Source organism: Poecilia reticulata, chromosome 4, assembly GCF_904066995.2.
Source record: "Poecilia reticulata chromosome 4, P_reticulata-male-v2, whole genome shotgun sequence".
Taxonomy (NCBI): domain Eukaryota; kingdom Metazoa; phylum Chordata; class Actinopteri; order Cyprinodontiformes; family Poeciliidae; genus Poecilia; species Poecilia reticulata.
The window spans coordinates 30,712,551-31,176,339 of record NC_088833.1 but is presented as its reverse complement, the minus strand read 5'-3'; the positions used below and the strand labels follow the sequence as shown (position 1 = coordinate 31,176,339).

Below are 463,789 nucleotides of genomic sequence, written 5' to 3'. Positions count from 1 at the left end.
TATATAAAAATAAAAAAATAAAAACTAAACAAAATATCTTTCCTCCAAGATAAAGGTTGTTTACATGTAACAAAACATTTTTGGTGATTACCTTTAAATTGCTAAAGTAACTTCACAATTACTATCTATAGTTGTAAAATTCTCAACAAACCACTAAAGCTGCTTATGTTTTGCAGATTTGACTATGAAAACAATTCGAAATCTTAAATGATGGAGAAAAAAAATTAACATTTTGGAGATTAAAGACATAAAAAGGGATAGAATTCTTTTTGTCACAAAATGTCATCTAATGCTAAGGAGATGCCTGAATTAGCTCAAGTCTGTCTTTTCCACTGGCTCTACTTCAAGCTCCCAGATTATGGAGCTCTTGGTCCCAACGCTCTGCTGGAGCCCAGCCGCCTTACAGAGGGAGCTCGTTTCAGCTGTTTGCATCTAGGATCTCTTTCTAATGATCAAGAGCCATGTCTCATCACGGTACCCTGTTTTGATGTAGACACACCACTAAAATGGCTCAGCTGTTTCTACACCAACAAGTAGGGAGCATTCCACCTTTATCTTGTCACTTCATTGTAGACATGTAAAACAGCACCATGCAAAACCAGAGAAAGGAAGAAGGGGGTCATCAAAATTAGTCCTCCAAATCACTACAATAGGTGACCAAAGTCACAGCCATTACCGCCTCTCCACTCTTCACCACCACATGTATTACTTACTGTGGTCATCTAAAAAAACGCTCTCATTGTTTACTTGCAGCATAAATCGTCCAAAAGGCACAAGAGAGACACCTGATTGGAATATATATATATTTTTTAGGTTTGTTGGCTCTGTGGCCTCCACTTGACAGTGAATTGGGCAATGAGAGAGAGGGAAGGTCCGCTCTCTCTCATTAGTTTATCTAGAGAAACTACTCATTACCTTCAATCATCATTTAGAAGAATCTACTTCATAGAATCAAACATGGAGAACCAACACTTAGTTTTATGCATCACTAATCTTACCAAACATGAAGACAAACATCTAGTTTATACTTCTTTTGTTTTATCTTTTTGCTCTTTCCTGTGGTTTATTGTTTTGTTTGTATTTCCTTCTAATTCATGTAAAGCACTTTGAACTGCCTTGTTGCTGAAAATGTGCTATATCAATAAAATTACCTTATCACCTGCAGCAAAGGTGGCCACACATGGTGCTCCATGCTCCATGTGTGGCCACCACAACACCTTATATTCAAATCTTTTTGAGCAACTAATTAATGCACCCATGAAGAGTTGACTCCAGTTTTTGTCTGATCACATATTCCGGAGGTATGGTCTTTCAAAAAGGCACTTAATTTGCTGACTCACATTAAAGCAAACACATTATGCTGCCATGTTTCCAATGGCAAGATTAAAACTGTGAAATTACTAACTGAAATTCCCAGGACACTTATTAGATATCCAAAATTTGCTCCGCTTTGAAGCCGCTGAGTCACACTTCTCCCCTTAACAAGCTCTTTTAATCAGGCTTTTGTTCTTTTCCTGTCAACACATGCAACAAAACTTTGTTCATCGTCCGTGTTGGCTTTAATTGGGATTTGCTGAGTTTCTACATCATCTGAAACATGTTACCCTCAGGTAAGGCAATTAAAATCTCCATACTGTCTTTTTCTTCTTCTGGAAGACATGCTGGAGCTAGGAAAAGGCACACATTTAAACATATGATCAAATATTTTTGAGTTACAAATAACATCTGTTGAGAATTTTCATATTTTTTTTTACATAGATTTTGTCGAGTCAGTTTTAAAAAAACTGAAGATGAAATCTAAGGGGAGGATGCTTGTTCGACAGCAAGGGAAATGATACATCTGTTCAGATTTTCAAAAGCAGGCTGATTGGGAGCCATTAGCGATCTTTTTTCATCCAAATAATTTCTAGAGAGCCACACTGTTTGAGGTAGAAGCAACTTGCGGTCATTACGATCAAATCAAGCTTACTTCTCATGTTTCGTCGTATGTCTGCGAGCAATCTGGCTGCCATGATTGAACCAAACAAATTCAATCTGAAAGGATCTGATGCCTCTTCCAGCCTGTCTGACAGAATACCTCTAAGCTTAATGAGGTCTGGCAGTTGGCCTGTTCCTTCTTACTCTCTTAAAGTGAAGAAACTTGGAAGTGTCAACAGTAAAACTAATTTAACCAAACCGACAGCCAGAGTGTCTGCATTCTACTGTTCCTATCTCTGATTTAAAGTAGTTTGCAGGTAAGCTTGCTGCGGTAAACTTTCTTTCACAAAAGGTTCTAATTATTATGATAATGGCCACTCAAAATCATTGACTATATACGGAAGCGCATTGCTTTCACGCAGCAAATTTTTTTTTCGAGCGCTACGTGATACGTATCTTGTTAAAACGTGTTACGTATCTTGTTAAAACGTGTTACGTATCTTGTTAAAACGTGATAATTTTATGTCCAGGAAGTGGCGATATTATGCTAGGCTATTACAGCATCCGTATCCGTGCAGTGCTTTGCACTGTGGTTAAAACCATTAATAGCTACTCTGAGCAGAATCCTAAACAGAACGGGGCTGCACAGAAGGAAACGTCAATTCGGTCCTCTAGCTGTGGCGCCGTTCCTGACTGTCTGGATCGAAGCTAAAGTTGGCTTCCTATTGTAGCTTTAGATACTCAACAGGATCTAGTTTCGTCTTTTGCCTTCTGTTGATTTCGGTTGCTTGGTAACGAAGAGCCGTTTGCCGTTATTCAGCAAGTGTACTGTTAAAAAAAACAGAAATCTGAACAGAAAATGTTCAGCAAATACATCTGAGCCTCTGTTATAATCGCTCTTTAGCCATTTCCCGAATCAGAAACATGAAGGGAAACCTGACCAATTCTTGTTAGCCACTGTAATAGCCTATCATAAAATCGCCACTTCCTGGACATAAAATTATCATGTTTATACAAGATACGTATCACGTTTTAACAAGATACGTAACACGTTTTAACAAGATACGTATCACGTTATATCCGTGTCCGATAGCGCTAAAAAAAAAAATGTCTGCGTGATAGCAATGCGCTTCCGTAACTATATATATATATATATATTGTTGAGAAAAATTATTATTTTGAGTGTTTAACACAGTTTAAACCTTTTAGAACGAATTTCTTAAGTTTGAACAGGTTTGTGTGAGTGATTTAAAACCCGAAGAATTAGTACAAAGAACTATAGGATCTGCAGGAGAATTTCGGCTCAGACCCCTGGAGTCTTATCATTAAAGACAGGAGGTCATAAATTAACATATGCAGGGAGGTGGAGGACATTATCACTTGAATTACTGTGAGAAAGGGAACTTTGGTCGGTTCACGTAACCAGGATAAGAAGTTTTCCAAAACTAACATCTGACATGGTGCAAAAAACTGAATATAACATAAAATGTTTTAAATCACTAACATTTAATTTGTAAGACATTTTTCTTAGTTATTAATAACATGTTTTGACTGAAAATTCTATTATCTTGTTTTAGAATTAACTTAGTTAATGATGAATGTATTTGAAATTGTATTATTTCTGACTATATTAGAATCACATGAAAATGTTTTTAGTATTAGAAAATACTTAGGTTTATGGTGAATGAATGTCTTAATTCTTATTTGTTTCTAATTCCTAATTAGAAACAGGAATTGTACTTCATTATTTTCTGTTGATATTATATCTATTGCTTTTGGTTTGATATCAGGACTAAACCTTGGAGATGCTGAGTGCAGAAGAACAAATTGGGTTTTTGGAGAACTTTTCATTGAATTAAAAGTACAGTATTAAAGGTTTGTTCCTGGCAGAGCAGAAGAGAAACCAGAATTTCACAGCTACCTGTGAGGTTCCTGCATTTGTTTCTCTTTGCCCAGATGGCTGTAGAGCCACAGGAGGCCGGATAGTGTTAAGAAAATAAATTTAAAATAAGTTAGTTTTAGAATTTATCATGACTTGATTGAAATACCATAATTATAGTTTTAAAATTTATAACATATTCTGACCTATTGATATATTTTACTGTAGTTAAAGCAGATTGTTTGCCAAGATCTTCTGATCTGCTCTTTGTCTGTTGGGAAACAATCAGTAGGAAGTTCTAGCTTTTCACACTGATCTGTGAAAGCCATAAACCACCATGAATTCGGAGAGTCTGCTTACACCTTATTTAACAAAAGGTGTTTGATCTTGCGACCAAACTGCGGGATTTTTTCTAAATTTAAAAGGGCCAGAGATGTCTTCCAATTGGTCAAGTAGAGATACGCCTTATTTGAATACATTAAAGAGGTAAACACACCTACAGGTATAAAAGTTTGTGCACAAGGGAAACAATTTAGAAAAAGCTGATTTATTTTACTTCTGCACCAGCTCTTTCTCCAAGGACGTCCTTGATATTTCTTTGTCTTCTTGTCTCAGGTAACAATGTTTGTATCTGTCTTTCTTTAGTTTCCTGTACTATTTTATATTTTCTTCTGATTGGATTAAATCCTGTAATTCTGTGACGTCAACACGCATTGTTGTGTTTTTGTCCCCGCACGTGGCCACGCGAGAAAACCCGGGATCAAAAGGAAGTATCAGAGCCAGAGTTTTGCTAAATTTACCAGTAATATAAAAATTCTTCCTTAACAATATATATGTGTGTGTGTGTGTGTGTGTGCGTGTGCGTGTGCGTGTGTGTGCGTGTGTGTGGGTGTGTGTGTGTGTTTGTGTGTGTGCGCGTGCACGCATGCGTGTGCATGTTTGTGTAAAAATAAAGTGTTATGGGCTTCCTAGCACATCCTCGGTGGTGGGAATAATCAAGTAGCACAACAAAGACAAAGAGAGCACAAATGAACACTGGTTTCCAGGCCCCCCACCCCACCTCACTCACCTCCACCTGATGGCCACATGTAGCATGGCAAGTCTAGAGTAGTAGTTGTTTTGTTACTCTCTTTTTAAAAAGTCAGAGCATCATTTAAGTTTTTTGTGTGTGTGTTTGCCTATGGACACCCACTGCGATCCTCTAGGTAGCCCTACAGGTAGAGGCTAAAGCTGCTCAGCTCTAGAGTCTGGGTGGTGTTATCATAAAGGCTAAAACTCATTTAAAGATTCTAGGAGAGCAAGTTCTTCAACATGCCAGTTGTTATGAGCTGATGTTTTCTTTTAATTTCAAATATTAACAACTGCTACCCCCAGTGAGGCTCTGACTCCCTGCAGGTACACACTGATGACTTTATGAGGCAGCCAAACTACTAATCCTTTTATTACACATCTGCTCTGTTTTGTAGCAAAATAATTTGCAGTTGTGGCAAATAACACAGCAAATACTTTTAATTTGTAATAGAAAATTTCATTTTCAGTCATTTCATTTTTGAAGGAACTGATGATACTTTTTCTCATTTATTTACGGATTTGTTTTTGTATTTCTACAAGATGTGTTTGTCCATTAAATAAGTTTGCAGATAATGTTTAGATGTTTCTACAGCTGTGATAGCAGAAGAGACCTGAAGACATCTTGGGTAAAATGCTTAATCTGGTGATTCTCCTAAAGGACTGACGTGTGTGGAACGTTGTTTGTACCCTGTTTGACCTGAACCCATGACTAACTGACAAAGAAGAATTAGAAGTTTCTCCTGAAATCATTATCAGCTCTCTTTCCTGCCATAAAATCATCTCCTCCAAGAGGTGAGGGCTGGTTCATGAGGTGGGGTCAGGATTGTCTCTGGTCCATCTGGCAGTAGAGATAAGATCAGAGTTTGGGAGGGTCTTTGTCTTGCTGTGACTATATAATGATGTGATGTGTGTTGTTCAGGGCTCTTCTCCTGACTGCGCTCAGTGAGAAGGGTCTTCGAACGCTTTTGCCTTCGAATAAAGAAACTTAAAGACAAAGATTAATCTTTCTCTTATTGAAACAGATTCTCATTCCTTGATAATAAAATTTCCATAACAAATTCAATTTAACTTATTTATACAGCATAACAAATGTCATCTTGAGGCGCTTTACCAAAAGTCATTTCAGTTCAATCATACAAACATTTTAATTGGTCATAGTTACTAAGCAGTACAGAAAGCACACTTTATTATTCAAAGTGAATAATAAGACACAGATAAGATGCAGATACTTAGACAGAAATTTTAAAAAGACAATCACTTACATTGTGTTGTTGACATTACAGCAATCCCTTAGGGGAGCCCAAAGTCGGTCCTTGAGGTCCGGCATCCTGCATGTTTTGGTTCTCTACCTGGTTTAGCGCACCTGGATCAAGTAATGACTCGTTAGAGGCCTAAGAGGAACATTGACAAGCTGAAAAGGTTTTTGCTACCACCAGGGAGGTGGTAGCTACAATGTGCAGGACGCCGGCCCTCGAGGACCGACTTTGGACACCCCTGCCTTACACATAGCATGCATGCAGCGACTGCAGAGTGAAAAAACTCTCCTTTAACAGGAAGAAACATGAACAAGGGATTCTTCATCTGCCACCACCAACTGGGGGCTTGAGGAGACAGAGCAGAGACACAAAAGGAAGCTGAAGAACTGATGTAGAAGTGGTTTCTAAGTTAAAAACAAGTACAAAGTAAACAGCAGGAGAGAGAACGTTTTGTTATCTCAGCCAATGTTGTCCTTCAGGAAGGAATCATAGCCAAACAGAATGAATGAAACTCCAGCTTCTATGGGGAGAAAAAATAACTGATAAAACACAAAGTCAACAGTTGAAATAACAGCACATAATTCAAATTGGACAGTAGAAGAAGAAAGTAGCAAAGTGAGGAAAAGTGTTCAGTTTGTGTTCCAGCAGCCTAAACCTGCAGCAGTGTAACTACAGCACTGGCTCAGGATAACATCATCTCTTAGAATGTCCACACACCACATTCCTCCTCTTGTTTTTATCTATCTATCATTTTTAGTCTAACTCATTATTTTTTCAGTAGAAATTGCTGATACATTATTTTTGTTAGATTTATAGACCGATTTACTCAGGTAGACTACCACCCTAAGGAATCCTTCATGCTGTGAGACAGTAGTGCTCACCACATCTCTACTTAGTGCAGCAAGGTAGAGATATAATAAATAAAAGGTCATTCTTTTATTTAAACTCATACTGGTTGACACTGGACAGTGATGTGACAGAAAACATATGGCAAGAGATCAAAGTGTCCAGCATTATTTTTACATGGTAAAATGTTGTCAGTGTTTACCACCTACAGCAGTAAAGTTCAGCATGCTCTGCTATTAAAAACATTATAAATATGACACTGTCACAGAGAACCGCTCTTTATCACCAGGGATGGCACTTTCATGCAAACCCCTCATAAACTCTGTCAGAGTATATGTAAACTTTGGACAGTGACTGTGATGGAAATTTTATATTTACTGCATAATTATACTGCTCATATAAAAAAGTGCAGACAAAAATAAAGAGAAACAAAAAAAATATATGAGGGCAAAACATTACAGCGTGTGTGATTATGTCTGGTAAAAAGTTGTGTGTGACAAAGGCTTAGGGCTAGACTTAGTTTTCATTCGTTTATTATAAAGAGGAGGGTTATTTTATATGGAGGTTAGTACGGAGGTTTATTTTATATACTCCAATTTTGTGAGGGAGTTGAAGAGAGAAGTTGTACACATTGTCCATATCTGTACTTAAGAAGGAAATAAATCTCTTTCTATGTTCATATAGGATGTATGGATCCATCCTCACTTTATGAGTCACGATGGAGCTCAGATATGCTTTTTAAAGGGTGGAGGATTTGAAGTGTGAGTTGGTCAGCTAAAATTGAATTGGGTTTCTGCACATGCAACAGTAAGTGAACAAATTCTAAACTAATATGAAAAGGATATGCATATGCATATTGCAATGTCATATTTTGGCAACACATTGAATAAAGATAAAATGGAAGGGATTTGTATGGTTTCAACCCAATATTAAAGTTAGCATAAATGGGGGAAGGAAGCCAGGGGCGGATCTAGAAAAAAAAAAAAAAAAATAAATATATATATATATATATATATATATATATATATATATATATATAACCCTAACATATCATTCTCACGTTTAGCTTACACAGACCTAACATTGGACTTAATTTACTTGATTTACTTGTTGCAAAAGGTTTTAACTTGCATTCATGTAGCATTGAGGATTAAATATAATTTCTTAATATAGTATAGTTAATTATTTTTATGTCTTTCATACTCCTGCTAATTGATATGAATTACTGGATTGGACAGCACCTATTAAGTCGCTATGTGATTCATTGAGTTATGTCCAGAAAACCATTTCATCCCAATGCAGGACGAGCAGAAATCTGTCACAAAACTATTTGTAGCGCCATCATTTGTTATCAGATATAGCCTATCTATTAAATCAGCTAATCAACCACCGCTGTGCTCAGGCGAAAACTTATTAATAATGACAATATAGACATCAAGCCTGACAGCATAATGTAACAGACTGGATGTTCTGTTTTGGTGTTTTTGCTTCTTTTTTGTGTGGGAAATGTTTGTTTTTTGGTGTTGATTCCTCTGGTCTGTAATCTCTGTTCTGTCTGCTCGTTGAGCTGTTGTCTGTTGGTTGCCATGGCAATAGGTCGTGTAAAGCCGTCACACAGAGTGAGAAAAGGAAGAAGTGGTGTTTGGTTCTTCACCTGTTTATCAGCTTTATTGTGGCGCACTGTCTGCAGCCGCTGCAATTCCTAAAAGTTAAACAAGCCACAAAAACTGAGCTAATCATCAAACTACGGCTCCTACAGCATATTTAAAATAAAACGATTGACCAATATAAGATAAATTTGATCCTTCTTGCATCTTGACAGAACTAACAGAAACAAAATTGTTTATAGATTTGTATCACGGAGAATTTATCAAACATCAGTTTTCTCCTCTTTATTTTAAGTCCTATTTAAACACCTGCTCTTGATGACTTGGTGGGCGGGTTGACCTGTTTTAGTGTTAATAGAACCAAAACACACCGAACTGCGCAGCACATGTTAAGGTTATCAAAGTCAATAGAAGGCCAGCAACAGTTAGGCTAGAATACCTGACCCACTGCTCACTTGTTCAATGTTTTCTTTAAGTTAAAACTTTTTCCTCACCTGTTAAATCTGAAGCCCTTGTTACCTAATTCATAGGGTTGAATTAACCGCTAAATATTGCGTCCATTTTTCAGATTCTTTTCATGACTGTGGTATTTTCTGACCACCCATAATGTTGACTCAATGGACAGCAATGGCGCAGCTGTGGCGCAAGATAAGTCACGTAATGTCCAGTCCAGTAATATATCCATCAATGCTGCTGCCTCGCGCTCTGTCCTTCTCTGCACTTCCCGCTTCTCAGCAGTAGGTGTCAGGTTACGTTGTGTCGCATTCAATGTTGTTGGAAAAAAGAGATTTCTGCGCTTAATGTCCGATTTCCCATAACTATTTGTTGAATTCATAGTCGCCAGCTGGGCTGGCAACAGGGGTGGCAAGGCTCTCATTTGGGGTGGCAACTGCCACCCCATGCCTCCCCAGTAGATCCGCCCCTGGGGGAAGAATAGCAGAGCAAAATAGCACTTTTCATGTCGAGATTGGAGCATGCACTGGTTGAACAAAACATAAAAAAATAATGGGGACACACCAGACAGGCTTATGGATGAAATGGCAGCAGGAGGAATCAATGGAACAAATCCTTAATAGTTGTAAGAAACAGAAAAGATCCAGAGAGAGGATGAGAAGAGAGATGAGGAGCTTTGTGTAGAGGAAATCTCACTCTTTAGAGAGGTTTGCTTGTCAGAGAACTCTTATGCTTCTTAAAGCAAATGAAAGAGCATTTCTGCAGGAAATAGGAGATCTGCAAATGGCTTTTTTATTTTTTAGTGTATTTGAGTGTGTATCTTGGCTTGTTTAAGCTGCCCCATTTTAGGTGTATCTTGGTCCTCAAAGATGGTGGCAGTAATGCAACATTAAGTTTGTGCCAGCTGCACTTGGACAAAAATAAGTAGTTTATTGACAAATGCTCCTGTTGTTTCTCATCATGTTGCTGGTTTCACAGGGTTTCTCATGCTCTATTTGTAAGACTTTGGTTCTTTACTGCCATAGACATAAATTCATTCAAGCTAGTTTGGACTCAGTTTGTTTCTGAAAGTGCTTTTCATTTTAAAACTTGCTGCCTGTCTTTGTTTTAGGTCTATTTCATGAGGAAAAAAATCAACAGTGTGGAACAAATAATTCTTTCTTAATGTTTAGAATTCCCCATGTAATAAATGCATTCAAGATGAAGCTTTTTCAGTGTGAGAATGTGTAACTTTTACCTCCAGCCATGAAGGACAGACCTACTGAAACAAAGAGACTGGTATAAGACCTAAGAATCCCACAATGCACTGCATCAAGCCACTTTCAGTTCTAGCAGGAATAGGGGGAGTTTGTGTGAATATGTGACATCATCATGTTAGCAGTATCACCTGTGGCGGCTCTTGCTTTAGAGAGGTCCTCCCTGCTACCTTGGAGGGGACGTCCTACTGCATAAAATTGCAGTCTGTTGCCTAGAGTAACTTCAGACTATTGTTATTGTTCCCAGTGTCAATATTCGGTTCAAAGGAGCAAACGTTGATCCTGTCTTATTCATAATTCTGCAAAAGGAACCTTTGAATTATAGATTGCCCAAAAACAGGCATTGTCTGATTCAGCCGCTCACTGAGCTGCAACAAATCATCCTTAAAATGTGATAAGTTTGGGTTTTCTCAAAAGCTAAACAGTAGCTAAGGTAAGTTATTATTGATTGAACTGTTTCCCAAATAGCTTTCCCTCTGTCTGTGTTATGGTCAGCCCTAGGAAATTGTTGCCCTAAACAAATAATATTATTTATGGTACATACAGTATATGTCAGACTAAAAAGAGATAGTTTAAAACAGTAAAATACTATAGTGATTCACTGAAGCTATTGCTTCTAGAGCTATGTCTGTTTAAGCCACCGTGTCTTGAGGGGCAACATGATGTAAATCTGCTGTTTTGGTATCCAAAAATACAAAATTAGATCCATCACTGTGGTGAGAGATAAAACATATCCAAAGGATATTTATTGTTAATTGTGCAAATTATTCAATAAAACATTACTTTCACAAAATAATGTTTTATATTGCTGTCATCTTAATTGTAACTTGACATGTTCAATGAAATAGAAATAAATAAATCATTAATTCTGCTTTGCATTATATCCCTGTTCTAATTTTATCTCTTTTTCAAAATGCTTCAACACAAATCTTCTCTCAGCATCAGATTCAGACTAGACTGTAATATTACTATATATTATTCTCTGAGTTCATATGTTGGTGTTTTTGTGTGTTTTGATTTATTAGTTGAAAAATCACCTGGCCTCATTTCCAAATTCCTCTTAAAGAAATCTGCTTTATCAACATACGCAGTTCATACTAAATATTGCATAATTTTATTCAATTTATTCTTTATTGCATGTTTTTACCGTTTCGCCTTTTGGGAGTGTATCAGTTTCATTATTCTCTCCCTTCTGAAGCTGCTGCCCCTGCGACCCGACCCCGGATAAGCGGAAGAAAATGGATGGATGGATGGATGGATGGATGGATGGATGGATGGATGGATGGATGGATGGATGGATGGATGGATGGATGGATGGATGGATGGATGGATGGATGGATGGATGGATGGATGGATGGATGGATGGATGGATGGATGGATACTTACTTAGTAGTTGAGTGTTATTTGCTTCTTTTTTTTGTTGATTAAAGTAGCTTAACTGGAAATTCTTTTTGTTACATTTACATCTCGGAGAGAAGTTGTGTGTGCTTATTTCACGTGTTTGTGTGCTTTTTCCGCTATTTATTGAATACATAATCAACTTTGATTTATTTGCAGGTTTAGTAAAAACAAAAAAAAAGAAAGTACACCTCTGGCCAATAGTAGGGTTTTAAAATATAAATCATTATCTGTCCTCAGCAATACCAATTCATCAATTCCTGAATTGTAACTACCAAGCCCACAGGTTGTGGACAATCAGTTTAGCCTCGCCATTTCATTTGACTTAGTGAGGCAGATATTTTACTTTAACTTCAAATCCTTGCTGCTTTTGACCCCAAGCAAAGATCAATTGCTCACTGGAACATTTAATGTTCCACAGTGGACATCTCATATTTAGAGTGTGCTTAAGCAACGTCGATAGAGCTTTGTCTAGGGCTAAAATGAAAACATTAATCCTGAGGCGGACCTGCATGATGCAGTGGATATTGGCGCAACAAAACTAAAGCACACACTTAATTCTTTTGCAGGTGATCCAGCCTCTTATGTCGCTATAAATTGTCTCCCATCACAGAGTCAAACAAATAGAGCTCTAAGTCAAATAAATAAAATAAGTATCAAGGTTGGAAATTCTGAAGCAATGACCGTCAGTGCTTTGTAAACGAGCTCTTAAGTTGTGAGTCACTACTGTGAAATTCCCTCTTGAGTCTGCTTTGTCTATATTTGCACATACTTTTGTTGTTCAAAATGATTTTTTGTTTCATATTACATTTGGTGAAAAAACTATTTATTCCTTGAAGAGATCCAGAACAGCAAGCAGATGTTGCATTTGAGCTTCTAAATATTATGTGAAGGCTCAGATTCCTTCGACTGTCAAAGTTACAGGTTGACCCTGATGTTCCAGGCAGTTATTTCTTTTTAAATCCCCTTTATGGCTGAAAGGAAAGAAGTGATGTTTTTGAACTTGCAACAATATTAAAATCTGTTTGAATTCAAATGTTTCAATGCTGAAGAAATGAATGCTGCTTTTATCTGGCTTAGCATAGAAATGTCAGGGATGCCGTTTGTAAAATGAAAGGCAATAAAATACATCGGCAAAACACACTGAACATCTTTTACCATTTGAAAGACATGAAATTGCATTTCTGCTCCAATAAGAGCTGTTAGTCAGAGCCTGGAATCATCTGGAACATAATGCATCTCTTCCATTCATATTGTGATATAGAGTTCAGAAAGTTTTATTATGTGGCTTAACTCCCTTTAAGAACTGACTGGTTCATGTTGAGTGATTGACATGGATTAGCTGAAGAAAAATTTAAAAAGGATCTGGAATTTTCCAAACATTTTTCACCTTTTCTCACATTACTTTAAACATCAATGTATTATTTTGAGAGTTTGTGACAGACCAAAACATCCATCAGTCCATTTCTTATATCTGCTTAACTTTACATTGGTGCCATTCTCTAGAGGTAGCTGGGGGACAAAAGGTTTATTGTCTAGTTCTGAACTAGGCAATGATGCACAAGGCTAAAACAAAATGCACAGTGCATAACTTAAGTGTAAGCTATAAACCTAGCTTAATCCATCTTTACTGTCACTGGAGTATAAAAAAAACCCTATTTCAAATAAACAACACTCAGCCTGGCTGCCCATAATTCTTCTAACACAATACACTTTGCCCAAGTTCAGTTTAAATAAAGTTCTATACACATACCAAACATTTTTAGAACAAATTTTTTAGTAGCCCTCATAAAATGTATCAAGGAGAAAAACCGATTCAATCCACATAAAAAGCCTAATCTTAGATTGCCAGGAATAAAACATTGCAGTAAGTTCTAAAGCAGATGTGTCAGAAGCTTCAGCAGCATAGTTCCTAACAATCCAGAGCCGGGCTTCAGACTTACAGAAGTACTTGTATTTTCCTGCTTTAGAACTGTTCCAACGTACAAGCAACGCTTCAAGGCACTTGGCCACTTAAAACAATTGATCCTTTTAAAGAAGGTGGTGGTCTGATGCTTTCAAAGTGTGTCTGTCTCCAGAGAAGTAGTCACAGGAGATGATTGCTTATAAAGAGTTGACAAAATAGGCCCCGGAGCTGTCAATCAGCCTGGGCTCCAGCTGTGCATCTTTGCAGCAGACCTGAAGGAGGCGGAAAGTATAAAGAGAAACAGAAAATATATAAATATATATTTCCTTATCCAGCCAGTTTATTTTATTGACTGTTCTCCTTGAGCTTCCAAAGGCTAGGGGACAGAGAGGTCCCTGGGGAGGTTAAAGAAAGGCCTACATGTATGCTGGAGAGACAAAGCGCATCAAAAGGAAGAGGAGAGAAGATAGAGAGAGACGAAACATGACAGAGGCAGAGAAGTCATCGCAAGGTGTCTCTGAGCTGTCAATCACGGCAGAAAAGCCGATAAGTTGCTCTGAAGTAAGCTGCAGAGTGAGAAGTGGAATGGAAATGAGGAGCAACTGCTTCCTGCGGCAAACAAACAACCTCTAAATCTTTCAAATGGAGTTACTGAATTGAAACAGACTGATGATACATTTTAGGTCTGTGCAGGGCAGAGGAAGAACAGCTAATAGTTAGAAAGATGGAAACCACAAAAACTGAGAAAATAAGGAGAACAGAGTATTTCACTTTGACTGTCAAATATATTTTGGGGATATTTTATTCCCTTTTTTCCAGAATTCTGCAGCTAATTTTTTTTCACAATTGTCTTAAATGAGTAAATATATTATTCTGCAATGCAAGAAGAGACGTCCAGTTGGATCGTGATGAAAATAAATGTCTGAATATAAGCTTAGGGAATTTTAGAGGTTTACGTTAACCTGTAAGATACATCTTATTCATAAAACTATTCCATCCTGCTTTATTTTTGATGCACTTCAGCAAAAACAAAACAGCTGACCAAACATAGAGAATAGGTCTATAAAACCTATTCCTGTTACCACACAGGAGCTGCAGAAAACTGAACGTATAACAAGTACAAACAAAGGATAAAAGATTAGCAGACTGATGATAAACTCACACTGGATTACAACCATGGAGAAAAGATCAAGAAATGGAGCATCAACAGATGGAGCCTGCAGCTGCAGCTCTTCTCACATTTTGGGAGTGAAAAGCTCAAAAGTCTCCTCTGGATTTATAAAATGTCTTTGGGTCAAAGGTCAGCTGATTCAGGACCCATGAGGCAAGTAAAGGAGAAGCAGTTCAGACAAATAAGAACGGGTAAGAAGATTATGAGATTTTTAAAATGGGTTTAACTGAACAGGTTTAAGCTAAACGTGGACCTAGTGCTCTCGTTTGCTAGTACCACTTTAACATCTTGGTAACTGAACTAAAGGCTAATTTCAATCAAATGAGAGTTACAGAAATACAGGCATGAGGTGATAAAAGTGTATTTTTCAATGAGTTACATGACATTCATGGCTTAAAACCAAATTAAAATTTCATCTGTTTTCCAAAGTGAGATGACTTTTATTTGGAATTAGTGAACATTAACAAAAACATTACTTCACATTTCTCCAAACCTTTACCGAGTGAACAAAAAAAATGTTGATTTGCACAAGAATATAGAAGTTCCAGAAAAAAAATGACACATCTTTTAGTGACCCAGTGACAGGATATTGGAACTATGCATAAATTTGTTAAATCATTCACAATTTCTTTTAGAGGTTAAATTTTAAACTTAGCTCTGTGTTGTGCTCACAGGACATCTGGCGGTGTGCCCCCTTTACAGCATGTGATGTGATGAGGCTAACATGCAGAGCGCTTCAGATGGCGTCTGTGATTATTTCCTAAACTCTGCGTGGCGACTTGGTAAAAAGACAAAAATCATTTTAGAATACCTGCAGAACGTCCCAGCCTGTTTTTAGACTGTCATCAGTCGAAATTAAGAGTTGGATTTTAGTTTTTCAATAGATAAATACATAATTAATGTTTTCTTTGCAACAGGTATTTCAAATATTCAAAATATTCATCTATGAAAGGATTTTTTCTGAAAAGAAAGTCTTTCAGGTCAACCTTAATGTTTATATACTATGTGCAAATTTCCCTAGTTTCACTGTTAAGTTGTTTTATTTATTTTTTTTATCTAGTGTTATTGTAAATGCTGCTGTGCAAATTCATACCTCATTAAATAACTTTATTAATCATTGCAGAGTTGTTAGTGAAAAGAAATACACAACTAGGTGGTAATAATCTACTTAAAGATTGATCAATATGACTTAACATAATAATGGTTCTCCATTATGAGTATATTTTTATGACAAATAATTAAATTGCTTTGCCATTTAGGGGCAGTACACACTCTGTATTGACGTCCATTAGTGTAAAAACCAAGTCGATGCACAATGTTACATCCTGACCTTTATCCTATTCATGGGCCAATATACTGCGCAGAAGATCGGTGGGCAGTAATTATAGGCTTATCGAATGTACTATACACAGGTCATTTAGCTTCTCCATTCTTTGCTTAATTGATTTAAATTCAGAGGGGCATAAAACATGGCCTCCTTGCTGTCTTTAAGACGTCGATTTGGGATCATTGTAAGAAGGATTACAGATCAACATTTAAGGACTCGTTTCAATATTTAGAGATCCAATTAATGAGAAATGTTTGGCTGCCACTGATTGAGTAGGATACTGTGGCACTTTGAAGGAATGCTAGTATTTAATCTTGCCCTGTTTATAGATAAGGTCCTCATTAGATCTGTGACGGTCTTTAGTAATACTTTGGAAACATAAACAATTTGTACCAGGTACGCTAATGAAGGTCTGCACTGATACAGTCTGAACAATTCAGGTTGAAAAATGTGACTGACGGAGTTTTTTGAATTTGCATATAAGTATGCATCATATACATCATGCTGTTAGATTATGTTATTACCAAAAATGCGAACTACATTATGACGTAATGTCGTGGAAACAAATAAGTTGGATGAGGTCAGGGGATGGAAAACAGAAAAGAAGTACTTTGATATGGAAGATGGAAATGTTGCATTCTGCTGAGGATGAAGCTCTCCTGGGGAGCCTAATCTAATGAGGTCCTCCAGCAGGGGGTCGGCCCCTGGGTGCTGACAGACACCATGAGGAATGGGAACATGTTCAGTGTCTGCTTGACACATAATTAAAATTGAAATGCTCATTGAAGGGACACTCACCTTTACATAGTCGCTTCAAGTTCAAGTTTCACTGTCGAGAGTTTCTGAGCAAATCTTACAAGTTTACGTTTGATTATTTGCCTCTGATTGTTTTTCAGAGGCAAATAATCTTAGACGGTCAATGTATTTTAGAAATACATTGACCGTATTTGTATTAGACATTCTTTAGGTATCTGTTTTATTTTGTTAAACTCAACTGTCAATCTTATGTTTAAACCAAAACAATGTGAATCTACCAAATGCAAATGTTAGGCCAAAAAAATATTTAATTCTATCTGGGACAGATCACATAACTTAAATCTGCTGAACGTAACTTATTTTATAGAATATGTTTTTTACATATTTGTTAAAACTCTCACCACGTCATAAGAGTTTATTATGAGACAGATAAGAACGAACCACGTTTTGATATATTGTGGAGCTGCTTGCAGCAAAACGAGCCGCTTTTATGGAAACGCAAGACAAATAAATAAAGAGAGACCTTATTAGGTGTAGAACAATAGCTACCTTAAATGTGTTGCAATGAACAATGAACAGCTTGGGCTGCATGAATTATGGTGAACTAAAAGTGCCACAATTCAATAAAAGTTATGGTAAATGGCTTTGTATAAATGACTTATATAAGTATTGCTTCATCAAGTCCAGAGGACCTCACAATGCTTTATATTACAGTCATTCACCCATACACTCACATGGTGGTGAGGTACTGGATAGTAGCCACAGCTGCCCTGGGGCTGCCAGACACTAGAGGAGCCGGGTGGAACAGAGATGGAACCAGCAACCTGCCAATTGTGGGGCGAACGAACACCTACCACCATCTCACCTTATATGTCTACATGTACATTTTTTTTTCAAGATTTATGTATCAAATACATGTAATCAGCTTTAAAAAATAAATGAAAACATCTTATTTCCTTATATTATTTGTAATGATCATGAAATTATTGCATTAACAATCACGTCTTTAACATGAAAATATGAATGATTTTCTATCATCTGTGGGATGTCATGAATGGGACCTTTTGCCACAATTAATGTTTCCAATCAACAAACTAAGTGTGTTATAAAGCAAAGATAACCAAAGTAAACATAAAATGCAGTTTTCAAATAATTTCTTATTAAATGAAAATAGCCATCCACACAACCTGAGCTGATATAAAAAAGTAATCATCATTTTAGACTCTATTTGGTTACTGCAACCTTTGGCTATAGTAACTGACATCAAGCTTTCAATAGGCTGTGAATAAGTTTCATCCTTCTGTTCTTCACAAAATTGTTTAAATTCAGCAACATTGGTAGGTTTCACACATGAAGAGCACGTATATGTCTCACAGCATCTCAGTTAGGCTCCTCCCACTCCTTCATTTTTCTCCTGTTGAGTCAAAGCTGCTCATCTCCTAGTGCACAGCAAAGTCCTTATGCTTTAGTCTCATGGCCTCACATTGTCCTTCAGGATTTCCTGCTGAACAGAAGAATTTGTCATAGCATACATCAGCCAGGTCCTACAGCAAATCATTTGATAATGACCTCGACCTTAATTGAATCAGGCTGTTTTTATCTATCAGAATACATTCAATGATGTGAAATATTTAAATGTCACAAAATATATGGAAAAATCACAGTACACAGCAAATTCAAAAGTGTTAAATGTTTTGGTGTTAGTAGACTTTGTGCAAAAGCAGAGTTAATTTTACACTTATAGAGTCACATTCTGTTTATGTAACTCTGCAGTGGATACTATTGGTAGTTAAAATCCAGTGTTAAAACAAAGTGTTTCCTAATCTAGAGCTGTTAAAATAGAATCAATAACTCTTGACTTCTTAACTCTGAACTCCACCAGCGGCTCTAACACTGAAGGAGTTAATTCACTGACTCCGCCCCAGAATCACAGATTCCCACCGAAGCGAAGCGACAGCAGCCAAGTCATTTCAGGACTATTTACTTTCCACCTGTCTGAGGTGTTTACTGCGCTTGATAAGTCATTTTTTTCTGAGATGGTTTATAACTATTATTTTGAGTTGAGCTCAACCTGTATGATAGACGTCACGTTGGCCACACGGCTCGGTGTTAGCATTTTTAGCTTAGCATGCCGAATGTTAGCGGAGTATAAGTGTTGAAAAAAATCGAGCCAGTGAACATTTAATCAAATTATTGGCTAATTTGAACAAATCCATAATAATCTGGAGTGTGTTTTTTCATGATATTGAACGTTTACATGCATATTGGTCAGATTTATCAACCTTTCTGATCGATCCTTTGAAAAATATAAAAGGCTTTTTCACGATGAGAACATTATTCCCACTGTTGTGTCTTCTTATACGTTTTGCAGCATGTTTTAATCCTTTTATTGCCTTTTTGTATTAGAACCAGTTTGGTTGCCGATGAATCGCCAGTCGTCAGCCTAACCTCTCCCTCCCGATCCCTCCATGGATTCTTCAAAGATTCAAGATCCAAACATGATTAAGTAAGTGTTGATATCTCTGAAACTCTACATTTCTGTAATTCTGTAATTTAGACTTGTTGTTAGAGTTGTAGTAAAAATGTATTCCTTCGTTCCATTTCTCATTGTTATGTTTTTTGTTTGTTATGATCCAGAGACAGACACTGGCTGTCCTACTCAGAGACTGAAGACTATCCGATGCAGTAGAGGAGCATGTTGGTGTCTCCAGCCAAACGTCACGAACAGAACAACAAACCGAAGACAATCTGTTAGTGAGTGGACATCTCTTTGGTGGAGTCAGAGAGGAAATGTCTCTTACCAACAGAAACATAAACTGGATAAGAAATGATGGATCTGAATATCAGGTTGGTCTGTTATGTAATGTAATATACAGTAATCTACCTGTTAAAAGAATATGTACTCTATAATATTACATGAACTGCTTGCTTTACTTTCTCCACCTTGTACTTTGAACAATTTCATGCATATTGTATTGAAGTATTAAGCATACTGCAGTTTGTATTGCACAGCTGATATGTCAGACCTTTTAATAAGCAATATGTGAATAAAAGTGACATGTGAAACATGCACATTATTCCATGTTGTAATATGTTTTGTAATTATGGTGCACATTTTGAAATAAATGCATTTGAGAAAATCATTGCCTCTATTAAATGTTTATTTTCCAAAGATATTTTAAAAGTTCAAAACAATTAAGTACCTATTTAATATTAATTACAAATAACTCTTAAGAAGTTAAAGAAGTACTCTGTGAGAGTTAATATTAAGATCTGACACTGAATTAGTGTTAGTACGTGTTAAATTATTATCTCCAGCAGATTTGATATTTGACACTTTATAAGAGTTAACACTCCAAAATGAGTCAAATTAACACTTTCTGGTGTGGACCCATATAGACACTTTAAAAGTTTTGAAATCAAATCTGACAGTGTTAATCTGGGCCTCCTGGATTTGCTGTGTATGTACAGGAAAACTGAACTAATAAATTACTTTTTTACAGCTGCTACTGTGAATTTTTACCTCGTGGTCTGTTGCCACGTTAAAAACATTAACTTTAAAGCTGCAGTATGTAACTCATAAAAAATCAGGTTTTGACAAATTTGTTAAAACTGTCATGTTGTAGCAGTTTATGAGACAGATGATCTCTGAAAAGATTGATCTCCTCCATCTTCTTCTCAGTGACTACTGCTGTCTGAAGAAATGAACCGCTCCCAACCAAAATCAACCAATCAGGGCCAGGAGGAAAATCAACGTTGCATGACTGACACCCCTAAGACCTGCCTCCTGACCCTGATTGGTTGTTTCTAATCAGCAATGGGTGAAGGTAGAGGAGCTGGATTTTTTTTACCATTTATCAATCTCATACCATAGCAACAGTTTCAACAGATATGTAAAAAAATATATATTTTTAATAAAACTTACATACTGCAGCTTCAGTGTAGTTCATTGAGAACCAACTGTTACACAGTTTGGTATGACTGTGGAAGAAAATTGACAATTTTTTGAAAATTCTGTAGAAAATCTGAAGTGCTGTGTGCATATTGTATGTAATAAGCTTTCTTTATTCTGAAATCTAAGATAAAGCTGATAACTTCATGGTGATCTATTCAACAAGAAGCAGGAATAATTAAATGAACCAATTTTTGCAACACGGTGTGCAGACAAAGCTTCTGGTCGTACCTAAAGTAAAGAGGAACTTCAAACGGCCTCAGTAGGTCCTTCTTGTGCCTGCAGACCTGAAAGGAAATTTAGAAAGATTTTGTGAGAAAAGCACATAATGTTTCCATTTCCAATGTTTGAGGATAAAAATGTTTAGAGGTGTTCTGCAAAGTGTCACACATGGTCAAAGAGTGTTGTTGTTTTGTCATATTAAAAACATGAAGGAATGGATTGTTAATGCAGACAGGATTTCATAAATATTTGTTTTCACCTGGACTGCCAGATTTCAGAGTGTTGGTAGTGCTGCACAAACCTGAAGAACCTTTTAGTTCAGCTAACACTCATGATGAACCACACACAATGAAATCAAACAGAAATGATTCCAAAAGGAATATGTAGTTTGTAAAAAATGTACGTTTTGTCTGCACTTTAAAAAATATGAGGACTTTTTAAGTTTTTAGAAGGCACAGAAGGAGAAGCATAGCACATTCTACACACTCCCCAACCTATTTAAGGGTTTAACACAGAGAAATAAAAGAAAAACACATGCAAGTATCAAATAAGCCTACAGTCACGTTAGGATATAAATCCAACATGCAGACTCGCCAGAGCAAATTCATGCACGACCAGCACCAACACGGGGCGTCTAGCTGCAGCTCCAGCAGGACAAAGGAGGAACTACAGCTCTGGGAAGCCGGAGCATTCGTCCCTCTAGTGGTAGCCCTGCTGCATGACAGCCTCCACAGGGTGCCACAAGGCCCCGGAGGGCTCCTCCTCTTAGATTAGCGTTTCAGGGGCCTGATGCGCCATATTTTACGCACAAGTCGGCATGTATAAAAATTAACTTTACGTCAAAGTTTGCGTAAATATACGCACACATTTTCCCTGGCGTGAAAATGTGCAGCAGCTACTCAAATTTTTTCTGTGAACAATGTCAAACTACAAAGCATCAAAACTCACCTAAAAACACTGAAATCTGACTACATACAGTTATTTAGACCAGGACGCATTGAACCCGATGTTTCTTTCATGATTTTAATATTTTATTGTTTAAATGTAAACGATGAAACTGAACCGCATTTATTTTCATATAATAACGTAACATGCATACAAAATAAAGGAAACAAAAATAAAAGGATACGAAAACCTCACTAGAATATAAATAATACATCCTCAGTTTGCACCGAAGCACATTGAATACATTTGTGGGGTAATTTAATTCTCACTGAAAAAAGAAAACGGGGTTGGATCAGCAGATTTGATTATGTGATCAAGGTGTGTAATCACGTATCAATAGCTGCATAAAGGTGAGCCACGCAATTGTGGAGCGCTTTGGTTCTGATGGAGAACATCTCCAATGGAAGGATTCAGAAGGAGGATTGAATTTACCGCAAATTGGGATGTACAAAGGAAAGGTGCGCGGCCACACGCGTGCGCCTGGCTTTATACGTCCGAATTTTTTGCGCGCCGCACTTTTCTAAATTTTTTTCAAAGTTTTAGTGTGAAAACGGCTCACTCTTTTATGCATGAGGCCCCAGAGCTTTTAAGGACTTTCTGAGCGTGTATTTTCGTCTCTATATATTGACTTGTTCTTGCAACTATTAACGAATAGTTCCTGGTGTTACACAAATACCACAGGTGCCAAAAATTGGCTTGGAAATAAAAACAAAATATAAAATATAAAGTTATTTTGACATAATGGCATTTAAATGTCAAATGCCTTCTTTCTGGACTGCACTCCTCACCACCTCAGACAGAGCCTGACAAGTGGACTTCCTTCTAAATAGTTTATTGTTCCAACTATCCATCCATTTTCTGTACACCCTTGTTCCTTAGTGGGGTCGGGAGGTGCTGGTTAGTTTATTGTTAGCTTTGATATTATCAACTGTATCATTGCATCAAATACAAATTCAAAGATACTTTATTGATCGCAAAGAAATATTAAGTGTTGTTGTAATTCTTATTAATTCAAATTCTTGAAAGAGTTATTGTAGATGGTGATGGCTATTGGCAGGAAATATCTCCTGTAGCAGTCTGTATTACAGGGAATGTGAAGAAGCCTCTGACTGAACACATTTTGTTTTTCTAAGAGAGTCTCATGAAGAGGATGGTCAGGGTTTTCCACATTTCTCTTGATTTCATAAAAAATCCTTCTTTGTATCATCATCTCCAGAGTTTCCACAGTCATACCCAGAACAGAACTTGATTAGAACCAAACAGAACCAGCCTTCTTTACGAGGCTGTTGAGCCTTTTTATCTCCCTGGTTCTGATGCTGCTGCCCCAACAGATGCATATATTTGAATGAAAATATATGGAGCTTTAGGGTTTCCCAGCACTTTCAGCTTATAACTAAAATTGGGAAAATTGTTAACTTTTCTTAAAATGCCTTGACTAATGACAAAAAAGAAAACAATGGAACCCAAAGTGCAAACACTGTAACATCAACCACTGAGGGAAAAATGACAAACACCCAAATATAGTTGGAATATATAACAGCTGTTTTCAATCACACAAGGTAACTCCATTGAAGTTGGTAAATGTATGAAAGGCTCTGTAAAAATGCATCCACATTTTTGGGGATTCATTTATCATTTCAATAAATATGTTATGATTCACGTTCCGGTCATGCATCGTCTGCTTTTTTCTTCCCTCATGTTTTCATACCACATCACTAATCAGCCTTATTCCACCCACCTGAGCCTGCCTGATTACCCTGCCCTGTTTTCACCTGTGCCCTGGTCTACTGAAACCTGTCTCAGTTTCTGTTGCTCCGCCAAGTTATCAACTGTATTTTGCCAGTAGAAACCTCATGACTCGTGTGTGTGCGTGCGTGTGCGTGTGCGTGTGTGCGTGTGTGTGCGCAAGCGCGCGCGTGCGTGTGTGTGTGTGTGTGTGTGTGTACAAATTGATTTGATAACTGCTCCAGTACAGTACCAACAGCTTCACAAGCTTGTTCAAACAAGCTAAAAACAACACAACAAATTAAAATGTGTTCAGTCAGTGCAATTAGGAGTCCAACAGCAAATGCAAAATAAATAAAAAAGAAACTGAATAAACTGACTACCTTGGTCAAACACATAAAAAATAAACGGCACCAAACCTTTTTTTTTTCCAAATGGTTTGAAAGTGCAATTAGGAACTGTAAATCTAACATAAATAATAAACCATGATGGTGCTCAGAGCACAAAGTATGGAACTAGACTGAATCGATCTGTCCTTATGGATTGTTCACATTGTCACAGATACTTGATGTAGTGCTTTTTTTTGTTTTTTTTTCTTTCAATATCTAGACCGATACAGATATTGATATGCACCTCTGCTGTGGAACGTGTCATTTGAGTTCCAAATGGACCGCTACACAATCAGAACATTTCTCTCTTGCTGTTCCCTACAGCTTCCTCTCTCTGATGTCACTGACTGTCCCTCTGCCTGTCAACACTGCAGACCCATATGTAAGTAAAATGCCACTTTCAATAACAGTATTAATAATACTCAATAGAATATCCCTGTTCTGACACAAGTCCAAAAAATAAAAGTAACTTGAATCAGCAGTACCAACAGCTAACTCTAGTAGCTGTAGAGACTTTGTTCCCTTTAGACAGAAGCAGTTCTTGTCAATAATCAGTTAACAACTGCCATGTGTTAAATGGCCTTTTTGCAGTATCAATGCAACTTTATTGACAGGCTGAAGGACAAAATTGAGACTGACAGGGAAATTAGAAAATTAATGTTCTACCCAAGATTTTCACTCCAAGTTCTGTTACAGCCATTAGTCAGACAGGAATTCCATCGATATGTAGGCTGACACTGACTAGAGGAAATGTTCACTCAACGGTGACAGTAAAAAATGTGAGTTCACTGAAGCACAGGGTGATTTAGCTCGACTGCCTGGTTGTTTTATAAGATGCATCTGTTTTTATTTATGTTCAAATATTTTTTTGAGATTTAAAACCGGATGAAGTCGGTGCTTAATAATCTAAACCATCACTTCATAATCTCCAGCTCAGTAGGCTCCACTGGACTGAGAGAATAGAAATTACCGCCCGTCAGGCATCAGTGATGGAGAGGAATTTAAAATTGGCAGCAGCAGTTCTTTCTTACAAACCCGCAAAAAAACATTATTGCTTGTCTTTTTAATTTTATGTTATGGTAGGTTGTTGTTACTTAAGTCAGACTGTATAAATCCTGACTGGAAGCAGATAGGCATGCAGGTAAATATAAAACACAACTAGAAGAAAAATGCATTTCTTGTTAAAATGTAGTGTGAATGTTGTAAAGCTGAATGTTTTTGATGAAAATTGCAGAATAATTTGAAGCCAATTGCAGAAAACTTGCAGAAATGTAAAAAACAGTCAAAAATGCACAAACCTGCTGAAGAGGAGGGAAACATTTCAGTTAATGCATAAAAGCCACCCAAAGGCTATTAGAAATCACTGCAGAATACCGTTTTCAAACCTATACTGTCCAGTCATAGCAGCTTATAAGGTAAGATGAGCTAAAAAGCTAACGCTAGCTAAAATACAAATTATAACATATCTAGGACTAACATGGTGACCTTCAGTAACATACTGGAGTATGTTACTGAAGTATGTTACTGAGGGGGAAAAAACCCCCAAAAAGCTCAAATTAGCTAAAATGCTAAAGCTAGCTGAAATACTAATGTTATAATCATAGCTACACTATCATGTTAACCTACAGTAACAAATTCTATGCAGAGTGAAAAATCCATGTCAAAGCTAAAGCTAGCTGATAGCTAAAAAAAACAAAACAAAAATTCGGTGCCTTTTGGGGTCTATGGTTACTTTAAAATATACCACAAAAAATTTAGTTTTTGAGCACTGCATCTATTGAAGGACTCTTTTAACCTCCAAGAAAACATGTCTCCCCACCTTATGTATGAAATCCCAAACATTAATATGAATTTCTTTGCTGCTTAGGTTGCTTTAAATTCAACCCTGTAACGGGACAATTTCATTCCTCTATCAGTATAACTGCATAACAATTCTTCCAGTTAAACTAATTAAACTAATTCTTCCAGTTCCTTTGAAATCACCTGTCCCTTGATTAAAATAACTAATTGTAAGTATATTTTATTTGTTTCTGAATCATAATAATTAGACTGATAAGTAGAATATGACAACTTGATGTAAAAGCGCTACTCATAAATCATGAAAATACACTTAAAAATGAAACAGTTATGCACACATCGACCCAGTCATACGCAACTTGTAATCCGACACCTGTGGCACGTTAGTCCCAGAGCATTTATGATGAATTCTGCTGAGGCTACCTGAAGAAAAATGTGAGACAATTTGTTAAAAAACTGCACCAAGCCAAAACTTGCTGGTAAATCTACCAAGAACTAGCTAAGGACTTCTGGGTTGAGTCAAAGTCTAGATCTGGATAATATGGAGTCACTTGAAATGGGACACATAAATCAGGAATCCTCAGACATCTCCCAGCTGAAAGTGGGAGGCAAACCTGGTTCAGACCATGTCAGAGACTGGCGGACAGATACAAGAAGCTAAAGCGGTAAAACTAAAGTTTGCTCAGATTGGGCTCTTTCTTGGGTGAATGAGATCATGTAGATAGTATTTAAGGGGTTTTAAACGCTGGTAATGTGCTGACTAAACCTTAATCTTTGTCATTCACAACTCATTATGCTATATATCATGAGTTGTGAATGACAATAACTTACAAATGTTTTTCTTACACCATTTCATAACATAAACTGATATACAAGAATCTCACTGCTTGTTGCCTTTTTCATCCACTTTGTTAAACTGTGAGAATTACACTGGAAGTCAAGATGTCAAAGTGCTTATAAAAATAGCTACCCATCATCATACAAGGTGAGCAACTTCATGCATGGTTATAGGCTATTTTAAAGTTATTTTTATTCAGCTGCTCTGACTGAGACATCTGGGAGTCTGACAGTTACCACATCTGCCAGCTTTTTGAAAAGATTTCTTTTCAGCCTTGATGTAGGTATAATTTCAGTGGCAGTCTGTATGGTAATGTCCTAATTGGCATATTGCCTGGAAGAGCTCAGGTTCTGATGGACAGCCACTTCACAGGGGTATAATCTACATTTTACACTCCACTAGTGGTCCTGATGCTCTCTCTCTTCTCAAACTGAGCCCAGTTGGTTTGAGTGAACAATTTATGCCCACAAGCTAAAGTTCAAATATCCTTTTTAATCCATGTGAGCAGCAAGTTATACTTTGAAATAAAGCAGACCTTTATGACATACAGTGACATACAGACCTAAAGTTATACTGCTAAATGTCGGTGTCATTGTTTTGACAGTTTTTCTTATCTTTACTTCAGACTGTTTTTGTATTAGTACGAAACAGCAAGAAAAAAAATTACTGTCACATTTAGAAAATAAACCAAACTGCATTCTTACTGTAGTTACTCTACTCTTTATGCTGATTTCATTTTGTTGTTCCTATTTGTTGTAGGCAGTAAAAAAAACTTCATCTTGACTTAAAATTGGCAAATCAAACTAGCCTGTTGTTAGATCCAAAACTTGATAATATACTTACTAACTTTAAGACATGCTCTGATTACAGTTTTCTGAACTTCCACATTCTACAATCTCCATCCATTTTCTTTACACCTTTGCCCGTCACTGGGGTCAGGAGGGTTGCTGGTGCCTATCTCCAGCTAACGTTCCGGGTGAGGGGCGGGGTACACCCTGGACAGGTCGCCAGTCTGTCGCAGGGCAACACAGAGACAGACAGGACACACAACCATGCACATACACACACTCACACACACCTAGGGACAATTTGGAGAGGCCAATTAACCTGACAGTCATGTCTTTGGATTGTGGGAGGAAACCGGAGTACCCGGAGAAAACCCACGCATGCACAGGGAGAACATGCAAACTCCATGCAGAAAGACCAGGGCTGGGAATCGAACCCAAAACCTTCTTGCTGCAAGGCAGCAGCTCTATCAACTTCGCCACTGTGCAGCCCATTCTACCATCTGTCGATTCCAATTTTGTCCCATTTTTGTCTCTCTATTGTTCTGCGTTAAGGACAGGCACCAGTTACCCCACGACCGGTTAAGAAAAACCAGGAACAGACAATGGCTGAATGCATGGAATTTAGAGTGAAATAAAATATTCTTAATCCTTAAAAGGGTCAAATATCCTGCAAGTTTTGTGCATATAACACACACATGAAAAAAGAATCCGAGTATATGTTCTTCAAAAGTCAGATTGTTTTTCTGTCAGTTCTTTTGCATGTTGCTTTTCATGAACTATGATTAATTGTAAGTCAGCAAAGTGTGGGGGTTTCTGCAGGGCCTTGGTGCCGTCTACTCGGACTCCTTGCTGCGGCTGTAGTGACCGTGACATTCATTCACATCACCAAAGTTTCCAAAATAGTTTTCTGTTGATCAGAAGAAAAAAAAAATTTTTCCACAACAGTGGGATGAAAACGCAAATGGCACTGAAAATGATGTAGTGCACAAGCCAGGTCTGTAGGAGGCAGTAACACTTTGTGAACTTTCCAATGCAGAAGTCTGTTTTCGTAACCTTTACACAACATCTGGGGCATGTAATCTGATTTGCTGATGGCATAAACATTCCACAAAGCAGATTTTGCTTTAACTTGCCAAATAATCTGAAGTGGTGCAGCAGCAGACATGGAGCCGTTGTTGTGATGTGTCCCGGTGAAAACTGAGCCTGGTGGTGTAAGGGCAAAATGACTGACATCACTGTTTACATGGACTTGCCTTGCATTGTGTTTCACTCTGGAGCCTGTTGTCATGGTAACAGCCAAGTTGTTGTTACCGTGTAAATGAGAGACTGAAACACAATGAAACATTTGCGTTTCACTGTCCTGGTGTTGGAATGAAAACAGGCCCAGAGTTTGACTGTGTTGGTTCCTGGGAATCAAAGAAGGTTGGAGCTTTTTCTGCCATTCAGATCCTCTCAATAGGCTGAGAGGAAAATTAACAATTAGTTAAATATATCCTCACCCTTCACCTAATCAGGGCTAAACCATTTTACAGTAATCTCAGTATGAACTTAATGTTCTGTACAAAAGATTTTTGATTTTGTGCCAGTGATTCTTTTGCTCCTTTAATTTCCAGCACTCTGCGCAGAAAACCTGCATATTTTTATCCCGCTAACAAATGATCAAAATACCAATGATCATCATCTTTAAGGATGAAACCAACGGATGAGACACCGAAATAATACATACAAAATGGGAATTTACACCAGTGGTGACAAGCTAGCAGCTTTATTTATAAAACACTGTAAACACCCACAAACCAACATGCCATACACAAAACAATGAAAAATTACATGATACAGTAATAAAGAAATAATAGAATTAAAAGGACTTAAAAATAAATAAGATAGGCTTGTATTGAAACAAAAACAACCCTACGAGCAGTCAAGACACAAAAAATAAAAGGTTGGAATAAAAACCATTCAAAAGCCAACATCTTAGATGGTGGCTAAGGTTGGGGAGAAGAGATGTTTTAAAAAGAGAGAGGCAGGGAAGAGGCTGATGTACAGGGAGAAATTCCTCCTCACTTCAGAGCTGGTGCAGCAAAAGCACTGGGCTGATGTGAAGAGCAGCTGATCAGCTTACTGAGGGGAACAAAGGGTGTGTAGGGATGTAGCAGCTACAGGGCAGACGGGGCGGGGTTTTTAAGAACTTTAAAAGGAAATACATTTTTTTTTTAAATGAACCTGAACATGTAGGCAGCCTGTGAAGGGAGGCTAAAGCTGCAGAAATGTGGTCATTTTTGTTGCGTCAGTTAAAAGGAGCAGTCTGTACCTTCTAAAGCCGAGAAACACAGGAATCACCGAGTCCTTTCTAAAGTCTGGTGCAGTGATCAAGGCGAGTAGTGAAAAAGGCTTGATTAAAGTTTGGCTTCACGTTGGCCAGTTGCCTCAAATGTAAAAGGAAGAAAAAAAAAAAAAGCTTGACAATGATTTCCTAACTTGGGTTCAGCATCCACTCTGACCCCTCAGCCAGGGGCCCGACCACATGGGGAGGGGCTCAGTGGAGCTTCCAAAGGCCATTTTTCATATCTGATTCCATGTCACTGTGGCCAACTTTCTAACCAGACAGAGATTTAAAAAGGAGAGGCAAAAGCAAATGAGACGATAAGCAGAGGCTGCCAACAACTGATGGTGTCACCCAGGACATGTTGCTGTAGAATATGATGACTGAGCTGTTGGCATGTCAGGACAGACATGAGACTGTCTCAGTCTGCAGGCTGAGGCCCACAGCGTCACCCCTTGGATGACATGAGTTCTAACAAAATGTAATGTTCCTCTAGGCGTGTATTTGAATGTAAATCTCAAAAATGTCTGGGCAACACTGCCGTAAATTTAAAAACTTTCAAAAGAGCAGATTCTGTTCAGTGAAGAGATTTAAAACCAAATTGTAAAACCCCAAAACTGTTCTGTTCTTTCAGTGAAACCATTAATTATTTGTAGACTACCTTCTACAGGGTTTCTGGAAAACAAATTCCCAGTTTGAAACTCCTTTGCGGTTTATGTCATATTTGCTGTTTAAGGACTGTGTCAAGTAGACCAGGAAAGAAGGAAGGAAAAATCAATTTAACTAAAATATTTAAACTTTTTTTTGTTTTGTTTTTCAATAAAGCTATGATTGAGTTGGTTATGGGAACTGCTGTAAATTAAAAATGGAACAGATATGTCTATTCATTCCATTTCTACTTGAACTGCCAAGACAGTTATTGTCCATTAAAGTATTTTCCCTCACAAATATCTACTTTTGAAGTAGATATTTCAAGGTGTATTAGCAAGAGAAGCAAGTATTTAATGAAAGTCTACCAAAAAACAAGCTGTCATAGGGATAGACACCTTCTGAGACCTGAACTCATGGTTATGATTTCAGTAATTATCGCAGTGCAATGCTTGGATAATATTAGTTTAGGATGATGAAGAGGTTGCCACTGAAAACCTACAGATTGTATCTCCAGCACCAACAATAATTTGAATCTAAAAGCTTCTATTTTAATGACACCTTGTAGAGCCAGACGGCCCTACCTGCAGCGTCCTGACGAGGTGTAGCACTCCACTTCACTGAGCTAATTTTAGCTGATGGCGGCTGGGATGGATTACTGAGAGGCTCGAAGGCGACATGATATCTGGGAGGGAAATGACTTCAGCTTAATGAAGTACATAACTCATTGTTCACATGCTGCCCAGTCCATGGCACACACACTCAGTCTGGGAGGACAGCTTAGAGGGCACTTCACCGAGTTGTGGAGGAGATCAGCTTCTCTTAGGAGAGTCCCATAGATTCTCTTTGGGGTTAAAGGTCAAGAAAGTTGGCTGGCCAATCAAGCACAGTAACACGATGGTAATCACACCAGCTTTTGGTGACTTTGGCAGTGTAGGCAGCTGCCAAGTCCTGCTGGAAAGTCATGACACCCTGAATCATCCCTGACTGGGTTCTGGGACCTGAAATTCCAAATAAAATGTGAACTTTCCTTTCATGTGAGAGAGGATAGTGAACCACTGAGAAACACTGCAGTCTGGTTCAGGAGTGGACTGACATGAGAAACTCATCTGCAGCAGAAATGTGACTGACCCAAACCCAGACTGAAAACATTTTGCTTGACTGTTCTCTCAAGCTTGCAGTTCTCCCTGTTGCTGGTGCACCTTTTCCTACCACATTTCTTCCTTCCACTCAATTTCCTGTTAATAAGCTTGTCTACAGAACTCTGTGAAAAACCAGCTTCTTCAATAATGATGTCTTCCCCTCTGTGTGGAGGTGGGGGTGCCATGGACATGATGTTCATGCCCATGCCTGTCTTATGGTCATCATTGTGTCGTGCTGACCCAGACTGAGAGACTTTAGTCAAAGGAAACGTTTAGAGTCTATTACATGATTAGGGTGCGACACCAAGAGTTTCCAATATTTAACGTTATCACAATAATTCATATTTTTGGAGGCAAAAATGTCTGTAGTATCTGGAAAAGACTACTGTTGTGTTCAGTTTGTGCTAGAATGAGTTAGCCTATCAGTGAAGATATTCAAACCTAAAATAGCATCTCAATGCTAAAAATATAGCATCAGCACAGACGTCTCTAATGCTATTGTCAGTGTCCACAGTCCACTTTTCTAAAGAAGTTCCATGAATAATCAGGAGCTCCTGAAACTCTTAAAAAATGAACAAATTGAATAGAACTTTGCACCAATTTGATGGTTGAAGAACTTAAATAACAGAATTAAGATATTAAATATCTTTGTTGTTTAGCTTGTATGTCTCTTTATTCAATAATTTATTAGTGTTGACTTATGACAATATGCCTTCATGTTAGCTGGTCTTTACATTTTACACAGTTGTGTGGAGAAATTCAAGCAATCGTCTGTGGCATGTTTCTCTCTGACTATCCAATAATTTGTACGAGCACCACTCATATCCTACACTTATGACATTTCATTGTGTGTCCAGAGTAAAGGCAGGAGCATGCTGGGAGTAATTTTAGTGTGATTACAGGTTGTAACTTGTCAACCGGCCCTAACGGATAAGAACTTAAAAATATTCAACTAGATCAAATTACACATGAGTTTTGAGCATTCTTATGACTATACTAAACTTCAATTATTTAAGTACATGAGTACAAAATGAAAACTGGAATGTGTATAATATTTGATCTGGAGTCGATAATTCCCAAAAGCAAAAGAAGGGATGAAGTACAAGAAACAGCTGGACGGCAGCATCAAGCCACCATTGGGCCAACAGTGAGTCACTTTGTACTGAAGGGGAATGTATATTCAGTATGTTTGAACATTTCTAAGATTAATTATCTCTGTTATTTGTGAGAACCTTCAAATGTAAATATGACAACAAAACCTGGTGTAGAATGGTTTATGTCCACATGTACGTTTCTCTCCACATGGACAAAATGGAAGTAGGAAGTTATGAAACAGCAATATGAGTCTGAAAATGATAGGAACAGAGCGAGGGACAAACTGACCCGGAGATATGCTGAATGGCATATCAAAGGCAAAACCAGCCTTCACAACAACCAGGGCTATACCACCGGATTACAGCAGAGAGGGGGTTTCAGTGATGCACAGACATGGACGGCAGAGAACAAACCTGCTACAGTCTGAGGAGAGCAGAACCACACCACAAAACGAGGGTTTTTTTCTATTTCATTAATTTCAAGGTAGAAAAACAGGTGCACTGTTTCTTTTTCTGCAAACTAAGTGGGAAGGCTTTTTAAGCAACAGTTTTATGTATTCAAATTTAAACAAGGATGATGACATACTTCAGGAGCAATTATGACCAAAGTTAAATCCACCGCTCCGTTCTAACTGCCTACTCAATCACAACCTAATTCACTACTTTAATGGTTCTTCTTTTCCTCAACATATGTAGGTGAGCTGATTTTAAAAGGACTAAAATTATACTGAATGTCTTTGTTGTCCAGGGAAAGTCCTTGATTGTATAAAAAGAGTGAGGTGAAATGAAGTGAATGAATTAGTGAACAAATGAATTTTTCTAATGCAGCACTTGATGTGGAAATTGCACTTATGCATAAACTCTGTTAATGGTTATGATACAGAAGTGGGTTTGTGTAGATTTATCAGCCCCACCATATATATATATATATATATATATATATATATATATATATATATATATATATATATATATATATATATATATATATATATATATATATATATATATATATATATATATATATATATATATAGCTATACACCGAGGAAATGCTGAAACCCTGAGTTGTTTGAAATCAACTTTAACAAAGTTGTTGTGAGTTCCGCTTTTATTTAGAGTATTAACTGGAACATCATTTATTTTAGCGTGAAGCTCAACTTTTTATACTTTTATGCTATGCACTGTGCTCTTGTTTTCCTCATTTGAAGCACTTTGAATTGTCTTGTTGCTGAAAAGTGCTATATCAATAAAGTCTAGGAAATGAAATGAAACTGGGGATATTTTGTGAATTTGATATAAATATGTTTTCAGTATTGAATTCTGATTTTCCTGTCTGCTGCAGGCTCGTGTGTCCAGCATAATAAACAGTCCTTTGTGCTTTCACATTTTTTTCTGTCATTCTAAGGTAAAGTAACAATAATGTATTTTAATGTTAACCCTTGATTTTCAAAATCGAACATTAGTAAAGTCAGAGTAATGCCACTGTATTTTATATTCTTCCATTCTGTTCATTAGGCTGCATTATTACTGTAGTATTTTACCAAGCCTTGGTGTTGAAGGTACTGGTCGCACCTGCAATATACTTTAATTGGACCATTCTATGCTTACATTACATTAAACCATTCATTAACAGCAACAAATATAAACCGATAAAATGAATTTACAAAATGATACCAAACATAAAGCAGTTTAAATGAAAGTTGAGTCAGTTTTAGGAGACAAAGCAGATTTGTTCTTTGGTGTTTTAATTTTCAGGACAAAATTAAAAAATGTTGAAATTTGAATAGGCTTAGGACTTGAACAACTGGATGGCATCAGAAAGTTATTTGTCGTTTATGCTAACCGCTGTTTACCTGGAGAGAAGCTGAAGTGACAACATTGTTCTCACTGAGTCAGAAGTTTTCTGGACTTTTTCTGCAGACTTGGATCCTCTTGGCAAGTTAAATGTTTTAAATAAAGAAAACACCACACATGGGCTTGGAGTTTCCTAAAAACTGAACACTGATTCTGATTTGAAGCATTAAATACTGAATTAGCTGTGAGCTACAGTAAGTTTAGCATGTCTAGGGCAACCGTTTAAATAACTGCTTCTTTATGTTTATGTCAAAACTTACTTTGCAGGAACATGGAAATACAATGTAAGTTTTTAACAGATCTGTTTACATATAAAAATGTGTTACATTTCTTTTGTTTAACAAATATTTGGTTTGGTTTATTTTATGTTGCTAAGAATTAGTAAAAGTGTACATGATGAAGAATATGACTTGATGTTTCCCAGAGGTCACAGTAGGTCTGCTTTATGCTCACTGTTCACTAACTTGGTATTTTTTACTCCAGTTCCCCGCCGTTAGCTCCATCCTTTTCACCTGTTCATATTTTGAGCAGGTGATGCATTTCGCCATTCTTTCCCCGAACCCTCCCGAGGCTCTGAGAGCTCTAAAATCCCTTTGACAAAAGCATTTGTAAGCATCAAAGTCTCTTCGACAAAATAAACCCAGAAAGAATGTTTTATCAGAGCACCAAAGAGGGTTAGTGTAGTTTTTCGCGGGGTTAACCATCTCCAAATGGTCGGGGTGGCAGATTAGAAGTGAAGGGCGTGCTCCTGGGCGAGAGAGGGGAGAGTGGATGAGAGAGCGGCCCTAATGCGGCATCTCATTACAACCTCTGTCAGGATCCCTCTATTCTACCATCATCTCCCCTTAACTTGGTAAAAGCCCAACTGTCGCTTCGAGTGAGTGTGCCGCCAAGGAGGCATTTACAAATAAATGAAAAATGTCAGACTTGATTTCACTCCTCTCGGACTGCGGCGCCTCAGCTTTGTCACAAACTGTCTTTGTTGTTCTGGTCTCTTGCAGGTCCACCTCCTGGTCGCCGTGGATAGGTTCTGGCAGGTTCAGGCCCTCTGTTTTTCTCCCAGGGTAAGCTTGCAGACAATGACCTTCCCTTCATGTTTCTGAAACACTGATTCCTCCTGTTTTTTTGTTTGTTTTTTTTTTGTGTCCCGGCTCTGCTTCTCTTATCCTTGTCCTCGAATGGCGTGTGGTTTTTGAGCAGGCAGGAAGTTGGAGCTGGTTAGCTATGACTTGAAAATAAAGAGCTGGAAAAATGGCGTGGAATCCCACTCACAAAGAGCCAACATGGTACCGTCTTTAACCCCTTAGCTTTGTGGTTCGCCTGAGATGCCCTTGCTAGCGCTGCCGCCACCACAAAGGCAAGGAATTAAAGACACACTGCACCTTTTTTGACCGCGGATGCTTTCTCAGAATCTTTTGGATAGTTGTTTAAAGGAGAGATGCAGCTTTGACCAGGGTTTACTATCCAAATTTACACATCTCATTCGGCACTTTACTTGTATTTATTGTCTTTAGCAGAAAATTATGCTATGTCTGAATTTCTTTATCGGAGAATTGATCTTCACATACCCATGCGAACAGAATCGGAATTAACGTTTTCGCTGGAAAACATGAAAACATTTGTTGTTTTTTTTATCTCCGTTTATGTAAAATCAGTAGTGAAAAAATGTTTTTGAGAATATTATCAACAATTGGAGAAGATTTCATTTAACACCAGATTCATTAGACTTGCGTGCAAATATAGCTGAGCTGTTTTTTTAAAAACCAACGGCTTATTTTTCTTTTTACTTTGATTTCATTTGGTAAAGCTTTTTGAAGTGGTTATTAACAATACTGTTGAATAGAGCTGATAAACAGTCCCTTCGTTTACTTCATACTTGAACCTTAGAAACATACACAATGCGAAATATCTTGGAATCCAAACATTTTTGTGTATACAGTGTACTAAATGTATTCTGTTATAGTTTTCTTAGCATGCTGCTGCTAAACGCGTCATTGCTGTTTATGTCATGTGATGCTCCAAGAATTCAATCCTGTTTTTGTAGTCATACTTTCTGTCAGCTAAGAGAAGTTTGTGTTTTAACCACTTTTCCAGTTCGCCTCTTTGATCAATTATTGGAAAACAAATACAATCCGGAAAAAAATCATTTTACTCACCTGCTGCCTTTAACCGTTTTCGTAAAGCAATCACTGTATGTTCCATAAGAGTTCCTGGTGAAATACTATTACTTATAGTGGGTTTTATGGAGTACAAACACCCCATGCAGACCCTTTGCAATGGGCTGTTAAGCCTCTTTAGTAACACTTTAAAGACTGTGAGTGGTGGGTGGGAGGCTTTAAGCAGAGGGGGTTGAAGGACAGCCTGTTTGAAGATTGTAAAGGCAGGACGCTTCAGCATTTAAAGATGTTAATGATGCATGTCGCTGACTGAGAAGCCAGCGGACTGCAGCCAGCTGGTTTCTTTAGCATAAATGAGTGAGAGAGTAAATCTTGAGATGCTTTGTGGTGTCTTGTTTCATATCAGAGAGTCTTTTTGAAGGGTATAAAAGTCAGAGAATAAACAAGGTATTTGCAGAGGCAGCCTGTTTGAGGCTATATCTAAAGGGTCCCAATCACCCATTAGCAGCGGCGGATCTAGCGGGGTGGCAGGGGTGGCAGTTACCGCCCCAAACGAGAGCCTCGCCACCCTTGTTGCCACCCCAGCTAGCAACAATGAATTCAATAAATAGTTATGGCAAATCGGACATTAAACTCTTTTCTCCCCGACAACATTGAATGCAACACAATGTAACCTGACACTTACTGCTAAGTAGCGGGAAGTGCGAGAGAAGGACAGAGCGCGAGGCAGCAGCATTGATAGATGTATATGTTACTGGACTGGACATTATGGGATTTATCGTAAGTCACACATGCGGCATTGCTGTCCATTGAGTCAGGAATATCGGTGGTCAGGAAAATACTACAATCACGCAAAGAATCAGAACAATGGACGCAATGTTTAGCAGTTAATTCAACCATAGATAATGGTAATAAGGGCTTCAGATTTCACAGGTGAGGAAAACTTTTAATTTAAAGAAAAGATTGAACAAGTGAGCAGTGGGTCAGTTATACAGTTATACAGTCTCTACCCACGACCTCCTATTTTACGGCGACACTGATTTAGATCACTACACAGTGTTACACTAGCCTAACTGTTAGCCTGCTACTGACTTTGATAACCTTAACATGTGCTGCGCAGTTCGGTGTGTTTTGGTTCCGTTGGCACTAAAACAGGTCAACCCGCCCACCACGTCATCAGTAGAGCAGCTGTTTATTAAATCAGCTAATTAACCGCCGCTGTGTTCAGGCGAAAACTTATTAATAATCATAATATAGACATTAAGCCTGACAGCATAATGTAACAGACTGAATGTTCTGTTTTAGTGTTTTTGCTACTTTTTTGTGTGGGAAATGTTTGTTTTTTGGTGTTGATTCCCCTGATCGATAATCTCTGTTCTGTCTGCTCGTTGAGCTGTTGTCTGTCGGTTGCCATGGCAACGGGTCATGTGTAACCTTTAACGTTGAGCGAGAAAAGGCAGAATAAAAGTTGGAGCTATTTTTTTCTTTATTTCATTATCCAATTTAATTTTGTTACTTTATTCTTAAATTTCTATTTTTTGTATTATTTACAGAGTTTATTTGTAGGTTGATAATTTTTTTGCTTTATTATTTTCTTATTTATTTTCTACATTTAGACAGGAAGTAGTGTGGGTCAGTCCACCAGGGGCCTGGTGAAGGACCAGCAGGCATTTGGGTTTGGGGCCGATGGTTTTTAAGAGTGGTAGCATGAGAACAAATTAAAGTTTGATGTCTGATGTTTGGTGAAAGAAGAAAATAAATCACCAAGAACAATCAATAAGTTTGGACATTGAACCTTGTTTTGCCCGTGTCGAGAATCATGACCCCAGTGCCTTAGTAGTGGCTTGGTGGAACTTTTATTGGATGTTTGGCTTTGCGAACAGCCAGAAGTGGTTCTATTTGGTTCTTCACCTGTTTATCAGCTTTATTGTACCTTTATTCTGGCGCACTGCAGCCGCTGCAATTCCTAAAACAAGCGACAAAAACTGAGCAAATCCCCTGTGTTCTAAAAACATGGTGATATTTATAACAGTTGTCAAACTACGGCTCCTACAGCATATTTAAAATAAAACAATTTACCAATATAAGTAGATATTCGCCCTTTCTAGCATCTTGACAGAACTAACAGAACTGTTTACAAATTTGTATCATGGAGAATTTATCAAACATCAGTTTTCTAATCTTTATTTTAAGTCGTATTTAATAGATATAACCAATAACAAATGATGGCGCTACTAATATTTTTGTGACAGATTTCTCCTTGTCCTGTATTGGGATAAAATGGTTTTCTGGACACAATGCATGTCAATTGATATGCATATCAGTAATGCATATCAATCAGCAGGAGTACGAAAGATGTGAAAATAATTAACTATACTACATTAAGAAATTGTATTTAAGCCTCGGTGCTACATGAAGCTCATTTTGAAACAATGCAAGTTAAAAACAATATTTAGTATTGTTTTTAATACGAAATATTAAAAACAATATATATATATATATATATATATATATATATATATATATATATATATATATGCTGCCACCCCTGAAAAAGTCCCTGCCACCCTCTTGCCACCCCATAAATATTTTTCTAGATCCGCCCCTGCCCATTAGATATCAAGGGATTACATAAATAAGCCGAGTTATTTACTGGTGACTCTTGAATAGATTTTTTGGAGCAGCAAGAACTTAAACAGCATCTCGGCCTTGAAATCATTCCAGCAGAAACAAAGCTTTTACAGGCTGATGGTCAACGTGCTTGAAGAACTAAACATTCTTATTTTTATCCTGGCCGTTACCTCCCGACACATTTTCATGAGATTCTGATCTCTCTTCAGTGTTCCATCTGAGATTTCTGCCATTGATCTGGATTCCTCCAGTAGAATTTCCACGGGGCCAATTAGAGAGCAGAAAAACTAAATTGTGAATGATAACGTTGATTTTATGGTTTTAGAATTATGGTCTGCCTGTCGTTGTAGTTTAGTAATGTCAGTGGAGAAAGTGAATCCTATTCTATTTCTTTCAGAAACAAGAATATGAAATCCATAGCTCTCACCAATGATATGCCATAGTAAAAATAAAAAGTTTGCTTTTAATATATTTGTGTCCTGACTTGAACTATTTTAGATCTCTATTAACCTTAACATGCAGGAGCAAATTACAGTAACCTCAGTTTACCACAGGGGTGCATTTCTTTTTATTTCACGACCCGGTCTGAAATGTGTGTTACTGTTGCAGCTTGCATCCACACAAAAATATATGGCCTGCCATGGAAAGAGAAGGCATGAATTCAGCCTAATATAAACCAGAACAATGATGGACGATGCACTGCCAGAGCAGCGTACATGTTATAGAGATGCCAGCTAAAATAAAATGTAAAGTCTTCACCTGCAAGACCGCTACTGCACATCCAAACTAGTGTATTCTACTTGGTCCACTTTTCAGCTTCTGACTTAAATATTTTCTCCACTTAACTCGTACATTGAAAGTTCTAAAGAGGAAAAATAATAAGAACAATCAAACGATTCCAAAATATTACAACTATCAATTGCTTGGATGCATACTTGGGACACTGTCAACTTGCATAACATATAATTGCAATACTGTGCCTTATTATTTACAGTAGATGTCATAATAATATAATAATATTCACCTCATTTAAACTTGTGCATCCAGATATGAGGTCTTCATTTATTGCCACTAAGCAGCCCTGTACTGCAGGCAGGAATCGCTGTTTTGACATAATTAGATGGATTTAATGCCAGAAACGGCCACACCGATGTTTTAAAACCTCCGTTAAACACTAATGTATTTTTCTTGCATAATAAAATTTCAAGACACCAGAGACGTATCAGAAAATGTACAGTGGGTAAAACAGGAAAATGTATTCATCATTAGAAAAAAAAGCTTGATGGTATTTTTAAAGTGAATATATCACCATGAAACCTTGGTGCTACAGCCCACACAGCATCGGTCCTGATCAGCAGAGCTCTAACATGCGGTTTGAAACCTGTGATGCATTTTTGTAAAGAGGTGTTGAAATAAGTGTCCTTATTTTTATTTTATTTTTTTTAAAGGGAGCAGCAACTTGAAAAAATAACATTTCCTAGGTTGCTTTGTGCAGATAAAGGCACATAAGCAGGTTTGTAAAGCTCCAATCTTCTGATATTGATTCTGCCTGATTTGAGTTTTTCTTGTTCAATAACAAATTAATTCTGCTAAATATTTCTCTTTCCCTTCTATCTGTGAACAGTCAGTAATGCGCTATATTAGTTGTTTTGCGTGAGGGCGGCTTCCATCAAACTGAATTTTTCTTGATAATCACTGCTCCCAAAACCAGAGTGCTAATCCCAATATAGCTGCCCTGACTATTTTATGAAAAATTAAATGAAATTACAAATCAAAGTGTCTCCAAAATGTCTTATTTATTTACAAGAATTGTCTGGCCTGCATTTGCTTTTGTGCCTATTACTGTCTGGATATTCCTTTTGGGATATTTTCTGAATTGCAAATGACGGATCTCAGCTGATCTCTCAGTGCAGTGGATCAAATTTTCACGACGAGAGGACTGGGCAAAGGAGAACACCTCTTACCCCGACAGGACATGATGCAGCTGAATACATTATGGATTTCTTGAGGAAGTGGAAAACAATGTGTCTGTCCATATTGTCTGTGGAAGATGTTGGAGATGTGTACATACTTGGATTTTTGATAACCCAATATGACATAAATTTTTATTTTAAGAGAGAAAAAACATATTTAACCCTGTTATATCCTCCTTACTACCAGTAGTTCATTTTTGCCCTTTGTAGAGGACATTTCTAAACTTGAATATCTCCCACCCCCTGCATTCTACTGAATTAATTCATTTTGGTATTTGAAGAGGACATTTAGGACTTTTCAATGATACCACATGTGAAGGGGTGGGACTTTTGTACGTACCTTTTTCTAATTCCTAAAAATGGCGTTCATCAGCAATAACACTTTTCATGGGAAGAGACAAAGTAAGTGCATAAAACCTTTTATTACCTTACAAAGACTGTGGGATTTAAAAAAAATGGTGATTGGACAATATTTTTTCCTGGTAGGAGGATATCTAGGATGAGAAAAAAAGAGGCAATAAATACGTTGGACAATATTTTACTTCAACAACAATTTGTTTTCACAAGACAGCAGTCAGAAGTTGATTCTCAGTCATGGAGTCAGAAGTTTGGTTTTGTGTACTTTTATGTTCCAGAGCAGTGGTTCTTAACCTTTTTTGAGGTACCAAACCCCCCAGTTGCATATGTGCATTCACCGAACCCAAGTTGAAACTTGGTAGTCTGTTGCTATGAGAGAGATACTTGTGAAGCAGGTGTCTAAGAAAATCTTGAAGTTACTCTCTGAGCAAGGTGGAAAACAGTGCTGCCAGTGGCACCTACAGTATCTCAGGCAGCTCAGGAAGTTGCATAACTTTCCCTGTATAGAAACCTGTGTGGAACACCATCAGGTCCGGTCCATCATCAGGTCAAAATTTCAACATCCAAAGTACAGGGAGGAGGACTCACAACATTTTTCTGAGATATGTGGTCCATACAAGTTTGCAACTTCTGCATCTTGTTGATAACAGCCATGCATAATGTCAACACTCTACATGGCCTGGTTGATTCATTCCAAGCCAGTGCAAGAAAACGCACACAATTCACATCTTCCTCTTTTGTTTTTTGGCACATCTCACAATTTCTCTTAAAATTCACATGGCAATTGGGTGGAAACAGACATTTAGTACATCATGTAAAACCTTACATTTGAACAGAGGTGTTTCACCTTTTGAGTCCATTCCACATTTAAAAATAGTGGATCCAGAGTATACACACTTGACCTAAAACCTGAATATCAAATCAGAAAAATCTCAGAATCATGCTGGGAAGTATGTTAGTTGATCTTTCCCTTTTTAAGTTCCCAACTAAAGCAATAAGTGGCCTGAAAAAAGTAACGATCATATATAAATCACAACAAACCAGGATGTGGCCGATGTTGAAGACATGACATCTTTGCCAGGATTTTCATCTTTAGCTGTGATAATGGCAGACTGGGTTGAAGACGTGCGTAATGAAAGCCCTTGGCGTTGACAAAGACCTTGGTCAGTGGCGCTTTGTTGCAAATTTTGTCTATGTGTGTGTTTGGCATGTGAATGGTGAGCTCCATTCACTCAAGGTTACTTGAGGAGTCATCCATTTCTCCAATCACTGTCTCCTATTACTTGCTCCAGTGCACCACTTAGGTTGCACACATAAGCCTTCATGGGCTTTTTTCTGGCTGTAGTGTTTTTCAGTATGTTGTAGAGGGGCTCTATATAAAACCCAAAATGAAAATATTTTTATATTGAAATTGATCTAATAGTCATAGGAAATATAGTCCTATGAATATAGGGAGGTGTAGTTGACATTAATACTCACATCAGCTTATGCCTTTCAGATATTACTTAGGCTTGATCATTCACAGACTGAACATTAAAGAAAGCATTATGTATTGTCATAATGAACAAGATTAGCATTATCCATATAGTAATCTCTTCTCGAAAAGGTCAGAGGTGAGTCTTGCACATGATAAATGCCCACAGACTGCTGACCTCTGTCAACAGTGTGTGGGCTGACAGAGGTCATGTACCACTTTCTCTTGTTTCACTCAAACAACTAAAGTTGACAAAGGTGAAAGTCCAGTAGACTCTGTTCGATTTGGTACTAAAATTGCAACTTTTGTTATATTTAATTCATTTATTTATTTGTGGTGGTACAATGTATACAAACAAGAGGTGTGCCGATCGATCGGCCACCGATCACAATCGGCCGATTTCCGTGAAAAAGTGTATGATCGGTGATTGCCGATCACAGTCTCTTGTTGCCGATCACACAAACCGATCACCTGCATCTCATTTTGCAGCCTGCCTGTGCAGCTGGTCTCCTCTTTCCTTCACACTGCGCAAACAAGCAGCAACAAATCCTAAGCGATGTGGAACTATAACGCACTGAGTGACTGGGGAAGTTTGCGTGTTGCGGCGGAAAATTGAAGCACATCAAAATGCATCAACACGACGAATCTAATACGACATAAAAACGATGCCATACTTAACGGAGTTTGGCTACATCGAGGCTCACTGCAGTAAAAAAGACATGGAGGATCAGATAGCAGGTAAAGCAGCGCACAGCTACAAACACTCACCCAGATTAGCATGACGGTCAGAAAGCTAAACAAATAACACGCAAAATTATTTAAGTCTTCCAGCTGCGATGTAAGACGCTGGTTCTGATCTCGCTATTGAACCGCTGCTACGCGCTACAGGTAGTAATATTTCACAGACTGAGCGCCGCTTCTGCTCCACATGGTAGTGACTCTCACACCGAACCTGTTTAAAGCTGCAGCATCTAACCTAAAAAAATTAATTTTACATATTAAAACTTTCGCTGTCCTAACATGAGACAGATAATCTCAGAAAAAATAATCGACCTCCTCTGCCTCCTCCCTTTTCTGCATAATTACTCTGCTCAGTCAGAAACAGCCAATCAGAACTAGCAGTAATCAGCTAGCCGCCATGCTATCAGGAAGTTTTCATTCAGTAACTGAGGATTGTTTATTGTAATGGAACCTGTATTTGCCTTTGAATGTTAAGTTTTATACTTGAACTTTTTGGCAATGTTGAGAGGTTTTATTTTGACTCTTTGCATTATTTAGCCTCTTCAGAGCCTTCATATGTTTTCAGTCTGTTAAAGATAGTATTACTTATAGCAGTACAATTTGTACAATGTCCGTTTTGTTTTTTTCTTGGAAAAAGTTATTAAAAACAAGTTTTTGTCTAAATTAAGGTGAATTCGTGATTCCTTTTTCCACATAATGTAACCGGTAGTGTTTATGATTAAAATAAATAATAATTATGTGATCGGCCCTCATGGATGATTGGAATCGGTATCGGCAGGAAAAAACCTGATCGGCACATCTCTAATACAAACGTAGAATGAAATGAGTCTGTAACTGATGTGTTATACAAATTTTACTACTGGCTCAAGGTCATAACAAAAACGGGAGACCATGCAGGGATTAAAGTGTAGAAAAATGAATATTTATTAACAAAAACAACAATGGATTGTCGATATCAGCATCAGTGGTGTAATGCAAATGCTTGGATGTGTTGTATGAGTGCATATGGAAGTCTTGAAGTGCCAAAACAAAGACAAACACAAATGTGCAAAAAAGGAGGGGAGATGAGGCCTGGCAACAAAACACCACAAGCGTCAAGCGGCAGAGTGGACACTGAAGGCGACCCAGAAGACGGAGATAGCCAGGTATAAATACTCTGCGCTCCCAATCAACCTGATCAGCAGCACCTGTAAAGGAGGAGGAGGAGCACAAAGGCAGACAACAAGACATCTGCAGCCCAGCTTACAAGGCCCAGGGCCGTAACACAAAGTATATAGCTAAAGCTAATTCGCCACTCAGGACTCTGCTTGGGCATTTCCCCTCTACTTGCTGCACCAAGAACAACTAAAGGAAATGACAGGAAGACACTAAGGAAGAAGACACTGAACAGAAAGTCGGCTTTCACAGTGGAGTAGAGTCAGATTTTGGTTGTAGGATTTCTCTGTTGTGTTTAAGACCACAGCCATTTCTTCCACTAGCTCTTGGCCTGAGCGTTTATTTTGGTTATATTTACCCAGAATGCCCTGCACTATAATATGCTTCCTGCTTTTGGAGCAGTCTCTACATTTGAACTGCGCCAGAATTCACTTCAATTGAATAGAGACCTAGGTTTTTAGGTGGACCAGAGTTCTACATCAGAGTTTGATTGTACATTCACACCTCTCCAAACAAACCAGACTTTCTAGGAAAACATACTAGAGTTTCATTAAAGCAAATTTAAAGATCTTTGTCAGTAGAACAGGACAAACTCTTCCATGCAGCCAAATGGTGATGGTGATGATTTTGTAGGATTTGCTCACCAGCTGCATGTAAACCCATATTCAGGTTTCATCTCTGTAGACAGCGTTTCCTCTCTGTGGTCTATTTCTGTCTTTTTCCCTCAGTTTTCCTCTCTCCTCCTGGTCTCTTGTCGACCTTATCGCTTCGTACAACAACCCATAACTCAGCTGCACACCTGCGATCCGTGACAGCTGAGCCTCTGGCCTGGTACAGTGCTGTCACTCAGCTAGCTAACTGCCTTTAAACAGCATGACCCTGCTGGCCCATTAGGCTTGTGTCAGATGGGAGTGTCAAGCCATTCCCCCATACACCTCGCTGCTTGGCCCTGCTGGTACCGCATAATGACAGGTCCAAAAAGTTGTTCTCATTTTAAGGCTAAGTCTGCTTTGTTAATGTTCACATTCATTTTTTATAATCTACGAGACTATACACTGTATGTGAAGCAGCTGACATTGTGTTAAATTTATGGTACGATTAAAAAAATGAACAGTTTGAAAAAGGTTAATTGGCTGACGGTTCCACAGTCCAAGAGAGCCCAAGGTAGAATTGACACTTTTTGAATAATTACCAAGACATATCAGTATATATATTATACATAACACATTATACTTTAAAGTAGCACAGGACCTGTAAGCAACATTAAGCATGTAAGAGGAAAAAAAATTGAGAGCCATGTTTATGTAATAATTTCAACTGAGGTGGCTCAAGTCACTACTTCAGTTCAGGAACATTGGAGGGAATGAAAATTATGCCCTGAAATGCCAAAGCACAGTGATCATAATGCTAGTTAGAATTTAACTAGACAGGGGTGCACTGATAAATCAGCAGGCCAATCAAATATCTGCAGGTCGATCAATCAACAAACTCCATTTCATTTATTATTTGGGCGAATGGTCGATACTTGCATGTATCGAAGATGACAATTCAGTGTTGCAGAGTTCTGGGTCATTGTGAGCATTTGACCTGCACTTCTACTGCATACATTTACTGGCCACTTTCTTATGGGGAGCAGCAGTGGTAGGAGTTTGTCCTTTAACCCAGGGGTGTCAAACTCAATTTCACTGAGGGCCACTTCAGCATATTGGCCACCATCAACAGGCCACATTTACGGTACAAATCAGGAGTTCCCAGGTCCAGTCCTCCAGACTGCAACTTTTAGATGCATCCCTGCTAAAACACCCCAGACAAAAGGTTGACTTCCCTCATTAGCAGCAACTCAGTTCTGTAGAGGCTGATAATGAGTCAATGATCCAGGTGTGATAGAGAAGGAACACATCTAAAGTTGCAGATGGTAGCTCTGGAAAACTAGACTTGGGCAGTCCTAGCATAAATGTATGAAAATACAATGTTAAAAATAAATTAAACAACACCTCATATTGTTAAATCTGGAGCTTTGGAGCGTCTGGTTATCAAGCGCATTCAAAACCTTTGGTTGAAATGGCGCATTAAATTCAAGTCTCCATTACAGACCAGAGAAAACTAAAGAGAATGCAACGTTGTGTTAATCCATTTGAGGAGCCGGCAGTTTATTTTGAGGAAATAAATGACGACGCAGAAGTTAATTAACATGCGCATTGCGCAGCTCAACCACTGCGGAAGCGGCTCCACCGCTGCGAAGAATTAAAAACCGCTGGAAGTAACTCATCCAGAAGATTTAACAAATGGAGCCTCCTGGGTGCATGTTACCCAGGAGAGGGCCGTCCTGGAGGAGCTGCAGACGTAACATCTGAACATCTGTCCGTTTCGGAGAAGCAAAACCACGCAAAAAAATAAAAAATAAAAATAAATAAATTCTGGTAAAAGCAAACGCCCGGACCGCGCACATGGTAAAACACTCACAGAGTTCAGTTGATCTGTTTGGATCAGACAGATTCAATTGACTGATGAATTAGTGCAGATTTTTCTGCAGATGGGAACCAGGAGGAAGTACGTTGAGACCCCAGCGGGTGAAGTGATGCTAATTTAAGTGAAGTCACTTAATTTAATTTATTATAAGTTATTGAGGCCAGTCAGTCAGTGGTTTTTGTCACTACGGAGAAAAATGTAGATGCATTTATCTGTTTAATTTGTGATGGGATCTGGATTCACGGTGAATATTAACTAAACCGCAAAAAATGCGGCTAAATAGCCGATGTTAATATGATTGTAATTTCACAGGTAAAAATATTACATGACCGATTTTTTTTTATGTTGTCGGTCCAGATTACGGATAACAAAAAAAGTCTAGTGCGACCTGCCGCTCTGACACCAACTCACACACATCTTCATTCACAGTCTTACTTGTAAATCAATTTTTCTTTTCTTGTACGTTTTGATGTTAGCTTGTCGATATATCAGTTTTATTCGCTGGGAAAATCAATAAGCAGCTTGAGGTGACTCTGCTGCTCTCTAGTGGCGAGAAACCGTAATGTTGGCTGGTAACAATCGGAATGCATTATGGGAATGCATTATTAGTTTGAAGTCAATTCGTGCTCAAAACCTATTTTAAGTTAATCATGGGCCTATAAAACGCTGGGGGCGGGGGCACATAAAGTGACATGGCGGGCCACATGTGGCCCGCGGGCCTTGAGCTTGACACATGTGCTCTAACCGGTCGGTTGCCAGTCCAATCTCCACTTCTTCTCTGTCGTTATGTCCTTGGACAAAACTCCTCACCAGCCTGGCCTGCTGGTGGTCGTCAGAGGACCTGGTGGCACCGGTGCATTGCAGCCTCACCTCTGTCAGTGAATCCCAGGGCAGCTGTGACTGCAGTAGCTGCCCACCATTGTGTGAATGGGTGTGTTAGTGATTGAATGCAGTGTGAAGTGCTTTTGGGTTCTCAGGTCTAGGTAAAGCAAGAACAGGTGATTAGGAATTTACTAGGATGACCTTGTTTTGTATCCAGGTACGTTGTGGTAGTTTGCTCTGGTACTTAAAGAGCATCTTGGTCCCAAGATCATTTTGAGACCACGAACAACTACAACTTAGTGACATATTCCTTAAATGAAATTCAAGTTTTTGTTCTCAATAATTTCAATACTGCCACTTGTGTCACTTTGTACATAAGGTTAGAAGATGAGTGATGAGACAACAAGAGGGAAAAACATTTTCAGGACAAATATTTAGACATTCTTCTGAATACAAAACACAAGAGGGAAAAAAAACCAATGAGGTGAGTCCAGCACCTCCACCGTGTTGCTGTCACTGTTAACTTACTCAGCTAATGCTGGATGTATGCACTCTGCAGAGTTATTGGCTTGTGTGTTTAACTTCATATCTGTTGGGCTGATTCATTGAACAAGTGACATGTAGTGTAGGTCTGTTTCATTCACGTTTGTGTTCACCTAAATGCCTCTGCTTACCATTGTCCAGTTTTTATTCTCAGTAAGTTTTTTTCATCCTGGTTAAATAAATGTTGATAATGTAATAGTGAACATAACTGGCAAACCAGTACAAAAAGTTTTTTTCTTGATTTTCTTTAAGCATTTGCTGCAACATAGTCATCTTATTGGTTCAGTCTTAGTCTTCACTTGGTGTCATGTTAGGCAGTCTTTACAACACTGACACTTGACATGTTTATTCAGAGATTAACCAGCTATGTTGGTTGCAACAAGTCATTATTTGAGCTACTTTTGCCTTTCTGTCATCTCCAACAACTCTCCCATTTCATTCTGTGATGACATGCCGACACTGATGGTATGTTGGTTAAACACAGAGGTTGCTGAATCTACTTTATTTGTGCACAGCTATGTTTACTGTATCATTACATATTATGACTGTAAATTTGCTGATGCACATTCATCACAACCAATTACTGTCTCACTGGGTGGTAATTTGTATTGTTGATGAAATATCGCTATTTGTATTCACCTTGTGTTCAGACTGAAAAAGATGATCCCCATTACTAAAGAGTGACAATGATCTTACACTTTAAAATAACATTTGGCATTATCCAAATAATAACCCTTTTCTTACATGCAAGTCCTCCTATTTTAAAAACCATTGAATTTGATTTGTAACTGAGTAGATGAGTAGCAGAGCAACTTCCAAAGCCTAACTAATTAATTGGTTTTGATATAGACCTTCTTTCAAAAGTACATTTCCTTATGACAGAGACAGATGGTGATTGCAGGAATTTCACAAAACTAAATCTCAGCCTGGTGCCTTGAGTTTCCATCCATCCATCCATCCACCCACCCACCCACCCACCTTCTGTCCCTTAGTGCTTAGTGGGGTCGGGGGGTGCTGGTGCCTATCTCCAGCTATGCGGGTGGTAAATCCAGGTACTCTAGTTTCCTCCAAAAGTTCAAAAACATGACTGTAGGGCTAATTATTCCATGGTTATTTGTCTAGTGCAGGGGCCACCAACGCGGTGGCCGCAGGCCCCCTGTCACCCGCAGGCCCCCTGTCACCTGCAGGCCCCCTGTCACCTGCAGGCCCCCTGTCACCCGCGGGCCCCCTGTCACCCGCAGGCCCCCTGTCACCCGCGGGCCCCCTGTCACCCGCAGGCCCCCTGTCACCCGCAGGCCCCCTGTCACCCGCAGGCCCCCTGTCACCTGCAGGCCCCCTGTCACCCGCGGGCCCCCTGTCACCCGCAGGCCCCCTGTCACCTGCAGGCCCCCTGTCACCCGCAGGCCCCCTGTCACCCGCAGGCCCCCTGTCACCTGCAGGCCCCCTGTCACCCGCAGGCCCCCTGTCACCCGCGGGCCCCCTGTCACCCGCAGGCCCCCTGTCACCCGCAGGCCCCCTGTCACCTGCAGGCCCCCTGTCACCCGCAGGCCCCTGTCACCCGCAGGCCCCCTGTCACCTGCAGGCCCCCTGTCACCTGCAGGCCCCCTGTCACCCGCGGGGCAAGTTCTAAAAATAGCCATTCTCATTAGGGAGCATTGCCAAATAAATTATTTTATATTTTTACATTGAAGCAGTAAAATTTGTTTATATTCAGAATTAAAAAAAAAAGCTAATTATAAAACAAATTCAAAATGTAAATTTTATGCATAAAACTCTTCTATGGTTAAAGTTCAGAATATGCTCCTGCAGGACGTTATTGGAGCGCAGCAGCGCCTGCTGCTCCCTCTGCCTAGCTTAGAGTGGGAGCAGCTCTTAGGTCTTTTTTTTTAACTTGAAGTAAAAAAAAATTATTTCTGAAATTTTAATTATCGAACGTAGTGCACATCTGAGTCTGTGGGGGTCAAAGGGCACCCAAAGCTTAAATCTTATTGGTCAGTTTGCTTTTGTTTATTTGGCGTCTCGGCGCTTTTTCTGTAAGCTAAAACTGAATGAGCGGAGTTTGAACCTATCGCAGTTCTAGGAGCGGTTCGGATTCCGGTTGAGCTTTTTACCATGTTCGGTTCTGACGGGTCGCCGGTTATGAGCTTTTTGATGTTTCCCGAACCGGACAGTTAGCGGGTCACCCGTTAGCTGACATCTGCCGCTCCTACTTAGCGTCGCGCTAAGACTGTGTGTTAAACAATTTAATCTAGTTGAAACGTTTTCTAAAAGAGTAAAAACTAAGCAAACATTGTTGCTTCACTTTCTCCTCCTCTGCACGTGGATCACAGGTCGGCTCCGCTTCCATGTATTTATTAGTATTTAGCATCGTTTGTGTTAAAAAAGGGTTCGCTGCTTTAGTGGTTTAAGTTTGCGCTGGTTTTGTGTGACGCGCACATGATGCGCATTGGAGAGATGCGCACTTACAGGTCAGGTGCAGGGATAGTTTTGTGCTACCTTATAATCTGTCGGACATTTTTTTCTCTGCACAATTTGTTAATAATAAAGAGGGTTGGATGATAAAAATATACAATAACTTTTCTTTATTATTTAAAGGAAAATCTCACAGTGCGTCCAGCAGCTGCAGTAATCCAGACTGTCAGTCACTTGTGGGAAATTTAGAATCACACAGAAAAGCTTAAGAAAGGGAATCAAACTTAAAACTGAACTAAGAACGTCTGATCACATAATAGCAATTAACCATAGCTGCCATGGTAATAATTACTGATAACTATTGTGAATAGTCCCTAACATTAATATTATTAGACGGCATGTAATCATATGTATTATTATAAAGGCTGAGCCAAGAAAGGTAGCCCTTTGTGTTGCTCTGGACCCGTGAAGTAGCTCCCAGGCTCAAAAAGGTTGGTGACCCCTGGTCTAGTGTATTTGTGTTGCCCATTGGCAGACTGGCTACCCATCCTCAGTGTACCATGCCTCCCATCGAAAGACTGGTAGCCAGCAGTCATTGGATGAGAGACGTGAGAGGCACTAGCTCCCCAGCCACAGTATTGGTGTCTATGTGAATGGGTTCTAAGTGAGTTTCGATGGATGGATGGAAACCTTGCATGGGAGTGTGTGGTTATGTGGGGTTCGGGGGTTAGCTGTTACAAAATCCCACAGATGAAGCAGCAAGTTAACTTTTTTGGAAGACACAACTTCTAAGTCAGTGTTGTTGAAACTGACCGTCAGTATCTCTTAGTCTTGCTGTGTCTTGTCCCCTTTTCTGCTGTACTTGTTTGCTTTCCTTCATCTCCCCATGGTTCTCCATAAGTGTGCCTGGCAGGCTGCTTCCGATTAATCCATCCTCTCCCCTGCTTCCAATTACCTGAACTGTACAGCTCCTCATTCATTCAAATATCCAGCCAAGATTAATACGGAGCTTTGTTGTGGGTTTCAAATGAAAATGCTTAACCGTCACCACGTAACGTTATTCTTGAGCCATACTGATGTTTGTTCAGTAAAAGAATATGATCTTTTTTTTTTCAAAGTTCCCTGATTTTATTTTGAGGTATTTCAAAAATATATCAACATTGGATCTTCATCTAAAGAAAGCAAAACACCTTCTTTTTGAAAACTGGCTTCCCCTCTATCAATGTAGTTTACAGCAGCATATTGCATGACAAGCAATTGAAATGGACTTGGTTTCATTGGACTGTAATTCAGCTTGTTATGTGCTAAATTCATGTACACAGATTTAAAATAAATTCCTATCTTAACCCAGTTTCATACTATCAATAGTGATCTTTTTACAATCTCATTTTGCAAAAACAACATTACTCACCCATCTCATAACATTTCACTGAAACTTTAGGTCTGATCCCCTAACGGACGATAGTTTCTCCAACAGAGGGATGATACTAACGCTATAGCATTTAGTTCAAGGGATTTTTCTGGTTTTAGAAAAAAGTTTTTAGAATATTTATTTGAAAATAATTTGAAAACAGGTTTCACAAAAGAAATCCACAAATTCTCAAGCATGAATAGCCGGGGGTCTATTGTATGACGACTCCAATTCCCATGTTTCCACAGGTCCATACTGAACCATTCAGATGGAGAGTTTAAATACCATCCCTACTTTTATGAATAAAATCTGATCTAAGCTCAGTAAAGAGTCCAGTAAAGATTTTTTTTCAAATGTAATTCATTGTTCTTTGTAAGGCATGGATTTTAATATTGTTCAATTAACAACCCAGATGTGATATGTAAATTCCACTGAGGAACAGGGTACCAATTATGAGCAGAAATAAAAAGGAAATACAGGGAACTAAATGCCTTGGACCCACTCAACACATTAACAAAAATACAATTATAGACTCACTTTGTTATTAAAACACCCACAATATCTAATTCTCCTCTTAAGGGATGGATAGTGTTATTGAACACTGAGAACTATATGACATTTGATGATGGTGATAAAGACCCACAGCCACAAGTCTCCAGTCTTTAGATACAAATTCCCATTCAAAGTGAGAGGCAACAGCTAGCTAAGATTATGTGACATTACTGACAGATTCAGTGCTACTTAATAATATAAACATTTGCTAATACTGTTACATGGAGGGCTAAGAATTAAACTCAAAACTGAACAAATTGAAAATGGTATATGCATATGGAAAGTACAACTTTAAGTGATCTACGTAAAAGGTACTGTGAACAATGACTACCTGGGAGTCACCATGTTGAAATCCAGACTCCTCAGACTATTTTAACTGGAGCGCCGTTACCTCGGCTGTGACGTCAAATCCAGCTCTTGGTTCAGACTACCAAGGTAACTAAAATGCAGCATTACTCGAAAGCTGACCTAACACAAAGGCAAAGAGGAGTAACTTATACTGTTATTTGGCCAAACCACTTACAGGATAGGAGAAACAGAACTAAATATCAATGTTACCTAAGGACCAAATAATCCTACCTAACCAAAACCCCTCAGTGACTAGCACATGCTGAGCTGGCATTATGTTCTCAGCCTTTAGCTCTTGGCCACGCCTCTTTTCCGTAAAGGAAGCAGGTAACCTGGTAACCCCCAAAAAAGAAAAATATTAAAAATAACAGAATACAATTTAAAAAAAAAAACTCAGTGCATTATGTGAACACTTTCAACATCACTGTTCAATTAATTGCTACATAACATGACTAAAATTTTCATTTAACTGCAAAACAATACAAACTCATTTTACCAATGTGTGGCTGAGGTTGTCACGTTGTAATTTCATTTCAACACCGTACAAATTCACACCTCGAAGATTTGATTAGTTGGTTTCAAGAATCAAGGCTAATGACCCTCCAGCTGTGGGTATCTTATTATCTTTCCATAGAATTAAAAACATAATGTATCTGGTTTTAAATGCTCTTTGAAGGTTCCCATACAAAATCTGGAAACGTATTGAAATTGATTTGATCATTTTCTAGGTCTGCATAAGGATGAATAAACACAAATTGGTCTCTGAAAATGTTTTACCTTCCAGAGTTTAGGTTCAATGTTTTATTTTTCTGGTTTGACACATCACACTGAGGTTTTGTGTAACATATTAATCAGTTTGGTTTTTTTAGTGACCGACAAAAACATGTAAAAAAATAAATAAATAAACCTACTGGGTTTTCTTCTTTGTTTGGCATAGTCTTATTTTAATATATGCATCTTCAAGTGGAAATCAAATTTCAAGAAAATGGCAGTGGCAACCTATAAAGCTTCCTGCATAGCACGTTCTCCTACCACATTCAGCTAACAAGAAGTTCTATAATAACTTTTAAAATAAAAGGGACTACACATCAGCAAGAGGACTGTTGCTGATGTGCGTCGAGCTTTACTTGCTCAGGATGCACATATATGATCAATAGTGTAGGTAGAGATCAGGACATTGTCTCTAGAGTAAGATTAAACAGATTATAACCAATAGCCATTTTCCCCAAGGCTGGTGTTAAGCTTTTTGAAACCAAAGTACTAAAGCATCACTTTATTCCCTCAAGAGTTCTATTTTAGATACAAACTCCCATTTGTCTTAAGGGCTTTTCTTCTCTTTTTGGCAGAAATATTCACTCATTCCTCCTTTTAGGCATTCTGACCACTTTTAAGCCCGTATTTAGTGCTGTTTACTTTGCTCTGGAGCATTTCTAAGTTGAAGGGAGACAAGGTAGTGAGAGGTTTATAAAAATGTTTTTCTTGCCTGAACAGCATGCTGCTGCCTTGAACATATCTGGCACACACAACAAGCAAGTATTTACACGTTTGAATTCCTCTTATTGTGGTGGTGTTGTTCCTCTCCCCCACAGACACTATTTTCCGTTTTCCCATCCCTTTTGAAAGATGCTGACGCATTTATAGCTTTTCCATTTATATCATTGCTTACCATCTCTAGACTACATTCTTCATATGCTGTTCTACAATATCTATCTTTTGTAAAATGTTCACTGCTTTACTCATTAGTGTGTCTTATTTATTCTGTAAACGCCAAATTGTTCATTTAAAATATACTTTTTGGATGTTTGTACACTTATGAATTCCATTTAAATTGTGGCTCTCAATGGGTGATATTGGTGACATTTCAGCAGGGTTTAATGATTGGGCAACAAATGTTAAAATTTTGTCAAATGACTCAAATATATGAACATTCACCCAAGTAATATTTAAAAGAGAAAGTGGTAAATAACAACACACCCTGAAGTGTGTTTTGCTCCGTCTTTTTTCTCAGTGCGTCAGTCTTGTTCATATCTGAGAGAATTCAATGTGCAGGGAAGCTTGGGGTTGTTTTGTGGTTGTTCTGACACAGTCTGGTGCTTTCTGCACAAAATTTAACAATGTTCTTGGCATGCACTGTCATAGCACATCCTCTAAAGAGACAGGATCTGCTTGATTTATTCCATCTTTATTCTGTCTTGCTGGGATTGTAAAACACAGGAAATGAATGAATATTTATGTGTGGTATAACATTTCAGCTGTAAAACCAAGGTTATCCAGATGAGTGCAGCATGAACAGTAGACTTTATATGCCAAACCAAGTGACAACATGCAACTGACACCTAATGTTAACTTACACTGTGTTTAAAAAAAAAAATTTATTATTCTTACTGTCAGGCAATACATTTGACTAGACTGGATTACCAAAATTATCTCAATTTGATAAATGCCAGAATAATGGATAGTTTTTATTGCCTTCTACAGATTCAAACTTTTAAAATATAGGATTACCTTACATTTAAACATTTCAAGAAGGCCCTGATATCATGACTTTGTAAGTCTCTGTTTGGTTAATTCACCACATCCGAGTTAAAAGGAGACACTGATTCATGGCATCTGTGTTCAGCAGCGATCAGAATTATATCCTGCAACAACAACTCTATCCCAGCTGTGAAATACGGAGGTGACGGCATCATGTTGGGTGAATCTCTTGAAACATGAGGGATTGGTGCCATTTCCAAAACAGATGGCATCATGAGGAAAGAAATTTATGTGGAAATTTTAATGTAACATTTTAAGACTTCAACCACTACATTAAAGCTTGGGTACAAATAAAGTCTCCAAAATGGACAGTAAATTATGAGCATACTCCAAAATTTTGCTACAAAGTGGCTTAATTACAACGAATAAAGATAAAAGGGGCGTCCATCACAATGGCCTGATAAATTTAACTGAAATTATAATGGCAGAGCTGAAGAGGTGTCAATCTTTACTGCAATTTAATGTCATATAGTGGATGCATGTTTCTGACTGTAGCTGATTGAGTACTTATGATTCACTGATGTACAAAATTGTTGAGGTCCTTTCACAGTCTGCAACCTGCAACACTAATCTTTACAGAAAGTTAACAGACTAAATGCAGAAAGCTGTCTGCAGCCCTAAACTGTGGGACACTTTGTAAAAACTAAATAATACAACATTGATTTCTATCTCAGAAACTTTGCCAAATTGTCCAATCTCTCATCACTTAGGGAGGAGGCTTTTACATTTATTCTCTTGACAGCAAACAATCTGAATGACTATGAATCATAAAGTCTTTTTTTTAATGAAATATCAGTTGAAATAATTTTGTTTAAAGGAACGACACTTCAAAACCCATTATCATGAAGTGGTTGTATTTATCCTGATGGTAGCTAATCTATCATCTCTTACATTTTTATGATTGGGCTCCCTTTCAAAATCTCCCTCCTGCTCTAATGTGTTGCCCTAATCAGTCTTAAATTGTCATCTTGGTTTGATTTAACTGGGCCATAATGAGAAATCTGCCTTTAGAATGACAGTAGCCATCCATTTATCCTTCCCATCTCTCTTTACATGGCCTCTTAACACATCCCCGGACCGTCCAAATTGAAGTTCGACGAGGCAGCGGGGCTAGATTGTGTGATGGCAAAATATATATATTGTCCTGCACAGAATACATCATTCACATTGTAGCCCTATGAAAGAGATGGGGAGATCATTTGAAATTTTAATTCAAAAGGTTTTGTGCAATACGTCACTAATGGGGATTGGTAAAATATATTTATGAGTTTTGTGACCGTGTTGACTGAATGAAAGTACAGAGTGAGGGCAAAGCCCACATGGATCATTTGCACAAGGTAAAGGTCTTTTGTATTCAAGCGTCACTCATTCTTCATTTCCCTCATGTCGGAAAGCAATTACCAAAGAATGAAAGTTAAATGAAAGGCAACCTTTTCCATTTAGACGTTGTTTGGTAGTTGACATGTTTGTAAGGTCTTTTTGTGTTTTAATACAAACATGTCAGAGTATTGGTTTAGAGTAGTGCCACATAATGTAATTAATCAAATCACAACACGTCACTTTTACTGACTTTTCTACTCATCAGATAATAGTGAGTATTTTCTTGTCAGTGAAAGAATGAACTTTCCTAAAGATTTATATTTATCGAGTATAGATGTGAATCTTTCAGTGTCTTAATTTAAATTTTTAGAGTCACGACTCAATTCAGAAACAATTTTTGATTCGGAAACCAATTTTTCTATTCAGAGATTTTTCTATTCTAGAGATTCAGTTAAATGATGTGACTGACAAAAGGAAGTCAGCGTAAACAAATCAACCATTTATTTAAAACAACTCTATAGGTTCTATACTGTATCAAATTCCATCAGTTTATAGTTGAACAAAAATAAGTTTGTACATAAAATAAAATGTGATTTGCAGCATACTTACAAATAGGAACGGCAAAGACGTTCAACTTAGACATTTTAAAATTGTTTTTTGAGCATTTTGAATTGATTCAGAATTCCCAGGACTAAGAATTGCAATTTTCTATATAATGTTTTTTTTTTCTGCACCTCTGTTATCTGGTGGTGTGCACTGCCACGTCTGTTCAAAGTCTCATACAAAACCCTTTGATGTGAACGGCGTTTCCCACTGAGCAGCTTACGGTGGAATAAATTGACCTTTTAGTGATCGTGTCCACGTTGAATCCACCTTGAGTTTGCGTGGACCTCCATGGAGTGGAGATCACCCCAGTGTGTGGAAGACGAGGAACTAACCAAGCAGATAAAATGTAAAATCATTTCATGTAACCTGGAATGGGTTGTAAGCTGAAAGGTTTGCCGCCTTTTCAGACCCGATAATAGATTCTGACAAAAACACCCTCAGAGGCGCTATTGTGATCCAGTAACTTTACCATAATATTGTTGGCTCAACCCTTTTTCTAATTATTCATTGTTTAGAATCCTTGTTTGTGATGCCAGTGAGAAATCAACAATTGCATTTTGAATATTTAGAAGTAAGGTTAAAAATCAATGGGAAAACTAAAATGGCCTACATTAGATAATATTAACCTGTGTTTAGGACTAGGCAGTTGGAATAGACCCCGGTTTTATTTTAGGAAGGCTTCCTGCTGATATAAACAACTGTATTTTATCTCCTGCTCCTCTGATCTAAATCCTCTATCACACGTGTAGAACAGGTTCAATCTGAATCCATCAGGACCTTTTTCATTTCTCCTAAATCCAATCTGCAGACCTTCAAGCAAATTAAAGGCTTTTTTAATCACATTCATTGATCCGGTTCTTCTTCAGGCTACACAGCTGTTCTCCTCAAACTATGTGAGGAATTCCTCTAATTATAATTATTAAATGCCAAAGTTACACTTAAAAACTTCTTGGTATAATTTTAGTTTTTTTTTTTTTTGTCTGTAGATTTTTTTTGCTTGTCACCACTTTAAAGACTATTTAATTAATCACTCAGTCAGTTACAATCTTTAACATATTTATCCTATGCAGTGTTCTTGCCCATTTGTCACTAGTCGCTTAGATTCCAACAATGTGACCAGATGCCAACCAACTGCACTGGGATGAGGGTTTTAGGGGTACGGAGGTCAGGGGACAATATGGGAGATATTATCATTGCTGAAAGGTGAGCAAAAACGGTTCTAATCTCCAAATACAGCATATTCTGTCAATCATGCACTTTACTAATTATTCCTTTTCCAAGAATCCACTTCCAGTAATGGGCATGACTGAAAAAAATCCAATAAAATTATCTTTAAAAGGAGCAGGAAGGAGTTTATTCCACAAATATCCATCAATCTACATGGACATCAGTGTACTATCAGATTCAAATATCCTCTCATATAAGCTACATCTTAGAGTTTAGCATTTTTATTGTGATTATTTATATGATAAACAACGATACACAACATCCCAGAGAATATATTTGCATGTTGGGTTAATTCAGTTTACAGTGAAGAGAGTAACCGTGTTAAAACTGATACTGTTACACTGCTCCGATATTTTCGTTTTAGGAGAGGTAGTCACCTTTCCAAGGTGAAGTTGAAGTGAAAGTGGATGTCAAAAAAACTCTGTTTTATTAAAGACACAATTATGACTATATCCACCATATCTACCAAAAAAAAACAAACAGATGAACTGATGTGGAAGCACTCTAAATTAAAAACAATTAAAAATAACGTTTTAATGAAGCAGCATTATCTGTCGATATTCTCCTTCAGGAAGGAATCACAGCCAAATGGAAGGCCAGACCAGATGTAAAGTCTAAACATAGAAACATGAAGTCAACAGTTCAAATAACAGCAAATGATTCAAACTGGAGAGTAGAAGAAGAAGAAAGTAGCAAAGTGAGGAAAAGTGTTCAGTTTGTCCTTCAGCAGCTTGAGCCTGTAGCAGCATAACTACAGCGCTGGCTCAGGATAACCTCAGCTCTGCAGTCTGAGAGCAAAGTGTCTGATGGGAATCTGATCTGTAACATATGATGGATCTGATTATTAAGGACTTTAGATGTGAGAAGGAGAATCTTAAACTCTATCCTGGATTAAACAGGGAGCCAATGAAGAGACTCTATAATAGAAGAAATATAATCTCTCTCTTGAATTTCCATCCAAAGTCTTGCTGCAGGATTATGGATCAGCTGAAGGCTTTTTAATTTTACTTTGTGGACTTCCTGACGGTAAAGAGTTTGTAAAAATTTGGCAGTACGTGTCCATTTACCAGAGATAGATTAATCATATATAAAATTGGATCAGTAGTCAAAGAGAAGGTTTAGAAGAAGCTAATTGTTTTTGATGATTTGCTCATTGATGATCAAGTAATCACATTCGAGAGGTTGCCAATAAATTTATTTTTCATATAATTTATTTTATTTTGAAGTATTACAGCCGAGGGCTAGGAGAATTAATGGATTAGCAGTCATGACTCCAGTGATGAAAAATACGATGTCGCTGGGCGAAGGATGTTTTTATACAGCAGACAGTTTCTCCAGGTTTAGTACGACTTCTTCAGACGTGTAGAGCAACATTTTCTCTCCAGTTTCTCAGCATTAAAATATGCAGAAGTACGCCAAGGAGCCAACCTCTCATGGATAATGGAGCTACATTGTCTAATCCCTTATGTAATGAGGAAATAAAACAATGAACAAGAATATCAATTTGTGAAAGGCTAGAGATTAAATTGCTGCTTTCTGCCGTTTTTCTGATGCCGAGAAATTAAATTGAAACAAATCTTTAAAAAGTCGTAACAACATTATTTATTATATTTTGAATGCTACACAATAGAAAATGTTCTTTATTTAGCAAATAGATAAAAAGTGAGATGATGTCTGGCTGCACACAAAAATAGATGACCCCTAATTTTAAAATATGATTGTGCCTGGCTCTCCACTGCTCTGATGCCATCCTCAATAAGCATTCATCTATTGTATAGGGCTGGAGCATGTTTATTATTCATAATTAATTCCAACTATCTGAATTCCACTCTTTCTGCACACAGCTACTTCAAATTAGGGCTACCAGAAGCACAAATGCTTTGTAAGCTGAAAAAAGCAGCTCAGCTCCCTGTAGCATATTAAGAGTTGAAAAGCAATAACTTAAAGGCTAATGAAAATAACTAGTAGGTCAAAATCATTAGTTTTATTGATACCAGCCCTTTAAGGAGAAACTTACGACAGCAGAATACAGAGTTGGCCATGTTCACTGGCACCCCTAGTAAAGATGTTAAACACTTCCTTAAAATAAATTTGTTTTATATTGTAGTAGCATAATGTCTTGTTGAAAAAATGCCCAGCAGAGAGTTTTTTTTTTATCTTTACAGTGGCAAAGCTAACATGGGTCTTCAGTTCCTGTGCTGTTTACTGTGTGTGTTTCAGAGAACTGTGCTGACCTACAGTAAGGTCAGCACAGTTCAATGTACTTGTTCCTGCTGTAGCAGCTTCCAGTGCCAACCTTGATGCTTTGAGTGGAAATAAAATAAAATCAGGTAGACTGAGATTACTAACTATTGATCCCATTAGTTTGATTTCTTTTTCATTTTTGTGAAAAAATTTAATCTTTTAGTCCTGTTGTGTTTTGTCACATTTCAGTGTTCTCCATGCTTTTAGACAGATCTTAGTAAAAATTCAACTGTTATACTGAATCTACTTATTTGTGCTTCAGTAATAGCTAATCAATAATCTGCTAAATAAACTCACATGTAATTTAGCCCAGATTATGGAATGGTCTCACTTTGAATCGAGCATCAGTCCAGTCAAAGCAATGTCTAAAAATTGATGGAAGTGGGAAAACTTGTTCTTTTCAGGCAGCAGGTGTAAAGTTGTCTGGCGTCCCAGATGGGTTCACAGCAGAACCTCCAGGACTTTGTGTTGGAAAACCAAGACAAGTTCTGGTGGAGAAATGGAGAGGTCGTCACAGCGGGCCTCTACAGACAGACACATCAAGAGACTTCTGATGTCTCTATGGAAACGCAACAACACAGGGTATGCAGACTGCTTTCTACAAGTTCTCCAGTGAGAACCATGAAAGCGGCTTAGAAGGTTTTGAAACAAATCTTCTTCCTGATCAGCAGGTTAGCAGAAAAAAGGATCAAAGCTCTTGTGTCTCTGTTGGGTTGGTGTTCCAGGTGTAATGGTGCTGCATTAAAGTGAGGTCCTGCCATACATAGACGGAAGATTCAAATTCAAAAATACTTTACTGTTCCCAAAGGGAGTGTTGTTGCAACTCATATTAATTCAAATTCATCAGTTATTACAGATGGTGATGGCAGAAAAGATCTCCTGTAGCAGTCTGTATTGCAGTGAATTTCAAGAAGCCTCTGACTCTGTTAACAGTCTCATGAAGAGGATGGCCAGAGTTGTCCATAATTTTCTTGATTTTTTGAAAAATCATTCTTTGCATCATCATCTCCAGAGGTTCCACAGTCGCCTCAGCTCCCTCAAAAAGTCCAGTCTTCTCTGCATCTTCTTATAGATGCTTCACTGTCGCATCTCCAATCTTTAAGTCCCTCTTCCCTCTTTCTTTTTGGCAAGCTGTCTAATTGAACCCACTCCTCTTTCTTTCGCTCTTTTCTTTTCCAGATTGGGAGGAGCCACATGTATCTCCCCTTTAGTATTTAACCATCAGACTGACCCAGTCTGACGTTTCACTGCACCATGAGAGCGGCTGCGCTGCTGCACTTTATGGAATAATAAATAAATAAATAAAAAAAACACACATTCCAACTATACCGTCCGTTTGGGGAACCTCCTATTGGCTGGTCCACCTCTGCCCCACACAGCACACACCAATGCATACACATACACAGCCTTTTTTATTCTGGTGCTGTTCAAGTCTTTAAGATTCAGTGCCATCTCTATCCACTGCCACTGTTATCTCGCTGTCTGTTTCCTTTGCTTTTTGCTTCACAACATATCTGCTGCCTTTTAACTAATGCGTCTGGCACTGTAGCTGCTCTATTCAGGCCTTGCTTACAAGCAGCCATACATCTTTTTTAGTTCCTTGCCTTTGCTTTGATTCTCCATTCGTGATTATTCTCCTTTCACTGTAGCACATTTCCCTTCCTCTTTAATGCATTTTCCTTACCTTAATACATTTATTTTCCCAGGGCTGACTAAGGCATGGGCTGTTTGAGCTCCACATATTGATTGTTGTGGGGAATTTGATGCCTGGAGACTTGCTGTTCTCCTCTCTCTTCTCTCCACTCTCCTCCAGCCCCAGGGGGATTTTAAATGGAAACACATTACTATGAATCACACAGCAGGGAGCTCCATGATTGATAGCATTGCTTACCATTTACTAGTCACTGTCTGGAGATAAGCCCTGAATTTATGGAGTATTGGAAATCCTTGCCACTGCTACATGTGGATTAGAGTGAGGTACAGCTCCTCCCGTACTGCCAGTAGAATCCCTTTGCCAACAGCTTAGGCAGAAAGGGAGATTCCCTGCTTAATTGTTTACCAATATTAATATTTAGTATTTCCCATTAATTATTGCTGATGGTTAATTTAGGCTCATTTTCATTTTGGGCCGAATCAAGATCATGAATGCCCTTCATGCCAAAATGTATCAATAAAATTTGTTCAGAAACTGTTAGAATATCAATGGATTCTTAAAATGACATAATATTATTAAACATCTTTTGAATCCCTCCAGGATTTCGTGGTACTTTTTGTAATTTTTTGTAATAAAACTGAAAGTGTTTATTAATTTGGAAAAATGTACACTAATTTATGATGGTAAATGCTACTTTTTATTATTTGCTGCATAGATCATGGGCATCAATTAAGGCTGAGGCAGCTGTTTAGTACAAGTGTTTGACAATTTTTGAGAAAAATCTGAGATATACTACCAATTATATATTAACGCAAAAAAGTGCAGGGATTTGTTGATTTTGCATGAATTTCCACAATAATTCCCAAGAAACTGGAGGGACAGATTGATATAATTTGGCAGCAAACAGATGAAAGTTGCATTTATTTGATTTAAAACATAACATTTAAGCACACTTTGCGTTTAGTCAATGCACGCACTGAACATGGAAAATAAGTGCATCAGAAAGTCAAAACCAGATTTAAGTTGCTATGTGATATTGATGATATTACTTGCTGGAGCCGTGGACTCTGTTTAAGTTTAAATAATTAAATCTGATCTTACCCAATCGGTAACATTTGACCGTGATGCATGCAATGTGGCAACTACTCTGTCAAGCTTACTGGAAATTATGTGCATTGCAAACCACCCAGTGAGGAGAAGGGCCATCTTTACCAGCAATAACATGTCTTAAAACATTCCTGTTCACCAACTTCAGTTTCTCAATATTTGGAAGCGTGGCCGACATGGACTGAATGGCTTTGTTTACTTCTTTTGTTACTATTACCAAACTATAACCAGCCTGTCCTGGCAGACATCATCGATGTCTTCGTTCACAACTCCTTCTGCTCGCTGATTAGTCTGATTTAAATTTAACCAGAGAAATCAAACTCACTGGCTGGAACTCCAAATGGAGCACTGAAGGGAAATGAGAAGTGAGCAGAATTATGCCAGAAAGCTGAAACCTTAGCTTATCTTCAATTTTGTAATTCTCAGCAAACCTTCTTTTCACCTTTGAAGCTTGCACAGCAGACATTGTTTTAGGTCAGCAGCTTGCAAGTTCACTCATAGCTGTGGAAAGTGTCCATTTAGTACTCAAGTTGTTGGACACCTGGCTCACAAAGCTGAATTGCAGTTTGAGCAGTGCTGCTCTGTTCGTATTGACTGGACTCCAGGAGCATGACTGATCAGTCTCCCCACCACTGCACCATGAGACATGTTGTACCTGCACATCAGCTGATCTCCAAATCACATACAAGTCATTACATCCTGCCAGTGCATGGCATGCGGTGGCTGTTACTGCGGTCCAGCTCCCATTATGGAATACGGCTTCATTCTGTTTGACACAAAGCCAATCGAGGGAGTGATTATTTTACAGGGACACTCTCTCCTCATACAGCATGGGGGCAGCAACATAGTGGTGGTGGGTTGCATTCAGTGCTGAATGACTACAGCTGGGAGGAGATGGGGGTATGGAGGTGGGGTTGGGGGGAGCTACAGTGTAGTCTATCACCTGACTCCCTCCGAGACTTATTACTGAAACAGGCCAGGAAGAGAGCTGCTAATTAATTTGGGGAGAGCTGATATTGGTTCTGATGTTCCGGACACTGACGGCGCCGGCTGACTGCTGTCTCATGGCTTCATGTGCCTATCTGTAGTATGAAAACAGAAATCGGCTAAGAAGAAAAATAAAGGCAACAGAGGAGGGACAAAAAGGGTGTGTGTGGGGAGGAGAGGGTCGGCTTACATCCAACGTGAACGCTCCTCTACAAAGATATCACATATGATGCATATTTATGCCTTTCTCTCACATCCCCATCCGTCCAGCTTCTCAGCAACTCAAATACCCAGATCCACTCCCGTCTCCATCGCTGAGCCACCTCCTCCTGCTGGTTCCTTCCTTTGTGTGTGTCATTCAAGACACCCCTTTAAAAAATATATAATGAAACTATTCTTGGCTTGGCAAATTATTAATGTCACAGAATGGAAATGGGCTTGTTTCCCATTAGTTCATTCTTTCACAAAAGCTCCTGGACCTCAACACAGTGGCACAATTACAGCAGCAGGCAATCACAGAGACTGAAAGGAAAGCAGAATTTGCTCCATCCATTTCTGGACTCCGGTTCAGATCACATTCAAAATCACTTTTTTACCTTAGGACAATGATAAAATAGACATGAAATATAGTTTGAACTTAACAACATACATTTATTTGCAGAGGAACTACACTTTGTGACTGCATTTGCAAATGTAATGACTTTTATTGGGATTAGTAGCAAATAGTTGACAAGTGGAAGGAAATGTTTTAATGTTTAATGTTTTTTGTTTTAATATCCTAAAGATCAAATGCAACCAAATGCCTTCAAAAGTGGTGCATCTCAGTAACTGTGAATATCACGAAAAAGTACATTTCTCACAATAAAAGTTAAATATTTATTCTCATATAGACTATTTACATATAATTTTGAAGGTCATTGTTTGTAGCCATTTCAAGAAAAAATCTATTTCTAAGAGAGTAAAAATATTCCATTATAAAACAAATAAACTAAAATGCATTTTTAATAAAGAATATTTATGGTACTGAATGGGGAAGACTGCTGGCTCAAAGACCAAAAACAGGGTAAATACCACACAAGGCTCAAGATCTGCTCACCAACAGAAAACCTTACTAAGTATTTTTGATCTAGTTTCTAGTGCAAATATTTTAGTCCAGCTAAAATAAGAAACAACGAACACTGACTGTAGGAGTAAAGTAATTGTTCAAAAGATATACAAGCTTGTTTTACACAAGTCATTCTTAAATGTAAATGAAAGGATGTGGTCTTATTCAAGGTAATATTTCATTATGTGAGCACTTAGTTAATAGGTACACATTTATTTGGCATGTGCATTAAGAGCATTGAACATGAAATGCAATAAAAGCTGTTTTGTCCTTGCTCTCTCACCCTATAAAACTTTTAATATTGATGACAGTATTTTTTCAAATAAACAATTCACACAAATAACTCGGTATGCCAGTTTAAAAACCATCACATTTAATAAACAACAAATACACATTTTAGAGCAATTTATAGGCTTTACTCCATGAAGCTAACACCATGGTGTATGTATAGGGTGGGCCATAAGTTTCCATACATAGAAAAAATTAACATTTTATATTGGACAACATGTTAACACTTTATTTGAAGGGGGGTGAATAAGACTGTCATGACACTTTCATAAACATGACATAACACATGTCATGAACATGAATCAGTCTATTTATGACTGTTGTCATAAAGAGTCATTCGGTTTATCATGACACTTTTAATACAAAGTTGACATTATTCAAAATGTCTTTGTTATGACAACTTGACATTAACCAATAAATTATTGCTGATATACTGATATATATTTTTTATAAAAGTATTACTGATTGCACTTTAAAAATTAGGTATCTTTATGTTATTAAAGGTAAAGTTTAATTTCTTGATTAATGTCAAGTTGTCATAAAGACATTTTGAATAATGTCAACTTTGTATTAAAAGTCTCATAATTTACCGAATGACACTTTATGACAACAGTCATAAATATTCATAAAGACTTATTGATGTTTATGACAGGTGTTATGTCATGTTTATGACAGTGTCATGTCGGTCTTATTCACACCCCTTCAAATACAGTGTTACCGACAACAACCTTTTTTATGTGACTCTGTAATCGCTGCACGTCTTGGACCACTTCTTGGTTGATCTGCAACATTTCTAGTTTTCTTAAACTTGCAAATAAGTTTAGCCAAAGTGTCATGTGTGATGCTCCTTCCATGTTTTCTGTTAAAGTTTTGTACAACCATGCGACTGCTTCCCTGTCCAGCCATCTGTATAATTTCAATTCTTTACTCTTGTCAAACGCATCTCCTCGGGTATCAAATTTAAAAGAAATATACATTTTACATTCTATGGAAACTTATGGCCCACCCTGTAGATCAAAACACTGAAGTCATCACTTCATTGGAGATTGTAGAAAAAGCTTAAATTTTGCATAATGTCTAAAACCTTCCCTGTTTGTGTTACTCCTCCTTGCTTCCCTGACCTCTCTGTCTCTCTCTGTCTTTCTCTCTGTCTCGCTCTCTCTCTGTCTCTCTCTGTCTTTCTCTCTGTCTCGCTCTCTGTCTCTCTCTGTCTCTCTCTGTCTCTCTCTCTGTCTCACTCTCTCTCTGTCTCTCTCTCTGTCTCACTCTCTCTCTGTCTCTCTCTCTGTCTTTCTCTCTGTCTCTCTCTCTGTCTCTCTCTGTCTCTCTCTGTCTCGCTCTCTCTCTGTCTCTCTCTCTGTCTCACTCTCTCTCTGTCTCTCTCTCTGTCTTTCTCTCTGTCTCGCTCTCTGTCTTTCTCTCTGTCTCGCTCTCTCTCTGTCTCTCTCTCTGTCTCTCTCTGTCTTTCTGTCTGTCTCTCTCTGTCTCTCTCTCTGTCTCACTCTCTCTCTGTCTTTCTCTCTGTCTCGCTCTCTGTCTCTCTCTGTCTTTCTCTCTGTCTCGCTCTCTCTCTCTCTCTCTCTCTGTCTCTCTCTGTCTTTCTCTCTGTCTCTCTCTCTGTCTCTCTCTGTCTTTCTCTCTGTCTCTCTCTGTCTTTCTCTCTGTCTCGCTCTCTCTCTGTCTCTCTCTGTCTCTCTCTCTGTCTCTCTCTGTCTCTCTCTCTCTCTGTCTCTCTCTGTCTCGCTCTCTGTCTCTCTCTGTCTTTCTCTCTGTCTCGCTCTCTCTCTCTCTCTCTCTCTGTCTCTCTCTGTCTTTCTCTCTCTCTCGCTCTCTGTCTCTCTCTCTGTCTCTCTCTGTCTTTCTCTCTGTCTCGCTCTCTCTCTGTCTCTGTCTCTCTCTCTGTCTCTCTCTGTCTTTCTCTCTGTCTCGCTCTCTGTCTCTCTCTGTCTTTCTCTCTGTCTCGCTCTCTCTCTGTCTCTGTCTCTCTCTCTGTCCCCCCCTCCCCCCCCTCACAGCTGTACCTTGTTCCATTGTATCATATTCAAACACTCAGTAATTGGCTACCTCTCCCACATCCACTCGTCGCTGGAGTTTGTTCCTGTTCATGCTCCCTGTCTTCTCCTGGTTTTTGTATTTATTTTATTGTTTTTTTTTGTTTTGTTTTGTTTTTTTCATTAAAATCTCACCATACTTAGTTGGTAGATTAAGTACATAGTTTTCATAATAAAAAAAAAACTAAAACATGGACAACTGTCAGATAAAACTATTTATAAATCATACTTCCTTGATTTATTTATATCACTTGATCTGAGGACAAATAGAATTTCTAAATTAACAAAGTCCCTTCATTTCAAGATTGAATGAAGAATGTATTAGTATGTTCTCTGTTCTCAGCATTCACTTTAAGCTCTCATAGCTTTCTTTTGAGAGCTATGAGCTTGATAAAGTCTATGAATTGCTCTGAAATGCATGTAGTGTTACAAACACAGGTTTACTATTGTCCCATACTGCTATGCAATAAGTGTAGAACAATAAATTAATAGTATGCCTGGAGTTTAGATTTTTTTCCATTTTATTTGGAAGTCATATACTTTTACAGTCTTTGTTTTATATATTTTAAATGAGATTTCCAGCTCAATTTATGATCCATAACGACCCTGAAACCACAGCCAAGACTAACTGGCCCCAGCACCGAAAATCCACATCGCTTTTACCAGGAGCGTTTTCAACAACAACCAATCAGAACGCTATGTGCAAAACTTTAATTTTGCTTTTGATTGGTAAGATGAAAACAAATAAAAAAACAGTAAAAATGTGGCTCTTCACTAATGATAAAATGTTTGATTAGCACCAGAATACCAAGCTGATTGTCTCTTATCTTCCCATGCATCACACAGTCTAAGTAGGTCAATGTGCTGCTTACAGCTTCGTCTGATACTGATTATGTTCCACCGAATCCTTAAATGGTATTTCAGGCTCAGTTCAGTGTTTCCAAGTGGTGTTAATAAGTCTTGCTCTTAAAGTCATATTTAACTGCAGCGTTGGAGCAGAACTTTCTGGATCATCATGTCCTCCATGCTCTCTTTATTCTCAGATGATTAACTGTTGGACTATTCATCTGGCTTGTGTTCCTGTTTTTCTTAGTGTTTATGCTTTTCAGTTCACTGAGGTCTCTCTCTTCACCTTGACCCTGCAGTGCTCCTGAATGAGGGTCCGTGTTACAACACTGACAACAGAACAACTTAAATAAACAGGACCTTGAAATATGATGCTGTTATGTACATAATGAGCATATGTAAACTTTTACCCACATCCTCCATAATTCATTAGTAGTAGGTATTTTTTGTTCTCAGTTGATTTTTTTTCTTACTCAGTAATACAAGTTCAAAATAACAAAACTTCACATGTAGAAAAAGGATCAAAGTTCTTCTTCTGATGAAGGATTTGTTAAGTGATTCCTGAGAGGGATTCAATGTAAGCTTTATGTCAAGAGGTCCTTTATAAAACGCTGAAGTATGTTGTGTAAGCTCAGTGATTACAAGCTGACATAAAGGCACAAAATATTAATGTTGTCAAGCGTTTACCCTCCTCAATGACTTTTCTAATCTCTGGTCTCCTTTTTTGACTCAAGCATTTTGTAAATGGAGACTTGAAGCTACATTATAAACACAAAGATGTGTATAGATACTTTTCTTCTATCTGTGAGGTTCTATCATGGGACTGCAGCCATCTGGTGTAGAACAACCAAACATTCATTTTTTTTATGATTTTAACTAGAAAACAAAACATTTCTACTTGGATTGACTTCATATTTTATTTTCCTTGTACTGTTTATGGTAAATTCTTAGAAGTTTCAATTTCAGTGATAATTCCTTGGTCCTGTTGTCCCAGTCTCTCTCTGTATTTCTTTTGTTCAATCTGCTTCTAAAGCAGAGCCCCTAGTAGGAGGGAAACTAGGTCCTGGGCTTCAAATAGCAGCCCACTGCATCCCAGGGGTCCACAGCAAGGAAAGGCAGAGAGGAACAGTCAGCATGCACACACACAAATACACACACCGAAAGAGAATGAGCACTAGAGGGTGGATTGTTTGATAAAGCTGATGCGACTTATTTGTTGTGGGACACACACGGAGCAGTAATAAAGGCGTTGTTTTAAAGTGTCTTTTGAAAACGTCAACGCTTGTCGGTGCAGCTGGCAGGTTAGACATGCAGCTCTTCCTGTGTGATGTCTTTAAAGAGCTCAGAGGTTTGCTGGCTGTTTCTCTGTTAGCCAGTCCGTCACCAGATGCTAGTTGGTTATCATGTAGTCGAATGACCGGAACTGCGGTGTGAGTGGATACGTATGAATGTGAAGTCCTTGAAAAGACAGAGATGTGGAACTCGGATAAATTTGTGTCATAACTTAATGTTCTAGTTTTCTCTTCCAGTCACGAAACTGAGGCAGTTTTCTTTAAAAGCAAAAGATTCACTTCACCTTCAGTTGCTCCCACACACTGGGGGTGTTCCTGGCATCATCTTCAAAATAAGCAAAGAAAAAGCAAACTAGATACATTAACAAAAAACTACTAAACAGCTGCACAATATAGTTGGCAAATGAGATCTGCGTACATTTTATTCAAAGGCCACATTTTATTCTTTGCTTTTCGACCTTGCATCCCATTTTAGATCAGTTAGGATTATCAAAATAATTTCAAACTGCTAAATTCCAGAATGACATATTTTTTGAAAATGTCTTTCTTTAAACATACATTTCCTTGATATTTAGTGAACGTTTTGGTTGATTTTTTCTTTTTTTAAACTGTTCGAGTCTCCCTCCAGAAACATGGTACAACACTTTGCAAGAAGTTTGACCCATTCTTCATGACAGGACCGGAATAACTTGGTCAGACTTGGTGATCTCCCTGATAGAACCAACCTTTTCAACTTAGAAGGAATAGAAGTTAGGATATGTGGCAGAAAAGAAATGCCGAACAGAAGGATATAAGTGAGGGGAAAAATAGCAGAGACAGTAGGTAGGCTGGAAAGACAAAAAGAAAAAAGATAGAGCCAACTGTTGTGTTTTGGTGAGCTTCAGCTTGACTCATCGCTGTGTCAGTAGTAAGAAATGATGTGCATGAAATGCATACCATACATTCATGGTCCCTGAATGTTTGTACCCTAATTCCTGGACAACCAGCAGCATGGACTGGTGCTCATTGCAATATCTCACACTCAAGTCACAACAGAGATCTACATTTTCCCCAACTCTGCTGTTATGTGGCTGTAATTATGTTGCTTGGCTGGTGAAGAATGTAAAAGTAGAGGGTTAATTCAGCTCTCTGTCCTTTCACACTCAAACGATAAAATGGTATCTTGATTTCATCTTGGTCTATTTTATGAATGTGGCCTTTGACTGCAGAAATTCCTCTTTCTAAGTAAATATGTCATCCTGCAATCAAGCTGTCACCCGTAGTCAGGAATTTTGATGAATGAGAACAAATACAAGAGGTGGAAAAATGCTTTCTTAGCAGGAAGGAGTTATACCTTTGTCACATTATTGTACATTTGTTTTTTCATCTCTGGCATTGGAAGACATAATGCCAAATATCACATTATTGATCCGAGACGAACATTACCTGATCTTACACTAGGACTAGGTTATGTAAGTAGTACTAAACACTGACCATCTAAAGCCCCTTACACTAGAGCCACATTCACATAATCCTTCTCACAGACACATATGTATTTACAGAGCAACTTGCAAGATTGCAATACATTTATTGTACCCACTGAGACACATTGGTCCTCAAAGTTAGCTGATTGGACAACTTACTAATCCCCAAAATTCAGACTGGAACTGAAGGTGAAATTCACACTATCCTTTAAAGTCTAATTATTTCAGGTAATCAAAACATATGACCATTTCAGAATACTTTTTGAGCATTTAATCTTGCTTACCAAGTTAGAATCTTTTTGAGAAGTGAATTTATTTCAGTAACTTAATTACTTAACATTTAAAAAAAATAACTGATGTTTCCGAGCCTTTATTTATGGTACTTGTGGTTATTTTTGTTGTGTTTCAGCTAATGAAAACACAACATTTAAAATCAGTATATTACATCAGACTAGTCTAAACCACTAGACTAAACTAGTTTTAGAAATAGTTTTAATTCCTGCTTAGAGGCTACTTTCAAAAGGTGCTTTTAATCTGACAGACGAGCCTCATCAGAATGTACGTTCTAACCTACTAAAGTTGAATGTACTTTTAATTCCCAATTCCATGCACCTGCTCATGACAAAGCAGAGCACTGTGATGCTCAGTGATCTCAGCAAACAGAACAGGTGTTTTCCAAAGTGCCAACATTCAGAATGACAGCAGCCTTAAGAATGTCTTACTGTCGTAACGGCTTTAAGAGCTGCAAGCAGTTAACCACTTTACACAGCAAAGCCTTCCTGATTATGATTTTGACAAACTGATGAACATAATTTTTGGAAAGATTCTTTAGCAAGTACAATTTTATTCTACATGGCAAACCTTGAAATTAACAATTTCATTGATTGGACCATTGTATAGCCCTTGTTTCACTGAGGGCCAAGTCAGTAAGCCAACTTGTCCAACACTGCACCTCTTGACTGCAGCTATTGTTCATGTTATTAATTACACCAGTAAAAAAGCTCTTTTCAATGGCTTTACAGCAGCTTTCTTGTTCTGCAACACTAATGACAAATTTCATAATGCAGTGGTAGAAAAAAAATATCAAAGGTGAGAACGAGACGTCTGGTCCGTGTGCCAAAGTCATTCATGTGTATACCCAAATGTACAAGACATGTATCAGTTAAAGCCTTCAGGTAGTCTACTGAACCTGTTTATTTCTCAGCATCCCATAATAGCATCCTCTTCAATGTGTCTTTGAAGTTGTACTGCTGCATTTTGATATTTTACATTAGAAAGCATGATGCTGCCAGTAGTCCAGGTCCTGCAAACCCAAAAACAGTATTTCCCCTCATGAGGACCAGGATTTGTCCCTACAAATGCAGACAGAAACATGTCCCCACAAGGATATAAAAACCTGGTTCACACAGATGCATGCAAGTACACACCAGTCAACCCTGACCCGTCTGACCATGACATGTTTTATTAATGATGAGGACGCTGCTTTTCGATGAAGAAGTGATGGCAATAAAATTGACAAGAGCACATTAAGGCCTTTTTCCACAGTAAGGCTACACAGTTTTTACATAACAGAAAAAGTAATTTCCCTTGCAGTATTCATTGTCACATGTCCTCTAGTTGTTACTGCAACGTTGGATTCATTTTGTCAGTCAGAGCGAAGACAAGTGTGGGCTTTTGTAAAGAGGCTTGTCAACAGCATCATTGTGTGGATGCATATCCAATTTAATGCAGCTTCTTTCCCTTTCATTCTGCTTAGTGTCATGTTCAATGTGTTTGGCTGGTCAGAAAATGGAAGCAGCAAAATAATACAAAACAGCAACTCTGATGAAATACTGATGTGTCACCAGTAGTCATAAAATATGGAAACACGATGTATGTGTTGTAACACAGTGGAAACATTTAAGACAAACCTATCTATTGGTCTTTTTAACAAAGTTCTGCAAAAACTGTAAATGTTGTCTTATCATATTCCTTTTCTGTTTCAAGATAGCAATTAATTTACTGATTGTTCTCTCTTGCACCAGTTGTGGTTTTTGATTTGGTTGGCATGGCTCCCTGCACAGGGGAGGAGGTCACTGGAACGGTCCAGTACCCAAAAAGAAATGAAGACATCAACAGAAATAAACTGTAAATATTATTAACTTTTATATTTAAACCTTTCCCAGATTATAGTTTCTGGTTTTGTTTGTACTAGAACCACAGAATTTTAAAAAAAGAAAATAAAATTAAGATGGCTATAATTTTTAGAATGACATGCATGTCGAACTCTCGCCCGGAACGTTAGCTGGAGATGGGCACCAGCAACCCTCCTGACCCCACTGAGGGACAAGGGTGTAAAGAAAATGGATGGATGGATGGATGGATGGATGGATGGATGGATGGATGGATGGATGGATGGATGGATGGATGGATGGATGGATGGATGGATGGATGGATGGATGGATGGATGGATGGATGGATGGATGGATGGATGGATGGATGTCAAATGTTGTTTGTTTGCATGTTTTTATAGGTTACTATTCCATTTGTAGTTGGCTGTTGTTGGACATTTTGTCACAAAGTTACTATTTCAGGATCTGTTCCCTCAGGTAGATAAAGGACATTTCTTCCAAGTGAACAATTCTTAGCAAACAATGAATTGTATATCTTCCAGAAAAAAATCCCAAACTGGTATACTTTTGAAGCAGATCTGTGTGTATCATAAAGTGTTGACATCAGGGATCTTCATTACAAAAAATAGGGTTGTTCACTTTGATGTCATTTGTGTTTGGTTTTGTGCCTGAGATGTACGCATACAAGAAATTAATTGAAATGTCACTTTTTGCAAATAAATGGTAATGTCTGGAGTCCTTTCTATATTATTTAAAGTCTTCTGGTTGCTCTAACTATAGATATAAGCTTAAGCATCTGTTGGAAATTGAAACATTAAAAAGAAACTAAGCAGAGAGCTTCTAATCTCAGTTCTCCCTAACATGACTTTACCATCTCCAGCTGCAGTATTCATTTTTTAAGGTTGATCAGCCATTATTTTACTGTGTGCTATCCATGGTAGCCTAGAAATGTCACTCTTTAAATATCATGTCAGCCACGGGACATCATTGTGTTAATTAGCCATGGAACAGCTAAACAATGTTCTGCAATAGTCGGAAAATCCTGTACAAGTTGCAAACTCAGTGCTGCGAACATGTCGGACCACTGACACATCTGACCAAGAGCCTTGTGAGAGTTGTCACCAGTCACCATGTGGCCTGTTAATTTTGCAGCTTTGCTGGGTCATGTGCTCCTCTGTAGTTTATCTCTTAGCATATTTTTAAACAAAAAAAGTCAAGTTAAAAGGAAAATAGAAATTCAGAATGCATTTACAGAAGTGCAAATATGTTCTGGTGAATGACACTTGAATAGGCACAACCTTGTAGAAAAGCTATCACTTCACCTTGCTTTATCCTCGATGCTTATATGTTAAACAGCCACTTACTGTAACTCTTCATACACAAGTTGATTTTTGTTGGCAAAAAAAAAAAAAACACAGGGATCTCACTGCACTAGCTTTTGTTTTCTAAATAATGTGTGTGGCCATCACAATGAAATGAGGTTAGCTCAAAAACTCTTATTTGAATAATTTTAAAAGTTTGAGACAATTTATATTAACTGTCCTCTCAAATAGTTTGGCAGATATTCCAAACACACAAAAAAAATCTTCTTTTGGAGCCTTTTGTTGCTGATATTCTCTTACTTTATTTTTCTTTTATTCCTGTACAAGCAGAGATAGATTTTAATCTTCTTTGCAGTTTTACACCTACCTATCAATATTTCAGTTTTCTATGTTCTCAACTTTTTCTTGCTGTTCAACCCTGGAATAGATGCTCTATTGTAACCTTCACCTGCTCTTGGCCTCTTTGCTTGCATTTGTCCATCCCTTGTCTGTCTTTCCCATCATTCCTCTTCTCCTCCATGTCATGTAGTTCTGCTTTCTCTTGTAACTCCTTACTAGTGATTAGTTGTGCCATAGTAAATGTGTCCCTCTGTCTCCTCTCTCACTGGGAGCATCAGTGCTGTCCCTGGATTGTTAACCGAGCTATTGATTTACCTCCGATGAATGCTTTTGATACAGTATGGGAATGTGGTCAAACTGTCCCCATTCACAACAGGCATTTGTGTGTTGTGAGTGAAGGATATCTGTGTAGTTTCTGGTTTCCTGTGATTGGCCTGAACATAAGGTCTGACTCAAAACCGCATGATTAGATGAACACTGCATTACTAGATTATGCAAACTGTGTGTATACCTTTCTACACGCTCTGTTTCTGGTGTACTAGTTATTAAAACTGTTAAAAACTGAACATATGTTACCGAATGCAAAGGAAGTTTCTTTCATGTCAGAAGGCTTTTTTTCCGAGCAGGCGTGAACTGCAGCATTGTCCTGATGAAAGACTCAGTCGGTGATCACCACACAGATCCACATAGTCTCTGTTCCCCTGAAGAAAAACACTTCCAGATCATCATGTTTTCTTGATTTCTTGCAAATCAAGGAAACTTACCTGGCTAAGTGTATTTAACCTCTAAAAAGTCCTACAGAAACTCTGAGGCATTCTGAAAGTTTTAATATTTGACTACAAAAAACACGGTCATAGTGTGCCTTAACTTTCAGAGCTAGTGCCCAGCTGACTTTTTGTCACCCGTGGGAACTGATGAATCCACTGGTTTCTTTTACACTTTGCACTTGGAAGTTAAGTAAAAGTGGGAATGTATTTACAGTGGATTTTGGACAGTCTTCTTACTGAGATACTGGCTAGGGTTGTAATGATTCCTTGAATGATTCAAGTAACTAGCTTACTAAAATTCCTCAGGGCAAATCTTCCACCTCAAAACTTAATTTTATTTATTTTTTTCAAAGCTTGTTTAATTGTTTTTCTATACAGCGCATTGTGTTCAGGCCAGTTGATTATTTATGTTGCGCAACGCTCTTACTTCTACCTATAAGTTGTTGGCGAATGCTAAGTGCCTGCAGAATAAATTGCAATTTTCAAGTTCGATCCAGGACTTGTGTGGAGATTTCATTGCTAATATCTGGGTTAGATTAGTGTGTGTGTATAAGAGTAACAAATGGTAAAAAGAGTTTGAAGTTGTTCAAATGTTATTTTGCAAATGTAAAGTTGACACTTCCATTAACGCTCCATACCACAGGTAGTATTTTATATATAGTACTAAGCTTGTTGATGAATATTTAACACATAACAATTTCTTTATAGGAAGCATCATTTAGTTTAGTTTGCCCAATTATTTAGTTTTGCCCAATTATGCCTAATTTAGCTAACTTGCATGCTTAAAAAAGTCATCTCTCTTTTTTGTTTGTGCTATTTAATGGAACAATCTCTACCTAATTTGAAATCTTTTTTTTTTTATTATTCCAGCAGTATGGAGATAAACACACATCCACCTTTCCCCGACGGTAATTTGAAGTTAGAACATCATTTTGGCTCATTTTAAACACCTCTTCTATTAATGCATTCACAGCCATGTGGTAGATATTGAAATACCTTCAGCTACTATAAATGTTTCAACAGATAGCTCTATATTTTCAAAACTCACATTTTGTTGAGTATCCTGGTGTTGGCTTGAAACTCTTAATAAAGCAGGAAAATGTAATTTTTTGTCCACTGATATTTACAGAGGAAGTCATTAGTTGTCCTTCCTGTCCAAGCCTTGTGAGTCAGAGAGCTCAAGCCTCCCCAATCATTGTGCTGTTACACCTAGAAAATGATGCCTAATTGCAATTAGGGACAGACAGGCCTCCTCCACTGTTGGCAATCTGTGACTCACTTGGCAGTGTGACCACAACTCATCATCACTCACTTTCAACTTCTCATTTTAATGGGCACAGCCTCCATGTCACTTATGTTTTTCTTGGAAGGCTGACATCTTGAGACACAGCAGGTTAAAGATGGAGGCAGATCTGTGGAACTTACCCCCCAGGTTGATATTAATCTGTCTGCTGTACCCACACTTAGACACTCAGCTGCTCCAAAGCCAGTGGTTCATAGGTTTAGTTTGGGTTGCAGGTGGATTTGAAAAGCAAAACTGCGCATTCTTTTAAAACAAATGCACATTTCAGTACATAGTAAAAATTATAGAACAGTCTGGATGAGGAGTTGACAAAATTATCTACTCAAAACAAGAAAAAAGGAAGTCTTGTATAATTTTGAGGTGATAATCAATATATTGTTTGAAACTTGTAATGAATATGGGCCTGAAAATGTATTTTTTAGTTATTGAGAAAGGGGCAGGTTTATAAGATATTTCTTCTTGCTCCCTTTTCACTCATGTATAGTAAATGTAAGATTTTGTGCTTGTAATTAATAATGAAATTTGTTAAATTAAGTTAAACTGATTAAAGTTAACTTCAGAAGTTATCACTTTTGTTTCGAGCAAATCTGAACAGGGGTAAATCAGTTCTTTGGGGAGATGAAATGTTACTGTTTTTAAGGACTTGGTATAAAACTACTTTTTGTACAGTAATATAATACAAAAAAGATTCAATACAATTCAATACAATTACAATACACTATTCAATACAATTAAAAAAAATCACACTAAATAAAGTACATTTATTTAGTACATTAACCTTACTGTCATAGAAAAAATAGAACTTGTCACTATGCCAGAAAGAGGAAGATGGAGTTTGGAGTCACAATAAAAGCAATTGGCTGTGTGCGTGTGTTTGTGCGTGAGCGCATGTGTGTATTGAACAGTTAAAATCATATTTACATAAACCATATAAAAACACACAATCCATTTCCCTACTGTCTACGGCAGACTAAACTTTTCATATTTTAGGTCAGTTAATGTGACCAGAATGTTTTTTTTTGCTAAATGCCAGAATCAACGGAGAGGACAGTTTTACAGAGATGTCTTTAAATTGAAATTGCGTTGTTTGGTGAAATATTCATACCTCTTGAACTTTTCCATACACATTACAACCACCAACAAATTGATTTCAACTACCTGTTCTATAGTAAGATTATTTCATTTATAAAGTGAAAACTTTTTCCAATTCAACAATTACTTTTTCATCAATAATAAGACATTATTAACTTAAAACAAGCTCATATATCATACTGAAAAGTAACTTACAAATGTAAGTTAATTTTGTTTTATTTCATGTGTAATAATATATTTGCAATAGAAACTAGATCAAAAACACTTGGTGGGATTTTGTGTTCTTTGCTGGTTGGTCAAAAAATGTACCAAGTCTAAAAGTGTGTTGGCTCACTTCTTCAAATGTCCAGCAGCCAGTCGAGGCCTGGCTGTAATCTGGGCCTGCAGATACCCAGGTTGAAAATAATGACTGACTCTGATCCTGCTATGGTTTGGGAAGCATGAACCTCTAAAGTTGGAACTTTGATTTTGGGAAACACAGATCTGCACATAACCAGTGCACTACAACTCTTAAACTCTACAACTCATTTCACAAGTTTAAGATACGATTCAAGTAACAAATGAACTGTCAACAGATAAGTGGAATACGGGAAACGCCCAAACAGATTTAGGATGAAACTCCCACAACCGCAGAGTTGGTCTGCTTGCATGCTCCAGTTACTGATGAATAGAAAGCAGACGTATTGACTCACCACAGGCCTGATGACACTACCGCCGTAAAAAGGTCCCGACTAAATGAGACGCAGAGTGTCAAGAGGATAAAAAGGGAGGACAGACTTGTCATTTCATATAATGCTCCTCCTATCATATCAAATTTAAATGCAAATAACTGTCCTTACATGTAAACCGGAACACTGACTGAATGTCTAATTAGAATCTGTGTCCTCTCTATAGATGACTTCTTTGATCCACTGGACACTTATAATCTGCTTAAATGTTTTATTGATATGAGAAGTCATGTAAAAGACTAGATGATTATGCCTGATATGCATACAGATCCAGAAATGATTCTGTTTCTGTGGAATAACAGATAGATTTGTTTTTGTAAGAGTGAATATTTCTGAAAACGGTTTTCTACAACTTGGTTTACTGTAGATGCAGTGATAAAGCAAGAACTTTGAACATTTCTTATTGCTTATGTTTTTGTACATTCTTAATTCTCTCACAAAAGTTTGATTTTTAAATGTTCTGAAAGAAAAATCATTTGTAAACATGGCATTGAAATATGGACATTTATTTTAATCGCAGCAAGGAGAATTGCTTAAATTTGGATCAATATATCTGTGACAGACGGTAAAACAGTGAATGTGAGCAATCAAACAAAAAACTGGTCAGAGCAACATAAAAAACTTTAAAACACCTAAAGATACAATTTTAATCAAAAGTTTTAAAGCTCAATTTTTCAGTCAGTTGGTCTGCTTTGGGGTGTGAAGAATAGAATAAACATTTCTTTATTATTCCACAATGGGGAAATTCCAATGCAACAGCAGCGATGTGACAGGCGATCAAAGCAAGTCGGTTCATACCAGGACAGCTAATAAAACATATAAAAGCAGAAATAAAGAATGAGAAATGCATTAAAGTAAGGGCAAAATTTCAACACAAATGTGCAGTTTGTAGAAGCAGCGTAATGTTGCATGAAGGATTGTGTGTAGGGTAATTTAAGAGAAAAATTCAAAATGTGCATCTGAGCACATGCACATTTTTTTTCTGCACCATAAATGACAATAAAAACTGCAGATACCAGCAGAAATGATTGTTTAAATGAGTAAAAACTACAAATGCCAACATACACTGGAATACTTATTTTGTTGGGAGCAGTGATGGTTGTAGTGGAACAGCCAGATATTCATCACTGAAGGAGATCTGCAGTTCAGAAACGGCTTCATGCATGTGTGAGTGTGAGACATTGTCCATCAGTGATGATCTTTTCACCGTCTGTCTCCATCATCAGAGAACGTGTTAAGTTGTTAGTGGGAGAGTTGATGAAGAAGGGTGAAGAGGAACGGTGCTAGCACAATTCCCTGTGGGACACTCGTACTGAAGACCAGGCTGCTGGAGACACAGCCCTGTGTTCACAAACACTGTGGACAGCCAGTGAGGTAACCTACTATGTCCACTAGGACATGTAGCGGTCCGCTCCTGGCCGGATGGAGTTGAAGGCACTTGAGAAATCAATGATGGATGACATCATCCACCCTGATGCCAGGCTGGGAGGCGAAATGCTGCGCATCCAATGAAGACCTCACTGGAGATAGTTGAGGATCAACCTCTTGAGGGTCTTCTTGTCTGACATCTGTTTAGTACTGAACCAGCAGAACATCCCTCTAGCTCACATTAGCTTTGTTGTTGTCAAAGTTAAAGCTTTCAAACAGAAACTCACTTTGTGGACAAAGAGGATCTAAGGAAAAAGAACAAACATGTTTCCAATTTTTTCTGACATTTTTGGAAGCCTCTCTGTTGGTCATTGAAATTTTCTCAGCACCTTGAAAAACTGGGAATCATCTGGGAATCTCAACAGGGGCCTGTGGGTACTACTCTGGATCACACTACAACTGATTCTGCTATACCTTCATATCTGGGATCCCAGATTCTGGAAGGTTCAACCTACAGCACTTTAAAGTTGCAGTGGGGCAAATTGGACCTGGGATGCTACTTGGTTGCCGTTGTTATGGAAATTTCATTATCAAGGAATGATAATCTGTTTCAATAAGAGAAAGATTAATCTTTGTCTTTAAGTTTCTTTATTCGAAGGCAAAAGCGTTCGAAGACCCTTCTCACTGAGCGCAGTCAGGAGAAGAGCCCTGAACAACACACATCACATCGTTATATAGTCACAGCAAGAGAAAGACCCTCCCAAAGTCTGATGTTATCTCTACTGCCAGATGGCCACAGAGACACCCTGACCCCTCCTCATGAACTATCTCTCACCTCTTGGAGGAGATGATTTTATGGCAGGAAAGACAGTTGATAAGGATTTCAGGAGGAACTTCTAACACTTCTTTGTCAGTTCATGGGTTCAGCTCAAACAGGGTACAAACTACATCCCACACATCAGTCCTTTAAGACAATCATTAGATCAAGCATTTTACCCAAGATGTCTTCAGGTCTCTTCTGCTTTCACGGCATACATCTAAACATTATCTGCAAACTTATTTAATGGACAAACACATCTTGCAGAAATACAAAAACAAAGCAGATATTATCAGTAAATAAATGGTAAAAAGTATAATCAGTTCCTTCAAGAATGAATTAAGACTGAAAACGAAATTTTCTATTACACCGTCTGAAAGGAGTATCCATCCAGCACTGAGAGCTGTGAAACTCCTTCCCCCATTCACAGCCACATACCTGTGTGTATCAGTATTCTCCATCATGGCCAGACTCAGAGCTCCTCTGGAGGCTCCTCTGAGAGTGAGACTTTCCCCTGTCCCACCCAGACTAGATCTTGCGTCCGAGAGGCAGGTCCAAGTGTCTCATTAAGAGGGCAACACAAGAAGAGATTGTGATATCTTGTCAAAAAAAGGGAACCGTTTTTCATTTCTCACATGCATAATGAAAAACAGTTCATTATGCAATTGACATAATGGGTCCATTTTTTTTCACAATAAATTTAATTTCAAACTTAGTTTTTCAATGTACTCTGTGAGCCCATTATTCTGTTCAACACATTTTTCATTTTTAGAGGTTTTTTTTATCATTGATTTTGGTGGTCATAAGCTTGGCACAAGCCTTTAATTTGATTTTTGTTGCAGTTTTGATTTGTTTCATGAACTGCTGGTCTGAGTGGAATCTTGCTTTGTGTGCAGGTTTTCAGACACATGATGGATAAATATCCTGGATTGAAAAAGTTGAGCCTTGAGGCCAATAAACTTCTGCTTTACAATGTACAATGTAGCCGTCTTCCTCAACATAGCTTATTTTTAGCTGCGGCATTTCAGTTTCAAAAAGTAGTGCATTTGTACATTTCATAGTTTGTACAAAACCAATTTATTTTGTTTTCTCTCTATTGTTTTTGTTGTGATAAGATAAAGAAAACCTCTGTCTAATCTTGAAGTCAGCTCTTTAACTTAGACACAAAGGCCTGAAGACGGTATTTGGGGAAAAAGACAAAGTGTTGATGGTTGTCTAAACCTCTAACCATCAAAATGCAATAAAGGAACTATATTAAAAGTATCTTTAAATAAAGTAGGAAGATTTGGGTTTTCTACCAGTTTAAAGGTCCACTATTATCCAAAAGTCATTTTTTGCATGTTTTTGTACTTCCATATGGATATATTCTGCTTTAAGAGATGGTGCAAGAGCAAAAAAAAAAAAAAAAACACTCAGCCATTTTGTTGGGGAAAAAGTAAGAGTTCTGCTGGTAAAACAGCCTGTTGCAAAACCTCTAAATTGTTGCATCACAATTATTTACCTAGCAACCCCAAGTCAAGCCTGGCCCCCCACCTGGCAACCCAAGTGCAGCTACACCCACTTCATTACAGCACACAACATTTTGGAGTTTGAATTGTGTATCTTGGTAAAGTGATGGGGTGTGAAATATTAAGGACAAGAACATGTCTAAACCGAAGCAGCAGCATTTTCATTCAGTTTGTCCACTGATGAGCCTCTTATCCAATCAGTAGTGTGGTTCAAGATGTTTGCTGTCATCTGTTTATGCACATTCTATATCAAGCCATTTATCTCATGGGTGTATCAAACGTTTGAAAATAACTAAAAAAAAATGTATCAAATCTACACTTTTTGGCCTCGCATGCAAATTTAATACAAGAAACTTCAACTCTTTTATTAAGTTTGTGTCTTCTGTTTCTCTTTTGCTATAATAGTTGTATGCTGTTTCTAGGTAAATAAACCCACATATAGCATCAGCATCTGTCAGATCAAGTATTACAAAGAAGCACCTTAACAGAGTAAAAAGCTTCTAATATGCAACTGATTCTCTCTCATAACCATAAAATGTGAAAACAATATTGTATTATGCCTGAAGAGGTTCTAAGAAACAAGTAAAGAGGAAAAACATGTTAGAAAGACATGTTAGAGTATGCAATGAATTTATCTAATTATAAAAGTGGCTCTTGGTACAATTGATTAAAATAGTGCAACCAGTTTCTTAGAAACCATAAGGGAGGATATTCTGATGCACTGTCTCCACCTCTGCCGTGGTTCTATTTCAGAGACACGTTGCATATTTGTCAAAACGGCTCATATCCCAAGAGCACAAATAGCAATTAGTTATATTTGGCTCTGGGTGAGTCTGTACCTGAAATTCATGTTTCAGGCTAAAAATATGGGTAAGTACAAGGATTTATGGTAATAAAAAAGTTGTCTGGATTGATGAGTGAATTCTTTTCATGTCATGATATGAAAGACCAGGTCATAAAATGGAAGCGGACGAACTGAGGCAAACATCAACACTGCTGCATGAAACGCAGCCATAAGCTTCTGACCATTCACACAACACTTTGCACAAAACAGGTCTGGTGTTGAAAAGGAAGGGGTGGAGGATGTCTCCCTGTGAACAAGAATTGTGGTCACATAATTACATCGGCAGCTGTTTTTCCATTAATTATTGAATTGTTGCATATTGATTCCATTTTAAAAGAAACTCACCAGGATGAGGTGGGGGTTTTTCCGTCCATATCAAAATAGCTATATTTCACAAAAGTGCAATGCAAAAAGTTTTTCCACATCACATCAGTCACATGATCAACACCCGGATGTTGCCAACGGCACAAACCACCAAGGCGACGATGGCAACTAGTAGGATGATGATGGTTTGTTTTTGTTTTTTCAGACAATGTGCCAATGGCTCCATCAGAGCTCTCGCAGCATCACACTTCATAGAAAGTTATTGGAGCTTGTTGAATCCATCGTTCTTCTGTAAAATCACTGACTATAATTTCCCCAAAACGCCACAGATGTAGCTGCTCCCAACTTTGAGGAGCTTTTAGCTCCGTGTGTTTGCTCCTGGTTATCCCATTGTTATCCTCTGAAGGCTGATAAATGCTGAGCTCTGAATTATGAATATATCTCATGTAACTGTTTACATCCATCACTGCCATGATGTTGAATGACTTGCTGCATAAACAAGTTTATTCACATGTTTAATTTCTTATTTAACTGTCCTGCCATGAACATTTAAATCAATGATTTGATGCAACTGCTGGGTTGAAACATTTTAATCTACTTTGAATAATTAATTGAGCATTCTGTACTATTTCATATAGAATCAGTTGGAATGTGCGCAACTGAATTTACTTTTTTTTTTGTGAATTCCCTTGAGATGACATTTGCTGTGAATCAATGTTATAAAAAGAAACTGAATTTGCTAAGCTAACCTAGCTTGTACAATCTGATATGGAGTTTTTTGTGCTGTTGCAATTCCCCATAGTATTCTAAACTTATTTATGAAAAAATTATAAAATATACTTTGGAAATGATCTTTGAGCCATATCCAGTTCAACCTGGACAACCTTCTCCTCTCTGATGCTAACCTACGGACATAGAGCTTTTGTTGAGGTGACCAACTTATTTTCAGCATTTAATCACCAGTATCTGCTGCTCTTGTTCCTCCTAAATCTCACAGAAGCAATCTACTTAGTTATTTTCTTGTGTATAGAGCAAAATATGTTTATAGTTCGTGTTCCTTTGTGTTAAGGGGAAAAAAGCTCTTTCTTTCTGCCTTTGTGTGCCTGAAATAGGTCACAGATACTTATTCAAATTCCTGCATGAATGAGCAGATCAGTGTTAATCACCAACTCAGAGTGCAGCAACACTGCCAAACAGGTTAGGTGAGTCCAGGTAAGAAAGGAGGAAGGACTATTCTAATGTCAGCACACACACAAAGAAAGAAAGAAAAGAGAAAGGGAGGGAGAGAGAGAGCGAGAAGCTAGCAGCTTGCAGGTAGACAGCTCAACTAAATTACAGCCAGGCTACACTGACAGGTGTAAAGGTGAGCTCTGACGGCAGGCAGCTACTACAGACAGGTAAACAAGCTAAAGGTAAAGAAGTGGACAAGCAGTCTCACAAGTAACCAGTTTGCTTTGTAGGGAGTCAATGTGTCAGGTAAAACAAGAGGCTGCTCTCCCTGTTGGCTGTGGGATTGTTGCCTGAGAGATGCAGACAGTGGCTGCAGAACAGAAGAGAAGCAAATAGGACAGCATTTATCCTCTGCTGCCCCCTCTTTGACACAGACACACTCACAAAGACGGAGCCAACAACCTGGGTGTTCAACCACCTCAACTTTTACAAGGTAAATGCACAGACTGGGTTTGCTAACATCTCAAAGGCTTGACGTGGGCAAAGGAATTTGCATGCAGGCCGTTTATAGTTCTTGGCAGTTTATTGTTTAGGTGTGTAGTTCCTTTCCTCTGACCATCTTTGTGTGTTTGCTCCTCGTTATCCTGTTGTAGAGCGCTCACCTGGGCCAGCTGGGGTCTTCCTTCTCTTTTGGGAGTCTGGTCAATACAATGGCAGCATCTTGTTCTTATTTAATAAGAAAACTCAAAATACCCACATAAAAAAATGTTTCCAAAAGTTAGAGTAGTTGAGGGAGTTGTAAATGCACTGGTTGCTATGCAACACAATCCACCTGACCAGCACTGTCGTCCTGTGCTGTGTGTTCTTGCTTGAAGACCTCATCTAACACTTTTCAAAGTGACGTCTCACACACACACGCACACGCACACACACACACAATCCCTCCCTCCAGCAGGGGGACGACCATGAATCCCACTTGTCTTCCTGCCACATTCTCAATATATCAGAGTGATTTTTCTCTTCTTTGTGTGGGAAATATGTTGTGTTTATTAGTATTGAATCCTGATACACTATAAAGTAATCTCTGCTCTGTCAGCTAATGGCGCTGTTGTCAATCAGGTGCTATGGCAACGGGTCTGAGAGTAGCTAGACGATACAGAGAAAAGAAGAATACAAGTGGTTTTGAGTTGTTCTTCAATGGTTGCACTAAGTTAATGACATACATCTCCAGGTTTGATTTTGTTAATGGAATTGCTCCACTGCGGCAGTGCAGCCATGGATGACGAGTAAAGAAATAGTCTTTTTGCCCTCCACCGTTATGCACATGTGCAAAGTTTCTGGATGTAAACAATATCATGCATTGTGTATTCCATGAAGCAAAGCTGTAAAACAGTGTTGGCTTTCTGCTCTGGTTTTGTCTTGGTTCGCATTCATCAGGTACTATGCACAAACCTCAGGTGCCGACACTGAGATGTTGGGTTTGGGTTTGAACAGGTGCTGTGGCTGCAGGCTCCACGTATCACTGTTTCCCTCTCTCTGTTGGTGTGTGGAGCTGGGGCTGGGACTCCTTTGTACATCAAACACTTACTCATTCATTTAACAACAATAAAGAAGAAAGGATAATGCTGATAAAAGTTAGGCTGTGAAAAAGTGACTGCTTCCCTATGGATTTAGTCATACCGTTTCAGATCATCAGACTAATTTGAATATCAAAAAGAAAACCCGAGAAAACAAAAAAGTTTTCAAATGAGGATTTTATTTATTCAGGGGAAAAAGCAACCTGACTGGGTAAAACTGATTAATTGTGGATACCCATATTTTTGGTTTTGTGTCACACTCAGACCTTACTACCAGACCTTTAAGATTAAAACACTTATAGAACACAAAGGTTTGTCTCAATTTTTTTTACATTTCTCTGGATACATTTTTGAAGCATTTTTTATGGACTGACAAGTCAGCTGGAGCGTGTGTGTTCTGTTACTGTATATCTGGTTTAAAACTAACAGAATTTCAGAAGAACTTAATATTGACAGTCAAACTTGGTGGTGTAGTGTGACGGTCTTGTCCTGATTTACCAATGCAGAGACTTGATGTCTTGCCAGAAATAAAAGAACTGTAAATTGTGCTTGTCAGGAAAATCTACGGCTATCACTCTGTGACCTTAAGCTTAAGTACACAATCAGAAGCAGTAGCATGACCTTAAACGACCAGTTTGTCGAACCTTTTAATGTGACTGAATCCAAACAGAGTTGATCAGAATTCCTCCACAGTAACACATTTGAATCTTTTACAAATGCATCATGGGAGCTGTTTCTGTCAGTCATGGCACAACCAGATATAAACAATTAATCTCCTACACAGGGCCAGGTTTGGATTTGTTTTTCTTCTATTAGCTGAAAGAACTGTAATTAGTCATATTGACTTTGTCTGTTGAAAGTCGTTTGATGTGAAACGTAACACGTTTCTTAATCCAGTCTAGATTCAGTAATCAATAGATTTCTAATAACTGATTACTGGGGACATATATTTGTATTTACTTTTATTTTTGTCTTAGTTTGTTTTGTGTCACATCCGAAATGATTATTGATTTATTTCAGAAAGATTCAAGAAGTAAAAGCTACCAGGCCAGATCCTATTTTCAAGACAGTAATTTATGATAGAATATATATTTTTATTTTTTGTTTTTTGGTGACATTCTGGTGACCAAGGTGAATAAACATAACCTGACAGTTTTTAAGATCACCAAGAAATGTCTAAGACCAAATTCTGGGTTTTCTGTCAGGTCAGCAGCTATTACCCCGGTTGACCTCATCACTGCTCTCTGTCTGACCACCAGGTTCATATTTTGTGCAGAACCTGAAATGATCAATCCTCACATCCTAAGCTGTTTTTAACCTTTTATGTCCCTTTCTAAAATTGAAACATCTGCTGATATTTGTGAAATAGAGCTGTACCCAAACATCGACATACTCATTCTGTACCCAGAATGCATCGCTGTAAGTTTGACCCCGCTGAGGGCAACTTAACACATACATTGTGGGTGTTGACACCTGCTAAATACAATGCTGGTATAGCACGTTAGCATTAGTTTCTACTTAACCCCCAGCTGGTATAGTGCTTTAGTGTTAGCAGAATTAAAGTTTATGATTAATTCTTTGAGGTCAGCACAACTAATGTTTTGGTTAGTGCTGCCCACCACTATATGCTATATGAACTTCTGATCATGGTCTTTTTGGGTATTTTCTGTTTTTTTTTTTTTTTTTAAGTTAAAAAGAAACACAATTGATTACAAAAAGCTTCAAGAAATCTCAGTAATTGTAAAGGATAGAAAACTTTTCTTATCTGTCACGTTCTCTGAAAAATTGCCAAATTGTCAGAACTTTTCTCAGAATATGAAAACGTAGGAGCACAGCTGCACAAGCAGAGTATGAGTGGTGGGATGTCTTGTCTAGCTCATAAGGTTATTGCATGGATAGTTTTATAGTCATGGTGATTAATGTGCAGTTAAAAAACGTATACATTCATACATTGTCACCAGCAGTCTGCAGTGTGACGTGCCACTTTTTCTGATGTAGGTTGTCTCCAAAAGTATGTCGGATGCTAATTCGCTACAAAATGTTATATGAAGATATCTTGGATTCTGACACTGATTTGTACTTGATGCTCTTTGATATGGCAGACATTCTTTTTATTCTGCTGCCCCCTCACCCCCTCTCGGTTTTTTAATATCATCTGACATTCTTTACCTGAAAGCAGACATGGTATCGCCTGTCTTCTGGTAGCATTCTCCTCTGCAACACAATCTGATGTGTCTTTCAAACAACAAAGGTGGAAAGAAAGGGTGGGTGTCAGGTAGAGAAGGAGGGCGGGCGGCTGCTCTTTGGCTCCGTATCTCACAGAGTCCAGCACTTTATCTACTTGCACTGTGGGAGGAAAAACGTCCCTCTTCTATATTATCATCAAGCATTGATAAGAACGTCTCCTCTGTGCACAAAGGCAAGCTGATACCCGGGCTGTGTGGATCTGTGCGTGTTTTTAGTCCTGTGAATTTCTTACTCCTTTATTGTCTTCATAGATAATAATATTGATGTGAAGTTGTTGATACTTTGAGACATTTGTTATATCTGACGGACATACAATTGAATTTGGGAATGTTTAGTTAGTGACTTTAAACTAAAATCAAAGGACAAACTTTACATTCACATACCAGAAAAGCTGTTTTATTTCTTTGCACATTTCTAAATGTGTATTTTCTGCCTCCTGTATTAAGAAGTCTTCAAAAACATAATGTATATGAGCTCTAAGTTTCACATGCACAAATTGCACAAGTTGCTGCTCGGCTGGATGAGGAAAAGCTTCTGTTGCCTCATCGCAGAAGTTCCATAGGAAATGAATGGAGAGGAGCATTTCTAGATTAACATTTAAAAAAATGACTTCCTCTAAACCTTCCTGAACATGAAAACCTGGAAAACAGAACCTTCAGTCATTTGATTTGAGACAATAAAACAATTTCCTGAACATTTTATGAAAATGTGCATACAGTGGATGTCCAGCTATTTATCTGGTAGAACTGAGTGTCAAAGCTGCTGGGTCTTGTTCTGCCCTCCATCCTGTTTTAGAGGGAGAACCTCATGGCTCCTTACTAGGACCTTAGTTGTTCGCAGGTTTTCTGCTGCTGTCTTGGCCATGTCACTCTTGGAAAAGAGGTTTTTAATCTCCGAGTTATTTTTTCTGGTTAAATAAGGAATACATACAAACATTTTGATACAAATGAACAAACATACCCTACTGTTTGTTCAGAAGACAAACATAAGTAATCCTGCCAAATCAGAAAAATCTGTATTGTATGTTGTTCATAATTCCATATACTTGCCGCTTAGAGGCAGACAATCTATGAGAATATCATCTGTGAGAGATTGTACCATCCCATTTTGCTGTACTCTTACTGGACAATTGGCCTTTTCTGTTACTACGGATACTACTCAGAGGAACACACTGATGATGTTAGGAGCTGCAGCTCTGAGTTTTCAAATCTAATTTAAAAATATTGTTTAAAAATGCTCCGGTATGTAGACATTAACTGAATGACTGTGTATGTGTGGTAGTGATTAAATGACTGTGTGTGTGTTGTGATTAGAAAGCAACTCATAGTGTTATATTTAGTCTTATTTTATCATTGCATAGTATATCCATTTTTGTAACCCGTCAAGGGACTGCAGATGCAAATACATTTTTGTTATAAACTGGTACAATTCATCAAATGGTGACATTTATGTTGGAGCTGTATATTGTCCCTTTTTAAATAAAGTTCATGATCATATTATTCCATCAACTAACAAAACCTACTGACGCAACAGGAATCAGAACTTCATATTGTTTTCATGGAGCCCAAAAGACTTTATTCTGTGGTTATGTATTCTATCTACAGATGTTCTACAACTGAAGAAACAATAAAGAGAGTCATTTTGGGGAAAGCCATTAATTATGAATCATGGCTTCTTCAATGTAAGAGAGACCCAGAGAGCTGCAAACAATCAGGGAGTTTCATCAGAATCAGCTTTGTTGGCCAAGATTTGTGTTTGCAAACAAATAATTTGACTTCCTATTCACATGCTCACAACATAACCATTAAGTGCAAATATATGAATTTAGGGGAAATAAAATATAAGATAAAAATCACATTTACACATAGATATAGTTCGAAGCAGAAGTTTACATAGACCAGACATTTACCTTTTTTTTCCCCACTGAATGATGTTAAATCACAAACAGACAGTCTGGAATGTTTTCTCTAAACGGCTTTCTAAGCTAATGTTGCTGTTGTTGAGGGTCTGACAATGTGCTGTTTACATATTACCTCAGACATGTTTGTTTTTTCCATCTAAAAATGACATAAATTGTAAATTTTCATCCAGCTCATGAAGTGCATCTGATACAGATGCTTATTTTAAACACTTTGAACTATGTGATACAGTTAGAGCATTACTAGGTTTTTTAAAAAAGTTGCAAACATGCATTCTTGCTTCATGGTAAATTGTCAGTAAGATAGAACCACCACTTGCCTTCCATGCTGATTTTCTCCGCCTGCTTTTAAAACGCTGAGTCAGTGTGAGCTGTAGGGTAGAGGTAAGAGGCAGCAAATGAACTCTGAAGTACCGACTGGTTGGTAAAACACACTCGGCATGACCTTTAGTTAACGGACAAATTGAGCTGTGGCCAGAACACGCTTCTGACTCCAGAGTGAGACGTGCTGGGCACTGGGAAGAAGCAAGCCTACAATGAATCTTACAGTTAAGGAAGCTGATGCTTTGAAATCCCTTTTTTTGGAAAATATGTGTTTATGTATGGAGCTAAATTGGGACCATAAAGTTTGCTAAAAAAATAAATAAAAAATTACTGAAGAAAAAAGATGAGAAACTGAAAAATTATTTTGAAGCTGAAAAAAAACTGAAAACTGAAAATAAAAGTTAAAAAGCGCATCTCAGATTCAAGTTTTTTTTGTTTTTTTTTCCAGTTTAAACTTTTGGCCCTGTTTTAGTGTGGGCCCTTGGATGATGGATGTGTGTGTGTGGGTGTGCGTGTGTGTGTGTGTGGAATCATGACTGACAGCTCACCACAACAGCTGGACACATTCAGGGACCACAGGAACTGAAAACGTCTTTAAAGTATTATCGATATCCTTTGTGTGTGATTGATTTTGAAAAGTAACATGCTTCACTGATAAAACCTGCTTATGTCAACACAAATACTTCCACACAAGTATCCGTGGAAAAACTATGATGACAACAGATTTGCACAGCAATTCAGTCTGGGTTTAACGTTTCCCACCAACATTTTCCCGTGTGAGATAAAATATGTTGAGGTAAAAGTTGAAACCTCAACACAAGCCACGCCTCCAGGAAGAAACTTTGTAATGGTTGTTCTGCATAAAAGTCATGATAAAGTGACAGTATTTTGGGCAAAAACTATTTTGAATGAAATATAAAACACTGCAGGTTTTTTAACAATAATAGCATAATTCTCAAGACTCCTGACGGGTTTATCTAAAGCTTGAAACAATGCAAAATGTTCTTTACTTTAGGTTCAAACTGGAGATAAAATGCAAAGAAAAGTTTGGTAAAGACCATTAATATTAAGAGCAGAAGAAAGCAGAATGCTGCATTCTCCATCAGCATAGTGTAGGAACACACACTGCAAGGTTCCAATTTAGCCGTCAGCTGCTTTCAGTTGGGACTGATTATCAGAGAAATCTGAGGTTATAGGACGGATTCTGACACTTAACTGAACAGCATTAGAGAAGAAATGAATGAAACCTACAAAACAATCAGAGAAGCAGAGACGTAATGTTGGTTTTCCAATGAAAACATGAAACTATGACAAAATATAATGTTTAATGTTCCAGTAGAAATCTATAATTGGATATTTTTTGTTGTGACTTTTAACTATCTTTCGCTCATTGATGAGCATCATTTTGAGTTTGTAATTTCCTGATTTAAAAACATGAATGATCTGATGGAACGAGAGGTTTAACATGGTGTCTTTGTAAGAGCCCCTCTGTTCGTGACCACGGCATCAGTCTGCAAACACCGCTCGGCTGCTGGGCTAATAAGCGCTTCTAATTATCTCTGGTCTCTTGTGGACGGCTGCCAAGGCCGACGGAGACAGAAGCTGGAGGGATTGGGTGACATGTTTGGCTTGTGCTGTTGCAGACTGTGACTGTAGCCACGGCTTTGTTATGTTTGTGCAGTGAACTGACATGGTTCTGCTGACTGAGCATGGTGCCGAAACGGCTTCCTAAACTGCTGTGGTGCACTGATAGGACACTTGTCATATCTGATAGAGGCACTTTGGGTTCAAATCCTGCCTGGGTTTAAAGTGCTTTATTGGCAAAGTTCATTGGAGTAGGACACGGCAGCTGCAGAGCAGATATCATAGCCATCCATATGCATATCATCAAGGGATTGGTGAACAAATATGGCCACAGCAACAACTATTCACCGGTTTTAAAACTGCTTTGTAGAGCGTCTGCTCCACTTACACCGTCACGTACATGTTATAATGTGTTCTCCTGGGAAGAGGAATATATCAGTATCGTACCACTTTTCTTTTTTTGCTTTATCAAACAAAAAATGTCTCGTGCCAATAAAAAAAATAATAATTATGTGATCGGTACCGGTGATTGGTATTGATGATCAGAATCGGCAGGAAAAAACCTGATCGGCACTAGATATATATATATATATATATATATATATATATATATATATATATATATATATATATATATATAGTTAACACAGAAAGACATTTTCAACATTTTTTTTCATGTGCAAATATTCTGATATTACTCAGAGAAGTACCAGGACAGTAGGGAAATGTGTGTATGTTTTGCCCATGACTGTACCAGAAGCTTCCCGTTCTGTCCATGTATCGAAAATGTAATGAAGTGTTAAAGTGGCTATGTTAAAAACTTTACTCCAACACTAGATTTTCGAAGAGCTTTAGCTGATGCGTAATGGATGTTTGTACCAGGTCTGTGTGGCGCATATTTTATATGTAAACCATCTCTCACTGTTCTCATTGTTTAGTTGGATCCAAAACCACATCAGAAGACATCATCCAAAAAGTCAATGACATTTTGTCAATCCATACCTGTTCATGTTATCCAGTGAAAGAATATTGGTTTCCCAAGAATGCGTAAGAAAATAGCACATCAGTGTCACATTCAAACAGCACCTCTGTCTAAAATTAATTTTAAGTCATACATTTTTTATATTTTTAAGTCTTTTTTCTAATCTTCATGTAACCTACAAAGGTGTCAATTATAGGTGTAAGTTGGCTTGTTCTTTTTAGATAACTTTTTCTCAATTCACTTGATAAAAACTAAGAATATTAAATGTGGAGTACAAAAACAGTTTCTCCTGATTGATATTAAAGTCTGTTAGACAAAAGAATGTATGTCTTGCAGTTAGCTAAAACTGCTACATTTAACAAAAAAAAGGTTCTCCTAAGAGGAAAAGTGAGGTTTTAAATGGTACACAATTATTTTCAGAGGAGTTTGCTATAGAAACAGGAAAACTGAAGTGTAAAGACACCAGAAAATTTAAAATGTAAAATAAAATTTTATTTTGGTGCTACTTTTCTATAAAATTAAATCATAAGCACTACGGTTACATTTTGTGAAAAAAGGAACCATGAATTCATCTTAATTTAGATAAAAGCTTTTAAATAGCTTTTTCCAAGAAAAAAACAAAACAAAACAAAACAGGCATTGTGCAAATTGTACTGCTATCGGTAATACTATCTTTAACAGACTGAAACATATGAAGGCTCTGAAGAGGCTGTTAAGAGTCAAAATAAAACCTCTCAACATTGCCAAAGATTCAAGTATAAAACTTAACATTCAAAGGGAAATAGAGGTTCCGCAGAACCAGCGTCTTACATCACAGCTTGAAGACTTAAATAATTTTACGGGTCATTTGTTTAGCTTTCTTACTGTCATGCTAATCCGGGTGAGTGTTTGTAGCTGTGCGCTGCTTTACCTGCTATCTGATCGCTCCATGTCTTTTTTACTGCAGTGAGCCTCTGTTAAGTATGGCATTGTTTTTATGTCATATTAGATTAGTCGTGTTGATGCATCTGTGACAGACTGGTGACCTGTCCAGGGTGACCCCGCCTCTCGCCCGGTACGCTAGCTGGAGATAGGCACCAGCAACCCTCCCGACCCCACCAAGGGACAAGGGTATAAGAAAATGGATGGATGGATGGATGGATGGGTGTTGATGCATTTTGACCTGCTTCACCCCACGTGCTTCAATTTTCCGCCGGAACGATTTGTTGCTGCACGTTTGCGCAGTGTGAAGGAAAGAGGAGACCAGCTGCACAGGCAGGCTGAGAAATGAGATGCAGGTGATTGGTTTGTGTGATCTGCAAAAAGGGACCGTGATCGGCGATCACCGATCATACACTTTTTCATGGATCGGTGGCCGATCGATCGGCACACCTCTAATATATATATATATATATATATATATATATATATATATATATATATATATATCACACACACATATATATTATATATATGTGTGTGTGTGTGTTGGACCACACACAGAGAAAAACCCATGGGGTATAAAGGGATATAAATAAACTCGTCTCTTAAGACCTCTTAAACTTAAACTGATGTTTCTTCGTGCTGTTTAATTATTGCACTGAGTCAGTTTTGTGAGTGTAATCAGTTACTCTCGCAAGACTTGGCTTTAAAGAACAAAAAAAAGAAAAAATGTTGAAGCTTAAAGTCATTGGGCCTCTTCTGGTATTTCAACAAGAAGCTCTTGAAGTGAAGTGATCAGAAAATTTCCAGGAACGCTTTTCAGGTTAGGTCGTCAGAAATTGTCAGTGTGTTCTTTTCTTTGGAGGAAACAATGTTGCCTTCAAGTGTCTGAATGCTTTTGACATGATCCCTGGTGTGTGTTGAGTGCCTCAGATGAAGAGTGTAATTACACTTCAAAAGGAGACGAAGCTGAGTCTGCAAATGCTGAACAATAGTCTGTGTGACAGCCCAGAGTCATGTATGACAGCTGGTCCTGACACTGAGCACACAGTGAGGATGTGAAGCACTTTCATCAGTAACATCTCCAACTTCTCATGAATTATGACTTTAACAATACCAGATAATTAAATCTCTTCTATATGGCTAAGTGTGCAAGTGTTAAGGAAGAAACTGAAGCAACCCAGGAAGTCCTTACTGTTCAGTGTTTTCTAGCAAAATAAATTGATTTTATTTATTTACATTGTTAAATTTAACCATATGTACCAAAATTTTATGTAATAAATCAATACAAAACAGTGCATAATTGGGACATTTAAGAAAAATGAATAATTATTTAAAAATTTTCACACAAGAAGCTAAGGTAAAGCTAGCAAAGGAACAGTCCAGGGAAGACAGACGGGTCAGAGTTTGAAGCAGGATGAGGCTGGAAAACATTCCATTGTACAACTGCATACCTAAAAAAATGTCCGTCCATTAAACTGGCAGATTAGGCAAGGTGAGTTTCTTAATAGGGTACGTACATACATAGAGTATTTCAAATTACTTTACAAGAAAATAACAGCACTGGTGTAAAGAAAATTACAAGGACTCAGCTGTATATAAGAGGCAATACACTGTAAGTGCTTGTTTAGTATAGATATATACTTTATGGCCCCAAATAATAATAAAAAAAAACATTCAATCTGAAAAGTAGTTTTGCACACCTTATTCAGTTTCAAATCTTTATTTTTAGTTTCATTTTTTTTTCTTTTGAACAAATTTTACAGCTCTAATTTAGCTCCATAGTTTTCATCCAGTCATTTGAATGGACAAAACTGGCAGAGACACACAGCAAATTATATTTATTTACAGTGATGAATGCACTTTCACAATTAAGAACATTCTATCCAACGGAATCCAAAACAATGTTGAGACTTAGACTTTGCGAACTGAAGAATGTAAAATGGTTCATGGTGGTATGATTACATTTGGGAGTCCTGTACAAGCTTGACATGCCAGACATGTAGGCTGTGTTAAACAGAAGAAACACACACGTGTGTGTTCTCATACATACACTCATCAAAGACCACTTTGGACCCATTTCCCTCCCTCCAAGCAGCTCATCTCCTCCCTAGTCAATTTGACAAATCCATTAGGGACCCATTATAGACTTTATGAAAGCAGCTTCACTATCTCTCTCCCAGTGCTGAGAAGGAGCACCATAAATAAGATTATTGATGATAATGGCAGTCCTCATAGGGGTTTAAATGATACGTCTATATATGTGTGTGTGTGTAAACACATGTAAACACTTCAGCCTGACTGTCATATTTAGTGTTGCGGCTGTGATTGCTCTATTTATGTTAGTAAGGCTTCATGTTTGATTTGTTCCAGCCACTATTTAATGCTGTTTGCTTGAAAACAGTCGGACATGTTTTGACATGACTCCGGAGAACCAAACTGTTATTGGCGGTGTGGTTAGCTAATTCATGCTTGGCGCTGTAGCAGCTATGTTGATGAGCCACTATTCATATCACTTCTCAGGTTTTATGGCACATAGAAGACATTTCTGTGGAAGTCAAACACTTAATCTGCAACACATTACAGCACAAACAGCAAAATGAGCCTCCGACACTGGTTGTGCAACTCATATCTTTTCAAAGAATACCAATATATAATGCCAAAAATGTATTTTACAATACCATAATTTTGTGGAAAACGTACCCATACAATAAATTACTGGTCAGGAAGTTGCAACAAATTAAACCAGTGTTCCTCCACAAGGACAATAATTCACCCATATGCACAAACAGGTTGTGAGCTTATTCATTCATCCGAAGCGTGAAAATCAGCTTTCACTGACGCATGAAGAAAATTACATCCTCTAGTTTGTACGGAGGTGTCCTCCTCCCCTTTTCAACACCAGACCCAGGTTGAACTATTTCTCACACAGCTCTGTGTGACATATTGTGTGATTTGTCTGAAGTTAGTAGCTGAATTTCCGCTCAGTCTGCAAAGTTGATATTTTGCTTCAACTACTCTGCTTCCACCATACAGCTTTTGCAACCGTAGGTGACGTGAATACCTTTGAGAAGCGTTGAGGAATTGCCTACATTTCTATGAATCTTCACTACATACCTACAAAGGATGCCAAATGGCTAAAAACTTCCTCACGAAGGAAATTTTCTGCAGAAAGGTGTGGGCTTACCTGTAGACACATTGCATTTTATTGTTTACATCCAGAAATTGTGTGCATGTGCAGGGAGGGATTATTCTGCTGCTGCAGCAGAACAATTCTGTTAACTGAATGAAACCTGGGGATGTAGCTTTAACATTTAGTGCAGTGCACCGTTCAGCAAAGGGAACAATAACGCAGAAAAACCATAAAGGGCATCTAAAAATTATTCATATTCTTTTTTTTTCTCGCTGTTTGTCTGCTATGCAACACACAGACTTATTGTCATAGCAACTGATAGACAACAAAGTCACTAATGTATCAGGATTCAACACCAAAAAACACACAAACATTTTCTTCACAAAGATCAGAACGTTCAGTCTATTACAGTTTAATGTTTTCAGGCTTTATGTTTATTTTGTGATTATTACTAAGTGATCGCTGTGTTAGACACAGTGGTGGTTGATTAGCTAATTTAAACTCCTGATCTGTGTGGATTGCTTTTTTTTGTTTACTGAACCACAACACACATCATTTCATAGCACATCTACATTTTAGGGTTGTCAATTTCAAGCCAGCAAGATTGACTTACTCACCTTAGCTATTTTTTTCTTTTTTTAATTAATCATTTTTTCTGGCCTTATGTGGTTGTCATAGTGTTAGAAATTAGTGGCAACCAGTGTGTCCCTTTTTCTTTTATGTGTCACACATACACTTAAGATTTAGTATGTTAGGTTGACAACTCGACAGCTAAAACCCTTGATAGTAATTGTAACTTTTCACCTTGATGTGAATATGGGACAGCCTTTAGATTACCAGTGTTAGCCTTTAAGGCCAATCTAAAGGCTAACTTAGCGGTTCTCAACGTGGGCGGTACCGCCCCCCAGGGGGCGTTCAGAGGACGGCAGGGGGCGCTGGCGGACATTTTTACAAAAGGGGGGTGCTGAGATTCCTTTGGGGGGCGTTTGGTCGAAGGTAAACTTTACACCTTAAATGCACAACAATACCAGTTTAGACTTTGAGCAACTTGGTAAATCTGTTTTGTGTAACATTAAATCATGCTTGGCTGCAACTGTATTGATGGCAGCTCTTCTTCTTCTTCTCTTCAGTGTTTGTAGCTTTTGGTGCAACTCCATTCTCCTGCTATCCCTCTGAAAAATGAACCTATTTAAATAAAGAAATAAAGATATCCCTCCATGGGTGATACCACAATAGAGAGCGTTCATTTTATAGCGTTAACACCGTTGCAGTAAGTGGTTCAGTATGAAACGGGTGTGATAGAACACAGCACTTTTAAATTTCAATAATCAGAATACCTAAATTGTGTCCTTATGTCAGTCTGCCTTTTCCCCATCAATACGCTTCCTGACCGTCCTGCACCTTAGGGGGTTAAAAAAAATTAAAAACAACACTCAAATTACGCAAAACTCTGAAACAGGAGAAGCGGGACATAAAACGGAGCGACGAACTAGATGTGAATTATGGCATAAAAACAGAGAATCTGACGCTGAACAGTGAAAAATCAACACATGATGTGAAACACATCATGTATTGATTAGGTGGCGCAGCAGGTGATAAGTGAAGATGACTGGTGGTCAATAAACGATAAAATAAATGTAGCAACAGGAAAGAAACTAAAGTGGACATAGCAATAAACCAGGAGAGGATAAAACTAATCAAAGGAAACTAAATGGAAATGAATGAAGAACAAAATGCAAGAATAAACTAAGAAACCAAAGTAAATACAGAGGAATAAACTTGTATGGCAAGACCTTTTGAGCAATAATTAATACAGAGGACTGTATGGCAAGAATAAACAGACACTATTTCCAGATAAAAGGTAAAATAATATTGTTGAAGTGCCATGAGTTTAAGACCATATCTAGTACTGAGAATAAATATACTGCTCAAAAAAATAAAGGGAACACTTAAGTGTTCACTTAAGTGTTTAAGTGTTCCCTTTATTTTTTTGAGCAGTGTATATCTTACAGACCATAACAGTAAATAACGTATCACTTATTTATGTTTTTAATTAGATTTGATATATTTATTTCTTCAATATTATTTTCATGCCAGTATTTATGTCATGGTGGTGTTCAGTGACTCCATGACACTTTCAATTTGACTCATTAGGATTTGATTAAGAACCAGATTTGTTCTTTGTAATTTCTGTCCAGTAAAACTATTAATCTATAAATCAATAGACAGGTATATATAAAGATATAATCCATGTTTCTGTCTCATATTTGTATGGCATTAAAATGACCTGGAAGTTTAGTTTTTCCACTGAAAGCTCTGGTTTGCACAATAAATGCCATGTGGGTGAAATTTTATGGATGATACTCTGATGTCCCATTCTCCTGAAGGCAGCACAGAGCTGCACCACCAGAAACCGACAAACACTGAAGAGAAGAAGAGTTATGATTAATGTAGTTACAGTTCTATTCATGTTTTAATGTTGCAGAGCTCAGTCGTTTTGCAAATAGTTCAAAGTTTAAACTGGCATGTTGTTCATCTTTTATCTGCTCATTTTGTGGAATATTTAACAACTAGTTAGTTAGTTAGTTAGTTAGTTAGTTAGTTAGTTAGTTAGTTAGTTAGTTAGTTAGTTAGTTAGTTAGTTAAAACTTTATTGTCATATTGCATACACAAAGTGAATACAAAACGAAATTTCGTTGCATACAGCTCAGGACAGTAAATATGTATATAAATATAAAAAAAAAAAATAAAAAAAACATAGAGTGAAGGAATAACAGTAAAAGAGTTCTTTGTTCTATGCAAGAGGAGATATAATGTGGAGACCAGATTTTCAAGTGCACTACGGTTGGGAGTTCAGCAGTCTGATGGCAAGTGGAAAAAAGCTGTTTCGGAACCTGGATGTCCTGCACCGGATGATTCGAAACCTCTTTCCAGAGGGCAGCAGGGAGAACCATCCATGCTGTGGGTGTGAAGGGTCTCTGACGATGTTTCGGCCTCGGGACACGCAGCGCCGGGATGAAAGGTCTTGAACGGAGGGAAGGGTGGCCCCCATGATCCTCTCTGCTGTCCGCACCACTCTCCTCACTTTCTTCCAGTCGGAGACGCTACAACCACCACACCACACAGAGAGGCAGCTGGTCAAAATGCTCTCTATGGTGCTTCTGTCTTAAACTAGAAAATGGCAAAGAATAAGAATATTTTTTCCACTCTGATTGGCTGCTGTTTAAGCTGAATGTCCATTCATTGCATTTTTCGTAGACGCCTGTGAAAATAATTTCTATTCCCATTACTTTTTTTGTTCTCTGGGAAATTATTTTTTGATGATAAATACAGAAACAAGCATAAATCAAAACATATCCAATAGTGATAGTAATATTAATAATAAAACAATAGTCAATGCAAAGTAGCCTACAAATTCTTTGGTGGGGGGCGGTGAGGGACCTGGATAAAGGCTAGGGGGGCGCTGGCTCAAAAAAGGTTGATCACCTGGGCTAACTGCTTTAGATTAGCAGTGTCTGCCTGATTGTTAGAGGCAGACATATACGTATGTATCTAAAATCATGGAGCACACCTTCCTAAAATGATCTCTCGCAATGTTTTAATAAGTGCTGTTGAATTAGTTAAATAGTAGACAGGTACAGATTAGTTTGTTTCTATAGAAACAAGCTGTATGTAGTTAAATCCAAGTAATCTCATTATTCTGGAGACAAGAACCACCTGCCGCTGCAGGAAGTGGATGGCAGGAAAGCTGTCACCAAACTCAGCTGAGCTGCTGTTTATTTCAGCGATTAATAGCCTGAAGGTGCTTCTTTCTGCGCCATCACTTAAAGAGGGGTTCTCATCTCATTAAGGATAAATCCCTCAACAATCTGCCTGGCGGGAAAGCCAGATTCTTGTTTTTTATTTTGGTATTTTCTTTCGCTCTTCACCCTGTCTTGCCCTTCAGCTCTATCAAAGTTCCTGCCTTCCACAGAAATGCCACATACAATTTCAGTTTCTCTAAAATAATGTCAAATGCACAACTCCCCAGGGACTTCCTTACTGCCTTTACTTAGCTTGACAAATAGCTTGAGTCAGATGTTTTGTAACAGTGAGTTAGCGGTGATGGAGCACCGATAAAATGCTTTTATTTTACATTTTCATATTGTAATGATGGGTTTCTCAGACCCTTGTAATAAGAACCACTTGAAACACCTTTTTACCATTGAAAGGTGACTTTTTTTTTTCATCATCAAATAAGTGATTTTGTATGTACCTACGTTTTCTTCATCTAATACTGGGTTATATTAAAATGCCTCAAACCAATATGACAAAGATGATAGTCTTTGTTCCCAGTAGTCTTGACAGTGATTTTGAAACACAGTTTGTAGTTATTTTTGACAAAGCACATTGTGGTTTTACCTTTTAGTTCTATTTCATTCCCTTTGCTCATTCTTGGTATTCTCATCCTCTCTTTGCCCCGCTGCTGAGTTCAGGACCTCTGACATATAATGTATTATCCTGTCGATGGACTCAGCAGTAAATGTTTTGATGCCCTGGCTCCCATTGTGTGTCAGTGCATGAGCTTTATTTTACCCTGAGCTGGTTCAATTGTGTGCATGCGTGTGTGTGAGAGTGTGCGAGTGCAAATGGCTGGCCGCGAGCATGAGACGAGTGCAGTGTAAACTCATTTGTGTTGCCCACAGCTGGCCACATGGTGTGTAATCAGCACCTGAACCTCTGTGTGGGAGTCATAGATCAGGAAGTCTCACTGCAGCAGCTCTCTTCTTCTGCAGGATGATGCAAGAAGTGCTTTACGCTGATGTGTTTCTAAGAAGACGAATGCTGGACACAGGCAGTGTTGTGGACCTGTTGGGTTCATCGTTGGTGTTCATTTTTTGGACAAGTTTATACCTAGACATGTCGTTTTACCACCTACTAAAAGTCAAGTGAATCCAACTCTTCTATGTAATGGTTGCTGCTCCTTCTATTTTTTTAATTACAGAACATTATTAGTCCCTATAAAACTAAAATTCTCAGTGTTGTTGACAGTATGAATAACCACATTTTGTAACACTAGACTGAGTTGATAATATAACTATCAATATAACTATAAAAACTGAAGGATTGTGTTGCTGAGGGGCAAGCTGCTCCTTGACTTTCCCCCAAAGGTGTTTGGGTACAAAATGACCAAAACTGAAATGGTAGAAAAAGGGTAGGGTGATGTCAGCAGGACTTGTGTGTTATTCAAAGTGATGGGCACACTTCTGTTAACGTGCTGAAGTACAAAGAGTGAAGTTAATTTTTAATTTAGCAAGATAGCGTATTTGCCAACAAAGCTTTCCCTAAATTAACTTTTCCAGATTAATTATAAAGCACTAATTTACTTGGATATTTTACAAATTTCAGTTGAATAAAGGTCCACATCTGGGCTGATGTTTTGGTTTTTGACTGGTAAGAATTATTCAAATAGTCAGATGATTATATTCATACTCTTATTTAGAAGTGTGTGAAGACTGTACCTTTCCTTTTCCTTACTTTCTCCACCTGTGATGCTGAATCGTGAGTTATTGTCTTCCTTGAATATTGATCCATTACTTATCAACAATGAAACAGGTTCTCATTCAGGACTTTCAGGCCCTCTCCTTTAACCCTCGTGTTGTCTTAACATTCTGTTACCCCCCTTGTCCTACGGGTCAAAAATGACCCGCTCTAACAAAAGCCCCAAAATAAAGCAAATGAATTGAATTTTGAATCCAAAATCTATTTTTCATGATGAAACAATCTGTTATTTATCAATTCAGCTCAATTCAATAATTTTTTTTATCATGTATTTTTGTTATGCAATACAAAAAGATGATCAACAGTATTTATTTTTTTTTACCACAAACCAATTGTAGCAGTTTTCCTTTACACAGTAAAGGTTTATTATTGTAATTATATTGATGTGAAGTTACTACTTCTGAATGAATTATACTGAAAGGAAAAAAAAAGTCAGCAATTTGGAACTTTTTTGTCAACGGTTCATTCCTTTATATTTTTTTAGAAAGTGAATTATAAAAATACCTCTCGTAACACAACAAAAAAAATTACTTTGATTTTGTGAACAATTTAACATCAGCTATTGTGTTGTCTCATAATTATATGAAATGTTCAACACAAGATGAAGAACATCTTCTGTCCAGCATAAGGTAAGAACATCTTCATGAGACAATGTTCATCTCATGAAGATGTTCTTATGCTGAGTATCCTCAACACAAAACGAAGAACGTCTTCTGTTCAACATAAGACGCTGAATTTCTAAGATGTTTTTATCATCCTATAGATCATCCTATCCTCACCACCCCATGTTGAACTTAAGATGAAGAACATACCCATAAGATGGAGATATTCTTCTTCTTATAAAGATGCTTTCATGAGGAACATCTTCAACATAAGCCAAAGATCATCCTATCCTTCCTAACCTACATTGAACATAAAATGAAAAACATCCCACAATGAACATAAAATATTCAACACAAGATGTTCAAGAACATTTTTAGAACTTGAAGATGTTCTTCACCAAGATGTTCAGCCCAAGAATTTGTTCAACATAAGATGTTCAACTTCTTATGCTGAAGATCCCATGTAGGTCAGTATGTGCAAACATACAACGTAGCAGCTGTTAGTGAAACGTCTACTCATGGCTTCAGGAAGTAACCAACTTAGTGGTACTCAAATTCAGCATACCTTCATATCCTCTATACCTAATTTGATTTTATTATGTCTGAGATTATTTTTGTTGCGTTTGGGATGATGAGACTTGGTGAAGTAAGTACAAAAATACTTTAAAAACCTGGAAACGGAGCATGAGACAGGGAGCAAATGGAAAAAAACAGTGGCAAGTAGTGAGCCCAGGAAGTAGATATACAGAAGAGCGAGAGGAGATGATGAAGGAACTACTTAGACAAATGGAGGCAGCTGTGAAGGGAGCGAGTGAGGCTTTGTGAGGTAAAAGTCTAGCAGTGACTGGCAGACCGACTGAAACAAGAACGTAACTAGAGGGAAACCTAAACAGAAATGATCACAAAATAAATCCACGCCTAAAATAAGAATCTAAACTAGCAAAAGGAATGAACTAGATCATACAAAAGCAAACAAATCCAAAACGCAAATACTTAAACTAACTGTGGGAATTCTTAGAATAGACTAAGAATTCCAGTTTGTTCTATTCCAGAATAGACTGGAATGAAGAGAAATAAATGAAAGGAAATCAACACCAGAAAACCAACAAAAACAAAGAGGCCAGACAACCAGGGTTGTGACAAGTTGTACTTCACCTTTTAGATTCCAGTAACATTTGATTATACCATTATAAACATGAAGATTCTAAGGAAGATTTCTTACTTTGTGCTCTTTCTGCCTTGCGTCTTCATTCTATTTGATAAATTCACAAACAGTTCCAGTACTCAAAGTCTCTGCTTGTCTGCTTTAAGCAGTAGAGAACAGCTGTTCTTTCAGCACACAAACACAAAGCGCACACGCACACGGAGCGACTCAAACACACGCATGTAAACCAAATCCGTCACACAGACACACACAGATCCTCCGTTATGGGCGAAGACATCTGCTGTTTGGTGTTCACAAATTATTGATAGCAGTAAACAGAAAGTTGAGGGGAAAACAGGCATTTCTCATGCTGATGAAATTTTCACGAGCTGTCAGCCCATTCAAACCAGCGCTTTGTTACCAAGTGGGACGGCACGGCAACAAAGGGAGCTTTTTCACCACGATTTTCCCATATCGAGGAGAATGGTGCAGCGGGGGCGAGAGGCAGGTTGGGTGACAAGAACAATTTAAAGTCGAAGGGGAGAGGATAATCAGGGTAGAGCTAATGTTTTCTTTCCTAAGACTCTTTTTAGTAGAAAAAAGAGTGGCGTTTTCTGGTAGTGTGTAAAAGGAATTACCCGGTTTCTCAACAGACCAGAACGAAATATTTTTCAGGTTTAGATACTTTTAAAAAGATAACACCAAACTTTTTAAGAGAGTAACCAGGTTTCCAAAGTTTTTATGTATATTTTGAAGTGCAACATTAGAATATGCAATACTTACATGATTTAGATGGCAGATTTCAGAACTGCCTCAATTTCGTAATTTTTTCTTTTTTACACTCACCTTAGGTGCTTTTTGATTTTTCTGGAAAAGTTAGGGTTAGGGTAGTTAATAAGTTTCTCTAAAGTAGCGAACATTTATGTCACGAGTGATCATCTGTTTCCACTGTCGACATTTGCATTTCTTTCTTTACGTCTCCAGGCAGCATGTAACATCTCCAGTTCCAGTTTCACAAGACAGAACTACAACCTGTCCAATGTCAACACATTCCTAACCACCTCTCTTTCTGAGATGTGCTCCATGCTAGTCTGTAATCTCTACTTGCTGTTTACAACAGCCATGCACAACATCTAACCAAATCATGCTTTGCTGGTTGGTTCACTCCAAACCAGTTGATGGGAACACACCAAATTTGCACTTTCTATTTTTCTTTCTTTAATTTGACATTTTAAAAATTTACTCATAATTCACATGACAATTGGAGGAAAAACATAGTGAGAAATGAGTATGCATGCCTGCCGAGTTTGAGACACACCAGTGAGTTGGCTGCCTGACGGTCTGCTTCTGCTCCTGACCAGCCAATCATTTATTTATTTTCCTTGGAGGTGATTGACTGGACCCCAAGATTGGAGATAAGGAAGACTGTGGATATTAGCTTCTGCAGTAGTGCTTAGACAGTTCTCACCCTGCATATAAATGGATATTGAGGAACACAGGAGTTGTGTTTCTACTATTTAAATGGGCAGTTAGAAGCGTTTTGAGGGGGGGTCACCATTTTCTCCTATAAATATCTCAATTTCAAGACACCCCTAAAGGAGTAACATTAGAAGCTCAACTCAGATTTTCACGAGGCTTATAACATGTTGTATTTTATGAACTGAAGTGGTTCATATTTCAATCTGACTTGAAGTTAGTTTTTCACTCAACTCCCTCATCTACAGTATTTGTCTCACTTGTGCTCATTATTCTTCCTCGGCAGCTGACCCCTTACCAATGATCATTTCACTCTTTATGATTACGCGCAAATCCGACCGTGTGTAAATAAAATTGTTATTCACACTTCTTTGTTTAATGATCTCCAGACTAACATATTTGTTCATGGGTGGTGGGAATAATTGCACGTCCTTTTTACTGTAAGCCCTTAATGTTTAATATAAACTCATAAAGAAAATACCGGAACACAAAGATTTAACGTGCTATGTTTCTAAATATATCTAAAAATCAACCAACAATAAATAAAAAAAATGTATTAAGGGACTGTTTACCTCTCTGAGAATTTACTCAAGCTATTCTTGGGCTTTTTATTGACTTGTACAGCTTTGTTATATCCCTACTGTGCTGTGGAGAAAAGCAGCAACCTTAAGTGTTCTTTAGTGCTGTCCCTGTTGTGGTTGGACTATTTCTGAAGCAACACAGTGTTTATAGTGTGATATGGCAGGAACACATCCTCTTTTCTGTAGGAGCAATCACTTATGTGATTTCAGTGAGTGCTGTTGTTTATAGACTGGTAACTGATTGAAAATATTTTAAGTTTTAGTACTTTTTTTGATGAAATGTCAGAAATGTAGTAAAGCAAGAAATTAATGTACCACCTATATTATTATACTTTAGTACATTTTACTGTTTTTATATGCTCAATAGCTCAATAGATCTCTCTGACTATTTTCTGGGTATTCAACTCACTCTTTTTCATAACAATGAAAAGAGGAAGTGTTGCAGAACATTACTTGTTGTGGTTGTTGTTGGGAAGAAATTTAACTTTAATAATAAGTAGAGTTTTGATAAAATCTTCCTGACATGGTGATATGGATACACTGACTGGATTTCCTGCTACAGAAAGTTGAAAAATGAAATAAATAAAGCATTTAATGGGTCATGGTGGATGCAGATTGAGGTCAGAGTAGTCCTTGATGAGAAGAATCAGATAATCTTAATTGGAACACATGTAACATATCCAAATCTCACTAAAGGCTCAGTTGGGATGTGAGGGAAACTCTTCAGTGCTTACATGAAAGCTTTCAACACAAATGAGACGTTTCATTTCAAATCTGAAGGACCTTTCACAAAATGAGGCAAAGGTCAGTCCAAAGTGAGCTTTAAAGAGCCTCTGGTTCATTGTGAGCAAGTTTCAAAAATTAACAAAACGAGTCAAAGAGAAGCAGCTAATGTAGAAAAATAAAAACAACTCTGGAAAATTCTAGAAAGTCTTGTCTAAATTCTCTTTACTAATTAAAGAAAACCTTGACTCCTTTCAACAAACTAGTAACAAGGAGGTTGTGGTTGAATGACATTCTTTTTAAAGACAATATGTTCATTTAATGTGTGATCTGAAGCCTCTCCATCCTTCTATTATCTCTCTCATAATCTGGGGTCCGGTCATGGGGGGCAGCAGCCTTAGTGTACAGCCCAGAGTTCCAGCTCCACCAGGGGTGGAGGGATCTTCTTCTGGGTCTGTCCCTGGTTCCAAGGAGCCCTGAACGCCTCACCAGGGAGGTGCTCAGGCACCTCAACTGACTCTTCTTGAAGGAGAAGCACTTCTGAGTCCCTCCAAAATGGCCGAGCTTCTCACCCTGTCTTTAAGGGTGAGAAGCCTGTCTAAAGACAGACAGGGTGTCTGTCTTTAACCCTTAAAGACAGACACCCTGCAGAGAAAACTCATTTTGACTGCCTGAATCTGTGATCTTGTTCCCAAATCTCATGACCACAGATGAGGGTAGGAACATAGATCGACCCTTAGGAGCTCCTCCTTCCGACTCAGCTCTGTCTCCACCACAGCAGACCAATACAGGGGTCACACCACTGCCAGCGCTGGACTGGTTCCAACCTGTTTATAAGTCACAAGTGCAACTGTAGTGCTTCTGTCTCAGAGCAACAAAGTCTACAGTTTAACTCTCATATGGCATGTTTCTAATATATCACCATGTGCAAGTTAGTTTTTGGCCTGATTTAACTTTAAACATTGATGAAAAAAAAGATGGCAGGAACACATCCTCTGCCATCTTTATATTCAATGTATGCAAACCTCTGGTTTCAAGTGTAGACTTGCAGAACCTCTGCCGGAACAGAAATTGGGCGTGTTTGGATTACATGAAAATTTGATGGCAATGATTTCTAAAGGTAAGAGACAATCAAACACTAAAGCTGTGAAGTATTAAAGCTAAAGGACGCCCGTTTCCTCTTGAGAAATGATCACCTCTTTGCAGCTCATGGGCATCCTGTCTTTGTTTAGCTGCAATATATCAGCAACGTTGGTCGTTTGGATTTTCATTATCAGCTATTTCTGATGAGATGTGATTAAATATATTATTGGCTAATATATTATAGGGAAAAGCTGCTGAAAGACTAATGAACTAATATATATATATATATATAAAACTATTATATTTTATAGACTTTTTTTACCTTACACAATAAGCTATACGCACTGTTGCTCATTAAATAATTATCTGTCCTTTTAAAGAAGTTAATGCAACTGTAAGTATCCTGAAATCAGTAGAGATGGATGGGTGGTGGGAGGCTAAATATAATCTTGTGAGGATCATCTGAAAATATCTTGATCCCTACTGTGGTGAAGCAGGGAGAGGAAATAACTGATACTGAAAACCAAAGCACTTTATCAGTATGTCTGCTTTGCTGCCCTCACCTCACCTGTGGTCATGATCTAAAATGACTTGAAGAACCAGACGCCGTTCTTATGGAATTGAAATGAACCCCATCTGTGGGTTGGCTGGACTGTAGAGATGAGATAATTAGTTTGCACTTCTAAGGCGTGTTCAAAGTAGACCTACCTCATTTCTGCATTGAAAGGAGTCAGCTGAGACGGTTCCAGCATCTGGGACAGACCCAGCATACATCCTAGTAGGATATGAATTCAAAATGTCAGAAGGTAGGCACCCAGGAGTCGGCCTGATTAATGCCAGAACCTCCTCAACTTCAGCCTGGCGCAGGGTGTTTCTCGTTCTCTCATGACCGTAATGCGTCATTTTCTGACATCTGTTTAACTGAAACTTGATTGATTTATAACACCTTGCATTGTCATGAATATCCTGATACATATTTATTACACCTTTGCAAAGATTTTGACCTTCATTTCCCTGCTTCCAGACCCTTTTTCCCTCCACACTGTTTCATCACACGCTGTCTCTTATTGACACTGGGATTCCACGGGTTTGTGGCTTTTTAATAATTCAGCCTGCAGAATGGATTTTGGTTTTCATTTGCAGCACGAAAAGCCTTGCTCCACTGAACAATGTTCTAGCGCCTAGGCCCCTGAAGTGTCTTCAGAGGCAGAAATAAGAGGAAAAAAAATTTTTCCCCTTAGATGGAAGCTGGGAGTCTAAAAAATTGAGTAGAAAAATGATAGGAGAGAAAGGAGCAGTGATTTTGTTTCTGCTTGCATGTCCAGGACAAACACCTGATATTCTTTGACAAACACCTGATATTCACTGTAGAGGAGGTTATCACTGCATATTCGAAGCAGTGAAGGAACACAGGATTTTTTAGCACCTTGATAGATCTGCGAGTCATTTTTGCTCCATTTCCTCTCAGTCTTTGTGTTTTGCTGTTTCTTTTTTTTCAGTTTTCATGACACATTTTCATGAAGTGACATATTAGTATCCATCAGTTTTGAAGGGCAGGGCGATCACAGAGGCCTGTGTGTCATACATTATGGCACAGAACTCATTTCCTGCCCGAGTTTAACAATGTCTGTGTCCTCTGAGAGGTGAGACTATATGAGGGACACATCATGAGGCCCTGCATCTTCGGATATTGTGATTGTGTGTGTGTGGAGGCTGGAAAGAGAGAAGACAAAATAAGGCCAAAGGATTCTGATGTCCTCTAAAATGACATCCAAAGTCACTCTAGCATCAGAAGGTTCACTGAAAAACAAACTGGGCTGCTTTCAGCATGAACAGCTGACACACATCAAGCTCGGGAACCTAATTCTACATAATGTCTGTGAATATTAGCTACTGATTAAAAATGTGCTTCAAAAGATCAGCTGTACATAGTGATCGATCAGAAGACGCATCCATTGCTTTCATGAAGTCGGATTGATGTTTACATGTTCATATGATCTTTCTTACACAAAACGACATTTAAACAGCAAAGACTGGTCCAGTAAAGCAAGCAAGCCTTGTTAAAGGAAAGGACTGATCTACAAACAGACCTCAGGACCGCAGCTCTCCCAGTCAAAGAAGTATTGTCAGTCACTACCTCATTGACGGGAGTCTACGGTCTTTCGGACCGTGTAGGCGGGTGATCCTGGTGGTCCAAGGTGGGTGGAGGAGGTTCAGTTGGAGGGTAAAATGTGCTGGTAAGGACTGGTTTTACTTTGGAGACATGGTTAAGTAAATAGTTTTGTCAACTTTATATGAGAGGCTTAGAGAAATTTAATATCTTCTGATTTTATTTCAATTAATTAAACTGGTAACAGCTTTATGTGCTTTTTGCTATACTGCTAATTTGAAGGTCACAGTTCCTGGTATGTTTATGCCAGTGCTAAAGTTTACATTTATGATTACCAAATGATCTCTCTGTCTTATGGAGCTTAATTAAAACCTGGTTAGTTTATGAATTAAAGTATAATTCGTAACAAACAGCCTCCATGCAGTTATAACATGAAGCTGAATGATTCCTATTGTAATAATCATACAAGTTACATTAAAATTGATAAAATAATTATTTATAAAAACCAACGTAAGTTGTATATCTTTACTGCACTGATGATAATTAAATGAAGATAATTAATAAGCAAACTTACCACCACCTAGCAACACTTAGCAGGCCTTGAGCTGCAAATGTTGTTGTGCACAAGCTTTGATCCAAGCAAGGCTTTCAGTTTCAGATTTTGGAAATCTGAATTTTAGTTCCACAAACACGATCAGCATACCTGACATTGCCTGTACATATACCACACTGACGGAGAACCAATTTTTTTCGAGTCCTGATGCAAAAACTTTCTGTTGGTCTGGTAGTCCACAATGTATATTAGCATGAGTTTGTGAGCCGGTAACCCATGTGATAGCTGCGCTGTGACGTAAAATGGGGATTAGCCAATGAAATGCGGCCCCTGTAGTAAGGTCCATTGTCAAGGCCCTCTCTACTTTTAAGGCAATATTATGCGAGTAAAAATGGCGAATTTAAACAGCGTCTGTTATCTTCCCTTCTTTAATTTTTTTCTTCTCTTTGTGGCGTTTTTTTAAATAAATGAAAATGTGCAATACCGCCACCATCTGGTCTGCAGTATGAACTGGAGCTAATGCCGTTGATTATAAGGTTTTACATCACACATCTGAAAATTGATTGGATACTTTCTAAAAAATTACATCATGATTATCATTTTTTTTATTGTATGCAATTTTAATAAATAGTAAAAGATTATTAAGGCACTTAAAAATTCATACATATTCATTCATATTTTACTTAAAGTATACTTTTATTTAATATATTAAAAGTGTATTTTGGAACAATTATGTTTAAGTGTGCTTAAAGTACTAATTTTGAAATTGATACAAGTGTATTTTTAGTATACTTCAAATATACTTATAGGTAGTACACTTAATATTTAGTATACTTAAAGTGTGCTTTCACAAATTTAAGTATGTTTGAGGTATACTTAAGTATTTTTTTTTCACCTGGGTTTTGATAGCCCAAAATGCTAAACCATATTTAGTTATGTGTTAGCATAACTAACACATAACTTGCTAAATAGTTAGCTTACTATCTAAATATTTAGGCTTTTCCGCTTCTGATTATGGCTTAAACAGTGCTCATTGGAATATTTAGTAGTTTGGACATTCAGTAGTTTGGACATTGCCACGTGTATTTTATAACTCTACAACATTTATAAAGCTCTCTATAAACCTCTCTCAGGCATACTCACAGCTTTCTAGTCTCTGCTGATGAAAGCATCTCAACAGCATGATGCCATCTGTGTGTTTTATTGAACTAAACTAGTTTTGTAAATGGATGAAACTTTGGCTTAAGACTTAGATGTAGACCGTAGTTTTACAAAACATTGTATTCAATGTCAGGAAGCTGGTAGAGAGGCAAATTCATTTTGTACATAATACAATGAGAGGATTTTCAAAACAATACAGTTACATACAGTTTGAGCATAGCAACATGATTAGTTACTCTTGACAGTTTTCCAGATGGACTGCAGATACACAGCCAGTCAGTTTTAGCTTGATCTACTTTTTCGAATTAGAATTATGCTTGAATAGGTGTGTGTGCATGTATGTGTACACACGGACATTGCTGTGCATGTCCGTGTGTGTGGGGGTGCACGCGTGTGTGTGTGTGTGTGTGGGGGTGGGGGGGGGTGCGTGCATGTGCGTGTTCTTTCAAAGCAAATGTAAACCTTAGTTTTGAAAGACCTAAATATTCAATAGAACTTACTTTTTTTATGAGGCTATAAATATTGTGGGATGAGGATAAAAGTCCTGATATTGTGCAGGATGGAATCGATGTAAAGCAAACCTGTGATTCCTCCTTTGACTCATCTATCTAACAAAGCACTGCTTAGGTGACCCTCAGGCAGATTTAATCTACTTGCCAAAGTTCTGTTTAAGAACATCAGCTTTATTAACCTTTCCTTCATCAATCATTCCCTGAATTTAACAACAGAATGTTTGATGTGAGGCAATGTGACGGGGCAAACATGAGCTAAGAACTGATTTATGATGTCAAAGGAATTTGAAGGTTTAACTAAAGAGCAGCTTGACGTAACTACTTAGTGGGAGTCTGCCACTAATTCAGCAAACTGGTAGTGGCAAACTTGAGTAAAGCAGGTCATAATCCTTTGCAACATATCTGTTAAAAAAGCAACAGCCCTCTTTCACAACATTTAAAAATTAACTTTCACAGTTGTTCTTATATGGGAAACCAGTCTCAGTGTGCATAAATTTGTCATGTTACGCCCATAGTACTATTTTGGCAATAATTGGTCAGTGTTGTGCCAGTTTATTCTTAACAAAATCTAATTCACCATCTAAATATTTCGAGTGGCTCCTACTTGATGTACTTCATGTTTATGTATATAATTGCTTGAAAGTACAGTATCAAATCATAACATAATGCAGCATATCGCAATCCCACAACTCTTGGATCCGACTACACATCCAAATGGACTTCTCCACAGAAGTTGCAGTCGATGCTCCATAAAAAGCCGTTGATATTTGTTATTCTTCTTTTTTATTAGCTTCTCTTGTGTTGTTATAATCTTGTGACAATACTGTCAGGTCCCATTGCTGTATAACTTCAAATTGTTTTGTAGACAGAATCATTCATTATTACTTCCGTAAATAGCAGAAGTAATGGTGGAAGTCAATATTCTTCTGCGCTTGCGGCTCATGTTGGGGTGGTAAACAATCACACAGAAGTCTGATTTGATTTTAATCGGTCACATTTCAGCAAAAGGAATCTGAATTTAACGTCAAGACCTGAGTAAACGTAGGCTTTGAAGCAATGGAACTGGCTTCCTTCTCTTTAAGCTCCTCCTCTTTCAGACACCTTGTCTTCAGCTGCTGCTGCTAGTCTGGAGGAGCCGAGTGGAAAAAGCAGAGGGGAGGGTTGTTCTGTGGGGCTTGGCTTGAGACTGATTCTCAAAGGTGGGCCTTTGTATAAATAGGCGGTGCTTTGTGAGAGCAAGCGTTCACACACCTCACAATGGTTGCCACGGGAGATTCAAGGCTTCCACGAACATGCACGAAAGAATCAAAGCAACACTCCAGGTGCGTTTTGGATAAGGACATTTTTTTGTAGCGATGGAGGGATCAACATAATTCGACATCTCCATTCATAACACTCTTCTTTGTGCCAGCTCAGCGGGATAAAATCATCCTCTTCCTGCAGTTCTCCACCACCCTCATTCACCTGCTTCTCTCATCTATCTCGTCTCTCTTTGATACAACACTGTTGGGCTCCTTGCCAACAGTTAGATCTCAGTGGGCCCCATCCATATGGCCGACTTGTTCAGCAGTCATTACTGGCCCATTTAACACATCTAATTGTTCGACGTTTGACATCTTGTCAGCGCAATTAGTTTAGATTACTCCTGCATGAGACACTGTGATGTTGATATTGTCACACGTTTGTTGCCATACATAATGCCAGCGTTGTGTACAGTAAAAGTGTGAGTATGAGGGACTACTGTGATCAATGTGGAGGAGTCTGCATTGGGCACAGAAACTCATTCTGAGCAGAAGAAAGCTCTGTGAAAGTTGCTAAATATGATCTTGTGAGGGTTGTTGAATTTTTGAGTCAGACAGCATAACTCTCGCTCTGACTGTGACACAACCTCTGAGCTGATCTTTGCCATTCAAGACGATACCTGTGATACCATTAAATGTGCCGCACAGTGTCAGAAGCACGCCAGATGCCTCCCAGTAGCAGCTCTTCACTCTGTTCATGACAGGTCTATTTTTGACAGTAGCAACACTGAGCACAGACGCTTGGCAGAAAGTCAGGCTTTCAGTCTGTGGAGGGAATGTCAATTCTTTTAAACAGCCAGAGCAGAAATCCTATCCAATCATATCACATCACAACATTAGCAAATAACCAACGACATTAGGTCAGAGGGCTGTCAGTACTGATGGTGAAAAGTTTGTAAAATGAAGAACACAAAGTGTCCTTGGACACCCAAGATACTTTTGTATATGTATGTACTATAGTGCCAAAAATCTTCTTAATCGTTTGCATTTGCTATCTATCTAAGTTGAACTTGGTTTCTTCTGAGATTTTCATGTCGTTTCCCTCAGTGGTTCTTGTTGCAGCACCACCACAGATGAGGAGGGAAACGTGTGAAAGTGAAGTGCACCAATGCCTATTTAGTCCGCTCTAAATGAACTCTAATTTGTTTGTCTAGAAAATCCGGTTGGTTTGTGGAGGTCTAAGTTTGATTGGTAATCAAACTCTGATTCGCCTACAAATCTAGAGTATGTTTGTTTGGTTCAAGTGAACTCTGGTGCTGTTCGAATGCTTATGTGAATGTTAAGCAGATTGGAGACCTCTCCAGAAGCAGGAAGTAGACTACAGTGCATAGCATTCTGGGTAATTACAACAAAAACAACCTAGCTCTTTATGGCTCGTGGTCTTTTGCTAAAAACAACAGAGAAATCCTACAACCACTAAAATTTGATGCTTCTCCACTTTCATTTACATTTTGTGAAGAAGGAAGTTGAACTTGGTTTCTTCAGAGATTTTTATGTCGTTTCCCTCAGTGGTTCTTGGTGCAGCACCACCACAGATGAGGAGGGAAACGTGTGAAAGTGAAGTGCACCAACTAAAATGTTGCAATTTTGGTTCCCAACTGAACCAAGTCTCCTTGACTTTGAGGGGTGAAAACACCCTAAAATTCTCTCAGAGTAATAACACATAATCTAACAAATCTTTTCATTTTTGAAATTTGTCCCAATTTATATGTTGATTCATTGTTGGCACTTCTTTCATAAGCTTTTATCTGAAAGGGGACATATAAATAACAACGGACTATAAGAATTTAAATATCGCTTTTTTTGAAGTCCTACACATTGCATAATCCTGCCTGTGCTATATGCATAGTTTCAGTTTGAGTGCATAAGTGAGTACAATATGTCCACGACATATGGAAATCCATGCTTCAGTCTTTCTGTAGGTTGATGGAATGTAGCTCTGCGTTATATCAAATCATGTGTACAACAGAGACATGGTAACGCATGATTCCTCTGTGCATGTGTGACATACCACACAGTACATTTCCTCCCTGGAGAGAACAGAGTCAACAGAGGGGATGGCTACCTTCTGGCATCTGTCACCCTGAACTGTGTTTAATTCCATCCACACTCCCAGCTTTCCATTTACCTCATGTCTTTTCCTGTCTGCTTAACCTCCCCCCTCATATGCTTCTTTTCCATCCCTCTGTTCTTCTGCAGGACTCCATTTCTCTGACTTAAGGCACGATTCTTTCCCCTTTCCTCATTTCCACTGTAGCAAAACATTGTTCTCCCTTCGTATTCATACACTTTTTTCTTTTTTATACATCTGCAATCTGCTGTATTCCCCTCCTGATATCTTACAGCTACAATATGTTCTTGTGTCTTTTGGAGTTACCAGGTCAGGCGTAGAGTCTAATCTGAATTTCATTCACAGCATCACTGGGGAGTTTATATTCAAAAGAGGAGAGGGGGAAGAGGCTGTCTCTTTTATTTAACAGTGTTTCTATCCTTAAGTGACCTTTCATTTTTCAGTTGTCTAACCCTGGTATACGCTATGGTAAATATGACAAGGAAGCACAGTATCAGAAGGTTTATGGAAAGTCCAAAAAGATTTTGTTTTGATGAGTAAGTGATTTGTTGATGTTTTTGCTTGTAATGCATAGAGTGACTGCTGAATTATAATGAAGACCAAGGCCAGAATGCATGACTGAGACAAGACCAGGACCTTTAAGGGTTGATATGAAAACCGATGGAGGACGAGACAGAGCCAAGACCATACTCCTAACCCTTAATAGCTATTTTTGTTAACCTCACTTACATATAGCTAATCTTCTTCATGCTTCCTTTCTAAGTGACAATAAAAGTTTGATGTAGTCATTCTGAAAGCAAATTGTTGCAGAATTTACAGCACGTTGTTTTATATATATATATTCTTTGATTTATGTAGCCGAATTGTATTATTTTTTGTGTGTTTTCACAAGTGATAGTCTGGTAGACTCGGTTTGATTGGGGACCAAAATTGCAACAATTGTTACATTTTCAGAACTGCAGTTTACATTCACACTGCACTTGTCAAATGACCCAGACTAATTGAAAAACCTGTCCCCCCTGCCACCTGTGGTGGCGCTGCACCAAGAACTACTGAAGGAATCGTCACAAGCCCTCTGAAGGAGACCAGCGCAACTTCCTCCTTTACAAAAAGTAAACAAAAAATGGACCGGCGTCAGATTTTAATGGTTGTAGGATTTCTCCATTGGGATTACTAGTTTGGACATCGCCTATTTCCCGCTAAAGCTAGCGACGCTCCTTCAGGCGCCATTATTATGCAGTGAGTCATGTCCACAAAATCAGAGTGCTCCAATGCGGGTTGAGCAAGAATCTGTCACAAAAATGATCGCAGCGCCTTTCTTTCTTACCCGATTTCTATAAATATGGCTTAAGTTAAAGCTGAAGAAATTGCTGATATTTTTGGTATGTAAAATTTGTATTCTCCCTTCATATAAATCTATAAACAATTTTGTTTATGTCAAGATGCAAGAGAGGACCAATGCTCTTATACATTAGTGCATAATTTATTACATAATTGCTGCTGTTAAAATTTGTTTCTCAAAATGTAACAAACCATAACTCATATACTTTATACATATGAGACAAATTAAATGTCATCCTATTTGATGACAAATGAGGCAATTCCGTTTTTGTCATTTATTTAAGGTTTAAAAATTACAGCAGCTGCCGAGTGCCATAGCAAAGGGAAAATAAGCTGATACAGGTGCAAACAACTTTATTCTGATTTTCCTTGCTCTCTGTGTCTCCACGCAGACCCGTTGCCACGACAACTGACACAACATCTTCGCTAGCCTGCAGAGCAGAGAGTAATATATTGACAAGAATGCCCTACACTGCAGTTAGCTTCCTGGTTACGGTCTCCAGTCCAGTTGCATTCTCACTGTCTTCCAACCATTTCAGAGCTCATTTCAGTCGCACCGAGACTGAGGTTTGTAGGCAGATCCGAGTTTGCTTATTTAGTCCGTTTTGGATTCACACTTCCCAAATGAATTGGACTTTCCAGACAAATGAATTAGAGTCTCTAATTTTGCCGTGGTATGAATGCATCCTTAGAGTATGAGTGACAGTGGTAGCAAAAATAGATAAATAGCATTTAATGTTTTTGCATGGCTTTAAATCAATTCGTTTTAAATCCAATGAAAGCAAGGGATGATTATTTTTAAAAATGTTTTGGCAATCTAGTGACATTTCCACAGTTGAGGTCTCGACTGGTCTAGAAAACAGAATCCATTAATGTCCGAGACGAGACCAAGTTCAAATACGGTCATGTACAAGACGAGGCTGAGACCTGCTTTTACTAGAGGTCTCGAGACCAAGACCAGTGTCAAGTACTACAACTCTATCTTAACGAAGAAATTTGAACTCATTTGGCCATTTTCAAACAAGGTCAATACATCCGCCATCAAACTTATTATCACCTTGTGGTTAAAAATTGCTGCCACTATTTCAGAAACACAAACTTGCCACAGAAAAAATACATTTGTTTGGTAGATATTTGCTGTTGTTGTAACAATGCTTCCTTGCAATAAACCTTACTCTGTCAGAAAGCTTATTTATCCTCATTTAAACTCTGGCACATTTGTAGGAAAATGCATTTATGGCTTAAGCTGCAGAATGAAAAACTTACCATAGATTTTCATTTAACAATTGAAAGTTATCTTAAGGTACCGAGCTTGTCAGAAAACTGTAGTTTTGTAGTCCAGGAACAAACTGTAATATCATGTCAGACATATGGGTTAGATGTGCTTGATGGCCAGTTAGGGAGAGGCGGGGTAGACAATCCATCACCTGGCCTGGCTGGAATTTCTTTGTTCAAAAGTTGCTATGGACATTGTGAGTTTCTAGAAATATTTAACTGAATATAAGCAAAAAAAAAAGAGACTTTTTGCTTTCTGACACCCTAAAGACATTTCATTAGGAAGATCTGCCCAGCCCTTTTTAATTCCCTCTGAGTGTTAGTTTACTGCTGAGGTTTTTGTAATCAGCCCAGGAGCTCTTAAAGTATGAGTTGTTGTATAAAGGGCATACTGTGCTCATGCTGCATCGCTGTCAAAGACCCACACCCTGAGGAGCATGTCTATACTTGCACAAACACTGGAAGAGAGACTGTGACTGCCACTGCAGGTAATAAAACAGTCATGTCTTAAAAAAAGAAAAAAAAAATCTCCTTTTTCACGACAAGATTGTTAAAGGTATGCATGAGAGCACAGTGTTGACCTCCAAGTGCAGTGTCAGTTGTTCTTAAAATGGTCCAGATGGGACGTTTTGACAAGCCTTTTAGTGGAGAGCCAAGGTGTTGCTCTTGTTCAAGGCCACATCTGCAGGTAGACCCAGTTTAAATGCATCAGAGAAAAAACAAAAAGGTAAAACGGTTTGAGTCTATCTGAAATTAAGGAGATTTGGCTTACAAATGTTAGTTAGGCTTTTTGCATGTTTACAATTTAATGTAGCTTTTTTGCCACCAACAGTTGAGGCCAAAATTATTAGCCTGTCCCCCACGTTCTCCCCATATGAAATTTCATTTTAATTAGAATTTTTTTTTAAATACCTAAGTGCTGTTCCTCTGGCTGGGAGAGGAATCCCAGCCCATTCTTCTTTGGCCAATCTTTCAAGCTCCTCCAGATTTGAAGGTATTCTCCCATTGACGTGCTGTTCAGTGTACACCACAGATTTTCTATGAGATTCAAGTCAGGGCTTTGTGCAGACCAGTCAATACCGTTCACCTTGGCTTTCTGCAGGTAGCTCTTGAGCAGGTTTGATGGGTGTTTTGGGTCATTGTGATGTTAGGAGACAAAGTGATGATCCATAGAGAAGGTCACGCAGTTTTTGGTTGAAGTCGGGGGCAAACTGAAGATGTTCAGGTTTTCTTTCAGAATCCTCACATATCCTTCTTTTGTCAACCTATACCAGATTCCCAGTTCCAGACACACTGAAGCATCCCCACAGCATGATACTCCCACCACCAAGTTAAACTGTGGGGACAGTGTGCTTTAGGTTACACACCTCTCCCTTCTTTCTCCAAACTCTCAAGCTTTACTTTGTTCTCATCTGACCAAAGAACATGGCTCCAGTATGCATAACCTTTCTCCAGATTGTCCTTAGCATACTTCAGCTTCAGTACTTCTGGTTTGAAGGCATCTCTTCTGTGTAAGTGTAGTTTTTCTTGGCCAAAATTCTCAGTTTGTTTCTATGCAGGGCTCTATCTAGTGACTCTTATTTGACAGTACACTTCCTGACTTGGCTCTGTCATTAACCAGTGGTTGGTTCTAGGCGCTGTGGACTCACCTCTCACTAGTTTTTCCAGAGTCTTTGAAATCTTTAGCTTCCTACCTCTGCCAGACTTGTTCTGTACTGTGGGACTCTGAATTTCTTGATTATACTTCTCACTCCACTTCTTGACACTTAAACGCTGTGATAACTTTGTATATTCTGCTGCTTTTAGAGCATCAACAATTCTTTTTCCTGAGTTTAAACTGAATTGTTTTGTTTTTGGTATGATTCCTTCTCAAATGCTTAATGAGGATTTTAAACTGTGTATAAAATGCTCATACTGTAGGACAACCCTTCGTTTTACAAAGTGAAAGTGGTTTGTGCTTTGGCTATTGAGAAAGGTCAGTTCTCAAGGGGGCTAATAATTTTGACACTGTTAGCTTTTGGTTTTTGAGAAAGAACTTTGTTGTGCAAAAAAATAAATGAATGTATGCATCCAGAGTGTGACACCGCTCTCTGGGCTCACCACTGCTAAAACACCTAAACTTCAGAAGTTAAGAGCAGGAACAAGGACAATGTACATTTCAGTTTCTAAAGTAATTCAGCTGTTGATTTATTGCAAACTTCTAAATGAACATGATGGGAACCAGTCACTCCCTCATTCTATTACACCCACTCACTGTCTTACTTTTGTGTAATCAGACCTAATAGGATATGAAAGCTTGGAACACACAGTAATGAACTCACACTAAACGCGCCTACACCATTAGCCCCCCCCATATCGCCCAGAACCTGCATGACCTTCTCTATGATTATGTGTCGTGATGGATGTGGTCAGGTACTGCTATTTAATCATATTGATAGTCATGATGGAGAATTTACTACGTGGAAGTGGCAGCATGGCAGTGACATATGTTCAAACACACACTGAGACATCCACAGCCACACACTTGCTCTGTGCTGCAGCAGGAAGGAGAAACCGAGCCGTCTTGTTTGAACCAGATAGGACGAAATCATAAAGTGCATAAACAAGAACAGAAGAATACATTTACCTTGCACACACATGTATGCAAATGTAAGGTAAATGTAAGGTTTTAAGCTATACTATGTTGTGTAAATTAAAAGACAATGAATGTTGCTGCAATTGAAACGTATAAGAGGTTTCACTTTGGGTTCGGTTTTATTTTGGCCTCTCAAAACCCTTTAGTACATCTCAAATGACAGTTGAAAGAAAAATATGTAATTTGTATTAACCATCTCAATCTGTCAACATAAAATGAATTTCAACATCTGTTGAAAGGAGTTCATCTGCCCAGGGCCTTTGGAAGACAAAGAGCTCCATAGCATCATGCGCATGCTTACAATTCTGATTAGGAATACAGAGTACATGGCAGATCGAACTAAAAATGCATCATGTAAACGCCCTGATCAGAATATTCTGACTGAGAGGGCTGGTTTATGTAAACTGCCTTGTGTCAATGTGACGTACTTCTGCCTTCAGTGGGTAAACGCTTTGTTGGAGAAGCAAAGCCTGTCTGAGGTCTCTCCTTCTGTACTGCAGAAAGACCAATAGCACGTGTTGCTTAGCCTTTAGTTTAATTACGGAGTGCAGTAACATCTCAACTGTTATCACACCCTGGCATGGGTCCATTCTGCGTGCTCAGCAGAGACAGAACCAACACATTACTGTGTTTGTTTCTATTATTCAGCACAGACAGAGATACAATGTCTTCTGTGTGCTTTTAGGGAATTTCTACAACTCTGCAAATGCAAGCACTTCTATTGAGAATAAAACAGGTGCACAGAAACATACATCATGATTAGATTAAGTAACTTTGTGCCCACATAAAGTATTCATTTGGATTAATTAATCCGAATACATTTCAATCTAATTAAAGAATAGTGAGCACTAACCTCTCCTGGAATATTACATGCTTGTGCCATATTTGTTGTTGCACTAGCATGACTGCATGCAGGATTCAACACCGTTTGTGTTGAACCCTGCTGGACCAGTGAGAGTAACATATGATGGAAACACTCTCCTGAATATGCCAGAATATAGAGTGCTAAACCGCACCGACCTATGTGACCTATGGGGTTGTGTTTTCCCCTGTGACTGACATGTTAGCATTTGTAAGGAAAAGTCGAGACATAACATTTTTGAAACCCAAAATTCTGTAATTTTAAATTTCAAGCCACTATGCTCGACAGCTGCTCTTATTAGACAGCCTTAACCTTGACTGCAACCATACAAGTGTAGAACACATGCAGGGGAACCAAGCAGATGGAAAATTCTGACCCTGCTTGTTTTTACAGAAAACTTTGCAACTGTAACACGGGCTTTTATACCGCATCAATCAGCACAGAGCTGTGCCTCCAGGAATGCTTATGGAGCTTCGGAAATGAGACCTCAGCATCGAACTGCAGAGGTAATCACCACTGTATCGTTCAGGTCACTGCACTGCTTACAGGGATGAGGAAGTAGAGGGAGGAGAATGTAATGTGTAAGAAATGAGCAGGGGCAAGATGGGAGGGAAAGAAAATGGGGAGGACAGCTTGGTTGCTTTTAATGCCGCTAGTAGCACCTGTGTTTTAATGCTTTGTTGTTCTCAAGTCCAACCACCTTAAAAATGGTTTATTGGGCAATGCTAAGTCTGTGCAGGTGAATTTAATTGGCCTTTTCTTGTAGGTTGAAAAATAAGAAATATTTAAACTCAAGATATATCAGCTGCTCTATATTCAATGTTCTCAAAAAAGTAATTGGGCTACATAAATCCATAAAATGTGTGGCAACTTAGCCTAGCTTACAGAAATTCCACATGTGTTACGGACTCACAGCAGTGACCAGAACTGGGATTGGGTGTCTTGTTAGGATTTAATTGGAAATCGTGTTTGAGACCGTTGACTGGAAGGACAACCTGTTATGAACTAAAAGGCAGAGATCTGGATCTGTAGGACATGCACTTTCTATTTCTGCTTAATGGCAATGAAATGTCGCTGATTCATGTCTGGATACCTTGCAACAGAACATCATGGCAGTCCTGGTCAGATGATTAAGACGTTTCTGAAGTTACAATGTTTGGCTATTCGTTGACACTGGTTTAATTTGTTTTCCGCCGAAGCTGTTATTTGTCACAAACTGTTAAAATGACAAACTTTCCTATATGTTAAAGAAATGTTGTACCAATTAAGAATTACCTGTAATTTCAGGGAATACCAGTAGTACACACCACTTAACTATAAACCACTGTTTTGTTTTGGTCAGCTCCTAGTTGTAATGTATTGCTGCAGTAATCTTCCAAGTAAAACAACAGCTGCCTTGATACCACTGAAAAAGTTTGTTCTGTCAGGAGTCCCAGGAGAGTTTGAACGGACCCAGCGTGGGTTTTTGAGCTTGTGCGCGATCCCAGAAGGGTCAGACTGACCATACATGTGCTTTTATGTTTTTTGGGGGGGATTTCAGGAACTGACGAGACCCCTATTGGTTCATCTGATCATGACGTCTGCCTCACGCGAATTAGAACAGCAGGAGGATTAAACGGGAGCATTCGGACCCTCAGCTATTGAGAAACGATTGCTTGTTGAAGGTGTGGACTTTGGTTGAAACAATCTGATCTAATTTTACCCATATGCTAACGTTTAGTTGTGATGTATGTAATGTCTCAGCTCCATGAAGCTAATAGAAAATTGCTTGTGCAATTGTGTGTACACAACCACATGGGAAGTAGGGTCACAAAACTTTTTCAAGCAATAAAATGTCTGAAACATTTGTCTTACTCTGACTGTAGTGGCTCAAAGTTCACATCCTTCACTCCCGTGTATAGGCAGACTTCAATTCAAAAATAGCACAGAAAATCAACATCACTTTTCGCAACTTCTCTTTCCATTTGCTGATTCCAAGGTTCAAATTCCACCAGAGAAATCGAGCTCAATGGGAGAAATTCCAAATGGAGCATTTAAAGCAGTGGTTCTTAACCTGGGTTCGCTCGAACTCTAGGGGTTCGATGAGTCGATCTCAGGGGTTCGGTGGAGCTTCTGCCGCGGAGTTGAAGACACACTTGTGTAAAGTCGTGATGACGCCCCGCTTTGCCATCACTTGCTGCAGAGGATCACGTTACATTGCTTAGACAATCAGAGCTGCAGAGGAGCCCTGATGGAAGGAGTTCCACTGTCAGCATGGATTTGAACTTGTGTCATTAATTACTTCAGCAAAAATCACAATTTTTACCAAATTCTCTAGCTTTCGGTGTACTTCTAAATCTGCTCCTTAGTCGCATCTTTTCGGGGTAGGTGCTGTCCCTTGTGGCGTGGTGGTGGTAACACAACTAATATAATTACATTAATGAATCAGAATACCGCAAAGTCTTTATTATTTATTATTAGTTTTTCTTTCTCTTAAGAATGTAGAGCTAATTAAATAATCTAAACAAGACCTTAAAGTGGTTCCAGTTTCTCTCGATGTTGAAACTGTGGCAAATTTTAAATCCCTTGGGTCATTCAGTCAGCTCAACTGTGCTGAAAACACTGACTATATTTTGAAGAACTGTTCTCAGAGACTCTACCTTTTAAGAAGACTTAAGGATCTTGCAGTGACTATGTCTTGAATTTGGGGGGGGAAAAATCATATTTTATTTATCACTACAGAAGGGTTTCATGAATGCGCATAAGAAACTGGTGGGTTTGGTACCTCAAAAAAGGTTAAGAACCACTGATTTAAAGGGAGATGAGACATATGGCAAGGTTACATTTTTACAAATCATCAGTGGAAGAAATGAGGACTTGTGGTCATTACTGTAAAAGTAAAGATTAACTATGTAGAAGAGAGAAGCAGTTTTAAAAATCAGAAATGCATTGGTCTGGAAGGTAATCGTTAACATCCTACGTGTTAAGAAAATCTGTTTTAGGACAGATTATTAGTTTCTCTTTTGTTTGAATGAAGTCATCCTTCTGGGCCTCTGTCTTTGATTATCTTTCCATTATTTGTGGACAATTTCATCACATTTATTAAAAATATAAATGACTTCAACAACTGGCCCCCATGAAACATGACTAAATAATGAATAGGCAAATTATCGAGTGAGAGATTTTGTTTCAAGAAGTTGTTATAATAGTCATTTGATAACTCCTCTCAGCACTTGGAATTGTGGTAAAATGACTGTACAACTTTTCATGACCATATAGATGCATGATAAATTTTCTAAAAAAAGTCATGATATAGGGATAATGCAATGTGTAAAAGAAATGCAGCAATCAGTTTTTGTTGTGATAAACTAACAGTGTTACCAGGTAAAGCACAGGAGTGTTGACTAATGGAACAGAGGTCTGTCCTGATTCAGAGAACGTTTTCATCTCTACAGCACAGGTCCTAAAATAACATTTCAAGGCCAGTGAGCTTTTTGTCAAAGACAGCATCTCTCTATTTTATTCTTCCTCAGGGAGACAAAAAGCAGCCAAGAAGAAACAAGGTGTTCAGCACAGCTACAGTATGAAGTATTTTTTATCCCCCTATAGCTCATAGTTCTTTATTTTTCACTCACTGTCCCTCTACATGCATCCCAGAGTACTATTCTTTTAAAGAGGGCATTTGCTGCACTCGACTAATCAATAAATAACTACCACTTCGCTGTGCCGCTGCTGCTGCTTCCTTTTTTTTCCCAGACCTGTGTAATTTCCAGCGCAGTGAAGCAGTCCCTTCTTAGCAGAACAGCACAACCTTCTCGCCAATCCCAGGAAAGCCCACGCACATTTATAATTAAAGCGGATTCATATTTTATCTCTCTGGAGTCTGATAATTTCTATTTTTGTAAGTGAGGAAGGATCTAAAGGGAAGGCTTGACAGGAGTCCTGGACAAAGGAACAGTGAAGGAAAGTGTTACCTTTTTACCCAAAGAAGAAAAATGTGGGTATATTCACATTTTTAAGCTGCTGAAGAGGTTTTGCTCAACTGATTGCACTGTTGTTCAGTTTCTCCTCTACCTTTTATGCCGCTGAAAATAAAAAGAGAGAGAAAGAGAGAGAGAGAGAGAGAGAGAGAGAGAGAGAGAGAGAGAGAGAGAGAGAGAGAGAGAGAGGTGAAAAAGCTGCAATGCTTTGTGAAGGTGGGAATGATCAGTGGATCTTTAGAATAAAATAATTTTTTTTGTTACATTAAGTTAAAACATTTTTTTGTGTTTTCCACGAGTGACTCACTGCTGCTGTGCTGGATGAGGACTTTAACTATGAATGACTCTAGTAATTGCCTAAGGCAATTATTAGAACAATTAGTCATTTATATCAGAATTATTACTAAGTCAGGACATCACTCAATCATTGAGAAAATAGCTAAATAGTTCAGTCTCACTTATTGTTCATAAATACTTGTCTGATATGACCTAGGTTTAAAAATAATAGATGAAAGCATACATGTATATGGAATAAATACACACGCACTCAGATAAGAGTACAAAATGAATTTGACAATTAGTTCAAATTGACAAACATGGTATGTATTCCAAACAGCATTTCACAGCACAAATACAAGACTTAGAGGTGTAAATCGGCCGATCATAATCGGCCGATTTACGTGAAAAAGTGTATGATCGGTGATCATCGATCACCGTCTCTTGTTGCCAATCACCAAAACCGATCGATCACCTGCTGTGCTGTCGTTTCGCAGCCTGCGTGTGAAGCTCATGTCCTCTTCCCTTCGCACTGCGCAAGCAATGTGGTGAAGAACTTAAACGCTGAGTGAATGCAGACGTTTGCGTGTTGCGACGGAGAAATACATCGGAGGTGAAGCACGTCAAAATGCATCAACACAAAAGTCTAATATGACATTTAAAAAACAAACACTTGACGGAGTTTGGCTACATCGAGGCTCACTGCAGGAAAAAAGCGAACAGACATCAGGTAAAGCAGCGCACAACCACCAACACTCATCCAGATTAGCATCACGGTCAGAAAGCTAAATAAATAACCCAAAGAATAATTTAGGTCAACGAGCTAGTGGTGTAAGACGCTGGTTCTGCTTTCGCTGTTGAACCGCCGCTACGCACCACTTGTAGTAATATTTCACATACGGAGAGCCGTTCAACCTCCACACGCAATGAACTCTCACACAAAACGTCTGTTTAAAGCTGCAGCATGCACCTTAAACAAACTGACAAAATATTTTACATATGTATTAAAACTTACGCTCCTAAAACAGATAATGTCAGGGGGAAAAAAATCGATCTTCTCTGCCTCCTCCTGTCATTCTGCAGAATTCAGCTCAGTCATAAAGATCAGAGGCAGCACAAAACAGCCATGTTCTCAGGAAGTTTTGATTCAGTAACTCAGGATTGTTTATTTTGATGCAACCTGATTTGACTTTGAATAAATGTTTGCTATTTTACTTGACATTAGTTGGTAGTGTTGTGAGATTTATTTGACTTATGTGTAACTTATGGTACAGAGAGCCTTACTGTTAAATATTATTTTTCTGATTGCAAGTTTTTCAGTTGTCCTTTTGACTGATTAGCTGCTGTATAGTGCCTGCAAGTATTTTGCATGTTTATGTCTAAATTAGATGAATTTATTGCACATTTTTTTCCATTTTGCCAGATCGTAGCATTTATACCTAAAGCGAAAAATTAACAGCCAATCCAGGTGATTGGTAGCAATCGGTGATTGACAGTGATCGACCCTCATGGGAAATCAGAATCAGCAACAAAAAAGCTGATCGGAGCATCCCTCCAAGACATTATTATTAGGAAATAAATGTCTTGTGGATATTTGACTGAAATAAAAACCAATACCCTGTAGAAAAAAAAATCTTAATCTATTTCAGTAATAATATTCACTTTTCAGTAATAATAAGGTTCATCTATCTATCTATCTATCTATCTATCTATCTATCTATCTATCTATCTATCTATCTATCTATCTATCTATCTATCTATCTATCTATCTATCTATCTATCTATCTATCTATCTATCTATCTATCTATCTATCTATCTATCTATCTATCTATCTATCTATAGTCAATTGATATATACAAACACCTCACCTTGGATGTATATATGTAAGGCAATTTTTTTGTTTTGAACATGTTTACTCTAACATTTTTAGTGTTTTTTGAGAGATGGTGTATTGAAAAAAAAAATCTACTTATTCCTTGAATTAAAATTATGTTAAATCCAAGTTTTCCAGGCATATGAATGTTTTTGGGTTTACTCTGAACAAGAAAATAATGTTTCCCACAGCCGTCATGTTTTTGTGTGATTTGTGCCGATGGTTTCCCATCTGTCACACACCCCATCCTTCCACTACTATCTGCCACTTTTTCACTGTTGAACCATAAAGAGTGACCAGCTTAAACTCCCTCTCAGCCTTTATCTGCACGATTCTCAGAGAGAACACTCTGGAAGGCTTTGTGAGAGGTGATACAAAAGCTCCCATCTCAAGGGAGGAGGAGAGCGAAGCAGAAGAAAAACTTTGAAAAATATGCTGCTGAGAATTTATCTCTCTGCTTTTTCCGAGCTGCAGGGGTGCCCACTTCAAAAGCCTGTATAAAAAAGGCACTTAATTTTTGTATTCACACAAACAGTATATACATACAAGTGCTTGCATCTCACCTGTTTTGTTGTTCTGTTTTTGGCAGACCTTTGGAATCAGAAGATTAAGATCCAGCACATGAGTTGTGAGTAGGAAACATTTACTTGGTGTATAAGATGAAACGTGTCTGTGTTTTATCTGTCTGGTCATTTTTTATCTAATATAATTCAGATGAGTTCAAAGAACTCTGTGAACTTTGTAACATAATGCATTTGAGGTCAGTTCAGGAAGGAGTTTGGTTAGTTTTATCTGTCACCCTGCTTACGTTTTAGCTTTCTGGGGGGAAATATCAAAGCGGTTCCTTTTTCCATACCCAATGGGAAAACGGCTGCAATATTCATATACGCTCACTGACAGAAAAAGTACAGATATGAGTTAGGAATGCAGAAGGAATGTTCCCTTTTGCAGATGAGTTGGTGCAATGATGGATCTGTCAGTCGTTTGATTTCCCGTGACCTGATGCATTGAGAAAGAGTTAGTGGGAGGGCAATGAATCCAAAGAATGTAGCAAAGAGTTTACAACCCTTAATATTTTCCTCACTTTGGCGAAAATGTTTCCATTGCAGTTAAGCAAAATAAGGGCCAAAACTATTTGCTGAAAAATGAGTTTTATTGAAATTGCTGACTTTATCTTCAAAGTGTCAAATTGAGCAACTACACAGACAATGGAAAACGCAGCGAGTGACGTGTCTTTAAGTCATCAACTGCAGCCCTACCCAACACACCAACTCATTGCTAAACCTTTCTGCTCGCAGACATTTGGGAACTGGAAAGGTCAACACTTTGTTTTCCTGTCACGTCACACATGACTATGTTTACGGCCATATCTGCGCATGTTTCGGTTTGTGTTACATGTGATGCTCGCCTGCAGTGTGTCTGCTCCAGCGCTTGATTTGATTGCTCACTCCAGTAGCTCTGTGCGAAATGTTAATGGAGGGCTGTTAATGTCAAATCCAGTTCAACACCATCTATACTTAAGCACCACCACCCTTGAGGAAAGACAGATAAAAAGGTGGAGAGAGATTAAAAAGTAGACTGCAGGGCCGATAAAGTGAAAAGTGTAACGCCCACCATCTTCAGCTGCCTCTCCGCGCGCCTGCAGGTATTTGTTCGCCTGAAGTTTTGCGTGGTTGAGTGGCACGTACATTTTTGTGGGAAAATGGTGCGAAGCAGTTGGGTACATCTTGTCCCTTGGCCTGTTGACCACATTGGATACTGTTGCCCTGTCGCAGCTTTTCCACACACATGCACACACAAGCACACACTGCTCGCTCTGTTGCTCCTCTGACCTGAGATTGCTGTGTGCAGCTACTCACACCCAGAGAAGCACTCAGCCGTACAGACACACACAGACAAACTTGGAGTCACACACACAATGATTTATGGCCTCCAATATGGTCAATAAAAGCCAGGGCCAAGATGAAGGACTCTGAGAGCAGCGAGCAGGACACACACGTGAAAAGAAAGACACTCGCACACACTGATGTCCATTAGCTAAATATACAGGAGTGAGCTGTTTTCTACTGTGTCTCTCTTCATTATGTTCCTGTTTAAATCCACTGCTGCTTCTGGTGTTCGGGGTGAAAGGCTAAGGGCGTTTTTAGCCAGTGTGCAGTGCTGCTATGGGGGAACAGTGATTTTCTTCAGATGTTATATCTATTTTTAAATGCAACAATTTTTTTCTTTGTAAAAAAAAATCTCACTTATGAGCAGAATTGTTTGTTTATGATTTGGTCAGCAAAAACGGCATCACATTTACCAGAACCACCAGCATTCTTAAGAATGACACATATTTGAAGGGACTATTATTTTTAGCAGTTTATTAGTATTGAAAAAAATGTGGACAGTATATGTTGCATGGTTGTGTTTTAGGTTGATGCAGAAATATTCCAAATGCAGCTTCATGCATTCATAATATATTAATTTAATTCAGCAATTTCATTTTGCAAGTGAAATGAAAAAAAAAATAGATTCAGTACAACAGAGTGATGTATATCCCACACGTGTCTTTTAACTTGGATATGTATGCATGAAACTAATTAAACCCAAAAGCAATCTCTGAAAATTTGCATGTTATATAAAACCAGTAAAAGAAATATTAATGATTAATATATGTAAACATCATTCAGTGGTCTGACTAGCAGACAGTTATTAAAACCCTTATATGTTCTCTGCAAACAACAACCTGAAACGTTTATACTGGGAGAACAACAACAAAAACTGGATCTATAGATTTGGATAGATTTATTGATCTGATCCACACAGAAACCAAATTATTTCAAATGGCTCAAATGCTTTTCCACAAACATCCAACAGTCTGTTGTCGGTGATCATGACTGACTGTAGACGGTATTGTCAGCTTAAAAAGGATTTGTTGCCATTACAGTTCAAGGGCATCTCAAATGGGGTTAATGAAGGCAGAGCCTCAGTTAGATGTGTGCTAAGCTTGGGCTGGGCTCCTGCTGGCTTCAATAGACACCCCGCTGCTCACAGCAGTGCTAAGGTGTACAGCATGAGCTGAGCAGGGTCTCCATAAAATTAATAGGTACACTGAACAAGTAAAAAACTATAGTTCTATGAGCACCAACTAGCAAGAAATGAGATGTTAGGAACCAGTAGGAACTGTGGGTCTTATGAAGGCTGTAGGTTGACCAGGTACCTGCAGCTTGGTTGGAACGGGTTTGATAGACATTATCAAATTGACTGCACCAGTGTGTGTAACTGGAGCTGAGCTTACAGTACAGTTGTGAGCAATATTATGCTGACTTAAAAAAAAAAAATTCCAATAGCTTTTTCTATTGAATATGAGATCAAATTAAAGTCAAATGTGAATAAGCTTGGTTACACAATAAGTAATTTATAATAAATAAAGTTGGTTTGGTTTAATTTAAAATCATGGAAGTGACAGATGTAAACAGTTACATGAAATATATTCATAATTCAGCCATTGTGCTGGAGCTTATATATTAGCCAATCAGAGGAGATATCCGCGTCTTATTCAGGCTAAGGAGCAACGAGCCCCGCCTACTTGGGAGGGGTTATGTATGCGGCCTTTTGAGGAAATTTTAACTGGAGGTTTTACAGAAGAGCTATGGATTCAACATGTTTGAATGACTCAATGTTTTATGATGGTGGAGCCACCTGCACATTGTCCATTAAAACAAAAACAAGCCATCATCCTCCTACTACTTCCTGTTGTCTTCTTCGTCATTTTCGACTGTGCAACATCCGGCTGGGACTCGTAAGAAGTGAAAAAAAGTGTTTAAATACGACTGAAAAATCACCTGATCCTAGAGAAAAAAACTTTTTATCTAAATGTGAGTTTTTTTTTTTGTTTTTTTTTTCAAAATCAGCATGTTTCCATTAAGTAAATTCATTTTCGTAATTTCAGTTTGCGCAATTTAATGGCCAATGGAAATGTAATTGGTGTGAAACTGCTGCTGTGCTGCTCTTGCAGAATAGATGAAGAGCTTTCTCATCGGAGCTCTGCTGGTTTTAGTCTATGAGCTGTTTGAGCAAAAACGAGGCATCAGGAACAGCAAGACCACAGCGTCAGCTCTGAAAAGATTTATTCAGAGACAGAAACCTCCTCGACAGGTTCTGTATTTCTGTCTGCAAAGCCTAATTAGAAACCAATTGAAATGTTCTTTATAGAAGAGCCTCTGATATTCTTAATCTACAGTTTGATCTCATCACAAAACCACTCTTTCCAGCTTGACCAAAAAATGAGGTTATTGAAATCTTTCTGATTCCCTGTGATCCCAGCCTTTCTGATGCAGTTCCATGTGTGATGTCTGTCCCCTTCCCTTCCTTCTGGTTGTCAAATGAATACAGGAGCATCTCTGTTGACAAATATATTTGCTCCTTTTTTCCTCCCTCCTTTTTCTGATGGATACGACACAAGCTGTGCTTTCACGTAAAACAACAGCCAATTAGACTTTGTATGCTGAGCCTCTTTCTGGCCCATAAAACAAGAATAACAATGTGAAAACTAGAGACAAGATTCAGACACCTCCATTACTCATATGCAGCCTTTGGAGATGTTTCAGTGGCCCTGTGACATTTTTTGCGCTCTTCTTTAACACTGTAGAATCTGTTTATTCTAATGTCATCCATACTGTGCTTATTTAGCTCTGTCTTATTGCAATGCTCTCCTCCTCTGCTGTTTTTGCCTGGATCTTTGGCGCACTGTCTCAGAAGACAACCTTCATCACATTTTCTCTGCCCAGAACACTTTTTACTTATGAGTTTGGCTGCAGAACTCTTGGGAAGTACCCATGGGTCCCTCCCACTGTAGCATTTGTATATTAGTTTCTGGATCCCATGCAAGAAACAAAGATCTGTCCAGATGACATGTCAAGAACAGGCTGCAAGAATTCCCAAACCAAAGCTACAAGAACAGATCGACATCATTTTGTCCCTGCTGCCCTGGGAGGGAGAACAAATGTATCTGTTCTTTCAGAATGTGTACCGACCTTTATGTACTCTTCTGACTACTGCTACATAGAAGTTATATCATGTCTTGAGAGAATTTGTCTCTTTGCTTTCACACATCCTTTTGAGTCCCAGTAGAGGAACCACAGTTCTTATTTTAAACAGTAGCACGTTTCAGCACCAAGATAATTCAAAGTGCTTTACATGATAACATAAAACTTCAAAGCATAATTAAAGTGGTATGATAACGGAAAGTAATGAAAATATAAAATTTTGATTCAATTAGTGATATTCCAGTTATTATTAATCAAAGGCAACTATAAACAGGCAGTTAGTTAAAATTTATAGGAACTCAGTGTTTCAGCTGTTTTACAGTTTTCTGGAAGTTTGTTCCAGATTTGTGGTGCATAGGAGCTGAATGCTGCTTCTAGATGTTTTTGTTCTGGTTCTGGATGCAGAGCAGAACCAGAAGACCTGAGAGGTCTGGAAGGTTGATGCAACAACAGCAGATCTTTAATGTATTGTGGTGCTGAACCGTTCAGTGATTTATAGACCAGCTAAAGTATGTTTGGCCAAATAAAATCTGCCTGTATCCAACAAGGATCAGAATGAGAGTAAATAAAGGAAACAGTGTTTAAGCTGCTTTTACCTCGCCGTGCTGCTTTTCCTGTATGGTCATCGCCATGCATGCTGAACATGAACGATTAAGAAAATGAGGAGGTGCACAAGTGGTCGATACAGCTTTTTGTTTTTACAAATCTGTTTTGACTATTGTATGTTATTTACAATGAAGTCAGTTATTCCCATCCATGCATACATTCCACATGTTGATGATGGCAAGCTATTAGATTTTATTATATTTTTTTCTGTGGTGTGAATTTGGCGCCGCTTAGTCCTTTATTTGTTTTATTATAAAATATATATATATATATATATATATATATATATATATATATATATATATATATATATGTATCCATCCATTTTCTTTACACCCTTATCCATTAGTGGGGTCGGGAGGGTTGCTGGTGCCCATCTCCAGCTATATATATATATATATATATAGGATGAGGCTGTCCAATGAGGACAGCTGAAGAACCTGGAGTGTGTGAGAGTGACGGGTCTGAAGTGAGTCTGAAGAGGCATGTCACGCTGTAACACAGAGGCGGATGAGATTCTCCTTTTTGTCGCGCGCAGTCTGCAGCTTATCCCCTCATCAAACTGGCTTAACTGGATCCAGTCACTGGAGTGGTGTACTGGGAGGATGAAACCTGCCTGTTGTTGCTTCTCCAAGACTCAGAGATAAGCACGTAGTAAATCTACAGCTTATTATTTTGAAGGTCAGCTCTGCTTGTAGCTGTCAGTTAATGCATGTTCCGCAGATCCATGAGCTGCACTAGAGACAATCTGTGTATGAAGGAAAAAGAAAAGGAGTGAACAAATTGATTATGTTCACTGTAATAAGCATAATTAAATTAAACCAAGTGGGAAGATTTGATTAAGCTTGTCTACTGTAGTTCTGTACATATACTTGATTTAGGGTGCTGACAAATTGACCCAACAACAAGCACTCAGCTTTTACTAATTCTCCTTCAAATCCTGCATCCAATCTAATAATTATTTTTAGCTTCATGACTAATTCAACACTTTTGTATGGCTAAATACATAACAGAACTGTAGAATCACATTTTATTAGACTTGAATACTAAACATAATAAAACAATAAAAGTTATCTTCTAAAAACTTGACCTTTTATGTTTCTACAATCAAGGCTACATTAGCTGCTCAGTATTTTCCTGCAGTCACCTTTCAGTCTCTCAGGACAGGAATAATGAACCTTTCTAGAGTGGCCCTTCCTTTTAATGCAATCATCAGTTGCAACATTTATTTCCACAGCGCAATAAGAGCAATCACCGTGGTGACGTTTCATTCGAACATTAATTAGTGAAGGCCTGAGCTGAAAATGGATGCTGAAGGCTCGACAGCATTGGAAACCATGTTGTCTGCATTGCTGCCTGCTAATTAAAGCAGCGGAGAGTTAAAAGATTTGATGAGTGGCTTGTTTGCATCAAAGCTCTGACCTTGGTGAACCTGGAAGTTTTTTTTTGCAAGCTATGATTCAGAATCAAAATAATGACGTTGGAATTGAGACACCACTTCGTACAGTACTGGATATTAGATCCAGTGGAGGCTGGAGCCATTGGTGTAGTTTTGAGAACAGCTAGTCTTGGAAGGTACACAGTGAACAGTGTCAAACATCGTTACACCCCAAGCGCCTCAATAAGCCATGAAATTGTTACATAGCCATTTTTCTCTTTTCTTCTGAAGGAGAGTTGAGGCAGGTTATTGTGAGTTTATTTAAGTTTTACTTTTTGACATTGTTTTGCTAATTCAAAACCCATCCTAGCTTGTGCCTCTGCAGTCTCCTATCAGACTATCAGGGACACAATGGACTCTGCAATCTGCACAATGTTTAACTCATAGGCTGTAGTGAACAAACCCAGAATTTGGTTTCTTAGAAGTTCAAGCAAAGCTGGATTATCTGGCCTTATGCCAAGTGTTGGACCTCATCATCATGTCCTCTCTAGGTTGGCAGTTCTCTAAGTTATTATGAGTTTTGCAGCTGCTGTCAATCAAAAGGATTTCATAAAGCAGCTGGAACAAACATTCCACACCCTCCATCCCAATAAATACAGCATTATCCCCTGGCACAAAGTGGACCGTTAGAACTAATGAGGAGACTTGTGCATAACTCTGTGTTGCACCAATGGAGGCTTCTTCTTTCTTGTTGCTGAGAAAGAAAGAAATATATTTTTTAGAATACAATTGGAGCCCAAATTCTACGTGTTTCTGGTATCATATTTTCTGATGAGCAAGAAAAGTTTCAAGCAGTTTATGTTTAAGAACCATATTCTGATCAACTCATAGTGACAGGTGCACAAATTCAGATGATTCAGATTCTTATCTAAATGGTCAACAAGAGTCAAACAGAAAACTTTTTCATTGAAGCCGTAAAGGCGCCAAACCCAGTTTAAACCCCAGATTTGACCCTCTGGTGGGTCAAACCCACCATTAAGCACCGTGGCCTCTGGTGCTTCCATTCCTTCAGAGTGTAGCAGCATCATAGTGGCTCTGGTTACAGACCTGCTGTACTCCAAATGTTTTCTAAAGGCATATGAGCTTTCCTCAAAGGTAAAGATGAGATAAAGATCTTTTATGCAAATAGCAGATGTCAGATAAACATCATTTTTCTGCATGCAGCCAATAGACGTGCAGTTTCCTGCACTTTATTTTGCTTAACTTCAGATGCTTTGTTTTTTCACACTTTTATTGTGTTTTCAGTTGCTATTATTCCTTTCTTTCCTTGAACATTTGTAATCCATCAGTGAGAAGACTTAAAGCATATCTCTGAAAAGTTTCACATTTCCCCAGCCTTCATTGGGAAGCTTCAAATATGTTTCCCATGTTGATGTGAGGCTGGCCTGTCAGAGTCGGTGCTGCTATAATTTTTCAGCAAGCTGCTAAAAAAACTCCCAGGGGATATTGGTTCAGTGTGACTTGACAGTATTGCACAGCTGCTGCAGATTTATGCGGAGAATCTTCATGATGCAAACCCCTTCCCTTCCATATAACGCCAACGTTTCTGCACCAGAGAAGGTTTGGTCTCTGAGATGACCACTGCAGAACCGTGACCTTAGTCTGTCCGCTTTAAAGATTTGTTTCAAGGGGGAATAGCTTATATAACCTGCAGAGACTAGGAGGAATTTCATGTTTTTTTTTTTTTGCAACCTTTATTATTTTGTTTTATTTTTGAGCCAATTCAAGTACTGGCTTTAATTTCACTTCCTCCAGACCCAGTTTGCTGTATATTTTTCCACACTGCTATAACGCTGTTGGCTAATCTAGTTCCAGTTTGCTCGTATTATAAGTCAAGCAGTCCTGCTGAAATCATCTCAGTAATGTGATATCAGTCAGATTGTTCCAACAGTGGCTCAGATGCGGATGGAATCATCCCTCCTCCTGGGCCATCACCGTTTCTTTGCATGAAAACAGTTTCATATGCAGGAAAGCTGCTGCCAGGAATATTGCGGCTGAAAGAAGCAGTTTGAAACTCTGCACTAAAGTACGCCACCGACTCATTGCATTGCATTAGAGGGTGACAGAAAATAAGAGAGACTGATTCGCTGTGTCCCAGAGAGTGTGTCGGGCGCTGACTCTGCATTTTCCTATGCCTGGGTTATCTCTTTGGGGTAATGAATGGAGCCGGGCGGAGTTGAGATGCATTTAGAGAAGTTCTGCTTTCAGTACCCACAGGCCTTATCGTCACATGTTTATAGCTATTAAACATTGATGCACCAGCTGGTAATTAAACTGTAATCCACCCACTTATTTATTTATTTAGGCGTTCCAGATGCACTCTAACCCAAGCTCTGTGTATTTCACTTTGAGTTATTAATATCAGTACTTGTTTGAAGATAACCTGAGTCAATACACTGAAAACGTGTACATTTTTTAAATGTTGCTTTTTTAAAAAAAAAAAAACAAAAAAAAAAAACTTTGTAGTGCCTTTTATGGTACTTTTATAAGATTAACATTACATAAGTCAAAACATTACACCGCCTTATCTGCTGGTGGTGGTCAGAGGGACAGGGTTAGTGTCTATTCCTAGAGCCACAGAACAAAAGGGTGGAAAAAAAAAACAAAGCAATATTTTATTATTAAAAACATAAAGTTACCCAAAGAGCCACCTGTGGCTCCGAAGCTGCAGGTTGCTGACTCTTGATCTAGAACAGTGTTTCTCAACCTTTTGTGGGCCAACGCCCCCCAGGTCCCTCACCGCCCCCCACCAAAGAATTTGCAGGCTACTTTGCACTGACTATTATTTTATCATTAATATTACTATCACTATTGTAGATGTTTTGATTTTTATGCTTGTTTCTGTATTTATCATCAAAAATAATTTCCCAGAGAACAAAAAAGTCATGAGAATAGAAATTATTTTCACAGGCGTCTACGAAAAATGCAATGAATGGACATTCAGCTTAAACAGCAGCCAATCAGAGTGGAAAAAATATTCTTATTTTGTGCCATTTTCTAGTTGTTAAATATTCCACAAAATGACCTGATAAAAGATGTTCAACATGCCAGTTTAAACTTTGAACTATTTGCAAAACGACTGAGCTCTGCAACATTAAAACATGGATAGAACTGTAACTACATTAATCACAACTCTTCTTCTCTTCAGTGTTTGTCGGTTTCTGGTGGTGCAGCTCTGTGCTGCCTTCAGGAGAATGGGACATCAGAGTATCATCCATAAAAATTCACCCACATGGCATTTACTGTGCAAACCAGAGCTTTCAGTGGAAAAACAAAAGTTCCAGATCCTTTTAATGACAAACAAATATGAGACCGAAACATGGATTATATCTTTATATAGACCTGTCTATTGATTTATAGATTAATAGTTTTACTGGACAGAAATTACAAAGAACAAATCTGGTTCTTAATCAAATCCTAATGAGTCAAATTGAAAGTGTCATGGAGTCACTGAACACCACCATGACATAAATACTGGCATGAAAATAATATTGAAGAAATAAATATATCAAATCTAATTAAAAACATAAATAAGTGATCAGTTCTTTACTGTTATGGTCTTTAAGATATATTTATTCTCAGTATTAGATATGGTTTCAACAAACCCATGGCACTTCAACAATATTATTTTACCTTTTATCTGGAAATGGTGTCTGTTTATTCTTGCCATACTGTCCTCTGTATTAATTATTGCTCAAAAGGTCTTGCCATACAGATTTATTCCTCTGTATTTACTTTAGTTTATGCATTTTGTTCTTCATTCATTTTCATTTAGTTTCCTTTGATTAGTATTATCCTCTCTTGGTTTATTAATGTCCACTTTAGTTTCTTTCTTGTTGCTACATTTATTTTAACGTTTATTGACGCTCACCATCAGTAATCTCATCACCTGCTGCGCCGCCTAATCGTCATGTGTTTCACATCATGTGTGTTGATTTTTTCACTGTTCAGCGTCGGATTCTCTGTTTTTATGCCATAATTCACATCTAGTTCGTCGCTCCGTTTAATGTCCCGCTTCTCCTGTTTCAGAGTTTTGCCCAGTGTGCGCCTCGTTTTTTTAAGCCCTAAGGTGCAGGGCGGTCAGGAAGCGTATCGATGGGGAAAAGGCAGACTGACATAAACCTTTTAAAACAACGGAAACAATTTCTGCATTCTGATTATTGAAATTTAAAAGTGCTGTGTTGTTCTATCACCCCCGTTTCATACCGAACCACTTACAGCACCGGTGTTAACGCTATAAAATGAACGCTTTCTATCGTGGTATCACCAAAGGAGGGATTTCTTTATTTAAATGGGTTCATTTTTCAGAGGGATACACAGTGATGGTGTCGTGATTTTAGCTACCAGTAGCAGGAGAATGGAGCTGCGCCAAGAAGCTAACAGAAGCTAACAAACACTGAATAGAAGAAGAAGAAGAGCTGCCATCAATACAGTTGCAGCCAAGCATGATTTAATGTTACACAATACAGTTTTACCAAGTTGCTCAAAGTCTAAACTGGTATTGTTGTGCATTTAAGGTGTAAACTTTACCTTCGACTAAACGCCCCCCAAAGGCATCCCAGCGCCCCCCTTTTTGTAAAAATGTACGCCAGCGCCCCCTGCCGTCCTCTGAACGCCTGATTTTAAAGCCTGATTTTAAAATTTGTTAACTGGACTTGTAGCCATTATTTTGTGCCCATGTGGCTGGACACCACACGGCACGATCAAACCCGATTGAACCGTTATACCTAGGATTTCTGTGGGCTAATGTGTCTCTCAGGTTTTGAAAATGGGCCGACAACTCGGGTAGTGTGAGCTGGACATTACACTAAGGAAATGAGGAAGGGAGAGTCAGTGGAGAGCACCGGAGCTGAGCCTTTTTTCAGTGTCATCAACAGAAAGAAAAAAGGCAGGAGGAGACGATAAATCCCATAATTAAAATGAGGTCGATAGGTTTAATTTATCGTCCGATTAATTGATTTATCGTTTATCGCGACAGGCCTATCACATTCATTTTGTAAGTAAATCTGAAAAGGTATAAGATTAAATTGGTGCAGTTTCTGTGACACGGCATATACACATAAAATTTGATTTATGTTTACCTCTGCAGTACAAGGGCTTTAACAGAGGCACAGATCCCTGCTGGCTCCTGTCCACAACTGTCTATGATCACGAGTTACCCTTAAACAACTTTCTATTCTTAATGTGGCCAAGATGGCCTATGTGTCCTACCAATGCTGGTTGGTGCATATTCTGCACATACCTAAGCAAGACAAATTTATTTGTATATAATTCATACACTAGTCAGAAGAGCCACCTAGAAAGGAAATAAATATAAACAAAATATCAGATTAAAGTATAAACATATATAAATGCATAAAAAATGAAATATATGCAAATAAAATCACATCATTAGTTAAATTTAGCTGGACCAAGTTATGTCTAATTTAGCTAAGTTGCACATTAATATCTGCTGCGATATCTTAAAATCTGCTTAATTTCATATTTGATTAACAGCAACAACTATCTTCTGTGTAATTGTAAATAAGGACAGAAACAAAAACAAAAGGATCAACATTTATTGTTGTTTTGTACCATTAAATCTAAATTAGTATAAGTAAAACAAGCTGAATTATTTTAAATCAAATTTTCAGAGAACATTTTTCTCTGGCATTATTAAATGCCAGAGATATTTGTCTTTTGCTTTTGTTTTGTGTCACCTAATAACTGTCAGATGAAAATAAAACACACAGATGAATCAAGGTTATGTTGAAAACATTTTTTTTTCTGTTTAAATGACCCTTTTCTATTTGCTGACTTTAATTAAACAAAAATGTATTTTGTTCAACTGATTTTTTTCTCTTTTTTAGCTTCATTTTTAAAGGACAATCCACATTCAATCTGACAACCGTTTTAAAGAACATCTTACAAATGAGAAAATTAGAAAAGCAACATTAACAAAACAACCCTAGTGAGTAAAGGATGGTTAAAGTGCTTATCAGCAGCGCTGCCTGTGTGGGTATCTGTTGAACTGATACAACAGGTGAATCCGTAACGCAGCATCCTGAAAATCTTTTGACAGAGACGGAGCTTCCATCTGACACAACCCGCTGTGAGTGTAATCAATTAGCAGAGCGAGCCAATCAGCAAAGCACACTCCAGCTACCGCGCCGGAACACCGCTTTCTGATAATTGGTAAACTGTCCTCCCACAGACTTGATGAATAACTGTAGTGTTTGTGGGAAAGAAGATCTCTCATAAAATTTGATCAGGGCCACTTCAGATGAAACTGAACATTGTGTTCATGAGACATAAAGAGAAGAAGGCAAAGAGATGGGGAGACTGGGATCCAGAATCTGGGTGTGAGGGGGTTAGTGTTGGGTGTGTGGCTCATTAACTCAGTAGATGTAATCAGTGGGAGGGAGCGGGACATTTTGCCATCGACTAATGAGCAATATGTTGTAGTTTGCTGGTGAAGCCTCGCCGTATTCTCATCGGCTGAATTCTGCTGTCAGCTCTGAGGCTCCGTTGTAGCACAACTGAGTCGTGTGCAGATGATTATGTTTTCATATTTAGAGGTAGACTGGGGTGATAAGAGATACATGCACAGTAAATGTGTGGTCCTTTGAGAACTGAAACATCATCTCGTAGCAGCAGTAGTACTGTCATTTTCTCACGCATGTAATGTTTTCTGTTTGAAATGCCACATTAAAACCCCCCTGAGTTATTCCCATTTAAGTCTGAACTTTCAATGTCATACCATCTACTGGCATACTCAGTGCTTTGAAACATATTTATACTCTGAACGTTCTCCCTGCATTGATCACGTTACGACCACAACTTACACTTCAGTTTATTAGGATTTTATAAGTAGCAACTAAATAGTCTACAATGTGTAACTTAATTTCAGTATAAATGTAGTTGTACTGTGAAGCATCACAAACACCAAATATCTGACCAGCCACGTTTCTGTCATTGGATCCCTGCATTCTTCTCAGCATAGCTGTGTCAGATGCATTTAGCACTTGCAAAAAGGTGACAAATTAATAGTAAGTGAACTAGCAAATCTGAAAAGTTACTGTTTCACAAAAAAACAGTCATTTGTAGCCACAACACCAATTTATTGATTTTTGGACCCAATTTGATGCATTAATCTTTAATTTACCACTTAGCATACAATGTAATTACAACATCATATGCTGAGTATATATAGGTCTCCACAGCTCAACAGGCACAGGCATTTATCCATTTTTTTTTCAGACTGTTTGTTTTTTTTAAACGGAATAAACTCTGTTCTGCCCTACTGGGTAAAGTCTGCCTTAAGTGCACATTCCCCACTGAGAATGTTTAGCCATTTTTTTCCTATTTTCACCAAATCTTTATGACCATAGTGCATTTGTAATGATAAACCCTGACAACTTTGTGGGAGGTAAAGGGTGTTTACTTCAGGACAAGTTGTTAACAAACCCACTGGATTTATGCCAATTTTGACACAATTTTCCCCTTTTGACAATCTCAAGGATGCTCTAAGTATCTGAGAAAGACTTAAGACTGGGGAAGATGCCCATCTTCCAGGACAGCAACCCAAAAACATACAGGCAGATATCTCTGTGTTAGAACTGTCCAGTTAAAGTCCAGATCTAAATCTAATTGAGAAAATGTCTGTTTATAGACATTTCCCATCCAATTTTACTTAACTTCTGCTGTTTCACAAAGAAGAACGGGTAGAAAAAAAGTGGAAGTCGGTTTGGACAGATCTCATCAGGTCAGGAGCTGCATCTGCTGTGAAAGAAAGTTCCACACACACAAATCCAGCTGTACGGACAGTTTTCCAAGGCAAAGGTGAATCAGCTGTCTATCCACACTCTTTGATCAGATTCTCGGTGTAATCTCACACATAGTAACAGCTTGGTGACATATTTCAATTCTCCAGAGCAGCAAGAATTTATCACATTTCTTCCCCAGATTGACACATGCTCTGTGCTTTGTGCTGGCTTGCTTAGGACTTTACAGCAAGAAACATCAGATTTACAGCCAACAGTCGCTTTGTATTGTGTCACACGTGTGGACTCATCTTTTCTCATCTCCGCATTGCTTTCCAAACTTCAGTAATCTGAGTGTATACACTGTATCAAATTCATCACATTAAGTCATGTGTAAAGTACATATAGAAACTCAGAGTTGCAAAAATGATACTTTTTGCCATCCGAATGCATCACTGACTGTCTTAGCTGCTGATTAAATGCATAGCAAGATGAAGCTGGAGTATTATTTACTCAAAGCTACATCATCTTTATTTTTCCTTCAACCTTGAAACCCAATGAAAATACACAAATTGTATGTACACCTTTTCTACTCATTGTTTGAAGATAAATCAAACCAAAATTTCTTGCTTTATTTTAGTTAGAATTGCCAATATCATTTCTATCTGCTAAATGCCAACAGAAATAATATGTCAGATATTTATTTATATCTTCAAAATCAGAACTGAATGTCTTGGTCAAGCCATTTGGGTTTCCATCCACAAACTTCTCCCAGCAGTTTGAAGTTCTGGTTCATTTCAGATGCATGTAGGGCTGTTGTAAGCAAATATTTTAGTAATCGAGTAATCTATTGCTTATTCTTACGATTAATCGAGTAATTGGATAAAAAAAAAGATAAAATAAAACCTTGGTAAATGTAACATAACAGCAGTGTTACTATCACATATCAACATCAGTCCAATTTTTCACATTTGAGCTTCCCTAACAGTAACTTTTCTGTAGTTTAGAAAATTAACCTGTAACAATAATAGCTCGCTTTCTAAGTTAACCAGAAGAAAAGTCAAACAAGAATCTGAAGTTATATTCAATTTAATAATGGAGGCAGGCTCACAAATACGCTTATAAAAAATGTCTATACTCCAGCTTTTGGTTTATGTATTCATCAGTCAGTTTAATAGATGAACTCTCACCTTGCCCAGACGTTTCTAGCTTTTGTGTTCATGTCAGACGGGATTTGACACCTTCATTCGTCACACACAGAAACACATCTACCAGCTACATGCTGTCACAGTGTGCTCCACTACACATTTGTCACATTTGTATAAATACACCTGCTGCGCTTGTCCCTGCTGTTCGCTCTGAACCGGCCACCAGGCAGCAGCTCCGGGAGCAGAAAAGCTGCCGTACTGCAGGCTTCGCTCCCGTCATTTTAAGGATGCTTATTGGTCCCCCAAAAACTGACAAAGACCTGGACATTATCATCAATCAATAAAGTCCTCCAAGGTCGAACTTGAAAACTGGACGTTATGTTGCTAACACTTAGCTTTTTTCAACAACTCAGGCGGAAGTGAGAGCTCTGTGTAACGCAAGTAATAACCCGGCCGGAACACAGTGAATTAAATAATAAAACATAACTTAACAAAACTTCAAGACAGATAAATTTTCCTCAAGGAATTTTGATAATCGAGGTACTCGAATCGTTTCAGCCCTACATACATCAGACCCACTCTCCAGTTATTTAGAAGACGGAGATCAGGACTTTGTGACGACCACGTCAAACATTGACTCTGTTGTTTCTAAGCACTTCTTCAGGTCGTTGTCCATCTGAAGACCTACTTCCACCTCAGCTTTAACTTTCTGTCTGATGTCTTTAGACGTTGCTTCAGTATTTCTACAAAATGTTCTTTCCTTATGATGGCATCCATCCTCTGATGGATGGATGCCATCCATCATAGGATGGCATCTATCATAGGTGGCAGCATCATGTGGGGTTCCTCAGCCCCACATGATGCTGCCACCCCCATACCTTATAGTTAAGATAGTACAGATATAACAGATTTTCCTGGTAATGTCTGAAATGTAACGAGAAACTGTTTTTAATCAGCTTTTCACCGCTGGTAAAAAAAAAAAAAGTCATGTATACTGTCCATCTTTGAGTGAATGATTTACATAATTAAATTAGGCAAATTTAAGAGTTCAGTTTTATTTTTTTAATAATCTGAGTAACTAAAGTTTTATCAACATGGGAGAGCTGTAACCCATCTGTACAACCTCCATAATTTGTGTTGAACAAGGAGACTTGATGTGCATCTTAATCAACCTCCTAGACCCTCTTATGGTAATACTGTTCCTGAGTTTAGCTCAGTGTGCAGTTTGTGGTATGGATAATTTGGCTCGTTGTTTTCATTACAGGTTTTCACCAAAGAAACTTTTCTGTAGTTTATATGCATATTCAGTGAAATGTTAGGTGTCTGGCTGTGTGGTGATACAGCCAGAATATCTGACAGCTGTATTGTGGATGATGGTTCGGAACCTTGGCACTGAACCAAAGGACAATTTGAACAGGATTACTACACTGAAAAGTTTTTCTTTATTATTTAAGATAAATTCATTCAAATTTGGGGAAAACAAAATAACATTACAAACAAAATATCAATTCTGTATTTGCATGAAAAAGGAAAAACAAATCAAGGCAAAGGCCGTGTGAAGATGATTGAAACCAGGCATGTGGTGCACTTATTAAAGCAGAGCGCGCATCCCCATCATAAAGACTAACCATATGGGGCACATTATGGGCCAACCATGCAGTGTCGTCAAAGTGACAGGACACAGTGATTTAGCGCTGCTAGAAGTGGATGGATCCATGCTTACCTTCAAAGTCATCCGTCTCCTTTCTGGCTCAGTGTGAGTCTAAAAGCCCCCAGGGACACAGTGAAGCATGTTGAGCATTCAAGGATCTCTCAATTGCTGCCTTTAATTTCCCTTCCACTGCTGGTCTGTCTCCATTAGCTGTGACGATTCTCTGAAATGTGAGGAATACACAATGTGGCAGCTTTTTTCTGACATAGAACCTTTTTTTAGCTCGCATCTTAGCTCTCTTGTCATTTTCTGCAGCAAAGGCTTTATTCCAAGTCTGTGGTTGCAGATCACAGAGAGGACAGGGAAATGTGACTGAACAGTCAGATTGGTTTTTCTTTTGGTATGTGTTTATCTGGTTTCATCAAGTGACACAGTCAGTAGCACTGTTGCCGTGCAACAAGAAGGTCCTGAGAAGTGAGTGTGAGCGAGGATGGTTGGATGTCCTGACCGGTGATCTGTGCAGGGTGTATTCTGCTTCTTGTCCAATAAAAACAAAACAAAGTGCAGCTGGTTTGTTGTTGACATATTCGTGGTGAATAACCCTACAAAACAATTGTATTTAAATAGCCTTGAGTAGCTAGATTTGGTTATCATGTCAGAGGTGTACTTTGTTCAGTATTTCAGTTCCTTTTGGCTAAAAATATGTTGGGCTTATTACATCCATTCATAACAATCTAGTAGCTTATTTGTTCCAGAAAGTCTTCAACAAAATAAACTGTCACAGAGCAATGGACAAAAAAAACAATAAAATAACTTAAAATGAAGTACCAACAAGAGAGAAAATGACACTCAGTAAGACACACAATGGCCATAAACATTCAACAAAAAGCCTGTTTAGACAATCTAAGTGTTAATGAATGGATTTATGCAGCTTCAGAAGAATGTTCTGGAACTAAACCTTTGTCTGCAATTTTAACAAAATGGCCAGTTTGTTTTGCCTTTTCCTTTTTTTCAGAATGTACAAATGTGCCACATTTCTTTGTTTGCTGCATTTCCATTATGAGCTGACATTTGTAAAGTTACACAGTCAAAAATTAGCAGCATTAATTTGGTTTATTTAGCTTGTCATAAGAGGAAAAAAAATGGGAGTTTTATTTTTCAAGTCTTATTTTCATCGTGTTGTTCAGTTTCAAACTAAGATAATTAAATAGCAATCTAAATATTTACCTCTAAACAAAAATATTTAACTAGCTCAGAACTGGACATGTATAGATGACTGAATAACATGATATTAAATATGTAACTTTGAAAATTGGCCCACACTACATTTTTTTTTCTCTTATGACACTACATAACCAAAATGATAGCTGATAATGTTTGACTGGGTAACTTTCTAAATGGCACTCCATGTTGCATTGTTGTTTTGTTGTAAAAGCTGAACAGTGTTTAATGGGTGTCAGCAATAATGTTCTTTTCTGTTCTGATTGATCTATTTACACACCTTCTAGCTTTACATCTTTACCCGTTGTGTGTGTTGTGTGTACGTTGTGTGTACGTTGTGTGTACGTTGTGTGTACGTTGTGCTCCAGGTCAGTTTAAAAGCAGGTTGGGTGATATTTACACTATATGAGTCATAATGCAGTTTCTAAGTGACAGTAAAATCTTGCATGTATACCTGGCAATTATGCTCAATAGTGTCATATTTTATGTCGCTTGTTTTTATATCACACCTTGGTTGGAATTTTTCCGCTGAGTTTGCCATCCATAACTCAGATGAAATGTTTTAATCATTTCTTTTGATTAAACTCTTTATTAGCTTTTTGAGGCATTGCAGGATTCATGTGGCAGTAAAAGCAGAAACACAAACTCTCCTTAGTTGACTTCCAGTTCTGAAGAGATGAAATAACAAAGCAGTGAGAAAATGGAAAGATGAAAGATTTCTGTATCATGTTCATCATTATTGAATTGAGCTTCTGAAATGGAGCAGTCTTGAATTTGATGATAAGGTTATCCCCAGATAGAAATAACTTAAGTTGCTTCATGAGATCAGTATAATCATGAAAAATGGGAGAAATAAGATTTTTTCCCTGCGGCTACCTCTGAGTCGCTTGGATGCAAAATGTAGCTTTGTGTCTTTGAGAACGTTGTCTCATGATGTGTGTATGTGTGGGTACAAACACCTAAAATCATTAGATTACACTGAGTTGATTGCCACATTTTGCTGTCCTTGTTAAAGAACATGTCTATTGTCTTTCTCTTCAAACATAGATGGAGTCTACTAGCAGAGCAGATCAAGGGTCAGGTTGCCTATCAATATTGCCGGTGGATGTTTGTGCTCATGTGTTTTCCAGCATTGATTTGACAGCAGTGGCGCATTCAGCTTTAATCTGTCCATTTTGATCCTCATGCACCACAGAGTCACCCAGTTTATTCATTTCTGATCCTCGTCATGCACATGTAGACTCTCTGGCCAAGGCTTCTGTGTGCCCACGCCGTATCTCCGGTGCTCTGTGTGAGCCATTCGGTGAGCTGCTACAGTGAAGAGCACAAGAGGCAGCCAACTGTAGCCGTCTTGTTTGACCGACACGGTCACTAAGTTTTTCTACAACCAATGCTTGCAAATCTCTGATATGAACAACCAGCAGGTGATCACTGAAAAGCAGCTACTGCTCATCTGAGCCCTCCTAGATAAAGGATGGCTCAGTTATTGTTGGGAAGACGATGGATTTATGGATGTTTGAACTGAGAAGCATGGTGCATGATTACTACTGGAAGATTAGTCCATATGTGCTTTGTTTGTTGTTTATGTACAATGAAAATGGTTTGCATCAATAAAATAGTGGATCAGGTAAGTTTTTGGCCAAATAGATATCGCTTAAGAAATTGTAACAATGTAAAATGAATTAATAAAAGAAGAAAAGCCTCTTAAGGTGATTTCATTCACAAGGTGACTCCCATGAAATGTTTCATGACTTGAATTCATTGATATGTGCAGAATTAGTTTTTGTAGTAATTATCATTATGAGTGTTTCTCAATAAAGCCAATGTAGATGTTGTAAAGCTATGTAAGATCTCCTATGGAGGTCTGTGTTCCACAAAAGCCTCTGACTGAAGACACACTGTTGTTGGACCCCCAGGGTTGTAGTCATTGTTGTGAATCAGAAGACTTCCATGGAGTGAGAACCAGCTCCCCACTTTTTTCTTACTTTTCGCTGCTCAGCTCTCATTTTGTGGCTCCGCCCAGCACATGGCAGAACTCTGTTTTGATTGGTCGCATGGCAGCCTTGTGGCCAATCACATGCAAGGATGCGAGATCATACCATTATGTGAAAACACAGAGGAACAGTCAAGGCAGTCAGGTGGAGAATCTGTTCGTCCCCTCAGTCGGTAGACAGCGGTGGAGAGAGTGTCACAAAAAATATAATCAATCAACATTTGGCTGCAGTGCAAATGCATTAAATAATCACATAATTATAAATGATTTTGTTTGCTGTATTTTGTTCATTTGCTTTTGGTCTTAATAAAAGTTTTAAATTTGATTAAAATGTTACACAAAAGTAAGAATTTCTTCTTTTTTAACAGAACAGATGCATCAAATTAGAAAGTATAATACTTCTCAAAAACTCACTGAATGCTAAAGGATTGATTAGCATACAAAACATTCCCATTTGCCAGGGTAAGCTAAAATATGATGATACAGATGATGATAAATTAAGATCCGTTTGGAAGCTCTTCATTGAGAGCCGTGCCACAAGAGTCGGCTCTCTGAAAAGAGAAAGAGCCCAACTCCCCATCACTCCAGGGTTGTCCATAAGGTTTTCAGTTTTAGAAGCGTCTGTCTTTGTCCAGTCAGCTCCAGAACAGTTCCCAGAATTAGATCAAAACTGTTTTTCTGTTTGTTCAGCCTATCAGACGATTGCAGACTTCTGTTTTGCGTTGCCATTTTCTGCAATGCAGGTATTCTCTCATTTTGTCAGGTGTTTCACTTAAGAGGTGCTTCCACCACTTCCATATTCTGAGCCCACGTTCATTGAGCATTGAGAACACGAAACGGTAAAACGAGGATGAGTATCCTCCTAGTGGGTATATCAGACACACCCTCAGCATGAAACATGCTGAAATCAAAAGTTTATTTTCTCTTCTCTGTTTCTTAGTTTTGTATTTGTAACTATTGAAAAACGGAGACTGCTTAGAAATATCAATGTCATCTAAAACCCAATCGACTATCTTATGTATAATTTTCATTTACAATTTAATGCTGCACAATTAGGGAATAAATAAGCAGAGTTACCAATTTACGGTTAAGTGTTTGTGTTAAATGCTTTAAGGCTGTAAATTAAAGAAAACAATCCTATTAAACCCGGGCCAAATTAAAAACAATTTGTTTGGAGTTTCACCTTTAAAATGCTGATAATGACTCTGAAATGATTAATGTTCGCAATTTAGTGGCTGCACTGAACAGAATGGCTTGCTGCTCTACATTGAATGAGAACTAGGGGAGTGAAGGTAAAAAAATAAATAAATAAATAAATACATGAAATGGTGCTAAATTAGAAATTTCCACAGAGGGAAGAGAACCGCGCATCCGAGAGCTGAAAGCAATTAACGGAATCAGGAGACTGTCTCTGTGGCTTTTTAAAACTCTGATTAAATGTTCTGATTGCTGCAAAAATCTGTTTCTCACAGAAACATATGTAGGTTGAGTAAAATAATCTGTTTGTAAATCCATTGTCTTCTGAGGCGCAGGTGTTGTAGACAAGAATACTCCAAAAGATCAAAGGTTGGCATTTCACAGATGCTCCAAACGTTTGTCAGCCTCCTTCTGGATCCACACACACTCCGACTGACGGCTTGCAGGATTACCTCTGAACAGCCACAGCAGCAGAGCTAATGGATGGCATTTCCTCTTCAGATTTCTGTAATCATGGAAAAATGAATAAGTGAGGAAACACTGTAAAAAATCAAATACAGAGTAGGTAAAGCTTTTCACAACAGGTAAGTATTTATCTAATCAGGTCAAAGGTAAATAGGGGTGTGTGTGTGTGTGTGTGCGTGCGTGTGCGTGTGTGTGTGTGTGCGCGTGTGCAACATTCACCAATTTTTGCAACCTCATTTGGTTCTGTGAGAATAAGCAGAGAGGTAGTAATATTACCATCTTTGGCTTTTTTAATTAAAACTACAAAAGCAAAATTTGCAGTTACTTTTTTAAGATGTGCATTTTCCCACAATTTTGTTTGTCAATATTCAGTTCACAACCGGTTGTTTGAGATCTTATTCGAAATAACTTCAAAATAAGAAGTTAGTTTGAATTTTGCTGTTTCCATTAACCTTTTCAAATGTACTTAAAAATGTGCATAAAATGGTTGATGAAAACAGTTTAGCTTACATTGTCTCACTGTGGAGTTCAGTCTGTAATGCTAATCTGAGAAACATACTGGTCTTCTTAAGCAAACTTACTGAATTATCAGGATGTTTGCCTTTGATTGTATGCGAGAAATAAAGATAGTATAATTTTTAAGCAGTATTATGTAAATATCTAGATTCAACAATAAATCTAACGTGTTAGACATTTGCTAACACGATCAGAGGCATGAGAATTGATTATATTAATTTGTTAAAAACTGTTTAGTTCCATTACACAACAGGTAGCTAATTTATGGATCTTAATTAATAAATCTTTTTACATTAGTAGCCTCACTAAATGCAATAAAAAAATGGTTGTATTATGAAATTAGTTTGCTTTATTCAGTTGTGCTACAGCCAACTGACATTTCCATAGTTTTTTTCTCTAGTCAGTTGCAGCAATGTTGACATACAAACATCTCGCTTGTGATCATAGTTTTATAAAAACGTTTTTGACTTTAAATGAGTGCATTTCTTCTTCCTTCTAAGTCGGCACAATTCAAACTTAAAGTATTTCCCCAGTTTGAGCCTTGTGCTCATAAGGATGTGTGGACCAGTGGCTGACCTTTTCTCTGACTGCTGTTGCTGATGGAAGAGCCTTGGCTGTCAGGGCTCCCATTAACCTGCAGTCCCTGCCTTCACAGGGCCATGACTCTGTTATGTCAAGATAAAGTAAAGGATCATTCAAAACCTCGCCCAGGCTGCGCTCTGCTTTTAATCAAACAAGCATGTATGGTTCCCATAGTGAGTGCAGGCATGTACGCTGAGATTAGAGGAGGAGTGAGCAGAGGTCGCTGCAGAAGATGTGAACGGAGACGGCGAGGGAGCATCTTAACTGCCACCTTAATATGCTCATTGAGCCTTACCATGAAGGCAGGAGATGGAGGTATAAGTCAAGTGACATTTCCATTAATTTGTTGTCAGGCAGATCTTCTCTTCACCAGTGAGCCAGAAATAAAGTCAGCTTTTTTTTTTCTCCTCCTCACACATCTCAAATGAACTTCTCATGGGACACTGGGACATGGAAAGATTAAGTAGCAGAAGAGGTTATGCCAGGAGAGCTGGTGTGAAATCAGGATGGATTTTTCTGTGGCGATGAAGTCATGCAAATGTTCATGATATATGTAGATATACATTCGCAGATAAAAAGTGAGTACATGTTGCTGTTTGACACACAACAAATGTGTAATCTCTGTTAAAGGTGCAGTTTAACTTTTAAAACACTTTTAGTTTTACAAAATTGTTAAAGCTGTGACCATAATGTGACAATATATTAGACAGATAATCTGTTTAAAGATCAACCTCCTCCTTGAGCCAATCAGAGCCATTAGGAGGGGCTTAAAGCCATCAATCATCCTTATGAACTCACTGCTAAATGTGTTAAACAATGTACCGTTATAGGAAAACCATTGCTCTGCCGTCATCAGTGGCCATGCTAACTAGCCTAGCATTCATGACAAGATGTGCTAGCTGCAGGGGAGCAGAAAGCAAAGCTGTTTGGGGGGATTAGGTGTATGAGCAGCGCCATGCAGATTGGTGACTGACAGTACCAAAACCCTCCTCCTGCCTCTGATTGGTTGTTTCTAGATGGCGCTGAGAGAAGGCAAAGGAATGATTTTCAGTGTTTGCTTTCATGTTTTGTCTCATCTGAGTGGCAGAGGGTCTGGTGTCCAGCAGTCAGGAGTCTGGGTATTTCTTTAGACACCAATATGTGAACTTTTCTTTTAAAAGAACTGGACATTTAACAGGATGTCCTAATTTGGACTGCAGGCAGTAATTCACTTTTCATTCCTCCTTTCTCCCTTTTACTTCTTGCTATTTGACAGAATTCTGTGTTTTCACTTTCTTGCCCAATTTTCATCCACTCCCCCCCTCCTCACTCCGCAGTGTGATATTGTTTTTTGGTAGAGGATGATTCATGATTGACTGGTGAGGGAGAAGGAGACGTATTAATCAAAAGGCTGTAGTGGACTTCCACCGTAATGCAAATGGAGTGTTAATTGAGTGCTGGATGGCTTTGAATAATGGCATGGGCTTTTCACTTCAATCAATGCATGTCACAACAATGAGCTGACAGCGAGCATTGTGGGATATATCCTATAATGTTATAATGCCTTTTTTTTCCCCCAGCTTCTTTGTGTAACATTAACAAGGAAGGCTGGCTGTTTATGCCTGCATATTTAATACTGGAAGGTAATTGACAGAAATGTGTGATTGCCAGATATGTTTGGTGAAATTTTGTGGAAGCTTTTCATATGCAAATGAGGGATGTCTGTATTTTTTTTAACAGACAGATTCCGTTATCAAGAATGTGATAGTGTTTTTATTTTTTTATTTTTAGTGTAATCAAAACAAATAAGCTTTCTTGGGTTTGACAGTTGTTGCAGAGAAGACACTGATCTGGTATTTATGAACGTTATTAACTTTGAAACTTTACAGCCTTCTATGTTGCAAATTCTTTTAGAAAATCTTATAATACTATATTTACAACTTGGAAATAAATACAAAGTAAACTACATGATGGCACTGTTGGATCTAAAGAATTCAATAATTAAAGGAAGAAAACGGGTATGAAATAGAAGAGGAAAATATATAACATATTTTTTGAACTATAAACCGTGACTTTTTCCCACGTTTGAACCAAGAGGCTTATAGCCTGCTGTGGCTTTTCTGTGGATTTTTCTTCAACCGCCAAGGGGATCTATAGCAGGAACTGAATCATTGGAAGTCAAAATCATTTAGAACAAGCACATGCTAGCAGCAGGCACAACGGAGAAATGTTTTCAAACTCATAGCCCCTTATTATGGAAACAACACAAAGAAGTTCAAGGCCATCGATAAGGGATTTCAGATCGATAGCCGCTGGACATTAGCTCGGCGTGAACGAATCCATGGTTTGGCGTTGGAGACGCAGGGCTGCGTCCTTGTGGAAAACCGAGAGCGGCGGCAACATCAGCAGCTTATAGCCCGATGCGACTATATGTACGTTTCCAGTTTTTAACATTTTTGTTCACCACAAAATGAAAAAACTAACAGAAAAACTTTTCATTACTCAACCAAAACTACTTCTTGGTATAAAATTTTTACTAGTTATGACCGTTATTAGTTTAAGTTATTAAATGCAGCCACACATTGATACACACTCTAAAAACTGAATTAATAAGCTTGCGTTGCAAAATATTAGTATGACAAATATAAAAAACAACAGTGAAAACTTGGTCTAATTGAGATTGTGAACACACAGATGTGTTCTTTTAAAGCAAAGGACCAAATGCTGGTGTGGTTTTGGGCGATCAGTCTCAAACCATCCATCCTGATGGTGAGTGCAAATTCTTATATTCCAACCATGTTGTCCACTTTTTACATTGGATTAAGAACCCAGAGACTTGACAGAGCAGTATTCTGAGCACTCAACATATGTACGTTTGGCCTTTAACAAAGCTAATGTTGGTAGAAGTGTGATGATGTGAATCTGGCCTTAGACTTTCTATTTCATCCATGCAGTTGACAGATGAGGCATTTCCTCTCCTGAAGGTGATTTCTGAATGATTTCTGTAGAGCAGGGGGACTGAGGTATGAAGTGTACTAGCTAATACTTTCATCAATTTAAGAAGTTTTGTTGTCTCATAAAACAGTGCTGGACAGTGGTGAAGTCTCTAGCATTGTTGCCTTGCAGCAGTAAGGTCCTTGGTTCAATTCCTGCCCTCAGGTCTTTCTTCATAGAGTTTGCATATGCCCCTTTTCCACCGGCTCGACTCGGCCCGGCCCGGCTCGACTCGACTCGCTTTCCTCACGTTTCCACCGGCTTTTTTACGGGGCTAACGCTGCTTTTTAGGGTCCTGCTTCAGAGCAGGGCCAGCCGGGTCGGCCCTGGTTTGGTGGGTGACGCAAGCTTCCCTGCTGTTCACTGATTGGCTGAGGGCGTGGAGAGACGGAGCAGCAAAGAGAGAAGAAAAATGAAGGCGCAATGTTTGAAACTCGCTGCAATACGGAAGTGATGGAAGATACAAACAAGCCGTGACTAAAAGATGTCGGCTTTTTTCTTTGCTTCGGATTTCAATATTCAACCAGCAGCTCGATGGAGCCGTGAGGAATGAGTCGCTTTTGTCACCATAGTGGAGAGAATGGAAAGCCTCGTTAGCCGCTTCGGAGCCGACGGAGCCCCACGGTGAACACAGACTCAGATGCAGCTAACGCCGCTGCTGCACCTGAGTGAAGTTGGTCCCCCCACCTTCTTCAAATCAGACAAAATTGATGTCAAACGTTTGTGCTATGTTTGTGCTGGTTTGTGCAGCAAAATTTTTTGTTTGTGCTGCTTTGGCTTTGAAGATATTAATGAAAGTGTAAAGGTCAAAAGGTCAACCAGCCCCCCCACTTTTATGAAATCAAACAAAATTTGTGTCAAACGTTAGTGCTACATTTGTGCCGGTTTGTGCAGCAAAATATTTTGTTTGTGCTGCTATCATTTTAAAGATATAAAGAAAGTTGGATTTCATAAAAGTTGAAAGAAAGTGAGAAAATGTGTCCAAAACCTGTAATCTTAATTATAATGAAGCCTGAGGTTAAACTTTGAACTCTTAGTGTCCAAAATGTGAAAACATGGAAGAGGAACCAGTCAGATTAGAAGGAATAAAGCTTTATTTGTTCTCAGTATAACTTGGACACAGGTGAATCATAATTAAACGTATTGAGAAGTTAAAAACAACAGATTGTTAATGCACTTCAACTCTAAGAACATCAGACACATTTTTTTTTATCAGAAATGTTTCATCAGCATATTGAGCTCATGTGATTGCTGCTCCAGAAAGGTGAAGGTCTCTGGACATCCTGAAGGTAAACACTGACTGGCAGGAAGGCGGACACCGATGAGACGTCCTGCAACCCAAAGGCTGCAGAAGAACCACGATGGTCTGCCGTGGCAGTTTGCCAACATGAAAACACATAGGAATATATTATGAATTAATTCTGACATTTTTAAATTATTTGCAACACCCTGACTAACATTAGCTCATGTATATTCGGCACTATTACAAGTTTTATCGTAGTTTAATACAAAAATCATCGTTAGCTAACCTGAACCGTCTGAGCCACCTGCTTTCCTCCCGCTGCAGGGCGGAGATCAGCTCCTCCTCACCACATCGCAGCATTCCTCCCACTGGCGCATTTTCTTGAAGTCTCAGAAAAATGCAATCAGGCTATAAAAAAATAGCTCAGCTCTCTCTTCTTCTGTTGTATCAGAAAAACAACAACTTTCGTTAGGTCACAAGTAACAAAGCACAACACATAGAGCCTGGAAGCAGGGCACTACACCCCCCGCCACCAGGAGGCGGTACCCTGCTACAGAGCCGAGAAGGGCCGGTGGAAACGCGGTCACTCCGAAACAGAGCCGAGCCGAGCCGAGCCGGGTTGTTGAAGTAGAGCCAGTGGAAAAGGGGCAATATTCTCCTCCTGAAGGTGTTGCTTCCCTCCTCGTACTCCAGCTTCCTTCAGCAACTGATTAGATTAACTGCTCTCTAAAGTTTCTTTCAGTATTAGTGTGTGTGTGTGCGCGTGTGTGTGTGTGTGCGTGCATAGTTGTGTGTGTTTGCATGTGTCTCTGTGATGACCTGGCCACCTGTCCAGAACTCCAACACTCCCAGGGTTCCTGAATGGATGGATGGAAAAACAAACACTGCAAAGTCTACTATGTGGACTTCTGGTGTCCCTTTTGCAAGTGTAAAAAATAAGCAAAATATTTTTACATTTTAATATCAAAAAAGAAAATGTCAAAGAAATCCCAGAATTGTGTCTTTAAATGGTAGATACAGAGGCTATACTTTTAAACAAATCTCATTTTGTTTTCCCAGATGTTTGATTTAATACGTTATATGCCACAGGGGAAACGGAGTTTGCTCAGGTAAATACCCCCTTTCCTTCTAAGTCCACAACATCTGGCATACCCTGAACCTTTTACCCCACTGCAAGTCTTCCCACACAGGAGACTAATAGGCCCATTTGCCTTCTCTGCAATAGAATACAAGATGCCTTCACCAAACACTGGCAATGTTTTCCACTGCTACTCTTAATTACAAAGCATCAGGCTGCTAAATGAGCTCTGCTGAGGGACCCTGTGGGGAAACAAATCGGCAAACACAGAATCACACCAGCTAGAGAGACTCTTGATCAACGTTACATCAAAATTCCAGGGATAAAAATTAAGAGGTCAGTGCTGAGAAGGGGCCTAAGAGGCTCACCAAACACCCCTGCTGGTGAATTTACTGGCAGCCACTTTGTGCTGCGGATGAAGGTGAGGATGACGTTCTTGAAATCAACCATGCATATACTCTATGGACTCATCAATAGAGGAAGTCAAAATGAAGAAAACATGTCTTACGTCCTCTGGAGAAATGTAAATAACCAAATCTCCAAGTCTCTTACAAGTATCTTTAGCTATTTCCACTCATATCTGGAGGTATGGAGGTTATTAAAAGTAATGTATGTGCTCAATTTCATAACTGCAATGGAAATGGTACGGTCCAGACTCGGAATGAAAACCAGCCCCTAGAAGGTCAAACTAATTTTACTCTATATTTATTTAAAAGGAAAAAAAGAACAGGTTTCAAAATATTTTTAACCCTTTAGCATTATTAAGAGACGAGGTCATTTTGACCCCACAAATGTTTTTCTCTGTTGTCAGTCCAGTGGGGGTCGCACTGACACAAACAAATTGTGGATGGAGCTGAAGTGATGCGACTATTAGGTCCTTAACATAATGTTTTTGTTAAACTTTCAGGTTAAAACTGAATGGTTATGTGGAGAAAAGTGAGACAGTCATAGCGAAACGGTCTGAATGAATTTATGTTCACTACAAAGATGCTTTGACACAAAAACTGAAATGTTTAATGTTCATAACTTTTTCGCAAAGGGCGCCTCAATTAGTGCCTTTTGTAGGAGAAGAGTAAATAAGAATACAGGAAATTTTGACCACATCATAGTTTGAGCCAGGTTTATTTAACATTTTCTTTTTTTACTGTGAAGCAATGCTGCTTATGCTTTTGAATAGGAAATTATCTGAAGCTCCCCCCATGCCATTATAACATCAAATTACTGATCCTTTCTAGTTGTCATTTTCAAAAGTCAAACTTAATTTGTTTTTTGTCTAAAAATATCTTAACCTTAAAAAACCACCATGTTCACTACTTATAATGTGAAGACATTAGGGTTGATGGAGAGTTCCTTCAGCCCCCAGAGGGGGAGCAGCTCAGAGTTCTGCCGGGTTGTTCTTGACCTTAATGACCTCTCGGAATCCTTCATGTGACTGAACCGTTCACAGGAAACCAAGAGCGGAGGAACTTAATTGTGTTCTTCAGTTAGCAGTAGAGGGCAAATAGTGCAGAAAGAGGTAATTGAAGACAGTTCATTAGATGCTGATCCAAATCCTCCCAGAGGGCCGGCGAAAGGCTGAAGGGAATGGGACTCATGCTGGGCAGAGAATTAGAGGAAGGATTTACTGCAGGCTTTGGTTCCTCTGGACCAGACCTTACTCATCACACACTTGAGACAGACAGGCTCACTTGCTAAAACCCACCGTAATGCTCCTATTATTAGAGGACGAATATTACCAGCCAGATGGCTTTGAATTTATGTACATTCCTAAAGAAAGACAACCTCGCATGCTCCAGTTGTCATGAGGAAGTTAGCGACATCATTTGTAACTGTCTTTTTCATCTGCAAAATATTTTTACACGCACATCAACATACATTTTTCTTTGGTGTCATCAAAATGACAATGGCTAATGTTATGCCTTCAGTTGTAACATTAACCATTGTGTAGAGATTATCCACAGGTATTAGTAATAGAGATTAGATGATGTTTGTCAGTAGGGTAAGTTACAACCATATGACCAAACTCTGGGAACATGGATACATCATGGATACATTTCTGTGTTCCATGTGTATAAATATTGTGGATTTATAACACAAAAATAATTTTACATTATGCTATTTCCTTTAATTACTGCCATGGATGGAAGTCAACCTTGTGACAACGCACCATTAGAGACAGCAGTAATGATAAAGTTATTTATTTAGCTCTCATTCAGCCTGAGGACTTATTCTCCCATTGCAGTTTTAATTTCCTCCACAGTGAATATGTGAATTTATTCAGAATGTTAAATGTTAGGGATTGAAATTGACTGCTTCCGAATATATTTCGGAAGATGAGTAGAAGAAGTAGTTAAAAATTCTTCTGTGGTCATTTGAAGGAGAATCTGTTGCTTTTAGTTTTTCTTTCTCTCATTTCTTATTGCAGCATAATTTTGACAGATAATGTGGCCAGAAAAGAAAGACAATGCAAAACAAATAAAATTGACTCAATAAAATCATTAACAATTTAATTATTTCAGAGGACTCTAATAACACATGATGGACTGGCTCACCCTTGTACAGTGTTGAAGAAAGGCTGAGTTCCTGGCCTCATATTCTGTGATCATCAATGCAGTGATATGAGGTGGGAGAGCCATTGTCTGCCAGAGGCGCTGAGACCCAGCCTACGTCTCCTCTCCCGTCACGCTTCACGGCCTCCTGTTGTGCTGCTACTCGGCTCCGTTTCTTTAATTCAGAAACTCACAATTTCTATCTTTAATCCTCATTCATTCAGTAAATGCCGCTTTTTTGCCCATCAAACCATCTGCAGCCACCCCCATCACTCTCTAACAACAGCTCTTTTTATTATAAACTTCTTGTAAATGACTATGCACTCATAGCATTTAAGAGACCCTGCAGAATGTTCAATGGATGTTAAAATTTAGGTCAACTGCAAAAATTAAAGAATATCAGTAAGTAAAAGGACTGAGAAGAGATTTGAAATATATTACTCTACAAAACAAATGGCTTTTTTGTTGGTTCTGTTTGATTTTGTCTTTGAAAGTTTGTTCATCTAAACTCTGAGCAATTTTTTTTTCATTGCACAACATGGTTCTGTTCCACTATCCACACATCAGAATCTCTAACATGGTTTTATGCTCCAGTCATAAACTTTTACCTCCCTGTTCTTTGCTCTGATCTTCTCTTCTTCCTCTCATCTTTCCCACACTTCTCTCCTTGTTATCGTTCTCTTTTGACTAGAGGGGCAGTATTATGTATTATCCAGCCATATAGGGACATTTTATAGCACACTCAAGTAACTGTTACTATCAGTTGTTATAAAAAAATGTTATAGATATCAAATATAACTTAGAATAAATTTGATGTTGCAATTTAAAGTCTTGAAATTGGGTCTCTGGCTCTTTAAAAACTCCTTCTCTTTCTGAAGTCATTGTAACATCTATCCTCCATTAGCCCTTTAATAGTGTTTTATGTTTTTACCAACGTTTCACTGCGAAGTAGCTCATCAAATAGATGTTTGCTAATTGCTGATGGCTAGTCTGAAGGAGCTGTGGTGGCGTCTTGGGGGGGTGAGGTGGAAGCTCCAAAGTTTGGAAACTGCAGCCCAAAGGAAGAGTTGAGTGTTGAATTGGTGCTAGGTCCACCCAGGCATTTTGCACAGCTGGATGGTTGCCATGGGGATTAAGGCATTTCTCAAATGTGCATGGAAGTATCAAGGCAACAATCCAGGTATGTTTTTGATGAGGGAATAACATTATAACCTGATGCAAAGCTCAAAAATGTCAATTTTACATACAGTAGTACTGGCCCTTTAAATGTTCTTGTGACGTTTTTTGTTCTTGTAACTCAAAGTTTTCCTCTACTCTCATTTTTGTGTCTTTTATTAAGTCTTCCTTGGCTGTAGCATAGTCATGTAAAGGCTTACATGTCTGCTATGACCTGGTTTGAACAAAACAAAACTTTGTTCTATCCAGGTGATTTTTTTTCAGTGGCTTCTTCCCCCTTGGAGGAAAGCAAACTGATACAATTTTTTCTTGATGTATGCACAGGTAGAAAAGCCATTTCCTCCCATCAGTTTCATATTGAGGTGATAGCCTCAATAACCAAAAAAGTTTAAACTCAGTTCTGAGTTGAAGTATCTTTTTCTGCTCCAACTGAAGCAAAAATTGTGTTTTGTAGTTTTTAGCAGATCTGTGTTTAACTGGCAGCACAACCACACAGCCATCCTACTGACATCTCTGTATTGACTGCTCCTGACACAGACCAAGCAGATTACCCAGACTTTCAATGTACACCAGCGGCACAAAACCACTAATAATCTTCAGTTATCACTGCAGATCAACTGTAAATTAAAGAGTCAACACAACAAAAATGACTTGAAATATTACCAGAAAAATACCCAGAAATGGACTATACACTAGCTCAGTTTCTTTTAGCTTATTACATTGCTTCTTGTTTGTCCTCTTACAGGGATAAATTACCAAGCAAAGATTGACATTTTTAGCTTTCCATATTCCCCCTGTCCCCTCTTGTCAAACATATGTGAAAACCCCAGTTAACGTCTGGTTATAAACATCCTATGTGCCATGATGACCTGTCTATCTTAATTTGCCTGGGTGTGAAGCACTTTACAACAGTATCTTTGTCTACTTAACAAAAGTAAAGAAAGGCACGTCCTTGTACCATCTTCTGACTGACAGCGGTGAGTAGTGATGGTGTCTATTCAGGAGTAACACTTGTACTAGTCCACCCCTAAAGTCACTGTTTTCTCTTCATATACTGTATTTTCAGAGCCTTTTCATACACAACTAAACATACAAGATCCTTAATACCACATGCTGTTTAGTTTTAAGGAAGGTTTGACTGAGCCAGCATAAGGCAATCCATGAATGGCTGAAGCACAATGCCTACTTAAAAATCAGCATAATGATTATAGATGCTTGTTCCAGCTAAAACCTTATTAAATGAAGTAAAGTGCTGTGTGTGCATGTTTGAAAAATCTGTAGCAGTCAGCAAGTCAGTAAAGGCCTCAGTTTGCTTTGAACAAAGCAGGTCATTGATGTTTGGTCCCACTGAACCTAAAGGGGAAAATGTTTTGCCAACCAGTTCTTGAAAGCGATGATCCAACACAGGGCACATTTACCACTTCCTGTTGACGTGGACACACTGGGCTCAAGACTCTTTAACTTTTATTTGTGTTTTAAAGCCTTTGTGGATGCCTGAGTACACATGTCAATCTCTGCAGAGGATGTTTATGATTTGGCCATTTATAGTAGAGAAAATTCAGGAACCGAACTGTGAAATGTAAACAAACTTCAGCCATATAAACATGCACTGTGCTGATTATAAAACTATAATAACTTCTTGTAAAATGATAAATTCCATAAAAAAATAAAATAAAATAATCATTACTTTTATTTAAGTAGTAATATCTGGACAAATGATTGACATTTTTTTTACTTAAAGCAGACAAATAACAAAATATAATTCTTAATATGGAATTTTAAATCACATTTTTGCAGTATGACTTATCTGTTTTCTCATTTCTTTTCTATTTCTGCTGGCAGAGATCATATTTTAGTCAAATTATTTCAGCTTTTAATTAAACTAACGATTAACGTTAACATTTATCCCACACAGTGCATGAATTTTTAAAATTATAATATGGTAAGCATAATGATTCTGAATAACTGAATTAAACTCAATATGCTGCATGATTATTCCTGCAAGGCACAAAATAATTCCCAGGATGGAGCCAACAATTAATGCACCGTACTGATAATCAATAACAAATAAAGTAGAACGTTTTTATTTTAAGGGAAATATTATGAAGCTATATGTTAAAGGATCTTACCTTTGGAAAGGATACACATAGTCATGAGTTATGTAGAGGACACAGAAAAAACTTGGAAGAATCTGCTTTGGTCAGATAAGACCAACACTCAACTATCTGGCCTACATGTAAAACTCAATGTGTGGTAAAATGTAACAATGCACATTGCCCTGACTTTCCAAAAGGCTTTAACTGAAATAACATAAGTAACACAATATTCACTGCACTTGCTGAATAGTTGAAATATTAACTGACTTCTGATTAAAATGCTACACATACTATTTCTCAATAACAGCCCAAAGTCCAAGTTGTCTTTGATGAAAATGTATAAATATGGTAACGTTCTCCCGGTTATTGGACCAATGTGCCACATATTTTGCAATGCTTTTCTCCACAGCATTGAAAAATAATTAGGAATCTGAATAATATAAGCACACACTATCCAGTACAATGCTCCAGTCGACTATGAATATGGATGATCGTTTCTAATATGTTCATTAACAGTTTACAAACCATCTGAATCAGGGGAAAGCCATATTTCTCATGTATTCTCAGATCAGTATATATAGCGGGACACCAGATGGTAAACCTGAAGGTTGTTGCCCTTCTGTTGTACGTGCATGCATTATTCAAAGCCCATTTATCACAGAAACAGTCCCAGTGTAGCCATATTAAACATACACCAGCTCATTTGTTTATGCCTTATTCATGCCCAAGGTTCGATACATGTACAATTAGTGACCTATATTTAACCCAGCAACAGTCCCCCTGCATTATTGAACAGCCTTCATTTCATTATGGACATTGTTATGCCACAAATTGTCTAAGGGAGAAATACAGCCACATGGAACCAATGCCATCAGTGGCTGTGAAAAGAGAGAGAGGGCTTTATCTAGCTGCTGGAAAACTTCAAAATCCTACATTCTCTACTCTCCATACTCGCTTACACGTGGACATGATCTCAAAGGGAAATGGGGGCCGCAGAGGTGGAGATGGGTGAAAGGGAGGGCTGCTGTTAAAGGGCAGGGAGAGGTGTGAATTTGGGCTTCTGAGCTAAAGCTTGGTTAACACTAGTGGTGGGACTACCATTATCAATTACCTTGATAATGTTTTAATCAAGGTAATTGTGGGGTCTGTAATTAATCGCATTTTTATAACCAATATATTAAATTCAAATACCTATTTTGCTGATAAATTATTGAAAAAAAATTGAACTTAACAACAAATATATTTAATGTTTTCAATCTGTTATGTAGTTCTGTTCTATCTGTTCAGCTTTCCAAAGATTCAGGAACTCCTGGTCATTTTCTTTAGAAATGTGGACTGTGGTTGCAAACATTAGCATTGGGGATGTCATGGTTAGCACTGAGATGCTATTTTAGGCTCAAATAGGTTGACTGATAGGCTAACTCCTTTTAGAACAACTTGAACACAAAAACAATTTTTTCCAGTGTCCAATCAGGTTGTTTTTGAAGCAAAAATTAATGCCCAGTGGGTCAAGAGAAGTGGTTTTGTCATCCATCGCTGTGCATGGATGCTACTTGTGCGTCAGATTTATGGGCGTACTAGAAACATAAATGCAAAGGCTTCAAATGGAATGCCTTAACATCTATATAATTAATTTCTCAAAATTACCCGTTAATGTCCTAGCCCTAACTATGGCCGTTATGCTTACTAACGTAATGACAGGACATCAAACCAGCTGGATGGAGATGGGTGTCCAAATATTGACCGAATGGAGTGTAGCCCGCCAAATTATACAGGGCATCTTTTAATGGAAGATTTTTTTGAAGTAAAATGCTAAATGCTATGTTGTTCAAATCAGTTGTTACTACTAAACAGACTTTTTATAAAATGACTATGGTTAAATTGAAAAATAAAATACAATTATTTTGTGCCTTGCAGAAATAATCATGCAGCATATTGAGATTATGGAAATTTTCATCCGATATATTTTTATGTGACTGCAAGATCTTTCTGAGACTTGCAGAGAGAACAGAGATGGGATTCACACATATATTGCAGACATTGAAAGGGGAGTGAAACAAGAATAAAGCAATGTAAATGTAAAATTAAAGTTTAACTCAGTTACACAGATGTTCTAGAAAATATCCAAAAGTGTGTGATTTAATCTGATAGTAACCACTGCAGGTGTTGTTTTCATAGATTTGCTCACCTTGTAAATGTCAAATGACTTTTGGCTTCTAACATTGCATTTTTTTGTGATTAATTCAGCTGAGTATATGTCATCACTTGTGGGACACTAATTAAATATATATAGAGCTTTGATCTTTCAACCTAAGATATCTAGAAAAAATAATATAAATGGAAAAATTTGTGGCATCAAGGTAAATAACTTCCTGTTTTCTGACAATGTGGCCCACTGTACATTTTACACCCTTCAGCCCAATACACAGCTAATAAAGCAGAAACAGGACACACATTTCAATTTCAAAGACATTTTGAGTCGAAAACATGTTCAATTTCTTCAAGCTTAACAGATGTTGTTAGATACACTTTATGTTTATGACTGTAGAAGGATTAGTGTGACAGCAGCTTTAGTGAAAAGCTTGACACGAACAGCGTTGTTAGTAAAATAACTGTTTTCTTGTCTTCTGTGTGCAAAGGGTACATATTGGAGAAGTATCACCTGTTGATCACAGAAGTTGTTTCATAGTGATCCTGAGCTATTTTAGCTTCAGCACTTGTTTTATTTCCTTTTGAGTGGAGGAAGTTTGTTTTCATAAACACAAGCCAGAGCATGTTATTTCAGACTGCCAGTGCTCTGTTGTGCACTAGAACAACCCCCCTGTAGATTCACTCTGAGATGTGAAGGGGCCGGAAAACACAGACTTTAAAGAGCTTTTTCCCTGTCAAGACGTTTCTCGCTTCTACATAACAGAATAGCGTTGCCTGTGCAGATGACGTTAAATGGACTCTTGGTTATTTCTTCCATGGCATGGTGATGAAACGGCTGAGGATGTTGTACGGAGTGCAGCTAAGATAGCTTGAAAAACAGGAACTGAAGTGTCCACTGAAGTCCAATTGCTAAAAAGAAAAGGAATCTAGGCGAACATGTGAATTGGGATTTCAAGACGTTTTAAATACTATCATCAGAAGAACTAAAAGCTCTTCATGTGACTGTACTCTGAAATGGACAGGTGCTTAAAACGTCTAATTCCCTGTTTACACGACAACGCCAAGACCGTAAAATGCAGCTGCTCACACATCACAACAACCAGATGCTTTACATCACAACAACCTTTTGGCTGGACAAAAATGTAGTTTTCACAAGGGGCTCCAAGTGAAACCTTTTGGAGATGTGTGTCTGTGTAGATGCAAAGTGTGACATTTTGAAAACGATGACATCAGTCACATTGTCGCGCTCTTGCACACTCTGGCCCAGCTTTCACTGTTTGGCAAAATCAGAATGTATCTTATGTTACAAAATGGAGGCCACCAAACAACAGATTTATTTTAGTATTTATAAATTTCAAACAGTTTTGGGACATTTTAAATAGATTCTGTATTGTAGTAAAGGAGAATCCAGTTTCTTATTTGAATAGATTTTTTTGTTTTTGGTAAACTTGTACCAACGAACGGTAATGAAAACTGAATTACCAGTAAAATGTGTTGTGGTACAGACATACATGTGGCTCAAATCCTATTTTTATTCAACATGGAAGGTCATACGTTAGATGTATTATTAATAGCCTATCATTATGCAGTGCAGTGACTGTGGTCCACTGAAAGGAATTTGTAATTTTCAGTTGGGAAGTTTTGGGTTTAACTCAGTTTTCTCCCTACCTCTAGTCAGTGTGCCCTTGGGCAAGACATTTCACCCCAAGTTATGAACTGGTGTGTGAGTATATGAATAAACCTTTGTGAGTAGATCTGCCAGGAGTGAATGTAGCTCTAGACTAAATGTTGCTTAAATATTTATCATGACTAGATAAGAGGAAGAGTTGGCTTTATGTGTGTTACAGTGTTGATCATCCTCAGTTCAGTACGGTCAGGTCCAGATCCTCCAACCTGATGTTCATCAGGATGCATGTGTACATTTGAGATTGTATGTATAATTTAGAACCTCTGTGGGTTAGAGAGAAAAAAAAATTATATATATATAAATATAAATAAATAAATAAATAAATATATATATATATATATATATATATATATATATATATATATATATATATATATAAACCCGTAAAGCAGATGGCATTCAAGGGCATAATCAGTGTATGAAAACTTTTGACTGCATCTAAATGCATTTCAAAAGAAAGGATGAATATTTTTGTCAAGCACTGTTTGTTAGTCATATTCTCATTAGGCCATGAGCGCTTGAAGGGCTGACCTTAGATTAGCTTGTGCCTCTTAGGCTTCCTATTCAAGTCCTTAGTTTCCCTAACAACCTAAATGCCCCAAAGAGAGATTTTAATTCAATTTAGTAAATTATGGCTTTGAGAGGGAAGGATGCCGTCTTCTTCTATTTGAACAAATTATCATTAAAGTAATGAACCATCTATTAGACCTTGTTGGACTCTAAAAGGGAAGCTGAGTCTCTGGTGTACTAAATATTCTTAGTAATCAGTGAATAATAAAGTATGGCAAGCAGGCGATTAAAGCTATAGTTTCTTTTTAGGGTGAGGAACTAACACAAGAATGCTCTGCTATATGTAAATGTATTTTTTATTCCCTCTGTGGAGTTTCAGTCTCATTGTCAACTCGTTTTTTAAACTGCACATCTTCAGTAAAATTAATTCTCTGAGCGCCTGCAAATGAAAAAAGGAACACAGCTGTTAATTATGCTGTTTCTTCAGCTTATGATAAAAATGTTATGATCCGTTGGTTGGACCTTCATTTCATGTATATTCTGTTTTGATCGTTGTCTTCCTGTCTTAGTTTAGTCCTTGAGTTAATTTATTTTCGTAGTTTGTACTTTGTATATCAGATTCAGGTTTCTTTCTGCCTTTTCATTCTCTTTCCTTTGTGTATTCTTCTCCTTTCTCCATGCCTGCCATTTTGCTCTCCTTCACCAGCTGCATCACCTGTGATTAGCTCTTCTGGTCTCGTTTTCACTTCCACCTCTTCCTCAGTATTTAAACTTTTCAAATTGTGTTAGTACTTGCTGCGTCCAGCCTTTATTCTTCTACGCCTCCCTTGTGTCTTCCAGAAGTCTATGTGGACGTTCTGTTTCCTGGTTTCATCTTCAGTTTTTTGTTTGAAGAATATTCTTTAAACAGCTGCAAAAGACCACAGCTGCTTCTGATTGGCTGATTCATTCTTTAGGCTGATACCTGGATGAATTGGTGAATGGATGAACAGATGGATGGAGAGAAGGAAAAGTATGTGCTGCATAAGTATGTGTTGCTGAAGAGGTTTGAAATAGTTTGCGTAATGTAATTCTGAACACTGAGGTGTTAGAAACCCCATCAGTCAAAGAGCAGTTAGGACATTGATCCAACACCTGCGATCAGAAAGGGAGATGTCCAATAGTGTCCACTTTTTATTTATTGTTGAATCATTTCTTTCTAAGGAACATTCTAACTCTCACTTCATCTTTTTCATTATGTATTTAATTCTGTGTGGGTGATCGTACCCTTATATAGCATCGTTGTGTCTCCCAGATCAATACTCCGCCGCCTTTATGAATCTTCCTGTTCTTCTGAGGTATTCTGCAAAGAGCAGCTTTCTCTGCTGCCAATTATTGGACCTCTCTGGCATTAAACAGTGTTTGCTCCAATTACCACAAAGATGAATTGTGAACTATCCAATCAATGGCTCTCAGTGGATTTCTGCTGCTACGATAAAAAGGCAGAGATTAAGTGCTAAAGGTATTTCTCATGCTCATCTGTCATAAACCAAACCTTGGGGAAGATGGGACATTGTAAACAGGAAGTGTTGCTATAAGGTCACAGTGATCATAATTACAATACACAGAGATGACAGCAGGCTGCAAAAAGTATGTGTAAATATAGAATAATGTGACCTTTTTAGCAGATAATTTTGAAGTTGTCTTAGTGTTGTTCAGACAGCGTTGCTCATACAACAGCACATTAACATGCCAGAGATATGCAGCGTTGATGTCCAAATGATCGCCGCTCAGAGTGAATACAGCTTATGATCAGTGACATGTATACATGAATTAATCTGTTAATAACCTAACTGCCAGATAATTAAAAAGAAAAGTAATTTTCCTCTAGAGATAATTGTTTGTCATTCCTGTGTTAATTAATTAGAGACATTTTATTTACCAAAAAACACAATGCAACATGAAACGTAAAGCTAAAATCCAAATCCATCCTCACAGTTCTTCAGTTATCTCATAAAAATGAAATGGATTGTTATTTTCTCAGATCCTTATTTTATGACTGTGATTCTTCAAAAAATAAAAAATATATGCTATGCTTAAACTTTGCAGTATATACATCAAGCAGGGTATTATTACAATCCAGATACCTATGCTAACGGCAACCCATTAGCATTTAATTTACATTTTCAACAAACAGTAGTTTTAACGTCTGTTAGGATACTCTTCACAGAATCCAGCTCATCAGTTATTACGGTTTACCTGTACATAAATGTGTTGTTGTTATTATACAGATATATTTATTGGAAACGGTTACCGTATTTTCCGCACTATAAGGTGCACCGGACTATAAAGTGCATAAAAAAGACGCTACAGTTAGGGTTGCCCCCCTTCCTGTACAAATGTGGATGTGTAATAATAAAGAAGTGGTCCCAGAGTACTTTATATACTAGGCTGCCCCAGTCATTGTGTCACTCACGGTGTTGGTGTTGTGATATTGTGCCCAACTGCTTTCTGGGTAACACAGACCAACCAACACGCTGCCGCCGCAGTCTCTGTCTCTCTTCCCCGCCCCCCATCCTCGGGGGCTGCTTACTGTAGTTGCTAGACCTGTTGTGACTCAATATTGGTCCATATATAAGGCACACCGGATTATAAGGCGCACTGTCGGCTTTTGAGGAAATTGAAGGAAATTAGGTGCGCCTTATAGTGCGGAAAATACGGTAACCACATAATGTTGACATAGAACATTAATGCAAATGCATGTAAAAAAGAAGATAAACATGAGAATATAGCAAATCAGACATTAAAAATGATTTTTGTATTGTAACCTAGTTGAATTTAATTTATTTCACTTTACTTATATCAGACAGAACAAGTCCAATTTATATTCAGTTATGGATTTTAGCCCAACTAATTCAGTACAAAACTTTTGCGTTCAATTCAGGTTTATGTAGAGATATTATAATGAGATGCAGAGCATCATGTACAATTAGCAAAGCAAATGTTATCTAAGGAACATTACTGACTTTCCAGGAAACATTTGTTTTGACAGAAATAAGAACTTCTTATTAAGAATAAGTCAATTGCTGTCTGACTGAGTGTTAAGTATACAGAAACTTCATCAGGTCATGGACTTTAATTACGATGATGGTAGCACATGTAGGTGGTAGTAGATCTAGGTTTGTTGACTTACAGCATCTGTTTTCTTATGTAATAATAACCATAAGAACCACTGTAGAGTTAGAAAAGGAACAGTCACGCTGGTTTTATGACGAGGCTACAACTTCATCATCAAGCCAGCATTGTGCCAAATCATTTATTGTAATGCTCTTGGCTAGACAGTTCCTTGGTGTGTCCCATTTTACTAATGCTCTGGTTGGAAATAATATAAACTCACCAACCATCCAAAAACTTAATGCCAAGATCAGGCTAAGATCAGGCTCCATCCACTAAGAGGTGTGCCCTGGGTCTCAGTTGTACACACACATAGACACACCTCCAAATCGTGCATTTATTTTCAGGCTATAATTTAAATGTAAAACATATGAAGATCCTCTGACAATCAATTTAATGATCAGGAAGACAAAGAAAGACGAAGAAAGAAATTTGCAAGCAGCAAAGGATTACAGGATTTTATTCAACAGTGCTCACCATCCATCCATCCATTTTCTTTACACCCTTTTGTCCCTTGGTGGGGGTCGGGAGGGTTGCTGGTGCCCATCTCCAGCTAAGGTTCTGGGCGAGAGGCGGGGTCACCCTGGACAGGTCGCCAGTCTGTCACAGGGCAACACAGAGACACACAGGACAAACAACCATGCACACACACACTCACACCTAGGGGCACTTTAGACAGACCAATTAACCTGACAGTCATGTTTTTGGAGTGTGGGAGGAAATCGGAGTACTCAGAGAAAACTCACCATGCACAGGGAGAACATGCAAACTCCATGCAGAAAGACCGGGAATCAAACCCAGAACCTTCTTACTGCAAGGCAACAGCTCTACCAACTGCACCACTGTGCAGCCCAACAGTGTTCACATCCATCCATAATAAACAATGTTCCATAAAGTAAAGAGCTACATTTTGAAAATAAATGTGTGACAAATACCTATTTTAAATAAAGCAACTTGGGTGTCAGTCTTAAAAATGCTTGCATATTTTCAGCGCTGAAGGCATGGACTTAGATATATTATCAACAAAACTGAGTTGTGAATTACAGTGTGATACTAAAACACCAGACGAAGGATGTGGAGTTATTTAACCCAACCCCTGCTCTACAATCTCAGCCCTGTGTGTATTTTGCTGTCTAAATTCGGTGATTAATCATGGAGTCCAGGGTCCAGGCCACATTTATTACATTGAAATGGGTTGATTATTTCATAATGAAATTTCCAGTGAAAGAAGTCCTTGGTCAAATGGGCTGTGGCATGCTGTTAACTACTAACACACAGCACAAACTCTCCACCCTTTCCATGTTCCTGTCGCCACTCATTTCTCTGCCCAGCCATGAATGTCCTTTCCTTTCCTCGTCTCCCATCCCTCCAGGGGTCCAGTATATATAAATTACAGGTTTGCCACAGTTAATTAAGGCCGAAGAAAATTAATGACACCACAGTGAACAGAGAAATCTTCTTTTTCATGACTGTGATAATTCTGTTCCGAGCCCCCTCCCTCAGTGGTCCGTCTCAGCATTGTTAGAATGCAGGCAAAGTTAATGAAATACAGGAAAGGGCAGCCTGCACTGAAACCAGGTTAACATTTCACCTGGTTGAAAATGGGTGAAAGCGGGGCGCCTCAGCTCAGTGTGGGAGCAGGCGCAGCACCCGGTTCGATTCCCAACCTCAGGCCATTTACTGCATGTCTTCTATCTCTCTCTGCCCTTCTTCCTGTTCAGCTACTAATAAATAAAGGCCACCAGAGCCACAAAAATCTCTAAGAAAAAAAATAGGTCAAAGTGATGTTGAGGACATTTCTGTATTACTATAATTAAGTTGATGTGTAGGGAGTTTTGATGGTAGCTGCTGCTGTTCAGCAACAAGATTTTTACCTTCTCTGTGGTGAACAGTTGTTTTGTTTTTTACCAAATAAATGGTTCTAAATAAATAAACGGTTCTAAATTGAGCTAAAACATAAATGCATCACGAAACACTTTCAACTGGAGCTGCACTCTAACCATTTGGACCTATAAGTGAAAAAATCCCAGACAGATGTTGTGTTTGGAAGCTTAGAAGTAGAAACCATTTGTGATTAACTGTTGAGAAAATGGTGACAAGAGATGATACACAATTTTCATTAACTTGTGTAGATTTTTTCCTTCAGTTTAAAAAAAAAATATTTTATGTATGTATTTAATTTATTTTTAATTTAGTTTTGTTTAGTTGTAGGGCTGTCAAACATTAACGTGTTAACAGAAGCGATCAAGCTGAAAATTTTAATGCGTTAATATCACATAATACTGATTAATTTAACTATTATTTTGACATAAAAGCATTTCTCCTGCGGAGGGTACTTAGTTCACAGCAGGGCATTATGGGTCGACACACGGGGAGAGATGAGCGACAGCAAAAGGTGAAAGTTTCCAGCAACAAAAATGGAACATTTCAACTTTTACTAGCCCACATGTGCACATCTACGTGTATGAGCTCAAAATATCTCATTAATCACTTTTAGGTCACTCAGCTGGATGAGGACAAGAGGCTGTCACCTCTTCGCACAAGTTCCACAGAAAATGAATGGAGAAGGAAATTTCTAGATTAGCGTTTAAAACAAAACAACTTCCTTTAAACTTTCCTGAATATAAAAACCCGGAAAATTGAGAATCTTCAGACATGTTTGGTTTAAAACAAGAAAACATTTTTTTTTAAAGTGCATGCAGTAGTGGTTTTTGATATGGGCCTAATTGACAGTTGTCCAGGGCAGCAGCAGAAAGAACTAGAAAGTAAAATAGATCTCATGCATCAGTTGTCCTCTGAACTTGCTTTCTACTACTTGTATGCATTTGCAGAGGAGTAAGTTTTCCTTTGCTGCTTCTGAGTACTGGGAGACTGTGCTACCTGTTTTTTGCTACAAAAACAAAAAAAAAAAATCACATAACAGTTTGAATTTTAATTGGTTGGAGAGCACAATGATGGCCTTGCACAACAGTGTTCCTAGTTATATTTCAAGCTTACAAAGGCAGGCATAGTGATTAATCATGATTAATCACAGTACAAGAGTGCGATCAATATAATTACCTTTTTTTAATCAATTGACAGCAGTTTATAAATTTGTCGAGGGGCAGCATCATGTTACATCAACTTCAGGGCATGTTTCACTGCCTTACCAGCTTCAGCAGCATCTTCACAATATCTTTGGCTTTTGATTTGGTGTTGACTTGACCTGGACTTGGGAAAAAGGCCCTAATTATATCTGTCTTACAGCGAGAGGCGAAGGCTGAAATTTTCATTGGACCAGTATATCAGGAGCTCACCTACATGTTTACCTCAGAATACCTCTTCACTATAGACAAAGCCCCATCCCTGTTTCAAAATTCTTACCTCTCCATGCAACCACTGATGAACAACACCCAAAGATAAGAAAAACGTGACATATTTGATTTGTTTTCAGATTTTTTTAATCTCTTTCCCCATTAAACTGAATTGGTGAATAGATTGATGAGAAAATACTGCAACAAAAATACCCCCAGAGATTGCAGTATTACGATGGACACCACCATCTCAATTAATTTGCTTTCTATTAAAGGTTGGTTCTGTAAAAACATAAAAATCAACAAGATAGATTTATAGCCAGTGATTTAAACAGACAGATAAAAACACGTAGTTAGTCATTCTCTCAGTTGGGCCGAAATGATCAGTCAGCTGAACACAGTCAGTCAGTCTGTGGGTTAAGTCATTGAGGCAGATGGAGATGAAGAGAAGAAAGTGAAAAAAAAACAAAAAAAAAACTACGAGGACCAACAGTCCAGATGGCCACAGAAACAGAATCCAGCCCAAGATTAGTGTGTTGCAGCCAATGTATCACCAGACAGAACCGACTCGTCAGCGGCCAACTGCCCCCTGGCTCTACAAACTGACTGCAGATGCCAATGTTTCCAGCCTGGGACATGGGTCACACCGACACAGCTCCAATCAAATACATGTAATCAGTGTAAATGTGTAATCAAATATCTAAATATATGGTTGAAGGTCAAATGTTATCTAAAATGGACAAATTGGCTGAAAGACTGGTATGTATAGAAATGACAAGTGAAAAAGGCTAGCAGGATTTTTTTTTTGATAATGAACAAATTAGGACACTCATATTTACAATTGTGACATTGACAAATGTTTCCATGAATGTTTATCCTGTTTGAACCTTGTTTCCTGCTCTAGTTAGTTTCTTTACCTGACTGTTTGTGTTTTGCCCTCCACACCTGTTGACACTCCTGATGTGTAGAAATCCTTCACGTCTGTAAGACGTAACCTGTCTTTTTCATTCCAGTGCATTTTCCTGGGGAAAAAAAAAATGTTATAAAGTAAAGTCACTTATTTCTACCACGTCGCATTTTCTTTAAGTCTCAGAAAAATCACAATCAGGCTATTAAAGAAATAGCTCAGCTCTCTTTTGTATCAGAAAAACAACTCCTGTTAGGTCGCATAGTGATGAAGCACAGCACATGGCGCCTGGAGGCGGGGCGCTATACCCCCCCACCGCCAGGAGGCGGCCCCCTGTTACAGAGCCGAGTCGGGCTGTAGAAAAGCGGTCACTCCGAAATAGAGCCGAGCCGAGCTGCTGAAGTAGAGCCGGTGGAAAAGAGGCATTATAGGCAGCTCTAATGTTGACAACAGTCATTTGTCAACTGGACAGCATTTAGAGTTAGAGCACATACAGTACATAGGCTGATAGATCCTTTGACTCTTCTGCCCAATCACTCTTTTTGTTTTCATTGTCCACTTTTTCTGGTGAACTTGGAGCATGCATGTTTACCCAAACTTAGCAGACTTCTTTTTTTCTAAAAGTAATTTTCACTGATGTGTTCAGCTGTCTGACACATTACCAGCCCATCAACAGATCGTTGTCACATCTTTAGCTCGTTCAAGCCAAACCAAAGTCACAGAGTGGTGGTTTCTCAGACCTGGAAAATGTGGAAGGGATCAATATCCATCGTGTTTTCCAGGATCAGTATCTGGACTGACTGCAAACTGCAGTTGAGAGTCACTGCTCTAGACGCTCAGTCTCTAGATCTCAATCTGACAGAGATACACAGAACACACAAAACTATACACACACACCCAGTGGTAGTTTCCCTCCATTCATTGCTAGTTTTTAATGTTATCCTTTTGTCGCTTTCCATTACTCCGACCTTTTTTATTGAGCCGTTGCCCACAATGTTAGAACATCGCTCACTGCCCTGCCAATGGCAACTAACAGGCCCTGCAGGAAGGGCACTCTGCCTGCCATGTTTATGCATCATTCTGCCTTTAATACTTGGAACTCAGCGTTCATATCTAAATTACTCATTGCCTCAGGCCTATCTGAGATTTTGATGTTGAGCCATCAGAGTCTCTAAATTTTTTTGTCTCTCCGCCTTGCCATTACCAATTTCCAGCTCACCCTCCACAATTTCCCTCTGTGTCCTTGGCAATCAACAATTTTATCTGGCTTCTAAGAAAAATATAATTGTAAGAATTGTAAGAATTTTCAGTTAAAGATGGCAGCTTTTCTCATCTGGGTGCCAAGGTAGTATAAACAGAAATCTAGTGAGAAAATAATGATTGCATTAGTATCTTAGTTTTCAATAAACGTTGAGTCTGCTGTGCTTATTTGGATCCTTCTTCTTGTATGTCTTTCTTTGCTATCGTCATAGGAATGATTTTAAGGAATATCACATTTTGTACTGAAATACTTAAAAAAAATCTACTCTTATTTAGTCTGATTTGTTTATTAAACAAATCAGACTGTCAAAATGGCAGTGAAACTAGTTTACTTTGTGTAGCCTAGTTGTGAACATTTGTGACATTATGGTCAAACTTATCCATATTTACAAGCCATTCATTAAGCTACTGAAGTCTTTGGTTTAGCAGATACATTTGATGGACTTGTTTTCTAGCAATGGACCAGCAGTCTGTAAATCAAAATGATTCTCATATCAGAATTTTTAAGGCCTCATACTTCTAATAAAACATGAAGGATGCGACTCATGCAGGACACTAAACCTGAGGCTGTAGATAGAGCCAGTAGTTTGACCAAGTCGTTTCAGAAAACAATCACCCAAAATCATGAAGTTTTCAAGTATTGCTGAATCATTTAAATACAGTGTAACAGTGTAAGAAGAAATGAAAACGTAAGAAGAAAAACTAAACCTCAATAATATGTTTGGTTAAAAAACATTTATGTGACCTTGATCAAAACTTTAAGAGGAGTACTTATCAGGATTTCAAAACTTGTAGGTCCTGTGACCCACTTCAGAACTTTCTCTAAACAGACTTTTGGACTATATTTGTGATTCTCTTTCTTTTTATGTTTCCTTCCCTCTCGTGATGGAAGCGATACTGTGAATGTATGCCCTCACAAAGACATAATAAAACGTGAAAGTTTGTCTTGGGTCATTATTACCTGCTGGCGGACCATCTGTTCTCTGAGGCTGGTACAGATCTGTGCCAAGTAGACAAACACACCCATGCACACACTTTGAACAGTTGCCAAGTAGATTTTGGACTCCAAAATGTTAGATATGGGACAAACACACTGTCCGCATGGCAGGGTGTGTAAATATGCGTAAATATTTACACATTATGACAATATATGTGATGTCATACCTTACTCTGTATCTTAACAGTGAGTTCTGCATCGCCATGTTTTTGGTTGGGCCTACATACACAGCCCATGTGAAACAGGGTAATGAAGTGACTGGTTTGCATAGAGTGTGTTCCTGTTTGTGGCAGGTCCAGATGGTGAAGGTCATCATCCACCTCACCCAGCCAAGCGGGGCAGCTTCTGGTTAAGAGTAGCTCTGCTTTGGATAGGTCTGCAAAGGTTATTTCGCCGTCAAGTTCCTGCTGTACTTTTTCCCTTGATTCCTGTTTTTGTTTTCCTCTGGCTCCTTGCCATTCTTTAAAGTTCTGTTAATCATTTTTTTATTGACCCTCTGTTGCATGACTTATTGACTATACACTCTTCCATGAGTGGGTCTTTTTGGACCCGTGTTTGAATCAATATGTTTTTATGCTACTTTTGTCATTTTGATTCAAAATGTTTAGTATGATACTTTCCGCTGTTTTATTTCACACAAGAATTATTTCATGTTTGAGGTATTTTCATTTTTCACTTTTTTCAGGATTTTTAGAACAAATTGTAGAACATTTGTGACAATTTGTAGAACATTTTTAAAACGAAATAACAGCAATTTTACAACAGCAATGTTGGAACAATGTCAGCATCCAGTGTGTGTGTGTGCGTGGGTGGGGAGACAGGGAGAAGGGGCGGGGGGAGAAAAGAAAGCATGTTTCTTGAAACTAGCTAGCTAACCAAGGAAGCTAACATTACTGTCTGTATTCCATTGTGCTGTGTGTATCATCCATGTGAGTGTATGTATGGGTGTGCATTTATTTATCCAGCCATCCATCCATTCATTCATTCATCTTCTAACATTTATCCGGGGTCGGGTTGTGGGGTCAGCAGCCTAAGTAAGGAGGCCCAGACTTCCCTCTTCACAGCCACTTGTTCCAGCTCCTCTGGGGGAACCCCAAGGCGTTCCCGGGCCAGCTGAGAAACATAGTCCCTCCAGGGCCTTCTCCTGGTGGGACGTGCCTGGAACACTTCACCAGGGAGGCATCCAGGAGGCATCCTGACCAGATGCCTGAGCCACTTCAACTGGCTCCTCTCGACGTGGAGGAGAAGCGATTCTACTCTGAGTCCCTCACGGATGACAGAGCTTCTCTTTCTAAGGGAGAACCCAAACACCCTGCGGAGGAAAACCAATATTGACTAAATATTGGTTTTCCTCTCATTGCTCAGTTTCAGTTCAGTTGAATGAGAGTATCTGTGAACATTGTTCTTTAGGTCTTGCCACAGATTCATAGTAGAATTTAGGTATGAATTCTACTTGGTCATGTTAATGCAACAACATGCTGAAGTTAACTATTAGTGTGGTTGTTGCCTTCCAATTCAATTCCGCTTGTTTCTAATCTCTCTTCACTGCTCAGTCTGGTCTTTCTCCCATTAAAGTGAATTTCTCTGGTAGAATTTCAACCAGGCCGACCAGCGAAGTTGTGAACAATGGCTCAGTTTTAGGGTTATAGTCTACCTGTAGTTTTAGCGACGGCAGCAGAGGAGATGAACGAAGCTATTCAGTATGTGTTGGCCAAGTTTTGTAATATTGAATTAACATTGACAATCAAAACATGCCAACTCATGGCTTTGAATCTCAGGCCGGGATTCAAACCCAGGACCTTCTTTCTGCAGAGTAATGGTGCAACCAGCCACACCACCGTGCAGCACTGTCGATTGAATTCTACTCATCAAAAATTACATCTTGAGAGATTGTTTTAACGTCTTACTTTGAGTAAATTTTCCATCCACATGGTTGAACATTCAGTGTATCACTCCTGACTTTTGGATCGGTGCCATACTGCATTTAATTAAGATTACCTATGCATACACCACACATCACTGTCAACAAGCTGTTGTTCTTAGTGTCATTTTTTAAAGAAATGCAGAAGCAGAGCCTGTTTGTGTCTGTGTGTGGGTGTGCAGTGACGATGATAGGTGATAATGAGTGATGTATATCACCCTTCAGCTGTGTGATCCAAGCTATATTTAGAGCTAATTGTGCTGTTCTAGACAGAGGACTTGAGAGGTGTGACTTTCAAAAAAGCAGAAGTTTATCATAATTCGGAGTGGGTGAGGAGAACAACCTCATTTGTCCTTGATTTCATGCTGCTGTTGTTTGTAAAGATGTAGACTTTCCTGGGGGAATTTTGACATTCAAATCATCACTTGAAATCTGAAAGAAAAAAAACAAGAAAAAAAATTACAGAATGGATGTGCAGTTTTATACAATGTTGATCAATTATTAAAAAAGTACCCGGATACCTGGAAATTTATTTGATGCATGATCCGATTCTACATTATTACACACTCCAGAAAGATGACGTTAGATCGACACAGAATTACTCATCCTTTTGAAGAAACGCCCAGATAAAGGCTTGTTTTCTGAAAACAAGCACTGTGCTCTAATGAATGTTAAATCGAGCAGTTTGCACAAATAAGGAGAACAATTTGGCATCTGCTAAACTTCTTTTCTGGCAGTGCCACAGAGATCGTTACCCAGTTAGAAAGAAGAATGGATTCTATGAAGCAGAAGTAAATCCTGAATGAACAATGTGCAACAAAAGCTGCATTTGCATGTGTGGGATCAGTTCCAAAGCATACTTAAAAATCCTCCTGAAGTTACTTCTAGAGATGCAGACTTATCAAATGTCAACCACTGTCCTCCGATATGCATAAAGTTAAAATGTTAACAGACGTGAGAGAAAAAAATCAAACATCTTTGCAAGTCCTTTTTTCAGTTATCAATAATCATTTGGACATAACTGGTAATAAGACTATTTTAATCTAACTTAAAGTGGACAAAACTCTTGCATGGTAGTAGGGTCAAAATAGTTTTCTTGTAACAAGAGGCTTTATCTATCTTGAATCCAGCTACTGATCTAACAGATTGGTTCTGGAAATTGGTTGGCCAGTTCTGGCAAATTATAAAGGAAGCTACTCATTTGTGCTGGCATTGGAGAGGCTGGTGATTAGCATGCTCAGGCTAGCCGACAGTTAGAATTCACACATAATTTGTTTTTTGAAAGAAAACTTTGACAAGATAATTGGTTGACATATTTGGTTCATTTTTGCTGGTGACATGTATTAATTGCATTGGCATGAGTTGTTGTGACATAACTAACTTTAACCCAGCATCACATGAAGCATAAGTATTATACATAAAACATCATCAGGCCAAACTTTTTTCTTGGTCGGTTAGGATTACAAAATAATTTCTGTTTCCTAATTGTTAATGAGAGAATATATCAGAAGCATATTTATTCATGTCTTCAAAATCAGAAGCTTACAGACATTTCTTCAGTAATTGACGGAATTGTTTTTAGGGAAACATTTGTTTTGTTTCCAAAACCAAATGTTTTGGGTTTCCTTCTAAAGCAGTGGTTCTTAACCTGGGTTCGATCAAACCCCGGGGGTTCGATGAGTCGGTCTCAGGGGTTTGGCGGAGCCTCTGCCGCGGAGGTAAAGACACACTTGTGTAAAGTCGTGATGACGCCCCGCTTTGCCATCACTTGCTCCAGAGGATCACGTTATATTGCTTAGCCAATCAGTGCTGCGGAGGAGCACTGATTGAAGAAGCTCCACTCTCAGCAGGGATTTGAACTTTTGTCTTTAATGTATGAGGGGCCGTTTAGGACAAAATCTATGTTTAGTCTCTCACACACTACAAGAAACTCACGCACACTCAAAAAAACATCACGCACACTCAAAAAAACATCACGCACACTCAAAACTAGTGGCACTAGTTGGCGCCGGTTAATAATTCCTGTAATGCTGGCACCCAGTGGACAGATTGTACTACAGCAATTTTGCTATTTCTAATCAATCAAACAGATTTATTTATTTCTATAGTACATTTAAGTTACAAGAAAGTTTAAAGTTCTATATATATTTAAAAGCACAAATATACTAAGTAATAGAACATACAATGAGTCAACAATCGAAGCTTAGTTTAGGATCAACGCATGCGCAGTTGATCAAAAAATTATGCCCCGCCTCTTCCGTGACAATTCTCACACATTAAAAAAAAGTCTCGCTCTCACATTCAAAAAAAGAGTCTCGCTCTCACACATACATAAAACGAGTGTGTGAGTGTGTGCGCGCAACTTTAGTCTTGTGTATGTGCAGTGGTGGAGAAAGTACTCAAAACATGTACTTAAGTAAAAGTACAAATACACAGACAAAAATGTACTCAAGTAAAAGTAAAACTACCACATTAGCATTTGTACTTAAGTAAAAGTAAAAAAGTACTGGCTTTTAAAAATACTTAAGTATTAAAAGTAAAAGTGCTTGCTGAATGGATTACCTAATTGCTAATATCATTAAGTGTACCGATCGTATTTAATTTTAATACATTGGAAAACAACCTGCTGAATACTATTAATCAATCATTAATCATTTTGTCTAGATTAATGTCAAGTTGTCAAAACAAAGACATTTTCAATAATGTCAACTTTGTATTAAAAGTGTCATGATTTACTGAATGACGCTTTATGACAACAGTCATGCATATTTATGAAGACTTATTCATGTCCATGACAGATGTTTATGACGGTGTCATGTCAGTCTTATTCACCCGCCTTCAGTAAAGTGTTACCGGCTGGGTTTATGTAGCATTTGATTTTTAACAAAATATTTATACCTGTATTTCATAAAAATAATGGTTGACTTTCGGCATTTATTTTGAAGTATGTTGATCCTGTTTACAACTATGATTTTCATGTTCAAAAGCAATTTTTTTATGTTCCATCTTATAGTAATAACTTAACAAAACTGTTTATTTGACTTCAAAGACTAGAGTCGAGATTGCTTTACATTTTATTTATACATTGAAAATTTGTATAGTAAAATGCAATAAATTAGTTGTGATGTACAGAAGATAAACATTAGCATGCTCAAGAATATGTTTAGCTCTTAATACATAATAGTAAATGTTAGTTATAAAGACTAGATGACATGTCAATTTATGGTCTTAAATTGCAAAATAAAGTCTGCAAATTGATTGTAGAATGGTTTCATTTTTACATCACTTTGCATGAGATACTTTGAAACTAAGTGTTTTGTGTTCTACAACTACATTTCCTGTGGACTTAGAATTTAATTTTGTTTCAAAATTATGTTAATAATATATTAAATACATTAACTGTAATATATTTTACACTATAATTAACATATGGTATAGAATACAGACTTCAATGGTATTTGGAAATGTCCAAGGTTTTTTAAAAAGTTTGTGAATGCATCACAAAAAACAGAGTAAAAAGAGAGAATTTCAGTTTTGGGTTAACAAAATATTGGTAAATTTGACATAAAAAAACTGTTAAAATAAGGAAAATATTTTGATGGAAATTCTGAAAAAAAAAAAAAAATACAGAAAATGTCCTGTTAATTCTCTGCCATGATATTTTCAGTGTTTTTTACAGAATTTCCATCAGAAGTTTCCCGTAATTTAACAGTATTTCATTTCAAAGTTTTCCATGAAAAAATAGGGAAATATCCTGGTAATTTCTGCCAGTACACTTTCTTGTTTTTTATGGAATTTCAGCAGAATTTTTCCATAATTTAACAGTTTTTTCCCCAATAATTTAACATGAACAAACTGTTAAATTATGGCCCACCACCACTTCAGGTGACATTTCCCATATTCTCAAACTCAAAGCTTGACATGTATGGGGCAACGTGATAGTTCATCTACTGACTGACTACATAAACTAAAAGCTGAATCATAGATATTTTTAATAAGCGTATTTGTGAGCCTGCCTCTTTTTATTAAATTGAAATTAATTTTAGATTTTTGTATGACTTTTTATCATATTAACTTAGAAAACGAGTTGTTATTATTACAGGTTAGTTTTCTAAACAACAAAAAAGTAACTGCTAGGGAAGCTCAAAAATGAAAAATTGGACTGATATTGATATCCGATAGTAACACTGCTGTTATGCCAGATTAACCAAAACTTTATTTTGTCAATTTTTTTTATATGATTACTCGATTAATCGTAAGAATAATCGATAGATTACGCGATTACTAAAATATTTGTTTACAATAGCCCTAATTATATAAATAAAATAGGATTTATAGGTGGATCGGGGGGATTAATTCTCTCCTTCGGCCCCTCCTTCTACAGCCAGACCTCCTCCCCCTTCTTGCAATTTGCTGTCTGGCTGCCCCCCCACCCAGCACTCAACGGTACGCTTGACCGGCCCCACCCTCTTTTACCCCTCACATCTACCTCTACATTGAAGGGGGGCTAGTGCACCTCTCATGGTACACTAGCCCCCCCAATGTCTCTCCTTCACCCCCCCCTTCTACAGCCAGACCTCCTCCCCCTTCTTGCAATTCGCCATCCGGCCTCCCCCCCCAGCACTCAATGGTATGATAGACTGGCCCCACCCTCTACGACCCCTCACATCTACCTGTACATTGAAGGGGGGCTAGTGCACCTCTCATGGTACACTAGCCCCCCAATGTCTCTCTTTCGTCCCCTCCTTCTGCAGCCAAACCTCCTCCCCCTTCTTGCAATTCGCCGTCCATCCGCCCCCCCAGCACTCAACGGTACGCTAGACCGGCACCACCCTCTTTGACCACTCACATCTACCTCTACATTGAGGGGGGACTAGTGTACCTCTCATCGTACACTAGCCCCCCCACAATGTCTCTCCTTCGTTCAATCCTTCGCTTCCACCTCCTCTCTAACGATACGTCAGCCCCCCACCTTCTCTCCTTCTTCTTCGAACCCCTTCTAGCCTCCCAGTGGGCCATCGTTCCCTCGGCCTCCAATTCTGATTCTTCGGGTTAATCTACCCGTCTTTCTCTCACTGTAACAACAGATGACTAATGGTTTCCGGTATTCTCAGGTTGAAAACTTGTAAGCAATCTTTAAGGCCATAATCATCCGCTCTGGTAAGATGCGAAGTTCTTCTGAGGAACAGTTTTGATACTTCTGACAAGGTGTCACTAGGTTGGTGAGATTAGGCATGAGGACTCAGAGGTCTGTCGTGAGTTGGAGACAGGTCCTGACTCAGAGACAGGTCATAACTCTGTGGCAGGTCCCGACTCTGAGGCAGGTCCCGTCTCTGAGGCGGGTCCTGACTTGGGGACGGGTCCCGACTCTGAGGCAGGTCCCGTCTCAGAGGCAGGTCCCATCTCAGAGGCAGGTCCCGTCTCAGAGGCAGGTCCCGTCTCAGAGGTAGGTCCCGTCTCAGAGGTCGGTCCCGTCTCAGAGGTCGGTCCCGTCTCAGAGGCAGGTCCCGTCTCAGAGGTCTGTCCCGTCTCAGAGATCTGTCCTGACGCTGAGGCGGGTCCTGACTCTGAGGCGGATCCTGACTCGGAGACGGGTCCAGGGACGGGTCCTGACTCGGAGACGGGTCCCATCTCAGAGGCAGGTGCTGTCTCAGAGGTCGGTCCCGTCTCAGAGGTCGGTCCCGTCTCAGAGGTCGGTCCTGTCTCAGAGGTCGGTCCCGTCTCAGAGTTCTGTCCTGACTCGGTGACAGGCCACGACTCTGAGGCGGGTCCAGACTCTGAGGCGGGTCCAGACGCTGAGGCGGGTCCAGACTCTGAGGCGGGTCCAGACTCTGGGGCGGGTCCAGACTCTGGGGCGGGTCCTGACTCTGGGGCGGGTCCTGACTCTGAGGCAGGTCCTGACGCTGAGGCAGGTCCAGACGCTGAGGCGGGTCCAGACTCTGAGACAGATCCTAACTCGGAGATGGGGATGGGTCCTGACTCGGGGATGGGTCCTGACTCTGAGACGGGTCCCGTCTCAGACGTCTGTCCTGACTCGGTGACGGGATCTGACTCTGAGGCGGGCCCTGACTCTGAGTTCGGCCCTGACTCCTCCAAGTCAGTACCAACCTCTGAGTTGACCAAATTTAGAGGCCCAGCTAAGTGTGGACTAAACACAACATTTGATCCATTCTTGGTGGGCTCTTGCCTCTCTTCTTCATCTGGATTGTCTCCACAACCTGCAGCCTTTTTGATGAGGTCCCATGTCTTTTGGAGAAAGGTGTCTTTGAGATTGATTTTTCTCGGTCGTGCAAGGGTTCTTTTAAAGCATTCCACAACCTTGTGAATCACTATTGGGTTGTTGCTTTTAATCATTTTGAAGAGCAGTTCTCTAACTGCGTCTTCATTGCCCCACAGAAGTTGCAGGATGTCTCGGCAGGCTTTTTTTTCCATTTTGTCATAAAAGACAAAATCTATGTCCTTGACTTCTTTCCATATTTTTGGAGCAAGCTTTCTCTGGACCGGTTCGGTGTGCTTCCTTTTGTAATGCCCATAGCTAGATCTGTAACTGGACTTATAAATCAATCTCCATAGAATATTTTGAACCATAATTCTCCTTTCATCTTCTGTTCCACGTCTGAATCCCATCCTGTTTGCGTCCCTCAAAAATTGTTCAGGGTCCATGGTTGCCTGAGTATAATCTTCACTCAGGCAGTTTTCATCTGCGTACAAGTCTTCAGTTGGAAAAAAAGTCTTTCGGATCTTTCTTTTGGTAGACGTGAACATTTTCTCTTTAGGAACAGGATTCTCCAGATGCTTTTTGAATTTTTCCACGATGACTTGGTGTCCTTCTGGGTAATCCAGTAGTGCGATTAAATGCAGTCCACTGGCAAAGTGGAATGCATCTCTCGCAAGACTCTGGAAAATCCTTTCACCAAGTTCTTCTGAAATCTCCGAGAGTACGTTCACATTTATATCTCCAGTTTTTCTCAAAAGCAATATCAAAATTTTGCTATGTTGTTCCTCAAAGACTTGTCGGACAAGATGCAGAGTTGGTCCATCTGCAGCCTTTTCTATCACTTCCCACAGAAGTTCACTGAGAAAGTTTCTCTTTTTGTAATCTGGGCTTCTTTGACCAGGATGAACTTTGCTGGACAATGTCTTTTTCACTTTCGTCCAAAAAGAAACCTTAGGTTTCACATCCATTTCTCTCTCTGGGCTTTCGTCGTTCATCTTTATTGTGCTGAGCTAAAACGTCCAAATGAATCTCGAGTTGACTGACTTGTTAACCGATTTGTGGTAACTGATCAGAGAATTAACTGATCAGTTGGTGATGTCATGGACTCTATGACATCATAAAGTCATCCTCAGAAGGCCCTCATGACACATACATCATTTGAAGTCATGCTGATGACGTCATTGTAAGCAGCATGGCAACTGTTGCTAAGGGTAAAAATAGCACGCAGTGTGCATGCGCTGTGAAAAAAAAACTTAATCTGTGGGCACTAGATGCATTATTCCCGCAAGTCTGAACTGGCAGTGATTTGTGCAGCTTAACAGGAGGGGCCAGGGAACCATTGGCCCCTCCACTTACCGCCCACCCATTTTTATTTGTTATTTGGGTTCCATCTCCTAACAGGCATAGAGCAAATGTCAGTGGAACCACAACATGACCTGAGCCGGTCTATCAGTCAAACAAACCTCTTGTGATGCCCACTGGTGTGTGAAAAAAAAAGTGAAAAAGGAGCATTTAAATGTCTATGGGATAATAATAATAATAATAATAATAATAATAATAATTAATTTACTTGTTAACAGGGGTTAAAGACGATGGGTGCAGTAACGGTGTTTCACCGGTATGTGGTGCATGGGAACTCTGAGCTGCCAGTTGCTCTTAATACATTAGAAATGTGCCATTTTAATGAACAATGCCACAGATAAAGCATATTTTTATTATGTTTACTCTCTGTAACATGGTTTAGACTTAGATATGTGATTCTATGCATCATAATTTCAGGGACGGAAACATCTTGTCTCCTGTCCTAACATAACATGAACTTCACTTTTTTTTTGCTACTAGTAGCTTTTATTTTTTAAAGAAATCCAACAGAAAGGGGATGGAAAGAAGGTGGGTGGGAGAGGACAGGCAACCAAGGAGCCAGTAGCAGAGTTGTAGTCAAGGTCACCAACCCAAGACCAAGTCAAGACCAGCACCCCGCGCTACGTGACACAAAAAAATTAACTTTTACTTATCAAAATTGCTTCTCAAATTGATCTGAAAGATCCACTTTCCCATAAAAAACTAGTTATTAAATACGTAGAGCTTAAATAAATGCAATCAGTAAAGATCTGTCCAGAAGAATCGGATCGTTCCTGAATGTACCAGCGTTGTCCCATATGTGCGACACCTCAGTCAAAACCTCCACACAATAATTCAGTGCATGAGTGACAACTTTTTTTCATCGCAGATGCAACATGTGTGTCTACGTCAGTACAGTTAGCTTTGCTAGCATCACGTCCACAGATCTTACCTTTCTTTAAGCTTTCCTTCCAAATGACGCTAAAAGTTGGATGAAGTCCCCACCATCTGTGAAAGCGAAGCGCTGCTGATTTTACATGTCGCCATATCTTATGATTTATGCAGCGCTATTATATTACTGATGATTAGACTCGCTCAGAGGAAACCACTGCGCATGTCTGGAGCTTCGCGTGCGAGTAAAGGTGGAGGCGATGGGTGACAACAGACACGTAAGTTACGATATTGCTCGGATTTTAAGGCGCCACCTTAAGTCCCTGAACTTCACATTTTAACAGAAAAAAAGAGCAACGCGACTTGGATGTAACGAGTAACGCGACAGTTTTGTAGAAATGTAGTGAAGTAGAAAGTACAGATACTTACTGTAAAATGTAGTGGAGTAAAAGTCGAAAGTCCCCATTATTAAATCTACTTAAGTAAAGTACAGATACACGAAAACTCTACTTAAGTACAGTAACAAAGTACTTGTACTTTGTTAGTTCCCACCACTGTATGTGAGAGAAACATTTGTGTGCGAGAAAGATAGCATTTGTGTGCGTGTGCGAGTTGTTAGTACAGTGTATGTGTGCGAGAAAGATAAAATGTGTGTGCGTGAGACATTTTAGTAGTATGTATACGCAATTTGAGTATTTTTTGAGTGTGCGTGATGTTTTTTAGAGTGTGCGTGATGTTTTTTTGAGTGTGCATGATGCTTTTTTGGAGTGTGCGTAATGTTTTTTTGAGTGTGCGTGAGTTTCTTGTAGTGTGTGAGAGACTAAACATAGATTTTGTCCTAAACGGCCCCTCATATTAATGACTTCAGCAAAGCTCACAGTTTTTACCAAATTCTATAGTCTAAATCTGCTCCTTAGTCGCATCTTTTCGGGGTTGGTACTGCCTCTAGTGGTGTGGGGGTGGTAACACAACTAATATAATTACATTACTAAATCAGAATACCGCAAAAGTATTTTGTGTGTTGGCGGGGTTGGAATAAGAAGGGTTCGGTGAATGCGCATATGCAACTGGGGCGTTTGGTACCTCAAAAAAGGTTAAGAACCACTGTTCTAAAGATTCTTCCAATAGTCTACTGGAGTTCTGGCCCATTCCTGCTGACAGAACGGCTGGAATTGAGTCCACCTACGTTTCAAAGCCATGACATCATCATGTGGGCTTTCCCTTCTTGTTTAGAGACGGTTATCATTTTATACATTGCTAATAAATGAATATTAATTCTTTCACTATTTTTGGCATTTAGCAAATATAAATAATTTTGATAATGCTGGCCTGAAACGAGAGAAGTTCGTCTGATTTGAGTGAATCTAAACTTCTGGTTTCAACTGCATATATATCCACTCTTGGGTCACTATAATCTGAGTTTTGGCCCTAATAACGCACCAAACAAAACACACTACAGCTAACAAATATGCAAACAGCGGGATAAGATTCCTTCACAGTGTTATAAATGATTTATCTCCAGTTCAATTAAGTGCTGCCAAGAGTTTAGGCAGCTTTCTGGTTTAGGAGGCAACAATGGCACTTTAATTTATTGGTTTAGGTTTTTTTTTTTCCTCACTGATGAATTAAATAATTAAAAAATTGCATGTTGTATTTATTAAGGTTATCACTGTCATGTTTTTGATGGTCTGAAATTTATAGGTGTGACATAAAAGCGAAAACAGAAGAAATCTGTGAAGAGGCAAATGCTTTTTCACAGCATTGTCTGTGTAACGAGGGAACATAATGGACAATATATTCTTCATCTGTGTAAAAGACCTTGGCACTTGACCAAAACACTAAATTTTTTATGTTGTATTTTTAAGATTCTATTCTGTTGACTTAGCCTAGAGGTTAGTGGTGTGTACAGAACCAGCGTTCACTTTTTATTATTTGAACTCAATATGGGGCTTTTTACAGTTGCCTGAACTTGCCTTTGTCAAAAGATTTTAACAGCAGGCTAATTCAGAAAACGATATTTTCCATGTTACCCATGAGCTTCCTCTCTCAGAACAGTGTTGACTAATATTATTATCAGTTGATCCTGGGCCCTGAGTATAATGCTGCTTTCTTAGAACATTTTTTCCTCTCACAGTTAGATACCTGCCAGCCCACTGGCCTAAATACTGCCAGGAAGTCAATATGTTATTCTGCCAGACCAAGCAAGACAGCTTCTTTTAGAGTAGGCCCTCAGATATTACAGCCAGCTGTGGGGGCAGGCTTTTCGCCATGTGAGTATACTCTACTGAAAAAGTTCTAATGTTTGTGGATGCATGATACCTCATCTAGTTTAGTTTTAAAACCCAGAATTTAAGACTGAAATTGTGGGAACAGTAGCCAAACAAAAACCAACAAAATCCAATCATCTTGTAGGATTCAGTTCTGTGTCTGTCTTGTAGTTTTATTCTTGTGGCTAACGTTGTAGCAGAGTCTCTGAATCGCCCCAACACCAAGTATCAGTCCCCACTCTGGTAAGATGTCAAAATACACTTTGGTTCATGCTTCATCCTTCAAACTCCAGCAACACACAAGCGCACACACACACCCTGAGGTTGCCACTGGACTTTTGTCAGTCTGAAGAAATTTTAAGACCTGTCTGAGAGACTGACTTCAGGGTAAAAAAAAAACAAAACAAAAAACAGAGAAAACAAGCTGGCCACACTAAAAGCTCCCACATGTTCTGGCGTACTGTGTGTTCTCTGTGAACCTCACAGACTCTATGCACACTGCTCGAACAGTTGGGATTTTGTAGTCAAATGTACTGATTGCCTACATTTCTCATGACAAATTCCTTCATTTCCCACAATCCAAATGGATATTAATGAGTTTGTTGAGCTAGTTGGATGCCTTCTCCCTCCAGGCCAGCCATCGCACCTCTTAGAGCGCCACAAAGTGGCAGTGTAGCTGCTGCTCGTCCTCATGACTGTTTGTGGTGACACTTAACCTTATGAACAAGAGTTTGATGTGAACACTGTTTCCACTTTGAGTCTGACTCCAGTATGTAGACCTCTGAGTAGTGAAGTACACCTGAGCCAGTCCCTTTATATTTCACCCTCTAAATCGAAAAGAAAACATCACAGTCAGTCTGTGAATTACTTTTACTGTTTCATTGTAAATCATGAACGATGAAATAAAATTCAACCTCTACAGTCTGAGTTTGGTCTTTTTTATGCCAAAATCAGAATTTTAATCATCTGGTCAAAAAAACAAAAAAAAAAAACAAAAACAAATGATGTTTCTAGTCGTGGTTGCTGCTTTGGTTGGAAAAGAAAAACAGTCTTTAGCAGGTGTCAACCAATTAAAAAACATGCAAGTTTTAAAAAAATGTGTAAGTGCAAGTTTACTCTTCAGAACATAGCATCATGAGAAAATTAGTTGCATACTGTAACAGTTAGTGCTCATAATGTTGTGGCTTATTAGTGCAGACTAGTCATAAGAGAGTAGTTAAATAACCACAGTGTTAAATGATTACTTTAATCATTTTATGAGATCATGTTTTACATTTAACAATCATCACTTTGTGTCATGAAAGACTTTTCAGTTTTTATCTAGTTATACATTTTTAAATGTATAACTAGATAAAATGTATAACTAAATTTATAAAATGTATAAATGTATAACTAGTCATTATTCTTCCCGCAATTCCACCAAAGTGTGGAGTGGATGGGCTCTTTCAGCCTGGTCTAACTGATAGGCTTGATGTTTAATTAATGGTCTGACAAGGTCTAATGAATCTAATGACGCTAACTGCCCTAGCATATGGGTGCCTCATGAGAATCAACACCCCGCACACTAATTTAGATAAATGACGCCCCAGGTTATGCCGGGCTATTTGCATTTCATTTGGTGGAAGCTTTGGGACAAGTGAGGATTAAGCAGGAGGCTGAGTGGGAGATCAAACAGGAGAGGTGTTTAGGGTTGGAGGGATGGGAAGATGGAGCTGTTTACTCCAGTGAGTGTGAGTTGATGTGGATTTTCCGTTGGCTATACGGGATGCTGTTGTCAGATAAAAGGATTGGAAGCAGAAGGGACTGATGGCAGATGTGAGTAGAACTTTGGGCAGATGTTGTAAATCCATCAGAGGAATCTGGGAGACCCAGTGCTGAGTCCAAACAGCATTGTCTACTGCACAGTCAAGTGTGAACTGCGGACTAGAAAGATTCACATCCTCATTCTCAACTGAAGCACAAGAGGGATTAGGAAAGACAGGTTGTATTTGTTGCTCACCGGAAAAATCCACAGCTTCATTTCCAACTGAAGCAAAAGATGAGTTGTGAGAGGCACTTTCACCAGCATCAGGCAGGACTGGCAGGAAGTTTACACATAGCAACAAATTACGGTGGACCACTTTTGACTCACCTGAGATGGGATGGCGGACTTCAAAGGTGTGGGTCTGAGGATTGCTTCTGACCACAGTATAGAGCACTTCTCCCCATCTGTCTGCCAGCTTTCGGCGTATTCTCTCTGCCCTGTTTGTCAGGAGAACTGTTATCAATTTCAATCTCCACTCCTTTGACCCTCTTGTTCTATATGTTAGCTTGCCACTTTTGCTTGTTTCTCTGCTACGATCATGGCTTCATGAAGATCATTTCTCAGCTCATTGAACTATGGGAATGAAACTTCACTGTCGTCTCTCAGAACAGATTTGAATAGGACATCAACAGGGAGGCGAGGAACTCGGCTGTACATTAGATTAAAGGGTGGAAATCCAGTAGTCTCATGGGTGGTGCTATTGTACATGAATGTCAAAGTAGCATCTGAGGCCAAACATGTTTTGCTTTTGGTGGAAGAGTTCTATTCATATTGTCCAGTGTACGGTTGAAGCGCTCAGCAGATCCATTTCTCATTGGATGATAGGCTGTGGTGTGGGACTTGTTTACAATGGAGATTTGAAGAAGGGCTGCCATCAACTCGCTCTCAAAATTGGCACCTTGATCTGAATGCATTCTTTCAGTGAATCCATAGTAGCAAAATAAGTTATCCCACAGTTTCCTTGCTACTTGTTTGGCTGTCTAGTCAGGACAGTAGAAGGCATGTGCCAGCTTGGTGAAATGGTCAGTCACTACAAGAACATCAATGGTGTGGTTCTTGGAATCTTCTGCTGTCCAAAAGTCTATGCATACTAATTCCACTGGTGCTGTAGTTTTGATGCTCTCGAGTGGTGCACGGCCATCTGGTTCTGGTGTTTTGGCTGTAACACACCTGGCACACTGCTTACTGTGATCCCTTACATCCTTCTCCATAAAACTCCAGTAGAACCGCTGTTTCACAAGAGAGAATGTTCTGTCCTTACCCTGGTGTCCTGCATCATCATGGCACCCACTTACAGCATCTTCTCTGAAGGGATGATGTATTGTTTTCACTTCTTCCTGGTGATTAGATCCTTAGACACACAGCACAGAATACCGTCCTCTATCACCAATTTGTCCCACTACCTCATAAGCCTCAAAGGACTCAGTTTCTTTAGGCCTCTCCCTTCTTGATGGTCTACTATGTCACTCAACATAGAATATTACTCTTGCCAGGTCAGCATCTTCTCGCTGCCTGTCTACAAGGTCTTGCTTGGAGAATGATGGCAATACATCTTGACGAGTGGACATCACAGGATCTGGATGTGGTTCACCAACACTGATTCTTGTGGTTGTATTCCAATTATTATGATAATTCAGGCATTCTCTGTCTGCAGCAGAGGTGCACACTGAAGGGCTTGTTACATCAGGTACTGTTGTCTTTGTGAAGGTTTCTGGGTAGCTTGATGAATGTTTGGCCACCTGAAAACATCTTGAATATCTCCTCCAGATAAACTCTGATTCTTTTAGCAGATATCTATATGGCTCACTGATTAGGCGCTGACTTATCCTTCTCCCAGCAAAAGGCTCTCGACTAAGGGCAAATGTAACATCATTTTTTTGGGTTAGGTACATATTTGATGTCAAGCTCAAAAGCAGCTAACTTTGCGACCCCAGTGTTGCTCACATGCATCTAGCTTCGGTTTATGAAGCATATACCATATGAGTATATGGGACAGTGGGTTACTGTCTGTCCAAGCAGTGAAAACATGACCTTTAAGCTCATGACTGAACTTCTCACAGATTACCCATCTCAGGACCAAAAACTCCAGTCTGTAAGCAGGGTATTTACTCTGAGCCTTGTCTTACTGGCAAATGCTATAGGACGAGCCTGTTCATCACCTTGAGTAACTTGGGATAGTACTGAACCTATGCCGTCAGATGATGCATCAGTGGAAAGGATGAATGGCTTGAAGAAATCAGGGTGAGCCAGTATGGCATTATTGAGCAGTGTATCTTTGAGGTTTTGTAAAGCTTCATCACATTCAAGGGTCCAATCTGCAGCTGTGAGCTTTTTGTAGGTATGTCAATGTTTACACCCTCTCCCTTTCTATGAGCTGTTGTCCTTTGTTTCAGATGTTAGTCCAGACAGAGGCTTTGCCACAGAAGAACAGTTTGGAATAAAGTGTTGGTACCACATGACCAGACCCAGGAAGAACTTGATTCTCTTAGGCCAATGCTTGACCATCAGGAGACATCAAATTTGACTTAGACATCTTAGTTATAGCTCCTACTTTGGCAGGGTCTTTTAACACACTATTGCTATCAATGATATGGCCCAAAAAGTGGACTGAGTGGTGCAGAAGGTGACACTTCTTGGGGGCCAGTTTAAGGTTGTGTTTACGCAAACATTTCAAAAACCATCTCGAGCCTCTTAATGGCCTTTTCTTCACTAGGTGCGAAAACCAGCAAGTCATCAAGATAAAAGAGCAGGGTCATGAAATTCTGATCTCCAAAAATCATCATTATCATGCGCATGAAGCTATCGGGGCTGTTACAAAGTCCTTGAGGAAGTCTGCTATACTACTGAAGACCAACGGGTGAGGCAAAGGCAGTGAACCTTTTGTGCTCTTCTTGCAGAGGAATATTGTAGAACCCAGACGTGACGTCCATAGTGCTGAACAGTGCATTCGCTCCCAGAGCAGCAAGGCAATCTGCCTGATGTGGAAGAGGGTGTGCATCCTTCACTGTCTGTGCATTTATCCAGCAGAAATCAGTGCAAATGTTATTGCGTGACAAATTCTGTTGAAGTAGAAATTACAATGTTAATTGTTGCTTCATGCAAACAGCATGCAGTCAGTCAGTCTCTGTTAATGTTAAGTAATTCTCACCTTATTGCTGCTACATCTACGTGGTACTGATTAGCATCAGTTCTGTAGAGACGGTAGTTTAAAATTGTAACTCTCACGCCTCCAGCTGTAACTATAGGAATTTTCAGGGTCTTGGCTACTTTTCTGGATCCTTCCTCATGTTTTTGCAAGGCAATGATTTCCATAAACAACTCTTTGTACTTCACCGTATTTCTGTAATTAAATGAAATGTTACAAAAAAGTTTATATGTTCCATTTCAAGTAGAGGTGTGCCGATCGATCATAATCGGCCAATTATGATCGGTGATGGCAGATCACTGTCTCTTGTTGCCGATCACCAAAACCGATCACTTGCATCTGACTTCGCAGCCTGCATGTGCGGCTTATCTCCTCTTTCCTTCACACTGCGCAAGCGCGCCAAAACAAATCCAAAGCAAAGTGGTGTGGAACTTACATGCTCAGGGTGAATTGGGACATTTGCGTGTTGCGATGGAGAAATACCTTGTGGGTGAAGCACATCAAAATGCATCAACACAGTGAAACTAATATGGCATTGAAAAAACAAACATTTTATGGAGTTTGGCTACATCAAAGCTCAGGAAAAAGATACATCTATAGCGGCCAGACAGCAGGTAAAGCAGCGCACAACTACCAACACTCACCTGGATTAGCATCACGGTCAGAAAGCTAAACAAATAACCCAACAAATTATTTAAGTCAACAAGCTAGTGGTGTAAGACGCTGGTTCTGTTGAACCGCCGCGCTGCGGAACTCGTAGTAATATTTGACATACGGAGAGCCGTTCAACCTCCACCCACAGTGAACTCTCACACTGAATGTCTGCTTAAAGCTGCAGCATGTAACTTAGACAAACAAAAACAAGATTTTACATATCTTGTTTGGACAGCGAAAGTATTAAAACTTTCGCTGTCCAAAGACGGATAATCTCTGGGAAAAATAATCAATCTCTTCTGCCTCCTCCATGTGTTCTGCAGAATTTCTCTGCTCAGTCAGAAACAGCCACTCAGAACCAACATAAATCAGTTGGTCATGCGCTCAAGAAGTTTTGATTCAGTAACTAAGGATTGTTTATTTTGATGCAAAATGCATTTTACTTTGAATGAATGTTTAGTTTTTTTCTCGACATTATTTGATATAGGCAGTGTTGTGAGATTTATTTGACTTATGTATAATTAAGGGTACAGAGAGCCTTACTGTTAAATACTATTTTACTGATTGTAGGTTTTTCAGTTGTTCTTTTGACTGAGTAGCTGCTGCATTATGCCTACAAGTATTTTTCACGTTTATGTCTAAGTTAGGAGAATTTAGTGCCAAATATTTTTATTTTTTTTTCCCATATCACATTTATACCTAACGTGAAAAATTAACAGCCAATCTTGGTGATCGGTAGTGATCGGCCCTCATGAGTGATCGGTATTGGAATAGGAAGCAAAAAACCTGATTGGAGCATTCCTAATGTCACACACTTTTGATTCGATTGATGAAGCCTTTAAACTGTTGCATCAGCTTTACATAAAACCTGATTTGTAGACGAAAGCGCCAATTAAGAATTATTTTTATTGAGTTGAATAATTGACGGGTAGGTGTTGCATTTGAATAAAATTATTGTAGTATTTGTCTAAATATTTAGGAGTGTGGGAGGAAGCTGGAGTACCTGGAGAGAACCAACACTTACTCAAAGATAATATGCAGAAAATCCCCAGAGCAGGATTCAAACCTCAGGGCTTTTTGCTGCAGGGCGACAATGCTACTAACGGCGTAACAAATAATAATATCCATTATTTGTACTGAATAAAAAGTTTAAAAGTGCTTTTATATGTGTTAGAGAATCTGAGTATAATTTAATGTTTTCAGGGAAACTTGGTCATTATTTCACCCTATGCACTCTGTTTTCCAAAATCCTCACATAACAGAACAACAAAGCCTGACCTTCAGCTGTAATGGGGTATATAACCTGTTGACTTCTGGGTAATGCAGTTTTTAATGGACTGGCTTGAACCTCCAGAGTGAATGTAGCAAGAATGGGAGCAGGGGCAGGAACAGACAGGGGTGGAGGGTGACAAAGAAAACTGGTATTGAGAGGGAGGAATAGAAAATAAAACAACAGCTAGATAAGAGTGTTTGCCTGTTATTGTTTTCCATGTCTAACATCCTGAGACATGGCCTGTGGTATTCAGGAGATTTCATGCGGAGGAGAAAAAGCTCCTGCTTTCCTTCAACACCCTAGGGAAAGCCATCTTTAATTCATGAGGACTATAAAAATAAAGGTTTTTACTCTGATGGCCCTGCAGCCTGTAACAGACTCTCAAAGCTACATGACAACATGCAGATGTTGATGCTGTGGTTACAGAATGCATCGTTTTGCAGCCCTTTCAATGTATTTAATGTCTGGTAAAACAGATTCTAAACACATTTTTCCCCCTTTTTTGGAATAATTAATAACTATAGCATAAAGTGTGTCCACTTCCCAGCAAGATACTTGAATTAAAATACCTTGTCTGAATTTTTACAGTCTACCAAAACATAACAGTGTTTTTAACACATCTGACATAGACTGTGGCAGTTGATGCTTTGGCGACGCAAAAGAGTACCAGTTGCAGTATTTTAAATGTCTTTTAGAGAATCGCTTCATTTCTTTTTATCAAATGTTTTGAAAAAAAAAAAAAATATATAAAATTGGCCTTTTTGGATTGCGTTTGTCTGAGAGGAGTGTAAGAAAGAGCAAGAGTTTGTTAATGAAACAGAGGCCCAATTTCAATGTGTTGAATTATGCAATCAAGTTTATTTTAAGTCATGTTTGATATATACAGTACTTTTTTTATAACAAATGTGCTGTAAAATTAATATGTGGCTGGAAAACACATAACTCTGCCCCTTTAATTAACTATGTCAGCTCTCACACAGAAAACCCTCCTAACTTTCCCGTTGAGTTAGTTGATTGAACTGTTGAAATCAGGTAGTTAGCCTATTAATTTTTTTTGTCTATAAATGATTTAGCATGTATGCATTTTATGTCACATTTGTTGATAAGTAAGTAGGTATGACCTTAGGCTCTAATGGGTAACATAAACTGTTGACTTCTGAGTAATACAGTTTTTGATGGACACACTTGAACGTCCAGAGTGGAGAATGTATCAGGAATCAAAGCAGGAGCAGGAACAGACGGTTCATCCAGTCTACTTGTTTTTCCACAGGTTGGTGAGAATTTAATCATAAATAAAAAAATAAAGACATCAAAATGTTCTTCAGAGAATACATTTGCACTTACACAATTATTTACTCAAGAAAAGCATGCCTGGCTTCCCACTAGCACTAGACTGTAACTAGCAAGCACAAAATGTAAAGGGTCTCCATGGATACCCTTTGTCATGCCATTATATTACAGTGTGCTACCCAGATTAGCCCATGTGGCTTTTTATTTTTTTATTATTATTATTTTTTTACTATTGCTCATATTATCTTACAGTTCTGCTGTGAAACCCATCAGGCAGTCGGGGTTACTATTTAATCTGTTAAGATTTTCTTCATAATGTGAAAATCTATAGAGTAAGTGGCTTTTTTAGGTTGTTTTCATGTTTAATTTATGAGGAAATTTGAATAATATTTGGTGCTCCGTTGCCCCTGCTGGTGCCTCGGTGTTGGAGAGCCGTGATTGACAGCACGCTTCATATTCCATAACTAAAGCAGCTGAGGAGGTTGTGTCAAATGAAATGGTTGGGAAAAATATTCCCTCACTTTCATGCTTTGTCTGTCTGCCTTGATCAGGGAAAATGTGTTTGACTGTATAATCAGCATGTTGGTGTGATAGCACTTTATGTATAGGAGGTAAGTAGAAAGGCTTCACACCACCTTGTCAATCTGTTTGAAGCTAACAGAGATAAAATGAGAGGTAACTGATCAAAAACGCCACATTTATCCTCTAATGTTTTTGTTACCTATTTAGGACATTCTCTGGAACATTTACTGATCTTCTGAAAGCCTAAAGGCCTTTTGGGGCCCAAAGCCTGGCCCTAAAGTGGGGGACTCTGTTTTTCAGGGTTAGGTTTAGAGGTGTGGTGTGTATTAAGGTTTGTTTAGGGTTAGACATAAATGCAGTTATTACAAACGCACTTATTTATTTACATTCTTCTTATTATTATTTATGTATTATTAATTAGGACCAGGGCTTTGATGTGTTTATTTCTATTAATTAATTACATCAATTTCAGCGCATTTAAATTTTCAACATAATCACTTTGGGGTTTTTTCATACAAAAAACAAAGAGATGAAACAATCACTTTGAACAGACAGAATGGTACATGGCTTTTTAACACTGGAAGAAAGGGACCAAGCAATTTTACTCAAAGATTTCATCTATTGATGCGTTTGCAGGAACAACCTTTGTACTCACACTTTCCTGCAACACTGGTGAATCTGACGCACAAGCAACATAACCAACTTATTATTAATCTTTATTAATTTTCTTATTTCTGTCATTATGCGTGATGTCATGGCGTTATAAGATACACTAAATATGAGCTCTCTGCCATTGGAGATCAAAATCAGAAAATGCATGTTCTTTCAAATCAGTTGGACACAGTGGCACTATATACGACTTTTACAGTGGTATACAGAAGGGTTAAAAATAACCCTTCAGTTTTAAATAAAATGAAGAAAAGTATCTATAAAGTTTATTTAAGTTGTTCTTTTTATGTAGATGTGAGAATTGGAAAACGGTGAACTCTTGCAAAGCCAAAGTACATGTGCAGACAATAATGGTAAAAACGTTTTAACAGGTTTTGTTCTCCCAGGCTGTGAGAGGAGTAAGGTGATGCTATCTGCACTGTGTGGGGCTTGTAACAGGAGGTCAGTGCCGCACTGAACTTTTGTTCCATTTTAGTGAGAGGAGCCTTCATCTGCATTGAGCTAGAAGTAATGAAAGTGTGGTGGAGCATTGAAGATTGATGCCAGGGAACTCCCAGACCTCCTCTCTCTGCGTTTTACCCTCTCTCATTCATCTATAAACTCTCTGCCCTGTCTCTTCTGCCTTCCTGTTTTCATCTGTTTGCTTTGTCTTTGTCTCTCATGATGTGTGTTTTTCTCCTTACCTTACTCTGTCCACTCTTCTCTACAGGATTTTACCATTGCTTCTTCAGTTCTTTCTCCCAGATTTGGGAGTTATTTAGCAGTTGCACATCTGAGGCAGCCACTTCAAACCTAAGCTGAAATTGGTATCAATCGCAGTTGCTGTGCAGTTATGTGTTTGTATTAATTCAACAAAGCCTCACTTAAGTACAAAGAAATGTTCATAACAAGAACGTTGGTGTCGATCTATCGGCGCTGGAGTGAAAATCACAAAGCCATTCTCTTTAAGTTTAAATACCAGAAGCAGGTTTTCTTTACGCCACTTTGTTTTATGTTTAGTGAATATAATTGCCCTTTTATAGTCTGCTTTACGGCGGATGACGTAAAAAGCACAATTAAGCTTAAAGACATAGTAACACATTTGCTAGAAGGTTTTCTGCAGCTCTGGCCTGGCAGAGCCACAAATTGTCTTTGTACATGTCAGTCATGGAAAGCTTCCACAAAAACCTTAATGACCCAGTAGCTGGAGTCAAAACACAAACAGGACTTTCCTTAATGTCTGGCACTGTACTAAGTAGAGATGTGCCGATCAGGTTTTTTCCTGCCGATTCCGATTCCGACCACCCATGAGGGCCGATCACCGATACCGATCACATAATTATTCTTTTTTTAATCATAAGCACTACCGGTTACATTATGTGGAAAAAGGAACCATAAATTCACCTTAATTTAGACAAAAACTTGTTTTTAATAACTTTTTCCAAGAAAAAAACAAAACAGGCATTGTGCAAATTGTACTGCTATCAGTAATACTATCTTTAACAGACTGAAAACATATGAAGGCTCTGAAGGCTAAATAATGCAAAGAGTCAAAATAAAACCTCTCAACATTGCCAAAAAATTCCAGTATAAATCTTAACATTCAAAGGCAAATACAGGTTCCATTACAATAAACAATCCTCAGTTACTGAATGAAAACTTCCTGATAGCATGGCGGCTAGCTGATTACTGCTAGTTCCGATTGGCTGTTTCTGACTGAGCGGAGTAATTATGCAGAACAGGGAGGAGGTCGATTATTTTTTCCAAAGATTATCTGTCTCATGTTCACCCCACTTGCTTCAATTTTCTGCCGCAACACGCAAACTTTCCCATTCACTCAGTGCGTTATAGTTCCACATCGCTTAGGATTTGTTGCTGCACGTTTGCGCAGTGTGAAGGAAAGAGGAGACCAGCTGCACAGGCAGGCTGAGAAATGAGATGCAGGTGATCGGTTCGTGTGATTGGCAACAAGCGACCGTGATCGGCGATCACCGATCATACACTTTTTCACGGAAATCGGCTGATTATGATCGGTGGCCGATCGATCGGCACACCTCTAGTACTAAGTATTTATCTACATCCTTTAGCCAAACACAACTTCTCTTAGCTGCATTATTACATGTAAGTAAACTTTTATAGTATAGATTGTCACAATTTTAGTTCATTTTCAGGATCCACATTTACTTTATATTCCCAAAAATATTTGTTTCACCATCTAAATAATTGAATTTAATCTTTCCAATGACCTCCATGTCCACAGATGTATACGATCAAACAGATTTGGAGTAAGAGTGAATTCCAACATGGTACCATAATAGGATGCCACCATGTTTTATATCAACCAAATACCCTACAGTCAACTGTTGGTGGTGTTAAGACAAAGTGGACCATCATGATATATATCAGAAAATATCATTCCATACAATGAGCAATATATTCTCATATATGAGATTTAGTATTTGTATTTTCCAACATATTGTAATAAAGGTACTCTGCTCTAAACACAATTTAGCAGTAAGTCTAACTCCTGTTAAATGAATGCTTGAGTCAGGATATAGTCTTTGCCTCCACTTTATTTTGTGGAGGCTGTAACATATAAGTAAAAAAACAGCTGCGTTTAATTTATTATCCTTAGAAAAATGTGAAACTAAGAAAATTATAATTTCATGTCTAAAATAAATCAACATGAATCCATAAGCGCTATGCAGCTGTCAAATTCCACATTTACTTCACACATTCTTAACAAATAAGATATTAAATAAAATCTACTCAAGAATATAGAATGAAAACTTACAGACGGTGATGTCGTTGGCACAAACTGAAAGCTGACGACAACAGATGCACCTCTTCACTTGTGACTGAGTAAAAAACTAAAGGAAGTGTCTGATTTCCTGTCCCATGCCTGACATGACTAGAAAATTCATTGGGAAAATATAACAGTACAACATATTTTCAGTAATACATTGGCAAATATAGTTTCCTTTCATGAAGGGAAAAAAGAGCGATGACGGCAACAAGGCCATGGAAAACCCCAAGAAGTGTCAGGAGATGCTGAGTTGCCCAACACATTCAGGTTGTCAACTTTCTGCATAGTCAATACAGTGTGTAGGAAACTTCATGGCCGAACAGCTGCATGCAAGCCTTGCATCATGGAGAGCAATGCAGAGCTTCGAATGCAGTGCTGCACTCCACACCACCACTGGGTTACAGAGCAGTGGAGACGAGTTCTCTGGACAGATGCACCAGACTTCTGTCTAACACTCCAACAGAGGAGAGTTTGATGGTTGTCAGGAGAATGGAACTTGCTTGAATACATTGTGTTAAGTGAAAAGGATGGTGCAGGAAAAATAATGTAGTTTTTATTTGTGTGTTTCTAAGTAGGTGGGCGTGGCCCCTTTGTTGAAGCTGTTGTAGCTAAAGGACTGGGCTGACTTCACATTACAGCATATGGGTTAAGAATGAGATGGCACTCAGCTGGATCTCCATTTGAAGATAAATAAGAATATAGTTTTGGTAACTGGTCTATGAACAGCCTTGACAAGAGCTGCCATGTTGTGCAGTGTTGTTTTGCAGCAGTTCAATGGTGAATTGGACCAATGAAAATTCTAAAATGTTAATCGTTTTCAGACCAGAGTTAACTCAGAAGAAATCCTCACCATAATTCTGTCCTACAGCTGAAGAATGGACAAGCTGCAATGTTCTCTTAAAATATCTTTCTTAATTACACCTTTCTGTTGCTCCAACTTTGAGGTATTGTCTATGGCTACATTCATACTGCAGCCTGAAGTGACCCAATTCCAATTTTTTTATTTAATGAGACTCTGGTACCTGATGTTTACATGACAGTCTGAACAACACAGATCCCATTTTTACAAATGCGACTGAGGCCACTTGGATATGTGATATCTGATCCCTTCGAATGTGACCTGTGTCTGCATGGCCAGGTCATCTTCATGTGACCTGAACATCATTGAATCTCAACAAACCTCACTGTTCTGTACACGGAAGCAGAAGGAAAAACAACAGCCATGATAGACTATAATGTTAAGATGTTAATATGCTAGCTCTGGTTGAACAACAACTTTAAAATCCCAAAATATGTTCCACCATTAGCATCCACGTTTACTTCCACTGAGCGTGCTTGCTACGTGTGACGTTACTGCTCCCTGCGAGACACTTAGGTTGTTTGCAGTTCATTCAGGAGATGACACATAATTGGAAATGTAAATGACCACGCAGCATTAGTCCAATTAAACAAAACATTTTAATTGAGCATCAAAGCCTACAGTGTGACAGTAGCATGTGTTTCTAGAAAAGCTACAATAAACGTCTGTTTTTGTGTTTTTATGCTCCAGGTGACTTTATGGCCTACAGGAAGGTGTGTGATGCCCAGGCGGGGCCACTGGATGGAGAGGTTCTGCGCTGCTCTGGATCCCTGGAACTCGACTGGGACCTGGACAAGGAGGAGCTGCAGGAAGCAGGGCCAAGCAGCGAGCGCACGCAGATGCAGCATGGCGACTGCCAGAGATCAGGTCAGACATTACTGCCATCTTTCTGTTATAATTATGGTTTGTCTAGCCTAATCAGGCTAAGCTGTTGTGAATATTTCAGCTCACATGTAGTCAATAAATGTTCAAAGTGAAGTCAGATTAATACAACTGAGTGCATGAATCATTTATAAAAAACTTTCACTGCACTGAGAATTCACAAAGTGTGTATTGTCAGACAATTATTGGGAAAATGAAATAATCATCATAATTCACCAAACCCAAGTTATTTTCTATGGTCCACTGTTTGCTGTTGAGATGTGTAATAAGGCTGGGCTGAACCTCATGCAATATGCATCACCCATTGATGAGTAAGATTCATGATGTTTTATGATGCAAATATGATTCAGTTTTGTGTTGCAGTTGGTGCAGAGCTGTAGCACAGATCCCACATGCTTTTGATTAGGCTGAGGAAAATATTTTCTGAAAATATGTATCAGGATCTCAAAACAAACAATAATGAGTCACATAAACAACATTTTTTCCTCTCTGACAAAAGCTGCAACAGTTGGAAGACCATTTATAAGAAATTTAAAACTATTAAATTTACTACATCTATTTTTTACTACGATTAATTGACTATTATCTAGTTGTCTGAGCTAAATGTTAATTTAATTTTAATTTATTATTTTTTTCATTCTTTGTCTTCGCTTGAATACTTGTCAGGATTGATTAAACTCAGCATGATTTCAGTTCCTCAGTCCTTCAAACATTATTCTGAGCTAGGAACTGTATATTTCAGTACACATTTTTTTTTAATGATCCCTGTTTGAATCAGAACTTAGCCAACGGATTGGTAATAACCCATCGTCCCTCAATAACATATTATCTAACTTATTGTTCTTTTATGTTTCGCTGTTTTTGTTTTTGTTCCTTTTTCATTAATTTAGAACTGGAATTGCTAACGTAAAAAAGAAAACAAAACCATTTTGTGAACTGTGACCTCTAGGTTGTTCAGACCCTGGTCCTGACCCGGAGTTCATGGAACCCATCCAGAATTCCGTCTCAGTTTCACCTCATGGACGCTTTGAAAGACTCCAAGAGGATCCCAACTACATCTCTCACTTCACCAGGACGACTGGCCACAAAGGTCAAAGGCGACTTCACTGTTTCATACTCAGGTAGTTACAGAGCAGCTTTACTGTGTTATGATGCATTTATGGAAAACACAACCGGTAAAATGCTACATCATCTCATACCATGCTAACACAGCTTTTCAGGTTAATACAAAAATCATGCAAATAATTTTTGATGTTTAAGGAATATTTTCAATCTGTTTAGTACACATAAATAATTTGTCAGGATCCTGGGTTGTTTGCATTGTTTTGAGGTTTGTTTTTTGCTGTGTATTCCTTAGTTTCTTGCTTTAGTCAGATCCGTCTTGTTTCCGTCTCACTTTAGTTTGCAGTGATTATATTTATAATGTTTGTTTATTCCTTGTATCTCGTTTTTCTCTTTTACTCTTAGTTCTCCTGCTGTACTCTCCCTCGCCCTGTATGCCATGTTCTTTATCTTTCTCTCCCCTCACACCTGCTATGTGTTAGTCAATTAGTCTAGTCTATTGTTCCAGCATTCACACTCCCAGTATTTAATCCCCTCTCTCGTTCACTCCTTACTGGTTCCTCCTTCTATGCTCCTCCTGTTCCTGGTTCCTGCTTTTTGTGTTCATCTGGCTGTTTGTAAGTTTTGTTTGTCGTCATTATTTTCATTAAACCTTCACTGTCCATTCGATGTCTCTACCTCTCTGATGAATCCACTTCAACCTCCATGCAACATGCCAAAATCTGATTAAGCTGGAAAATTTGCAACGTCTTATGAAGGGAATCTTAGGCTTTTTTCTTCACTGTGAAGCAAAACGTTTCCATTTTGAATGATAAAAGAACATTCTGGATTCTCTATTCAGCATAACACTTAACAGGAGCAGTGCAACAATACATTGCATTAATAATTCTTAGATCATTTCTCTTCAATTCAGATGTCAGCTGATAGTCTAAATCACCTCAATTAGTAGAAGTACAATGCTCACTTTTCTGCATGCGATATGACTTTTCTAAATGAATACCCTGACTCCAGACACATAATGCATTCATTACAATCCCCTTTGAAACTCTATCCATCTAAGTATTATCATTATACGCTGATTAGTGTTTCGTCTTATTTTCTCTTGGTCTTATCGTTCGTATCATGTCAGCTAACCTGAAACCACTTCCTGTTCCTTTTTGCTGTGTTAGAATTTAAACCTTTCTCTGATTTTGTCCATAGATACTTCCTTGCCGGGGTGGGAATTTTTGTCCTTGGTATCCTCGTTGGCTGGTTCATCCACACTTCTTCGAAACGTCCAACTGCTCCTCCACCTGAAAGCTTGGACCTGCTTGAAGAGCTGCTCAGAGGAATCAAAGCTGACAAGATAGATGCTCTCCAAAAGTAAGTTTGTATTGTCCTCACAGTCAGACGACATAGATATGGCACATAAGACTTAATAAAATAGAGCAATCTGACTGTCGACTAGACAAAGGCAAATTTTACTAAGGATTCTAAAATAAAGTGTTGAAGAGTGTTTTCTCAAACTCTATATTCAGAGCTGTCCCTATAAAGGAGAAAGTGATAATTGGGTTTAATTTTTGATAATTGAGAGACAAATACAGGCCACAGTTTGTCTTTTGTATGCCGAAAATTGTTGTTCAAGCTTAGTTTAAAAACATGAATTCCAACGACTTCTAACCGTCCCCACCTGTGATCTCTTCTCTCGTTGTTAGCATGTGTCTATCAAAATCTCTGAGTTTTTGTGCGTGACATCATCCTGGCCTTAAACTTTCTGTGATGGCTTTCCAAACAGTGTTTTTTTGTTTTTGTTTTACTATTCCTCAAGCAGCATATTCATGAGGTCAGACACTGATATTGGATGAGACTGACTGGCTGCTCAAATTCACTAATTTACTGACCATTTCAGAGACTCTCATTGTTCACATGTTTGTTTGTAGCCCAGTTATACCGCTCTAAAGTAGGTACGGGCCCCTGAGTTCGTTAAACCCAGTAACTTACGAATAATAACTCTTAATACGCTCTCGTGTTTAAACCTATGTTGAGATTCACTAACCTTAGAATAATAATACACCAGTACTTTTCTATTCTTCTCACCCAGTCATGTAACTCTGATTAAGAATAATAAACTTCACATACTATCCTATAAAAAAACAAACACACACACTCTTGTATGAGATTTGAACTTTTGAACATATATTAAACAATAATAAATTCACAAAATGCAAATATTTCAGTCTTTTGGTTTCAAAAACCCTATATTAATAAATGTGGGCCCACACTTCAATGTCCACCTAAGCCGGCAATGATTAACTAAAATATAGTCCCAAAAAAACCCGTTGCAGGCCTGATGTGCTGAAGCGTGGAACTGCGATACCTTACTCCAAGGAAAATCTTGAACCTTCTTGGAATTTCACCTGTCCTTGGTGCCAGTCGACAAGATGTCTTCAGCTCCTTCCCCAGTCCCTCAGTCCACAGGATTCAGGAACAGCAGGAAAGTCCAACGTAGACACAGTCCTCCAGCAGTCAGAGAAACTCAGTGTAAGCTCGTCTCTCTGCACTAGGCTTAACTCTTGAACGCTCCCACGACGGTAACATTAGTTGAGTCTTCTGTTAGCCGAGTTAGCTCACAGTATTCAAGTCCATTCACTGAGCTAATGAATGCTAATGCATTAGCGAGCATTACATATGACTTTTCACCTACTGTACAGTGAATTCCAGTCTGAAATTATCACAGTAGCTGCAAACGAGTGTAGAGTTGATATCTATTAAAAGACGGTCGAGTTGAAAGTCTAAATATCTGCAAAAAGACTCGTTTCTTGATAAATCCGCCACGTTGTTTCAGCGCGGTTACTTTCTCATTTTTTTTCCCTCTACTTTCCTATCCCTCCTGATCCTCAGCCAACCACAGACCAGTAAAGTTACTTTGCTCTACACAACTTCCTCTTACAAACAAAATAAAATATGTTGAAGATTACTTTTCTATAAAACAGTTTTAACTACATTTTTCCAAATTATTTTAATACCGTAATACTTCAAGTACCTGTAAGTACAGCTTTTTGTTAACACTTATTTATAACAATTTTAACATATTTAAGCAAACGTATTTAATACATTTTAAATTTTTACACCTTCCATGAACTTAACTCAATACAAAATACTTTTATTTTGGACTGGGTTACATGTTGAATCGATTTATAAACATGTGACCCTGGAACTGGCTGGACACCCAATTTAAATGATGTACATTGACGGGCAAACTGTTTTGGCAACTTAATGGCTGATATCAGAGTTGAAAATAGTTTTGAAGTTATACATAAGGATGTAATTATTTTTACTATAAGCTGGTACTTGACAGTTCCGGTTTGGCTCTTAAAAGTGTTCTGTATACTTTTGAGAGCTCCAGTTTGTCTTCTGTCTCTTTGTATCTGTAAGATTTGCCTCAATTGTTTTCATTTCTTACTGTACGTAATGTCATGTAATAATCTGGATGTTAGTTGGCAGCAGCAAGCAGAAACTCAAGTAGGCAAATTTATAAAGCCACATAAAAGACATTGTGAAGACAGAAAGACCTTACTAGCTTCAAGTAAAGAAACAATGAAGTTGGAGCACATCGAAACAACTTTGCTTGACTAAACTGGAGAGATGTTTCTGTAAGAATTCATTCTTGTTTGGATTGTAGGATTATCCCAAGCTGAGAAATGATCACATTTGCATGGATAGATACATACTGAGTCAAGAACAATCAAACTGGAACAGGCAGTCGTTCCCAGATAAATGACTTCTGCTGGTGCTTTTTATTTTAGGTTTCCAATCTCCCTTCTTTGTCAGCCATTTAAAAAAAAAACACTTTTTTTTATTTGAGTCAAAGTGAAACACAACTTTTTCTAATTCACTGGACTTGTTCAGTGAATTTTTTCAGATTTAAGTTTGATGTCACTTGTCTGGCTGCTTTTCCCCTGTTTCTCTGCTGGTCAGGCTGGTTCACCAGTTAAATGTCTTCCAAGATCTGAAGGAGGGGTTTATTTTCTGGGAGGTTTCCTGTGGTGCTGTGTGTCAGTCCCTTCCATGTTTTTTTAAGGTTGTCTTCTTTCCATCTTCAGCGTTTTCCTCTACATTTACTTCAACTCAGTGAATGTTCATTTCTATCACTTTGATTGTCTGGAGAAGTTTGTCAAAGTCCTCGGTGGAGAACAGAGGCATCTTGTACCTTGTACTGGTTTAGCTTGTGAACCTTTAACATTTTACTGAAACAAATTGTTCTTGCTTTGCTGAAACGACTACACATCATTTAATCAGAAAAAAAAACAAACTGAAATATCTTTTTGGGGTACATACTGAATAACTACTGATGATTTTACTGACTGTATCTAATGCAGCTGGGATTTTCCCACATGCAATGCAGTAATTTTTCAGGGTTAAAGAGATGAAGCTTAGTTGGCGACGTCGTGCATTGTTTACTTAACCTCGGCATTATAATGACTCAGAAATTGTGTTGAATTCATTAAGATTATCTTTCTATGCAGCACGGACTGGTGTACTTTGATACCACGTGCAAGGCTGATTTCATAAATGTTCGTCAAGCATTCATCATTCCATTTTCAGTTTTTCTGTTTTTTGTGAAGCAATGCTGCCCTGGCACATGTAGGTAACAAGGAACCATGTACCAATAATACAAAACTTACATAAGTAAGCTATAGACCAAAACGCCTTTCTGTGTAAAAATAATGTGCAAGTCCAGGACTGTGTGTGGGATACATGTCGGAAAACATTATTTTTAACACAAACTATTCTGTTATCGCTGTGTTCTCCGTGATCTGAACAACTGCTGTATGGGTTCGGGTTGGGTTAGTGGTGAGTTTAGTAGGTCTGACTGGAAAATTACAATTCTTCATTTGGATGTGTACCACACCCAACTTTGTCTCTAATATTTCCTGACAGCATGTAGCTGTCAGTGCACATCCTGTCTAGCTTGATTGACACTTCAGATTAAAATGCATGCTTCCATCCATCCACCCGCTGTCAATATCTGCTTTTCCAGAGGTCGCAGGGGAGCCAGTGCTCATCTCCAGCAGGACACATCCTGGAAACATCACTAGTCCATCAGTTACATCCATCAGTACATATATTACTTATCTAATATTTACCATCATTATCACTGCAATGTCACAATTGAAGAAAGGACGCAAGTTGATATTTTTTCTTTTTTTTTCTTTCCATTTGTAGGCGAAAATAAAAAGACCAAGCAGTAAATAAGACAAGATGTTTGCATATTTACATTATACATACAGATGCATATTTTAATCCAGTGTTGGTAAACAATCAGACTGTTTCAGGTGTGCACTGACAACAAAATGCTTTGTCAATATCAGCAGATATGGGGGGAGGTTTGTAGCAAAAACGCAGAAAGACATGGTTATGAGAAAGTTATTTGTTGGAATAGTAGCTGTATATAATTTGGTTTGTATATGAGGACATTTATGTGTTTCAGAGGAGGCCTTGTTAAAACACACGCGCTCATACACACAAACAGTATTAGCTCACTGACACTCTGGGGTGGGAAAGCAGAGGAGATGTGATGTAATCTGATAAGTCTGATTTTTAAGTCCTCACATTTTCGGGCTGTTACTGCCTGAAGGCTACACATTCACTGCCCCCAGTCTGCAGCTTAGGAACAGCTTATGCACAGAGAAAACAAGAGGACAGATGAAAACACAGACAGAGGACAGGGTAAGTGATGACAGAGGAGGTTTGCATTTGGACCATTAAAATGCCATTAACATATTTTTCTCTCCCAATGAATGCTAATGGGCTTTCACTTTTGCTTTAAGTGGCATAAAAAATAAAAAGGCTGGGCAAAATGAAAAATTAGGCAAAATATGATTCATGTGCTATCTTTAGAGAAAGTAGGAATGTTTTGAATATTAGTAGCGCAAAAGGCAACCTGAGATGGCTTCTTCAAGTCACTATTAATGGAAACATAAAGGAAAACATAAATAAATGTTTGAACATATGCAAGGGCTGACTGAGGTTCACGGTCTTGGACATGAATGATGCTTTAGGGCATTATGTTTACACACCAAACAGGTTTTCTACAGCACAGACTTGGTCTTCATTTTGGTTTGAAAACAGCCCTGATGCATCAACACATGGATTCTGCTAGACCCCTGTACGTTTGCAGCGGTATCTGACAATGAAATGTTTGAAGATTTTTTTTAAAGTTCTGGAGGTGGTGTGGAGGAGCTCCAGGAATTGGACCCGTTTCTCCAGCACACACCATACATACAATATTGTATCTACAATTGGAGAATTTGGAGGCCAAGTCATCACCTCGAGCTAACTGTTGTCCTCCTGCCGATTGTAATGTCAACGTCAGGACGATTTTGAGATGGCTCGTTTTCCAGACACTTGTCAGAAAATTGCTGAATGATTCTTTTTAGTGCTTGGATTGTTTCTACTGTAGAAGCAGTACAGAAACAAATGGTACAAAAGCATATAAAAAGTGAATTTTCCATCATAGTTGTCCTGTAATAATAATGGAATGTAGCAAACATTAGGCTTTTCCACAAAAGAGGTTGCAGTCCTTCATCATGGATGGTGCTAGAGCCAGTTGTAACTGGTTTCCCAAAAGCCAAGACCCAAGTTAAGGACACGTTGTTACATAATTAAGCATCTCATTCACTTTTTGTCTTTTATTCTGTTTTTATGTATGGGGACGATTTGACCACACATGCATTATTTATCCCTGTGTTTCTGAAAACCGATGCCTCAGTTGTACTTTGAACACAGTGGTGCTTATGAATGCCTCACAATCCTAATCAAATGATTTCTCATCCAAACCAGCAGCTGGGAAATTGGAGTTAATCTCAGCTTCCACACTGAGATTTATTGACACCACCTGGAGATAATAAAAGGCAGACGGTGTTAAAGATCTTAGTTAGAAGTGGCATTTATGGCTAAATAATTAGCTGTGAGCACAGCTCGAAGCTGGACATGACATACTAAAATTCTGTTGCCATGGATTTTGAAATAAACTCATTTTGTAGATAGACAATCAGGTTGGGGTACTCTCATGTGAAATTGACTTTTCATTCCTGTTGAAGTGCATTGTTTTACTGTTATTTGACCAGTCCAAAAAAACTCTGGAGTTTTAAATGTGGCTCTTACCTCATAGTAATTGGCTTCTAGAGTTTGTCAACTGAGCTTAGTAAGCGTCAGCACCAGTAACTTTGTAACAGATTTTTATTTTGTCTAAAACACAATGACACATAATTCCTTTATTGAACACTTGATCATGTATAACAAAAATAACCCTTGTAGCATCATCATCTGAGAGACTCAGCCCTTTCTGATTGACTTAATATCAATGCAGTGCAGAGCTGATCTGTTGACTTTTATTTTTTGATAATTAGTAAGCAAAAGATCCTTAATAGTATCTGAACCAGGTGAAGCTAAAACTCCCACTAAAGTAGCTCTGGGTAGAACATATTTACAGACAGAGAAGGTTTTTCATCTTAACTGCAAATTATATATACCGATATATATTTTTTGTAAAATTTTGGCTTAATTATTGCTCTGTGGGTTTTTAAACAAATGGCATTTTTATGTATACTGCAGTTGACGATTATTTCAATAATTGATTTAACCTGATTAATGGTTTCAGTTGAAACTAGTTTTCAAATAGGCTCAAGTCATTCAAGACATCTTCTTAAACAACAAAAACTACAATTTAAATACTTGTTACTTGTGACAGATAAATTGCACTTTATACAAGCACCTCTGTTTTTTTATCGTGCTCTTGGAGAAGTTTCTAACAACATGCAGATGACAAAAAACAACAAAGTTGCAGATTTTCACTTTACTCGATGTTTGATGTGTAAGGCCAAATTTGGGCATCTGTTATTTGGGCGATAAGCATTTATTCAGTGTGAACTGCACATAAACAATTTTGAATAGATTGTGCATCATGCACAGACCCTCTGACTATCTGCCTGAATGTGTGTTGATGTAGATATGCAATTGCAAATCTACATATTTGAAGATGCAATGCCTCAACATGTGAATGTTTTAGGTATTTAAATTTGAAGAAGAACCATTTCAACATGACAGCTGCATCAATATCACTGTTCTTTATGTTTCCTATCAGACGGTGAGCTGCACTATAACCATTTACAAATGAAACATTTGCAGTTGCAATATAAAAAAAAATATATATTTTTTTACATCAGTGATGTCTCCCTAAAATCATTCACACATTATAGGAATGAAGAGCAGAATACATGAAGATGGGAAAGAATAAAGATGGAAACAGAAACAGTCAGCAGTAGGCAGGAGAGAGAGCGTGCATTAAGACAATCACTGAAAACACTTCACTGATGAGGGATTTAATGGCTAAGTTAGCCACATCGAGGGCAGAAAGTTACAGTCGTCATGGAGATCAAGCTACAGAGGAAGATCAAGAGGATCAAGACAAAGATATATTTTATAGCTTTTTAAAAAAATTATTTTTCTTTTTTCTTTGCTTTAGAAAAAGCAAAATCCAGAGTGAAACATTTAGTGCTGAATTCTTAAAGTATTGAGGGGATTTTAACAACATAAATATTTGCTGCTCTTTTCTGAATGGAGTTCCTCTAAGAGTGTCTCACACACTCACACACACACGCACACCACAGAAAGTTTACTGTGGGCAAGCGCATCAGTAAGAAAGTAGCTGAAATCGGTTGCTTGTAGGTTCCGTGCATGTTCAGAAGGTACGACACACGATAACTAGAACACTAAAAGCTGTAGTATATAATGCCTACAATTTCTGTTAGCAGAATCTCTGAAGAATACTGGCTTAATTCTGACTTTTGGAGACAGAATTTCACTTCTGCTTGTCCCCAATCTTAAAGACACAGGCATCAAACTTCAGTCCTTGAGGTGATCTCCAACTTTTAGATGTCTCTGCTTCAGCACACCTGAGTCGGTCATTTGTAGGACGGGAGAACTTGACTGTGTACTGGGGAAAGATCATTGGATTCAGAGACACGTCTAGAAGTTTCATGACACCGCCCCTCAAGGACTGAAGGTGGACACACTTGTCTGCTGCGGCCCGGTTTATGCTTGTAACTGCCTATTTCAATGGTTCAAACACCAAATATCTGTTAATACGCATTAATATTCACAGTGGAAACCATGTTAACAGAATTGCTGAAGCTAACATCTTAAATCTTATTATTTTTAATCAATATGGTAAAACAAAAATTGAAATATATCTTGATAGGGTCACATACTACTGGTGCAGAAAAGAGCAAGACCAAGATTATAGATATGAATGCAACTCATTTACTGCACAGACATTGTTTTGAAGTTGCAAAACAATCATCAGACCCAGTAAAATATCTATATATGTTTTTTATTTTGGCTGTCCTCCACTTCTCTGTTTCACGAGTTGCGGCTTGTTGGAATTTGTGCAACCCTGCTGACAAACAGTTAGTCAGGCAGACAGACAAACGACTGTGATTACAGATCTCCGCCTCGCTTCATTTCTTTACAGATTGGAATAAAAAGACTCAAAGAGAAAGATGATGTTTTTGCTGAGAGTATATGACTACTGCTAAATTAACACTTAGCTTCATTCTGATGATACACATTCTCTGACCACAGACTGTTAGAAAACAGACATGGTTTCTATGATGTTTATGTTAAATATCAAGACAGACTCGTTCATTAAAACAGTTGCTGGAATAATGCAATCAATCTGTTTCTACACATTATTTGAAAATACTGTATATTTACTCAGCCTTTTGTGCAATTTCATTTCCCTTACCATCATGCTTAACGTATTCAGAATAGTTCCACATTTTTTGTCTTTGAAAGTGATACTCATGTATTTCATGGAATCATTACAAATTAAGTCAAATAGCTTAAGCCTATGTTTCTTGTCATTTTGATTATGGAAGATGTTGCAAATTCAAAATTTTCACAAAATTAAAATATTGCATGAGATCAATAAAAAAATGTTAAAACAGAAATGTCAGGATGTTTATCTCTGTGATTGGGGCTCACACCTCACTTTGTAAAAAAAATGTTAAACAGTCTTTATTTAAGAATATGTATATTCATATTATAACATAAAACACCAGTGATAACAAAACAATATACATGTAAACACACACACACACAAAGAGAGAGAGCAAGATGGATTGACAGATATTCTGGAAAAGAGTTTTAAAAGAATTAGAAATCTGTCATTCCATGTCTACAAGTGGAGAACATTGAAACCAACTGCCAACCAGACCAGAGCCTTCTTGTTTAAAAACATGACGTGAAATTTCTCATACAAACAATTTAATATACCAATAATCAACTGAACTAACCATAGAACTCCATGACCTGCGTATGTTTTTAAGGTTATTGGTCTCTCTGGTGACACCTAGAGGGTCGGCAGTGAAACTGTTGATCAAAAAACAAGCATTGTACACCTCAGACACATGATGGACAGTCAATTTGCAAGTGCATATTAATGTTTTCATGCAGTTGTGCATAAAATACTTTTACCAACAATGGCTTTATTATTATAACTTCCATTATATTAGTATTATTAGCAGTAGTAGAAGGGGAGTGTATTTTAAATGTGAAGAGTCTTTATTTAGTGACTGAGGGGATTTTCTGATCCAAGACTGACACATCAGTTGCTTATCATAGATAAAGTATTTATCTGTCTAGGTTTTTGGTGTTCTGGCCCATCTAATGTGGTGAACGACAGAAGACTGCGCTGCCTCTACCTGCCCACTGGCCATGCTGGTGTTCTTAGAGAGGTCTGGTAAACCGGTCGGGTACACCCGAATCCAAGCAATGCCAGATTTGTGGAATGGAATCATTTGTGTGTCTGCTGGGTTTATCATATTCCCATAACCATAGTCTGACTTGTGACCTCGTTGTTTTGTAAGAGAAGCGATCAAGTGGAAGTAAATTGCTACATCGGCACCAGAACAGAACAAAGATCTTCTTGTCAACACAATGAAGGCATCATCTTGTTTTTTGATTTTTTTCTCAGTAAACGCTCAAACTGAGTGGCTTCCTGTTTTTGCTGGATGAAATTCTGAAGTTCAGAAGAGTCTACAAAGCCTCTGAGTGCACCAGTCCACAAAGCAGCATTTTTGTGAATAAACACATGCATAAAGTTTAATAACTGCAGCTGCAGTCTTTCCTGAGAGCACATCTGCATTCATTTACAAAACGGTGTGTGTATATCATGCATATAAGTGGTGGACATCACTGATTGATGTCTGTGTTTGCAAATAAAACATAAATGCATGTTAAGTAAATACCCCATTTTAGCAGCGTCTCCAACTGACACATTAAGGACTTTAGACTATGTAGCGAGGAGAATCACACATGGAGCGCTTATTTAGATTGATTTGCATTTGTTAATGGAGGAGTGTCAAGGGAGGAGTGTGCACTCAATTTCACATTGATTGGGACGTGTAAAGCAAATGAGCTTGGTTTCATGCACATGGGCAGTTCCATAAATCTGGATTTTTTTTGTGTTTTTTTTTTTCCATACTCGGTTTGCTTGACTTAGGTGGCTGTAAAGTTCAAGGTACAATAAAAAGAAATACACTGATACATACAATTCAGCTTATTTGTTTGACTCCAACTGACAACAAATATATCAGAACATGTTACAAGCATTACAACAATCAAACTTTTCTAATGTTTCCGCTGGTAAATTGATAATTAATCCTTGGTGATTAGCCCCAAGTCTTTGAGACAGAAACCTGACCCTGCCATTACTTGATTTCTTTTTCCTCAATGATTTTCAATCTGATTTAAGTCAGGATCCTGGTTGGGTAACTGAAGATCCTAAAATTGCACAGCTTTGCAGATTTGTTCATTCTTTTTGGATTGAGACGCTGTGACTTCGGACAATTATTCCCTCTGCTTTTGGGGAATGAAAAAGCAGAGTATGAAGTACACAGCTGTACTTCATACTGTGCATGAATAGTTATGGATAGTTATGATTTGTAACTATGGTAACAATTGATTGAATTTAAGGAAATATGGGTCACCTTTGTGCAATTTAGGGAAAGCTGAAAGGAATGAGTGGAATGGAGCAAAATAAAAAAAACAGCACCTAATATTAATATTAAATCACACAATTAGTATTTATTAATAAGAGAGTGATACTTAACTAAGCATTAGAGTTGGATGATTGAAACTTTATTAATCTTTATATGTACTTTTTTTACTTTCTCACATATACAACAAAAAGCCCTGGTTTATTTTCCTCTGATTGTGGTTGCTTCTTTGCAGTATTATGCCCATGAAGGCCTGATTTACACCATCTCCTCCCAACAAGTTATGATGAGATTTGTCTGCTACTTAGAGCTCAGTAAGCTTTGATGAGAGCTTTAATCTTCAGTGTAGTTAATTGCCATATTCTAGGGCTTGTAACTATTGAACCTCTCTGCAGGAGAACTCCTAGTATTCATTCCTCAGTCCTTATTACAGCCAGCTTTATTACAACATGGGGTGTTCTGTGAAACTTCACATTAAAAACTTTCATAGCTCCACATTGACTAAAATTAAAAAAAAAGAAAAGTGTTCTTAGACTGGTACAGGAGAATAGATGTAAGAATTTGCATTCTCTAAATCACAATCAGTCCTGCTTTCAAAACTCAATAAAACATTCCTTGTCTCTTCAATATATTTTGTACCTTTATCTCTTATTCAAAATGCATGTTTTGAATACACTATTTTTTGCTATTTGATTAGTTTTTCTATTTGTGAGATGGAAAAAACCTTTTTAACAACTTTGCACAAAAAGAGAAAAGAAAAAGTGATTAGAATTGCTGCTGCCGTTAATACTGCCTGCTCAAAAAAAATACAAATTTGAATTAGTGGGCTAGGGAATTTATTTTACTTTTATCTACACAAAAACCTGAGGTCAACTCTTGAATAGTTGAGAAGTTTACTAGCTTATTCCATGTCGTCAGACTTGAAGCTTGTCTTTCCCCTTGTCAGAAGTTGAAGATCAACAACAGTAACGACATCCAGACTTTACTTAACAATCTTTAACAAACATCATAAAAATGAAGGCAGGCAACGGCTGACTATGATGTTACATTTGACTTTTCTCCTGTGGTAAAAAGATCCCATGTACAACCCCACGGTTGTTATCAGTTGCAGTTTGGACCACATTCCCTACAAACTGACAATCCACACACAATGAAAAAATGATAAAAAGGCGAAGAAGATTCAGTTATAATGTATTACACATGGAGGGACATGCTGAGTATACAGGGAGAGTGATTACATATAAAATGACACAAACACTTGAAGCCAGGAGACTACAAGAGGCCCGATGACAACATGGAGAACATGCAAACAACACAAGCAGGAGGGACCACTGACTGACACAACAAGCAAATACCAACATGGATATATAATTAAATAAAGCTACAGAGTGGTATGTGCTGAACAACAGGGTAACTTTAGATTTCCAAATCCAGTGACAGGGCTCTGGGGTTTTCAGCCTCCTGCTGCTAAATGCAACTATGACGAAAAAGCAAAACCCATCAGCTATGCAGGAAACATCAACTCAATTGACTATGCAGCTGCAGGACGTTCAGAGGGAAAACATTGGGACATTTGTTATTTTACCAAGTCAAAAGAAGAGGGAGAGATTGAAGAGTCCTCAATGCACATTTTCAAGACTACAGAGAGAAGTGCCTCGCCACTTAGTGAGAGTCTAGCCTGAAATAAACACTCCTTGGATGAATGTCGACAGAATGCTGAGTGGCAAGAGGCTTCCAATTAGTTACAAGGGTCAGAAACTCAAAATGACTCAACCCAGAGGTGCTTCAGAATGCCTTAGATGACTTATGGCAGTCATCTTTCAGACAATGGTCACTTCATTTCAGGGATAAAAATCTTCATGTCTGCAATGAGGAAACATCTTGTCTTAGTGCACAGTATGAATACAATATAATAAGAGTAAATGGAGACGGACATTTCTGTAAAAGGAGACCTTACATGTCATGTGGGTGTTTTGACTTGATGTGTATCAACTGGACATGTCAGGTTGATGATAATGGTAATATACAGGTCTATGCATATACAAGTTATTCATCTTCAATTCTCACTTAATTCAAATAATCCAGTCACTTTTAAAGGAACTGGTTAAAGTTCTGCCTGTGTTTCAATATACGAATGTTCTGGTGTTCAGTAACCAACCCTCTAATTCCTCCCACTTCCTTGTCTTGACTAAAACATTTCTACTTCTGATAACTGCATAGTATTTTTATATTGTTATTTTGTAAGGTATAGAGATTATCATTTGACGCTATGTATCAGCATCCAGTGTGCTGTGCATGATGTCTGCAGAAACAGAGGACATTATTCCAACAATTTAAACTATTTACAATTAGGCTAATGAAATTATTTATGACTAGCAGCCAACACAGGTCACCTCTCTTTGGCTGCTGCAACTCCTGCATGCAGCTTTGCATCTGATGCAGATGTCATTAGAGAGCATCAATCAGAGATAATCAGCATAACGAAGGGAGACGATGCCAATCCAGCGCTTATCAGAGGCCTGAACCCGTTCATTTTGATTTAGTTGCATACATTTTAGTGCATGAAACTTAACACAATTGGCATCTTTTTCTAATACATGGGAATTATGTTTTCGCGAGTTTTAGTAAACCAGTAAATCTGACACATAAGCAACATCTGCAAACAAACAAAAGTACTGCTACACAAACACTAAGCCTAGGTTAGCATTGGAACCTGTTTGGTTAAAAAAGCTCCCCTACTCAAAGTTGGCTAAAGATGTGGTTTGATGCAAAGGAACAACTTGCAGGTTGTTCTACTGACAAGGAACAGTTTCTTATGAGATACTTAAAGCACTAAGTAAAAATTTACTTTGACTTTTCTGCCCAGTGTTTTTAATTTACTTAATGTGTGTAATTGGTTAAAAACAAAAGGGTTGACATGTTTACAAAAAAAAAAAACAACAACCTAAAAATCTAATAATTTACTATTTATTTTACTGTGACTGAAAGGTTTGTCTAAGGTTAAATGCCAAAGCTGATATAAACTCTCTGCAGCACAGCAGCTGTGACATGTGTCATGTCCTATTTATTATCATAATGTCAATTTGAAGGAGCATCACTCCAGTCATGAAAGCTCAACAGTTCACATTCCAGTAACGTCTTAAAAAAATGTAGGATGACTTTGGTAGGAGTTCGTCCCTTAATCAGTGGGTTGCGGGTTCAATTTTGGCTCTATCTGCATTTGTTGTTGTGTCTTTGGGCAAAACTTCACCTGCCTTGCCTGCTGGTGAGGTCAGAGGGCATGTGGCTGCTATTCAGAAGTGTGTGAAAAGTTGAACGACTGAATGTGGTGTGAAGGGCTGTGAGTCCTCTGTAGTCATTTACCATTTTCTGAGCTTTCTATTGAGTTACAATATTCCTTTTGTCTCCCATGACAACAGTTCAGCTGTGACGAAAACCTGGTTCGACCTAGCACCTCTTCAAGGCCCAGCTCCTCCACAGAGCTGTAGTTTCCAAGTTTCTGAGCTTCCCCTTCTCAGAGTAGCCCTCACTCAGTTCTTTCAGACTAGCCAGCAGCAATTAGCAAACACCTGGTGGTATTACTCAGTGCAACACTGGTAAAAATGTTGTTAGTGTTAATAGAGGAGCCACGTTGTGATGACTTCCTGAAAGCGGAGTTTCAGAAAGAGCAGAAGTTTTTAAAGAGACAGAAGCCCAACTTCAAGGTGTTAAATTACAAAGTAAAGTTTTTTTTATATCATATTTGTTATAGTATATTTGTAACAACTGAACAACTGAATTTGACTTAGTTACTTCATTGTGTCAAGTAGCCCCATGTGCCTGAAAAACACAAAATACTTCCCCTTTAAGTCTGATCAAATGAAATAGAACATTTATTTATTGGCAGTGACAAATTTATGTTTTCAAATTTTACCCGGAAGTAGACATGATTAAAAATTATTCATTTGCATCAAACCTGAACTGACAGGCTCAACATATTTTAGTGTGCATACATTTTGTACATTAATCTGTCAATAGAACACTACCCCAAAGTACAAAAAGGGAAGATTTCACAAAAAGATTAGTAAAATGATAAACCATCATCATGTCGGTATAGTCAAGTCAAAAGTAAGACCAACGTTGTAAAAATAAATGTATTCTTGTAAAAATGGGAAAATGTGGCTGAAACCTTTGGTTAGTGGTTAGGTCTTAATCAGCAACAGCTGCTCCAACATTTTCACCTGAAATAAGTTTTCTGGAACTTAATTAATACCCCTGAACGTGACAAATTCTAAACAGTGGAAGAAGCTTCACTGGACATGCTTCACATGTCCAAGAATGTCCAACAAGCACTAAAGTGCATGACAGAATTATGTTTCCATCAGTGCAGAGCTTACTTCGGCTGGTGCGAATGCATCTATAAGCATAGTGAAGTTGAGTAAGACACAAAGTGCAGCAAAGACATTCTTTTTTTCAATTGGTGGTTTCAAACACATTGCAAGGAATTCATCTCGTCTCCAATGAAATGTCTTCTTAGTTCTTAGTCTTGTAAAGTGTTTTAACCTCTACAAGATTTTCCATTGGTCTAATTCTCCACAACTTACATTTTCACTTACAATCCTGTTATTGCGGACAGGTGCAGGTTAAACGAATGCAAAATTGCATCCCTTGGCCAGTCCTGTTGGGAACTCTGTCTTGGCTCATTGGGTTCCATCCAGGGTTCCATTAGTTTGAGCCCTCTTTGTCTTGATGCATGTGATCTTCCTCATCTTTTATTGAAATTAAAACCACTGAGCTGAATGGTTTTATTTCAGATTATTATTATTTATTTTTTTGCACAACCTTTTCTCTCTTTAAGCTTGTAGCCCAGCTGCAATAAGTTGTGTTGCACAGTCCACACTGTAAAAACCATAGCAATCTATCCCTGATGTTGACATTTTTGTGTTCATAAGTCTTTGGAGATAGCTCATTTTATTTGTCAGATATATCAAATTCTCAGGAAGAAACTTCCTTCTCCTTGTTTTCTGATATGCTGTCTTAAGAAAACATTTGGGATTTGCAGTCTGAATCATAGCAACAGGGAGAAAGTCAGCTGACAGATGTGGAAATGTTCCAAAAATTCCTGTCAAGATGCTTTAGTCAATGCAACATCTATAGCAGATTTGGAAACATACTATGAAAAGTATTTTTAAGGGAAAAAACATGTAAAAATCTTTTGAGATATGAGAAAAGGCAACAGCATATTATGCAAGTTGCAAAATTGCAACAGCATTAATCAATCAGTCAAACAAGTTTAGTAAAGCTCATTTCAGCAACAAAGCAGTTCAATCAATGAGAATAAAGATAAACCCATGGATGAGTTTCTCTAGCTCTTGCTGAGACATCAGTCCTTTAATCCTGGAAACGTTCTTCAGGTGATAGAAGGCCGACTCTGTAACTGTCTGAAGGTTCAGGTCAGAGTTCATCACTACACCCAGATTTTAGCCTGATCTGTAGTTTCCAGCTGTAATAGCTGAAGCTGTGTGCTGACTAGATGGTTTCTCTTTAGGTTCAAAGATAATAACTGAAGTTTTGTTTCTGATCAGCTGGAGAAAGTTGTGGCACATCCATACATACAAAGCAATGTGGAAGAATAGAAATTAGAAATTGTGGAGGATAAAGCAAATTATGATACTTTTGTCTTTTTCTTGAGTGTGTTATCCCTTATAAAAAGGGGAGAAATACAAGAGAAATGATCAGACGGAACCAGTGCGCCTTTACTTGTCCTTGTATTATTTGTAAAGAGCAGAACACATAAAATCACAATTATTCTCATTAAACAATCAGGCTGCTAGATGCCGAACAGAACACATTGCTAACGGCAGAAACAGAAACAGAGCTAACTAGCTAGCAAAACACTCTTCGCGCCCAACACATTAAAGCACAATAACTAATATGCGACACAAAACTAACTAAATACATGCAAACTCACACACACAGGGCATTCATCCATCTCATTCTCCAAAGATTAATCTCTTACCTTATAAAAAGGGGAGAAATACAAGAGAAATGATCAGACGGAACCAGTGCGCCTTTACTTGTCCTTGTATTATTTGTAAAGAGCGCACGAGTCCCCCTAGTGGACTCTTGACTATGGCGCCAATGGCAAAGGACTATATTTCTTGCACACACCGAATCAAACTAAATTAGGATAATCAACAATTGGATCTAATATTAAAATGGTCAAATTAATATCATACCCTGCAACAAGTGCACATCTGAGGTAAACTTATCTCTTACCTGAACAGTCAGGTAGATAAATATACCTACTGTGTTTGTGTACAATAGTTTGAACACATGAACATGGTGCGTTCAGACCACAAATCTCAATTTTTTCAACTCTTTAAGTTTAAGAAGCTATAATCATGTAGAATAGAGAGTATCATTTATTAACAGTAATCAAAGCCAGGAAATCTATGATATTTTATGTCTAATTAAAGAATGAAATTCCAGACTGGTAGCACATTCATACAGTGCTTGATCATAGAGTCTGTCTTCAAGTCCATTGACAGATAAGTTGTAAGAACCGTGAGCTTTAATCCGATATTCACTCACGGTTTACTGTGTGAGCTTCTCAGGCTCCTGCTGCTCTCTTGATCTTTCAGTCATGGATAAACTGAAATGCATTTACAGTGGAGCTTTCCCATAACGACTTGACATGAGTGAAACTCAGGCTGATAGTAATGCTGTTATGCTGCATTTCCACAATGGAGGAAGTAGACGTGTTGTAAATATCCTCAGGCACAGCAGACAAGTTTTTTGTGTGCATCTGGAGAAGATTTGGTACTTTGGAGACTGTTTTCAGCTCTCTCTGCCACATGTAGGTATGCTTTCCTTCTCCTCCCCTTTATGTAACACCCACCATCCATCATTTCTTCCACCGTGCAGTTAGGACATGACAAGACTAACAAATGTCAGTGTTGTAAGAGTTGATGGGTTTGAGTTTGTTCCTGAAGTGTGACAGGACAGCGAGACAGGAATTAAAAGGTTGTATATGGGCAATCAGCCTTGAACGCTGGTGAGAGTTGCCATGACAACAGATCAGCTGGAATGATGAGGAATGGTGCTGGAGGCTCTTGACAAGAAATTCAGTCAGAAAACGTGTCTCTGCTGCCTGTCGTGTTCACGTACCTCCATCAAATCCTTCGTCCTTAGAGGCGACTGATGAGTTTGACACATTCTGAGTTGACGTTTAGTTTCTGCTTGATAATTATCTGCCGTACAGTTGGCGGATAAAATCTTTTGGGTTTAATTTCAGTTCCTGTAGAAGTAAAAGTAGGCTTCAAAGTTTCCCAGTAATTAGCTCTTCCCACTCCTCCTTTTTAGAAAGCACTTGGAATTTCCCTCGCATAATTTTTGCCCTCGCCCGCTCTCTGGGTATAAATAAACAAAAAGCTGGTGAAGTCGTTTTACACAGCTCAGTGCAAATTACAGTGGAAACTAATTTATCTGCAGCCAGAGGGAATACAGGCTGTTAAGATGGCTGAAACCCAGTCACTCATCCAAATGCTCGCATTAGGAAATTGTGGACCATTTGGTAAACACTTGAGTCTCCAAAGTCAGAGATCACTGCACTAACATGTCAGGCTTTATTAGGAAATGTACATTTTTGGTAGAGCAATGCTCTTAAAAAGGCAAAAGAGAAAAAAAGTGACATTTTTCTCATTTTTTTCTCATTTTCAAACTTTAACCTTATCTGTTGACTATAAACTTTATCCAAAATGGTCTGAAATAAAATTAGTAGTATAATCTTCATACTGTATAACGATGGATAATCCTGGCTGTGGGAAAGAGATAAACGAGGATCTGATGTTTTTGTTTTTCCTTATCAGGATGAAACCTAAAAGCATCAATCAGCGAGTTCCTCAACCAACATGCATCCAAACTACCCCCCACGCCTCACCCGGTTCCTGTGACTACCCAGCTGGGTAATTACCAAAGCTTGTAATAAGCTAGGCAGTGAGACAGTAATGTAGTTTTCTCTGAAGGAGCAAGCAGAGGCAAAGACATCCATTTTCAATTACAATCGCAAGCAATGACTTACTTGAGAATGTGTATGCGTGCACGTATTCTCAAATAGACTTAAACACAGCTCCCTGGAGAGTGAAGCCGTGTGAAGCCCACAGGTAATTACTTTAGCACAGTGCTGTCTGCCACAGCGGTGTCCCTCTGATCAATGCCGGTCTGAGCAGCAGGTGCTAGCAGCTTTAAACTTCCCTGGAGGATTCCGTTCCAGCCATAGATCTACCTTCCAACTCTAATGAAGGGAAGAAAATCTCCTTTTTTAAATGCTCACCTTAGCAAGTTCTTTAATCTATTATTATTTTTTTCTTTATTTCAAAGGGAAATAGTGCTAAAAGTGCTAGAAAAAATAAACTCAAGATTAATTTCAGGTCAGATTATATATATATATATATATATATATATATATATATATATATATATATATATATATATATATATATATATATATATATATATATATATATATAGTTCCAATGCACAGCAAACATGCACTTTATGATGCAGGGTTGTTCAATTATATGTTAAATTAATCCAAATCCGTTCTAATCCAATGCACTCATGTCCAGCCTGTAATCTAACTACACGCAGTTCATTTCTGTCCCATTATAATCTGGATACACTATACTCTAATTCAGGTGATCATATGATGCCATTTGAATCTGGTCTGCTGGAATAAGCCAACTCACTGCACTGAATCTTTGCTTCGCCAGAAGTGTCTTTCCCAAGCAGGCAGAGAAACTTCTCGAATGGGAAGAAATGCACAAAGTGTTCAAAAGACTCAGTGGCCTCATGTAAAAAGCAAGCACATGCATCATGTTTTAACACATTGATGCTAATTAATTATATACATAGATTTTAATGCTTTAAAATGTTAATGCTATTAACTAGCAGGTTCAGTCTGGAACCTTAGTTTTTTTTTACATACTAAGGTTCCAGACTGAACCTTCTATAGTTGCATGTTTGTGTTGGGCCCATAAATTTGACACAAGAAAATTACACAAACAGCGATGAATGACAAAGCTGCTTATCTTGGCACACTGGGGCTTAACTTCTGCTTTAAAACAACCCAGTCAGATTGGTTGCTGGAAAAGACTATTATTGTGTTCAAGTTGTGCTAAAAGGAGTTAGCCTATCAGTGAAGCTATTGAAGCCTAAAATAGCATCCCAATGCTAAACATGTAGTAGGAGCACTGATGTCAGAGTCTACTGTCCACATTTCTATAGCAGCTCCATGAATGATCAGGAGTTTCGGAAACTCTGTAAAGATGAATGGATAGAACAGAACTTTGATCCAATATGATGTTTGAAAAACCTGAAGAACAGATTAACAACAATATATTTGTTGTTGAGCTCATATGTTCATTTATTGAATAATTTAGCAGCCAAAATGGTTTATGAATTGAAAATGTAGCTCATTTTGTGACTATATGGTCAGTTGAAATTGTTCTGAGCTGTGGCCTATTTTACCCATTAAACTGCTTTCATCAGCAAACAATAATCATCAAAGTTAGCTGAAATAAACACTGGAGGTATGTCACCGTGTTTGCAATGAGTCTATCTGATGAACAAGTTTTACTTTCAACTGAATTGCTTGGACAAGTGAACTGTTCGAGATCCTAATTTACTGAGCTGCTTCAGTATCACTAGGATGTTATTGTTTTGTATCTGAAGGGATGTTTTTCAAAGTTCTTTTTGAAGTTTTCCATAACTAAAAGTCATATTGCATAGTAGCAATATGCATTATGCAGGAGGAGTTATTGAATATGTCCTTTATGCATGAGTCGTTTTTTTCAAGTAGATAATTACTTAGAATACATGGAAAATCTTGCCCAAAGTAAACTAAAACTGAATTAAAGAACAGATCATTTTTATGTGCTTTCTAATTGGTGACTCATTGAGCTGCCACTGTGGTCTGAATTTAGCTTATGATGTTATTTCAGAATGCAGACAAAAAGAGAATCTCTTCTGATAAACTACGTTAAGGTATGTTAGACATCTCTGCCTCTTTAGGAACTCAAAAGCACAGGAGGGGGTCTCGATGTGGAGGGAGACAAACAGCATAGCAGGAGCCTGCTCTCTTTCTAACTCTGGTTTCATAAAAACATGAAGGCGAAAGAGGGAAAAGCGAGTGAGAAGAGAGGAACCTGTGGGATGTGTAAGCAGCAGAAAAAAAGATGAGACGTGGATGCAGAAAAAGGGAGAATATCACAAACAAGGAAAGGAAACGCGGGAGAGACACAGACATAAATGAGCCTCAGGAGGATATCTGGAAATGACAGCCTGCTGCCATGATGGCACTGTGCTGTGGGTAAACTGTCAAAACATTGACTGGTCCACCTGGCAACCCGCCCCGATCCTTTTTCATTACAAACTTTGATTTTTACACAGAAGAACGTTGTGACAATGCGATTCTTGTTGGACACACAACAAAGAGAACACATAGGGAACATTTTCCCTTTACGTTTTGTTTACATTTTCATGAAGGTTGTCGTTCTACATTTCTAGAAAGAAATTTGCTTTTCAGACATGTATGACGTATAGAAAGAAAACTATTTTGAGAGTTTTAGACATTTACATAAAAAGAAAGACGTTCTGTTGCTGAGGAGTGGCTGACTGTTGTATAGGTTTGTTTTCCAGATTTCATACTTGCATAGTTGTTTCTGAGATGGTTGTGCAGAAGCACTGATTGATGGTTGTGCCTCTGTGGCTAAGGGTTCATTGCCTTGACAACCCAACCGTAAACATACAGCCATCCTGAGGCAATGAGTCTCTGCCAGTCACAAAACACTCTGACCTGAAGAACAGCCATTCCACTGAGCTGCAAAGCATCGACCAGTACCTCTCCATCCAGAGGCCCCTCTAACGCTTCTACTGTCAACTCTGTAGCCTAACTAATGGATAAAACGTTGCAAAAAAATGTCTAAAAAAACGCTACAGTCAGCAACAATATCATACCATAGCAGTAGGCTATTGGTTAATAAGCCTTTGTCATGAGTTTGCCTGTAGATGTTCATGAATGTATACATTTGGATCCCCGCCAATCCGCAGATTCATCTATTGGCTGATTTTTCTGTGGACCACAAATTTTAGTTACTCACAGAAAACCTTCCTTCAGTCCAAGTATTTGGTAAATCCTGCCATGTAGTGTTGCTAGTTTTCAAAGGAATCCTTCCTAAGCTTTCTTTGACAACATCGCAGGGACGTTACAAGCGAAAGTAAAATGAAGCCACGCAGCATGGACACATGATTTGTACTACTGACACTGAAGCAGACAGTAAAACATTTTCCTTTTCCAGCAGCCATTGTGCAGTGGTAAAACCAGCAGAATAAACTTACTGTTGTCTTGTCATGAAGTGGGTGGAGCTTCACTTGGTTTGCCAGGCAAGTGGCTGGCCTTGGTTTGGGATTGACGGGGAAAAAAATCGTAACGCAACAATTTATCAGTTTTTAAAACAAGTTTTTTTGCCGACACCAGCAGACCATCTACGTACTCCCAAAAAACAGCTGAGTTTTTCTTCTGTTTTTTTACTCCTGGACTGTTTAGACACAGGAGATACCCTGATGGAAGGACAGAAACATGCACAAAGGGACATTTGCATAATTTCACTTGTAAAGTGTTTTATTTCATTAAAGATAGTGATATTTAGCAGGTGAGCTGCATGTGAGAAGAGACTAACATCTCATGTAGAAGCCCTGAAGTACGACAGCGAGATACAAAAGAAAAACAACCTAACTTATAAAGATTAAAGAGCTGCACTGTTATCACTTTTCCATTGCCCACAGCTAGAACTCTTTCATAAAGCATTTGCATATCAGTGCGTTTCTGCATATGTGTCAAGATTTCATCATAATGCAGAGTGTTCCTTTTGACCCCCAGGTGATTCGCTGACTTCAAACAAAGTCAGGTGAACATTCATGGTGAAGGATTTGAAGTTACATGGGGATGTGAACATTTGGTGTTTTGTAAACAAGCTTTTTGAGGTTAAAATCAAACAGAAACCATTTTCATTCAATCATTTTGTAAATGATATGCCTCTTATTTCATCATGTGCATCTGTCAGCGTCTGTTGCTGTCAGTATGAGGAAGCCTGTGAATGAACTGACGTTGCAGCAAACATGGGCACAAGCATATTTATAGAACAGAGACGGCAAGAGCAATTATTTTCTGTTAATTGCAATAAAAGGCAACCGATCTGAGAGCACACTAAACTTCAGATTACAGCTAAGATGTTTTGTATTTTTCTCATGTGGTCAAAAAAGATTTTCGACCATGAAAAAAAATGTCATAGTTGAAATGTTTTTCATGGTTGAAAAATTATTTGAAATTTTGTTTACTCTTTTCTTGAATCTACCTTTGCTGCAGCAGCTTCAAAGATGTTCTTTTTCTTCATGTCCAGTATTGGACGCTGACCCATTCAGTTTGATTTGTACAAACTTTAGATTCATGTTTAACTTGAATCCTGAAGTCCTTAGTTGCATACCAATAGTCCCAGTGCTTGTTAAGAACCAGTTTTGACTAACAATATGGTGTAAAAGTATTCACGCTCAATGAATGTTTTCATGCATTACCATGTCATAAACACAAACCTCTATTTATTTTATTGGGGTTTTTTGTTACGCCAAGTGGCGGCTCTGAATGCTTCCGTCAGTAACTGAGGATGTGACAGACAAGATTTAATTATTTTTACGTTTGATTTGAGAAAACTCATTTTCTCCTCCAAAAACAATGTCTTGAAAAATCTGTGTGCAGTGTGAAATAAATCTGTCCATGTTTGTCTTAATACCTATATTTATTCCCCCCAAAGTAGGATAACTCACACACAGTTCTACATGACAGTATCACCAGGTGACAATGAATCCATTTAAGCACCAAGCAGATGTGCCATAACTTTCTTTAGCTAATTAGAAAAGAAAAAAAAAGAATTATTTTTGGACCCAAAGGAACAATCAGGAGGCAGCACACAGCTTCAGCTACTAGATAAAATGTATTTGTACAGCACCTATCAGAGGCATTAAAATAACAAATGACCTAAAACATAAAAACAACTAAATAAATAAAATGCATCATTTTAGTTAAAAGCCTGTTGGTATAACTGTCTTTAAGAGTCTTCTTCTTAAGAGTCGATGTAGCTCCAGTGCACGAACAGTTTCCAGCTAGAAACGTGATCAGGTCTGAAATCTGGGAACCATCATATTTTTTTGTTTTATTTTTCTTATTCACTGTTATGATTTTGTCATATAAAGCACTTCCAATTACATTGTTGCTGAATTGTGCTGTACAAATACATTTGACTTGAAACGAACAGAAGCTTAAACTTTATTTTTAATGTATTTAATTTTATTGCTTGCAAACTTAGATGATGAAAAATAGATGCTGAAAAACTGATGACTCGGTGTAATTTTCAGCTTCATCTGTTGCTGAGGGTATTTCATATGTAGAAGTCTAGACTCACAACGGAACATGTGCACTGTTGTTATGGAAACATTAAAAGCAGGATTTAATTACAGAAAGACTTGTGTAAATATGCCATACATTTCATTTTACTCTGTCAGTGTGTTTGCAATTTTTTGATTTGCAAAGTGAACATCTAATTACCCACACAGCTCATATTGATGGCAGAATTTTGCCCAGTGCTTTAATCAATACTCATTAGGTAGGCACATAACTAAATCTGATAATGTTTGCAAATGAAGGTTTGAGTTTCTGCTTGAGCTGGAATTTACTGGCGCATCTGAATCAGATTTTCTTCCAGGTCTTGGTTGTTCAGAACTGCTGCTTGGATGAATTAGATGTTCCAGTGAGGCAGCACACCTGATTCAAATGGATGGATGGACGGCTCATTTATTCAGCTAATTTATTTTATGAAGCAAAAATGTGCTGACATGAACCATGTTATCATGTTACAATGACAAACTCTGAAAACAGTTCAGGGAAAAGGCAATACTGATATGAATATTAATTCATTGCTTTCACCTTAACAATATCAAATCCTAGTTACTGTTCTGGACCGTTTCCTGTTTGTTTTAATCTTTTAGTTTTGCATTACCCTCTGGCTACAATCCAGAGGGTAATGCTGAGAACAAAGTTTACTTAAGACCTCTTCATTTGGGGTAGTTGCAGAAAAAAATCCAGATCTTAATCATTTGGATTCAGTTAATTTGAAAGTTCTTGAAAGACCAACATATACATCTACATATTGCAAATACATTATGGCACAGGGTATAAAAACAAACAAAAAAAACAACAACGTTGATTTACATGCTAACCTAAGTTGCATAGAGTACCAGCTGCAACAGATGCATTACACAGGTATGCAAATTTTGCCTCCACATCAATGCTGTAGGACAGAGAGATGTCCAACAACCCAAGACCAAACCCAATTTTAAAGCAACTAATACAAACACACCTGCATTTATAGAAATATATTTCATGAACATAGATACAAATACATACACCTGGGATTAGGTTTAGGGCTGAACACAGGGGAATTAAACGCTTTTTTACATCTGTTCACTTGCTGGGACTGGTTATATGAGGATGGGTTGATCTGGTGAGGGGTGGATTTGGGCTGTTTCTCTTGACATTAAATTAGACCACACTTGCATAGTGCTTTTCTGGACATGCAAAGATGTTTGGAATTATTAATTCCCACTCTGGTGATTTTTAGCTATTGCTACAATCCCACTGTAGTCTGTCAGACTGTGGCAGTCTGACAGAGGTGAGGCTGCCCCACACTGGCACCATCAGCCTTTCTGGCCACCACCACTAGGCACGGTTAGTTAATTGTCTTGTACAAGGACACAACAGAGACAGATGGGGGAGTCAAACATTTGTTTGAACTATTCAATCGTTTTTGTATTGAAGTGATCTTTTAAAGTTTTTAAAAACATTGGCTATCTGTTGCCTGAAAGCTACATGACAAAAGTTTTGTGTTTCATGGTGTTTTCACAGTCTACTGGACTCGGTCTCATCTGAGTCCAGTAGACTCAGTTGGGTCTACTGGCCAATGCCAGTAGGCCCAACTACTGGCAGTTGCACCAAGAACCACTAAAGGAAACAACCCAAAAACCTTTGAAGAAGACACTAAATGCAACTTCTGTCTTCAGAAAGTGTAAACTAAAATGGAGTGGTGTCAGATTGTAGCAATACGAGGATTACACTTTTGTCTATGGTGAAAGACCACAAAACATTTCTCCAGCCAGCTCTGGAATCACATGTTTGTTTTGGTTGTATTTCCCAGAATGCCCTGCACTCTACTCCACTTATGGCTTTTGGACCAGTCTCTGGTACGCTTCATATATGCATTCAAACTGCACCAAAATTCACTTTAACTGAACTGAGACCTAGGTTTTCATGCAGACCACTTGGCTTTTTCGGTCTGCATGTATTGAAAACACCCCAAACGAACCAAGCTTTCAAGACAAATGAGCTAAAGTTGGATTTAAGGCTGACTAATCAGGGCTGGTGTGAACTCAGCCAAATAAACATGGTTCTGAAACAAACTATTACATTTCCTTCCTGACCAAACAACAGCATAGTTTTGATGTTGACAAAGAAAATCATTTTAAAATTCAGTTAAAACTACTTTCATTTTCTGTGTTGCCAAACAATAGGATAAGGAACAATTTTTTCTACCCTCTGTGCATTTGGTTGACAGCCTATCTTCACCTGGCAATTGAACATTTTCTTTGTACGTCGAAGAAAACAAACTAGAGTAGAAGCATAACAAAAAAAAAAAACAAGCAAGAGTCTGATTAAAAAAGAAATTGGTGGATTCAGCTAAGGTGTTGGAGGTGTTGCTGTATTCAACATTCAGAGCAGTCCTTGTGGAATTTTTGAAGAGTTAATAATCAATACCAGCCCACCAGGCTCTGCTAAGTAACACCGATAGAGATGTCGCATGACTTGGTTAATGGAGCAAAAGAAAGTGAGAGAGGAAAAGAGATTGATTTTTGTTTACCCAGACCTGCAACACTGCATGAAAAAGGGTCTGTCCAAGATTGGTAATGTTGTTCTTAAGCAGCCTATCTGAAATTGGGAGATGAGGCAAAGATCAAGCTATTAGCTTACCCCCTTAGCCTGGACTCTGAGGAGGTAACGCACCTATCCAAGCAAAAACTGAACTTGACAAGGACACACTGGGAAGGCTTCCATTGCAGAGGCCTTATTGGTTACCTGTCACTAATTCTCACATGTATGATCAGTTTACACAGCCATGTTATCATACTGTAAGAGAAAACGGCATCACTCAGAGAACTACTCATAAAAATTATACCTAACCTTCATAGTTTTTAAACTATATGAAAACAGACAGGTTGTAAGATATGCTTTTGATCAGTTTTGTGAAATGTAGGGCAATGATGGCCCTTTATTGAATTAAATGATGAACTGAGTAATTTGAAAGAGGAAAAAAGCTGCAGAAGTTGAAAAACTATGTAGGTTTTTTAAAAATGGGATCCTTTGTTGCATTGGCTCATCATTAAATCTCTAAAGCCCTGTCTTTGGCTGCCCTGATATTAAAAACATCAAAACATACTTTCAATGATAAATGTTGAACTTCTAGTCAAAACAACTCTTATTATCAACCTGGTCGAAACTATTGACTATTCCTGATCTTTTGCACCACTGACATACACTGTCTAGAAGAACATTACTCAGCCAGCCATGCTCTCAGGAAGTTTTGATTCAGTAACTCAGGATTGTTTATTTTAATGCAACCTGCATTTGACTTTGAATGAATGTTTCTTTTATTACTTGACATTATTTGATACAGGCAGATTTATCTGACTAATAATTGTAGGTTTTTCAGTCCTTTTGACTGTTTAGTTGCTGTATTTTGCCTGCAAGTATTTTGTATGTTTATGTCTAAATAAGGGAAATTTATTGCCAGATCATTTTTTTGATTTATACCTAAAGCGAAAAATGAACAGTCAATCCAGGTGATCAGCAGAGATCGGCCTCATGGGTGATCGGTGTCGGAATCAGCAGCAAATAACCTGATCAGAGCATCCCTACTGTCTAATGAATATTACGTTTCAGAATTCATAATGAAGACATAGCAAACTATATTCTGCTGTCCTTTGTGAAAAACAAGCTAAGTAGCTTTGGGTCTTAATCTTCATTCTGATGGTGCAAGTACTGTTATATTTCCAGTACTAGCTCTTTCTGTCGCTGACAGATCTGCAACATGTAAAAAACAATAGTTAGCTCAAGACCTGCTGCTGATACAGAAAATACAGGAACAGGGACGAAAACAAAATCTTGGGTAAATTATGTTCTTCTAATGTCGTCTTCAAATGCCACGTTTCTATTGGCTGTGGTGAAAGTATTCCACAGATAATGCCTATGCTCCGTTTACACTGAGCGCATTTTATGCGTCTAAAACGTCCAATGCTTCAAGTTCGATGTGTGTGCACTTTGAAGTCAGACGCTTGACACTTTGCTCTTGATACAAATCACACATCAAACTTTCTCTAAGCAAACATTGAAAGGAGACTCCTTGGCATTCATGTACCTCAAACTCTTCCACAATCTCCTGCATATTTTGTCTAAATAAATATGTTTATCTAATGTTTTAATGTTTATTTAACATGACTCAAAGTTTTTGATCGATGGATTTGGATAGCTCAAATGCGGTGAAATATTTTCAAATAGTAAAAGTTACAAATTACTTGAGATTCCAACTTCCTCGCTGAGCCTCTCCCAAGCAAGGTCCTTTGTATTCCTGCCTCTGTAGTCATAACTTGATTGGTCGTACATTTTAGAACGAGAGCAAACAGCAACATCTAGTTTATCCTCCATATTAAATTTTCAATTTTTCTTTGAGATCACGTCAGAAAATGCACCACTTTTCACATAGCAGAGTCTCTGATTGGTTGACTCTGCATCAACATGTCGGGTGTGTTTGACGTTCATAAAGTGCTTCAAATGTGCAGCGCTAGACGTGCAAAATGCACCATGACACACTCTCAACGCATGTCCACATAGATTTTGAATGTAAACCAGACGCGCCTGATGCTAAAAATGTGTTTGGTGTGAATGCAGCATAACAGTTCAACCAAACTGAACTTTGACTGCAGCAACGCAGCGTCCAAACTTCACACACCGCCGACCTTTTGCTTTCCATGCCAAAGACTGACTTCTTCACTATAGTTTTACATCTTGAGTACCCAGTTATGTTTCTGTCATAATCAATCTATCAATCAATCAAATTTTATTTGTATAGCACATTTCAGCAGCAAGGCATTTCAAGGTGCTTTACATAATTAAAGAAAAAAATAAAAACAGCATGTGACATTGAATAAACGGTAAGAAAGAGATAAAAAAAAAATTTAAAAAAGATAAAAACATATTTTGTTACGGAATTTAAGCGCCTGTCGTCGCTGGACTCCACCATCCGTTTAACACTGGTATTTTCCAGGACCCGTTGCCTAACAGGACAAGGTTTACAACCTTGCAGCACCAGTAATAATGTATAACTCCTTCTACTTCCCATCGCATGCTGCAGTGTTTTCCAGAAAAGCTGCTCATCTCTGACTCCCAGTGACCTTAATGCTGGGAATCACTAGCTTTTAGTCATGATTCCCGGTCAAGAAAAGTCAGTCTGTTGTAGTTGGGAAGCATCTGTAGAATGACTTGGCAACCCTGACCCATCTTCACTCTAAGTCAGTCAAACAATTGGGAATCGTTTTGTCCAAGCTGGACATAGATCCGAGGTGTGAACTGATTTCAGACCTCACTACAAACGTGTCACCTATGAAATATAGAGAGCTTGACACACTATGTAGGTGCAACTATCTGTTTTTTTCTTTTTTTACTTTATTTATAAATATATCACATTGTAGACATAGCACAAACTATGAACTAACTGGGTTGATGTTTCATACAGGGCAGGTAAAACTGACATTGGTGATAAAGAAGAAAAGACAACGCAGAACAGAGGAAGTGAAGATAATTACCTATAATAGATTATAAAAAGATGACATTGCACCATGGATCAAAGGTCAAAATTCTGTTAAAGTGGAAAAAAAAAGTTTAATTAATTTATAAAATACACACAGGTCATTTTAACAATATTTTGTGGAGCTTAGTTATAAACAAACAAGATTTATAGTTTAACACAATTTAGGTTTTCAGTTGGTGTTTTCTTTTTGCCTATGCAATCCCATATATAGACTTACTGTTGTCCATGAAGACAGCATTAAAAACAGTTCAAAAGTAGATGATCCAAACTCATTGAATTATTGAAAAGACATGCTCAACTTTGATTTGAAGAATTAAATTATAGAATAAACTTAGCTCTTGCATATTGCATCTCTTGCATTTTAAGGATAATAAATATATTCTGTTTTAATTTTGAGCATATCTCCTACGCAACCTAAAACCCTCCATCTGAGTTTCCCTGAGGGTTTGATGCTTTCAGTTCAGTTTAGGTGACAGTTTCTGTCCATGTTCGCTCGGCAGGTCTGACTCCAGCTCTGTCACAGTCGCCTCCTCAGCTTTGGTGTTTCCCCAGTTTTGTTTTCAAAACATATTTCCTCCCAAATAAAAATGATGCTCATTTATTCTTTAGACTCTGTCTGCATTCAGCTGTATATAGCAGTAAGTCAGACATTGTTATAATTTCTCACTTTATCCTTTAACTTGCTGCCGAAACTTGTTTTGCCACTACAACTTATTTATAGTTTCATGTTCTCTTTTCCTAAGGGAGAGATGTAGATGGAATTTAGTGTTGGAATCTTCTTAGCACAGCCTAAATCTATGTCTTCTCAACTCTTTCTGGTAACAGAAAACAAAAACACATCAATTAGGCACTTAAACAGAAATGGACATGCATCACAGAACCAAGATCTATGATGTCTCTTTTACAGCTCATTACAGCTCACTAGGATGATTTGTCATCTTAGGAAATTAAATTATTTCAGTTGTGATAATAAACTAAAGCCACAAGTCTGACACAGCTCAGCTGGATTCTGTGAACATATGAGTTTTGACATCCAATATTTGTTACATTTACTGTGAAGCTTAGCTTTAAGGCATTGGCCTCTATAGATGTAGTCTTTCTTAGCACCTACGGAGGTGACATGCAGACCGGTGACAGTGAATGTAACTCACTATGCTGCAGCTCAGGTCATACACCACATGACTTGCAGCAATAATAAGTCAGACACAGAGCCTAACATCCTGGATCTAATCTGACAAACGATTCCCACTGGCCTTCACACTCCAGAACTATAACATCAAACCTTGCCTCAAAGTTCATTAAAGTATATCAGAGTGATAACATGCAGGGAAGAACTAGGCTTCCATTCAGTCATGTTTTCCTTTAATTACTAATTGTGTAAAATGTATAATCCTAAAGAAAACCGCAAAATGATAGAAAAACAAGAGATGAGATGCAAACACCAGGACATCTTCCAGGATGTCAGAGCAGAGTGGTGCAGCAGTGAGAAACATGAAGTCCATAGACCATGGATGTTCAATTCTAGCCAGCAAGAGCTGGAAAGTGTGTCATGATGTTCTACAGGGACCTAGTGATGAAAACATAATCGAGTCAGGTGTGTCAAACCAGGACAACATTGGAAACATATCTAATTTCAGCTCTTGAGTACTGACTTTGGAGACTGGTACCATGGACACATGGCATGCCATAGGGTGCATTCACACCAGCCCTGCTTACTCTGCTTTAATCAAACTCTAGTTTGTTGGTCGAGGTGCTACATTTTCAGCTCCTGGTGTAATGCAATATATGTTAAGAGGTAGAAAGTTTTTGTTGCATTTAAGTTTTATTAGTAGGTTTAGGGTCATTGACCTGCTGCAGAGACAACCACACTATCTTCTACTTGAGTTATGAATTACTCTGGCTTCTGATGCAGAATTATGACCCGTGTCTCACATGAATAATGTGAAAGTCAGATTCAACATGACAATTCAGACTAGAGATGCTTTGAAAGATATTGGAAAAACATCCTATTTAGAACAGCAAATAGAAGTGGCACAAATCTGATTTGTGGGAGATTGTGAAAAGATCCAAATTGCACAGTTCAGACTGCTGTGAAAACGTTGGATATGGGGCACATATGGGCAAAAATATTGGATTCGGGTCGCATTTCCTTGCTGTGTGAATGCAGCAAACATGAACTATAATATGCAATCTCAATAAAATACATGTAAGTTTGTGATCTGTGATTGAGAAAACCCATAAAATAGGTTTCAAGTTTGAATTTACATTAAGTGGTGGATAATGGAAGAATTCAGACAAGAACAGATAAGGGTCTAGTCAACATTCAAGAATTTCCTAATTGGATTTAAAAATTGCTGTTCACAAATGCTCCACATCTCATCTGGCTTAATATGGATTGCCTTTGTCAAGAAAAACAGAGGGAGCCATTTAAAAAAAAGACTAATTACGCAAAAGGTGTGTGCATGTGCAAATCTGTCATTTTTTTCTTCTCTTTTTCACTATTTTGTGATGATGTGGTGTAAAATCTTAAAGTAAAAGTTTGTGGTTGTAACGTGATGGTATGAGAAAGTTTGAGTACTTTTGTAAAGCTCTGTCTTTGTTCTACAAATTACATACAGTATATATCAGTATGTACAACCAATTTATGAAAACAAAATTGTTTTAAAATTATGAATTTTAAATGAGAAATTCCATAAAGTTTGTGATATTCTTTTCCTACTATACATGTACAGATCATCATAACACAATGTGACCACTCACAGAAGAGCACGTAACATAGCTGCTCTCTTCTACAAAGCAAAGCTTAACCGGAAAAATAAAGTTGTTTGGAGCTGAAAATAATTACTTTCACATTATACGAACACATATTAACAGAAAAGCATTGAAGCTAAACAGAGAGCATATAAACAGAGAGAGAGAAGCTATTGCTTAATACTTTAACACCACTTTAAATTGGAGGCTTGTATCATTTTAACTCTGCTGCTGGATCACATTCCTTTTAATCCTCCCTATTTCACGCTAGAGGTGACAGTCAGCTGTGAAGGCTTTTCAGTGTGCGTTCAGCTGCAGAAAAACTGAGCCTTAACAGGATTATTTTGACAGAAGAATTTCAAGATCACCTGAACTTCACTTTTTTATTCATCATGGAGTCATCCAGTAACCTGCAAGAAACACTATAAAACGCTTATCCTTCAAAGCAAAGTGTTTCCTTCTGTGTCCACAGATGTGGTGAAATCAAGTTGGTTTTAAAATTATGTTTTGAAAATGGATTATTATACTTGTTAAATTGGACGAAAAACGATGCCTAAACCATAGCAATAATTATATTACCATTATATATAATTGCTACCATCTAAACTTATAATTGGGTCAGGTGAGAACATAGTGGGATCTTTATCTAGCTTGCCTCCAGTCAGCCTTAAGAAATAAGTGATTTTAGACAATGTGGAACAACACAAAGACTATTCCAGAGCTTTTTAATACTAATGAATATCACTGAGTAATAAAAGTTTTGAAAAAAGTAAGCCTTTTGATCAACTTTTGATGAATCACAATGTTTTGTTTTGTTTGAGAACTAAAATTTCTAGAATGTTCCTTACTACATTACTGTCTTGTATTAACCTTATTGGAATATTGTAAACTATAATAACAGTAATAATAATTATCGAGCCAATCGGGGTGCCTGAACAGCTGCTCTTACAAAGGGCCGCCTATTTAAAAAAGCTCATCTTTGAAGCTCCAATCCCCAGTTGAGTTTCTGCCCCCCAGAGAACTTCCTCAACCCCCACAAATTCACTAAAGAGTTCCTCCAGACTAGCAGCAGCATCAGTTAACACCATCTGGTGGAACAGCATGTCTACTGAGCCCATCATACAAACTATAAAACTCTTAAGAATGGTTGTAAATGGCATCATGGAGAAGCAAGGTTCTGATGACATGCTGAGGGAGGGAAAGGAAGAATTTCCAGGCGTCAGATACATGTATGATGCAAAGTCAAATTTCTTTAAAGTCATATTTGATATATGCAGCATTTTCATAACTGAGGGTAATGTATTTACTTGATTGGGATATAAAATGGCACTATGTGCCTGGAAAAAGCACGATTATCCTCCTTCAACTCAAAAAGACTAAAATCAGGTGAAGTATTACTATTTAATTTAGTACTATTGCTACATGATTAATATATTTGTGGTAATGTGATGAGAAAAAGCCAAAGAAGCTGAATCAGTGAGCAGCATATTTCTATTTTCTGATGAATGTACCATATTTCTCCTTCCAACACTGAAATAAAACACTTCAATCAATAAAGACAAAAGTTTGATATTAATTCAGCAGTCAACCTAACATATTTGTAGCTCACACATTAAAAGGTAAACATATTTACAGTACATGTTCTGAGCAGCAGCAGTCAGGTGTCCTTCCTCCATCTTTCCAGGTTTCAAATAATTTCTGGGGGAAATTATTTGTATTTAACATATTAATACTCCTCTGCATCTCTTTCTTTTTCCGCGTTCTAATTGAAACCTGGAATTTATCAAGCTCATTTTTGTCTTTCAGCACAGAAATATTTCTTTCTTTCTGCTCTTATTGTAAGCCTTGAAAAATTCTTTCTGTAGATTCAGCTCTGACTTCATTAGGCTGATTTTACTTGCAGCCAGCTCTCTGTTTAATGAATCTTATAACTTTATGCTAATGCATTTCATAAAAGTCAAAGTGTGAGGTTAACTATATTAATTAAGCAGACCCGACATATTTGATTTTGCTAACCAGGGTCATGTTAGCAAAATCATGACCCTGGTTGTTGGGCTAAAATTGTGTGTTCAAGATCTCCTACCTTCTCTTCTCACCACGATTGCAAAGATTAATCTCTATGTTGTCCAGGGCTTCATAAGTCAAGTGTAAAGCCTATGGAATGAGTTTGGAACTTCAGCTCTCGAGGGCTGGCGTCCTGCAATTTTTAGATGTGTTCCTGGTTCAACATACCCGAATCAAATGGCTGAGTTACCTCCCCAATATGCAGTCGGATTCCCCAGAGTCCTGCTAATGACTTGATTATTTGATGAATTTGTGTTGAAGCAGAGATGCATCTAAAAGTTGCAGAGGACTGGAGTTGAAACCTGCTGGTCTACAGTTCGGGTGTGAGCATAACTAGTTAGCAAAGCTTGTGTAGAAAAGAAAAGTGAAGCTATTTTACATGCAGATATACCTTTTGGACTCTTGGATGCAAAGCAAGTCTTTCTACAATGTCTTCTTGTTGTTCAAGACTGACCACACACACGCTCACATGCAGTTAGAGCAGAGAAAAGCACTCCAGGTCCTATGCTGCCATTAAGTGTTAGGAAGAATATAGATTGCTATTCTTAGGATCCACTTCTACTGTCCTAATGTCATGTAATTTCAATATTGAGAGTTTATTAATTACAGGTCAGCATTTCTGACACTAAAATGTTGTCAGAACAACATAATGTGCGCTGGACGTCATCTATCCCCAAATACCAATGGAGTTATGTTCAAGGAAGGATGTAGAATACTTCAAAACGAAGGACATTTTTCTACTTGAAGAAGTAGAAGTAGAAATGGTACGTTTTATGCCTTTAAAAAAATGGAATAAACTCATCCTCTGTGTTTCCGATTATTGTGGTACAATGAGAGAACACTGAACGTCAATTCAATTAATGATGAGAAGGGGGCACCCGATGCCTCAACATGTGATGCCGAGGGAACCTGACCAAACGTGGGGAGTCCTGTTGAAAAACTCTATGATCGCCACACAGACACGGACGCTTGCTACATCATCTCCATATCATTGGGTGACAACCAGAAGCTCCATTGAAGGACAAAGCTCCCAGTTCATGATGGAGCCTTCTCCACTATGACACATAGATATATACCTTCCCTTTATGCTTGGTAGGTTTACATTTTAAACTTTATGATGTGGGTGAAATGGGTCGGGTGTCCTTCCTCCATCTTTGCACAGTAGCTTGCTGGAATCTTGACCCATTCCACCCTGACAGAACTGATCTAATGTAGTCAGGTTTACAGACTGCTTTGTTTGCACACCTGCTCAGGTCTGCCTACACATTTTGTACAGGTCTGAGTTCAGTTTTTTGTGATTAATTTTGTTGTCCTTTTGCAACTTTGTGGCTACTTTTCTGCTATTATTTGGATTATTGTCTGCTTAGAAAACCCATTTGCACCAAATGATTAGCTTCTCTATTAATATCTTCCAAGAATGTTTCCATATTTTCAAATTAGAAAATTTGAAAATAATGTTGGTGATCCTGACTGACCCAAAGCTGGAGAGGTTTGTATAATATAATGGCAGTAAGGAGGGAGAAAGGTTATCTCCTTTTATGCAGCATGCAAACATCTAGTGTTCCTCGGTTAAAACGCTCATGCAACTCCTACATAAACTGGAGATCACATTGTGTGTTCTGCATTATCATATGTGTTATTTAATGCTTTAAACACAATTGGAATACAATATACACAATATCATAGAAGGATATAAGAACCGCTGCACCAAGTTTTCAGTTGGGATGTTAGTTGATGAACTCTGATGTTCTTTCTGAATTTCTCCCTTCTGACTTGTTGTGCAGCGATATGCCAACGATGTCTTAAATCTTCTTTATTGGCAGCCTCAGTCTTCACTTGGATTACATCTAAACACCAACACTGGCACCTGAATAAGAATTTCCTTTCATGAAGCCTGAGCACAAGCTACACACACTGAAAATATGACAAATGTAAATGGGACGAGAGAAATCAAATGTGACTAACGTGCATTGAAACAGAGAAAATCAATTGTCTCTTGAACAAATGGATGAGCTATTAAAATGATTGTGTCCTACAGGAATATATTATCCTCCGCAGCTGCCAGCAGAGGGAACAGCATCTCGTATGCTAAGTCTGCTTGGCCCGGGAATGCACATTAGCACACTCACCAAGTCAATTATTTCTACAATATTCATCGGGTAAATGTGATTTATCTGCCTGCGCCCATGCTCCTAGCTCTTGCCTATTATCATTATAATGAGTCTAAAACATGCAATAAAAATATTGCTACACAAAGCAAAATAGGAGCATGAGGAGACATTTTTCAAGAGCTCATATGTCTGGTGGTGACAAGGAGACTGTTGGATGTTACAGTGGACTAATATTGTCATTTTTACATCTGTGTCATTACAAAAGATGCTGGATTTTAAAGACATTGAGGTTTAAGATTAAAGGATCCTGGTTTCAACTGTTTAATTATTGCGAACAGACTTTTCATCAATTCATACTGTGAGCAAAGTATTAACTAAAGCTTGGCTGAAAAAACATTACAAAAGCTTTCATGGTTTCTGCTGCCTGCTGACGTTTAAACAAACCATTTTTCAATAAGTTTCCCTTGTGAGGGCGACATCAGAGGCAAGTCATCCCATGCGTTGGGTGAAGACGCTAAGCAGGCTTCAAATGCATCCATATTACCACTTCAAAACAATCAGAGCATCTCTTCAGGCACAAGAAAGGTTACACAGCATGGAAATAACACACATTATCTTAACAACCTTATTTTGAAGTTTTTCAATTGCCTTTTGGTATCGTTTCCTCAACCGAATAAATGCATAAATGTACACAGCAGCCATGTTCAATTAGCTGCAAGAAAATGTCAAGAAGACCAAACCGCCCCAAACCAAAGACAAGCATCGATGGTTGTGTCTAACTTTTCTGAACTGAAAGGTCCAGCACAATCTAAAGTGGCGACCCTATTTGGTTTAGATAAAATTAGGAATTTGTTGTCTTGTCCAGAAAAATGCTTTCTTAATATCCTTACACAGGGTAATGAGCGCATATATTGATTGAGAAAGTGCAACGTCATCCTTCCCCCTTTCTGTATGCTTTTGCCAGAAAATTGCTCTCTGTTTATTGGGCATCTCTGTCAGTTGTGGGCGGTAACTCTTCTGACTGATCTGATTGGCTGGATTTTCAGCTCAAATCCAGTGATGGCCAGCAGGGGTAGTCATGGACGTACTTTCATACACCACATAGGAGGAAAGAATGTCAGTTGATGCATTCACATATTGGTGTGAGCCATCTTACATCATATGGTTCAAATCTACGAGGCAGACCTAGAAGATCTGAAAGAAGGTCATTTGTTGGGACATTTATAACAATCTGAAGATGAAACAAGTGTGGATTTACAGGCATTACTCCAAATACATGGCCAATGAAACTATAAGTTGGTTTCAGAGAAAGAAAGCAACCCAACTGTATCCAATTGAAAATCTAAAAGTTTGACAAAACCCAACTGATCAAGTAGCTGTGCTCACAACTACAACGTGTCTCACATGTATTAGAGTTGTTTGAGGAGTCCAAACATTTGATAGCTGCCTTGTCAGTCTGACAAATTGTATACACAATAATATTGATACAACAGTACCTTCCTGCTCTTGGTGACGGCAGATGCTGTTCTCTCTGTAAAATTAACTCCATAACTTTACACTTTGGTAGTTATGATAAACATCCCAATATTCCCTCTTGGCAAGAGTTGAGTCTGTGCCTCAAGCACACAAGATTGGATGTTAAGGTAAATTGTTCAGAAGAAAACAACTGACTTAATTGGTCTTGGCAGTTCTGGGATCTGATTAAAATGCCATCAGGCTGCCTATTGAATGCCTTTTTTTCAGATTAGCATGTGGATTATATATTTTCTATGGCCTGGGAAAGCCTTGGGACCGCAAGACTGTTATATTTTAGTTCTTGTGCGACAGGTTCAGTGTTATTTCCTGGATCCTAAATCTTGCACTTGTCTTGAAATTTTAGCTACATGTGGAACAACCTGGGCATAGAAACCTGAATATCCACAGAAATCCAGTTTCTATCATTTTACTGGTTAATACAAATTGACCTGACATAATACTTTATGCATGTGCATGTGTATATTTTAACATGATGAAATGAATTTATTACATAAGCCATTTTCATGCATAGCTTCCATTACTTATCAATTATGTGGAGGTGGAATGCATTAACATGAAAGCTCTAACCAGTTAATCCTGCAGAGGTTTTGAGAGATAAAAACCAGTATTACAGTCACTGTATGGGATGCTGTCTGTAAAGTTACACAGTCAAAAACGAACAGCAATAATTTGGGTTATGTAGCTTGTCGTAGGAGAAAAGAAATTGGAGTTTACAAAATCACATTTTTTATGTTATTCATTCCTTTATAAAAATGGATGGATGGATGGATGGATGGATGGATGGATGGATGGATGGATGGATGGATGGATGGATGGATGGATGGATGGATGGATGGATGGATGGATGGATGGATGGATGGATGGATGGATGGATGGATGGATGGATGGATGGATGGATGGATGGATGGATGGATGGATGGATGGATGGATGGATGGATGGATGGATGGATGGATGGATGGATGGATGGATGGGTTTTTGTGAGCTTCTAATTTGTTTGTTTCAGTGACATGGTTAGACATTTCTAAATGCATATGGAAGCAACACCCGAACCATACTCATTCCTTCATTGGAAACATAAGAAATGTCAGACATGAAGAATAGAATAGAGTACTCCCAGAAGGCTGGTTTCTCATTGGGTAATTTCCAGATGCCTTAAGGTACGTACCACTGTCATCTGTGTAAACTATATGCAAATAGAAACAGAATTGACATCTACAGCCAGCATGTTATTGCTATGTCCTGGAAACAAGCATGTTCTGAGAAATTGTGTGCATGAGATACACAGAACCAAAGTAAAACGCCAAGGGAAGATATTGTCAGAAAATTGGTAAGATAGCATAATTATCCACAGTGTAATGAGTACCGACATGGGCTGAAAGACCACTAACCGGGGAAGAAGCCATTATTCCAAAAGCAACATAAAAACCCAGATTACAGTTTGCAAATGCACTCCAAGGTAAATGGCTTAATTTACCTCTGAGATGTCCTGCAGACTGATCAAACAGTGTCAGTGAAAAAAGACCCTGCCTTATGGATTTTTCTTTTTTTGTTTACAGCATATGTTTTTAAGTTTTGTCTTCTAACTGTATTATTTTTGTATGTTATTGATCAAAAATGCATTTATTTAAAAATGTTAACATATTTGTTGTATGGACACAATAGGGAATGGTAGAGTGTGAGAGCCACAGAAAACATCAGAATACATTTTAATCAAAGAGAGTCAAAGATGATTACCTACAGAAGGAGCCAGTCTGATGGACACAAACACACTGATGCACATGCAGAGTCCTTTGAGACTTGAAGTGTCAGCAGTGTTGGGCATGTGTCCCAAACCACAGGGAGTCCTTCCAAACACTTGGCTTATGGTAGAAGGTCTCACACACGTCTTGGGAAACACTGTTACACACATGAATGGAAACATTTGCACACGGCCCGGCTCACTGTGGCTGCTGGAGAGCTTTGAGTCGCAGCCTTCTAACACAACGGCCCAAACAACAGTTTGGGCCGTCTGCTCCTGAGTCTGATAGAGATATCGTACATGTCTCTCTCTTACCCACACATTAAACACACACTTCTCATTTAAACTGATCATCCACATCATTTAAACATCTGCTTTGAGATTGAAAAGCGCTCCTCACCTGTTCATTCACACCTAGGGTGAGTCATTTTTACTAGACGGAGGGATAATGGCCTCTCATTGAGGCTTGTGGGGAACATAACATCTTGTAGTTCTTGTCTGAATAGATGTCAAGGCTGGAAAGCTCTAATTTCCCATCCAAGTACACTCACTGACAATAACAGTTAAGCACCCTAAAGGAAGGTTTGTTTAGATGTACTTTGATATTCTCACCAGAAATTGGTGTTAAAAAGGAAGTGGAATAGGTGGTGGTATCAGACGTTGGTACATAGATTCACTGAAGTGTTTAGAAGTCATTCTAAATGTTGCTCAGGTGTTTTGACAACATTACCAGCAATTGATGGAGTTTGATGTAGGTTTTCTAAAGAATGTATTTGACAAGGACAGTGAGGATGTAGTTTGCTGTAATAAGTATTTTATGGAAAACACACCTCCTCTGTTGGTTGCCGTGAACAACCACACCAGCAGAGGGCGCTGGACAGAACACAGACACAAGTTGGAAGGAAAGTGAGCTATAGCCTGTTCATAGATTCTCAGTTAATCAATACAGCACACAGCTGTGTGCCAGTAGCGCCCAGCTTTCCCCTGGGTCTGGCGCCGGTAACACAAACATAACTACGATGTCTGCATCTGATGTGTTGAGCAAAGAGTTTATACTTTAGATAAAGTTTATTCTCACAGCACACTGTTGAGTCTTGCTTTTGCATTTCAATGATGAATAAAGATACCCTGCCTTAAGCTTCAGTTGCCAGTTAAATTTCACATTAGTGACCAAATACCATAACTACACAGCAAATCCAGGAGGCCAGATTAACACTGTCAGATTTGATTTCAACACTTTTAAAGTGTCTATATGGGTCCACACCAGAAAGTGTTAATTTAACTCGTTTTGGAGTTGGTACCTTAACTCTTATAAAGTGTCAAATATCAAATCTGCTGGAGTTAATAATTTAACACTAACACTAATTCAGTGTCAGATCTTAATATTAACTCTCACAGAATACTTCTTTAACTTCTTAAGAGTTATTTGTAATTAATATTAAATAGGTACTTTATTGTTTTGAACTTTTAAAATATCTTTGGAAAATAAACATTTAATACAGGCAATGATTTTCTCAAATGCATTTATTTCAAAATGTGCACCATAATTACAAAACATATTACAACATGGAATAATGTGCATGTTTCACATGTCACTTTTATTCACATATTGCTTATTAAAAGGTCTGACATATCAGCTGTGCAATACAAACTGCAGTATGCTTAATACTTCAATACAATATGCATGAAATTGTTCAAAGTACAAGGTGGAGAAAGTAAAGCAAGCAGTTCAGATAATATTATAGAGTACATATTCTTTTAACAGGTAGATTGGCAGATATGTACATTACATAACAGACCAACCTGATATTCAGATCCATCATTTCTTATCCAGTTTATGTTTCTGTTGATAAGAGACATTTCCTCTCTGACTCCACCAAAGAGATGTCCACTCACTAACAGATTGTCTTCGGTTTGTTGTTCTGTTCGTGACGTTTGGCTGGAGACACCAACATGCTCCTCTACTGCATCGGATAGTCTTCAGTCTCTGAGTAGGACAGCCAGTGTCGGTCTCTGGATCATAACAAACAAAAAACATAACAATGAGGAATGGAACGAAGGAATACATTTTTACTACAACTCTAACAACAAGCCTCTATTACAGAATTACAGAAATGTAGAGTTTCAGAGATATCAACACTTACATAATCATTTTTGGAGCTTGAATCTTTGAAGAATCCATGGAGGGATCGGGAGGGAGAGGTTAGGCTGACGACTGGCGGTTCATCCGCAACCAAACTGGTTCTAATATATACAAAAAGACAATAAAAGGATTAAAACATGCTGCAAAACGTATAAGAAGACACAACAGTGGGAATAATGCTCTCAACATAAAAAAGATCTGTTCAAGTTAGCCAAGAATTTGATTAAATGTTCACTGGCTTGATTTTTTTCAACACTTATACTCCGCTAACATTCGGCATGCTAAGCTAAAAATGCTAACACCGAGCCGTGTGGCCAACGTGACGTCTATCATACAGGTTGAGCTCAACTCAAAATAATAGTTATAAACCATCTCAGAAAAAAATGACTTATCAAGCGCAGTAAACACCTCAGACAGGTGGAAAGTAAATAGTCCTGAAATGACTTGGCTGCTGTCGCTTCGCTTCGGTGGGAATCTGTGATTCTGGGGCGGAGTCAGTGAATTAACTCCTTCAGTGTTAGAGCCGCTGGTGGAGTTCAGAGTTAAGAAGTCAAGAGTTATTTATTCTATTTTAACAGCTCTAGATTAGGAAACACTTTGTTTTAACACTGGATTTTAACTACCAATAGTATCCACTGCAGAGTTACATAAACAGAATGTGACTCTATAAGTGTAAAATTAACTCTGCTTTTGCACAAAGTCTACTAACACCAAAACATTTAACACTTTTAAATTTGCTGTGTACAGTTTATTTAACACTATGCAAATGTTCTGTCTGCACTGAGGAAGATTCACTCACTTTGGTCATGCATAGTGCTTGCAGTGGTTTCAGCTAATTGCTTTATCTACTCCCTGATATTTACTTAGTAAACTACTGCAGGAACTCATGCAATGTCTAATGTTCCTTCAAACTTTTTTTCCTGACGGTCAGTCAGGAGTGAATAGAGCAATTTATTACTGAAACATGTTTCCTTCTGTAATTACAATAATTGCTGATCATACAAAATTTACAAAGTATCTTTACAAAAATAAATAATAGACAATGAAATAATACTGAAGTGATAGAATGGGTGAATTTATACTCAAAATCAATATTGCTACGGGTTGTTTTTAATTTATCTTTGACGTTCTTAAAGTTTTGTTTTGATTTGTGTTTTTGTGTTTTAGGGTCTTTCTTAATGTCCTTGTAATGTTTGTAAAAGGCTGATATTGTTGAGGTGGTTGATGTGAATTTTTGTGTTGTAATTTTGTTGATAAGGTATTTTAAAATGGTTTTATTGTAATGTTTGTGGTGTGGGCCACAGGAAGAATAGTTTCTACTATAGTAGAGACTAATGGGGATCCTTAAATAAACAAATATAAACATTGCAGTTGATTTCAACTCTTCTATGAGCTCCGAAGTTGTATTTTCTATGCTATTGCTACTTAGCCAGTAGGATAGAGTCTGACGGCAATTAAAACTCGCAGTAGACATAAACATTTCCAAAAGTGCTAATGCTAATAGAATAGGAAGAACAGATTAAAACAGAGAAGAAGAAAACAGTCATATACCGAACACCTGAGATTGTCATCAAAAGATTTTATAGTATTGTGCAGGGAATCGGATTGGTTCGTTTTAATTTTCCATTTGCATAAAAGGAGTAGTGTGGAGGGTCAATTCAACTTAAGCATAACTGATATTGGCATTGATATTCTTTCAGTAAGGTAAAATAAGCAATCTCTTGAAAAATAAGGCTGTACTTGTTCCTTTTGTTTTCATTCTTATAGTTCTCTTGACTTGCAGTTTTCCTGAGGTTTATTTTACTTCAGACATCACCGCTGGTGGAGTGCTGGGTTTTTGAGGCTGAAATGCCAGCCATGAAAGTCTGTACACGTCTTTATTGGTGATCTTTTGAGTCCAGCTCTCTGCGAGTCAAAACAATAAGAAGGGTAAACATTAAGAATCAAACAAACCAGGAGAATCAAATAAGACCTGGATCAATCTTTATTGACATTTCTTTTGTGCAATTAGGAAAATGAGAATGATGGGGACTCCAGAATCCTGTGAGGATTTTTGGTGTGTTTGAGAAGCAAAGAAAGACTAGAAGTTCATTCAGTTTAGACCCCTGGCAAAACAGACTGAGGATGAATAGAACGGTTATCTGCAATACTGAAGATCAATTAGTTTATGTTCTGCACTTATCTACACAAATTCTGAATTGGATTCTGCCCATCAGTCTTACAGGCAGGTTTTAGTTTTTGTTCCTACTTTTATTAAGCAGCAAAGCAAAAGGGAACATTAACAGGTAATGTTTTAGTGACAAAAAAGATGAATTATATCTTTTTAACTATTTTCCTTTTAAAATTAGTAATGTATGAAAATATTGATAAAACTGTACATTGTACATTCAGGTCTACAAAACTCTGAGTGCTAATTGTCTTTATGTTCTTCAGTTGATTTCTCTGTGAGAAAATGTTTTCTTTCTGTTGCTGAGACGTCGTTCTCTGATCGTGGCTCCATGCAGCTCACTGGAACAATCAGATGTTCAGAAAGCAGCTTCAGCCGTCACTTTTCACATTATTTACCACAACTTTACTGAAAAGATATGTTTTACTTTAAAAATCACACCACTCTGCAGTTACTTTGATTACAAAGAGAAAACATTTTCCAGGCATTTGGTTAATATTTAACCAACTGGTCATGATTTACACATAGCAGCAGCAGGAATCTTTCTAAATATTGACAAATCTTAGCTTGTTCCCTTGGCTTTCAATCCGTTTTGCATGTGATGTTATTCATGTTTTCCTTGTTATTTCCACTTCATAACACATAAGTTGGAGATTATTTTGAATTTCTTTGTGTGTGTTACTTGGACTCTGAAATATGGTGGTAAATTTATCTTAATAGAAACATTAGAAGTTGATGTGATTGATACTTATTTCACTTACTGTTTGTGGTTAATGAACAAAATACATTTTCCAATGCTATCTAGTCATTTTACTAAATATTGCTTGAATTTGCATCTGAGCTCAATAATTAATCAAGCTAAAAAAAACAAACAAAAACAGGCTTCATAATCCCAAACAGCTTAACTTTCCTGATCGTTATATTGTGTTCCAGGTCTTTCTCCAGCCTGGCAGGCGACAGTGAGGAGTCCAGGGCCAGGTACCTGTACAGGCAGTGGGTCGGACTTGGCCTGACTGATGTCCACCTGTACAATCACACGGTTCTGCTCAGCTTGCCTGGCTCCACTCCAAACACCATCACCGACAGATCCAGCCACCAGTGCTTTCTTCCCCACGGGACCCCGTGTGACCAGCGGGGGCCCACTGACCTGCTGAAGCAGCAGTTCTACTACGCAGCCTACTCTGCAGTAGGCAGCGTTCAGGTACCAGCTGCCTCTTTGGGTTTGACCTACTGCATATGAGTGGGTTCTGGCCTCTTTAACCTGTTTGATATCATAAAAACGTATGAGGCTTCTTTCTACTCTAACATATTTGGTCTGAAATAATTAAGGAAATGAATTGTGTTAATGGCTGCACACTGGCGCTTTTGGTAGAGCTGTTGCCTTGCAGCAAGAAGGTTCTAGGTTCGATTCCCAGCCCCGGTCTTTCTGCATGGAGTTTGCATGTTCTCCCTGTGCATGGTGGGTTTTCTCCAGGTACTCCGGTTTCCTCCCACAGCATGGTGCATAAAAACAGCACATCTAATCCGTACAAGACCTGAAACACAGACACATACGTACTTATATTCTAACATGGCTTGATCACTTGAAAACAAAGCCGACGTATTTGAAGTGAACTCTCTTCCTGCCGGTTCCCAGGCTCTGGTTCTCTGTCTGTGACATCCAGAGCAGAGGGAGGTGAAGTGGCATTCGCTTCATTTCTATCCTGTTTGGTAAACATTTTGACCGGATTAAATAGTTTGAAAGTCAGTTCATTCATTTTTACTCAGCTTCACCTCACATTCAGCTCATGGAAAAAACATCAGATGGGAAAAAAACAGAAGTAAACTAAGTAGATAAATTGGAGTTTAGGTGCACACAGATGTACTTACAGGACATTTTCATACAAAAGAACATGTATTTAATTTATTTATTTTTATTTTTTTCACAATTGGGTTGATGACAGTCAAATTATACCAAAATCTCCTCATGAAAAAGTTTTCTAAAAAAAGGTACGGATCATGTGGACACCTACAGCTGATACAAGAGTGACCTATATTGTATATGTTGTATGTTGCTGCATCTTTGTCTTTCCTTGCAACTACTTTGATTTCTTTCACCTGAATTGTACAGCACTGATATCTCATCATATGTAGAAAACGTTTCAAAAATCAGAATATTTACGCCCAGGATAATGCACCAAACTCTAAATTTAAGTAATCTTATGTACTAAATGGACTCAAATGAGACATAAACAACACCTACAGCAAAGTAAAGTTTAATTAAAAAAAAAACAAACAAGTAGGTGCATCGGGTCCGAACCACTGAGCAGTTTACACACACTGTACTAACAAAGATAGGAACTGAGCTTACAAGTGCAGTGGCTCCAGATAACTCCAAAATATGGAAACCATTAAAAAAAAGTCTTTTAAAAGATGGCATTTGAGTCATAATAGATGCGTGGTTAATCTTTTCCACCATCCTTCCAGAGTGTGAAGGTTAATGGAAGTCATTATGCATGTAGTCTGCCTGCGTTGGGCGCCAGTCACACACATACAAAGAAATGCCGTCACACTATTTTTAGAGGATTTTACTTCTCTGTATCCCGGGAACAGAGAAAGGGGTTGAAGGAGAAGCTTGTTATTCCCTTGAGCCCCCCCGCTCGGCCTGAGGGCAGATGAAAAGTTGGAGCCATTCTCTGAATACCAAGTTTTTCCTCTCACTCTCTGCTCCCCCCGCTTTCCGTTCTCCTTTCTCTGCTTTGCTTGATCCATCCAGCTGTCCTCTTGTGGAAGTCAAACCAAAAGGAGGGTCACAGTCATCCATCACCAGATTATTTTCTAGCTTCATTCCATTCCTTTCCTTGCATAAAGTGGCAGTTTGCAGGGTCTATGCATTGCTTCCACAATTAAATATGGCATTGGTGATTGATAGAGTGGAGTCCTTGTGAAGAATACGGAACTATTGATTCCTGATATGTTGGCCATGTTTGGAGGGCTAGTCCTCTGGGGATGAGGCACATTTGCACATATGTATCTGTCCAAATTTGTAATGTTCACATATATGTTTGTTATAATTAAATGAAGCACTGCAGCAGGTAGATTTTAACCAAGTTTAACAATATATATTTAGATGTGATATGCAAAGATTTTCTATAGTCTGTATTTCATAGGGACCAGTGCAGTTCTGAACAAATCCATGTGTATGCAAATAACAGAGTTGAGGATGAGGTAAAGACAAGGGCTTCATTAAGTGTCTCAACATCACAGAGTCAGGAAGTTCAGGGATGCTTTTTAAATGCTCACTTCTGAAATGAAATGCCTTTCAAGGAAGGCAGTAGGGAAAAGCTTCTAACTAATTCAACAAAGCTTAGAAGATTGCTTCCCTTGTCGTTTGTGTGTTTGCACTCTTCACCCCTTTTTCTTCTCTCCATTCTCTGTGTTTTGGCAACATACTTCACAATCAGCTGCATATGTAATGATTGTGACCATTTATTTGCCACCCCGTTCATTGGTGCTCCCTAAGTGGAATGGTTTAATTCAAAGTATATTTATCTGACTGTATGTCGCAGTCAAAGTTGGGTTTTAACCTAAATTCAATTGAGAAGCTGTGAAAGGACTTGAAAACTGACCTACTTTGCAAATAATTGGTGAACCTGTCACTCTTGGTAGAAAGGGCGGTTCTACAAAATAGAGACTCATCCTGCACTTTGAAAAATTTAGAAAATCGTGTGTCCTTTTCCCTCTATAGGCAATTTTTGAATGTGTTGTAAAACGCCCATATCTACGTATCTCCTGTTAAAAAGGGGTCATTAACATAACTACATGTTAGCTCTGTCTAACATGTAGTTTGCACTTTCTCTCCAGTTTCAGTAAAATTCATGTTACTGATTACATTTAATTGAATAAAACAGTTGTTTGTCCGTGTTGCCCTGTGATGGATTGCTGGTGTGCACCCTGCCTCTCGCCCCCTGGAGATCATCAGCAGCCTCTCTTTATCCTGCACCAATACGTATCCATGTACAGTAGACTGATGAGCCATCCAGTTGCTCAAAGGAGTTATTTTTTTTAAAATAGCGTCATATACACTGTAATTTATAATTACGCCCCTATGTTGTTTTTAATCCTGTAATGTTTTGTTTATAAAACAATACAGGATGTTTTGTAACAACAATCCAATAATCCATGTGTCCCCATGTGTCATGGGTAGGACTGTGTCATTTTATAGATTCTACGATACTTATCAATATTTTTTATCCACGGGTATCAATACATTAAATCCTACTTTGAATTTTATGTCAAATTCACATGAATTAAATGACAGCTATCACAAATGACATATTGTTTTACGAACTTGCACATGTACAAATATAAAAATGACATGTAATGAACCAACCAGTTACTATTAATTAAATAATGAAATAGATAAATTACCTAATGTAAGTGAATAAGACAAAAAATGTTCCTTTTTTGCATAACCAAATACACAAAGCCGTACAATTCACATTCAAACAAAGCGAATGTATAACAAATGCATACCAAAAACATTTATTACACCAATATTTCACCATCAGTTAAATTAATTCAATCCAAGTCTATTGAACAATCACAAAATGTCACCAAAATCATTCTGTACCTATACAATCTTTCAAAACATCTTAATATATCAAATCATATACATTTGTGTAGTTTTTGTATATTGTGATATACATTTTATTGTGAGCAGAATATCGTATTGTGAGATCGGTGTATTGCTACAGCCTTTGTCATGGGAACACATGTATGAATGTTAGAAAGGAAAATAAGCATGTCTGCATTTAGGAATGTTTAAAAGTGTGTTGAGAAACCATATCATCAAGCATTGTGGAAAGAGAAGATAGGAAAACATATTTTACATTATAAAATAATGCACAGATTGAGATGGCACCACAATAACAGGCTTGGAAGGCAGGACATATCCAATCACAAAGGCAGTAGTCCTGCCAGGTTAAGTGAGCCAGTCAAACAGGTGAGGACAGGCAGACGTCAGACTGTTTTACTCCTCATTAACCTTAACAGAAGTAAAAAACAGAACTGCCCCCCAAACTCTGGGTGAGGTACCCTGGGGCAGTTGGTGACATCTTCAGTGGAACAGCCTGAAAATTAGATGTATTTGGGAGTTTGAGAACTCTATTAACTGTCGAGATATAATGTATGAAGTGCTGCCCTTTACGCGAAGCTCTACTTGGCCTCCTGCCGCCTGGATCAGAGGAAGAAAATGGGATAGCCCTTTCAGCCACCACCTGATTCACTGTGGAGTCAGAAAACCTGTTTTCTCTATCTGATCCTCCTGATGCTGTCGAAATACGGATCACTGCTAGACATAGTTTGAAGATCATCTTCTCCACAACAATAACTAGTTTTTGTGGAGACAAGAGTCTAGTAACAGACATGTTACTAGACAAGTCTGTCAACAGTGTTGCATTGGGACACAAGAGATCTGTTCCATCTCACCTTTTACTAATCACACCTACAGTCTGTGATGTCAGTATGTCTGTTAAAGGCAAACCTTCAAAAGGATGCTCGCATTCATATGTATGTCTCTTATTCTCACAATAAGAGACATGCAGATGTACCATGACACATTTATGTTACTTACTTCTGTCTTTGTCTTTAAATCAAATTCCTAGTGATTCATGGGCTTTTATGCAGCTTTCCTAACGTTTCACTAATGTGCTTTTTTCTTTGCTTGAAATGGTAAGAAAAGTGCAAAGAACTAAGTCCAACTATGTTTTGAAGAGCTGGCAATAACCTTTCTATGCAATTTTAAATGTTTTAGTTGATCAAATGACCTAACGAAGTCTTACCTCCAGTGTCTATTAGATCACATTTTTTACAGGACCAGTTGGCATGACGCCGGCTCCACCCCACTTCAGGAAGCAGAGCAAACCTCCAGCAAAAAAACAGTGTTATAATGAAACTCAATGTGGAAACTCAATATGTTACCAAAGACATTTTGAGTCATTTTTATCTTATCAGCAAAGACAAAAGGCAAGAAAATTCTCCAATGAGTCGTCCACCAGGTCTGTAAGGTTATCACAGCTAGAAGAAGAATGATGAGGGCCACAAAGTCTCGTTGGATGTGAGTGAAAAATGTCTTCAGCACATTTTGTACTCACTTGATCAGTAATAACTCAAATGAGTTATTTGAGTTAACTCATTTGTTATTTGAGTTATTATTAACTCAAATAACTCATTTGAGTTAACTCAAATGAGTTATTGAAAATTTTGTCTTCAGGAAATTGCTTAGAAAAAAACAGCAGCATAAAAAGGTGCTTATATGTTAATACAGCAGCTAGTACAGTATATGTTTTCATGCTGCCATAGAGCTACCTATTTAATTTACTCAGAAAATCAAGCATAACTGCCTTCACTTATTGATCTTTGATTTGACTTTCAGTCATACAGTGTCTATTATGACAAAAAATGTCAAAATAGACACTGCAACATAATAGACTGGGATGTTAGCTACCAGTCACCTTTATACAGACCAACATGTTGCTGGCAATCACATTTTGATTCAACTGGACATGAAGTCGGCTGCAGGCCTTGATCCATTTTTCCAGACTTCATTTGGGTTTTGGAAATTGAATAAATTGTTTCCGCCCTCTAAGCGCTCTGGGTAACGGCTGTCGGAATTGCATGTTAACCATTGACAACGTTTGATTTCCTTTTATTTTCCTCATTCTTTGTGACCGCAGTGTGTTTGCAATAATGAACTCAGCAATGCTGATGGAGGCTCAGTTCCTCTGCATAAAAGGGCGTGTACTTTGGGGCAATTTACAACCGCTGGTTGGTCATTTGATGACATTCCCCCTGGAATTATTGACAGGTATTTATTGACATCATGTCAATTGTATAAAGTTATTTTTTTTTGTCTGATACAAAATAGGCACAGACCATTGAATCTAAAACTTTCTAAAAAAGAAAACATCAGATGAAGATCCAGAGTTTAAATAGATGCTATAGAAATGGATCCCTAAATGTCCTTAAGCATACGAGCAACACAACTCATAAAAAATATCGACTAATTCAACTAAGAAGCTAAATGTACAGCTGGAATTATTCTAGAAGGTTTTAACAATAGTGGGATAGATGATGGTGCCTATGGTGGTGGGAGTTACCCTGTAATTGATGGGTTGCCAGTTTGAAATCTCACTTTGTATGTCTCAGTCATTGTGTCCTTGGGCAATACACTTGACCCACCTCGCCTGCTGGTGGTGGTCAGAGGGCCCAACGACGGCCTGGCAGTCTCTCCTCTGTCAGACTACCCTATGGCAGCTGTGGCTACTATCCAGTAGCTTGGAACCATCAGTGTGTGAATATGTGTGTAGGTGGGTGAATTGAGATTGAGTGTGAAGTGTTTTGGGGTCCTCTGGACTTGACAAAGTACTATTCAAGTACAGGTGAAGTACCGTGGTGGAAGTTCAACTTGGGTACCAAGATATCATATTTCAAAATCAGGTTTCCCTGTTATTTTATTCATATCTGTTGGATAATATATGAGACGAAGGTCAAAAAGGTCAGTGTAGACACCTTTTGGTGTAGTTTCTCCACATCCAATGGATTTTCCTCATAAGGGACAGTCAAGGTCATTTCTATCCTATTTGAAATTGGGAAATATGGACAAGATCACAAAGCACATGACTTCGTCATATTATCATCTCTGTGTTTATAATTGGTCAAAATATCTTACTTGTCTCTATCCAAAAGCTCACAAGGGAGAAACCAGTGCTTTGGCATGACAGAAAAAAGGGAAAGAAATGAACTGATGCTTTATGTTAGGCTGGTCTGACTCACAGAATTCAACTAAATTCATTGATGTGAATTTCGATGTGAGCTGCAGTTTTTCTCTGTAATTTTTATTTATTTTTTTCATTTTTTTATGCTTGAATGTGACCATAGCTTAGAAAGGAAGTAGTAATACATTATAGGATGAGACCAGTTTAAATAATTGGGCACCATTCATCAACATATTATTTTGTTTGCCCTCAATTTTAAATCTAGTTCGAAGGACACGCATAGTGGGAAAATGAAATATTTGTGTATAATGACGCTAATTCTTTTAGCCAGAGCTGTCACCTCCATCGTTAATTTAACTACCTTGCTAAGATGAAACGGAAGAATGCGAGCCAGGAGGAGGGAGACAGGGATTCAGTTCAAGCAGAACCATCTCAGTGAGCAGAGAGATTATTCAGTATTACATTTCACTGTGCCTTGTACTGTTTCCCAGCCTGCAAGTTAAATGGAAAGACTTTTATGATGCAAATGCAGGCAGCAGTGATAAATCTCTCCTGCTCTCTTCTCCTGAACTCCCCTGATTCAAAGCGATGTGCTCTCTCTCACTTTCTCTCTCTCTTCCTCGCTCCCTCTTTCTCTTTGACTCATTGGCACAGTCCCTCTTTACCACTTGCACGCTTTCTTCCCGCTGCAGCGTTGTGTTACACTCGCCCCCAGGCCACATGAAAAATGAATCAGAGCCAGGTGATGCGGTGAGGGAGTGTTAAAGTGAGGGTGCGGCAAGTAGGAGAGGGATGAATGAGAGCGAGAGACCCCAAAAAGTAACGCTTTGACTTTCCCCAACAACTTCTAGGTCACCGGGATGAGGAGGATGAAAACACTCTCAAAGATTCACACAAACAGATTCACTCATGCCAGCAGACAACACCGGCTCGCTGTCAACACCTTTTTAGAATAAAGACTGGATGAATACAAACTAAATAATTTCTCTTGAAGCTTCAACAGATCTACAAACACAAAGCAGCCACTTTATTAGACACATCTGTTTGCTATGAGGAATAGCAAATCAGCCAATCATATGCCATAAGCCCAAGGCATATAGGTGAGTTGATGAAGTTCAGATTAAACATCAAAAAGGGGGGGATAGGGAGGAAGTAAGTGACTTTGAACAGGTCATGGTGTTGGTCCAGGATGGGCCAGTCTGAGCCTTCCAAAACCAAATGGAGGTTATACCAGAAGGGAACTTATGCCAGCAAGATTAACAAAATGTCCATTTCAATATTTGATGTTGTGTTGTAGTTTTAGCATTTTGTTGACTCTTGTGGCCTACCGTAGTTCCCCATCAGGACCAGAAAACTCATCAGTACATAAGATGATCTGCAGTGTTGCACACAGACAGGCCACATTAAGCTTTTTTTTATATTTAAAAAAACTCTTTCTTACCGAATTATTGACTATTTTTATTTTTATTTTTACTTTTGTTTTTGTTCATTCTTAGAATTTCATTCTTGTGAGCAGGTCTACTAACAAGAATGAAATTATTTTTCCTTTCTTAACACCACCAGAAAGATAAGGAGTAAGGTCTTCCTTTCTGAAGACCTGCTAATAGTACGTTCTTATTTTGATGTGAGCCATATTATGACATTTGACAGCAAATGGTACAGTGGCACATTGTGCAGCATCTTTGTGTTTTTGGGTTTTCATTTTATTATCATAGAAATTCTTGATTAAAAACCTAAACATCTAGACAGACTGATACATTTAGTTGTCCTCTTAGGTAAATTAGTTTGTAGCATTGCCGGCCATTTACATATATATATGCGTACGCAAACATGTCATTAACATTGAGTTAAAAAAACATACATCAGTAAAAATGTCATTTTAGCTGAAGGAAACGGCTAAAATGAGCCTTTCAGTGGATGTGTATTGTCTGCTAACGTCTAGTGTCATCTCTGTATCATATTGATCTCAAATATTGCTAGATTCCTTTTGAAAATATATTTTCTGTAAGAAGCTGCTTTGTTTCTCTCCAGGGAGAGGTGGTGGATGTCCAGTATGCCAGTGTGGAAGACTTGAGAAGAGCCAAAGACTCCCTGAACCTCACTAACCAGATTGCTGTGGTCAAGCTTGGTCAAGCTCCCTTATTATATAAGGTAAGAACAAATCAAAGTACAGCAGGATTCTGCTGATAAACGCCTCTCATTAATCACTTAAGGTAGACCATTCAGATACTTGACACCTCCATGCAGGGAATCCAGCAACAAGAAGGAACAGATTTGCCCACACTGAGGAGAAACATCTTTTGACCTTCAGAAATAACTTGGTTATAACTCAGACATGTTTCCCGTCCAATAAAAAGATTGATGATTTATCTTATGGCTCCAACTGTAGCATACTAATTGCAGCCTGTTACAAAAGGAATCTTCTACTCAACTTGAGCTAATTTGTCATGCACCTCATTTTTTATACAGTATTTTCTATAAAAATCCTCAACCTGCTCCTTTGCTGGATTCCGTTAGCGTACTAACATTAGCAGTGCTTTGATTGATTAGGCCTATTTCTGCTTGGATTTGTTCCAAACTCTGCTTAAAGCAGTTTTGCCATCAATTAGAATATGGCAGGGAAAATACGAATTCCTACCCAGTTAATTAAAACATAAACGTTTACTTGCATGTTAATTGCTCATAAATTTAGCTGCACGTTCCGTTCAGTCAAAAGGTAATGTGATTATACAAACCTGCATGCAAACTCTAAGAGAATATTTGGTGACAGAAATTTCCACTAATGAATAATTTCATTGTTTACCACAGAAATAAGAATTGGTTGCAGTAAACTGAATTATCTTAATCCTTTCATGTAGCTTTTTAAAACACTGGGACTCATCAATAAAATCTAAAATAAAAATAAAAAACTTTCTGCCACAGTTCAGCTTCTGCAGAAAATTATTCGTCTTTTATATAAAGCTACTGAGAAAAGAGAAAAGCGGATGTGGGACAGTGGAGGTGACTGCACATTATCTGAATGTACCCAGTTGAACACATCACACCATACTGGAACCTGTGGAACCTGTAATGATCCAGTAAGAAGCTGTTGACCCATTTGCTCATCTCCACCTAGGTTGTGACAGAGTTGATCATGTGTTCCTCCTAATGGTGCTGCGAGTTAGCAGCTGAGAGAAATGATTGCCCTTTATATACAAGTGGGGAAAAAAGTGATTGATGAGCCTTGAACTCTCACTAATGAATGTGTGACGGTGACTGCAGGCCCAATGTTACACAGCCAGCAAGAGTCACACTTGACAAAAGCAAGATGCTTCTGTTTATCTTCATGGTTAAACCCTGTTTGGTTCTATTACCCTCAGAGTTAATGTATATCCACTCAGTCCTAAATCAGCATATTTTGTTCTGTAAATCGAATGTTTTCAGCCCATTAAATGGCTTTTAGCTCTGAACATTTTTTTTTATTGTTTCTGTCATTTGGAATGAAATTATGTTTGCCGATGCGGGACTGCTCAACAGCATGTCAGCTTTTTAGTCCAAATCAAGAGTCGCTAAAAGACAGTGAGTGTTCTAACATGTTCTCGTTGTCATCCTTTAAACTCTATATATTTTAGAAGTAGCTGTCCATGATCTACACATGTAATCCAAACATAATATACAGCTCTGGAAAAAAATAAGAAACCACTGCACACAACCCCATTGAAAACCTCCTGGTTATACCACCAAATATTCATTTCTGAACTCCTCCTGAGTTAAAACGTTAAAACGTCTAATTTAATATTATTGTTTTCTTTGCATCATTTGAGGTCTGAAAGAAATGCATCTTTTTTGTTAATTTGACCATTTTTCATTTTCTGCAAATAAATACCACATTTTTGCTTGGAATTTCAGTCGTGTTGTCAGTAGTTCATAGAATAAAATAATAATGTTCATTTTATTCAAACATATAACTATAAAAAGTAAAATCAGAGAAAATGATCATTTTAAGTGATCTCTTAATTTTTTCCAGAGCTGTATGTGATGAATCTTAACATTTTGCACATCCTTGTTAAAAGAATACAGTATACATTAAAAAGGTCCAATAATCGTGTTGTATAAATGTCCACTCACTGTTGTATGATAGTGGTTATGAACCTAAAGTAAAGCTCAGCTGGATTAATCAGGCACATGTGTCCTTTAGCTAAAGCCACAGGATCAGAAGAATCTCATTATCCAAAGATATCAGTAAGGATAAGAATTTAAAAAATATATATATATTATCGTCTCTCCTTGTGTGTGTTTTTAAGGATGTTTTCCCAGCTGGTAGTTGAGTAAACTAGGTTACATAGGGGACAAAAATGGGAAAATTCATTTCATTTCCAGCTGCTGTGGTTTTCTTCAACATTGCAGTGATTCAAATCTGGCTCTAATGTAAAGTGCTGTTGATTTTTTATATGAGTATAATGATTTTATCTAATATGATTATGAGGTTGTTTTAATTATGTTTTCTGTGGTGTCAATTTGTCCCCATTGAGTTCCTTTTGTTATGTGTTTTGTTGGTGTAGGCATGATGTGGGTCAGCAGATTGTCAAACTGAGGTCAGGCGAGACGGAGATGGTGCTTATTGGAACCTGGTCAGAGTCCACTTAGGTTCTGAGATTCTCCCAATGCACGTCTGAAACAAAATGTCAGACGGTGGTGCACTATGACATCATAGTGCACAAGCATCCAGGTTGAGGCATTGGATGCGTTTTTTGAGGTGCAAAACACGTTTGGTCTGAATGCAGCATAATTAAAATTGAAGCAAGAGGAATGTATAATACATTTTACTGCCAACAGAGATGTCGTTCATCTTTACACTTCGCTCTTCTCTGTGGGGGATAAAACAGTTTATATTTATGCTTTCATAAAACTGACATTCATTGTTCGTCGCTGGTCCTTGCCGGGTTGTGGTAGTGTTTGTTTGTAGTATTCATTGGGCGAAAAGTGAGGTACACTCTGGACAGTCTGCCAGTCCATCTCAGGGAAACACAATATTAATCCTGCATACACTCACCAGGCACCTTTTTATTTTTACACACTGTTCTAGTATTGATTTTGCATCTGTTTTTACCTCAGAACTGCCTTAGTTATGGCATAGATTCAAAAATATATCAGTCATATCCCTCAGAGATTTCCATCTACTTTAAAATGAAATGATGTCAGATTTATATAGGGCTTATCAGGACCCTCAAAGACGCTTTACAAGGATTCATACACACATTCATACACTGATGTAGCCACAGCTGGCCTCTCTCCTCATATTAATGTAAGTGATGGCATCACATAGCTGCAGCAGATGCATGATGAGAATGTCCTGTTCCACAACATCCAAAGATGCTCCATTGATGGAGGACATGGAGCTACAGTGAACTTGTTGACATGCTCAAGAAAGCAGTTTGAGATGATTTGAGCTTTGTGACACGGTGCATTATCCTGGGTACATTGCGGTCACAGCAGGATGGACACGGACACCAACAACGCTCTGTTAGGTTGACGTGTTCAAATGAGTGTCAAGGTTGCCCAAAGTGTGCAAAAAAAAATAAAAAATCTTATACATACTTTCACTGTATTTATAAAGAACAGATTCTTTTCATGAAGATTTGCAGAGTGAGTTGCAGATGCAAATGATTTTACATTTTGTAAAATGTAAAATTTACATGTTACATTTTACATTATTTACATGATAAGACTGATTAGCAGTCTTAGCAGCTGCTAAAACTGTCTTAGCAACTGATTTTTATTGCTGTTCTCTATGTGTTCAGTGTTATTGCAGAGAAGGACAGAGTTGTGTAGTGTGTGGAATGTCTGTGGCTGGTGTCACATGTTCAATAAAACTGTTATTTACACCCATAAAACAATAAAAAACAGAAACAAGGACGCCTCCCACTGACAGCTGTGAAATACAGCTCTGTTCTGTGACAACTGCAACATCTTTCTGCCTTTCCCATCACTGCTGTTGAATAAATGAATGCCGTCATAATCGAACATCTGCGATCACTCAATCAGAATATTCATTCAATAAGAATGTAATAAGCTAATTTAGTGATGACTGTACTTCTTGTGGTAAAGTGACAATTTAATGCTGTGCTGTTTTACTTGCTTTTAAAGCCTGATAAATAGACAAACACCTCTAAACTGTTTACATGATGTCTGTTGCTTGCTGGAGATTTCCACAAGGTGGCGCATCAACAAACTAACAGTGCAAAACATCCAGATGTTCAGGATGCTAATGATGAACAAAAATCAACAAAATAATGCAGTCAATGATTATTGATACTCATTGAGTATTTTTAGGGTCTTGGGTCTTGCTATGTTGTAGCTAATGATTTCAAACATGCAAATGATTAAAAGCAGTATGGAGATTATTGAAAGCCAGTTGAAATGCCACCTGTTGTGTTTTCTTTGGTTGGTGTCGAGCAACATCCCACATTTTGATTGGATAATAGCATTATACTAATAATACATTTCACTAACAGTTCAGTGTTTTCAGTTCGTCTCTTGCCACTGCAGGTGTCTCCAGATTCGCTGAACATCGTCTCCACCATTCCAAAGCTTTAATTTTCTCCCACTGAAGCTGTTCATTTCCTGGTTTTGACTCACTGTGATGCTGAAAAATAGTTATTTTTCAGTTCATAATGTAATCTACCTTGACAAAAATTCTAGTTTTCTAAATCTAAAGATACCCCACAGTATAATGCTGCCGCCACCATGGTGGTATGCTGCACCTTTGGAGATGTATAGTGTTGTTCTTCTGCTGACATTTTTTAACATTTTCTGCAAACTGGACTTTGCTAAATGATGCAGGTGAGCATATTTCACAAAAAAGCTAAAACTAGAGAAGCAGTTTTTAAAAAATTTACTTTTTACATTTCCCGTTATTCCAGTAGTTTTGTTTTGGTTTAATTGTATGACATGAATAAATAAGGATGGAAAAAGGTTTGAATTCCTTTTTTATAGTTAAATCTGGTATTTTAACAGGAGCATGTAGACTGTTTTATACCCACTCTCCACTTATAAAATAAGAAAAAAATATAAGTAAAATCCGATAAACAAGCAAAAGCACTGTATAAGGAATATTTCTTTAACTGTTGCTATGATGAAATTCTTTGTCATTGTGCCAACTTCAGGTTATTGGTGGGTTTCTAGCTTATTAGATGAGTCCTGGTCTTTTTTTTTTGCTTTTGGAAGACTTCTTGTTTGCTTATTTGTGTCTCAAAGTCATTTTGCTTCAGACTCTCATCACAACCTGTTCTCAACATTAATCGATGTGTTCCTCAGTTTATGTTTTTCTAAAGATGCAAAATCAATATTTTACATGATTTGTAAAATATTGATTTTGCAAATCAATATTGTAAAATCAATATTGCAAATATTGATTTTGCATCTAATAGTTACTATGAGATGTAACTTACATCTCATAGTTTTTGCGCATAGTTTTCTTTAATGTAATTTTCCTTCTTTCACTATTTGCAGTAGGTGTTTGGACTTTCGTTTTCTTTACAATACCTGTCCTGCCACAAGAAATTTAACTTGCAACATGTTTATGAATAAGAAGTACAAATGTTTTTAATTATACCTTGGGAGAATTAATGATCTCTTTAATTATACTTCTGTGTGTTTTTGCACCCAGCTGTCTCTGTTATCTGACTTCGGTTTTCGAGGCGTTCTTCTCTACATCGATCCCTGTGACGCGCCGCCTGGCCGAAACATCTGGCACGAAGCTTTCAGAGTCACTTTAAATCCTGGAGGAAACCCTTCCTTTGGTAAGTGACCAAGATGTTTTTTTGTTTTTTTTAATATTAGAATAGATTTCAGCTGATAGGATTTTTTAATTCAATTCTTTTGATGGCCTATTATTGTAATTCTCAAATCATAGCACATTTGCTTGTCCAGTGCATTGGCCTACCGCTGCACAATAATAGTACCCACAAACAATACGGAAAGTAAATGTACTTAATTGTTGATATAATCTGATATTTTAAAAGTAAATGTAGCAAATAAAGATATTTTGGTAATTCTAACTGGGCTAAAACAAGAGAGGGTCACTGTCATTTAACTTCAGACAGAGTGCACAGCTTTTTTTTTTCAGCGTATGTAAACTTCTGGCTCCAACTCAGTAAAGTTATGTGGCAACCAGCATCTTCCCAGTCATAATATTCCAAAGTGTTAAATTATTTCTGAAGAAGAGATCATTATTTTTTCTAGGGGTGCACCAATGTGAAAATTCTGGCCACTATCGATATCCAATATTAATATTGCAGTTATGTTTACGGATGTTATATGTATCTCCTGGTCATTCTGACACGGTGAAGAAAACATCCACATAACCCTGGCATTGCTTCTCTGCTCAGATTAAACACCTCCAACTCAGAGCTGCATCACTAACCAAGTAGCACATGACCAACCCTCCTCTTCCCCCTGAAACACAAACAGCTGAAGAATGGAAATACATATTGGTTATTAATATCAGCACACTTTACTTATTTTTAAGAAATGACTAATGTTGGCTGATACCGATGTTAATGTGGACATCCGTAATATTTTTATCTTTTGACTGCACTTCATAACAAACCTAACTCACACTTCTATTCAGTGGCGTTTTTAAAGGCTGACTTAGTTATTTTAGTGGAAACTCATATAAAGTCTTCAGAATGATGAGGCCACTTTGTTAGGCACACCTTACTAGAGCCAGGTTAAATTTCCTTCGAATTCCCAGATTGAGTGAAACTCACATCTTTCTGACAACGACCTCTCTGACTTATGGTTACTCTGCTGGGTGGTTTAACACACACCAACATATTATCTACAACAAGAACAGACTAATCACTGAAAAAACAATGCTGAACAATTTACAGAAATGACTAAAATAAACATAAATCCTCCCCACAATACCGCATTGAAGACACATGACAAACAAATACACCAGAATAATGCAAATATTTAAACTCTGTTTTCAATTAATTAACAGTTTCCATCTTCTTCATTGGTCTTCACAATGTTAAAATATGTTCACTAAAGAGCAAATCGGCAGGAAAAGTGGGTCTATTATTCACTCACATTAAAACTGCTTTACCTCCTTATAACAGGGACATGGCAGGTGGCTTTCAGTATGTGACAACATAGAAGGAGTAAACCAACTAATATTCACAAGTTATTTTTTTTCTGACATGGCTATGTGAATTTGTTTTGCACCATTTGTTTGGGATTATTTGGTGCAAAATTGTAAGTATAAGATTTTTTTAAAGTGTGACTGAAATAATACAATTTGTGTCTTGTAGTTTAAGAATCTGAAGAGGTGTAGCTGTTATTTTGTATTTAGACTGAAAAAAAACTTTTGCTCCTAAAATACCTTCATAAAACAGTCTTACTACTTAAGTTACTTCACAGACATGTGATGGGGGACTTTGTAAAGGAACACATTGGATTGTTGAATTCACTCAGCCCTGTTACTGATGCACTGATTAAACACCTCCAACAGTTACATAAAAAGGATTTTATGTAACTTTAACAAGTCAAAAAATTATGTTAAACTTAATAAAGTGTGTTTTGTTTGAAATTCCAACGCGTAATAAAATTACTCAAAATTAATACAAATAAATAAATAAATATTAGTTTGGACTGAGCTCCATCTATTTAATTCAACACTAAACTGAGTTCATTTTTTGAGTGTACCTTGCGATGCAGCATTCCTCTGTTGCTGCAGACTTTTCTACAGCTCATATGTGAAGTAAATCTCCCTTTCCACCTCATCCCAGAGGTGATCTATTGGATTAAAATCTGGGGTCTGTGGAGACCATTGGAGACCAGTGAAATCTTTTTGATGTCCAGTAAACCAGCTGGAGATAACTGGAGCTTTGTGACATGCTGCGTTATCCTGCTGGACGTAGCTATCAGAATACGAGTGGTCATTAAGGAACTGGCATGGTCAGCAACAATACTCAGGCAGGGTTTTGATGGTTAATTGATGCCCAGTTAATACCAAGGGCCCAAAGGGTTCCAAGAATCACCACATAAACATAATCTCAGGTAGAGATGTAACTCAATAAAATCTCTAGCTGATGTTAGTTAAATAACACCAAAACCCGCCTCCATCCTCTACACCCAGGTCATACACCAGTATTTTAAAGCTGCGATCTAATGAGGCTAAAGTATAATAATATGTGTTGCTGGTTACCTCTACAGAAAATAGATAACTTTTGTAATAAATACCATGATACAGCAACCAATCACAAGTACAAACAACTGAATTATTAGGTTGCTTTAAATAAGTTTCTCTAATTTTGTTGAAGTATTCTCTCTTGAACGTCGTCCAGATTTGAAACATGCTCCCGTATCTTACCCTGGCCTCAGGCAGAGGACGTCGTTCTGCTGTATTTAAATCAGCCTCCCAGGGCTCATGTCCTCTTTGACCCCAGTCCTGTCCCCACTTCCTGGTTTTATGCTGGGTCTGCTCAACAGGGATGTGTCATTACCACTCAAGTATCCTTAGTCCTTGTAATAGCCTGAGTGCCACGGTGCAAAGACCTGTTGGAACCCCAGCAGATGTCTGGAGCTGCTGTGTGAGTGTGTGAAGGAGTGTGTACAGTGTGTATTTCACTAGAAAAGAGACAGATGCTGGCCATCCTATCAGATGGCCGGTTCCCCATCAAGGTTCTCAGTGCTAACTGAGCTCAGGAGACCAGAGGATGATAAACGACGCCTAATTGCACATATGTGCCAAAGGTAGTTTGGATATGAAGGTTATTTTTAATCTTCTAAAACATATCATACAGTAAATGAGAAGAGGGAAGTATTTAGTTTAACAAGGATTTTATCTGTGCATACAGACATTTTTTATTTCTCAATGGCCAGATCTACAGAAACTTGAGAATTCACTGAAAAGATGAGGGTAGCTATAGCGATAGATATCCTGTCACAGTCTATGAAACTGGCTTCACAAGAACAAGATGAGATTTCACAATGCTTGTTTTAAAAATTGTAGTATTATGTATTTCCCAGAAATATGGTGGCATTTTATAGTGGAATAAAGTAACTAAAGTAAAAATGCAGTCTCTTATCAAATAGGACTTAAAAAAAAATTGATGTCATAAGTTAAGACCTTGAAATTAGGCCTCTGTCTCTTTCAAAACTCCTACGTTTATGATGACTGCCTCATCACAACATGGCTTCTCTATTAACCCTTCAACAACATTTTTGTCAGTGTTGCATTGAGAAGTAGCTGCTATAATGAGCTCAGCAGATGCACAGTTCCACCAAGTGTTTGCTAATTGCTGCTGGCTAGTCTGAAGAAACTTGGAAACTGGAGCTCTGAGGAGAAGCTGCGCCTGGAAGCCATTGCTATGTCTAACCAGGAGTTTATTACTGCTGAATGGTTGCCATTAGAGATTAAAGGATTTGTCAAACATGCAAGAAAGAATCAAAGCAACACTCTAGGTATGTTTTTGATGAATGAATAACTTTTTAACACGACATGAACCTCAGAAATGTCAATTTTACATGATACTGCCCCTTTAAAAAAGTGTTATTTTTACAAATACACAAAAGAGTTGCTCAAATCACTCACTGTGGTTTATAGAATCTGCTTTAGGGGTCATTGCTTTAGGGGTCACTGCTTTAGGGGTGGTCAGCATCGGGTTGGGGGGCTGGGTGCACCTGCTTTGCCTGATGGTTCATGTGGTCATTGCTGGTCTGGGCAGTTCTCTGGTTCCCTAGGAAACTGCTTGCCTTTGGTTAGACTCAGTTCTTTCAGACCTCTCCTGTGGGGTAGCCCTCCTCTGGGGGCTCGTCTCTGTTGTTGCCAGGGAACGGCATATTTTGACAGAAGCACCCCTACCTCCAAGAAGTGGATATGAGAATGTTGAATTAATGTGATTCACTTATCACATCACTTTCCAATAAATCTTTACTCAGGCTGTCATTTTTATAATAATCTAATGCCACTAACACAGTAAAATATATTACTGCTTAAATCCAAGATAGATTTTTATTCTCCTTAAATTAAATAAATGAAAGATTATTTCGGTTCATTCACACATGACATTTATGAATCCATACTTTAATGGTTCAGTTTCATTAAAATATTTCAGGAAGCTGCAACGTCCTCAGATCTCTGGGAGCCACGAAATGGAGAAATATTTCATTTGCTGTCTTTCTATCAGAGCAGAGAGTAAGTTGGAAGTATTCACACACCTATTCATTGACGACCAATAATGTCTCATCTAACTGGATATTATTGGTAATATCCAGTAATATCCAAAAGCACTTGAGGTCAGAAAAATTTAATTTGTACCTCAGGCTGCTGGTCTCCCACACACTGAGTAAAACATATAGTTTTTTAATAATGTGTGCATCCATCTCCTTATCTTTTTCTGCCAGGTTTGAACTTTTTACACGTTAGTTTTATGGAAGAGTTCATAAAGGATTTTCATAGTGTGGAGTTGGGAATCCAGCTTCACATCTTCTCTCCAAGAACATTTCTGCTAGTTGGATCTCAAAAGTATTAACACACCTAACAAATGGCATAAAAGCATGAAAAATGATTTTAAAATTCCCTCTCCTTTAATTTATTCTATTTTGTTTAATAAGTATATGTGTTGTGGGAGCCTGCACAGTGGCGCAGTTGGTAGAGCTGTTGCCTTGCAGCAAGAAGGTTCTGGGTTCGATTCCCGGCCCCGGTCTTTCTTCTGCATGGAGTTTGCATGTTCTCCCTGTGCATGTGTGGGTTTTCTCCAGGTACTCCGGTTTCCTCCCACAATCCAAAAACATGACTGTCAGATGGTAGATGGTATGACTGTCAGTGCATGGTTGTTTGTCCTGTGTGTCTCTGTGTTGCCCTGCGACAGACTGGTGACCTGTCCAGGGTGACCCCTGCCTCTCGCCCGGAACGTTAGCTGGAGATAGGCACCAGCAACCCTCCCGACCCCACTGAGGGAGAAGGATGTAAGAAAATGGATGGATGGATATACCTGCTTTTCATTTGTGACTCACTTTAGACAAGTATCTTTTTGCCCAATGTCGCACATATCTAAGATCAGTGGAGATAATCTTGTTTGCAAGAAAGAAGTTCAGAATTTTCTTGACATTCTGTTGTTTTAACTTGTTACATAAAGCAGAAAGGGTCAGGGTGAAAGTTTTTCCAAACCGTGGACGAGACCAGAAGCTGGTCAGTGTGGCAGCCAGGAGGATGGCTGCCTCGCTGAGAGAATGCTGCAGGAATTTCTAGCAATTACTGCTGGTGTTCTGAATGTGACAATAGCATTCTTTGTATGTCTGGACTAAGGATTAGGGTTGAAGACCGAAGGATTATATTTCTAAAATAAAAACATTCAGGCCTGGTTGTGGTGCAGTTATCACCAGCACTAAATACTAGGATTGTGTAATACTTATGCATATTTTGGTTTCAATACTGACTTAGAGTCAGTATTGCCGATATTTTGGATCAATCCTCTTTCATCCACCAAATACCAGGCAGCATTGACCCAAAACTGTCTGCTGGAAAACCGAACTTAGAAGGATTTTGTTATTGTCAGAAGAAAAGAAGTGTAGCGATGCCTAGCCAGAGGCCTGTAGGGATGTTTTGTCGTTGCTGCATTTTGTAAACAGCAAAATAGCAGTAGGGTGTGCAAACTTATCTCTCCAACTTGAACCAAAAATGGCAGTTAGATTAATAATGTACTCGTCGTACCTTTCATTAAATATCAAGTCCTTTTGTGTAAACTTGCTTGACATGTACGCTTTGATTTTTTTTTCATACGGACTAAATATGAGCTTCTGTTGATCTCTAAGTATCTTGGATAATCAGTGCTCCTGCTGATTACTTGCTTTTCTTTTGTTGGATCTTTAAATGACTCCTCATGGGGTCGAGAGGAAAATTGGATCCATTAGAGCTGTAAAGTGAGCTTGTGCCATTAGTCTGCTAATTTTCCATCAGAACCTACTTAACGTGCCGTATTATGATGATTCCACGGTGCTGTTTCCTGGGTGCCTGATGTGTTAAGAAAAAAATCATCAGAATTGAATGAGGAGATCCTGAGCCCAGCTTGGTTCGGACCGGGCCCTTTACTCTTCCCAGGCTAACCCAAACCCAGCCCTGGTGAGTTTGGAGAACGGAGGCCGTTTGTTTCCAGCAGTCCCAGCCGTATCAAGCAGATCGTCTGTTTAGTGAGATGTTTAAAGAGCAAGCGCCTCGCACCTGTTTTGGGTTTAGAAGCTTTCAGCTTCCAAACCCTTTGGTGTTTTAAGAGCTTTAAAACAGCCTCAGTTGTCTGGGGTGTCAACAGTTCCTTCCTTTCAAATGGAGAAATAAGCTCAAAAAAGCTGTCAGTAGATCTCCCTGGTGGAAACGCTGCCAGTAGAGGGCTGTTTAAAGTCAATATAATTCCACTGTTTGCCTGGGTGCCGTATAATATTTCCCCAGACTTTCCCTCCACCTCTCAGTTCATTGTTTGGTCTTTGTTGTCTCTCACTCTGCTCCTTCACTTCCTCCTTCCTCTGCTTGTTAATTTGACTGTTCCATGAGTTGTCACCCAGAGCCTGCTGAGACATACAGTAAAAACAAACCCTCATGCATCTCTCCCAGATGCGCCGCATATGATGTTGTTTACGTGTTCATGTCACCGCGGAGCCGTAATTTGTCTGAGCGTGGGCTTTCGTCGCCAACCATGCGTTTGTATGTTCCAAACTTTCCTTGCGTGCAGCAGTGATGGTTTTAAAGTTTTCCTGCTTCTTAGTGTTGTATGCACACACATCCCTGTGTATGGCTCAGAGTTTTCTCCTCTTTTTTTTCTCCCATGTTTAGTAACACTCCAAAGACTAAAGCATTAATGAAAGGAGATGTGAGGGGATAAAGCTACATGCAGATTCCTGCAGAGACTGAAGTGTTTGCTTTGATATCATCAGCAGGTGTTTGCTGTCAGCCTTACTCCTCTTTCATTGGGTTTGATATGCACCATGCTGCTGCAGCATGCAGTTATTCTTGGAAAAGATCCTTCAGCTTGGAGTTCATGACTTGCCGTACAACCGTTTAGACTCTTGCAAAAGACTTTCTAAAAGTTTTTTGAAAGAATTTAAATTCACAGAGCTTCACTTAAACACCACAAAGTATCTTACTGACCTTCCAGGACCTGCTGCTAAAAATCATTCCCACAACATGTTGGTGCCACCACCAAGTCTCATGGTGTGTATGGTGCCGGAGCAACAAAAAGCTCAGTTTTTGTCTCATCAAATCAAAGAACTTTCTTTTACTCGACCCTGGAGTCTCCCATGTGCCTTTTAGCAAACACTAGTGGAACCTTCATGTTGTTGTTTCACTCAGTCAGGTGACCTCTATTCCACTCATTATGAGACTAATGGCACCAACCTAATTCTGTTGAATTAGGTTAGTCACTTTAGTGGCGTGAATATTTCTGTGGCCACTTTTGATGTTATTGGTGTTTGATATTTTTGGTGTTTTGGGGGGAATGGATGCCAAGGCAGCAGTGTGGAGCTCCCTGACTGGTCCCCAACCTGTCTTCACCCCGCTCACATTGGCACAGAGACCGTTGCTAGGGGCAATGCCAGAGAGGACCTCCTGCTGGCAGCAAAGGGAGAACTGTTTCTCCCAAGATGCCTTCGGTGACTATATTCCAACCGAAGAAATAAACTTTAGCCCCTGCCTTATTTGAAATTCTGCAGAAGGAATCATTGAATGATAGATTCCCCAAAAAGGAGACTCTGACTCCGTCATGAAACTGATACCACTGGCTCCTCAGCCCCAGGCTTGCTTCAGCTGAGAGCAGAAACATTTTTTGTCTATATATATATATATATATATATATATATATATATATATATATATATATATATATATATATATATATATATATATATATATATATATATATATATATATATATATATATATATATATATATATATATGTGTAGCTGACTGTATAGCTCAATAGGTAAGTCACCAGTCTTCCACCCGGGAGACCCGGGTTCGAGGCCAGGCTGGGGGCTGGGGCAAACGGCTACAACGGTGACATTGAGCTGTCAGTATGGGTCCTTAGGCAAGACCCTTGGAGCTATATAGCCTACCTCATACCATGAGAGACACAAATAAGCACGACATGCCGGCTCAGACGTCGCCCGGTCAAACAAGGTCTGCGTCAGGTGCTGGGGGACCAGAGCACCCTGATGAAAAGTGGGCTACTGGAACAAGACGGAAATGGGCGAGAGATGAAAACATGGATCTGTTGGAATGCTACTACTCAAGTAATCCTAGTCAGAGGGGCTACATGCAAAGACTGTGGGAGGAATGGTTAGCTCGACATCCCCAGTCAACACTAACTGCCAAACAACTAGTAGCTCAGTGTTCCAACATCCGCAAACGGCAACTGCTGTCACAACTTGAGATTGACGAGGTACGACACAAGTGCTACGGGAAGGAGCCAGGATGCCAGGTCAGAAGGGAGTCAACTACAACTCCCTACCCAGAGACTGGGTATGTAGCCCCAGTAATGAACGAACCATCTGAGCTGAATGAGGCAGCAACTGACCTGAGAGAGAGAATCATGGCCCGAATGAACACCAGACGACCCCGACGCCAATTACAACGGCTGAGTGAAGTACCACCAGAAGGTCTCATTGAAGATGTGAATGCAGCATTGAGAACGATCCCTACCACCACCATAACAGAAACCAATGAGCTGATATACAACTCAGCATCAGTGATCCTTGAGATGCTTGGTTATAAGAGCAACCATGAGACCCAATACCCACCATGGAAAAGACGGTTAGAGGCTAAGATCAAGATAACAAGGAGGGAAGTGAGTCAACTGTCCGAGCTCCAAAGGGGTGCAATGAAAAGATCAGTACCCAAGAAGTACAGCCAGATGCCCATACCTGAAGCACTCGAAACTGCCAAACAAAGGCTCCAAGCCTTGGCCAGCCGCCTAAAGAGATACACGAGAGAGAATGAAGCCAGGAGGATTAACCGGCTCTTCGCCACCCAACCAGCTAAAGTGTACTCTCAATGGCAGGGTAATAACAACAGAGCAGACCCACCCAGGCTGGAGACTGAACAATACTGGAAAGGCATATGGGAAAGGGAGGCGTCCCACAACAGCAATGCACAGTGGCTAACCTCTCTACGAGAGGACCACAGCAACCTCCCGGAACAAGCCCCGGTAACCATCACTGTGGCAGATGTCCAAGACAGAGTCTCGAGTATGAAAAACTGGACAGCACCAGGACCTGACATGATCCATGCCTACTGGCTTAAGAAACTCACTGCCCTCCATGAGCGACTGGCAGCTCAACTGAACCAGCTGCTACAAAATGGGACTCACCCTGAATGGTTAACTGAAGGGCGCACAATCCTGATACAGAAGGAACCCTCGAAGGGTTCAGTCCCATCCAACTATCGGCCAATAACCTGTCTCTCTACAACATGGAAGCTCATGTCAGGCATCATAGCGGCTAAGATAAGCGGGCACATGGATAAATACATGAGCAAGGCACAGAAGGGCATAGGCATAAATAGCAGAGGAGCCAAACACCAACTCCTTGTAGACCACACAGTCGCCCGAGACTGCAAAACCCGACACACCAACCTGTGTACCGCTTGGATTGATTACAAGAAAGCCTATGACTCAATGCCACACACTTGGATCATTGAATGCTTAGAGATGTACAACATCAATAGGACTCTAAGAGCCTTCATTGCAAACTCAATGGGGCTGTGGAAAACCACCCTTGAAGCCAACTGCAAACCACTTGCACAAGTGTCCATCAAATGTGGCATATACCAAGGAGATGCTCTGTCCCCACTGCTGTTCTGCATAGGCCTGAACCCTCTCAGCCAAATCATCAACAAGACTGGCTACGGATACCGACTCAAGAATGGGGCCACGATCAGTCACCTCCTCTACATGGATGACATCAAGCTGTACGCCAAGAGCGAGCGAGACATCGACTCACTGATCCACACCACCAGGATCTACAGCACTGACATTGGGATGTCATTCGGACTAGAGAAGTGTGGTCGGATGGTTACAAAGAGAGGGAAGGTCGCCCACACAGAAGGGGTCTCACTCCCAGAAGGAACAATAGCAGACATAGAGCACAGCTACAAGTACCTGGGAATACCACAAGCAAATGGCAACCTCAATGAGGTCACAAGGAAAGGAGCCACAGCCAAATACCTCCAACGAATAAGGCAAGTCCTGAGAAGCCAGCTCAATGGCAAGAACAAGATCCGTGCAATAAACAGCTATGCCTTACCAGTAATCAGATACCCTGCCGGAATAATTAGCTGGCCAATGGAAGAGATGAAGGCCACAGATGTTAAGACTAGGAAGCTACTAACCATGCATGGAGGGTTCCACCCCAAATCCAGCACCCTGAGACTGTACTCGAGCCGTAAGGAAGGAGGCAGAGGACTAGTGAGTGTGAGAGCCACTGTCCAGGATGAAACATCCAAGATCCATAAATACATCAAGGACAAAGCCTCAACGGACAATGTGCTCAGCGAATGTCTCAGGCAATGGGGAACAGAAGACAAGATGCTGGAAGTACCATCATGGGAGGACAAGCCCCTACATGGGATGTACCACCGACAAATAACTGAAGTGGCTGATGTCAGGAAAACCTACCAATGGCTGGAGAAAGCTGGACTCAAGGACAGCACAGAGGCTCTCATCCTGGCCGCCCAGGAACAGGCCCTAAACACCAGAGCAATAGAGGCTCAGATCTACCACACCAGACAAGACCCAAGGTGTAGGTTGTGCAAGGAGGCCCCTGAGACAGTCCAGCACATAATAGCAGGGTGCAAGATGCTGGCAGGGAAAGCGTACATGGAACGACATAACCAAGTGGCGGGCATAGTGTACAGGAACATCTGTGCAGAATATGGACTGGAAGCCCCGAGATCACAGTGGGGAACACCCCCAAAAGTGGTGGAGAATGACCGAGCTAAGATCCTGTGGGACTTCCAGATCCAGACAGACAAGATGGTAATGGCGAACCAACCGGACATTGTGGTGGTGGATAAAGAACAGAGGAAAGCCGTTGTGGTGGATGTAGCAATACCGAGTGACTACAACATCAGGAAAAAGGAGCATGAGAAATTGGAGAAATACCAGGGCCTCAGGGAGGAACTGGAAAAGACCTGGAAGGTGAAGACCACAGTGGTGCCTGTGGTCATCGGGGCCCTCGGGGCAGTCACCCCCAAACTGGAGCAGTGGCTCAAACAGATCCCAGGAACAACATCAGACATCTCAGTCCAGAAATGTGCAGTTCTAGGCACAGCCAAGATACTGCGCAGAACCCTCAAGCTCCCAGGCCTCTGGTAGAGGACCCGAGCTCAGAGGATGAAACAGACCACCCGCGGAGGGTGAGAAGGGAATTTTTTTTTTTTTTTTGTGTGTGTGTGTGTGCGTGTGCGCGCGTGTGTGTGTGTGTGTGTGTGTGTGTGTGTGTGTGTGTGTGTGTGTGTGTGTGTGTATATAACTGGACAAAAGCAGTTTCTCTTTATCTCATACATAAAGAGATGAGATAAAGAGTAGAAACAGAGTCTTGCTGTTTGAGAACATCAGTGCTGGACTTATTATTCCATCTAGTCTTATTTTAATACTTTTGCCTTATCATGTTACTGAGACTAGGAACTATTTGAATATTATTTCCTGGTTATCAGGCGATGCTCTGATATTCAATTGTGGTTTAAATGACTAGTTTTGTTACCATTTGCTCTCAGCAGTCATTTATAGATATTCATAGTCAAACCAGAGCTATTTTACAATAAATAATTCTTCTTCTCCTCCATTAATGTCCTAAAGGCTTTGGTTTGATGTTCCATGACCACCCTGTATTTAAACTAATGAGCTAAAGACCACTTTCCATTCAGTGTGTTCATTTAACTCCAACAGAGGCATTAAAGTAATTAAATGGGCCATACGAAAGCGCTCATCTTCTGACCACCCTAAAGGTAACAACCTGAAACAGTTAGCATATTCACCTGCTGCATCAAAGGAGTTTTAAAAAACAGAATCAGTGCATTTGGGAGGTGAACAATTATGTGATCACAGTCAAACACAGTAACAGTAGGGATAATATCAAATACAGGCAGCAATTACAAACTGACCAGCACCACTCATTAGTTAAACATGTCGGGGGAATTCTGACAAAAAATCTCTGAAAGACAAACCCAACACATGGCAGCTACATTAACACAACAGAGGAGATTGCCTCACTACCAGGGGCAAAAGCCTGGCAAAAGATATAAGGCATGTGATGTGAAGAGGTGCCAAAAACAATTATTTTCTCCGGTTGTCACAAAGAAAGAACCGAGCATGTCTGTCCCCAGTGTTGCATTCTCTCCTGAGGGTTGCACCAAACAGGTTTTTCCCAGGCAGATTGCCTTATTCAAATGAAAATGAAGTCCAAAAGTAAGCATCTGCAGCTTCAATGAGGACTTTGAACAATATTCTCAGACTGTTTCTGTGTAAGTGAGCAGAAACAAAATCAATACTTTATCTTTTACGGTTCATGTATCGGCCTTCTATTCCACGAAAACAGTCGCTTTTTACATCCATCGATTTGAGTAAGTGCCATTCATTTCATTTAACCTCTGGAAAAAACATCAGTGAGTTTTTAAACAGTGACGCAAACCTGGTGAATTTCAGCCTCAAGTGTTTTGCAGAATTTATCCGGTTTCTCTTTAAGACTGTCCAGTATTTACCTCCATCCATTGGATACATAGAATTAGTCTTTCTTCACACATTGTTTTGTAATAACATCACAGATAAAATATTGCCCTATATCTCATAGTTACTGTGTCACCTGCATGGATTCATTTTATGACCGTTTTGATTTTCTAACTTTAACTAAAAGACGTTGTTGTTAGCTTCCACCACTCTGATGCATCAGTTGTTTACCAAGCTGCCTATGATATAACTTTAAGGATAAACAACTTCAGAGAAAATCACTTTAAGTTAACTCATTGATTAACTGCTGCTAGAATGTTTTAAAACATTTATTTTAAAATGCACATGGCTTCATCATTTCTTTCTAAAGCTAAATATGACTCAGTGCACAGCTGTAGTCCTCCATAAACCGCTGACAATGCTTTCATCCAAAGTTGTTTGTTGAAGTGGTAGCTTGACATCAACATATTTATTTGTTTTGATATGACTCATTTATAATTCTGCTTGTAACATATTTCAGTACTTTTCCAACTTATCACATTATGAGACATCTTACAGAACATACGCTTGTCCTGTTTTGTAAATTTAAATGAACTACATGTCATGACAAGTGTTTCTCCAACAGCGGTCTGCGCATATCTGCACACAGCTAACAGAACGAGTCAAATGACTCCGGCAGACAGGAAGCTGCTGGAAATATTCACTTTTAATATTTTTTAAAGTGTTCAGGTTCAGCCAAAACATGGTTTGTATTTTCCAAGACATTTATAAAGATGCCTGGGATTTTAAAAAAACTGGCCGGGGTTCCGGGAAAAGATTTCATACTGACTGCTCTGATACCATATTTGCAATATTAGGTTAAAATATATTCATTTTTTAAAAGCTGATAGGCAGATATGAGGGAAAACATACAAAAGGTGTGATCTCTACCACTCTAGTATACTGTGACACATTTTCTGTTCCATATTTAGTGCTACTGTAGTTATTCCTTGTTTCAGTCCTGCGTAGCTGCGTTCTGAGTTACTCATCTGTTCTGAGTTACAGTGCAGCTAAATCACCTGATCCTTGTCCCAATAATCACCCTCATCAGTTTCAGGACTCCTGTCTTCAGGAATACCTTTTCCAGATCCTTCTGTCTAATCTCTGGAATAGGCCCATTCTTTGTTGCCATGACAGTTCTCACAAGTTTAAAAGTGTGGTTTCAGTTTGTCTATAAAATACTTCTCTGTTTCAGATCAGACTCCATTTGACAAACATACCTGAATTAAAATGATTTTATTCTCATAGATTTACTGCCTGGAACACAAATCTGTTGCATAGATTTTTGCATAATTTGCGGGAGATCAAAACCAATAGAATAGTTTTTTGATGACAACTGTTAAAGTATTTTTTCATAGGGTCCAAACAGCACACCCACCTTCCCCACATGGCTCCCGTTAGCATGGCGGTCTGTAGCTGCTGTATGCAGTCACGTTCAGGCGTCCACATCGTTTCTGATGGGTCACTGTTAGTGGAAGCCTTTATGTCAGACGTTACATCTGCTTCAGGGTCAAAACCTTTGCAAAAGAACTTTGAAAGAGTTGTTTTTTTTTCTTTTTCTTTTTTTTAAATGGATTACATATTAAATGAGACCAACATGCTTTACTGATATCAATTAGTGAAGGAATCACTAATCAAACATCGGGATGAGTTGGACCTGGAAAGTATTTTCAGTGCTCTATGCGATGAGAAAGGTCATTCTAGTTATTATTGTTCAATGTATTAAAGTATTAAGAGTTCTAACTTCTCAAATTCTATTTTTAATTTTAACTAAATACAATTTTTTTTTAACTACATGTTTTCAACAGTGTATTCAAACTTTGAACACCTTTAGTTAAAATCACAGCTGGTGAGGGAATGTGCAGTTACTTTTGTTAGGCTTAATAATGAGAAATGTGGCTGATGTTCCAGAGGTTTCATTCTGGAACATCAGAATTAAAAGTCGCAGTGTAAGAGATGGACTTGGCTTGATTTATCACAAATAACTGACAGTTTGATCACAACTAAATAGTCAAGTGTCCTTTCTCAAAATATATATATATATATATATATATATATTTTTAATATATGGCTGCACATAAATTTCCTTCGGTCTTAAAACAAGATACCAAACAATAAAATCATTGACAATGGTCATAATGTTTTCTTTTGTTTTGGCACCAAGACCCAAATCAAAGCTGGTTTATTTGGGTCTGATTTATTTATATATATATTTTTTAATACCTTTGGAATTTTTAATGTGGATGTCCTCTGTGAAACAATAACTCCTGTTTCTGTTCTACACTTTTAATCTTTCATAATACACCTTTTGTTAAATACTTGACACATGACGAAATAAGAAATTTGTAAATTATTTAAAAATATATTTTTTTAAATGACAGTTATTCCTATATAAAATAATGTTTTATAGGAAGTCAGGCATCTATCAAAACACATAAACTCAACTCATTGATATTTGATGTCAGATTATTTGACATTAGACTTCAAAAATAATTCTTTGATTTGATGTTTTTATTGGCCAGTAGATAAAAACATCCTGAGAAATGCTCTAAACATGTTATGGCAGATGTTGATTTCTAGGAAAGCTAAAGATTAAAAGGTTTGAAGAGCTATATTTGGCCTCATTTGGTAAAATTGCATCAAATTAAAATCCTTTACTGGACCAGATCCAGTTTCATCTGCAGTGAAGAAGGACTGTTATTGTCTCTGCGCTTTAAGGAACTGCCAAGTAATAAAAGTGGAAGTCGGGGAATAACACTCATCCCTTCCTTTTGAATTTCTGAGAAGTCATGTGAAAAAAATAGGACATCCTGTTGTATATTATATTATATTTAAACACATTTAGCTGACAAACACTTGGAGCCATGTTGTGATGACTTCCTGAAGGCGGAGACATATAAGTTTCTTTAAGAAAGAGATATCCAATTTCAAGGCATTAAATTATGATGTCAATTTTTTCAAGCCATTTTTGATATATGCAGCATTTTTAAAACTTAAGGTAACACAGGTGCTTGATTGTGCTATAAAATGATGCTAAGTGGTGTCAGTCATTTTAGGAAAATTCATAATGTTTGACCATTGGGCGTCTCAACTCCAGATCAATACAGAGTTAAAAAAGCTCTTAGAGTCAAACTGTCTCACTGTTCAATTCTGGTTTTAAGAGTGACAACAGGGAAGGTTTGAATGAATGTGTGCTAAACCTTTTTTAAAATATTGATTTATAGTTAAAGTGTTCTTATTCTCTAGATAGGTCAGTGTACTGAATTGGTCAAATCAAAGCGTGAGAGGCCAAACAAAGACAGAGGTTTTAAATATACCCCTTATTTATAACCTTATTTATTAGAGATGTGCCAATAAGATTTTTTCCTGCCGATTCCAATTCCGATCACCCATGAGGGCCGATCACCGATACCGATCACCGATACAGATCACAAAATTATTCTTTTTTTAATCATAAGCACTACCAGTTACATTATGTGGAAAAAGGAACCATGAATTCACCTTAATTTAGACAAAAACTTGTTTTTAATAACTTTTTCCAAGAAAAAAACAAAACTGACATTGTGCAAATTGTACTGCTATCGGTAATACTATCTTTAATAGACTGAAAACATATGAAGGATCTGAAGAGGCTAAATAATGCAAAGAGTCAGAATAAAACCTCTCAACATTGCCAAAAAAATTAAAGTATAAAGCTTTACATTCAAAGGCAAATACAGGATCCATTACAATAAACAATCCTGAGTTACTGAATGAAACCTTCCTGATAGCATGGCGGCTAGCTGATTACTGCTAGTTCTGATTGGCTGTTTCTGACTGAGCAGAGTAATTATGCAGAGCAGGGAGGAGGCAGAGGAGGTGGATTATTTTTTCAGAGATTATCTGTCTCATGTTAGGACAGCGAAAGTTTTAATACGTAGAAATTATTTTTTTTAAGTTAGATGCTGTAGCTTTAAACAGAGGTTCGGTGTGAGAGTCACTACCATGTGGAGCAGAAGCGGCGCTCCGTCTGTCAAATATTATTACCTGTAGCGCGTAGCGGTTCAACAGCGAGAGCAGAACCAGCGTCTTACATCGCAGCTCGAAGACTTAAATAATTTTGCGTGTTATTTGTTTAGCTTTCTGACCGTCATGCTAATCCGGGTGAGTGTTTGTAGCTGTGCGCTGCTTTACCTGCTATCTGATCCTCCATATGTCTTTTTTTACTGCAGTGAGCCTCGATGTAGCCAAACTCCGTCAAGTATGGCATTGTTTTTTACTATATTAGATTTGTTGTGTCGATGCATGCTTCAATTTTCCGCCGCAACAGGCAAACTTCCCCATTCACTCAGTGCATTATAGTTCCACATCGCTTAGGATTTGTTGCTGCGCGCTTGCGCAGTGTGAAGGAAAGAGGAGACCAGCTGCACAGGCAGGCTGCGAAATGAGATGCAGGTGATCGGTTTGTGTGATCGGCAGCAAGGGACCTTGATCGGCGATCACTGATCATGCACTTTTTCATGGAAATCGGCCGATTATGATCTGTGGCCGATTGATCGCCACACATCTATTATTTATAATCAAGGTTGATTATAGGCATGATAAAAAGCCTGAGTCAGGCCTTTTATCATGTTAAGGGCACCGATCTTGCAGCCGTACAGTGAATGAGGCGCCTTGTACTGCTCACATAATCCTCTAATGCTATCACAGCCGCTAAACCTGCCACCTGTGTCATACGCAATCCCACAAACCAAACACGTCTGCTGGCACTTGACATCCAGTCAGAAAGATAGACAGGTACTTCCTGTTTGAAATTCCAGTCATGCCAGCTTTGCTGAACTTTGCTTTCCAGCCTATTTAACAGCTGATCCATCATGCATTTCAAGAGTGTATTTAACCCACTAAAAAGACACAGTTGGCCTTCATTACACTACTTTACTCTACTTCCTTAACCCAGAAACCCTTTGCTTTTCACGTCTTGCCTGGATTCTTGCGTGTTAAGATTTACGTGTAGGTGGTTTGGAGGAGGCTGCTGTGCAACGGAGCTTCAAATTGGCTCTCCTTGACTTCTGTCAAGAACCGCAGTTTTCCGAGGTAATAGACATGCAAATAGCACGATAAGTGTGCACATTCCAGGCAGTGTCGAGTCTCGGCACTCAGTCAATAACATTATGGAAATGCGCTGTGGTTTCTTTGAGTCGGGCTGTTTAAGTTGGATAACAAGGCAGTCCAATGAGCCTGTTAGCACAGTGACAATGACAGAATGAGGTGTTTGTATTGTCACACACTCTATTACAGTGCATGGCAAAAGGGAGCGATGTGAAGAGAAATATGCACCACAGACCTAAAGACAAGAAACCATTGGTAATAAATACCTTTACTCTATTTCCAGCGATACCAAAATAAACATTTCCCAACTCATTCCCTGTTATTGTTCACTCGCTGTTTGTCAAATTGAGCCATGTATCAAAGCTATCAGCATACTGTAGCTTAACTCCACTTTGAGAATGGAATCTCTGCTCTGTCTCACTCTTCCACCTATTTGAAGGAATGGTGGGAATGCTATTTACACACCCTGGCTTCAGCTCTGTTCATTTTTGTGTTGATAGATTGAGAAAGTAGCTTATTGGGAGCATGTTTGGCTAATTGTACACACATAAGCAACATTGTTGTCATCCAGATGACGGCTTTTGAATGTTATCTCAATGCATTTTCAAGTCCAGTGGGGAACTTCAACATCTGTGCATCACTGTTTCACTATGCCCAGGAGAGAACTAAAAATAGATGCTCTGCCTGCAGGGACTTTGCCTCAGCAGGTAAAATATCAAATGTAGGCGCAGAAAAAGGAGATTTACTTAACCTGACATTTAATTATGTTGTCTATGCTGAGTTTTTTTTTTCTTACAGTAAAGTAATATGAAAAATGTGGGAATGCATTGGAAGGAAGAACATATGGAAAAATAACATAAAAAGGAAAAGAAATATCTAATATATTAATAGTTTCACTCATAAGTGATTCATTTGTTAAAATGGGCAAATTAGGCAGGCAATGAGAAACAGACTATATTATTTTAAGTTTTTCATTTATTGCTCAAACTTAAAATTAACACTTATTAACACAAACCATCTGTAATATTCTGTTTAATAGACAAAAATATCATTTGAAACTGCCTCATTAAAGTCAACAGTTTTGCATTCCTATAATCTTTCCTACATTCTGCCATGTGAAACAGGCGTTATGATCGAATGATTGGTCTAAAAGTAGCTTTGCTTCAAGATATACTTGAGTAGCAGCTGTTTAATCTAATTAAATGTGTGGAAATTATGTAGTTATGCAGACAAAATAAATAACAAAAACTATGTGCAGGTTCTGGTAATTAGAATAAGATCATAAAAATTTGTCATTAGCCTCTGTGCCAGACAGATTGGTGAAAAACATGCAGATGTTAGATTTTATGTCTACTGGCCAGTCGCCACTGCTTTTGCATCACATAACTTTTTGTGTCAGATGGAATGCTTGATGGTGAAAATAACTGATGCAAATTCTGTAGCTAGAGAAGAACCATCAGTACAACTAGAATGAAGTTTTCTAAATTTCTAGAATTGGCTTATGGCAAACCCTTTCATTCCTTAACATGTTTTGACATCTGGTCAGAAACATAGTTTAGGAGTAAATGAAATCAAATGTTCTCCATTTCCTCTTTCCCATCTTCTGTTAAGCTGCGTTCTGTGATTAATAGATTGATGCCATCCTTTCTGGCCTTTGTTTCCTGCTGCTCCCTGTGTGTGAAACTGTAACCTGAATCTGGCCATATGCAGACATGATTTACCTCATAAGGATTTGTTGTGACCATGACCATTCAAGCTTCCTCCATTGCAGAAAGCAAATCGATTCCTATTTAAATGTAAAATAAGGAGGAAGAAGATTACCGACAGCGGTGTCAAAGGTCAAAGGCATTTTCTCTCCTCTCCAGTTATTTACCTGCATTCTGTCTTCTCTTTGAAGCATATGAAGCCTTCATTCTTTGTTGTTGCTGCTGTTCAATCAGGTTTTCTCCTCTGAATGAAGAACAAGACCACTGCTGAAGAATCTCTACCATACAAATGTGTATTTGCAACAGAGAGACACAAATACATGTGTGTTAGCTAACATTTTAACTATGTATTATTTGCACCAATAACCTCAACAAGTTCTGATTCATCAAGTTACACCTTTTTACATAGTTTTATAACCACCATGTTTTGCTTTGTTGGTGTTTTATGGCCCAACAACTAAGAGGTAAATGGAAACTCTGGAACAACTACAGACATCCACAGCTCCACAGGTTATGACACATATCACACTGTATATTTACTGTACTAGCATGTACTTCACGTACTGTTGTTGTATTCCATGAAATTTCTAATCTATAATTAGAAATTGAAATCTGTGGTTTTCAAATGACAAAATATAACGGAACTTAACAGGAATGAATAATTCTACAAGTGGCTGTGCTCCCATATCAGAGTGAAAGTGGCTACAGGCTGATTCAGTTCTAATCTCATTATGTCCTCATGTGTGCACACTGCAGAGCAAGCTGCTGAGATCTGGCAAAGCCACTCATTTTGTCGAGCGGAAGAAACACCAAGTGGTATGACCTGTGTGTGTACAAATTTACTGCGAGGCTGTGTATTCAGCTGCGGTTGACCCTCGTGTCGTTGTGCTTCTGCTTCATTTCCTGGTAAGAAAAAGTAATTCTGGGCCTTAACCTCCTTATTAACATCTCTGTAGCCTGAATAATACATCCTAAGTATATCTGATGACTTCTGACTAGCCACATACCTTTTATCTTTCCTCATACAAATGGGAATAATGGTTCTAGTTTCATTTTATTCTCAGTATGTACTTAGACGGGCAACGTGCTCAAATGAAATGTGTTTTTCCCTCTTGGAAAATCTCATTTAACAGCAGCTTTTGATCATTTTTCAGTTTTAGCTGTTACTAATTAGATTGATAACTGATTGCAGATGGTGGTCTGATGTTTCTCTGTTAGCATAAAACCAGACTCAGTGCCACCAGCAACACTTTTTTCTCTGTTTAAGCAATAGAGTTCTCCCTTGCTGCCCATTATAATGTCATGTAGTGTCATAAAGCAAACCGATAAAGTGGACCGATATGTCAGGGCTAAACCATAAGGAATATGCGAAGCTAGTATTTGCCACGACTCCCACAGGTATTTTATACAATAACACAAGCATAATTGTGAGGTGGTATTAGAGTATTTCCTATCTCAGGCTCTGTAATGGCCTGGTTTACAGTGCTTCAACTTCATCAGATTTGTGTTGCTTTTCCTCTGCCTAGCTTTTAGGTGGAAGAATCTGCTGACGGCCGGTATTAGGGATGTACTCCAGAGGTCTGAACTTTACTGATCAGTGGCAGGAAGACAGCCATCCGGTTGGTCACAGCAAACATTCAAACATTTACATGAGACTAAAGCTGATTTTCTTGTCTTGCATGAAAAAGGTGTGGCACTCAAATTACCTCTGAACACCACCCTGAAAGATGATGGTGGCAGCATTAAGGGGGCAGTATTATGTATTTTCCAGGCCATTTTATAGTACGATCAAGTAACTGTTATCCTCAGTTATTATAAAAATGAATCACTGAATCACAACCGCTGGTCTAGTGCAGGTCTTTCACTAATAAACCAGACAAACTGCCACTGGCATCACTTTTCCCTCTAAGGGACAAAGTTTTTCCAGCATCAGATTATTATACAGTCACGTACAGCAGAGGAGTGGTGAGGTGTAGACACTTCCTCTGCTGTTGTGTTATGGATGAGGGGCAATGTCACAAAGCCTCAACAGAGTCAGCCAAAAGCAACTGTACAGCAGACAAAGCAACTGCAGGCATGTGGAGACATGAGGACATCATATTTTCATGAAGACATTTATCTGCTTTTCTATCTAACTACAAGTGGACTGCCTGAAAGTAAACCAGGAATTGCATTCACTTGTGGAATGAAGACACCATGTCGTAGTGACCCTTCAGGATCCCAAGCCGAACAGCTAATAGTCTTGTCTCTTCACCACAGCCTCGGCCCCTCTCAGTCTTTGTTCTCCCCTCATCTTTCTCAGTTTTTGGCACACGGTGACAGTTGGTACACCAGGGTATTAAGGGGTGTCATTAAATTTTCATTAAAACACCATCATCATTAGAAAGGGATTACTTATTCTTTGGATCCACCACTTGATTGGTTCAGGGACATCAAACCACAGCCACTCTTTTAAAACAACAGTAATGAAAACCCACAAAGCAGCACCTGTTGACTTTGCAAGCTTTTAAAAAATAATAGGTTGGAGTTTCTTTCTTTGAGCAAGAGAATATTAAGTGCAGGTACAGAATACCTAGAATTGCCAATATTGTTGTGCATCATTTTGAATATCCAGGCTTGCTATTTACAGGCATATAATAGTATTAGAATTTTAGCTCAAAATATTTGCATCATGTATTTTAGTTTTAACAATTTATATATAATTTGGAGTGTGGTCATTTATTTGCTCATGCCTATACTTGGTGATGGTAAGAAGTGTTTTTCATGGCACTGCATTGCAAATTTAGTTTTTGTCACCCTTATGTTTCAGATCATCAAATGTCAATGTCAACAATAATAATCGGAGTAAATATACTGTACAGTCTTCAAATGACAATCTCATTGAGAGAAAAGCCATTAAACCAAAGTGGAAAAATGACAAAAAGTGAATTCCCTCCAAGCCTCGTATCTGATGACAAACCTCTGATACACACATCGTTTCTTCACTTTCAGACTAACTTAGACTTAGTTTAAAGTCTATATAAATATGTGAATGGACAATAATAGCTCCAAATGTGCTTTGAGAACAAAATAGGATGTACTTGGACAGAAACACACTTTGTACATGAGTAAGTTTTTAAAGCAATAGATAGTTTGGTTGAACATTATTGCAACAATAGTGGTGACCAAAAGACAAAAAAATGTTTGATGACATCTGAAAAGATGAAAGATGTTTAATTGACTGAAGGCGAAGACCGGAGAACATTGAGCTACCATAATGTGAACAATGTGGAAATAACTGAAAACAATGCTCTCTGAAACTTTTCAAGGTCACCACTGAGCAAAGCACAGTATATTAATCTACTCAATAAAAATTCTAAAAATGTATTTTTGTACTGACTTCATCAGGAAAGATGGGATTTTTTTAAAGATCTGGTCTTTTTTGTCTGTGTGTGCGTGTGTGTGCGTGTGTGTGCGTGTGCGTGCGTGTGTGTGTGTGTGTGTGATGTGGTGACGTGGCTCCCGCTGAGCTTATTAGCTGTAATGCGTTTCTTTCCTTTGCTTTGATCATTGAGATGCTTTCAAGGATTGCATTAGTTTCATGTCAATTTTTTGTTTCTTTATCCTCTGTCTTATTATAGTTTTCTCTAGAATTATGCACAACTTTGTCAACTGTGTATGACATTAGGATTTTCTTTTAGATTTTTTAGACATCAGTGTTGGGCTTCATTATTTAATGTCCCTGATGTCATATTGTAAGCAGTCCTTTTGCTGTGCATCGTACCATTGTATGAATGGCATGTACGCTGAATAAAAACTGAGCAATTATAATGTAAGAATAAAAAAATGGTTCCCACCAGAATAGATGAAGATCAACAGATTCATAAAAATGTATTTCTAAAACATCTGATTGTTGATCATGTGACTCACGTAGCACCAAAAAACTGTTTCCATCGCAGTTTTGTGAAATAAACCAAAAGCCCACATGAGCTTAGAGCCAAAACTACACCAAAACTGGTGTATTTCCATTTAGCAAATTTATTTTTGAAATGTCAAATTGTGTAGTTATATGGTCAATGGAAATGCAGCTACTTTTGGAGTTGATGTCAGAGCCACAGGGAAGGCTTCCAACAGCCAGACATCCCCCGGCTCCGCAGTGCTGATTTCTAAGTGATCACATGTAAAAGTGATCACTTAACCTGTGTAACCTGGTTGCACAGGTTACACAGGTTGGTGTAACAGAAAAGCCTCAGCTCACTCCATGACTGCTGTAGTTGTGGTAATTAAAATCGCAGAATGCTTACAGTGTTGTTTGATCTCCAATCTGTAGGGCGACGTGCCACAGAAGATCTCATTTTACTTGTCAAAAGCTTTGGAGTAGTAGCTGAAGACCATGATGGTCAAACACCATCAACACCTCTGGTGTTGATCCCTACATTTATCCAGATGATGAAAAACTGTAAGGATCACTTCAGTTGTGCTTTGGTTCTTTGTTATTGACTCACTCCTTCCTCATGCAGCAAACAAATGACTAACAACCTCATCTAATAACTATTGACACATGTTGTATGTAGTGATAGAACCAAGTCAAAAGTTTTTATTATTATTCTGTCCTTTATGCACCGAGCATAGTGCAGGGGTAAAGTGGGGTTTTGTGTCTTCCACAAGGTCACTTTGATAAATGAAGCGGAGATGCCAGGGATTGAACTACTGGCCTTCCAATTGGTCCATGAACACTCTGTCTTCTTAGCCACAGCTGCTGTATCAGCTGTGCCTTTTGGCCAGGTGGCTGGACATATGTTCCTGTAAATGCTGCTTAGTTCATATTTGTCACATTTAATGTCAGTCCAATGACAACAAAAGCTCATTTTATGCTTCTTAACCCATTTTCACTTTTCAAGAAAACCCCTTTTTTTTCTTTAATTTTGTTTACACAAAATACAAATCTCTTTGAATTATGTATTTAAAAAAATAGTAAATGCATGAAATAAAATAGTCATGGGATTGCCATTATTGTGCTTAAGAAATTTCAAATCTTGTACAGACTACAGGTGATCAAACTTTTAAAAAGATGTTTATGTTTTTAAAGTTTTACCACATATTTGGGCTTCTGAAAAGGACAATAGCATCTATTAAAAATCTTCCAACCTTATGTTATTATGCTTAAAGTAGTGAAACAAAAATACATTTGATATTAAGAAAAAACATAGCAATGTCTACTACAGTTTTCTACATTACATAATAAAGTTCCAATAGCTTGACTGTATAATGCAAGCTTTTACAGTTGTCACCCCATGTCCACATAGTAGCTTCCTCCTTTTTGTTAGATTGGACATAATTTATAAGAATGATGTCAGTTATTTTGAGACAAAAACAAAACATAAGCCGGAACACTGCCAATGATACAAAGACATCAGCTGGGAAAAGCTAGCGGTTACTTTCAGTTCCTCAAAGGCTTCTTGACAGTTTTTCATCTAAGTAGTTGGCTGATTTCTGCCTCCCCTCTACATCATAGTAACAGCAAATGTCTTGCCTCTGTATATATGTCAAGATGTCAGGGCCCTGCACATGTCTCACCTGCACATACACACATGCACCAACACACAAAGAAAAATTACACTTTAGAGCCAGTCTGTCAATCAAGGTATCAGTCAATATCAGTGTCCAGTAATGGAAAGGCTGATTTACAGAGCGTAGATGCTGCCCAACTATTGATTTGTTGAGTTCTTGCTTTCCTGAACATTCAGAGAATGGAGAAAAGAGGAGAAGGGCTGTAGAGCGGTTAATTCCAGGAGAAAAATGAGAAGCGTTATAGGAAAAAGCTTCAAAGATTGTGAGAAAAGAAATGAGGATTGGAACAAGCTCTTTCATGTTTTTACATGAGCTTAAGAAAATTTGTTTTGTCAGACTGGATTTTTATCAGCTATACATTCATTGGAACCCAATGGATCACCAAGACTGTTAGAAAGGACCAAACTAAAGGCTCTCCCATATTTTATACTTCATCCAAATTAGAAATAGTCTTGAGTATGTATTTAAAAAAATGCTGCAGTGCTGGATGCTACCAGGGCATCTAGCACTGAGCCCTGCAGCACCCTGGTGTAAAGCATTTCCATAAAATATAGCCTGTTTTCTCAAAAACCTGGGTTTTAAATAAATCTGCATCTTTTTTTAAGTTTCGTCCATCCGTCCGCCCGTCCGTCCATCTCTCCCTCCCTGGTTTAGATATGAGCATGCAATAAACTAACATGAATGATTTAGAGTCTACCCAGAATGTGATATTGTAACTAATCATGTTACAGCTACATTCTGTAGGGTGTGAATCCAGATCCAGTTTTTGATAGTATTTAAGCCTTTCTCAGATTCCATGCCCATCGTCTGTGGCTTGGCCTGTTGCAGTGCAACCATTAAGTCCCAAATCATTCATATTCCTGGGAAAGTTGGGTTTAAAGTATTCTTTTGATCTCACCATCATGTTTATGCTAAGTAAGGGACACCAACCCCGGCCCGTGTTGTCCTACTCAAATGGGGTGGGATGGCTGCTGCAGTGACGGACAACATTTTATGTCAGTGTTTTTTGTTAAAAAAGCGATCCTGGGAATATTCGTTCATACAGTGAGAATACCTCAAACTCCAATCAGAGTAGAATAAGTTCAACAAATTTTTACTTAAGCAGAAGTGAAAAGGAACCATCTAATAAATTGCATAAGCTTTAACTAAGCAAATGTAAAAACTGTTTTGTTAAGTCTACTCAAGTGCTGGGTAACTGATCATAACACCAGATTTAAAATTTTACATTTTTGGCCAAAAATATAAAGTTAGGTTCAAATTCTGATATTTTAAAGAGTATTACCAAAATATTCACACCAATAAGAAGTTAGGTTTGGAGGCTGGTTCTAGGCCAGTGTTTCTCAACCTTTTTCGGGCCTGCGCCCCCCCTAGCCTTTATCCAGGTCCCTCACCGCCCCCCACCAAAGAATTTGCAGGCTACTTTGCACTATTATTTTATCATTAATATTACTATCACTATTGTAGATGTTTTGATTTTTATGCTTGTTTCTGTATTTATCATCAAAAAATAATTTCCCAGAGAACAAAAAAGTCATGAGAATAGAAATTATTTTCACAGGCGTCTATGAAAAATGCAATGAACATTCAAGTTAAAATTGGTAACAGCAGCCAATCAGAGTGGAAGAAATATTCTTATTTTGTGCCATTTTCTAGTTGTTAAATATTCCACAAAATGAGCAGATAAAAGATGAACAACATGCCAGTTTAAACTTTGAACTATTTGCAAAATGACTGAGCTCTGCAACATTAAAATATGGATAGAACTGTAACTACATTAATCATAGCTCTTCTTCTCTTCAGTGTTTGTCGGTTTCTGGTGGTGCAGCTCTGTGCTGCCTTCAGGAGAATGGGACATCAGAGTATAATCCATAAAACGTCACCCACATGGCATTTACTGTGCAAACCAGAGCTTTCAGTGGAAAAACAAAAGTTTCAGATCCTTTTAATGCCATACAAATATGAGACAGAAACATGGATTATGTCTTTATATAGACCTGACTATTGATTTAAAGATTAATAGTTTTACTGGACAGAAATTACAAATCTGGTTCTTAATCAAATCCTAGTGAGTCAAATTGAAAGTGTCATGGAGTCGTCAGCCTCATGACATTAACACTGACATGAAAAATAATATTGAAGAAATAAATATATCAAATCTAATTAAAAACATAAATAAGTGATAAGTTCTTAACTGTTATGGTCTTTAAGATATATTTATTCTCAGTATTAGATGTGGTCTCAACAAACCCATGGCACTTCAGCAATATTATTTTACCTTTTATCTAGAAATAGTGTCTGTTTATTCTTGCCATTCTGTCCCCTGTATTAATTATTGCTCAAAAGGTCTTGCCATACCAGTTTATTCCTCTGTATTTACTTTAGTTTCTTAGTTTATTCTTGCATTTTGTTCTTCATTCATTTCCATTTAGTTTAATTTGATTAGTATTATCCTCTCTTGGTTTATTAATGTGTTTCACATCATGTGTTGATTTTTTTCACTGTTCAGCGTCGGATTCTCTGTTTTTATGTCATAATTCACATCTAGTTCGTCGTTCCGTTTTATGTCCCGTTTCTCCTGTTTCAGAGTTTTGCGCAATGTGCGCGTCTTTTTTTTTTAAGCCCCTAAGGTGCAGGGCGGTCAGGAAACGTATCGATGGGGAAAAGGCAGACTGACATAAACCTTTTAAAACAACGGAAACAATTTCTGCATTCTGATTATTGAAATTTAAAAGTGCTGTGTTGTTCTATCACCCCAGTTTCATACCGGACCACTTACAGCACCGGTGTTAACGCTATAAAATGAACGCTCTCTATCGTGGTATCACCCATGGAGGGATTTCTTTATTTAAATGGGTTCATTTTTCAGAGGGATACACAGTGATGGTATTGTGATTTTAGCTACCAGTAGCAGGAGAACGGAGCTGCGCCAAGAAGCTAACAGAAGCTAACAAACACTGAATAGAAGAAGAAGAAGAAGAAGAAGATTTTTTTGATTTTTTAACAAAACATTTATTGTACAATAATTTTAAAAACAGGGTGCATTTTTTCACATTTCTTTCGGTTCTGGATGAAATAAAAGAAAACTAAATAAAAACAGATAAATAAATAGTTATGTCAGCATCTTGTTAAAATTTAGTTCTCTGTCATCACCAATATTGCACAGTACACCGTTAAAACCCCACATTTGTGTAAAACCATTAAAATCCCCGGTGGCTCTGTGGAAGTAAAACTCTAGTCTGATTCTTGCTTTTATATTACACTTCCACAGAGCCACAACATCGACTTGAGGTCCTGCCTGCATTCTGTCTCTTCGTGTTATGTATATAGCCATTTTTGCTTCGGAGATTAAATAATTTAAAATGCGGGATTTAAAACTGGTGGCTCGGCTATGATGCACACCGTAGATAAAAACGGAGTTTGTAAAAACCATATTAAACAAGCTAAAAAATCTCATTAAAACGCTAAAAAAAATGGATAAACGTGCACAATCTATAAAAACGTGAAAAACACTCTCTGGCAGCATGCAAAAAGGACACTCGTTTAAAACCTCAGGGTTAATCACCGATAAAAACGCGTTCGTGGCTATTGCTCCGTGGAGAATTCTCCACTGGAGATCGCCAGTCCTTTTTTTTATTGGTGGCTTATATATTGTCCTCCATTGTGGTTTTTGTCCTGTCAGTTTTTTGCTCCATACGTTGGTGGGTCGGTTGTGGAGTGTCCTTTTGTTTATTGCTTTCACACATGATTGGTACGTGCCCTTTGAGTTTGCCGCACTCAGGTCCAGCTCTGCCACCTCCAATAGGGGGCCGCTGTCTTCCCCTAGGTCGGCCTCTATGGTCACCCTTGGGAACGGGTCGTTTTTGTCTGGCAGGTGTTTCCCTTTCCCGTGCAGCTGCAAGAGCTGCTTTTCTTCGGGTGCCAGACGTTCCTTGACCCGTTCCAAGAAGCGCTTTGTCAGTCTGGCGGACCGGACCCCGAGCAGTGCGCCAACCTCCTCGATGTTTGCGAGGTCCGGCCCGGCTGCGCGTATCAGCCGCCCTAGCGTCACCGTCTCGGACCTGGTCAGCGCCTCACTCAGCCCTGGCACACTGTTGTCTCGGGCATCCAGTCTCGCTCCGTTCACCAGTGGTTCTGCTAAAAGCCAATGCAGAGAGTTAAGCGTTTGTGCTCTTTTCCATTTAAAAAGAGCGCAGGACTTAAAAACACCCTGATAAAATTGAGGTAACCCCTTTAGCTTTAAAAGACTAAAATCGGTTAGAAACAGAGCAGCATCCAGCCCCAGACAATTGACGCGTCTGAAGATGCAGCTGGCCACGTCTCTCCACACAGGGGATTCTGTCAGGTACTTTTGCACAAATAAAAGACGAAAAGTTGCGGTTCTGCTGGCCAGGTGGACAAGGCCCTGGCCCCCCTCCTCTCTGGTTAAAAACAACACAGACTGTGGCACCCAGTGTCGACCGCTCCAGAAGAAATTCACCATTTCCCTTTGTATGTTCACCAGCAGTCCTGCTGGCGGGTCTAGCACACTTAGTTTGTGCCACAGCTGTGTTGCTACTAGGTTGTTTAAAACCAATACTCTGCCTCGGTATGACATCTGGGAGTGAAGCCACTTCCACCTGTCTAGTTTTTCTTTGATTTTTTGTTCGGTGGACTCCCAGTTTTTGTTGACGATGTCTTTGTTCCCTAAAAAGACACCAAGGTATTTAAAACCGTCTTTCTTCCACGTGAGGCCTTGGGGGAGAAGCGGAAGTCCAGTGGACCACTTGCCGATGGCCAGGGCCTCACTTTTCCCCCAGTTCACTCTGGCCGCGGACAGCGTGGAAAACTGTTCTGTGATGGTGGTTAAAACATTGATGTCTTGTTGGTCTCTAATAAAAGTGACAACATCGTCAGCATAGGCAGATAAAACAACACTATTAGTAAAACCAGGTAAAACCAAACCATGTACACACGAACGTATTTTTTGGAGGAGGGGTTCCAGGGAGAGAGTGTAGAGCATCCCGGAGAGGGCGCAGCCCTGCCGAACGCCTCTACACACCCTAAAAGGAGCACACAGGTTACCGTTGATCTTCAGCATACTCTCAATGTCACTGTACATTACCTGGACCTTGGCAATGAGACCCTCGCTGAACCCGAACCCTCTCATGGTCTTCCATAGGTACTCGTGCTCAACGCGGTCAAATGCCTTTTCTTGGTCTAATGAGATCAAGCCTGTTTGTAACCCCAATGAACCGGAGACTTCCAAAACATCTCGAATCAGGTAGATGTTATCTACCATGGACCTGCCGGGGACGCAATAGGTCTGGTCCCGGTGGATGACCTGCTCCATAGCTTTCCCTAGCCTCGCGGCTAGGGCCTTGGAGAGGATCTTGTAGTCGGTGCAGAGGAGGGACACAGGGCGCCAGTTCCTTATCTCCTGCAGGTTGCCTTTTTTGGGCAGCAGGGTAATGACTGCCCTGCGGCAGGACAAAGGGAGCGAACCGGTGGTGAGGCTCTCGTTGTATACCTCAAGGAGGTCCGGGGCCAGTAGGTCCCAGTAGGCCCTGTAAAACTCTACCGTGAGCCCATCAACGCCCGGGGACCTCTGGCCCTGCATGCCGAGGAGGGCTGAGTGGAGCTCACGGAGTTGTAGGGGACGCTCCATCTCGGAGTTGGTCTCCGCAGAGACCTGGGGTAGTTCAGCACTGAACTCCCCAAACAGTTTCTCGTCTTCCCTATATTCACTTCCGTACAGTGTCTGGTAGAACTCCACCGCCCTCCTCCTTATCTCACCCGGTTCGCTCAGCTGTCGCCCCGTGTCTGATAGCAAAGAGTGGATTTGCTTCCTCTGCCCGTGCTTCCTCTCCAAGCTAAAGAAAAAGCTAGAGGGAGCATCCATCTCTGTGATGTTCTGGACCCGGGACCTGACCAGTGCGCCCTGGACTTTGTTCTCCAGCAGGTTTGCTAAAGTTAGCTTTTTGGATTTGAGAGCTTCAATATGCTCTCGATTTCCTATGGATGCACAAAGTTGCTCTAACTCCACAATGTTTATCTCCAGATCTCTGATAGATCCGGTAATGTCGCGGGTGACGTTGAGAGTATGCTGTTGGCTTAGTAGCTTGATCTGTACTTTCCCATGGTCCCACCACTGTCTTAGATTATTAAAATCAGCTTTTCTCTGTCTAAAACTGCTCCAAAAAAACGCTAAAACCTCTTTAAAACTCCGATCTTGCGTTAGCGCTGCGTTAAATGCCAGTAGGCGCTTCTGGGTAAAATGTTTCTGATAAAAACACTACCTAAAAGCAACGAGTGATCTGTAAAAGCTACTGGTGAGATCTGACATGCTCTAAACACATTAAAATTGTGTTTAAAACAGTAAAAGCGATCGAGCCGAGCTAAAGAGATTTTGCCGTCACTAAGGTGGGACCATGTGTACTGCCTGGCACCTGCGTGCATCCTTCTCCATACATCCACCAGGCCGTTAGACGAGACCAGCTGCCGCAGAGCACGTTGGGCTGCTGGATGCGGCTCTGCGTGATTGCGGTCTAAAAACTCGTTCTCAGTGCAATTAAAATCCCCGCCTAAAAAAAACGTAATTCTCTGACCCACAATCACCCAGCCGTTCCCCAATTTTTTCATAAAAACGCTTCTTCTCTGCATTGGTAGTGGGAGCATAAATATTGATAAAAACTATACTAAAACCATCAAAATTTGTCTTTACTAAAAGACACCTCCCTTGTACTATGTGCTCGATTTCAGTGGAGTTTGGGGTGAACGCTCTTGAAAAGAGGAAGCCCACCCCTGCACTCTGGGAGGTGCCGTGACTTAAAATGACCTCCCCCTTCCACTCTCTGATCCAGTCTGTTTCTGTTACTTGGTCACTGTGCGTTTCTTGTAGGTAAACTACATCGATTTTCTTTCTATTCAGAGTTTGATATATTAACGCTCTTTTCTCAGCCTCCCTCGCCCCATTCAGATTTAAAGATGCTATCTTAAAGGAATCCATGTTGGGTAAAAAGAGGCTAAAACCAAGATAAAAGTAAAAAACAAGGACAGTACAAAAGGGTAAAATGTTGCTTTGTGTCATTAAATCAAATTTGTTTTCTAACTTTCGTCATTATTTTCTTTAGTCTAAAAATGTCTCTATCGGAGAAACCTGATGTCTCTTTGTTCTTTATATGGTTTTTTGCGGAGAAGTAAAAAATCTTAAGATCGGGGAAGTAGCTCTCTATTTTTATACCTCTAAAACCTTTGGTGTCCCGTAAAAAGTTTCTGTACAATTCGACTGGGTATCTTGGTGCCCTGCTACTCATTTGTGTGGCTGACATGTCGCTGCTATCTGAGAGATAGTTTTCAGCATCGGTGCTGTCGGACACCTCATCTTTTTCTACCGCTGGCTTGTAAGCCTGCTTGATGGCTTTTTCTGCCATTAGCACGTTTTTTCTTTTGCTCCGTCTTTTTAGCGGGCTCGACACCTCTACCTCCATGGTTTCTTCTGTCTCTCCTGCCGTTTTTTCCATGTCGGTTTCAGTAGTCTCGCCCTTGCTTTTCCCTTTCACCTTTGCCTCTCCTTTCTCTCCCTGGATTTCTGATTCTGACCTTTCCTTGCTTTCCCTCACTCCAGCCTGCCGCTCTCCTTGTACCCCATCTCTTTCTCTCACCTCACTTTCTCCACCATCATTCATCCCACCACCGTTGTCATTCATCCCATTGTCACACACCACCGTGCTCTCATTCTCACTCACTCTTTCATCCGTTTCCACACTTGTGCCTACCGTCACCTCAGCTCTCCCTTCTGCTCTTTCCTCCGTGGTGGGTTCCTCCTCCGCCGCGTTGGGTTCCTCCACTGCTACGGCTGGTTCCCCCGCGGCTACAGCGGGTTCCTCCACAGCCGCCGCGGATTTCTCCTCGACCGCTGCGTGTTTCCCCGCCGCGGGTTCCCCCTCCGCAGCAGCAGATTCTCCCGCGGTCGCAGCAGGCACCCTCCCTGCCTCACTTTTCGGGTCTTCTGTCCGCTCCGCAGCAGCAGGCTGCTGCTGGGCAGAACCCGGCGTTGCCTGTCCTGCTCTGTTTGGGCACATTTTGGCAATGTGCCCCTCCTGTCCACAGCCGAAACACTTCAGGTTAGACGAGGTCGCGAATAAAACGTAGTCGAAGTCGTCTACTTTTACCCTGAAGCTTAAATTTAGTTCCTCGTCTCGCCTGTTTAAAATCATAAATAAGTGTCTCCTATGGGAGACAACGTGCTTGAGCAGTGGGGACTTACAGCCGGACGGCACTTTTTTTATCGGCGAGACCACTTTACCATGCCTCGACAGCTCTCTGACGAGGAACTCGTCGCTGATGAACGGGGGAACGTTAGACAAAGTTACTTTCGTTGATGGTAATGCCAGTGGCGATACCTGCAGAAAAAGGCCGTTCGCAGTAACCCCCACCTCCACCAACCGTTGGGCCTGCTCGACCTTCTCCACAAATATCACCACTGCCCCGTTCATCCGTGCCGCCGATTTTATGGCTCCGTGGCCTATCAAAGTCCCCACTGCCAAGCACACTTCCTCCACGCTGCACGGAACACCGGCGCCCACCTTGACACCGTTTTTCCGCGTCAGCGTGGAGAAAGGACCTCCACCTGCCACCACCATGGCGTCAGACGCCGGCCAAGCCAGACACGCCTGACGGCCACACCCAAACCCGTGAACAGAACAAACAAAAACTTTTACCGAAAAACGTAACACCACTAACCCAATAAAATTAAACAATTACCATAACCACCGTGTAAAAGACAGTAGGAAAAAACACAAATATAGAAGATAAACACTCTCTCGCTCTTTCTCTCTCCTTCCGCTCTCCAAGCACCCTCCTCTCACGCGAAGAAGAAGAAGAAGAAGAAGAAGAAGAAGAAGAAGAGCTGCCATCGATACAGTTGCAGCCAAGCATGATTTAATGTTACACAATACAGTTTTACCAAGTTGCTCAAAGTCTAAACTGGTATTGTTGTGCATTTAAGGTGTAAAGTTTACCTTCGACCAAACGCCCCCCAAAGGCATCCCAGCGCCCCCCTTTTGTAAAAATGTCCGCCAGCGCCCCCTGCCGTCCTCTGAACGCCCCCTGGGGGGCGGTACCGCCCACGTTGAGAACCGCTATTCTAGACCATATTTACTATGGGGGCCAGTGCAGTGAGTGTGTTAAAAAAAATGAAACAAAAGAACAGAGCAATTTATTTCTATATTTCGTCATTTGATCATTTGAACCAAGAGCCACTTGTGTCTCCAGAGATCCAGGTTGCAGAGCCCTGATCTGGTAAACTACATTAATAAAATAGCGAAATAATACATTAAATTACAATCAAGTGATGTTTTTATAAATGATGTCAACATTTCTAAATAAAACACACAGAAATTCCAAATAAACTTGTTTAATATAGGAAATAATTATGTACTTACTGTTAATCTGTTAGTATTATTTGTTGTTTAAATGAACATTTATATTATTTTGACTGGTGGTAGTATATTTGAAAAAGTGTCTCCAAACTCACTGAAGGTCCTAAGCAAAGAATCAAACCATAATAGTCTAGTAGAAGCACAATAAGACACTTAATCATAGCAAAATGTTCTGTACCATATCAGCCTCAGGAGATGATTGAGGGATGAATAGACACTGTTGTCTGGTTCTTCTAGGTTCTGTTCATCTACTGGTCCATTCTGTCTGATATCAATCAGCCCACTGCTGGGCTGGGCGATGGACACATGTTCTTTAATTGCCAGCATTCATCCTCACTGACATTGTTCAGTCTGGGTTTGTGTCTTCCCACTCATGTCCAGGGCCGTGCAGAAACCTTTGGAGGGGCAGGGGCTCCAAGTTAAAAAGGGGCACATTGAACAAGATCTTAAAACACTGTGCAACAACATAGCAGCAACCTATTTTAATCAAGAATCGAATATTTAATCGGATCATACTATATCATTGTTATCATGATATAGTATGACAGTCTATGTTTCCCTGGTATAATGTTGCTGTTTCTGTTCCTGACAGAGCTGGAGGGCAGAGCTGATCTGAGACTGTAGTTGTTAAACAGACCAGAGGAGAGAAGGTCACTGGTTGTGAATGAAGCATGTTTTAATATGAGATAAGCAAATTTGCTGCCATTTTACTAAATAAGCATTACTACTTCTGTTTAAACTCTAAAACAACTTGGCTGCAGACTGCTTTAAATATCAAAAAGGCTCAGAGGGGTTAACTCGACATAATATTTTAATGTTGGCTCCTATGAGAGATCTAGAATTTTAAGGCTGAGATGTCAAGGCAAAGAAAACTCAGTAGCTGCTGATAGGCCCCTCAAGACATTCAGGGGCCATCCAGACATTCAGGGGTCCCTATAAATGGTTGAATTGTAACACAGACCATAGATCTAAACGTGGTTGGATTCATTTATTGAGAATGACAATGGTATGTGTTTGTTACACACTTGGTACGACTTCTTGAAAACCGGAAAGGTAAAATCATAACAGCCTTTCAAATTGAAAACACACTTTCCAAAATTTCTGTGATCCAAAGCTGCTCAGACAGTCTTACAGAGAGCTGCGTAAGACTGTCTTAATCCGGTGTAAAGAGGGCTTTAGCTCAATAATAATATTATAAGCAAGTTAAAATTTTCATCCATCTAAAATCTAAAATCTTTTTGGACTGTGGGAGGAAGCCGAGCACCCGGAGTGAACCCACACATACAGTACATGTGGATAACATGCAAACCCCCTGCAGAAAGAACCCAGGCTGGGATCCAAACCCAGAACTTTCCACCAATCTTACCAAATGTGCCACTATGAAACTCTGATATTTTATTCATAAAATATTTTTTTTAATCAAACCTATGGAGACTTTAGAGCAGGAACGCCCAGACTTTTTCAGACCAAGATCTACTTTTTCTCTCACCAGCTGGCTGAGATCTACCACATGACACGAAGATATGACAATTGAAATTGAAACTTTCACATTTGAATGTACATTAGCTATAGCAGACATAATCAAGTGAAAACCTACTGCAGTTTCTTAACATAATTATTGTGGTCACATAATTATTATGGTAGGAGCCAACTGTTTAAATACTTTATGAAATATATTTGTCCTATTTAATGTTTGTTGTGAATGGCGTATATTAGCAAACAAACAAGGTAATTACCATATTTTTCGAACTATAAGCCGCTACTTTTTCCCCCACGCTTTGAACCATGCGGCTTATAGCTCGGTGCAGTTTTTCTGTGGAGTTTTATTCAACCACCACGGGGCTCTTTGGCAGGAACTGAATTATTGGAAGTCAGAATTGGAAATCAAAGAAATAAGTGTTGACTTTGATTTTCATTTATTTTGATATTCATTTAGAACAAGCACATGCTAGCAGCAGGCATGACAGAGAAATGTTTTCAAACTCATAACCCCTCATCATGGAAACCACACAAAGAAGTTCATATGATGCCCCTTTTAAGTTGAAGGCCATCGATCTGGGAGTACAGATCCATAGCCGCTGGACGTTAGCTCGGCGTGAATGAATACGTGGTTTGGCGTTGGAGCTATTAAGGGCTGCGTCCTTAATAGCAGATTTATTGAGTCCTATCCACTCAGCAGTAAGACATCCAGACAAACACTTTTCCCCAAACGAAATCTCTCCGCTTCTGATGGAGCCGAGAGAGAAAACTGTCATCAAAGTTTGGGAACAAGGGAACAATTGTTCCTGAAGTCTTGTGAAGTCATTGTCAAATCAGTATTTGTGGTTTCACAGCCAACCATCTCTTTTTCAAAGCAAACTCTGTTGCTATGGAAACAATCAGATCAGTTCTGCATGACTCAGACTAGATATGAAATAATTACTAAATATTTAAATAATAAGTAACTGAATTGTTTATTTATTTGACATAAAGAAATTAACAATATATTTTTTTTCTATGATTGAATTGATGCATTTGTGATTTTCCGTTCATATTTTAGGTTTTTGATCTTAAGCAAGTAATGGTCAATCTCAAACGGATACTTATTGAACCTGGTCCAGTTCTCATTTACACTCTTCCTGAGTGTCTTTCCAAGCCCGTCTGCACAAATCCTTTCTACTTGCCTGAGCACGACCTCTTCTTCTCCTCTCTACGTCTTCTCATCCCCTCCGCTCATCTTCTCTAAAGTTTTTCCTCTCTTGCCACTTCATCTGCTATTCACCCCTTGTCTTATCTGCTCCCCTCCCCTCCCCACCCTCATCTCTTCTCCTCCAGGACTTCTTTCTCTCCAATCTTCTCCGAATGTCTCCAGACTTGCGCTGTCATTTTTACTTCTGGCTGCCTTTCCTTTCTCAGTCTCTCACCCCTTTGCCTTCTCCCCTCCCTGTACTCCCTCTTGTCATGTCCCCCATGTGGTTCATGGATTATTAATCATCTTGTGGGCTGGAGTGCTGCTGTGACACTTTCTAGAAGTGTGGCAGAAAGTCATCCACCATAAATTTGGTTCAAACAGTCCCAGAGGGATTTTCCGTTGGATGGTGAACTTCTCCTCTTCTCTGGTGCTAAGGTTAGAACATTGATTCTTAATAAACTTAGAGCAAAATATGTATCAACTGCAAGGGTAGCTGAGATATAATGTAATGCATAATAACATACTTGAATACACATAATAAAACTAGCTGAAGAAATTAGATATTTGGCAACACAGAACCGGTTTTACTGAGTTATGGCTGACTGTAGATCTGGCAGTTGGCAAGAAAATACAACAAAACACCATATAACACATTTCTTTGAATTTGCATACACAATTTTCTTTCAGAGATAAACTTCTCTACAGATTGGAGCAGGAAAAGGTCACAAAAACAACATATGTATTGTTTATAATGATATTATATGCAAGCTAGATTTTATAAAAATGTTAAATAAGTGCGAGGGTTAGAAGGTCTTTCTGCATTGAGTTTACATTTCCTTCCTGTGAACACGTCGGTTCTCTTCATGTGCTTTTGAAAGTAATGATAGAACTGTGTTTGATTAGTTTTTGGTGAACTGTGTTGCAGTTATAGAGGTGGGTAGTAAGTAATTACATTTACTCAGTTTCCTTGGGGAATAAACTGCCTGTCATTTGTTGAGCTGATGAATAGTGGGAGAAATGTTACATATCACTTTTGAGCATGTATCGCCATTTTGTCTTGGTCCTGTTATGATTTCAAAAACTTTGTGCATTTGTTTTAATTAAGGACAGGTGCGTTTTGAAGAATGAAGCCGGGTGGTATATGCTCAAACAAGGACCAGATACTGATAAATACAACACTGATATAACATAAATTTGTCTAAACCAATGAGTCAGGGCTGTTCTTGTAAATCGACACCCACAAAAGTATTCATTCCCCTCTACTGGCATCTGGGCTGCTGTTTGGAATAATTTAAAATTCTAAAATTTTAAATTATCATTAGCAATTTGTTGTTGCAATGTAACATTGTGAAAAATCTAAACGAGTATGAACATTTTTGCAAGACATTATAAAAAATTGCACCAATCTAAACAATTCTCTACATCTTCATCCACCTGTCTTCCACTCAACAACTGTAAAAATTGTGCCATTACTTAGTTTCTCTATATACATAGTTGTTCTCCTAGTTGATCTGCTCTTCTTCTACTATATGCTGCAGAGGGACATAATGTTCCAAATATTGTAGTTCTACTGAAGCTAAAGAAAATTCTGTTTAGAAATAACTGTGTAGGATTCAGGCTCTCAGTTCTGTTCCATCACAACGTGACAGAACAGTACACATTACAGCTTATACTCTGCTCTTATCAACCCCTTTCCATAAATGTAATCGCCATGGTAATAATACTTGTGCTTAAACAGGATCAGTTGGTGATGATACATGTAAAATGAACACTGAAGCGGAGCTTAATTAAAACAAAGAGCTAAGTGTCTCTTCAGTCAGTCTCAGCTCATCCCTGTTTGAAGCAGTGCAGTTGCCTGAGGTCCAATCCCAGCCTGGGGAGTTTTTCTGCCCTTTCATGTGTGGGTTCTCTCTGGGTACTCCATATTCCTTTCAGGCCCTTTATTCTTCTTGTCCAGTATTTATTTAATTGATATAAAAAAGACTTAAGGCAATAACTGTTAAAATCAAGAAGGACTGAGTATATTTTATTTTATTGACCAGCATCAAATGCCAGCTTGTCAGTGATAACATTTACTATATCAACAATGCAGAGTAAGATTTTTAATCTAGTACGATTTAGAAACTACATTACATAAATTGTCATTTTGTTGGTTTGCAGGAAGATCCAAAGCAGAGTGTTTAATTTTTCTTTCTTGCTTGTCTTTTGTTCTGTTTTTGTGCTAGCTGGGTCTGGAGGGAGTCTCACATCCCTACTGGTTCAGCCCATCTCCGCCTTCCTTGCCAAGTCTTTATTGTCGTCGCCATCAGTGGGACAGGGAGCAGATGCCTGCACTCTTTTATCCATGCCTCCCAACACAGGTAAGCACAAAAAAAAATCATTTTCAGAGCTACCAATGGAATTGCATTAACTTTAGCAATTTTGAACTTTGTCTGTCTCTCACTGGGCCTCATCAGAGGGCTGCTCAGCTTTGCCATCTTTGTAAAACACAAATCAAATGATTCTATAAGTTGTGTGATTTCAGCAGATCAATAGTGATAGGTCTTTATGCATGTTACCTTTAGTTTGAATGAATTAAAGGAAATGCAAAGGTGAATTTGACCTCATCTGGTTTAGATGATTTAGTACATTACATGAAATCAATATATAAATATTGATTTCAATATTTATATGATGTGACCTTTGGAAAAAAAATTGTGATGATTCAGTCCAAACATTAAAACATTTAGATGATCATGAGCATGTTTGAAAATGTTAGTCCAAATCTTTCAAACTAAGAGACATTTTCAGCTGCTCACTGAGTTAAAAAAAAAAAGTGATCTAGGAACTGTCCAGTGTACATGTCAACATTTCAAATATATTAGTTGAACAACCTACATATTTGAAATGTTGAAGTTTGAATAATGAATGAAGAATGTTTTTAGTTCTGTTTTTTGCTAAGTTTGGCATATTGAAAGTTTTAATGAGAGAGCTCCAACTATGGCGTCTCAGATCAGGTGTTGTACTCGCCTACAGCTTTGTCACAGGGTTGCTTGGTGACTACACATATTTATTTAGAGCGCGGCTGGCAGATGGAAATTGCTTTGGTCAGCTCTGAGTGCAGCTGCAGGATAATGAATTAGGGAAGTCGCTCTAATTTGGGCCATAGGCAGGACTTTAGGTTGAGTCCTTTGGGCATGGTGTACTTAGGTACCCTGGTCACAAGGTGCCCATAGATTACATGTCAGTAGATTCTAGCATCTTCTTCGTAACTGTTGGCTGTTCTCCTCGTTTTAAACATGAATCCAGTTTTTTACTCAAAATTAGGATCAACCTTCCATTCTCTACAAGGCTCATGTGCAACATAAAGGCTTTTGTGCATCTCAACTGATATCCCAGCTTTAAATAATAAAATAAAACTCCTACGACTTGGCAAAAATATAAAAATGATCATTTCAGTTGTAATATTGTAGACTAAATCCTTTTTTTTAATGTTTTGAAAGAAGTCCCTTCTTCTGTATGTTGGCAGATTTCCACAGGAGTTTAAAAAAATGAACTTATCAGTTTCAATATTACAGTCACCTCCACTGTTCCCCTGATCCGTCCCTCTGTCTTCCACTCAGGCGTTTGTCCACCATCATCTCCTGTTGACAGCATGTTCCCTCATTTTTGTGTGTACACTTCATCCATTTTCATTTACTCCCCAATAAATCCAAGCAGCTGGCCAGTGGCTGGAAAACAGCATGCTGTCCTTCTCCTCTGGTGCTCAGATTTTAGCTACACACACACACACACGCACACCCCCCCCACACACACACACGTGCACACAGTTGTTTGTCACTGTTGTGCTTCAGTGCTGTCTGAAGGAGTCACTCAGCAAATAAGTGACACATCCAATATTGACAAAAGTATTGATCTTATAGTGCAGAAGTAGTTTCATGTGTTTGCTGCACTCTGTGTGGTTTTCTTTCAGAAACAAGTCAGTATCTCTGGCCTGAAAGGACAGCTGATGTTCAGTGTCCTGACGTTGGATGTTATGCCTATTCTAACTATGTTTCTGCTGGTCATGGACTGAACAGTTTGAGGTATCGCAAATATATTCACAATGTGGACCAAGCCTAACCCACACTGAATGAGCCTGATGGGTCGGCTCCTTCCACAACATCAAATGAGTGAAACTGGGAGAGGAGCTACGAGGGACAGAGACTCAGTGGAAGACGAAGCCTAAGAGTGAGAGAGATGTATTCTGTCTCCAATCGATTAGCTGCACCCATGACCACACCTGGGATCCCACTATCATTTGTTTCAATCTGCTTGCCTCTTTTCATTTTTTTTTTGCTTTCTAGCCAAGTCTCTTTTTACACTTTTTTTTTCTTTTTTAATTCCAGTTCAATTAAAGGTGGCTGCATTGGCTGGCCTTGTTTAATTGCTCAGGGGCCTTCTTTGGAGACCAGCCACATGACTTGGGCTGCCTCAGGATTCTTGTTCCTCTGTAGTTGCTGTGTTTTGTGTTCATATGCACCATGCCTCACAAAAGTCCTCTTACTGCATTTTTCACTTTTTGTAACATCGGAGCCACAAACATCAATGCACTTGAAATTTAATCAAATTCAAATTTACCTTATTCCCTTAAAATAATGTGTGATGAAAACTCGACATGTCTCTTCATCCTGACCACACCAACCCTGCTAACATGGTGGTGACATTATTGCTTTCATTTGCAAATGAAAGCAAATGAAAGGATGCTTTCATTTGCAAGGGTCAGGAACGGCAAACTGAGTTGATGGAGCTAAACATGGAGCAAACCTGTTAGAGGCTGCAGAAAACTTTAAACAGAATAGAGGTTCACTTTCCAGCAGGACAGTAACTTTAAACATCCGGCCAGGCGTGCCCAGAAGAAATATTCATAGGTTAGGCCTGACCAGAACAGTAAAACATTGAAGGTGGCACAAAAAGACTTCTCTACACGTCCTGGGCATCTCAGTGTCCACATACAGATATCATATAAACCAGTCGACCCTGAAACTCAAATCGCCTCTGGTCTGAACGCAGCAGAAGGTTGTCTGCAAAGATGTCTGCTCTGCCAGAAACAGTCACCTGCTGAGACTCTCTTGACCCCAGAAGAAGTTTCCTTCTTCCTGCTTCCTGCTCCAACAGGAGAGAGATGCAGCAGGGCTGGAGACATGAACATGGCAGTTTGGAATCATCCACTGAATCCGGCCATGGAAGAGCTAACTTGCCTTTTCCATTGTGACCTGACTGAAAACATTCAGACACCAAAAACTTATTTTACTTTTAAGTCATTCATCATCACTGAGCTATTTATACATTCGTTTGTCCACTTTTAATAAACTAATATTACTATGTGAACATAGTAATATTAGTTAAACATAGTCATGTTTTCATAAAGGGTCTAATTGTGAGAGTAAAGCTGCAGAACATGACGGTGAATGTTGGACTGTAGCATCAAGGCTAACTAAATCTGGCCATAGTAGAACTGTGTGACTGCGGTCAGGTGGAGCTTGTGTTTGGACATTGTCAGTCCTCCTGTCCCTACATTGACCTCCACCTTGATTTTAAACCTATATTATTAAATTACCTGATGATCTGTGGAAATGGCTGGTGTGAAATGATTTCCTGCTCCTGCTTTGTGAGCATGAATAATTTAACTCTCATTTTGCTTGGGCAGCTGCTTAACGGAGCCAGTTGGAGCTGATTGCTGAAATGTCAAAGCCACGTGAATGATTTTTTTTTTCTGTATTAAAAAATGTTGAAAAATATTTAACATTCTTCTACTACAGTACAGCTGGACACAAACTGTCAATCTGAAAGGGAAAGTTACGACATTCCAGATTCTGTTGAGATGGATCTAAGAGCTGTGACCTTTTCTTTAATTGTTTTCTGGCAATATTTTAAATACCACACTGTATTCAAATACATAATACCTAATGCGCTATAGCAGTAGTTTTTTTTACTGAAATTATGTTGTGTCATATAACTTCTGACCTTTCATTTCAGAGTCCCACTTTGGTTCTTGGGGATTTGTTAAAGTATTTATGTATTTATTCAATAATCTCCACTGCAATCATGTGAGACTTAGCACCAGTTGGTCTGACCTGTGTTGAATTAGGTCAGTCCCTTTAAAGGGTGTGATTTATTATACAATTATTATCAAAAACCTGGTGCTGATCACTATAATCTGAATAATTTCCGTCCTATCTCCAACTTGCCTTTCATCTCCAAAATTCTTGAGAAGATAGTAGCATCCCAACTTCACACTTATTTATCCAACAATAACCTGTATGAACTGTTTCAGTCTGGTTTTCGTCCCCTCCACAGTACAGAAACAGCTCTCATAAAAATCACCAATGACCTCCTTATGGCAGCTGACTCCGGCTTGCTGTCCATTCTCATCCTACTTGATTTGAGTGCAGCGTTTGACACTATCTGCCATACCACCCTACTCAACAGACTTTCCTCTATTGGCATCACTCAGACTCCTCTAAACTGGTTTAAATCATATCTCTCTGGCCGCACTCAGTTCATTCGGATCAAAACCTTCTCTTCCCAGCCTTCCTCTGTCACATCAGGAGTTCCACAGGGATCTGTCTTAGGGCCCCTTCTCTTCATTATTTATCTCCTTCCCCTTGGGGAAGTATGGCATTGATTTCCACTGTTATGCGGATGACACCCAGCTCTATGTTTCCAGTAAGCCCGCCTCCAACCTCCCACCGTCTTCGCTTACTGACTGCTTGACTGAAATAAAATCCTGGTTCTCCTCAAATCTGCTTCAGCTTAACAGTGATAAAACAGAGGTTCTTCTCATTGGTACCAAATCTACTCTGGCCAAAATCAAAAGCTTCAGTCTTGTAATTGATAACTGTCCCGTTTCTCCCTCCCCTCAGGTAAAGAGTCTGGGTGTCATCCTTGACAGCACCCTGTCTTTCCAGTCTCATATTAATAACATTACCCGCTCGGCTTATTTTCACCTACGCAACATCAACCGCCTCCGCCCCTCCCTTACTCCCCATTCCACTGCCATCCTTGTTCACTGTCTTGTGACATCACGCCTGGACTACTGCAACTCCCTTCTGTTTGGTCTCACCCAGAAATCTCTTCATAAGCTCCAACTGGTCCAGAATTCAGCTGCCCGTATCATTACCAAAACCCCATCCATGCACCACATCACTCCTGTCCTGCAGAGACTCCATTGGCTGCCCACCAAGTTCCGCATAGATTACAAAATTCTTCTGTATACTTTCAAGGCCCTTTACAATCTCTCCCCACCATATCTTTCAAATCTTATTCATATTGCCATTCCCTCTCGCTCCCTCAGATCATCCTCCTCTATCCATTTCACTGTCCCCTCTGCCTGTCTCACCACCATGGGGAGCAGAGCTTTCAGTCGCTCTGCTCCCCAACTATGGAACTCATTACCACCATACCTTAGAAACATAAAGTCATTATCAAATTTTAAAACCAAACTCAAAACACACCTTTTTAGATCTGCCTTTTCCACATGACACAATTGGTTTGCCTGATTTTACATAGTTTTTATATAGATACATTGTTTTGTTTTATTTATTTTTATCTACTTTTACTTGTTACATTTTATTTGTTTCTGTCATAGTTTTTTTTTACTATTGTACGGTGTCCTTGAGTGCCAGAAAGGCGCCTTTGAAATAAAATTTATTATTATTATTATTATTATTATTATTATTATTATTATTATTATCATTTATTTTTTGTTACATATTTTAATTGTCATTAGTTTGCAGAAACAGTTTTTAATTTGACATTAAATAGAGGTATTTTTGTTGGTGGTTTTTTTGTCAAAATTTGCATAATGTTTTTGATCATGCTTGATTTATAAAAGCAATGAAGAGAGAAAAACATCCAGTGGGGTAAATACTTTGTATAGGCTCTTTGTTTCCACCTTGTCTCTGTGATTACAGGCCTGTTGGAGTTTGTTTGTGTTGAAACTGTCCACTTCCCTTCAAACTTTGGAGATTGAATGTATAGTGAGATTAGATATGCCATTATGACATGGTGAAATGTATGATTAGGAGAGTGTTTCTGTTTGGAAACTGTAATATTTTCAACTGTTGACTATTGCGGTAGCTTTGAATAGTTTGTTTTTGTTGGTTTTAACAATTTCTTCAGCATTGGATAATTATCAGAATCGGCTTTCGTCGCCATGTTTGTTCAACAAAAAGGAACTTGACTTTGGTTTCACACTCTCTGGGAGTGTAGGCGTTAAGGATAAATAAATGAAGTTGATCAATATATGTACACTCACTACTTTACAGTATTTTTGTAAAGGAAAGAAAAGACAGATTAATTCGAAAGAGTATTGGAGCCAGGCTCAGTGATTTTTAAAACTTAACTTACGTGAATAAAGTTGTACATCAAGAGAGTCATTATAATATGAGAATAAAGTCCTAATATTACCAGAATAAAGCCGAAATTATGCAAGGATAATGAAATTACTGTAATAAAGTCATAAGGTGTTTGTTGTGTCCATCAGTTTGTGTCCAGGCGGCTGAATAATGTCAGTGAAGACCAGCGGCTCCTGAAGAAGCTTATGCTTTTTAAGTGAAATATATATTTTTTTATTGGGTTAAAAATGTGTTTGCGATTGGTGCAGAGGTGCAAGAGATGTTCACTTGCAACTTTAAGTCCTGCTTTTCTTTTTTTACATTTTTCAGAAGCATGCATGCTGAACCTTAGTGACACAGAGTTCAGGGGGAACAAAAGAAGTAGCCACAGCAGAATAAAGTTTCCTGCCGCAGGAGCTGAATGACCGACATAACCACACTCAGACCTTTCAAAGAAAACTGTAGGTTATGGGGACCTAATTGGATTATGTTTGAAATCAGTAATTGCAGTAAAGGAGACCATTCATATTGTTACATAAAATGTATCAAGTGTAAATGATAGCTGAAAAAAATAACGTTCCTGTGATACACTCTACTAAATCTGTTCTTGGTGGTTTTCTCTTTGCTTCATGCGGTTCTTATTTTTTCCTCTCCATCTTCATCTTGCACACCAAAGGTGTCCCAAATTTCTGCAGCAATTACAGAGCACTGCCGCAGAGGGAGAAGCAAGCAAAGCAGAACAACTTGAAATGGCTTTATAAAAAGTACTCCCAGGCCCTTTAATTACACCCATATTGATTGTGATGTGGAAGTTCCCCACTTTCAATGACTACTGTTTCTTAAATGTGCATTAAAAATGCCCTGCAGAGGATGTCACTGGAATGCTTCACTGGTGATTAGACAGCGGTTTATACGGCATGGACTGGAGGTAGTAGAAACAGATGAGATATGGTTCAATCCAGTGTTGTGGTCAAGATCACCTAACCCGAGACCAAGACAAGGCCAAGACCGATCTCGAGTACTACAACACTGGTGCAATCTAAAATGTTCCAGTTTGGTTTATCTTTCCATTACTTAAACTAAATAGGTAGAGCCAATATAACATACATAGCAAGTAGAAAAAAACTCTATGTCTTCCATTGGGCCCATTGAATGAAAGTTCACTCCAGATGTCGGCAACAACTCAGTGAATTCACACTCCTTAAGAAATCTAAGTACATTGCAAAGAGCATCCAGAAAGTATTTACAGTGCTTCACTTTGTCTACATCTTGTTAGTCTTATTCCAAGTTGTATTAAATTAATCTCATTTCCCAAAATCGCCACACAAATACCACACTATGACAATGTAAGGAAAAAGTCTCCAAGTCTTGTTTTTGCAGAGCGATGGTGTTGACGGTGGTAGTTCATCCAGTGACCGGTGGGTTGCCAGTTCAATCCCAGCTCCGTCTGTTTCAGTCGTTGTGTCCTTGAGCAAGACGCTTCACCTGCCTACCTGCTGGTGGTCAGAGGGCAGCCTTGCCTCTGTCAGTCTGCCTGGGGCAGCTGTGGCTACAGTGTAGCAGCTTGCCACCATCAGGATGTGAATGTCTGAAATTCCTCCAAATAACTGATACTGTTGTTTTCCCCCTGAAAACAGTCATGTACTCTGCCTGTGTGTCCGTGCAGACCACCTTACCAAAAGGTGGTTTATATAAATTACTGCCTCAAATATATTTTGTGCTATGAATGAAAAGACCAGACATTTCCAAGGTAAATTATTTCTGAGCCAACTGAATTCTTGAAAGGAACTGGACAAAGGCCATGTTTCTGTCTGAACGTACCTCGTGTGCATGAGGCCACACATCCTTTTTATGGCCTGATACAATAAATCCTACAATTTAAGTGGTCGTACTTTTTTTAATTTGAATGTATAAAATGTAATTTGCTACTTTATTTTTATTTTCTTTCTCGAAACAGAAATAATAAGGAACACTGAAAAAAAATTCTGCTTCTTCTGTTCATCACTTTGACTGCGTACAATTGGACGGGTCAAGTTCATCTACTTCTCACAGCACAAAGATAAAAATGGACCAGAAAAAATCCTTAACAGAGACGTAGACTGTTAGCAAAAAGATGGTTAAAGCAGTGAAAGTACATAAAAAAAATGAGACTTTTGAACTGAAGTCAAAAATCCAAACCTTTTCCGATATTCATAACAGACAACTTCTGTCAAATATTGTTCACAAATCTGTCTAAGTCTGTATTGGCGAGCATTTCTACTTTACCGAGATAATCCGTCCAAGTGCGGCATATCAAGATGCTGTTTGGACAACATGATTATTGCCCAGGTTTGCCTTTGGCTGTCGGCAATAAGTTGTCAAACTCAAGTGTGCAACTACTGCAGGAGTAAAGGTTTTAGTAAGAAAAATATTATTTATTTTGAACTTCAAGACAACTTCAGTCAGCTTTTATTTTTAACAGCTAAAATAAGAAAAAGAAATGAATATTGGGTTGCTAACTTACAGCATCACAACAGCCTGTTATTAGTGTTAACAAAGAAGAATATTTGAATTGCTTCAAAACTCTCAGTAGCTCATCTCTACAGAATAAATCAAAGCTTCTGCATCCATAAGTCAGATTCCATTTTACTTTGAAAAAAGTGCTGCTCAAAATACAATTGATATTTGGAATAAACTAAACTAAATAAATAAACTAAATAAACTAAACAAAGTTATGTTATAATTATTAGTTTTTGGATGTATGAGGAGAAATATATTTAGTTTGATAAAGAGATTCTAAAAATTTCTGGAGGCTGTCAGATTGGAGGCAGAAAAAAAATCAAAGCAGAGCAGCTCAAAACGTTTAGCACTAAGATTAAAACCTTACTGTAAAGGAGATATTTGTTGTAATAAAAGGTTTTATCTAAACCTTTCATAGCAAGAAAAAAAACTACAGCTTCTCCTGTTCCAGACTTGCACAGGCGTATTTTATCTGCAGAAAATCTCCACCCTATAGTGAAGTAAACAGTTTTTGATTATTTCAAAGACTGAACCAATAAAGCTACTTTCCTTTCATGGAACAGAAGATGGCCATGTTGAGATAAGCTGGATGAGACTTCGTAGCCAGCACAGTCTACAGTGAGCCTTTAACACTGTCACCTTTAGCTGACACAAACTCAGAATAATGACAGCATATCCAGCATCTCTCCTCCTTCCACTGTTGCTTACGGTTGTGTTACTGACTCCTTGGTATGTTTTTCCATGTGAGTTGTCCTCATGCTGAAAACGTGACTTTGTGTAACTGCGACACAACAGACCAAATATATTGTTTGTTTTTTTAAAGGAAAATTATAAAAAATAGTAAAGGATAAGTAACTAATGTGATTGTTGGTTTTGAAAAAGTAACATGTTAGATAACTTTTTACTAAAAACAAGTGGTCAAATTAGAGTTAGTGTTAGCTTCAGTGTTTGAAGCCAACAATGCTATGAAAATCTGATACTAGTTATATTTCTGTCCAGTTGTCATGCAAATTTTAAGCAAACTGTTAAAATGTCAAAATAATGCTAATGAGGCGTGTTTCCATCTGCTTGTTTTGAACGGATCAACCATTTCATAATTTCATCTGATGAAGACGTTATGCATGGCTGTAATAAACAATTTGTAGTGGTTGTAAACCAGCATGTATCACACTTTTCAGAAAAATGGAGCCTTGAGGTTTGGACTTTTTTCCCAAAGTTTTGTGAAGTTATTTAGAATTTTGCCGTTTCCATCAAACCTTTCCTAATGCGGCTCTTCTGAATGTTGCCTGGAACACAACGTCTTCTCAGAAGTCGCAGGCAGATTGTGGCCTTCTGGTGACCTTCTGGTGACCTTTTCTCACTACAGGACTTCAGAGCTTCAGTCAGCACCTGGATTTTTTTGTTTGGATGTTTTTCACACATTTCTCACCCAAACATATTCGCCTCTGGACCCATCTCCTTTCTGCACAGCAGAGTTTCTGAATATACCTGTGTTTATACTCGGACTGTTTAAGCAGAAAGTGAAAGTGTGAACAGGAAACAGTACCCACAGAACCAGATCTGTAGAGACCCATCGTTCTTTTCCTGATGTCTTGGACATGTCTGGTGATTTGTTTGGATTTTTTTTCATGAGGACAAAATGAATCAGAGGAAGTCAAAAAGTCTCCCTAGTTTCCACCAGGTTTTTTCTTACTGTGACGCTGTTAAATTTGGATGTCATGAACAAATGAAACAAATGGATGACTGGGCCAGGTATATATTTTTTCATGAGTACAGGTTTGATACAATGTTTGATTTATTCTGCAAGAATCAGAGACACATTTTAGTGTCTTTAAATAACTAAATCTTCTCTGAAAACTGTGAGTCACCTCTTACCTGCAGAAACTGCCCCATCTGTAAACTCATTCATCATGAAGGGGAATCGCTATTTGACAAATCTCTCTCCCGCTCTCTGCGTCTGCATGTCTGCAGACTGAATAAGGGCCACATGTTCCATCCCCTCTCTTTAGCTGTAGTCATTTGTGGCCATTGTCAAAAGTGATAAATGGGTTATGTGGCTCAGATAAGAGAGAGCAGTGAATTTTTATAATGCATTAAACAGGAGCGAGAGGGCAAGCAGACAGGCGGACTGGGAGGAGCGGAGTGGAGCGGAGCTGGGGAAAGTGGGCTGTCATGCTGTGGTGCTGCAGGCGGGGGACCTCTGTCACACACAGTTTGAGCCCCCGCTTCACATCTTTACTGGCGGTTCGTCTGTATTTTCCCTCAGATATCCAGCCATCAGCCCCCTTGAGCTCACAGCCGTTCAGCAAGGCAGCAGAGCTGGCAGTCACAGCTTCCACTGACTGCTAAGTCACGTGAATCTCCCAGCAGTGTGCGTGTGTGTGTGTGCGTGCGTGTGTGTGTGTGTGTGTGCGGGGGTGCGCGTGCGTGCGTGTGCGTGTGTGTGTGGACGTTTTCAGTGCTTCTCATTTCTGAATAAAGCACAGTCACTGTAATTTTAGTAATGATATAATGACAATTTCTACAACTCGTCTTTCCTCTGAGGCTGTGATGTCACAAATGTTAACTCCAAAATAAATTCAATATAAAAACTAAAACTGCAACCGTTCATCCTACCTAACATAAGCTCTTAGGCATAAAACATATACTGTTTTTTTTACATTTTGAGTCAAGTAAAATGAACGCAAATAATCCAAACCAATTAAATACCATTTATTTAAAAAATAAAAATAGAAGTTTCTTAAACAAATTAAGAAAACTCGATTTCTCATTTGAAAGTTAACTTTCTTCTCCTTTTTATATCGATTTGCCAGTCAAGAACTGGAGCAGTTTCAGATTTTAAATCTTTATCTGCTTAAAAATATTTTTTTCACCAGTTTTTGAAGCCGAATGGAAATTTGAGCTAAAACATAACAGATTCAGTTACACAAATCAAAACAAAAACGTGTAAGCTAGTTTGTTTTAGGGATGCACCAATCCGATATTTACATCTGTATCGGCCTCAGACTTTGACGTGACTGAAACTAATACGAGACAGTACTGAGGATGACTGTACTGTCTTTGAACAAACTGACACGGCTGGGGAAGTTTGTTCAAAGTCGACGGTACAACCCAATCTTGAGTGTGAGAGTACAGTTGTAGAAAAATCTAACCCTGCTGGGGATGATTTACCTGTGACTGACCTCATAGCCAAAGCTTTTGCTGAACTGACAGCAGAAGCTTTGGCTTCTTCGGTTCCATCTCTGGCTTTGCCAGAGAAGAGTTTTCTCTAAAAGGCACATTTAAGAGTGTCTTTCAACTACCACCATTGGTCTCTAATTCTCCTTAGCTGTGTGTGTATATACATACATACACGTGTTCATGCTTTTCTTCAGCAGGGTCACTAAAGTCTTTAAAAAGTTATTTGAAGTCATGTATCGTATTTGTTTGGCGTAACATGTATAAACGTCTTTGAATAGTTTGTCAAGTATAATCTTAATAAGCACTGAGTTGTGTGGTTGCAATAACATAATATATGCTTAAAAAAAAAGTTGAAGGGTATGAACACGTTTGCAAGACTTGTAGTCTCTTGTCACCTAGTTGCAGTTATTGCAAAAGTCAAGAGAAGGGCATGATGATGGTAGGGAATAGAGAGGAAAGATAAAAGAAGGGAAAATGTCTGATGACTGAGTGGACTGCAGTGAGAGGCTGGCGGTGAGGGACTGTGGGTGGTGAGTGAATGAGCAGCAGGCAGGAGACATTACAGACAGAGCAGAAAATGTGTCAGGTAAGCGCGTCCAGCAATTGTGTAAATGTAGAGCTGATGGCAGGAGAAGCCGAGAGTGAAGAAGAGTGAGGCGTGGTGGCAAACGGAGCCGTTCTCTTCCTCCTAAAGAGCAAGAAGACAAGTTTACCACACAACCTAAAGCTGCTGACTGAGACCAAAAACAGTGGCTGTCATTGTTGAGCAGACTGAATAAACAGAATACATGTAATTTATTTTCTGATTTGTTTTTATCCCAGAGCGAAAGAAGATTACTGTGACTATTGGAAACCAGATGTCCTACAAGAAGATTTACAACGTAGTTGGATACCTGAAAGGAAGAAAAAACCCAGGTTTGTAAGAAATGAACAAGTATGTAAACAGAGCAAATCAGCTGAACAATCTTAAATCATTAAAAGTCACTGAGTTTTACGTTGCACTGAACCATCAAAACACCCTGAGCTTTGGGCTTGGTTTGTGACAGGATGCTTCCTTCACATTCTGATTAAAAGAATCTGATAGAAAGATCCAGTTTGTAAGTCAATGAAGTTTGACTTTGGTAGTTTGATTAATTAATGGTCTGTAGACCTTTAAATGACAATGACAGACAGGATAATTGGAAGCTAACAGACACTTCTAATTCTAGCCTTGGTTGGGCCATTTTTATGTCTGAGATCATCAAACATATTTTCATAAAACCTCCTCCTTTGGTTATGTCTTTATGGCAGGTGTTGCCAAGGGTGACACCATCAGCTCCAAGTTTATGTAGCCATTACAAAAAAACCAAGTCAAATTTGAGAAGTGTTCTTTTTTGGTTTGTTTTGTTTTTTTATCATTTGAAAACTGCTTTTTGGATTTGCTTGTCAAAAAATAAAATTTGTTTGACAAATTCAACCATTTAAGTGACAAAATATCAAGAACAGGGAGGAAGTATACTTGTACTTGGGAAATTCTTGTCACCACCATGTACATTTGCTATTTCACACTTATTGTTGATATTAATGCTTTCTAGTTATTTCCTTGCGAAACAAAAAGCCTCAAATATTTCTTTTCCAATTTGAAGTTCATTGTTGCCTCTTACATACAGTAAGTTGAGCAGTTTTTGCTTTGAAAGCAATGTCACTTCTTCTAAAAATGGAACAGTGTATCAATTTCTCTTGTTAGATTAAGGAAAATCTTAAATTTACGAAGGACCTTTACATTTGAGTGAGTGATGTAGCAGCTTAGTTCAGCAAGGTAGAAAAGAATATTGTATTTTTTTCCTTTAAAAGCTATGATGGTAATAAATGAGGACAGTAATAAAAATGAAGCCAAACCCCATCCACCATGTGGAAGTAGGCCACAGCTAGCTTTTAGCATAGCAGCACAGCTAACATTTACAAGGAAGTATGAAAAAAATAGAAGCTCCCCCATCTGTCCATCACCATGCAGACAGCTGCTTAAACACACACAACCTGAACATTTTTTTAATGTGTTTAGATTATAGTGTTGAACTTGTAAAGCAGGATTTGAGTCCATAGTCGGTCACACTTCATTTTTGCTCCAGGGAATGAATTTACTCGTTTTGTCTCTTTTTCTTTTATTGTCGGTATAACGAAGGTTTTTTTCATCTTGTCCTTGCCTCTCCTTACACATCCTCCCCCTCCACTCCCATTGCTGCGGTGCAACCCTACCTGTCCTGCCCACTCACCAGTGGAAAATTACCTTGCTGATTTACAGTGTGATATTAAGCAGACATAATGGGCCACTAAAACACATAATGTGGATCACAAATCTCTGCAAGTAGCAACACTTCAACTGGTTGTTGGCATTTGATCATATGCATGTTCTACACTAAAACATGAGCAGAATGAATATTCATGCATGCTCGCATCAGGCCTATCTGCCCAGCTTTATGTACTTTATGGCTGCACAAAGACAGGCAGCATCATAATAAATCTTAAAATACTCTTTGCTTCCACGCATGTGAATCCTGCAGTCAAAGCCTCAAAGCTCAGTTCTGCTGTAGTTGAGGAGAAAAGACATTGTAGATGAAGTTCTCCATCTGAATAGATATTATTTTAAATATAATGTAAAATAATCTGTGATCATTACTTTAACACATCACAGAGTGCTTTTTGGTTCATTGTGAACTGCTATGACACTAACAGCGAACATTATCCTCAGATAATGTAGTTTTCTTCAATCCTCTGATTTTACTCAGCATAACGTTCTCAGCCTGACCCTCTCTTTCCTGGTTGGTTGTTTCCCACCGGGTCGTGTATTTGTACTGTTGGACCGCAAAGATTTCATACTGTCACAACATGGTGACAGTTTTAAGAAATATGTAAAATAAAGAAACATTTTGTAAAAGTCGCCAACAGCAACGTCAAAACAATTTAAAAAATGGTAAATGGACTAAATGTGTGTAGCGTGTGTGTAGTCATTGGACCGCGCTTTACCCTTCATGTTCACATTCATACAAGTTACAAAGACTTGTGAGCAATTTGGGATTTAGTACCAAGTTTAGATCTGATGTAAAGAGGAAAAATGTGTGTTAATTTCAAACTTAAGCACCAAATTATTATAATTTTTTTATTATAACAGTTGCATTTTGTTTCATCAAATTTTCTGACCAGCACTGTAAGCTATTATTTCTCCAACACTCATGCTTGTGAGAAAACAGATTTGTTTAGACCTCTTGCTGATGTTCTGTCTAATGTTCTACAAAGTGGTAAATGTCTGAATGAGAAGATTAACTAAAAAGATTACCAAAGTATGAAAAGTATGAATACTTCATTTGGCACAAATTGCATTAAAATCTTTATCTTCAGGACAGAACTGGTTAGAAAGAAAGTCTTCACCACTGGATGCATTAAATCACAACTGATCCTGTTTAACATTTAGCAATTTGTTTCAGCCAAAGGGCAACAAAAAACATGGTTTCCTCTGATGTTACTCATTCACTAGCAGTTCCATGATGAAGCGTGTCATCTTCTACTGTGTAAAATACATAAAACAAAACACACACACACGCACACAAAACCCCTTAAAATAAAAAAAATCTGAACTTTGGCATATGACTGATTTGAAGAAGTTGACACTAATTAGTGTTTGTGGAATTCAGCCTGGAAGCGGCACAGCGTTGTGGTGCCAGGATTTAGTTGAACAAGCAGACAGTCGGCGGTGCGGTGTGCTGCACTGATCAGGTTTCCACTCCAGGAGCATTTTCCAGGAACCAGGCCTTCAATAACACTGGGTTACAAAAAAGATTTTTTGGAACTTGTCTATGTTTTTTCAGTTGAATTAGGACTCTTTTGCACTGCTGAATCCAAAAATTACATCCATTTTTCTCAATCAAGTTTTTATTCTAATTTGATTTAGAGAAATCCAATCTTCTAACTAAATTTATTACATTTTTGTGACATTATCAATTCATTTCTGTTAATATTTCTCATCCAAAAAAGGTTTTAGGAGAAAAAAATAAGTTTTCTAACAGAGTGTATTGATTAAATGTTACAAACTTGGATTTATATAAATTGAATAATAAACAAGGTAATAAAGTTCACCTGATTGAGCAAAACCAAAGTGATTTTTAGATTCAGCTCATCAACATGACCCTAAAACAGTTGAAAACCCAACAATTTCTTGGCTGTTGACCAGCGTAATTCACATATGTAGAAATGAATCTGATCCACGACTCACATTTTCTGTTAACTATTAACTGTTTTTAAGACACTGATGCCTGATTACAGCTGAGAGAGAGAGAGAGGAAGTGAAACTAATAATGTGGGGCTTAAAAGGTTTATGTCCCGGAGCAAAAATGAAAACATCAAGCATCGGATTATTAAGATTCTTAAGAAATTATGGACTATTGCTGCTGGGTGTGTTTGTGTGTGTGGCTGTGCTCCTTTGGGACACATCCCACAGGTTTAATTTATTTAATATCTGTGAATGTTACAAACTTGCTCTGACTTTGAAGTGCCTATAATTCAGTTTCACAGAGTAAATCCTGTGAAATGATCACCAGTTTATGGCTGGAACACCAGCTTTATTTCCCCAACAGCAGCTGTCGCTGCTCCTCTCTTCCATCCTCCCCACTAAAGTGAGAAAACACGGAAACTGCTCCAAGATTTGTCGATAGATTGACTTTTGTGGCAGCCGCTACCAGTCGGAGTCTCTCATTTGTTCAAATGTTTGGGATATGACTACAAAGATGTTATCTTGGATCATGTAGGATGGATTCTCTGGTAATGGTGATGTAATGCAGCCCATGAGGAAACAGCCACATGAAGGAGGAAGGAAGCAATCTCATAATAGATAACTGGATACAGCAGGCTGTCAGTTTGTTATTGCCAGTAATAATAATAATACATTTTATTTGTACAGCACTTTTCTAAGTGCACAAAGACACATTGCAGGAGTACAATAACAGAAAATCAAACTGGTGAAGAAGGCCCCACAGAGACTCCATTTCCTGAGAGTCCTCAGGAGAAACTACATTTCTCAAAAACTGGTGTCCTTCTGTCGATGCTCTTTTGAAAAGAAAAATCATCTGTTGTCTGTGTGTGGATCTCCAGCTGGAGCAGTGAGTTCCAGGGTGGGGCAGTGATGGAGAAGGTTCTGTTTCAGGTGTGGAGCTTCATATAAACCAAACACATCATGTAATTTTCCATCCACTCCACAATTATGCCAAACTTTATGATGCTCTGGGAAAAAGTCCACACACAAAAATGGACGCTTGTGGTTGTAATTTGGACTAAATATGATAAAGGAGTATGAATACATTAGCCCTTTCATGCATAGCCATCACTGCAGTGGACAGCTATCTAAAAGCCATCATCTTGTGTTTTTTTTCTGATATAAATGCACAAACACCACTTAAGAGGACACAAGTGTGTCATACAAGACACTATCAACTACTGACCATCCACTGTAAGGGCAAGAACATTTTTGTTAAATCCAAAAAGGCAGACAGACAAAAATCAACTCAGGAATATCCAGTCCCTCCTTCTACTGTAGAGCAGGTAGAAAAACATTGTGACATCCAGTAGCCACTCAACGCTAACACAACTGATGTTTTTTCCAAATAACTTTCTGTTTGGAGAAAACAAACAGAAAGTTTGTTTTCTTCAAACAAACTTGTAATTTCTTTTTACAAATTACAATTTTTTACCCCACCTTATTTTATGCCTTAACAAAATTCAAAAACAGTTTGAAAACTAAATTCTGACATAAAGGATCATAATTCATGCATGAAAGATTTAGTAAGAAATGTGACCACAGGGACATTTGAACATGAAAACAGTTTTGATGGATGAAACAAGTTGTGTTGTTGACATTGTGCTCACAGCTGAGAAAATGTGATAACTACAACTTATCTAACCAGAGAGACTAGGACGCTGATGCTTCATAATTCAGCAAATGTTTCATCATAATAACTCATGAAGACTAAAACTGACACAAAGCAATATATTGGTGTGTGTTTTAAACATCTTTCTGTTAAAAATCTTAAATCTTCTTTTAGTGCATGACATTAAACTTGCTTCCTGCGTCTCATCTTCTTCATTCCATTTTCTGCTTAGCTGAGGTCAGACAGCTAAGCTTTCTATAGTTACATCAGGAATATTTAGCATTTAGGATTTACTTGCCATTAATAACAATATTTTTATTGCACTTTTTCCACATTGAGATGATCAAATTATTGAATGACAACACCAGCAATAGAACAGAATTGCACTATAAATTCATTACTTTTTACATATTTACTGAAATCAACTCCACATTCATTGTCAGCGGAGAAAAATAAAGCCAGGAAGCCTGATGGTGTTTAAATATTGAACAGATGGTGGCTCTGCTGTGGAGAGGTTGCCTTGTCCCCCTGTCATTTTCCCAACATTATCATTGTGTGCTTCTGTGAATGCAGATATTTAACCCAGCAGTGATGTTCACAACAGGTGTGCATCATTAAGTTGTTCAAACAGTAAGTGACCTTGCGGTGCAAAGTGTGAGCTCATCGGTGTCTGTGTCTGGAGGCAGCGCTGCTGTCACAGATGAGTCGGAGTTTAAAGTTTTTATTATTATTTTTGAAAATAATTCTGCGGCCTGGCTTAGCAGGTGGCAGCTTCCATTTCAGACGAGAGGGGCAGCGGCTACGTCTGAATACACAGTTTGTCCTTTTAAATGGATGAAACCTCGTCATGAGGTTCATAAGAAAAGATGACACTTTTAATCAGAAGGAATTAGAGCAACATGCTGCAGAGAGAATATGAAATAACATTAGGTACTTTGCCTAATGTGTTCTTATCAAAGAAGGTTATTATACATGTATCATCTGAATATGAAATTATATTGCAGAAAACATTGTTATTACCAGTGCCAGGAATATAAAGAAGAAAAGCACACCAGCAAAATGGATAACATAATATCATCCCTGGCTCGGCACAATCATCCTCCCTTCAGAATATTGGCCTCTGTCTTTCCACAGCTGGATTGAAAATATGAAAAATAACTGTTGAACTAAATGGCCAACCTATAAGAATAATGCTTTTTATTCTATTTCTACCTTATTGTGTTTTCTCTTAGGATTGATGTTTATTATTTTGTCCTGATAATATTTAAATGGCCTCTAATACGGCTGAGAGTTCATCAAAATGAGCTTAAGAGCTATTGAAAAAAATTTACCCTGTTAATAATAAAGCAATTAAATAAATTCATCCAACTTCACACCCCAGAGCATCCACAACCAAAATCTATAAATGGAATATTTTAATCATAAATATTGACGCCATTGAACCTTTTTTGTTGCCTGGCCAGTTGGAGGATTTATCAGCTGGATTTCTCAGGACAAATTTCATCATGACCAATCAGCAAACAGATCAAGGAGTTATGAACGATCAAAAGTTTATCTGTATAGTATATTTCAGCAGTAAGGCAGACTAAGTAAACTATCTATTACTAAGAACGAGTTTCTGCAATTTCACCAAAGCAATTTATTTATTTCGTTTTCAGATCGCCACGTTCTGGTTGGTAGTCGTCATGACAGCAACCAGGGAGGTGGGACTTCGGCCATTATGACTCAACTCATCGCAGCGCTAACAGAGCAGACCAAACAGGGATGGGTGCCGGACCGTACCACTGTGTTCTGCTCATGGGGAGGCACAGCTCTGGGGAACATTGGGTCCTACGAGTGGGGAAAGGTCAGAGATACGAGGAACGCTTAGTTTCTGTAATGCCAGGTTTGTGCTTAAAGAGAGAAGATAATAATAAATGGCATCAAACTTAAGTCTGGACTTACAAATGAAGACTGGATAGAGAGAAATTGAGCCCAACTTTAGTGGAGAGAGTCACCTTTAACTTAGATAGGAAATCATTGTAGAGTGATGATAGGGTGACAAATATACCAACAGTCCCAGATGATAAACACTGTAGGAATCCATTTTTATTCACAAACTGATCAAAACTAATTCCTAATCATTTCTTGTTCTGAAGACAACTATTAGTCGATTTTCTGTTCAAAGCTTGCTGAATGTTTATCTGAAAATGTGCTGTGATATTCTGTTATGTCGTTGCTTTGCCATTTTGAGTCTTCCTCATGTTAGAGCTGGATCCAGAACAACTGAATTCAGCGCTGCTAGAACTCATCGGCTACTTTCTTCACCTATCTCTTCTCAATCTCTGCCTTCTGCTTCCTTCTCTCTATTCCTTGATTACTTCGCACTGACGTCCACTTTGTGGTCATACAAGACTCATACCATGATTCATTTGTCTAGCTTGAGGTTAGCCAAAACACATGACCGAGTTGTTTTCCGACTCTTTGGTTAAGGTGGTGGCGGGCTGGTCTGAGTCTGGACAGTGACCTTCCTGTTTTCTTTTGATTGTCCTCCTCTTTCACCAGAGGGAGGAGGTTACTCTGTTTTATGAATCTGTATGCTGCATTTATGGTTCTGGTAATCAGACTTTTCCCTTGTTTTCTTGATGAATTAGGTCATTCATTTTGAAGTTCATTTTTCAGTATTCCAGTTTCACTTTGTCATAGTTTGCTCATCAATCTGATTTGATTCCCATTTTATTATTCCATAACTATACACCCCTCTGTCTTTTCATTTGTAGCTGCATTGATTAGAAATCAGTGTGTCAGTTATAACTCCTTGTGTGAGTTTCTTCTGCTGGTAATCTGAATTCATTCTTTCATGAGAGACTGAGTCTGGCTTATGATCTCAGAGATCCTGGAGTTGGTGCCCTGATTAAGCTAAATAATTTTAATGTTTTTAATAATGTATTAAATAATAAATTATTGAGTAAATTATTAGTGACACAAGCCATACATTGATGCATCTTCTGATGCCCGACAATTATGATGTCACTGTTGGTACCTGTTGGTACGGTATTTTTTTGCTTCCAGAACTTTGTCTCCCAGCTCCTTTTTCTCTGTCCTTCCTGCAGGATAACAGTGTCGTCCTTCAGAGCAGTGCTGTGGCCTATGTGAGTCTGAACTCTCCAGTTCAAGGGACGGAGACTCTTCAAGCTACAGCATCTCCAACCCTGCTGCAACTGACCTCCGATATACAAAGAGTAAGTTCTTATGCAACTTAATAATAAACACAACTGAACAATATATTCTCCAACAGGCCTTCTGTGTTTTTGCATGTACTGCAAAGACAACATTTTTTTCTCAGTGTGACATTAAATCAAATCAAACTTTTCAATTTAGGATTACTGTAATTAACTCTGTGTACTGAATGCCAAAACGTTTTTATTTTCCATCCATTATCATACCCATTTGTCCCTAGTGGGGTCTAGTGGGATGCTTTTGCTTCTGTTCAACAGTCAACAGGCGAGAGGTGAGATCACTCTAGTCAGATCGCCAGTCCATCGGAGACATTTTTATTTTATTTCTTCAAATTAAAACATTTACTGACATTTCAGTAGTATTTGGTACAGTTACCTTTCAAAGTGCATAAATTGGATATTTTGGATAGCCTTCCAGAAGTTTCTCACAACAGTTTGCTGGAGTTTTTGCTCATTCCACCTGACAAAGATGAGTGTAAACAAGTCATGTTTGTAGTTTTTAACCCCCCCCACTCCCACACACACACACACACACACATTGTGCTGCTCTGCACACACATTTTATTTGGGCTGGAGGTCAAGGTTTGTGGTGGCTCCTCCAAAACATTGACTTTGTTGTTCCCAAGACAATGTTAAAACTTAGTAGCTGAGGCAAGATTGTGGAAGATACATTTTGCGTTCATTTGTGTATGAGAAAGCTGTAATCAGGATTATTATGCTGCTTTTGAAATGTCTGCTTCCTTTCTGAATGGCCTTTTGGCCTTCATTGGTCCAGGACTCATCTCATAGAAGGGCATCCTCATGATGTTCATAGTTGCATACAATTGTTTGACTTGATGGACATCATCAGAGATATGGAAATTGTACCCAAGTATGACCCAGATTTGTGGAGGTCCCTTATATTCTTCTTGATATCTTTCCTATGATATGTCACAAGGATGCAGTCTGTTTGAGGTGTTGCCTTGAAAAAGATGAACAAGTACACCTATATTATATATTTAGCCTCCATTTATACTCCAACCCATTGTACAAGACCTAATGGCTCGCTGTCAGCTTTCATCTATTTTTACCAACACTAATGGGTGAAACAGCAAAGTGTGACGCACCACTGGAAGGCTTGTTGTTGTCATCTGGGCGACAGAGGAAATTAATAAGGTGACTGCAATAATAAATAAAAAATAAATTTTTCAGATCATCTCCTATGCCATACTTTCACAACATAATTACAGTTTTAACAAATATGTAAAAAAAAATATAAAAAAATATATATATTTTATGAAAGTTACATACTGCAGCTTTAATTTTAAAATAGAATACGATTCATTTTGTAATCGACAGGGCCACAAATTTTTTCTACTTCTATAAACAAAAAAACCCAAACTATTTTGTAGGGCTATTTTGTCGGTCAAGGGCCCTTGGAATTGTCCTAACTTCCCCCCCATACATCACCCGTGCAACATATGGAGGACATTTTATAATCTCCTTTTAGCTGTTTGAGTCTCAACGTTGCCTTGTGCAAGTACTTTTAGCGTTGCAAAGATTAACATCCAGCCACCATGTTTTTTTTTAAGTGGTTTTGGTCTTGGATATTTAATCAGAACCGGAATGAGAAAAGTCTTTGATCACTACCTTCCTGAAAGGGATTTGGTCAGAGCCGGCTTTCAGGATGAGAGCACCGTCCTTGGGAACAATTTTTCAAGTGTTCCCAAAAAAAAAAAAAAAAAAACTACCCTGGATGGAGGAGTTTGCTTTGAAGAAAAGAAAGTAGACTGTGAAATCACAACTACTGCTTTGACTGGGAAAACATCACAAGACGGTACTCAGGCTGAGACCACAGTCCTTTGCTCTAAAGAGAAGAAAGTTGACGGTAAATCACTTTGAAAAGGAAGGCATCAAGGTCAGTATGTTTCCAACTACCTTAGAATTGAGCAGTACCCTTTACGAGGACATCTGTGAAACAACACCACAAATAGAAAATGGTAATTTATTTCAGTCTTTCCAAAGGACAAAACTAACCCAGACTGGGAAGTTATGTCCAGTCACTGCATGTTGGCATTTGGATTATTTCCTTCTTAACCGGCACCTTAACATTCATTTGTATGGCAGGCCCCAATAAACAACAGCATTAAGCACCCCTGTACAATATACAAGGGATAGCATTATGCTAATTAGCTGCTAATATACAAAATAACCCACGAAACCACTAGCATTTTCATTATCTTAAAGATAATTTGCCAAAACCGACATGTAAAACTTCTCTCTGAATAGCTTAACATTCATCATCAACTCACCACATTGGAAATTACTGTAGTTGGAAAGTTAACTTAGCGTTCTTACTTCAGTCAGTGGTGATGTAAAACCACTTCTGGTTTGCCATCAAATAACTTTGACTTCATGTAAAACAAAGTGAAGAGCCCCCTAGTAGAATAGAAAGACTGAATCCAACAGTGTCTAAGACCTTCTCCCTGGCTCTGATTGGTTGATTCTGACTGGGGAGCGGTGTATTTCTGCAGATGGCAGTAGGACCACACAGAGGAGCTCGATTTTTTATTTTTTTTCTCAGATTATCTCTTATGTTTTACTGTCACAACATAGTGACGGTTTTAAAAAATACGGTCACTATGACCATTGATAAACATATTTTCTATTAAATATGTATACTGCTGCTTTAAGCTGTCCCTCTATTGAAACCTGGGATTGTTTTGTCGATTTGCTCTGGCAGAGATGTTCCCTAACTTCTGCAGTCTCTTTTTACAGTGGAAACTTTTGTGTCATCGTGCATCATAAACGTTCTTAGTCCTTTTCTCCCTCTATTTCTGCGTTCAACTCTTTTTTTAGTTCATGTTTCTTTAGCATTACTTCCCTCTCTCCCCACCTGCCTTGTTCTAATATCACTCCATAATCTCTTCCTTCATCACCTGCAGGCACTGCATCCCCACACCTTTAGATTTACATCATTAAAATCTCCCAATCACATCTCTCACTTCTTTATTCTTTATATTTTTCGTTCCACAGAACACCAACGATTTTGGTTTCATGAGAACAGTCATCTATCCACAGAGAATATATCCTCTTGCCATGGATCTAGAAAGATACATGATTTAAAAAGCGGACAGCTGCAGTTCAGTGTGCCATTACTCCTCTGCTGTAGCTTGAAGTAATTACTAAAAAGGCCTGGGCTGCTTTATTCTGCTATAATGAAGTGAGAAACGTCCTGATTTTTAAAGTAACGTCTCAACAGGAAAATAAATACAAAAATCAGCTAAGGTTGCACAATATTCTGCTGCGCTTTAATGAACTGAATGCAACAACATCCCCAAAGCCCCAAAGGAAAATGCCATTCTTGTAGTTTACTCAATTAAGGGAAAAAATAAAAAATAAAATCAAGCACACTGCTGGGATCTAGCTTTTGACTGTCTTTCTCGTCATTAAAGCCCACAGTCTTCTTTAGCCCACCATATGAAATGACATAGAAACAAGTGTTTGTAGTTAAACCAAGACATACACAATCACATTCAGGATTTTTGCATTCTCTCCTGCTCTTCATAACAAAAAAGGTAACAACTAATGGCTATAAACACAGAGATGTTTTCTGATTGCTCTGGAGAAGGCAGGTTAAAAATCTGGGTAATCTATATCAATAAAATCTCTCAAAATGTGTTTTGAAGTTCCAGTCAGACCTGACTTTTCATGCTGTACACTTTCTTTGCAAGTGGCAGAGAAATCAGATCCTTTATGTAGATATCAGGAGTAATTTAGCTGAATATTTAAAAATGTATTGAGAACTTGTATAATTAACTGAACTCATTTAAATGAGTTGTTTTCTTTTCAGAGAAGCCTTTCAAATAGGGCTGAGCTTGGCGTAACATTAGGCTGTCCATCCTGCTTGTGGAAAGTGGTAAATGTTAACAACTAAAAAGATTGAATAAACCTGTAAGAAACAAAACTGTTTATTAGGTCAAAGTAATTGGACAAGTTAAAAAAATGAAAAGAAAATGTTGATTTCCTATACCTTGTTAAAAAACCCTTTGCTGATAATGACTGCAACCAGAACACACTCTCACCACTAGATGCTGGGTTTTCTCCTTTCCAATGTTTTGTAGCAAACTTAATTAAAGGGTAATTTCAAAACGTTGATAATATATACAAAAACAAACACTGAACAATTGTACAAATGTAAAAATGCTGCAGACATTAATAAATGACACCACTGAGATAGAAACACTTAACAAGGTTCATGTAACCTTTAGGATACCAGATATCCTGTTTGTTTGTGGACCTTTCTGTCCAAAGTTTAGTCTTCAGCAAGTTGGGTTCAGATGAGGAAATGGACTTGATCATTTGAATGAATGTTCCACTTCTTTGCTGTAATAAATTATTGGGTTGCGTTGCCTGTGTTTTGGCTCATTGTCCATCTGGATAATGAAATGCTGTCCTATCAGTTTGGCTGCATCTAGCTGGATCTGAGCACGCTGTATGTCTCTGGAGACCTTAGAATATATTCGGCTTCTGTCCTCTGTCACATCATCAATAAACGGTAATGTCCCAGTGTCACTGGCAGCCATGTCTATTTACAAACATGGCTGCCAGCTACAACAATGGATTTATCTGGGAGAGAACACTGAGTTGCTGAGTCAAGAAAAGTACAAAGAGCTGAGACTCTGCACATATTACTGTCCCTGGACGGTTAAGATCCCATAGTGGAGAGTACCAATTGCCTCTATTTCTCATGACAAATTCATTCATTTCCCACAATCTAAATAGATACCAGCAAGTTTGCTGAGCTAGTTGGAACCTTAGCTCCATGTCTTGTGGCAGCTACGCATCCTTATGAGCTCAGCCTCAGCCTTATCAGCTCGGTGTCACATACAAAACAGCTCCTTATGAACACAGTTTCCCACTGAACAGTTTACTGTGCAACACACAGTACAAAAGCTGTAAAAATGTTGTAAAAAATGTACCTTTGCGCAGACCATCCCAGCAGATGTCCACTTCAAGTACATGCAGTTCTCCACAGACTGAAGTACGCCTGAGTACATGGGGGTCTTCAGCATCTTTGTTCAGGAAAAAGACAGGGTCAGGAACTGAGTTCTGGAGTCAAAGCATGTCATCTTTGGAAAGAAGTAAAAAAACGATAAAGTTCTCTCCGGTTTTCAGAAGCTTTTTTGTTGCCATTAATTTGAGGCAGATGGTTTGAAGGACAGGAAGTAGGGCATCATTACTTTGAAATGTGCTACATGGTGAAGTCGTGAATGGTGAGACGAAGCTGATGTGACAAATGGAGGAATGTATTGGCTCCACACTCTTACTGTGTTTTCACACCTAATAGTCCAGTAGACTTGGTTCAATTAGGGATCAGTGTTGCAACATTTGTTACATTTTCAGCTGGTGCGGTTCACTTTCATGCTCTGCTGTGGTAAACGATCTGAACCCTTTGAAAACCTTTTCCCTCCCTCGCCTGTGGTGGCGCTGCATCAAGAACCACCAAAGAAAACAACAGAAAAACCTCAGAAAAAATTCTTCCAACGTCCTTCTTTATGAATTGTTCACAAAAATGGAGTCGTTTCAGGTTTTAGGGATTGTGGGATTTTTCTTTTGTTTTTGCTCTATTGTATACTTTCTGCTTTTGGAGCGGTTTCCAGTCTGCTTGGCATTCACATACGCATTCAGACAGTGCTAGAATTCACTGTAGTGAAACTGAGACTGAGGGTTTTATGCAGACCACAGTTAATTTTTTTGATCCATATCATGCAAACAAACCGGACCTTCTAGGAAAATGAGCTGGAGTTTGAGTAAAGTAGACTAAACAGGGCTGGTGTGAATGCACCCCTGGCTACAATCTACTAACTTCTTCTAGTTTTCAAGTTGTGTTGTTATATCCTCTATCAAACAGTCCAAGGAAAAGCATTATTGCTGCACTTGTGCTGTTTGGCCCCTTACTCTGAGATCCCCCCAGACAGATCTCCCACCTCCCAATATGTAGAAATGGTTTTAAACATCATCAATCCTTTTTCCACAATGGCTTTACTTGCTACTTATCTTACTTAGGGCTTGTCTTCCAAACCCAGATGCTAATGTACTGATAGCTTTGAAATGGGTGCTTAGGAACCAATTATAATAAAAAATACTTACTCTTTTTGTTGGGAATGTACATGGAAGAGGAGGGACATTAAGTTTGTAAATGGACATGGAAGGGAAACAACAAGAGAAAGCAGGTCAGAAAGAAAGCAACAAAGGAGGCGAGGCGACTGTGAAACAAATGGACGGAAGCTTGTGCTTTAATTAGGAATTCTTATTCAGATTTATGTGTGCCTGGTCTCCAGCTGGTGTGTGGGTGGCATGTAGCAGGTAGCTGAAACTAATGGTTGTCAGTGGAGCCGACTGTACAGTGGAAGACCACATTATTTATTAATACTTCATATGCTCTTACTTGCCTTTTATCTCTTAAAAATGCTCATGGGTTTCTCATTGGTTATTGCAGTTAATACAAGGTATCATTTTGTCTCTGTTTGGAGTTGATCACAGTTGGTTGGGTTCCCGAAATGTTCCACTCTAGAACCTGGTTTCAAAGAGAGCCGATGTCAGAGACTCTGGTCACTGGAGACGTATAAACGAGAAGCTGGATCGCAACAAGAATGCCACAGTGTTGACCTCAGTGAACACCCATCCTGTTGTTAGCTGAGCAAATGCTTCCATTTGAATTTATGTATATTTCTCACCTTTTTAATTTTCTCATTGGAAATTATTTCAAAATCTTATCTGTAAATCATGTGATTGGCTGTTTGCATAAATCATACATCATCATTACATCATTCCCTCAACCATCTATTCGGTTATTTACTTGAGCAAGTTTTTAGAATAGAATATACTTTTAGGAGTATTTTTACTACACGTTTACTTGTAATATTTTTATAAAGCATCACTACTCTTACTTGAGTAGAACCTGTGGATGCTCTACCTGTCATGTCGGTTTTAAGGTTGCGAACCCACATGCAAGAACACAGTCAGACAGAGCGAGTCAGAAACAATAATGTTTATTGAAGGATCAGGGAGCTGGTGGCGAAGCCGAATCGGCGGACCGGTTCTTCTACTGCCAACGGGAAAAAGCAGGGTTAGCGAGAACTCAGCGGAGTTTCTCCAGGAAATGACTGAGGTGAGCTTACTTGGCGTGGAGGTATTAGGGGCGAAGCGGAGCGCGAGCCGAGTGTCCGTTGACGAGCGATGCTTAGCTCTGATGTCGGGCACGGCCTGGAGCCTGATCCGTCCAGGCGGTCCTCCGGGAAGTTCGGGCGTGGGCCTCCTGGCCCGTAGCGTCCCGAAGGGGAAATCCCGGGGAGGGATCGACGAGGGGAGATCACGCACACACACACAGGGAGTGGCGTCTGACCGGGAACACCGGCAGCGTCGGGAAATCACACAGGAGGGAGGTGATCCACAGCGGGGAGACAGACTTACACGAATGCGGGGGCAGCTGGTTTCCGGGAAACAACTAGAAGACGGCGGGAGAATCTGGCGAGGGAGACAACAAGGGTTAGACGAGAGTAATCACAGAAGGCCTCTTTCTGGAACGCTGGTTACCGTGGTAGGCAAACACTCAGGCGGTGAGACGGAGTGTAGCTGCTGCTTATATCGCAGGTCCACGCCCTCTAAACCAGCTGCAGGTGTGTGTCCGGGTTGAACCAGGACACTTCTCAGGGGTGGAGCATGGGTGACATCTGCTGGATGTCTTGAGAAGTGGTGGTTCCAGGGACAGGTGGAAATAAAACTAAGGAAAACAAACTAAGAAACTAGGAAAAGGGGAGGACAAACAGACCCTGACAGTACCCCCCCCTCAACGGACGCCACCTGGCGGCCGAACAGAGGACGGGGTCTGGGAGTCCCTAAAGTCTCTAATAAGGGAGGGGTCTAAAATGAATGATCCCGGAACCCAGGAACGTTCCTCAGGACCATAACCCTCCCAGTCGACAAGGAACTGGTGACCCCGACCTCGTCGCCGAGTGGCGACAATCCGGCGGACGGAGAAGGCCGGATGGCCATCGATGACCCGGGCGGGTGGAGGGGGTTCGGCCGGAGGGCAAAGTTCACTGGAGAGCACTGGCTTAATTTGGGAAACGTGGAAGGTTGGGTGGACACGCAGAGACGGGGGAAGGCGGAGGCGTACAGCTGAGGGGCTAATGACTGCCAGCACTTCAAAGGGGCCAATGAACCTTGGAGACAACTTTCTAGACATAGACTTGAGGGGAATGTTGTGTGTGGACAACCATACCTTTTGTCCCACTATATAAGCAGGTGCAGGGGTTCTACGACGGTCAGCCAGGCGTTTATTGGTAGCGGAGGTGTTGTTGAGGGCAGTGATAGTGTCCTTCCAAATCTTATGGCTTCGTCGGATGTGGTGTTGTACCGACGTGATCGAGAGGTTCTCCTCGTCAGAGGGGAGGAGTGGTGGTTGGTAACCCAGGACCACTTCAAACGGAGAGAGACCTGTGGCTGCAGAAATGTGGCTGTTATGTGCATACTCGACCCATGGGAGGTATTGGGCCCAATCGTTGGGGTTCGTGGAGGTCAGGCATCGCAGAGTCGTCTCTAGCTCTTGGTTCATACGTTCTGTCTGGCCATTGGTTTGTGGATGGTAGCCAGAAGTGAGGGATACCTTAGCCCCCAGAGCCGAGCAGAACTGACGCCAGACCTGTGATATGAACTGGGGGCCGCGATCCGAGAGGATTTCCTGCGGGATGCCATGTAGTTTAAAGACATGTTTAATTAATAACAGGGCAGTCTGGGCAGCCGTGGGCAGCTTACGTAGGGGAACAAGGTGACATGCCTTGGAGAAACGGTCGACGATGGTGAGGATGGTGGTCATACCTTTACTGGTTGGGAGTCCGGTAACGAAATCTATGGCCACGTGGGACCAAGGGCGCTTAGGTATGGGTAGTGGTTGTAGGAGTCCTGCGGGGGGTTGATTGGATGACTTGTTCCGGGCACAGATTGGGCAGGCTGAAACAAACTCCTTGACATCCTTGTGTACGGAGGCCCACCAAAACCGTCTGTTTATTAGCCCAATCGTGCGGCTAACGCCGGGGTGACCTGAGAACTTAGAATTGTGTATCCACTGGAGAAAACGGGATCGGACAGAGGACGGAACATACACCTTACCCGGTGGGCAGGACTCTGGGGCTGGTTCTGTTTGCTGAGCTTGATGGACGATGTCTTCGATCTCCCAGGTGACCATTCCCACGGTGCAACTGGGAGGCAGGATGGGAGCTGGGACCACCTCAGCGTCATCTGGGGAATAGACTCGAGATAGAGCATCGGGTTTAACATTCCTTGAACCTGGGCGAAATGTGATAGATAGGTTAAATCGAGAAAAGAACAGAGACCAACGAGACTGGCGGGGATTGGATTTCTTGGCTGCTTGCAAGTATGTCAGGTTCTTGTGATCGGTCCAGACCAGTACGGGGTGTTCGGCGCCCTCCAGCCAGTGGCGCCACTCCTCCAAGGCGAGTTTAATCGCGAGAAGCTCTCTGTCGCCCACGTCATAATTCCTCTCAGCTGGTGAGAGTCTACGGGAAAAGAAGGCGCATGGATGGAGCTTATGGTCGTGGGTAGACATCTGGGAAAGAACCGCGCCGACCCCGGTGTCGGAGGCGTCAACTTCCAGAATGAATTGCTTCTTGGGGTCAGGCTGGACCAGAATGGGAGCGTGTGCAAACCGGGACTTGAGCTCCTCGAAGGCGGCCTCCGCTTGAGGGGTCCAGACGTATTCTCTCTTGCTGGAAGTGAGAGCGGTGAGGGGTGAAGCAGTCTGACTGTAATTGCGTATGAACCTCCTGTAGAAGTTTGCAAACCCCAAAAAGCGCTGTAGTTGTTTGCGGTTTTCGGGTTTAGGCCAGTCGAGTACTGCCTTGATCTTGTCCTCGGATGCTCTAACCTGTCCCCTTTCGAGGATGTACCCTAGGAAGGTTACTGAAGGGCGGTGAAACTCACACTTTTCCGCTTTTACATACAGCTTATTCTCCAGAAGGCGTTGGAGAACCAGACGGACATGTTGTTTGTGCTCCGCGAGGGATTTGGAATATATCAGGATATCATCCAGGTAGACGAACACAAAGACATTGATGAGATCCCTCAGGACGTCGTTCACCAGGGCCTGGAAGAAAGCAGGTGCGTTAGACAACCCAAACGGCATGACCAAATATTCATAGTGGCCCATGGGGGTTTTAAACGCCGTCTTCCACTCATCACCCTCCCTTATGCGAAGGAGGTGGTAAGCGTTCCTGAGATCTAGTTTTGTGAATATGGTTGCTTCTTGGACGGGCTCAAAGGCTGAGGATAATAATGGCAACGGGTACTTATTCTTGATGGTGATCTGGTTGAGTCCACGGTAGTCAATACAGGGCCGGAGAGAGCCATCCTTTTTCCCCACGAAGAAGAACCCTGCTCCGAGGGGAGAGGATGAGGTGCGGATAATCCCTGCAGCTAGAGACTTGTTTATGTACTCCTCCATGGTTTGCCTTTCTGCTCTAGAAATGTTATATAGCTTACTGTTGGGTAATGGGGCGCCAGGCAGTAGATCGATGGCACAGTCATACGGTCTGTGGGGTGGCAGAGACAGGGCTTTGTCCTTACTGAAAACAGGAGCTAGATCATGGTACTCACGGGGAATGGAGGAGACGTCAGATGGGTCGATCTCAGCTGGCTCTGTAGGCGTAGTGACGACTGGAAAGGCGGAATGAAGGCAGGTACTGTGACACTTTGTGGACCACGACTCAATCTTGGTCTCGGCCCAGTCTATGTGCGGGTTGTGCTTGTATAACCAGTCGAAACCAAGGATGATGGAGGCACTGGCGGCAGGAAACACGAGGAAAGTAATCTCTTCTGTGTGATTACCTGAAGTGAGTAGACGCACTGGCTTGGTTTGATGGGTGATCTGTGGCAGGTTCCCTCCGTCGAGGGCTGATACCCGGAGAGGAACTGGAAGCGGCTCGATTTCAATAGACAGTTGCTCGACGATGTCTGAATTAATGAGGTTCTGTTCACACCCTGAGTCAATGAGGGCTGATAAAGAATATGGTTCGTTAATGATTATGGAGACAGGGATGATTAAGCGAGATCTTACTGCTGTAGTCTCCGGCAGTCTCCCCGTCCTTACTGCCGGACCTGCGGGTTTAAACGTATTGGACAGTTAGCGATTACATGATTGGGTTCACCACAGTAAAGGCAAAGCCGGGAGCGCATCCTCCTCTGCCGCTCCTCTGGGGTTAGCTTAGCGTGTCCCAGTTGCATGGGTTCTGGTCCTGTAGATGAGGGAAAGGTGGGTGGAGGTTGGACAGTCGACTGGTTACTGACCTGTGCGGAGCGCGGAAGGGCGGTGCGGCGGGATCGCTCACTCATCCTTGACCGAATCCGGTTGTCTAATCTTATGGCCAAGTTAATAAATTCATCCAGAGACTCTGGTTCATCTAGAGTAGCCAGTTGGTCCTTTATCTGCTCATTTAACCCATGAAAGAATGCGCTTTTAAGCGCAGCAGGGTTCCAGCCTGAAGCAGCGGCCAAGATTCTAAAATCGATGGCAAAGTCTGACACAGTCTTCTGGCCTTGCTTCAATCCGTGTAGTTCACGGGAGGCTGAAGTCTTCTCAGCCTCTTGACAAAACACCTGCTGTAACTCCTTCAAAAACTCGGGGAAGGTACACCCATAGTTAGAGGCTGAAGAAAACCGGGCTTCGGCCCACTCTAGGGCTCGGCCCGTCAACAGGGATAACACGTAGGAAATCTTAGCACTGTCATGCAAAAAACTCTGCGGTGAATGATTAAAGATGATATTGCATTGGAGAATAAACCCCTTGACCTTCCGGACGTCACCTGAAAATTTCTCTGGCGCTGAGGGTCGGACGTCCGAAAACATGGAGCGGGCTGGTGGATCCGGAGCCACTGTCGGGGAAGGTTGAGAGCTGGGAGCCTGCTGAACTGAATTCCGTAGGAAAGTGGTTAATTCTGTTAGTTTATCGTTAGTCTCGGCTTGACGACTAGCTAACTCCCGTAATGCGGAGTCATGTGACTGGACTAGCGCGTGTTGTTCGGACAGCGCCCGTCTGATAGCGTCTGCTGAGGTTCCGAACTGGCCTGAGTGTTCTGTCATGTCGGTTTTAAGGTTGCGAACCCACATGCAAGAACACAGTCAGACAGAGCGAGTCAGAAACAATAATGTTTATTGAAGGATCAGGGAGCTGGTGGCGAAGCCGAATCGGCGGACCGGTTCTTCTACTGCCAACGGGAAAAAGCAGGGTTAGCGAGAACTCAGCGGAGTTTCTCCAGGAAATGACTGAGGTGAGCTTACTTGGCGTGGAGGTATTAGGGGCGAAGCGGAGCGCGAGCCGAGTGTCCGTTGACGAGCGATGCTTAGCTCTGATGTCGGGCACGGCCTGGAGCCTGATCCGTCCAGGCGGTCCTCCGGGAAGTTCGGGCGTGGGCCTCCTGGCCCGTAGCGTCCCGAAGGGGAAATCCCGGGGAGGGATCGACGAGGGGAGATCACGCACACACACACAGGGAGTGGCGTCTGACCGGGAACACCGGCAGCGTCGGGAAATCACACAGGAGGGAGGTGATCCACAGCGGGGAGACAGACTTACACGAATGCGGGGGCAGCTGGTTTCCGGGAAACAACTAGAAGACGGCGGGAGAATCTGGCGAGGGAGACAACAAGGGTTAGACGAGAGTAATCACAGAAGGCCTCTTTCTGGAACGCTGGTTACCGTGGTAGGCAAACACTCAGGCGGTGAGACGGAGTGTAGCTGCTGCTTATATCGCAGGTCCACGCCCTCTAAACCAGCTGCAGGTGTGTGTCCGGGTTGAACCAGGACACTTCTCAGGGGTGGAGCATGGGTGACATCTGCTGGATGTCTTGAGAAGTGGTGGTTCCAGGGACAGGTGGAAATAAAACTAAGGAAAACAAACTAAGAAACTAGGAAAAGGGGAGGACAAACAGACCCTGACACTACCACTGTGAGAGGCTTCACTGAATGAAGAAAAAAAGCAAAAGCAGACACACCATCACACAAAGTTAAGACTTCTTATTCGTGTATAAACTTTATGCTAATGCTAGCTTCTTCTTTCTGAGCCTACTATGCAATGGATGCACTTCATTCATCCTGTTCTAACATACAGGATGAATGTCTGTTATACATTCACCCTGTATGTTTTGATTTGGAAACGGTTTCTTCTTCTGAATTTGTGACTTTGTAATTTTAGTATTTGCATGTATTATTTTTCTATTTTAGTTTTTAAAATACCATAATTTGAAGATACCTTTACATTTATGTCTGGCTGACATATTATATCAGATGAGCTGATCAGTTGCAGTATCTTTGGTAAGCAATATCTTAGATGGTTACTTTTAGATTTTAGTAGAAACACATTGTAAGGTAACTACCACTTATAATTTTTGGATACTTTGTCCTCGACCTTCGAGTTGGCAAAAAGGCCCTCTAGCCCCACCTTGAAGTGTGTGAATACAGTTTACATACTCAGTCAAAGCTAATTTATAAAACATACATGTTTTTGGACTGCAGGAGGAAATGGGAGTATGTAGAGGAATCGTGTTCACAAAACCTTTAGCTAAAACTGCGGTAAGTCAACCAAACAGCCCGAGTTATGCTGACCTTAAACTTTTCGCTGCAACAGCTACATTCACTCAAATGCTCAAACTTACTTAATTCCTCTGGTTAGTTGTCAGAGTTTCTGCACACAATAATTAGAATAGATGCAATAAAAGTACTTGAAGCTGAAAGTTGAAACAGTTGTGGTCGTACCAGATGGGTGTTTGTGTGGAAAATAGCAGGCAGGAGGAAGACACTGCAGTGGATCAAAGCCACAGGGAGACATGATGGGGGGAATATTAAACTTGCAGGGGGTCTGTGTCTGTGGAGTTGAGCACCTGTGTTTAGTCAACTCCAACCCGACTGAAGAGAAGTAGAAAGCCATTCCTCTGAGACGTGTTTCACCCTCTGGTTCAGATTAAGGATTCATAGTGTTGCTGTATAATGAGACCAAACACACTTCAAAGTCACATCTCATTACTATGCATTGTGTGTGCTTATGTTTTCTTTTATTATTTGTGTCACTGAAAGTCATGAAGCTAAGACAGCCTGTCCTGCACAGTTACCCCAACCTCGATCGTTTTCTGTTACTTCAATAGCAGCAAAAGTCCGGAAAAAAATCTTACAATACAAATAAATGACATGCTAACTTGTGTTAGTTCTTGGTGGCCTGCTGTCAACCTTCCAGCAATGAAATATAGCTGAACATGCAATATGTCGGCATTTGACAAAACCTAACTCTAATGTTTCTCTCATGTGGACTGAGCGGTGCTGTCTAGGCAATTTTTCTAACTAAAGTGTAACTAAAGCTAAACCCCTGGCAAATTTTGAAAAACTCAAAGTGTGCGGAGCCAAGATATATGACCTAGTATGGGGATGAGTGAGGTGTGATCGGGACAAAAAGAAACATTGTCAACTTATCCATTTTGTATTAACACCTATCAATTTTTCAGACTCCTATAGTGACTTTCTTCAAAAGTCACTATAGGAGTGACAAAACTAGCAACTCTTTCTGTGTTGTTAGAGACGTTTATGCCGACAGCGCTCTGCAGCTCAGCCGCAGTGTGAGAGTGGCCATTAGCCGCCATTAGCTTCTCCAGCTTCCTCAGCTCTTCAGAAAGTCAGAATCAAGCACTACACAGTCATGTATTCAACAACATACCTCCACCAACAGTCAGAGCAGAGCAGACCCATTGCAAATAAATCACAGATTTGTAAAACCTGATTATTGCTATCTATCAATGCTCGCCAGTTGCCATGGTGATGTTCACGCTTCCAACTCTTGACTCACCACCGGGCTGGCACAGACCTAATAATCTAATCTATTTTGACAGTTTATCAGCAAGAAAAAGTTGATTTGGGGGTTAGTTTCACTTCCAGTTTTTTTACATGACTACTGATCCCTGCTCTGTCACACTAACCGAGTTTCCATTGACCATAAAATTGCTCAAATTGGAATTCAAAAAAGACATTTGCTTAATGGAAGCATGGCAATAAAAAAATAAAAAATAGAAGTTTTGGGTGAGTTTTATTTTATATTTTTTTTATCAGAATTGATGTATTTTGCAAAACTACTCTAGAAAAACTTTTTTGCATTGTATGACATGAAAAAAGATAAGTTGCTTTTTTTATGCAAAAATAGCAACTTACTTTTTTGTAGGCACTGGCATCCCTGGACAATGCACAGATGGTCTCACAGCAAGAAAAAGTTCATCTAAGTTGCATTTGTCATTCATAAATGTTGAATCCACAACTGTTCTGATAAATCACCCACTACATTCTGCCCAAAATGCTGCATGCGTTGGCGCTCCCAAGTTAGGTGGGGCTTGTTGTTCCAACGCCTGAATAAGATGCAGACATCTCCTCTGATTGGCTGAAAGTTGATTGAAAATATACAGTACCTCCTGTTCACAAACGTCACCTCCATGATTTTAATGACTCACTGTGTGAACAAACTTATTCACCTGTGATTTTAATTGCATGTCTTACTTAATGGAAACATTGCAATTGCCAAATTGTGTTGTTTTTTTGTCTTTTTTACCTTAGAATATCAAAAAAAAATGTATACACATTTATAACAGGATCGCAAAGCATATAAGTGAAAGGTAGTTAGTTTGTTTCTTTGAGTTTGTTGTTATTTTCTCTTTAAAATTGGAGAAAGGAAACCCAGCTTTTGAAATGTACTTCTTCTTGTTTTGTTGAACTCTGACCCCAACACTCAGATACTGTGAACATAGAATATGTTCAGATCATCCGCCTGTCAAACTTGACACCAGGCCTGGATAAAACTATTTCCACAGAGCTGTGTTTGAAGTGTTGTGTTATTGGTCAGAAGTTTGTTGCTGTGTTTTATGTGGAAATGCGCTCTAACTCCACTGTCCATGTCTTACTTGGGAGACATAAATCGTTTTTGAGGAACATTAATCTAATGCGGTGAGGAATTATGTACATTTATACAATTCTTCCCTTCACAACTACAAAGACTGTCAAATTATTAAGAACTCCGGGATGGAAATTGTGATGTCATTGTCAACAAATGAGGCTGTCTGTAGAAAAGTGTGTGCAAAAACAAACATACAGCAACCACATGACTCGCATCAACTGTTTGGCTCTGACACAACTTCCAGGTTACTTTGCATTTGGCATATGGTGCTGTCTGGACACATTCAGCCTGCTTTGGATTCCACACCAGGTGAGCGTATTGTTGAAAGGCTTAATCTTATAGCTCAGTTAAAGTTTCAGTGGCACTTGCATTTCGAAAATGCACACAGGTTTACATCGTAGTGGAATAACAGAAAATGCCGTTTTCTGTCCTGCTGTGGAGCCGTGAGCAGGAAGGACAACCTTAGATCCGCTTCCAACCTTGTTTGTCACAGATCCAGCTGTTCAGGTTTAAGTGAGTAGTCATGTTTTTTGTTAGATTTTTTTCCTTCTAGTTTCCCAACTAAGGTGCTGACTACATATGTATTCCAACAGGAAAGCAGAAAGTTCTCATTAAGACTCAGATCAGTATAAAAAGTAACAAACTATGCTGTTGTTACTTTAACCTAATGGGAACTGTTACTGCTGCCAAGAAGTGATACTCACTACCCACTCCAGTGGGTATGCCTGTTGAAATGCTTTCTTAACACAAAAAGTAAATCACATACCAGCAAACCAATAGACGAGGTGAAGAGGACCTCTTGAGGTTCAAACTGAGCATCAGAAAGGGAAACAACAGATTTAAGTGACCTTGAATACGGAATGCTCTTTGTTGTCAGATGGGCAAAACTTGGGATCTATTACACAAACATCCCTCAGGTTTACAGCACACAGTGCAAAAAAAGGAACGCACTCAGTGAGCAACATTTGAGTTGCCTGAAATGCCTTGTTGAGGTCAGAGGTCAGAGGATATAGACATTCTGGTGTGAGCTCATGGAAAGACCCAAATAAACACATTAAAGCTAAGACATGTGGAATACCATCTCTATCATTTATTATTCTTATTGTATAAGAATAATATACAAGTAGGAGAATAATCCAAAATCCCCAGCATGGCCACCTCAAACTGACCTAGTAAAAGTCCAGACTTAAGTTTGATTAAGGGGATGGAAACACCTCAAAGCCCTCCAAAGTGCCTGAATTCAAATGTTACTACAATGCATGCTGGGCCACAGTTCCCCCATAGCAATATAAAACAATCGTCACTAATGCTCCATGGTAGATGCTACACAAATGCTCAGGGGTGCCATAGCCATTTATTTGGTTTGCAAGATTTACATTTTGTATTTTCTCAGGTTAGCTTTGTCTGATTTTGCAATTAGATGATCTAAAAACAAATCTGTTAGGGGTAGAAACTTTTTACAGTGCTGCTCTATGAAGTCTCTCATAAGATCGATTTTGACACAAATGTAGTTCCAAAGTCTCAAACCTGCTCAAAAATAGAATCAAATAAAAACATTTCATCTAGAACTTTCAGTTTAAATAATTCACACATTTCATATGAAATGTCTTGTTTGTGCAAACTCAGTAGAAAAATATATGGCCAATATTTTAATTGGATTGAGATACCATGACAGGTTTAAAGTGAAGGAGAGGATGACAGTCTGCTGGCTTCCGATTCACATCATAAATGTTAAAACTGAACATCATCTAAATGAAGGAATATGCAAGTATGTCTAATTTATATGCTTTCTCACATAAAGCCAGAAGGAAGGAAGCTGACGATAAATCACCAGAATGAGTGTGTGACTTTACAGCCATCCAAGACGGTTCGACAGCGCACTTGGCATAATGTTTGAAATAGTACGCTGTTGGCAATATGTTTGAATTACCATAGTTCTTGTATTGTCAGGGAAGGCATTGTGCGACTGTGCCAGGCTCCATGAATCTGCATAATCTCAAGGAGAAGCCGCTCGGCCTCAAAGGCATTTATGCAGCTGACAGCGTGGCCCCTCCATCACAGTTTCATATCACAGCGGCAGAACATAAGTAGGGGAACGCATATGAAAATGTGTGTTAGGTGAGGAATGAGCGCTGTCATTACTCCTGGCTCTGACATTTGTCATTTTCTGTGATGTGATGCATTTGTCCAACAGCAGTTTTGTGGCTTGCCTGCCTTGCAGAGGCAATATGAGGCGTGTTGTTTGTGTAAAATAGAGAAGCATGCAGTCACACTGCCAAAGGTTTCTTGACATTTATTTAGGTAATTACTTGACCCAGAAATTAATCCAAGATTGATTATTATGTAATTTTTAAGCAATGTGAAGCTCGGGAAATGTGTAACTGCATGAAGCACCAATTAATCAATTTCTGCTTCCTAAGTTCTCTTTTTTTATAAGTGTTTTCTTTAAAGTTGATCAATAGAAGGCAAGCAGACAGTAGTGACAGAGAGCAATCCCAAGCCTGTGCTTTCTTAGAAATTAGCATGAAAAGCTAACAAAGTGACTACTAATGAAGTGGCAGTAAAACAATACATTGTTTTATTTTGTCTTATTTTTTTGCAAATAAAAATCAAATATTTGGGACACCGTAGAGAGGCTCCAGTCCTCGATGCTGCTGTCACAGCATCCAGTCTGTGACATCCAGAAACATTCACAAAGGGAAACATTCACAAAGGGAAACATTCACAAAGGGAAAACACAATAAAAACATGCATTAACTGCAGCATTGTTCATTAAAATGGCACAACACTACTAATGTAATGAAGACAATATACATACAGTAGATGCAAAGATGTTTCAGAGCTTTGCATTAGGAAATATATTTAGAAAGTAAATATGTTAAGTATATTTTTGTCTCTATTTGAATGTTTACTTAAGTCCAGTGATTGAGCGCTTTCACCACCACTGATGCAGAGTCAAAGACAGATGTCAGATCCAGCAGGTCTTCCAGAGTGCACCGCCATCAAAGTGTCACAGACACTTTGAGTAAAGCTGTTTGTGTGGAGTGGAGCAGACTGATGTTTGTCAAAGATTTCATGTTTTGCCATAAAAGAAATGAGGCGTTCTGCTGCAGCTTTTTCAGGGAGCGTTGACATAAAAGAGATTTTGGAAGATAGGCCTTTAAATTTTGAGCTGTGTAGGATTCAAATTACACATTTTTATTATTGACTTAACATCATGCTTGAAAAAGCTTGTGACCATACCTGTTAAAAGTGAAGCTTTGCAAACTTCTACAACACAAAAATGACTGTAGCAAAACTTTTTAAACACCAGTGGAAGTGTGTATAAATATCTTTTTTTACTATAAATGATTAGTATTTCTTAGTCGTCTCCACATTTGATTCTAATCAATGGCAGTTTTGATCAGTGAGATCCATTGTTAGCACAGCAGTGTGAAGCACTGAGTCGCCATCTGGTGAGGCCAAACACTCTTTCAGTATAAAGGTTTCTTAATTGCACTTCAGCTGGAGTTGAATCTCTGCAGAAGGTATAATGAAGGATTAAATGAGATCAAACAGAGGGAGGAAAGGTCGGGATTACGGATTTGTTTCCAGATGCTGATTACGTTATAATAATTGAGGTTTACATCAGATGTGTCTTTATCTTTGCCATCACTGTAAGCACAGGCAGGTGAAGCGTTTTCCATAAAACTCGAATCTGCAAAAGAGAGAAAGCCGCTCACTTCTTTTGTTTAATGAATATGACAAGTTAATTAGCTGATATGAATGTGGGAGGAAGCCAAAGACTCCCACATAAACCCAACAGGAGCCGAGTGCAAACAGGTGTCAAAGAGTTTGTTTGTGAAGTAAGCAATGTTAATTGGTTGCAAAGTATTTAAAACTATTTGCCAGTGTTGGATTTAATTTGATATTTTTAGGCCATCTCTGGCTCAGTTGCATTCTGTGCCATAGCTATATGGAAGTGGCTTTCTGTCGATTTTCCCTTTTTTTTTCCAATGATAGAAAAAGAGAAAATGCTCCATTTTGACTCTTTGTTTCAGCCCTTTTGTGCTTTTGTCTTCTTCCAGCTCATTCCCTCTTCATTTCTGCAATATTCCAGTCACTTACGTTTTGAATGGCTTGGAAATTTTTTTTTCAGTTCAACAGCTGCAAATGGTTTTTTCCAAAGAGTGCCGCCTGCAACAGAATTATTATTATCATCATCACAAACATAATACACAATGGTTTTCTCATTTGGCACTTTTTGCTGCTCATTGCATTCTGATTGTGGTCTGTTCTCCACCATTCTCTGCTGATTTGATATGTTGCAATGCTAATGTATGCCACAAGAGGAATATGCTTAAGTTGCTCTTAAAAAAACAAAAAACTGGCACAAATATTTGCACTTTCAGTCTGTCTAGTCATCTCTCTCCATTTAAATTTACTATAGTAAATGTACAGAATTTATTAAAACCAACATCACTAATATTTGAAAAAAAATCTTAAATTATTTTAACCTTCTTTAACATACACACACACAAACTGCTATCCATTAAGCTCAACAGAAGTATTTTTTCCCTTCGTACTTTAAGTTGATCAGAATCTCTGGGGACTTTTGTTTATTGAGGAATTACTTTGTACTTGCCGGGTTAAACTTGCTTCAGAATGGAAAACAACATTTGTAACTCAAACAAGGCAGGATGAGGACCCATATGTTTCCAATCACCAAAACACGGTGTGAGTAGTAGTAACTAAGTAGTAACAAGTAGTAGAAGCTACTAACCTTTAAATACTATTTCTATCGGTAACACAGAAAGCGAGCAAAGTCACTCAGTCCATGTTGGCCATGCTTCCAAATATTGAGCAACTAAAGTCGGAGCAAGAGGAACGTCTAAGGCGTTTTGTTGCTGGCAAAGGTATAGTGGCCCTACCGGCCTCAAGGTTGTTTACAGCAAACACAATTTCCGGTAGGCTTCATCAAGCTGGCCCGTTACATACGTCATGGCTAAGTGTTAGCGATTAGGTAAAAACAGATTCAATCTTCTCAACTGAGTCCAGACCTCTAGCAAGTCATTGCTTCTCAATAGCTAAGGGATTGGACTCTTTGTACAAAGCAAAGAACAAGGAGCTGGTTTGTATCAAGCTAATATACATATATGCAAAGAATTCAAAGTGGAATGACATCCAGCAAATCTGTTATGCAAGTCATCTGCAGTAGAGTGGATGACTTAGAGCAGGGGTCCCCAAACTTTTTCCTGTGAGGGCCACATAACTTTTCCCTTCTCTGGTGGGGGGCCGGAGTCAGTTTGTAACAGAAAAAGTTTTACACGTTTATTACCTGCGCTGCCGAAAATTGTTGACAGCGGGGGTGGGTGGGGTGGGGGGAGGTTTGAAGGTTGAAACTGTTCGGTGGGGGGTCGTTTCTCGATTGATTTTTACCCAGAAAGCACATGGGCAAAAACCGTTAGTGAAACGGTCACTGGGACTGACTAGTATATATTCCATTGAGGGAAAGTAACTTTAACATATGAATTCCTCATATGTTAACAGAAAGGCTTGTTTTGAAGTATAAGCTGCTACTTACAGGCATTGCTTCGAATTCGACCTGGAATGCGGCGTTCATCTGCTCTACCACTAGCAAACAGACAAACAAACTGATTAAATAATATAAAAGTCAAGCAGTTCCCTAAAAGTCCAACAGATGGCAGCACTGCGCCATGCAAACCAAAACACCCAGTTTACAGGACACACTTCCTGCTAAAGAGCCACCTGGTGGTTGAAGAAAAATCCACATATAAACCGGAAAATACAATATATGAAAAAAAATCTGAATGCTCTCTGGTATTGTTCAGGGGGCCGGACCAAATGTGGAGACGGGCCGTAGTTTGGGGACCACTGACTTAGAGTGACCCATTGAACCAGTATCATCTGCAGTGTGGAAAGAAACTGAATCAAATGTCTAAAAGCTGGCCAGAGGAGATTGAACGCACAATTATCTTTTCTCCACCATTTGTTGCTATGACATCACTTTACATGTATTCTAGTTGTGTTTTATCCCCAATTGCAATGTGATGAGTTGCTTTCCTGCTGTGAGCTGAGTCCATACAGTTCCAGCCCCACATTGGAAACATCACTTCCTGAGTTTCCCTTAAACTTAACCTTCTATCTGCTCATCTAATATTCATGTTGGAAGAACACTGGCTGGACTTTAGAGTTGGTCATAGAAGATGAGGTGATCCTTGGAAGTGACAGGCTAGATGTTGAATATATAATACTTCCACAACACTGTCTTCTTAAAAATATAGAAATGCCATCATTTATGTGTTGGTACAATAGTTCCCTGACCATAACATTTTACCCTGGAGTTTGTAGTTAGTTTGTATTGTCTTTGTAGAATTACTGATGGTTTGGTACCCCAGTCTGTTTTGGAGTTACTACTTTCAGATGTTGATGTTGCATATGTACCAACAGGTATCACTGACATGACACGAAGTCCAAACCAACATGACAAAATTTTTCAGAAATCTGATTTATGGTGGGAAAGTAGTTCAGAAATATTTTCAGCAACCATCGGCTCATATCCTGTCATTCCAGACACGACAACCAAGGCAGAACTTACTCTGAACACTGTGGAAAGTAGTTGGACATCGTAATTGGTGACAAAACACCTCACATTTCAATTTCATAAGAGAATTTGACAGTTGCTTGAATAAGTATTGATATGAGTTTGAGATTTCCCCCCACAGTTTTCAGCCCATGAGGAGTTTCAGTTTCAGTCGGTGGTTGGTTATATTTGATGTAACTCATTTCTTTATGCACTGCGTCCTTAGTCCGCAAACTGTTTGGTGTGGAAATGAAAATAAGATATTATCTGTGAATTTATAGCCGTGTTCCTGTCTGGTGATGTAGAGTCAATATACTCTGGGAGATTATCTAGTTTCATCCTGTTACGCCCGAGTCCAGCAAACCATTCCATGTAGCACACATGATTCTGTAGATTGAGTGATATTGAGTGGTGGGCTGAGATCTCCAAATGATTTTACTCTCCCCGTATCATAGCTGACAAAGAAATTAAATATTGATTCCCGGTGTGTGCCCACAGGCTGAAATTACCCATTCTCTCTGCTGTCCTGCTCTCTTTCCATCCCTGCTCACTTGCCTATTCTATCTCTCCTCCCACTGAATTCCCATTTTTATGCCTCTCTTCTTTAATATTACCTCTCTAAAGGACTCTACTCACTGTGACTGTTTCTCTTTCCCACTCGGAGTCTGTTTTAAGCCTCTGTTGGTTGTACGGGAGAAAAAGAGAAATTCAACACTTACACTTGTCTAAAGCTCCTCTTCAGCTGATAAACTGGTGGTCTGTGCTGCTGCATAACCCTTTTCCACTTAAGCCCTTCTTTTCTGAATTAAAAAAGCCTCTAAATACCTAAATATAACCTCAAATTGTCTTGAAAGCAGCTGAATATGTTCTGAAAGCTCCAGTTCAGCTGTTTTGTCTTTGATGTTTTGTTTAAAAAAAAAACCGGAAAAGTGTAAGGTGTGTCTCCGTGTCAGGGGAGCCATGTTACAGGTTGCACACTTCTCCTGCAGAACTCTTAATTGCATCACTTCCCATCACATAAATCACTGCTATTAATTAACCCTCAGTTCTTCGTGACAGGAAGCAGATGGATCCAGTTCTCTACTGCTCAACTGTTTACTCCCAGACACACCAGCATCATATTGAAGGTTCTGAACACATTCAAAAACCAGCCGGCACAAAAAGAGTTATATAGAGAAAAAAAACGTATGAAGAGTAATAAACATGTTACCATGATTTAATTGCAGCTTTTATGTATAAACATATGTCTAGTTTTTGAATTTCAACATTAAAAACCTGCTGAGAAAGAGTAAAAGTTCATTTTTTTCCCTCCCAGCTCTAAATAAGCTCAGCAGAATGATTTCTAACATGAGCGATGGCTTCGGAGTTTGTAATGGCAGCCGGCTGCAGTTTCAAGCGTGCTTGTTCAGTTGCGCACTTGCTCACAAATTGAATTGTTCAGTAGTAGTAGTGCCTCTTTTTTTTAATCACAGGCATTTATGTAAATTGAGTTCAGATGAAGTTCATTCAATATCTTGCCTCTGCAGCAATGTTCCTGTGAAATGAACAACCAACAAATATAGCCGTGACGACAGGTACCATTGGAAACGCAGAGCCTCATGACATGATGGCTTTGAGAGAGTGATTGTTGGTGTCTCGTTAGAAACCAAACAACTGCTGTGAGCAATAAGTACATGTTTCTGTGAAATGTGCTTCTTCTGTAAAATACGGTCTCTCATTCAGTTTACAAAAACACAGCAAATGAAATTAATTTTGTGCTGATTTGGTTTAATCATATGGAAAGATTAATTTTAAAAGACATGTTAATGTTACTGTTGTCACTATGAATGGCTCAATAATCCTGGGTGCCACGTTTCAGTTTTAATGGAATGATTATTCAGAATAACCTGATCAAGACAAGAAGAAAGCTGTAATAATAAATAACCCTCAAAATGTTCCAAGTCGTTGTGGTTTGATACTGTTAGGAACCTTTTCTTCTGCAGGGACAGGAGCTCTACTCAGAGCTGATGAAGATTTAGTGCTGCAAGTCGCCATTAAAGGATGGGAACACAACAGCTCCCAATTATTTAATGTTAAGTAAACATTCATTCATTCATTCATTCATTCATTCATTCATTCATTCATTCATTCATTCATTCATTCATTCATTCATTTATTTTAGTCATAGTAATTTATTAAATTTACTTCTTTGAGCTTTACATTATGTAATAATGTTATTCCATCATTTAAAACACACCTGGAGTGTTGCTTTGATTCTTTCATGCACATTAGGGAAAGCCTTTAATCTCCAGGGCAACCATTCAGTTGAGCAAAATGTCTGCATGAACCTAGCAACACCTTTGTGGTGCAGCTCCTCCTCTGAGCTGCAGCTTCCAAGCTTCTTTCACACAGATCACAGTCCCCCACAAAATCCTCTCTCAGCTCCTTCAAACTAGCCAGCAGCAATTAGCAAACACCTGGTGGAACTGTGAGTCAGCTGAGCTTATTAGACGAGTCACTTCTCAGTGAAATGCTGGTAAAAACGTTTCAGAAAGAGCAGGAGTTTTTAAAGAGACCCAATTTGAAGCCAAGCTTCTTTTCAGTCATATTTGATGCATTTAGCAGCTAATGGTAACATAGGTACTTGGTTGTGCTATAAAATGGCGCAATGTGCCTGGAAGGTACACAGTACTGTCCCTTTAACAAGCACAGTCTTTTGAAACTGACCTTCCTCCAGCAGCTGTTGTCCTGATGGCAGGAAGTAGAGCAAACCTTGAAAACGTGCTCAACATAAAATCTACATATTTGAAAGCGCAAAACATTTGTCATTGTGGAACAAATATGACAAAAGACAGAAAATTTGAGTGTGCTAAAGGATTCGTCTCTCCGGGGCCTGTCTCTGTAAGCTGGAAACATCTTCCCACTGGGAATTCGCCCAATTCTAAAGACAGAACTGTTTCATCTCCTTCAAGCTGAATGGATTCCACTGGTGCACGGCAAATTTACAGTCATACTACAGATTCTCAATCATCCTGAGTGCTGCGATTTATTTTGGACATTGCTCAAGATCTACTACTAGGCCAAACACACACACAAAAAAACTTTTTCTGCTCTAAATCAAAGTTTTTCATTTGCAGTAGTGTTTGTGTCGTGGTGAACTGCGTATCTTTGGAGATATGTTTTTTTTACGGCATGAAAGATGTTTGCTTATCAAATCTGTCAGTAAGGCTCGTTCTATGATCTTTTCCATTGAGGACGGTTTTTACAGTGTGACTGGGTGTGTTTGTGTGACATTAGAAGATTTTCAGTTAGTCAGAACATTTAATCAGGCTGTACTTATTTCAGCTAATACCTTTCCAAAATGTCAATGCTTAAATGAAATTTGCTACAGTAAATAGTCAGAGTCTGTTCTATACATCACAAAATGTCATGAAAAAAATAAAACTCTCCCCATTTTTCACTGAGTGCCATATTTTCTCTCACCAAAAGGACTGTTGATTTTTAGACCTCTGGACTACTCTCTGGAGTGTCACCTTTATGTTGATACCAGAACCAATCAAATGTAACTTACAGTTCTGAGATATATTGAATTGATTTTGGGGGTGTCAACTTCCTAAAAATGTCCACATTGTCATAATGGGGTATTTGTGTGTAGATTTTTGTAGGAAAGAGATTAGTTTCATATAATTTGTAAAAAGGCTGTAACATAAAATATGAAATACTTTATGGATGCCCTTTACATTGTTTCCTATATAAACTGAGATGGCTAATGGTGCATTGGGAATCTTGACAGTTTTTAATTGTTCAGTGATCTGCTTAGATTCCTTATCGGTTGCATTGAAACTAAAGACACATAAACTACCAGAGCATCCATATCTACTATCCACTCTTCCACAAAGAGTTTGAAATCCCCTTCACCAATGCCCCTTCAGCCTTGCAGTCTTGTTGAGGGATTAATTGGAAAAGTTTGGGATTAAAGAGAAATTTCACTCTGTGCTGAGGTTCCAGGTATCACTTACTGCCCCTCATTCTGTTCGACTGGGAGCCTGTCAACACAGCTGTTCATGTCCAGAGAGCAGCAGCCTTTAGGAGTGATAAACTACAACAGGCTGACAATGTGTCAGTGACCGTGGCGACAATGATTGGACACCAGAGCTCTCTCCCCTTTGACAAACCTTGATAAAAGAAAACTCTAATTAAATGCAATGGGCCAAAAGGACATTGTGACATGCGGTGGGCTCAGAGGACGTGGACAGTAGAGATAAGCCTTCAGTTGATTGACTGTTGCAGTCTGTTTGCTTCCGCTACCCACTGTAGTCTGAACAATTTCTGTTCCAGCAGCTGTGTTGCTCTTTCAATTACAGAACAACAGCGGAAAGCATCCAGTACTGCTGACAAGCTGCGTGTTAGCGCTGCTGTGACAAAAGCTTGGAGTCAGCAATTAGCCACAACACTACCCTCACCACATCCCACATTCTCCACGCACACTTCCTGTTTAGCTAGATTTAGACGTGTAGTTAAAAATCCCGATTAGCAATGAGTCTTCACACAATTTGGAACATCTTGTTAAAGGCAAGAAGGTTTTGTTTAAGCTTTTGACATAATGTGGAGATTCAGCGCAATGACAGAATAAATATGTGGAAAAATTCTTGAGATTATTCCGATTGCGCATCTTAAGCATCCAAGAAAGATGATCAATTTTAAAAAGACATTAGGTGTTTGAATGCTGGGATTCGAATATCAAGCTGCGTTTCCATTACAAATGTGCACAAAACTTTGTAGATATTCAACTAATGTCAAAAAAACACAAGTTTGCAATTGTGGTGTTTGCATTAAATAAGAGACCATTCAAATTACATGTAGTTAGTTTGTTCAGGTATAAGTCATTATAAACCTGCCTTGCTGCCGTCCTCTGACCACTTCCTGTCATCTTCTTAATCTTTTCTGCCAATTGCAACATCATGTTGCTCATCATGTGACTCGTATGAAAACAAGTGTTTCCATTGCAGTTTTGCAAAACACCTCATCCTTGTGCTAAAACATTTCATAGCAAAACGTGAGTTCTTTTGGAAATTGACATGTTTCCATTATGCAAATTTATGTTGGCAATTACAATTTGCTGAATTTTATGGCCATCAGAAACGCAGCTTCAGTCTTCTCGTTTGATATGGCTGTTCTGTAGGTTAACTTTGGTGGAAACCTTTCCCTATATATTTTTTGATTATTGCGTTTTGTTGGCGACCATTTTGTTTAAGCCATTAATTCTATTTTACTTTTACTTTGTACAAACCAGTCCTGAAGAATATATACCCATTTTACCCATTCACCTATTGTTTCTACTTCTCTTTCAATGGCACAGGAAGACAGGCATCTTTAGGGAAAAATATTCTCCATTCACATCAACTTCAGTCTAATTTGACCCCTGATTATGCAGTTTGGTCAGGCAGTTCAGACAGGCTGCCACAGATTTTCTTGTACATGTCAAAAAGTTCTGTGGTCTGATCTTTGCAACTCTGACATTCACACAGCAGGTCTTGAGGCTTATTTCCAGTTTTTTGCTGATTTCTTTATTTTATTTTATACCACTTAATATCTCATGTCAATAACATCATGGAGACCAATTTGTAAAAAAAAAAAAAAAAAAAAGAAAGAAAGAAAGAAAAAAAAAACTGCATTTGTTAGAATTTTAATTTGTAATTTTAGTGGAATCATGCAAAGGTTTTGCTGAACGAAAGATGCAGTTAGGTAATGCTATGGGAGTAAAATTAGATCAGGGGTGTCCAAAGTCAGTCCTTGAGGACCAGCATTCTCTCCCTGATGCAGGGTTTATCACAATGATGGCTCATTTGAAGGCCTAAGGAGAACATTGACTTGCTGAGGATGTTGTTACAACCACTAGGGAGAGAACTGAAACATGCAGGATGCCGGCCCTCGAGGACCGACGTTGGGCAGCACTGAATTAGACTATGTGCAGTGGGTCCAATTCGTTAGAAAGAAAAATCTACTGGTTTAATAAAGGTTATTTTTAGATGCATGTATTTGTGAAGATGTACAAACAGGCTAATCAAATTCCTGATATTGGATTACCTGAGGATAGTTCAGAGTTCAGGTTTAAAAGCTACAACAGCTGGAAAAACATTTCAGAAATACATAAAACCACTTCTATTGCAGTGGTTTTAAAAATATATATTTTATTTTATTGATTTAACATTTAATTAAACTGATTGAGAATAAATTCTCATTTAAGACCCGTTAAGTCAGTCCCTTTTTTTTTAACAAATACAATTATGTTGCAAAAAATATTTAATAAAAAAGTTGTACGATTGTAAAATGTTTCAAACGTAAAGACCATTGTTGTAATCAATGTCACAACTTCAGTGGCAGACATGGAATAACATTTGGACAAGCTTCTGAAGCACTCACTTATTAATTACAATGCCACATTTCTTTATCAGTTATTCTTAGGTTTTGTTTTTTTTTTGTTTGGTTTTTCATTTTGTTCCAAGTTAACTGAAACACAGATTAGCCTGACAGAAGGACTTATGTCAGGCTAATCTGTGTTTAGCCTGACAGAAGTGTCAGAATGTGCAAAATGCTGCTTTTGTGTGATGCATTCCTAATTGGACAAAGAAAACGTGAAAAGAAAGAATCCAGTCTAGCACTGCTGACCTTTTCTTTATTGTATGTATTCTATGTACTAAAAGCCTCCTGTGTGATGTGTAGGCTCTGTAGTGTTGTGTTTGGACCCAGTGGCTCCTGTGAGTCCTCCTCTGTTGACCTGGGACCCTTGGAGGTATATATTTTAAACCTGTTATTACAGATCTTGGTTTTAAGGTGGACAGTTATTTTAAATTGGACAGCCAAATCAGAGCCGTGGTTAAGTCCAGCTTTTATCATTTAAGGCGATTGGCGTCAGTGAAATCTTTTTTTTCCAGGCAGCATTTTGAAACAGTGATTCATGCTTTTATTTTGACTCGATTGGATTACTGTAACTCACTTTATCTGGGAGTCAGTCAGTCGCTGCTCTCACGTCTGCAGTTGGTTCAGATGCTGCTGCACGACTTTTGACAGGAACTCAAAAGAGGGAACATGTGACCCCTGTCCTGGCCTCACTTCACTGGCTGCCTGTATTTTTTAGGATTCATTTTAAAATTCTTATGTTTGTTTTTAAATCACTGCATAATCTTGCCCCGGCTTACCTCTCTGAGCTTCTTCACCCCTACGTACCTTATCGTTCTCTCAGGTCAGCAGATCAGCTGCTCTTGGAGGTACTGAGATCCAGAAGGAAGCTCAGAGGGGACAGAGCTTCTCTGTCATTGGCCCAAAGTTATGGAACGACTTGCCTTTGCAGGTCAGAGAGGCCCCTTCACTGTCCACTTTTAAAGCTCGTCTTAAAACCCATTTATTTTATTTGGCTTTCAACTCCAGCAGGATCTAGTTTTAAATTGTATGTTTGTTTGTTTTTAAACTGTAAGAGTTTTTTATTTTTTTTATTTTAATTTTTTTGTTATGTTGTGTTTTAATGTACAGCACTTTGTATCAGCTATGGTTGTTTTAAAGTGCTTTATAAATAAAGTTGGTATGGTATGGTGTTTTGTTGTATCTCCTGTCAGCTGTAGGTACCGACAGCAGTCAGAGTGAGAAGTTTTATCAGTTTGTTGTTGCCAGAGATGACAAAGAAACAACCCACTCTCCAAGTCCAGTCTAAAAAAAATATTTGCATCATTACAGGTCTCACATTGTCACAGTTCAGTCAAGAATCATAATCCAGCACAAATAACCTTTGCACGTTATGGTTTCTTCCATGGAGCTGTTTTATTTTCCCCATCAAGTTGATTCTCCAGTGTTTTTTCTCATACTTCTAGAGACAGTTGCTGAGTTGCATCCGTGGAGGAAACTGTCCTGGACCCAACGTGAGTTCCTTTCAGCTGCCTGGAGATGTGAGTTTCTTTGCCAATGAGCTGGCTGTTCCTACCGTGGAATTCGCCTTTGAGCAGACCAAAGCAGGGAGTACAGAGGTACGTGTAACCTAAAGCATCTACTGTCTTCACGTTTCATTGACCTATTGGATTGTTTTCAGTTTGTGGTGCCATTTCTAGATTAATGGAAATATTGCGGCGTACGTCTTACGTGAAGTGATGTCCAACGCTAACTGAGTTTGTTTCCAAAGTGAGCACTGCTTTAATTTGAGTTCTGAAAATAAATTTGTTCGGTGGAAATGCGACAATTTCAAAAAATCTCACATTTTTTGATAAAAGGTTTTTGTGCTTGGGTGATGTGGTTATTGAGGTTGCAATACAAAACACTTCTTTTCACATCACACCAGTTTGTAAACAGCAGCAACACTCTTATTTGTAGACACTGTCCTCCTTGGAGCTCCACCAGAGCCCTCAGCATTGCTCACTTCATCACAATGTGTCAGTGTATTGAGTTTGGCATGTGAAAGTGTTGAATCTAGAACTCTTCTGTAAAATCACCCACTGCAGTTTCCCCATAACGCTGCATATGCTCCCCAGTAGGCGGGACATGTTGCTCCATTGTCTGAATAAAACGCCAACGTCTCCTCTGATTGGCTGATATATGATGAGATCTGGCTCCATGACTGAATTATGAATACTTGTCGCTTGTTTATATTCATTATACCATAATTTTTAATGACTCATTGCATAAACAAACATATTCTCATTGGGATTTTAAATGCAACATTTTTTCAACATTAGCAGAATTCTGAGTTTTGCACACATTTCTGATGATTCAGAGAGGAGGACTTCACTAAGTTAGACTGTTGCATACACATCAATCCTACATGACATTTTAAGCCACACTCACTGATACTGCAGTTTCACTGAAAATACAAAATGTTTGTCAGTGCATGTTCATAACCAAGTGAATTGCTGCAAAATTGACTCTCTAGGTGCCAATGCTAGTGGAGGAAGACACAGATTTCAATCATAGTTGCACATATTTCATTGGAACCAGTCTGACCAAAGCTTTGTCAGTGCATGTGCATGGTCAATTCAATAGTTTTTTGTTACATTCAGGGAAGAAAACGTGTGTTTAACTTCAGAGTAGCAGCAAAAGACATACGTTGAAAGTGCAGTTAACTAACTTCCTGAGGATTGAATGTGACAATCACCATCTGCAGCTTGTAAAACTAATAGTGCTATTTTAGATGTTAAAATCATTTACAAACCCAGTTTGACACAGTGCAATTTGGATCTTGTCTCTGCGAGCAACAAATATGCATCTTAGAGAGTAGAAATTATTCATGGCCCTATTCGCTTCTATTAAAAATGCATTATGGATGTTTGTTGCACTACCTGGGGCTAGAAAAATAGAGATTTGTTTTTTTTGTATTTTTTTCCCAGAAATGTCAACCCACTCAAATGTGGAACTCCTGGTTCAACCGGCAACTAGGAGCTTAATTAATGTAAGAGATCTTCATGATGTTTATCTGCCTGTAAGGCTTCCTAACAGCATTATAACAACAAAAAGCAGTGAGGATAAAGTCCAGGCTTATTTAAAAACCCAAATTAATAGTTTGATACATAAACATGTTCTGTTAAAAAGATTCCTGCAGGCAAAGATTACCATAAACTTAGCAGCAATTGAACTCATTGACATCGTTAAAAATTGGAAGAATCCAATTTCCCTCATATCTGAATTTGTAGGAATTATCAGTGAGGAAGCTGGAGGGGAAATTCAAGGTTTTTTTTTTTTTTTTCTTGGCTGTTTACCTTCTGACAATGTTTTGGTTGGTTAAAGTATTGATTTCTCTATTTCTGCATTTTGGGCTTGCGGGACCACCATCACAGTGAAACAGTTTTCATGTTATATTTTATCTTGCTTTTCCAGTCCACAAAAAACCCTAAGAGCAAAAACGGCTCAGGTTTTACTTGGCTAAAAGAAACGGCAGAGCAGTCAGACATGTTGTGATGCTTTATGTGTTACACATTTTCAGGGTATGACGGAGTCCTCCTCATCAAGATTTTTGTAACATACATATTTTATGAAAGTTAATGTGAATCTAGAACAAAATCCAAGGGAAAATAATTTCTGAAATACATGAAAACAGATGCTGCTATACAAGTACAAAATTTATATTCAGCTCTACATATATTTTCTTTTTGTACATATACAGTTGTATATACAATTTGTATTTAATATATTTTAGTCGTAAATAAATAGTAGAAAATTACACTTTGAGGTGAATCAATTGTACAGTTACATGCTAAAGTGGAACTACTTAATACTTTGTACACTGTAAGTATATAACTTTTAATGTACTATTAATTAGTAAGACATAAGTATGCCATTTTTTGAAAGAATTACATTTAAATTGTGTTTTCTAAATTCATAATCGTTATACTTTTGAAAAATTAGGTATTTAGTAGTTTGGAGAGATGTAAAACTGAAGAGGCTTCTACAGTTAATGTTAAAGACCAGTAAAGGTTTTGCTGTAGAACCTCTGTCACTAAAACTTGTTTGATGCTCTCAGCCATGGACACAATTATTTATTACTTTATTAAACAATTTTGAAAGAGTTTGAAGGTGAAAAAATGTAATATTACATCTGTTACAGTAAATCCATTATGAGATTTGTTTTATTTACATACAAAATCTATTTGAAAGTAATACATAAAGTACAATTTCAGAAAAACAAAATATATATGTGTAACATATTTTAAAAATGTGCATTTAAGATATACATTTGTACAAACACAGCATATTTGTACAAAAATATAATTTTAATAATATACTTAATCATAATTTAAAGTATACTTCAGAAAAATATATTTTTATCAAGTGTACAAAAATATTTATTTAAGAATATTAGAGACATTAAGATTAAATTACAAATGTAAAATTAATACATTTTTTAAAACACAGGTACATCTACTTGATAACATTAAAAATGTATTTCAGAAAAATGCAGCCTATTTAAAATATACTTATGTACATTATTTTGTCACAAGGGTTATCATTGTTATTTTATTCCTTGGTATTTTCGCTATGTCCAGATTGTGTTATAGCTATTGTCAGTTCTGTAATTTGTTTCACATTATGTATCTTTATGATATGTGCAATGTGGGGCCACTTAAATTTCCCTTAGTTGGAATAATAAAGTTTACATTGAACCTTGAATATTGAAACAACAGAGATGACTGTACTCAACATAAGGCCACAGTGTGTGTACAAAGTAAGATCATTTCTCAAAGCACATCGATGTGACTTTAACCATATGAGCACCTTTAGGGCTCTTTGTTCTATGGTGATAATGCAGATTACAATACATAATCTGCCGCATCTGTAATTGCTTCCATTCATCCTCATATGCTGAGCAAACAAAGTTGTTGAGTTGGTAATGTGTTGTGAGAGCGCCACATGTTGTGTACAGTAGCAGCTCTGTGGAGTTCAGAAATGAAATGCGGTTCACTGAACAGTATTTGTTCTATATTTAACATCTGTTTCTCTCATTTTGTCAGTGTTCTCCTTCGTAATGTGGTTATGCACCTCTAGCAACTAAAGTTTGTTGCACAAAGTTGTTGTTGAGCCATCGTGAAAAAATACCATTATGTCTTATCGGTACCTTATAGGGTCAGCTTGTTAAATTCAATTGAGTTGTGCACAAAAACATGTTCTTCTAAAAATGACAGTGAAGTAATGGCATTATGAGGCCAGATGTGCAACTATTTCTTCCTCATTGGGATTGCGTGCAAATTCTCGAATGTCCTTCAGTCTGTGTGTTCTCACCTCTGCGTGCAGAAATCTGGAAGTAAAATTCTCTCCCGTCGGTGCAACGTGGGTGTCATTTCTGACATGTGTCATCAGGCAGATGCATTGGCTTTGGGGCTCTGGAGGGAAAAACTCAGGCAGGGCACTGAGGTGTGAGAGGAATATCTGACAAGAGCTCATCTTTGCAGCTACATGTTTTAGGGCAACTTTCAGGTTCAGGTAGGGATAGTGAAATATTAAGTCAGTGGGATCTTCAACTTGACTTTGGCAAGTGCTGTGTTTATACCACAGGCTATTCCTGCCGCACTCTACAGATAGAGACAGCTGCAGTCCTCCAGACAGGTAGGGACGAAGGTGGCAGCATTCTTTTGGCCTCGTACCTTTTGCATCTTTGAAGAACCCATACCAGAAACAGTTGTAGGCCTGTTGCAAGGCTCAGTAACAACAGGTGAAACACGAAAGCTGTGAATCTAACTTCAAATTGTGATGCTAATCAAAGAGGAAGTGTCTGTGTTAGCTGCTGGGGACAGGTGGTTCTGGAAGCAGTGCTATGGTGCTCAGTCCAAGCTAGCAGCCTAGAGACAGCATCAGGTCATTTCTATTCCCCCAAAGTGAATTTTCTGTGTCTCTGGCTTTCTAACATTTTCTAACATGCCCCTCTTTCTATCCTTCAGTTATGGGATGTTTTCAAGATGACGTGACATAATTATAACCTTGCATAGACCCTTGAATGTCTGCATATGTTTACTTTCAGCATGCATAGTTCAATATTTAGCAGGAACCAGATGAGGACTGATACCAGCCCTACTGATAAACTTAAATGAGACTTAAAGTTATTGTAGCAGAACCCCCAAAATGAAGGATTGTGGCTTTACTGATGAGCAGTGAGGTTTATTGGAAGTAAACCCTGAGTTCCACCATCAGAAATGTACGTACAGCTACAGTGTGAGCTACAAAAACACACTCTTACAACCCTAACGTTTGAACAAAAAAATTAACGTTGACTACTAAAATATCAACCCTTATTCAAAAACTATACCAGTATTCATATACAATAAAACAAATTCACAATTTCAACCAATCAATAATAGAAATATATAGCAGTACCAATATAAGCTTTACATCATTTTATAATGTTATTCCATCATCAAAAACATACCTGGAGTGTTGTCTTCTTTCATGCATGTTTGAGAAATCCTTTAATCTAATAAACATCTGGGTGGACAGAAAGCTTCAAGACACAGAAGACACCGACTGCCTCACAGAGCAGCCCTCCCCTCTGACTCCACCACTCAGCTCCTTCAGACTAGCCAGCAGCAATTAGCAAACATCTGGTGGAACTGCACATCTGTTGAGCTCATTATACAAGCTACGTATAAGTGATACGCTGGAAAAATGTTGTTAATGCGTTGATAGAGGAGCCATGTTGTGAGGACTTCCTGAAGGCAGAGTTTCAGAAAGAGCAGGAGTTTCTAAAGAGACGGAGGCCCAATTTCAAGGTATTAAATTATAATATAATAATAATTTCTTTTAAATCATATTTGATAAAGCATTTTTTATAACAACATAAGTTGACATATATAAAATAGCACTATGTGCCTGGAAAACGCATAACACTGCCCCTCTGTACACCATCCACTTCATCTAGTCCTAACACACCTGTCCACTTCCTCCTGGTGGTCCACCTCCTCAAAAAGCTCTCTTTTTCATATAATTTTATTTTTTTTTGTCAGTTGGTAAAAATGAATGCATTATTTCTTGCGTGAACCTCTTCGTAACCCACAATGCATCGTCCATTTCAACTTCTCTGATCTTCACACTCTTAACACACTAAGGAGTTCTGTTACCAACCTAAAGCGCACCAGCATTAGAGCAAGCCGCACTCGGGTTAACTTAAACTGAACCGGGTGTGTGGGACAGAGTGCATATTTACCAGGTAAAACTATGTAACAAGCTGCTCATTCAGCTGTTGAACTACAGTCATAGAAACAGAGTCGTGAGGAAAAAATGTACCGATGTTTAGCAAAAGATAAAAAATCTATGCAAGTTAATTCACAAAAGCATTATATCATCACTTCATTTTGCTTTAGATGTTATCTACAGTTTTACACAAACATGTACTTTACTCTAGGGACAGATTCTTGTCTATGTTAAGGCTGAATAGGAAACCCTTTGGCAGGTTTTACTAATAATTATTCCAAAATTCCCAAAAGAGTTCAACTTTGAAGAAAGATTAAAATGAAGGATAAGAATGTGCAAATTCCTTCCAACCCTACTCTTAAATAAAGAACCCCTCCACCCCCCCAAAAAACAACTTTCAGAACAAAAGTAATTTTAATTCAACTAATAAGGCACATGTACTAATGGTTAATTGGTGGAATGCTCCAGCCAGATGGCCGTTCACTGTCCTGGTTTAAAACTTCCATTCCTGAATAAAACAAGTGCCTCTTTTTTACCTGCTGCTTATGCGTGCAGGTCAGTTCACTTAGCAGCTTTATTTGTTTTTCCAGAAGTAGTTTCGGATCTTACTTGTGTTTTTTCATAGTGATCACAACGACATTGAAGAAAATACAAATGATGGTGATGATGAAGCTCAGTCCATTTTCTTGTTGAAAATATCTGTGTGAAGGGTTAAAGAATTGCTGTAAGCCTTTTATTATAATGTTTTTTTTTTCAAGAACACATATTCACTTTGATTTTGTATTGTTGTGTGAGTGAGGTTCAGAATGTGGTTGTAATTCTCCTTAGTAATTAACACTTCATCTAGTTTGATCTATCAACTATGAAACTGCGGATCTCTAAGATGTTCCTTTTGCAGAGATATGTTGCAGTCTACATTATGAATGAACTGCTCTGACATATTTTGTACTCAGAAGTCCCAGTGCAGGAAGAGCGATGCAACTAGCATTATACACGCACCAGTGAACATGATGATTTAGTGCATTTTTTTGAAAGGACACACAAATGTCACAGCAGTTTTATCTAACAGGTACTACTGGAACCCATTGAGGCTTGATCTTGTGTTTTTTTTTTCTTCTAGCTGATATACCATTTTATTACATCAATTTTACAGTGGCATTTGGCATTCCTCATGCAGCGTGTCTTGGCTATAAAAACACACTAAATTGAGTCTTGTTTGGTGGCAGTGAATACCTGACGGTGCTACCAGTCATTCTGGAAGTCTGAAGCTGATGAGAAACGATGGATGTATATTACAGCTGCTTCCAGCTCTTCTGCTGTCAGGCCAAAAACAACTATTAACAGCTACTAACGGTGGGAACACCAGGGAGGACTCACACAAACAACACACAAGTACACAGAAACACTTCCCATCTTGACTCCCCATCTTAACTGAGGTCAATTCACCTACTTTGAAGGATCGCATTTGAAAAAATAAACCAAACACACACACATAAACAAGGATATAAATCTGTGATTCACCCTTCATAAACCCCAGAGGGGTGAATTCAGTTAAAGAATACCTTAGAAATACAAACAGATTCCAAGACTGCCAAGAAAAGATTCCAAGAGACAGAAGCCAAAAGAATAAACAGGTCAATGTCTCCACTGGACTAGATGAAGAGTACTCCCAATGTTAGGGTAATCACACATGAGCCAAGCCACCAAGAAGAGAAACTGAAAAATACTAGAAAGGTATACGGGAGAATGAAGCATCACAGAAGAGTGAGTGCAAAGTGGTCAATAGACCAGACTAGAGCAGACCACACTCTAAATTATGCATGGAAAGTCCACTGTAACTACATTCTATTCACAAGTAAGAATGACTTCAAAGCCAATGATTCTATTATGTTCTTTGTATTTGAAACATTTTATGCATTTTTTGTTGAATCCTGATACACTAGTGGAGTTGCTGTCAGTCAATTGCTATGGCAACGAGTCTCTTTTTAGCGTAGCAGACACAGAGCCATAAAAAAAATACAAGTGGTTTTGAGTTGTTCTTTAACAGTTTTTCTGCGTTATATTCCATTTGCTGCGGCGCACTGCACTAAATTAATAAGAAATACATCTCCAGGTTTAATTTTCTTAATTTTCACGTAACTCATCCGTTGGTGAAGATGACGAGCCGAGTTGCTTACTGGAAAAGGATTTTAGGGAGCCACGTTTAATTTTATAGAACTTTCCAGAAGGACGACTCAGAGGAGGATCAAGTGAAAAGCTGGCAACCTCCATAATGGGCTCAGTCTAACACCTTTAATACTGTCAAAAGCCCATTGTAAGGCCCTACAAAGCTCCTCAGTGTCAGACAGCCGTTCATATACACAAAATGGTTCCAAATCTGAGGCACTGCAAAGAAAAACAAATAAAGGACAGGTCACACTTGTAATTTAATATCATTCCTCTTTAATGTTTGGCAGAATGAAAATAAGTTCCATTGTTTCCCCAAATGTCTGTTTCTACCTTACAGCTTATTTTCTGTTTTTGTAAGTTCATCTCTCCTTCCTTTGGCTGTTTGGTCTTTTGTTTAGTACTTAGGTATTTTTAACACTTCTTAAGCCTTTATATACAGCTTAGTTAATAAGGATGTGAATGTAGTGATTAAAATGGTGTGTGCCACCAGTTAGCTAGCTCTACATAGATCACAGTGACCAGTTGAGACAGAACAGACCACTAGACTTCAGCCAAGGGTAGTTTCTCCAGAGTTCAACAGGCTTACATAAATCAATGCAGATATGTTTATGTGAACTTTTCAGAGAACTATTTGACATAATTAAAATATATTATCCTACTTTATTTCTGATTGTGCCTCAGCTGATTCTTTCTTGGTGTGAGAGCAAATCAATCTTAATCTGTGCATAAAAAATTGTGAAAAAGTGTGAACTCTTTTATAGGATTATTTTTCAGTTGACTGCCCAGTCATTAGTCTTCATCACTACTGGCTGCTCTCCAGTGGTGGAGAAAGTGCTCAAAATATGTACTTAAGTAAAAGTACAAATGCACAGACAAAAATGTACTCAAGTAAAAGTAAAAGTACCACATTAACATTTGTACTTAAGTAAAAGTAAAAAAGTACTAGCTTTTAAAAATACTTAAGTATTAAAAGTAAAAGTACTTGTTGAATATATTACCTGATCGCGAATGTCATTAAGTGTACCGATCGTATTTAATTTTAATACATCAGTAATGTGCCATTTTAATGAACAATGCCACAGATAAAGCATGTTGTGTTTACTATCTGTAACATAGTTTAGACTACGTGATTCTATGCATCATAATTTCAGGGATGGAAACATCTTGTCTCCTGTCCTAACAGCATGAACTTCACTTTTTTGCCACTAGTGGCTTTTATTTTGAAAGAAAACCAACAGAAAACTGAGGGAGGATATGCAACCAAGGAGCCATATAGCAGTGTTGTAGTCAAGACCATCTAACCCGAGGCCAAGTCAAGACCAAGACCAGCTCCCCGCTCTACATGACACAATAAAATTAAGTGCACCTATCAAAATTTGTTCTCAAATTGATCTGAAAGGCCCACATTCCCATAAAACACCTAGATATTAAATACTTAGAGCTGAAATAAATTTAACCAGTATCAATTCAGACTCTTCTTCATTCTGCAATGTTCTCATCTCTGTACTGCAATCCGCAGAGGTCTCCTGCCATCCCTAAAAAGATCCCGCCCTGGGCGGTTGCCCATATTGCCCATGTCAGGAACCACCATTAAACATAGCAATTAACGGTAAACAACATGCAACTATGAACACTGTCCAAGACGCAACAAGCAAGAAGTAACCAAGCAGAAGGAGCACCATGAGTGTTCTCCTCCTCCCTCCTGCTGCAACGTCTGCCACCATGACAGGAGACAAAAACAAAGAGCAATGAGAATGCTCTGCGTTCTTTTATTTATTCGTCAATTAAATAAATATATATATTTTAATGAAATAAAATAATATCTGCTGCAGTGTATACACGCAGAGCATCACAAAAACAAAGAACGGCTCTCAGTGAGGCTTCAGTCCTTTAGAACTAAGTAAATATCCGTCCACAAGAATCGGATCATTTGTGAATGTTATATCAATTTACAGCAGACTTTGGTCACAGCGTTGTACCATATATGCGACACCTCAGTCAAAATCTCCGCACAATAATTCAGCGCATGAGTGACAACTTTTTTTCATCGCAGATGCAACATGTGTCTCCGTACAGCTAGCTTTGCTAGCATCACGTTCACATAGCTTACCTTTCTTTAAGCTTTCCTTCCAAGTGATGCTAAAAGTTGGACGAAGTCCCGCCGTCTGTGAAAGCGAAGCGCTGCTGATTTTTCATGTCGACATATCTATGATTTATGCAGCGCTATTTTATTGCTGACGATTAGAGAGACATTTCCTCCCGCTCAGAGGAAACCACTGCGCATGTCTGGATCTCCGAGTGCGAGTAAAGGGGGAGGTGATGGGTGACAACAGACATGTAAGTCACGTTATTGCTTGGATTTTACGGCGCCACCTTAAGTCCCTGATCCATTGGATGGATGGATGGATGGATGGATGGATGGATGGATGGATGGATGGATGGATGGATGGATGGATGGATGGATGGATGGATGGATGGATGGATGGATGGATGGATGGATGGATGGATTACTAGTTTACCTCTTTCACACATAATTGTACAAAAAAATACCCTAAACAGCTGTTCAGTTCAATGGAATACAGGATTTAGTACTGTTAGCGGCAGAGCACCTATTTGTTTCAGATCACACTCCCACACACTCTGGAATGTGGGGATGGAAGATAAATTCTTTCTTTATGTATTGTAAATTGACTAAATTTATAGTGTGTTCTTCTGGTCACACTAGAGTCTTGGTTTCCAAATCGCATTCACAAATGTTCCCACATTCTTACAGCGATAAAGCAGATCTGGAGGCAGTCTGGGGTTAAGGACCTCTACCAGCGGCACAGATGGCGAGAACACTAATCTTCCCACTGAACCAGTTTAATTCAATATCATATACTTACTGAGCCTTTGTTTTATTGAACTAGGGAAATCATTTTCTAAAAGCAAACGTTCAGAAAATCACAATATCGCCCCCCGGGAGGTGTTTACAGGATAACAGGTAGATATTGGGCGCTAGCGCCAATATCTACAGAAATAACAATTGCAGCACGGTCTTTTTGGTAACATCTGCTTCCTTGCTTCATATTTCTCTCTGTAGCCTAAAGATTTATAATTTTCTGGGATTTTTGAAGCTATTTTGGTCCTCAGATAATAAAGCGATAAGTAGATAGATCTGGGATTTAGGAAATATTGATGCATGTTCCATTACGTTTGCTTATCAGTTGGACTAAAGCATAAATGGAAACACAGGTTAACAGAGGAAATTCTCATTTGGCAGCTTTGAATCACCTGCCTTATCTGTTTCTCTGATCTCTCTATTACAGACTCATTGGGGGGAGCTTAGTAGCTAGGTTGATATGCAAAATAAATATTTTACCATAACAAGAAGGACACTACAATTAAATGATGTGGAAAGGCATAACTTCCTTTTAGATACCTCTTTTTATGGCTGTTTTGCTAAATATAAATGTCTCAAAATAACATTTTCCTAAATTAATCTGTGCATTCTGGACTTACCTACTCCAATGTGGTTAGATGGATAAAGAACAGTAATCCCAGATTCCAAGGCACCTGACACTATTTAGTGTTCAGAGAAAACAAAAACAAAAAAATGGATGGAAATGGGGGAAATGATACAGTCACAGATCCAAGTGAAATGTTGTTAACTGGGCAAAGTTGAGAGTTGAGATAGTTTTTAATGTTGCCCATGATGGCATCGATAGCTGTAGATTATTTGTCCCTTTGCTTCAGTTCAGGTGCCAAAGAACAACAAGTGCCATCTCTAGTCCATTAGAAGCCCCAGTTCATATCACGTACTCCCAGTCATTCCAGTACAATCCAAACATGTGGACAGATTGAGTTACAGACCATCCTTAACTCTGGTTATAATGCTGTATAGTGCAATTCAGTTCATAATGCCAATTTAGAGAAATGTATCTAAGAAAGCTCAGCAAATTGTATCTAGTCAATGTCAATTTTATTTAAAAACAAATAACTGCACCAACATACTGTACAGTATTCATAAAAACACATAAAATGAAACTCAATAAATTAAACAGACAGTACAGGTAAATGGCAATGTCTTATGTAAATGCCAAAGAATGATTTGAAGTGTTCCAGACTATGTGTAGACCTAATGTTAAAGGGTAAGTTATTCCACAGACTAAGACCAGTAGCAGTAAATGTCCCAGTCTCCTCTACTCTTCGGTCTGGTTCTGGAAACATTGACTCTTTTCACATCATACTTAAAGCAGTGTCTGCTTTAAATATTGATATATGTCTTCATGAATGTTTAGTGGAATTCTAAGGCCTATAAATTGTTTGCAGGTCATATTTCCCACATTTTACATTGTTTGGGTGTGTGCCTTATTATGTAGGCTGGTGGTAGGCTGCGCTCCACCACCAGCTAGCAGACAGTGTAATTAAAGCATACATGACTGAGTGTATGCAAAACGTCTGAGTGCCAGCGCAGTCTGTGTGTGCTGGCTTGTCATGCAGCCCTAACACATCCTGACAGGCCAACATGCATCTAATTCGATACGCTGGTGGATCCTGTAAGGGCTGAGACTCATTTAAAAGGAATGTACAGAGACATGTATACTCATATACCCACACTTACACATTCAGCTGCAACCAACATACCAGGATGGAAAATATACAGATATAAATGTGTGCCGAAGGAAAGATAAATAGATTTGAAGGTGTGTTCTCTGATATGTGCTTGTGGTTTATCCTGATGTCATTTCTGTTCCACTTCAGTCCAAAAGGCTTTTGTCTAAGGAGATCTTTTTCCTTCTTGTTGGAACGCTAAACCAAAGAATTTTTGATAAAAGTGTGGAAGAAAAGTAATGAGGTCTTGAGGTCCTCTTCAGGGAAACATGCATTTTAGAAATGTTGTAAAAGATAAACAGGAGTTAAAAAAATTGCTCTAGTCTACATATCATTGTATCACTTTATACCCAATGATTTAATGCTGAACTAACTGTTAAATGAACAGCATTATGGCTCTGTTACATTGGCCACAGTGCTGGAAAGGAACTCGAGTCAATCTAATGGTGATCCATTCCATCAGAGTATTATATAAATGTTGTCTTGTGCATCTTTATAAATGTCATTCTTGAGCATTTAGGACCATGTGGTAATGATGGTGAATGGACTTTATGTGAATATTGCATGAGCTTGTGGATGTCCTGTAGTGAATATTAGAGTGGAGCTCATAGAGTGGTACATAATGACCAACGATGAGGTCCAAATACTCTGGCTCAGTAATGACACCACTTTCACTTGTACAATGGCCTTAATTAAAGTGGTAATGGGACCCGGCTCTGATTTCTCCCAGCTTGCTTTGGCCACTGGGATTCTGTAACAGCAGAACAAACTGCTTCAGTTTGTCACTGAGGACCACCCAGATGTAAACATTTGAAACCGGAGAAAGACAGAATGAGAAAATAAAATGTGTATTAAAGAAACCAAGACTGGGAGATGAGAGGAAGGAAACAAAATGTTTTGAACCCAAACCCTATTGATCCATGCAATGTTACTGTCGTTCTTTATCTGAGCGTTCCCAACTCTTCGTCTCCTCTTTCTCCATCATTTTACCCCCACTGTCAAATTCTAATTCAACTTTTTTTTTATACTCTCTCTGTTTCTCTCTCTTACTTTTTTGTGCCCCAAGGTATAATCAAATAACTGCCAGAAAGATTAAGTGTGCCAGGAACAGGATTGCAGTGCAGAGGATAGAAGCATTCTCTTATGTTTCATAGATACTCAGTGATTAATAACAACAACCTGACAGACTTAGCTGCAGGGGTTTAGCTAAATAAAGTTGGCAGTGTATTGCTTGAGGAATCGATTGGGTCGTCTTGTACATGACAATGACAACAGTATGACAGGATGTAAAATTATAGGAGTTTACCTGTATATATTAAATCCATTTTTTTGTCCCTCTCTCCTTACATTTGTCCACCTGTTTACAACTGAATTCAGATGAGCAGAAGTAGAGTTAACAGGACCTGGGAGGAAACCCAGATATTTTCTCCCCACTGACTCTCTTCAACTTCATGTAGTTTAAGATGCCAAGTGTGGCATCCCCTTAAATGGTGAGCGTTATTCAATATCTACATTATCTTAGTACCTGTTAGTGATTTATTTAGTGAGTAACTAATGGTAGAAACTGAATAATAGGATATTTTATTAAAAGTTGCTGTTTGTGTGAGGAACCAGGCAACCAATTCTAATGCCACCCTGGGAAACTACCTTCTTGCCCATGTTAAAAACCATCACTGTGTCTGAGAAGACGAACATGTCTGCGTTGTTTATGTAAATTCATAGACAAGGCTATTCAGCAAAATGTGCTTTATGTCTTCCGTTTGACATATTTTGGGCATGATCCCTTAGTAACAGCAAACTGAAAGGCTAAAACAAACCCACCACAAAGTGCGGTGAGCTCCTCCTCCTGGTGGCAGCAGACTCTGTTCTAATCTAAATATGTCCACTGATAAATTAGGCTGTCTTCCCTCATAAATGCCTCATTTTCCTACTTTTGATTCATCACAGTTTCTTCCATATCAGCTGAATGGACCCATACAGACCTTTCCAGAGACGCAGCTCATCACCCGGAATTTGAAGCCTTCCTCAACTGTTGCTAATGCAGCATTAAATGTCAATGTCAGCCAATCAAGAATGTGCAAGTACCCATTGAGAACGACTAATTGTAATGTTCGCAGTATTTTTAAACTTTACCTTGCAATCACCGTAATGATGGATACAGTGATTGCCTCTGTGATTACTGTAAAGCTCCATTCTAAGCTATTATCACCCTGTCATTTGAAGAGAGCCTTGATAATGCAAAACCTCAGATTGCACTGAGTGTTGGTCTTAATTTCCACAATATCTATGAGAGACAGGCACTGAATGGTAAAGGTCACGGGAAGAGTTGTGTTACACAAGCATAGATGGTTTGATGCATTGGTATTGATTTAGTCAGTAATGTTACTTCAACCATGTTTTAACACTGAGGTTGGATATGGAAGTAACTTCCCAATTTGTTCACTCATTCATTAAAAACATGTCAGTGGAGGTTGATGTTTGCAGTTGAAATGCTAATAATTTCCCCATGTTTCTAATGAGGTAGCACATGACTATATATTTCAAAATATCAGACCGCAGGGCCCAGAAATATCCTCCAGTAAAGTTTGTGTTTTGCCTCTCAGGAGATTTAGTACAGAGCTGTGTTTTATTGTCTCACTACTGAAATGTCTAACCTCACACAGGTTGTTACATTTTGATAGTTTTCAGTCGGATTGATTCTTGTGCGGCTGAAAATGTTCAAATCCCTGCAGCTGAGTTACTCTTGTGTCCAGAAGTTTACATACGCTCAATAAAAAGTCATACACCTTTTTCTCTCACCGAGTACGGTTAAATCAGACCCTTCCCTTGTTTCAAGTCAGTTAGAATGATCAAAATGATTTCTATTTGCTACAATAATGAAAGAATATGTCAGAGATTTATTTATTTGTGGTGTCTTTTAAAGGCAGTTGATTATTTGGGGATATCCGATCAAAAGGGCTGACACTTTTCAGATGTTAATTGGTAAAAACAAAATGGAAACCATGTATAATTTCTTTTCACTTCATAGTCAAAAATTGTTTAACTAATTTGAATAAAAAGCTGAGCTTGACTGCATTGATAGATTACTAATTGGAATTTATATATGACTGGATTGAATTAACTTTTAATGGTAAAGTCCCTTAAGATGACGTGTTGTGCCTTGGCGCTGTGTTTATAAACTGAATGTGTAGTTGCCATAAGAGCTCCCAGCAAAGATTTGATCTGAAAACAGATCACACACACACACCAGAATTCCAACAAATACAGTTGAAATTCTGTGAGTGACAGAACTGGAAAATTAATCCAGAGAATGATTTTGTATATTTCATTTGAAACAGCTTATTTTCTACCAACAAAGAATGCACCTTAACTGTACTCTGTATTGAGCTCCATTTCCTGTTTACTATTGCCATTTTTAGCATCAATTTTTGATTAAATTAAACTGCATAGCCTGGTTGGAGAAGGAAAATTAGCTAATTTGCATTTTCTTTTTTTACATTTTAATGTTACTTAAAATCCACATAATTGAGTAGAAATGTAGCTGGTGTCTTTGATGTTCTCAAAAGGCTTTTTGACCCAAATCTGCGGTGGCCCTGAGGTGCAAACCACTTCAACAAATTCAAAAACATAACATTAAGAAAGCGCAATTGCAAATTACAAAAACACAACATTGATAAAGCACAATTATAACTTACAAAAACGCTACAACATTAACAAAATGGAAAGGGTATGTGGCAGTTGGAGACCTGTCCTGAAGCATAAAACTCAAGAAGCAGACGCTGCAGTGGGTGAAGATGAGCAAGATGGTGGACAACTTCTCAGATGTGTTTTTAAAAGTTAAAATCATTTTCTAGCCTGTTACTTACCAAGTAATTCTTATTATTTTGTGATAAGTGAAAACCTTGGTTTTGTGGAAGGGAGGTGCAATCAGATTTTTACCTCAGACTCCTGGTTTTCCCTGGTCCAACCTTGGTAATGTCCTGAAGCATAAAACTCAAGAAGCAGACGCTGCAGTGGGTGAAGGTGAACAAGAGAGAACTTCTCAAATATTTGAAAAGCCAGGGCACGATATTGTCTCAGCACACGTCTTCAGTCAGATCATTTTTAATTTGCCGGAGGACATTTAATAGAATGAAAAGAACCACAAAGTTTTTATTATAACTCGTTTAGTTTAATGCTTTCTACTAGCAAATTTACACACATTTCTCCTCCTCTTAATAAAGTATAATGGTACATGAGCACACCCCATTAATATTTATGAACTTACCAAATGCTTAAGAGGGCAGTGTGGTAATGGAGCCCCTCCAACGGGAAAGCTTTGGAACTTTTAGTGGTTCTGTTGGTGTCGGGGCAGGGATGGCGTTGAGCTGGTGGTTAAAGCAAATCAAGGCCTAGAAATGTTGAACAACATTAAACACAAACTATTAATGAGAAGGACTGAACACTTTTAGGGGGTTTGGACTACAGCTGACATCCTCTGGCGTAACCTAAGAGACATTTTTTAAAAGTTAGCTACACAGCGACAATATTTTTTCACATTTTGTCACATGACAGAGACTTCAGTTTATAACATTTTAGATCATCCTTTTCTTCCATGATCTATGTGTCATCTTCATGCCTCACAGTCAATGGGATGGCCCCCATTAAAGTTAAGTCACTTCACCAATATTATGTTCCTGATTTACCTCACCAACTTTTAGCAATTATGAACCATAAGGGACAATAAGAGATTGCAGAATTAGTGTGATATAACACAGAGTGAGGACAGCTTCAGGGGTCCACAGGCATAGAAGGGCTGGTTAGAGTTGACAGGAAGAAAGATGCAGCAACATACTGAACAAATCTGGATTTTAAAAAACTGTTTAAACTACAAAAGACTTAAGTTTCCATGTCCTAGAAGGGCCTAACCAAAGTAAAGACATAAATCCAACTGAGAATTTGAGCACAATGGGTCTTCATCCAGTCTGATTCAATTGTACCCATTTAAAAGGAAAAAAAAAGTGTAATTTTGTCACATATATCATGAAGTGCACCTGTCTTGTCATGTTGTGAGTGGTGTTGATTTAGAACCCAAATGCAGAAAGGCAGAGGCATTGAGTACATGAATAAAGCCATGACATCATTATCTGGAATTTTCAATGTTACTTAGAAGCACAGTGATGGTACGGTATGTTGAAGCTTCTGACTGAAGAAAGTAATTTAAAATGGCGTCTTTGTGTGATATTTAGAGAAAGGAATAACTGTGGTGATTCTAATTGACCTAAAACAGTAAAGCATTCACATTAATGTCAGACAGTGAGAAACTGAAGGTTTACAGTGTATGTAAGGTCATACACTGTAATGTACGTTTTCAAGATAAAATGCCAACAAAATGACTTCAAACAATGTAAAATGTTGAGCTTCAATAATATTTATTGACTGTGAACAGCTTGACTTTTCACTTTGGCAGCTTTAATATTTTTTCTGTTTAGTTACTTAGCATTCACAAACACAGATATCTTTAAAAAATGATCGTCCAAAACGGATATCTATGTTTAGACTCCGAATTGTTTACAATTGGCAGGTGTTAGGGAAGTCGCTCTATCTGTTGTTTTCAGCTTAGCTTCCAAGCTTGACTGGCTGTCCAAGCTCCAGCTCCAGCAGAGTTTTAAACACACAGTTTTACAGTGAGAAAATCCAATTACATTCAGCACCTGGAAAGACAGGGAGAAGGGAGATGGACAGATGGGATCCTCACTAAGAAACGAGAGGCAGAGAAAAAAAATCAATGGCAACCCAGCTCAGGTGGAACTAAGCTCAGCGATGCAGCGCCTCTCCTCGCTCTGCACCCATTCTGTGATGAAAGTGGATGTTTGTCTGGGTGTTCATTTTACAAGGATTCACTACATTAACCTCATGAACACTCAAAGATTTTTTAATCATCCCTTTTTTGTCTTTTACTCTTCCTTCCCTTTGTTCTTTCTAATGTTTTCTCTCTCCTTCGCTCAACTGCTTCTTTCCTGAGTATCAGCTGAACTGTCTGTTTTCCCCTGTTTTCCTCTGCCACATATGATTTTAAAGTATTTCTCCAATATATTAACTAAGCTCTTAGCTTATGTATTTCTGGACGCATGCAACCGTTTCCTTGTATGTTTTAACTGATGTGAATATCTGAGAATTTGTTAGGCCTCACAAGCAGTTAGTCAATAACAACGTTGTAGTTTTTATTCATTTTATTCTTTGTTTTATTTTTTAGAAATCGTAATATTGGATAAAGACAACCTTAGTCAAAACAAAGGTTGTCTTTCAAATTATGTAAAATTAAATAAAAAATAAAAAAAATAAAATGCTCACTTTAATTTCATAACTCAGCTTAATAAAGTCACCAAATAAACACGTCATGTGGGACAAAACCAGGTAGAACTAAAGCATCAATTTAGAGTCGTTGAAAGTTGCAAACTTTCTGCAAGGAAAAAGTGGAAATCCCTTTATTTTGAAAATAGATTATAAGTTCATTATTATCAATGCAGCATCTCCAAAACATTAGCAAAGCTTGGAATTAAAACTGACAGAGTAGATATGCATCCATTTAATGAAATTAGATTTAAAAAACAAAATCCTTTGAGCTCAAAAGATGAAACAGATTTTAGACGTTTTGGGTGAAACAAAAAAAATCCCCTTTTTCTGTGGGGAAAGGGAGATTTTCTGTTTTCACAAATGTCAAAATGTGTTTTAGAGAATCTCAGTCCTATTCCAGTTTGATAATTTTTTTATTTTAGATTTTAAACTAAACATGACAAAATGCCTAAGTTTAGCACCAATGGGAAGCTCTGCAACTCTTGGTCATCAGCTGAAGTTTCATGTTTACCACAGCTTGCAAGAAATTTGGCCATTGCATTTTAAAACATTGCTTAGCATTGTTTTAAAGAAAAAATGCTGCAGTTATTTTCATGCAACACATGCAGAACATTTTGATACAGTGAGAAAGTCAACAAGTTGCATGTGATCCTTTACATCATTTGAATGTTTACTTGTCAAAAATGTATAAAATCTAAGAAGAAAAGTTCTTTAATTCAAAAATCTAAACTGCTTCCTGTACTGGGAGGACAGTTTTTTCTCTAAATACATTTTGTTTCATTGGTCTGAAGGCAAAAAACGGCTCACAGAGTTGTAAAGACAACCGCCTATATTTAATTTTTCTACAGCTGTAGTCAAGCAGCTGTGTGTCTCGTCATTTTTCCAAATCTATTCAGCCTTCTGGGTCCAAGCAGCAATCTGTCCCAGCAGAAAGAAACTCCTGGAGATGAAGAAAGGGAACCAATTTCATGAGTTGCTGTCATTTTATAGTAACTGAAGGTAACCAATCACTGCTATACATCGGCATCAACAGTCATCACCAGCTCAGCCAGAGTACATGATCTGTTTGACTGCCGCCATGCAGATTGAAATCTGGAGTTACCTCAGTGAGCCCTGAGTCAGTTACCCAGCCAGTGACTCACATGGCTGCTGCTCCATTAGTGACTTCCATGGTCCTTATTACTGATTACTCTGCAAACAGTTGATACGACTGTTTGGTTAGCAGCTGAAAATTGTTGCATCCAATCGTGTTCAGACAGAAAGAAGTCTGTATGCGAGATGAAGCATCTTCAAAAAACCAGACAAGTCCAGCTGCCTTCTACTTTACACTTAGCATTGTGTAGTGGATGACTTACACTCCACGCCAGCGTGTTCCAGGCAGCTACATGTACTTTATACCTAAAAACCTAGAGTTCTCTACTGGAGATTCAAAAAAAGGAAAGCATCAACATATTTTCTAAAACCTTTATGTTGGCTCAATAGACAACTTCAGCCACTTGCTGATCATTTCCACTCAAGCAATCGTACAATTGAACATTTTTCTACAATTATTCACCTGTACAGAATAAGGCCTTTCTTTCTTTTCATGCAAATGCTGAAATATGTCCACAGAGCTGCTGGGTCACAAAGAGCCCTGAGTGGGGCTCAAACAAATAGACATCTGAAGATGTTTTTCCCTCAAGGACAGACGGTTTGATAGAGCTCAGTCCTGAGTGATGAGCAGGATACTTTCATTTGTTCAAACCTGTAATTACTGTCCTTCACTCATTTATTTTCTTCTTACAGAAATGCTAATACTGACATTTTGTATCGCTGTGTATGGTTTTTTTGATGTGATATCAGAGTACATGTCCTTTTGTGCATGCAGCTAATTGGACAAATTAGATTTTTTTTGCCTTGGCCAAGTAAATACGATGCCTATTAGGACTAATGATTATTTTAATCATCAATTATTCTGAGTGTTAATTGGATAAAAAAAATGTCACATTCTGCAGATTTTTATGTAACCACTGTGTTAACATACAAAGAAGTTTTTTTTTCTCCTAAATGTAAAATGTGTATATTTTTTGTACAGTTTTTGCTTCATATGTTCTCTCAGTCTGCTGTTCTTTCAGCAAATTACCTAATTTTCAGTCTGTATTCTCCAGCTAATGATTCATTGATTACTAAATTTGTTTTTCAATAATCGATTCGTCACAATTAATTCAAATAATTGTTTCAGCCCAAATGCTTATTAAGCATAACCAGCTCAGTACTCTTGTTGTATTGTGTTCTCCACACAGCGCTGTCACGCTGCCATAGAGCACCAAGTGGCTGTGGTGGCATAACAAAAAAAAAACAAAACAAGCGGTTAACAGTCATTATAATTAATCAGAATAATTAGTAATGAATCCCTCGAGGACCGTCTTTGGGCTCTCCTGTGTTAAACTATAAGTCATGTTTGATATATTTAGTTTTTTTTATTACAACTAAAAATAACATAGTGACTTGATTGTGCTAAAGAAAATACAACATGCCTGGAAATACATAATACTTCCCGTTTAAATAAAAATGTGTGAAGCATGTTAGTAGATAAAAGCAATACAAAGGTGACAGAAAAAGATGAACTTCCTCCTGCCTTCCTATTTTTAGATACCATCAACATTGTATTGCAGTCCTGCTGGTCCTATTGAAAGAGGAAAGTTGATGACCATTGTAGTGATTTTAATATTTACCTTCTTTAAATAAAACATTTGCTTCAGGTAATTAGCTAATCAACCTCAGTAAGTAGAATAGGTTCTGCTTTTATTCAAATTCAACTAAAACTGAAATAGACGTCATGCACAGAGATCATGATGTGATCTCTTCATTTTTCCAGACCTCAGTAGATCAGTAAGAAACATCAGCAGGGCTGATAGGTGAGTTTTATTTAAGGTATGCAGCTCTCACAATGAGCTAACATTTTCCATGCTTTGATAGCCCGTTTATAACCCAATAGTGATATAACCCAATCTGCTAACTGATTTAGTAGCTTGCTCATATGAACCTCTAATGATATTTGTCTTTGCAATTGTAATTTAAATTCTTACCAGAAAAAAAACTGAAAGGAAAAAAGTAGGCATGAGAGCTGAGATGAAGGCATGGCGTGCTCCTGTTGTGTGAAAGATGAAGTGAGGTGTAGATTAGCAACACAAAGGCCTCTAATGGGAATGAAACTCTGGTGTCTTTGATCTTGGCTAAAGCTCTTTTGTTTAAAACCTTCAGTTCTCCCTGGCCATTCATGGCCCTGTGAAGTATAGAACAGAGTGCTTGATTTGGCCTGCTCTTTAGCACTGCGTGTCTAAGGCTAATGGCTCTGAGCTAGCTGGGAGGGGTGAGCGGGGGTGCTAATCCACAGGTGTGTGCTCAGAGTGAGGCCCTGCAAGTCTGAATACAGCCAAGATGTTCTGACTCGTTTTGGCTTCCTTTCAACACACCAAAGCAGTGTTTGATTGGGATAAGGCTCCGTTACCATAGTAACAACAAAGAATTCAGCCCCCAGTTTGGTTTAATTGTGTTTGCTTATGTATTTTCCATCAGGATCTTTGGTTCATATTCTGTCAATTACTCACACAGCAACACCAAACACACACAAAAAAACGGAACCTCCCCCCCCAATAAAGTAAATAAATAATTTCACAGTCAAGTATGATTATTTATGTTTAAAGATTAAGGTTTTTATTGAAGAGTTTTGTTGATGAGGTCAAATTACCTCTAAAGTGACTGAGATTAGTTTAGACTAATTGACAAAATGCAAAAGCTTTATTTGTATCATGTCTAATGATTCCATTTTGCTCTTCAGACCACCAGTTTCCTGTCAGAGGCCCAATTCTCTGCAAAGTCGCCAGAAACACTCGACCCATTGTTCAAGTTCCACGAAACCATTGCAAAGGTAGGGCTGCTGAGTCTGTCTAATCACTCAAACATCTTTAATTGAATATCTGGTAATTGTAATACTCAGGTGGAGTAAAAGTGTCTTTCTTGGTCATGCAACTGGGAGAAACAAATGCAATAATGTGACTTCATTGTAAAGGAATCCTTAAAATGTGAATTTTACACCCTTTTTCCCAAACACACGCACTGTACCACAGTATCCCACATGACACACACGTTCACACATATACATTGTGAAATAAGAAACAGTTTGACTTCAACATTAAGAACACATTACTATGAGTTGCACTTTTAAACCCCAGCATGGACTGTAGAAGAGCTGGCCCTTTAAATGAGTGTTTTTCAAAGTGGGGGCTGCCAGAGTCACAGTGAGGACCTCAGAAAAATGGAGGGTAGATGATGAATCTTAACCGTTTTATAAAAATGTGTGTCTTCTGTTATTGAATAATTTTTACAAAATAAAAACTAAGTTAAAATAATCAAATGAAATGTTAATTTCTGATTGGCTGCCAGTCATATTCATCAAGCTGTTTTGCTTGCAAAGCAAAAAATGGAAAAGTTTCTGAGGAGAAAAAGATCAAAGGAACCGTCCAGACTTACAAGCTTCCCTCAGAAATCGCTTTCAAAAATCATCCATAGATAATTCACTTTAATTACAGGGTTTTGATTTGTAACAAGTTTCGAAAATAAAACAATTAACTTGTTGGAAGTTAATTCCAGCGACTGGAATCCAGAATTAGCTATAAATGTGACGTCTTAATTCGCCAAACGTTTGGTTTTGTCTAAAGAAGCAAATGTTTGCTGCCAAAACAGCAAACAAGTTAACATGTCAGCTTTTGTAAGGTGCACAGCAAATTCTGAGGGAGTGTTGATGTATTCATTAACAGCTGCTCATTATGCACATCCTTATAAATTAGATGCTTGAGAACATCTTTTATTTACAGTCAGCCTCAAAGCCAGCTTCAGTCAGTCACTTAGTGGAAACAGCAGGGTTATTAGCTAAGTACAGCATAAAACATCCATTTTTATCTCTGTCAGTCAAACCATGTCCTATTTAACAATATAAACTAGAGCTAATATAGGCATTGCAGCAGTTTACTTTTCTCTCCTGTTCAGCAGAGTGGCGGATCTAATTAAAAAAGCTGCAACAACTTTGCTGCAATTCAAAAAGCAGTTCATCCGCCCAAAATGTTTTTGTCTGCAAAATCTAGAAAGATATCACCCGATGGTCAGAATATGATGTGGTTAAAATCTTCTTGTTATTTTCATTGCATGAATAAATTCTCATTTGTCCCGCTTTGACATCTTTATAAAAGTCCAATAAAACACACAGAGCTTACGTAAGCTGTTGTCAAATGAAAATTTCTATCTCATGTAACTGGGCCTTTTTAACATAGCCCTGCCTGTTAAAGAGAACACTCTCATTGCTTATAAATGTCACCAGTTAACAATAGTTATCACCTCTGTGGGAAAGCTGTCAGCGCTTACAAATTACATAAGGCTCTGTGACATTTTCATTATCTTTTATGGAGCCTGGCTCTAAATGAAGACTCTTCAAATTGGTGTCTCTGCCTGGGCAGCGCAAACGTTTAAAATCACTCTTCATTCCACAGGATTTTTTTAAACATGTCATGCCTTCAATAAATTCATAGGTACATAGATTTTAAGAAGAAGCTGATTTATAAAAATAAAGGATTAATTGTCATTTATTTTTGCTACCCAGACAGCCTGCTGAAAATTAAAAAAAAATCTCTAGAACAAATACTGCTTCAAGGAGACTCTCTTTTCTACACTTATAGTCAACAAGGAACAGCAATAATCTGGGTTATTTAACCTGTCTTAAATAAACAAAAAAGGGGGTTTATTTTTCAAAGTCATATTTTCACCATATTTAGCTCTAATCTAAATGGAGCTTAATGGGATAAGCTAAATGTTTAGCTCCAAACTAAATATGTGATAACTAAATATTTAGTTACTAAGCTAAATATTTAGTTTACAAACTAAGTTATTTAGCCTCTATTTAGCTAACATGCAAATTCCTTTGCAAATAACCAGACGTTTGCTACCAAAATAAAATCTGAGTTTTGCTAATGAAATATTTAATTTAAAACTGTAATACTTTTGTGAATACTATGGTGAAAATATGACCTTGAAAAGTAAAGACACATTGATGGACTAAATAACCCAAATTATTGCTGTTTATTTCTGACTGTGTATGGCATCACATATCAAAACCCCTAAAATCCAGCGTTAAATCAAAAGTTCCAATCAGTCAACAACATAAAAAATCGTTGACGATCGAGTATTGATATAAACAGGTTTTACAATTCTTAAAACTTCATTCTATTTAATCATTTTAAAACCACAAACAAACCTTTGTGGGTTTTATTGTGATTTTGTGTGACAGACCTAAATGAAGTAGTTCACAATTTTGAGACATAAAGAAAATAATGCCTCAAATACAACCTTTCAAATCTTTAAAATTGGTTCAGTCCACAAATCTGGCCTGTCTGGAAACTGTTGGAAGAAAGACTTAAAGATTCAATGTAAAAGTTTCCCTGCAAGCCTTGCAGAGGACGCTTCAAAGATATGGAAGAAGGTCTGTGTGCCTGGTGTAATACATGGTGGTGGCAGCGTCATGCTTTTTGATGGGAAGATAGATGGAACTAAATAGATGTAAACACTAATATCTTTTTCCTGAACATTCCTAAGGATTTATTTTCATCAGAACTGTTCATTATCATTCCTTTGTAACCTCAAACATGGCTGTAGTTAAAGTCAGTTATACTGCAGGTGAAAAATAATAAACAGTTTTGACTGCCGTGTGTGTGCGTGTGCATGTGTGTGTCAGCAGAGTACAGTGCTGGCGTTCTGTGTTCTGGCGCCCTTCACATGCAGTCCATCCCTGCTGGATGGTGATTGCTCTTTTAAAAGGCGCCTGGTTGGCAGCTCATTTTTCTCTCCTGATTTGATTCAAACACCCATTTCCTTCATCTGCACAGACAGGTGCAGAAATTCACTGACCTCGAAACAAATATGAAAACTAAGGACGGCTTGTTCTAACTCAACGTGCGCATGCATCACATCTCGGCATGATGCCTCATTTTTCCTCTGTCCTTCTCTGTATTTGTGGGTTGAACGAGTTTGAGTATCAGTGCCACTAAATCAGTGTTCCTCAACCTTTTTGGGCCAGCGCCCCCCTAGCCTTAATCCAGTTCCCTCACCGCCCCCCACCAAGGAATTTGTAGGCGACTTTGCACTGACAAAACATCTACTATCACTATTGTAGATGTTTTGATTTTTATGCTTGTTTCTGTTTTTATCAATAAAAATAATTTCTTAGTTTATTCTTGCATTTTGTTCTTCATTCATTTCCATTTAGTTTCATTTGATTAGTATTATCCTCTCTTGGTTGATTAATGTCCACTTTAGTTTCTTTCCTGTTGCTACATTTATTTTATTATTTATTGACCACCAGTAATCTTCACTCATCACCTGCTGCGCCGCCTAATCGTCATGTGTTTCACATCATGTGTTGATTTTTCACTGTTCAGCGTCGGATTCTCTGTTTTTATGCCATAATTCACATCTAGTTCGTCGCTCCATTTTAAGTCCCACTGTTCCTGTTTCAGATTTTTGCGCACTGTGCGCGTCATTCTTTTTTTTTAAGCCATAAGGTGCAGGGCGGTCAGGAAGAGTATCGATGGGGAAAAGGCAGACTGACATAAACCTTTTAAAACAATGGAAACAATTTCTGCATTCTGATTATTGAAGTTTAAAAATGCTGTGTTGTTCTATCACCCCCATTTCATACCGGACCACTTACAGCACCGGTGTTAACGCTATAAAATAAACGCTCTCTATCGTGGTATCACCCATGGAGGGATTTCTTTATTTAAATGGGTTCGTTTTTCAGAGGGATACACAGTGATGGTATCATGATTTTAGCTACCAGTAGCAGGAGAATGGAGCTGCGCCAAGAAGCTAACAGAAGCTAACAAACACTGAATAGAAGAAGAAGAAGAGCTGCCATCGATACAGTTGCAGCCAAGCATGATTTAATGTTACACAATACAGTTTTACCAAGTTGCTCAAAGTCTAAACTGGCATTGTTGTGCATTTAAGGTGTAAAGTTTACCTCCGGTGGACGGTGACGTGTGTACTGGGAACCTGTCCAGGCTGTACGCCGTCTCTCACATTAAATGTTTGAACTTGTAAAGAAAAATCCAGACCAAATCTGAACAATTCAAGTTTCCATTTGAAATAAGTGAAAAATGTTCCCAATGCATTTGTGTGTACTGAATTAAAAGCTAGTAAGAATCTAACATTAGACGTTTTCATTGTATCAAAACTGAACAAGTATGTTTTTTCAAACCCAAGTCTGTGACAATACAGAGTTCATTTTTACCATTTTGATGACAGTCACTGTGATCATAACTTCTGTGTTCTGTTCTCAGACGGTTTCATTGGTGGCACATTCATTCATTTCCCAAGTACATAATCATCAGCTGCTCTGTAAATAGCTACACACTCCAAACATGATGACCGATTAAAGGTTCATTACGTAGTGATAGCTGTGATGGTTTTTAAACAGGAGTTATTGATGGCAGAGATCCTGTCTGGACTTGACCCCTCTCAAGGTAGCATTTCACTTTAGCATCAGGATTCGGTAAATCTTGATTTATAGTTAATAAAAACACCAAGAGAAACCGCTAGTTAGACAATTGAACAGAAACCCTTCCTAAAAATCCTGAGCTATCCCTTTATGTACATTAATAAAATCCTTCACTGCACTGCTGCTCAGGACAAAGGATATTTCTATTTTGTCTTTTGTAAAAAGCAAGAAGGGAAGCCTCCTACTTTGCTAATAACACACTATAAAGCAGAATATAACTGAACTATAGAAAGAGTGGGTTTTTTTACAGCTACATGTGGCAGTTTGAAGTCAGAGGATAACTTTTTCTCCTCTTTGTATAAATGAGTGACACAGAGAGGACGTTTTGAATAAATGGTTTATGTGGCATTCACCTGTTTCTATGTGTGGGGTCTGTTACGGACTATACTCATGGGTGACTGTGTAAACCTTTTTCTCTGTAGTTCAGTTCTAAATAATAAAATAAATGCATGCAAACACAATTGTTGGATGGATGACCACGTTGCACCTACAGTTGGTGGAGCAGCATGGACAGTGATGTGTCTGCAGGAGGTTTGCAGTTGTTTTCAAGCGTCTTCGCCCACATGAAGCTTAGACAAGTGTAATGAGATCACCTGCTAGTGCTGTCAAACAAGCTGTACGCTGCTCTATTTAGCAGATGAGAGAATATCGTGGATGACAGTGACTGTGTTTATATTCTCAGGACAAGTGGCTTGGAAAAATAATAAGACAAGTATGTGCCACTGGGTTTAGGAGATGAATGGATTGCTGTTCTTTGGGTTGTTATGTGTTTTTCAGGTGTGTAAAGATAAAGATCTTTCTTTGTAGAAGTGCTGGCTGGACAGAACTACTTCATGTAGAGAGAAAAAAATAACAATTTCTCAATGAAAGTCTGATTTCTAATTATTTTTAACCCCCAAAACCAAGATAAAAAACATCCTAGGATACATTTCAGCTGCTATGCTTGTTTACCTCTAAGTTTGACCAAATCTTTGTGTCCTTTTTAAAAATAAAATGAAGGTTTCATGAATCTCAAACTGTATTTTAAAGAATCTCTATTTTTTTTTAAGTATTTGTCTCTCAGTATATTTTATATGTTGAACTAAAGAGAATTAATTGCAGTTCAGATTCATTAGACCTCTTTGAATTTGTTTTTTTAAATTTAGCACTGGTAGGAGCTACAAATTAGAGGCTAATGTTAGCATTATTAGCAGCTAACCATTAGCTAAATATGTGAGGTAAGGAAAGAAGATTATTCAGGCTGATCTTCCCTCTGTCCAGTACTTGTACAGGTGCAGACCCCACATGTCCTGGACACAAATTATTTAGACTTTTACCTTTGCACTGCAGAGTGCTACTTGTGAAAACCTTCTACTTCGCTGTCTCTCCTGTAAGTACAAACGCTGTGTATGCACATATTTATCTTTTATTTGCATCCCGCCTTTTCCAGTAAGCATAGATAGTGCTGATTCTGATTCGGTACTCACACATTTTCAGTATTTTTGACTGTTGCCGATTTTTTTCTTTTCCACTCCACACTCCTAAATTGTTCATATATTTCTAATGGAGCCGTTCACCATTTCATAAATTTCTAGTTTTGTGGCTGATTTTTTGTGGTTTATATTAGTACTGTCTTCCATCGCATGTTTCGTCACAGGCATGCTGCAGTTCCTGCCTCCCTAAGGCGTATGCCGCAACCTACTTTGATAACTCATTTTGTTTTATACGCTACTCATAATCTACTGCAGAAAAAAGTGGATATCTATTTTCAATCAATGCTATGTACTAAATGAAGTCAATAAGTTTATCAATATGTATTTGAGACACAAGCGAATATAAAAAGAATACATTCCAAGTCCTTCTCAAAAAATTAGCATATTGTGATAAAGTTCATTATTTTTCATAATGTAATGATAAAAACTAAACTGTCCTATATTTTAGATGCATTGCACACCAATTGAACTATTTCAGGTCTTTTATTGTTTTAATACTGATGATTTTGGCTACAGCTCATGAAAACCCAAAATTCCTGTCTCAAAAAATTAGCATATTTCATCCGACCAATAAAAGAAATGTGTTTTAATACCAAAAAAGTCAACCTTCAAATAATTATGTTCAGTTATGCACTCAATACTTGGTCAGGAATCCTTTTGCAGCCTTCAGTGGGTCGTGGCATGGAGGCAATCAGCCTGTGGCACTGCTGAGGTGTTATGGAGGCCCAGGATGCTTTGATAGCCTTTAAGCTCATCCAGAGTTTTGGGTCTTGCGTCTCTCAACGTTCTCTTCACAATATCCCACAGCTTCTCTATGGGGTTCAGGTCAGGAGAGTTGGCAGGCTAATTGAGCACAGTAACACCATGGTCAGTAATACCAGTGGTTTTGGCACTGTGAGCAGGTGCCAGGTTGTGCTGAAAAAGGAAATCTTCATCTCCATAAAGCTTTTCAGCAGATGGAGCATGAAGTGCTCCAAAACCTCCTGATAGCTGCTGCATTGACCCTGACCTTGATGAAACACAGTGGACCAACACCAGCAGCTGACATGGCTCCCCAGACCATCACTGACTGTGGGTACTTGACACTGGACTTCTGGCATTTTGGCATTTCCTTCTCCCCAGTCTTCCTCCAGACTCTGGCACCTTGATTTCCGAATGACATTTAAAATTTGCTTTCATCCGAAAAAAGTACGTTGGACCACTGAGCAACAGTCCAGTGCTGCTTCTCTGTAGCCCAGGTCAGGCGCTTCTGCCATTGTTTCTGGTTCAAAAGTGGCCTGACCTTTGACCTGGGGAATGCAGCACCTGTAGCCCCTTTCCTGCACACGCCTGTGCATGGTGGCTCTGGATGTTTCTACTCCAGACTCAGTCCACTGCTTCAACAGGTCCCCCAAGGTCTAGAATCGGTCCTTCTCCACCATCTTCCTCAGGGTCCGGTCACCTCTTCTCATTGTGCAGCGTTTTCTGACACACTTTTTCCTTCCCACTGAGGTGCCTTGATGCAGCACTCTGCAAACAGCCTATTCGTTCAGAAATGTCTTTCTGTGTCTTACCCTCTTGCTTGAGGGTGTCAATGATGGCCTTCTGGACAGCAGTCAGGTCAGCAGTCTGACCCATGATTGCGGTTTTGAGTAATGAACCAGGCTGGGAGTTTTTAAAATCCTCAGGAATCTTTTGCAGGTGTTTAGAGTTACTTTGTTGATTCAGATGATGAGGTTAACTGCTCGTTCAGAGAATCTTTTCATGATATGCTAATTTTTTGAGACGGGGATTTTGGGTTTTCATGAGCTGCATGCCAAAATCATCAGTATTAAAACAATAAAAGACCTGAAATATTTCAGTTGGTGTGCAATGAATCTAAAATGTGTGACAGTTTAATTTTTATCATTACATTATGGAAAATAATGAACTTTATTACAATATGCTAATCATTTGAGAAGGACCTGTATATATACAGCACATTTACTGCATTTCGCATATTTTGCCTTTTTAGCATACTAATTATTTGTTTGTTTTGATTGTGTTAATAAAAGCAGGTGAAATATTTTTAGAGCTCCAAGCATAACCGTCCTCTTACCGTTATCTTCAGGCACCAAGATTCCCTCTCTGGTTCTTTCAGTTTTTTCTACAATAATCTGTCACAGCTGCAGTCATGTTGATTCTCCCACTGCTTTGTTTATCTTCTGTCAAAGAACAGCAGAAACATATTGCTGGTGTGAATGTGGTTTTATGTTGGTGAGTGCAGGTGCAAGATAGTGATCACTGGCACACCTGCCAGCGTGAGGAGAATTTACACCTGATTGATGACATTTCCAAACATAATGAGCCAAGATGGAGCTGCCTTAATGCAAGGGGAATTACTTATCTTTCTCTCCCATCCAGCCACATTCATACCCAATGGAAGAATAATTTGGTTATCATTATTCAACTAGAGGTTGTGGAGTGGAATTTATGCTTTCACTGTTGCATGAAATGGAGAGCCATCTTACAGCTCTGGTAAAGATGTGGGTGAAACCTTAAAATAAATTCATCTTTATTATTCAAACTTTTATTTAGAGTCCATTGCAAAAGGTGTTGAAAAAGTGAATTTGTAAAGGAAAGTAGCTCCAGAATTTTTGAACCACAGAAGGAAAGGCTGCATCTCTTTTAGTTTGATATGAGGGACAGTGAGAGGGTCTAGATCACAGGATCTCAAGGCCCCAGTGTGGGATGTACAAGTTCTGAGATGTAGACTAGTGTCTGTCCATGCAGAGCTCACTATTTCTAAACCAATATCCTGAATAATGAGCTGAGAGCCAATGAAGTTGCATCAGAAGTGGAGACGCATGGAGAGATCTGACTGCCCTGCAAATGGTCTAGAGAGGTTTTTGTTAGACATGTTTACAGTGGGGCTGCACAGTGGTGCAGTTGGTAGAGCTGTTACCTTGCAGCAAGAAGGTTCTGGGTTCGATTCCCGGTCCTGGTCTTGTTTGAATGTTCTCCCTGTGCATGCGTGGGTTTTCTCCAGGTACTCCAGTTTCTTCCCACAGTCCAAAAACATGACTGTTAAGTTAATTGGTCTGTCTAAATTGTCCCTAGGTGTGAGTGTGTGTGTGCATGGTTGTTTGTCCTGTGTGTCTCTGTGTTGCCCTGCGACAGACTGGCGACCTGCCCAGGGTGACCCTGCCTCTCACCCGGAATGTTAGCTGGAGATAGGCACCAGCAACCCTCCCGACCCCACTGAGGGTGTAAAGAAAATGGATGGATGGATGTTTACAGTGCAATGCAATCATTGAGAGACGACAAAACAAATGCATGAAGTAAGATTTTTGATTCTGGACATGAAACAATAGGGCTGAGTGAGGCAATATTTGTAGATGGCAGAAACAGAAAAAAAACACAGAAATTTTCCAGTCTAAAACCAGAGTAGAATGTTATGTCAATGTTTCTAACCAAATATATATCCAAATAACCAACAGGCCCAAGGACCTGCTGTCTTTACAGTTATGTTTTTCTGGTGCAAAGATGGTTACTTCATTTTTTTTCTTCCTTCAGCAGAAGAAAAAGTCAGTCATCCAGCTTTTAATTCAATCCAGAGAATTTAATAAAATGTACAATTTAGAATTTAATTTGAAAAAAAAAGAAATAAATATACAATTGGATATCATTATCATAACAACAATAGTGAATATCCTTAAAAATGATAGAAGTAATCCTAGAGGGTAGGATAAACAACAATGGCACAAAATCGGAGCCCAATGAACAGAACAGAAATGGGATCTGTATGTAGATGAAGCTATAAAGTGTATCAGACAACCTGATATACCAGCCCAATTCCTCAGTCTATGCAGCTGGGCTGAATGGTGCTAAACCCCATTTAGGAGTTTTGTCACCGATTATGAAGGGCTGAAAATGTATCAACATTGTCACAAGTATAACCAAATAATCAGGAAATAAACTGTTCTGAGGTCTGATTATGCAGCGGCGATGCCATCAGGTCAAGCACCAATACCACTGACCCTCTGTAAATGAGGCACTGATTAAACATCCCAACTACAAACCTGTTTGTGACTTCAGACCTGCAGGCATACGTCTACAAGATTAATCAGACAGACGGTAGAGAGTGGAGCTGCAGAGTGAATTACTTGAAGTCTTTTTCCAGGAAGTCAAATTTGAAGTTGCGACTTCTGTCAGCAGACGTTGGTTCATTTTAAGTCCTCTACCAGTTCTGCCAGTTGAGTCATTTTTACTTTTCATCCACAATTGTGTTAATAGTAAAGGCTAAAGGTAGAAAATACAATCAGTATTTTGCCAGTTAGATTCCCGGTCCACCCGCCTCTGTGACTGTGTGCCTGTCTTGCCTGCTGGTGGCTCAAAGTATCAGCCTCACTTCTGTCAGACTACCTGAGGGCTGCTGTGGCAGTTTACAGTCCACACCAGCTTCTTCACATATTTTACCAAGTATTACTCAAATATCAATGTATATATTTAATTTATATTTCCACATATGCAAAATATACTCTACCATATTTCAGACAGACATGTAACACTATATCTTTACATATATTACCAAAACATTTTCCCATAGAAATTGTAATACATGAGGTTATATATTTATAAATATAAAATGACATATATTTTGGGATATAAACACATGCAGTATATATTCATGTTCATATTAGGTTTGTAAAATAGATCCAGATAGTTATTTGTTGTAATTAAGTAAAGTTTTCATCACTTATGAATGAGCTCTCACTTCCAAAATTGTGAATTATTCCTTTAAGTCCCGAGCAGCTGTGTTTTTAGCAATATTTTTTCACCTTTCTTTTTTACTAAGTTTTTGCAAAACTTTACACTTCAGGTTATTTTTTTTAAAACCTCTTGTTAATGGAACTGAAGAATAGTGACACAACTTATTTCACCAGATCTCAGTTCTTTCTCCAGTTAACGTCTAGCTCCTGTTCTCACCCTTCGGCAGCACATTTTCTCTCTCTCAGTCAACTCATCCTGACAGCGAACTTTTCCTGTCTGTGAAATGAGTACTTGACAAGTGATAACATCTGAAGTGGTTGGTGTGTTGCATAAACATCGTAATTAAAACTCTTCTCCGTTTCTAATTAAATGTTGGGCTTGCTATCACACTTAAAAGAATCTTCACACAGGTGTTTGCAGTCGCTTTGACTGACACGTCTAACAACCATCCACGCCCACACCCACAAATTACAGCCAATTTAAAACCTCTTCTTAATGGAACTGCAGTTGGACTGTGCAAGTAAACTGAAGCACCTGGAGGAAACCCACACAGGGCCAACATGCAAACAAAAAGGTCCTGGAGGGCCTTGAGCTGCATAGCACCAGCGTTTTGGGACAATGTGCTGAAGGAATGAATAAACAAAGCATAATCTATCTTCTTCCTACTGAATAAGATTGATATAACTGTGTCATACTATGTCTTTTGTTTGTTTTTTGCATAGAATTGGTGCATTTGTTCTTTTGAAATATCTATTTATGAAGAAATTCGCTGCCATAGTGACAAAGCCTAAGGGAACTAAGTAGTTGTTTGGCCTCAACCCCAATATCTTTGCAGGTCAGACAAAGGAACACATGTTGTTTGTACAGGTTGTAGAGATGGTTGATAAGGGACAGATACAGACAGACACAGATTAATAATAAAGCACAAGGCCAGGAGTACACAGATACTCAATAGATGTCAAGATGAAGGGCAAATTGGAAGTAGCAGAGATTCCCCATGTTGAATATTCAGATCGGAACGGCAACACAGGAAGGGTTTAAGACACTTTGACCTCTTTTCTAACATGTGTGTACATCTGCTTGTACTACTAATTATCTGGGACATAAATCCCTCCACAAAGACACACAGCGGAGGAAACTTCCACTTGTTTACGGGGCAGAAGATCTCGAGGGTGTAAAGTGGCATGCTTTATTTCGTTGTCAGGCAAACGGTGAGGTAAAGACACATTAATAAAAGCTGTGTCACCAGTCTTGTTTTTGTAAAGCAGGGGTGCTCAAACTCTTAGAAAACTGTGATCCTGCAACTTCTGGATGCAAACTTAAGACTCCCACATACTCAGACGTCCACCTTGAACCTGCGCTGAGAAATAAATCTGACTCTGGGTAAGGATGAGGCACTATTGGAAATTTCCATCGGAAATCGGTACGCTTGACTAGGAAAGTCAACTGCCCACAGAGTGTGTGTGTGGAGTCTGCAGCTAACAAAGTACACACAATATATTTGAGTCTGTGGAAGCCTCTACTCAGATACATCTATAAAACACATCAAATGGCTGATTGATAAAAAATTGTTAAATTCTGGTCACAAAACTGATTTCTCAGTGTACTCAACCAAGGTCCAGTCCTAACATTTGAACCTGCTGTTTCAAAAAAGTCTGGAAAACGTGGCGGTACATTGGTGTAAACAATTTTGTAACAACAGAATGTATGCCAACACAATTTTAACGTAGCAAGGTTGTATCATTGATTTGTCAAGCTCTACTTTGGAAGCACAGCACTGGTTAAATTACCTGCATGACTCAGAAAAGTGTTCCTCATTCTCCATTCTGTTGAAAGTTCTTGGATACAAAGAAGAAAATGTAAGTGGGTACAAAGAATCTCATCTCTGATTAAAATGTTTCTTCAGTAAACCTGGAGAACTATTGCTGAAGAAAACTTACAAAAAATAATGAAATAAAATGGAAAAGTTGAAAAGTGTTTTTACAAACATGAGGATAGGCTATCTCCTTCTTTTTCTGGTGACTTTTCAATCTCACCCATTACCGTGTTTGCTTTATGTGCCTGTTCTTGTCCATTGTTTTGCTTGCAAAACAAGAGAAGGTGGATTCAGGATGTGCTTGTGGTGTCAGATGATTGGTCTGCTGTCAGTATAGAAGGAAACCCGTGGGCAGCAGTCGATGCGAGACTAGTCCGCTCCCAAAGTGTGTTTTTTCAGGGGGACAAGTAGAAAACTAACAACGGAGCAGAATAAACTATAGTCATTGACCTGTTTTTGGGCCAATGTTGCATAGTAAAAAAATGAACCCACTCATCCAAAAAGAACCATGTTCTATATTAAGTTCCCTGAGTCATATGCATTCATTTTAGAGAAGAGAATGAACTGACATTGAAAAGATGAAGATGGCAAAACAAGACAAACTGTGGAACAAAATGATAACTTAATGATATTACTTTCAAAATTCACTTTAGAAAATTGAGGGACAGTAAAAAGTAAATATAACTCAGTTGAATAGTACAGCATATGCAACAATGTCAAGTGCTTCCTGAAATCCACTTTGTGTCAACAAGTCATTCCAATAGTCAGAAGTTTATTTTAACTGCTTTTGAAAAGATACAACTTTGTGAAGTGCAAATGGTATGCAGATGTCCACTGTAGACCTCTTGCATTAACATATAATTACAAAATGACTCATGTATAACAGGATCATTAATATTAGCTCTACACCAGCTCTTTATTCCCCATTTGCTGGCTTAGTGTTGGACCCTTTTTTCTGTCTGCCTCCCTCTCGCTCACACATGCGCCAAAACCCGCCCTCTCGTTTATTCTCTGTGGATCAGTATATGTGCATAGTTAGTGTTGTAGCTCAGGGACTTCCTTTGCTCTAAATCCCTGTACTCATTTGTCAAGTGCAGTTTTAGATGCAGCTTGCCAGCAAGAGTTCAGGGTGGCAGGTGGCAACAGGAAGGATCTCTCCCTCCCTTTTTACCCTTTCTTTTTTTTCTTTCTTTCTTTCCTCTCTCTCTACTCATGTCTCCCTTGTCCTCAGTGCCTAGTTGTCCCCATGGAGCACATTTTAAAGCAAGGTGTTTTGCATATGAGTTGGCATGTCCTGACTTCTCAAGGTGAACCTGGCATTGATTGGGGCACAACACACTGCTGCCAAGTTCCTTTGCCAGTTTTTACCACAAAGTACTGGTGACGATACGCCTGGTGTTGTATGTAACGGTGAGGCTTGAAAAGCGCTATAACGCCATTTTAAGGCTTCACTACTCAACTGGGACGCAGTGAGTCCTTGTCCAGCACAACAGAAGTGTACCACCGGGATCATTCGCCTCAGTTAAGGTTGGTGTCTCTGAATCACCAAAAAGAAAGAAACTGGATAAGGAAATACTTGGTGAATTTCAATGGCCAAAACAATTGGTGACAAACACAACGACCCATCTCACATTTTCTAAAACATATTGATTGTCCCCAAGAATTTAGCGTACTGCTTCTATTTCTGGAGTAAAACTAATACAGCAGGGGGCGCTGCATGGTTGAGCTTCACAAGCAGAGACTGCAGTCTGCAGTTCGTTGCTCAGCCCTGAGACTTTTGTTACAGGCTCTCCTCTTGTCTCTCTCTTCTTTCTGTCCAGTTACTGTTGAATAAAACCCACTGGTACCTTGAAAACCTTTCAAAAACTAATACGGCATTTTAGAAATGAAACATGTCTGAAGTATGGTGATAGTCTGAGGTAACTTACCTGGACAACTTACCATAATTCAGAGTCAAATATTTTTGCTTGGATATGCATGTTATTTCATTATGTTTAATTACATTTTTGAAAAGTTTGATGTCCAGTCACAATGTTTAGTATTTTAGGTACGTTGCTTTGTGCTGTTTTTTTTACATGTTTGCTTTTTACATGACATATTTAAACAAGTTCTAGTCTTTTTTTATCTAAGAGTTCTAATAAAGTCACCTTACTTAGGAGTTTATTCCAAGTTTTGTTTAGGAAATTCTTTGAGGTTATCAGACAGCTGTGAGGTGACTGAGCGGTTATCCTCAAATCTAAAATTGAGGGTTTGTTTCCCCGACTCTAATGTAAACAGAATAAAAGCAGTTGGCACAGCTTCTAAATCATCCACCTTTTGATGACAGAGGAAATAAATCACAGCATGATAAGGTTTTGACAATACACCCCATGTTGTGGAACAAGGCGGCATACAACATTGAGTTAACAAGAATGAAGCCAGATTCTAGCAACAATTTGTTTTGACGAAACAGAGAAGCAAAATTTTCTTTGCTAGATTCTGCACTCTAGATGTTTCAGCTTCTGCTTAAAGCAAAAACTAATCTTATGGGGAATTAGAAGGTACAGGGCATGTAATTACCTCTCTCCAGTCCTCTGAGGCAAGTTATTTCTGACTTGGTTTGAAGACATTTGGTAAAGATGTTAAGAAAATGAGCTTGTTTGTAGTTTTTTTGTTGTTGTTTTGTTTCGTATCATCCATTAAACTAGAAAGACATGTTAGACCTCAGTCTCATCTTATATTACAGCATTCAGAAACAATAGAACTACAGCTATGAGTGATGGATGTCATTATAACCATGCATCTGAATCACTTTGTTAGAATTGTTGTAGACAACTAAACAGAAGGAAATAATTTAAGAACAGTTAGGAACCACAGCCACCTGTGAGTAGCTGATATCCTCAAATTCTTGAGACTCTCCGTTATATTACTTTTTGGTTGTTTTAATAGTTAAACACAAAATTTCATTTCTTATTGTGTGCAGTGGAAGCTGTATTAGGACTACCACAGAAGCTAATATTTACCATCTTTGTTATTTCCCCTCTTGGGGTAAAGCCAATCAGAATCAAGGATTCAAATTACTGCTCCTGGATTGGTAGTTTTGCAAATACCAACTAGCATCTTATGAAATAGCAATGCAGCTAGGCATTTCCAACTTCCCAACTTACATTTTCTTTTGAATGTTTTAGATATGCTCTATGAAAAAACAGTAAATAGGTGAGTTGTCAAAAATGGGTGGTCCCCTGGAAATGCATTTTCTCTCACTGTTAAACAGTTTACCGTCTAGGTCAGTTTAGATGACTAAACAGTTCAACATCACAATAATGGAATTTTATTAAGGCAATTGTTATTCATATACAATATGATTATTATATTTTTACAGATTTTGTAAAGGTTAATGGCCACACAAGCTTCTGATTGGTTAACTAACATATTAGGAGAGATTTTGGTCAAACCCCAACTTCAAAATACATTAAATCTGCCTTAATTTTAAATAACGCAATTCAAGAATTTTTATTTACACTCTTGATTATTTTATCTCTCTAAGTACATCACGTTGAACTATGGAACCTCTTTTAGTTGCAGTGTGTCCTTTATTGTGGGTTGTCGGTGTAACATGTTGAGTCACCCCAAAGTCTTCAAGTACCATCACAGCTCTTTTGCTCCTCTGTCTTCAGGCTTGTCAACATGGCTGCAGTTATCATCTTGGCTTTTGCGTGTACAACATTAGTTCTGCAATTCTTGGGTTGGTTTTTATATCCTTAACATATTTATGCATAATGGCATTCAGAATTGTTCTCCAGGAAGTTATTTATTAGCTCATGATATCCCTAATCATTTTGTTAAGAAATCATTTAACTTGTTGGCTTTCTCTCACGTTAATAACACCCACAGAATAAAATCAGAATTGCTGCTGGAGCAGCTTGTGTCACTAATTTGAGTCATGTTTTTTTTTTTAAACACGAGTTAAAAAAGTGTAAACTGAAGAAGGAAGCTTTAACCAGATGTTACAACTGTCGAGATGATGTAAACCTTACATCAGCCTTCTGCATGTAGACAGTGCAGACTGCAGTTGTCTATTTTTCTGTTTGGAGCCATATTTGTTGTGTCCTTTTCTCAGAATAATGCCCAGAAAGCATGATCTGAAAGTCTGAGTCTGTCTTTATGTATGTAACGATTAAACAACCGACCCACTAATAAGCTCTACATTGAGGTTATTAGGTTAGGTTGTCGATATAAACCTTGCAAATAATTGGGCCAAAATGTCCTCTGATTGTTGAAGCCACTCCGAATGCACTGTTGGTACTTGAACCACAGACTGAGAGCCATAGACCAATGATACTCACAAAAGTTCTGAAAACGACGGTCAAACCTTCTCATTTTTTGTGCTAAGTATGTACACAAGTTTGATTTTGCTTGAGAATATTTAATAACAGAAACCACTAGCTATGCTTCTGTCCAATTGTCTTGTGCATTTTGAACAAACTTGTCAAACGTTGCTAAAAAAATAACAAGAATTAGACATATTTCCTTCATTTTGTCAGATATTGATGTTATGCATGTAATCAACAGGAAGTTGACGTGGCAAACTAGCATGGAGGACACACCTCCGAAAAATGGAGAGTTTTCCCCTCCAAACTGGAGGCTTGAACTGATTCACTACGTCAGAAGTTATTCAGCAAAGGTGTTCCCATCCCGCTTAGGGCTCCAACTCTATTTTTGGAAAAGACAAAATCCATCCCAAGCAAAATTGAGGAATTTATCTCTTATTTTCTTCTAAAGCAATACTTTAAAATGTGCATTAAAAGACATTGATGGAAATGTGGCTATTGTCATAAAATCCTAACAGCTTTTATTTCCTCTGCCAACAGAGTCTGCAGCTGGGGTGTGTTGATGTACAGAGTCGTTCCTCTTATAGACATTTCAGATCAGCAAAAATGCTTAAAAAAAAACAAAAACACACAGACACATCAGTAACAGGTAAAACTGAAGTGTATACAAAAAACAATCAGATTTCAAATGATAGCTTAAGTTATTTAGTGGAAAATCCTTATCCAGCACAACCTAAAACTTTGTTTGGAACTTTTATGGTCAAACAAGTTTAGAGAGTCAGATAAGTTCAGCAGGATCTGATGCTCAAACAGTTTGTTGAGGTGTTTTGCTCTATATTCTATTATTAATATCATTAAATTGACTTTTTTCTTGGAAAGTACCTGACACAACATGTGTTGTAAGCTGGTGCTCCAGAAATAAACTGACTAGAATCAATCATAGCTCTGGCAGAAAGGTAGGTAATCAAAAATTCTTCAGGTGAAAGTCAAAGAAAACCAAATCCCTGCTCAGTGCACCGATCGGTGGACTGATCCAACCATTTGGTGAAAACCTGTTTGAGTTGGTCACTCAGTCAGTTCAAGTCTTACAGCCCAGCTTCCAACAGCCTGCGATAAAACATGAGCAGTCACTTCTGTCTGACACACTCCGGAGTCGTGATGACGTTACCGCGGCAGCAGTGTGCAGCGCTGCCATGACAAGCTACTTTATCATTTGTTAACAGGAGGTAGAGTTTGTGTGTGTTTGGTTTGGAGGAAGTGATGAAGCAATTCCAGGTGGTCGTATGCTCGGCGAAATGTGTATGTGTGCGTGTCTGCGTGTGTGTGTGTGCGCAACAGAGACAGACGTGAGTGTGCATGAGAGCTGACAGAGGCGTCCACATTGACAGCCTCTGTAATGGAGGAGAAGGCAATTTGTTAGACAGATCCTCCTCCGCGGCCGCCCGCACGTCTCCCTCCGTTCATCCTTCTCCCCATCGCTCTGCCTTCATCGCGTGTCCTGTAAATCTTCCTCAAGCACTCTTTCTTTCCCACTTACCCTCCATCGCCCACCATCGCTCCTGTCTAATGTTCCTGCTCCTCCATTCCTCCCCTGCTCCCCCCTTTGCTCAGCTCAGGCCCTCATCCATCAGGCCTAATGATTAAGCTTCTGCCCGGCTCATCTGAGGCCCAACTTCATATTTCCCAGAGCTGGGTTCAGGCGGTAGTGGAGCGGCAGCCGAGCATACTTTAGCTGCCATGGCAACTGACGTAAGATTCCTCCTGCCTAGCATTCGCTCAGCTCAGCCCAACTTGGACTGGGATCAGAGTTCACATGTGGAATAACTGTGAACAATGTGCAGAGGCAAACAGTGAGGTTTTTATGAATCTGCAGATCTTTTTTGTTTCGGTTCCTTTTTGTTGTTTGCTTTCATTCAAACTTGTACTTTAAAATAGCATATTTACATCTCTAGTAGAAATCTGCCTCCAACATGAAGAAAAAGATTAAAATAGCTGCTATCCTGTCAGGGGAGGAGTAATCCTGTTCATAAATGCCGATTTCTTTGCACCATGACAACAAGCCTTGTTTGTTTCTCACTAATATTATAGGTACAGAATTAATATCCTTACATATTTCTCAACTGGAGTGGGTTATTAAAAACATCATTCCCCTGGACAAATTCAACTCAGATACTTCCTAATTAAAATGGTATATGTTCATGTTATGCAATTCCACCGCTGTTTGTTCATAATATAATTCCCTTGAAAAAACGTAAAAAGCTGCCAAAAAAACAAACTTGGTGGCATCATCACATTGTTGGAGGTAGAAACTTACTTCCTTTTTATTTTCACTAACAACTCATTTGTTAAACTCCCTTTTTAAAATCAAACTGACTGCTCATCTGCTGAGCTCATTATAGCAGCTACTTCTTAGTGAAATACTGGAAAATTGTTGTTAAAGGGTAAATAGAGGAGCCATGTTGGGATGACTTCCTGAAGGCAGCGTTTTAGAAAGAGCAGGAGTTTTTAAAGAGACATAGGCCCAATTTGAAGGTATTAAATTACAAAGTCAAATTTCTCTCAAGTCATATTTGGTATATATGACATTTTTATAACAACTGATAGTAACATAGTTACTTAATTGTGCAGTATAATGGTATTATGTGCCTGGAAAACTCATAATGCTGCCCCTTTAAAAAGCTTTGCTTGGTGTTTTATTATTGCGCTCTGATTTTTTTAGGCGGTCTGCACCGTGACACACTTTGCAGCTAGCGTTGCTGCCTTGCAGCAAGAAGGCATAACAGATTAATTTTCAGGTATTCGGTTCTTGTCAAGAGAATAGAGGAGAACCATGTAGGGTTTTCATATTTTAGAAAAGTATCTTTTTAATGCTGAAGAAATGGACCAAATCAAGCGGGGTGGCTGAGTTTGGCCTCAGAGAAGATGTGAGGACTCTCAGCACATCAAAAGATCTTTGTTGAATTTATTCAGGCATCTGATCAGGCTCTGTGCTGGCTGCCACCTTTTGGTTATTTTTGGGTGTTCTGGTGGGCATGCATACAGGGCATCTGGAAAGCATTCACAGCACTTCACTTTGCCACATTTTATGTTACAGCCTCAATTCAAATTCTCTTTCCACACACATATATCCCATTATAATGTGGAATGAGAAATTCATTAAAAACAGAAAACCAATCCCCCAATCCAATCAGGTCTGCAGTTTACCTAAAGGAAGCTGAAGACCAGTATAAAAATATTCTTTGGACTAATGAGACAAATGCATGATTGCAAATGCATGTTTGTTTATATATATATATATATATATATATATATATATATATATATATATATATATATATATATATATATATATATATATATAAATGTGTGCAGAACACTCAAGAAAATGTTTTTTACATTGTCACAATGGGGTATATGTGTGAAAAGAGATTAATTGAAGTCAATTTGAAATAAGGCCATAACATAACAAAATGTGGAAAAAGTGAAGAGTCGTGAATATTTTCTGGATCCACTGTCCCTTCTGGGAGGGAGGGAGGGAGAGAATTGAAGAGTATTTTTAACAGACAAATTGTGTGTCTGTTTCATTGAAAATGTTGCTTTTAGTTTGTGTTTGTATATGTCTTCAGAAATTGAAATGTTTTCTTGCTTCAAAACTAAAGATAAAGCTTAAGCATAAGCATGGGTTTAAACAGTGTTTTGTTGCATGAGGGGTAGTGTAGTTTTGGAGTGTGATGATTTGTGGTGCGTTTGCGAACACAGATTACATCTAACTGACATCATCTGATACAGACTGTAAATGATTCAAGGTGACCCTCTGGCCTGCGCTCCAGTCAACCTGAGCAGATACAGCTGGGAGTGGCTGAAGCTGATCACAGGACATGTTCCTCTAAGTGCAGTCTGTTGGTACTTTTGCGATGCAGTGCAGTATAGCTGTGGTCATAAAAACAGAATGCAAATTTTAAGAAGTACAAACTGAGAAGTGTTATTTTCTACTGGAGGTGCTGTATATCTCATGGTAATTATAGTAAAACAATAACTTTTCCAAATTATACCTTTTCATGCTTTTTTATCCAGTAAAGTGCCTTGTTCCTTAAATGTGTTCTGAAAATAAACTTGCCTTACCTCTTGAGAGGTCCTTAAAATTCCATTTATCATAAACTTCCAAACCCTTTTTATGAATAGCAAAGAAAACAAAAACAAGAAAAATTACTTTGTCTCATTTTTGACATGTTGGAAAATGTTTTTCAGTTTTCCTCTCTGCAGCGTAATACAGATCCTTAAATTAAAATTAAGAAGGGTAAAAATTAATTTGTTACAGTATGTGCTGGCCGAACGTACTGATTTTCTACATTTCTCATGATAAATTCCTTCATCTCTCACAATATGAATGAATACCAGCTAGCCTGATGAGCTAGTTGATGCCTAGCTCTGTTTCTACCCCACCAGGGCAGCGACCGCAAATCTTTGCCACTGGTAATTCTGACTCTAAACCTCATCAGCTCAGTGTCGGATAAAACAGGTCAATGTGAACACCAATACCTTTGAGCTTTAAGTATTAGCACACCTCAGCAGAGTGAAGTGCACCCCAGTATGTAGGGACCTTTACTCATCAGGTGAAAGCAATAGCTAACTCTGGACTGCATTTCATTAAAACCTCAGAAAAAGTATCTGCTCATGAAAATAAGCATATAAATTAGTTTTCTCTGTTTTGATGATGATACTAACATGCAGGTCTCTTCCTGTTACTGACTCTTGACGTCTTGTTTCAGGTCCCACAGAACAATTTAGAGTCTGTCAAAATGGAATGTGTTAAAAGATGAACGGAAACTCCGCTGAGTTCCCACCTTTCTGCTCTCCTCAGAGATGCAGAAAACTGCATCTCCCTGTCTGCTCATGCTGAACAGGATGAGTGGAGTTACCAGCTTTCGACGCCACAAATGCATAACAAAACAAGGCATTTGGCACTCAGAAACACGCTACCACAGAGTCAAGTGATTCTTAAATGCTGCTGGCCAAACTGGCAGGTGTAGCTCTCAATATTTCAATCTTTTGTCTGATGCATTATTAATCCAAACCTAAAGTCATTCTCCTCTGTTGGTGTCAACAAACCCAAAGCTTCTTCAGTGGAAAAAGACCAGCTTAACACAATTCTTTCTTCTTTACTCAAAAATGAAAAAAACGTTTTTTCTGATGCCCTTTGATGACCTCCTGCAGCTTCGTCCTGTATTCAGTATATCCCTGTCTGGATCAGCAGCCTCTCTCACTGCTACACTGCAAATTATGATGAAGATAGGTAAAGGATTTGCATCAGCGTTCGATCAATAGACAGACATGAAAGTGCATGATGGAGCGGCGTTAGTGTTGGTGTGTGAGCAGCGAAGGAAATGCCTTCAGAGAAACAAGGATCCAGGCTGGTGCCCCGGCTGCAGAGATGCACTTGGGGCGTTATCAGTGAAAATAAAATTTCTATCAGGAGTCAAAAATGAAGACTTATCGGCCTTCGCGAGATTGGCAAGCAGAGGAGAGGGGAGAGTTTTCAGTGCGTTCGCTGGGGATTGAAGATAAATGTGAATGAGATCTCTCTCCGCAGAGACAGCGTCTTTGTGTGCGGGTCGTGTGGCGGCGGCTGCACGCTGGGTCGCTGCCTGCTTGGCTGTCACATCCAACCACAACCCATCAACCCCACTGAAGGCTGAACTGACAGAACTGTTAAAATAATCACACGCTTACTAAGTACAAACACAACCTCAGCCAAACACGCGTATATATTTACTTACACATGTGGATATACACACACAAATATACACTACATTACGATTTCACTCGGTGACTCTGAACCCATCCATGCACTGAACAGATGGTTAAAAGAAATCAGTAACTTTCTCCAGCTCAGTTTTTGTAATGCATGTAACAGATTTCTCTTGTAAATGAGACAATGAGTCTCAAGAGGTTCTCCCTGTATAAACAAAAGGTTTATATAGAAACAAAGCTGAAGTTATTATCTTTAGACCTAAAGAGGAACTATCTAGAGTCAACATACAGATTCAGTTACAACAACTGGAAACTAGAGATCAGGCTGAAATCTAGGTGGGGTGATGGACTATGGCCTGAACATCCAGAGACACATAAAGTCAGCTTTCTGTCACCTGAAGAACATTTCCAGAATTAAAGAGCCAATGATTCAGCAAGATCTAGAGAAACTCATCTGTGTGCTTATCTTAAGCCGCATTGATTACTGCAACAGTGTCTTCACAGGTCTGCTTAAAAAGTCAATCCTCCAGAACGCTGCTGCTGGAGTTCTGACCAAAACCAGGAAGTTAGAGCAGATCACCTAGTTCTACAGTTCCTGGAGTTCAGAGAATGGACTTTGAAATACTGTTGATAGTTTCTAAATCACTGAACGGCTTAGCGACACAATAAAGATCTGCTGTTGTTGCATCAACCTTCCAGACCTCTCAGGTCTTCTGGTTCTGCTCTGCATCCAGAACCAGAACCAAACACGAAGAAGCAGCATTCAGCTTCTATGCACCACAAATCTGGAACAAACTTCCAGAAAACTGCAAAACAGCTGAAACACTGAGTTCCTTTAAATGTAGACTAAAGACCCACCTGGTTAGAGTTACTTTTGAACCATAATAAATGAAACATTGATTGATTTCTCTCAATTATCAATAGGTGAGAAAGTGTGTGTTTGTGTTTGTGTGTGCATGACTGTTTGTCCTGCGTGTCTCTGACCAATATTTTATGTCCTCACTTGACGTGGACCACAGAGTGATGGTGTTAGTGGATTTAGTCACAGTGTCAACACATAATGTTAGCATATTGCGATGTTTGCCATCAACACATAATGCAGTAATGAGATGATGGGTCTGTTTCTTACATTTTGGCCAGACCAGATTGTGTAGACATCTGCAGGACAACACACTGTTGTTGCCAGCTTCCCAAATGAGTCGAGGTTTCCAGCAAGTCCTGCTGCACTTTGATTCCAGGCTTTGGGGTGTTTCTGGGAATTAGCCTCCGATCTGGACACTACATCCGATTGACAGGCCTTCCTCACACATCACATTCTCATGCTGAGAGCTTTTTTGGGATAACTAAACCAATTTGACATCTGGGATTTTGTTTAGGTGTCAAGCTATCATATTTGCTCAGAACCTGCCATGCTGGGGTTCGGTTATATTCTCTATGAGGTCTGCAGGTGTTTCCTGATTCTTAATGATTACATCTTTTACTGATAATAAGTATTTATTTAGGTCACTCTCATTTGTGACTTCAAATACCCCCGTTTTCCATTTCTGATGCAGTGATTCTCAATATATTCAGCAGTGCACACACACATTGTTAGTTAGTTGCCACTTCTGATTCAGTGAGCTGGGTTGTGCAGAAAGCAACGTGTTTGTCTGTGACAAGAGTTGATGCCAAGAATTATGTAGAACAAATGATCCACCAGGGACACATGGAGGGTTTTTGCTGTCTGTGTTCTCCTTACTTCAATCTGGGACAGAGTACCAAAACCTTTCTGTATGCCACACTTCTTCTTTCAGTGCGTACTTCAAATGGATCTGCACAGCTCTTTGAGTTAGCAAGAGAACCATATGTTTCCCAGGAGCACAAAGAGCATTTTATCCTTTTAATAGTGCTTCTCTTCCCCATCTCCTGGTTTTTTTTCTTTATTTCCTTTTTTTCCTTTTACTTTCCTTTATCTTTCTCTTCACCTCATCCTTTTGTTCCGATCTCATAATCACGTTTTCTCTTGTCGTTCCTCCTCCCATACTCATCTTTCCCTTCATCTAGCTTCTGTTTGATTTCTGCCCAACTCCTCTCCTCTGGTTTCTTTTTTAACATCCACTGACCTGATTGCAGAAACTGATACACTGCCATTAGAGGTGTTATTCCCCCAAGAACCTTTTTCAGATTGTGTCACGTAACAACCATAAACGTCAATGCCTTTTATTTGGATTTTATGCAGAGAGAAATACAAAATATTAAACAGACAGGGTGGGCAAGGTGAGCATTAGTTAGAGAAGCAGTGCCTGGTTGGTCCGCTTTAATCCAATTCTAGTTTGTTTGCCTGGAATGTCTGGTTCATTTGGGGAGGTGTGAATCTGTAATCACTCTGAATCGGATCAAAACCCTCTGGTCCAACTAAAAACCTGTCTAACTGGCATGAACTCTGGTGTGATGATTTTATGCCCAGTGGACTGGAGACCTTAAAATAAAGTAGGCTATAGCACCAGACATTCTGGGTAAAACTGAGTTCAGTCTGGCTTTTGCAAGTTTGCACTGTGTGTGCGCGAGTTGAGCAAGCTGTGTGGATTTTATATTTGAGGCGTATGTTGGTTCAGAATTCACCAAAAATGATCCCTGGCAGAAGGTTCATAAATGCTGGTGCAGTGAATCTGCTCTGCAGGGTTATGACAGCGTTGCAGGAGAACAGGTTGTGTCAGCTTGCTCTTCAATTCTCTTAAAAATCTTTGGCAGTTCACTTACGTTGTTTTTTCACCATCACTTGTTTTTGTTTCAATCTGCTGGATTAGTTAGACTAAAATGCTTGAAGTTTCTGTGGTCTTGTCCCAAAATTCCAATTTCAAGGATGCTGCATTCCTCTATAAAACTGTTTCTGACTTTTCAGATTCAGTGAAATCTATTTTTCAAATACTCCTTTACTCTGACTTGAGCCATTTTCGATAACTGTTTTAGTTCTACTTGCAAAAGTGCTTCTTAGTTTTCAGCTGCTTTGCCCATCTCTGCTGCCATGCTCCAGATTTTTGCCCAATAAATTTTGAAAATAAAGTGACCATTTTTCTTCAGGTTCACAATTATTCACTACTTGGTGTTAGACACATGAAACCCTTATAAAAAACATTGAAGCTCATGTTTGTAAAGGACAAAATGAGAACGTTTCCATGGGAATAAACACTTATAAATACTTCATAACATGCTCTATCAAGGGCATCCAAAAAGGTCATCACAGAATGTTTAAATTGTTGATATGTTCTAAAAGAAAATAACCTTCCATTGTGCAACTATGAAATAGAAAAGCATTATGGAATCAGCTGGGTTGAAAACTGAAGTGGGCTTCAAGTCTGAACACTTTACTGGAGGACAGAACAGATACTCACCACCTGCCCCAAGGCTCAACATAGACTGGTAGAAATATCATTCCCATGTGACAAATGTTACCTTAATTATCAAAGTACAGTGGCTTGCAAAAGTATTCATACTCCTTTAACTTTTACTTTTTGTAATATTACTACCACAAACATGAATATATTTCATTGGAATTTAATGTGAAAGAATAACACAAAATAGTATACAGTTGTGAAGTAGAAAGAAAACCTGGCTGCAGTGGGAGGGGCCTGGTCAGATCATTTATTAGAAGATGTGAAATACAGTGTTTTAGGGTATTCCACAAAACAGAGAAGAGAAGACAAAAAACAAACTCTGGATTTTGGTGTCACTTTTGTAACTTTAAACTTTAGAAAACTTCACAAAGACGATCCAACCTTGGACCTGAGAGGACTCCAGTGGATCAAACAGATTTTATGTTTGCATAAATGTACTTTGAAATTTAGAACGTTATTTTTTCTTTAATAAAATGTTGATTCTGTGCCCAACATGTCAGATGTTAAGCAAAAGAGTTCAAAACCAACACACATCTGCATAAAAAATGACTAAGTAAAAATAATATCCAGTTTTTGAATTTATTTAATCTGACCTTATGCAAAACAAGAGAAACAGAAAGCAAAAGCAGTTAAAAACATAATTTTGAGTACTACCACCCTCCCACTCTTAGGGTGTGAACACAAGTTAGTGTTCACAATTTGGTGGGAGGATTTTGTTTTTTTACTCATCATTTATTGTATGTCCTGATACTTAAGATGTAGAACTAAAATGTGTTTTTATCTTTCTGTTTTGAAATGTTTTTTCTACCACATGAAAAAAAAATGATTTTTTTTTTCTGCAATTCCTTCTTATTTTATTTTATCAGCTCTTCAAAAATTTTTATTCTTTGTAATTGTATTGATTTTCTGTGTAAAAAAAAATAGTTGTATTACAACACTCAGGGAGTTGCCACGGTAACCAAACAGCAAGGTAAATGGAACTGGGCGAAAGTGTTACTGATGTAAGAGTGGTGCAGGCTGGGTAAGAAGCATGAGTCGGGTGTTGTGTGCCACAAAACAAACACCTTAACACAAATGCTAAAACACTGAAGATGCATGAAAGCATTTGTTACTGTCTGCTGCTCCTTCACTGTTTAATCTATAAATGATGAGTGCAATTTACTTCAGTTGTTCACACTGCCAACGAATGGAACTCCACAGCTACAAAACTACTACTTTCCATCACACGATCACTGACGCAAATGAAAACAGCTGCACTAATCTTATCCTGATGTTGCGAAAATACATTTTACCATAACCAGTTTAAAGTACAACACAGACGCACACACGCACACACACTAAACCTTCATTACTTCCTGTTCTTGGTTCCCTCATCAAAGGTTCTTAAGTGAAGTAAAGTTGTGGTTCCATAATGAGCAAGAATACAGAGCACCGAAAGAAAAAACATGGAGGTATTTGTTTTGACTGTGGCTATATTCGGATCAGAATTTTCTGAATGTCTACTGCCAACGGCAGCAACGGTGGCCACGTGGGATATTTATCTGGCAAAAACACCATAGCAACTCTTAAGTGTTCCTCCTGAATGAAAGAGGAAATGTGCTGCAACAATTAATTATTCATGTGTTTATTTAAGCTTTCAGCTTTGATGTGCAACCCTAAAATTATCTAGATCTGGCTGCAACTATTAAAACTTTTTTGCAGTTCCATGCTTCTGTGGGTGCATCAGTGGCCGGGTTTCATTGTTGCACTGTAAAGTTTAAAGCAAAGGAGCAAAAGCAACTTTTTTTTGGCTACTGAGAACCCTAAAAACGACGAAGCACAGGTTGTACTTTAACCTGATGAAATGTGCGCACACAGCAGTTTCTGAGCCTAGAGCTGAAAGCAGCACGAAGCAGTTTCTAACTAAAGTCAACCATTTAGCATTTATTTCTGAATTAATAGCATTTACATCTGTTAACAGTTGGTGAAGTGGAGAGAGGAGCAATAATGAGTTTACAAAATCTGCTTTCGTCTGTTCAGCAGGAGGCTGTCAGAGGTTTTCCTTGTGGGATTAGATGTTAGCTGCAGCAGTGAAGTCAGTGGCGCCGTGGGGGCCTCTGGGGCTTTTCCCAGCGAACTGCTTGTTCAGAGTTGAAGTGGAGTTTTTTACTGCAGGTAAGTTTTCTTCCCAAGCAGAGTAGAACGGACGCTAATGGTTTGGTCACTGAGTCAAACTAATGTCAGCTCTATCAAGCCTTAACGCTGAACGGTCCTGCTGCTCTATGTTAACACCCCATGGTGTCTGTTGCTGATCAACACGCACCTGCCTGTTACCATGACTTCACACGCTCATACATGAATCAGATGCTCACAAACAAAATCACGGTTCCGTAACATAGTCTGTATGAGGGGAAGTGATGTGCTTTTTTTTGTGATGTTTTTGCAATCACAATCTCTTGTTACTTGAAAAAAGTAATAAGATTACAGTAATGTATTACTTGGAAGTAAGATTTTAGCTTTTCTCAGGCAAATACCAAGGGTCCACTGTAATTTAGAAGAGCCCTTCCTGAAGCTTAAAACATACACAACCACACACACATGCTCACACCCACACACACACACACACACACACACATGCACACACACACACACACAGATACAACCATCTGCCTTTGTAAGGAACATGGCTGCATGCTGCCATTGCAGCATCAATCTTCCAGGCTACATATGTCACGCAGTGCCAGGCAGAGACAGCAGGCGCCAGCATTTATGGTCACCAAAGTGTGAATTCATTAGCAACATGTGTGGTGGCTCTCTTTCACTTCTATCTAATATGTCACGCTCTATGATCTAACAAGGCCTCGAGCTGATGGAAAAAAAAAAAAATCCAAGATGAAGCAAAATCACTCTCTGGTACATCCCTAAATTGTCCTGCAGCTCATGGGCTGAGTCTGAATGGAAGCTGTTGAGCTGTTGTCATTTTTTTCTTTCCTTTTTTTTCCCCTTTTCTTCATGGAATTCAGTGGCAAAACAAAACGTTAAGAACTGCACAGAAATCTACCTTCTATTACTAAAGTTTTGGGGTTTTTTTGTCCAATATCATAACATTATATATATAGATATATATATCTATATATATATATATAGATATATATATAGTGATTATCTATGGAAACCTGAAAATAGAAATGTTCTCATTATTTCTTCTTTGTCTTTGTGGTTCTAAAAGGTGCAGCCTACCTTATTTATGCTTGGAAGTGCTTTTCTCTGACAGAACATTTTTTTTAAGTGGAGCCCCAAGAACACATGAAGTGTGTCTGGATACAAATACAGCAGATGGGACCATCTGTTATTAAAGCTCAAGCTTATTGAAGCAAGGCAGAGATATTTTGGGGGAAGTAGCTCAGTGTGTTGTGTGTCTGTAAATGCTCCTGGCAGGCTAAGATTTTCTATCAACACCAGTGACTACCACTTGTTTTTCCTGTGGAAAAAGTTCTTTAAGTTTGAAGAAAATCTGACCTATTTATGTTTCAGTTTCTTATTTTAAAGTACAAAGGGAAGCAGTTGTGATACATAAGCATGGAAGAAACACCCACCTCTTTTAAACGTGTGACTGTTTTTAGCTTTTCAGTTAGAAAATAGCAACTAGCCATTACTAGCTTATGAAGCTAATGTTAGCATATGCTTTGTAGATTCTTTTCATTGTTCTTTTATGTTTTTGGAATGAGTCTGGCTGTATGTAACCATGTCTACATTCTGGAGTATTTAGACTAATTCTTTAAACATACAGTTTTGTGAAAATATTAGTTTGCTTACTGAATTACTGAATTGTCCTCAATTCTCATGCCCCTTCAGTACTATGTCTGGGATTTCGCCCACCAAGATTGATTACTCCAGGAGAATGTTATCCAATGTCAATATTCTGCACTGTTTTAGAACTGCCTGCCTGTAGCTTGGAGCAATTGACGGAGGTAGAGGGAACAGTGTTTCACCCATACCCAGAGCACCTAAAACTATGGTCCTGACCTGTGAGCTTTATAATGTAGACACAGCAGGGTTCCCTCAGAATGTGATGAATACCATTCAGAGTGCTACGGCCAAATCTGCTTAGGTCCCTGTATGACTGTAAGTGGAAGGTGTTTGAAGAGTGGACACCTCTCTTTTCAATGTCCTGTTGGGGAGATTTTGGAAGAGGCGAACCAAAAACATCTGTCCTTCAAGAGATTGCTGTTGTTGGCATCTGGTGAACATGTTAGTGATGTTCAGGCTGTTCCTGTGAACCGCTCCTGGACCAAGTTTGGTCCTGAGGATGTCAGGGTCCTGCTGCATCACCAACCCAGCTTTTGCCTAAGGTGGAGGGTTTATTCTCCACAATTATTCTTATAGCCTTTTCTCCACCACCTTTTTTCTCACCAGAGGACAGCAGCGGAACAAGCTTTGTCAAATTAAGCGTATCTGGACACGACTAGTAGCTTCCGGAGAAACGGTCAGCTCTGTGTGTCCTGGACAAAATCTCACAGAGGGAAGCCCATCACCAAGCAGCGTCTTTCCCACTGGGTTGTGGGAGTTATTGGACTGTTCTATACAAGCCAGTGCTTTCAGGGACCTGTAGGCCCACATGCCTACTCCACCATGGCCTGGCTGCATCCTGGACCCTTTTTAAAGGGGTATCTATTCAGGGCATATATGAAGTGACGAGTTTTTCTTCACCACTCACTTTTGCTCTATTTTAGAAGTTGGACTTCTCATTTCAAGTGTGGCCTCAGCTGTTTTAAACTCTGGGTCCTTGCTGGAATGGGGCAATCACAGATAAGTGCTGGGGATTGCTAGAGATAAGCTGTCTGGCAATACGACAGTCTCCATATCCCACAGTGAGACATTGTAACAAATGCTACGAATGAGAAATGTAGGTTACTTGTGTAACTGCGGTTCTCAGAATAGCGTGAGTGACATGTCTCACCAGACAACCCTTCATACTGGGGTGAAGCGAGAAGAACTGCACTGTGGCACAAGCATCGCCATCACCAGCCAATCAGGATCGGCATAATGAGATAAACACTTCTGAGGAAGACGCCAGAGGGCCGTATCCCATAGTGACACATTTCATTCATGCAAGCAACCTAAGGTTCCTCCACTTCCTTGGTCTGTGAGAACATCTGTGAGAATGTTAGAGAGTGAACATGCAGCAGACAAAGCATGCACAAGCAAAGGTGTGCAAACTGTAAAGAGCAGCAGTGGGGGAGGGGAGGACAGGAATAAGATAACCATTTAAGGTGTTATGTAGTTGCTGTGAACAATGAGAAAATTATGAACATGATAACCTTTGGTTGAAAAAACCAAGCTGATAACATTGATCGACCATAAAAACATGTAAAAATATGGAAGCAGCATCTAGAGACGTCAATGAGAAAAGTAAAACTTGGTTACAAATGGGTCTTCCAGATGGACATTAACCCTAAGCATGCCTCTGATTACTTCTGAAGGACAAATCCAATGTTTTATAATGGAGATCACGAAACCCTGATCATAATCCCATTGAAATTTGGTAGTCAACAAACCTTGCTCACTTACCTAGGTTCTGTGAGAAACAATGGATTGGTCTGGATAGAGATGAGTATGTTGGTAAATTTTTATTATTTGACAGTCTGAAGACATGAAGAAAACTTTCTTCATCTAAAGTCAGTTTGACCTCAAGACACATTAATTTAAATCTCATGTTATTTTCCATTGTTGCTTTATGCAATGTTATTTGTGGTGATTCATTTTAGAAGCTTTTTAAAAGCCACTCTTTTGCTGTAAAGAAAAAACAGCTAAATTTTTTCAATAACATATTATAAAATCCAAAAATAGAAAATGTTTACATTTCAAGGTAGTTTGAGGATAACAGGAGTTGCGTTCTGTCAGCAGTATAAAGTCCTTATCTTTACTTCTGCAGTACCCAGACAACTTCTTACTGACACATCTAATTACCAATTTTCATATTAAGTTGCTAACACACTTGAACGCTGAACTGTGGCTGTTGATCAAAAAGCTCTTGTCTGGCACAGAATATTTATATGTTGTTGCCCCTCAGGCGGCAGAGAGCTCATTGTCTCCAGAGCAGTGGAGCCACCAGCGGAGTTTCTGCTCAGCTCCAGCCCACCATGTTGTATCCTTGTCTCTAAGGTTGTCTGAGTTGACCTTTTAGTCACTGCGATGCCTGTCTTTTAAATTTAAAGATGCTCCTCCACTTCCTCATACAAACATTACATGTTAGCAGTGAAATATGGAAGACTGAAATTATGCAATCTGAGTCCCACCTCATATTTTCTTTTCACAGAGAGCTAAACTTCATACAAACCAAGTTTACTCAGTGGTAGCTAACTTTAAGAGTCCCTCAGGCCCCAAGTGAGCTGATTGTGAGCAGAGGCCAGATCTGTTGACTCCCCACAAAATCTGATAATACATTGCATATTTTCTGAATATTTATGCTGTAACACCCAGAGATGTTATTCCTGGTTTCTTTGAGTTGGTCTTGGTTAGGTAGCTGTATGTCTAAAGGAAGAGATTGTGGAGAAGACAACTTGTGCAAAATGCCTCTAAGTTGTTCTCTAGTTAGATTCCTGTTTGCGGTGACCCTCAATTGGTCAGATGTCTTAAATTATAGATGATTTCACAGGACCTAAGGTGTGGTAGGGTTTGGAACTGGGAGCTGCCAAATTCCTCCACTCTGCTTGATTTTATGAGAATGGAACAGAACAATAAGAATGCTCTGCACGACTTAATTGTTTAAGTTTCAGATTTGCTAACAACTGTTTTACTGATCATTTCTAAAATCATATAGCTTAGAGAGATTAGGAAACGAGGCTGATTATGTGATTAGTAATTATACTACCTGGAAATACATGGTGAGTAAAATAATCACACAAGCATCTGGATATTAGTGTTAATCGGTTTTGTAGCTGCTTGCAGCTGGAACTGTGATGTTCTGTTTTACCCATTACAGGTTACAGTGTTTTAACTTTACTTAGTGACAGTTTGCAGGAAATATCAGAACTAAAATATTAAACAGGGCAAAAACAAAATAAAGTGACGAAAATAAATGAACAATGTAAACACAACCTCATAGCGTTATTTTGTTACAGCACATTTTCTTGCTTAAACTCTCAGCTGTAACAAGTGTCATTTATTTAAATACTCTCCAAATGTATTATCTCGACTGAAAGAACGAGATCCCGGATACAAGCGGCTGAAATGGGTTTCCTCCGCAGGGTGGCTGGGCTCTCCCTTAGAGATAGGGTGAGAAGCTCGGTCATCCGGGAGGGACTCAGAGTAGAGCCACTGCTCCTCCACGTCGAGAGGAGCCAGTCGAGGTGGCTCGGGCATCTGGTCAGGATGCCTTCTGGATGCCTCCCTGGTGAGGTATTACGGGCACGTCCCACTGGGAGGAGGCCTCGAGGAAGACCCAGACACGCTGGAGGGACTATGTCTCTCAGCTGGCCTGGGAACGCCTTGGGATTCCCCCGGAGGAGCTGGAAGAAGTGGCTGGGGAGAGGGAAGTCTGGGCCTCCCTTCTGAAGCTGCTGCCCCCGCGACCCGACCCCGGATAAGCGGCAGAAAATGGATGGATGGATGGATGGATGGATGGATGTCTGTAAGCAATCGGCTGTTAAAACCAAGGGGTCTGGAGACAATGACCTTTGTCTGCATACTTCTCGAGTACTAAATTAACGTTGCTAAGTTACAAAGTTAGGTCAAATCCAGCATTGCAATAGTTACAAAGGCTTAGTTGGCATGCACTTAAGTGATAAACTCATCACAGTCAGCTGTTGGTGGAATCTTTTCATAGAGCAGTTTTTGATTGATTATTGTCAATCTAATTATGATATGATTGAAATAGTAAAAAAGAAAGTTTACTTTTACATTCCAGGGTTTTAAGTAATTGACTTCATTTTTGTTCAGTAAACAAGAGCATGGTAGAAAGTGTTTAGTAAGTTTGTCTACTTTAGATGCGATTTAAATAATATTTGAATCTAGTAAGTTTGGATCTTCCACAATATGTTAAGATCCTACAGTTGGCTGAGGGTGTATATTTGTTGTAAGCAGGTATCTATGGTTACACATATGCTGATCTGTATGGATGAGTGGCTTTCCAGGAGACAGATAGAACATCATGGTTGCTAGTCAGTTTGTCCTCTCACCATTTCCTGTCTTTCTGGTTTTGTCTATTTTCAGCATACCTTGACTTTTTCAAGGTAAGCTGCCTCAGGAAGTTTTGTACAAAACATGTCTGTGCTCACCTTCTGATTTGGAAGCTATGTTGAACATTCTGCTTAGTCTATGGCTTTTTGTAACATTCAAGAAAAAAACCCACTGGAGTGGGTTGGCTAGGGAGGGAGTCATTGACTCCCCTCCCTAGCCAAGCCGGGGTTTAGTCCCAACCCCAGCGATGTAGGCCGTGGAAAACCTTTACAACTTCATAGAGTTGAGCCATGTTGAGCCCAGTGGAAAGAGTTGTGATTAGAGGTGTGCTGAACATAATCGTCTGATTTCCGTGAAAAAGAGTATGATCAGTGATCGCCAATCACTGTCTCTTGTTGCCGATCACCGAAACTGATCACATTTATCTCCTTTCGCAGGCTGCCTGCCTCACTTGTGAACAGAGCAAGCGCAGTGTGAACGCGCAACAGTGCAAGTGCGTGGCAACAGATTATGCATGTTTTACTTTTAATCAGAAGAGGAAGAATTAAAATCTTTTGACTCGTTTTATTCTCTCTTCTGCCCGGATTCCTTGATGCCGTCAATGTATCAGCTGAACCATAAAGGCAAGACAAAACGTTTTTCCAAGTCCAAAACATAAACAATATTTATTAGACAAACAACTAATGAAACTGACAAAACTCAATAAAATCACAAACCAGCATCCAATTCAATATTTACCTCACTCCACAGACATCCACACACCAAGACAAACGCTACGGGGAACCATTTCACCGACGCACCGTTCCCCGGAGACAGCATCACGGGTAACAACGGAGCGATCTGAAGTTAAGGTTCCGGGTCCTATACTTTTAAAGGGAGGGTGTGTTTCCCTTCTCTGTTGTATTCAAATTAGGGGAGTGTCTTTAGTTAAGTTTATTTAAATCTAGTTAGCTATGTTCCAGTATAAACCTGTTTTTAAGATCAAAGAAGTGTCATTTTCTTTTGAATGGAGACAGATGTTTTTTATGACACTGTCCCGAGAGGAAGCTCTACTCTGTTTGCAGGACCAGATTGTTTTACACCAGCTGTTAAATCTTATCAAATGGTCAAAAGGTTAAACTCACACACAGAGCCACAACCCCCTGGTCAGTCCACAAAAAATCTAGCTGTCTTCTAAATTAGAGATAACTACACGCCAAGTTATTTTAATTCAACTTAGTGTAATATGTTTCAATAGAACTATTCTACATAAGAGATTACGCTAACTGAACCATGAATATAATTTGAAGCGAATTTTCTTATTTGAAACATCATTAATTTTATCTAATATTTAACATATGGTTAAGTTTTTAAAGCTAGCATATTTTAAACTTATTTTCTTAACAGTGTGGAACTATAACTCTTTGAGAGTGAATGTGGATGTTTGCGTGTTGTGGCGGAAAATCACCTCGGAGGTGAAGCACGTCAAAATGCATCAACACAATGAATCTAATACGGCATTTAAAAAACAAGCACTTGACAGAGTTTGGCTACATCGAGGCTCTCTGCAGGAAATAAAGGACATCCGGAGCAATCAGACAGCAGGTAAAGCAGCACACAACACTCCCGCTGATTAGCATCAAGGTCAGAAAGCTAAACAAATAACCCAAAAAATAATTCAAGTCTTGGAGCTGGCTGTGGAAGACACTGGGATCTCCTCTCGCTCTTGGACCACCACTATGCGCTACCGGTAGTAATATTTCACAGACTTGGAGCTGCTCAACCTCCACCAGTGAACTCTCACACCGAACATCTGCTTACAGCTGCAGCATATAACTAAACAAAAAAGATTTTAGATATGTATTAAAATATGTCTTTATGTCTAAATTATGTGAATTTATTGCCAGATAATTTTTCCATTTTGCCAGATAACATAGTATCATTTATACCTAAAGCAAAAACTGAACAGCCAGTCCAGGCAATTGGCAGTGATCAGCGATCGGCAGAGAATCACCTCATGGATGATCGTATTGGAATCAGCAGCAAAAAAAACCTGGTCAGAGTATCCCTTGTTGTGACGTTTGCAAACCTCTTCCCTCTTTGCTTACAAACATGTATTTGGTAAATCTCAGTTTGAAGGACGAGTTGGTGCTAACCTTTATCTTCCCACTAGGTTTCTAAAAGGATCTACATTCCAAAACTCCTAGAATTGAATGCAGAGTGTTTGGGTGAGGCTGCAAAGCAGGGGGTGAAGGGTCCTCTGAGTTCTTTAGACGGTTCCTTCACTCTGTGGGTTTAGCAGTCCTGGCTGTTCAGTGTGTTTTCTCAAGCAGTACATTTTGTCTCGCAGCCTTCAAAGTTTCCTATGCATCATAAAAATCTCGTCTTTGCCCTCTGCTCACCTCATTGGCTGCAGAGGCAGGGAATTTGACTTGCAGACTGACTTTATATGATCAGAGGCGCTACATGAACGCTGTGATGTTTGTTTGTGTACTGGAGCACAGCGTCAACCTAGAAGTTAAATATCACTCCTCCTACTGTACTTCACCATGCCGCATCTATCCACGCGCTGTTGTTACATAACTTAACTACTTAGTTTATGGTTTATTCATGAGGCCTATTTTTGCCCAGGCATTCTGAATGAGACCAGAATCTCTCCATCTCTCCACGAGCCCTGAGGGAAAAAACAGGCAAGCGAGCGAGCGAGATCGCAGACCTGGACAGAATTACCACTTCACTGAACGAAAAGGAGAAAATGATCCTCGCAACCCATTCTGCCTACTCCATCCACCCATCTGACCCTCATCATTTCATTTTCTCACCAGCTTCATCTGTGTACATGTGCCTGTGGGGATGTGTGGGTGTGGGTGTTCGGCGCTGCTCGGAAGGCAGCGCTGCCACTCTAGATGTCGACATGAATTTATTTACAGTATGTAAAGTAGCCTCGCAAATGATGCTACCAATCTGGATAGGACAGGAGTTGGCTGAGAGGCTGTGGTGCTTGTGCGTCACTGAGGATACAGTGCAGCTTTAGTGTGTGTGTGCATGTGTGTGTGTGCGTGTGCGGGGGTGTGCGTGCGTGTGTGTGAGATGGAGAGGAAGTCGAGACAGGACGTTGCAGCAGAGCCCTCTGCTGGTGGAAGCAGAAACCATCCCGTGTGTCGTCTGGTCTGCTGTGTTTATCGTTTTTACATTTTTAGTCAGTCATAACTCTATGACCGCTAACGGGGGAATAAATACTTGTTAAGCCCAAAATTGTTCATATCCCTGGCTGATGTAGAATTACTTTTTATTCAAGCAAGATGTTTGCTTCTGACTCAGGTATCTCTAAAAATATAATGCAACAATCTAAAAGAACCAATTTTTTTTTAAAAATGTGATAATTGCTCCAGCTTTTTACTGGTATTTTCACTAGTCCTTTAGTGATGAGCTCCAGGTCGTCAAATTGCAAAGTCAAATTTCTTCTACATATATTCTTCTTGTATATTTGATACAGCATTTTTTATGAAACACTGGAGATAACATAGATACTTGTTGTGCTATAAAATGACACCATGTGCCTGGAAAATGCAAAGTATGCCCCCTCTCCCTCCTTCCATTACTCCCAATCGGAAGAAAGATTTTGCAGCATAAACAACTTGAATTTAATTTAATTAAGATTTCCCCCCTCTTTGAACCAGACAGTAGAACAATGCAAAAAAAGAACTAAATATATCCAAATAATTTCAGTAAAAATTAAAAAAGAGGCAACACACAACCCACTGCTGGTGGTGGTCTGATGGGCCGGTGGTATCAGGGCCTGGCAGCCTCGCCTCTGTCAGTCCGCCCAGGGCAGATGTGACTACTATCCAGTAGCTTAACCATCAGTGTGTAAATGTGTGTGTCAATTGGTGAATGTAGTGTGAAGCGCTTTCGAGTCCAAGGGACTCGACAAAGCGCTATATAAGTAGAGGTTATGTACCAATTACTATTTCCTATTTTATTATGGACCACAAGCAGTCGAGTTTCTCCCATCTGAATTTAAGACATCTAGATGTCCATTGATCTTGGGGACATTTAGAATATGGATGTCCTGCATTAGACGTCCATCAGAGGAAAGTTACTGATGGGGTTGAATTAAAAGATTCTTAAACTGTAAGCCTTCCAGAGGTGTGAATAATCTTGGGTTTAACTTTTAATGGTCAATATTTAGCAGGGTTATGGACCCTGCCACAAATAAAAATATATCATTCTGGTATGGTTTTGTGATGACAACAAAGACTTTGAGGTCTTCATTTGAATTTCCCCAATCTCAGCCCAAAAGATCTCTGCGGGTCAGAGCTGTTTGGGCAGCAGAAAGGAGGAACATCACGCTGTGAGTCAGGTGATCATGGTGTCCAACCTGAGAGGTACAAACGGTAGAAGTGAGAAAACATTTCTGGCAGTTTCCTGAGTACCTAAATCGAACTCATCGGCAGTAGATTCTTTGGACATCGATGGTGTGTCAGAGTTGGCCTGCCTTTCCAAGATTTCATCAGGCTGTCTTAAACTGGTATCTGGAGGAACTTGTGGACTGGCTGACTGGATTCTTTGACGGTTTGCTGAATTTTAACAGGGCAAACTGGTGAAAGCCAGAGTTAATGGTGTTCAAGTAGATCACTGCTCTGTTGAAAAATAAGCCTCATTTCGCATTTCTGTCATTTACATAAATACCACTTTCTTAAGAGCTCATATATAAGAATCAAATGGGTTTTATTGTGGTTGTTTTGCTTCCCAATTGCACTGACATTAGATTCAAGTATGCCCCCAAACAACTGTCAGCTCCCTTGAAAGGTAGATGTCATTTTTCAATTTCAGTTTGTCTCAAATAGTTCCTGTTAGCTTGGCATTTTGAGTAGAAGTATAAAGAAAAAGAAATAGAATCGGACTGTTTTATACAGTTTTTCATGGCCTGCTGAGCCCGTAGAGGTTTGCTGGCGGCAATATCAAAACAGAGGCAATGATGTCAACGACGGAGCTGAAGGAGACATGAGTGTGTCTGCTGAAGAGGAATAAACTGAGAGGCCTTCTAAGAGTTGCTCCTTTATGACTTTCTAAATGATCATCTTCCTGGTTGACACAAATCATTAACCTTCAACAGTTGCAACAGAAAAGATTTAGAGAAAAAAAATCTTTTGTTTGTTGCCAACAGATTAAAATATCATTATTGCCTTAGCTGCCAGGTCAGTATTTTAAGTATTAACTAGGGCCAGAACGCTAACACAACACTTTTGATGAATGAATAACATAGTCTTTAACATATTAAAAATGTGAATAATCAGGTTTTTTGTTTTTAAAAAAAATAAAAATAAAAAAAACGTCCCAAACTAGAACCTTTATATGGTACGCCCATAAATCTGATTTATGGGTGGATGATAACAATTTAGAGTTTTGTTTCACAAAATAATTCACAAAACTCTAAATTGTCCACTGGGGGTTCATTTCTGCTTCAAACACAAACAGACTGAAAACACTACTGTTGTGATATAGTTGTGCTAGAAGGAGTTAGCCTATCAGCAAAGCTATTCAACCTCAAATATCATCTCAATGCTAAACATGTAGCGACAGCACAGATGCTAATGTCAGCATCCACAGACCATGAATGAAACTGAAACTCTGAAAGCTGAAAGGCTAGAAAGAAACTTTCCACCAATCTGATGATTGAAGAATCTGAAGAACAGATTAAAAACACATATCTTTGTTGTTGAGCTCATATGTCTATTTAGTCAATAATTTAGGACCAAAAAGAATTTTTGAATAGAAAAACAATGAAGAAACCGTTATATGGAGAGATTTAGAGACCTGTACTAACTTTAACCAAATGGCCTGTTACTCCACACATTCAGTGCCTTCTAAATGTTAAATGACTACAGTTCTTGTGTATGTGCGCGCGTGTGCGTATCTGTGTGTGTATTTATATAATATGCATACAGTAGGTGGTGATAACAATGTCACTTCAGTCACTTTATCTTTTAGATTCTGTTGGTTTTGTGGATTCTTGAGTGGGCCAGAGTTCATGTTGAGGGATTATTGTCCCCTGATCCATGTGTTCATTTTCTTCAGTGATTTCCTCCAGTCAGCCTACATCAGCTACTTCTAATCTGTCCACTTCAAATGACACATTAGCCCAGGTACACCACAGACAGCCTGTTAACATTCATCAGTGGTGGTCAGTGGTACCCACTTCCACCATGTATCCATACCGGAGCTGTTCTTCCTCTAAGATCGAAATAATGAATGAATTATCATAATGTGATCAAAAGAAGGCTTTGTATTAACCAGCAGGTCATCTAATATAGTTTATAGGATGTTATTCAACATGTACATTCTTCATTAAATGACATAATAAAGTCAGATTGCTCTGACAGGTCATCTCTGTCCTCCAACAAACACTAAGCTCTTCATTTAACAGGGAAACTTGTCCCACATTGTCTCATTTTGACTCTCTATTTGCTGTCAGCTGTTTGTCCAAAATGAGTCGCCCCTGATCCCATTTCCAGTAATCACCCAGTTCCTCCACTCCTCGGTGGCGGTGGAGTCTCCATGCCTGTGTTCCTGTTGTTTCCTGCTTTTCTCCTTGTGTTCACTTGTTTTCCTTCCTCTTTGCATGCTTCTGGATTCTTCATCACACACGCAGACAGAAAATAACATGTCAAAGTATACATTACCACCTACTTGTGGTTCAGTGTTAATGAATTCACCTCAGATTTTTTTTTGTGGAACAAAACTCTTAAATCATCCATGGATTTTTTCTCTAACATTTTTGAAAGTGGCCACTATTGAGATACTAGTGGTTGACTTTTTCAATCCAGGAGCTGCATTCAAACTTGTAAACTTGCAGTTTCCAAGCTTCTGCCTCACAGAGCAGCCCTCCCTAGTGACTCCCCTACTCAGCTCCTTCAGACTAGACAGCAGCAATTAACAACCACCTGGTGGAACTGTGCATCTGCTGAGGTCACTATAGCAGCTACTTCTCAGTGCAACACTGGTAAAAACATTGTTAAAGGGTTAGTAGAAGAGAGGTTGTGAGCTGGAATTTTTCAAGAGGCCCAATTTCAAGATTTTCAATTACAAAGTCAAATTTATTTAAAGCCATATTTAATACATGTAGCATTTATGTGATTGTGCTAGAAAATGGCAAAATGCTTTCTGAAAAACACATAATACTGCCACTTGTAATTGATGTGCTGAGAAACAGCTACTGACTTGAAAATCTTTTTAAAATGTGAAACACGAAATAAGCCAGAAGTGTTCCCAGAAATTCACATTTCCTTTTGTGTATTTAGATTTTTGCTTCTGACCTTGCAGGACAAAGCCTTACTAAGGCGCTCATTCAGGACTCTGCAGTGACCCTGTTCCAATGCCATTCAGTTAAACCAGGTTATCACCTATAAAGCTGCTTTCAGAAATGGATAAAACTAATTTCCTTCACTGCAAGTGACACATCAATTCATTATATGTCAGATGGGAAGTGCATTCCAGATGAAATATTAAGAGACAAAAACAACTGGTGTTAGAACAGATGTTGGGGTTAGTTTGTTATATTTCCACACCCCACCAACTGTCACATTTCTTCAGCTTGGACATTCTTCTGCTTTCTGTTTTGTCACAGCCCCGGTTCTGCTTTTCTTCTCCTGTCATTATCTCCTGTCTCTGCGCTGCTCTCCTCCCTTGCCTCTGCCTTCGAAAGAGATGATCCAGAAATAAGGCCATAAATAAGAAATCAACGGCCTTTTCTGTCCCCCCACATTACAGGCTTTTGATGAATGCTTTCTGCAGTAGTATTACTCACTGGCTTCAAATCAATGCGATAATCCCCCCCCACCCCCTCCACCAGATTGATTTCGGTGGCAGTGACAACAGCGCAGAGGGGTGCAGAGCAGATCTGTACACTGTAAGCTCTTTTCAAAATACTTGCAAACGAGAGTTATATAGGTGCAGCTGGTTACAGTTAGCAGAATAAATGAGCGCCCACAAATCACAGAGGCAGGAAAGCCAATATAACTGATCTGTAGTGGAGATAGCAGTGTATTTTTAAATCTCTTTATCCCCATTTATCAGGCTCTAAAAATGGAGGCCAGGCAGTTAAAGTTCCACATGAGGTTGTGTTTGAAATTATTCAATGAGTAATTCAAAGTTGTCAGTGGAAAGGCAAGGAAAAAGAATGCATTTGGTATCAGAGTACTGTGTAATCAATGCCATCAAGTTCATACCACTGTAAATAAGTGTTGTGGTTGCTCTGGAGGAGCTGCATAGCTCAGGTGGAAAAATATGTCAGTATGGTAGCTATTAGTTGTGCACTCAAAGAATTTCTCCTTTTATACGAGAGACACATAAAGAAAGCCGTTGTTGAATAAAATGAGTCCCATTTTCAATTTGCCACAAGTAAATGTTTTCTTGCACTAGAACCCAATTATTCATTTTTCTCTTATTACACAGCTGCCATTTTATTGATAAAAAAACCTAATGTTACACAGATTCTTACAATTTCAATTGAACATGAATCTGTCAAAATGACAAAAGACTAGACCTAACATGATCTAGATGCTTGTTTCCATCCTGATAAACACCAATCAGAATCCACCGGCAGATAACTGGGAGGCTGTAAAACAAACAGAGCTGCAGGCGTAAAAGTGGACATGATGTCTCTTGTTCTTGTTATCACAGTGGACGTATATTTTGATGTTATACCGCTTCCAGTGCATATTGCTGGCTGAATATGTGTTGTGTCTGTGACAGAGGAGAGCCAACAAATAGGGATAAAAGAAGCTCTGCAGCAATTTTACAGCTGGATTTTACAGCTTTGGTATAAACATAACAATATGGCAGATCCTAGAGGAAGGAAACAGCCAGCTTGTAAACATAAAGAGATGTCCCCAGGCTCTCAAGTGTTAGAAAAGAGAGGCAGTGGATGGACGGAACTTTGGATTTTTCTTTACTTTGGAAATTATGGGGGTTAAGGGGAAATAAAATTGAAAGTTGCTAAATTTTACACGTTGCATTTTAAGTTGTATGCTGCTACACAGAAAGAATGAAGTGTATGATTTTGGCAGAAGAAGAATCACAAGGCTTTTTGCACAAATACAATAAGAGGCCATTAGACATAGTTGTTGGGAACATTGGACATTTTCAGGGATGTGAGAAAAGTATTTTTGGCCGGCTTTGAAATGTTAACTAGGCATCCATAAGCAATCAGCATACAGAAGCCAGAATCAATCAAAAATAGTTTGACTATTTTCTCTTGCCATTTGGCTCTGTTAGAGTTGTTGGGTGATGGATCAAATCCCAGCAGTCAAAAGGTCAGCAGTGGAGGGAAATATGGCATATTATAATATGGCTGGTTATAACAAGGACTGAGGCATATTAAGAGTAATATTTAGATAAATCAACTCAAACATGGACTGTCAGTCAGGGATCGTTGTCTGTGAGTTTTGCCTGACTGAGATCACATTTGTAATATGAGATCATTTTTGTCTCAGATTTCCGCCACCCTTCATTAAAAGCTCAAACAGTCACTCGTAGAAATAGTTCAGCACCTGTAAGGAATTTTCAGATTTAAGTTTATACACATGTGAACCACTGATAGAGATGTCCGTTTTTCAATTTACAAGAAGCTGGTTTGTCTAGAAGGGAAATACATGAAATGATGGTCTGATTAGTGGAGATGAAGTATTACCCATCCAGCAATCCCTCAGAACAGGAATTGAAGGTCAACACTAAGCAGACAAATGTGACAGGCCACGACAAAACACGGAAGAAGTCTCCCTGGGTATTTGAAGTTACTTACAGATTCTAAGAGTGTGGATTCTCAGTCATCAGAGGGGAAAGAGGAGACTGATAACCTAAAGAGACCTCAAACAGGAAAAGACCAGCGGCTGAGTAGATGTGAGAATCATGTGCATATTCTACCCAGGAGAGGAACTGACTCCAGTTGGAAGGACTAGAGGTGAGGCAGCGTAAGGTGGATTCAAGTTTTCAATTTATTTGTGGATGGAAACCAGAAGTCAGACTGACCTTGGTATTTAGAGCTTTGCAGAACAGAACAGTTTCCAGACTTGGGGGGTGAACTGGGGACTATGGGAAGACAGGATGTTTTGGGGTATGCACGAGACAGAAAACATGACCAAGAGTTGATCCTCGGTCTGCAGACCGCAATGATCTTGTGGGTTTTAAATTACTGATTTGTGTTGTTAATATGAAATGATGAATGAATAAAGTACACTAACTTGACTTGCTTTATTCTGTGACTGTTTCTGCAGATGACAGCCGAAGCCATTCTGCGCCTGGTCAGTGACCCTGTGCTGCCTTTCTACCCTCTGGACATTGTGTTGGATGTTCAAAACAAACTTAAAGGTAACATATGATGTAAAAATAGTGGTGAGACTAAAACAGATGTAAAAAAAAAAAATAGTAATAATATGAAAACATATTTGAATTTACACATGTGCACTGTTGCTATAATAATATATTGAGTTCAAGAAGTAATTCTGCCAGTTGCAAAGGGTTCTGGTACTTTGCAGCCAATTCCAGAATGGAGCTGGGTTTGATTATTTTTCTCCACTTTTACACATTTTCTCCTTTTTCTGGTGGCCATATTGCCCTCATTATAATAACAGAAACAGATTTAGTTAATAATGGCTCAGTTCCACTCAGTGCACAAGAATTAGAGCCTTGATGCACAAAGCTGGGATCCTGGAACAAGCACACCTGCTCAAACTGTCATGCTGTAATTTGATGTTAATAATTGGAGCTAAAAGATCTTCTGGAGAAAAAAAATCACTTTTTAAAGTACACCTACAAAAGCGGCTGAAATTCTCTCTGGATGAAGCTGGACTCTTTGAACTTACGCTGTTCGTGATTTTAGCCGAAGAACTCTGGTGCAGTGTTGGAGATTGTAGTTATGTTCACTCCATGCTGTTCTGTTAGGTTCCCCTGTGCAATCACATGGCAGTCAGTCAATGCATTTAAACCTGTAGAAATGGTGAAGAGAAGTTGCTGAAGATTAAACTCAGCATCACAGGAAGGTAGACTCTGGTTTAAGTTGACGTGAATGTGGTATGGTTGTTGTTTTCTAACAGGCTGGTCTGAGTATTGCAGATTAACTGGGATTTGCACCCACAACCTTTTCTGTTGTTTACTTAGAATGGTTGAAAATATTCAGTAGTCAGATTCTGTTTGGACAGAAAAGCCATTTTTTTAGGACAGAGGAGAAAGGGAAGACTGGTTTGGGATATTGGTTATTTCATTCTAGTTTCATGCTCCATTGTTATTGTGTTTCTTGCTTCCTTATATATTACATCATCTTGTTTCTATTTCACTGTTCAGTCTTTTCTCAGTGATTCTAGTTTATTTATTCCTTGTGTCTAGTTGTAGATTACTCTTATATTCATTTTTTTAGTTCCCCTGTTCCCATGTTCTCTCTCTCTCTTTCTCCCTCACTACCTGTTAGTCAATCAGCCCGGTCAATTGTTCCAGTTTTCACACTCCCAGTATTTATTCACCTCTCTCTAATCTCTTCTTACTCATTCCTTCCATTTATCCCACTACTTCCCTGTTTCGCCCTGCTGGTTTTTGTTCCCTGGGATTTGTTTTTTGTTCTACTCTGGTTCCCTGGGTTTTTTTTCTTTTTCTAAGTTTTTGATCACTTTTCCTATTAAAATGCCAACATCTAGTCGGTGTCTCTGCCTTGCTGCATTTGGGCCCATCATCACCACTACATTATGACAGATTAGCAAGGCATTTTTCCCCTTCTAACACATCTATATAGGGCCATAAATTTCAAATGATGAACTACATAGATTTTAATGCCATTCATAGTTTTTTTTTTCCTTTTAGACATTTTAGACATTTCTGATGCACAGGTTAGAGCCACAAACAACATCCAACATCTGGATGACGAACTCACTTCTCATGGTACATGGTATGCTGGGGCTGCTTTGAAATATTTATTTCTGCTTCAAAGATGATCTGATTGGATGCTGGTAAAGACTGTTGTGTTGAAGTTGCGCTAAAAGGAGTTAGTCTATCAGCAAAGCTATTCAAGTCTAAAGAGAAACTCAATGCTGAACATCAGTGACGTGCGGTCAGGGGAGGCCCTCACCTGTCATCATGGAAAAATAATATAATAAAATCATTTATAAAGATATTTTCACCCTGTGGTTTGTACTATAAAGTACCTATTTTTCATTTAATTCAACCATATCTGATCATTTTTTTCTTCAAAATCGCTGAATTTTTGCATTTTCCCATTCAAATGCTTGGAAGCGAAGCCGGTGAGGCAGCAGTGAGCTGAGCCTCACCTGGGACTGTGCAACCTCTCGCTAACTGCACCGGTTGCCATTCTATGAGAGCATGCTCCTCCTGTCTGTACGTCGCCAATAAAATGGTTAAAAATATTGAATGTATGAACTGATTTTCCATAATTTCGCTTATGTATTTAATGTACTGTGTTTTTATTGTCACCAACTGTGTGTGTAACGTGTTCCGTGTGCTGAGGAGCGATCATAAACGGCAGAGAACAGATTCGAGGTGAGGCAGGCAGTTCTCGTGCCTCATCGCTGGGGGCGCTCATGATCCCAGACATTGTGACTCCACAACTGCAGAGTAAGAGACGGTAACAGCGAGCTAGGCATACAGTAGCTGCGCTGATACGGAGAGCGAGAAAGACGTGGTTTTGAGTTGTACTTTAACGGTTTCTCCCTTTGCTGTTAAGCACAGCACGAAATTAATAATATCTACATGTCAAGTTTGATTGAGATAACGAATTATTAAGCATCACATGTTAAAGAATAGTCTTTTTGCCCTCCAGCATTGTACGCATGCGCGAAATTTCCTTATGTAAACAATAACATGCAGGGGGTCTAGATTTGTAAATCCGATTAATTAAGTCGGTGCCTCACCAGCTATGAACCTCACCGCACATCACTGCTGAACATGTAGCAGCAGCACAGACTATGATGACTGTAGAACAGGTTCAAATCAAAAATGATCTTTTTTTAGCTCATGTGACTATTTGTTTTTCAATCATTTGGGAGTAAAATTGGTTTTTGAGAATGTTGCTCTTTTATCAATGTAGAGTTTTTGACTAAAATGTGATTAATGGGAATCAATTAATTACAGACCATGCAAATAACTCTGTTAAAATATTACGTTTTTTTTTGTCTATAAGACTTAGACCATCTGAACCAATCAGAACAGGGAAGACTGAAAAACTGAAGGCGTATAAGTAATGTGTGTACTGATTTGAAGATGAGTTGGTTTGTTGTTGCATGCACATTTGAACTTTAGATAGTGGCTCTCTGTGTTTTACATAGACTAATTTACATATGTTTGCATATGCAACTTTCTCCATTTTAAGTAAGCAGTTCTTTAGTCTGAAATGAACCCAGCCCACATTTCCATTGCCAAACATTCAGCAGTTAACATGCTGTACAAGCTCTCAGGCCCTGTGAGCAAAAATAGGCTTATTCAGTCACACTCTAAGAGCTCGCAAAGACTGTCCTTGAATATTAAAATGGCCCTTGAACAAGGCTGAAAAAAAAATAGACTTTGATGCCTGTAGCCTGCATGCTGGCATCATGCAAATGCAGAGTAAACAAAATGAAATGTTACTTCCATCAAGAAGTATCCTGAAAGTACTGGAGTTTCTTCTAAGCAGAGTCACAACTAAATATAGTCAGTAGAATATGCACTGTGGAGAATTCATTCTTCATCGCCAGGACAAAATAAAATCTGTAAAGCGAGGATTATCGATCATCTACGGACCATGATCTGAGATTTAAAGCGCTGTAGGCGAGTGGACGGTCCTCACGTAGCTCCAGCTCCAAGTCTCATTCATTTTGTCACTAAGGCAATCACTCTAAGCCTCAGGTTCACTGGCTCTGTCTAAGCATATAAGCATTGTCCCATTAAAGCCTAGATTGAGTGGTTATGCCTCCTCATCTGAGACTAATGGAAAGATTATAACCTGAGAGAGAAATGATTATGATACCTGCCTGTAGCCCCCATGTCTGTTCCTCCATCACTCTGTCCCTCTGCATCCCCACATTTCTGCTCCCCAGTTTCTCTTCTCTTTCACTTCTTTGTTCAACATAGTAACATCAACATCTTATTTTTAATAAGATTTATTTATTTTATTTTATTTTTAATGCTTAGCTACTCTTTCTTTAATACATTGAATACATTGTGTAAACCTGAATTTCCCAATATTGTCTATGCATGTGCTTTGAAAGGCGATGTATGTTGCCTTCTGTCCAGAAGGCAATAAACAGATTGACAATGAAACTTCACAAGATAAATGACAATGAGACATGAATGACGCTGCAGTTAGGTGTTGACCTTAAAGCGAACCTTGGAATATGTTTTATTTTAATTGTACGCCTTTGATAATTTGACATTATGCCATTGTGGTTTATAGGACGGCGTTATTTATGCTCACAATTGGTTTTATTATTCTCATCAGCCACAAATATCAGAGAGGCTGCAGTGACAGATTTTGGAATTTTTATTGAGGTTATTAAATGTAATTCTATGTCTCACTGTAAATGTGTCAAAGTTAAAATTGGCCGTTAGCAAAGGTGCAGATATTCTAAATGCTTTTAACCCGACTGTGGCTTCCTCACAGCGTCTTTACACTGCTTTACAGTGCAGAGAATTCAGGATGGAGTGAACTAACTATAGAAAATGGTGGCAAGATAGAGACTGTGTAGCTGGTAGATGATGATGAACCTTCATAGATGAACTCGGTTTAAACAAATGTCATGACAAGGTACTTTAGAAGACACATAACATCAAATTAACGTCTTGTTAGATAGAAGAATATAATCGAATTAATGCAAATTGAATGGCATACATCTTAGTTGTAAAATATAGACAAATTCAGTTTATGAAAATTGATTGAAAGTTGCAGTTCCACTTATTGCATCGTCAAGTTTTTAATTCAGCAACCACTTTACTGACCAAGCATGTGGCGACAGGGGAAAGAAATGTTTCCCTTTTACAGAGAGAAAGCAACGATTAAAAAAGAAATGCAACTAAAATCACGCGCTATCATCCTTCTACCACTTCCTGTCATCTTTTTCATAATCTCCAGCAGTAGTAACATATAGTTGTTGATTATATGACTCTTGTGATGCTAAAGTGTTTCCTTTGCAGCTTTGCAAAATACACAAATTTTGATAAAGCTGAAAAGCCACCTCAAGTGTTTCCATTAAGCACATTTATTTTCAAAATGTCAAATTGCACAATTTTAAGGTTGATGGAAACACAGTTGCTGTTGCAGTAAGCAGTGTGACTGAAGATAAACACATGGGCGAGTTTCTCTAGATCTTGCTGAGTCATTACTTCTTTAGCTTTAGAAATGTTCTTCAGGTGATAGAAGGCTGACTTTGTAACTGTCTTTATGTGTCTCTGAAGGTTCAGGTCAGAGTTCATCACTACTCCCAGGATTCACTCTAATCATTAGTTCCTATCTCCAACAGCTAAGGTTGTGTGCTGACTCTAGATCGTTCCTCTTTTGGTCCAAAGATAATAACTTCAGTTTAATTTCTGTTCAGCTGGTAAAAGTTATGGCACATCCATACTATGATTTGTTCTATGTGTCTACATAAGCACACTGTAATGTAGAGCATGTCTATCATCTTTATGGTAACTTATCTTGCTATTTGAAATTTTTCCAGTGGGTCCAGCAACGTATTATCATCAACAGAACCAGCACTGTGGTTCTTCCACACTCTGAATTTGTGTGGATGTCGTTGAACACTTTGATGAGGGCAGTCTCAGTACTGTAGTAACCATGGAAACCAGACTGAATGACATCAAAGCAGTTGGTCAATGTGAAGAAATTAGTTAACTGTTGAAACAGCTTTTACAATAACCTTACCAATGAAGATTGGAGATTTCAGAAAAGGACTTCCTTTAATTCTTCCATTTAAAGGTACTGTAGATCTAACCTTTATAGATGTCACAGTGAACACGGAGCCCAGTCTCTCACCACCTCTGTTCAGCTTTTAGATACTTGTTACCAGTGGAGCCTTTCTCCATGGAGATGTTCTTCTGACCTTCACCTTAAAGGGAGCAATGGAGTCAGTGATGTCTGAGATTTTCGATTGTAAGTTATATCTCAACTCATTCAGTGAGTTAAAGGATAAAGTGGAAGTGGAAACGTATACCAGATTAAAATCTATGCATTTATCTACCTGTGCATGAAAAATAATGAGAGTTGTGTTTTTACCTTCTTGAAATGTATTAAAGTTCAGGAGGTGTGAATGTTTCAGGAAAGTGTTGTACACTGAGTAAATTATTCACATATGACTGCATCTAATGACTCATGTGTGACTGTTGAAGCTACTTATTATTTTAACTTCATGTGATGAAGAGCTTAATATGAGACTTGCTTTGTTAGCACTTTAAAACCTTCATATAATTTGAAAAATTATTTATTGCCATTAGTTTTATTAGTGCCGTTGTTCTTGGCGACATGTTGCCTGTCAGTTCTTTCGTTAGCAGTAATTTTTTTCCAGATTGCCACTTCAACTCCCTTATTGATCAGAAGAGTGGTCCTGCTGACTAATGTCATTATAAGAAACTTGATGTGAAAGAATTCAAAAAGCATAACAGTTGTCAAGCCTGATTTTTTTTTTCAGTTTCCAGTTGAGATGTAATAAAGACTATAATTCATCATCAGTATAATATCCCCAGAGCTCAGTCCTCTCTCATGACCCGCTGTAGACAGGGCAGCACTTCTTTATTACCTGCAGGATTGACGGCTGAAATGTTCTGCCTCCTCTCAGCTGCAAGTGGGTCAGAAAATGCTCTTCGTGTTGTCTCTCGTTCTGCATCAGAATCGATCTGAAGATTCTTTTATTGGTTTAAAAACCAATAAACCAGTCTGGACCCTACCTATTTATTAGATTTACTTCTATCACACAAACACTGAGAACCCACAGGCCTTCAATGTAAACCCAAAGTGAGACTAAGAACACATAAGTGAGATGACTCTTTTATTATTATTATCCACATTGATGGAACAGCCTTCCGTCTCACCTCAGGGCACCAGAAGGTATTGATATTATTTTTAAAAGTAATCTCCAGACTTACAGTTGTACTTTGGCCAGTTTTTATTGGTGACACTGTTAGTGCATATCTCAAGGGCTGAAACGGTTAATCGGATTAATTGAGATTAATCAATTATTGAAATAATTGTCATCTAATTTAGTAATCAGTTAATGGTTAGTTGGAGGGTGCAGGTAAAGTCTGCAGAATGTGCCCATTTTTGTCAGATTAATCGATTATTTGTGAGAACAATTTAGAGAATAACAGATTTCTAAAACAATCATTAGTTGCAGCCATCTATCTATCTATCTATCTAAACGGTTTGCTGTTAGTTTTTACATCATTTTCTCGTTTCCCTTATTGTAGTTGAACTGTAATATTATGTCATGCTCATTTTATTTTCCCAGTATTTTTTTTTTCCTCTCATATTTTTGACAAACTCACATTGCATTAATGTTAAAATACATTTTTCATTTTCAAAATATCAGGTTATGGCTTTTGTTGTAATCTGAGACATATTCAGAAACTTTAAAATAATTCTGATGCAGTCAAGCACAAATGTCTATTTCTCGCACAACATGAAAACAGAAGGTAGGAAAGAGAGAAAATAGAAATCTGATATTTGAGGAACATCTTGATTGATAGGCAGAAGTTAATGACCAGAACACAAATAAATACAAATAAATACGTATTGGTATTGAATAATATAGTTGAAGTCCACTGAGGCATTTCTCTCTACTTGCTTTGTTTTGGAGAAGGACGGGGAAACCAATGATTCACCACAAACCAAGGACCTGTCTGCTCATCTATCCTGGATATTAAGGTTGCAGACTGAAAATACCAGCGTGTGCAGAGGGTCAAGAAATCACTGTGACCTCACATAGATGAGTGCAAATAGTGCACCTCTTCTGAATTTAATGGCCATGTGTGTGCTGGCATGTAATTAGAGCTATAGATCTTGTAACAGGAAAAAGCTGCTAGTAGATTACAGCATGACTTGTATTAAAGAAATAACTGTAAGTACACTTAGATAGAACATTATTCTTTATTCATTCTCACTTAATGAACCAAACAAAACAAAAAAAAGGGGGATTTTTTTTTTTGACAAAATTATTTAAAACTAATGTACATGCAGGGAAGTCCCGAGGTTCGATGGTATCTGTAGAGATGAATGTAAAAATAGAAATTATTCTGATGAATAAAAGCATCTCCTTGAGTGTGTTTTGTTTTTCTCACCTTTCTTCTCCCTGCTGCTCTTATCTCAAGAGTCCAAGTCCCAACTGCATAGATGAATGCAAACTCTCCCATGTATGTCCCAGGGTGTCAAAAGATATGATGGATTACAACAATCAAACAATATTTCATGAGTCCCAGCTGGCTGTGAGGCGAGCCATTTAAATTTGTAGGAGAATAGCTCCCGCTGCCTATTTTTGGCCCCTCTGTCTTCACATTTTTTCCACCGATGAGTCACATTCTGTTGCAAACCTGCTGTGGCGCCGCGATATCAAGACATACCAAATGCTGCTGATTAATATCTTGGATGACAGTTTGCCTCCTTCCCAATAATGTTTATAATAAAACTGGAATTAATCCTGGGCTTCCCTTGCTTCTTCTCAGTCCTCACTGAAGGACTGTTGCTGCACTGATTTAGCAAAAATCAGTGCAGCAGCAGATGTCTTCAGGTTTCTGTTAATGTTTCAAATCGCAGAACAAATTCTGAGATAAACATATAAAGAGAGCTGAAACCTGGATGTTTACATAACAGGTTGTTAATTATAAATATCCCACTATTATCCCCCAAAAATATTAATTTTGTGTAAAAGAGAAATAAGTCATTCATAGCACAATTAGTAAACTGGTCAAATATTTCATGCTTTTTATTTTTTGCAATTATGATGATGGCTTACAGGTAAAGAGTCTCAGAAATTTAGACTATTACATCAGACCAATCAACAACAGATGCTATAAGCACAAATGTCAGATTTGTGAAAAGTATGACCACGTCTATGCAGTTGTGTTGGGACCCTTTGCATGATTGACTGCATCAATGCGATGTTGTGTAGAGCTGATCAGCCTGTGGCTCTAGGAGTTTCCATTAATTACCCTTTTCATAGTATTCTAATTTTAAGTTGGATAAAATGCGACATGGCCGTTCTGACTGCAAACGTTTAGAAAACGATCAAATATGTATGTGATTTCGCATGTGGAAGGGGCACAAGTTTGGTTTTTCAGAATTGAGCCGTTCAGACAGACAGGATGTGGCGTTCCTTACACCACATCAGGGCGTGGTGTTGTGCATGGCGTTACACACAAAGATCATTTCTGATCAGAAGATCAGAAGAAATGAAAATAACATACTCTTTGACTGTAATAAATGATCATATGTTGCCACCTTGTGACCAAACTCGACATTATGAAGCAAACTTAGCTATATAGCTTACCTGCAGCGCCATTCCTAGGATGTATTAATGTGAAAGTTCAAATAACCTGGTAACAGACTGATCGGAAGAAATGAAAAAAAGGATTTAGAAATGGGAAGAAGAATGGTAAAGTTCACTTCCAAAAACATGATATCTATTAAATAAATTTGGTTCCTTGTCTTGATGGTTTGTAGAATAAAACTCTTTTCTTCTTTTTTTTTCTCTTTTTTTAGTCAGTGAACTACTGAAAGCCTTGTATTTAAATAGAAGTGACAAATTGTCACCTCCACTTTTCTTCAGGAGAGTGAGTCACTTGTCACTCCAGAAGTGGATTGTGAAATGCTGCTCTGGTGAAATAACTAATAATCCTCACAAACTAGAAGTTGTGAAGTGGCAATAGATTTTCCTTTATGCGGTTCAGGCTGACTGTCAAAATAACCCTTTTACTATAACTGAATCTTGTCTAGGGCTGCACAGTGGCGCAGTTGGTAGAGCTGTTGCCTCGCAGCAAGAAGGTTCTGGGTTCGATTCCCGGCCCCGGTCTTTCTGCATGGAGTTTGCATGTTCTCCCTGTGCATGGTGGGTTTTCTCCGGGTACTCCGGTTTCCTCCCACAGTCCAAAAACATGACTGTTAAGTTAATTGGTCTGTCTAAATTGCCCCTAGGTGTGAGTGTGTGTGTGCATGGTTGTTTGTCCTGTGTGTCTCTGTGTTGCCCTGCGACAGACTGGCGACCTGTCCAAGGTGACCCCTTAGTGGGGACACCCTTGTCCCCACTAAGGGACAAGGGTGTAAAGAAAATGGATGGATGGATGAATCTTGTCTAAGTGTCCATTACTGACAAGGACTCAAGTTTCACTGCCTTAAATGAGTTACTTAAAATAACATAAAATACACAAACCAAGCTTAGAATAATCAAATAAAGAAAATATGAAAGGTTATGCACAGTAACCTTAAAGAATTATCTATGATCAGGTTAAATCAAGGTGACAAAGCTATGAACCGAAAACTGCCTGTGCTGAGCCAAACAAGATGCTGTTAATGAGAACTGCAGGCTAAAAACATTCCTCTTGCTCTGACTTTAAGTGCCAAATGTTTGGAAATATGTCCAACATGGACTGAATGGCTTTGTTCTCTTCTTCCGCTGCCATATCCAAACCATAACTACAGATACAATTCTCAAACAGTGCAGAAACTCAACGGCGTCATTTACAACTCCTCCTTCTGTTCACTGATTGGCCAGGATGCATCCCGAGAAATCCAGTTCAATGGGAGAAATATGAGATGGAGCACTGAAGGAAGATGAGAATCCATTGGAATAGGAAAACAATGGCCAGGAAATATTGGATGTTTTGGAAAGTGTAGCAGTATTTAACTGAACACTTTCCTATGCCACAGGGCAGAACTGCAGTAATTAGATCTTGGGGATCATCTGACAAACTGTTGGCAGCTTCTAGTCCCAAAAACAACCATTCACTCTTTCAAATGTCTCTAAAATGTTCCATTTCTCTCAAGGCCATCCACTGAGTTCTTTGCAACCTTTAACATCTTCAGCTGCCGTCAGCTTTTCAGCAACGGGCCGCTTGCCGAAAGCTTAGCTTTAAATAGGTGAGTTTAAACATTGTACCATTCTTCTTAGTTCACCCTGGAGCGGACGACTGGCTGACTCAGTCATTTTTTGCTGTTCTTTGATCCACTCCAACAGTTCCATTTTCCTCCATGTCTTTTTGTTCTGGTTTCCATTTTGAAGCATTTAGGACGATTTTAGCTGAGTTGCATCATTTTCACACTTCTTTAAGCCCCTTTCTCCTCTCCAATTAACTTTTTATTCAAGGTAAGCTGTTCTTGGGAACAATGTCTAGTGTCACTTCACTCAGAGGGAAGTAGACTATAACTAGTGTGCACAACATTTACTGACTTCTTTAAATAAGGACCACCTGTCAGAATGAATAACTTCACTTTGGTTTGATTCTGTGTCGTACCTGTAAAGCTTTGTTACTGGAACAGTTGTGAGCGCACATGGAAACGGGACGACTGCACCACATTAGGCGTTCTTTCTTTTCCCTACAACGTGCCAAACACACAAATTCAACAGTGGCTGTGCTCATCTGTATGAATGGATAAAGCCGTACTCTCTGTGAGCGCAGTACAACTGTCTTACCTCCACCTTGGCAGATGACTGGCTGCAGAGTGAGCCCTTCACAGGGAGACGTAGCAGAGACGAACTCTCTGTAGGAGTTGGGCTCCTAAATTTGTTCTCACATGGAGATGCAGATGTGAACAGATAAAGGGCTCTCGACAGTCAAAAGGAGACGTTTCAAGCAACTTAACGCTGTGATGTTTTTATCCAGGCAGAAAACCTCTATTGTCTCGTTCATGTGCTCAGGCTCTGTGAACAGCAGCGCCATGTGTAGGGAGGGATCTGTGTCAGATTACCTGCTGGAGCATCCCCATGGTGGCGGGTGTCAACCAGTAGGAGATAACAAAACAGAAATATCATTCTTTTCTTCCAAACAAAATGGGGTTTTAGCTTATTAATGGCTTGCTCTTTTAACTTATAAAATTTTTTTTTCCCTTCTCCAGGGGAAAAATATAAATAAGAGCAAATGGTGCTGTATACAAATCCGTGCAGCGTCTTTCAGATTTATATATCTATGTTTTTTTCTAGCTATATTTGTTAACTTTTGTTTTTAAGAGCAAAACACAACACCAAACAAAAGCTCAGCAACACAGTTTAAAGGAGAAACCAAAGAAAGTTTCAGGGCTTTCCTGGGTCAGACTTTAGAACAGGTCAACAGGGCAGGAGCCCCGACAGTTGGGGGCCCCACAGATTTTTAGTTTCTGTGTTTATTTGTGTGTTATTGTTTTGTTGTTTTTTTTTTAAGAAATGTATGTTTTGCAAACATTGTACTTTATTTAAAACTCCTGGCGCGAATCAGTGTGAATTGTTTAGGATTTTATGAAAATGAACAAAACTCAAGTATTTGAAAAATATGAAGTTATGGTACTTTTTTTGGACAACATGGAGCTACCAACCAGGTAATATATTAGACCTGCATCAGTTCAAACCCATTGATGTAAAGGAGTACATATTAATGTACTTTAATTTGCATTGGTAAAATCTTTTATACCAATAGAAACTGGTTCCAGCCCTGCGGCCCGCACCCTGTGAAACTGACCGTGATGACCGTTTATACATTTTCAACATGTTATAGTCCAAGTCTATGAGTTAATAAATGCACAACAGATGGTGGACACGTCTTGTTCAGTGTAGTCCAAAAAGGGTTTCCATCCAAGGATATCAGTGGACAAAGCATGACAAAAAGTCAAGAGGGTTGTTTTCCAAAATAAGCCTCGTCCACCTAAAAACAGGAGACCACTTGTTGGAAATCCATTGCAGTAAAATCCTCTTTCGAGCACAAAAGGTTGTTAGAATATTATACATCAAATCCATTTGAAAAGGTTTCTACATGTGAAAGCCATTGTGAAGTATCTTCATGTTGTGTTTTTCCTTCTTGTTGCTGCTCAGATAAGAATGCGGTATCGCCTCCCCTGCTGTCCTCAGCCTCCACTCTCAGAGACCACGCGGCGTTCTTCCAGTCTGAAGCCATGCGACCGGCAAATGACCCCAAAGAGCGTGACCCCTCCCACGTACGCATGCTGAACGACGTGCTCCGTGATCTGGAAAAAAGCTTCATCATGCCACAGACACCGGCCGGAGTGTTCAGGTACACACTGGACAGACGAAGCTCCTGTCGGATTCTGTTTACTGCTGAGCAGTTTCCTACCAGCCCTGAGACGCTGTCTGCTTTTACATTTTGAAAAATGGATTAAATATTAAACACTCACAATATTAGTATAAAAAAATTGAGAGTATGACAAGAGATCCGCTATTTGCTTTCAGTAAAATTTATCTTGCTTCGTGGTTTTTTTATGTGCAAAATCTAACATGTTCTGCTTTAGTTAATAATTCACGATGGTTCAGAAGATTCCTACAGGGTGAAAATAATTAGTTGTAAATTACTTTAAATTTGTTTTTGGCAAACTAGCAAGGAACTTTTTCTCTACGTATTTTTTTCACCGTCTTCGGCTCATTAACTTTGGATTTCTGTTATTGAAGAGTCACTCATACACAGCAGCACAGCAGTGGGAGTTTAAACACTTTTTGCACGTTGTTTTTCTTCCAGTCAGCCTTTAAGAAAAATGGATGCATTCATGAACACTTTCAACTTTCAAAAGAAATGAAGGGAGAACCCTGTAAAATGTGTTTGTTAAATCTTAGTTTTATTAGAATAAACTAAAATCCTCTAAAAGCTGTCAGACAGTATGGATCCATGTCTGCAGGTGTCTGCAGGGGACATGATTCATATTATTTTGGGGGTCAGCTGGACTGTGGCGTTTATGTCCAAAAGAAATAGTTTTTTAGTACAATACAGTTTTTCAGACAAGTCAAATATTAAGCAAACTTTAAGTTACATTTAATCAGAATTACAAATGAATAATCCAAATCAGGGGAGCACTAAATATTCTTGCATAAAAGTGTTTCAGACAAGTTGATATTATTTTACTGTTATTTAGGAAAATATTAATTTTGCTAAATAATAGTATTTAGCTAAATTTAGTTGAGAATTGTATTAAATATCAACCCTAAATACCTAAATATGTATATGTATGACAACATTGGACCTCAATTATGCATTGTCTCATTTAAATAATCAATCAATTCATAAAGTTATGGGCTTCTACTTCCAAAAGTAGATAAACAGAAGGTCATGCAGAGGTTGGCTTAAAGTTTTCAGGACTTCTGATCACGTGGAACTCGCTGCTAAATATAATCATTTGGAGTAAAACTGTTTTTTTCTCCATTTAAATGATCTGCTGTATTTATAGGTGTAAGTAGCACATTGATGCAGAGTCGTACAAATTGCTCCCATCTGCTGGACATGATGGGCATCGTTTTATTTTAATGTAACCTGCTTTGTAAATCTGCTGCAAATATGAAGGAAAAGCAGGAATGAACAATGGATATTATAGTGGTTTGTGAATGAATCCCAGAGATTTTGGGGGCTTGTTGCACTCTTTGAATCTAAGTTTAAATATCATACACAGTCAAGAGAAAATGTAGATACATCTGCACTACAAGGATTATAGTGCAGAGGCAGTGCTTAGTGGTCAACCAGACGGGGGATATTAATCCTGCATAAGGTGATTAAAAACAGAAAATAGTCAAAGTAAAGGTTCACCGCCACGGTTTCCTTATCAATAGTTTTCAGTTCCCATCAAATAAGAGGCAGTATTTTCTGACTAGAATATTATTAGGGCAGACAGCTCTGAAAATCCAATTTATTGCAAAGTAAGATCAAGCAGATCTACGTGATATGCTCTTTCATTTAATTCAGTTTAGCCCAATCCTTCTCTTAAAGTCTGAATTAATAACAATTAAAAAGCCATTGTGTGACACATATATCATTCCAAATCATGTTCCAGTGAAGGTCAAGCACTCTTGAGTTTAGAATGTATAAGTGAAATGCCAGATTTGTAAATTTGACTAAAGGTCATCAGCCGAAGTAATTAGGTGATTGGTCAGTGTGTTCCACTTAAGGGCAGATGGTTTTATTGAGTGAATAAATTGGTTTTAAATAACAAAACTAATTTTGACTGTGCTCCTACAGGGCACATTAAACGCTGTAAACAGAGATCTGAATGAATTCTTCCTTGACATATCCTCATCTCACTGTTCTCTTTTGAGAGTCATTTATTAAATGCCAAAATAAAGGAGAGTGAAACGGTCACATGGTGTGTCATATATCCCCTGGAGTTATTTAAATTCATGACTTCATTTCAAAAGGTCTTCCAGTCGTCTGCCATCAAAGAGATAATTAAACGGGCCTTTATTAAATGTCAGCTGTTTAGCATGCAAAACTCTTTATTGTCAGAATATGGTGATAAAGCAATATTGTGGACTCTGATTGGTAGGATGTTACAGCGGCTGAATGAATGCAGGGTGGGGGAGGGGAGGAGGGGGGGAGGCAAATGCTGCTTTTCACAACCTTCTTTCAGGGTACACCTGTTTGGGTCCAATCAGCTGCCTGCTGCCCAGCAACAGTTTGTCAAGCTGCTACCGGCAACATTCAGAGCAACAGGTTTAGTCTGTCAGAAACAGTGAGAAAATGGGTCTAACAAGCAGCCTCACATGTATGTGAGCAGTGATCATTACGCTTGTGGTATTTACGATGATGATTTATATGAGTTCATATAAATATGCTCACACTTGAGACTGGTGTTCAACCAGCGAGCAACCGGTTCCACTTAAGTTTCATCGGACCACAGAACACGTCTCTGGAATGTTCTCTGTCCCTGTGTGCATTCGAGAACTTTAATCTGACTTTTTATGTTTCTTTTTGGAGTAATGGTTTCCTCCTCACTGAGTTGCCTTCCAGCCCATGTCAGTACGGGACACATTTCACTGTGAATAACGACTCTGTCTCCCCAGCTTCAGCAGCATCTTCACAAGGTCTTTGTCTTTTTTTTCTGCCGTCCATCTACACATTCTGGACCAGAACCCGTCTCCGTCCTGAGGGGTGGGATGGTTGGGAATTTCCATCACGTCTACATTTGCGTATAATTGTTTGAAAAAAATGAACGCAGCTGATTCAAGAGTCTAATAATTGTTCCAGATTATGACCCAAACTGGTGCTGAAGGAAAAACAAAAAATTCTGACTGAAATTTAGCTAATATTTTGTTTTCAACTAAAAGTGCTAGTTGACTTCATAAAGAATTCAAAGAGAGTTTAAAATGGTAAACTTTGTGTTTGAATTAATCTTGATAAGAGATTAAATTTAATCCAGCTGATTAACATATTGTCTTTGAACAGCTGTTCACAACGCTGTTGTTAGTTTCCATCAAAAAGATGGATGTCTGAACGCAGAATAACTACTTAACCATGTGGGTAGTTATATATCAACCACATAGGGTTGATATATAACACATATGTGTTGATATTTATGTTCTAATTTCCAAATATTTGTAATAGATGTAAAAACAATACAGTAAAGCTCATGTGAGCGGTTTAGTTTTTCTAGACAGCTTACAGCATTTCCATGTTCATGCTGCAATGCGTGTTGGATGGATGATGTATGGCAGGTGTAACATAGTCCACATTGACTGTTTTAAAACTGATAATTGTAATTTCTACCATCACGATTTTAACATAATAAAAGTACTTAACTGAATATCAAACTGAATTAGCAGAATTTTAATGCAGGGTGAACAGATGAAGCTCCAGGCTTAGCTAAGCCTGGCTTCTAAGCCCGGTCTGGAGCAGGCTAGCTGCACAGGATAAATCACCATGGTAACTTATGCATTACTGCTTTTGTGACCAGCAGCTACATCAACAGCAATCAGCAGCTGCAATGTTGGATCAAAGTGGCTATGAATGCATCTGTCTTTTTTATGCATAACCTCATCCTTTTAAAGTGTCTCTGTGTTTTGTCTAATAAAACCTAAATTGTGACATTGAATACAGCTCAGGCAGTTACACCGCTGCAGCAGGATTCTTTCTACTCGTGAAATTCAGGATTTTAAAGATGAGAGCTAAACAAATAGAGTTTTGCATAACAACTCTTTGTTGGAACTCTTGTCCTCATTCTAAAACGCCTGCAGTCTCCCCTCTCGCCGTCTGTAATTAAGAGGAAAAGTATGTAAGCCACACAGGATTCAACTGACTTGCGGGAAGGAACTCGAAATTACAGTCCAGCTTTGCTGCACCAACATAATAAAGAACACCTTCTCCCTGGTAATTTCATCTCTATCTCAGTGAAATGATGGGGAGAGTAGTTGTGATTTAACCCCCACCCCTCTGATTGTTTTTCAACTACTTCTACTTCTGGAGCAGAACAGGAACAATAAAACACAAACTGGAGCTTCACAGAATCACATGCGTTTTTAGAAGTTCTGATAAAGAAAATGAGTAATGTTTTATGCTGAGAAATATTAGATTTTTGTTGGGTTTTTTTTATTGCATTTCTTGGCAGGAGCTCCTCTTGGCAGAACAGCTGTTATTAATTCATTGGCTCTGCTCCAGATCAGCTGATTAATTTGCTGAGGTCAAACTACACAGTTAAAAAATAAACACTATAAATGAAATGAAATTACATTTAGAGTCCAGCTGACCTTGACTGTCGGCGGAGACCTCCTTGTCTGATGCTGTAGTTGTGGGGGGTTTTTGTGACAGTAAACCCCTGCTGAGTTTGATGTTAGCATTCATACTGGCTCTCCTCCTCCTGCGGCTCTTAAAGCGATCTGCTTTTCTGCTGGATGCTTTGACAATAAATGGTGTCTGCTTTTCATTGTTATTCACAGTTTATGGCAGTAATAGACATGTTAATTGTCCCCCTACTTCCATTAGCATCCAAACTAAAATTAGCTGCTTCATCATGCTTGGAAGCCATTAAGGCTTAATCACGTTCATTTATAAAGGACGTTACTATTCTTTCACAGAGTTGGAACAATTGGTCATTGGATGCTAAACAATCATTAAACTGTTTACTTGGAAAACCCGAGTCATGTTTGAACCAACATAAATGCAGAATTGATTGTGTATTTGTAATCTTTAAGCTTCAGTGAAGGGCGTTTAGTTGATGGTTTGTGGAGCAATGTGCACAATAATGTTTAAAAAAAGAGCATTAAAATTCAGTTTTTGGAGTTATGATGTTTACCAGAATGTAAATTCATCAAAATCCAGCCTCCGATTTACAGAAACAGATTGGGGAATGTTGCATGTGAAAAGAAAGCACACCCTAACTGTGTTCATATGAGCCACATATATTTGATTAGCTGATTAAAAGGAGATTTGAGCATTTTTTGCTGCTGTGTAGATTACAGCTAAAAATGTTCTGAGAAGAGTAACCAAGTCCATGGTTAGAGCAGGAGTCGCCCTGTCCAGTTCTCTACCGCTACTTGACCCAAAGTTCTGAAAGGTGCTGCTACTGGCGTAGAGCCGTGATGAAAAGCTCATCATTTTGTTTGAGAGGCGTCCACCTGCTGAATGCAACACCAGACCCGGGTCAAACGATTTCAACCTTTGTTGTTTGAACTTTTATTTAGTGGTTTTCTGTTTGGATAAACTCTTTATTGTTTTTATTTTTGTAATCCCTTTAAATTTAAGGTTTAGTCTATCTGTACACTACCAAAGCCTCTTCTTGACATTCCAAAGGTCAAGTAGTAGTAGCCTGTTTAATTATCCTTTAATCTCTATTTTGGTGAACGCTGGAGCAACGCTGCTGCTCTGAGCGCTGATTAAAATGTTATTTATAGTATCAAATCCTCTTTTGAGATCTATTAATACACATACAGCAAATCTCTTATCTATAGAGTTAGTAATCTCCTCAATAAGTTCAGTTAGTGCATGTTATACTGATTGTCAGGTTTGATTTCTTGTTTGCATTTTTTCCTATGTTCTCTGTCCAGTCTGCTTCCTCTAAGTTCGTCAGCTCAGCCTTCTTCTTAATTTAGCTCATGTTTTTCACCAGTTATCCTTCTCACCTGTCTCACATAGTATTTAAGTTCTAGTCATGCCTTGGTCTGGTTGGGGTAAACTGATGTTTATTTGCAAGTCAAGTCAAGTCTTAAATTTTAAATAAATCTTGGACATGCCACTTCACCGTTCGCATTTTGGCTCTTCCTTATATCTACCCTGACCAATCGTGACATAATGTCCGAAGTTCTGCAGACGTCTAGGTGTCACTTCATTGCTACTAACATTTTCACAACACCTCATGCATTTCTTTGAAACAGTACAAACTGCAAAACATACATTTAACCTGCAAAAGCATATCACTAGTTTGGAATGGATAAAAGCAAAAGAGCAAATATTCATATTAATGAAAGTGTCAATGACATCAGAATGAACCACGAAACCTTTTCTGCATAGGCTTTCACTTTTTGGTGTTACATTTATAAACCCACAAGTTTAGCTCTAGATGTTATGTAGGCCAAACTATGCATAGCCCCCAGTGGCACACCAGGTAAACTAACTCCAAACTATTCCAGCCAACTGATGTTAACTTCAATATTTATTTTGACCGTATTAGTCCAATTGGGACAGCAAAGGCTTCTGAAGTGCGATTAAAAATGAATCTCTCATAGTTCAGATTCCCCTCCGGTGGAGCAGATCCAAGGCACTGCAACATATTTAACACATGGCTGTAATAGTTCACTTTGTCCCAACTTCTAGCATACTTTGCAATAATGTAAAAGTTTTGGTAATGTAGGGGATGATGGTTCATTCTGTCATTTGATCAAGTTCTAACTTCACATATTTGAAGGAGATATGTTACAGTGAAAAACCTGAGTGTAGAAGGTGAAATGTGATGACCCGAAGAGATTAAAGCATAGCTGGTGAATTCATACATGTTGAATATGTTGGTCAGTGCTCCATTTATTATGGTACAAAAACAGCTCTAAACAGGTGGGCGTTTTAGTCTAGATTTAAAGGAACTCAGTGTTTCGGCTTTTTTGCATTTTTCGGAAAGTTTGTTCCAGATTAGTGGTGCATAGAAGCTGAATGCTGCTTCTTCATGTTTGATTCTGGTTCTGGATGCAGAGCAGAACCAGAAGACCTGAGAGGTCTGGAAGACTGACACAACAGCAGGTCTTTAATGTATTGTGGTGCTAAGCCGTTCAGCGATTTAGAAACTAACAACAGTATTTTAAAGTCTGCTCTGTCAGTGGAGTGGAAGGACTTTAGAACTAGGTGATGTGCTCTATCTTCCTGGTTTTAGTCAGAACATCAACAGCAGTGTTCTGGATCAGCTTCAGCTGGAGGATTGATTTTTTTTATCCAGACCTAAGACCTGTTTTCAGTTCCAAAGCTGCAGTAATCAATGTGAGTAAAGACATGAGTGGATGAGTTTTTCTAGATCCTGCTGAGACATTAGTCCTTTAATCCTGGAGATGTTCTTCAGGTGATGGAAGGCTGATTTTATAAAGCAATCGTTTCACGTTGTAAGGTGAAATGATTGCAGTAGGAGAGTGTAGTACATGTGAGGAAAGTCAATATGGAGTTACACAAAAGCAACATGGAACCAGACCAAGACCTTAACTGTCAGGAAGCAAACACATAAAACAGACAGATTACAGCAGGCTCTGTAACTACGATGAGGTTTTGCCTATGAAATAATTGATTCATAAAATCCACAGTCTGTCACCCTGCTTGCATATATTTTGCATTTCAGTTTTCATCTTTTTGGATGTAGTGTATGAATTCAGCGCACATGCAGCAGTGTTACTCTTCAGAGTTTAAGTTCCACATTTACCTCCAAGACTAATGTGCCAACTTAACCATACGACTATCTTTTTCCAGTTTATGCACCAAAATGAAACCTTTTATACCAGTTTGCTGCTTATTGAAGGCAATAAAAGACTTAGTGGAACCACTGAATTTGCAGGCCATCTGTGTTAGAGCAAACATTTCACATTCTAAGCTGTTCCTTTTTTTTTCCAAGAAGCAATAAATGTGTCAATAACAGAGGATTCTATTCAGCTTTCTAACTTTATCCATATGTAGTTTGAGGCTTTGTGACAAACCTTATGATTATGTTGATTTAATAACACATTATTCTGTTTAACAACAGGTTCCCGCTATTTAGAGAGCTTTTAGAAACTGAAGGGCTTTTTTTAGTCAATGGACTTTTATGCTAATTAAAAATAAGCCAAAAAATCACTTGCAAAATATATATATATATATATATATATATATATATATATATATATATATATATATATATATATATATATATATATATATATATATATATATATATATATATTTCTTCAAATACGTCAAATATGAATATCCAAAAATATTTAAGTTTAACATGATCTCATATTTTATTCAGCATGATCACATAAAATGTCTTCCTTTACTAAGAGCTTGTGGAGATAAAAGTCCTTCTTTGAAGTCTGAGAGGCTGCAGATGCTCCAAGCGGCCGTCGGTCCTGGATGCTCGCTGCTGCAGCGCCTGGACTCAAACCTGAGGCCCCAGTCTTGACTTGAACACAGTTTGTTATGTTTCAGAGCAGCAGGTGGTCTCCATTAGGGGGCCATGTCAGCGTTTGGAGGAGCACACCAATCAATGACATATATCTTCTCTAAACTCACAGGTTCTTCAAAAGCAGCTCCCATAAACCGGAACGCTAACAGACAGCTGCTGAATGGCCTCCTGTTTGTTATAAACGAGACTTTGAGCATCAGCTGTGTCTCTTTTGTTGGTGTGTGGAGTTCACCTCCTTTGTTTCACTTTGGATCTGTTTTCAGTTCTAAAGCTGCCAATTATTCTTGTACTTGTACATTTTAGCATGAAAAAGATGAGAACCAACCAGGGGTGTTCAGTCAAGAATGATAAGATTGAAAAATGCGCTTCTGCTTTATGAAAACCTAACATTTGTTAATCATCATCAGTTCCAGCCAGATGTGATCACTTTAATCTGTATTTCAGAACCATTATCAAGTCTCACTCTAGCCGGTTAATGTGTGGTTTGGTTCTAGCCAATGGCAGTGTGTTCCTCACTCTTCAATGAGAAAGTGGGAGCCTGAGCACACAGGCACTTTGGTCGATGCTCAGATGATGTCATATTGTACTCTCATTCAGCTAATATCTCTGAAATTTCTCGGTTGATCTGTTTATTGCTGGTTGCTTCGTCCAGTTGACGCTGTATGCGCTCCACAAGTACCGCCTTTGTTCATCTCGTGACAGAAATCCACAGACCAATCAATGAATCCTGTTTACTGCCAATAAAATTGCTTGCATGCAATACCTGGTCAGGTCCGGCTGTGATGGTTCCAAAACTGCGCAGAACCTGCAAATGGAGTACCCTGCTGACTGGGGAAGACCCAGTTAAAGCCTTGTCATTAGAGAAAGGGCTGACTGGTTTGTTGCATATTTTTGCAGCATGTGGGACTGCAGAGTGAAGAGAAACGCTACCATTTTTAACAGTCTGTGAGACAAATATCAGTATTTAGTGTGGATTTAGAGCCCTGTTTCGCCGGTGCCGAGGCCTTATGCCATGCCGTTGTGTTTCCAGCTGAGAACCTCCCCTGCTGAGAAACATGCTGAAACAACAACTCCAGAAAAAGTTGGCACCTCCTTCAGAAATTCATTTAGAAAAACTGTTCTCTGAGCATGGGGACTGGGATTGATTTCACCTTTGTCATCCCAATAACATATTATCAACATATTCTCAGTGCCTCTGTCCTTCAGAGACAGTCTCTGTGGTATATTTAGCTGTTTCCAGAGGTAGATGGAGGATTTTCACAGTGCTCTGTCTTTGAGTCTGAATTGTGTGCTGAAGGTCAGTGCTCTTCACACCCTATAGAACACGACCTGCGTCTTAACAGATGAAGAATCACTCCATTTACTCTCTAAGACTGTCCGTTCAGCCACTTTAGGAGAAATCAATGTTCTTCAGTCCCATCGAGAGAAACACTCTGCAGTTTGTGCCATTCTGACCTACAAATGACTACTCTTCTACCCCCAAAGACTTATCTACGTATCTGTACTGTATGGAGAGAAGACTTTTACGGCCAATAGCTCACATGGTGCAGACAGCAAAGAGGGCAGAGGTCACATGAGTGAAAAACAGTTCTTCACAAGTTGTTGTTTTCAGTCGACATAATGTGTCAGACAATTTACACAAAACCATGACAGAAAATGGCCATTGGAATGAATTAGAAAAAGACACGTGCTCAGGAGAGGCAGCTTTCTGTTGACTGTTGATGATCATTTGTATGTCACTGCTAGGTGAGACCCACCTCATCTAGCAGTGACTTGTTTATTTTAAATGAGATGTGCGGCCCTGAAAATCCTTCAAATAGGTTTCTGTCTTGGAACGAAAGGAACGAGCTTCAAAAATATAAATATCTTATATCATAAGCCTGTTAGCAAATAATGACATGACAAATTAAAATGAGCTTGATCATTTCCATTCTGGTGGTCAAAATTCTTTGAAGGGACATGTTGTTTTCAGAGGCATCATAAACCATTTTCTTTATGGTTTCAGCTGTGTTCAAATCAACAATATTATCGTTTATAGCAATAATTTTCGGTGACATTTTATTGTCCTGCAAAATGTATGATGCTGACAGGGCTACGCTATCTGAAACCTGCACATATTTCAGCCTAAATATTTAACGTTAATTTTATCCAAATTATCCTATCGTAGAATCCACCATGATTAGAGGCCCATCCAGCCCCGGGTCTGAAACGTCCCAGCTCGCTGTGTGGAACCTGCCTGTAGTTTTTGGGAAAGCCCTGTGCTGGTGGGAAGCCCATCCTATAACTGAAGGTTCTTCATGGAAGTAGCTGCTGGACTTAGTTGGCAATTTGAGGCTCTTTTTAGAGCAGCTGCAAGTTCTTGGCGGTTTGATGAAGAGCTGATTTGAGTGTTATCTTGCTAGCAGCAGCATCCTTTCTTGTGAAGCTCTTTCAACGCACATCAGCAGCACGTTTCCTCTGAAGTGAACACGGTTGACAAAAGAACAATTTCTAGCACCTTCGTCTGCTCTGCTAATTAACCATTGTTAATACTTTCCCTTGAGCTAGCAGCTAAAAACATTGAAATGAAGCCTTCAGGTCATTTTGTGAGATGGCTAATGTTTCACATGGTTAGGAGTTGGAGTTTGGATTTGGAAATAAAATCACAGCCAAGTTGACAGCAGTTTAGTTGCAATTTGCCATTTATTTTAGTGTCACTTTTTATTGGTGATGAAAACCCAGAAGAACAGAGTTTTGTTCATGTTAGAACACAAAAGGAACATGTTCACAAATAGATATTTTACTGTACTGTTGTTGGCTCTGGTTTAATCAAATACAAATTGTAAGAAATGCTACTAAATAATTTATGCCAGCAACTTTTGCTACATTCTATATCCTTGGCAGCCATGCTGGAAACTAAACTCAGAGCTGCTTGGCAATTTTGATCTTTCTGAGGCGTAATTCCAACGTCCGTGGGATGCTTTTGTTGTTTTACCAACTGCAAATTCAGAATAGCCAACTGACAAATACGATGAGTTTTATGATTCTGTTCATTTTCAATAACTTTTATTAACTTTGCACTTGATTCCCTTTAATCTTATTATTCTTCATAACAATGTAGAATCAATGAAAAACATCACCAATAAAAACAAGGAAACAGCTAAATCTCTTCTCAAACTTCTTTATTTGTATGTAACCACAAAAGAATTTCTTCATCGCAGTATCCAAAGCTTTTTGTTGGTTTTTCTTTTGTAATCTGATCAATTGTTGTTGTTTTTTTGTTTTTTTTCTTTGTCTCTACAGAAATTTACTTTACAGCCTTCCAGGAAAAACTCCCCAGTTCTCCATCCTCAGGTTCTCCCCGGATGTGGTTCTGCACTGCAGCGTGACGAGCAAAGTGGCCAAGCACTACGTTCTAAACAAAGACACCTTCTGCCACAGCGCCAAGAACCAGTCCCTGTCTCTGATCCTCAGGGCGCTGCGCTCAGCCGAGAGGCTGGTTGGCTTCGGGTTGGACCTGTTCCAGAATTACCCAGGCGCCACCAAATGATTCTGATGCAGATATAAAGAGCACCTCCTCTAACAATGTCAAAAATCACTCTGAGGTTCAAGAAAGAATGAAATTTGCAGTTTCACCTACTTTTTTTAATCCAAATCGTGCAAAAACAGATTAAAAAAATGTATGAATGTATCAGATCTAACTTGTTGCACACCTGCTATTTGATATGCAAATGATACAGAAAAGTGGGTCTGCTTAAATTGCACTAATCTGTCTTCCAACGAGTTTGAACCAAAAGGTGAATGGCTATATGTTACTTTACCTGATTTTCCTCTTAACACTTGCTCCACATGATGTGGAAGTTTCTTTCCTTTTCACTAAACAAATTCCAGCACTAAATTTAAAAAGAAAATGAAAGTAGCACTTCAGAATCAATGTGAGGTATAAAAGAAAACCAAATTTTAGTGTTTAAAAGCAAAGAAAATGGAAGAGTATTTGAGTTCCTCTTTAAAGTGTAGCCTTGGTGAATTAACAGAATATATTTAACACTTTCAACCCATTGAGCACTGAAGTGTGTTAGGCTGTTCACCAATAAAACACCAAGAAGTCACTTTGTTTCTGAAGGAATCGTTGCTTTAGGAAATCCCAACTTTCTCCAGATGGATGATGGTCTGTCTGCATTTGAAGTGAAATAAAAATCAGGTTGGAAAATAAATCTTTTTTTTTTTTTTTCAAAAATCTACCAATCTGTTAATGCGAAGAACAAAAGCCATCCTAGTAAAGTAAAGATCACTGTGAGCTAATTCATATTTATTGTCAATATAGTTATTTTAACCTCAACCACAGTACGTGATTTTTTTTTGTGTTATTTGATCATCAGAAATCCTATAAAAAGGATTTTCCAGATTTTATTTAAAAAAAATTAACAGGCCTTTACGTTTGTTGTAGTTAGGCGTGATTTTTTGCTAGTTTTTGTACAAACCATTTAATAAAATAACTTAATGCTATGAAAAGAATAATATATATTTTAACGTATTTGTAGTACAGTTTCAAGGCATGATGATTGTTCTAGTCTATTATATTTTATGATGGTTTTCTTAGCACTGATTAGTTGTGTTCATGTGAATGTATTCCAGGAAGCCAGCTGGAAAATACACAAACGCTTTTTAGGTTTTCTAGGAATGTATTTCCTGGTTGTTTGTGTTTCTATAGCCATGATGATGCGTTAAAAAAATGCTGATTTTTGAGTCTTTCCATATATTGTCTTTTTTAATAGATGTGCATACATTTTTAAGAAAGTTTGATAAGGAACATTTTGTAAGTTAGACCGATTATTGGTATGTAACTGCCAAACTTTTGAATGCAGAAATTTACAGTAATGAAACAAAAGAATTATTGTCAGGGATATATAAAAAAGCTTGTGTGCCTTTAATAAGGAGCTTTCTTGAGTTTGCTAAATATTTTACCCCCCAAAAAATTCATGTAATCTTTGGCAATATGAGGTTTTCACATTAACCTGTGATTTGCATTTAGTTTGCTCCCAACCCTGGTTTTTCTTCTTGCTTGTAAAATTGCATGGAAATACAAATGTATGTGTTTTTTAGTACCTAGAAAGTGCAACTTTCTGATTTGTCTTGTTCCGTTATTCTTGCAAGTGAGACAAATAAACATTGGAGTGGTAAGGGTAGTGGCTGCAAATTCCAGCCTACACCAATAGATGTCGCCATACTCTATAAACTCCACCTTTAATTAACAAGGTGAGTGAAAATTGGTTTGCTGTAACTTTGAATCAAATACATTTTTATCAAATTTATTTGTTTTCTTTGCTGGAAAAAAACTGTTATGTTCTTTTTGGGTTTTTTTGTACAAACATAACAAATTATTGTTATAAGAAGAAGGCCTTGTCTTTAGGCACTATTGGTTTGTTGGTCTGAAACCCCAGGCATCACCTTTTTACTCTAGTGGGTGTTGGAGTTATAGTTTTTGTTTGCTTGGGTGCCCTTTGTTTTTGATGGCAGTGTTTTATGTCTTTTTCCGGTTTGTGAACTGGATTTTGTCTGTCTCATGTTTCTCTTGCTGTGTTCCAGTAAGTCTGAAAGTCTGAAAATCATTCACCGGAAAAATACTGTATCTATATGTCTCTTTGTTGGCAAAATCACTTTAAATAATGGTATGCATGCTTTAATTGATATTAGGACAAAAAATGTCATGAGTACATTATCAGGTTATGATACTTGGTAGTGTATATTTCTTTTTCTCTCTTTTTAGAATAATAGCACAAATTTGTTCTTTCTACACAGTGGAAAAATCAATGTAAAGTCTGATATTTGCTGTGTTGCATTAACTTAAATTTGTTCAAGGTAACTGACACAGGTTGGATTTATTCTGAGTGACAACAGTTTGGAAGTCCAGCCTCAGGCAACACAGATACGAACAGGACATTAAATCTAACTTTGTTCCTGAACACTGGCCTTTAAATTATACAACGTAAATCATAATGGGATCATTTCAGACACTTGAGCAGAGTTTCATCCAACCACTATTTTGGCATCAAACATTGTGTAAATTTATATTTAACTAGTAAATGCAGAAACCCAAAATAGGGGTTGGGACCTGACTTGAGGTCACAAATGAACAAGATTAGGGATTAAGATGGATGGATGGATTATCTCCTTAATTTAAATTATGAAGAATTTAAATTAAGAATTTTTAATTGTTAATTTAAGAATGTGTGATTAGTGGTGAATCACACATGACCATGATGAATTTGGGTTATATATGTTAAAGATATAAAAACAGTAACAATTGGCTTTTGATTCTGCTTTTATTGCTGTGACTGTACAGGTCCTTCTCAAAAAATTAACATATTGTGATAAAGTTCATTATTTTCCATAATGTAATGATAAAAATTAAACTGTCACATATTTTAGATTCATTGCACACCAACTGAAATATTTCAGGTCTTTTATTGTTTTAATACTGATGATTTTGGCATACAGCTCATGAAAACCCAAAATCCCTGTCTCAAAAAATTAGCATATCATGAAAAGATTCTCTGAACGAGCAGTTAACCTCATCATCTGAATCAATGAAGTAACTCTAAACACCTGCAAAAGATTCCTGAGGCTTTTAAAAACACCCAGCCTGGTTCATTACTCAAAACCGCAATCATGGGTCATTGATGACCTGACTGCTGTCCAGAAGGTCATCATTGACGCCCTCAAACAAGAGGGTAAGACACAGAAAGACATTTCTGAACAAATAGGCTGTTTGCAGAGTGTTGTATCAAGGCTCCTCAGTGGGAAGGAAAAAGTGTGTCAGAAAACGCTGCACAACGAGAAGAGGTGACCGGACCCTGAGGAAGATGGTGGAGAAGGGCTGATTCCAGACCTTGGGGGACCTGTGGAAGCAGTGGACTGACTCTGGAGTAGAAACATCCAGAGCCACCATGCACAGGCGTGTGCAGGAAAGGGGCTACAGGTGCTGCATTCCCCAGGTCAAGACACTTTTGACTGGGGAGAAGGAAATGCCAAAATCCCAGAAGTCCAGTATCAAGTACCCACAGTCAGTGATGGTCTGGGGAGCCATGTCAGCTGCTGGTGTTGGTCCACTGTGTTTTATCAAGGTCAGGGTCAATGCAGCAGCTATCAGGAGGTTTTGGAGCACTTCATGCTTCCATCTGCTGAAAAGCTTTATGGAGATGAATATTTAATTTTTCAGCACAACCTGGCACCTGCTCACAGTGCCAAAACCACTGGGATTACTGACCATGGTGTTACTGTGCTCAATTGGCCAGCCAACTCTCCTGACCTGAACCCCATAGAGAATCTGTGGGATATTGTGAAGAGAACGTTGAGAGACACAAGACCCAAAACTCTGGATGAGCTTAAGGTCATCGAAGCATCCTGGGCCTCAATAACACCTCAGCAGTGCCACAGGTTGATTGCCTCCATGCCATATTGAAGGCTGCAAAAGGATTCCTGACCAATTATTGAGTGCATAATGAACATAATTATTTGAAGGTTGACTTTTTTGGTATTAAAACACATTTCTTTTATTGGTCGGATGAAATAGGCTAATTTTTTGAGACAGGGATTTTGGGTTTTCATGAGCTGTAGCCAAAATCATCAGTATTAAAACAATAAAAGACCTGAAATATTTCTGTTGGTGTGCAATGAATCTAAAATATGACAGTTAAATTTTTATCATTACATTACGGAAAATAATGAACTTTATCACAATATGCAAATTTTTTGAGAAGGACCTGTACTCCTAGTTGGCTTAGTAGAAATGCGAACATAGTCAATTCATAATCGGCTTCATAATCTCTGCACAGTTACAATCTTGGATGAAATCCAGAAAGCTAACTGACCGCCTTTATGTGCTGCCGGGTGATTTGTTTGTTTCACTTTATTTAATCAGGTTAATGTATGCTTTGTAATCGCATGGACAGAACACAGATCACTGTTCTTGTACAGTTTATGATAAACTTATCGATGTAAAAAAGCAAAATGAAAATTAAGAATGACCCTAATCAACTGGCGTAAATGTGGATACATGCAGTACTCAATGCGGCATTGCACAACCACAGAGACATGCCACCTTTGTGAAGCCGTTTGAAAAATACTTGACTTGACCTGGTGTCTGTGTAAAGCAATATTAAATATGTCTCATTGTAGGCAGTTATGAAAACTGCTGCATTTTGGAAATTGTACAGCATTTGAATGATGTGTAGGAGTTGGTGCCAGATTCATTGTTTTTAGCAAACTCCAACGGTGTTTGCTCTCTTACAGATTTAATCTGGTTTTGCTTTGAGTAACACAGAAACGTTTCAGATCCTCAAACAAGTTTATCAGACAAATATGTCAGTGAAAACAAAATGCATATTTAAAATTTATTTTATTTTTTTAATTTATCCAGGTTAGAAACTGTTTAAAGAAACACTCCATGTAAAAACGATTACCCTGATCAGCTTGAGCCAGTGATAGTTACAACTGCCACTCGTTAGGCGACTTTCACACTGCTGTGGCAGAATTTTATCTCACTAGATTTTGTTTAAATTGAGCCACACTGGACGGTTTCTAAGCATGACCAGGAGGTCATAGGTCATGCCACAACGACTCAGTTGGATTTAAGAGCAGATTTTGACTTATTTTGTTTTCTTAAAACCAAGATGTTCTTACTGCTGTGTTTCAGATCATTGTCCAAGTTAGTATTCCGAATTCTCTTCAGCTAACAGTAGCTGCATTTTCATTGACCATAATAATTGCACAATTTCACATTTTGAAAATAAATTTGCTTAATAGAAAAATAATTGTTTTGGAAAAAAAAAAAACTTGTTTTTTTTTGTTGTTTTTTTTATAAAAAGTCTTGCTGCTAGAGTTAGGTGGGTTTTTCTTTGGCCATATTGAAACTGGTTAATTTACAAAACGGCAATGGAAACGATTTTTGTACCATATGAGTCACATGATCAAGAACCAGATGTTGCCACTGCTGCAAACCACAAAGAAAACAACAGGAAGGGGTCATCTTCATGTTTTTAATGGCGTATGGCATTAACAAACTTATTTACATGTGATTTTAATTTAGTTTTTTATTTAACGTAAATACCACAATTGTAAAAAATTTTGTGGAGCATTCATAAAGTTTTGCAGACATTTGTAATGGAAATGCAGCTACTAATTGGTGGTCTAATGGATGTACTCTGTCAGGATTTTCTGGCTGAAAGTAGAATTCCTGGTCCCATCAACTCCAAGTCATCCAGTTCCCAAAGCAGAAAGCAACCCCAGACCATCACCGTGTCACCATGCCTGGTATGATGTCGTTTTCTGAAATGCTGTGGTAAATTTATTACACTTGTCAGAGGTCACACACCTTCCACTTTTGTCTCTTAAGTTTACAGAAATAGCAAAAGTCAAAATGTTTTTTGGTAAATATTTGTTTTGGTCCGCAGTGGTTTTAGTCTTGGAATGGATGTAGCTTTGGCCCAGTCCTTCTTAAATCATGAACACTGACCTTACCTGAGGCAAGTGAGGCCTGCAGAGCTCAAGATGGTTTTGTGATCTCATGGATCAGTGTATTTTTTTTTATTTTGAAGCTGTTCTTGAACGATATTAGAGTCTGCAGAGTAGAAAGGGCCAGGATGGAAGTTCCAAATAGTGCAGGAGAAAGTGAACAGCCACTGCAAAGGTGAGAAAATGAGTGACCCTAACCCAGTAACATTTGAATGCATTTAATGTAATCCAACACTCCAGAAGCAGTTTAGAGTATACAAAGGTAAAAAAAAAGAAAAAGAAAGAAAAAAAAGGTGTAAGTGTTTTGAATTTCTTTATATCAGGGAATGATGTATTGCTTTTTTAAAATAAAAACTATTTTATATGTCTGCAGGTATGGCAGAAATCGGCGTCAGGTGTGGTCAGTGTTATTGAACTGAAAAATATGGTTCTTCACTGTCGATGGTTGGGGTCACTTTTCTATATAGGCTGTTTTGTAAAGCCTTTTTTTTAAAACTGCATGTTGTATTTGCTCAGGACATTTTAGTCTAATATTAAAATCTGTCTGATGATGTAAAACATTTAAATAAAAAAATTGTAAAGGTGAAATACTTTTTTTTTAATATGTGCATTTTTAAAATGTACCATTTGACAAACCAACGGTAACTTTGAAAACAAATGCTATATTGAAATGACAGAATTTGCAAGGAGCTGCACATTACGAACAGTACTGAAGGGTGAATGCTCTCACATACTCCAGTGTACTGTGCATATTCATCTGTGCAATACTGCGCACTTTCGGCAGAGAGTTTAGTTTTCATCGCCAAAAATTCTCATGATGAATTCCTTCATTTCCCACAATCTGAATGGATGGTAGCAAGTTTTATGAGTTGGCGCTTAGCCCCATTTCTTCTGCACCGGGGCCGCCACCACACACAGCTCAGTGCAGCACAGAGAATGGTGTTTTTGCTACTGATTGCAGCGACTCACAACCTTGTTGTCTCATACAAAACGGTTCGATGTGAACAATGTTTCTTGCCAAGCAATCAACCTCTAGGCAGCCATGTCCAGTGGTGAGTCCACCTCATGTACTTGTGGACCTCCATGGAGTGAAGAACACCTGAGTATGCGGGGCCTTCAGTTTTACAGCCAGTGGCCAGAGCTTCTGACAGTCAGTCAAAGCAGTGAATTATGGGTTGGAAGTGACAATGACTCACTCTTACCACTGACTTATGAACACTTTGGCTAATGCCTGGCAGCATTACTGTAATTTCCCTTGAGATGTCATATTAGTCACTTTTTGATGATGTCATGTTTTTGATGCCCTTCAAAAAACATGCCACATCCTTGGAAATCCAATCATTATTGGACTGCATGTGGTCAAAATACATCCAAATCAGAGCATTCCTTCCAGATGTATAACTTTGTTATTGTCTTGTTTTCATGTATGACATCAGTGTTGTTGGCATGTTTGGGGTATTTTATATATATTTGCACCCTTGAAGTAATTTAACGTTTTACAATAAAAGTATGTTTAACCCTGAGTCTGTTTTGCTGTTGGTATCATACATACTATACTACACACACACATGCACAAACACAAAAATCTGTATGTCCAACCATATTAGGAGTTTGTTTTTACTTCCATTAATTTTAGTGACTGCTTTTATGTTTAGCTTTGACCCTACACATTACTAGTAACCAAACATAATTCACAACATAATTCTAAATTTAAGCTCTAATGGTAAAAAGAAATGGATCCAACACATAAGAACGGGGCCTGAGCCCCCGTAAAGCTTGTTGGACTTCAGAATGTTAGTGAATACACTAGAAAAGGTTCTATGCAGGCTACCGAAGTGAGAGCACACACACCTACAAATACATTAAAAATGGCTTCATATCACTTTTTCCAGCAAACCTTTTAACTTCTGCTGTGTTACCTTGAAAGGTGAATAATTAATGAAAAACATCTAATTGCAATAGTGAATAGTAAATATTGTTTACTAGTAAGCCACATTTTCCCTTACTAGGAAAATGTGGCTAGTAAGGGAAAGGACTTTATCTTTCCTTCACTGAAACATTCATACTATTTTTATTATGAACCAACAAGCCAGGTATTTTGTCATGAAGAATTTGCATGCATCGCACATGAAACATAGCAACCTACCAAATATTGTATCAAAGCTTTCTCTTATGATGATGAAATTAAAACAAATATATATGTTGTGATTAAATATGTTGTGCACCTCTGTTAAACTTGTATGATTTTCTCAGTTGTTTCATTGAAGTGCACCTGAGTGGACTGTCAAAGGATCTCAGTCTGCTTGGTTTGAGAAACAGTAAAGATTTTTACATGGAGTGGAGACAAACTGAAGGTGGGTCTTGGCTGGCAGCATTGTATGAAAAATAAAACACTTTTAATATACATGTAGCACCATTAAAGATGAAAACCTTCATATAGTGACACCACTATAAACCAAAGGGCATAGTATAGAGGCTGTAGAGCAGGGACAAAGAGGCCAGAGGTAACCCTGAGAAAACTCCACAGCAGAGTATCAGACCAGTTCAGTACAAATTGCTCACCCCAGACTTAAACAATGAGGTCTACTACAGAACACGGCTAACTCCTCAGGGCAACACCTTGAGTCAGCCTTCTGGACAGCTCAACTTGAATAATTGCTCACATTTCATCCCCTGGGTTGAGGGACTTTTGGTCCTACAATATGCTGTATCATTTCAGTGCATCACAAGATCCAGTTCTGGAAAGAGGTTATTTCTGTGAAGTGGAAAGAGACAAGTTAAACATCGGGCACAGAAAAATTATTCTACATTTATCTCATCCCAACAGACCAAGGGGACATTATGTTGCTGTCAGACAGAAATATCTACAAAAACATAACTTTACAGGAATTTATTTTAGTTAATGTTAGATGCTATTTTTGATGCCTTTTGCTTAAAATCTTAAAATGTATCAAGAAAACTCCAGTCGTAGTTGAAGGGTGATCAATAGTGGATTTTCCAAGAAAGCAAATAATGACAATGAAAATGCAAGACTGATAACATATTGTGCCCTGAACAACAACAAAAAAGCTGATGAGCTAATAAAAGTGACAAAAATTTAATTTATTCATTTTTTTGGTTCTTTATTGTCATTTAGTGTCAGTGAGCACCATGTGAATGCCTGAAGCTTCATCAAACTCTGTCACCTTTATATTGTCTGTTTAGAAGTCTTCCCTCTTGCTTTTGACCCCAGACCTCTATGTGTAAACAGATTTAAGTATGAAGGAGAGAGGATGAGGAGAATTGAGGGAAAGAACACAGAAGGACAAGCCCTCAAACTATGACTAGATATAGCCAAAAACATTACTAAGTACAAAACACACTCTTTTCACAGAACAGTCAGCATCCTTCCATTTCTGTATTTTGTTGCACTGCCAATCATTGTGTTACCTCCCAGTTTCATAAGCTCAAGGACTTTGAATTACCTTGTTGCTGAAAGTGTGCTATATAAATACAATTAACTTACCTTACCTTACATTTCTCATTATATACCAAGGGCAGTGCTAACTCAGTAAACTAGCATGGTTGCCCTCTCCCTGAGGGCAACCATGCTAATGTAATGGTTCCAGGGGAGGTAGCATAATGTTAAAGCTACATAGCCTTTGTGTTGCTACTAAAACCTGTGAGGCCCCAGCTGTCATAACTGAAGTTTCTGTTTTGTCACTGAACATTTGAATTGGTTCAAACTTCCAAGTGCAACACATCCTCAAAATAAGACGTAATTTAGGAACAAATGGATAATCCTGCATAAATAGAGAAATACATGGCACTTCAACATTTCTAAAAGAGCATGTGGAACAATTTGAGGGAGTCGAGAGTACTTTGATCAAATAGTGCTATTTTTCACCAACTGAAGCCTTTTCTTGGAGCCAGAAGGTCCAATTTCTTGGAAGTAAGATGGAATTAAAGCTGATGGTCAGATGGAAGTAAAGCCTTTAAAACTTTCTCAGAAAAAACATCACATTTTTCTCAAGAAATATGTGTGATGAGGGAAGAGAGAAGAGAGAAATGTTCTAAATGCTCAAGAAATCAGAGAAGGAAATTTGGAGGGAAAATAATTACAAAATTAGTTTTGCTTTATAGAAGATAATTTATCTTAGATCAGATTTTGCTGGCTGCGACATTGACTCTATATATATATATATATATTTCAATATATAGTTAATTGAACTAGCTGTTCATTTAACACGCAAGTTCAATGAACAGCTAAACTCTCATGGATTATGAGGTGAGGCTTGAAGCCTGTGACAAAGACATGAGACAATCTCAAACTGAGCAGGTGTCTAAATGGGGAGCAGCACAGGACAATGAGTAATCAGCAGGGGAGAGAGGGAGAGTCAGCAGCACGAATCAACTGAAATCATGAGTGCTGTCATGATTTCCTAACAATTATGCTTTCTCATTGCAGGTCTTGTATTTTTCTTCAATTGACGGTGATTATGAAATGAATTACATTTAATGTTTTTTTTATTTATTTTATTTTGGTTAATACTTTGTTTCACAAGAGTTTTAATGATTTGTCTTTTCTTGAATGGTGTATTATTATTTGAATACATTCATCATTACCTAAACAAGCATAAGGTTAAGTTGTTTATCACATAAAACTTCAATTGAGTGAAACGCACAAAAAGCCACACACACTCCACCAAACCAGAGAGTGTTAGTGTTGTCTTCTCATGCATTAAAACTAGTCAATCAAAAATCCTCAGATAAATGACAACTTCCACCTCCAGTGGGATCTATTGGACTTAATTCTAATTTTGCACATTCAGACTTCCGATGGCATGTCCTTAATGGGCACCTGTACATATAAGTGACACCAGAGTGGAGTAGAAATGTACAGGTTGTTACCAGAACATCCAACAGTTTGACGTTACAGAGAGAGAAGGTCAGCAGACACTAAGGATTCTTTGTGCCACATAGTTAACACAATTCAATTCAATTTATTCTGTTTGTTTATAAAGCACCAATTCACATTGTCACCTTAAAGCACTTTACTAAAAGTAAATAGATAAATAAATTCAGTCCAATCCTACAGACAGATTCCAACTCAAGCACATGTATTCAGTCACTCTCCTCCTTCGCCTCCTCCCGCCCTCCCTCATTATGCTTGATGCTACAAAAACACATCCTGCTCCATGCCACAATGCAAGCACTGGTCTTAGGAGAGCTGCTAAAATCCAACCAACTAGATCAGCTGACCAGATAGGTTAACTAGGAGAACAAACATCATTTTGTAATTCTTTTAGTCTCCAACTTCTTAACCATTTAGATTTTGATTTACTTCTTTTCCATAAAGAGGACAGTGCATATTAATCAACTTGAGTAGAATATGTAAACATACCAACCCCGGGCAGGTCGATGTATTTAAAAAATACATTTAACATGCATAACGACATACAGGTCCTGATTTATTGAAGACCTGATTTATTGAAGATTCTTCAATAAATCAAGGTATAGCTAGAAGTAGTACAATGTAAACATTTATAATAAAAATATTTTAAAAATAAGTTTATAACCTTTAAAAAGCAAATACACCAGGGGTGTCAAACTCAATTTCACCGAGGGCCACTTCAGCATATTGGCCACCATCAACAGGCCACATTGACGGTACAAATCAGGAGTTCCCAGGTCCAGTCAAAAGGTTGACTTCCCTTATTAGCAGCAACTCAGTTCTGTAGAGGCATCCATTAGCTTCTTATATATATATATATATATATATATAGTTAAGAGAATAAAATCATTAACTTCTGGCTCGTTATATTCTCTTGTGCTCCCGGATTCACTGAAGTCGTCATTTTATCAGCTGAACCATAAAAAACGCGACAACACGTTTCTCCACGTCCAAAAGCACAACATTTATTAGACAAACAACTAATGACACGGACAGAACTCAAATAAAATCACCAATCAGCAATATTTACCTCACACGACAGACATCCGCACATCACGACAAAATATTACGAAGAAGCATCTCACCGCTACGAATGTTTCTTCGGAGACCAGGTCACAAAGGGAACCTCATTGCGATCTGAAGTTTTTTTTGTTCCGGGTCCCACACTTTAAACGGGAGGCCGTGTTTTCCCTTCGACGCTGTATTGAATTTAGGGGGAGTGTCCTTAGCGAGTTTCATTTTAAGAACAGTATTATTTTTCATTAAAATAAAGACAGATGTTTTTTATGACCCTGTCTAGAATTTTATCAAGTGATCAAACTCATACACAAGGAAACAAGCGGTGTTCTTAATTAAAGAGAACTACCCTTTAACGTTATTTTAATACAACTTAGTGTATGTTTCACTAGAAATATCCTAGATAAATGATTACTCTTATTGAACCGTGAATATAATTTGAAGTGGATTTCCTTATTTGAAACACCATTAATTTTAAGAACTTATTGAAGATATGGTTAAGTTTTACAACTAGCTTATTTTAAATATATATATATATATATATATATATATATATATATATATATATATATATATATATATATATATATTGTTAAGAAAATATATTTAAAATAAGCTAGTTGTAAAACTTAACCATATCTTCAATAAGTTCTTAAAATTAATGGTGTTTCAAATAAGGAAATCCACTTCAAATTATATTCACGGTTATATATATATATATATATATATATATATATATATATATATATATATATATATATATATAAAAAAAAAAATTCCCTTCTCACCCTCCGCGGGTGGTCTGTTTCATCCTCTGAGCTCGGGTCCTCTACCAGAGGCCTGGGAGCTTGAGGGTTCTGCGCAGTATCTTGGCTGTGCCTAGAACTGCACATTTCTGGACTGAGATGTCTGATGTTGTTCCTGGGATCTGTTTAAGCCACTGCTCCAGTTTGGGGGTGACTGCCCCGAGGGCCCCGATGACCACAGGCACCACTGTGGTCTTCACCTTCCAGGTCTTTTCCAGTTCCTCCCTGAGGCCCTGGTATTTCTCCAATTTCTCATGTTCCTTTTTCCTGATGTTGTAGTCACTTGGTATTGCTACATCCACCACAACGGCTTTCCTCTGTTCTTTATCCACCACCACAATGTCCGGTTGGTTCGCCATTACCATCTTGTCTGTCTGGATCTGGAAGTCCCACAGGATCTTAGCTCGGTCATTCTCCACCACTTTTGGGGGTGTTCCCCACTTTGATCTCGGGGCTTCCAGTCCATATTCTGCACAGATGTTCCTGTACACTATGCCCGCCACTTGGTTATGTCGTTCCATGTACGCTTTCCCTGCCAGCATCTTGCACCCTGCTATTATGTGCTGGACTGTCTCAGGGGCCTCCTTGCACAACCTACACCTTGGGTCTTCTCTGGTGTGGTAGATCTGAGCCTCTATTGCTCTGGTGTTTAGGGCCTGTTCCTGGGCGGCCAGGATGAGAGCCTCTGTGCTGTCCTTGAGTCCAGCTTTCTCCAGCCATTGGTAGGTTTTCCTGACATCAGCCACTTCAGTTATTTGTCGGTGGTACATCCCATGTAGGGGCTTGTCCTCCCATGATGGTACTTCCAGCACCTTGTCTTCTGTTCCCCATTGCCTGAGACATTCGCTGAGCGCATCGTCTGTTGACGCTTTGTCCTTGATGTATTTATGG

At 38.7% G+C, this 463,789-nt stretch overlaps 1 protein-coding gene and 2 long non-coding RNA genes across 5 annotated transcripts; 1 reads left to right on the top strand and 2 right to left on the bottom strand.

The window, feature by feature from the left end:
* Positions 1-8,017: 8,017 nt before the first annotated feature.
* On the bottom strand, positions 8,018-38,827 carry LOC103464028 (uncharacterized). 2 transcript variants are annotated; one of them, XR_014087379.1, is made up of 3 exons: positions 36,720-38,827; positions 21,027-21,082; positions 8,018-18,347 (listed from the first exon to the last, which is right to left on the bottom strand). It is a non-coding gene; the product is annotated as an uncharacterized LOC103464028 (long non-coding RNA). The 2 variants fall into 2 exon arrangements; XR_533577.3 differs by having other exon boundaries at positions 8,018-18,344.
* naaladl2 (N-acetylated alpha-linked acidic dipeptidase like 2) lies at positions 33,843-450,325 on the top strand. 2 transcript variants are annotated; one of them, XM_017304561.2, is made up of 18 exons: positions 33,843-35,440; positions 35,565-35,627; positions 130,342-130,380; positions 204,743-204,919; positions 205,884-206,055; positions 207,197-207,358; positions 252,489-252,756; positions 261,344-261,463; positions 266,961-267,093; positions 306,712-306,846; positions 319,345-319,437; positions 326,075-326,262; positions 327,509-327,637; positions 358,039-358,191; positions 380,748-380,837; positions 425,385-425,478; positions 438,126-438,324; positions 449,933-450,325. In XM_017304561.2, the coding sequence occupies exons 3-18, from the start codon at positions 130,374-130,376 to the stop codon at positions 450,177-450,179; spliced, it is 2,367 nt and encodes a 788-aa protein (XP_017160050.1). In that variant the 5' UTR covers positions 33,843-35,440; positions 35,565-35,627; positions 130,342-130,373; the 3' UTR covers positions 450,180-450,325. The 2 variants fall into 2 exon arrangements, with proteins under 2 accessions (XP_017160050.1, XP_008406042.1); XM_008407820.3 differs by lacking the exons at positions 33,843-35,440; positions 35,565-35,627 and adding an exon at positions 85,907-86,479.
* LOC145551515 (uncharacterized) lies at positions 248,752-249,510 on the bottom strand. The gene is made up of 2 exons (XR_014087380.1): positions 249,390-249,510; positions 248,752-249,258 (listed from the first exon to the last, which is right to left on the bottom strand). It is a non-coding gene; the product is annotated as an uncharacterized LOC145551515 (long non-coding RNA).
* Positions 450,326-463,789: the final 13,464 nt, after the last annotated feature.

Bases quoted from the DNA above. Each gene is read 5' to 3' on its own strand.
- naaladl2 (XM_017304561.2), top strand. The intron at 327,638-358,038 runs GTAAGTTCTTAT...TCATACTTCTAG, and splicing joins TGACCTCCGATATACAAAGA to AGACAGTTGCTGAGTTGCAT. The intron at 438,325-449,932 runs GTACACACTGGA...TTGTCTCTACAG, and splicing joins ACACCGGCCGGAGTGTTCAG to AAATTTACTTTACAGCCTTC.